Source organism: Hemitrygon akajei, chromosome 14 (assembly GCF_048418815.1).
Source record: "Hemitrygon akajei chromosome 14, sHemAka1.3, whole genome shotgun sequence".
In the NCBI taxonomy this organism is placed as follows: Eukaryota; Metazoa; Chordata; class Chondrichthyes; order Myliobatiformes; family Dasyatidae; genus Hemitrygon; species Hemitrygon akajei.
This window is the reverse complement of record NC_133137.1, coordinates 83,331,151-83,839,094: the sequence shown is the minus strand read 5'-3', so window position 1 is coordinate 83,839,094 and position 507,944 is coordinate 83,331,151. Positions and strand designations below refer to the sequence as shown.

The 507,944-nt window shown below is 40.4% G+C and overlaps 2 protein-coding genes and 2 long non-coding RNA genes across 17 annotated transcripts; 2 read left to right on the top strand and 2 right to left on the bottom strand.

The window, feature by feature from the left end:
* Positions 1-87,194: 87,194 nt before the first annotated feature.
* Positions 87,195-322,050, bottom strand: usp6nl (USP6 N-terminal like). 13 transcript variants are annotated; one of them, XM_073066496.1, is made up of 17 exons: positions 301,468-301,533; positions 300,932-301,088; positions 287,099-287,431; positions 284,460-284,538; positions 184,645-184,718; positions 162,577-162,659; positions 160,900-160,939; positions 157,644-157,724; positions 144,490-144,597; positions 143,605-143,714; positions 138,929-138,977; positions 137,440-137,560; positions 133,774-133,868; positions 133,267-133,332; positions 122,496-122,595; positions 116,147-116,299; positions 87,195-91,166 (listed from the first exon to the last, which is right to left on the bottom strand). In XM_073066496.1, the coding sequence occupies exons 4-17, from the start codon at positions 284,461-284,463 to the stop codon at positions 89,659-89,661; spliced, it is 2,592 nt and encodes an 863-aa protein (XP_072922597.1). In that variant the 5' UTR covers positions 284,464-284,538; positions 287,099-287,431; positions 300,932-301,088; positions 301,468-301,533; the 3' UTR covers positions 87,195-89,658. The 13 variants fall into 13 exon arrangements, with proteins under 13 accessions (XP_072922597.1, XP_072922595.1, XP_072922594.1 ...); XM_073066494.1 differs by lacking the exon at positions 300,932-301,088 and adding an exon at positions 288,035-288,172 and having other exon boundaries at positions 301,468-301,524; XM_073066493.1 differs by lacking the exons at positions 300,932-301,088; positions 301,468-301,533 and adding exons at positions 288,035-288,172; positions 289,270-289,423.
* LOC140738746 (uncharacterized) lies at positions 288,228-295,977 on the top strand. Its single transcript, XR_012101433.1, has 3 exons — positions 288,228-288,355; positions 289,358-289,410; positions 294,821-295,977. It is a non-coding gene; the product is annotated as an uncharacterized lncRNA (long non-coding RNA).
* A 134-nt stretch (positions 322,051-322,184) lies between the features above and the next one.
* Positions 322,185-439,689, top strand: net1 (neuroepithelial cell transforming 1). 2 transcript variants are annotated; one of them, XM_073066505.1, is made up of 12 exons: positions 322,185-322,334; positions 377,345-377,408; positions 386,648-386,707; positions 432,561-432,668; positions 434,385-434,555; positions 435,156-435,218; positions 435,538-435,634; positions 435,960-436,036; positions 436,413-436,670; positions 437,176-437,346; positions 437,528-437,714; positions 438,274-439,689. In XM_073066505.1, the coding sequence occupies exons 1-12, from the start codon at positions 322,228-322,230 to the stop codon at positions 438,711-438,713; spliced, it is 1,803 nt and encodes a 600-aa protein (XP_072922606.1). In that variant the 5' UTR covers positions 322,185-322,227; the 3' UTR covers positions 438,714-439,689. The 2 variants fall into 2 exon arrangements, with proteins under 2 accessions (XP_072922606.1, XP_072922605.1); XM_073066504.1 differs by lacking the exons at positions 322,185-322,334; positions 377,345-377,408; positions 386,648-386,707 and adding an exon at positions 421,189-421,402.
* LOC140739016 (uncharacterized) lies at positions 395,736-416,413 on the bottom strand. The gene is made up of 4 exons (XR_012101537.1): positions 416,306-416,413; positions 412,484-412,546; positions 407,874-407,967; positions 395,736-396,811 (listed from the first exon to the last, which is right to left on the bottom strand). It is a non-coding gene; the product is annotated as an uncharacterized lncRNA (long non-coding RNA).
* Positions 439,690-507,944: the final 68,255 nt, after the last annotated feature.

Here is a 507,944-nt window from a genome sequence, read left to right as displayed (position 1 = left end):
GTGGGCAGCAAAATTAAGTGGCTTCTGAAAAGGTTCTTAATCCTGTGACTGGCCTGATGAGAGTCGGGATAGGGGTTGGCTGTGTGGAGAACTGGCTCAACATCACTTGGTACAGTGTGCCAGGGATTGGTGTGGCAATGCTAGTTTTGTATCGAGCTGGGTGGGTGACTGAGGCAAAGTGGAGTGAAATTGATTTTGTGTACTAGGCAGGTGACTATAGGGGAGATTGTGTTTAGTATGGCTGCAGTAACTGGAACGCGGGTGAGATTAGAAGCAAGTTAAGGTCAGTTGGCATTAGCTAAATGCAATCCCAACTCTAGTGTGTAGTGTTGTATGACTTCTATGGCATCCCACAACTTCTTCCCATGAACACACACAAAATGCTGGAGGAATTCAGTAGATCAGACAGCATTTATGGAAAAGAATAAACAGGTGACATAGTGGGCTGAGATCCTTCATCAGGATCACAATTTATTCCTTTCAATAGATGCGGCCTGACCTGCGAGTTCCTCCAGCATTGTGTGTTACTCTGGATTTTCGGTGTTTACAGCATCTCTTGTGTTTAGTCTTCTCAAGGATTATTTTCCTACCGTTTTAGAGAGACTCGGTGAGAGGGGTTATGGATAAACTTAATCATGACATACCAAAATGGATCTGATAAATTAGAATATACAAAGAAATTAATAGTACAGAAAGATCAATGGTAAACCAGTTAGTCCATAAGGAAAGGAGGTTGTAAAATCACGGGTGGTCCTTGATACTGTGTGAAAATTAATTTAAAGTCAAAGTAAAATATATTATCAACGTACTTGCTGTATATGTCACCATATACTACCTTTAGATTCATTTTCTTGCAGGCATTTTCAGGGAAATAAAGAAATACAATAGAATTTATGAAAAAACTACATATAAACAAAAAGACTGACAAACAACCAGTGTGTAAAAGAAGACAAATTGTGCAAATACAAAAGCAATAGTGAGAACATGAGCTGTAAACAGTCCTTGAACGTGAGCCCGTAGTTGTAGAATCGGTTCAGAGAAGTGTATTACCAGATGGAAATATAATTGCTGCATTGATTTAATCAGAACCAGGTTTACCAGAATCAATATGTGTCACAAAATTTGTTGGTTTGCAGCTACAAAACAGTATAAGGCATAAAAATTGCTGTAAGTTACAAAATAAAAAAAATTGCAAATATGAATAATAAGATTGTGTTCATAAGTCACAAACAATTCAGTAATCTGATGGCAAACATTCTTAACTGAAAGACAACCACCATTGTTAAAATGTTGTGAGATGTTAGTTTACTAATGTTTTATTTCTTCAGATGACACGTTAGTTTTGTAACATGACCGGTCATAAACAAAGCACGCTAATGACATCAAACGGCAATCTTTTTCTGAATGTGATCTTGGTAAATTACCCATTCGATGGCAGCTTTTCAGTCGTTCCAAAGTAGGATGTCGATCATTTTTGTATATTTTGACCACACATTAAAATGAGGGACTTTTTGTTGTTAGAGATTCCAGAGCCTGTGCATTTTCATGGACTTGCTATGTTCATGCCAAAAACATTGCTGCCGTCAGCACACCCTCAGACTGCGTTGGTCATTTACGCAAATGATGCATTTCACCATATGTACACGCAGCAAATAGAGCTAATCTCATTTTACGTCACCCAGAAGTTAAGCCCAAAAAGTAGCAAATCAGAAGTTCTAGTTTTCATGACTACGTTCTATTTTGTTCTATCAGACAGAACTACCTTGCTGGGACATGAGGGGCCGCAGATTCTGGAATGTGGAGTGACATGTAAGGTGCTGGAGGAACTCAGTGGGTCAGGCAGCTTCTATGGAGGAAAATGGACAGTTGATGTATTTTTTTAAAAATTTCCCTCTGCATTTCTATATACCTACTTTTGTGATACTATTTTCAGCCTGGCCACTTCTGACATGTTCAAATGTCTGCCAAACTCTGCTTGAAGATATTGGAACATAAAACAATAATGCAGAGTAGTAGTGCGATCACTCGAGTCGAATATGATGTTCTCTAAAGGGATTGTCTATGGGTAGCTCCTCAGGTGGCTACAGAGGCTAATCTAGGATACCCATAACCCTTAATGGAGAATGGCTGTATGTCACTTTGTTTAGCATGAGGAGGTTGATGACTGGGCAGACACTACCCTGTCCTTGACAGATTAGGATCAAAATCCAGTGACATGGATTGCATAATGACTGGGATAACTTCAGCCATCTTCTGCTTTCACTGCCATTGTGATATGTCATGACCTCTGCCAGCTCCACTTTTGAAGCCTCGGCTGGGCTTGTCCTTGCCTGGAAACCCCCCTCCCCCTTGACCTTACCACCAGGGGTGACCCTACCGGGACCAAAGTGCCAGCTGACAAAACTCCTGACGGCATCGTGCTCAGGAACTTGCAAGCCTCTCCACTGCAACACGATGAAAAATCTTCAGAGAAGACAGTGCAGTACAGGCCCTGCGGCCTACGATGTTGTGTCGATCCTTTAACCTACTCTAAGATCAATCTAACCCTTCCCTCCCACGTAGCCCTCAAACAGGAAGTGCCCTTACCATGAGTGCCAAGGTTTCCCATAGTATTGCCCAGCTCTGCTGTTTCTGAGAATTTCAGAGACTTAGAACTTCGGCAGGTGAAAGAACAGGTGCCAACTATTTCAATGGCAAAAAGGAGACCAGCTCACCCAGTACCCCTTGATTCACCTCCCTCAGTGTCTCCCACTCCAGCCAGACTTCAGTTCTAATGGTTAATGCATTTTCAGGATGAAGGTATCACTGGGAAGGCCAGTGTTCTGACTCTTCAGAGGGAAGTATTCCCATCGGGTGGGGGAGTTCCTGGGCATAGCAACAGCAAAGGAACAGTGATAAATCTCCAAGTCAAGATGGTGTTCCACTTGGCTAACTTGCAAGTAGTGGTGTTCCCATGAGGTCACAAGATGGGAAGCGACCTAGGTGAGTAACTGCAGTGCACCATCTAGGGGAAGTACTGCAGCCACAGTGTGCTGATGGAAGTTAATGTTTACGGTGGTTTTGGGACACTGAGGAGATACGGTTTCACCAGATACCCGATGGCAAGATGCGGTAGCCTTGGGGTGTCAGAAAATGAGTCACTTGCCACAGAATATCCAGCCTTTCACCTGCTTTTGTGAGGATGGTGTTTAGTCAGTTGTGATCCTCAAGATGCTGGTGGTAGAGAACTCGCTGATCTTCATCCATCATAAGTGTAAAAGTGTGACCCTTTGTTGATGATACAGCATTCAGTCCCATTACAACTGAAAGTCAAGATGAGGTGATTTGTCTCTTGATCAGCTTTGCCACTTATCGAGCTAGTGGCTGAGGTTTGTTTGCAAGCAGGCAAAAATTGCTCCATTTTCTTATGAGTCGGCTATGGAATAGACCCTCAGACTATCAAGAGCAAACATCCCTGACCTTCGAATGGAAGAAAGATCATTATTGAAGGAGCTGAAGATAGTTGGGGCTTAGACACTTATCTTGAGGGACTCCTACATTGTTGGCCTGGGGCATCCAACAACCACAGCTGTCTTTATGCAAGGGAAGACTCCAACCAGTGTGTTCCCCCTTAATGTACATTGATTTCAATTTCACCAGGGCTCCTGGATGCCACACTCGGACAAATGCCGCCTTCATGCAAAGGGCAACCATGCTTTCCTCACTTCTGGTATTTAGCTCTTCGGTCCATGTGTGGATCAAGACTGTGACAAGGTGTGGAGAGGAATGGTCCTGATAAAACTCAAACTGAATCCCAGTTCTTATGTGCTGCATGCTCAGTATAAGTAAAGTGATTACCACACTATAGTCCTGTTGATGATGGCCTTCATCGAGTGCTATTGATTAAGAAAAGACTGGAAGTGTCGTACTTGTTGTAATGGACATAATTGGGAAACAACCCTGCTCTTGCCTTCACAAGCCTTTTCGTCCACACCTCTCCTTTTCTTCCCCTGGCCTCTTCCAGATTCATGACCTTCCAACATAGTTGCAGTCCTCCAATTCTAACTAGTTGCCTTGGCGCTCATCTATGGGATTCAAATTCAGATTCATTTACCTATCACACGTACAGTACATGGAAATATTCAGTGAAGAAACAACTAAGTCTCTTGCTGGAGACCGCAGCTCAACGCCATCTCAACTGGAAAACAAAGGATTCCTCCCCCAACCCTTCCACTTTCTCTTTCCTCTTCTTGGATGCTTCTTTCAAGCTGCTTCATTGATCAAGTATCTAGTTGTCCATTCCAACCCATTATATCAACGCTGCTCCATTAGTTACTGGGTTCTAGTCCCACACCAGAGATTCCTTAAGGTTGCCATAGCTGGATAGGGGTCGGGGTGGTCTAGTGGAGATGAGCTCCCACTACCTATTTAATGCTCCCAATGATGTGCATCCCAAATAGACTCTGACAACCATGTCCCTCGTGGACTTCACTTGTGGCTTAGCTACTAATCCTGGTGGAACTGTTTCTACTAACAGGAGTGGCAAAGGCGGCTTACGGGCACCACTGGTCGCTTTGGGTAGATGGGGCTCATCAAACATGGATGGCAGCTCATCTAGAAGGAAAACTGATCTCAAACCACCGCTGCCTTCAGCTGTACCCACTCATGGGGAGGGCTTTGGGAGTAAACCCTGAGGAAAACAGTGGTCGCCTCACAACATAAAGGAAATGGAAACCATAGAAAGGGTGCAGAGGAGATTTACAAGGATATTACCTGTATTGGGGAGAGCATGCCTTACAAGAGTAGGTTGAGTGAACGCAGCCTTTTCTCCTTGGAGTGACGGAGGATGAGAGGTGACCTGATAGAGATGTACAAGATAATATGAGGCATTGATCATGTGGATAGTCAGAGGCTTTTTCCTAGGGCTGACATGGCTGGCACGAGAGGGCATAGTTTTAAGGTGCTTGGAAGGTACAGAGGAGATGTCAGGGGTAAGTTTTGCGTGGAATGGGCTGTGGGCGGTGGAGGTGGAAACGATAGGGTCTTTTAAGAGACTCCTGGATGGCTACATGGAGCTTAGAAAAATAGAGGGCTATGGGTAAGCCTAGGTAGTTCTAAGGTAAGGACATATTCGGCACAACTTTGTTGGCTGAAAGGCCTGTATTGTGCTGTAGGTTTTCTATGTTTCTATTCCAGAACTGGGGTCCCTAAGGTAGTCCTATGCTGAGTTCAATGCTGACTGGCAACTGTTGCAACACCAGTGGTGCCAAATTGTTTCAGTCTCTGCCGTTCCTTTGGATTCAGCAACTGCACGGAGAGGGGGCACCTGCCAAATGGGGAACAGCTTGCTCTCCACATTGTACTGCCCTGGCTTGCGTACACGTAGACAGCTAGGACACAGCATCCACGGTCAAACCCGACCAATGGAGGCCTCCTCCCAGACACTTGAGCACAAACTGGAAAATGAACTTTATCTCCAGTGCAGCACTAAAGGGGAGTTACATTGTTAAGACCTTGCCCAGTCTCTCAAGTGGATATAAAAACTCTTGTGCCATGCTTTTGAAGAAAGGATAGAGATTGGAGTTAACTATAATATACTGGTCATTATTATACAAAGATGTGTCGGAGTGCCTGTTCCTGTGCTCTAGCGTTCTATAAACTCTTTATCAGTAAACCGTTTGATGGGGGTTTGTTGTGTAAAAATCAGTTGCTGTATTCATTACACTAAAGGAATTGTTCATCAGATAAAAAATTCAAATGAATTCTTCATTCAACTTATTAGTATTATTACAATGTATAGAGTGAAGACAGTGCAGAAAAGGACAGCAAAAAAATTGTCATAATGAAGCTAAGCTGGTAAAAAAAAAATTAAAAACCAGGTTTTATTTGAAAGAGTAGAAATGGCCCTTCAATCTCAGTATGCCATATATGGAGCAGTTAGTGATGTGCTTTGGTAGCTAAGGTACTGCTGGAATGTAGGAATTAGCTCTATTTTTTCACATGAGAGGAAATCTAAAAGGACTGAAAATAGTTATCAGGTCAAGCAGCATCTGAGGAGAAAGAAGCAGTTGATGGCTCAGCCCAGTAACTTTCCTGATGAAGCATTAATCTTGTTTTCTCATTCTACATCTGCATTTGCTGAATGTTTCTAAAATGAGAGGGGAAGTAAATCAGCCATGATTAAATGGTGGAGCAGGCTCGATGGGCCGAATGGCCTAATTCTGCTCCTATGTCCTATGGTCTGTTGGTTTATGTGAATTAGGAGGACAAGGACTATGATGAAATTGGGAATGATACAGAGATAAGTAATGGGCAAATGGCAGCTCAGGGTCAGGCCATAGGAAGTTTTGTAAACTGTTGTAGACAAAACCACACTGAGTAGTGACACGGGTAGAGGAAAATTAATGCTTCACCTGGAACGTGAGCTTGGTGTCCAGGATAGTAGAAGGTTGATAGAAGGATAGTAGATAGTAGCTGTTGACCTCAGCCCCAAAATCACAACCCCTCCACACTGCACATGCACCCACAGCATTTCCCAATGACAGGCAAAAGCATGCTGGTGTGGCGGTTAACACATCACTTTACCAGATTACCAATCAATCAGGGTTCAATTCCCACCTCTGCCTGTAAGGAGTTTGTACGTTCTCCCCATGACTGCATGCATTTCCTCTGGGTGCTCCAGTTTTCTCCCACATTCCAAAGACATGCAGTTAGGGTTTACATAGAAAATAGGTGCAGGAGTAGGCCATTCGGCCCTTTGAGCCTGCACCGCCATTCAATATGATCATGGCTGATCATCCAACTCAGAACCCTGTACCTGCCTTCTCTCCATACCCCCTGATCCCTTTAGCCACAAGGGCCATATCTAACTCACTCTTAAATATAGTCAATGAACTAGCTTCAACTGTTTCCTGTGGCAGAGAATTCCACAGATTTACGAATTGTGGATGTGCACTATGTGGCCAATCACTGATTTGATTTGACCAAAACAATGCATTTCACTGTACATTTCAACATAGGCCCTTCTATCACTGTGTTGTACCAAACTTTTAACCTACCTTAAGATCAATCTAACCTTTCACTCCTACATAGCTCTCCATTTTTTTTACGTCCATGTGCCTGTCCAAGAGTCTTTTAAATACCCTAATGTATCTGGCTCTACCACCACCTCCCCCAGCAGTAGGTTCCGCACACCTAACACTCTCTACATAAAGCAACTTACCTGTGACATCCCCCACACTAACCTCCATTTACTTACAATTATACCCCCTCATATTAACCATTTCCACCCTGGGAAAAAGTCTCTGGTTGTCCACTCAATCTTTGACTATTAGGAACGTGTGCCATGTTTCGATGTGGTTGGCGTCCATCTGTCTCAAAGGACAATGAGTGATGATGATCATGACAAGCCTGGGAGGAAGCTGTGGAGATCCTGAGCTGTTCAGTCATGAAGACCCCCTCTCAGCCTCACCAGTGTAGTCCAAAGGAAGGCTTATGATGCAATACGTTTGGCACCAGCTTGGCTGCAGGAGCTGCCGGAAGGATGTTCAATGACACCCAGCCGTCTTAGGGGCTCCACTGCGGATTTGCTGTCTGGGTTTACTCCCGTAGCTTTCACCTCTCCCGAGGCTGCCCACAAGGCAGTGGGGCTATTTACCCGTAGCTGGGGATCTGGGTCACGAGCACCAGGTATGTCCACACACTGGTGGGCCTCCATGATAGGTGTGCAGGGGCCACACCTCCTCCCCAACCTCTGTAGTTCTGCCCGAGACAGAAAGGAGTTCAGTTTGTGTGTCATCAGCGAGGAGGCACTACATGAGGCTCGCTGTCGGAGAGGCTGTGCACTGGAAGGGAGAGACTCACACGTTCAGCTCTCCTTTTAGCAAGTCAGCTAGCCAGCCGGGGAAGCTAAAAGTGAGAGTGACAAATGCTACCCACTACACTACCACACTAGATGCATCGCAACCACCATTTTGACGCTAATGGACATGTTTCGATGTACATTTGACAAATAAAGCTAATCTTTACTTCGAAGTAATTTCAGTGTGATTGTGAGTTCCACTCATGGTTCTTGTCCATTTGGACCTCGTCCAAGTTGATTGTCTTCAGCCTTTCCAATTAGAGTAATATCCTGTGTTAAAACTGTAACAACAGCATCATAATTGTGCACTTGGGAGTAATCATTCATTACTCCCATAGCTAGTTCTCCAGCTTCCTACAGCTACACTTAAATATAGACCCTTCAGACTAATTGTTAAATGAACTACACTATGTTAATATTAATTAAAGGCCTTGCACACTGTTGATTTTTGGAGGTCAGCAGTTCTCAACTTAATCCTGCATCCTCAAGGAGGTGCTGTGTGAAGGGAGATTTACACTCAGTGGCCATTTTATTAGGTACACCTGCCCTTTAATGCACATATCTAATTTAACCAATCATGTGGCAGCAACTCAATGTATAAAAGCATGCAGCTATGGTCAAGAGATTCAGTTGTTTTTCAGACCAAACATCAGAATGGGGGAAAAAATGTGATCCAAGTGACTTTGACCATGCAATGATTGTTGGTACCATACCCAAAAATCAGAAACTGGTGATCTCCCGGGATTTCCAACGACAATAGTTTCTAACGTTTACAGAGAACAGTGCAAAAAAGTCAGGGGGAAAATCCAGTGTGTGGCAGTTCTATGAGCAAAAACACCTTGTTAATGAGAGAGATCAGAGAATGGCCAGACTGGTTCAAGCTGACAGGAAGGCAACAGTAACTCAAATAACCACATGTTACAACAGCAGTATGCAAAAGAGCATCTCTGAACACACAACGTATTGAACCTTGAAGCGGATGGGCTACAGCAGCAGAGACCACACTGGGCTCCACTCCTGTACCTAATAAAGTGGCCACTGATTGTGCTTTTGCTGCAAAAACAGACAATGCCATGGAGTGGGAAACAGAATTAATATTTCATCAGTCCTTTTGAAATATAGTCACTGATATAATGAGAGAAACACAGTAGCTCATTTGTACAAAACAAGCTCCCACAAAGATGGGAATTTTTCTTATTCATATTTCAGGACCTGGGCATTACTGGCATAGCTAGCATTTTTTGCCTGTGCCTCATTACTCCCACAGGAAGGCAGCAATGAGCTTTCTTCTTGAACTGAGAGGTTTGCCTGGTCATTTCAATTAAGAGTCAAACTCAGTTGGTCTGAAGCCAAGCGCACAGCAGGATGGCCGAGGACAGCAAATTTTCTTCCCTAAATGACACTAGTGATCCAGGTGATTTTTTTTCCAATGCCAATCTTGAGTTTTGCGGTCATTATTACACAGATTAATTGTTGTTTATAAGAATCAAAATTATTCACTTAATTCACCTGCAGTTGTGCTTGGGTTTGAACTCTTACTGTCCCTGGGTTGTTTCCCTTCTGAATACCGGCCGCCTGGTAATTTAATTGCAGCAGCACCAACTTAAGGGCAAGAATTAGATTAAAGCCATTCAGCCTCTTACATCTACTCTTCTTCCGACAAAATTATGGATGGTCATTCAAACCAGTTTTACTAACCCTAGAAACCTTGATTGAATACATTTAAAAATCTATCAAGCTGTGTCCTGAATACACTCAGTGACTGTCTAGAGAATTCCAAAGAATTTGCAGAAGTGGTGAATGCAGGTTTGGTTTCAACATTTGAGAGGTTTGGATAAGTGCATGGCTGGGAGGGGTATGGAGGGATATGGTCCAAGTGTAGCTAAGGTATAACAGTTCAGCATGGACTAGATGGGCCAAAGGGCCAATACTGTCCTGTAGCACTATGATTCTCCATCAACTGGGTGAAGAAATTCCTTCTCTTCCTCAGTGTCCAACCCCTTGTTTTTAAGAGTGTGACCCCGGGTTCCAGACACGACAATCAAGGTAAACAACCACCCTACAAATACACTTTACAGAATCATAAGAATTTTGCCCCTCAGCATGACCATCTTCCCTTTAGCTTAGATATTTGGCTTGCAACTTCCCTTGGTACCCTCGGCCAGCTGATGTAGAACACTAAAGTTTACTCAGCTCAGTTGAAAAGTCCATAGTTCAAGTTTAATTGTCATTCAACCATACATGAATACAGCCAAACAAGGCGGCATTACTCAGGGGCCAAGGTGCAAAACACAGTCCAACAGTCACAAGCAGTACAAGGCACATACAAGGTATCAGTTAAAAAAAATATATGGTCCAAGACACTGAGTTCATAAATGTTGCAGCAGTTTGCAGTTGAACATAATATGGATTGTCTTCTGCAGAGCAAACACTGGGGGACAGCACCAACCCCAACTTGGACACCATGTCATGCTGCCCACGGCAAACAGGTGGAGCATACCAACTCCAACACCCCTCTCCTAGACAGCCGCAAACAGACAACATCGTGGCTTGAGGCCTAGTTCTTTCTACGGCCAAGGCAATGCAGCTCCCCACCATCCACCAATAAATCAGTGAATCAGACTTGCAGCTTTCCACATTAACAGGGTCTTGCAATCACAAGAGAAGTGACAAATGTGATCACTCACGGTTAGGTTGTGCACCGACACCTCTCTGACGCATGCAGCAGTGTGATCAGCACCAAGTCCAGCTCCTTCAGTTTCTCTGCCAACAAGCAACTCGCTGATGGATAGACCTGCAGTACTTTAAGTTCTTAATATCCAGCAAGGTCTTACATTTATAAAAAAAAAGCTTAAAAAAGACAACAACACCTTTGGTTGACCTCATAGAAGCCACTGCAACCAAGTAATTATCTAAAAACTTTGATGTGCCATTTCAAATACGACAGTGAACCTTTGACACCCTCATTAATCAAAAACCAATGACTTGACCCTCACAGATTCACCACTTTCTGGCTAAAGAAACTCTTCATCATCTCTGTTCTAAAGAGACACCCTTCTATCCTGAGGCTGTGCACAGCCTTAGAATATAAGGACGTCCCTTTGGAACATTGGAATTGGAAACATCCCCTGCACATCCTCTCTATCTGGACTTTTCAATATTTGGTAGGTTTCAAAGAGATTGCCCCTCAATCTCTCCCTAAGGAGAGGATGGACGAAGTTGAGTTGTTTTCTCTGGAGTGGCGGAGGCTGAAGGGAGATTTTTTTTTTTAATTTTTTATTAGTTTTTCAAAACATTTTACAAAATTAAAAACCCCAAATCCCAATGAGGAGCATTAATACAGTGCAAAATTAAGCATACAATAACAATATGCTACAAAGGAAGAGAATTTAACAAAAAAGCACCTAAATTAAAGACAAGTGAGCTTAGTGTCCTCCCCAAGCCCCACAACACAAGAAAAAAACAACTCCAGACCAACCACCACACAATATAGAGAGTACAAGTCAGGACAGTCAAACTCCCAGACTGTGAATACACTTAGCAACAGAGGATAATAATGCCTACTACCAGAAAAAAAAGGGAGCTGAAAGCAAGGGACCGAAAAGAAGAGAAAAAAAAAGAAAAAACCCTAGTCAAGAGGAAGGTTATGAAAGTACTCGATAAAAGGTCCCCAGACCTTATGGAACTTTAGATCCGAATTAAGAACTGAATAATGAATTTTTTCGAGGTCCAAGCAGGCCATAATGTCGTTAAGCCATTGCGCATGAGTGGGCGGGGCAACATCTCTCCATCTAAGGAGGATCTAAAGGGAGATCTGATGGAAGTTTATGAAATTATTATGAGATGCACAGATAGAGTAGACAGTCAGAATCTTTGACAGAGTTTTAGAAAAGGGCAACGCAGAGCCGAGGGAGAATTAAGTGGATGGGTCACTTTCCTGTGTGGATGGGGATTCCCTACACGAGTCTCTGGCCTGTTCACTGCCACTGCCACGTGCCAGTTGAGCAAGAGGTTATTGAAGGCAACATGAACAAAGAAGCTCTGGTCAGGGAAAGGACAACAACTCATGGTGGTTTCCATCATCCACTGAGAATTTAGGCAGGCAGATACTGAGCACAAACCATCAGTGTCACAATGCCCAACCCTTTCTTTACCATTTCCAAACTCTGCGTGATTTAACCCCCTAGCAAATGTGAAACAACAGTTGCAGGTTAACCCTCCAACAACTCCATTTTGTGGCAGCAGTGGAGGAAGTGGGCACTGTGCAACATCTGACATCATTAGCTGTGCTGTCGCTGACATCATTATGTGTGCAGCGAATCCCAGGAGAAGAGTGTGTTAATGTCAGATATTCCAAAGTGAATTGGACACATGGACCGATTTTCTAAAGACCATATTTCAGCTGGAAGTGAGCTATTAAACAAATTCTTGGTGTTAAACTGCCTCCCCCCCCCCCCCCCCCCCAGTTTTAAACTACAACGGTCTACTTGCCTTCCACAGATGCTGCACGACCTGCTTGAATTCCTCCTGCATCTTGTCTGATGTTCCAGATTTGAGCTTCTCCATTCAAAACCGGGACTCATTCCTAAGCATTGTTTACAATTCAGTGTCATTCAAGAGATCTGGGGTAATCCATCCTCTCATTCAAATTAGATGCATGGGATGATTTAAATTCACCATAGGTGGCAGAAGGCAGGCTTGTTCTCACCTTAAAGATTCAGTCCAGTGCTGAGGGAGTGTCTCAATCCGGAATTTCAACTCACCTGGTTTCACCTATAATAGGCCATCTTGTACTCCTTCCACTTACCCACCTTCTTATTCTGCCTTCTGCCAACCATCCCTTCCAGTCATGATGAAGGGTCTTGGCCTGAAAAGTCCACTGTTTATTTCCCTCCATAGATGCTGCGGAACCTGCTGAGTTCCTCCACTAATTTGTGTGTGTCGATTAAGAGCCAGAGGGCATAGGTTTAAGGTGAGAGGAGAGTGATGTAATGATAATTTGAAGACCACTCCTTTTTTATGAATGGAACATACTCCCAGAAGGAAATGAATGGGCCAGGTACAACAGCAACTTTTAAAAGATATTTGGCTGGGGAAGATCTAGAAGAAAATGGGCCAAACACAGGCAATTGGGAATAGCTTGAATGGACATCTTTTTCATAAGACCCTAAGACATAGGAGCAGATAAGCTATTTGGCTCATTGAGTCTGCTCCACCATTCCATCATGGCTGATTTATTATCCTTCTCATCTCCATTCTCCTGCTTTCTCCCTGTAACCTTTGACACTCTTACTAATCAAGAAGCTATCAACTTCCATTTTAAATATACCCAATGACTTGGCCCCCACAGCCCTCTGTGACACCTCCAACTGGTTAAAGAAATTCTTCCTTATCTCTATTCGCAAGGGACATTCTCCTATTCTGCAGTTGTGTCCTCTGGTCCTAGATACTCCCGCTATAGGAAACATCCTCTCCACCCCCACTCTATCTAGGCCTTTCAATACTCAATGTGCATCGGTGAGATCCCCTCTCATTCAGTGTGAAGCCATTCGGCTGAAGTGCCTGTATCCCTGCTGTACGACTATGATTATAGTCAGAGAGAAGTACAACACAGAATCAGGCCTTTGGACCATCTGGATTCAGTAAAACATCTTCACAAATTTGCATGGGTTCACTAAGACCATAAGACCACAAGATATAAAAGCAGAATTAGGCCATTTGGCCTAACAAATCTGCTCTACCATTTCGTCATGGTTGATCCAATTTTCCTCTCAATCCGAATTTCCTGCCTTTTCCCCAATTTCCTTCGTGCCCCGACCATTCACAAATCTATCAACCACTGCCTTAAATATACATAAAACCTTGGCCTCCACAGCTGCCGGAACTGAAGAATTCCACAGATTCACCACTCTCAATCTAAAGAAATTCCTCTTCATCTCCATGCTTAAAGGATGCTCCTATTCTGATTCTAGTAAACATTAATTTTATCAAGGCCTTTCACCATTCGATGGGTTTCAATTAGGTCATCCCTCGTTCTTCTTAATCCTAGTGAATACAGGCCCAGAGTCATCAAACACACTTCATATTCAATCCTGGAAACACTTTTGTGAACCTCCTTAGAACACTCCCCAGTGTCAGCACATCCTTTCTAAGATAAGGGGCCCAAAACTGCTCACAATACTCCAAGTGAGGCCTCACCAGTGATTTGTAGTTTCAACATTACATCCTTGCTTTTAGATTCTATTCCTCTTGAAGTGGGTGCTAACATTGCATTTGCCTTCCACACCACAGAATCAACTTGCAAATTAACCTTCAGGGAATCCTGCACAAGGACGCCCAAGTCCCTTTGCACCTCAGTTTTTTTGTATTTTCTCTCCATTTAGAAAATAGTCAACTCTTTCATTTCTTCTACCAAAATGCATGACCATATACTACACGACACTGTAATCCATCAGCCACTTCTTTGCCCATTCACCTAATCTGTCTCCTTCTTCAGAACTACCTGCCCCACCACCTATCTTCATATCATCTGCAAACTTTACAAGGCCATCAATTCCATCATCCAAATCATTGACATGTTAAAAAAGGTCTCAACACAAACCCCTGTGGAACACCACTAGTCAACCAGAAAAGTCTCCCTTTATTCCCTTTCTTTGCCTCTCACTGGTCAGCCACTGCTTTATCCATGCTAGAATCTTTTCTGTAATACCTTGGGCTCATTGCTTGTTTAGCAGTTTCATGTGTGGCACCTTGTCAAAGGCCTTCTGAAAATCCAAGTACATATCATCGACCAATTCTCCTTTCTTTATCCTGCTTGTTACTTTTTCAAAGAATTCCAACAGATTTGTCAAGCAAGATTTTCACTTGAGGAAACTGTGCTGACTTTGGCCTATTTTATCATGTGCCTCCAAGTAACCTGAAACCTCATCCTTCATAATCAATTCCAACATCTTCCCAATCACTGAGGTCAGACTAACTGGCCTATAGTTTCCTTTCTTCTGCTTCTATCTCTTCTTGAAGAGTGAAGTAACATTTGTAATTTTCCAGTCTTTCAGAACCATTCCAGAATCAAGTGATTTTTGAAAGATCATTAGTAACGCAAACACAATCTCTGCAAACACCTCTTTCAGAACACTGGGGTGTACACCATCTGGTCCAGGAGAGTTATCTACCTTCAGACCTTTCAGTTTTCCCAAGAACTTTCTCTCTAGTAATGGTAACTTCACACACTTTATGACCCCTGACACCTGGAACTTCCACCATACTGCTAATACCTTCCCACAGTGAAGACTGATGCAAAATACTTATTCAGTTCATCAGCCATTTCCTTGTCCCCCATTACTACCTCTCCAGCACCATTTTCCAGTGGCCTGATATCCACTCTCACCTCTCTTTTTACACTTTATGTATCTGAAGAAACTTTTGTTATCCATTTTAATGTTATTGGCTAGCTTTCTTTCATATTCCATCTTTACCTTTTCAATGACTTTCTTACTTGCCTTCTGTTGATTTTTAAAACCTTCCCAAATCCTCTAGCTTCCCACTAATCCCTCCTTTTGGCTTTTAGGTTGGTTTTGACTTCTTTTGTTAGCCATGCCTGTCTCATCTTGCCATTGGAACACTTATTCCTCTTTGGGATGTATAAATCAGGTGCCTTCTGAATTGCTTCCAGTAATTCCAGCTATTGCTGTTCTGCCGTCATCTCTGCCAGTGTTCTTTTCCAATCCCGGCCAACTCCTCTCTCATGCCTCTGTAATACACTATTCTCCACTGTAATACTGATAAATCTGACTTTAGACTTCTCAAATTCCAAATAATCATGATAACTTTCCCCCAGGGAAAATTCTTTTACCTTAAGCTCTCTAATCAATTCTGATTCATTGCCCAATCCAGAATAGCTGATCCCCTAGTGGGCTCAACTATGAACTGCTGTAAAAAGCCATTTCATAGGCACTCTAGAAATTCCCCCTCTTGGAATGCAGTACCAGCCTGATCTTCCCACTCCACTTGTGTATAGAAATCCCCCATGACTATTGTGACTTTGCTCTTTTAGCATGCATTTTCTATCTCCCGTGCTAATTTGTAGACCACATCCTTACTACTGCTTGGAGGGGGGGGGGGTCTGTATACACTCCGATCAGGGTCTTTTTACCCTTGGAGTTCCTTAGCTTTATCCACAACGATTCAACACCTTCTGATCCTAAGTCACCTCTTTCTAATGATTTGATGTAATATTTTACCAACAGAGCAATGCCACCCCCTCTGCCTCCCTGCCTGTTCTTTCAATACAATGTGCATCCTTGGACATTAAACTCCCAGCTATAATCATCTTTCAGCCAAGATTTAATGATGCCAACATTATGCCCACCAATCTGTAACTGTGCTACAAGTTATTCCGTATATTGCGCATTCAAATATAACACCTTCAGTCTGTGGATAGTCAGAGGCTTTTTTCCAGGGCTGAAATGGTTGTCACAAGAGGACACGGGTATAAGGTGCTGGGGAGTAGGTACAGAGGAGATGTCAGGGGTAAGTTTTTATGCAGAGAGTGGTGAATGCATGGAATGGGCTGCCGGCAACGGTGGTGGTGGCGAATACGATAGGGTTTTTTAAGAGACCTTTAGATAGGTACTTATAGGTACTAGAGCTTAGTAAAATAGAGGGCTATGGGTAAGCCTAGTAATCTCTAAGGTAGGGATACGTTTGGCTCAACTTTGTGGGCCAAAGGGCCTGTATTATGCTTTAGGATTTCTACGTTTCTATGTCCTGCATTCACCCTTTTCGATTTTGTCCGCCTTTTACTTTGCAACTAATCCTGTTGACTATCAACAGCTTCTCCTCACTACACATTGTCCTTTTGTAAACCAGCTACCTCTTCTTCGGCACTATCATCCGCCTTCCCTACAATACGTATTGTATTGAGATTACGTAGCTCAGGACACCAATCGCACCATGCTCCATCTTTTGATTCCTAACTTAGTCTGAGGTCTTACAAACATCTGCCTCCACAACCTCTCCAACTAACTCTTCTGGCACTCTGGTTTAAACCCTACTGTGCAGCATGAACAAATCTTCCCAGTGGGATATTAGTTCCCCTTCAGTACAGTTCCCACCTTCCCAGGAAGAGAGCCTAATCATCCAAACCTCTTATGTCCTCCCTCCTACACTATCTCCTTCACACATATTAAACTCTATAATTTCCTTGTTCTGACCTCACTGGCATTTGGCACGTGAGATCACAACCTTGGAGGTCCTGCCCTTTAACTTAACGCCCAACTCAATGAACTCCCTATGCAGAACCTCGTCACTCGTCCTGCTCATGGCGTTGGCACCTACATGGACCACGACCTCTGGCTGTTCACCTTCCCACTTTAGAATGCCAAGGACTCAATCCCAGATGTCCCGGGGACTGGCACCCGGGAGGCAACATACCATGCAGAAATCTCGTTCTCGCCCACAAAACCTCCTGTCCATTCCTCTACAAATCCCCCATCACCACAGTGTGCCTTTTCTTCCCCCTTCTGAGTCACAGAGCTGAACTCAGTGCCAGAGACCTGCCCACTGTGACCTTCCTCTGTTAGGTCACCCCCCCCCCCCACCCCAACAGTATCCTAAGTGATATACCTGTTGTTGAAGGGGATGGCCACAGGGGTACTCTGCACTGACTCCTTAACCCCTTTCCCCTTCCTGACTGTCACCCAGTTTGCTGTGTCCTGCACCTTGGTATAACTACCTCTCCATGTCCTATCTATCACATCCCCCCCACCCCCCAGCTTCTCGAATGATCCGGATTCATCCAGTTCTCCAGCTCCAACTCCTTAATGTGGAGTGTTAGAAGCTGCAGCTGGTTATATTTCTTGCAGTTATAGTCGTCGGGGACACTCCCGCAAGAGTAGTATTCCACTACCCTGCCTGGCTTCTCTACCGACCTAGTAAGCAGATATACAGACATGCTGATGAATCACTGAACAGAGTTCTGCTTTTACTATTGCTATTTCTGGACACTTCTAAGGCTTGACTTCTGCTTGAACCTGAGCCCTCGTGCAAAATGGTACAGACAGCAACACAAGCCCAAAGGACAATGCTGTAGTGACGGTAGAGATAAAGAAAACGTGTATTCCTTGAGAGAGAGAACAGTGGTGAAAGGTGACGCTGTACTTCTAAAAGCTTTCAATTTATTAACAGGAGAACACTGAGCAAGCACTGAATCCAGAATATAAACTCTCAACAAATGACTCTTAGCATAGGTGGACAGGACATTTGAGGAACAATATAATTAAGCGGACTCATAAAAGAAGATTTAATACAATTCGGAATGAGTCAAAAGTAGTTTGAGCTTTCGTAAGGCCATGGAGTAATGGAATTTGACACTGATTAGTTAAACGATCTCGCATAATAGATCACTCCCTCACCTCACAATTGAAATTTTTTGCTGACCTTGACCATGAGTAATTATAGTGTCTAGTAACACACACAGGAGAACGCTGCACTGAAAGGTTGTGTCCAGGAGCTCAGGAATGGGTAAAGGGACAAGTTGGTTGGAGGAGGAGGTGTGGGGTCCAACTGCGATTCACAACTCTCCTGGACCTCTCTGGTGGCTTGTTGATTATTAATGGTGCATGTAGCAAATCAGGTGGTTATTGGGAAGGGTGGAAAAGCAGCTGGTATTCAAAGATATATCCTTAATTGTGTACAAGAAATAATAAACAGGAGATTCTGGAAACCTTGAGCAACACACTGCTGGAGGAACTCAGCACGTCTTAGGGCCAGACACTTCATCTGGATTCATGATCCCAATGAAGGATCTCTGTCTGAAAACTTAACTGTTTATTCCTCTTCATAGATGCTGCCTGACCTACTGTGTTCCTCCAGCATTTTGTGTGTGTTGCTCTGGATTTCCAGCATCTGCAAAACCTCTTGTGTTTGCGAACAGAGTATTTAGGGAGGTCAAATTTAAGCTCAAAGTATACATTAATGGTAAGGCACTTAACCAGCATCTTGTGATCCAAGTCCACAACTGCAAGCAGAGTGTTAAAAAAGGCTACGACACATTTGCCCTCATCGCTGGAGGCATGGAATACAAGAATCAGGAACAGGGGAAAATCTGCAGATGCTGGAAATCTGAACAACACACACAAAATGCTGTAGGAACTCAGCAGGCCAGGCAGCATCTATGGAAAAAAGAATCAGGAAATCAGGATGCGGTTGAACAAACGTTTGTTTAGATTGTACATGGAGTATTGCACGTAGTTGTGGTCACCCCATTAGAAACAGGACGTGGAGGCTTTAGAGAGGGTGGAGAAGAGGTTTCCCAGCATGCTGTCTGGAGTAGAGGACTTGAAATGCAAGAAGGGGTTAGACAGACTTGGGCTGTTTTCTCTGGAGCACTGGAGGTTGAGGAGAGACAGGAGAATTTATAAAATTAATAAAGACATAGACACGATGGACAACTAGAATCTTTTTACCAGGGTAGAAATGTCCAATACTAGAGGGCATAACTTTAAGGTGAGGTGGGGGGGAGGGGGTTCAGAGGAATGATTAAAGGAGGTATGTGGAGAAAGTATTTTTTAAAAATCTTTTTACATAGAGTGATGGGTGTCCGGATAGGATACCAGGGATGGTGGTGAAAAAAGGTTGCAATAGTGGCATTCAAGAGGATTTTCAAAATTCAAAATAAATTTATTATCGAAGTACATATATGTCACATACACTACCCTGAGATTCATTTTCTTGTGGGCATAGAATCAATGATAAACTACACACAAAGGCAGACAAGCACCCAATGAGCAAAAGATGACAAAATGTGCAAATATAAAAAGAAAAAGAGAACAATAAATAAATAATGTTGAAACTTCTAACCATAGGTGTCCGTTGGCTGTGGGATCATTTCAGTGTTGTGGCGGGTGAAAGGTATCCACTCTGGTTCAAGATCCTGATGGTTGAAGGGCAATAACTGTTCCTCAGCCCGGTGCAGTGGGACCCACGGCTTCTGTACCTCCTTCCCAATGGCAGCAGTAAGAGAGCATGGCCTGGATGGTGGGAGTGCTCGATGATGGATACTTTTCGAGAGTTTAATATCTAGATTTAATATCACAGACATATGTTGTGAAATTTGTTATTTTGTGGCAGCAATGCAGTGCAATACATAAATACTACAATAAATTATTTATAAATACACTGTATAGTTAAAAATTAAACTGGCGAAGTAGTGCTAAAGAGAACTAAAACAGTGAGGTCGTGTTCATAGGTTCGTTCATTTCTCATTCAAAAATATGATGACGGAGGGGAAGAAGCTGTTCCTAAATCTAAATGCACATGAATATGCAAGAAATGTAGGGATGTGCGTCATGATCAGGCAGAAGGAATTCGTTTAATTTGGAAATATGCTCAGCACAGATAACATGGGCAGAAGGGCCTGTTTTTGTCCTATGTTTTTTTTTAAATCAGAAAATGTTCTTGTTCTGTGTGTTATTTTTTTAAAAAAAATAGAAACCAAAATAGAGACATACAGACATACAGCATGGAAAAAAAAGACTTTCAGCCCAATTGTCTATGCTAACCACGACACCCCATCCAAGCTAGCGTTTGGCCCATATCCTCCTACCTGTCAAACCGCATTTTAAAAGTTGTTATTGTGTTTGTTTTAGATGCTTCCATGTATGAACTGAATCGACTATTACTTACATCCTTCATATACATGAGTAAAAGAAAGTCTCCATCTAAATGTGCAATTTATAGTAATTTATAATAAATAGTATGTACAACAGGACAGTCAATATAGCATCATCGCAAATTAATCAGACTGATGGCCCGGTGGAAGAAGCTGTCCCGGATATGTAGAAGTTGGATTTCACCCCACTTCTGCTGTATTTAATGCTAAATGACTTGGAAGTGCTTATAGTCCTCTGGAATTCCACATCTGCAGAATCTCGTGTTTGAGAATGCCAGGCCTATTTCCCAGTGACAGCAATTCCAACTGTAGCTTCTAGCACTATTGATCCCAAGAAAAAACACTTTTAAATGTGGCATGATGGACACGGAGGTATACAATTTCTAAACTGATGACTTTTCACCATTGCTGGAAGGCATTAGACAGAAACAGCTTTCAATGCAAGAAATATTTTGACGACAACCATGATGATGGAGTAAAGCCAAAGGAGCTGATGATAAAAAGGCTTGCATCTATATAGTGTCATTCTAGAGGATATCCCAAAACACTTAACCATCAGTAAACTACTCTTGACTGGGATTACTCTTGCAATTTAGGAGATAAACAATAAATTTCATCCAGCAAGCTCTGACATGGTAATCACAAAGTAGTCTTCCAGTGGCAGTGATGATACTACAACAGATGGGTCTGTATCAGGTGTAAGTGGTTACAGCGGAATAGCAAGGGTTAGAAGGTGTGGTCGTGAGAAAGAGATGGCAGCACAAGAAATCACAAACACAAGAGAGTCTGCAGATACTGGAAAACCTTGAACAACACACACAAAATGCTGGAGAAACTTAGCAAGTCCAGATAGACTCCAACCCACTGACATAAACATTGATTTATCTAATTTCTCCCTTTTCCTTCTCTCTTTTCCCATTCCACACTCCTGTTCCTCTCGCTCACCTCTTCACTTCTCTACTAACCCATCCTCTCCTCCTGCTCTTTCTTCCGCAGTCCACGGTCCTCTTCCCATCAGATTCCTTCTTCTTCAGTCCTTTGTCTGTTCTACCTATCACCTCTCAGCTTCTTACCTCCACCCCACCCACCTTTCCCTTCACCTGGTCTCATCTATTACCTACCATTTTGTGCTCTGCTCTCTCTTCCCCCACTCCCTACCTTCTTATTCTGATTTCTTCCCCCTTCCTTTCCAGTCCTGATGAGGGATATCAGCCTGAAAATTGAATGTTTATTCCCTTCCATAAAGAAACAGGAAGTGCCTGTTTACATACAAATGGAATATCTTTCCTTTAGCCGATCTCTTATATCTTCAGTATTTTCCTTTTGTTCGTTAGGATCCTAGTTTAAAGACAAAGGAGAGGTATTGTACACTGTCAACATTAAATGTGAAGGGATGAGGATTAATTAGCTTGGGTGTTAAAGGATTATGAAGAAAAGAATCAGATGCCTTACAAATGAAAACAAGCTCAACCTCTCTTTTACAGACCACAAATCTTATTTTATCCTGTACTTTTACAATAAAACAGAATGGCATATCGTCATTTCCTACCTCTATAAAATTGCTATCAATTGACTTTATTACTTACATCCTTCATATAGATGAGGAGTAAAAAGCTTTACGTTATGACTCCATCTAAATGTGCAATTTATAGTAATTTATAATAAATAGTATGTACAACAGGATAGTCAATATAATATAGAAATACAGTTGCCTCAGCATGAATTAATCCGTCTGATGGCCTGGTGGAAGAAGCTGTCCCAGAGCCTGTTGGTCCTGGCTTTTATGCTGCGGTACCGTTTCCCAGATGGTAGCAGCTGGAACAGTATGTGGTTGGGGTGACTCAGGTCCCAATGATCCTTCAGGCCCTTTTTATACACCTGTCTTTGTAAATGTCTTGAATAGTGGGACGTTCGCATCTACAGATGCACTGGGCTGTCCGTGTCAGTCTCGGTAGGGTCCTGTCATTAAGGGAAGTACAGTTCCCATACCAGACAGTGATGCAGCCGGTCAGGATACTCTCAATTGTGCCCCTGTAGAAATACAGAAGTTTCTGCCTGTTGAGCTGCAGTTAAGGCGATAAACCCACAATAGAAATATCACCAAAGTGTTTGCTTTTGTGCTGGCAGGCTTGAGGAAGTACACATTCGTAGAGAATCTTTTTCACTCATATGAACTACACGTGCTTGGAAGTGGCGATGATGTGTTTAAAGTCAAGTCCTCTGGGTAAATTCATATAAAAAAGAGAAAATACTGTGATTTGCAACACCTTTTGACAAGAGTTTTATCCTGACCTTGGCTGCTGTCTGTGCGGAGTTTGCATGTTCTCTCTGTGACTGTGAGGGTTTCTGCTGGAGTTCTATTTGCTTTCCATATCCAAAGATATAATTCTTTGGCCACTGTAGCCTACACTTCAGTGTAGATTAATAATAATGAGAATCAAAGGAGGTAGATGGGCCACACCTAAGAAATAGGTTCAGGGGTACAGAGAAATACAGAGAAGGGAGTGGGACTAATGGGGTTGTCCTGGTGATAGGGAAGTCTCCAATAGGCCTCACTCCATTTCATTAGAAGATTTTCAGTGGTTGAGGGTGTTAAAACAAGAGCTTTAATAGGACAAAGATGCCCTTGGTCCTTCCTGAAAAGTGCACTGTGCAATAGATGCTTCTGAAAAGAGACTCAAGGGACTACAGATGCTGGAATCTGAAGCAACACAATCTGCTAGAGGAACTCAACAAGTTGAGCATTATCACTTGGAAGGAGGGGGACAGAATCCTGATATTTTGACCCAAAACATCAACTATTATTTTATCCCCCACTGGTGCTGCTTGACCCACAGAGTTCCTCCAGCAAATTGTTAACTGCTTCTGAAAACTGTATCCATTGCAACCAACTGAAAACCTACTGAATATTGAAAGGCCTAGATAAAGTGGACGTGTAGAGGATGTTTCCAACAGAGGGGAAGTCTATGACCAGAGGGCAAAGTCTCAGAATACAAATACATCCCTTTATAACAGAGATGGGAAGGAATTCTCTTAGCAAGAGTATGGTGAATCCATAGCCACAGACGGTTGTGGAGGCAAAGTCATTGGAGGTTGATAGATTCCTAATTAGTTGGGAGAGAAAATAAATCAGCCATGAATGAATGGCAGAGCAGACTTAATAAGCCGAATGACCTAATTCTGCTCCTATGTCTTTATATAGAGTTATAGACCTCAATGTTAACAGATTTTAAATACTAGGCAGGAGAAGCATGTTTATACTTCTGTAGATAGTGAGAAGCATTTCCCCATAGCAGATGCATAAAACCAGTGGGCATAGGTTTAAGGTGAAAAACAAAAGGGTTTAGATGTGCAAAAGAACTTTTTCAAATTGAGAACTGGATAATACTGCCTGAGAATTTGATGAAGGCAGGTACCATCATTTAACAACTACATGGATGAGCACTAGAATTGCTAAGGCATAGATGGCTATATATCAGGTACTAGTAAATGAGATTCATACAGATGAGTATTCATAGGAGCATATGAATATAATGTGCTGGGTGGCTTTTTCTCTAATGCTATGACTGACTTTAGAAATGGGTATTTCGCTTCTAAGGTTAGTGAAATGAAATGAAAAACCATAAGCATTAAATGAGCCAGGAGGGTGTGGGAATATTGCAAACCCATTTAGAATTACTTGCATGGGTGAAGGGCAAATTCTGGCACATGAATAGATCAGCCCCACTCCACATTGAAAGCTTCAATTAAGATCGGACGCCACTTTGAAATTAAATCCCCAACAATTCAATTCCATAAGAGGCAGAGAGCAAGTGGACAATCAGAGACATTTTCCCCGGGCAGAAATGGCTATTACAAGGGATATAATGTTAAGGTGATTGGAGAAAAGTATGGTATGGTGGGTGCCAGGGGTGGCGGTCGAGGCAGATACATCAGGGTCATCTAAGAGACCCTTAGACAGGCAGATGGATGATAGAGAAACGGAGGGCTGTGTGAGAGGGTAGGGTTAGATTGATCTTTGAGTAGGTTAAGAGGTCGGCACCATATTATGGGCTGTACAACAACATGACACGTCAAATGAAAGACTCAGCTATGGATGAACAACAACACGACACAGATTGGAACCTGATCTTGAACGATCTTGTTTAAGGCACCATAATTTTTTTTTCTAGGAGTCCTGAAGGAAAAGTTGGTTACACTTTGTGTCTACTGTAACCCTGTTTTGCAAGGGATAAAGGGAGAGAACGGGACTATTCCAACCTGTATTTTCCTTCCACCCACGCTGTATATCATACAATAAAGGCAACAGAAATCGTAAACATTCAGGATTAGATGGGAAGTGAAGGGGGTGAGAACTTTTTAAACTCATTTAGATTTTTTGGGATGGAAGATAAATACCAGCACATGAAGTAATGTATCACACATTAGGAATGGCCACTTGGTCAAAGTACCATGTTGTTATTGGCCTCTTCTTGAAGTGGTAAAGCCCAGAGACTTAAGGCCCAGAGGAGACATTTTGGGAAATATGTCAGTTTTCTAGTCTGCATGGCTGAATTGAACTTTCCAACTTCTCCAGATTTTTTACAATACCATCAAAATGTCAATCTGTCAAAAAAAAAATAATCAGATAAATACTCTTTGGGATTGTTTCTAAATAGATGAAACAAAATAACAAGTACTCTTTTTTTCTTGTTGTCTTTTAGCCTTTTATTCAAACACAAGGGATTCTAAACAATTTCTTCTGATCAAATCACATTCTACCCACTGCACTGAGCCTGTGTATAGGAGAGCCCTGGGGCTTGTACGTCAGACCTTTTACTCCCACTAATACTATAGCTCTCAGCCAGCTGGATAGCCACATACTGTCCCTTTGGAGAGTTTTACTCAAAATATCGCAGCAATGCCACACATTACAAAACTGACCGGGTCAATTATTCCTTGACATTCATTAAGATTTTGGCACGTTATCTGACTCGCCTTTAGGGAAGTGATGGATGCATGTTCAAATGCAACATTTAAGAGAAGGCTGAGGTATGGAGGGTGTGGACAAGAAGTGGGTCGATGGGGCTAGGCTGAGTAACAGTTCAGCATTGACTAGGGAAAGGCCTTTTTGTGTTGTAGTGCTCCCTGACTCCACCTATACCCCTAATACCAAACACCAGTGACTGCTTGCAAAAAGTAGCTCCATACTCTCTGTGTGTGTGTGTGTGTGTGTGTGTGGAAGGTTCACTTTGAATCATTTGGCTGTAAATCAATAGAAAATGTCCCCTTCCCCCCCCCACCCCAAGTCCATAAGACATAGGAGAAGAATTAAGCTTCTAGGCCCATTGCATCTGCTCCAACATTCCATCATGACTGATTTATGTTGCTCTCATCCCCACTCTCCTGCCTAGACTTCCCAGCCAGAGCAAGTAGTTTCTCTTTCAGACAGACAGACATACTTTATTGATCCAGAGGGAAATTGGGTTTTGTTACAGTTGCACCAACCAAGAATAGAGTAGAAATATAGCAAAATAAAACCAAAAATAATTAAATAATAAGTAAATTATGCCAAGTGGAAATAAGTCCAGGACCAGCCTATTGGCTCAGGGTGTCGGACACTCCGAGGGAGGAGTTGTAAAGTTTGATGGCCACAGGCAGGAATGACTTCCTATGATGCTCAGTGTTGCATCTTGGTGGAATGAGTCTCTGGCTGAATGTACTCCTGTGCCTAACCAGTACATTATGGAGTGGATGGGAGACATTGTCCAAGATGGCATGCAACTTGGACAGCATCCTCTTTTCAGACACCACCACAACCCTCTCAGCTTTGTCTAATATCTTGAGAAGTACAAATCAATCCTTTCACCTTTCAAAGCATCTAGCCTTAGATTGTCATAAAATACACCTGGGTTATCAATGCCATTCAGGACAGGGAACCTGCCATCCTTACCTGGTCTCAACTAAATGTGACTCCTGCCCCACAGCATGTAGTGGATGTTTAAAGTATCATGGAGTCATAGAACTGCATGGTATGGAAACAGGCCTTCAATCTTTTCTCCTTGGAGTGAAGGAGGATGAGAGGTGACCTGATAGAGGTGTACAAGATGCATTGATCATGTGGATAGTCAGAGGCTTTTTCCCCAGAGCTGAAATGTTTGCCACAAGAGGACACAGGTTTAAGGAGCTGGGGAGTAGGTACAGAGGTGATGTCAGGGGTAAGTTTTTTTTACTCAGAGTGGTGAGTGTGTGGAATGAACTGCTGGCAACAGTGGTGGAGGCGGATACGATAGGGTCTTTTAAGAGGCTTTTAGATAGGTACATGGAGCTTAGTAAAATAGAGGGCTATAGGTAAGCCTAGTAATTTCTCAGGTATGGACATGTTCGGCACAACTTTGTGGGCCGAAAAGCCTGTATTGTGCTGTAGGTTTTCTATGTTTCAAAGGCCAACTGGTCCATGCCAAACAAGTATTTTCCTGCAGCCCAATTGAATCGGCAGAGGAGAGAGACTCTATACTGGTAGGGACAAGCAATTTTAAAAGTAGCGTTCACGGGCTTTTGGCTTTTTCCAGCAACCCAATTAACTGTCAATTCATTAGCAAACGCAAATAAAAATAAGGTAGGAACAAGTGGAGTGGCCGTTGTTGGAGTGGACCAGTGTTAGAGTGGGGAGGCTTTGGCTCAACAGCTTCAGCAAGAACAGGCTTGGGAAAAGTAAGTTTCTGGTAAGTTTCTTCTTCAGTCTTCATCTGTTGGTCCATAGTTAGAGCAGTGAGAGTGGCTCCAGGGACAGTGTTGTGTTCTTTGTGTGAAATGTGGGAATTCTGAAAGACCTCCAGCCTCCTGGATAATCATATTTGCACCAGGTGGACCGAGCTGCAGCCCCTCAGAGAGTGTGTTAGGAACTGGAGCTGCAGCTCCATGACCTTGGACTTGCATGAGAAAATGAGGAGGTGACAGACAAGAGCTACAGGGAGGGAACCACCCCTAAGTTGCAGAAGTGATACCTAGGTGACTGTCAGGAGAGGGAAAGGAAGTAAACATTCAGTGGCTGGTTCACTCAATATTAAGTATACCACTTTGGATACCATTGAGGGGGCTATTACCTAGGGAAGCCGCAGCAACCATGTGTCTCTGGCATGGTGACTCGGAAGGGAATGAGGAGAGGAGGACTGCAGTAGTGATTGGGCATTCCATAGTTAGAGGAGTAGACACAAGATTTTGTGGACATGAAAGAAACATCCAGATGGTATGTAGCCTCCCGGATGTTAGAGTCAGAAATGTATCAGGTCCACGGCATTCTAAAGGATGGTGAGTAGTCAGTGGTCTTGTTGGCACCAATGACACAGTAGGAAAAGGGAGGAGGACCTGAAGAGAGAATACAGAGAGTTAGGTAGAAGCAGAAAAGTGGGACCTCCAGGGTAATAATTGCTAGATTGCTGTCTGTACCATGTGCTAGTGAGGTAAGAATGGGATGATTTGGCACATGACTATGAAACTGGTGCAAGGGGAAGAACTTCAAATTTATGGAACATTGGGATCTCTTCTGGGGAAGATATGACTTGTAAAGGGATGGGTTACACCTGAACCCCAGGGAGACCGATATCCTTGGTGGTAGATTTGGTAGAGCTACAGGGGAGGTTTAAACTAATTTGGCAGGGGATGGTGCAGTTGGTATACAAGCAGATGCAGTGTGTAGTGAGACTGTCAGGAAGGACAGGCAGATGATAGGGCAAAATTGAAGTCAGTGGCATGAGCTGTAGTGTAGCATGGGGACAAAATCAAAAAGGGTGAAAAATGCAGGACTGAACGCTGAAGCAAAATCATAGTTAGGAGCTTAACATTCAAGGATGCGCTTTGCATAAAAGGACAGGGAAGTAGGTTGAAGTGTTGGGGGTGGCTCTATTGGTAAAGAAAATTAAATCAAATCCTTAGAAAGGGGGTGACAAAGGATAAAAAGATGTAGAATTCTTGTAGGTAGAGTTATGAAAATGCAAAGGTAAATAGACACTGATAGGAGTTATATACAGGCCACCAAAAAGTAGCTAGAATGTGGGATGAATATTAAAATGGGGGATAGAAAGGGCATGTGAAGAGAGCAAAGGTAGAGGATTTCACTATGCAGGTAGATTGGGAAAATCAGATTGGTACCGAGAGAGAGAATTTGTAGAATGCCTATGGGATGGCTTTTCAGACCAGCTTGTGGTTGGGCTCACTAGGGGAAAAGCTATTCTAGATTGGATGTTATGTAATGAACTGAATTTTTCGGGAGCTTAATGTAAAGGAACTCTTAGGAGACAGTGATCATAATGTGATAGACTTCTCCCTGCAATTTGAGAAGAAATTAAAGTCAGATGTATCAGTATTACAGTGGGGTAAAGGGAATTATAGAGGCATGAGCAAGGATCTGGCCAAAGTTGATTGGAAGGGGACACTAAAAGGAAAAAATGCCTGGAGAAATTCAGACGGCACAATATAGATATATCTGAAAGTAGTATTCTAAAGGAAGAATGATTCACCATGGCTGACTAAAGGAAGTTACAAACAACAGAAAAGCAAAAGAGAGGGCATATAATAGAGCAAAAATTAGTGGGAAGTTAGAGGATTGGAAAACTTTTAAAAACCAACAGAAAACAACTAAAAAAGCCATGAGGAAGGCAAAGATGAAATGAGGGTAAGCTAGTTAACGAGGACACCAAAACTTTTTTTCAGATATAGAATCCGTAAAAGAGATGCAAGACTAAAGACTAAGATTATTGTGTACAGTTCTGGTCTCTGAATTATAGGAAAGATGTCCACAAAATAGAGAGAGTACAGAGAAGATTTACTAGAATGTTACCTGGATTTCAGCACCTAAATTACAAGGAAAGATCGAACAAGTTAGGTCTTTATTCTTTGGAGCGTAGAGGGTTGAGGGGGGACTTGATAGAAGTATTTAAAATTATGAGGGGGAGGGGGATAGATAGAGTTGACGTAGATAGGTTTTTTCCATTGAGAGTAGGGGAGATTCAAACAAGAGGACATGAGTTGAGAGTTAAGGGGCAAAAGTTTAAGGGTAACATGAGGGGAAATTTCTTTACTCAGAGAGTGGTAGCTGTGTGGAATGAGCTTCCAGTAGAAGTGGTAGAGACAGGTTTGGTATTGTCATTTAAAGCAAATTGGATAGGTATATGAACAGGAAAGGGATGGAGGGTTATGGGCAGAGTGCGGGTCAGTGGGATTAGGTGAGAGCAAGCATTTGGCATGGACTAGAAGTGCTGAGATGGCCTGTTTCCGTGCTGTAATTGTTATATGGTTATAAGAGTAGATATCAAACTGCTCAAAAATGATGCCAGAGAGGTAGCAATGGGGTCAAGGAAACAGTGGATGAACTAAGTAAGTATTTTGAATCCGTCTTCACTGTGGAAGACACTAGTATTATGCCAGAAGTTCAAGAGCGCTGGGGGCAGAAGTGAATGCAATTGCCATTACTAGAGAGAAGGTGCTTGGGAACCTGAAAGGTCTGAAGATAGATAAGTCACCTGGACCAGACAGACTACTCTTCAGGGTTCTGCAAAAAGTAACTGAAGAGATCATGGTGGCATTATTAATGATCTTTCAAGAATCACTAGATTCTGGCATGGTTTCAGGAGACTGGACAATTGTAAATGTCATTCCACTCTTCAAGCAGGAGGGAGGCAGAAGGAATTATAAGCTAGTTAGCCTGGCCTTGTTGTGAGCTAATAGTGGTATTCCTATGCCACTCAGTTATCCATCCCACATGGGGTGGGGTTCACAGATTGGACAAGCAGCATCAATAAGGTCCAGTTGAATATTCTGCACGCTGCTGGCATCCTCACGTGCTGTGCGCTATCCCTCAATATCGAACACAACATGGTGTCAGAAGTGGTTGATCATCGACCAAGGGAGATCCCCAACAAGAATTTACAGTAAGACCGTTCTTGTTGGTATACGTCTATGAAAAATATCTAATGGCTTATCAACCTACACTCCCTATGCTAGTTGCTCAGTGCACGTGCATGAGCTGAGACCTGGCCAGGGTTACTCAGCAATGTCTTCGAGCTGCACCCAAAAGTGGATACATTGTAATAATCTGTGGGCCACTAGCCTGGGGAGAGTACACAGAGACACAGACACAGCAGCGAAGTCAGTCAAACTCTCATGGAGAGAAAAGACTTTGGTAGTCCAAATAAATAAGATAATAAACAAACAGGAAAATGGAGCTAATACCGTACCTGCAGTACCTACATCTACTTGTTTAATGAAGTGCCCCTCACCCCAGCACATCTGATTTCTCTAAACCTGGGACTTTGAAAGATGGCTCAGACACAGCGAGTTAGGATTGCAAGCAATCTCACTCAGAATTCAGAAGAGCATCAAGCAATCGCACTGGTAAGTGCTTAGGTGACAAAGCAGATGATATCATGGGTGGATTAGGACTGACAGATGCTCAGGAAAAGAAGCACAAAACAGTGCTGGACATATTCAAAGAAGATTTCACAGGAAATCGAACTGTGATACGTGAGAGGAGACAAAGTACAGCCAGAAAGAAGTGACAGTAGAGCTCAGCTCAAACAAAACAGACAAGCAAAACTAAGATCCAAATGCAGGAGATACGGCAAGTCTCCATTCTATGTCAAACAACTCTGTCCAGTAAAAAGTGAAATGCCCCCAGTGCAATAGAACTGACCATTATAAAAGCCAATCTCTCTCAAAAACAGTTCTTTAGGGAGTCAAAGAAGACCATGATTCAGAAGAGAGGGTTTTCCTTGGGGCTCCAGATTCAAATAGACAAGGCTGTATATTACAGTTCAGTTGCAAAGTGAGGCAGTGATGTTCAAAATGGACACTGGGGCAGCTGTCACTGCCATCCCTGAATGACTGTTCACAAAACTGGAGAGAAAAAAAAACGGGCATTATGCTGAACCCGACAAAGAAAGAGCTCATGGGGCCGGGGAAACATTTGCACAGCGTGTAAGGAATGTCTACTACTTCCATCTGTAAAAAAGTGAAACGGTTAAAAGAGGATGCCGATGTTGTTCAGAATCTCTTACCACTACGGGGACAACACGCCATCGAGAAGCTGAACCTCATTGCAAGGTTGCTTTCGCCAAACAGAGTTCAGTGGCAGGAGAAGTACCCAGAGTTGTTAACAGGCCTGGCGGTACTAAAGGAAGATTACCTTATCCAACTGAGGCCAAGAGTGACACCCTACTCTCGGACCACAGCAAGGTGTATACCAGGCCCATCGATCAACAAAGTCAAAGCTGAACTTGACAGAATGGAGGCATTTGACATCATAACTTGAGTGAATGGACCTACTGTCTGTCTGCTCCCAAGCCAGATGGCACAGTGAGGATCTGTGTTGATCTAACAAAACTGAATAATGCAGTGAGGCAGGAGAAATTTATTTTGCCTTCTGTTGAGCACACATTGAGTATGCTGGGTGGAGCAAAGTCCTTCACCAAACTAGATGCAAACTCAGGCTTCTGGCAGATACGTTTAGTTCCCGAGTCACAGAAGCTCATAACCTTTATCACACCATATGGACGCTATGCCTTCAAGAGACTCCCTTTTGGCACCGCATCAGCCCCCTGAACTCTTCCAGACGAGGATGAAACAAATTTCAGGGGCTGGAAGGACTAAGCTACCATATGGACGATATACTCATCTTTGGAGACTCAAGTGAGGAAGATGTCAAGAGAGTGGAAGCTGCCTTAGAGAGACTGAAGCAGACTGGAATCACAGTGAACAAAAAGAAATGCGAATTTGCAAAGTTGAAGGTGAAGTTCTTCATTTTCTGTCCTCAGAGCAGATTTCAACCAACTGGCAGGAATTTGGGACACGGAGCAACCTTCAAATGTATCAGAATTTGCAGTTTCCTTGGCATGGTAAAGCAGCTGGGAAGTTTATTCCCGATTTGGCAGAGAAAACAAAGAGACCTCCTCTCTTATAGAAACACTTGGATTTGGGATACACCACAGAAGTCATTCTCATCACTTACAGCAGAGCTCATCGTTCTGCCAACACTGGCATTCTCTGATCCAAACAAAATAACCAAGGTCTGAGCAGACACCTCTTCCTTTGGCCTAGGGGGAGTGCTCATGCAAGACTGTAGTGGTGTATGGAAACTGGCAGCACATGCATCAAGAACACTGACTCCTAATTACACCCACACCGAAAAGGAGACGCTGGCTCTCGTGTGGGCTCGTGAGTGCTTCAGCTACTACTCGACAGGCATTAAATTTCTTATTGAAACAGGCCACAAGCTACTTGTCAGCCTCCTCAGCTCAAAACACCTCCTTGTCTGCAAAGATTCAGAATGAGGCTTATGCGATACTGTTATGACATTGAACGTGTTCCTGACAAATCTTTCACATAACCAGACACTCAGTCGAGGATGTCATACAAAAGTGAGTATGAAGATACTTCATGGAAGATACCAACACCTGAAAGCTTTCCTGCATCGCAGAGTAAATGAACAAAATTTGTGCTGAGTTGTAAAAAGGACCCACTCGGCACCAAGGTCATGCAATACTATGAGCATGGATCACCAGCTGTTCCAAAGGCAGCTCACGAACTCAGACCTTACTGGCTTGAAAGAAACACTCACCATTGTTGATGGTTTGCTGCTAAAGGGGCCCAGACTCATCATTCCTGCTTCTATGCATGCCAAAATCATTAGTCAAATCCACCAAAAACATCAAGGCATCGAAAAATGTCACCGAAGAGCAAGGCAATCTGTGTGGTGGCCTGGCCTGTGCTCACAGCCGGGAGATTACGTAAAGCAACACGAAGCATGTAGAAAACCACACAAAAATCGTGCTGAGCTCTCCGTCTGACAGAATTCCCAGACTTCCCATGGGAAATTGCAGGCACGGCCATTTTAGAGTTGAAAAGAGACAACCATCTTCTCGCTGTGGAATGCTGCTCATGGAACGGTGAGGTGTCAAAGCCATCCTCTACATTCTCAGCAGTCATACAGCACCTGAAAGCTGTATTCACTCATCATGGAATACCAGAGACACTTGTGAAAGACAATGGTCCAAAATTCAGCTGCTCAGAATCCAAAGCCTTTGCTAGGGACTATGAGTTCAAAAGCCAGACAAGCAGTCCACAGTACCACAGGCAAATGGAGATATGGAAGCTGTTAAGAGTCTCGTACTGAAGACAAAAGACCCCTACAAAGCACCGCGAGCTTATCACTCCATGCATTGAGAATGGCTACAGTCCATCAGAGCTGTTAATGGACAGGAGACGGAGAACAAGCCTGCCTATTCTTCCTTCCCATCTCCAATCTCACTTGCCAGACTTAGACAAAGTGAGACATTTTGAGACAACACAATGTGAGAAAAAGAGCATGCATGACCTCAGACGCAGAGCAAAATCTTTGTCACCGCTCAGGAGTGGTGAAGCTGTCTGGGTTTCAGACCAATTCGCTAAAGGAACTATAGTGTGGCTGCGTGCACCACAACCGTTTGTGATCTGAACATCATGAGGTGAAATCAGGCAGAAAGGGCCTGCGTTCACGTGGCTTCAAAGTCCACGAAGGCTAGAGGAAGAAATAGAGTAACCTGATCCTTACGACGAGGGCACTTACCTGAGGTAGATGCACCTGTTCAAGAACTTCTATCTGCTCCAACACTTCCAGGAACCTATACCAGATATGGTCATTTATCTGTTCCACCACAGAGGTATACTCCATAGCTTAATAGCTTAGGGTAAGTGACTATAGAGGCAGAATAATCCTCTCCCTTTGCCAAAGTGTTCAAGTAGTCTACACTGACCTCCATTAGATTGTGTTTTTTTTTTAAATTAAAAGTTCTAATGTTGAAAACATTTCACAAATTGAGACTGTCCTTGAAAGAAAAAGAATTGGTGAAAACAAGGTTGGAGGTGACATTGGATGTATGACAACAAAGGCAGGGTTCGCAAGATATTACTTCCAACAAAGCGAAAGGGAGAATATAACTACAGCTGTGAAGATCCCTGCTGCACCTGATGACCCTGTGACCTCTGTCTCAGAGGCCGATGTTAAGCTGTCTTTAAAGAGGGTGAACCCTCGCAAGGTGGGGGGGGAGGTCCCAATGGAGGACCTGGTAAGGCTCTGAAAACCTGTGCCAACCAACTGGTGGGAGTATTCAAGGACATTTTCAACCTCTCACTGCTCACTGGGTGGAAGTTCCTACTTGCTTCAAAAAGGCAACAATTGTACCAGTGCTGAAGAAGAATGTGAGCTGCCTTAATGACCATCGTCCAGTAGCACTCACATCTACAGTGACGAAGGCTGAGGAAAGTCCATCTCCTACCCGCCATCCTCATCACGTTCTACAGGGGTTGTATTGAGAGCATCCTGAGCAGCTGCATCACTGCCTGGTTCGGAAATTGCACCATCTCGGATCGCAAGACCCTGCAGCGGATAGTGAGGTCAGCTGAGAAGATCATCAGGGTCTCTCTTCCTGCCATCACGGACATTTACACTACACGCTGCATCCGCAAAGGAAACAGCATTATGAAGGACCCCACGCACCCCTCATACAAACTCTTCTCCCTCCTGCTGTCTGGGAAAAGGCACCGAAGCATTCGGGCTCTCACGACCAGACTATGTAACAGTTTCTTCCCCCAAACCACCAGACTCAATACCCAGAGCCTGGACTGACACCTTACTGCCCTATTGTCCTGTTTATTATTTATTGCAATGCCTGCGCTGTTTTGTGCACTTTATGCAGTCCTGGGTAGGTCTGTAGTCTAGTGTTTTTTTTTCCCTGTGTTGTTTTTACGTAGTTCAGTGTAGTTTTTGTACTGTTTCACGTAGCACCATGGTCCTGGAAAACATTGTCTCGTTTTAACTGTGCACTGTACCAGCAGTTATGTTTGAAATGACAATAAAAAGTGAGTTGACTTGACGACTTGAAATGCTTTGAGAGGTTGGTCATGCTAGACTGAACTCCTGCATCAGCAAGGACCTAGACCCATAGCAATTTGCCTATCGCCACAATAGGTCAAAGGCAGATTCAATCTCAATGGCTTTTCACACGGCCTTAGACCACTTGGACAACACAAACACCTATGTCAGGATGCTGTTCATCGACTATAGTTCAGCATTTAATACCATCATTCCCACAATCCTGATTGAGAAGTTGCAGAACCTGGGCTTCTGTACCTCCCTCTGCAAATGGATCCTCAACTTTCTAACCGGAAGACCAAATCTGTGCGGACTGGTGATAATATCTCCTCCTCGCTAATGATCAACACTGGTGCACCTCAGGGGTGTGTGCTTAGCCCACTGCTCTACTCTCTCTATATCCATGCCCGTGTGGCTAGTCATAACTCAAATACAATCTATAAATTTGCTGATGATACAACCATTGTTGGTAGAATCTCAGGTGGTGACGAGAGGGCGTACAGGAGTGAGATATGCCAACTAGTGGAGTGGTGTCGCCGCAACAACCTGGCACTCAACGTCAGGAAGACGAAAGAGCCAGTTGTGGACATCAGGAAGGATAAGACAAAGGAACACGTACCAATACTCATGGAGGGATCAGAAGTGGAGAGAGTGAGCCCCAGTGAGGAGAGAGCCATCAAATGCTTCCCACCCAAATGGGAACCCTGGTACATTTTTGAATAAGATGGAGCCAGCTGTTCTGCGAAGCTGGGACAACGCTGGAAAATCTAGGCTGCAGATGCAGAAAAAGGTAACGGGAAGAAGCAACACTGTAGTTGAAACAAAACTGATCAGAAATATTCCAGTGTTGGACTGTGCCAAATTAGCATGTCTTAATTTAGGGCAGCCATGGTTGTGGTGAGGAGGGGAGAGGCAGTGTGCCAAAGCTACAGGCGATATTTGTCGGGTTTTTTCAGGGTCAGTGTAAGGTTGGGGATGGGATGGGACAGAGGAAATATTGTTCTCCTGATGGCCATCTTCTAACAGAGGAGAAAGTTGGTTATGGCTGAGAAGGCTGATGCCCTTTATAATTTTTTAGATTAGATTAGCTTTATTTGTTATATGTACATCAAAACATTGAAACATACAGTGAAATGCATCATTTGTGTCAATGGCCACACGTTCTGACAACGTGCTGGAGGCAGCCTACAAATGGCATGCCCACAACTTACTAACCCTAATCTTTGGAATATGGGAGGAAATTGGAGCACCCAGAGGAAACCCATGCAGTCTCGGGGAGAATGTACAAAGCAGCAGGAATTAAACCCCTATCTTCCAATCCCTGGCACCGTTGCCTTACGCTAACCGCTACACTGCCATGATGGTGGGCCTCTTCTTACACGAGCTCCTGTGGGGAGCTGATGACTGTGGATCCATTCCTAAGCATGAAATCTTCCAGAAAGGAGAAATGCAGAAGATTATGGATTCAAAACAAAGCACGAGAACTTTGAGAAAGTTCTGCATTGTTCATTTCTACAGTCTGGGTGGTACACCAGGTCTATAACTTCTAGTCAGTATTGTGGACCATTCCTGCAAGAAAAAGCTTGGTTATGAATTATTCAATGGAGCAATATCTGGACATGGTGGCAAACTGTGAGAAGGGACATTAAACTCCCTTCCAGATCTTTGTTGGTGAAATAATATATGCTGTTAGAATTTAAAACCGTTGTCAAAGTAACATATCAAATTACCAGTATTTTTACGAGTAATGTACAAATTTCAAACTGCCAATTCGATAGCAACTCATTTTTTTCTCTCATTTTAAAAGATCATTTTAAAAAAACAAGATGGTGTTAGTTTGTCCATAACTGGGTTCCAATGGATTGAATCAACTGAAAAGAAATCCTATAGTTAATGGCATTTGTTCACTTAGGACTCACTGGCATATATGGCTGTCAATCAAGGCAATGTCCCATGATACCTTGGAGTGTTAATTGCATAGAATAATTGTCTCAATCAGTTACACTGATCTGAGTAATTTAGCAATTTCCACTCACTCTATCAAGGGCACTATTCAAACTATTGACATCAACGTCACAGTATATTCAATTGACGTTAATATATTAACCTGAAAGATTAGCTTTATTTGTCACATGTACATCAAAACATACAGCGAAGTGCATCATTGGCGTCAATAACCAACATAGTCTGAGAATGTGCTGGGGCAGCCCAGATGTGTCACCATGTTTCCAATGCCAACATAGCAATCCCACGGCTTACTAACCTAACCCACAAGTCCTCACAATCTGGGAGGAAACCAGAGCTTCCGGAGGAAATCCACGAGTTGTGGAGAGGACACACAAATGCCTTACAGACAGTGGCAGGAATTCAATATGGCTTGTTGGCACAGTAAGGCAATAGACTAACCACTACCCTACCATGCCATCCCCAACCTGCTCTTGTATGAAAGAAAACAAACCTTAAGTACATATTAATGATGTTTTACCAAATCATACGTATATACTTACAACCCACAAAAGCAAAGATGCCACAACCTGCAAGGAAGAATGCAAAAATAATGTTAGACAGGGCAAAAAGGATTTTCTTTGCCATCAGCTTTATCCTGATTGCAACCATCTCAAGCCAAATCACAACTGGTATTGCAAAAAAATGTGATAAACATATTCAGTGGCTTTTATACCATTAGGAGGCAAAGGTGTGCATTTGCTCATGGAATACATCTCCTCACTGAGAAATAACTAGAATTGCTCTAGTAATATCAAACACCCAAGATCCCCTATGGTCTGCTATGGTCACCTCAGTAAGATAACTAACAATTTTGTGGCAAACTTTACATACAAATGTTAACCTCAGTGTAATTCAATGAAGATATCAATTCTTCATATCATTAATACTTCCACCTCAGAAGCTTGAGCCAGTATCACTATCCTTGTGCAATGCATGCGTGAGTATTAGATTGATATTGATTGTTAGGAAAAAGCAAAACAGTTCCATTGTAAATTGAAGTGACTACCACTTCAAATGGCTTCACAATTAAATAATGCAGTTTCAAGTTAGGGGTAGTCTTTACTTTGCATACAAATGTACTAACTACACAGATGTCATGATGCAAATTAGTGAAGCTTTCTGGCTCTTGTCTGAGTCTGAAGTAAAAAGGTCGATAAAGATTGATTACCGTGATTAGCCATTAACTATCGACATATCATGCAACTGTCATGAACAGAGGTCTGCTAGAGTATAAAATTCTAACCATGCCTTACCACAGCCAGTCGCAACCCAAGCTGAGATTAGGCACTTACAACTTCATTAGTCAGGGATTGAGTTCAAGAGGTCTCGGGTATGTTGAGCTCTGGTTGCTCCACGCTTAAAGTATCATGCTCAGCTCTGGTCATCCTCATTACAGGAAGGACGTGGAAGGTTTAGAGAGGGTGCAGAGGGGATTTATCAGGATGCTGCCCGAATTGGAGAGCATGTCTCACGAGGACTGGTTGAACGAGCCAAGGCTTTTCTCTTTCAAGTGAAGGAGTACAAGAGGTGACTTGTTAGAGGTGTACAAGATGAGAAGAGGCATAGATAGAGTGGAAGCCAGAGATTGTATCTCAGGAATAAAATGAGAGGGCTAATATAAGATAATTGGAAAAATATATGTCAGAGGTAGCATTTTTACACAGTGAGTGGTGGGTGCATGAAACATGCTGATAGGAGAAGAGGTTGAGGCTGATACATTAGGGACATTTAAGAGACTCTTTAGATAGGCACATGAGTGAAAGACAAATGGAGGACTATGTGAAAGGGAACTGAGAGATTGTTCTTGATGTAGGTTAAAAAAGCAGCACAACATTCTGGGCCGAATGGCCTGTACAGTGCAGTACCGATCTATCACTCTGAATGTAACAATCTCAAACACAGACTGTTGCATCTTGTCTTAATCCAACTCTGTAATGTAGGTGCAACTCAACAAAAAGAATACAGTCAGACTCTGTTGGGCTGGGTTCATGAGCCAGACTCTGATCACAAGAATCAGGATGAAAAACGCCACACGCTCCCTCGAGTCTGTTCCAACATTCAGTAAAATCAACAGTTTCCAGCCAATTCCCCACAATCCATGACACTTCAAATATTTACCAAGTTAATGGAAGGCAACAGCTAAGGTGTCATAGAGCACTACAGCACAGAAACAGGCCCTTCAGCCCATCTAATCAACGATGGATGGGCTAAAGTCATTTTACAGTCTAGAAACTATATACATGCAAACAGTGAAAGATGGATCAATATGTCTTCTCCTGCAATGTTAATAGCATCTCCCATTGCAGAACACAAGTGTTTCAACAACCAAGACCAATAAGAGAACCCATTTTAAATTCAAGCCATTTTGGAGTTCTGAGGAACTCTCCTCACTCTCACAGTATATGTAAAAAGAGATATGATAATGAAGGCACTTGCAGAATCATGCATCTGGAAATGAGATTCCTCCGTATGCTCATTAAGAGAGTAATCATTGGTTTCCTCTTGTAACTTATTGATTTATTGCAAGTAACCATTGTAGGTAGGCCGAGACCCTCGGACCTACCTGGAGAGTACCTGAGGAGGAAGGTAAAACTGCACAGGCGCGGGTGACGTCAGCGGCGAGCGCGGGCTTTAAAAAGAGGCCCACTTTCAGGAGCGGGCAGCGGAGTGCGTGGGAGCAGAGTGCTGGGCTTTGGCTCAGCGGGCTTCAGCGCAAGAGGACTTCGGTGAGAGGAAATCAGTGAGCCTGAGTACGTGCTTGCTGAGGTAAAAAAAAAGGTAAGGTCGGTAGGTACCTTTTTCATTTATTCTGACTAATCTGGGATCAGGTAATGGGGGAGACAGTTAGAGCAGTGGTGTGCTCCGTATGCAGTATGTGGGAGGTCAGAGTCAACACAGTTGACCCCGATGACCACACCTGCAAAAGGTGCATCCAGCTGCAGCTCCTATCAGACCGAGTTAGGGAATTGGAGCAGGAGCTGGATGAACTACGGATCATTCAGGAGGCAGAGATAGATAAGAGTTATCGGGAGGTAGTCACACCGAAAAGTCAGGAGGTAGGCAAATGGGTGACAGTCAAGAGAGGCAGGGGGAGCAGACAGAGAGAGCAGAACACCCCTGTGGCCGCTCCCATCAGCAATACGTATACCGTTTTGGATACTGTTGGTGAGGATGACCTACCAGGAACAAGTTGCAGTGGTCCTGTCTCTGGCACTGAGGTTGGACCCTCGACTAGGAAGAGGAGAAGGGGAGAGAAGAGAGTGGTATTGATAGGGGATTCTATAGTCAGGGGAGCGGATAGGAGATTTTGTGGGGAAGATCAGGAGTCTCGGATGGTATGTTGCTTCCCTGGTGCTGAGGTCCGAGACATCTCAGATCAGGTGCAGGTTATTCTCGAGAGGGAGGGCAAGAATCCAGATGTTGTGGTCCATGTAGGGACCAATGACGTGGGTAGGATGAGTGAGGGGGTCCTGCATAGGGAGTTCAGGGAGTTAGGTGCAAAGCTGAAGAGCAGGACCTCCAGGGTAACAATCTCAGGATTGCTACTTGTGCCACGTGCAAGTGAGGCAAGGAACAGAAGGATTATACAGATTAATACGTGGCTGAGAGGATGGTGTAGGAGGGAGGGCTTCAGGTTTGTAGATAATTGGGCTTTGTTCCAGGGAAGGTGGGATCTGTTCCGAAGGGACGGTTTACACCTGAACTGGAGCGGTACTAACATTCTTGCAGGGAAATTTGCTAGTGCTTCTTGGGGGGGGTTTAAACTAAATTTGCAGGGGGCAGGGATCCAGAATGCAAGAGAGGATAGCAAGATGAAGAATAAAGGACAGGTGGGGACTACACGGTTCTGGAATATTAAGTGTGTAGTAGAGAAAGAAGAGGCGGAACAAGTGATAAGGAGGACACATGTACAGAGGGATGGTCTGACGGAACATGGAGTTAAATGTGCAGAAAAAATAGGTAAATTTAGGAAGGACAACAAAATTCTAGGGGCATATAGCCCGATGGGAGTTTGGGGAGCTGGGTTAAGCACAATAGGCAGCGATTCAAACAGAGAGAGGAGAAATGGGTTAAAAATTCTATATCTGAATGCACGAAGTGTCAGAAATAAGGCGGATGAGCTTGAAGCCCAGGTGCGAATGGGTAGCTATGATGTTGTTGGGATAACGGAGACATGGCTGCAGGGAGATCAGACCTGGAAAATTAATGTACAAGGGTATACGTGCTATCGTAGGGACAGAAATGTGGGCAGAGGTGGTGGGGTGGCCCTGTTGGTTCAGTCCTTTGCAAGGGGGGGGGACATAGGATCAGGAGAAGTGGAGTCTGTGCGGATAGAACTGAGGAACAGTAAGGGCAAAAGGACCCAAATGGGTGTTGTCTACAGGCCACCAAACAGTAGCATGGATATTGGGTGCAAGTTGAATAGATAGTTAACATTGGCATGTGGCAAAGGTAATGTCGCAGTAGTTATGGGGGGATTTCAACATGCAGGTGAACTGGGAGAATCAGGTTGGTGCTGGACCCCAGGATAGGGAGTTTGTAGAGTGCCTATGGGATGTATTCTTGGAACAGCTTGTACGAGAGCCGACCAGGGACAAGACTATTCTGGATTTAGTGTTATGTAATGAACAGAATTTGATAAGCAATCTTGAAGTAAAGGAGCCATTGGGGGTAGTGATCATAATATGATAAGTTTTTATCTGCAATTTGAGAAGGATAAGGGCAGATCGGAGGTGTCAGTGTTGCAGTTGAACAGGGGAGACTATGGAGCCATGAGGGAGAAGCTGGCCAAAGTTAACTGGACGGATATCCTAGCAGAAAAGACAGTGGAACAGCAATGGCAGGTATTCTTGGGAATAATGCACAAGGTGCAAAATCAGTTCATCCCCCGGAGCAGGAAGGATTCAAAGGGGGGAAGGGGCCACAGTGGATGACAAAGGAAGTCAAAGATTGCATAGCATTAAAAAAAAGGAAGTATGACAGAGCTAAGGTGAGTGGGAGGACAGATGATTGGGAAATTTTTAAGGAACAACAGAACTCAACTAAAAAGGCAATACGGGGAGAAAAAATGAGGTACGAACGCAAGCTAGCCAGGAATATAAAGGAGGATAGCAAAAGCTTTTTTTTAAATATATATATACAAAAAGGTATGTGAAGAGAAAGAAGATAGTTAAGAACAATGTTGGACCCTTAAAGAATGAAATGGCAAAAGAATTTAATAAGTACTTTAGATTTGTCTTCACTAAGGAAGACACAAGCAATCTCCCAGATGTATGGATGGGCCAAGGACATAGGGTAACAGAGGAAATGAAACAGATTGACATTAGGAAGGAAACGGTGATGAGTAGATGATGGGACTGAAGGCCGACAAATCCCCAGGTCCAGATGGTCTGCATCCTAGGGTACTAAAGGTGGCGGCCCCGGAAATTACGGATGCATTGGTAATCATTTTCCAATGTTCCTTAGATTCAGGATCAGTTCCTGAGGATTGGAGAATGGCTAATGTTATCCCACTTTTTAAGAAAGGAGGGAGGGAGAAAACAGAACTATTGACCTGTCAGCCTAACATCAGTAGTGGGGAAGATGCTAGAGTCCATTATTAAAGATGAAACAGTGGCATATCTAGATAGCAGTGATAGGATTGGGCCGAGCTAGCATGGATTTACCAAGGGCAAATCATGCTTGACTAATCTATTGGAGTTTTTCGAGGATGTAACCAGGAAGTTAGATAAGGGAGATTCAGTGGATGTAGTGTACCTCAATTTTCAGAAGGCATTTGATAAGGTCCCACATAGGAGATTGGTGGGTAAAATCAAAGCTCATGGCATTGGGGGGGGGGGGGGGGGAGACTTTGACATGGATAGAAAACTGGTTGGCAGATAGAAAGCAAAGGGTAGCGGTGAATGGGTGTTTCTCGGAATGGCAGGTGATGACTAGTGGGGTGCCACAGGGCTCGGTATTGGGACCACAGCTGTTTACAATTTACGTCAACGATTTAGATGAAGGCATTGAGAATAACATCAGCAAGTTTGCTGATGATACTAAGCTGGGTGGCAGTGTGACATGTAATGAGGATGTTAGGAGAATTCAGGGTGACTTGGATAGGCTGGGTGAGTGGGCAGATACTTGGCAGATGACATTTAATGTGAATAAGTGTGAGGTTATCCACTTTGGGAGTAAGAACAGGAAGGCAGATTATTATCTGAACGGTGTAAAGTTAGGTAAGGGAGAAGTACAAAGAGATCTTGGAGTCCTTGTTCATCAGTCACTGAAGGTGAATGAGCAAGTGCAGCAGGCAGTGAAGAAGGCTAATGGAATGTTGGCCTTTATTTCAAAGGGAATTGAGTACAAGCGCAAGGAAATCCTTTTGCATTTGTACAAAGCCCTGGTGAGACCACACCTGGAGTATTGTGTACAGTTTTGGTCTCCAGGGTTAAGGAAGGACATCCTGGCTGTAGAGGAAGTGCAGCGTAGATTCACAAGGTTAATTCTTGGGATGTCTGGACTGTCTTATGCAGAGAGGTTAGAGAGACTGGGCTTGTACACGCTGGAATTAAGGAGATTGAGAGGGGATCTGATTGCAACATATAAGATTATTAAGGGATTGGACAAGATAGAGACAGGAAATATGTTCCAGATGCTGGGAGAGTCCAGTACCAGAGGGCATGGTTTGAGAATAAGGGGTAGGTCATTTAGGACAGAGTTAAGGAAAAACTTCTTCTCTCAGAGAATTGTGGGGGTCTGGAATGCACTGCCTTGGAAGGCAGTGGAGGCCAATTCTCTGGATGCTTTCAAGGAGGAGCTAGATATGTATCTTATGGATAGGGGAATCAAGGGATATGGGGACAAGGCAGGAACCGGGTATTGATAGTAGATGATCAGCCATGATCTCAAAATGGCGGTGCAGGCTCGAAGGGCCGAATGGTCTACTTCTGCACCTGTTGTCTATTGTCACATCTTTGGAACAGGGTCCTTTTATTCGCTGGCAATGATTCACCAATATTCTTCAGGTGAAACCCGGCCCTTGTTTGAGTAGGATGCATTTAGGTCCGTGGCATTTTCACATTACACATGTGCAAAACTCATTTTATAGGGGGTTTACTAGATATGCAAGGAAATAGTTAAACCCCACACAGTGGCCACTTCATTAGGTACAGGAGTGGAGCCCTCCTGTACCCAATAAAGTGGCCACTGAATGTATGATTGCGCCCTTCTGCTATTGTAGCCCATCCATTTCAAATTTCAATGTGTCGTGCATTCAGAGATGCTCTTCTGCACACCACTGTTGGTTACTTGAGTCACTGTTGCCTTTCTGTCAGCTTGAACCAGTCTGGCCGTTCTCCTCTGACCTCTCTCACTAAAAAGGCATTTTCACCCTCAGACCTGCCACTTTCTGTGAGTTTTTTTTATTTTTCCATATCGTTCTCTGTGAACTCCAGAGATCAGCAGTTTCTCTCAGATATTCAAACCACCTCATTTAGCACCAATCATTCCACAGTCAAAGTCACTTAGAACACATTTCTCCGCCATTCTGATGTTTGGTCTGAACAACAACTGAACCCCTTGACCTTGTCTGCATGTTTTTACGCATTGAGTTGCTGCTACGTAATTGACTGATTAAATATTTGCATTAATGAGGTATACATGTGTACCAAATAAGGTGGGCACTAGTATACATGGTTATCACTCCAGGTAGTGTTGGTGCATGGCCTAGTGGATAAGGCATCGGTCTAGTGATCTGAAGGTCACTGGTTCAAGTCTCAGCTGAGGCAGCGTGTTTGTGTCCTTGAGCAAGGCACTTAACAACACATTGCTCTGCGACGACACCGGTGCCAAGCTGCTTGGGTCCTAGTGCCCTTCCCTTGGACAACATCGGTGGCGTGGGGAGGGGAAGGCCTGCAGCTTGGGCAACTGCCGGTCTCCCAGACAACCCTGCCCAGGCCTGCGCCCTGGAAACTCCAGGCGCAGATCCATGGTCTCTCGAGACTAACGGATGCCTATATTCCAGGTAAATTGTCTTTCACCAGAATCTTTGCTTTTTTAATTTTCCACTCTTCTACATTTGCAGTTTTTTGTTTTGCTTTTCAACTCTAGATCTAGGGACTGATCGTCGTTTTGGCCCTCGGAGGTTACTGATATGCAGACTGATTGGCTGATATGTCGATATGCAGACTCCTTTGCAACCCAAGGCTAATTAATACTTGGAGACTGTTCGTTGCAACAGCTTGCTTCATACTCTTACTGTGGAAAAAGCGCAAAAAGGGACGCCCTCTTAATCCAAGAACTGACCAGAAGTGCAGTCAGGCTGCCCTTTATATTGAGTTTTGAGGAAGTCAATCCATAAAGAGCAAACATGTGGTGTTGATAGATTCTTAATTAATAAGGGCATCAAAGGTTACAGGTAGAAAACAGGAATATAGGGTTGAGAGGGATAATAAATCAGCCATGATGGAATGGCAGAACAGACTCAATGGGCCGAATGGCCTAATTTTGCTACATCTTATTGTCTAAGAGTATTCGTGCTTTTTGTATACACTGTAATCCATTAGTGTTTTTAATACTTTGATTGAATTAAATATTCAGATTCGTTTTAACTGCCTCCCCCCAGGAAGGTAAAAGCAGAGCGATATGTGTCACATTAAGCTTGCAGGCAAGTTGCTGAAGGCGATAATAACAGTAGGTGTCAAAATGAGGGAACTAGCAACATGGAACAGGACAGAATAAAATGCCGTACGGGATTAATATGGGTCAAGGGTAAAACAACTGATCTATATATCACATCTACAACTCCAGGGAGATTTGAATAGGATATGTGCAGTCCCGGTAGGACTTATTAAAATAGCTCTTAAAATTATATTCAGACTCTCACCTCTTTCAATATTCTAATAGAATGTGTAATATCCCATGCAACAAAGGGCAGAAATCTAAAAGAAATGCGTCCTTTCAAAGGGTAGGTTGGAAGCTGAAAATTTTACGGCACAGGAGGCTACTACTTGGTCAAACGTGAGCTGAAATTTCCAGCTTCCTTTACAAATCTTTGATAAGCCAATGTGGCATTGATTTTATGTCTATAAAAGTCACACACAAGAAAGGTATACAATAAACCCCAAAAGAGTTAATTCTTTAGTTACCCAGATAAATGGGAGGAAACTGAGGCATGTTATGAGGATAAAGAGGGCATGAGTAGACGTGATATTGAGGTTTTATTGTTTTTAAAATGGAGGTTTATAAATATTTGAAAAGTAATAACTAGAATCTATAATTTGTTAATGTTCTAAATATAAAGTTGGAGGTTCTGGGGTTTCTTTTCTTAAAAGGGAAGCAGAGTTTTATTCGGATAAAATGCAGAAGCAAAGATGCACTGCAAGCAAAGGGCTGATGAAGGGTCTCAGCCCAAAACGTTGACTGTTTTTTTTTACCCTCTCTATAGATGCTGCCTGACCTGCTGAGCTCCTTCAGCATTGTGTGTGTTACTCTGGATTTCCAGCATCTGCAGGATCCCATGTGCTCAAGCAAAGTCCATTATCATTTTTTAAAGGAGATAGATAAATATTTGAAAAGTGAGATTATTTATTTTATTTTTTTTTTATATAAAAAAGGTATAATGGAGGCGATCAGAAGCCAAGGATTATCCTCTCACACAGCCAAAAGAGCTCACATGGCCTTTACCCATGTTGCAGAATTTTATAGCCTAGAAATTAAATTGCTCCCAATATAGAAGATCTGAGATTAATGCACATCTCTGGTTAGATGTGCAGCGAGTACCATATTAGCAAATACATATGGGAGGAGAATCATAGAAAGTTATTTATAGGTACAATGCAGAATAGGAATTTCAAGCCATGCCACCACAATCGGTACAGTCCAAAGCTACAATCAGTTAATTCAGCACTGGTAATTGATCCTGCAATTCTGATATTAAAAAAAGCCTTGTAATACTATGTATGATTATAACAACTTCCAGAAAACATTTAACTTAATGACATATCAGAAGTGATTGGACGTCTTTGGAGTGTGGGAGGAAACCAGATCACCTAAAGAAACCCACACAGTCACAGGAGAACGTACGGACGGTGACAGGAATCGAACCCAGGTCTTGCAGACGGCGCAGCGATGCGTTACACTAATGCGGCACAATAGCATAACGCTTTACAGTGCCAGCAATCAGGGTTCGAGTCCTGCCGCTGTCTGTGAGGAATTTGTACATTCCTCCCGTAACCGTGCATGTTTCCTCCGGGTGCTCCGTTTGCGCCCACATTACAAAGACGTACGGGTTATGTTGAGTGAGTTGTGAGCATGGTATGTAGGTACTGGAAACCTGGCAACACTTGTGGTCTATCCCCAGCACAATTTTCAGTATGTGTTGGTCATCGACACAAACGACTCGTTTTGATGTACATATGATAAAGCTAATCTTTATAACATTTTAGACTACATTTAAATTAATAGCATATTAGAAATAATTGAACTGCTAAGGGGGTGTACAAATTCAAAGTCATATCACAAGGAAACACTTTCTCAAGAACAGACCAAGTAAAATGGGCTTTTATTCGGTCTTTCACCTAAAGATGTGCAACGTAATGAGTCTCTTAGGTGAAATGCTGAAATGTTCACATCCATAGTGTTGTACCTAAGGGATCGCTTTGGGGCTGCAACACGAGCACATCGTCTGGCGACCTACTTTTTCGATCTACATCACTTTCCTTTTGTATAATAGCTGTCCCTTTGGCCTTGAAAGCTTTAAACAAGGACATTGCATGAATATCGCAGCATCCTACCATTAAAACCGAACCACGACTCATAAAAATCATGGAAGCCTTTGAAAAATATACTTGACATGCCTTGCTGTGGAGAGGATGTTTTCTGTAGTGGGGGCACAGACTCAGATAGGACATTAGAACGAAGATGAAGAGGAATTTCTTTAGCCAGAGTGTGGTGAATCTGTGGAACTCATTGCCACAGAATGCTGTGGAGGTCAAGTCATTGGGTATATTTAAGGTTAATAGGTTATTTATTACTAAGGGTGTCAAAGGCAGGAGAATGGGGATAAAAAGGATAATAAATCAGCCATGATGGAATGGTGTTGACTCGATGGGTCAAGTGGCCTAATTCTGCTCCTATGTCTTATGGTCTGATATCAACATGCTGACTCCCATCTCAATTAACGTAAACTGGCTGAGGTAGAGTGGTATCCAAATTAAATAATAATCATTTATATTGTGTGATGCAATCAGTAGTAGGTTCAATAATGTACCTGGGCTGGGTTAGATTTCAGACCTTTAGAGTCTGACCCGGCACATCACAGTATCTCACAAAAAATGCGGGAGGTGAAATCAGGCTGTTGTAGGTATCATTTCAGGCATTGCAAAGGTAATGAGTTGCCTTTCATGGCATATAATTATTTTTTTGAAAATGGCATTTACCTTGACTGTCAACCAATCACAAACTCTTGGCTCATCTGTTGGGAAGGTCACAGAGCCTAGAACACCACAGACCATAATATTATAACACCATAACATTACTGTTTTATTTGGGGTATTGTGAACAGTTTTAGCACGTCCTTTCTCAGATAAGGGGCCTGACATTGTAGTGGGTTCAGAAGAGGCACACAAAAATGATTCCAGGATTGAAAGGCTTATCACGAGGAGTGTTTGAACACTCTGGGTCTGTACTCACTGGAATTCTGAAGAATTATTGGGGTGGGGTGAGAACCCTTTAAAACCTGTCAAATGTAGGAAGGCCTCAATAGAATAGATCTGGAGAGGATGTTCCTATGGGGGGGGGGGGGTGGGGGAAGAGATAGGTGGGAGAGTGTCTAGGACCAGAGGACACAACCTCAGATTAAAGAGATGTTTATTCAGAATGGAGATGAGGAGGAATAGCTAGAGAGGTGAATCTGTGGAATTTGTTGCTACAGGTGGCTGTGGAGGCCAAGTCATTGGGCATATTTAAAGCAGAAGTTGATAAATTCTTGATTACTCAGGGCATGAAGGGATCTGGGGAGGGGGTGGTGGTTCGGCCAAGAGGGAAATGGATCAGCCATGCTGGAATGGCTGAGAAGACTTGGGCCAAATGGCCGAATTCTGCTCCTACATCTTACGGTCAAAGGCACAAGAACAGAATTAGGCCATTCGAACATGCCTGATTTATTTTTCCCCTCAACCCCATTCTCCAGCCTTCTCCCTGTAACCTTTGATGCCCTTGCTACTCAAGAGCCCATCAACCTCTGCTTTAAATATACCCAATGACTCTACAACAGTCTGTAACAATGAATTCCACAGATCCACCATCCTCAGGCCAAAGAAATTTTGTCATGTCCTTCTATGCTGAGGTAGTGACTTTCCCAATAATGGAAACATCCTCTGCACATCCATTCTGTCAAGGCCTTTCAATATTCAGTAGATTGAAATTATATACCCCCTCATTTTCCTAAACTCCAGTCTATAAGCATCGAACACATCAATGCCAGCGCATCTTTTCTTAGATATGCAGCTCAAAGCAACTAACAATATTCCAAATGAGATCTGACCAATACCTTCCAAACCTCAGTACTAGTTAGTCTGATGAGTTCTGATGAGGACCCGGCTCAAAACATCAACTCTTTATTCTTCTCCATAGATGCTACCTGACCTGTTGAATTCCTCCAGTGTTACTCGGGATTCCCAGCATCTACGGAACCTCAGGTTTATAACATCCACTAACTCTCACTCATCAATCCTGTCTGCTATTTCCTCAAAGAATGCCAACAGATTTGTCAGACAGGATTTCCCTTTAGCAAACCATGCCGACTTCAGTCCATTTTATAGTGTTCCTCCAAGTACCCTGAAACCTCATCCTTAAGAATGGACTCCAACATCTTCCCAACCACTGAAGTGGCTAATCTACTGTAACTAAAATTTACAGTCTTTTGCCTCCCTCCCATATATAGGAAATTTTCCAAATGGGGGAGCAGGTAAGTAAATCACCTTATAAAATAACACATCAGTGAACACGGCTAGGCTTAGTGGAATCTGCTCTGGAAGGGCAGTACTTGCCTAATGAATGACTTCACCTCCTTCGAGTAATGAAGAAAATTCAACCAGTATCCTTACTTGTGATCCCTTTTCAGTGAGGCTATTATGTGCACGTCCATTGTCCATGACCATGCTTTCATGTGTGATGCCTCCCAGATCTCAGCCGAGTAAACTACCCAACACACCATTTAGGCTCCCATGTGAAGAATGGGCGTTTAGGGGAATATCATTTATAATGGCAAATAATTACATACTGATATTTAAATAAAGTTTAAATTTGTTTAAATACAAGAGGGGCAAAGCGACTAAGATAACTCTTTACAATGCCAGCAATCAGCGTTCAATTCCTGCCACTGTCCGTAAGGAGCTTGTACATTATCCCCACGACCACATGGACTCCTCTGGGTGTACCAGTTTCTTCCCATATTCCAAAAATTTACAGGTTGTGGGCAGGCTGTGTTGGCACTGGAAGCATGGTGACACTTATTGACCCTCACAGTACATAGATAAGTATGGCACAAAAACAGGCCCTTCGGCCCATCTAGTCCATGCCGAAACCATTTAGCCTACTCCCATCAACCTGCAGTGGGACCAAAGTTCTTCATACCCCTGCTATCCATGTACCTGTCCAAACTTCTCTTAAACATTGAAATCGAGTTTGCATGCACCACTTGCGCTGGCAGCTCATTCCACACTCTGAGAGCAGAACTTTTCCCTCATGATCCCCTCAAAATTCTCACCTTTCACCCTTAACCCATGACCTCTGGGTGTAGTCCCACCCAATCTTGGCGTCATCTGCAAATTTGCTGATCCAGTTAATCACATTATCCAGATCATTGATATAGATGACAAACAACAAGGGACCCAGCACAGATCCCTGTGGCACACCACTAGTCACAGGCCTCCAGTCAGCGAGGCAACCCTCCACTACCACTCTCTGGCTTCTCCCTCAAAGCCAATGTCTGATCCAATGTACTACCTCATCCTGAATGCTGAGCGACTGAACCATTTTGACCAGCCTCCCACGCGGGACCTGATCAAATGCCTTACATTACATCCTCGGACTGTGATGGCTGTTGATGCAAAAGATGCATTTCTCTGTACATTTCAATATACTTGTAACAAATAAAACAAATAATGACAAATAATCTTTGTCTTTAAACTTACCATGTGACAGCGTGCAGTGAAAAAGCAAAATTCTAATAGCACCTCAAGCTGAAAAGAGTTCACGAATGACTTACAGGAATGTTGCCAGAAATTGAGGACCCGAGTTATAAGGAGAGGTTGGATGTAACTTCTTAGAGTATAGAAGACTGAAGGCTGACCTTATAGAGGTGTATAAAATTATGAAGGGTATAGAGATTAGCTTTATTTGCCAAATATACATTGAAACAGTGAAATGTGTTGCTTGTGTCAAATCACATCAGCGAGGATTTTGCTGGGCAAGTGTCACGACGTTAGCAGCAATAACAACTCACTAATCCTAAGCTTTGGAATGTGGGAGGAAACTGGAGCACACGGGGGGACCAAACTCCTTACAGGCAGCTGCAGAAATTGAACACAAGTCCCTGATCACTGGCACTGTAAAGGCACAACATGATGGTGCCACTCCTAGATAGGGTGAAGGCACACGTTCATTTTCCGAGGCAAGGTAATCAAAACCTAAAGGACATACAGTAGGCTAATGATGAGGGAAGAGATTTGAAAAGGGACTTGAGAGGCAACTCCTTCATGTAAAGGGAGGTGTGTATATGAAACAAGGACAAGGGCTGGTCAGCAAGTCCACTCAGGTGGCAGGTCTCAGGATCAGAGGTCTGTGCACACAGGAGTCACAAGGCCCAGCGATCCCCAAGGTTTGCAAGCCAGCGAGTCCTGATTTCAGGGTCCCATTATCGACAACCCCGTATTGATACTGAAAGTCGATTGGAAGTCCAGAAGTCAAGGCCTGATGGCCGAAGCCCTGGGGAAGAAAAGGAATAGGAGGAAAAATGGGAGGGAAGGATTAGATTGATCTTAGAATGGGTTAAAGGGGTAACACAACATTACAGGCTGAATGGCCTGTACTGTGCTTCTCTGTTCTATGTTCTAACGTGTTCTGTCTGAATCTGAAACCAATCGTTCCTGTTGAGAGCAAGTGGGGAATTCAAAAGGCAGGGAGAATGGGGAGCAGACACAAACCACGTGGCTCCCAGCAGAAGGGAGATGAAATTTCACCTATCTGTCACCAAGGTGCTTAGAACAAGGTGATCCAGCAAGGTCTGACCCTGTAGTTACACAGAAATGGTTAGTGGCTTCAATCACAGCACAGCAACAGAGTAGTTGGCCCAAGGGGAGATTTGGATCCACACGTGTTCTTCCACCATATTACTCCTGACCTCATCAATGCTACTGGGCTCATCCTCTCTCTGTGGTGGCACATTCATAACCTTACCATTCAACTAAAGTGAATGAAGTTACCTTCACTACAACCACAAGCAGCGTGTTAGTGCTGGGTAGAAGTTGAGACTGCAATTGGTCTTTGGAGAGGCTCACATCGGCAGGAATCTCTCGGGCATGTGTTGAGCAACAAGTCCCCATTTTAAATGGGTTGTTGCACATAATGGCCCATTTCATGCTTAATGCAACCCACGTGGACCAGGGCCACAGGCCAATCCATTAGCAGCTCGTACCTCTGTGAACAGGCCCTACAGCCAATGTTGTGCCACCCTTTTAACCTGCTCCAACCCTTCACTCCCATACAGCCGTCCATTTTTCTGACATCTCTGTGCCCATCTAAGAGTCTCTCAAATGTCCGTATTGTATCTGCTTCTACCACCACCTTCTGACAGGGTGTTTCACACATGCTCCAGTCACTGTGCAAAAAAATTACCCGACATTTCCCCTAGACTCTATCCCTCCTGTGGTATATGCAAATTATATAATACTTGGGTTCTCATTGTCACAGTCTTCCACTAGGCAGAACAAGCTGTGGGTGGGGACCGGGCATCAGTGAGCAGATAAATGGAGAAAAGTCTTACATCCTAAAGATGGAAGTTCACGTCGGTTCAGCTGGCGTAAAGCTGAGGAGCAAGTCATTTGATCCCTCAGGTCCATGTGACCAGGAACCACTGCTGACCTCAGAGCAGGGGGCAGATTTGGGGAAGTAGCCAAATGTGTCAGCATCTGACTTCCAGATGTAACCTCCGATTTCCAAACCGCAATGCACGGATGAAATGCTGGACTGACAGAAGGCACGACTGCTCCCCGCAGAACCGCCGATTGAATCAAAGTCAAACTTGCCCTGTGTCTGATCTCTTTCGCTTACGTTCTCCCACTCTGACTCTCATTCTCTCTCCCCAATTGATTGTCCTGTGACATTTTACCACAGGCTTCAAAAGATTCTCAGCTTTTCTTATAATCTTGTGCTTTATATAATGCAGAAAACACAGCTGTTAATTTGAGCGGAGCAAACCCCCTTGATTATACATTTTTCAAAACGTTGACCAGGATATGGGGAATCTCCCGGGTCTTCAAAGTTACCATGAACATTTCAAGATCCAAAATCATTTATTGTCATTCTTTAGTACACAGGAATAAGGAAGAACAAAATTATTGTTACTCCTGATGGATGCAGCACACAAAAAAAACAAGCATAAAGAATATATAAAAAACACAAAACTCACAATTAATATAAATATAAAAGCAATCCTAGAGAACAATATAAACATGAGTTGTAAAGTGACGCTAAGTATGCGTGGTGGGGTGGGTGAATGGGCGGAGGTGTGGATCAGCCCGACGGCTTAGGGAAAGTTGAGCCTAGTGGTCCTGTTGTGGATCCCACATGGCCTCCTCCCTGATGGGATTGGGACAAAACAGTCCATGAGCAGGGTGGGCAGGGTCCTTCACAATACAGCGGGCCCTTTCCCCAGCACCTTTCTGGAAACGTGTCAAACTGAAAGAGCGCCAAGGGAATTGGTTCACCACCCCAGTGAATGAAAGCAACACTACGTGTGCCACACTGAACTTGACTGTTGGCTAATTTTTGAAATCAGGATTTGGACTGACAGCCTTCCAAGTCAGAGACAACCAAGGAGGCCACGACCCTGGTTCACCATCTGTTTAGGGCTTTTCCTTGGTAGGTTAAGCTGGCCAAATCCCACCTCCCCATTACATAAATGCAAATATTGTACAAAATAAAGCTCTCTCTCAAAAGCAAGAAAATAGACCAGATCCCTACAAACAGGACATTACAACTATTTCCTCAGCTGGGACCTGCTGTCAGGGAAACATTAAAAAGGCAATTTTTAAAAAAGAGTTGAAGCATTGCAATTCATTGTGATACAGAGCTGAGTAGGCCTTTCAGCCCTTCAAGCTATGCCATCCCAGCAACTCCACAACTTCGATTTATCCTTAACCCAATCATGGAAGAATTTACAATGACCAATTAATCTATCTGGTTATGTTTTTGGTCTGTGGGAGGAAACCAGAGCACCTGGGGAAAACCCAAGCATTTCACAGGGAGGACGGACAGAGACTCCTTACAGAACAGCACCGGAATTGAACTCCGAACTCCAGAATGGCCCGAGGGGTAATCATGCCACACTAACTGCTACGCTACTGTGGCACTCACTCACAGCTTTTTTTAATAAATTAAGAAAAAAAAAACAACATGCCTTCAGACATTTGAGAGTTTATTTTGTGTACATTTTAAAGTTTATATTAATCATTGCGACTAGTAAGGAATTTCTCAACCACTCAGATTTACTGTTTCATTAATGGTAACACTATATCCCACAATTCATAAATCATTTAAAATAGTTTCCACAAGTTTTCTTTTAATTCATCCCTCTGGAATTCGTGCTCTGCACCCTGACGACATCCCGTCTTTGACCCTTTCAATGTGCATTGATGCTATAAATACAACGATGGGAACTTTTACCGCTGGGTATCAAAGTACAACGATGCTCTACATGGCAATGAATGGAAATCATATCGATGGAGAAACTCGCTTGAAAGCAGTGCTTGGGTGACTGTGCGTCAACACCAGCGCCCAGAAATGGAAAAGGCTGCGGAAAGTGGCAGACACAGACCAGGCAAAGCCCACCCCACCACTGAGCACGTTTACATGGAGCGCTGCCGCAAGAAAACCTCAACTTGATGACACGTGTAGTGAAACAAAGTTGATGATTAATTGTATCTGGTTTCTGAAACAAAATATAGGGTGCTCAAAAGATTAGAACTTAAGTAAAAGAACACCACCCTCCACAACCCCACCCCATTTCCCACTGAATCTCACCCTCCCCCCAGTTTACATTTGGTTAATTTTACAATCGCGGGTCATACTCAGCTCCCACACAGAAGCTATCAATGGATTACAGCTCTAGTCACAAATATCATGGAGTCCACTCTTATCGCAGTGTCTGAAAACTCTGGGTTCAAGAACACACCAGACCATCATGCAGTACTGAGAGAGCTGCAGTGGAGAAAGGGTACCTATCTAGATGAGCTGTTAACGTACACATGAAGAGTCGCAATTAAACAGTTGGGAAGTGCCAATCACAAACAAGAGAAAACCTGTACCTGCTGGAAATCCAAAGCAACACACACACAAAATGCCGGAGGAACTCAGCAGGCCAGGCAGCATCTATGGAAAAGAGTATGGTCAACATTTCGGGCTGACACCCTTCGGTAAGACTGGAGAAAGTTGGGAAGTGCCTGCGTTTTCTGATTTTAGAACAGAACAGCACAGCACATTGCAGGCACACTGTCCCACGATTTTTAACAACCTTTTGTTAAAGACCTTTTAACAACCTTTTTAACAATCTTTTAACATCTTCTAAGATGTCCCTAATGTATCTGCTTCTACACCACCCCTGACAGCATGTTTCATGTACCCAATACACTTCTAAAAAAAAACTTACCCCTGTAACTGTAGCTTCCTCCAATTACATTAAAATGATGCCCTCTCATATTAACCATGGGGAAATAAGCGCTGGCTGCCTCCATCGCCGCTTGTCTTGTCCATACTGCACCAACTGCCGCCACTGGGCTATAAACGTGCAGGAGCAGTGTGAGGTTACGTGCCTTGCTCAAGGACACACAGACTGCCTCAGCTGGGGCTCAAACTAACAACCTTCAGATCACCAGCCCAAACCTTTAACCACTTGGCCATGCATCAACACATATCAAGGCACGTCTCATCTTCCTCTGCTCCAAAGAGAAAAGCCCTAGCTCACTCAACCTCCCCTCATAAGGCATGCTGTAATCCAGATAGCAAACTGGTAAATCTCTTCACCCTCTCTAAAGCTTCCACATCCCATGTATAATGAGGCGACCAGACCAGAACTGAACACAATATTCCAAGAGTGGTGTAACAAGAGTTTTATGGAGCTGCAACATTACCTCTCAGCTCTTGAACTCAATACCCCAACTAATGAGGGCCAACAAACAATAAGCATTCTTAACCACCCTGTTAACTTGCACAGCAACTTTGGGATCTTTGGACAAGGACTCCAAGATTCTTCTGTTCCTCCTCCTTGCTAAGAATCCTGCCATCGATTCTTCCTTGAAGCTTGACCTTCCAAAGTGCATCACTTTATGCTTTTCTGGACTGAACTCCATCTGCCACTTCCCCAGCTCTGCATCCCATCAATGTCCTCTTGTAACACTAAGCAACCTATTACACTATCCACAACACCACCAAACGTTGTGTCATCTGCAAACTTACTAATCGACCCTCCCATAAGACATAGGAGCAGAATTAGGCCATTCAGCCCATTGAGACTGCTCTGCCATTCCATCATGGCTGATCCCAGATCCCACTCAACCTCGTACACCTGCCTTCTCACCATATCCTTTAATGCCCTGACCAATCAGGAGATGATCAACTTCTGCCTTAAATATACCCATGGACTTGGCCTTCACCGCAGTCTGTGGCAAAGCATTCCACAGATTTACTACTCATTGGCTAAATTACTCCTTACCTCTGCTCTGAAAGGCCACCCCTCAATTTTGAGACTATGCCCTCCAGTTCTGAATACCCCCACCATAGGAAACATCCTCTCCACATTCACCCTACCTAGTCTTTTCAACATCAAGCCATTGATAATAAAAACAAATCACAGAGAGCACGAGTTGTAGAACAGACCTCTGCAGAATACCATTGGTAGCTGACCTTCAGACAGAACAGACTGCATCTTCTACTACCTTCTGCAGACAAGCCAATTGTGCATCCGCACAACCAAGATCCCATGCATCCTAACATTCTGAATGAGCCTTTCATGGGGAACCTTATCAAATGCCTTACTGAAATCCACATCCACCGCTCTAGCTCCGTCAATTTCTGTTGTTACTTACTCAAAGAATTCAATGAATCTCGGAAGGTATGACCTGCCAGCAAGTCAACAAGTAGCTGTGATAATAAACCCCTATTTCCTTCCTTGAACAAAAGTGTAACATTTGCCACCCTGCACTCTTCTGGCACTACTCCTGTGGCCCGCTAGGATGCAAAGATCATTGCTGGGGAACAGCAATCTCTTTCTTCGCTTTCCCCAATAACAAGGGGCAAATCCCTTCCGACCCCAGGGACTTAGCTACCCTATTTTGTTTTGGTATTCCAGTATCTGGAGTACCTGATTGTTGGAGAACACTCCAAAAATACTTCATTGATTGTGAAATACATCATGTCATCCTGAGGATGTGAAACTCAAGAGCTTTCTTCTGATTATGCAACGAGGCTTGGTTTTGGTTGATGTGGCAGGGTCACTGTACATTTTCGATTGCCATATACTGCATTTGAGAATAATTTACAATAATTTAAATGGGTTCAAAGACCATCGATGTCATCAGACACCTTTCGCACATGCATCAAATGGAGAGATTTGCTGTCAGTACATACCCTCATTTTGAAGCACTTGCTCTCGTAAACATCATTATGGTTAGAGCATACAATCACCGTCAGCACAGGGCAAGGCCCAACTAAGAGTACACAACAAAACACCCATTGAATCCACTTCCTGGACCATCCTCTACACAAAACAGGGTCAACTTTTTCCAGAGTTATGAAAACCAGTGGATTGCTCAAGCAATTATATTGTTTTAAAATCCTCCCTAGGCTAGTTGAATATTAAATATTTCAAACCAATCTTCAGTTCTGGGAACTCCAAGCCACGGAGAGGTGCAGCTCACATTACCACCAATTACAATTGATAAATACTTATTGGGTGTAAAAGATTAAATTTGTCATACGTACATTGAGATGTGTTGTTGGCGTCAATGACCAACATAATCCGAGGATGTGCTGGAGGCAACCCACAAGTGTTGCAATGGAGTTAGACGCAGTGGATTCAAGCTTCACTATAGGCCCCTGATCTAACGCTCTAGCAAAATATTGCTGCATAGAAGAAGTATTGAGGATAGGAGTTGGGATGTTATGGTGAGGTTGTACAAGACATTGGTGAGGCCAAATTTGGAGTATTGTGCGCAGTTCTGGTCACCTAACTATAGGAAGGATATCAGTAAGATTGAAAGAGTGCAGAGAAGATTTACTAGGATGTTGCCCGGTCTTCAGGAGTTGAGTTACAGGGAATGATCGAACAGGCTAGGACTTTATTCCTTGGAGCGTAGAAGAATGAGGGGGGATTTGATGGAGGTTTACAAAATTATGAGGGGTGTAGACAGAGTAAATGTGAGTAGGCTCCTTCCACTTAAATTAGGAGAGATAAATATGAGAGGACATGGCTTTAGGGTGAAAGGGAAAAGGTTTAGGGGAAACTTCTTCACTTAAAGAGTGGTGGGAGTGTGGAACGAGCTGCCATTTGATGTGGTAAATACAGGCTCACTCAAGTTTTAAGAATAAATTGGATAGATAGATGGATGGATGGGAGAGGGACTAGCAAGTCAATAAGACTAGCGGAATAAAGTTTCGGCACGGATTAGAAGGGCCAAATGGCCTGTATTCTGTGCTGTAGTGTTCTATGTTTCTAGTTGTATTGCTGAATCGGTGCAATAGATTATTCTGAATGTTGTGGGCTGAAATTACAGCAAAATAATTGAAATGAATGGAGAATGAAGCCCGAGACCACAATGAATCCAGCTTGAATTAAGCAAAAGTCTGTCTACAAAAAAGAAACAAGAAACGAATCAAAGATTAACGAACAAGCATAGCAGACCTCAACTAGAATGGACCCATTTCCAACCCATAAGCAGATAAAAGAAAATATCTAGATACACCAGGGAATGATTAATGGTATGCCGTGAAACTAAGCTCGCAGCTGCATATTTGAAGTTTAGTGCTCCTGTAGTTTTCTTTCCCATCAATGATAAACAACTCTCAGTATTTTAATAGTAGATGTAATTGCTGCTGTTACTGTAGGCAAACTGAATGCAACGAACACACAGTTAGGCTTCCAATCTTTAATATATCCCACTGAGAAAGTTGTACTTCACATCACCTTTCATTTTTAGAGGTTTGTTTTAAGCATATTTGCAACTTCACGGACACTACCTCACTACTTTGCTCTCATTTTACACTACTTCTTAATTATTTATAATTGTAACTTAGTAATTACTTTTGTATTACACTGTACTGCTGCCACGAAAGAACAAACTTCACGACATACACTCAGTGACCACTTCAAAAGATACACCTGCTCGATAATGCAAATATCCAATCAAGCAATCATGTGGCAGAAATTCAGTGCATAAAAGTATGCAGACATGGTCCAGAGATTTGGTTGTTGCTCAGACCAAATATCAGAATGGGAAAGAAGTGCGACTTTGACCGTGGAATGATTGTTGGTGCCAGACGGGGTGGTTTGAGTATCTCAGAAACTGCTGATCTCCTGGGATTTTCGCACACAGTCTCTGGGGTTCAAAAAACGAACATCCAGTGAGCACCAGTACTGTGGGCAAAAATGCCTCGTTGATGAGAGAGGTCAGAGGAGAATGGCCAGAATGGATCAAGCTCACAACAGTAACCTAAATAATCACATTTCCACAGTGGCGTGCAAATGGACAGCCGATAACTAACACATCTGGGATTTTGCTACATAACGTGTTAGTTTTGGCACATTATTGCAAGTTCATAAAGAATAAAGATTAGCTTTATTTGTCACGTTTATAATCAAAACATATAGTGAAATGCATCGCTTTGCAATGATGCCCAAAGCTCAAGGGTGTGCTGAGGCAGCCCATGAGTGGCCGCATACATCTGGTGCCTGTGTTGGCACGTGGCCAAGTGGCTATAAGGCTTTCGTCTAGTGATCTGAAGGTTGCTAGTTCGAGCCTTAGCAGAGGCTGCGTGTGTCCTTGAGCAAGGCACTTAACCACACATTGCTCTGCGACGACACCGGTGCCAAGCTGTATGGGTCCTAATGCCCTTCCCTTGGACAAAATCAGTGGCATGGAGAAGGGAGACTTGCAGCTTGGGCAACTGCCGGTCTCCCATAAAAAAAAACCTTGCCCAGGCCTGCGCCCTGGAAACTTTCCAAGGCGCAAATCCATGGTCTACCTTACATCTGGTGCCTTCACAACTTATGAAACCTTACTGACCCATCCATCTTTGGGACGTGGGAGAAGACCAAAGCACCCCAGTATATTCTTAGTCTCATTATTGCTTCTGCAGTTTGGGATCTCCCACTATTTTGCTGGTACAATTTTGCACCTATAGACAGGTAAAGGGTTGCCTCCGTTAATTCTCTCCAACCTGTGCAGAGTTGATAGCATTTACTAAAAATCCCTAATAAGTGAAAAAAACATTAAAACACCTGAACCTTTACTGATTTCACCACTCATCACCAGTCCTTAACCTCTGAATCCAACAAACCAATTTCAGTTTCTATCCAACCAGTTGTCTCCCTCAGACCCTTTCTTCCAGGGCAGCATTGGTTAATACAAGAGGGCATACTTTTAATGTATTAGATGTAGAGAAAGGGGCGATGTCAGAGAGTGGTAGGTCCATGGAACGTACTGCTGGAAGAGACTGATAGAGAAATTTAAGAGCTTTTTAAGATAGGCACATGGATGAAAGAAAAATGCAGGGCTATGTGGGAGGGAAGGGTTAAATTAATCTTGGAAGAAGTTAAAAGGCCGGTACTGTTATATATATTTAATTCCAACTCTCAGCTTTACAAATTCCAAATTTCTTCTAATTTCTGGTTAAATATTATTGTTCTCATGTAAAAAACATCAACTGATTCTAATCCTTCTGTCACATCCTATCACAGCCCCATGTTCCCTGCCTCCATCTTACTGGGACCATTATGTTAACCTCATCTCTGACTTTCTCCTCATTTCCTCTGCATTGGGATAAGGTCCCAATGGATATATATATGGGAGCAGAAGGAACAGATCAGTGTACAATCTAACACAATGACCACTCCCGACTGGTAAACAGAAAATCTTTGGAAAATTAATAATGAAAGCATAAAGTTAAACAACTTTTAAAAATCCATGAATACCCCCTGTTAACATCTTACTCATTAGTTTTTATGATGTTTCTGTCTATTCCTTCATCCATACAGCTAGGTTCTCCAGCCTTGCTGGCCAGGATTTTCCAATCCAATCTTTTGAAACAAAACGTGGCCTCTCTCTCCACTAAACAGGCCCTTTGGCCCACTATGTCTTTGCTGAGTCTGATGTGAAGTTAAACTAATCCCTTTGGCCTGCACATGATCCATTTCTCTCCATTCCCTGGTGGAGTTGTGCCCATTTTCCAGACCAATATTCATAAATCAGTATTGCAAAACTAGTTTGGCTATCATATTACCCACTGCAGAAGCCTTAGTGGAAGTTAGACATTGGCTTCCTATATTAACATAGTATACCATGGTGTATGACTGTGACTACACATAGAAAACCTACAGCACAATACAGGCCCTTCGGCCCACAAAGTTGTGCCCAACATGTCCCTACCTTAGAAATTACTAGGCTTACTCATAGCCCTCTATTTTACTAAGCTCCATGTACCTATCCAAAAGTCTCTTAAAAGACCCTATATTATCCACCTCCACCACTGTTGCCGGCAGCCCATTCCACGCACTCACCACTCCGAGTAAAAAACTTACCCCAGACACCTCCTCTGTACCTACTCCCCAGCACCTTAAACCTGTGTCCTCTTGTGGCAACCATTGCAGCCCTGGGGAAAAAGCCTCTGACTATCCATGCGATTAATGCCTCTCAACATCTTATACACCTCTATCAGGTCACCTCTCATCCTCCATCGCTCCAAGGAAAAAAGGCTGAGTTCACGCAACCCATTTTCATATGGCATGCTCCCCAATCCAGGCAACATCCTTATAAATCTCCTCTGCACCCTTTCTATGGCTTCCACATCCTTCCTGTAGCGAGACGACCAGAACTGAGCACAGTACTCCAAGTGGGGTCTGATCAGGGTGCTATATAGCTGCAACATTACCTCGACTCCTAAATTCAATTTCACGATTGACTAAGGCCAATACACCGCATGCCTTCTTAACCACAGAGTCAACCTGCACAGCTGCTTTGAGCGTCCTATGGACTCGGATCCCAAAATCCCTCTGATCCTCCACATTCCCAAGAGTCTTGCCATTAAATTATATTCTGTCATCATATTTGACCTACCAAAATGAACCACTTCACACTTACCTGGGGTGAACTCCATCTGCCACTTCTCAGCCCAGTTTTGCATCCTATCAACGTCCCTCTGTAACCTCTGACAGCCCTCCACACTATCCACAACACCTCCAACCTTTGTGTCATCAGCAAACTTACTAACCCATCCCTCCAATTCCTCATCCAGGTCACTTATAAAAATCACGAAGAGTAAGGGTCCCAGAACAGATTTCTGAAGCACTCCACTGGTGACTGACCTCCATGCAGAATATGACCCATCTACAACCACTCTTTACCTTCTGTGGGCAAGCCAGTTCTGGATCCACAAAGCAAGGTCCCCTTGAATCCCATGCCTCCTTACTTTCTCAATAAGTCTTGCATGGGGTACCTTATCAAATGCTTTGCTGAAATCCATATACACTACATCTACTGCTCTTCCTTCATCAATGTGCTTAGTCACATCCTCAAAAAATTCAATCAGGCTCGTAAGGCACGACCTGCCCTTGACAAAGCCATGCTGACTACTCCGAATCATATTATACCTCTCCAAATGTTCATAAATCCTGCCTCTCAGGATCTACTCCATCAGCTTACCAACCACTGAGGCAAGACTCATTGGTCTACAATTTCCTAGGCTATCTCTACTCCCTTTCTTGAATAAAGGAATAACATCCGCAACCCTCCAATCCTCCGGAACCTCTCCTGTCCCCATTGATGATGCAAAGATCATCGCCAGTGGCTCAGCAATCTCATCCCTCACCTCCCACAGTAGCCTGGGGTTCATCTCATCCGGTCCCAGCGACTTATCCAACTTGATGCTTTCCAAAAGCTCCAGCACATCCTCTTTCTTAACATCTCCATGCTCAAGCTTTTCAGTCTGCTGCAAGTCATCCCTACAATCACCAAGATCCTTTTCCACAGTGAATACTAAGTATTCACACATTAAAGAAATTGCATTACCTTTAAATGACTTAGGAGATCTATAATTTCTTTGATTTCAAATGAGTGTTTTGCTAATTTAATTTGTATTTCCTAAACCATTTTCTCTTTTCTTCTTAGTAGTATTCAGGGTAAGATCATAGTTTATAAACCTGAACTAAAAAGATGCCATAAAGAGCATTCAGTGGTAAATCATGGCTGTTCCTTCATAAGCTCTTGAAAGGCAGTTATGTCTCATTGCAACTCTCCATATCTTGTGTTATTGACTGTCAGTCATAACAAATCTGACAGCAGATTCTCAAAATAATGTGAAGGTGTGTTTAAGCAAAGGAAAAAGGAATAGAATTTACTGATAGGTCCAAGTAGAAGGCTTCTGTGGACCACAAGCACAACAGAGAAAATGGACCAAACTGACTACATACCAGCTTATCCATATCCTTTAATATGCTACAAATTTCAGATACATTTCCATTTGATATACACTGGAAGCAAGCATAGGAAAGTTATACTACAAGGAGAATACAGGAACAATAATAATTCTGCACTAACCTAATAATTTCTACAAATGAGGTGCAACAGAAATCAATGGGCAATATCTCCTGAATGGAGGTAGGAGGCTCACTGGAATCAACTGCAGTCAGTCAATGAATGGATCAAGTCTCAGATACTGGCATTACACATTGAGAAATGGAGAGGCTTTAATGATGGTCTGACATGGTGAGGGAAGAAGGATTAGCTCCATTTGTCACACGTACATCAAAACATACACTGAAATACATCATTTGTATCAGTAACACACACAGGGGAGCCGACAAGTGTTGCCATGCTTCCAACGTCAACATAGCATGGCCACAACTTAATAACCTAACCCACCTGTCTTTGGGATGTGGGGAGAAACCAGAGCACCCAGAGGAAACTGACGTGGTCGCAGAGTGAACGTACAACCTCCTTACAAACAGTGGCAGGGATCGTGCACCAGTCTTACAGCTGGTGTTGTAAAGCTTTGCACTAACCACTACACTATCAGAGGGAACAACATGATTCAATTAACCCCATTGACACGCTCCTTTAGAAGTTGATATAAAACAGCGAATGGTTTACTGTTTCAGTGCAGCACCGAGAAAGTGCAGCTGAAATAAGATATATTCTTTCATACAGGTTCATTAAGCCAGAGCTCTATATAACCTCCAAGATGAACAAGCAAGATCGTGTAGCATTATTTTAAAGAGGATCAGATTGCACCCCCAGGACCTTATCTGACATGCATCCCTCAAACTAATGATCCAATCATTTATTTAATAGCTCATTGTAGGGCTTACTTTATGCCTATTGGCGGTCTTGTTCTTACAAGTTTCTACACTTCAGAAGTACTTAATTAGTTGTGAAGTCCCCTGGGAAAGCCTGCGATCATTAAAGTTCTAGACAGGTTACTGGTCTTGCTACATTTCAGGCAGATTCTCTATCTTACCACAGTGAGTGATTTTAAAAAAATTCAATGACCTCTCGGACAATCAATAAAACCACAGCTCAACATCTGCATCAACTTTGCTTTCTTCTCCAAGAAGGCAGCATCCATCAAGGACCCCCACCATTCAGGTTATGCTTTCTTCTCACTATTAGTAGGAGGTCCAGGAGCCCATGGTCACACATGACAAGGTTCAGCAGTTATTACCCTTCAACCATCAGGCTCCTGAACCAGCCTGGAGAACTTCACTCATCACAACTCAGGACTGACTCACAACCTAGACTCACTTACAAGGACTCTTTCAACTCATATTTTCAGTATTACTTTTTATTTGCACAATTTGTCTTATTTTGAACAATCGTCGTCTGTCTTTATCCACAGTTCTTCAGCAGTTCTGTTGTACCTTATTTTCCTGTAAAAACCCACAAGAAAATGATTCTGAAAGTAGCATATGGTAGCATATTACTATTGGGTAGCAGATCGTACTTTGATCTATCAAAGCTTGCACATAATCTGCATCTAAAACAGGTCCATTTCACAATTCCCAGTCCTGTTGAAGGGTCTTGGCCAGACATGTCGACTGTCTACTCTTTTCAATATATGCTGACTGGTCAGCTGCGTTCTTCCTGGATTTTGTGTGTATTACTCCAATTCACAATTGATTTGGGGGGAAAAAAAGAGTAATGAAGAAAACAAACAAAAAAATCACAAGAGATTCTGCAGATGCTGGAAATTCAGAGCAACACAAAATGCTGGAGGAACTGAAGAGCTCAGGCAACGTCCACGAATAAAGAGCTGATGTTTTGGACCGAGACCCTTTATCAATCCTGGCCTGAAACGTTGGCTCTTTATTCCTTCCCACGGATGCTGGCCAACCTGTGGAGTTCCTCCAGTATTTTGTGTGCAGCAAAGGATATATGTCAAGATCAGGTGAGTGGGCAAATGCCTAGCAAACAGATTGACGTTTTGGTTGCAAGATGAAAGAAGCATGGTGAGAGACTGTAGAGGCCAAGAGATGAAGAGGGACTTGGATGCCCTGGTTCAAGACTGAAAGAGACCACTGTGTCAATGAAGTAATTTTCAGTGGAATGTTATAATTTATTTCTATGAATGTTGAATACACACATGGGAGGTTACATTATTATTAGTCCAGAACCTGGAATACGCAGATTGTCTTTGGCTGGACAGGCTAGGCTTGGATACACTGGAGTTTAAAACATTGACAGTAAAGTTGATTAAAACACAAGAGATCCTGAAAGATCTTGATAGGATGAATGTTTTTTTTTTAAATGGTAGAACCTAGAACCAAGAACCACTGCTTAAAATCAAGCAGCAACGAGTCTGAGTTCACTTCCTCAAATGAGTGAAATCAGAACCTTTAGATATTTTTTTTAAAGGCAGAGGTAGATTGAACACAAGACATGGGAGCAGAATTAGGCCATTCCAACATGGTTGATTTATTGTCCCCCTCAGCCCGATTCTCCTGACTTCTCCCCGCAACCTTTGATACCCTTATTAATCAAGATCTTATCATCCTCCACTTATCATTAATAAGAAAGGGCTGAAAGGTTACTAGAGATAAGGAGGAATTTGGATTTGAGATTACAACTAGATTGGCTATGATCTTGTGAAGTGGCAGAGGCACCATAAACACCCCGGTGATTACCCCTTTCTCCCACTACATCTTTGTAACCGTCTAGTGTGGGGAGCAAACATTAGTCCAGATTATCGGTAACCACAGATCTGGTGTTTGCTTTGTGACTGTTCCCTTTCTGGAGGAGAGCTTGCAGAAAGATTTGAAATATTAAACCGTAAACAGTGAAAATGTTTCGTAAGTTTCGAATCATTTGAAGGAAGAATCAACAGCACCATCTAGTAGTCACCCTGGGAAGTGACAACCTCCTGCAGTTAGCAACAGCTCATTTTGTATTTTGATCTCAATAGTGAGAAGAAAAATGTCCTCAGAATAACAATGGGATGGGACCTTTTAAATCTTGCTTTCATTTCCCTAATTGTCTCAGATGCAGTGATGCTTCAGGAATAATCTATCCAAAGTATAACCCAAAGTGGATTCTTGCTCCCACAGCACCTGGAATTGCACTTTGATTACCACAGCCAACAGATTTGGATCTCAAAAGCAAGTACCTCTGAATGACATTCTCCAAGTTTTAGGATTACTTGGAATAATCAGTAAAGATTCTCTCACTGGAAGCGTGAAGGGAGAACAAATGCCAATTTGCTTTCGCATTTGCTCTTTTAGAGCCACATAGTATCCATTTAGGTATCTATTTTGCATCAGTTTTCACTGTGGAAGACACGAGCAGTGTGCTGGAAGGTCAAGAGTGTTGGGGGGAGAAATGAGTGAAGTTGCAATTACCAGGGAGAAGGCACTTGGAAAACTGAAAAGTCTGAAGGTAGATAAGTCACCTGGACCAGATGGTCTACACTCCAGGGCTCTGAAAGAGGTGGCTGAAGAGATGTAATGTAAGAATCAATTGATTCTGGCATGGTTCAAGAGGACTGGGAAATTGCAAACGTCACTCTACTCTTCAGGTAGTGAGGGAGGCAGAAGAAGGGAAATTCTAAGCTAGTTAGTCTAACCTCAGTGGCTGGGAAGATGTTGGAGTCAATTGTTAAGGGTGTGGTTTCTGAGTACTTGGAAGCAAATGATAAAAATAGGCCCAAGTCAGCATGGTTTCCTCAAGGCAATATCTTGCCTGACAAATCTGTTGGAATTCTTTGAAGAAATAACAAGCAGGATAGACAAAAGAGAATCAATGAATGTTGGGTACTTGCATTTTCAGAAGACCTTTGACAAGGTGCCACACTTGAGGGCTGCTTAACAAGATAAATGCCCATGGTATTACAGAAAGATACTAGCATGGAGAGAACATTGGCTGATGGGCAGAAAGCAAAGAGTGGTAATAAGGGGAGCCTTTTCAGGTTGGCTGCCAGTGTTCCACAGGGCTTTGTGTTGGGACCACTCCTTTTTACATTATACATTAATGACTTGGATGGTGGAATTGATGGTTTTGTGTCCAAGTTTGCAGACTATACGAAGACAGCTGGAGGAGCAGGTGGTGTTGAGGAAGCAGGGAAACTGCAAAAGGATTAGACAGATTAGGAGAATGGGCAAAGACATGTCAAATGGAATTCAGTGTTGGGAAGTGTATGGGCATGCACTTTGGTAGAAGGAGTGTAAACTATTTTCTAAGTGGAGAGAAAAATTAGAAATCTGAGGAGCAAAGGAACTTGGGAGTCTTTGTGCAGGATTCCCTAAAGGTTAATTTACAGGCTGAGTCAGTGGTGAGGAAGGCAAACGCAATGTTAGCATTCACTTTGAGAGGACTAAACTACAAAAGCAGGGTATAATGCTGAGGCTTTATAAAGCACTGGTGAGGCCTCACTTGAAGTATCGTGTGCAGTTTTGGGCTCCTTATCTAGAAAGGGATGCACTCACATTGGAGAGGGTTCAGAGGAGGCTCACGAGAAAGATACTGGGAATGAAAGGGTTACCATACGATTTTTGGCTTTGGGCCTATTCTTCCTGGAAATCAGAAGAATGAGGGATTCATTGAATGTGGAGTGGATATTTCCTGTAGTGGCGGGGGGGGGGGGTGGTTTAAGACCAGGGGGCACAGCCTCAGTGTACAGGAACATCCATTTAGAACGAAGATTAGGAGGAATTACTTTAGCCAGAGAGTGGCAAATCTGTGGAATTAGTTGCCACAGATGGTTGTGGAGGCTAAGTGACTGGGTATATTTAAGCCAGAGGTTGATAGATTCTTGATTAGTGTGGGCATGAAGGGTTATGCAGAGAACTGGAGCAGAAAGGGAAATGGATCACCCATGATGAACTGGCAGAGAAGACTCGATGGGCCAAATTCTGGTCTTTTATCTCAGGTAAAAAAAAGCCTTGGTTTTCCAGTGATGTCATATAGCTTCTATCCATTTATTATCAAGGAAGGCATAAACTGTACAACCTTGAGATTTGTCTGCTTACAGGCAGCCACAATGCAAAAAAGCCAAAAGAACCCAATTAAAAAAAAGACCAACATCCAAAGAGAATTTTAAAAAAAACACATATCATGTAAACAACAGAAGTGATCACAGGATTCCAAACCAATTTGAGTTCCTAGATCTGAATCCTTAGAGCAGCCCGGAGTAGGCCCGAAGCCTCAGATTCAGTTCAAGATATCAACAGGCCAAATTGCTGCAAAGCTCACAGACACAATGCACAGCAACCAGGGCAGTCGCACAGCCTCGGTGTGGTGGAGAGAGGAGTGGACATCTCAGGAGAGGGAGCGAAGCCAGCCCGACTCTCACTTTCAATCCAGACACCCTGCTCTTCTGGGCTAGCATATAAGCTGTCCAAATGGTGGATTGGGCCTCGCATTAGGACCCTGACCCTGGCACAGTGAAAAGCCTCGTCCAAGCTACACACAGAAAATGCTGGTGGAACGCAGCAGGTCAGGCAGCATCTATAGGAAGAAGTACAGTTGACGTTTCGGGCCAAGACTCTTCGCCAGCATTTTGTGTGTGTTGCTTGAATTTCCAGCATCTGCATATTTCCTCATGTCTGCCCAACCCAAAGCCATTCTCGACCTTTCTAAATTGGCTCGGTGCTTAGAGCAATTCAGCCTCATACCTGGGTTAGTCAGATGGGCATCAAAGCACCAGCTCCCATCTGCATCGATTTTGCAACACACCAGCACAGCTCACCTCTTCATTGTTTGCAGTGATAGCTTACCACAATTTACTTCAGAAAAGGTATTATTAATAATGTTCTAGTCGAATTTCTTGCCTTTCAAACTATCAGTAAGCTGTAGCTCGCCTTCAGTAATGCGATCTTAAACCAGGTTTACATTAAGAATCTGTAGTTATGCGCTTTCTCACAAGTGGAAAAGGTGGGCAGCATGATAGTGTAGTGGTTAGCACAATGCTTTACAGTACCAGCAACCCAGGTTCAATTCCTGCCACTGCATGTAAGGAGTTTGTATATTCGGCCCGTGAACGTGTGGATTTCCTTCGGAAGCTCTCTTTTCTTCCCACAGTCTAAAGATATACCGATTGGTAGGTTAGTTGGTCATGGTTAATTGTCCCATGATTAGGCTAGGATTAAATCGGGGGTTGCTAGGCAACGTGGTTCGAAGGGCTGGAAGGACCCATCCTGCACTCTATCACAATAAATATTCTCCGTATCTGCTGTATTAAAACCCATCCTAAGTGTAAAGGCCGCTCAGCCTACTTTTCTCCTGAGAAAAGGATCCCAATCTCTTCACCATTTCTCTTTATATACACCCTTTCATTTCTGGTCTTATCCTCCAGTTACTCAAAATTCTTCTTATAAACATGACCATTGAACTATACCCAGAATACCAAGCATGGACTAACTAAAGTTCAAAATAAGTTTGCTACAACATACCTTTTCAATTTAAGACTCCTAAAATAAAATTCATGATTGCCTTGCACTTTAAGGCTTTATTAGTGAGCTTTCAATTATTGCTATACTAGTATTCTAAAATCTCTGATCTTCTAACCCACCTCAACATATACTATTAAATTACTTTCCTTTTCTTCCGATTCATATTTGTTTCAAATTTCATTTGGTTTGCTTAATCAGGTACACATCAATACTAGACCCATTTATATGCTCATAGAGTCAGAGAACTACAGCACAGAAACATGCCCTTCGGCCCATTTAGTCAGCGCTGAACTATTATTTTGCCTAGTTCCATCAACTTGCAACTGAACCATAAGCCCTCCATCCCCTTCCCATCTGTATACTTATTCAAACATCTGTTAAGAGTTGAAATCAAACTCACCTCATCTCAATTGTCGAGAGTGTACCTGCCTCCAAACACCCTCTCAGTCAGTGGCTTCCTGATTTCAATAACCCTCTGAGTGAAAAAAGTTCCTCTCTACCTCTTACCCTGAACCCATGCCCTCAAGTTTTCAATACCTCCACCATGGAGAAAAATAATCCTCCTCCTGTATTTTGTCAATTACTTGCCCATTCTATAGTTTTATTGATGCTGTCAGTACTTTGTTTCTTGTAATTGATGCTCACCCCCCATTTGAAGAAAGCCCAGGTCTGCACTGTTCAGTTACCGAATCTCTTCATAGGGAATCTGGATCACATTAGAATAGGTTCTTTTCCCACAGGCCTCCCATTCAACAGCTGGAGATCAAAACAAGTGAACTTTAAATGGAATTTTCAGTCACTGAATGACAAATTCTCTTCCTTTACTTTTGGAATTGCCAAAGCATATTGCAATCAATGAAATTAACAAAATAAAAACAATGACAAAAAATTATATGGTACAACCACAGAAGACGCTTAGTGAATGCATGGGATCACAAGCCAGCGGATTCACACTTTAAATAATACACTCGAGGCATTGCCCTTACTTTACTTGAGTCTTTGGAATGGAACTTAAACCCTTAGCCCACAAGATAAAGATTAGTTTTATTTGTCATGTGTATATTGAAGCAGAAATGTGTCGTTTTGTGTCAACAATCAACAAAATCTGAGGATGTGACGGGGGAAAATACAGTATGCAAATGGCGCCATGCTTCCAGCACCAACACAGCATGCCCACAACTTACCTCCCCAAACCGGTAGGTCATTAGAATGTGGGAGGAAACCTGAGCACTTGGAGGAAAACCGTGCAGTCACGGGGAGAACATACAAACTCCTGACAGACAGTGGTGGGAATTGAACCTGGATTGCTGACACTCAAGCATTGGGCTAACTACTTCACTATTGTGCCACCCTAACCACTTACTAATTGGACCATTATTACCAAGCCATATTCGACATTCACGATGGCATGTAAAACACATTAACAGTTCATCCCTTACCGGGCCATTTTCTTGCAAATGAAAACAAAAATACCCCTCAGATTCAATGCAGCAGGAGCTAATGTATTTGGTATGAAACTGCACCCATTCTTTGTGTGGGAACACACAAATTCCACTTCAGGATGGAACTCTCCAAGTTTGTATTCTTTTCTCTCTAGGGTATCTGTTAACTCAATCATGATCATGAGTGGCTGTAAATTCATTTGCCCTTGCAGTCAGCTTAAAGCTCATCCCTGTATTTCTCAACTATGCTTATTTAATCTTTGACCAATCTTATGGTTGCTTATTCTCATATCTCTCATTATAGCTTTGTGTCCACCTTGACTGAGCTCAAGCCAAGAGATAAATGACACAAGGGACAGCAGATCCTGGTATCTGGAGTTTAAAAAAAACTGCTGGCCAAGCAGCATCTGTGGAGGCAAAGAGATGAAAGAGGTTTGAGGTTGACACCCTCCATCTGTTCCCTATTAACCCAGCAGTTTATTTTTTTTGCACTAGAAATGGAGGTTGCATTGCGCAAGCACCAAGGTGGAATTTCACATTAAAAAACATGCAACATACTGACTGCTCACACCATTCTCTGAAGCCTCTCAACACCTTCTAAGTAATGCACAGCAACACCATTCACAGATTTTAATCAAGAACACTTCCACTTGTCAACGGCAGACTCCTTCCAACGTGGTGTATTGAAGCATTTTAAAATGATCTTTTCATTCTACGATAAATGCTCCATACACCATTAACTTGGCGCATTCTGAAAGTTCTTGCAATAAAAGTCAGTTAATTAGCTTCAGACTCAACTTCTGTGCAGACCTTACATTAACCCCCTCTATTATGGCCAGATTAACAGACTGGATCCCATCACCTTTATCTGGCAGGAGTTGAATGTTTGACTCAACTTTTTAAAATTGTCACTTCCCATGAAAAATTGGTTATTTTAATTCCATAAATCTCTTTAAGCATCTCTATGGAGGTAGTAGGTTTTAAAAGATGGGAAATTTTCTCTTAAAAGCTATTTGAGTGCTATGCCATTATGCATGAGGAAGAACACATTCATTTTTATTTATTCCTGAAATATATAACAGCTCCAGGCAGTTGCTTTCACTGCTGTAGTTGAGTGGCCACATGCTGACTGGCACCAATTATTCAACACAGGTGTTTTCAATTAGAATTTTATTAAATAATTTGCCTAAAATTAAGCACCACAGGGAAAATATTCTGATTGCCATAAAAACATAAATGTGAAATGGCTTGAATTCCAAAGAACTACAATTGTGTCAAAGTGCTATGCAGGTGAACTGATTTTTTTTATTATTAGCCTGTGTGCTGTCATGTTCTATGGATAATACAATTATCTGTTGCACTGTGAATCACTGACAATGTCTTCTCCTACAACAATAAAGGATGCAATCCCAACGAGACTAATTTTAACCCTTCAAACAGTAGAAGTTCATGCTTCACAGAAAGTTGACATTTATCATTGGAGTTAAGAACATCACATAAGATTGGCCCAAGGTTTGTAGATGTCTAAATATATTTTAATTGATGGATATGACACATTTTGAAATTCTACTCCCAAACTGAGGAATGGTAGCTGGTATAATAAAACAGCCATTGAAGTACATCACAAATATGAAACAATAAACAAAATAAATGAAAAATGAAGAGATAAAAGATATGGATGATGGGATGGAGAGTCACATTTATAGAACAAGGGTAAATTGCTCTCATTACTCATGTTACTGTATTTTATGACATCTTTCTCCATTCAAAAGCATTTCATTCAAGATAAATAATACTTCAACTTTGAACACGGTACCATTTATTTGATTGACTTTAGTACAATTATTTATTTTACACTGATTGCACATTAGAGTAAATGGTCAGCCATTCAGTCCTCTCCCTCCCTATCCCATTTCACCATTTAAAGACTCCATCCATTCAGCTTGTTTCCAAATGCTTTTAAATCTTGCCTTGCAAAATTTTTATCAATCTTAGACCCAATAACTATAAATTACACTGTCATCTTTTGCTTTTTGAGGGAGAGGCTTTCACGCTTGTGTTACATGGTTGTAATTTTAATTTTAATACTCAAACTTCAAGACATTATAGACATGTCTGCCAATAGCCTTGCTTTGGATGTACAGTCATACAGTGCAGTAACAGCCCTTTGGCCTACCATAGCCCTGCGAGCCATCAAGTGGACATCAATAGTCCCATTTATCAGCTCATCTTGATTATTCTTCAGTGTAGAGTACTTCCCTTCATCACCTTCTTGGTCAGTAGCTTCTCGATTCCAACAACCTTCTGGGAGAAAAGGTTCTTCCCCAGATCCCCATCCATACCTATTATCACTTTCCCTGAACCCATGCTCTCAAGTTTTAGATACCACTGCTACCCTATGTTTGCCCCTTAAAATTTTGTATGTCTCTGACAGGGTAGAGAGTGTCCTCCACTCCAAGGGAAATAAACCCAGCCTATCCAGTCGAGATTTGTTGTGATCATGCAACTTTTAGTCAGACTACTTTACATGCAAAACATATTCAAGTGAAGCAATGGAAAGATCCTATTAAGAGCTAAACAAACTTTAGCCAGTTACCATTTTTCTCTGATTTTATTTCTAAGGCAGAGTCCACTGAAACATACCAGCATCTGTGTTGTTTTCTCTCATTGGTTCTCTTAAGATACTGGAGAATAGCCAGTTATCCAAACTTTTTAAAAGGAACTAGGTAGGGTCTACTGCATATCTGCTTCACTGACACAGATTCTAGCAAGTTCTACACTAAAATGATGAACATAGAAAGCAGTGAGTTATATGCTAAATTCTTAAAAGTGGTTCCAACCTTAATTACAGTAACATCTTGACACATTAAGTCTAGACCAGCAATCAGTAAATAAGTAGCCAATATTTAACTTGAGGGTATCAAGATAATCAAACATTGATGGTTTAAATAAACAGCATTATAATTCAGAGATTTTGCTTCTGATTTTTAAAAATATTTTTGGCCTCTGCTCAAAATAAAATAGGACTCAATCTCTTGTGATTTCTCAGCAGTCTAGTCCTTTGTAGAACCTATCAATAACTCGGTAGAAATGTCAAACAGAAAAATATTTCTAATAACATTTTGCCTGAATTTGAAATTAATCTGTGCCTCTACTGGATATTTTTACCTTTAGGAGCATCACATCAGACCTTGCTTCAGTTTTCAAATATCAAAAGTATTTACTAGATAAAATTTGAACAAGTCTAAAAATAAAGTAAGTGATCTAACACTCGCCTGCAGCAGAAGTTACACTACCTCGTTTCTCTAATTGCGTATATTGTTGTATATCGCTACTAAATTCCCATTGTTTTGAAATAGCAATTTTTTATTATTAGCTCTACAATGTAGGCATCAAGAAGAATTTATTGCCAGACTTCAGCTGTTCCTGAAGGGATGGGAGTTCAAAGTAGATTAATATATGGGGTCTGAGCCCTGCACTCTCAGAATGTGTCACAGTTGATTGAAGAACTGCCGGGCATATAGTTTTCTGTCTGGGGCTAGAATGACTGACCACCATCTGGTTCAGGACTCCAACTTTTGACACATCTGGGAACTCAAATGTCCTACTCCTCAGTTATTTAGGTTCTGATAGGAAGCTAGAGGCATTTCCTGTGCCCCTTGATAACCAGGGAGGCATTTCGCAGCATGAGGTTTTCTTCCAAATTCCTCAGGACCTGTCCATAACAAGGGTAGAAGCTAGGACAGAGGCCATATCAAGTACTGTAAAGAAACTTCAGCCAATGAGCTTATGCCAGCCTTAAAAGGAGCAGCCTCTGACAGCAGTGTACAGATGCCCAGTTGGAGTTCTGTAGAATTTGTAGGTGGAGAGGAAAGTGGGGCTCAGTTCTCCCCATTGTTGTCCTGGATTCTCAGGGCTCACCCAATTCAAGCTCAAGACTGCAGACCAGAGACCCATGGAATGCATTGAACCAGCATGATCAGCTAGGACCCAAATTATTGAAGTAAGGTCACTGTACAGATCTGGGATGTCATACTGGTGGGCACAGGTCTGACACCATACAAAGCTTTGATACAGCATTAGTTGCTTTAGGAATGCTATTAAATACTGGAATACTGATCACAGTGAAATTAACTGCTGCTTTAGGGAAGTATTTTAAAGAACTGGCACATGTTTCTTTACTGCCTTTAAATATAGTCAGCTCCATCTTGGGTACTAGCCTACAAAGTACTCAGGACATCTTCAGGGAGTGGTGTCTCAGAAAGGCAGTGAAAATTAAGGACCTCCAGCACCCAAGCCATGCCCTTTTCTCACTGTTACCATCAGGTAGGAGGTGCTGAAGGCACACTCAGCGATTCAGGAACAGCTTCTTCCCCTCTGCCATCCCATTCCTAAATGGACATTGAACCCTTGAACACTACCTCACTTTTTTTAAAAATGCAAAGTATTTTTATTTTTTTGCACATTAAAAAAAATCTATTCAATATATGTATATGGCAATTGATTTATTTATTATTTTATTTTTTCTCTTTTATATTATGTATTCTATTGAACTGCTGCTGCTGCTAAGTTAACAAATTTCATGTCACATGCTGATCAGATAATAAACCTTATTCTGATATCTATCTTTACCACCATCAATGACCTTTTCTCTTCCTATTGCAAATTCCCCCTATCTCTACCACCACCATCAAAATCCTTGCTGTTCTCACTAAACATAAATACTGAGGTTGCAACAGCAAATAAGGATTTGGGTATTTGGCAGAGACTCTCTCCAATATCTTATAAACCTACTCAGAGTTTAGAAGAGCTACAATCAGAAATGTTAAAGAATACCCTCTGTTTACCAGAATAGGTGCAATTCCACTCAGGGAATTTAACACAAGTTAGAGAAAGCAACCCATTTGTTTAGCATTCCATCCACTACCCTGAGCACTCATTCCCTTTCTCACTGGCTCACATTGGCTACAGTTTGTACCAGCTACAAACTGCCTCATAGTTACTTACTTTGGCTCCTTTTCTGACACTTAAAAGCACCAAAGCAACAATTGCTAGAGTCAGCAGTAAATACAAGTTCTTCTCCAAATCTGTCACATTCATGGAACTACTTACCAAGCCACCCTCTCCAAGTATCTGCACCACAAGGACTACAGCTATACCAGGCAGCAGCTGATCACCACCTCCTTAAAGCCAATTAGGGATCATTTAACTTCTGTTTTGCCAGCAGTGCACGATTATCATCTCATATTGCTTCAAGGTGGCAATGATGTACAAGACCAGCTGCTCAGGATAGGATATTAATCTGCTTATTAATGCCAAGTGCAATTCTTCCATTGTCAATTGGGCACCTCAACTACCTCACCAGATCTTTATGTCAGCATACAGACCTAACAGCTAAGCTTCAAAAACATGTTTATCACACTGTTTTCTATGCTTCAATCAATTCTTTCTCCTTACTAATATACCCTCAGATCTCTTATTTTCTATCGTGACATCCTCTAACATCTTGTTATAGGCTTTTCTTTTTGGAGCAAACACAGATGAGAGGGAATATGAGATAAAGGTGTACAAAATAATAAGAAGCATAGATTGAGTGGACTGGACAGGCTGTTTCCAAGGGCAGAAATAGCTAATATGAGAGGGAATCATTTCAAGGTGATCGGAGGAAAGTATGGGGGCGGGCGGGGGATGTCAGAGGTAAGTTGTTTTTATACACAGAGAGAGGTGGGTGAATGAAATGCATTACCAGGGTGGTGGTCAAGGCAGATGCATTACAGACATTTAAGAGACTCTTAGATAGGTCTGTGGATGAAAGAAAAATGGAGGGCTATGTGGGAGGGAAAGGTTACATTGATCTTAGAGTCGGTTAAAAGGTTGGAGCAACATCACGGGTTGAAAGGCCTGTACTGTTCTAAATTCTAATGATCTGTGAAAATCCAAAACAACCTCATCTGCTGATTCAACCTAACCTACCCTGCTTGTTACATTTGCAAAGAAAAAAATCTGTTAGATTTGTCAAGCATCATTCCTTTGTTAACATTAATTTGTTTGTTTGCCATCTACATTAACAATCTGGATGATAATGTGGTAAACTGAATCCGCAAACTTGTGGATGACACCAAGATTGAGGGTGCAGTGGACGGTGAGGAAGACTATCAAAGCTTGCAATGGGATCTGGACCAGCTGGAAAAATGGCAGGTGGAATTTAATATGGACAAGTGTGCACTGTGGGAGGCCCAACCAGGGCAGGTCTTACACAGTGAGCAATAAGGCACTGAGGAGTGCGGTAGAACAGAGGGATCTGGGAATACAGGTCTATGATTCCTTGTAAGTGGCACCATCAGTAGATAGGTCATAAATAAAGCTTTTGGCACACTGGCCTTCATAAGTCAATGTATTGAGTACAGTAGTTGGATGTTATATTGAAATTGTATAAAATGTTTGTGAGGCCTAATTTGGAATGTTGGCACTGGAAGCATGGGGCCCCAGCACATCCTAGGACTATGTAGATTGATACAAACAACACATCTTAAAGTTCAAAGTAAAATTATCAAAGTACAAATGTATATGTCACCTTATTCCACCCAGAGATTTGTTTTGATGTACATGTGACCAATAAAATTAATCTAACCTTTTAGTTCCATTATCAAAGGTTCAAAGTTTCTTTTTATTATCCAAGTATGTAGAGTACAACTCTGAGACTTGTCTTCTCCAGATAGTCATAAAATACAGAAATATCATGAAAGTCATTGAAGTTAAAGACATCAGCCCCACCCACCCCAGCATAAAATGGAAGACAAAACTCTCTGACCTGAAACTCCCCCCACTCCCCCAACCCCTTCCCTCGCAAAAATTTAACCACCTGGATATGGCAGATAAAACATCAAGCCCCTCCAATGCAAGGACAAACAGCGATAATAACACCCAACCCCTAACCTCTCTGACAAAAATCGCTCACACAGGCAAACACCAGTAAGAACATCAAACCCCAAATCCCTAACCCTGCCCTCACCCAGAAAAAGAACATATTGCTCACCCGCCAATCGAAAACACAGAAAAGCTGAAGAACTATATAAACTGCAGTCCACACCAATAACCACTTGTGTCTCGGATTCAAAAACATCCTCCGTCAACATCGAGGGGAGTGACAGCTTGAACTCAGTCCCTCTGTGGTGAGCGACAGCAGACCCGCGGCCTCTCAACCTCTGGCCCGACCCGCAAAGGGCGGCATTATTTTCTTTATTATTCTGCCATTCATTATTAGATTGGTTCCTCATTACTTCCGGTACATTTAGCATTTTTGTGTCTATAACAATGGGGACAGATTTCATTTCATACTTGAGCCATTTTAATATCCCTATCTAATTTCTCCTACCTCTGCTTCTAACAGATTTATCTGTATGTTTGCCCTTCTTCCTTGCTGCCTAAATACCTTTTAAGAGCATGCATTTAAAGCATTTTACTTGTAGCTGCTCCTCAGTGGTCTGAGTGCAATGAGCTACTCTCAGTGGTAGATTTCATCCTTTGTTATTGTATCCTTTGCATCCTGATCCACACCAAGATCATTTCTAATCATTATTCACTTTTCTTTCAAAATCATCCACACCTTGTTTTCCTTCTTATTCATCCATCCGTTTGATTCCTAGCTTCATTCACTATGTAACCAAGTATATATAATAGCTATTAAATGAAACACACTGGTTTTGAATCCTGCCATCATATTGTTTCATCTATTCTGTTACTGAGACTTCACATAAACTGCCTATATAATTTCAACTTTTTTTTTTACCAGTTTACTCACATTTATGGCACTGATACGTTAAATTCATTTTTTGTTTTTTTTTTAAGTCTGACCTTCATTCTACAAACTGCTGTTTGGCTCCAGAGGTTTATAGAATTTTATTTAAATGTAATGCCTCTGCTTCATCTGAACGTGTGTTCACCCCACAACCCGCCCCCACTTCTTTAACTTAAAGCCTGATATTAACTCAAGTTTTGATCAGATCTTTGACAATCAGCTTTTAGGTAGTACGTCCTTTCATACTAAATCTTTTTAATTGCATTCAGTGTATTCTGATTGAAACTAAGTTTGCAAAACATAAATAACATCCAAAAGGCAAATCCCCTTGAAGTTGCAAAAAATAGTAAAGGTAGAAAACAAAGAAAATATGATAACTTATTCTGCTTTATTATTATAAAAAGAAAAACCCAAGAGTCATTAAGATTTTATTCTTTCACAACTAACCAACTTAGCATAATATCAATCCATACACATTTTAAATCATCATGTCAATTCATCTCTTATTTGAGTGAAACCAAATTCTGAGAAAATGGTCCAATTTATTTTCATAAACAGAGAAGTAATGTCTTAGCTGCACCTGGTAACACAGGGAAGTGGTAAATTACAAACACGTGTTTGATTAGTAACACTACTTGAACCTAAAAGCAATTAATTTTCTTTTGCTTCACTTAGATTTTGAGTCCTATCTCAGTTTTGTTCAGCTGAATTGCCTATCCCTGCTTTCAACTGTGTACACTGGCCAAAGCGATATAGGACTCGCTGTTAATCTTACACAGCATTTAAAGCTCATTGTTAGGAACCCTGTGCCAAACTTAGCCATTTCGAATTGACCACAGTGAATATGGGTAATTCTTCATAATTCTGAGGAACAATTTAAGCCTGTATCTTTGGAAATACATCAACGCCATGGCTCACACCTATTAAATGCTTAATACATAACTGACACTTTATGTCAACCTGTCAATCTTCACGCCATGCCACTCAGGGATGTGTGCTGATATTATTTTGCCACTGTATGTGGTGGATGGGAGTATATGTATTATGTTCGCCCTAGAGGAATAAAATTTCGCTTAGATGTATAAATGTGTATAGATTAATACCAATAAACAAACGATCTGTTTTGCATTTTATAGCCTAAAATAGGTTTTAAATGTTTTTATTTTATTTCCTTTGGTGCTGTACAGGTACGTAAAACCTGTATACCAATACATAAAGCCAAAACTGTCCAACATTGCTTGGGTTCTTTGTTTTTTTTTTGCAATTGTTTGTCAGTCTTTGTGTGTAGATTTTCAATGATTCTATTATTTCTTTGCTCTACTGTGAATGTCTGCAAGAAACTGAATCTCAAAGTAGTATATGGTGACATATATGTACCTTAAAAATAAATATACTTTGAACTATGGGTGCACTATAAATTGCTTGAATATTGAGCAGGCAACTTAGGCCTGCAAGAGTTAATATCAGTACCCAGATATCCAGGGAACTGAACTCTCAACCTTATGACTAAAAAGTATAGTAAGTAAAAGGTTTACACAAGCTTTACATCTTAAAACTGACTTGCGAAGCAGAAATAGTGATCAGTGAACAGGGTGGAATTTTTTCTGATGAAAGGAACACCTGCATTCCATGCCTCACTATTAAGTACCTGGAGGGACATCTCTTGAATGCTGTGATTATATTTGCCTCTACAACCTCTCCTGGCAATGCATTCGAGAGATCAACCACTTTCTCTAGTAAAAACTTGCCACCATAAAAATATGCCCTCTTGTTGTAACAACCCCGCTGTGGGTAAAGAATAATCTTTCTGCCCAATCTGTGCCTGTTATAATTTTATATACATTCATCAGGTCACCCCTCAGCAACCTTTGGTACAGGGAAAAGAAATCCAGCCTATCAAATCTCTTCATACAAAAGCCCTTCAATCCAGGCAACATCCTGGTGAACAGAGTGGTTTCTCTAATTAAGCAATGTCTTCTTTTTGACCTCTAAAGAGAAATGCACCTCTCATTTGGCACCTTTTTGATTTTATACACCTCAATGAATATAACCATGAGCCTCCTTGGTTTCATAAACAGCAACCTGAACCTATCCAGTCTTTACTCATAACTAAGATTTTTTCCAGGCATGGCAAGAGCTTCTTGAATCTCTGTACACTCTTCATATCCTAGAGAAAAAGATAAAATGAAATGCAATCTAATCTTTCCGATGATGTGGCGTCCAGAACTGTATGCAGTAGTTAAGCAGAAGCATAACTAGTGTTGATAATTCTTGTAGCCCTTACGTTTACATTTTATGGCATATATGGTATTGATATATTATGGGTGGCATAATACGCCACCCAAAATATACCAATACTACCAACACTAGCCTGCAGGTCATCCTTGGGCAAGGTGTACCACCCCGATCAGGGCCATGTGAACCCATGGGACCAGGTGGTGGATGACCTTATGAGCAGCTGGTACATTTCACAAGACCTGGTTATGCGACCACTGACGCCAGGTAGACCACCTCTGAAGAGTATTGATAATGGCCAAGGTCATCCATCTTATAAAGACATTGCTCAGAAGACAATGGCCGACCACTTCTGCAGAAAAATTTACCATGGCCATGAAAAAACTATGATCGCCCACTTCATATAACATAGCACATAACGAACAAGTGATTGGTATATTATTGTCACATGTAGCACAATACAGTGAATAGCTTGTCTTGCATACTGTTTATACAGATTAAATCATTACACAGTGCATTGAGCCAAAATAAGGTAAAACGATAACAACACAGAATAAAGTGTAAACGCTACTGAAAAGTGCAGTGCAGGTAAACAATAAAGTGCAAGATCATAATGAGGTAGATTCTGAGGCGAAAAGTCCATCTTATCATACAAAAGGTCCATTGATGAGTTTGGTAACAGTGGGATAGAGGCTGTCCTTGATTCTGGTGGCTGATAAGAGAAAAGCACATTTTTATTCACCTGTATTTGTGAACATAGTGCCCAAGAACCTCATTCCTCCAGATTTCACTCATTTATGGTGTCATTAGTCATGCAGGTTACAGAAACCACAGATACCACTGAGGCAGGGAATGACATTCTGACTGGTTACATCACGGCCTCATATGGAGCCTCCAAAGCACAGGATTGAAAGAGGCTGCAGAGTGTTGTAGATTCAGACAGTTCCATTACAAGCACAACACTCCCCACCATTGAGAACATCCTTAAGAGGTAGCACCTCAAGGAGGAAGCATCCACCATTGAAGATCTCATCACCTAGGTCATGTCTTCTTTGCATTACTACCATCAAGGAAGAGGTATAGGAGTCTGAAGACACACAGTCCTGAACCAGCATAGATAACTTCACTCACCTCGATGCTAAATTGATTCCACAAACTACAGATTCAGTTTTAAGGATTCGACAACTCATGTTCTCAGTATTATTCAGCTTGTTTTTTATTTGCAGTTCGCCTTCTTTTGCACATTTGTCAGTCCTTATGTATAGTTTTCATAAATTATATTGTATTCCTTTATTTTCCTGTAAATATCTGCAAGAAAATGCATTTCAAGATAGTATATGGTGACATATACGTACTTTGATAATAAATTTACCTTGACGGGACTCAATATTTTAAGAACAGGTTCTTCCCATCCACAACCAGATTTCTCAGTGATCCATTAATCCATGAACACTTGTTATTCATCTTCTGCGCTATTTTTTGTAACTTAATTTTTACGCTTTGCACTGTATTGCTGCCACAAAACATATTTCATGACATATGTCAGTGATAATAAGCCTGATTCTGATACTAAAAACTGCAAAGGCATTTAGGTATCAACCACTCTATAGACTTACTTTCTATCAAAGCTTCAGCCTGTTTTAGTTGCCAAATCAAGCTTAGATGTGTAAGCACTCTGGGCAACTTGGTTACTCTACAGACTCTGTAACTCTGGTACAGACTTACCCCAGGTTCCATACTTCCAGAATTCTTGACCCTGACGATGCCTCTGGCTGGAGATTGACAAGTAACATTTCACTACTTACCATCACAAGGAATGAATTAAAGTTTATCTTTAGGACTCACCAGAAGGGCTCTGGGGGAGCATTCTGTATCTATTACCATTTCCAGTAATACAAAGCCAAATTTATAAGTAAACAACCTGTGGATATTAAGCTAGTGGATGAAGAGGAGTTATTAAATCTTTTTATCTTGCATCACCTTACATTTCTCGAGCAACTTTCTGCAGATGTACTATGGAGTGCATTTTGACCGGTTACATTGCTGCTTGGTATGGAGGCTCCAATGTACAGGATCAAAAGAGACTGCAAAGGATTGTAGACTCATTCAGCACAGTCTCCCTACCATCATCAGCATTCTTCAAAAGGCAGTGCATTAAGTTGGTCTCCACCATAAAGTATGCTTATTATCCAGGACATGCCCCCTTCTTATTACTGGCATCAGGAAGGTGGTACAGGAGCCTGAGGATGCACACTCAACATTAAAAAAACAGCTTCTTAACTTCTGCCATCAGATTTCTATATGGTCCATTAATGCTATGTATTTTGCTTTTTTTGCACTATTTATTTAGTCTTTTATATATTTCTTATTGTAACTTACAGTGGCATGTAAAAGTCTGGGCACTCCTGGTCAAAATTTCTGTTACTGTGAATAGCTAAGCGACTAAGAGATGACCTGATTTCCAAAAGGCGTAAAGATGACACATTTCTTTAATATTTTAAGCAAGATTACGTTTTGACTTCCATCTTTTAGTTTCAAAATAACAAAAAAGGAAAAGGGTCTGAAGCAAAAGTTTGGGCACCCTGTATGGTCAGTACTTAGTAACACCCCCTTTGGAAAGTATCACAGCTTGTAAACACTTTCCGTAGCCAGCTAAGAGTCTTTCAACACACACAAAATGCTGGTGGAACACAGCAGGCCAGGCAGCATCTATAGGGAGGCGCGGTCGACGTTTCGGGCCAAGACCCTTCGTCCTGACGGGTCTCGGCCCAAAACATCGACAGCGCTTCTCCCTATAGATGCTGCCTGGCCTGCTGTGTTCCACCAGCATTTTGTGTGTGTTGTTGTTTGAATTTCCAGCATCTGCAGATTTCCTTGTTTGCTCGCTCTTTAAGAGTCTTTCAATTCTTCTTTGGGGGATTTTCATCTATTTTTCCTTGCAAAAGCCTTCTAGTTCTGTGAGATTCTTGGGCCATCTTGCATGCACTGCTCTTTTGAGGTCTATCCACAGATTTTCGATGATGTTTAGGTCGGGGGACTGTGAGGGCCATGGCAAAACCTTCAGCTTACGCCTCTTGAGGTAGTCCATTGTGGATTCTGAGGTGTGTTTAGGATCATTATCCTGTTGTAGAAGCCACCCTCTTTTCATCTTCAGCGTTTTTACAGTGTGATGTTTGCTTCCAGAATTTGCTGGTATTTAATTGAATTCATTCTTCCCTCTACCAGTGAAATGTTCCCCATGCCACTGGCGGCAACACAAGCCCAAAGCATGATCGATCCACCCGTGCTTACAGTTGGAGGTGTTCTTTTCATGGAATTCTGCAGCCTTTTTTCTCCAAACATACATCTGCTTATTGTGGCCAAAAAATTCTATTTCAACTTCATCAGTCCACAGGACTCGTTTCCAAAATGCATCAGGCTTCTTTAGATAAACACAAAGTACACTGCAGATGCTGGGGTCAAATTCAGATGTTCCTTTGCAAACATCTGACGCTGAATTTTGTGGTGAGGATGCAGGAAAGGTTTTCTTCTGATGACTCTTCCATGAAGGTCATATTTGTGCAGGTGTCGCTGCACAGTAGAACAGTGAACCACCATTCTAGAGTCTGCTAAATCTTCCTGAAGGTCTTATGCAGTCAAACGGGGGTTTTGATTTGCCTTTCTAGCAGTCCTACGAGCAGTTCTCTCAGAACGTTTTCTTGGTCTTCCGGACCTCAACTTGACCTCCACCGTTCCTGTTAACTGCCATTTCTTAATTACATTATGAACTGAGGAAACAGGTACCTGAAAACACTTTGCTATCTTCTTATAGCCTTCTCCTGCTTTGTGGCATCATTTATTTTAATTTTCAGAGTGCTAGACAGCTGCTTAGAGGAGCCCATGGCTGCTGATTGTTGGGACAATGTTTGAGGAGTCAGGGTATTTATAAAGCTATGAAATTTGAATCACCTGGCCTTTCCTAACGATGACTGCGAACAAGCCATGGCCCTAACAAGCTAATTAAGGTCTGAGACCTTGGTAAAAGTTATCTGAGAGCTCAAATCTCTTGGGGTGCCCAAAATTTTGCATGGTGCTCCTTTCCTTTTTTTCACTCTAAAATTGTACAAAACAAAAAAATAATACACGAATCTTGCTTAAAATGTTGAAAAGAATGTTTTATCTTTAACTTTATGACTTTTGGAGATCAGTTCATCTTCTACTCACTTAACTATTCACAGTAACAGAAATTTTGATCAGGGTGCCCAAACTTTTGCATGCCACTGTAAGAGTAATTTTTTAAATGCATTGAACTATACTACTGCCATGAACATGAAATTTCACAACACATGTGAGTAATAATAAACCTGATCATTGAAATCTATTTGCTAGTTTTCACCTCTCAGCCCTAAGACTTCCATGTCAACTGCATCCTTGCTGAAAGCCATTCTGCTTGGCCTGTTAAAACTTTTTATAGTATTTTGTGTTTTATTTTAGATTTCCAGCATCAGCTGTTTTGTTTCTATTTTCACCCTTTTCATGCCCTTACATTTATGAATCAACTCACTGTTAAAAGAACTGTGCCCTGTGGGACTGCAGTTGTGAGAACCTCCTTTGCACACCTTCCCGACTTGGAAGTGGATGAGATGCCCTTCATCATCACTGGTTCTAAATCTTTAAGTCCCTATCTAGCAGTACTGTGACAGTACCTTCACCAGGAGGTCCAAAGTAGATTGAGATGTCTCACATCACTTTCTCTGAGACAGATGAGTGCGCCTCAATGGTGATGCCCTTACCATAAAAAATAAATAATAAAAATTCCATTATTCTACCTCAGTGCACTGTGCAAGACAAGGTTTTCAATGCATCTTGGTACATATAATAATAAACCAGTATCAACACATACAGCATTAAAGAGATAAAAGAAAGATACAGAGATTAGCTTTATTTGTCACATGTACATCAAAACATCCAGTGAAATGCGTCATTTGTGTCAAATCAAACCAGCAAGGATTTTGCTGGGGGCAGCCTGCAAGTGACACCACAACTTACCGACCTCAACCTAACATACATCTTTGGAATGTGGGAGAAAACTAGAGCACCTGGAAAAAAACCCATGCAGTTATGGGGAGAATGTTTTACAGACAGCAGCAGAAATCAAACCCTGATTGGTGGTTGTGAATATGTTAAATATTACGCTACCATGCTGCCCGTACCATTATTCTTAATCAGTTTTGTACCCGTGCTGTAGCTTTCACTGAATGGTACACTTGGACTTTTAATGCAGATTGTTTTCCTCACTTAGATGAATGGACTCATACTTGTACTCAGCCTCTGTAATCTTGTCCACTCATTCCAAGTAAGAAATTGCCTAACTTTTCATGCATAGCCTCCTCCAGATTGATCAGCCCTCTGCATGCCTTCACCAGTATATGTTTGCCAGGAGCAACGTCAGCAGCAATGTTGGCAGCCAGAAGTAGCCCCATTAGCTGGGGATACCATCGATGCATCCAGTGTTCAGGCATCATGGCGCCACATGCAGTGGGATCTAGAAGAGGAAAGAGGTACTGTCAATGGGAACAGGGCTGGTAGCCCTGGGCAAACTTAGTGCTCTTTATTGAGTTGGCTAGCCGTCAAAAGAAATAGATATTACAGAAAGAATAGTAAAACACAGGAAAGCAAACATGATCATTTTTTGTACATTAAAAAAGTACAGTTGCATCAAAATAGACTACAGCTATAAAAGTAATGCAGATGACTTAAGAAAATAGTGTAAATATATAAATTCTACTGTATTTACCATTGTTGATGCATATATTTCAGCTAGCAGGTTCCCTATCATTTATACAATACAGCAAGTGTCCATATTAAAGACTCAGAATTAAGACTTTAAGAACTATGGTAAATAATTACATATTTTAACAATATTATTTTTTCTGCAATTCCTTCAAGCAAAGAGTTAGAAATTAACTTGCAATTTATCCGTCAGAATGTATCTAATATATTGATAATTTAGTTTGCACATTTGAAGTATATATATATATATATTACACACATATACAGACAATAGTGTTGTTCCACTTACATGTAATCAATGCCAGTTGTAATATGTTTGAATCAGTGTTTTAAGTTATTTTAAATGTTTTTGCCAGTGTTTTCTACTCTGCTGACATGTTTTAAAATCCAAATGACTCCAGCCACAATCAAAGTGTACATTGAAGCATTTGTTTCTGTTCATTTCTATTTGAAACCATAAAAAAGTCAAAATAGCATTTTTATTTTGGGATATATTAGCTACTTAGCCATATTATTAAAACAAAGGCCAAAATCTCATGACAAAACCACAAAGCAAACTGGTCCAACCCCCACCTTACCCCAGTTCAAACACCTTGACTTTTAACCAACATAATGTGTTATTCATAATCAAGGAGTCTGCAATTCCAGCATAGTTTCTACCATTTAATGTGTTGAAAAAACTGAAGGATCAATAATTCCTATGAATATATTCAGCTGCAAACTGGTGTAATTGACAGAGTAAAAGGTAAAATGATTAATCTATTTTTTTCTGCAAATTATCTACCATGATCCACCCTGGTATTGTTAATTGTGAAGGAAGAACAAATGTGTACTAATATTAAACAATATTTGCTAGTTTTCCTTTTGTTGTACTTCAATAAACTCATTTTAATATTTTATTCTCACTAATGTAACTCAAGTGTGATAGCACTGATCTACCTGCCTTCTTCAATTTACATGTGTAAGTTTAGGAAGAAAGCATGCACTTAGGTTTGATGCTAGTATTCTATCAGCCTGGTCAATTTTGTTCAAAGGGAAATACAGTCCAATTACCTCTTTTGTTTTTTAAAGTTACTGAGTAAGATTATCAGAATAGTGACCTGGGAAAAATTATAATACTCTGAAATTTTAGACCAAAATCTGCCAAAGATGTTATAAAATCAACCTTTAAAATTGTCACATCATGGCTACACAGCAACAACCAGAATCAACCTACATAATGAGAGAAGGCAGAATATCGACCAACTGTTCTAAAACATTTTCAGGAAATTTGTGGAAAATTACTGAGGCGTTTGCTTCAATTTGGTACAGGACCGTGTTCAAATCTCATTGCTTCCAATACTAAAATATAAACACGAGCACGACAATTCTAAAAATTGGGCTGGTTTTCAATTTCAATTGGTTTCCTGATTCTGTAACTTTTAGTAACAAAATACCATGTATATATTTTTAGATCTTTTCCCAAATGCTTTAGACAAAATTATAAGTGACCTTTTTATAATACAGTGGTCATTTTAAAAGTTTGTTTTTAATACAGCGGACATTTTAAAATTTCACGAATGTTCTTCACATCACTTTTTAAAAAGAAGGCAGACATCTTAAAGCAATACTGATTCTGGGATGGTTCTTCTATCAGTCTGAGGATTTCCATAATGCTGGGGACCATACGGACTTGAATGTGGATATTGTGTTTGTACATGTGCATCGGAATATTTATAGATATTACTGCCAGTTACAGGCACACCTGGGTAGCTAAAGTCAGGGATGGGAGTCTGTTGTGCATTCCGGAAACTTGGTGATCTCTGCATATTTCCTCTGGACCTTGTATCAGTTTCCTGGCTCCACTGCCGTTCATATTGCTCTTGCCATTTTTTGTAATCGTGTTGATATTCTGGTGAATGCTGCTGTGCACCTTCATACAGAACTGCATGCCTTATGTAATTTGTTGTGTTTATTGAATCATATTGTCCACTGCGATCTAAAGTGGGTATTGCAGTTCTGAAAGGCTGTGAAGAGTTAGAAAACTGACGACCAATGGTGCGGGAGTTCATACTGGCCTCTTCATAGTTTGGCATATGTGCTACCTTTGTAACATATGGCCGATTGTCATGACTAGGCCGGCCTCCAGACATATTATAACTGTACTGTGACGATGCAGGCATGTCTTTAGGTCTGGTTGGTGAGTACTGAGGGAGGTTACCATGATACTCAGGAGGACCATTGTAGGAAGGTGGAGAAGAGGGCTGTCGCTTTACTGTAGACCTTTGGTTAGAATTTACTGATGCAGAATGAGTCCGTGCAGGCCGTGCTTGAGAACCTGCGCTGGCACTGATTGCCTTGTTTGGAAACTGTGCAGATGACATCTTTGAGAGACTTGTATTTTTCAATGTAGCTGCTTTAGAGAATGAATTATTTTGTGCTATATTCAATTCCCTATTTTCTATCATTTCCTCCGCACATATCTCATATTCATGATTAACTCCAGGAACATTGTCATATTCCGAAGCATTTGAGTCTCTCTTTGTCTCATCAACTTCAATAATCAGTCCCTTTGTCCTGTCTAAAAACACATCCATCTCCTCTGGACTAGAATGGGAACTTGGTGCATTGTAACTTCCAGTTCTGCCCCTGCTGCCATCTGCAGAATGTTTGGAAATAGCTTCTGAGATTTTCTGACCTGAAGGTTTGTTCCACTTTGGTGCAAACTCCTTTCTGACATTTGAATTTGCATTTGAGTTCTGGTTGGCTGTGGCATTGTAAAGCTGTTTGGGATTGCCATGTGTTGGTACACGCTGTGATGGCAGCCCATGCTGCTTTAGCACATCAAGGTCTGGCAAGACTTTCACCTTGCCTCCTTGATTTTCCACAAACCCTGTCTTTTGGGATTTCACAGTTGGCTTTTCCAAAGAGCTTTTCTTGGGCCTGATATCAGGCTGTTTCTCCTGGTGTTTCTCTGGTGAAGCCTTTTTATCTTTTCTCCTTGAAGCTGTTGGTCCTCCTTTAATTACGTTATTCTGTCCATTGGTCATGTGATTGAGAACCGGTGGCTCATGGCACTCAGCAGGCAGTTGGCCAAGTGATTTTTGTGGAAATTCTTCAGGTTTACCTGAAAATAATTGGTATAGAAAAATATTGTTACATTGACTCATCCATTTCATACAGCTGAATATTATTTCTTGACAAGCAGGCAATCCAGATAAGAAATATATATAACTGATAGCAAAAAGCAGGAACAACAGTAAGTATTTTCCAATTCTTTGTGATTTTCTCAATATGAGCCTCCAAAGTTGTTCCTGTGAGAGTGGTCTGTGACAGGTTGAGAAAGTAGAATGATACCTTAAGTAGTTACTTCAATGTTTCCAACATGTTTGGTAACATCTCAATGTCAACTATTTTATACAAAGTATTTCAATCATTAATTGATCATAAATTACAAGGTTGCATACTTTAAAATATGAACATGAGAGGTCATAGCTTGGGACAACTATCCCAGATGCAGAATCATCTAGACATAGATCAGAAACTAACCTTCAAAATACTCTTATCAAGTTTATGGGGCAGATTACTTCAGCTTTAAGGCATTGTCTTGGCAACAAGAATAATATGTTGCCTTTTGACAACAAAAGCACATTATACACAAATGATGCTGTAAGTCATATAGTCCAATAGCAAGACTGAGATTTATTTTAATTGGAAATACAGTATGCTTCAAGTTCACCAGATTCGTCAGTGAATAAGAACATTACATTGCTATTATTTTGAGTACTAAAAGCCCACAAGTTTTCATCATTTGCTGTGTTGGTTTAGTCACAGTTAACAGGTGCTTTAAATGAAATCCAGGTCTTGGAATAGCAATCAACAAAAATAAATTAACACAAATGAAGATCCTATCCCAGTTCCAATAGTCCAAAGACCAGGTGTGCAAGCCAAGAGTAAAATAAATTGTATATTGGTAACCTTTATTTTAAAGTATTGATTAATTAAAATGGAGGACAAAATCAGTTAGAATGTGTCTCCAGTAAATAAAGCAATAAAGACCAAGTTAGCAAGAAGTGAAGGTGACCACATACAAGGGTGGTAGGGGTAGTATTCTCAGAAAACAGCCCTTATCAAAATCTGTGCATGATTTTTAAAAATGCAAGTTAAAACAAGTAATGTTGTCTACCTTTCTTTGTATTTTTTCACATAAATTCTAAGAGTGAATTTTATTCTACATCTGAAATTTTTGGGTAGTGATTTGTGAATTCCATGAGGACAAATTTTCCACCACCCAAACAGCTGCAACACAGAGGTAATTTGTATAGATGCATCAGTTTTAGCGCATTCACTGCAGTACAGGGGCAACCGGTTAAGACTATCGAGATTAGCATCTAATCAAGAATGATGCCATCAAAGGTGCAGGACGAAATTGACTCTGGGAAATTCGGGTTGAAGGACTGAAATTCTCCAGCATCTTAGATGACAATCATCAATTATTCTAGCACTGGATAAATTAAATAAGAATAGAAAAAAAAAGATGGCATTTGGGGGAAAGTCAAGCTGATCCAACATCACAGTTGGAAACTGATCAAATAGATTAGTCATCCATCTGTGATACTAGAGCTTTTTCCCCCCTCTCTCTGGGACTTATGAACCTGCCCACCCTGAAATGCTGGCCATGTCTACATTCTCTATATTCTGCACCTCCGATATTTATTTTTGTCTCTGTCACTCTGTAAACATGCCCAATCACTCATTGATCAGGTTAGCTTGTTTACAGTTCATCCCAACATGATCATCTGGTTTTACCCTATTAGCTATATCCTCCTCTACCTAACTTCATTGCAGCTTAAAAAAAACGCCTCTATTCTCTCCTTCCCAGTTCTGACAAAAGGTCTTTAATCTGAAACATTAATTGTTTCTCTTTCCTCAGATGCAGCCTGATCTGCTGAGCATTTATGGCATCTCCCATATTGGTTTTAGATCTGCAGCTTCTAGTTTTTAATTTTTTAACTGCTCATCTATCGCAGTGTCAATACATGGAATATAGAAAACAAAGAAACATAGATAACCTACAGCACAATACAGGCCCTTCGGCCCACAAAGTTGTGCCCAACATGTCCCTACCTTAGAAATTACTAGGCTTACCTATAGCCCTCTATTTTACCAAGCTCCATGTACCTATCTAAAAGCCTCTTAAAAGACCCAATCATATCCGCCTCCACCACTGTTGCCGGCAGCCCATTCCATGCACTCACCACTCCGAGTAAAAAACTTACCCCTGATATCTCACCTATACCTACTCCCCAGCACCTTAAACCTGTGTCCTCTTGTGGCAACCATTTCAGCCCTGGGAAAAAGCCTCTGACTATCCACACGATCAATGCCTCTCATCATCTTGTACACCTCTATCAGATCACCACTCATCCTCCTTCGCTCCAAGGAGAAAAGGCCGAGTTCACTCAACCTATTCTCATAAGACATGCTCCCCAATCCAGGCAACATCCTTGTAAATCTCCTCCGCACCCTTTCTATGGCTTCCACATCCTTCCTGTAGTAAGGCGACCAGAACTGAGCACAGTACGCCAAGTGGTGTCTGAGCAGGGTCCTATATAGCTGCAACATTACCTCTTGGCTCCTAAATTCAATTCCATGATTGATAAAGGCCAATACACCATATGCCTTCTTAACCACAGAGTCAACCTGTGCAGCTGCTTTGAGCGTCCTATGGACTGGGACTCTGATCCTCCACACTGCCAAGAGTCTTACCATTAATGCTATATTCTGCCATCATATCTGACCCACCAAAATGAACCACATCACACTTATCTGGGCTGAACTCCATCTGCCACTTCTCAGCTCAGTTTTGCATCTTATCGATGTTCCGCTGTAACCTCTGACAGCCTTCCACACTATCCACAACACCTCCAACTTCCTCATCCAGGTCATTTATAAAAATCACGAAGAGTAAGGGTCTCAGAACAGATTCCTGAGGCACTCCACTAGTGACCGACCTCCATGCAGAATATGACCCGTCCACAACCACTCTTTGCCTTCTGTGGACAAGCCAGTTCTGAACCCACAAAGCAACATTCCTTTGGAACCCATGCCTCCTTACTTTCTCAATAAGCTTTGCATGGGGTACCTTATCAAATGCCTTGCTGAAATCCATATACACTGCATCTACTGCTCTTTCTTCATCAATGTGCTTAGACACATCCTCAAAAAATTCATTTAGGCTTGTAAGGCATGACCTGCCCTTGACAAAGCCATGCTGACTACTCATAATCATATCATACCTCTCCAAATGTTCACAAATCCTGCCTCTCAGGATCTTCTCCATCAACTTATCGACCACTGAGGTAATACTCACTGGTCTATAATTTCCTAGGCCATCTCTACTCCCTTTCTTGAATAAAGGAACAACATCTGCAACCCTCCAATCCCCCAGAACCTCTTCTGTCCCCATTGATGATGCAAAGATCATCGCCAGAGGCTCAGCAATCTCCTCCCTCGCCTCCCACGGGTAGCCTGGGGTACATTTTGTCCAGTCCCAGTGACTTATCCAACTTGATGCTTTCCAAAAGCTCCAGCACATCCTCTTCCTTAATATCTACATGCTCAAGCTTTTCAGTCTGCTGCAAGTCATCACAACAATCACTAAGATCCTTTTCCATAGTGAATACTAAAGTAAAGTATTCATTAAGTATCTCTGCTATTTCTTCCGGTTCCATACACACTTTCCCACTGTCACACCTGATAGGTCCTATTCTTTCTCATCTTATCCTCTTGCTCTTCGCATACTTGTAGAATGCCTTGAGGGTTTTCCTTAATTCTGCCCGCGAAGGCCTTCTCATGGACCCTTCTGGCTCTCCTGATTTCCTTAAGCTCCTTCCTAGTAGCCTTATAATCTTCTAGATCTCTAACACTGCCTAGCTCCCTGAACCTTTTGTAAGCTCTTCTTTTCTTCTTGACTAGATTTATTACAACCTTTGTACACCACTGTTCCTGTACCCTACCATAACTTCCCTGTCTCACTGGAATGTATCTATACAGAACTCTACACAGATATCCCTTGAATATTTGCCACACTTCTCCCATACTTTTCTCTGAGAACATCTTTTTCCATTTTAAGCCTCCAATTTCCAGCCTGATAGCCTCATAATTCCCCTTACTCCAATTACACACTTTTCTAACTTGTCTGTTCCTATCTCTCTCCAATGCAATTGTAAAGGAGATAGAATTATGATCACTATCTCCAAAATGCTCTCCCACTGAGAAATCTGACACCTGACCAGGTTCATTTCCCAATACCAAATCAAGTACAGCCTCTCCTCTTGTAGGCTTATCTACATACTGTGTCAAGAAGCCTTCCCGAACACACCTAACAAACTCCACCCTATCTAAACCCCTTGCTCTAGGGAGATGCCAATCGATGTTTGGGAAATTAAAATCTCCCATCAAGACAACTCTGTTATTATCACACCTTTCCAGGATCTGTTTCCGTATCTGCTCCTCGATATCCCTGCTACTATTGGGCGGCCTATAAAAAACACCCAGTAAAGTTATTGACCCCTTCCTGTTCCTAACGTCCACCCACAGAGACCCCATAGACAATCCCTCTGTGGCATCCACCTTTTCTGCAGCCGTGACACTATCTCTGACCAACAGTGCCATGCCCCCACCTCTTTTGTCTACCTCTCTGTCTTTTCTGAAACATCTAAAACCTGGCACTTGAAGTAACCATTCCTGTCCCTGAGCCATCCAAATCTCTATAACGGCCACCATACCATATCTCCAAGTACTGTGTTACATACTCACAGTTTCAACATGGGACAGTGGGATGATGTAATTGTCTCATGACTGTGGGTTGATGTTATGTCACGTGATGGCATGTTCCAAACAGTACTTAAACAAAACACGCGACTGTGACGCAGTTCTCATTTTTATTTTTGTGCAACGTTGTTGTTGCTGGTTGGAGGTGTGCAGGCTGCACCAGTTTTGTTTGCTGCACATTTATTTTTCCCTAAGAGTCCAGTATCGGAGAGTGAAAGCATTACCAGAGTTATCAGAGTTGAAAGGACTGGATAAAGTTAATGTCATTCAGCGTCTTGGGAATGATAGACCTTTGTGACTTCATTCAGGAATTGTGGCATGCACATTTGAGTTAAACCCCTACAAGGTCGAGAAGGTTTGTGCAGTGACCACCCTCCAGTGATTTCTTCGAACAAGGCACCTCGCGGCTGTGGGATCGGCAGATTCGTTGTTACTTCGAAGGAATCATTTCGATGAAGTGTCTCCTTAATGACTGTATAAATCACAAGGACTTTTGAATTTATCACTTTAAGACTGTGCTTGAAAGAGAACTTGTTAAGAACAGGTTCTACATTTGACTGTTTGTTCGATATTGCTGCTTAACTGTCAACTTCCGGCTAAGTTAGTCGTTTGTTTACTTTTCTAAGATTTGAGCAGAGGTTAACAAATCTCGGGATTTGTTTTTGAACCCTGTCTCAGTTTCATATCGATTGCTGTTGCATTCGTAACAACTGATCCACACTCTAAGCTCATCCACTTTGTTCACAACACTCCTTGTGTTAAAATAGACACATCTCAAGCCTTCGGTCTGAGTGCGTCCCTTCTCTATCACCTGCCTATCCTCCCTCTCGCACTGTCTACAAGCTTTCTCTATTTGTGAGCTAACCTCCTCCTCCCCAGTCTCTTCAGTTCGGTTCCCACCCCCCAACAATTCTGGCTTAAACTCTCCCCTGTAGCCTTAGCAAACCTCCCCGCCAGGATATTGGTCCCCCTGGGATTCAAGAGCAACCCGTCCTTTTTGTACAGGTCACACCCGCCCCAAAAGAGGTCCCAATGATCCAGAAATCTGAATCTCTGCCCCCTGCTCCGATCCCTCAGCCACGCATTTATCCCCCATCTCACTCTATTCCTATTCTCACTGTTGCGTGGCACAGGCAGTAATCCCGAGATTACTACCTTTGCGGTTCTGCTTCTCAACTTCCTTCCTAACTCCCTGTAGTCTTTTTTTCAGGATCTCTTCCCTTTTTCTACCTATGTCATTGGTACCAATATGTACCATGACCTCTGGCTGTTCTCCCTTCCAGTGCAGGATATCTTGGACGTGATCGGAAACATCCCAGACCCTGGCACTAGGGAGGCAAACTACCATCCATGCTTCTTTCCTGCATCCACAGAATCACTTGTCTGTGCCCCTAACCATAGAGTCCCCTATCACTACTGCCTTCCTCTTCCTTTCTCTACCCTTCTGAGCCACAGGGCCAGACTCTGTGCCAGAGGCGTGGCCACTGCCTCTCCCCCCAGGTTGGTTGTTCCCCCCCCCACAACAGTACTTAAACAGGAGTACTTATTATCAAGGGGTACAGCCACAGGGGTACTCTCTAGTACCTGACTCTTGCCCTTCCCCCTCCTGACTGTGACCCAATTGTCCATCTCCCGTGGCCCTGGTGTGACCAACTCCTCTCTATCACCTCCTCACTCTCCCTGACCAGGCGAAGGTCATCGAGCTTCAAATATGGCTGTCCAAGAGGCTGGGAGACTCCAGGACACCCCACATCTGACACTGAACACAGAAAACTGGCCTCACACACATACTTCCAACCTTGCCTCGTCCCATTACCAGCTAAGCCTGTTGAGCCAAAGCCCAACCACTCTGCTGCCTCTCACTCCGCTGCCCGCTGGATATGGTGGTCTTTTTAAACCTTCCGCGCTCTAGTGGCTGACGTCATGCGCTGTGCAGTCTCCCCTCTCTTTAACTCAAGTAGTAAAAAAAAACTCCCTATGCTCCGAAAAAATCAGCTGTTCACTCGCAGCCTTCTTGCTCTGAATTAAAAACCGTTGAAGATTCCTTGCCTTTTTAAAGCTTCGCGCTCTAGTGGCTGACGTCACGCACCTGCACAGTCTCGCCTCTCATTTACCCGAGTAGTAAAAAAAAACTCCACTTGCTCCAAAAAATCAGCCATTCATTCGCAGCATTCTTGCTCTGAATATGCTGGTGTAGAACTGGTGTAGGGCATGGCTAATAGCTCCAAGTAATCCATCTTATGAAAAGCTACCCCAGACAATTTATTATGTTTTGGTAAAAACTTCAAAGCAAAACTCATATTTATTGCTACAGACCTTAAGACCATTTCTGTAATAGCGTTTCATGAGATTTTTGTTTTCCAATATGACATCTTTTTACCATGAAAATATCAGGACAAACAAAAATTTTACTAATGAACGTATAACCACACCTAATGCAGAATTATCACAAGGTAATATAAAATTAGAAAATCTGGGCATGCAAAATCAAGATGTAAAAATTAATTAGAATGCTTGACTAATGGGGCTGCTGAGAAGTGAAGTGAATCAACGCAGTGCATTAGTGCTCTCGTTTAAACCAGAATATTAACTTTTCCCGACACAGCAAGATCCTCATTTCAGTCTGACTACCAAGGTAGACAGCAGTTGGAAACCGGAAAAATAAACAAGAACTGAATACAACTGTGTTTCACTTAAAAACACTTCTTATATAGACTGACTCAGAGTGATGATACCACAAGAGCTCCAAAGCCTCACTTCAAAGTTTGTTTCAATGATCATTGATGCACTGGATACTGCCTTACTCCAGAAGTTAAAATATCTTATGCACGACTTCCCTACAAAAACCTTTAAAACATTTTCCAACTCAACAAGAATGATTCCTGTCTACTTCTCCCATTATATTAGGATCTGATTTTTATCATAAAACTACCTGAAACATTTAAACGGCTATATTGAGAGTTATTTTCCAAGAAAACTGGATTAATAACAGGCACGGAAGTTAAATAACTGGCATCACTCTTTGAAGAAGGTTGCATGGATGATAAAGAAAAATTATTTTGCCTATGATGTTGTTTTGATTAAACATGTTTTATTACAATGGTTACTTAAAAGAGATAACAAAGGTTGCTACCATTCTATGTATTTTACATTTGAAGCCTGTTACCTTGTATTGTGTTCTACAAAATTCAGAACCATGCATCTTCTAATTGATGATGGACCTTGGTACTTACAAAACTCAATGTTAAGAGCCAGATAGCCACATAAGCAACAAAGCCAAAACTGTCAATCACTACTTGGAATGCTGACATTTCCAATTAAGGGATTGTGTCACACAAATACTTTGCTTTTCTCCTGAGTAATCCATGAAGTTGATGGGGATACACAAGAAACAGAGTACAAAAAAGCCAGTGACAGAAAGCCAATAATTCTTGAAGCTAGAGAACATTTATATGTTCAATGACAACAAACAGAAGCACACAGAACTGAAAAAATGTAGTCTAGCTTCATGTGATCAACATGAGTTTATACATTTTTTCCAACATTAATTAAAATTCTTTTGCTTCAAAACCTACAAATATAAAAACTATTTTGGAACAACAGGAACATCTTAAAACATAGATTCATATCAACTGATAACTACTCTGAAAATAGTAATTATTAAAGTATGATGTGTGGATTCCAAAACATCATTCATATTTATTTATTATTCAGAATTAATTCTTGCATCTGACTGAACCAAACCATTGAAACAAAAACTCTTTTGTGACCTTCTCCTTTGTTTTTCCTGCTCAGCAGCAATTGGGATTGCCAGAAAGATCAACCCACTCAACAATGCTAATTCAATGTTCAGTAACAACATAGTCCACAGATTTAAAAATGAGTAAGTGAAGAATGCAAAAAAGGTGACAGCAACCCAGAGAGAGCACTCTACTGCTGAAGTGTATCATAACTTCAGTATCTGAAACTCATTATATTTAGAGCCGGTTTGAAAAATTGGAATACAGTGGATTCTGGTTAATTGGGACACATCAGGACCAGTACATTTTGGCCCAATTAAGTGGCTGCCCCAATTAGCTTAAGTTTCATGGAAATAGTTTAAAAAAGACAAACTACATTAAACTGAGTAACATATTATGTATTTAACTGAAATACAGAACAAATTGAACACTAATACAATTACTTAAATACGATAAAACTGTGTATTAGTTCATAATAGTTACAAGCAGTCCCCGAGTTACAGACAACTTGTACTTACGAACGGAGGAAGGAGAACGTCATCCGCCCTTTTAAGTCGGATCACGACGCTGTCCGCCATTTTAAGTAATTGCCGTTAACAGTGTGTTGAGTGTGTAACTTTGTTAAATATTTCTTAGCAAGATTCACCCTGACCCCCCCGCCCCTTTTCCAGTCAGCACCACCCCCACTTGTCCCACTTAACCTGTCTCAGTGCAGGTGGATTTTAGGACCCGGGGGAGCAGGTGACCTGCTGCCCGCGGCTGCTGCTGTATTTTTTTTAATTAAGTGCGATCATGAACAATAGCCAGATCAGAAATACTGATCAAGTCAACTAGATCCTAAAGAGAACTCTGATAGGCCAATCAGACAGTTCACTGCTGCTCAGCGATAGAACATAAAATCCGCAGTTTTCTGTTCCGTTGATGGAAAATAATCGCAATTGAAAATAAAGTGGAAATAATAAAGTGATTGGAAAGAGGTGAAACACCATCGGTCATTGGAAAAGCTTTAGGCTACAGTCGGTCAACGATTGGAACAACTTTAAAGGATACCGGTAAAGGATAAAGTAAGAATAATGAAGCATGTGAAAGGCCCTGCACCGATGAAAGCTACAATTATTACTAAGCAACAGAGTGGTTTAATTATTGAAATACATACATTTCTTAAGTGTTTTATATGCATAGAAAGGTAAAATATGTACTATATACTAATACAAACGTTTGACTAACTGACGCTAAATAATACCAGATGTACCTGTTCCGACTTATGTACAAATCTGACTTAAAGATGGACTCAGGAACAGAACTCATTCATAACCCGGGGACTGCCTGTACTGATGGAGAATTCAAACACTGCATGCTGCCATGTTCTTTTGATTGAGTGCAAATTAACAAAATCAATGCCGACACATAGTGCAGATAACTTTGCCTTCCTGCATGAAGTAGTGTCAAAAATCACTGCTTTTTATTCAGCATTGGTTAGCCCAAATGAATAGCATAATGCAAGCATACACTGTTGATGCTATTTAAAAATCGTTCACTGTGAGCACAGTGTAGTGTCTAACGACCACACAAGTGCACAAGTCTGACGCTAGTTGGAAATGTTTGGCAACAGTCTCCTGCTCAATTAAGTGGTATTGTGTACCAAATAAACAAAAGGAACTCTGGCTATTTTCTTGATTAGTTTGTTCTTTAAATGGTGTTCCAAATAAGTAGCTGGCCCGATTAACCGATGGCCCAATTAAATGGAATCCACTGTATTTTCCAATGCTATGCAATAACATTATGCAAAAATGAGCATGAGACATTATATTACCTTTTCAATTATTACTTACAACTGATCCTGAAGATAAAGCATGTAACTTTTACTTCTCTGGATAATACTGAATAAATCTTAGGTTTAATTTACTATCTCCTTCAGGATAATGCCATTTAGAAATAATAAAGAATTCTACAGTTCAATTGGGATACTATGCTATGAAATTTTTAGTTTTGATTCTAATTATAACAAAACTAAGGTAAATATTATATGATTTGACTGTATGATATCTCAAAACCTTAGAAAATAGACTGGTCTCAGTACTCGAATGATTAAAGCCAGTGATTTAAAAATGAAAGCTAACCCTGTAGATACAAATTTAGTGCTTCCTTACCTTGATTTTTCAAGTATAATTTTAAATATCAGAGGGTTTTTTTTATTAATAACCTCTACACAAATGCAAATACTTGTTAGCACAGGGTATTTGCCTTTTGGGATTTCAATAACTACATTCTGATTTTTGATAAATATCTACCAAAACAAGTAAGTGAATAATAATTGTTGCAGTCGAAATTAAAAGGGATCCAACAGGCAGACAGCTTGCCATGCTCTCCTCCAAAATATCAGGGCTCCAGTTCCTGAGTTTCCTTTAAGATTAGCTGGTTCACTTGAAAATTTATTATAATATGATTTAACATCTAATATAACTGAATTAGAAGTGCGTTTGGATTTTAATAGGAATAATATACAGTAGACCAAAAAATCTGATAGTTTGGAATCACCAATTCCCAACAATTGGAGTTTTAGGGTACTGTGCTGTTTGCTTTAGGGACATTCTTGTGGGAAGGAAATCTGCAGTTCTTGTTGTCCTGGAGTACATATTGGAGTGATGCTATAGTGGATCATTCAGAAATAGACAGTGCAAAAAACTACTCAAAAAACCAGTTCAATAAACTAGTTCTAATGGTTCAGAAGGAACACAAGACAAACATTTCACTCACTTTTTCACTGCCATCTACTGGAAAAACACTTAACTGCTTGTGATACATTTATATTCAAAGATTTATCTGTGTGTGAACACATTACACTTTTGGAATAACTACAAAACTTGTATGTTTTGTAAGATATTTTCTAAATGTTAAAAAAGCATATGATTAAAATCTTATAGTTTCAAAGTGGGTCTGATGCTTGTACAATCAAAATGACTAATTAGGATTCCAAATAAGATTCAAATTGTTAAAGTATAAAGATAGGCACTTCACTTTCATTACTTTTTAAGATATTAGAAAATTGAATTGCATCCCAAACTGGAATCAACAAGCAGGTACAACACTTACTTTTTTCTTTAACTTTGTCAAACAAAATCCCTATATTACAACCAATACTTCTCAAGGCAATATAATTTTTAAAAATCTTGTATGCCATCGCTTATAGCAATGTTTATTCCACATTTGGAAAATTTATTGCTAATTATTAGCCTGCTACTTTGGTTGAACAGACTTAGATTCTTATCTTCTCAAAGTGTTAACCTTTTCTTCATCTCACTGGAAGAAGACTGTCAACTTTGTTTGATTGTCACTGTCCTCACGTTATAATCTTTTGCTAGCTGTCATATAAAACCAAGCTCAGCCAATTAGTTTAATGGATTAAAAATTAGATTAAATTAAAACAAAGTCAATTTAGAGTATCAGGTTCATTGAAGTTGAAACATTCATACATTATTAAAATGCCTCAGCACAAATGGAGGAAAAAATCTGAATGCCATCTGCGAGATTCATTAATTGATAACATTGGTTTGTATGATACTATAATCACCAGACCAAACAGAAATCAGTTGTTGTTTCAAGACAAAGAGGAATAACAACACATAATGTACCTATAAATGGTTATTTTTTGAAATCATTAAGGATGTGATCACACGGGAATCTTTATTTTGATCACCTGGGTGATATTCTCAAGATCAGGATTTAATGGCACTCCTTAACCTCCCTTGTTGCAAACTTTTGAATGGCTGCAATCCTCATGGCAAAGCAGAGATCAGGCAGAGATTCCAAGGTTTTAACTGAATACATCAACAAGCTGGCAATATTTTTTGAAGCAATTTAGGGTAGAGTTGTAGGAAAGATTTTAAAGCCAAAGATGAACTTTATTTGTCATATGCACATTGAAATATGCATCGTTTGCATCAAATCAGCAAGTTTAGGCTGGGCAGCTCTCAAGTATCGCCATGCTTCTGGAGGCAACAGGAGCAAGCGGAGGAAGCCCACGCGGTCACAGGGAGAAAATCCAAATTCTCACAGTTGGTGCCGGGGATCAAACATCAGTCTTACAGCTGGCACTAACCACTATGCTACCATGTCAAAGGCTGTAAAACAAAAGGTGTGTCTAACTGCTGTTGTGCAGAACAGAAGAATGAAAATGTATGTATCACTCAATTTTCAGATGTTAGTTTAGAAGAATGCTCTTCAGGCACACCTCTCTACTTCTATCATAATCAACTTACAGTGGTGTTAGAAAGTTTATTTTTTCTGAAGTCCTGCCGAAGGGTGTCAGCCCAAAATGTCAACTGCACTTTTCTCCATAGATGCTGCCTGGTTTACTGAATTCCTCCAGCATTTTGCGTGTGTTACTTTAGAATTTTCTCTATTTCTGCATAAATATAACTTAAAATGTGATCAGATCTTCACACAAGTCCTAAAGCTACATAAAGAGAACCAAATTAAACAAATAACACAAAAAACATTACACTTTTGCATTTACTTATTGAGAAAACCAATCTAATATTACATGTACTTGTTGAAAAAAGGTGAACCTTTACTTTCAGTAGGTGGTGTGACCACCCTTGTACAGCAATTAACTTCAACCAAATGTTTCTGGTCACCGTTGATCAGTCCTGCACATTGGCTTGGAGGAATTTTAGGCCATTCCTCCTTACAAAGCTGCTTCAATTCTGGGACGTTGGTGGGCTTCCTTGAATGAACTGTTTGCTTCCGGCCCTTCTACAACACTTCTATACGATTAAGGTCAGGACTTTGACTCAGCCATTCCAAAATGTGATATTTTTTCTGCTTTAACCATTCTTTGGTAGACCGATTTATATGTTTAGGGTTGTTGTCCTAACCCTTTCTCTTGAGCTTTAGTTCACGGATACATACCCTAACATTTTCCTATAGAATTTTCTGCTACAATTCTAAATTCATAGTTTCCTCAATGATGGCAAGATGCCCTGGTCCTGAGGCAGCAAAGCAGGCCCAAACCACGACACTGCCACCACGTTTCACAGATGGGATGAGGTTCTTATACTGGAATGCAGTGTTTGCTTTTCACCAAACATAATGCTTCTCATTTATATAATCATATAACAATTACATCACGGAAACAGGCCATCTCGGCCCTTCTAGTTCGTGCCGACACTTACTCTCACCTAGTCCCACTGGCCCGCACTCAGCCCATAACCCTCCATTCCTTTCCTGTTCATATACCTATCCAATTTTACTTTAAATGACAATACCAAACCTGCATCTACCTCTTCTACTGGAAGCTCATTCCACACAGCTACAACTCTCTGAGTAAAGAAATTCCCCCTCGTGTTAGCCTTAAACTTTTACCCCCTAACTCTCAAATCATGTCCTCTTGTTTGAATCTCCCCTACTCTCAATGGAAAAAGCCTATCTACATCAACTCGATCTATCCCCCTCATTATTTTAAGTTCCTCTATCAAGTCCCCCCTCAACCTTCTACGCTCCAAAGAATAAAGACCTAACTTGTCAGCCTTGCCCTGTAACTTAGGTACTGAAATCCAGGTAACATTCTAGTAAATCTTCTCTGTACACTCTCTATTTTGTTGATATCTTTCCTATAATTCGGTGACCAGAACTGTACACAATACTCCAAATTCAGCTTTACCAATGCCTTGTACAATTTTAACATTACATCCCAACTCCTATACTCAATGCTCTGATTTATAAAGGACAGCATACCAAAAGCTTTCTTCACCAACCTATCCACATGAGATGCCACCTTCAGGGAACTATGCACCATTATTCCTAGATCACTTTATTCTACTGCATTCTTCAATGCCCTACTATTTACCATGTATGTCCTATTTGGATTATTCCTACCAAAATGTAGCACCTCACACTTATCAGCATTAAACTCCATCTGCCATCGTTCAGCCCAGTCTTCTAACTGGCCTAAATCTCTCTGCAAGCTTTGAAAACCTACTTCATTATCCACAACGCCACCTACCTTAGTATCAGCTGCATACTTACTAATCCAATTAACCACCCCATCATCCAGATCATTAATGTACATGACAAACAACACTGGACCCAATACAGATCCCCGAGGCACACCACTAGTCACCAGCCTCCAACCTGACAAACAGTTATCCACCACTACTCTCTGGCATCTCCCATCTAGCCACTGTTGAATCCATTTTACTATTTCAATATTAATACCTAACGATTGAACCTTCCTAACTAACCTTCCGTGCGGAACCTTGTCAAAGGCCTTACTGAAGTCCATATAGACAACATCCACTGCTTTACCCTCATCAACTTTCCTCGTAATCTCTTCAAAAAATTCAATAAGATTTGTCAAACATGGCCTTCCACACACAAATCCATGCTGACTATTCCTAATCAGACCCTGTCTATCCAGATAATTACATATACCATCTCTAAGAATATTCTCCATTAATTTACCCACCACTGACGTCAAACTGACCGGCTGATAATTGCTAGGTTTACTCTTAGAACCCTTTTTAAACAATGGAACCACATGAGCAATACGCCAATCCTCCGGCACCAGCCCCGTTTCTAATGACATTTGAAATATTTCTGTCAGAGCCCCTGCTATTTTTACACCAACTTCCCTCAAGGTCCTAGAGAATATCCTGTCAGGACCCAGAGACTTATCCACTTTTATATTCCTTAAAAGCTCCAGTACTTCCTCCTCTTTAATTGTCACAGTTTCCATAACTTCCCTACTTGTTTCCCTTATTTTGGATTTATCCATCCACAGCACATTCTTCCAATAGCCTTCTGACTTATCCACATGGTCTTAAGCAAACTTTATAGCCATATAACAATTACAGCATGGAAACAGGCCATATTGGCCCTTCTAGTCCGTGTCAAATGCTTACACTCACCTAGTCCCACCGACCTACACTCAGCCCATAACCCTCCATTCCTTGCCTGTCCATATACCTATCCAATTTTGCTTTAAATGACAACACTGAACCTGCCTCTACCACTTCTACTGGAAGATCATTCCACACAGCTACCACTCTCTGAGTAAAGAAATTCCTCCTCGTGTTACCCCTAAACTTTTGCCCCCAACTCTCAACTCATGTCCTCTTGTTTGAATCTCCACTACTCTCAATGGAAAAAGCCTATCAACATCAACTCTATCTATCCCCCTCATAATTTTAAATACCTCTATCAAGTCCCCCCTCAACCTTCTACGCTCCAAAGAACAAAGAACTAATTTGTTCAACCTTTCTCTGTAACTTAGGTGCTGAAACCCAGCTAACATTCTAGTAGACAGGCAGCAATGTTCTTCTTGGAGAGGAGTGGCTTTCTCTTTGCAATCCTACCTTTGTTGTTTAGTGTTTGCCTGATGGTAAACTCATGAACCACTGACAATAGCCAATACAAGTTAGGCCTGTAGCTTCTTAGATATTACCCTGGGGAGTTCTTTATGACTGTTACGTCTGTGCTCCCCCCCCCCCCTCCTTTTTGAGAATCACAAGATCGTTATTAAGTCAGGTCAGGAGACCCAGGAAATGAGAGACAGACGTTTAAAATGTCCTGGCCCCAGCGATACAAAGCTACGAAACAGGTCATTGTCTTTTGGAGACGGAATTGTATATTGAATACTGTACGATTCATCGAAGCCCCCAGGCAATGAACAGAGGGGGGCTGGTGGAGGGATTGCATCATCCCAACCTGATTGACATCTGAGACCCTGTGAGTCAGGATAAAAGAGGGTCTGGGGAACAGCCCCTTCAGACGCACCAGAAGAAATGCTAGAACTCCTGTAACAGCATAATAGCGAAAGCCGGTGGAAAAGCTCAAATGCGTCCCTTTCCCTTTGCCTCGGAATTGGTGGGCTTTTACCACGGAAGCACGGCTTTAGCTAACAACAAAGGGGAAATCAGCCCCCAGCGACTCTCGAAGGATTGACATCATAAAAGGAATGGGCAAGTTAAACCTCTGTCTTTCTCTCCAACCAAAAGCCGCAGCTTGAATGAACTAAAGTGACTTTTATATTTCCATCGGACAATACATTATCCCCTAGACAATGATAGAGCTATTTCTTCTTCTTATTATTATACCCGCGCTTTTAGATTTAGTATTGACGACGTATATGATATGTATATTTGATTTGATATTATTTTTGTGTATTTTTATCAATAAATGCCATTAAAAATAGTACCATCAGACTTCAACGGACCTCTCTATCTTTGCTGGTAAGTGACCCAGTTACGGGGTACGTAACAATGACCTTCTGGAATATTACCGCCTTGCTCTTGGAGTGATTTTTGTTGGTCATCCATTCTTGGGGAGAGTAACAACGGTGTTGAATTTCCTCCATTTGTGGAGCCTAATCTCTTTAGAAATGGATTTGTATCCCTTTCCAGCCTGGTGAGAATCAATAACTTTTTTTTTGAGGTTCTCAGAAAACCTCAGAAGTTTTTGGCACACTTCCAAAAGCTTATGTGGTGAAGATCACATTTTGATAGTGAAGACCCAGGTTTATGTTCTTTAAATAGGACAAGGCCTCCCACACTCATACCTGATTGACATCCCATTGATTGAAACACCTGACTCTAATTTATCCTTTAAACAAACTAATAATCCCAGAGGATCACATACTTTTTCCAACAAATACATGAAATATTGAATCATTTTTCTCAATAAATAAATGAACAAGTATAATTTTGTTTTTTATTTAATAGGGAACACTATCTAGTTTTAGGACTTAAGTGAAGATCTGATCACATTTTAGGTCATATGTATGCAGAAATGGAGAAAATTCTAAAGGGTTCATAAACTTCTACCACCACTGTAGCTACTGAGTCCTGTTTTCAATAATTTATCAGAGTAAATTAACTTTGGAAGAAATATTGTAGCAATGAAACACTGACTGCCTATTGGAAAATACATAGAATTGGCAATTTCACTTCTAAATCTATAATTTATGTTTTTGATGTTATTATACAGAGTTCACACAGCTGGACTCTATGCACTCCATTTAGTTCTAGTTACAAAGCACTAGAGATGCATGTATCTTTCCAGTAGTGAGGCTCCAAGTGAGTTCTACAAGCACAACTATAGGGAGGTGTCCATTATGGCATCCTGCATGCTGAACAGTTTACTGGTCTTGAAAGGAATACCCAGCATAAACAGGGAATGTCCACAAGGTCGATCCCTTGTATCAGAGAGGACAGTTATCGAGACAAACAAGAACATCTCAGACTTCCAGCTTAAATGATAAACAGAAAGAGATGTCAATGGTTTCAGTAAAACTTTGTCAAAGGAACTAGAGGATATCATCATCATTGTATGCTGTGTCATATGATTGTTCTTGGCAAATTTTTCGACTGAAGTGGGTTGCCATTGAATTCTTCTGGGCAGTTTCTTTACAAGACGGTGACATCAGCCATTATCAATACTCTTCAGAGACTGTCTGGCATCACTGGTCACATAATCAGGACTTGTGATACACACCAGTTGCTCATATGACCATCCACCATCTGCTCCCATGGCTTCATGTGACCCTGATTGGGGGAGCTAAGCAGGTGCTACACCTTGCCCAAGGGTGACCTGCAGGCTTGTGGAGGGAAGCAGTGCCTGACACCTTGTTTACATTCTCCACATTTATATTCTCTAGAGGATATAGAGAAGCAAAAGCCAACCAACCAAAGAATGACAACAAAGCATATGGTCATACAACGATTATGCTGGGCAATAGTCCATCAAGTGGAAAGCAGAGGCAGAAATTCCAGAAACATTCAAGAAATGGATGTTCTGAGATAAGATTTCTATGGGTGGTTCAGCTGGTTGGCACAGAATAGCATCCCTTACCTTGATGACTATTTCTAAATATTTTCATCTCAACTCTAAATTTCTGAATTTATTTGCATTAATCTGGCTTGCTGTAGAGGGCTTCATGGATGTTTTCCATGAAGCCCTCAACTCCATGGAAAACATCCTGAAGTTCAGAGAATTCCCAGGAACTGTACAACATCAAATAAGGCAAACTGTCATACCAGCAATGAACTGAAATTAACAAGTCAACAGACTCTCAAAAACAGAGCAAGAAGCACTTAATAATCTCAGCAAGGACTAGAACATTGTAATACTGCCAGCATATAAAGGACGCATGACAGTCGTGTTAGACAAAGCTGACTGCATCAAAAAGTCCAAAGGGTTAGTCAGAGACACTACCACATATCGACCAATTGACAACAAACCACCCTCAAAACTGAACAGTCAGATCTATGCCAGTTGGAAGCCGCAAAGGAAATAACTGAACAGGAACATCTCAGAGTGAAGGCGGATTACATGAACAAACCAAAATTCCACGGACTACTGAAGGTCCACAAAGACGTCATTCCCACCAGAAATCCAAACTTACAAACTGGCAGAAGAACTATAAATACGACTGAAACATCTTGTTGTTTGTTCAGACTATTCAATAAACAACACATGACAGTTTCTACAGAAGCTGCAGAACATCCAGCTGGACAACGATGAATTAATGGTCTCGTTCAACATCATCTTGACCACAAATTGGTGAAAGAGAAGATACACGATCTACTTAAAAATCTGACAACAAACAACCCAGTCGATGAGACTCCAAAGTATATGCGAACTTCTGAACTTTTGCTTAAAAACATACTTCCAATTTAATGGACAATTCTATTAACAGCTAAAAGAAGCACCATGGGATCTCCGATATCTGAGTTCATCAAGGAAGGTGTCCTGCAAAAACTGGAGAGTATTACAAATTATCACACCAAAACTAAGGGTGCGCTATGTCAACAACAACTTTGTTATATTCAAATGAAATAAGATAAAAGAGGTGCAAAATTCATCTGGGAAACTACAAAACTCCTGGCATAAGCACAGAACAAAAAATAAAGAGAATTCTTAGACGTTTGGTTCTTAACGGAAGACTCTATTAACAAGCATATTGAACTAGATGCAATTCATGAACCTATGCATCTGCAGGATCAAGCCTGAAGGGCGAAGCATGGGCACCTGAGGAATCAATGCTCACAATGATGGATACAAGTCAGTGGTCATCACTCGGCTATCCAATTGGCTGGGACCCAGCAGAGACTAACAGCCAGCACAACAGCCAACCTATCAGAACAAGTTGGACCAATATAAATGAGGGCACTCAGCAGAAACAACACCAATTGTGGACTGATGATGTCACCTCAACTGGTGACGGAATTCCTGTGACCTATCTCCAGACCTAGTGAACGACTCTGCAAACAAGCAGCTAACCTGAACACGGAGATGGGTCTCGGTCCAAAACACTGACTGTATTCTTTTCTACAGATGCTGCCTGGCCTGCTGAGTTCTTCTAGTATTTTGTGTGTGTTGCTTGGACTTCCAGCATCTGCAGACTGTGACTTGTTTGTGATTGGAGCACCTTATCAAACACCTTTTTAAAATCAATATATCCATGAACTGCATTTCCTTATTATCCTCTCTGATAGGTTATCAGTCTAACTTCTAAAATGTCTCCCCATCATAATGTTAAAGTCTCTTTCACTGTTTCATCAATCATATAACCAGAGTTTCCACTATTTGAATTTCAAAGGCATGCACTTGAATGCAGGGCAGGCATACAAACCAAACTTACTAGCCTTTTTCCAATTTCAGTTGGTGTTAAGTAAATTCACATTAAATGAAGACTGATTTTGAACCTGGATCTCACAGCTAGGGTTAATATTCTTGAGTTCTCCAGGCGAAAAGACTTTTGTAGGCAGAAGAGTATAGTGGGAACTTAGCTGCTGTGAAATGGTGAATTCCTCATTTACCCAAATAGACATCCAGACTAATCACTGTGTTACGAGTTAAAGTGATGTCAGGAACCTGGCTTCTACATGCACTGAGACTATCAAATTCATCCAAGTTCTCCAAACTGCCATTAGCCCTTGTATGTATTGAATAACCAATTACTGATATAATTCCCAGAGTCTGGAGTCAGTTTAGGTTGGACTTAAAATCAATAACTGCTAAGTGTTTAATTATTACCACATCTTGATAATTATTGCATTTACAGAATAGAGAGTAAATAATTTAAACATTCACAAAAATAATGAGTGCCAATAAAAAGTTAGCTGCAAAGCTCTACCTTTATTAGTTCTTTTGGCTGCTGTGCAAGTTCATTAAATGAAGACCATGGGAAGAAGGGAGGCAGAGGGGGCACCAGAGAGAGGTGACAGGCAGGCGAGAAGAAAAGTAGTTAGAGGGAATCCCAAGGGAGGGCAAGGGGTAAAGGTGGGAGGGGAGAAAGGGGGGAAGTGGGGGTAAGGGGTGGCAGGGGTGTGGAAGGGGTGGCAGGAGGTGGAGAGGTGGAAGGGGAGGGGGTGAAGGGGGAGGAAGGTGGGGGCTTTGGTAGGGGTGGCAGGGGGGAAAGGGGGAAGGGGAGGAAGGGGGGGGGAGTGGGAAGGTGGTGTCCCAGATGGAATACAAGGTTTGATTCCTCCAACCCGAGTGCTCTCATTGAGGGAAAAACTGGAGAGTATTACAAATTATCACACCAAAACTAAGGGTGCGCTATGTCAATAACAACTTTGTCATACTCAAACGAATTAAGGTAAAAGAGGTGCAAAACTCATCTGGGAAACTACAAAAGTCCTGGCAGAAGCACAAAACAAGAAATGAAGGAAGCCATGAACTGATACATAGGAATGGGAGTGGAGATTGCAATTAAAATGCTTGTTGCAAAATTTCCTGGTGGCCAACCATTTTAATTCGAATCCCCACTCCCATTCCAATATGTTGGTTCACGGTGTCCTCTACTGCAACGATAAGGCCACTCTCAAGTTGGAGAAGCAACATCTCATGTTCCTTCTGGGTAACCTCCGACCTAATGGTACGAACATCAATTTCTCTAATTTTCTATATTTACTCCCTCCCCTTTCCCTCTTCTTCAATTCCCCACTCTAGTTGACCCTCTTAGCTCTTCTTTTTCTCATCTGCCTAACCCCCCCCCCCCCCCCCCGTGCCCCACCTCCTCCCTTTCTTCCATGGTCCACTCTCCTCTTCTAATCAGATTCCTCTCTTCAGGCCTTTACCTTTTCCACCTATCACCTCCCAGCTTCTCATTTCATCTCTCCTCTCCCACACACCTTGCTTCACCTATCACCTTTTAACTTGTACTCCTCAACTCCCACCTTCTTATTCTTTTTTTTAATCCCTTTCTTTCCAATCCTGATGAGGGTCTTGGGCCAAAACGATGACTGATTATTCCTTTCCATCCTGCCTGACCTGCTGAGTTCCTCCTCTATTCTTGTATGTGCTCTCATTAGAGATTCTCCACTAGTGGAAACATCTTGGCAGCCACTGTGGAAGAACAATGCAAAGTACTGATGTAACTTATCCACAATTCCTTTGTTATCAATTCTGCTGTCTTGCTCTTTCAGTCTTACAGTTACTTTAGCTATCCTTTTCCTTTTTATATATTCATAAAAATCCTTGCTATTTGTCTTGATATTAGCAGTTGCATCTCACAATCAATTTTCTTCTTCCTTCATAACTGTTTACTTTGTTTGTTCTAGTCTTGGATTTAGTATTTCCCTTGATCTCCTTTGATAATATTGGTTCCTATTTCTCCTGAGATGCCTCGTTCTAAATGGAATAAATTTCCACTGAACACCATGAACTAATTGTTTAAATGTTTGTCATTGCTCATCCACCAACTTACCTCATAGCCAGTTTGCCCAATCCACCAGAGAATTCCTTACTTTTAAAATTGCCCTTACACAAATTGAAGATATTGATAATGAACACAGGGCACTTATTCTCAAACTGTATCTGCCACATTGCAATCAATACTCCCACGGAATCGTTAATCATATCTTTTGCTAAATCTACTTGTTATACAGATTCAAACCTCAAACAGCTTCAGACTCATTTACACTAGGAAATGATCCCTAAAACATGCCATAAATTTCTCTTCCATGGTATCTGTCCCAGTCTGGTTCATCTAATCAAATGCAAATTAAAATCATCCATGATAACTGCAGTTCCTTTCTTACACAATATTGCTTTGTCCATTTTGTTTCATCTTATTGTGAAGCAGCACGTTGGAATTACAGGCTGTCTGCTTTACCCTGCTATTCAATATTTTCACCCACACAGATTCCACATCATTACCTTGTACATTGATAATTGCTACACAGTAAGCCTGATTTCTTTCTTGATAAACAAATCTTCTCCACACTCCCTTAGCCTTTACCAAGCAAACAAAAATCACAAACCGCTGGAAGAACTCAGTGGGTAAGAACTATCTGTCTGTAGGGGCTAAAGGATAACCATTACTTCAAGGAGAGATCCTGCATAATGATGATATGACCCAAAAGGTCGGCCAAACATTTGCAGTTTACATTTGTGCTCCAGATTCCAGCATCTGCTGTCTCTTGCATCTCAACTCCTTTTTGCCTCTTAGAAACATAGAAAATAGGTGCAGGAGTAGGCCATTCGGCCCTTTGAGCCTGCACCACCATTCAGTATGATCATGGCTGATCATCCAACTCAGAACCCTGTACCAGCTTTCTCTCCATACCCCCTGATCCCTTTAGCCACAAGGGCCATATATAACGCTCTTAAATATAGCCAATGAACCGGCCTCAACTGTTTCCTGTGGCAGAGAATTCCACAGATTCACCACTCTCTGTGTGAAGAAGTTTTTCCTCATCTCGGTCCTAAAAGGCTTCCCCTTTATCCTTAAACTGTGACCCCTCCTTCTGGACTTCCCCAACATCGGAAACAATCTTCCTGCATCTAGCCTGTCCAATCCTTTTAGAATTTTATACGTTTCAATAAGATCCCCCCCCTCAATCTTCTAAATTTCAGAGAGTATAAGCCTAGTCGATCCAGTCTTTCTTCATACGAAAGTCCTGCCATCCCAGGAATCAATCTGGTGAACCTTCTCTGTACTCCCTCTATGGCAAGAATGTCTTTCCTCAGATTAAGGGACCAAAACTGCACACAATATTCTAGGTGTGGTCTCACCAAGGCCTTGTACAACTGCAGTAGAACCTCCCTGCTCCTGTACTCAAATCCTTTTGCTATGAATGCCAACATACCATTTGCCTTTTTCACCGCCTGCTGTACCTGCATGCCCACCTTCAATGACTGGTGTACAATGACACCCAGGTCTCGTTGCATCTCCCCTTTTTCTAATCGGCCACCGTTCAGATAATAATCTGTTTTCCTGTTCTTGCAACCAAAGTGGATAACCTCACATTTATCCACATTAAATTGCATCTGCCATGAATTTGCCCACTCACCTAACCTCTCCTTTTGGACCCTTCAATGACCTAGAATTTAAGCTCCCGTTTCTGATCATCCTGTAGTTAAAACATCTGTCTTGTAACAAACACAACATGCATTTAGATATAGAATTAAGCTTAAACTTTTTATACTTTTTTCTTACTTTCTGCTTATCTCTATCTTACCCATTTAGTTATATTTTGCCCTTTCCCATCATATTTTTGATTTTTGTTTTCCTCTTCATCTTGAACACTACTCTCTTATTTTGTTAATTTATTAAATTTCCCATGACCAGAGCCCCTCTAATTAGGTTAAAGCCATTTCTAGACCTCCATTTACTATCTCAATCTGCCTGGATAGCAAGCCAAGTTTTTTTTAAAACTGTATCTTGGTAACCTTGTCCCACTGGATCAGCTTCCTCCTTCGTGGTATTTGCTGCCAGTGTCCCATGAATCAGAAAATCATTTATCTCAAACTAATCCATGAGCCATGGTCACTCATTGTGTACAGGGTCGTTGCTATTTATTTCTTCACTGATTCCAATTTGCTGCTCTATTGTTCATCCCACAGATGGAAGAATAAAAGGAGATCCAACTCCACAGATTTCATCTGAACTGCCTTTAACCAATTTCCTAAAAGCAGAGTTCATAAACATGCAGGAATGCAAAAAAACTGACTTTATTTAAATGTTCTCTTCCAACAATACAATCACTCTGTTTAACGTTCAGTACCACATGGTACAGATCTGAAAAATTATGCCTAGAATGACCTTTACATTTACACATGAGCAACATTGCTCTAATCTTATTACTGATAATTTACTTGCAAGTTGTTGGATTTGGGCGTAAAACTGTTATTGATCTCACAGTTTAATCTTACTATGCTTCCTCGTATTTTTATATAATCATCTATACAAGTGTAGTTATTCAGGGAATTAGCCAGTAATTGTAGTACGGCTGATTCTGTAATTTTCCAGAAGTTTCTTAGTTTTTCCACACCTCTTGAATCTTGCTATTTTTAAAGTTAATTGTTATTATTGTCTTAAGTTTTCAGTCTGAGTTAATTTTTGTATAAGATGACCATGACTTCTTTGTTCTTTGCTCTTCTAACACTCAATGAACAGCTATAACCAACAGGTTTAATGTCTCATTCTTGATTTCCAAATTGCTGGATCACAAATTTCACTATGATCCAACAAAATATAGAAGTGCAGCCTGTTTAATGTTGAGGGTTATATTGGAACACTTACCTGGTGGAGGCAAATCTAGTTTACTACGTTTTAGCTCAGACATTGAATTCTGAAGCTGGTCTACAACAAAGTCATCTTCAAAGAAGAAATCCTTGGCCAGAGATTCCTGCAGAAACTCTATCAAATCTTCCATTGCTAATTTCATCATATGTTCTGTAAAACAAATAAGACTTCTCTTACAATTTTGAAGGGAATGGATTTTCCTGCCTTATCTGAAAGACTTACCGTTTTTTGTCTGACCACGCCAGCAAAGCATGTACTCTCATATGCAGGTGATTACTGGTTAGATCTGATTTCTATTTTTATCATACCTGTAATAAATGCCAAGCTTTTGTTTAGAAGCTCTTCTTTACAATATTACAGAAATCAAGATCTCCACATGGGAAAAGCACCACTATGAACATATCCCAACTTAATCTGAGGAAAAGATTACTCACAACAAAGATGACAAGGAGACAGGAATCCATTATCATTCATCTATCGTACTCAATCCTATTTTATAAGGATAAGAATTTTTAGATGTCCCACAGCTAAAAGTCACTTAAAAATCATCAAGCCATCATGACAACCCTGTTATTATTACACATTTCCAGAATTTGTCTCCCTCTCTGCTCCTCGATGTCCCTGTTACATAAAACAGAGTGGTCTGATGGTGGAATATAAAAAAACACCCAGTATTTTCATACACAAGAGTCTCTACACTTCACAGAGAATGGTGCGAAAGACAAAAAAAAATAGTAAGTGGCAGTTCAATGGGTGAAAATGCCTTGTTAACACAATATCAGAAGAGTGTGGCCATGGTAATCACTCTGTGTTACAACCGTGGTGTGCAGAAGCACAACATATCAAACCTTGAAGTGACTGGGCATGAACAAAGAACATACAAAAGAAATCAAAAAACACAGGATAAAATATTAATATTCCTTGTGCCAATGGGTCATGAGCATTTGCTCGAGACTGCCTTGATGCTGGGAGTGGCACAGGGTTGACTCGCGGGGTTTTTCAAGTGGACACCCTCCTTCCTTGGTGCCTTCATCGATTAGTCCACTACATCTCAAGAGGGTTCAACTATGACTTCTGGCGTTCCAGAGTCACCCCCCCCCCCCCCCCATTGCGTCCTCCCACTCTCTTGATGCTATCTTGGAACCCAGGAGAGGTCTTTTCACTTGATCCAAAGCCATTGACTGCTTCTTTCTGCTGCCTCTGAAGTGGCTCTGATGGTTTGCCATAGAGTCTGACTATGGATCCCTAGCTCCCTAGGTGGATGTGGCTACAAATCCCCTGCAACCCATTTCCACAGGACAAACTTTCATTTTCTAGCCCTGTCGCTGAGCTTCAGCTGCTAGATCTGCATAGCATAGCCTTTTGTGCTCATATGCTTCAGCCACCGAATCCTCCCATGGGACTGAGTTCCACAATGTAGATGAGCTGTACTGAAATGGACCAGAGAACCAATTCTGGCCTAATATTGCTGGTAGCAATTTCCAGTGGAAAGGTGAGTTGTTTTTTTATTGACACCCATCAGCATTTAGTCACGGGCCACGTTTATCTATCCTGTTTCTGGCTTAGGAGGGAGATTAGTTGGTCTTCTCCCTCCCTTCCAGATGAATGATGCTAGTATCAGAGCATTAGTCATTCTTGGGGTCAAGGAGTTGGTTGCTATCCTCTTGGTCTCATTTGCCATTGCCAGACTCTTCAAGATCTGATTGTGACACCACATGTATCTGCCTATGTGAGGTTGATTTTGTAGTTTGCCATGATATGTTTTAGGGCTGCCTGAATCGGTAACCCTGAAGCATATCCTGAGCTGGGTCCTGACCAAACCACTGGTGGAGGTTTTTTTGTGAGGGAAGCATATTATATTTAGCTCTAATGAGAAAGCCAAGTCTGTTTGTTTCCATCTCCCATGTTCTTCCAGCTGATTTTCCTCCTCTCTATGTTTTCCAACCATATCCATGACCCTTGCTTAGCTAAGGAGTCAGCCTTTGCAGTTCTGCCAGACTCTTCTTATAGCTAGACTTCTTCGACAACTATCTACCTTCACTCTGGAATTGTGGCCCTGTGCCAGGTGGGTCCACTTGCTGCCAGACCAAAGCCGGCCCTGCTCTGTTGGACCTGCCCCACAATGTCTCTTATGCCTAAGGGCAACTGTGCTTGCTGCACTGCATCAGCTGGGGTCCATTTCTGCCTAGTTGATAAGGTCCATGCAGTGTTACTGATGGTTTAGTCATGAGTGTCTTTGCGTATCATCAGTAGTTGCACTTTAGAACACATACATTCCTCTGTAAGGACAGTGAAAAGTAGTTCAAGGACTCCTTTATCATAGAGACTGATGTTACTGATACATCTTGGGACACCGAGCCACTTGTTTACAAACAACGTGATGGTTCACTCAAGAAGCTTCTTCACAGTTGTTGGTGGGACCTCATAAGCAGTGAGTGGCCACATCACCTGGGGTAGGAGCCCAAACTGTAAGCACCAGAACTTCAGTTTCCCAGGCAGTATGGTCTTGTTGATATTATCCAGGCCATTGGTGATGTGGTACTTTAGTTGCTGCACCCGCTCTTTGTCCATGAAGCTGGCGTTGTACCATCTACGCAGGCTTTTGACTGGCTGTTCAGACACTGTTGAAATTGGGCTATCACCAATGAAAAACTTTATGTCTTTCAGCATTCCTTTGACTATGGAGATGCTTTGTGACTTGTGGTATGATTTTCATTCCGGCCCACTTGATGCCTTCCTGCAGCTTTCCAAGTAGTCACTTGGTGCATGCTGCAGTAGTGGTCAGTGCTGTTATATCATCCATGTACACCCTAATAGGGGGAAGACGAAGTCCAGCACTTGTTCTTTCACTGCCTACCACCCATCTCGAAGCCTTGATAATGACCTCCATGGCCATTGTGAAGGCCAGGATGATATAATGCAACCTGCCATATTGCCTACTTCCAGTCTCTGCCATGTTGTGGTAAAATCTGCTGTTGTGAAACACAATTGCAGGACTTGAAAGTACAACTTTGCCAGCATTGTGATGGGCTCTGGTATCTGGAAGAAGTCAAATGCTTCCCAGAGGAGTGCACGGGGTACTGAGCCGAATGCATTGGTGAAGTCTACAAAGATCACACAGAGATTTCTTTTGTCCTTCCTAGCTGCTTGGATCTGGTGCCATATTGTACTTGCATGTCCCTAACACCCGGAGAAACCTGGAATTCCTACTTTCTGTACATATGTATCAATGTACTTGCTTCTCTCCAGATAGCTGGCCATCCTCTGTGCTATTACAGTGAAGAAGATTTTCCCCTCAACGTTTAGAAGGTAGACTGGTCAAAACTGACATGTTCTCTGCATCCTTTCTTTCAAAATCAGGATGCTGCCAGCCCTTCATCATGTTTTGGGTATTATTTGCCTCTGCTACACTACCCTCAATAAGCCTCCAGCGAAACTACAAGATATCTGGGTGCATTCTTATAAAGCCCAAGTGCTACTCCATTAGGCCTGGGAGCAGATGCTACTCTTGGCATCGTACTGCCTTTTCTACTTCCCTCCATTTTGGAGAGTCAGAATCCAGGTGGGGGCTGAATTGATGGAACTTTGGATGGAATGATCATATGTTCCTGCACTTTCAAGTCGGTGTGAATCTTTTCTAAGTGCTCTTCCAGTTCCTGTTTGGATGTTTTCAAAGTTCCTCTTTTTTCCAGTGTGAAGAGACCTTTAATGAACTTAAAAGGGTCTTTGTAGAGCCATATTCTTGTTTGTTCTTTCTTTCTTTCTGTGCAGCTTCCTTAGATTTTCAGCTCTTTGCAACTTAGTCAACCAGCTCTTGATGTCCACTTGAGGTCAGCTGAGGCACTTCCTCTCATTATCTGGGGCTTTCTTCCACTATTTCCTCTGCATAATGTAGCCTCTTGCACTCATATGCTTCAACCACTGAATCCTCCAACAGGACTATGAATTCCATGATGTAGAATACAGAACTTAACTTAGTGGTACTTCATTAGGTTCCTCCTGTACTTTATAAAATGGCCACTGAGTGCAAATCCATTGCTATGCATTGAACTAAAGTAAGACAAGGCTGGAGACACTAGCTTTATAATTTACATAGTTTTGTTCCTCAACTATTGAACTTATTTGAGGAGGAGGTTGGTTCTTACTGTTGATTAATTTCTGGTCTCAATGCCAGTTTCTTATAAAAGCTGACACATTACATTACTTGACTTTGTACTTTTCAACAGTGGAATATTCTTTGCTTAGCAGCTGTTAAGGCTTGTCCTGGCATTAGCAAAATTCTTTTGAAAAACAACCTAATCCAACGAAATCTCTCAAGGCACTTAACAGAATGATTATTAAATGAAGCACCAATCAAGCTGCTTCAAAAATTTGGAAGGTCAAGAAGTATCTGTGGGAGGAAAGGAATTGTCAACGTTTGGGTTGAAATCCTGCATCAGGACTCATTAAAATCCAGCTTATTAAATGAAAGTCACCAGGTCATGAAGATTTATGCGGAAAGCTAAAAATTGGGACAAACAAGTCTACTTTAGGATGTATGTTAAAAGAATCACAGAATATTAAGAGAGGCAAAGTTAAGCTATGCTCATGGTAGAAATCTACAAAATGTGCACTGTTAAAGAAGTTACTCATTCCCTGCGCTCACTAATGCTGTGCTTTCAGTCTTCTGAGTTTTCATTACAAACTGATGAATTGTGAACATACTGATTATTTTTTTAAAAAGTTAAAATTCGGAATAAGAGAAAAACTGACAAACTAATCTATAATTTCTATTTAACAACCTATTTGGCATGAAAATTAATTTGAGATGTGGAGCCAATTCCCTCACTGATTTGAAAAATCAAATTATTTACATAGAAATCAACAGCTTATAATATTTAAGCTTCTTGATGAACTTGTACATTTTATGCTCATTCAAATGTTAATGTGACAATTAAAGTGCAAGCAGCTTGTCTGAGCTTAATAGCTCCCTAACTGTCACATTGCAGTCTCACCCTATCAGATATGCTCTCTGTATTCCACCAATGCTCATCCTCCCCACCTCATTTGCTACCTAAAACTAACTTATTATTTTTTGTTATTTTCCTGTTCCAACAAAGGGTCTCAGACCATTTCTCTTTCCACAGATCTTGCCTGACCTGCTGAAAGGTTCCAGCTTTTTATTTTTATTTCAGATTTTCAGCATCTGCAGTTCTTTTCCTGTTCACTTATGGGTTACCATAAAAGATTATTGAACATATATATTTTTCTTTTTCACAATTGTTGTTCAACGAGCTATTTTCTGTTTTTATTTCAACCAAACACAGACTGTAGTAGTTCTTAATGCACTTAACAATGTTATTGCCCAGACTAATTCATTATTCCAAGTATACCTTCCAAAGATTTTATCAAAGATCTCTAACAACAAAATTGAGTTTTGCTAGCTTGTTAGATAGGATATTTTACAAAGAGTTAATTGTAGTTTACTGAAAACTTCTTCCTGTCAAATGGATAGCATATGGGCCAAAAATTACAAAGAATTCTGAACATTTCACCTAACCTCCCACTGAATCGTCAAAATGTCAGAAACCTTAGTTAGCAGCTTATTGGTCTAGTCCAATTAAGATATAAAATATATAAACAATTGCTCCTTCAAGGCTTTGGAAAATTAAAATATATACTACACTAATAGAGGATCAAGGTTCAAACCCTGGCCATTGCTGAATTTGTAAGTTTTATGTTTGCATGGGGCATTGCAATTGGCTTCATTAGACCATAATAAAGGTTTTACAAAGCACAGCAAAAGCATCTAGTTTCCAGTTGCTACATTCTAAAATTACTGCCACACACAAATAGACGATACTGTTATTTAAATAGTCAAATGACATTTTTAAGGCTAAAAAAGGGGGCTATGATTCCTTAGTATGGTGCAACTGAAGGTTTGGAAGGAGAGCAGAGGTAAAGAAGAAAATTGGCAAAAGAAGCATTTGAAGAATACTACACTTCCATTTCTGCATATTCCTTTTGAGCTCAGTACAGACTAGATGCAAATATATTGCACTGTTTAATACAAGCATCCCAATTAGAGTGAAACAATGCTAGGTTTAGCAAAGTCAGCCACTAACCAAGATAACTAGACACCATTTGCCATTAATTACACATCATAGTTGAGAATCAGCACATGTAACATGCTAGTGATGCAGTTTGTGGGGGATGGGGACTACATAGCTTTACCTTTCTCTTCTTTAAAATTGAAGATCTATTATAAAACTTCAAAACATAATGCATAATTTCAAATGACTGATGTTATATAACTAAATCGGATAACTCTAAGTGGAAAGACATGTCAATAATGAAGTGATCTTACTTTTGTGCAGTTTAAGAATTGTATATGACATTGCTGTAAGAATGCGGTCTCCTTCTAACATGTAGATATCCCATAGCCTCAGTGTTAGAGTGAAGGGAGTCTGTGTGACAAGGCAAATAAAACAATATTAGGTATATAAATTTATCTTAAATTGCTTTAAGTTTTTGAAATATCGTTCTATAAATCCATTAGTTTTAAAAATTATTTCCCATGTATTCAAAAATCTGCATTACTTTTCAGCTGTAACAATAGATAAAATGTACAATGATCCCATTTATCAAGTAAATGCAACTGAAAGTAAAATTCATAAAGAACATTTGTTAAAACAGAGAAATAATAAAAGCAGTTACAAACAATGCAGCTCCTACGACTCCCCCCACCCAAAGAAAAAGAGTTGGCCCAACTAATAAGGCACGGGGAAGTGGCATGTCAAGTAGACCATCAGCCTATTTAAATCAGTGCAAAGAAAGTGATCTACCCAAAAGCAAAAAGTTATTTTACATTTGATATAATGATGCCTAAAATAGATATTTCACATGTATAAGCTAAGGCAGCAATGTGGCTGCATACATTCATCACAACACAATTATTGACCAGCGGAGACCACCAACTGTAGTGTCATGATCAAAGTTAGAGACAAGCATAAAAGACAATTTAAGAACAAAGTTCATTGTGATCACTGTAATTTATTTTACCTGTAAACTGAATTGAGAAATTTTAATCTCTACAATCATATTCTAATAAAATCACCCTCACGCAAAACACAATTTTTAGGCACCAAGATTCTCTGATTCATTTCTACTGTACTACTTCGAAGTTACATGATGGAAATAAATTTTGCAATATACAATGGTTTATATACTTGAAATAGTTTCTGCCTTTAACTCAATACTTAATTTTCTTAACATTACATTGTTCCATATTAAACTTTGGATAAACATTGGATGTCTTTTTTTGCAATTTTTGCGACTTTATATAGACAACTGAGATGTGATAACCAAAAGTGAAAAAAGTAATACAATTGGTGATAATTGAGTCACCATAAGATCTTAATCAACTTTAAAGACAAGAAAACTTCTAATTCAAATGTTAACTGTTTTGTAACAAAAGCAAAGTTTTTAGCAGCATGCAGATTACTAATGCAAATTCTATAAATATCCTCCTGCTAAATTCACTCCAATATAGCAGTTAAAAGCTATATTCTCATCCAATGTGAAAGATGTGACTTTTATGCTTTAAATTTGCAGGGAGGACTTAAAAAGAAATTCATTATGTAAAATTACTGAACCTTCAGTCATCTGCTGTGTTTCTCAAAATTGGGGGAGCAATATTGTAGAATTATGGCAATACACACAAAATGCTGGTGGAACACAGCAGGCCAGGCAGCATCTATAGGGAGAAGCACTGGACATTTCAGGCCGAGAGTCAGGACAAAGGGTCTCGGCCCGAACCATCCAGTGCTTCTCCCTATAGATGCTACCTGGCCTGCTGTGTTCCACCAGCATTTCGTGTGTGTTGCTTGAATTACCAGCATCTGCAGATTTCCTCGTGTTTGCTTGTAGAATTATGGATTGAATTAGGTGAAAGTAAGTGGGTTACTTTAATTTTCAGCTAATTAAAGTAAATGGGAATTCAATGACTTGTCTCAGCATACCACCTTTTTAAAATTTGATCAAGTAATTCAGTGGGCTGCAATCATTCTGAGAGGTTGCCTGTTGGTAAGCAATGCAAAGTTTAAAAACAGCTCAGGGCCTTTCAGAACTCTTCAGCACACTGCAATTATTATGACCTTTTAGACGTTCAGCAAGGGACAATAAAAAAACAGCGAGGAGTAAGCAGAGTGGCCACTGTGGGAGTAGCATTGTGAGAGTGGGCCAGTGTTAGAGTGATCAGGTTTTGGCTCAACATGCTTCAATGAGAACAGGTGCAGGCTAGAAATTAAGCTTGAGAAATTAAGAGATATGGCAAACATAGGCAAGATGGTAGCTGTTGTGAGATGCGGGATTTCAGGGTATCTAATGGTCTCTCTAATTACTACATCTGCAGGCAGTGCACCCAACTTCATCTCCTAAATAACAAGCTCAAAGAACTGAAGATTTAGATAGATCTACTCTGGCAGACTGATGAATTCACAGATGAGACTTTTACTGAGGTGGTCACACCCAGAGTGCAGGCTTCAGACAGTAGCTGAGTGACCACTGAGTGAGGAGTAATGGGAGTAAGCTGTCAGTGCAGGGTACCCCTGTGACTATTCCACTCGTTAACAAGTACGACCCTTTAAATAATGTTATGGTGGAATAACCTATTAGGGTATAGCAGTAGCAGCCAGGCCAGTGGTACTGTGGACAGCTCTGAGGCTCATCAGGGAAGTCAGGCAGAGCGATAGTGAGAGGAGACTCAATAATCAGAGGGTCGGTTAGCTGGTTCATCTACTGCCAGGTCAATTAAGGACAGCAAAGTTTCTTCCCAAAGTAACTTCAGTTAATCAGGTGAGTGCTTAAGGCATACTGATAGTTTTATGACTGCTGCTCTTGAAATTACCTTTCTAAAGAAATCCAGAATTTCTTCAAACTTGTGTCATTGCATCACGGTTCAGAAATCTAATATAATAATACAATCAAACAATAGTCCTATACTCATGCAACAGCAGCACAATGCCTCTAACTGCACTAAAGCATGAGCCAAACATGAATTTTAATTAGTAGCTAATTGAGATAACAGGAGACAAAAAACCTTACATATTAACAGGAGTAAACCAATTAGGCCTTGGAATAAGCTCCCCCATTCAGAAGTAAATTTGATTTGATATTCTTTCAGCTCATTCTTGTTCTCTTTTCCTTTTACCTGTAATTCCTTCATTTATTATGTTTTATCTATCTCAACCTTAAATATACACACAGACAGTTTTCTAAGGCAAGGCGTTCCAAGACTAATAACCCTCAGTGAAGAAACTCTTCCTCATCACAGTCTTAAGTCGGTTAGAAATGCCAAAAAATAAAGGCAAGTAACTTATTTCTACCTACGTGAACAAGGTTCTACATCCTCTTTTTTTTGCATGCACATATATTTAAAAATGCCTTGGTTAATCTTTTGAAAGTTCTGACATTTTACCTCTTTTACAATCATATGTTCAGAAAACCTGAATAAAGATGCAAGCAAATGCAAAAGGAAAATGTCAGTGATCCCCAGATCCCAGAAACAAGAAAATAAACATTTAAAATTTCAGAACTGCTCTATTGCAAAGTGTTACTCAACTCAGCCGAACGAATGGTAAAGTAAATTCACAACAAAGAGAATTTACAAGCTAAACCCTGGGATAAATCTTTTTGTGATTTTTCCTGCAGTGCTTAGATTATGAATCATTCAGTGATTCTCTTTTGCAGAAGAGGGGGTGGGGTTTAAACCACAAAGAGTGCTGTACTTCTATGATTCTGTTATTTAAGTTCAAGATACTGCTTATACATTGATAAACATTTAGAAAGGTAACTAATTTTGCATGGTGAATATGATTCTGTATAACCAAAAAAAGTCATAACATCAGTGCTAACATACCAATAAACCAAGCAATGCAGAAGGCAATGATGTTTTATAAAACAGCATTCTTGAAGTTTAGGGAGGGGGCAAGTCAATGCAGGTCAGCAATGCCAGAGATACAAGTACAGTCGGCCCTCCTTATCTGCGGATTCCGTATGCGTGGATTCAACCAACCGCAGATCGGGAAAACCCGGAAGTTCTCTCTCCAGCACTTGTTGCTTGAGCATGTACAGACTATTTTTTCTTGTCATTATTCCCTAAACAATACAGTATAACAACTATTTACATAGCATTTACATTGTATTAGGTACTATAAGTAATCTAGAAATGACTTAAAAGTACAGGCAGTCCCAGGATTATGAATGAGTTCCATTCCTGAGTCTGTCTTTAAGTCGGATTTGAAGTTACAACCGGTATTATTTAGCGTCAGTTAGTCAAACATTTTTCTTAGTATATAGTACATATTTTACCTTTCTATGCATATAAAACACTTAAGAAACATACATATTTCAATAATTTAACCACTGCGTTGCTTAGTAATAAAAACTTTCTTTGGGGCAGGGCCTTTCACATTCCGATTGTTCCGATCGTTGACCGACTGTAGCCTAATGCTTTTCCAATGACCGATGGTGTTTCACCTCTTTCCGATCACTTTATTACTTCCACCTTATTTTCAATCGCGATCGTGATTATTTTTGTGAACAGAAACGCTGCGGATTCAGAGCTCGCCGCCAGGTCCTAATGTCCACCACATAGACATGTTAAATAAAGTCCAGGGTTCTGCTGGGTCCTAAAGACCACTGCACTGATGCATGTTAAATAAGGGATCTGAGCATCCACGAATTTTGGTACCCGCTGGGGGTCCCGGAACCAATCCCCTGCGATAAGAGGGGCTGACTGTACAAGAAACTAATTTGAACACAAACTCTGCTGCTTAAATAAGACACAATACCATTATTTGAAACATTGGTCAAATTACAAAAAAGTTAGAAGCCATCATTAGAAATGTTTTTCTAAATCAAGCAGTTAAAATGCAAATGAATACTTTGATGGAAAATAAAATCTATTTTAAACAGATTTTAAGGAAAATGTAAAGGAAAATTTTAAATTTATTTTCCTTTACATTTTTGGGACTACTTTATTCCCATTGCCATAATGCACATACAATTGTTTTGCCCATGTTTTCATTGTAATTAACTTAAAATAGAGTTTTATTTACTCATGCCTATTACTATTTCATTAACTTTTCTTCATACATACCTATTTGTGAAATTTTAATATTTTCCTTATTTTTCTTTATGCTCTCACTAAATTTATTTGTTCTATGATAATTTACTAACCTTCAGAGCCAAGACTATTTCCTCAAAGTGAAATCTTCAAAACCAAGTTGAATTCTGCTACCTGAAACTGCAATCTGAAAGTATCTTCTTACTGGATTGAAGCCTCAGTCTAAGCTACCCTGATATGAAAAGAATCCTGTAGAAAGCAATCAAATTGAAGCTGCCAAGCTGGATTCTCAAAATAAAAATTCCAGAGGAGGTACAAATGCAAATCACAAATTATCCTTGCTAGTTAATAATGTACAGTGATTAAAATACCTTACAATATTCATATGTGAATTAAAATAAAACTGACGAAAATTTCTGCTTGACTGCTATCCATAAGCATCTGTTGGAAAATGTGAGCCACCTGATGTTGGATGAAAATGCTTGATTGGACTTTTCCTCATTTGCCATAGTTCTGCAACTATTTTACAGTCACTGCTTTTTAAGAATAAGGTAGTCTGTGATAAAAAAAATACAGTGCAGCTGGATTGAATTAATAGAAAAATATCATGGGAATCGGTGCTAGAACAATGCGCACACAGAGGCATTCATCAGAGACTATAACTCTGGATCATTCAGAAGGCTGAGAGGTAGTTACACCCAAGGGTCAGGTCACAGGAAATTGGGTGACAGTCAGGAAGGGGAAAGGGGTTAAACAGCAAGAGCAGAGTAACCCTGTGGCCATCCCCCTCACCACAGGTATACTATTTTGGACCGTTCAGAGGAAAGTCACAGCAGCCAGGTCTCTGACACAGAGTCTAGCCATGACCAACCTCTCAAAGAGTTTCATCACTGTAGATGTAAGTACTACTGAGCAATAGTCATTAAGGCAGCTCACACTACTCTTCTTAGGCACTGGTATAATTGTTGCCTTTTTGAACCAGGTGGGCACTTCAGACTGTAGCAGCGAGAGATCGAAAATGGTCTTGAATACTCCTGCCGTACTCCATTGTGGCCTGCCACCTAGCGAGGGTTCATCCTCCTTCAAGACCGCCTAACATTGGCCTCCGAGACAGATCACAGAGTCACCGAGTGCAACCTTGTATCCTGCCTAAATGAATATTATCCAGTTGCACTTAAATCCACAATGATGAAGTGCTTTGAGAGTCTGGTAATGAAAGATATCAGTTCCTGTCTGAGTGGCAACTTGGATCCACTCCAATTTGTCTACTGGAGCAATAGGTCCTCAGCAGATGCCATCCTATTGGCTCTTCACACAACCTTGGAACATCTGGACAGCAAAGATGCCATTTATCAATTACAGCTTAGCATTTAATACCATCATCCCCTCAAAATTAATCAGTAAACTCCAAGACCTGGGCCTCAATACCCCTTTGTGCAATTGGATCCTAAATTTTCTCACTTGCAGATCCAGTCAGTTCGGATTTGTAAAAAGATCTCCTCCACAATTTCTATCAGCTCTGGGCTGTGTGCTTAGCCCTCTGCTCTACTCACTTTATACCTATGACTGTGTGGCCAAGAACAGCTCCAACACCATATTCAAGTTTGCTGATGACACCACTGTTATGGGCCATATCAAAGGTGATAATGAATCAGCAGGAGATTGAAAATCTGGTTAAGTTCTATGTCAGCAAGACCAAGGAATTTATTGTAGACTTCAGGAAAGCCAATCCAGAGGTCCATGAGCCAATCTTCATCGGAGGATCAGAGGTGGGGAGGGTCAGTAACTTTAAATTCCTAGGTGTTACTATCTCAGAGGACGTGTCCTAGACCTATCATATAAACTTTACTGCAAAGAAAACACAACAGCGCCTCTACTTCCTTAGGAGTCTGCAGAGATTCCGCATGATATCAAAATCTCAGACAGACTTTACTATAGACATGTGGTGGAAAGTGTATTGACTGGCTGCACTATGACCTGGCATCTGATGCCTTTGAGCGGAACATCCTACAACAATTCATGGATTCAATCCAGTACATCACGGGCAAAGCCCTCCCAACCACTGAGCACAGCTACATGAAACACTGTCAATAAAAAAAGCAGCATCCATCATCAAAGATCCTCACCACCAAGGCCATGCTCTTTTCTTGCTGTTGCCATCAGGAAGGAGATGCAAGAGCCACAGGACCCACACCACCAGGTTCAAGAACAGTTACTAACCCTCAACCATCAGGCTCTTGAACAAAAGGGGGTAAACTGTGCTCACTCTATTTCTGGTGTTCCCACAACTGATGGTCTCACTTTTAAGGACTCTTGATCATGTCCTTTCATGCTCTCATTAGGTGCTAACTATTTATTTACATTTGCATTTGAACATTGTTGTCTTCTTTGCTCTTGCTGTTTCATCCGTTCTGTTTACAGTTCCTGTTGAACAGATTTGCTGAGTATGCCCACAAGAAAAAGAATCTCAGGGTTGTAAGTGGTGACATACAGTTGCAAGAAAATGTTTGTGAACCCCTTGTAATTACCTGGTTTTCTGCATTAATTGCTCATAAAATGTGGTCTGATCTTTATCCAGGTCACAATAACAGATAAACACAATCTGCTTAAACTAATAACACATAAACAATTGTACTACTTCTCATCAATAATGAGTGCACCATTTTAAATCACAATCTAGGTTCAAAAAAGTATGTGAGCCTCTGGGGTTCTACTTTTGCCTTCTACAAAAGTTATTTGGATTTAGGTGTCACAATCAATGAGATGAGATTGGAAGTGTGGGTTGTAGAGGTGCCCTGCCCTATAAAAGACACACAAAGGTTACTGACAGAGCCTGCTCTTCTCAAGAAAGATCAGTTTATATGCAGCACACCTCAATCAAAATAACCTTAGAAAAAGAATTGTAGAGATGCCTGAAGCTGGAAAAGGCTACAATAGCATTTCTAAAGACTTGAGTGTGCCTCAGTCCTCAGAAATTGTCTGTTAATGGAGGAAATTCAGTACTGTTGCCACTTTCCCTAGGACTGGGCATCCTGCAAAGATTACAATGTGCACAAACGTGCACAATGTGCAATGCTGAAGGAGGTGAAAAAGAGCCCAAGGGTAACAGCAAAAGACCTTGAATCTCTAGAACTTGGTAAATTCATGTGTGCACCATAAGAAAAACACTTAACAAGAATTGTACTCATGGAAGGACACCACAGAAGAAACCACTGCTCTTCAAAAAAGGTGACAGAAGTTTGTATAGGGCAACACTTTGCATCCAGTCTTGATCACAATGCTTTAGGTTCAAAATAAATAAGCAAAAAGATAGGTCTGTTCTGCGGGTTGAGATTCCATTTGGAGAAAGGCCAATTTTGATGGTATCAGAAAGAGTCTGGCAAGTGTAGATTGGGTCAAGTTGTTTTCAGGCAAAGGTGTACTTGGAAAGTGGGAAGCCTTCAAAAATAAAATTTTGAGAGTACAAAGCTGTATGTGCCTGGCAGAATAAAAGCTAAAGGTAACAGGTGCAGGGAACTTGTTTTCAAGAGATATTGAAGCCCTGGTGAAGAAAAAAAGGTGCATAGCAGGTATAGGTAGGTAGGAACAAATGAGGTGCTTATGGACAATAAGTAATGCAAGAGAACACTTAAGAAAGAAATCAGGAGGGCTAAAAAAGGGTACGGGGTTGCCCTAGCAGACAAGGTGAAGGAGAATCCCAAGGGTCTCTACAGATATGTTAAAGGCCAAAGAATTGCAAGGGGGAAATATTGGTCAGAATGGTAATCCATGTGTGGAGCCAAAATATTGAATTGACTTTATTTCTTACATCCTTCACATACATGAGGAGTAAAAAATCTTTGTTACGTCTCTGTCTAAATGTACAATGTGCATAGTAACTTACAATAATTTATTAAAAAAATAGAACAATCTATGTAACACAGAAATACACTCAAATCAACGTGAGTTAATCAGTCTGATGGCCTGGTGGAAGAAGCTGTCCCGAAGCCTGTTGGTCCTAGCTTTTATGTTGCAATACTGTTTCCCGGATGGTAGCAGCTGGAATACATTGTGGTCAGGGTGACTTGGGTCCCCAATGATCCTATGGGCCCTTTTTTCACACCTGCCTTTGTAAATGTCCTGAATCATGGGAAGTTCACAACAACAGATGCGCTGGGCTAATTCACACCACTCTCTGCAGAATCCTGCAATTAAGGGAGGTACAGTTCCCATACCAGGCAGTGATGCATCCAGTCAGGATGCTCTCAATTGTGCCCCTGCAGAAAGTTTTACGATCTGGGGGCCCATACCAAACTTCCTCAACCGTCTGAGGTGAAAGAGGTACTGTTGGATCTTTTTCACCACACAGCTGGTGTGTACAGACCATGTGAGGTCCTCAGTGGAAAAAGATGGAGGGAGATCTTAAAATGAATTTTTTTCATCTTTATTTACTCAGGAGATGGACAGAGTCTACAGAAGTGAGGCAAAGTGGCATTAACTTCGTGGACCTGATACAAATTACAGAGGAAGTTATGTTTGCTGTCCTGAGGCAAATTAGAGTGGATAAATCCCCAGGGCCCCACAAGGTGTTCCCTCAGGCTCTCAAATCAAACCAGGAAATTACAGACCAGTAAGCTATACAGAAGGAGGTGAAAGATGCCTAAGGGACTGGATATAATATACATAAACACAAAGTGCACTGCAGATGCTGTGGTCAAATCAAGACGTACAAAAAAGCTGGATGAACTCAGCAGGTTGGGCATCAAAGGGTGGGGGAGGGGAAGCAGGGAGGGGATAGGCAGGAGAGGTGAAGAAGGAATCTAAAGGGAAAGCACTATGGGTAGTAGAAGAAGGCAGAGTCATGAGAGGTGATAGGCAGCTAGAAGAGGAGACAGAGTAGAGGTGGGATGGGGAAGGGAGAGGAAGGGAATTACCAGAAGTTGGAGAATTCGATGTTCATACCAAGGGGCTGGAGATTACCCAGACGGTATATGAGATGTCGTTCCTCCAACTTGAGTTTGGCCTCATCATGGCAGTAGAGGAGGCCATGTATGGACATATCCGAATGGGAATGAGAGGGAGAGTTGAAGTGAGTGGCAACTGGGAGATCCTGTCTGTTGTGGCGGATGGAGCGCAGGTGCTCAATGAAGCAGTCCCCCAATCTGCGTCAGGTCTCGCCGATGCAGAGGAGGCTGCACCGGGAGCAACAGATTACCCCAACAGACTCAAGTGAAGTGTTGCCTCCTCTACATCGGCAAGCCGGTGTGGCCCCTCTCCCGCCTATCCCCTCCCTACTTCCCCTCCCCCACCCCTTGATCTTTCCTCTGATTGGTGTTCCACCCTCTCCCCACCTTCTTTATAGGGCCCCTGCCCCCTCCTTTAGTCCTGACGAAGGGTTTCGACCCAAAACGTTGACTGCTTCTTTCATCGGATGCTGCCCGACCTGCTGAGTTCATCCAGCTTTTTTGTAATAATATACATAGACTGATTAAAGATAGTCAGCATGGCTTTGTGCACAGTAGCTCACGTCTACGCAATCTTATGGAGTTTTGCAAGGAAGTTACCAGGAAAAGTGGATGATGGGTATGGAGGGCTATGGTCCCAGTGCAGGTTGAAGGGAGTAGGCAGTTTTTAATGGTTTTGGCATGGACGAGATGGGCCGAAGGGCCTGTTTCTGTGCTGTACTTTTCTATGACTCTATGTTCCCACTTTTTAACCAAAAAGTACTCAAACTGTTTTCAGATCTGCTACTTAATAGAAGTTAGTACAAGTCAATGCAATGCCTTACTGTAGGTATGCAACTTGCGTAACAAAACAAAGATGAGTTGTATTACAAATACACAAAGTACTATTTGAATTGAAAATCATTCATGTAGATACAGACCTGCAGTTTTAGTCAATTTTCAAGTCTGCTACTGCTCACAAAAATGGCAAGATTCCCAGATTTGAAATCCTGTAAATCAATGCATCAAACTACTATATAAATAATTAAAAATTTCCTATTTCCTACAGTTTAATGTTTTAAACTTACTCTGTCCAGAAAACACTGAAAGAACCATTTCATTGTATACAAAGATGTAAAGACATCCTGTGCATCCTGTAAATAAAAGAGAAAGCTTTTAATAGTTAAAAGTCAGTGATACTTAGAGACATTTAGAACTTTTAACATTGAAGAGTATAATCAATATTTTTTTTAAATTGGTGAGCAAAGTTATAAATTAAAAACTTGAAACTAATATGGAATAATTAAAGAAACTGCCTTCTCCTTGGCTTACAACTACTATGGATATCAGTCAGATGTCAGATCCTGCCCATGATATAGTCTGGCACAGGATCCAAGAAACAGTTTCACAATGAAAGAGCTGGGAACTTTGGCAAGACTGAATGCACTATTGAATTATTTAGTGAATATGCAGTGATCCCAGTCTTGCTTCCACCTAATGTTTCTGTTCTATGCTGAAGTCAACTGCAAGCCAATCTGATGCCCCAAAATATTTAACAACTGAATAAAGTTTATCAACTAAATGAAGATACTCACCAAATGTTGTTTAAGCTTTGGCATAAACTTCTTCAAAATCCGGTCATGATGCTCTTGAAACCGCAAAAGTTTTGGGAAGCCAGGCACAAAGAAACCTAAAAGATAATTTATTTGCAAAAAAAAATTAAGTACGTATTTAACTTCCTTGAGTTGCTATTTCATTGCTATACACCTAACTGGATTGGATCTTTAAAGCTAAATTTGCTAGCTGAAAACTGAACTAGGATACTAGATCCTGCACATGCTAAGGAACTTGTTGATATAATCTTGCTATTTTAGATGGCTAGAAAACAACCAACCTAAGAGACTGCCAGCAAAACATTTGGTAAATAACCATAATGCTTCTGAATATCCTCAATTTGCAGAAGCATTCAAAACCTATTATTAATAAGTCAAGAATAATAATTAAGTAATTTTTGATACAAAATTGCCAAAATAGTTTAAAAAACAATCCTAACAATATAATTTATACAAGCTGTAAATTACCTTCTGCACATTTTCCTACAACTCTGGAATCTCTACTGAAGTGATCTGAGTAAAGCTGCTGCAGTGGATTCCAGCAATAGATTGGACTGATAGATTCGCAATATTTAAATATGTATAAGCCAGTATCCCACAATTGCTTATTCTTATGTGGCTAAATTGACTGTAGTTGGTTGATGGGCTGAACGGCCTAATTCTGTTCCTATGTCTTATGGTCACAGACCTAGTAGAACTTACCAGACCGGCCCTATGTTTCCACTTAGCTATATGTTAGCTGTCAAATCAAACAGCTAATCTGTAACAATTGTATTCCACACTGAAAATATTTCAGGGGACATTTCAGAATCAGTCCTGATGGACTTTGTTCCTTTCCATAGACGCTGCCTGACCTGTTGAGCTCTTTCAGAATTTTCTGTGTTATTTTAGATTTCCAGCATCTGTGAAATCTCTTGTGCTTATCAGAATCAAAACCAGGTTTAAGATCACTGACCTATGTCATGAAACTTGTTGTTTTGTGGCAATTTCTTAGTGTATGCACGTGCATGCATACCATCATTATTGCCCCGATAATGCTAAAGCATGAACTGATTTATTAATCACTCAAAAGGAACCCCTTTGAATTGGCCATCAAACATAGTTAAAATATTTCAGGAACCTGTAGTTGCTGGCAACTACAAATTAATACACCACTGCAACGTTCTGTCTTAATTTCATAGAGCCTTCTGGATTGGCATCATGCTTTCACACATTGAAATATCAGAAATACAAGAATAACTTCTCATTAACTTACTCAATTTCTCCACTTTCAATTCCACTCTACACAATATAGTTCCAATTATAACACGGCAAATCAAATGTGGCATGCATGTATAAATCTATGGTGATTTAAGTGATGCATGCAATAGACTTAAGTTCTGTCAGTTTATCTAGGGATTCAGATTAAGTTTTATAGGATAGATGTGAACTTGGGGAAATATGCTATCCAATCTATTCATTCTGGCAACACCCCTGATGGACATGACTGAAAATATTCCAATTTATTAAGAAATAACTTGGTCATTAAAAATTAAACTACATAAACTGTAACTGTTATAATAGCTTTATAAATTGAAGTAGAACGCTTTGCTTTAGGTTTCTGGTGGGGAGTCTTTGGTTTGGTTATCATGTTGGTTTAAAAAACAAATGCTTAGAATTAGCATTTTCACAATCAAAACCAATTCTGTCAAGTTTTCAGTATCCTCATGTACAAAATCCATAGAAAAATTGCTGATTTATTAGGGGATTTGGGGAATAAGCAATCTTGCTGTATGACATTCATTTGAAAAATTGAAGTCTGAAGCATTGCAGCACCACAATAATGAAGCCAGTTCCCAAAATTCACTGACCTTGCCTGTCATGTGTTTAAATATTTAACACTGATAATTATCAGGTATTGATTGTAATCAATTGAAGAAAAAGATGTATTTTTCTGCAACAAAATTAATTCTCCAAGCACCCTTCCATAGCAGTCTCATCTCTCCATGTGTATAATGTCAGACATTATGGCACTTTTATCTCTGCTGAAAGTACGTTGCATTTCACCATCTGCCTGCTTTAGCTCTGTTTAAGTCCACGTATGTTGTAAGTACTCCAGTTCTGAGGCTAATCTGGCAACTCTACTAAATCTAAATTCAACCTTGCATTTTTTTTAGTCTCAAGCCACTCATCCCAACAGTTAAACTCATTCATCCCTCACTAGCTACTTAAACCAATGTAATGTAAAATGTGGTTCAATTCACTGCTTCAGCATCAGAAAATTAATCTAGATCATAATTCCTTTACATTCAATTGTGTTCTTTGCTCACCCCCAGCCCTTTAGTGTAACCCTGGTTTCACTCACTTGTGTATTTCTATACATCCTAGATAAAAGAGCATTTACTGCCCTGTCTTTTTCCAGCAGTATGTTGTCGTAGCAGTTCTTAAGCAACTTGACTACTATAATGATGTAGTCCTATAAATATTAATTGGTTAAAAAGGTTAAAAAAAATCAAGTATTTAAAGAAGTTGTTTTCTGTCGCATAAATAACGAAGGGCTCAACAATAGAGGATCTGTAGTTTAGCAGCCATTCATTACTAAAATTGTCACAAGGAAGTTTCCGAGAAGGGATCCCGTTTGAAAAGCAAAATAGACACACGCAAAGAACAGGAGTAGTCTATTCCCCCACCTCCCAGCCCTTTATCTGCACTGCTTTCCAATATCATGACTGTTCTTCTGCAATACCACTTTCCTGCATAAGTACATTACTTGATTCCTTTAATAACTGAAAATCTATCCCTCTTTGCCTCAAGTAAATTGAACAACTGAGCTTCCAAAGTCTAGTTGGCCAAAGAATTCCGAACATGTATTGTAGTATGGATTAAGAAATATTTTCTCACCTTAGTCCTGAAATACTGAGACTGTAACTCCTGGTTCTAGACACTCAAGCCAGGGAATCATCACCTGTACATCTTGGTATGTTTCAATGACCTCAACTCTCATTCTTGTGAGGGTATGCACTGAATGTACTTGGTGATAAGATTATAATCCAAATAAAAGACATTGCAGGTGGCAATATGGCAGATAGAGAAGATATGAATGAGCTGCCAGATGAAGTGGTAAATGCGGGCTCACTTTTAACATTTATAAAAAAAACCCTGGACAGGTACATGGATAAGAGGTGTATGGAGGGATATGGTCCAGTGGGACTAGGCAAAAAAAAATGGTTCGGCACAGCCAAGAAGGACAAGGCCTGTTTCTGTGCTGTAATGTTCTATGGCTCTATATGCTAAACCCAAGCACAAGAAAGCTGGTTAATGAGGGAGAAGGACAATGGAATCATTATAATTGAGGACTTATTGGCACTTATACCGATATACAGTGAAAAGCTTGTCTTGCATACTGATCATATAGATCAAATCATTACACAATGTGTTGAGGTCAAAGTAAAACAATAACAGAATGCAGAATAAAGGCAAACAAGTTGAAGGGCCCTAGCAATCCCAGACAAGCAAAAAGCTGTGGTGATTATGTTCCAGTCAATGGTTCTGATTAGAACTGATATAAACTATGAAATTAACAAATAAAGTCATTCAATTTTCCCTCCACTGACAGTCAACAAGTTTTGTGTTATATTTTAATGGAAATATCCAGAAAAAAAATCTCACCATGCATGCTATGTTTTGGACCAGACAGCAGTCGAACAAGTGCCCAGAAGGCATCCTCCTCATTCAGATACATAAGAAGCAGTGCAGTGATCTGACTCATTCCCTGGCAATAACCTACTTCCTGCAAGTCAACAAAATGTACAACAATGAAATTGAAAGGTTATTCAGACACAAGTCTTTTCTTTTAAAGAAACAAAGTTGGGTATATGATTTATAAAATTTTGTTTATAAAACTGGCTGATAGATATTAGATAAACATGAGGAAATAGGGAGAAACATGAAAGGGCAGTTTCTTTCAAATTTCTTCATAAATCTAATCTGTGAATTTTGTTTCTATCGTTGCGGTATAAATGTAACACAAGAACTGCTGCTGTCAAAAACTGGAAGATGTGTAGAAAGATGGTGGTGAAACTTGGAGTAAACAGAACAGCCGGACATGTACTGACCACTGAATGAAATTACTTTTCCCTAAACATAAACCACTTGACTTGCACATACTGTGATAAGGCAATTATGAGAGATTAAATTGGAGTAACATTGAAAAAAACCATGAAAGCAAAGCAAAACTACAAAACAAAAATCCTTGTGGAATGAAGAAAAAAAAGAGGAACAGTATTCCACAATTGCAATACCACACAAAAAAAATCAGAACAGTCATACAATTAATTGGGATGCTTACCATAAGGACCAAAAAAGTTGCAGAACTTTTCTCTGGAAAAAGAAGGCCAAGGATGAACAAGCTGAGGTTCTGAGGGATGGAAGTGTTTGACAGGGAAAATTCACACAGAAAAAAAAATTCAACTGCGGGGAACCTCAAAGCAGATTCACAAATGTAATCGTCAAGCAGGAAATTCAAGAGACAGTTCATCACCTAATGGACCAGTTGGAATGTCTAACACTGAGCAGTGGAAGTAAAAACAACACTTTGATTTAAGGGCAACCATGATAAATTCACGGGGAGAAAAAAATATAAGTACATGATATTGAGTGTAAATTAAGAATTATGTGGCAAAGGACATATGGAGCTTAAACAGTTACAGTACACTTTTAGGACTAAATGCACAGAAAACATTTTGGAACACTTTGAGAATGTTTGTTATATGGTGAAATAGGTCTAAAGATTCTAACTCACCCTTACTTCAAAAATCAAATTATTGCTTCTGACTTGCTTAAATTCAAGATTTCTGTATTCTAACATGAACTTCTTTTACACAATGATTTTGTGCTGCTACAAATAAGCCCACTAAGAATAGGGAACAGTTAGCCAAAAAAAAAATCACACAATTTCTTCATCTAAGCAATTTCCACACAATGAATTATCAGCTTTCTACCAGACCTCATTTCAAAATCAAAAGCTGCAACTTTCACTTGACAGAAAAAGTGTAACTACCGGAATTGTGCATTTTGAAAGCAAAACTAAATAATTACATTCATTATGAAAATTTATGTATAATACTTTAGGATGAAAATATGAACCCAAAAAACATACCGTGTTGTACATGGAATAAGCTGCTAAAACATGGAACAAAGCTTGCTGCCTGTAGAAGAGAGTCAAGGCACAGAAATGATGTAAAAATTCCTTCTGATGTCACAATTAATACATAAATATATTTTGAATCAAGCAGTGTTAAAAATATGGTGGGAGCAAGAGTTTAGGGTGTCTGGATATGTAAATATTCCAATGCACAAAAGTAGCTGTTAAGAAAAGTGGCAGTAATGGATAGATCCAAATGGATCAACATGCTTCACTACTGTATTCAACACTGAAATTAAAAAGGAACGATTTTGCTTTCAGCTCAAGGGGATCATACTGCCTGCTGTGTATGACATGACACAAGGGAGCAATGTAAATAAGATCATAAAGTAAAACTGTTAATGGGAAAATCTTAGCGGTTTTAACAATGACCATAAATGATAAGCATTCTACTGTATTATGTTAAATAGTAAAACCACTTTAGATTGACTAATATGCAGTTTATACTGGATTACACCTCCAGATGACAGGATTAAAGCAATCAGAAACCGAAGTCTAGATCTAAACATGGCAACTAGGGAGTTTTAAATTTAGTTAATTAAATAACAATGAATTAAAAACACTAGCATCAGTGATGGTGACTTCAAAACTACAACAGTATCATAAAAATTCCACAGGTTTCACCTTTAAGCAGCAAATAGACTATCTTTAACTTTACTGGTTTACATACGACTCCAGACTCTTCAGAACATGGCTGGTTCTCATCAGCTCATGAATAAAACTAGATAAGCCATCCATCGCAGAATACACAGGAGAACAGCAAAAAGTCAACTGACCAAAACATAGCCACAATCATTCCTACCACATCAAATTATGAATGGAAGTGGCCAATAATAGAAGGGCACTCCCAACAGTTAAGTGCAAAAGACAAGACAATCATTCACAATCACAGTAACTGCTGTCACTTCGATTTGAAAATAACCACTACTGATAATAGGACTAGCTTTCACACAGAGTATAAATGAACAGCATGCTTGGAGAAGTACATATCATCATTTATTATTTCTGCTGGTCAGGGTGACGTGGTGATATTCTGATTCTTGTTCTGTTTCCTATGCATTAGAGTCCTAGGCTCTTACATCATGGGTTGTATTCTTCCAAGTCAATGTCTACGAGGGTTAGTGCACCTATGGTATGTGAGGTCAAGATGGTACATGCAAAAATTTGTTTCTTACACAGCATGCAGCGCCTCCCCTCTTTAAATGCCACTCATAATAAACAGATACATAATGATTATCTTTACTGCCAAATGAAGTAGCAAATGGTTTTTTACAACCTGAGAACAGCGAGATGTTTTCAGAGGAAACAGCTCATGCTGGCTTGGCACCAGCAAGACACAGGTCCAGTGTACACATTAATATTTGGATAGTAAATGTTACAATAACAATACTATTTAGAAATGATGCTATTTTTCCAATTGTCTTTATAAAAATTAATATTACTAATTGCTGAAAGGTTTTCTAAAATGCTTATTTTATTTTGATTTGTCTGTTATTTAAAAAGTCCATAATTATTTGTACTAATTTGTTAATCAATGATATCTCTGCTCCAAATTACTATGGAACATGAGAGAATTTTGTAAAAAAATTTAAACTCAGAAAGGCTTACTTGCCCACTGGTCAAAACTGTCAGATTAAATGTGACACTCAATGCCATCCTTAAAGTACTCATTGATCAACACATCCTTCTAGCTTGTCTTTTTCTCAAGTTCCCACCACAATACAATGTTAACATTCATTTTGAGAATATTACAGTAAGAACGCAATGCGAAGGCACTGGTCAGATCATGTTTGGAGAATTGTAAGCAGTTCTGGGCCCTTCATCTAAAAAAGTATGTGCTGGCATTGGAAAGGATCTAGAGGAGGCATATACCACTGGACTAGATGTGTCTAGGCATCATCCCTGAAGAAGATGGCAGAGCCTGTCATCAAAACATCAGTTAAAATTGATACCTGTACCTGATTGGAAGCCCGAGAAGAGTTTATTAGACATATACATTGGGAAAACACGAGATCTTTTTTCATCTAGAGGAGGTTCATGAGAATGATTCTGGGAGTGAAATAGTTAATGTATAAGGAGCATTTGGTGGCTCTGAGGCTGTACTTGCTAGAGTTTAGAAGAATGGGGAGGGGGGTGAGGGAATCTCATTGAAATCCATCGAATATTGAAGGCCTGGATAGAATGAATGTGGAGAGGATGTTTCCTATAGCGGGGAGTTTAGGACCAGAGAGCACAACCTCAGAATAGAGGGATGTCCTTCTTGAACAGAAATTTCTTTAACCAGATGGTGGGAAATCTGTGCAATTCATTGCCACAGACAACAACAGAGCAAAGTCAATGGGTATATTTAAAGCAGAAATTGATAAGTTCTTGATTAGGAAGGCCGCAAAAGGTTACGGGGAGAAGGCAAGAGGGATAATAAATCAGCCATGATGGAATGGCGGGACAGTCTCGATGGGCTGAGTGGCCTCATTCTGCTCCCATGTCTTTTGGTTAAAGCCAGTCTTCAGTCAATTTATTTTACTCTATGTGATCACAGGAGCTAGTAGATAACACTGGTAATAGACAACTTTGTGATGAGAAAGATTTACACTTAATCAATTGTGCCTTAAGCCAGGTTGTTACTGCACAGTTACAATGCAAGCATACTCCTGAAGGTGAAAACTATTCACAGAAACAGAACTTGTTCAATTCTGCCAAACACATCATAGGCTCATGCTGTTCTTAGCTCAAAAGAAGATAGTGTAGTCACCAGAGGTCAATCTGAGCTCCCAAACACCAGTGCAGAAGCTCCACAAAGCAAAGTCTAAAACTAACCACCTTCAGTGCTGCATCAAAGGTTTCCCTTCCAAATAAAATCAGGGATGTTTCCAGATTTACACTTCAGCAATGGATATTAATACACAGGCCTGTGGGGCTACTGTGAAAATGGCAGTGGCTGAGGAACTACTGAATATGTGGCTTTACACTAGGAGGCCAAGGTAGTCAAAAGCTCTGATATAATTTTCACCCTAAAAGCAATAGAGAACGAAGTGAGGTGGGGTAAAGCATCTCCAGTCCAGCCCAACTCCTAAAAAAAACAAACAGGTGGTAACATTGCCTAGTTACTATGCACTTTTAGCTGTGTGGCAAAAGTGATGTTAAATAAACAGAGGTCTGTCAGCCAAAGTCTCTGCTGACCATCAACCACCTGTTTACACTAATCTTACATTAATTCCACATAACTGGCCACTGTAAATTCCTCCTGTCAGTGGTAGAATCAGTGGGGGGGGGGGAGGGGGGTTGTTATGAGAATATGGGTCTACGTTTAGTTTGTTGGTGAAAAGGAACTAACATTAATTTCTTTCAATTTACAATATTTTCAATAATGATAATAAATGAAGGAACATCACAATTAAAATGGAGTTCTTATCATTTTACAATGCAATAGCAAACTAAAAGTTCACATAGTTGGATTGTAATTCCAATACCTACATCTAATTCTATGCAGGTTCGAAAATAACTGAAAATTGATTCTCATTCATTTGTTCCAAGAATTGCCATCATACAGAATTATTATTTATTTTTTCTTTTGTGCTAACTTGAAATCATTGTTGACATAATGTTGCTGATAACATTATAATTTTTATTAAGCCTGATATGGAAGGAAATCTAAATAAAGACCAATCAGAGCAAACACACTGGAGAGTTTGAAGGGGCAAAGAGTAATGTTAATTAGTTTCCTGAGAGACGTCAATACCACCCACCACTATCTTTGCCCTAACTAATAAGGTCATTAGTATTCACTGTTCAAATAAAACCTTATAAATATACACAAAAAATGAAGTGCAGAAAGCTGTAAATAAAATGAAATACAGAGACCAACAGTAATTTAATGAGGCTACAATATTTAAAAGAAATTAAAATGAAAGCAGCATTTTCAAATTTCTTGGCAGTACAATGTGCAGCAGCAAGACACCAAATCATATCCACAATTCTGAGAAGAATCAAGCTCCAGCCACTGCATTGAGGAACTTCAAATCTAGTTTGAAATTAACAAGGGTATAATATGAATATTTAGGAAATAGATGCAAAACAACCTTATGCACAATTTGAAGCCACTTTGCCAAGCATCTTTTTTTGAATTCAAAAGCATAATGTAGGCACTGCTGATAAAGTTATTTCCAATTCCTAATTGAGCTCAAGGACTTTGATAGCACCCTGACTTCTACTGTTGCAATTTATGTGATGAAGATATTCAGGAACAGCAGAACCTTAAGTCAGTTGCTCTTGTTGCTATGTGTGGCAGTGGACACAGGCTCAGGAAATGCAGCTAGATGAGGTCTGCAATGCATCAGTGGATGGAAGAAATAAATACTTATTGTGGAAAATATACATAAATGGAAGTCATATAGTTTGCTGTTCCCTGGCCTGACTGTTATTGGAGCCACACTCATCTAAACAAGATGGATATTTCAATTAAAAGACAATCAGTCCTGTCGGATTGATTATTTTTCCCTTTACATGTAAAGACAAGGAAGCAGTTACATCTGTGTGAATATTCTCAAGGTGAAAAACAGTACAATTACTATGACAAGCATATTGTAATTAAATGCACAACAAAAACGAATGGATAAGATAAAATTCCTTACTTGACTCCATATCTTTCCCTAAACATGATATGGTTCCTGTAAGTACGGTTCACATCGAGGTCAATCTGCCTGATATCAGGAGATGTTGCCCGTGCTCTGTTCTTAAGTTTCTTTGTTTTTTATAAAAGAAGTTAAGAAGAAAAGAAATAAGTTTATAATTTGACCACAACGTTCTTAACAAAATAAAGCAAAGCTAAAATATTTAAAGCTAAATCATTTTACTTTTAATGGACACAAGTTAATGCTTATTTAATAAGCTTCAAATCATTCACATTCTATAATAAACCTGTGTAATTAAAATGTAGTATTTGATGTTCTTTAAGCAACCCACACAAAATGCTGGAGGACGCTGCAGGCCAGACAGCATCTATGGAAAAGAGTACAGTCAACATTTCGGGCCAAGAGCCTTCATCAGGACAGATGTTCATTACTAGTTTTCTTCCAGCATTGAATCACACTAAGTTGTACGTTCATGAGCTTAGTTATCCTTCGCATGCCTTACAGCAGTCAGTAACTTCTGTCATGCTTGAGTCAAGGACCAACAAGTAGGGAACATCAAAGAAAGGGTGTGTGTGTACATCTGTGTACTGCAACCGAAACTGGTTTTCATTCAATATAACTCTTTATCAATTGAATAAAATAACCTCAAGACTTTCAGCTCAATCTTCAATTTAGAGATAGGGGAAGTAACAAATTAGCAAAAGTGGGTGTGAGAAAAGTGTGAAATTAATGACTAAAGACCAATTATAAAAATGCTTACAAAAAGGCACAAAAATCCATAACTACCATTTTATTCTTAACTTATACTTTCAACAGTGAAAGTAAAATATAACATTCTATCACGGTTCTAGCGGTTAAAAATATCAGACATTGCTGGAAACTTACATCATACAAGTCATTTTTCTCCTGTTTTATTTTTTGTATTTCCAGAAGTAATGACCAGACCTGCCCTCTCAGTTGCAGTGGGATTCCCTTATAAATTCTCCTTACCACCTTTGAATCAAAGTTAAAAAGAAATAAATTGTCGTCCATCATAATACTCAGGCAATTTACTCAAACAGCATTATTGTATTTCCTACCTTGGAATGCTGCAAAATGATCCATCTTTTATTAATATAAATTACAGATAGTTCCAATTATAAAATTGAGACAAGGAAATTTTACCAACTAGAGGGCTTATATCAGGCTACTTAATAATCTTAATATGCTTAGAACAACATTTCGGCGTGAATAGTTTTTCCATTTTCTAGTCTCACTAGAGGCTGGGGCAAAAGAAGTGAAGTGTGTGGTGGATGGAAAGAGGAGAGTTAAAAGTAACTAACATTAGCATGATAAACGGGTCTGACATGGAGATCAAGTTCTCAACGCTACTGGGTTGGAAAAAGTTCCTACAAACTCAAATGTACTGGTCAATGGAGCCACACAACACAGAATCTCACAAGTTACCAATACTTCCACTATATGTGTTCTGTGTCTTTTGTTTCCTGGAAAGATTTCCTAGATAATTTGTTAAGGTTTTTTTTAAAACTTTACAGTGCCTGTTTAAACAAAGCACTATGTTTTAGTAAGGTGACCTATTGATCTCATCAGCTGTTTAGCTTTTCCAAGAGCAACATTTTGGAATCATGACTTGATTAATGACTGCTTCAGCAGCAGCACAGAGTTACTAAATAGACAGTCTGCTCACTGGCCATCAATGGCTGGAAAACTCAAATGACTCTTAATTAACAAACTTACCATCTGGAAAATGGCGTAGGTTAAAAATGACTCCACAACTTATGTTCTCAATATCATTCATTCATTCATTTATTTAGTTTTGGATTTTTATTTGCAGTTTGTCTTCTTTTGCAGATTGGCTGTTTATCTGTCTTTGTGTAAGATGTTCATTGATTTGATTATGCTTCATTGATTCAATTATGTTTGTATATTTATATTTTCTACTGTGACTGCCCATAAGAAAATAAATCACAAGGTAGTATATAGTGATACACAGTCTATGTGCTTTCATAATAAATTGACTTTGAACTCTGAAAAAACAAAAGACCTTGGTTAGACAATACTCTCATATGGAATATAATACAAGAACTAGAAACAGAATGGCCAAATGCTTATTAAGATTGCTCCATCATTAAATAAATTCATAGCTGTTCTAATGTAGGCACCGACTCCACCTGTTCAACATAATCCCTGAATTCCCTATCAAACAAAATTCTGAACACCTATTTTGGCATAGATTCAATAATCCACCCTCCAGAGCTCTCTGGGATAGAAAATTTCAAAGATTAATGGTCAGGTAATAAATTCCCTCTCATCTCCATCTTAAATGTGCACCTCTCACTCTGAAACAAAGCCTCTTACTTCCAGAATCCCTCATGAGGAAAGATCCTCTCAGTATCAACCTTCTTTCTTGTCTGACAGGCTTAGTATCCTATAAGTTTTAATAAAATTACCTCCTAGAGCAGGGGTCCCCACTCTTTATTATGCCATGGAACTGAGGGTTCTGTGGACCTCAGATTAGGAATATCTGTCCTAGAGGCTCAACCTGCTTAGCCTTATCTCATTAGGCAATCCCTTCAACACAGGAATCAGTCTTCTGAACCTTCGCTGAGCTGTCTCTAATGTAAGTTTAAAGTTCAAAGCTGTAAGTAAATTTATTATCAAAGTATGTATATGTAACCATATTCATTGTCTTGCAGGCATACTTAATAAATCCAAAGAGTAATAACCATAACAGAATCAATGAAAGACCACACCAACTTGGGTATTCAACCAGTGTGCAAAAGACAACAAACTGTGCAAATACAAAAACAAAGTAGTTCAAAATTCAAAACACATTCATTATTATACTTTATACAACCTTGGGATTTGTCTCCTTACAGGCAGCTACAAAACGAAGAAACCCAAGAGAACCCATTAAAAACAAAAGAAGACCGTCAAACACCCAGTGTGGGGAGGGGAAAAAGAGAGAGGGAGAGGGAAACAAGCAATATACTGTAATAGATACATAAGCAATAAATATCGAGAACATGAGATGAAGAGCCTTGAAAGTGAGTCCATGGGTTGTGGGAACATTTCAATGTGGCAAGTGAAATTCAGTAGGTTCAGTGAGGTTTTCTCCTTTAATTCAAGAACCTGCTGGTTCAGGGCTAATAACTTTCCTGAACCTGGTTGTGAGAGTTCCAAGGCTCCTGTACCTTCTTTCTGATGGGAGCAGCAAGAAAAGAGCAAGTTCTGGGTGGTGGGGGATCCTGATGATGGATGCTGCTTTCCTGCACCAACATTTCATATAGATGTGCTCAGTGGTGGGGAGGGCTTTACCTGTGATGGAGTGGGTTGTATCCACTACTTTTTGTAGGATTTTCCATTCAAGGGCATTGGTGTTTCCATCTTTCCTCAACCATTGAATCCAAAATTGAACATTGTACCTCAGATACTGCTAACACCCAAAACATATGCAGTAAAGACTTCCTCCATTTTATACACCATCCTTTTACTATAAAAGTCAATATTCAATTTTTCTTTCTCAATGCTTAATTCACTGTTTCATACACAGGAACACCTAGATCACTCTGTACACCAACAATGTGTGGCTTTACAACATTCAAACAATAATGTTTTTCTATTCTTTCTACCAGAATGGAGAATCCATATTGCCCCACATTATATTCCAACCAACTTTTACTTTATGTGTTTTATCGGTATCCTTTTGTAGAGTTTTATCCTCGCAGCTTGCTTTCCCATCCAACTATGTAATTTCAAAGTAGATACAACAGTACTTCATGCTTGCATTGAAGTCATTAATAAGACTGTAAATAATAGAGGCCCTAGTACCGATTCCTTTAATATTCTACTAATCACAACCTACTGCCCTAGAAAAGGCCCACTCACCCTATCTCACTGCTTTCTGTCAGTAAGCCAATCCTCTATGTTCAGGTATCATTTTCACTGTAGATCTTACCAGCTCAGTCCACTGGAGCTGACTTCACATGCTAGGACAGGCATATCCCTATCTCACAGGGACATGATTCTGCTGGCTATCCTCACCAGGTTTAGTCCACCTGTCGAAACGGCATTCCAAGGTATGGCCACAGAGGTGCTACCCAATAATATGGCAATGTTAAGAAAATGATGATTATTTCTAAGTGCAATGAAAAATATCAGGAGCTAATACTGAGAGAATGGAAATAAATTATTTGGTTAAACAGTAGTTTGGCTTTTTTAAATACCTTTTTAACTATTTCCATGAAATGTTGGCTAATTGGAGCAGCCAGTTAATTGGGCCAAAATGTTAATGTGTCCCAATTAACCAGAATCCACTGTACTTGTAAATGTTGTTTCTTGTGTCTTTGTCCAAAGTCACTGAAGGAAGGTGGAAGGAGGTGCTTCCAGTAATGACTCCAGCCTCTCCAAGTCCATCAAGGGTAATTTCCACAACACTGCTTGTGATGTAATTTCTATCCTTAATGATGGCTTCCCCTGTACCACAGTTATGACTCTCAACAGTGCCTGTTCCATTTCCAAACCTGCTGATCTCAAACCCCACCCCCTTCTCTCTAGAGGAGGGGGAGAGGTATCTACTGGTCCTCAGCTTCTACCCAACTAGCCACCACTTCAATAACTCTGCTTATACCATCACCTTGGGTTCCCACCAACAGATCCGATCTCTTCTCTGAGCTTTCCAAAGTATATGTTACCTTGGTAGTGCTCTGGCTCACCCTTCCATTTCCACTATCCCATGTAACCATAGGAGATGCAGTATGTGTCCATTTACCTCTTTTATTCTCATCACTGAGGGACTCAAAAGCTCATTCTTTAAAAAAAAAAGTACACCTAGACTTCTTTCAATTTAGTTTACAGCACTCACAGTTCACCTTGTTAATACTATTCTGGAGAAACTCTCACTGAGGAACTCCTTCATAAAGAAACCACTTGAACTCATAGAAACATAGAAAACCTACAGCACAATACAGGCCCTTCGGCCCACAAAGCTATGCCAATCATGTGCCTACCTTAGAACTATTTAGACTTTACCCATAGCCCTCTATTCTTCTAAGCTCCACGTAGCCATCCAGGAGTCTCTTAAAAGACTCTATCGTTTCCACCTCCACCACCGTCACCGACAGCTCATTCCACGCACTCACCACTCTCTGTGTAAAAAACTTACCCCTGACATCTCCTCTGTACCTACTTCCAAGCACTTTCATCATGCACATGAAACTTGTTGCTTTTCTCCCATCCCCCTTCAAACAGATTTTCACTACAGTGGGAAATAAAAAAGTGGCTTAGTGTGATTGCAAAGTTTGGAATGGCTGGCATTGCACATGTACTATTCTTGAAAGTATCTACATTATTATGAAAATTAAATATGGAAGTACCTGCTAAATTTTTCAAGTACTCCCAAAATTTTCAAATTATATTTGCTTTGGATACTTCACCCTAATACATGTAAGCTAAATGAATTTCAAATTTCTAAATTTATTTCGCATTTAGAATTCAATTTGAAATTGCCTCTCATATTCATGTTACATTTTTTCCATCTCACTTTATAACTATACCCTCTGGTTTTCGATTCTTTAACCCTGGAGAAAAAAAATCTATGAGTTCTAAGTATAAAACCTGTCTTTGAGCTTGGTGGTACATACATTCATATTTTTGCTTCTGCTTGAAAGAAGGGTTTGTGGAGAGAAGATGTCTGGTATGGATATGGTCCTTGATTATGCTGGCTGATTTACGGAGGCAGTGAGAAGTGCAGAGTCCAGGGAAGGGAGGCTGCTTTCCATGATGTGCTGAGCTGCAACCACAACTCTCTGCAGTTACAGGCAGAGAAGCTACCATACCAAACCATCATGCTCCTCAACTAGTTTGGATAATTTCACACACTTCAACACCGAACTGACTCCACAACCAATAGACTTACTTTCAAGGACTCTACAACTCGTGTTCTCTGTATTATTTATTTGCACGATATCTTATTTTGCACATTTGTTGTCAGTCCTTGTTATTTATAGTTCTACCATAAATTTTATTGTATTTATTTTTACTGTAAATGTCTGTAAGAAAATTAATCTCAAGAGAGCATATAGTGACATAGATGTACTTAGAAAATAAATTTATTTTGACTTGACTTTGATGCTTCTGAATAGACTGGTTTCTATACTACATTGAATAAAATTAATAGGGGTCATAGTGTAATAGAATACCACTTCATAGAAAAAGGCCTTTCAGCCCATCTAGTCCATGTTGAACTATTATTCTGCCTTGTCCCACTGACAAGCACCTGGACCATAGCCGTTCCATCCATGTACTCATCTAAATTTCTGTGAACTGTTGAAATTGAATCCACTACTGCATCCACCACTTCCACCTGTAGCTTGCTCCACATGCTGACCACCCTCTCATATGTTCCCCTTACAAATTTCACCCTTAACACATGACCTCTAGTTCTAGACTCATAGAACCTCAATGGAAAAAGCCCGCTTGCATTTACCCAATCTGTACCTCTCATAATTTTGTATACCTCTATCAAATCTCCTCTCATTCTCCTATGCACTGGGAAATAAAGTCCCAACTTATTCAACCTTCCCCTATAACTCACGCTCTCAAGTCCTGGCAACATCCTTGTAAATTTTCTCTGCACTCTTTCAATCTTATTGATTTCCTTCCTGTATGTCAGTGACCAGAACTACTCCAAAAGCTTTCTTTACAACTCTATCAACTTGTGACGCCACTCTCCTTTCCCTTTATTCCCTCTGTTCTACCGTATTCTTCAGAGCACTACCACACTGGTTTTGTCCTCCCATTTATGTCCTACCCTGCTTGTCTTCCCAAAGGAGAATACCAAATTTCTTTAGTCTCCTGAGGAAGTAGATGTGTTGGTAAGCTTTCATGGCTGTGGCATTAATTGGTTGGACCAGAACTAGTTATTGGTGATACTCATTCCTAGGAACTTGAAACGTTCAACTTTGTTGACTTCCGATGTAACAGAAACATGTGTTGAAATTGAGCTTTCCTGCAGCTAATGACCAGCTCTATTGTCTTGCTGACATAGAGGGAAAGGTTGCTGTCACAGCACCATGTCATGAGGCTATCTCCTTTCTGTACTCATTTGCAATCTGGAAAAATTCACCACTTGGACAGCATCGTCACCATTTGCACTGCTCAGTTTTTCTTCAGTCTCCACCCCAGCAAAAATTCCTTTTGTTCTCTCCATTCTCCCTCCGCCTCTGCAACTAAGCTTTCCACATTCATTTGAGATTAACTGTTTCTCTCTTTACATGCTTCTTCACCAACTTCACTTTTGTGCTTTCAGTTAATATTTCCAGCCTTTACAGTTTTTTTGCTTTTAGACTACAAAATGCTTGGTGAGACTGCATCTACCAGGGAATTAAAGAATTCAATGCATAATTAATTATTCTATTATATTGTGTAATGTGCCTAACCATTGTGTGTGGCAAAAGGGATTATATAAATGAATTAAGTGATAGCAATTTCCATTTGACTAGAACATTTGCATTTGTGACAATATGTGGATAAGGTAACTACATTAAATTTTCCAATCTTTATTAAGTTCATTTTTGGTGAATATTCAAAGTACTTTGTAGATTTTAAAAACTGAAAAGGAAGTAAATATACATCCAACAACTGCCAACTTATTTTTCATTTTTCATTTTTCTTGCATCAATTCAGGAGCTGATTTTAATAAAATATTACTAACCTAGTGTTGAATGTTGTAATTCTTTCATGATTTGCAACAGGCCTGATCACAAAGCTTCAGAACCAACTGAGATGACATGTAACTTTACTTGCTTGTTTACCAATTCACTACATCATATGCTCAAGTGTGGCCAAGTGGTTAAGGCGTTCGTCTAGTTATCTGAAGGTCGCTAGTTCGAGCTGCGTGTGTGTCCTTGAGCAAGGCACTTAACCACACATTGCTCTGCGACGACACCGGTGCCAAGCTGCGTGGGTCCTAATGCCCTTCCCTTGGACAACATTGGTGGCGTGGAGAGGGGAGACTTGCAGCTTGGGCAACTGCTGGTCTTCCATAAAAAAAACCTTGCCCAGGCTTGTGCCTGGAAACTTTCCAAGCCGCAATGGTCTATCGAGACTAACGGAGGCCTACATGCTCAAGTATGTATATTTAAGTAATATTTCCCAAGTTTAGCAATGAGAACAATACGGTTCTGTAAAATCCTGAAAAATCGAATTGCATGATAGAGATTAAATCTTTCAAGCATCACTAGATTCTGGAATGGTTCTGGAGGATGGGAAAATTGCAAATGTCACTCTGCTCTTCAAGAAGGGAGGGAGACAGAAAAAAGAAAATTATGGGCCAGTTAGTCTGACTTCAGTGGTTGGGAAGATATTGGAGTTGATTGTTAACGATGAGGTTTTGGGGTACTTGGAGGCAGATGAGAAAACAGGCCATAGTCAGCATGGTCTCCTCGAGGGAAAATCTTGCCTGACCAATCTGTTGGAATTCTTTGAAGAAATAACAAGCAGGAAGGTGCCACACATGAAGCTGCTTAGCAAGATAAGAGCCCATGGTGTCACAGAAAAGACACCAGCATGGATAGAGACTTGGATAATACACAGGAGGTAAAGAGTGAGAATAAAGGGAGCCTTTTCTGATTTGCTTTCAGTAAATAGTGGTGTTCGACAGGGGTCGCTTCTTTCAAATTTTGCATTGTCAATCATTCGGATGATGGAATTCATGGCTCTGTGGCCAAGTTTGCGGATGATACGAAGACAGGTGGAGGAGTAGATTGTGCTGAGGAAGCTGGGAGCTACAGAAGGACTTAGATTAGGAGAATGAGCAAAGAAGTGGTAGATGGAATACAATGTTTGGAAGTGTATGGTCATGCACTTTGGTAGAAGGAATAAAAAGTACACTATTTTCAAAATAGGAGAAAATCCAAAAATCTGTGGTGCAAAGTCCTTGTGCAGGATTCCCTAAAGGCAGTTTGAGCCGGTAGTGAGGAAGGCATATGCAACAATGGCATTCATTTTGAGAGGACAAGAATAGAAAAAACAAGGACATAATGCTAAAGCTTTATCTGAGTCGAGGCCTCCGTCAGTCAGAGTTAACCATGGATATTGCGTCCTAGCTGTCTGGTTATGCAGACCTGGGTAGTACGATATAGATAGCAAGCTGTTGCTCCTGTAGCAAGCTCCCCCACCATGCATCTGATGAGCCCAAAGAAACTGCAGAGACCGATACAGTTTGGTACCAGCACCAACACAGGAGTTGTAACATTGAACTCTATCTAAGATTGCCTTAGGGACTCCAGCTCCAATTTTTCCCCCTCCGGATTTACTCTTGAAGTCTTCCCCATAAGTGGATATAGCACCCTCTTTCAATGAGGCATCTATTATTCTTCTTTTAAAAAAGGGCAAAGACCCAATAGAGTGTTCCTCGTACAGGCCGATCTCTCTGCTCAATGTTGATGTAAAGATCTTAGCTAAAGTGTTGGCTCATAGATTAGAAACCGTTATTCCCTCCATTATCTCTGATGACCAAACAGGCTTTATTAAAAACCGTCTCCCTTTTTTTAACATTCGGCGTCTATTTAATATTTTATACTCAGTTCCAACTGGGACTCCAGAATGTGTTATCTCCCTTAATGCGGAGAAAGCATTTGATCGTATAGAGTGGAACTACCTTTTTGCAGTCTTAGAAAAATTTGACCTCGGCCAAAGTTTCATCTCTTGGATCCAATTGCTGTACCTGTGTCCTACTGCTTCTGTTCTAACTAACTTTCAGAAATCCCAAGTATTCAATCTCAAACATGGCACCCGTCAGGGATGCCCCTTAAGTCCCTTTCTCTTTGATTTGGCTATAGAACCTCTGGCGATAGCATTTTGAAAATGTCCTGAACTGACCGGGATTTGGAGAGGGGGTGTTGAACATAAAGTCTCTCTCTATGCTGATGACCTACTACTCTTTCTCTCATATCCGTCTACATCCTTACCTCTAATGTTTTCACTTCTTGACCAGTTTAGCCAGATCTCTGGCTATAAACTCAACTTACATAAGAGTGAACTTTTCCCAATTAATAAAGAAGCACAAGAACTAATATTTCGAGATCTCCCTTTTAAAGTAGTCCATAATCAATTTACTTATCTTGGAATTACAGTCACAAGGAAGTTTAAAGATCTCTTTCGTGAAAACTTTGTCAACCTCTCATATGCTACAAAACAGAGTCTGGTACAATGGTCACCTCTATCTATGTCCTTGGTAGGTCGTATCAATGTTGTCAAAATGTATGTTCTCCCCAAATTCTTATACTTATTTCAATCTATCCCAATTTTTATTCCTAAATCTTTTTTTGATTCCATAGACTCTATTATTTTGTCATATCTGTGGCAGAATAAGCGCTCTAAAATTAATAAAATCCACCTCCAAAAATCTAAAAAAGAGGGTGGCATGGCTTTACCTAACTTTCGCTTATATTACTGGGCAGCTAATATACGTTGTGCTGCCTTCTGGTCTTTCTTCCACGGTCAACCGGAGTGCCCTAACTGGGTGGCAATGGAGTTGAGCTCCACTAAAGAATTATCTATATCTGCACTTCTTGGCTCTGCACTCCCTAGCAGTCTGCCCAGATCAATAGCTAATCCTCTGGTTAGACACACTTTGCGTATATGGGCTCAGTTCAGGAAATGCTATGGTTTCCAGGGGTTTTCCATTTCTAGCCCTGTCGCACATAATCACCTTTTTTTTTACCTACCACGTTCGATTCAGCATTCCATGTTTGGTACAGGAAGGGCATTAGACATTTTGAAGATCTCTTCATTGATAACCGCTTCGCTTCTTTTCAACAGCTCTCTGTTAAGTTCAACCTGCCTAACGCTTACTTTTTCAGATATCTCCAAATCCGACACTTTACTGCTCCTTTAATTCCTAACTTTCCTGAAATGCCTGCGAAAAATGCTATGGACCTATTTCTCTCCATTAATCCACTAGGTAAAGGTTTAATTTCAATTATCCAAGATAAACTAGCAGCCTTACGACGGGCCCCTGTGGATAAAATTAAAATGGCCTGGGAGCAGGATTTAAATATCTCCTTATCCGAGGAGAGCTGGGACTCAGTTCTCAAATCGGTTAACTCAACCTCTCTTTGTGCTCGCCATTGTCTCTTACAGTTTAAGATTGTTCATAGAGCCCATATGTCTAAACCTAAACTATCTCGATTCTACCCTAGCATTAGTCCGCTCTGTGATAAATGCAAGAGGGGCGTGGCCTCTCTCATCCATATGTACTGGCTCTGTCCTAGCTTGGAGAAATTCTGGAAAGATGTCTTCACTACACTATCGGGTATTCTGAATCAGCACCTAGAACCTAACCCCTTAATTGCTCTGTTCGGTTTTTGGGGCGAGACAGATTTATGTCTGGGTCCGACCAAATGCCGAATACTATCCTTTGCCTCTCTCCTGGCGAGACGCTTGATCCTCCTTAGATGGAGAGATGTTGCCCCGCCCACTCATGCGCAATGGCTTAACGACATTATGGCCTGCTTGGACCTCGAAAAAATTCATTATTCAGTTCTCAATTCGGATTTAAAGTTCCATAAGATCTGGGGGCCTTTTATCGAGTACTTTCATAACCTTCCTCTTGACTAGGGTTTTTTTTTTCTTTTCAGTCCCTTGCTTTCAGCTCCCTTTTTTTTTCTGGTAGTAGGCATTATTATCCTCTGTTGCTAAGTGTATTCACAGTCTGGGAGTTTGACTGTCCGGACTTATACTTTCTATATTGTGTGGTGGTTGGTCTGGAATTGTTTGTTTTTCTTGTGTTGTGGGGTTTGGGGAGGACACTAAGCTCACTTGTCTTTAATTTAGGTGCTTTTTTGTTAAATTCTCTTCCTGTGTAGCATATTGTTATTGTATGCTTAACCTTGCTCTGTATTAATGCTCCTCATTGGAATTTGGGGTTTTTAATTTTGTAAAATGTTTTGAAAAACTAATATATAAAAAAAAAGTGGATATAGCAGCAACGCAGTGGAGATTTGAGATCAGAGTTTTCCTTCTCCTCAATGAGTTGCCAATCACAGCTGATGAGCCCAATCTGCCTTAAGCAACTGGTTTAAAGACACCAGTAACCCATCTTTGACCTTTCTCCTGTCAGTAGAAACAGTTCTGCTGGGCTTAGTAGCTAAGCCACATGTGAAGGCAAGGAGTTAGACTTTATAAGGCACTGGCAAGATCTTACCTGGAGTATTGTGAGCAATTTTGGATATCTTATTTAAGAAAGGGTGTGCTGACATTGGATAAAGTTCAAAGGAGGACCACAAAAGTGATTCTGGGATTGAAAACCTTATCATGTGAGGAGCATTTGATGGCTCTGGGCCTGTACTTGCTGGTATTTAGAAGAATGAGGGGGTGGGGGGGGGGGGGTTATCTCTCTGAAACCTATTGAATGTTGAAAGGTCTAGACAGAGTGGATGTGGAGATATTTCCTATAGGTGGTAGTTTAGGACCAGAGGGCACAGCCTCAGAATAGATGGACTTCCATTTGGAACGGAGATGAGGAGGGTGGTGAATCTGTGGAAGTCGCTGCCACAGGTAGCTGTGGCAGCCAGGTCATTGAGTGTATTTAAGGCGGAGGTTGACCTATCATCGCTAGGTTAGGGCATGAAAGGTAATGGGGAGAAGGCAGGAGAATGAGGCTGAAAGGGAAATGCATCAGCTATGATAAAATGGTGGAGCAGACACAATGGGCCAAATGGCCAATTCTGCTCCAATGTCTTATGATCTAAATATTTACACAATATCATTGATACCAGCAGAATTCCGTTGTGAAAAAAGGAAAATTACCTGTCAGAGCAAACTTAACTTTTAGCTCAATTCATTCTTCTTCAATGTTAATCTTGTTCACAATAAAAGTCATGGAAAACTTCTTCAACACAAAGCAAAACTGTCCAGATCATTTATTTTACTTAACCTGAACCTCCACCTTCGCTTACACATTAACAATGGAATAAGATTGTGTGTGCTTCAGATCAATTTTGTGCAAAACTTTCATGATTACATATTAGAAACATAGAAACCTACAGCACAATACATGCCTTTGGCCCACAATGCTGTGCTGAACATATTAAACAGCATTTGAACAACAGTCCAACTGTGAAGTTTCATAACCATTGTTAGCATATTAAGTGACCCTTCTACTGTGAAACTTTCCATGAGACAAGGGGCAAAATTAGGCTACTTGGCCCTTCAAGTCTGCTCTGCTATTCCATCAAGACTGATATCCTTCCTTTTTCATCTCCATTCTCCTGTCTTCTCCCTGTAACCCTCTGACAAAAGTTGCTTTGTAGAACAGAATGATGCAAGCTAGCACACTGGTAGACTGACATTAATTGCTGCAACTTTTATTGTGTGATCAAGATCACTGCAGTTCTTTCAAGATGAAGCTGGAAATTTATATTCTACCTTCATTGGAATACCTGTTTTACTCTTAGATGGGCAATGGTCCAGAGTTTAAAAAGAATTTCCACAAAACAAATTCTGAACTAAAAAGGAAACTATAAATTTTTGAGCTACACTTAAAATTCTGGAGGAACTCAGCAGGTCAGGCAGTACCCATGGAGGGGAATAAACAACTGAAGATTCAGGCCAAAACCTTTCACTGGGACTGGAAAGGAAGCCAGAATAAGAAGCTTGTACTCCTCCTACCTTCATAATCTTGCTCCAAATGACAGCACAACTTTCCTTAAATAAGGAGACCAAAACTTTGTACAGTACTCAAGATTAATTTCTCGTACCCTTATAGTAAGAGTTCATCATTTTTATATTCCAACCTTCATTAAATCAAAGCTAGCACCCATATACTAGTGTTTTGCCTAAGGAGCAAGCTTTTAGCATGCATGAGGATTCCCGAATCCTTTGCTTCTGTAGATTTTTGCAGCCTTTCACAACTTATGTAATAATCAGTTGCAATAACAAAACTAAATTAAGAATTAGTTTTATCATTTCTTCCTTCCAAACAAACTCATGTTTTCCTGCATTATATTTTGTCACCTTTTTGCCCAATCACTTACCTTTTCACTGCTCTTATACTTGTCCCAGCTTTTCAACATTTTTAACCATTTTCCCGTTCTTTCGATCTCAATTTGTTTTAGCTATAAATACAAGTCAACAACTCATTACAAAGCACTAAAAGTAGGTAAAACTTAACTATGAATTATATACAGTGCCTTGAAAAAGTATTCAGACCCCAACCCTTTGTTCACAGAAATGAGTATTACAACCATGGATTTTGATTAATTAAGAATTTTTATTTGTGATTCACGTGCTTTTTTTTCCACAATAAACCCCCCAAAAGAGGAAATTGTAAAACATGAAAAACTAAAAATTGAAAAACTGTAATGTCAGCAGTTCAAAAATATTTACTCTCCCTTGCTCAGTACTTAGTTGAACCAACTCTTGCAAGCTAAGTCTTTTTGGGTAAGTCTCTGTTAGCTTTGCACAATGTGATGGAGCAGGATTTGCCCATTCCTCCTTGCAATATTGCTCAAGCTGTGCCAGATTAGTTGGAGAGTGGCAGTGGACAGCAATCTTGAGGTCTTGCCAGAGATGTTCGTTCAGGTTAAGGTCAGGACTCTGACTGAGCCATTCAAAAAAAAATCAATTTTCTTCATTTGAAGCCACTCCATGGTTGCTCTGGCAGTGTGCTTTCGGTCATTGTCCTAATGAAAGATGAACTTCCTCTTCAGTTTAAGCTTTTTGGCAAAGGCTAGCAGGTTTTTATCCATGACCTCTCTGTATTTAGCAGCATTCATCTTCCCATCAATCCTGACCAAATTTCCAGTCCCCATAGCATGGATCTACCTCCATCATTCTTTATAGTAAGGATGGTATTACCAGGCTGATGCACAGTGTAAGATTTACACCATTCATACCACTTTGTGTTGAGGCTAAAAAGTTCCACTTAAGTCACATTTGCCAAAATACCTTCTTTCATATCCTTGCAGTACCTTTTAGTTGATTTTTGCGAAGTCTTTATGGGCAAGAATATGCTTTTTTTATAGCCAGGCTTCTTTCTTGCCACTTGTCTATAACTACCCATTTTATGCAAGGCCTCATAGATTGTGGAGCCATGAACTTCATCTCCAGTTGCAGCAACTGCCTTTGGCAGCTCACTCAGTGATTGTGTGTGTCACAGTAGTCTCTCTTACAAGTGCCATTCTTCTTTGGTGACTAAGTTTAAAGGGGTGGCCTGACCTATTGTGGCCATGGTTTCATATTTCCACTTTTTCCACAATGCATTCCAAGATATGTTCAGTACCTCTAAGGTGATCTTGTAGCCTTCCCCAGATTGGTGCTTCTCTATTATCATTTTGCCTGACTTGTTTTGAATGCTCTTTTTTCTTCATTTTTGTTTGGTCTGTTGAAAATCTATCATACTGGTAGACCTTACAGACAGTGGGGGTGTTTATTCTTATGAATTCATTGAAAGGAGGTGATCCACCAATTTTCTACATCAACAACTGGGTGAACTGATAAGGTAATGCTATACTGCAGCTGAGGAAAATTAGCATAGTAATTACAAAGAGGATGAAAACTTTTACAAACTCACAATTTTGGTTTTGAATGTTTAGTAAATTGTTGAGAGGTTCTGGAATTGTTCTTTTGATTTGACCTAATGCACAATGTTTTGTAGATCAGCTTCTACATAAAATGAGACAGTAAAATGTGAAAATAGTTGTAAGGGTTGAATATATTTTCAAGGCAAGGTACTTGTTTCATATTGCCACAAAGAAACAGCTAATACCACACCAACATTCAAACACTTGTATAATTATTTAAGGATGATTCCAAGCACAGCTACTGGGTCTAATAAAATATTATCCAAATACACTAAATTACATTTCACAAGCTTTTGATTTGTTGCATTGAACACAGGATTGCTAAAAATGTTAAACTGAATTGAAGTCAATGGGCCCTGTAAATTTTAACTGGTTTCACAATTCTGGATATTCACGTGTACCAATAAAAGTTTTTCCTTAAGATGAACATGGCATTGTGTTAGTCTTTGTTAGAGTGCCATTATCTTTCCATTCTAATGTAGCTAGAGCAAGCCTTTTTTCATTCCTCACTTTACTCACCAACATAATCTTTTTCTCAACCAGAAGTTGCACAGACATTAAGAATAACTTCTACAAATTCACCCAGCTCGTGCTTATTTTAAGTAACTGTCAATAAAACCCATGCGAATCTTTGTCAGCTATGGCTGTGATTATATAGTGCTCTCTGAGTGACTTGCTCATTCTCTTTGGTCCAAAAGCTCTGATATTATCCTGTTACCTACCAAATTTCACTTGCAAATCAATCCATTTTCTTTCCAGTCATACAATTACTGAATGTCTCAAAGTTATTTTTCTCTCTCTCGGTTTTAACATATTTTCTCTTACTCTTCCTCATCCACTCCCCTTCAATTTTTCCCATTCTTATACACTCTGTCTCCCTACTGACATTTGTTCTTGAAGGATCACATTCTGGAAAATATTCCCAATACTATTTCATATCTCAAACTCCTCTCTTCCTGAATGAGTTTATTTGAACTATGCAGATCAACTATGCACTAGACTATTATAATATTGCACAAGAGCAGCACAACTATTGATAATCTTCTACAATAAAAAAGGTATCTTGGAGACCACATAGCAGAAAAGTCATTAATGCTTATAACCTGAAGTTATGGACCATGCAACTGAATCTGCACAACTGTAAGACACATCTGAATAAGAAACGGATGTACTACTGTTGCAGGCTCCCTTAAAATAATTTGATGACTTAAGGGAATCTAATAAACAAGATAACATAATTAAATAACTTGTGATGACAACCACAAGAGATTCTGCAGAGCAACACATACAAAATGACAGAGGAACTCAGCAGGTCAGGAAGCATCTATGGAAATGAATAAACAGTCAACATATTGGGCCAAGACTCTTCAACAGGACTGGAGAGGAAAGGGAAACATTGCCAGGAAAAAAAAGCTGGAGGGAGGAGAAGGGGGAAATAACTTTATGACAAACTCCTCATATTACTTAACATAAGGCATAAGCAGAATTATGCTTGCCATTAGAAAGTAATTTGCACATCTCCTGACTATTCTGTCAATAATAATGAAGTACGCATTACTACTCAAAATTATGAGCACCTACTACAGTAAAGTTATGAATGTTCTGATAATACTCTGCCTCAGCTATCTAAGAGATTTAGTTACAGAAAAAGTTCCCAGGCCACCTCAATTACTTGGGGTTGCCAGGGAGATGTGTTGACTCTACTTACTCTTTCTTCTAAAGCATCAGGCATTGGTAGCTCCTTCTCACTGTTTATAAAACAAAATATGAATCATCAACAGAACACAATTTACTAGTGTGAACAAAGTCAAATGCATTATTTTAACCCCTATAACACTTTAAAAGAATGTGATCTTTTATGCCAAGAGCAATTAGCAAAGGCTTGACTCATCGCATTGTCAAATGCAACAGCAGTATTTCCTCACAACACATGAACAAAAGTCAGAGAGGTATTCCACAACTTATGAATGTTTGGTTAACAAATTTCTGCTATATGGCATTGATTTTTTGGGCTATGTGTCATTGACTTAGTGATTTTTTCATATAATAGCCATGCCAGGCTCCATTCATAGTGCAATTCGTAGTACTTCCTCACATCTATTTGATTTCCATGTAACCTTCAAGACAACTTCAAACTTTCTTAGCAGTAGGTGAAGAAGGGAACTATCCAAATGTCCGTCTACAAGCTCTAACCTTAATTCCTCAACCACTCAGGAAAGTCGCAGAAAGAACTCTTGTCAACAATCAAGTTCCGATTAAACAGTAGCACCATTATCGAAATAATAGTGACAACTTTGTCTCTCACCTCTTCCACCTCCAACTCAACATACGAAGCCACCAAAATAAGACATGGTGGTAAGGAAATTCAAAACATTATGTATGGAGAATGATACTCATTTCACAGAGAAAACTAGCTTTGTAAACCCAGGGCACATTCAAAGACTTAATAGTGTTAGGGTGATAATTAGTAAATCAAGGATTTTTAAATCTTTTTTTTAAAACCTTGTGTGAAACCATCAAATACAATCAAGGAATGTGGGCATTACTGCATTTCACTATATGGTTCAAAAGACACGTGATAAGTAAATGAATGCAAAAATCAAACATCTACGAGCAGGATCAGAACTTATTGCCTTTTGAACCGAGACTCCAAACCATGTCAAGGAGCCAATAAGGGTCTATTGCATGGATGTGACTAGATTCACATTCAAGCCAGAGAGGGGAAAAATGGAAGATCACCCTCCTCCCAAATATATTGATGAACCAAGTGAGCATTTTATATCAACTTCATGGCCATTAAATTCCTAGATATACAGAACTACATGAAATGTCCAAAACACATCCCAGGCTGATAAAAAAAAAAGGTTCGGGTCAATAGGACCATAATGAAACTCTTCATTAAATATGATTTTGAAACTTTAAAAGAACCATGATTTTAAAAAAAAATGTGCAATGAAATCTGAAAAGCATGTTATTTTTCAGAAAAGTAAACAAAATCCAAGGGAAGCATATTTTAGTTAGATAAGTTTATTCCTTAAAAGGGATTTAATTTCTGTCAGAAATCAATTGAAGTGAATGAAGCACATTAATGGAAATAAATTTGTAAGTTTTTACAATAGTTAAACACAATAGAAAATCTGTTCATTTGGAAATGTTGTGTATTATAATGGAATAAATCAATGATTTGACTAAGAATTCATGTTGGATTAGTGACCTCAACTGTAAATGAACCAGTATTCTGTGAGAAATTAAAGTACTATATACTAAGCTCCTGAATAATTAAAGAATTTCTTTGACAATGTACTTCCTTTTATGCAAAAATTATAATACCACATTAATCATCATATGAAAAGCATACAGCTTGAAAAGAACTCCTGTGCCTTACTGTAGAAAGCCAAATCGATCAGTGATTTTATAAATATGGAAGTCTGCATCTTCCCATGGATCAATCTTTGCTCCTTCCCGGCCCTGAAATAAACAACAAACATGATCATCAATAAGGTTTCCTGGCACTTAAGTTGGCATTTAGTTCTAAAAGACGAGGGTTAAGGGGGAAGGGATTGCCAGAAAATAAAGGTCGTTTTAGTTTTCAAGTTTCCTTATAATTCAAAAGATAAATGAGATACAAATGTCAGAGGTTCAGTCATTGCAGATGAACACAGCTGCCAAGAAAGAAAAATTGTCCAGACTCTCCATTCCTTTTGCATTGTTCTAAGGCTTACATAGCTCCTGCAACTATACTAGACTTTTAACTTGCAAAGTTGTTTAACAAGCCTATTTTTCCCCTACTACACATCTTCCTCAGTTTTAATTATTTCATCAGCCCCTTCCAATTGCTTCTGCCTTGGTCGCACCCTTGGAAAATATTTTAAACTGACGCCAGTGGGTCACTTGTCAGGGGAAAGATTTCCCCTCTTCTATCTTAACTCCTTAGAAGCCCAAGTGAAAATAATCGCTCCAATCTGTTCATAACTAGAACTAAACACAGTGCTGTCATGAGAGAATTCAGTTTTAATTAGCTTGACTATTTCATTCTCCATAAATCTGCTGACAGTCTTCATCCTTAAGGACCTACAAAATATGATGCAGCATATTGACACCATGATTTCATCCTCCACAATATTCAATCCCTCACTATTGAGGAATGGACTTATCAAATCTTTCATTTTTAAAAAAATTACTTATTAAAGTTCTTACTTTTGCCTTCAATGTTAGTGAATTAGCTTTTCTCCATCAACTATAGATTATCGTTCTCAACTACCCACTATGGTTACATCATTCACAATTACTTTATGTAATTGCCCTAATTCCAAAGTTCAAGTTAATTAAGTATTCCATAAAAAATTAACCCACCAGCTTTGCGGGAATGAATTCTATGTATTATATTTCCAAGGCTGCAGAGCTATTTTCTCGACTTATTAGCAAAGTAAGGAGCAGCATTATAGCATAGCAGTTAGTGTAACGCCTTACAGCATCAGTGGTCAAGGTACAAATCTTGCCACCGTCTGTGAAGTTTGTACATTCTCATTGTGACCTCATTGGTTTCTTCTGGGTGCTCCAGTTTCCTCTCACATCCCAAAGACAATATATGTTAGTAAGGTGTGAGCATGCTATGGTGGTACCAGAAGCATAGCTACACTTGCGGGCTGCCTCCAGCACAATCCTCATACTGTGCTGGTTGTTGATGCAAAAAAAGCATTGTACATGTGACAATGAATATTAATTGCTTTATATAAAAAAAATCTTTATTTTAACCAGTTATCTGGAGACAGATACCTTACAGTGCCTATAAAAAGTACTCATCCCCCCACCCCACCCCTGGAAGTGTTCAAGTTTTATTTTTTGACATCATTGAATCACATTGGATTTAATTTACCTTGTTTGACACTAATCAACAGAAAAAGACACTTTTGTGTCAAAGTGAAAGCAGATCTCCACAAAGTGATCTAAAATAATTACAAATATAAAACACAACACAATTGATTATTCCCCCCCTCCCCCACACACACACACACATAGATTTTATTGCTGTCCAGATGTAACTTTCTTCTATATAATCCATGGAAAGAATATGGCACAGCCGTAAATCTGCCTGGAGGAGGCAGTCCTCAAAAACTGAGTGATCGTGGAAGAAGAGGACTAGTAAGGGAAACCACCAAGATTCCTATGACAACTCTGGAGGAGGTACTGAGATGGGAGAGACTGCACATACGACAACTGTTGTCCAGGTGCTTCACCAATCATAGCTTTATAAGACAGTGGCAAAGAGAAAGCCACTGCTGAAAAGAACTCACATGAAATCTCGGCTGGAATTTGCCAGAAGACGTGGGAGACTCCTAAGTCAGCTGGAAGAAGGTTCTGTGGTCTGATGAAACCAATATTGAGCTTTTTGGCCATGAAACTAATTGCAATGCTGGCATATGCCAAACACCATATATCATCAAAAACACACCATCCTTACCGTGAAGCATGGTGGTGGCTGCATCATGCTGTGGGACTGCTTCACTGCAGCAGGCCCTGGAAGCTTGTGAAAGTAGAGGGTAAAATAAATGCAGTAAAATATAGGGAAAATCCTGGATGAAAACCTGATGCAGTCTGCAAGAGAACTGTGACTTGGGAGAAGATTTGTTTTTCAGCAAGACAATGACCCCAAGCATAAAGCCAAATCTACACAGGAATAGCTTTAAAACTTGTCAATGACCTGGAGTGGCCAAGTCAAAATCCAGACCTCAATCCAACTGAGAATTGATGGCTGGACTTCAAAAAGAGCTGTTCACTCACAATCCCTATGCAATCTGACCAAGTCTGAGCAGTTTTGTAAAGAATGGGGGAAATTGCAGTGTCCAAATGTGCAAAGCTGATATAGACCTATCCATACAAACTCATGGCTGTAATTGCTGCCAATGGTGCATCTGCTGAATACTGACTTGAAGAGGGTGAATACTTAAGCAACCAATTATTTTGTCTTTTACATTTGTAATTAATTTAGATTGCTTTGTAGAGGTCTGTCCTCACTTTGACAAGAAATAGTCTTTTCTTGTTGATCAGTGTCAAAAAAGCCAAATTGAATCCAATGTGATTCAATGTTGTAAAACAAGAAAACGTGAAAACTTGTGGGGGGGAGTGAATACTTTTTATAGGCACTGTATACTGTATTGATCTGAATTTTGTCACCTTTCATAAGAAATATTTATTTTTGATTCTTAGTTCCCATCATCTATTCTTAGATTGCCTGTGTGTTACCACATTTTTTATGTTTTCTCACATCAGTTACTTGTTCCACTTTATGTGCCAGAACTAAATTCAACCAGACTTCTTTCCTGTTCACAAGAAACTTATTGATCCAGGAACCAAACTCAAATGTATTTAAAAGGCAATTTACAATTGAAACAAAAACATTATCTTCAGTCTCGTCAACGACCAGTTAACAAAAATCAAAGTCACCACTTTGTTGCTGCATATCCCACTGGCCTGTCTGCAGTACTCCAGCTCTGCCTCATCACTACTCGGTTTTCTTGCATATTCTTCAATATCATTACCCACACTCTTCTGTTTTGCCAGCACTCTGAAAATATTACAATCCATCACTCTTACCTTTCCTTCCTTTAATCCTTGAGAAAATTATGGAACCAGGAATATTAAGTTCCCTTGTACAAATTTACAATACCTGCCAGTTATTCTTCCATATTCTACCCTCCTATCATATTTCTTTCACTTTTTATCTGTGCTTCTTAACTGATAATTTTTTTCATTCATTGGGTTCAGGCCAAACTAAGAATAACTGCAGGAGTAACTACCCATATGAGTTGTCAGATTGGCAGACACCGTCCTTCTAGCCTTGGCAAGTAACTACTGTGAATTTTGTAGATTGCACGCAATGAAGCCATTATGTGTCAATGCTGCAGGAAATGAAAAAGTTGTTGGCAGTCCATTAAGTAGTTCTTAAGAGTACCAAACAAGAGTACTGTTTTCTCCTGGATGGATTTGAACTTCTTGAGTGTTGTTAGATCTGCATTCATCCTTGCAAGTGGAGATTATCCCACCTTACTTAAAATGTGCCTTTGAGATGATGGAAAGCCCCTGAGTATCAGGAGACGAGTCATTCATTGCATAATATCCAGCCTGTGCCTGTATTTTATGCAGCTTGGTCATTTAAGTTCCGGTGGAGATTCCCCAGGATATTGCTGGTGGGGAACTTTGGACTGGCAATGCTAGACAAGTTTGATAGACAGGTCTGTTGGTTAGCTCTCCCACTTTAGATGTCACTGGGCTAGGATTAACATTAAGGGAGGTGGTCTGATTGTTCATCAAGTCAGCATTGTTATTGTTGGACAGGTAAAATAGGATTCTGAAATATTTTATTAAACAGATGGATTTGTAATGATTCTATTTTCCCAAATTTCAGATGATTAAATTAAAATTTCACAGTTGCAATGATAGAATCTCAACATTGGATTATTTGCCCAGGCCACTGAATTACTTGTTCAATAATAACTGCTACACCACCACTGCACTTCAGGAGTGGAAATACTACAAGTGGACTAGCTTTCTTTCTCTTTTATTTCCCATAATTCTCCACCTTCCCCCTAGCCCATTTCCCTCCAGCCTATCACTTCCCAGCTCTCTACTTCATCCCTCCCCCCACTTCTTATCCCCCCTCCACCATCCCATGTTACTTCATTCCTGAAGGGTTTCGGCCCGAAACGCCGTCACTACCTCCTCCCATAGATGCTGTCCGGCCTGCTGAGTTCTGCCAGCATTCTGTGTTTTTATATATTTACTTATTTTTAAATTTATTTTCAGCATCTGCAGATTCAGTCGTCTGATAAAATTGTCAGGTTAAATGGTTGACAGATTACTTCAATTTAACAGACTCAACAGTAAAATAAATCACCATTTGCTGTAAAAGCTTGTCCCACTTGTATGTGTGTTCAATGAAGAAATTGTGACATATTTATCTGCAGAATCTAAATCTTATGATGTTTTTCTCATGTTAGATGACAGAAGACTTTAGGTTGCCACCTTTTTCTTGGTTTCTCCTTTTTTCATTTTCTTCCTTTGTTTTGAGATTAATCACTTCTTCAGCTGTTTTGCTCTTCCTTTCTTCTAAGGCTGTATTTTATCTAATATTCATTTAATGTCAATCTTGTGTGCATATTCAAATAGCTTTATTAATTCTGGCATCAGTTGCTAGTCTCAAAGCTTTAGATTGATACACATAGCCTTGTGTTACTCACAAAACGAATGGTGCTATTTTGATTCAGGTGAGAGTTACTTAGTTGCAGAATCAACTCAGGAACACCCAGAGAATATGAACTTTTTTCAAACTCAGCTATGAAAGTGATGACCAGCCCAATCTGATCATAGCCACTCTGAATTGAGCTTAGTTACTTGCAGAAAGAAACTTTTTGCTGGAGGAACTCAATGGGTTGAGCAGCATCTGTGGGAGGAAAGGAATTGTCATCTGAAATATGGTTTTGACCCGAACCATCAACAGTTCCAGCATCAACAGTCTCTTGTGTTTCCATGAGCTACTTGCAGTTTTATTCCCCCCCCCCACCAACAACACAATCATTAGCCTAGTGTACAGGGTGTGTCTAGTCTGCAACGTCCACATGTAACGATGCTAGATGGATCCTCATGAACTGGATGGAATGCTGTATCAGATGGCAAGATCCCAGCTTACCCCAACATTTTGTTCGATTATACCCACTATCCATGTCCAACACATAGTTGACTCCATCACAATTAAATGGGGTGGCCAAGCTTTGCATGGAACCATAGTTCCACTGCTCAGTATTTAACATTTGCCTGTCCAGTTTAAAATGAGTAAAAGTTCAACTTGCTATTGTTCAGTCAGCTTCCTCCTTACCCAGCAAGCTCCAGATTGGAGTGGAGAGTCATGAATATTTCAGTTGGGTCTGCAAAGCCCCACAAACACAGTGACCAGGTAGCATGGCGCTAATGTTACTGTGCTTATATTAAAGAGATCTTTATTAACAATTTGGAAGAAATTGTTTGTAAAGATTTCTGGAATATTTACTAACAAGGAGGTTGAGTTAATTAAATAATCTGCAACGGGTCATTTCAGTAATATTGAAAACTAAATCACCATTTACTGTAAAATGCTCATCCTGTTTATGTTGCATGTTCAAAGAAAAAATTCCGACATGTTTACCTAAATGATCTAAACTTTCCAATGAAATGCCAATCAAGTGCTTAGTTCAAAGGAAATTTAAAATGGCAATCAATACTAGACCCATCAATGAACAAGTCTCTTTTAAATATATTTCAGTTATTTAGTTTCACGTGAATGAAAGACTTTTTTTAAATCTTACCTTGGGAAAAATAAACCAGAACCCTCTTTCAGAATTTAGCAAGAGACTTGCACATCAGCATTTAAATTGTAAACAAAGATATTTCCTGTATTAGTTCTAGTTTCATAGCTTGCTGTTAATGCCCTTTTATGGATTAATGAGATCACAGTAACTTGCAACATTCCTTTGAAGTGAAGTAAGCTTATCAGATTTTTCTTCCTACTGGTGCAACAATCTTTCTGCATTAGATCACAAATTTTTAAAAAAGAGTTAATCACAGCACAAAGGAAGTTAGCCCTGTCAAATACATAAAACAACAGTTATGATTCACTATCTTGGTCTTTAAGCCACAGAATGTTAGCAAGTCTTAAAATAAAAAAACATAGTTTGTTTAATTTGCTTACTCAATGCAGGGCATTGAATAAAGAAACCAATAGCAGAAGACGTTGGCAACGGATGGCCAGCTGAGCCATCCCAAAACCAAAAAGATAATATTAACCTTTGGAATCTTCATACATTCAGTGGATGATGCTGCTGGCCTCTGTTCCCTCTGAGCTGCACGGGTGCTCCTGCACACATAGCTACACACACAAAATGCTGGAGGAACTCAGCAGGCCAGGCAGCATCTATGGAAACAGTTCAGTCGACATTTCGGGCCGAGACTTTTCTTCAGGAGTAGAGAAAAAAAAGTAGAGTAACAAGGTGGGGAGAGGGGAGGAAGAAACACAAGGTGGTAGGTGAAACCAGGAGGGGGGAAGTAAAGAGTTGGAAAATTGGTTGGTGAAAGAGATAATGGGGATGGAGAATGGGGAATCTGCTAAGAGAGGACAGAAGTCCATGAGTAAAAGGGGGAGGAGCACCAGAGGGAGGTGATAGGCAGGCAAGGAGATAAGGTGAGAGGGGGAAAAGGGGATGGGAAATGGTGAAGCTGGGTGGGGGGGGGGGGGGGGGAGGGAAGGGGAGAAGGGGAGTCATTACCGGAAGTTCAAGAAATCAATGTTCATGCCAGCAGATTGGAGGCTACCCAGATAGAATATAAGATGGTGCTCCTCCAACCATTTTGTGTGTGTTGCTTGGATCTCCAGCATCTGCAGATTTGCTTTCGCTTGTGCCCGCACACATAGACTTTATTGCCATGCAGATGTAATTTTTTTATACATATAATTGTGAAATTCTCTGCAATTATGTGTTAATGAATATAATCCATAAATAGTAATAAACACAGAATGGAAGTTAGCTTATTGTTAATAAACCGCCAACCCGCTGAACACTGACATCACCTAGTCAAAACATTTTACTTATGCCATTTTGCCTTTCAGTTGTTTTGACTGCCTGACCTCATTTACTATGTTGCAAGTTGCAGTTTGTGTTTGCTTGATGTGAAAAATTTTATATTCTAATCTTTCAAAAATCATAATCTAATAAGAAATTTTTAAATTAAAAATTCATTAGAACAAGGTAAAAACTCATTTCTAAAAAATGTTCAAATGACGTTATTTTATGAAAATTATAACATTCTTGACTTGTTAAATTTTTAAAATAATTATTATTTTTAGTATCCCAAGGCTGTTGAAAAGAAAAGCAGAAAAGTTGAATGCTTTGAACAACATAAGTTGTACAAAATTTAAGGAAGAATAGTCTTTGCAAATCGTAGATACTGAACTACCATCTTCACATCAAAAACAAAAGTTGGCAACATTTTTACATGGCCACATTGTACAGGTGGCCCCCATTTTTTGAATGTTCACTTTATGACAGCTTGCTGTTATGAAAGGCCTACATTAATACCTGTTTTCGCTAACCAAAGAGGATTTTCGCTTTTACAAAAAACAGACCCCCGCTTTATACGTGTGTTTACCCCAAGAAAGACTACAATGACTGTGAAGCCTTGTGCGGGAAGTTGTGTGCGCATGCGTGTACGTGAGTATGCGTCTACTTGCGTAGGTGTGTACGTGTCGATTTCTTTTCTCCAAATCAATTCTGGCTCGCTGTCTTCCCGATTTTGATAAGTGAAACTACACTGTACATACAATACTTTATATAGGCTGTGTATTTATCTTACAATTCCTGCTTTTACTATATGTTTGTGTTGGGTTTTATGTGCTATTTGGTATGATTTGGTAGGTTATTTTTCTGGGTCTGGGAACGCTCAAAAGTTTTTCCCATATAAACTAATGGTAATTGCTTCTTCGCTTTACGACATTTTGTCTTACAAACTGTTTCATAGGAATGCTCCACCTTCAGGTAGCGGGGGAAACCTGTATACACTATTCGCATGGAAGTGAAGGTTGGGGATGAGTTCAGTAGTGGGAAAAAATGGGAAGCAAGGAAGTGAGATCACTTAAAACGTCATTTTAACCAGAGAATTCAAAAAGATGCAGTTACCAAATTATGCAACCAGAAGAAATGTAGATTTTTGTGCAAGTTAACTGAAACTCCAAGAGTGTGAAGCAAGAGTGAAACAAGATACTTAAAAGAAGTCTAAATCTGATACAATCAAAGTGGTAACTGACAACATTATCTTAGCAAAATTAATGCTTCTGTGCAAGAAATTCATGCACATGTGGCCAAATATGTAAATATTCCAGAGAGTTGATGCAGCAAGAGCTATGTTGAGTGCATCAGCTTTGTGCTTCAGAAACAGATAATGGAAGAATTGCAGAAATATGCTTTCCATACACTAACTGCTGATGAAAGTACAGACATTTGTGTACAGAATATATCTATTTTGTATTTCGTTTTGACTGGAAAATGAAACTTCCTCTAAGATTGTGTTAGACTGTATTTTGAAACTAACTGCATGTGACAGTATCACTATTGTTGAAGCAATTACTTTTTTTGATATCAACGACAATCTTGATATTCAAAAGATGGCAATGTTTACATCAGATGGGGCAAATATTATGCTTGGAAAGAATATTGGAGTGGCAGCAATTCTTCAATGAGAAATACAGCATCTGCCTGAGCAACATTGTAATGCATACAGAGAATACTGGATTAGAAAGCGTTTGGAAAAAAGTATCAATTATGCAGGATATAGAAACACTGCGACAAACAGTGCACAAGTTCACGGTTAAAAGAGGAAAACTAAAAGAATTAGCTGATGTCACAGAAAATGATGTGGCATCATTTAGAGCACTAAACGGAATAAGATAGCTGTCAAGACATTTTGCCATTACTGCTTTAATGAAGGATTACTAAGTTTTGATTCAGTATTGCAAAAAGCAAGCTAATGAATGTAACAATCCAATCAGCAATTACTGACTGACAATTTACACCAATCCACAACATTGAATAGCATTAACTGTCCTTAATGATGTTTTAGAAGACCTGGCATCTCTTAGTAAAAACTGCTTGAATACAACTGAAGCACTGCAATATGTAAAAACAAAAATTAACAAGTTACAGTCACAGTATCTTGGCAATACCATTTATTGGAATGCCAGTGAAAGATCTGCTTGCATCTATAAGTTCTATGCCTATATTTGATTCATACAATGTGTGTGTAATCACTTTTATAATAGATTTCCAGACAAGTTAAGAGAGTGGCAAGTTTTTGACCCTGTGGCTATTGCAAACACAACTAATTTTGAATTCATAAGAGAATGTTGTATGACTGACAAAAAAATATTCAGCTATTACTACAAACTATGATGAAAATATTGCCTCAAAAATATCGCAGCAATATTGTGATTTCAAATTTGTTTCTTCTGAGAAAGTTATGACCAGTTCAAATTAAGATATTCACTGATATATTGAAATAAGTGCTCAGAAACGAAGAACTTGAAGAACTGTCAATTCTTAATGACACCACTGGAACATTTCAAGCTTCTGACTGCGAATGCTGATTCAGTCTTATGAATTTAATCAAATGTAAATCCAGAAACAGACTCGAAGTGGAACATTTGGATGATCTAATGAGGATATTAAGATGTATCTTTCATCTGGATGCAAAATTAATCTGGACAGTGTTTATAGACAATAGAAACATAGAAAACCTACAGCACAATACAGGCCCTTTGGCCCACAAAGCTGAGCCGAACATGTCCCTACCTTAGAACTACCTAGGCTTTATCCATAGCCCTTTATTTTTCTAAGCTCCGCGTAGCCATCCAGGAGTCTCTTAAAAGACCCTATCGTTTCCACCTCCACCGCTGCCGCTGGTAGCCCATTCCACACACTCACCACTCTCTGCGTAAAAAACTTACCCCTGACATCTCCTTTGTACCTACTTCCAAGAACCTTAAAACTATGCCCTCTCGTGCTAGCCAATTCAGCCTTGGGGAAAAGTCTCTGAATATCCACACAATCAATGCCTCTCATTATCTGGTACACCTCTATCAAGTCACCTCTCATCCTCCGTCGCTCCAAGGAGAAAAAGCCAAATTCACTCAACCTATTCTCATAAGCCATGATCTCCAATCAGGCAGCATCCTTGTAAATCTCCTCTGCACCCTTTCTATAGTTTCCACATCCTTCCTATAGTGAGGCGACCAGAATTGAGTGCAGTACTCCAAGTGGGGTCTGACCAGGGTCCTATATAGCTGCAACATTACCTCTCGGCTCCTAAACTCAATCCCACGATTGATGAAGACCAATGCACCATATGCCTTCTTAACCACAGAGTCAACCTGCGTAGCAGCTTTGAGTGTCCTATGGACTTGGACCCCAAGATCCCTCTGATCCTCCACACTGCCAAGAATCTTACCATAAACACTTGTTCACCAACTTGACCTACCAAAATTAATAGATTTGTAAGAAAAGACAGACAGGAAAAAGTTTATGAAATGTGAAAGAATTTCTCTGCTGTACTACATTTTATTATATCCTTCAATTAATAAATAAAACCAAAAGTATATTGTTTTTAGACCTGCATTCTAAATAGTCATAGTATGCACATTACAAAAGTAAACATTTAAAGTTTTCAGGCTGTGTAAAAATGTCTTGCTCAGAGCAATGGTTGGTCAGCACAGCTATAAAAAAATTAGAGGGAACGTTGATGCCGACTTAGAATTGATGGAGATGGCTCAATCATGATCCTAATATTCCAATAATAAGAGGTGTACAAGATGGTAAGAGGCATAGATAGAGTGAACAGCCAGATACTTTTTCCCTAGGGTAGAAATGGCTAATATGAGAAGACATAACTTTAAACTGATTGGAACAATGTATGGCAGGGTGAGAGTGGGGTGTGTTACGTACCCCGTAACTGGGTCACTTACCAGCAAAGATAGAGAGGTCCGTTGAAGTCTGATGGTACTATTTTTTAACAGTATTTATTGATAAAAAGACAAAATGTTATCAATGCAAACATACAGATAATATACTTTGTCAATACTAACTCTAAAAGCGCGGGTTTAATAATAATCAATAAGAAATAGCTCTACCGTTGTCTAGGGGATAATGTATTGTCTGATGGAAATATAACAGTCACTGTTAGTTCATTCAAGCTGCAGCTCTTTGGGTTTAAGAGAGACGGTTTTAAACTTGCCCAGGTCTTTTATGATGCCAGTCCTTTTTGTCAGGGGAGTTGATTTCCCCGTTGCCAGCTAAAAGCCGTTTTCTGTGGTTCCAGCCACCAGTCCCAAGCAACGGAACTGAAGCACATGGCCTCCTTCAAATGGCTTCCCGATATTACGGGATCATTAGCGTTTCTTCTGGTGCGTCTGAGGGGCTGTTCCTACAGCCCCTCTTTTATCCTGACTTGCAGGGTTGTAGATGTCAATCAGGTTGGGGTGATGCAATCTCTTTCTCACCCAGCCCACTTTTGCCTGAGGGTGTTCACGTAGCATAGCATCTCAATCCACAAATGTGTCTCCAAGAGACAATGGCCATGTCCCGTGGCTTTGAATCGCCGGGGAACGAGGCATTCTGCACGTCTCTCTCTCATTTCCTGGGTCCCCTGACCCAACCCAATAGTGATCTTGCGATTCTCACAAAGGAGGGGGCTGCAGGCATAACAGGTGTCAGAGGTAGGTTTTCTTATACAAAGTGATCAGTGTGTGGAATGCACTGGCATGGGTTGTGGGAGAGGCAGATACATTAGGTAGATTTAAGAGCATCTTAGATAGGTATATGGATAAAGGAAAAATGGAGGGCTACATAGGAGGGAAGGCATTAGGATGATCTTAGAGTAGGTTAACAAGTTGGCACAACATTGTGGGCTGAAGAGCCTGTGCTGTGCTGCACTGTTCTATGTTTCATTGATGGCAGACCACATCATGCAAAATTTTGCAACCATCTCTAGCCAGGTTCAGCAAGAGGATGAAGGATCTCAGTTGTCACCATAAATTCCCACAGTGCAGAGGCCAGTTTCCAGCAAAGAAACCAACCTTCAGCACTCCCAATTCATTATACAACAATATTGCAGCTCTGAACCCTGATTTCTCGTTTTGTTCCAATGCAAGGTGCAGCTCTTGTCAAACTGCTCCAGCACAACAAACACACTGATGTGGATCTAACAACCTGGAAAACTGCCCACCAGGTATGTCATGCTCTCAAGAAAAATAAATCCATTCTGGTTAGTGACTCACTTGGCATTCTACTCACAACCAGTAATTTGACAAGAAGTTTCATTGTTGATAACAAGCAGCCCTTGTTCAGCAACAACCAGCTGTTCTGTTCAGGTTTCACCAGGAAGAGTTGATACAGACCTTGTAATAACCTCAAGATGGTGCTAGTGACATTTCAGGCAGCTCACAAAACTACTAGATACTCTTTCAGATAGACATCTTCTGCATTACAATTATTGCTTTCTGCATCCTGTAATTTCCCTTTGAGAAATGCACTTTTGAATCATCTAAAAGAACTAGTGATTTTATGATCTCCTGAAGGATTCGGTGAACTTGACTCTCGAGAATGCATGTACACCATTGCCAGGGTAGCCATCACTGGGGACCATTGCTCTGCTGAGGCCTGAGAGCAAAGAACAAACCTATGCTTAGCTCCATTATTCCATTCCAATTAAAGCAAAGAGCCAGATTAAAGCATCAAGGCCTAAGAATTGAGAAAAACAATGTTCAGCGCCATCAGCCTGTGTTTGATCCAGCTCTCTCTCTTATCACTAACACCACTGGGCTGGAGGTCCCACACTGTCAGGCTCAGGAGCAGTTGTTACCCTGCAGCCATCAGACTCCTGGACCGGTTTCACTCGCCTCAGTATTCAACTGACTCCACAGTATTGCATTTTTACCTGGGCATATCTCTCGGATTTATTTCTCAGCAATTACAGTACATCCATGTCTCTTCAGGATGATGTGTGCGTCAACAGCTGGAGAACATTTGGACAACAGCACAGGTGAGGGAGCAACAACAGCTACAAAAGTGCTAGCTCATGATCACACTGAACACAATGTTCCTTGGTCTTTAACTGTAATTGCCATCACCAAATTGGAGCATCCTTGGCAGTCACCACTGGATAGCTACAAATGCAGAATGAACAAATCAGAAATTAGACTTTGACTGACTTCTATCCCAACTCACTGTTTGAAATTCCAAATACATACAAGCAGCTCAACATCATGCAGCACAAAGCTACAAAACTGGACATTTATTACATCCACTACCATCAAACCCAGGCTACTTTGCAAACCCAAACCACAAAATACAACATAACAACTTAAAAGTTTATTCAACAAGAATTCTCAAATCTGTTAGATCCACTTCCTGAAACGCAAGTTCCCATCTAAATCACTTAAAACCACTAGGAAATGCATCACCAGTTCTTCATTGTTACCAAATCAAAACCCTACAACTTTTACTCAGCAACACAGTAAAAACTATTTGACTAAATGGACAGCAGAGGCTCAACATGGTCTGCATCGCCTTCACAAAGACTGAATATTAAATGCTGTTCTTATTAGCAAACATCTACACCCGAAAAGAGAATTTAAATAACACCCATCATTTTCCTCCGATGTTGGATAAAAGGCTTCTTTGTTAATAAACCTCATTTGAATCATTAATTGCAAGTACTACTGATGTTAGGATGCTGTTCTCAATATCAAGGGGATTCTCAAGGGCAAAAGGGGGAAGGTCTGGGGGAGGCAAGGTCTTTGATTATACTGGCTGTTTTAATGATGCAGCAAGAAGTATAGACAGAGAGGAGGCCAGTTTCCATGTTGTGCTGAGTTGCAGATTCCTGCAGATATATGCAGTGCAATTGCCATACGAAGTCATGATGCATCCAGTAATTATACTTTCTCTGGTGCATTGATGTAAATTGGTAAGGCTGACAGGGACATGCCAAATTTCCTTAACCTCCTGAGGAAGTAGAAGCATTGGTGACTTCATTGGTAATTGTTAAAAGGTTTAACAATGCCTCCTTCATAAGTGTAATAGTCCGGGTCAGGTCACAGATCTGTCAGTGGGTGAGCATCTGGGGGACAGTGATCATCGCTCCCTGACCTTTAGCATTATCATGGAAAAGGATAGAATCAGAGAGGACAGGAAAATTTTTAATTGGGGAAGGGCAAATTATGAGGTTATAAGGCTAGAACTTGCGGATGTGAATTGGGATGATGTTTTTGCAGGAAAATGTACTATGGACATGTGATAGAGCCTGATAGAGTTCATTGAGGAGGTGACCAGGCATATAGATGAGGGTAGTGCAGTGGATGTGATCTACATGGATTTTAGTAAGGCATTTGACAAGGTTCCACATGGTATTCAGAAAGTCAGAAGGCATGGGATCCAGGGAAGTTTGGCCAGGTGGATTCAGAATTGGCTTGCCTGCAGAAGGCAGAGGGTCGTGGTGGAGGGAGTATATTCAGATTGGAGGGTTGTGACTAGTGGTGTCCCACAAGGATCCGTTCTGGGACCTCTACTTTTTATGATTTTTATTAACGACCTGGATGTGGGGGTAGAAGGGTGGGTTTGCAAGTTTGCAGATGACACAAAGGTTGGTGGTGTTGTAGATAGTGTAGAGGATTGTCGAAGATTGCAGAGAGACATTGATAGGATGCAGAAGTGGGCTGAGAAGTGGCAGATGGAGTTCAACCCGGAGAAGTGTGAGGTGGTACACTTTGGAAGGACAAACTCCAAGGCAGAGTACAAAGTAAATGACAGGATACTTGGTAGTGTGGAGGAGCAGAGGGATCTGGGGGTACATGTCCACAGATCCCTGAAAGTTGCCTCACAGGTAGATAGGGTAGTTAAGAAAGCTTATGGGGTGTTAGCTTTCATAAGTCGAGGGATAGAGTTTAAGAGACACGATGTAATGATGCAGATCTATAAAACTCTAGTTAGGCCACACTTGGAGTACTGCGCCCAGTTCTGGTCGCCTCAGTATAGGAAGGATGTGGAAGCATTGGAAAGGGTACAGAGGAGATTTACCAGGATGCTGCCTGGTTTAGAGAGTATGGATTATGATCAGAGATTAGGGGAGCTAGGGCTTTACTCTTTGGAGAGGAGGATGACAGGAGACATGATAGAGGTGTACAAGATATTAAGAGGAATAGACAGAGTGGACAGCCAGCACCTCTTCCCCAGGGCACCACTGCTCAGTACAAGAGGACATGGCTTTAAAGTAAGGGGAGGGAAGTTCAAGGGGGATATTAGAGGAAGGTTTTTCACTCAGAGAGTGGTTGGTGCGTGGAATGCACTGTCTGAGTCAGTGGTGGAGGCAGATACACTAGTGAAGTTTAAGCGATTACTAGACAGGTACATGGAGGAATTTAAGGTGGGGGGTTATTTGGGAGGCAGGGTTTGAGAGTCAGCACAACATTGTGGGTCGAAGGGCCTGTAATGTGCTGTACAATTCTATGTTCTATGTTCTTTTGTCCCTCTGCACATAACCTGTAAAGTCAATGGTAGTCCACTCTGTTTCTGCAACACAATGACATTAGATAGGACTTGAACCAAAATGAGAAGAAAACAGCAACATCATCAGTTGAAATCTGAATCTGGTGTGCATTGGGAGAGGAGTGCAGAATTAATGGGATACAGCTTGCTGAACCAAGACATCTAATGATATATCATTCCAAGTCCAACCTGTTCACCAGCTGATAACCCTGCAACACTAGAAACATGGTACTTAGGATCACAGTTAACTGGATAAGCAGAATGTGCAACTCCATTAGATCAAAGTAAGAAAACAAGGACAGCAAAAGTATCACAGACTAAAAGTAACTGAGCTCCATGACAAAATCTGGCACACAAAAAGGACGTTCAAAAAAAAAAACAGCCAGAAAAAGAACAGAAACATACATGAAAATAATAAAACAATATTTCAAGTTTGGAAAAGGTGTCACCTTAAAACCAAGAACAATTGAGGCTGAATAAAAATAATTTTCAGTGCCAGAGCACCTGATGATCAGCAGTAATAAACACTTAACATTTCATTAAAGGTTAACTTGGAATTATAATGTCATGACAATTTGGAGGATATTTAGTACATCTTTATCATGTAAATACTGCAACCAACACCAATTCACATGTACTTCCATGGTAACATAGAAAGCAGGGTGCCATTTTTGCAAAACCTACTGATAAGCAGCACAGCAAAAAGCAACTTTACAATATAGCTCTTCAACCATGAGTTTGCTCTTCATTTTAAGTTGCTATTCCTTTTGCACATGACAGTGACAACTATTCAATCTTATTATTACTCTCAGACAACGACCTTATTGTCACTTAATTCTTTTTGCTGGAAGAGAGAGTCATAGAGCACTACTGCAAAGAAACAAGCCCCTTGGTCCATCCAGTCCATGCCGAACTGTTATTCTGCCTTGGCTACCTGCATTACACCAACAAGGAAACACAATGTTCTGAATTCTGTTTTTATTTTTTTTTAAACCACCTCAATACATAGATGTATGGAATTATCTATCTGCACGATACAATAAAAAGCTTTTTTGTTTGTGTATATGACAATAATAACCAATTTCATATTCCTGTTCTTTATCTTGATCAACACTGGTTCTCATACACTTGGGTATTTGGTTATGGTACCCGATCATCATTCAAGTTAAGGAGGAAAGAGTTGGGACTTTCAAAGATTCCCCGTGGAATGCATGGGTTTTCTCCTGGTCCTCCAATTTCCTCCCACTGTCCAAAGCTGTACGAGGTAGGTTAATTGGTCATTGTAAATTGTCTCATGATTATTAGGGTTAAATTGGGAGTTGTTAGACTGGTATAGCTCTGAGGGCCAGGAGGGTCTACTCCACAAAAGATAGATAAACAGACAAAATGCTGGTGGAACTCAGCAGGTCAGGGAGCATGTACGGAAATGAATAAACAGTCGACAGTCGAAATCGATCTTCATGCCATCAGGCTGAAGATTGTCTAGACCGAATACAAGGCATTGCTCCTCCAAGCCTAAGAATGGCCTCATTGTGGCAGAAGAGGTGGCCATGAACTGACATATCAGAACTAGAATGGGGATAGGATTTAAAATGGTAGACCAGCAGGAAATTCCATTTTTTACAGACGGAGCAGAGATGCTCAGCAAAGCAGGTCTCTCCTCTGTTGAGGAGTCTGCATCAGAAGTACCGGATACAGTAGATGACCCCAACAGATTCGCAGGTAAAGTGTTGCCTCATCTGGAAAGAAGTGTTTGGGGCCCTGAAGGGTCGAGAAGCAACAGATTGGAGCATGTGAATTTAAGGGCAAGGTGGAAGTTGGAGACAAAGTTGTTGAAATTGACAAGCTCAGCATGGCTGCATGAGGCAGCACCAATAAATATCATTAAATATTTAGGTTGACTGCCAAGGTTTGGTAATACACTATCTAGATTTTTCATGCACCAGTAGTCATAACATGCAAACAACATGAAAGCTGAATCCTAAATGTTGCTCTTCCCTAACCATCTGCAAGTGATCACTGATCTTGACAGAATTATCATGTAAAACTCTCAATAAGAAAAAGCTGGAAAAGCTCAGAAGATCAAGTAGCATCAGTGGAAAAACTAGTAATCAGCTTAAATCAATGCCCTTCATTGGTGTTTTGAATAATAATGAACAAACCGCAGATACATATGAAAATGTTCAAAGTGATCTAAAATAATATGAATGTAGAAGTCCAACAAACAAACTTAGAACTAAACTCTATTACGGGGGTTCCCAAACTAGGGTCTATGGACCCTAGCTTAATGGTATTGTTCCATAGCATAAAAAAGGCTGGGAACCCCTGCTCTTCTGCATGACCACGCTTACGTATATTGTAGCAGAGTAAATGTGGTGGGAAGGGAGAGGGCTTGGTATGCCAGGAAAGAAAATTAAACAAAAACTTAAACCAAAACAGATTAACAGTGTCTTGCTGGAATAAGTTGAATGATAACATGTCCGTTAACTTAAAGACCATCTACAGGAAATTCCAACTACATCTAATCTCAAAACAAATCACATAAAGAAATTATTTAAGGGCGCTGTAACAGGATGCCTAACTATTTAAGTCCTCAGAAGAAGTAGTCACACTGCACATCAACAATAATGATTAAACTAATACAAATTAGCTAGCTGTGTGCCACAAAAAGCAGAGAACTCTATAACAAACAAGTATGCAACCCTGGAGTAATAGGCCATTTATCTGATTAATCTGCTATTTAATCAGATTATCATTGAATCTGATGAACAAACTCCATATTCCCATCTGCCCATAAGAACTTTTCACCCTGTTGCTTATCTACCTCCAATCTAAAAATATTCAAAAACTCTGCCTCCATCACCCTATGAGAAAGAGAGTTCCAAAAATTCACAACAGTCTGTGAGAAACAATTTTGTCACATTGCTATTTTAAATCCGAGGGAACTCAAACAATCCAGGCCTTCTTGGTCCTACTTTAATGTATGACTTTCTTTCTTTAAAATAAAGAACCGTGGGCTCCCTTTCAAGAGCTCTACAACTCAATATTTTTTTTTGGATTTGTACAGTTTGTCTTCTTTTGCACATTGGTTGTTTGTCCATCTTTGTATGCAGTTTTTTTTATTGATTCCATTGTATTTCTTTACATCTACTGCAAATACCTGCAAGAAAATGAAACTCAGGGCAATATCTAGTGACATATACATACTTTGACAATAAACTTACTTCAAACTTTGAAACCAATAGCTTATATGCAGCTCCAGATGTGGTCTCATCAATGCCCAATCTAATGAAAGTATAACTTCCTCACGTTTACTTCTACTCAATTCCAATCTCAATAAAAAACATTACCATCATCTTTCCTGATTACTTGCTGTATCTGCATACCAGCCTTTCATAAATCATGCACCAAGACTCACAGATCCCTTTGCATCTTCCAGGACTGTTACCATTCACTACTAAGGTATTAAGATTCTTTATTTTTGCGGCTAAAAAGGACAATTTCCACACAATAGTCCATTTGACAGCTCTGTGCCTGCACAGCTGACCTCTCAATACCCTACAATCCAAGTTTTTAAGAAGGGCATGTCAGAGTCAGAATTATTATCCCAGCATGTATCGTGAAATTTCTTTACTTAGCAGCAGCATTTCAATGGAATAATTAATATAGAAGAGAAAAAAATAAATAGGTAAATCAATTACAGTATACGTATATTGAATAGATTATAAATTATGCAAAAACAAAAATATATTAAAAAACTGAGTTAGTATTCACAGGTTCAATGTCCATTTAAGAATCAGATGGCAAAGGGAAAGAAGCTGTTCCTGAATTGCTGAGAGTGTACCTGATGGTAACAGTGAGAAAAGGGCATGCCCTAGGTGCTGGGAGTCCTTAATAATGGATGCTGCCTTTCTGAGACACTGCTCCTTGAAGATGTCCTGGGTACTTTGTAGGCTAGTACCCAAGATGGAAAAGATTAAATTTACGACTCTCTGCAGCTTCTTTCAGTCCTGTGGAGTAGCCCCCACTCCCGTACCAGATAGTGATGCAGCCTGTCAGAATGCACTCCATGGTTTTTCAATAGAAGTTTTTGAGTGTTTTTGTTGACATACCAAATCTCTTCAAACTCCTAATGAAGTATAGTCGCTGTCTTGCCTTCTTTATAGCTGCATCAACATGTTGTGACCAGGTTAGGTCCTTAGAGATCTTGACACCCAGGAACTTGAAGCTGCTCACTCACTCCACTTTTGATCCCTCTATGTTCCTTCGTCTTATCCTTCCTGAAGTCCACAATCAGCTCTTTCATCTTACTGACATTGAGTGCAAGGTTGTTACTATAACACCACTCCACTAGTTGGTATATCTTGTTCCTGTACACCCCCTTATCTCCATTGAGATTCTACCAACAATAGCCTTCCAATTAGGAAATTGAGGATTCAATAGCAGAGGGAGGTACAGAAGGCGCAGGTTCTGTAACTTACCAATGAGGATTGTGGGAATGATGTGTTGAATGATGTGTTAAATTCTGTTAAGCCTGTGTGAAGAGTCATTGAGATTGCCTATTGTGCCGATAGGCAAATTGCAGTGAGTCCAGGTCCTTTCTGAGGCAGAAGTTCAGTTTAGTCATAACCAGCTTCTCAAAGCATTTCATCATTGTAGATGTGAGTGCTACTGGGTGATAGTCATTAAGGCAGCTCACATTATTCTTCTTCGGCACTGGTACAATTGTTGCCTTTTTGAAGCAAGTAGGAACCTCCACCCATAGTAGTGAGAGGTTGAAAATGTCCTTGACTACTCCCGCCAGTTGGTTGGCACAAGTTTTCAGGACCTTACCAGGTACTCCATTGGGGCTTTCCACCTTGCGAGGGTTCACTCTCCTTTAAAGACAGCCTAACATGGGCCTCCCAGATAGAGATCACAGGGTCACCAGGTGCAGCAAGGATCTTCATGGCTGCAGTTATATTCTCCCTTTCGAGTGGACATAGAAGGCATTGAGTTCATCTGGTAGTGAAGCATCGCTGCCATTCATGCTGTTGGGTTTCACTTTGTAAGAAGTAATGTCTTACAAACCCTGCCAGAATTGTCGTACATCTGATGTCGCATTTGCATTGTTACTGTTCTATCTCAATGCACTGTGTAATGAATTAGTCTGTATGAATATTATGCAAGACTAACTTTTCACTGTATCTTGGTATATTGGACAATAATAAACTAATTTCAAAACCAATCATGTTGGAGATCAATGTTGTCTGACTTTTATGTTATGTTAGATTATAACCTGACCCCTCAAACCTGTTGCTCTATTAAAAAAAGGGTGATTTGATTTTGAAGTTCCACTTTCTTCCTTGTTCACTATGACCCCAAACTGACCAGTAGACCAAACATTGTTCATCTTGACCTTGAACATTAACATTGATTTAGTCTCTACAGAACGCTAGGATCCTCAGAAAAAAATTCCTCCTCTCTGCAATCTTAATTGAGCAATTCTTCATTCAGAAATGAGGCATTGTTTTCTAGATCACTTCAAGAAGGAAATCATCCTTTTTTGCTTTTTTCTTGTCAAGCCTCCTCTAAATATGTTCCATCAAGTTTCTTCTAAAGTCCAATGTCCCCAACCTCATAATGACAGCTAGCTCCCTATAAGATAACTCATTTATTTCAGGAATTCATACCACTTAGATAGATGAAAAATATTTTCAAACCTTTTGAAATTGTTACTTAGCTGAAACACTGCTAAATCTCTTCTGGCTTTGAAACAAATATAACTAACTAGGTTAACATTAGCCAAATATCCTTCAAAAAGAATGCTCTACAAATAGAAATACTAATACAATGTAATACCTGTATCTATTTGCCTAATAGGACTGCTTTTTTTTTTATCTAAGCTGTTCACTGCATCTATAAAAAGCCTGCAGAAGTAATCAGCTTTACTTGATACTGTTCCTTGTGTTTAACATTTATGCAGGAGCAAGTGGCAAAATGCTACACCAAGTGCACACATGTACAATGCTCCAAAAAGCATATCCTTAGTAGTGTATCCCAGAAAATATTTGTTTTTCTAAGAAATTTAGTAAAACAGGAGGTGAAAGATACAAAAACTCTCATGATATTGGGTAACATGAACACCTTACTTTATTGATAGTCAATATTTTATAATTATTGACATCATTAAATAAATTGTTTTGACAGTAGTTTCAAAGAAAAAAATATACCATAAAAATAGGGGGGAGGGGGGTTGGAGGGAGATATAGTTTTGCACTGGATTGGCAGACTGTTCTAGCAGACAGCAATTTTTTAAAAATCTAAAAATATAGTACACATTGAAAATACTTGACCTTGTCATACTTTGATACTATTTCAGCACGTTCCAGGGCAAGATTTGTTGTTGTGTCCTGTTCTGCATCTGGATCTAAAAACAAATCATAAAAGAAATCTGTCAGCATTTCATGTCTTCCAGCTATTCAGTGAAAAATATAAAATAAAATTACAACAGATTCCATTTAATTGGTCCATCCGTTAATCAAGACAGTTATTTGGGACAACTCTGAAAGAACAACAACTAATTGAGAAAATAGCTGGGATTCCCTTCATTTATTTCATACAGGAGACAGTAGTGTTACTCGCCTGAACTTATGTAACCATTAGGCACTACACTGTGCTCAGAGTGAAGTGTTTTTGGATAGCCACATTTGCACGTGCTTATGTTCAAAATCAGTTAATTTTTGTCACTGATAGTTGGAGAGAAATAAGCAGTAAAGCAATTCAGAATTATTCTGCTCGGTGGTCTCAAGCATTCAGGCTTACAGATGTCAGAATTGGCCAGGAGTAAAAAAGAAATGATTTCACAATCAGCTTGAATGTTACAATGAAAACAAGGATTTGAAGATGCAATCCTTGAAAGAATTGTATAAGGGCATTATCTACACTAGGTGCCTGCACTAATTTTGTTCATTTACAGTCAAGCAAAAGAACCCAGCAGCATGTTGGTTGTCTATTGTATCCAATGATGACAGTGAAACCTGTGTGGGAGAGATTTTAAAGTGGATGCAGTTGCACTGGGATAGTTTCACTCTCTCGACTTTGGAGGTCCAAGTCCAATGATACAAGCCGTGATCACAAATTGGCGTCTTCCTTGGTTGCAGTGGATAACCATGACTTATTCAGTGCCTTATCATGCTCTTTCGCTCAGACATAGTGTTGCAGAACGCATTCTTAGCCATTGTATCTCAATGTTGATCTCATCTGTTCATTCCACCAGAGCTGACTTCACATGCTAGGCCAGGCATGACCCAATTTCAACTAGGCTATCAGCCTGCCAGCTACTCTCATCTGGTTTGACTCGCATGTTGAAGTGGTGTTCCAGGGTGTGGCTGCTCTCGCATGCAAACAGCTACTTGAAGCCACAGGTGAGAGCTGACTGACCAGTGAGGACCAAAGGGAATAAGCTACCCCAGAATGGACACGATGAGTCCCTCCAGCAATGGTGCTACTCCTCCAAGGACATTACATAAAAGGGATGAATTTCTCTGTTGATATCTATTTAGGAACTAAATCACAGTTTTTTTGTACTGTAATTAGTAGTGTTCTAACTTGTTCTGATTTTTGTTTAAATACACAGTTGGTTACTCAGTTAAATGGTAGTTTGTCTTTTTAAATACCTTTTTAACTATTTCAATAAAACCAGCTAATTGGGGCAGCTGCTTAATTGGGCTAAAATGTATTGGTCGCAATGTATTCCAATTAACCAAAATCCATCGTATTTTGAATCAGCTGCTTTCTCTCAAATAATATACTCCTGCAAGTGGCTAACCTGCTACACCTGTCCATGCACCTTCTCCCTTCAGGACTCCAAACAGTCCTTCCAGGTAAGGCAACTTACCTGATACAACTTCCTCCACGTTGGGTGACTGCTTTGTCAAGCACCTCAGCTCCAACCACCACAAGCGTAATTTCCAAAAGTGGCCAAAAATTTTAATTCTGATTTCCATTCCTGCTCCTACCTGTCAGTCCAAGTCTTCTTGTGTCAAGATGAGGCCACCCTCAGGGTGGAGGAGCAACCCTTTATATTCTATCTGGGGATGGAACCAGCCTCCAACTTGATGGCATGAATATTGATTTCTCCTTTCAGTAATCTAACTTCTCCCCATTACTCTATTCCCAACTCTGACCTTTTACCTTTTCTCACCTGCCTATCACTTCCTTTTGGATCCCCTCCTCCTACCCTTTCTCCCTCCTCTCCTTCTATCACTCTCCTCTCCTATCAGATTTCATCTCCTCCAGTCCTTGATCTTTCCCACCCACTGGCTTCACCTATCAGCTTCCAGCTAGCCTCCTTCCACTTCCTCTCCACCTTTTTATTCTGGCGTCTTCCTCTCTCAGTTCTGAAGAAGGGTCTCTGCTCAAAGCATCAGCTGCTTATTCATTTCCATAGACACTGCCTGACCTGTTGAGTTCCTCCAGCATTTTGTGTTGCTTTGAATTTCCAGCATCTGCAGACTTTCATGTTTCATGGCCGGCTCTCCCATCCATTCTGCTCTCCAATGGACATTAAATTGGACTACATCTGTGGCAATGATATACTCGGTGTGAGTACAGAAACGGACGGAATCCCGGACATCGCCATTCAGCTACTTATATTATGTAACAGATTTTCCCCCGAGCCATCAGACTACCAACCTACTGACCTCTGCTGTGCCTATTGCCTTGTTTATTATTTACCGTAGATTCCGGACTACAGAGCGCACCTGATTAAAAGCCGCAGGCTCTAATTTTAGAAATAAAATCAATTTTTTAATTGTAAAGGCCGCACCGGATTTTAGGCCGCACCGCTACTTTTAAATATACATACGTATCGGTAACACAAATTACGTTACATATACTTTTTTACTGAACAGCACGAACAACATTCCAATATCTCCTAGCGACTGGTAAAAATATATATACTGCAGCCTACCAGGAAAAGTTATGCAAGCGCGTCAGACCCGATTAGACCCGATCGCGTTACGCAAGCGCGTCAGACCCGAGCGAAAACGCTGCTTTTAAGTTAAAGTCGATCAATAACGCGATCGGGTCTAATCGGGTCTGACGCGCTTGCGTAACGCGATCGGGTCTAATCGGGTCTGACGCGCTCGGGTCTTGCTTTTCTTCGAGTATTTTCCATGTTGATGAGGGTGAGTACAAATGACTGATTTACAATAATTTAGTTGTGAAAGTGCGCTTGATTTATCGTACAATTTCATTGGACCTCTGTGAACTACTCATCAATTTTATTGGTCTACTGTTACGAGGCAAAATGTTTACGAGGCGGCATGAAAAAAAAACATGTATTAGCCGCTCTGGATTATAGGCCGCAGAGTTCAAAGCTGTTCAAAATGTGGGAAAAAAGTAGCGGCTTATAATCCGGAATCTACGGTACTGTAATGCCTGCACTGTTCTGTGTATTCTATGCAGTCCTGGGTAGGTCTGTAGTCTAGTGTAGTTTTTGTGTTGGTTTACGTAGTTCAGTGTAGTTTTTGTATTGTTCATGTAGCACCATGGTCCTGAAAACATTGTCTCATTTTTACTGTGTACTGTACCAGCAGTTATGGTCGAAATAACAATAAAAGCAACTTGAACTTGATAATTTACTTAAAAAAACCAAGCATATTTGATACTGAATCATGACTGCCACAACCTAACTGCAGTTATCCACATATTATGCTTGTATACCAGCCCCAGACAATTTAGATACAAGTTTCCTGTATTCCTTCAGCCAACCCAACTGATAGTTGAACTCTTCCTCTGAAACAAAAATATTGTTAATGGATGTCAGAGCTTCAACCTGCTGATTGTACATCATGTGGGAGAAGGATACAACCAAAATCTGGTGAACATAGAAATTTTATAAAAGAATCACATTTTTCATCATGGTACTTCTCCAATGAAATACTAGATTTAATATTTCAGTAACAACCAGTTAACCCATACATTATTAAACTCAACTAAATTAAAGGAAATTATGTTCTGAAAATCATTTTCCTATGTTTTCCTATATTTTTTATATAAGCAAAAATATGTTCTTATAATAATGGAACAAAGAATATTTTAACACAGAATGGTAAGAATAGGAAACCTGCCAATTGTATGTCTGGTTTCCATTTCATTCTGTACACAAAGAATAGGCTTCAGTCTTCCTTATGAGCAATATGCTTGAACTTGCAGTACTTTTGGCTCATTATTATAGTACATGTATTTAATCTAATATTGACCAAAAACACTACTTCACATTACTCCTATGCACAGCAAACAGCCAAACAAAGCAGAAAAGTCAATTACTGCTGTAGGTAAATTTTAGAAATTGGCATAATCTGTATGTGTAGCAATCTCCTTCAGAACAAAAGAAAATGCATCAAAGAACAAATCATGTCTGTTCCTTCTGTGAGGGGCAATATCCAAGCTGAAAGTTTAAAAAGGGAAAGGTTAAATTTACAATAATCATACCCTTCAGAATTATCTGTGCCAGGTTCACATTCACATTACCATTAAAATAGTAACACTGAAAAAGTTAGGGGAGGGTGATCTTCAATGAGAGTTTTGGTTTTATTCTAATGAGTCCAGGGCACTTCCCCTAACGTCATCTGACTGGCACCTACACAGTAATGACAGTCTCAACCCGACTCATAAACATCCACGTTCGCTCCTGAAAAATCACTAAATTTATTGTTTCTGTGATGGTGATAGCTTCCAGTTGGAAAGATTGTGGGTTAAGATTTAATGCCATAATGATTCAACCCAGAAAACTGCATTCCTCACAATTCGTAGCATCTGAGAAAAGTTCCTGTAAGTAATCTGGGTGCAGCTGGAGGATGTGTTGGATGTTCAATACTCCACCAATTCATTCAACAGCAACTCCAATGACCATATACCAAACTTCCTTCATTATCAATTAAAATCTGAGCTATTATTTTGGTGTCAAATTCCTTCTGATCAAACTGCTTAATTTAAAGAAACTAGAGATGGACATAGCCTGATGTTACACAAAATGACTGCTGTCAGTTTGTTCTGAAGATATATGCTGCTGTACCATTTTTAAAAAGTGTCAAAGACTCTGGTGTAGAAGACATAATTTATGAGAAGAAAGTAGGAGCTACGCTTGGAGAAAATTTGCAGCAGCTTACATTTGTTTGGCTTTTATGAAAGCATGATATGGAAGGCTGAGAATGGATGAGGAGTTAGACAACAAAAGAGCTGACAAAACAGAAGTAGGTGTCAATGCATATGTGACCTGCCAAATGGCAGAAAACAAAGTTCATCTTAGGTTCGTGGTTTTGAACGTGACAGTCCAGACACCTGCAGAGAAGATAACAGTTCTATCATTTAATGGCACCATACAAGAGAAAGGAATATCACTTTCAGGCTCTCAGCAATGCAGAGATACTTTGCAAACACTGCAGCAGTTCAGACTCCAACAGTTCACTCCTGCTTCCTCAACACCAATTCAGAACTGGTATTCACGATGGCCTAGCCAGCAATACTCACATGGAAAGAATGACCCTTTCTAAAATAAACTGGCAATCTCAAAAATACCTGCAATTACCCACTCTCAAATGTTTATCCAGATCAATATGAAATTCTTTTCACCATCAACTGATTCCGCTACTTCCAAAAACACTGTGTCCAAACCCCCTACATCTATTGGATAAAATAACGACAGATTTAAACTCTGAATACATTCCCATTTACATATAAAACATGGTCGTCTAATACTGGAATAAATGAGAATTTTGTATGTATTCGAATTTAATTCATTCAATGAAGAGCCATGAATATTTGAACACTTAATCAGAATCCCATAAGAAAATTAAGCTCTTTGAATTGTTACATTACAACTAAAGCTGACCAAGAATCTATTCAGGCCCCCATCCTCTTCAGCATTCAAACGAGTAACAATTCATAATAATACCTTGTTTCACTTTCTACCTAACCACTTCTTTAAATTCTCCACAATGTTGTCTAACTATATGCTCAACATCTTTTTAATCAAACAACAGAATTGTATTTTCCAAAGCCAACAATCCCCTGACATACAGCATTTTCTCTAGGCATATAAATCTATATCTCCATGTTCCATGATTCCAGCTTCTTCAATACATTTGATTTAAATCACTTACTGGATCACTGAGCCTAGAACTTCTCTTACTAAATTGCTCTTGAACGTTTGTAACTATAAGTTATACAAATCACCATTCACATGAAAGTATTTTACACAGTGGCAGTGGGCAAGGGAAATAACCAGATCAATTAATTAAATAAATAAAACCCCCTGGATTTATAATTCATGTTAAATAACCTTTGCCAATCTGAAAACTTGAAATTTGAAACTGTGGTCATTTGCAAAATGAATCATGCAAAAAAGTACTAAATCCTGATTTGGTTTTATTACTATTATTGTTGTATTTTTATTTTTTCTCAGCTCAAACTGGTCAAACCTGAGGTACAGGCATAGCCAAGCACACTCATTTCTCAACAGCTAAGAACTTTCAGATTATTCTAATAGTGTTCTAAAATTTACTCTTTTTTTAAAAAAACTGACAAACCAATGCAGAAAGCAAAAAATTATCATCCCAGACAAAATTTATATAAAAAATTACAGTGCCTAGGACTTGCACAACACTGTATATCCTTAGAAGGTTTCTGACTGCTGTGTAATTTTCTTAATATATCCGTTACTCCGCTTTGTCCTCCTGTCCAAGGTAATATTAATCTAATTACATTCCATTTAATATAGTGTTTTCTAAAATTTGTCATTTCAGTTCCTATTTTCCTTTGTAAACTTTTCAGATCAGTTTCGGTCCAAGATATTATGCCAAAAGAATACATTAATACAGGTACAGTATTATATTTTTATTATATCTTTACTACTGAGTTCTGTTTGGCAGATTTTCTTAACCCTTGAAGTAATATCCTTGCTGGTAGGTTTGCTAGCATGGTTCGGGAGGGTTTAAACTAATTTGCAAGGGGGATGGGGCCCAGAGCAATAGAGCAGTGAAAGAAGTGCATGGAGTAAAACCAGATCTAACATATAGAGAGGCTTTGAGGAAAGAGCAGCAGAATAAAGGGTATAAAGGTAGTAAGGAAGAAGGGCTAAAGTGTGTATACTTCAATGCAAGAAGCATCAGGAACAAAGGTGATGAACTGAGAGCTTGGATACATACATGGAATTATGATGTAGTGGCCATTACGGAGACTTGGCTGGCACCAGGGCAGGAATGGATTTTCAATATTCCTGGAATTCAGTGCTTTAAAAGGGATGGGGGGGGGAAGGGGAGGAGGGATGGCATTACTGGTCAGGGATACTATTAGATAGATAGATAGATAGATAGATAGATACTTTATTCATCTCCATGGGGAAATTCAACTTTTTTCCAATGTCCCATACACTTGTTGTAGCAAAACTAATTACATACAATACTTAACTCAGTAAAAAAAAAATATGATATGCATCTAAATCACCATCTCAAAAAGCATTAATAATAGCTTTAAAAAGTTCTTAAGTCCTGGCGGTAGAATTGTAAAGCCTAATGGCATTGGGGAGTATTGACCTCTTCATCCTGTCTGAGGAGCATTGCATCGATAGTAACCTGTCGCTGAAACTGCTTCTCTGTCTCTGAATGGTGCTATGTAGAGGATGTTCAGAGTTATCCATAATTGACCGTAGCCTACTCAGCGCCCTTCGCTCAGCTACCGATGTTAAACTCTCCAGTACTTTGCCCACGACAGAGCCCGCCTTCCTTACCAGCTTATTAAGACGTGAGGCGTCCCTCTTCTTAATGCTTCCTCCCCAACACGCCACCACAAAGAAGAGGGCGCTCTCCACAACTGACCTATAGAACATCTTCAGTATCTCACTACAGACATTGAATGATGCCAACCTTCTTAGGAAGTACATTCGACTCTGTGCCTTCCTGCACAAGGCATCTGTGTTGGCAGTCCAGTCTAGCTTCTCGTCTAACTGTACTCCCAGATACTTGTAGGTCTTAACCTGCTCCACACATTCTCCATTAATGATCACTGGCTCCATATGAGGCCTAGATCTCCTAAAGTCCACCACCATCTCCTTGGTCTTGGTGATATTGAGACGCAGCTGCAGAAAGGGTGGGTAATGTAGCAGGATCCTCTTTTGACTCTACTGGGGGTATTCTATAGGCCCCCTCGTAGCAGCAGAGATACTGAGGAGCAGATTGGGAGGCAGATTTTGGAAAGGTGCAAAAATAACAGGGTTGTTATCATGGGTGACTTTAACTTCCCTAATATTGATTGACACTTGATTAGTTCCAAGGGTTTAGATGGGGCAGAGTTTGTTAAGTGTGTCCAGGATGGATTTCTGTCACAGTATGTTGACAGGCCGACTAGGGGGAATGCCATACTACATCTAGTATTAGGTAACGAACCGGGTCAGGTCACAGATCTGTCAGTGGGTGAGTATCTGGGGGACAGTGATCACCACTCCCTGACCTTTAGCATTATCATGGAAAAGGATAGAATCAGAGAGGATAGGAAAATTTTTAATTGGGGAAGGGCAAATTATGAGGCCATAAGGCTAGAACTTGCGAGTGTGAATTGGGATGATGTTTTTGCAGGGAAATGTACTATGGACATGTGGTCGATGTTTAGGGATATCTTGCAGGATGTTAGGGATAAATTTGTCCCGGTGAGGAAGATACAGAATGGTAGGGTGAAGGAACCATGGGTGACAAGTGAAGTGGAAAATCTAGTCAGGTGGAAGAAGGCAGCATACATGAGGTTTAGGAAGCAAGGATCAGATGGGTCTATTGAGGAATATAGGGTAGCAAGAAAGGAGCTTAAGAAGGGGCTGAGATGAGCAAGAAGGGGGCATGAGAAGGCCTTGGCGAGTAAAGGAAAACCCCAAGACATTCCTCAATTATGTGAAGAACAAAAGGATGACAGGAGTAAAGGTAGGACCGATTAGAGATAAAAGTGGGAAGATGTGCCTGGAGGCTGTGGAAGTGAGCGAGGTCCTCAATGAATACTTCTCTTCGGTATTCACCAATGAGAGGGAACTTGATGACAGTGAGGACAATATGAGTGAGGTTGATGTTCTGGAGCATGTTGATATTAAGGGAGAGGAGGTGTTGGAGTTGTTAAAATACATTAGGACGGGTAAGTACCCGGGGCCTGACGGAATATTCCCCAGGATGCTCCACGAGGCAAGAGAAGAGGTTGCTGAGCCTCTGGCTAGGATCTTTATGTCCTCGTCCAGAGGAATGGTACCGGAGGATTGGAGGGAGGCAAATGTTGTCCCCTTGTTCAAAAAAGGTAGTAGGGATAGTCTGGGTAATTATAGACCAGTGAGCCTTACGTCTGTGGTGGGAAAGCTGTTGGAAAAGATTCTTAGAAATAGGATTGATGGGCATTTAGAGAATCAAGGTCTGATCAGGGACAGTCAGCATGGCTTTGTGAAGGACAGATCGTGCCTATCAAGCCTGATAGAGTTCTTTGAGGAGCTGACCAGCATATAGATGAGGGTAGTGCAGTGGATGTGATCTACATGAATTTTAGTAAGGCATTTGACAAGGTTCTACACGGTAGGCTTATTCAGAAAGTCAGAAGGCATGGGATCCAGGGAAGTTTGGCCAGGTGGATTCAGAATTGTCTTGCCTGCAGAAGGCAGAGGGTTGTGGTGGAGGGAGTATATTCAGATTGGAGGGTTGTGACCAGTGGTGTCCCACAAGGATCTGTTCTGGGACCTCTACTTCTTATGATTTTCATTAACAACCTGGATGTGGGGGTAGAAGGGTGGGTTGGCAAGTTTGCAGATGACACAAAGGTTGGTGGTGTTGTAGATAGTGTAGAGGATTGTCGAAGATTGCAGAGAGACATTGATAGGATGCAGAAGTGGGCTGAGCAGTGGGAGTTCAACCCGGAGAAGTGTGAGGTGGTACACTTTGGAAGGACAAACTCCAAGGTAGAGTACAAAGTAAATGACAGGATACTTGGTAGTGTGGAGCAGCAGAGGGATCTGGGGGTACATGTCCACAGATCCCTGAAAGTTGCCTCACAGGTAGATAGGGTAGTTAAGAAAGCTTATGGGGCGTTAGCTTTCGTAAGTCGAGGGATAGAGTTTAAGAGACGTGATGTAATGATGCAGCTCTATAAAACTCTAGTTAGGCCACACTTGAAGTACTGTGTCCAGTTCTGGTCGCCTCACTATAGGAAGGATGTGGAAGCATTGGAAAGGGTACAGAGGAGATTTACCAGGATGCTGCCTGGTTTAGAGAGTATGGATTATGATCAGAGATTAAGGGAGCTAGGGCTTTACTCTTTGGAGAGAAGGAGGATGACAGGAGACATGATAGAGGTGTACAAGATAGAGGAATAGACAGAGTGGACAGCCAGCGCCTCTTCCCCAGGGCACCACTGCTCAGTACAAGAGGACATGGCTTTAAGTTGAGGGGAGGGAAGTTCAAGGGGGATATTAGAGGAAGATTTTTCACTCAGAGAGTAGTCGGTGTGTGGAATGCACTGCCTGAGTCAGTGATGAAAGCGGACACACTAGTGAAGTTTAAGAGACTACTAAACAAGTATATGGAGGAATTTAAGGTGGGGGGGTTATATGTGAGGCAGGGTTTGAGGGTCAGCACAACACTGTGGGCCGAAGGGCCTGTAATATGCTGTACTATTCTATGTTCTATACTCAGTCAAAATTCTTCCTTTCATCACACTATGATCTTATTTTCTTTGCTTGCAGATATTCCATCATCTGTTGTATTGTATCCAGCTACTCTGTTTTAAACTCAACTGTTTAAACTATTGTAACTTTATGTTTAATATCCTGCACTTATCTAGTCCAAAATTGATGGTTATATGTTTAGAAAATTATTACACCATTTGAATTAAATACTTTAGCTTTACTGATTGAGTGTGTGTGTGTGTGTGTGTGTGTGTGCGCGCGCACCTGTGTATGTATGTGTGTGTGTGTGTGTGTGTGTATATATGTATATATATATATATATATAAATATTTTTTTTAAATTTCAAATTGTCTGTGTATAGGTGTGTCCTGGTGTAATTCGTTTGGTAGTCTCTGATTCGATACCCGATTTTTGTCCGATTCAGTAAATTAGAGAGCAGGTTTAAAGCAAGACAACACCACAGTGGGCTTCAAGAGACCCCCTGGAAAATGCCTCGATTTATTCTGACTGGTTTTCTTTTTTGATCATTAATACATAGGGTGATTATAGTACACCAATGCTTCATCAGATATTGTCAAAATTATACAAGTATTGGGTGCAGTTTATCTATATTAGAAACTTCTATTAACCATGAGTGTGGGACAGAATCAAATGCTTTTTGGCAGTCAACATTATAACAACATGAAAGATTTCTGCTTTCCCATCAGGCTTGATTTAGTATTATAGAATCTATTATCAGGTTTTCTTTATATCCTTCCATACCTTTAGGGCATCCTTTCTGCTCTTCCCACAAGTACAATGTTGTTTAACTAAGTGAATGGTGATTAGTTGCAAGATGCATGATGTTACAGTTTATATACAGTATAGTTTTGATGGGCCATTTGCACTTTCTCCTTTAGACAAGAGATATGTTTTACCTTCTGTCAAAAATTTGGGCACTTCTTCAAGTTATAATAAAATTGTTGATATGTATTAATAAGTACAGGTGAAGGCAATTAAATTTTTTATGCCAGTAATTATGAATATTATCACTGCCAGAACTTTTCCAGTTATAGATAATCTTTATAACCACTTTTAGCATATCCATTGTAACTTCAGGTGATTACATATCTTCAGTTGTGTGAGTGTTCTTTTTTCTTCCTAATCCTGCTTGCTTCTTGATTGTGCATTGCCCTGCTGATTGTCTCTGTGTTTGTTGGTAATTCTGTCCTAGGGTTGGTGACATTTTGGTGTGTTGAATTTAGCTTTAATGTCCCGTATAACCATTTTTCCATGTTCCTGAACTGAAAATTCTGATTTCTTCGTCTCGTACATTTCATGTATCTATTTAGTCTGGCTTTGTATGCAACAAGTTTTTACTTTAGTTTATCTATAAGTTCTACTATAACTTTGTTAGGTTGATCATATCTTGTATGGATCTTATATTTCATTAGCTTTTCTCTTACTTTTTTTTTGCTCGGGTTATCTATTTTATATTCCACTTGTGGGCTATTCCTGCTCATTAGGTTTCAATAATGATTCTTAATCTCTTCTACCATACTGGAGTTCTCATTTCATAACTCAGTTTTGGGTTTCTATTAATGAGTGCCTCCATTCTGGGGCCACTTGCACTGTACTGCTGTTAATAGCTCTTCAAATGTTTCAAGTTTTCCTAAATATTGTAGTAATAGAATATTGCTGACAGTATTAACAAATTTTGATGAAGTGGTTTGTTTTGGTATGTAGGGTCTTTTTGTTAGGTCAGTGCCATGCATTCTGTTAGTATCACGTTAAGTGTTAGGATAATTTTGTCTGTAAACTCAGTTTTGTCATCGGCATTCTGTAGAGGCTCTATATCTGTGTAGTTGCTATTACCATCGATTATTATTATTGTCATCACATACACAACGGTCCATGGAAAAGCTTGAATACTGTTCATACAGATCAAGGCATTACACAGTACATTGAGGTAGTACATGATAAAATATGTTGCAGAATGAAGTCTAACAACTCCTCCAATTCAATCCTGGAGATTAACCGATTTCCTCAAAGAGACGCATGGAAGTTGTTAAAGACTTCTTGACTTGCTTACATAAAAAAATGTGCCCATGAAAATGTAAATGCATGTCATGAATTCAGAGAAGTACAGCACAGAAACAGCCCATTTAATCCATGCTAAAACCACTTAAACTCCCAGTGATCTGCAACAGGACCACAGCCCTCCACACCCCTACCATTCATGTACCTATCCTAACTTCTCTTAAACATTAACATTGAGCTCATATGCACCTCTTGTGCTAGCACGTCATTCCACACTCTCACGACCCTCTGAGTAAAGAAGCTTCCCTCATGCTCCCCTTAAACTTCTCACCTTTCACCCTTAAACCATGACCTTTGGTTGTAGTCCCACCCAACCTCAGTGGAAAAGGCCTGCTTGCATTAACCCTATCGCTGTCCTTCATAATTTTGAATATCTCTATTTAATCTCCTCTCAATTTTCTACGTTCTAAGGAATACAGTCCTAACCTATTCAACCTAGTTTACAACTTCAGTACACCAGACCCAGCAACAGCCTTGCAAATTTTCTCTGTACACCTTCAACCTTGTTTTCATCTTTCCTGTAGGTAGGTGACCAAAAATGCAGAAAATATTCCAAATTAGGCCTCAATAACATCTTATAAAATTTTAACATAATATCCAATCTCCTGTACTCAATACATTAGTTTAAGAAGGCCAATGTGCAAAAGCTTTCTTTATGGCCCTATCTACCTGTGACACCACTCAACAAATTATGGACCTGTAATCCCAGACCCTTTGTTTTATCACACTCCTCAGTGCCCTACCGTGCACTGTTGTAAGATCTACCCTGTTTGGTCCTACCAAAGTAGAAAACTTCACACTTGTCTGCATTACATTCCATCTGTGATTATTCAGCCCATTTTCCCAGCTGATGCAGATCCCTCAACAAGCCATGATAGCCTTCCTCACTATCCTCTACACCCCCAATCTTGGTGTCATCTGCAAATTTGCTGATCCAGTTAACCACGTGTTCATCTAGACCATTGCTATAAATGAAAAGTAACAAATAACCCAGCACACCAAAAGTCACAAACCTCCAGTCAGAGAGGCAACCCTCTATTACCAGTCTTTGGCTTCTCCCACAAAGCCAATATCTTACCCAATTTACTACTCATCTTGAATACCAAGTGAATGAACCTTTTTGACCAATCTTCCAAGCAGGAGGTTGTCTTGTCAAATGCCTTGCTAAAGTCTATGTAGACAACATCCTCTGCCTTGCCTTCCTCCACTTTCCTGGTAACTTCCCTGAAAAACTCTTTAAGATTGGTTAGACTTGCCCTACCACACACAAAGCCATGCTGACTATCCTTAATCAGTCACTGTCTGTACACATACTTAAATATCTGATCCCTTAGAATACCTCCCAATAACTTTCCCATAAGTGATGTCAGACTCAACGGCCTTTATTTTCCTGGATTATGGTTAAAGCCTTGTTTAAACAGCAGAACAACACTGGCTATCTGCTAATCCTCTGGTACGTCTCCTGTCGCTAAGGATGATTTAAATATCTCTGCTAGGGCCCCGGCAATTTCTGTACTTGCCTCCCATAGGGACTGAGGGCTCCACATTTGGATTACCATTCTGGTTTTCCAGAGGACCGATTTTGTCCCATGCAATCCTTTTGCTCTTAATGGGGCCCTAGCAGAGTTATTTAAATCATCCTTAGCGACAGGAACGCAAGAGGGTTCTCCTTCACCTTGCTAGACCAGATTCATGCCTTCTGTTAGTCCTTCTGATTTCTTTCTGAAGTGTTCTCTTGCATTTCTCATACTCCATAAGCACCTCATTTGTTTGTACCTGCTCTGCAGCTCCCATTTCCTCTTAATCAGGACCTCAATATCTCTTGAAAACCAAGGTTCAATACACTTGTTAACTTTACCTTTTATTCTGACAGGCACATACAAGCTTTGAACTCTCAAAATTTCACTTTTGAATGCCTTCCACTTACCAAGTACATCTTTGCCAGAAAACAGCTGGTCCCAATCCACACTTGCCAGATCATTTCTGATACCACCAAAATTGGCCTTTCTCCAATTTAGAATCTCAACCCATGTATCAGACCTATCTTTTCCCATATTTACTTTGAAACTAATGGCATTGTGGTCACTAGATGCCAAGTCTTCCCCGAGACAAACTTCTGTCACGCCCTGTCTCATTCCCTAATAGCAGATCCAGTATTGCACACTATCACGAACTGATGAAGGAAACTTTCCTAAACACATCTGACAAACTCTGTCTCATCTGGTTATTTTACACTGGCAGGGGTGTCAAACTCATTTTAGGTCACGGGCCGGATTGAGCAAAATGCAGCTTCATGCGGGCTGGATCAGTCGGACGCGTGCAAAGGCAGCTTTCGTTGCCTCCATTTTTTCAGCCTGCTCTCATGTGTCTCAGTCTCTGCTATAACTACAAAGTGTTTCACTTTACAAATTCTGTTTCTTATGAAGAAGACTGCCGAATAAACACTAAAAACCCTGAAAACCTGGTACCTGAATAAACTCAGCATTAGCCATATCATATGTCATAGGCGCTTCGATTACTGGGGCCAGCTTTATTAGTAATTAGATATTATCTCACGGGCCAAAGATAATTCCACCGCGGGCCAGATTTGGCCTGCGGGCCTTGAGTTTGACATATATGTTTTACAGTAAGGGATTCCCAGTTAATATGTGGAAAGTTAAAATCACCTACTCTAACGTGTTTCTTGCAGCAGTCGGTGATTTCTTTACAAAATTATTCCTCTAAATTCCTGGGACTGTTGGGTGGTCTGTAATTAGGGTCCATTAACCTTCTCAGTTCCACCCATAATGCCTAACTAGATGAGTTCTCCAGTCTGCCTGATGGAACACTGCTGTGACATTTTCCCTGACTAGTAACACCACCCCTTCTCCTTTAATCCCTCCCTCCCTCCCTGTCATGTCTAAAACAACGGAACACCAGAATACTGAGCTGCCAGTCCTGTCCCTCCTGCAACTGAGTCTCCCTAATGGCTACAATATTAGAATTTCAGGTGTTGATTCATGTCCTGAGCTCATCTGCCTTTCCTACTTATTTCATTGAAATATACGCAGCTCAACACACTAGTCACACCATGTTCAACCTTTTGATTCCTGACTTTGTCTGAGGTCTTAACAACATGTCTCCACAACCTCTCCACTATCTGTTCTGGCACTCTGCTTTCCATCCCCCTGCAACTCTAGTCTAATATATTTAAAAAGATCAAGGTTGCCCAGTTTTGTTAGCAGTAGTAGAACCAGCCACACAAATTGCAGTTGTTTTTGACAAACACATGGCTGGAAAACAAAAACCCATCAGTGAAAATCTGCAATTAAATCATTGAGAAACATATTAGATTGTGCATGAGCCTTCCACAAAAATGACATCTGCATGCAACTCTGCGGTGGGCGGAATATTGTGGGAGACATGAAACAAGAACTGTGAAAACATTTTGAAAGGTTACATTCTGTCTGATTCATCTACAACTTGCAGTTCTTCTCTGTCTAACCACTACTTCCTATAATAGTTGTGTTTTAATACTGTAGATTTCACTTCAGGTAGACAAAAGTTTCACTTCAGATTAGATTGAGAGAATGATATATTTGTACTGCTTTTGGTCATTTACTGCCATCAATAGTAATGCGCATGAATATTTTTGAAAATTATCAATCATTGGAGTGCTATTTTTGCTCTCTCATACATTTTTTCACTGATCAAGCCCATCTCTTAATTCAGTCATTATAAACTCAAATATACAAAGCAAGATAAAGCTAACAATTCTTCAAATTGACAAGAGTAACATACTAAATTAATTACTTTCCCAAAATATTCACAAGGCTTAACACATAAATTCCAACAGATAATTTAAAACTGTAATGCACTAAACAATCTGATAGGGATTTAAATATAACTCTGGAGTTTAATGAAATTATGAGAATGTTGATAAAAACTGGAGAATAGTTGAGTCAGACTATGCAGCAAAACAATGGAACTGCGAACAGTAATAAAAACATAACACTTAAGAGACTAAGAAAACAATGGATCTCTTGTCCAACTAAAATTCAATTAAAAATCATGTTGGTAAAAAAGATTACAGTTATCTCTACAATTGTTTAATATATAAAAAACTAACTTAGCCTCTGTTATAAGTTGACTCAAGACACAGTGAATTAAGTTCAGTGTAAGGTAGAAATGTATGAAATTAATAATTTGAGTTTGTTACGTAGACCAGACTGCCTAGAGAACTAATGTTGTAATCTCTATTTTTATAATAATGACCTAGAACTGTCAGATCAAGAAACTGGATTTTGAAATTCAATATAATTTGCTTACATTCAGGAACAAGTACAGTACACTGCATGAAGCAGTGCAACCAAAATCAGTACCTCAGAGGAGCTAAACTAACAATGGTTCAAACAATGACAGGTGATACCTAACAGATGTGTATAAAACAGGAAGGAAAAACAGCAATTTTTAAATTTTATGAATGACACTGAACTAGTCAAGGATTATTTTAAAAGAGAGGCAGGCAGCTTCTGTGATAGCTAAATACTTTATCTTTCCTTGTGAGATTTACAGAAGCTGAATTTAGTCCCAGAAACTGTTAGTACCTTGATGTAGTGTTTCATAGCCTGATTCTGTTCAACAAGGGGCAAAAATTTCTGGATACCGATATGTTTACATGGGTATGCATTGTAATTTCAGTATAATCATTCCAACATGAAGCTGGCTTACCACCTAACATAGAGCTAGAGTCAAACAGGTTAAGAGGCTCTTCAGCCCAGTGAGTTCACGCAGATTCTCAAACGCACCTTTATACGAATCCTACAATGACACGTTTTATTCTCCCCACTTACCTCCACTCAGATGCTACCACTCACCTACAGAATAGGGGTGATTAACAGTGGCCAACTGACCTACCAACCAGCCTGTCTTTGAAATACAAGAAAATGGAGCAACGAAGAGAATATGCATGCTTGACACAAGAGCACTAGAAGTCAGCATACCCCCCAAATCAGTAAGGCTACAAAGAGGCAGCTTTACCAGCTACCTCACAGTGCCACCTGAAATGGAAAAACCTCCACAGATCTTGCAGTATCTCTGAAGAGAGAAATAGTGTTATCAGTTCAGGTCATATGTGGCATTATGCACGTACCCCACTGTTTTGACAAAGGGTCTTCAATCCAAAATGTTAACTACTTTTCTTTCCACAGATGCTGTCTGACCTGCAGAGTACTTCCTGAAATTTCTGTAGTTTTATGATTTTTAGTCCAGGTTCTCACAGCACCATCAGCTCACAGCTATGCTCAATCTCTCTATCTCATTGGATATGTGATAGCAGGAATTTGTAAATTCTCTATCAATCAACTATAAGCAATAAACTATCATTTCATTTAAGTTACTGTTATTTTTTGAAAGGGATACTTGTTTTCGTCAAGTAGGTGGTAATGTTTTTGATAAATTAGTGGAAAATAAAACTTAATGAATAAAGACACACACTCCGCTGGTGTGTGCTCAGTAGCAGTGTAAACAGTCAATATTTCAATCCTTCATCAGATCTGGAAAGGGCAGAAGCTAGAATAAGATTCCTCCAGCATTTAGTATTTTGTTGGCACTCTTCTGTCTTGAAAGGCAGTGGGTAGCACAAGAGGAAAGTCAACTCGTAGTGGTGCAACTCTGGAGTGACAATCCCTTCCACACTGGCTACAGGGTGAAGGAAGACAGGATCTGATTGGAGCTGCCCTCTCCTTTCACCACTCTTGGCAACCAGCTCATTGATGCGGGTACTTTCTGCTCTTTTGCATGCTTTTTCAAACTGCCAGACTCCAGGCAGCTCGGTCGTCTGATACGTCTTCCCAGTTTTTCACATTTATGTTGACCAGCTTTAGATCTTTTTTGCAGACGTTCTTGATGTGAAGCTATGGCCAACCAGCTGCGCATGTACTTTCTGCCAGCTGCCCGTACAGCAACAGGTCTTTTGGGATTCAACAACAGTCCATTTGCCTGACATGTTCTAACCATCCCAGCCACCTCTGGCTGAAGAGGACAAAGATGCTGGGGATATCTGTACATTGCAAGATGACTGTATTAGTGGCTCTGTCCTGTTAAGGTAGCGAATCTGAATCTGAGGCAGAGCAGATGAAAGCTTGTACGGAATCAGATTTCCACATCATCTGCAATGCCTTTCAGTGTATGTATAAGTTGGATGAAGGAAAACAATCATTTAGAAGTAATCCTTCCCCAACTCCTTGTCAAAAGGGATAAGAAAATCTTTAAAATTATAAACTCTTGTAACACACACTCCAAGTTATTATTTTCATCTTGCATGGAGACAAAATTTACATGGCAGTGTACAGCAATATTAAGGCACTACCTACACTACTGACAGAACTGTTTAATTTGCAACTTTTCAAACTTCTTTGGTCTGCACTTAACAGAGTTTTTGTCTGTTTCATAGGAAAAGGCCTTTCAGCCCACAATGTTGTGTCAAACCAATTAAATTACTAATCAAATGGGCAACAAAACTAATCCACAATGGAAGGTATGAATAGGTGCAAAGGAATTGAAATTTACCGAAGACGGTGGAACGCTGTTGAGAAGCCGACCAGATAATCGTGGCATCAGGAATAAAATCACCTGGCACTCGTGATGGCTGCCCCCATACCAACTCAGCTGTAGACTCTTGCAGGTCCTCTTTTGGAGCTGTCCTGAGTCCCAATAGGACCCACGGAGATGATTATGCCAACATTCATCCACCACAGAATCTCTCAGAGCAGCCTTTAAAGAGCAGCAAAAGAGTTTGCGTGGGCCACTGGACTGTGGGTGACGTGCTGTGATGTAGCCCGAGGTTCTGGACCATCGCAGTCCAGACATCTGATATGAGTTGGGGACCATGGTCAAAGGGATATCAGATGAGATGCCAAACCGAACAACCCATGTGATGATTAACCCCTGAGTTATGTCGTGGCTGTCATCGATACTAGTGGGACTACTCTGGCCAGCTGGTGGTATGGGCACCACAATAAGGAGGTGCATGAAACTGCAGGATGTGGAGTGGGGATGGAGAAAGAGGACCTACAAGGCCCACACTTACATGGTCAAACCGTCATTCTGGGACCTCAAAAGGTTCCAATGGGGCCTAACATGGAAGATGAATTCTGGTGATTTCTCAGGAGAGACAGCATGTGGTCCATTAGTTCCAACCGTTTAGCATCACCAAGGCCGGGCAAGGAGATCAACTGCTTTGCGCACTCAAACTCTGATAGTACAAAAGTCTGTAAAAGGTGAGTTTTCAGTTATCGCTATCTATCGTGTTTAGGCAGACATTCAAGGGGATTCATCACTCTCGCAGCTGTGGAGTTCCCGAGCGGCGCCACCACATGGTAGAATTTTGAGTTGTTGGTGGTGATTCCTTGCAGCACTAACTGGGCCCTGGCTTGTACAGATCAAGCAACGGCATTTTACTCCCAAAACTTCAGTAGTTTCAAAGCAACTGTGTTGGCCGACAGGTTCAATAACTCTGTAATCATCTTACAGCAGCTGGGTCACCAATGTCAATTTACAAATAAAATGGCATACAGCACTTTATGTTTAAGAAAAACCATAACAACTCATTTATTGTACTCCAAACTCTGAAGACAAAGGACAATAAAAATACTTTATGTAATTACGTCACCACATCAGACTAGAACCCCAACTCAATGTCAGTGGTTGTGAATTATTCCACCAATTACATTACCCTACTTCACCAACACCCTAGCAGTTCATGGTATTACCACACAGCTCTGAGGGCTTGGAATGGATCCAAACTTTGTGAGGAAGTTACATGTTCTTCACAGCACTTCGAGAGACTATCCAAGAGTTGTGCATTAAACAGTCATGGAACTGACTGAGTGGCAATGACCTCTTCCAACTAGCGACCTGCATGACCAACAACAATACTCACAAAGCAATCTGTACAACAACCATACAGGCTGCAGACAAGTTTAGGCATATTGAATACATTAAAATATATGCAGTCAATCGAGATCTATTAATGCAAATGGTGTAATTTCTGTCTGAAAACTTTCTACCAAGATGCCTATTTTCATGTTACTGCAGAATGAAAGGCAGATAGTGCTTCAAACTGCTTTTTCATTTTGTTTTCAGAAAATACCTACCAACATGGTAGATAGAACGATTACTGCATAGTTGGACTGCCTGCCTTGTTAAAGGAAATAAGTTTTAAACAAGACTTGAACCTAACAGGCAGTGCTCATGGGAGAATATACTGATAATATTGGGATTTCAAATTAATAAAATGAAATCCAGCCTGTATCATCAGTAAAATATCAGAACAAGTTGAGTCTGGTGCCAGAACCTGAATGGTGTGCAACACACAAAAATTGCTGGAGGAAGTCAGCCAGTCAGGCAGCATCTATGAAAAGGAATAGAGTCAATGTTTCAGGCAAAGATCTTTACGCTTTTTTGAATATGCACACCTGCACCAGTCCCCACCCCAGGGTGGAGGCCATGTTACAAGTGACACTGTCACAGATCTTGGCCAGCCTCCAGCCTCCACCAACTTTTTACTCCCAGTTCCCAGGCACACAATGCCCATGCTTCTGGCAATCCAGCATTGTACTTTTCCTGATCTCACCTCAATCAAAGTTCCCACTGGAAAGGAACAAGACAAACAAGGATCTGTTGAAACTATGCTGCCTCCACTCCAGAACTGAAGTCAGCTTCAGCTCAGTAAATTGATAGCTTTCTTTATTATTGTCATCTGCACTGAGGTGCAGTGAAAATTTTTGGTGTGCATGCCATCCAATATGATCATCATCAGATTAATAAAGAGTACAAGGAAAAAACACTAACAGAATGCAGAGTATGGTGTAGATTTAGAAGAGCAGAATGATTAAAATAGAAGCAATGAACAGATCTCTCAAGAGTAGCTAGCAATTGAATAACCATGCTCCAGTGCCATCTTGTAACTTGTAGGTACAGAGCATCTGTGTATACACTCATTCAGGTACCAAGCTCAAGGTCCTCACTGACATGTTCATAGGTGCATAAGAGAGAATGGGCTTTCCAAGACAGGATGGCACTAGTGAAAAACTGACACTTTGCCAGCAGCTTACAGACTACGTAATACATTTAGCCTGCAATTTCCCTTTAAGTAAAGTACTTTTGAACCATCTTAACGAACTAGCAATTTCATCATCTTCTGAAGGACTCAGCGGACTTAACTCTCAAGAACACAGGCACAGTACTTTTAAGCGGATGAAGATACATTGCCATGGCCAGAAGAGAGGGAGGATTCCCAAGCCAGACTAAAACATTGGGGAATGAAAATTCCTCTACACAGTACAGTTGTCTCCCCCACCCTTTGCAAAGGTAGAGTGTTCCTATGAAACCTTTCTTAAGCCAAAATGGCGTAAAGCGAAGAACCATTAATTTATATGGGAAAATTTTTCGCAAAAGCAAAAATCCTCTTTGTAATGTGAAAACAGGTTACTAATGTAGGTCTTTTGTAAAAGTGAAGTGCCGTAAAGCGAACATTCATAAAGTGGGGGACACCTGTATCTTGCTAGCAACTGTGCAGTCGCTGGAGGACAAGATTGAAGATCTAAGGGGCAGATTGCTGTATCGGAGGGAAATGAGGGATTGCTGCATTCTGTGTTGCATGACAGAAAGACAAGATTTGGTGGTCAGACTCAAGGGCTTCTTGATGCACTGGATGGACCAGACTGCTGATTCAGAGAAGGCAAAAGGTGGGAGCCTATGTTTTATGATAAAACCTTTGCGGTGCTCGGGAGCAGCAGTCTTATCACACTTATTCCTCCAACCTGGAACATGTAAAGATCAAGTCCAACCATTCTACTTACCAAGGGAGTTCTCTGTGAACATCACTGCAATTTACATACTGCCAAAGGCTGATGTTAAGCAGGTACTCAAGGTACTAAGTTCAGGCTTGTTTGAAGAAACTTCTGCCCATTATCATCAACATACTGTACTACCTGCAGCACCAGTGGTCCCAATACACACCACCACTGCTATACTTCCATAAGGAATGCCTACCGTTTAATCCTTAGACTGCACTTTGGGAAATCTGATCACTTAGCTGTCCTGCTACCTGTATGCAGGCAAAGGCCAAAAAGTAAGACTCCAGACTAAGAAAAATATAATAGGTCCAAGTCATGTGACACGCAAGGTGGTAATTCTGGACCAAACGTGAATCATTGATGGATGCTCAACAGGTGTGGCAGGGCTTGAATGCTATCACCTCCTACAAAGTAAAACCAAGCAATACAGGTGACAAGAATTCACTTTCAGATAAGCTCAATGCCTTTTATGTTTGCTTTCACCATCAAAACACAGTGTCCCCTTCACAAACTCCCACAACCCATGATGATCCTGTGATTTCAGTATCTGAGGCATGAAAGCATCCTTCAGAAGGGTGAACCCACAGAAAGCATCGGGCCCAGGGAGGTCCTTGACCAAGTATTAAAGACTTCTGCTGATCAACCGGCTGGAGTTGTTACTGATATCTTTAAACTCATGCTTTAGCAGTCCAAGATACCCACCCATTTCAAACAGGTTTCAATTATACCGGTGCCTAAGAAGAAAGTAGGTAATCTGCCTCAATGACCACCATCCAGCAGCACTTATGTGCACTGTGATAAAGTGCTTTGAGAGGTCGGTGATGAAACATATCAACTCCTGCCTGAGAAGCAACTAGTATCCACTCCAATTTGCTTACTGTTAAAACAGATCAACAGCAGGTACCATTTCATTGGCTCTTCATTCAACCCTGGAACATCTGAACAGTGAAAATGCATACGTCAGGATGGTCTTCATTGACTACAGCTTGGGATTCAATTCTATCAGCCCCTCAAAACTAATCAATAAGCTTTAAGACCTAAGCTTTGAGGTCATGTGCAACTGGGTTCCCAACTTCCTCACATGCAGACCCCAACCAGTATGGATTGGTAAACCGTCTCCACAAACACCATCAGCACAGGTGCCCTATCACTTTACACTCAAGTCTTTGAGGCTGAACTATCAGCACTGGCAAAGCTCCAATGCCATATTTAAGTTTGTTGATGACACCAGTCACTTGTCAAATCAAAAGAGGTCATAAATCAACATATAGGAGGATGCTGGAAATCTGGAAAGCTGGCTGAGTGATGCCACAACAACAAACTCTCACTTAATGTCTGCAAGACCAAAGAGCTGAATATCAACTTCAACAGAAGGAAACTGGTGGTCATGAACCAGTCCTCATCAGGGGAATCAGAGGTGGAGGGTCAACAACTTTAAATTCCTTCATAGTACCATTTCAGAGGATTTGTTCTGAGTCCAGCACCTTAAGTGCCATTATAAAGAAAGCATAGCAGTGCCTCAATTTCCTTAGAAATTTGCTAAGTTACCACATGACATCTAAATCTTTGACAAACTTCAATAGATGTGCAGTGGAAAGTACATTGACTGGTTGCGTCATGGCCTGGTATGGAAACACCAATGTCCTTGAATGGAAAAGCCTACAAAAAGTAATGGATACAGCCCTGTCCATTACGGGTATAGCCCTCCCATCAGTAAAAATCCTCACTTTTTTAATATACAGTATGTCTGCTTTTTGCATGTTTTTAAAATCTATTCAATATACATATACCGTAATTGATTTACTCATTTTTTAAATTTTATTTGGTTTTTTTTCTCTTTTATATTATGTTTTGCATTGAACTGCTGCTGCTAAGTTAACAAATTTCACATCACATGCCGATGATAATAAACCTGATTCTGGTTCATGGAGCTCTGTTGCAGGAAAGCATCATAATCAAGGACCACCCTAGCATCCAGACCATGCACTCTTCTCATTGATGCCACACAGGAGCCTCAGGACCCATGCCACCAAGTTCAGCAACAGTTATTCCCCCTCAACCATCAGGCCCTTCAACCAGAGGAGATAATTTCACTCATCCCCATCACTTAACTGTTCCCACAACCTATGGACTTACTTTCAAGGACTCTTTATCTCATGTTCTTGATATTCATTGCTCATTTATAATTTATTACCATTTCTTTAATTGTTTATTTTTGTTTTCGGAGTTTATAGTCTTTTTGTCCATCCTTTTGGGTGTAGTTTACATCAGCAAGAATGTCTTCTACCGACCTGTTCCCTACTAAGCAATCACTGCCCTCTGACAATAACGACCCACATAAGAACCTGGAAAATGTAGACTGCTCCCATATCATTGGAACCATATCTCAATTACCGTAAGGCAGATGCTGAAGATGAACTTCATTTATTATGTTAGCGCCTCTGGCTGATTGAAGAATGTTGGAAGGTTTATATATCATTCATGCAATAAAACTCATTGTCTTACTGAGCAATATTCCCTCCCTCTGTCTTCCTCTATGCTTCTAGGACTTCACCTCCTTTCAGCAGGCACTTCTTTACACTACCTCCAATGCTCTCCACAAAATCCTCCAAATTCATTGGCAGGATATGCACCAGCATCAGTACATTCTCCTGGGCTAACATCCTCAGCAGTGAACGCTAATTATATTCCGAAAGGCCTTGTTGGTATGCCAAATGCCACATTCCCAAGCAGATGTCGTTCTGATCTGAGTTCTGTCTTGAGAAAAGATTATCTGCTAAATAAACAAAAAGGTGCAGAAGTCATTCTCAAAGCCTCCTTCCTGGGAATTTGTTGGTCATGACTACCCCAAGTATGGAAGGACAGTTTGAAATGGCACCAAAACCTCAAGTCAATGCTTCAGGAGCACACTGATACTCGGTACAAAGAAGGGAAAGATCCTCCAACTACAGATCCACCCACCCTGTCAAGCATCCCTGTGACAGATGTTCTTTTTGGAGTTTACCTAAGCTTATATTTGTTGCTCCCCATTGTTTGGGTTTTTAGGGTGTAAAATCACTCTTTGAAAGTGTGCATTTCCCAAAATTCTGTACCACCTTTTCATTCAAAGACTTTTACCTCAATATTCACTCTCATCCTTAAATTAATGAGAATTAATTTTACACTTCCATCATTCCAGTTTGATTTTGGAAGCAATATGAACCAGTCAAATTTTCGTCGCCATTTTACCGTCCCAGCTCCATGTTGTATTCCCGCTCATTTACAAGCAATTCAGAAGCAGTTGAACTTTTGTAAGCACTGTGTAGCAACAGTGATTATTGCAAACGACTCTCAACTTTGCATGGTCAATAATATCCCCATGCTCATTTATTAATCTTACAACTAAGTATGCAACATGCCTAAGAAAATGCTGAAGAGTTCAGAAAACAGTTAATTATTTACTGTCTTGTTTATTAATTATTGTACTGTCTTGCACTGTTCTGTGCACTTTATGTAGTCCTGTGTAGGTCTGAAGTCTAATGTAGTTTTGTGTTGTTTCAGGTAGTCTAGTATAGTTTTGTGTTGTTTCATGTAGCACCATGGTCCTGGAGGAACGTTGTTTCGTTTTTACTGTGTACTGTACCAGCAGTTATGGTTGAAATGACAATAAAAGCAACTTGACTTGACAAAGTATTCTGCAAGAGACACAGCAGAGAAATACACATCTGCTCAATCAGTCCAACATTCACTTGAGCCTCCTCCTGCTTCTCTTCAGCTAAGCCTATTTGCATAACCCTCCATCACTTTATTTGTATCATGTCCAATCCTTCCTAAGTACATCTAAACAATGCATTTCAAGTTCAAGTTCATCTTCGTTCAACCATACATATGTATACGGCTAAACAAAATGTTAATCTGGGACCAAGCTGGAAAACATAGTACATGTATCACATACAGTACATAAAATAATATTAACATAATATTAACAGTTACTTAATACAACAGTATTACTTTATTTTTTTATTTATTGAGATACAGTGCAGAATAGGCCCTTCTGACCGACCACTTCGAGATGTGCTGGCATCATCTATGTGCATCATGATGTGCTGGCATCATTCTATGTGCTGGCATCACATAGAAAATCACATTTCTATGTACTGGCAGCTATCGATTCATGTAATTTTTTTCTGCTTAAAAGCACATTACAATCAACATTTAAGTCTCATTCGAGGCAATCTAGGCAGAGAACCCCAAATAATAACATCAGCAAAAGGAAGAAATTCAGCTACAGGGACCTGCACACACTCAACAACTTAGTTTTGCACAAGTTTTGCACTTCTTAATCATCAGCACTGTCCCTTGCTAACTTGAGGTTTGTCTTTGTACAGACATTCTTAAAGTCAAACAGAAACTCAGCAGTCACCTGGGAATAGCATCAGCTGCACAGCTCTTTCGAAATTACATTCCACATGGACATGAAATACACTGCCATTCCTTGATTGTCACCAAGCCCAAATACTGCAACTTTCTTCCAACTACTCACTGGGGTGACCTTCAATTCGGGGGGGGGGGGGGGGGGGGGGGGGGGTCCAAAGACAATTTCTCTAGTACAATTTTAAAAGGTTACAGACTTTGGCTTTGCTGATTACAACCACATGCCAAAGAAAAAGCAATAATGATCAAGTATTTCATATTTGTTTCAAAATGCATAATGGGTTTTCAAAAGTACACTACTTAAAGGGAAATTACAAGCTGCATATTGCAGGAGGAGTAGTTCGGAAGAAATATATTTTGAAGTTTTGTAAGCTGCCTGCAGCATGTTGCCATGGTTCATCAGCATCATCTTGCCTGCTTGGGAAGGAGACTGAAAATCTGGCTTAGTGGTACCACAACAACCTCTCACTCATTGCCTACAAAAAAAAACCAAGGAGCTGATTATTAACTTCAGGAGGAGGAAACCAGAGGTCCATGAGCCAGTCCTTCATCAGAGGTGGAGAGGGTAAGAACTTTAAATTCCTCGGTGTATCATTTCAGAGTAGCTGTCCTGGGTCTAGCATGCAAATGTCATTACAACGAAAACATGGCAGCATCTCTACATTAAAAGATATCGATAGAAGTTTGTCAAAGTTTTAGTTCTATGGTGGTGAGTATATTGACTGTTTGCATCAAGAACTAGGATGAAATACTAAAGCTGTTTGACAGAAAATACATCAAAAAGTAGCGGATGCAGCTTGGTCCATCATGAGTAAAGCCCTCCCCATCACTGAGCACATCTACACAAAGCTCTGCCAAAGGAAAACAGCATCTATCATCAAGGACCACCACCATCCAGGCCATGCTTTCTTCTTGCTGCTGCCATCAGGAAGAAAGTACTGGAGCCTTAGGACCCACACCACCAGGTTCAGGAATAATTATTACCCCTCAATTATAGGTTATTGAACCGGAGGGGATAACTTCACTCAATCTCATTTGCCCCATCACTGAACTGTTCCCACAACCTATGGACTCACTTTCAAGGACTCATCTCCTCTTGTTCTTGGTGTTATTTATTTATTTATATTTTAAATTATTATTATTTTGCATTTGCAGTTTGTTGGCTATTTTGCAATTTTGTATATTGGCTGTTTGTTTTCCTGCTGAATGCAGTCTTTCATTGATTCTATTGTTTCTTGTATTTATTGTGTATGCCTGAAAGAAATGAATCTCAGGGTTGTACATGGTGACACATGTACTTTGATAACAAATTTACTGTGATCTTTCGATTCAGATACATTTAGACACCCAGCAAACTGCAGAGCTATTCAAAATCAATATAAGAAGTATTCTAAAAGCATGCGGCTTGATCTTGATCAAAACATTTTAGTCACAGAACGAACAAGGAAAGAAATTGCATTTTACTCCTCATGAATGTGAAGGATGTAAGAAACAAAGTCAAAGCAATTCAAAATTCAATTCAATTCATTTCATTTCAGAGGATCTGTCTGGGGCTCAGCACATAAGTGCACTTAAAAAAGATGGCAGCACCTCTACTTCCTTAGAAGTTTGTGAAGATTCAACACAGTCTGCTGTGGAGACCGGCTGCATCATGGCCTGGTATGGAAACACCAATGCCCTTGAAAGGAAAGTATTACAAATAGTGGACATGGCTCAGTCCATCATGGTTAAAGCACTCCCCACCATTAAGCACATCAACACAAAGTGCTGTCGCAGGAAAGCAGCATTCATCATCAAGTATCCCCACTGCCCATCCATGCTCTCTCACTGCTGCCATAAGGAAGGTGGCACAGGAGCCTTAGGACTCACATCACCAGATTCAGAAACAGTTAATAGCCCTCAACCATCAGGCTCTTGAACTAGTGGGGGAAAACGTCACTTGCCCCATTATTCCCACAACCTGGGGACCCACTTTCAAGGACTTCATCTGTTGTTCTTGATATTTATCACTTAATTATTTATTATTACATTTTCTCTTTTATTTTTACACAGTTTGTTGTATTTGTCACATTGGTTGTCTGTCCTGTTCGGTGCAGTCATTCATTGACTCTATTATGTTTTTTTAGATTTACTGAGCATGCCCATAAGAAAATCAACGTCAGGGTTGTAAAGTCAGAATCAGATTTAATACGACCAGCATATGTTCTGAAATTTGTTTAACATTATGGCAGCAGTACAATGCAATACATGATAATATAGAAAAAACTGAATTACAGTAAGTATACAAATGTATATTAAAAAAGTATTGCAAAAACAGAAATAAAAACACAATGAGGTAGTGTTCATGATTTCAATGTCTATTCAGACATCAGAACGAGACAGAAAGAAGCTGTTCCTGAATCACAGTGTGTGTGCGCCTTCAGGCCGCTGTACCTCTTTCCTGATGGTAACTATGAGAAGAAGGCATGTCCTGGGTGGTGGGGGTCCTTAATGATGGACACCTTTTTGAGGCACTGCTCCTTGAAGATGATATGCATACTATGGACACTAGTGCCCATAATGATGGAGCTGATTAATTTTACAACTCTTTGCAGCTTACTAATGATCCTGTGCAGTAGTCCCTCCATACCAAATGGTGATCCAGCCAGACATAATGTTCTTCACAGTACATCTGTAGAAATTTGAATGTTTTAGGTGACATTCCAAATATCCTCAAACTCATGAAATACAGCCACTGTCTTGCCTTCTTTACAGCTGCATCGAAATGCTGGGACCAGGTTAGACATTAACACCAAGGAACTCGAAATTGCTCGCTCACATCACCTGATCCCTCTATAAGGATTGTTACTTCTTCCCCCATCTTACACTTTCTGAAGTCCACAATTAACTTCTTGGTTTTAATGAAACTGAGTGCAAGGTTGTTGCTACAACACCACTCAACTAGCTGGTATATCTCCCTCCTGTATGCCCTCTCGATGGCATCTGACATTCTGCCAATATTGGTTGGTTGTATCATCAGCAGATTTATAGATGGCATTTGAGCTGTACCTAGTCATGGGTGTAGAGAGAGTAGAGCAGATGTCTAAGCACACTTCCTTGAGGTATGCCAGTATTGATTGTCAGCGAGGTGCTGATGTTATTACCCACCCACACAGACTGTGGTCTTCCGGTTAGGAAGTTAAGGATCCAGTTGCAGTGGGAGAAACAGAGACCCAGGTTCTATAGGTTTTTGATCAGGACTGTAGAAATGGGGGACATCACGTGATGACGTAGGATCGAGACGCAGGGACCCAGCTCTCCCGTGAAAAGTTAATAAATTAATGTTTAAATGAAGAAAAGTTAGTCAATACTTTCTAAAAGTTACTTATAAACGTCTCCGGACTGTGTCAAGCTATGCCTCACGGAAGGAAGATGAAGAAAACTAATACCGGGAAGACTACGCAAGTTGGAACAAGAACAAGGCCCACGTCTACCGAGGAACCGTGGTCTCAGGTACATTATATCACTGGCGATACGGAACAGGAGACTGTGGCAACATTGGCCACAGGAAAAGACCATCGTGAGCTGCGCAAACGCGAAGGATGGAGCATGCGCAAACGGGAGCAACAAGAACTACAAACCCCAGCTACCACTGCAACTGAAAGTGATAGCGAATCGGAGGGAGAGTCAAATCTCTCGGAAGGATCAGCTAAAGAAGGAGATAAAAGTCCTTCTAGAAATATAGAAAAGACTTTGAGGCAAATAATGCGTAAATTAGACACATTAAAAGTAATTAAAAATAATCAAAAAATACTCCAAAAAAAAAAAATGCCCAATATGGAGACTATGCTTGATAAAATGGCAAAGAGACAGGAAAAAATGGGAAAAAGAATTACGGACTTGGAAACTACAACGGAAGATATGGTTGAAAGAATGGACAAAATGGAAAAGGAAAATACTGCTTGGACATCAGAAAGAAAACAATTTATGGAAAAAATTGATGAGCTTGAAAATCTCAGTAGACGAAATAATATTAAAATTGTTGGACTTAAAGAAGATATAGAAGGAGAAGATCCAATAATTTTTTTTCAAAAATGGATCCCTAAAAAATTGAAAATGGAAAGAGAAACTCCAATTGAGATTGAAAGGGCGCATAGATCTTTAAGGTCAAGACCTCGAGCTGATCAAAACCCACGATCAATTTTGATAAAATGCTTACGATACCAAGACAAAGAAAAGATCCTGAAGGCCGCTGCCCAAAGTGCCAAAAATAGAAACGGGCCACTGATGATAGCAGGGAAACCAGTTCTTTTTTATCCTGATATAAGTTACAACCTGTTGAAGAGAAAGAAGGAATTTAACCCAGTGAAAAAAGCCTTATGGGAAAAGGGTTATAAATTTACAATGCGTCATCCAGCAACACTGATAATTTTTTTGGAGGAGGGAAAAAAATTTTTTTCCGATTATCGAAAAGCGGAGGAGTTTGTACAAGAACTTCCATCTATTCGCTAATTACACATAGAGGCTTCCAAACGTAATGGATTAAAGATGAAGATAGACCCAAGGAACAGAAGTGATGGACATTTATGGATATTATAGAAGAGAAAAGCAAAATTTTAGAAATACTAAATGAGAATAGTATTTTTTTTTCTCTTCTTATACATATACTTTTTTATGTTGCGGGGGGGGGGGGCTGGGAGGCTGTGGATCGGTTACTGCGGGATTCACGTGTGTAATCATGGCGGTTGCCATGACCCGTACAGCAGAGGGGGGTAATGTTTTTTTTTTTCCACAACATTAGTAGGGGGGTATTTTGGTTTTTTTTGTTTTTTTTTCTTTATATTTTAATTTTTTTCTATCTTTTTGCCTGGATGATTGGTGGGGACACACATAGCAACATGGAGATTTTTATAAAGATTTCCCAGGATACCACGAAAGTGGAAAGAGTAGGTATTATTATAGATTGGAGTAATATAATAAAAAAAAATGACTAATCTACTAAATTTTTTAAGTTTTAATGTTAATGGGCTTAATGGGCCAGTAAAAAGAAAAAGAATTTTAACATATATTAAAAAAAAATGAGAACTCCGTGGGGCATGTGGGGATCTTCCAACATCCAGGCATTCCCTTTTTTTTCTTTCTTATTTTTTTAATAGGGATGTTAGGGGGGAGGGGTTAAGGGGAGGGGGGCTGGGTAACACTTTTTTTTCATACACATTTATTCTGTAACTATTTGAAAACAATAAAAAGTTTTTAAAAAAAGGACTGTAGAAATGATGGTGTTAAATGCCGAGCTGTAGTCAATAAACAGCATCCTGTTTGTATTTGTATTGTCCAGGTGATCCAAGGCCGCATGGAGAGCCAATCAAATCGCATCTGCCATAGACCTATTGTGGTGATAGGCAAATTGCAATAGGTCCAGGAGTTGATTCTATCTAAGCCCAACCTCACTGTACATGCAAGTGCCACTGGATGATAGACAGTAAGGCAGCTCACATGGCTCTTCTTGGCCACTGGTATAATTGTTGTTCTTCTGAAGCAGATGGGAACTTATGAATGTAGCAATGAGAGACTGATTATGTCTTTGAACACTCCCGCCAGTTGGTTGACACAAATTTTCATAGCCTTACCAAGTACTCTATCAAAGCCTACCGTCTTGTGAGGGTTCACCCTCCTGAAAGACAACCTGATATCAGCCTCCGAGACAGAGATCACAGCGTCACTGGGTGCTACAGGGATTCTCCGTGTCAAAGCAAGCATAAAAGACATTGAGCTTGCCTGGGAGTGAATTATCACGGCCATTCATGATATTTGGCTTTGCTTTGTAGGAAGTAATGGCTTTCAAACCCTGTCAGAGTTGGCAAGTATCCAATGTCACTTCTAACCTCATTTGGAATTGACTCTTCACTCTTGAAGTAGCCCTCAGCAAGTCATACCTGGTTTATTTGGAGAGACCTGGGTTACCAGATGTAAGTGCCACAGATCTAAGCCTCAGAAGACTATGAACCTCCTGGCTCATCCACAGCTTTTGATTTGGGTATGCGTGGTACATTCTTGTAGGCACACACTCATCCACATAGGTTTACTGCAGTCAGTGTCAGGTATGGCGTACTCATTCAGACTTGAAGATGAATTACAGAATATAGACCAGTTCACCCCAAATCAGAGCAGTCCTGTAAGTGCTCCTGCACTTCCCTATACCTTCTTGGTCCTCACCACAGGTCCTGCAGACTTCAGTCTCTGCCTATACACAGGGAGTAGAAGTACAGCCAGGCAGTCAGACTTTCCAAAGTATGGGCATGGGAGAGCACTGTTAGCTCTCTTGATGGTGGTGTAACATTGGTCCACTGTGTTGTTTCTTCTAGTACTACAAGTAATTTGTTGATAATAACCACTTAGAGACACATGTTATATGGTGACATACATGTACTTTGATAATAAATTTACTTTGAACTTTGAAAATGAATCTGAGGAAAATGGAAGGATATGGGTGTTGTGTAGGCAGAAGAGATTTGTTTAGTTGGCCATTTGATTACTAATTTAATTGGTTTGGCACAACATTGTGGCTGAAAGATCTGTTTCTGTGAAGTACTATTCATGTTCCATGCTTCTATGTTCCACTATGCAACCATGCAGTAAAGTGACAATGATTTTTCTGATTTCCTGAAAATGTACTCTTCTTCCCTGTCTATATTATTTTATTTATCAATGAAATATAGGTTATTTTAGTTGCAAGACAACTCCCAGAGAGTTAACTGTACATTAAACATTTCCCATTAATGAAAAAAAACCTTTTCTTTTCCTTAAGCAGTTCTTTAGGACCAGCGATGACATGCTAGTACTCCAGTTCTAATGAGCCCACAAAAGAAAAATGGATTCCACCATGTGTATTGTAGGGCAGGAGATGCTGGGCCACTTGAATAGCTGAATGGATTGTTTCTCATCATTTATGCCTCGATTTTCTGTGCTCTTGATGCACGGGCAGTGGATCTCCATGCCACTCTTACTGTTGCTTCTACACTTCAATTCTCAAAAGTTAAAAGATATTGCATTTTTTCCAAGCAGTTTTGAAAATGTCTTTAAATTGTTTCCTTGGTCCACTTTATAATGTCTTCTGTAGGACAGATCAGAGTGGATGGTCTGCCTAAGGAGTTTGGTGTCAGGCATGCAAATGATTGTTGGCAGGCTATTCAATGAGATGAACTTCGTGTTTCTACTGTTTTTCTTAACACCCCCCCCCCCCCCAAATACAAGATTATTATATACAGGAACAGAAATGAGCTTTTCTGCTTTCTGCTATAAAGTGTTGGCCTCCACAGTAGCTTGTGGCAAAGAATTCTGCAGATTCACCACTCTCTGGCTAAAGAAATTCTTCCTCATCTCTGTTCTAAAAGGACGCTCCTCTATTTGGAGACAATGTCCTCTGGGTCTTAGACTCTCCCACCACAGGAAACATTCTCTCCACACCCACTCTATCTAGGCCTTTCACCATTCAATAGGTTTCAAAGAGGTCACCCCTCATTCTTCTGAATTCTAATTCTACAGAGATTCAATCTTGGGATCATTTTTGCGAAACTCCTTTAAACCCTCACCAGTTTCAGCACATCCTTTCTATGATAAGGGACCCATCACTGCTCACAATACCCCGTGAGGACTCACCAGGTCTTTAAAAAGTCTCAATATTACATCCTTGCTGTTATCTCGTGAAATTAATGCTAACATCACATTTGCTTTCCTCACCACAGACTCAACCTACAAATTAACTTTTAGGGAATCCTGCACAAGGACTTTTGTATTTTTGTATGTTCTCTCCATTTCGAAAATCATCAACACTTTCATTTCTTCTACCAAAGTGCATGATCATATACTTTGCAACACTCTATTCTGTCAGTTCTTTTACCATTCTCCTAATCCATCCTTCTGTAGCCCTTCTACTTCCTCAAAACTACCTGTCACTCCATATATCTTCATATCATCTGCAAACTTTGCAACAAAGCCATTAATTCCATCATCCAAATCATTGACATATAGCACAAAAAGAATCTGTTCCAACACAGACCCTTGTGGAACACCACTAGTAACTGGCAGACTACCAGAAAAGACTTCCTTTAATCCCACTCTTTGCTTCCTGCCAATCAACTTCTGCTTTATTCATGCTAGAATTTTTCCTGTAATACCATGGGCTCTTAGCTTGCTAAGCAGCCTCACGTGTGGTATTTTGTCCAAGGCCTTCTGAAAATCCAAGTATACAACATCAACCGATTCTCCTTTGTTTATCCTGCTTGTTCTTTCTTCAAAGAATTCCAACAGACTTGTCAGGCAAGATTTTCCCTTGAAGATGCTGACTCCAACCTATTTTATCATGTGCCTCCAAGTACACAAAAACCACATCCTACACAAGCGACTCCAACATCTTCCCAACCTCTAAGGTCAGACTAACTGGCCTACAGTTTCCTTTCTTCAGCCTTTCTCGCTTTTTGAAGAACGGAGTGACATCTAGAATTTTATAATCTTCTGGAACTATTCCAGAATCTCGTGATTCTTGAAAAATCATTACTAATGCTTCCACAATCTCTTCTACCACTTCCTTCAGAACCCTGGGGTGCACACCATCTGGTGTATGTGACTTAACTACCTTCAGACCTTTCAGTTCTCCAAAAACCTTGTTTCTAGTTATGGTAACTTCACATACTTCATGACTCTTGACACCTGGAATTTTTACCATACTGCTAATGTCTTCCACAGTGAAGACTAATGCAAAATTGCAAAATCCGTCATTTCCTTGTCCCCCATTACTACGTCTCCAGCATCATTTTCCAGCAGTCCAATATCGACTCTCACCCCTCCTTTACACTTTATGTATCTGAAGAAACTTTTGGTATCCTCCTTAATATTACTGGACACCTTACTTTTGTATTCCATATTTACCTTCTTCATGACTTTTAGTTGCTTTTTGTTGGTTTTTAAAAGCTTCCCAATCCTCTAACTTCCCTCTACTTTTTACTCTATTATATGCCCTCTCTTTGGCTTTTATGGTGGCTTTGACTTCTCTTATTAGCCATGGTTGTGTCATCTTTCCTTTAGAATACCTCTTCCTCCCTGTGCCTTCCGAATTGCTTCCAGAAATTCCAGCCATTGCTGCTATGCCATCACTCCTGCCTCTGTTCTTTTCCAAACAATTCTGGCTAACTCCTCTCTAATACCTCTGTCATTTCCTTTACTCCACTATAATACTATTACATCTGTATTTAGCTTCTCCTCCTCAAATTTCAGGGTGATTTGATCATATGATGATCATTTTCACCCCCAAGGATTCTTTTACCTTAAGACCTCTAATCAATTCTGGTTCATTGAACAACACCCAATCCAGAATAGCTGATCCCCTAGTGGGCTCAATCATGAGCTGCTCCAAAAACCCATCTTGTAGGCCAGGGATGTCAAACTCATTTTAGGTCACGGGCCGGATTGGGCAAAATGCAGCTTCATGCGGGCCGGATCAGTCGGGCGCGTGCGAACGCAGCTTTCATTGCCTCCGTTTTTTCAGCCTGTTCTCACGTGTCTCAGTCTCTGCTATAACTACAAAGTGTTTCACTTCACAAATTCCGTTTCTTAAGAAGAAGACTGCTGAGCAAGCATTATTTTTATGATTGGTATTAACTTACAATCATAGGCTTCACATCGCCGGGCCATTAATAATTAAAATAATAGATCTATCTAAAATGATCTCACGGGCCGGATATAATTGTACGCCGGGCCGGATATGGCCCGCGGGCCTTGAGTTTGACATCACTGTTGTAGGCACTCTAGAAATTTCCCCTCTTGGAATCCAACACCAACCTGATTTTCCCAATCTACCTGCATATTAAAATACCACATGACTACTGTAATATTCCCTTTTTGTCACACATTTTCTGTTTCCATTGTAATTTGTAGACCACCTCCTTATTACTGTTCAGAGCTCTGTATACAACTCCCATTAGGGTCTTTTTACCCTTGCAGTTCCTCAGCTCTATCCAGGAAGATTCACCACCTTCTGACCTTATGTCACCTCTTTCTAATGATTTGATTTCATTTTTTAACCAAAAGAACAATGCTGCCCCCTCTGCCTTTCTGCTTGTCTTTTCCATACAATTTGCATCCTTGGACATTAAGCTCCCAGTTGTAATCTTATTTCAGCCATGATTCAGTGATGCCTACATCATACCTGCCAATCTGCAACTGTGCTATAAGTTCATCCACCTTCTTCCATATACTGTGCACATTCAAATATAACACCTTCAGTCCTGTATTCACTCTTTTCGATTTACGTGCACTTAACTCTCCAGGGAGCTCTCTTGTGGCCATCAAGATATATTTGCTGTCTTTTCCCTACAAAAGCAATGAATATCAAACCTGGTTCAAGTATTTCTCCTGATTTGAGATGGGCTAATTCATTATTGTGTTCATGGTTATGTATGAGCAAAAGTGCAGTGATGCAACATGTGCCCTCAGCTCATTATAAAGAAAAATTACCATCTGCTAACCAAATAAGATGCAAATTTCTTCTGACACAAAGAAGATAGAACTGTTATGTTCTATGTGCAAAAAAAATCACATTCCCTTTGATAAAGCAGATTTTTAAAAAACTTATGTTTCAAGCTGCTCCAGGAACATTAAATCCTTTCAGCCCTTGCACATGCGAACAGTAGAGGATATACTTATTTACTTTGCATTATCAAGTTAAATTCCCATCTGTTAACCTTACATTCCCTCAAAAAAAGTATTCATCTCAAAACAAAGATAAGTGCAAGTGGAAGCTCCAGACACATTTACCAAAAAACCTTTGACAAACAGGATTTGAAATAACATCTCTTTCCCGCTGACAATCAACACTAGTGCACCTCAAGTACATGTGCTTAGCCCACAGCTCTACTCTCTACACCCATGACTATGTGGCTAGGCACGGCTCAAATGCAATCTATAAATTTGCTGATAATACAACAACTATTTTTCGCAGAATTCCAGATGGTGACAAGGAGGCATGCAGGAGTGATATAAATCAGCTGGTTGAGCGGAGTCACAGCAACAAGCTTGCTCTCAACATCAGTAAGACCAAGGAACCGATTGTGCACTTCTGGAAGGTGATGTTGAGGGAACATACACTAGTCCTCATCGAGGATCAGAAGTGGAAAGGGTGAATAGTTTGAAGTTCCTGGGTGTCAACATCTCTGAAGATCCATCTATCCTCGGCCCAACATATTGACACAATTATAAATAAGTCATGACAGCAGCTGTATACTTCATTAGGAGTCTGAGGAGAATTGGCATGTCACCAAAGACACTGGCAAATTTCTAGAGATGTACTATGGAGAGCAGTCTAACTGGTTGTATCACTGTCTGGTATGGAGCAGCCACTGCACACGAATGAGAAAACCTGCAGAAAGATGTAAACTCAGTTACCCCCATCATGGGCACTAGTCTCCCTGGCATCCAGGACAGCTTCTAAAGGTGATCCTTCAGAAAGGTGGCATCCATCATTAAAGACTCCCATCATCCAGGACATGCCCTTTTCTCATGGCCATCATCAAGAAGATATACAGGAGCCTGAAGACATACATTCAATGTTTCAGGAAACCCTTCTTACCCTCCACCATCAAATTTCTGAATGGACAATGAACCCATGAACATTTTCTGTACTTTTCCTTCTCTTTTTGCACTACATATATACTACAAGGCCCTTCCAGACAGTCATAAAATCATGGCTGTTCTCCATTTCATGTATAGTGTCCTAACTAATCCTCTGTTTTCTAGTTCCTTAACTTCCACAAACCTATCAATCCCTGACCTCAATTACAAGTATCGGTTGAGTGTCCACAGCTGGAGGTAAAGCATTCTCAAGATTTAGTCCTTGCAGCAAAGGATTTTTTCTTCACTAAACGTTCAACCCCTTATCCTGACACAAGGGGCCCTGCTTGCAGCCTCTCCAACCACTCTTGGCAGTGTGTTAAATCCCATACAAAATCTTATTACCTCAAAAAACAGGTTTTAAAAACAGAATTACAGGGAAAATGACAATCCAGAAAACTCTTTTCCAGCTCAACAGTGATTAAATTATTGAACATTTATAAAAGCATAAGCTGATCAAGAAGAGTAGCTCGGCAAAGAAAACAAATAATTTACTGAAAATACGAGGCATTGATAGAAAAACATACAAAAGAAAATAAAAATAGAGGTGACCTTGAGTGCATGCAAACAGTCCTGCTACCGTATCAGAGCCTGTAGCAGGCTGATTGGTAGTGCCGAATAACATTAAGACAATCTGACTCATCATTAAATGCTATTGATGGAGAAATATAAATGAAGCATTTATACTACTACACACAAACAAGCCACAATTTTCAGTACAGACCCAAACTATGTGAAGAACTGAGTCAAGTAGTACTATGTCATTGTTTCCTAAAAATCCCTTTTTATATTACATTTCACAGCCAATTAGCTTCTTACTGCAATACACCTAGCCAAAGTGTTCAGACTTCCTTACTTGCGCTCCAGAATCAAACCAGTTACCATGCTCTATTACATGAATATTGCACATGTATATATGCAATGTATACACACACACACACACACACACACACACACACACACACACACACACACACACACACACACACACACACACACACACACACACACACACACACACACACACACACACACACACACACACACACACACACACACACACACACACACACACACACACACACACACACACACACACACACACACACACACACACACACACACACAGTGGTTGAACTTCAAGACATTCTTGATCTGGTCCACTGAAATATATATGAACACAGACTTCATCACAAATATCTTCAGGCAAAAGATCTGTGAAATTGCTCCTACTGCACAATACAACCATGATGAAATGTCAAAAATTATAGATACACTCACCAGCTATTTTATTAGATACACTTGTACACATGCTTGATATCTAATCAGCGAAACGTGGCAGCAACTCAATGCATAAAAGCATGCAGACAAGTCAAAAGGTTCAGTTGTTGGTCAGACCAAACATGAGAACGGGAAAGAAATGTGCCTTTGACCATGGAATGGTTGTTAGAACCAGATTAGATGGTTTGAGTACCTCAGAATCTGCTGATCTCTTGGGATTGTCACACACAACATTCTCCAGAGTTTACATAAGAATTCTACAAAAAAAAAAGTGAGCGGCAGTTCTGTGGGCATAAAAACCTCGTTAATGACAGAGGTCAGAGGAGAATGGCCAGACTGGTTTAAGCTGAAAGGCGGCAGTAACTCAAATAATCACGTTACAACAGTGGTGTGCAGAATAGCATTTCTGAACACACATCAGATTGAGTGGATGGTCTATAGTAGCAGAAGGCCAAGAAAATACACTCAGTGGCCAGTTTATTAAGAACAGGAGGTTCTTTCTTAAGAACAGGTGACACAAGTATTGGTGGGCAGCAGTGAACCCAACACTCTTCTATATGTTAAGGGCATGGATTAACTGTTGGAACAATGTAAGAGAGGTACCACCAACATTGTCTCTGCAACATCCTTCAAATCCATTGATAAGAAAAGTGAACCAATAACTAGTCACTCAGCTTTGATAGATGGACAAAACCCTCTACATACTGAACACCTGATTAAAGAAACAGTTTTTCAGAAACACAGAAAAAAAATACTTCAAGTGTCTCAAAAGTCTCATTGAAAATTTGTTACTAGTAACTCATGACTTGGACCACTGAAAATGAAGGAGCATCTCATCTTCAGAATTATTAATGCAAGATCATAGAGGGCAAAGAAAAATGGTGGAACTTCCCTAATTACCCAGTTACCTGCCTCATCAAAAAGCTGCTGCCCCATTTATCGGTCCTGCAAAAACCTCATTAGCCTCCTCAGGATTCATAGAACTAATATGCAAATTATATTCAAGCTTGTAGGACTGCCCAGAAAGACCTAATAAAAGTACACAAACTAGATTAATGCATGGTTCTGCATTTACTCATATTTGCAGTACCCATTTAAATGGAGGTAGAAGAAAAATGTGACACATTACAACTATAACATATGCTAACTGTGTACAAAATTCAAAAAAGGTATATATTTCTTCATGGAGAAAGTTGTCATTGATAATCTCAGTAATATTACAAAATGCTTAATTTAAATGCATGAAATGGAAAAGACTTTCTTGGCACAAGATCAATTCCACCAATTAGTTCTGCATTGTGCAAGGTGTCTCAGGAGTAATTTTCTTTTAATATATTGATTTTGAAAATCCTTTAAGTCTCAAAACAAACTTCTCACTTTGGAAAGCTCTTATTTGGCGTGAAAGTAAAACTGAGAACATTTACCCATAAAAGAAAGCTACAAGAGCAGCAAGGTCAATGCAGGCTTTCATAAATAAAAGCAAGATACACTTTTAATAAGTATTTCACCATCTTCTATGTTTACATTTGTAGGTTTGGACAGTAACAAATAAATGCAAATTGATTAATTACTATTAAAACAAGCATCTCTGAGGAAGGGTAGTCCACTGGGCAGCATGATTCCTCAGCACACACAGCTTCAAGGACCCAGAATCAATCCGGACCTCCGGTACTTCTATGTGGAGTTTAAACATTCCCTTCAGGACTGTGTGGATTTCCTCCCACATCCACAAAAAATGCAGGTAGTGTAAGCAGCCACTACAAATTATCCAGAGTAGTTTAATAACAAAAAGAATAAAGAAAAGGTGACAAGCAAAACAAAAAGAGAATATGGAGGTGGGGAATAGAAGGAGGATGAGACGAATGGATTACCCTTTTGGGAACAAGCATGGACCCAACTGACTCTTTCATTACAAATCATCATATCTGGTGAGTGCAATCTCAACAATATTTCTGTCCACTTGCAATAATCCTTCACCCTTTGATTTTTCAGGAATTTATCCTCATGTGCCATAGAAAATACTTTGGTTAACTTTGCCTTAAATGGACAAATTTATTTATGAACATTGATCCCAAACTCCAAACTCTCCCAACAAAAAATATATCCTCTTCAAATACACCCAGTAAAGACATCTCAAGATGGTTATTTGTTTCAGTCAAATCACATCTCATTATTACTGAATTCCAGTAGATATAAACCCTAGCCCAATCGAACATTCCTTAAACTGCTCACTCTAGAAATTAGTTTAGCAAACCTTCTCTGAACTATTTTCAGGACAATTCATTCTCCTGAGATCAGACTAACACAGTACACATACTCAAAGCATGGTCTCACTAAAGCCCTGTATAAATGAAGCAAGATCTTCCTATTTGGTGAATTGATGTCCTTTCACAATAGCCTATTACAGTGTTGACTTCCCTAATCATTTGCTGCCTAACACATTCACCTTGAGTGACATGACACCTAGATTCCTCTGCATCTTAGAAATCAGCAATATACTTTTTAATTTTCTCTGCCAATGTAGAAACCATCTCCACCTCACTGACGATCAACATTGGCGCACCTCAGGGATGTTTGCTTAGCACACTGTTCTCCTCTCTCTACACAAATGACTGTGTGGCTAGGCACAGCTCAAATGTCATCTATAAATTTGCTGACAATATAACTATTGTTGGCAGAATATCAGATGGTGACAAGAGGCGCACAGATGCGAGATAGATCAGCTAGTTGAATGATGTCGCAGTAACAACCTTGCACTCAACATCAGTAAAACCAATGAACTGATTGTGGCCTTCAGAAAGGGTAAGACGAGGGAACACACACCAGTCCTCATAGAGCGATCAGAAGTGAAAGGTGTGAGCAATTTCAATTCCTGGGTGTCAAATCCTCTGAGGATCTATCCTGAACCCAACATATCAATGCAGCTACAAAAAAAGGCATGACAGTGGCTATATTTCATTAGGAGTTATGGAGAATTGGCTTGCAAATTTCTACAGGTGAATCGTCAAGAGCATTCTAACTGGCTGCATCACTGCACAAGTTTGAAATTACCTGCAGTGTATTATAAACTTATTCAGCTCCATCATGAGCACTAACCTCAGTAGTACATCTTCAAGGGGCAATGCCTCAGAAAGGCAGCATCATTAAGGATCCCCCATAACCCAGGTCATGCCTTGTTCTCATTGTTACCATCATGAAGGGGGTATAGAAGCCTGAAGGCACACACGCAAAGATTCAGATTTTTGAATGGGCATTGAACACACGAAGACTACCTCACTACTTCCTTTTTTTATTTCTATTTTGCACTACTTACTTAACTATTTGATGTGAATATGTTTTATAGGATATATATATATATACACACACACACACTCACACATATACATACACATACACACTGTAATTCACTTTTTTCCTATTACATATTGCACTGTACCACTGCCGCAGTGACAACAAATTTCACAACATATGCCAGTAATATTAAACCTGGTTCTGATTAATAATTAATTTGTAACAGATTAAGATTAGTTACAATATTAATAATGTAACAAAACACCAACATGTTTAATTAGCTGCAAATTTACATTTTTAGAAAACTGAACTAACTAAACACAAGTAACTCTTTATCTCAAATGGTAAAGAAACTCCATAATCAGGAATGGATAGATGACTAACAAGAGAAAATCTGCAGATGCTGGAAATTCAAGCAGCACTCATAAAATGCTGGAGGAACTCAGCAGGCCAGGCAGCCATCTATGGAAAAGAGTTCAGTCGATGTTTGGGCAGAGACCAGATCAAGGTCTCAGCCTGAAACATCGACTGTATCTGATGAAGGGTCTTGACTTGAAACGTTGACTGTACTCTTCCATAGACCTGATGAAGGGTTTCAGCCTGAAACGTCGATAGTTGCTGCCTGGCCAGCCGAGTTCCTCCAGCATTTTGTGTATGGATAGATGACTCTTGCCTAGAAAAGAGACTGAAAGAATTGCCTAATTTAAGACCTTTTAATGAGTTATTGGGACTGGTATAATGAACAAGTTTACACTAAACCAAAACTGATAATTGAGAATTGGTCTTTCTTGCCACATGTAACTAAAGTGAAAAGCTTTAGTTTATGTGCCATCCGGACAGATCATTCCATGCACAAGTACATCAAGGTAATACAAAGGAAAAGGAGTACAGAATACAGTTTTACAGTTACAAAGAAAGTTCAATGCAGGTAGACATTAAGGTGCAAGGGCCATAACAGGTAAACCTAAAGTTCAAGAGTTAATCCTCATCATCTAAGAGATCACCCAGGCCATGCTCTTTTCTCACTGTTGCTATCAAGTAGGAGATACAAGTGCCTCAGGACAGACACCACTAGGTTCAAGAAGAGTTACTACCCCTCAACCATTAGGTTCCTGAACAAAAGGGGACAACCATACTCATTCTATTTCTGGTGTTCCCACAACTGATGGTTTCACTTTAAGGACTCTTTGTCTTGTCATTTCATGCCCTCGTTATTTATTGCTTTTTATTTATTTTTGCAATTGCACAGTTTATATTGTTCATTGATCCTGGTTACAGTTATTTTTCTGTAGATTTGCTGAGTATGCCCACAGGAAAAAGAACCTTAGGGTTGTATGTCATGACATATACTACGCTGACAATAAATTTTACTTTGAACTTTGAAGACATTTCAAGAGTGTTATAATAATGGAAATAGAAGCTGTCCTTTAGCATGGTGGTACATGGTCTCAAGCCTTTGTATCTTCTGCCCAATAGAAAAGGCAGAAGAGAGAGAGAATGACTTGGGGGGGGGGGCTTCATGTTTATGCTCAAAACAGCACAATAGACAGTCAATAGAAGGGAAAATAGTTTTGAAGATGAACTGAGAAAAATATGTTAATATAAAATAGTTACCAAAAATGCACTACAGAAATCAATACAGACTCTTATGCAATGTAATTAAATGGATTAATAAAATTTTACATTTTGCCATCAATAAAAAAGGTAACTGAACTGTGTTGTTGCATTCAACATGTACCAAGGAAAGAATAAAAGGTGACTGAATTAAATGAAGATGGATGAGAGCAGACTTATGCAATGCACAAAACATGAGTAAAGATCAGATGGATCATAGGGTCTACTTCTATGCTGAACTCTCTATTTAATGTAATACTCCAAATAAATGTTTCTGAAAGCTTGACACTTCTGACAAAGATGTGAATTTTGAAGATCCAGTAGCAGTAAAGAATGCCAGACAGAAATCACAATGTGGATAACTATGTCAATATTAACAGCTTATACTGATGTGGTAAAAATAGCTATACTGACAATTTATGTTCAGGAAAGAAAGGCTTTTTTCCAGTATAAAATCCATTCAATTCAATCAATACAAGTACAAAATTTTTAAGGAAATCAATTAGCAAATAGGGCCAGGATATAAATGGTTAGTTTTACAGAAATGGTGACCAACAGTCCATCTGGGTTTTAGGATAAATGAACGTACATCAAAACACAAAATGTGTCATTCGTGTGTATACTTGTACAGATTGGACAAGAAATGGAAAAGTTTCATTTCTTAAATTACTGTTATTGATTATAATTCAACTGACATTTCTGAACTCTTTCCCAATAACTGGTAACAATGTTGAGATACAGTGTATTCTGGTTCATTGGAACACATCAAGACCAGTACATTTTGGCCCAATTAAGCAGCTTTCCCAATTAGCCGAAGTTCATGGAAATAGTTAAAAGGTATAAAAAGACGAATTACTGTTTAACTGAGTAACAAATAATGTATTTAAATGAATTAGAGAAAAAATTAGAACATTACCAATATGCTGCAGTACTATAAAATGTATTAGTTTCTGTGCACTTGTAATGTTACTGTAACACTAATTTCCTTTGGGATCAATAAATTATCCATAATAGTTAGTTATCGAAAGAGGAATTGTACACTGCCATGTCCTTTTGATTGACTGTAAATGAACAAATCAGTGCAGACACCAAGTGCAGATAACGGACTGCCTTCCAACAATGCTTTCAATGACTGCATCCTCCAAATCCGTATTTTCATTGTTACATTCAAGATGATTGTCAATACCATCAAATTCTTCATAGTTCCTATCTTGTGAAGTAGTGAAATCTTTTCAATTTCATTCCCGGCTATTTCTCGCATCTCCAAGCCTGAAACCGCAGGGAGTGAAACAGTCCAAAATTGTCCTACTGCTTATTTCTCGTCAATTATCAGTGACAAAAATATTGTTTTTTTATTTAAAAACACAAACACATGCAACTGATGCTATTTAAAAACAGTTTACTCTAAGCACGGTATCATGTCTGATGGCCACACAAGTGCATATGACTGACACTAATTTGAAACAGTTGGGCAACAGTCTCCTGTCCCGATTAAGTGGCATTCTGTCCCAAATAAACACAGGGATTCCTGTAACACACACAAAATGCTGGTGGTACACAGCAGGCCAGGCAGCATCTATAGGGAGAAGTGCTGTCGACGTTTCGGGCTGAGACCCTTCATCAGAACAGGGATTCCTGGCTATTTTCTCGTTAGGTTTTTTGTTCTTTAACAGTTGTCCCAAATAAGTGGCTGCCCCAATTAACCAGAATCCACTGTATTTTTTAAAAACTGCTTCAATGATGTACCCTGTTCATTTATAGAACAGTGCTATTTTGTTAATGCTTGGCGCAGACTCTTATTTGGTGGAATTACTATTTTATCTCATGATTTTACATTTCAAGAATTTAGCTAGTTACCTGAATTGTATAATGATCTAATCCGCTAATCTATGTGCTGTATGAAACTCCATTTCCTTCACTTGTCTATACTAGAATACAGACTCCACAAAGCTATTGAAAAAAAACAGCATCCCGTACAAATGAGAGGAGAAAACTAAGTTTTATAGTGTTTTGTATCTAATATAAGCATTTCAAGATTTGAAGTTTTTTTTAAATCTGGCTGTGTAACGTTTTTTCAAGGATAAGCACCAAAAATAGCAATCAGCATTTTACAAATATTTTTATATATGGTATTGATTTTTTAAACATAGATTTTTTGCCATTGTAATCCAAATTTAGACCTGAATGATAGACTACTGAATTAGATAAAATAAACTTAGTGAGATTAGACTTCAAAATGATTTTGATTGATGCGAGCACAAGCAGAACTTCGAGATGGCATCTGTATGTCTGAAGTTTTGACAAAAGACAGAATTACCACGTTTCTTTAATTAATTAGTTGTGCTTTCTGCCAAAGCAGCATGCTTATATCATTACTTAAAAATGTTGTCAAACCCAAAGAACATTGGAATTACAGAGAAAAAATTCATTACAATTGTGCACAGTTTATCAAAAATAATGTTCTTGAGGAAACTGCAGCTATAAAATCCTTCATGGCTTTGCCAGTCAATTTAACTTTTATTTAAGTGTACACCAAGTCTTAGAGAACACTTCAATGCATTACGTTTCCAATGTTAAAAGAGACAAAATTATATGGCTGATTTAAAATTCCATTCTTTGAGTTTTTATCATTTGAAACATAATTAACTTGACATTTATAGGAAAATCATAGTAAAAATCACTCTACCATGAATTCCTTCATGATATTACTGTACAAATAATAGATTTTCTTTCTTTGATGACCTCTGGTGTCTATGACATTCAATAAAGCCAAAATATTGTGCAAAAGTAGTTGACAGCTGATCTTTCAGGGATGGGACATCAAATTCTGTGTCACAAATTAAAGCTATTATTCTAGTGGGGAATCCAAGGTAAAGTCAAATTCCTCACTAAAACTTCATGGTAACATCACATTTTCAGAATGGCATTAAATGCTTCTTATAGTCAATAGATTTGCCAATTAAATCTAATTTTCAAGGACTGTGTTTTCATAAAATCACTTTGTGTAAAAGCACTCTGGGTATGAACTGGAATAGGCTGAACTTCCATAAATTCACATGTCTGCAAACTTGAGTTTACCCTATATTCTCTGGTGTAATCCTACTCCAGACCAATGTTAATTGATTAATCACACAAGTGGTTGACATTACATCTTGATTTCCTTTAACATTTGTATATTTAAAGCATTGCATGATAACCATTCTCCTAGCTCCAAAGAGCATATTCATCATTACCTCAGTCTGAATCAGCTCTTGCTGATTCTGCTCTCCTGTGCTAGTCAGAGGGTTAAAAATAGCCATCGCAGGTCAGAAGAATAGGAAGCATATTCCATTTTAACTGACATCTGAAGGTGACTACAGATGGTCAATTTGAGAATATCAAGTTAAAGCAGGAGGAGCAAGGAAGCAAATCTCTGAGATCAACTGATCACAAAAGGGATGGAACGCTCTCACATGGGGGTACAGATCTGAAATGGTAACTGCTTCAGATGTTGGTGAAATGGTCTGAGAAAAGGTAGTTGGCATGCAATCCAAGTAAATGTATTTGGAAGTACTAATGAGGCTAGGATATACTTCAATGAAGTATCAAGGAAAACGGACCTTTCAAGATAGCAGCAGATGTAGTAAAAATGTGTTAAGAAGGCCTTCATTCAGCTGGAGCAGGTAAGATGATTTCTAACTTTATAAAACATTGACTAGACTTTAACTGAAGCTCTGTGCACAGTTCTGTTCACCACATTTAGGAAAGATATGTTAATGTTGGAGAGGGTGCACGAGAAGATTCATCAGGATTTTGCCTGGGATGGATTTCAGTTATGAATAGAGACTGCAGAAGATAGGTCTGTTTTTCTTTGAGCAGATGGCAAGTTAAGAAGGGACATGACCAAGGTATCTAAAATTGCGTGGTAATATCAGAGGCAGATAAAACACAGAGTCTGGCTCAGAGGCAAGAGTTTTTTTTTTTAGGGAATCCAAGGGGAAACTTTTTTAACCAGAGATTGGCAAGTGGTTCAAATACATTTCTTGAGAAAGTGGTAAGAGTAGAGTCACTAACAGATTTATAAAATGTGCCTCGATAAACACCAGAATTGCCTAGGTATATTGGACTATAGGCCAAGCTCTGGAAGATGGGTTTAATACAGATGGGTGCCCACAGGCCAGCAGAGATGTGGTGGCTAAATGGCCTGTTTCCATACTGTGTGACTCTCTGATTTTAAAGGTTTAAATGTCACCTTCAACAGTACCATAATAAATGTTTTATTAATTTAAAGGATTTGGCCTTGTTACGTACCCGTGACACGTGACAGTGGTACCCTTGTCACGTGACTGGGGTTGAAGTTGTACTGGACATGAGGTAATGGTGGAGTGATGTCATTTTCCCGCCAGTAGAGGTCATGTGACAGGTTTTTTCTACAGGGTATAAAAGGAAGACCCACCCTGTCAGGTGGGGCAGTTCGTGGCTGGATTTGCCAAGATGACTTCATGTTACTGTGTGATTTAATGTGATGACGCAGTTTAGTTAAAAATGAAGTTTTATATAATGCCTAAAGTTTAAAAGGTCAGAGCCAACGGTTTCTTTGCCAAGGGAGAGTGAAGTTTGGAAGACAAATCGAGAAGAATCGATTTTCAATGGATTGACTTCGACCTTGTGTGATCCTCATTCGGAAGGATTTCGTTTACTATTCTCACGATAGTCTCCGCTGGAAAAAGCGGGAGATTGAGAATATTGTGGAAGGAAGGTCAGTCACTTTAAGTTGTTATATTTAATAAAATTCGACGTGGGAGTTCGACGCTGGGAATCGAAGGACATCGACGTGGAAGAGAATTTACATCGCTTTAAAAAGTCTCTCCTTTTAAAAGTACCGTGAGCTTTTGAACTGTCGGCATATCGGTTTAAAGTGCTGTTTGCTTTCGGCATATCGCTTTAGAGAACTGAGTTCTTTTCAATACCGCTTTGAAGACTGTTTGGGACTGCAACGCTATTAAGGACTGTTTGAGCAGCTGAGCTCGGATCATTGTTTGGGTTTGTTTACATTTGAAGGGGGTTTGTTATCAGTGTTTAATAAACGTGTTATTCGTTATAAAACCCCTTGCCTAACTCATCTATATTATTGTTGCCCGAATACGTAACAGCCTCCAGTCTTTAATTGCTCATCCTTGAACTGAGAACTGCGTTCTTGAATTGCTGCAGTTCTTAAACTAAGGATGCAACATAATCTTGTTAGGTTAAGTGTTCCAAGACTTTGACCCAGTGACAATACTTGCAAGGAAGGATGGTGGGTAGCTTGGTGAGAAACTGCCTTGTCCTCCCAGCAGGGTTGGAAGGTGCTATCAAAGAAGTCTTGGTGACTTGTTGCAGTTTATCCTGTCGGTGTACCAACAGTTGCTACTGTGCATCGGCAAATGAATGAGTTAATGGTTCCAGATATGGTGTCTTTCAAGCAGGCTGTTATGTCCTGAATGGTGTTGAGATGTTTGCATGTTCTTAAGACTGCACCCATGCAGCTCAATAAGAATATTCCATCTTGACAAAAACCTTGTAGATGGTGGGCAAGTTTTGGGGAGTTAGGGGGTGAAGCATTCAACACAAGATCCCTAGCCTCTGGCCTACTCTTGTAGCTGCATTGTGTTCAGTTTTCAATGGTAACTTCTCCCCCCACCCCACCACCCCAGATGGCACCAATGGAAGATTCAGTGATAGCAATGCAGTTGAATAGCAATTACTGATGAATTTTCTTGTGTTGGATACCGACATTGCCCAGCACTTGGGTGGCACAATTGTTACTTGCCAACTATCTGCCCAGGCCTGGATATTTTCTGCACTCCAAATTCTCTCTGTACCTTTACACTTGTTTCTCTTTGAATATTTATCATGTATTTATCATTCATTGCCTTGTTTTGCCTCCTTGATGCATATCCAGAAAGAATTCCATTGGTCTTGTTTTGCTCCACTGATTAATCTATTGTCGTCTTCCACATTTGGCAGCATGGTTTATAGTGAAGAAGCAGAGGAGTCAACAAATTTAAAATCATGTATTTAGTTGACCATCTGTAATCCATTCCAAGTACTCTGATAATTTGTCCAATGATTATTAAACAGTTGTGGAACAATGGGGAAGATTTAGCACAACTGCAGACTGATTCAAAACCACTACACAGTGAAGCAATAGCAAATATGTCAAAGATTCCTCAATAAGCACGTTCTCATTTTTACTTAAAATTATAAAACAAATTAACTTTTCTCACAAAGACCTATTCTGATCTTCAAAATAAAAATTAAAGTACTTCCCATCACAGAGAGATTCATCTTCACTTTTCATCCGGGTTAATCAGATCAATGAATATGTACAGCAACAAACATATGGATTTGATTACTTGCTCAAGATCAATGTTCATGAAAAATGTAAATTTTCCTGATATAAACACAATTATAGTATTAGTCTAATCATATTAGATCCAACAGTAAAAGATATTGTCCAGAAATAATTGCATTTTTAACTGGTTTCTACTTTACACTTAAATCAAGTACTCCTACCAATATAATTGCACAATTTCCCAAAGACCCATCATTTTATGTAATTTAACATCAACAGGATTCTTGGCAATGAACCAATATCAGCATTCCTTTGGCAAAATGCAGTTTTGTATACACTTAATCAAATTCATCTTGAAAGCAAAAGCTTTGTAAACAAAGGATAAGCATTCCTGCACTACATCTCATCATAACAACTAATTCAAACAAGGATTTTTTATTAAATGCAAGTTCACTTGAATTCTAATACCACACAAGTCCCCTGTTGCCTTCCAAGAACACATTTAATTAGCTCTGTGCATCTCATTCCATAGCATCTCAACAAAGCCAACTTCATAAGACTTCCTTTACTGAAAGAATTCAAAGTGTCATCACACTAACCTATTGCTGCTTCTTCCAGTTAGTGGAAATTTCTTCCACCAATATATCAGGGAGACAATCTCCAACTCATCAAGCAAATTTGATGAAAAATTTCATCAGTTTAAAATTGAATTTTAAATGAAAATAAAGCTTATGTATGAAATGGTTATTGACTGCATTGTATTTAAATACGTAAAAGTTTTTAATTGTAAAGATACTGAGTATTAAATATGCTTACTCTTGCAACAAAAATTAAGTATAAACATACAGCAGGGAACAGGTTACACCAAACTGAAAGGTACAAAACATTCTTAAAAATCATGCAATATTTTGTGATAATTCTTTTCTATTATTTTTCTGTTGTGACCATTATAAATTACCATCCCTGAACAAAAACTCAAAACATCACCAAAATGAAATGCAACTGAAAGGTAAACGTGAGCGACATCTCACATACTGATAGCTTGACAGTGCTTTACTATTTTATGGAGATGAATTCATACCTTTTTGATCAATGCTGCTTTTTGAAGGCGACACCAGTTCCTTCATAATCTGTATAATTTGCATCATGGCCGGCTGCCAGGGCAGTGTGCACCAGATTCCCTCTTCGAATTGCAACAGGTCTCATCTTTAAAACACTTCATAATCTTCTTTTCCAGAGCTTTGCAATGTGTGATCCAGCAAAAACATGAACACCACAAGCAAACTCTGCCAGTTTTCTGTCAACAGTAGTCATCAAACCATTCAATACATAATAGAATTCTGAAACCATAAAAATCATAAGGAACAGTCTGCCAGCAACATCTTTATTGCTGTGCTGTAGAGACAAAAGACAAATGCAGTGTGTGTAGCTGAAAAACTGCATCAGAAAAAAAACACAATCAAAAGCACATCCAACCAAACCAGCATGCTGTAGAATTCTGCCTGCAATCCTGTACACAACTTAAGGAATAAAGGACCACCAAGAATCGGCACACACCCACACTGAACACAGCTTGCAATGCTTCCTTGCCTTCTTCCAGAACGTGAGACAAATTCTTAGTGAACTCCTTTGAACATTTGGAGAATGAGATGGTCAGAGTGAGTGTGACAGAGTGTGAGTGACTGAGTGAGTGAGTGAGTGTGTGTGTGTAAGAAAGGGAGCGTAGTGTAGGTTAGAAGGCAGTATAAAACTTGTGAAGACAGTGGGTGAAGCTAAAAGTACCTCTTCATTGAGCATATTACACGTTGGCATCATACGTCAGCTGCTGAGAACAACAAATTAGTAGAAATAGAAAATGTGTTATACTTGCCAGCTGTATGTAATGAGATAGTTTGTTATTAGCAAAATTTTATGGGCTGGTGTAGAGAAAATTTAAATAGCGTGGGAGTGTTAGAAGCTTTAACTGTAACATTGTGCACCACCAGTAGCAATAGATGAAACACAGAAGTGTAGTTTACAACCAATTGAACTGGTAAAGATCACCAATTAATCTACAAAAGCTTTAAGTGTAACAGATGACATTTTATTTGACTTAAAAGAGAATGTTGGACTTCTAAGAGTACAAACGCAATCATAAGTTCAACCCGATACCAGGTCAAGTGAAATATGCATGCTGCAAGCAGGGTAAACTCTATTTTAAGTCTTAATTTGTTCTATGCTACAGGGTATCTTGATCATTGATTACTTTGAGATTCAATCATCAAAATCATGATTTTGGTGTCCAAGGTCCTTTCAGGAAGAATGAACCTAACATGGTATAATTCTTCAATAAGATGGAAAGTGAAGCCAAAACTATGGTTCTAAATCTAAACAGAGGAAACTATGAAGACATAAGGTGAGAGTTATCTCAGAGAGAACAAGAGCTTCATTTGAAGGCACAATAAAAGCCATCTCTTAGGCATTCTAGAAATTCCTCTCTTGGGATCCATCACCAACCAGTTCTTCCCAATCTACCTGCATTTTGAAATCCTCCATGACCATCATAATTGCAACTCATCTTGCTGAATGCAATCTTACTATATAATCAGCTCTCCTTACTAGCAGTCTAACTACACACTACCTTTTTGTAAGCTAATGACCTCATTCTCAGCACTATCACTCCGGTTCCTCTCCCTCGGCCAAATTAGTTTAAATCCTCCACAACAGCTCTAGCAAACTTGCCCACAAGGATATTGGTCCCCCATATGTTCAGGTGTAACCCATCCTTTTTGTAGAGGTTATACCTTCCCCAGAAAAGATCCCAATTATCCACAAATCTGAACACTGGCCCCCTGTATTAGTTCCTCAACTACACATTCACCTGCCAAATCATCCTATTCTTACCCTCACTGGCACATGGCATGGGCAGCAATTCAGGGATTACTATCATGGAAGTCTTGTTTTTCAGCTTTCTACCTAGCTCCCTAAAATCTCTCCTCAGGACCTACTCACCTTTCCGACCCATGTCACTGTTGCCAATAAAGACTTATATCTGCTCACCCTCCCCTCTTAGAATGTTGCGGACCAGTTCCAAGACATCTGTGACTCTGACACCTGGGAGGCAACATACCATCCGGGTGTTTCTATCTGGGATTAGAGTAACATACAACACTTGAAGAGTTATCAGTTGAACAAATAAAAAATGTAAATGCTATAAATCTAAAATAACAATAGAAGGTACTTAAAATACTTAGTAGGTCACACATTTGTGGGAAGAAAGCAAAGTTAGTTTTTTAGAGCCTGAAATATTAACTCTAAATATAGAACAGTACAGTACAGGCACAGATCCCATCAGTGCATGTCTGTGCCAAACATACCAGTTTAAATATCCCTATCTATCTGGACGTATCCCTCCATTCCCTACTTGTTCAAGTATCTATCTGAATGCCTCTTAAATGCTGCTATCATACCTGCTTCTACTATCTCTCTATTTCTCCTGTAATTTTATATGATTATTAACTTATTAACTTTAAGATCCAGCTGTAACATCCACATTATTTGTTCACTTCCCAAATTCATGTTTTTCACTCTATTGATTTCTCAGCATCATTGCATTTTGCCCTAATCTCTGTTTTCCTTCAAATTCTATTTTTTTAATCTCTATTTCAAATTCAATCTCTATTTTCAACAAATTTGTTTTTCTTCACCTTGTCAATGGTTGAAACTAGGAATATGTTCACATTTTTCATTTGCTGAGTACCTCTAGAAATCCATCCAATATTTCCTCACAAAAGTACTAGGGCATTCTAGCCAAAGCCACCTACATACTGAACATAGCTTTTTAAAGAATCTATCCAAAGGTGTCAATTAATTAAAATAGAAGCAGAAAATGCTGGAAATTTCTGTGGATTAAAGCAAAAGAGAATAATCTGGTGTAGACTTAACACAAATGCAAACTGAATTTCATGGTGTACAATTCAACCATGAATAATCCAAATCAAGGTTACAAGCCAATTTGGTACAGAATAAACCTGCTCAAATCACTCCTCCAGTACTTTTATTCATCTCACACACAATGCAAAATTTCCCCTCAGTAAATGCTCCTATTAACCCAGCAATCCATCAGTACCTCAAGTGATCATTTGCTTCCTGTAGTACAAATAATGGGGTGACATGGTTGCTCACTGATCCAAGTCCTGCTCTTTCCTGAGAGCCCTACATGTAGATCTTATTGACTGGTGTCACCATTGTCTCCACAATTCTCCCAAGGATCGATCCTTTACTCTCCAGTTTCTTGTCTATGCTCTCAGTGATGTCAAAAAATATAATGCTTAAATTTAGCCAGTTCTCTTTTATTTAAAGGTTTTTACTACTGAAACTGTTTCCTAGCCAGCCTGCAATCTTCTTCTTCCTCATAATCCCTATAAACTTGAAAGTTTAGAAAAACCTGCTTTTTAGGTTCCTCATCCCATTCCCATAATTCACCTTTGTAAACATTGCCTGCACTGGCTCCTGAGATGACAATGATAAAAATTTTCACCCTTCTTTTTAAATCTCTGCATGATCTCTTCAATTCTCATCTCCAACATCTACCAATTATATAACCATCTGCAAACTACATAAGCCTTCAATTCAAGTAGATTGGGAATCTATCATACTTTAAATTCCTAAATAACCATTACCACCTCCTCAAATCCCAAATCTAACCAAGATTTTGGACACCCTTTCTACTGTTTTCTACAAGGTAGGGCATCAAATTGCATTTAATAATTCTACATTCCAAAGACATTTGCACAGCTAGATTTAAGATTAGTGAATTGTGGCATTCTATATTCGTGCTGAAAGCATGGCAACATTTACAGGCTGTCCCCATTACAAATCTCAAACTGTGTTGGCCATTAATGCAAGCAACATATTTCACTGTATGTTTTGATGCACATGTGACAAATAAAACTAACCTTTATTTTGAAGTGTCTGCATATTTTAGTCTCAGCTCTATATCAACTAAGTTATTGCCGATTATAAAAGCCTTTAGCAATATTAAGTCTGATCTATTTCCCTGCTTCACATTGCCACCAACAATCCATCATCTCCAAATCACCTTGATTTAGAGAACAGAGTTCAGTTATAATAGGAAGATCTACACCTCTAACATTCCAATCTCAAGATGTCATAAACCTTTAGCAGCCAATGAAGTAACAAATTAAAGTGTAGAATCAATCAATATTTTTATTTTATTTTATGTTACTTCACTTAATGTAATAACCTTCATTTATTTAGGGGATGCACACATCAGCTCTATATTTGCAAATTATGTTGGAAAACACGATTCCAAACAGGGTAAGTGAAAACACGATTCCAAACAGGGTAAGTGACAGATCTGGGCAGATGTTCAGGACAATCTAAATATAATGGTACCAGAAAATTAAAAGACTATGCTGCAGACATTCTGTAATTGGATAAATGAGCAAAACCAAGTACATGCAATCCTTCTGAGCAAAGCATCAAAGGAGAACCATGTAATCTACTGTGGATGGATAGACAGGTATAATGTGCTTTTGTCAACGTCACACAAAATAATATTTTAAACTTAAATTTTTCACTTTGCAGAGGTTCAAACATGGAGATGCATATAAGATGGGTTACATTTTCAAGGTAAGGTCTCCAGAAGAGTACAAGGACAGATTTTGATTGTCAAAATCCTTCTCCTTAGATAGCAAAAGGATGTGTTGACACAATGAAGGCAAGTATGAATTTTATCACACAGGTCTGCTTCCTGAGATGCAAAATGTGGTTCATATTTTCCGAAGTGTCACTGTGAACCTTTGTTTCAGAAATGTGTGCGCAAATGTAAAGGAGCTTTGTTCTCCAAGTGAAGAGACCAAGATACATTCTCTCTTATACTTTGTGAACAAATTGATAATGACTTGGAATTTGGACTCTGAAAGCACACATACGCAAGCATCTTTTGTGTACTGGAGCTCAATTATCGAGATTGGGTGACCTTAGTTCTGGAATGGAGGTGACTTGAGCTGAATAGTTTCAATTAGTCATACTGATTAGTTCCATTCCAACAGTAAATTTAATAGAAGTGGAGTGGAAGCAATGCAGAGAACGTTTACCAGATTGATTCCTCGGATTAAGGAGTTGGATTAAGAGGAATGAAACATCTTATTAAAATATACAAAATTTCAACAGAATTGACAAGGTGAATGCTGTTTTCCCTGGAGAGGGTTGTCTAGAATTAGAAATATGATTTCAGAAAAAGGGGTAGCCCATTCAGGCTTGCTGAGGCCCAAATGACATTCAGTTGGTTCACACATCACGCCATTGCTAGACTCCAAATTCCTAAAACAAATTTGCAGTTCCAAGCTCTATCACAGGACAAGAAAACATCATGGACAGAGAAAAAGATTTAGGAATATTTCAAAATCTCCAGTCAATGCAACAGAAGCAAGCAGAAATGCAACACCTAATGGATGAAGCACAACACCTCACAATCTCCACATTCACATGTCCCACCAATATGTACTTTCCTACCTGTGGCAAAATCGACAGGCTTCATGGTGTCCTAATCAATCAACTAAGAATCCACACAATGACAATGGAAACAAGTCACCTTCACTCCCAAGGAACTAACCAATAAAAATTCTGAGCAGAAATGAAATAGTCTGCTTGGACAGTAGTCTATTCGTGGAGTAAATTCCATGGAGTTTCCAAATGCTGGGATGGTAATATTTGAGGAGAGGGAAACACCTAACACATCAGCCACCTCGGAGCCAGGGACAGATTTAAGATACAACTGTGCAGATGAGATGCAGATGTTGCAAATCTGAAGCAACACACACAAAAAGCTGGAGGAACTCAGTGGTTCAGGCAGCATCTACGGAGGGAAAGGAACAGCTGACATTTTGGGCTGAGAACCTTCATCAGGAGCAACAGGTGACTTTTTTTTTAAATGCACCTGTTAGGATACGATCTAATACATATTTGAAGACAATTGAGCATCGCATATAAACTTAATGAAATAGCAATCTGTTACCATGGAAACATCACTTCCCATCCACCTCTGTACAAAATATTCTGCTGGCTTTGCAAAGAAACTTTACTACAAAGCATCTGAACAACCTAATAAGCTTTCAGATTTTCCTGCAATTTAACATGTTTTAACTGAAGAAACATTAGCAAGTCAAAATGTTCCAGCATCCAACAGACATCTGGAACACTGATTAAATATTACACTCTTATAATGAAATACTATGCTGGTCTTTCATGCTCGCACCTTGTTTCAACTCCATAAACATGAAAACAGCTTAATCTTGCATGAAAACATTTGCTATTATATTTGAGCAATGTTTTCTTTGAAAGGCATTGTCAAAATTCAATATGCTTGAAAACTTATTATTCACCTTTTTTTTTTAAAAAGTCTGCACTAAATTTCAAGACAAATACTACATGTAGGAGAAGCATTAAAACTTAGGGTATAACAAAACAAGTGTTATTCTGGAAGTTTCTAGCTGCACAACTTTGCTTTAACTGCTGGAGGGAATCAACAGGTCAGGCAGCATCAGTGGAGGTTTTGAACTGACACTCTGAATCAAGGGCTTTTTGTCTGGACTATTATTGCCTCAGTCTCAACACTGCAAACCCAAGAGTGCCAGGCCTTGGCAAAAAAGCTCCTAGGCGAACAGATCATGGAAATTAAACAGTTGGGCAAAGTTACAGTTCACAAGTAAAAGACCCTGTATTTATTTTTGGATAAATAATTAGTGAAATAATCTGCTGTGATCACTTTTCACCATCAGTTTTCGTAACCAAATTTATGCTAATATCATTACAAAAAATAAAGCCTTTAAGAGCTTTGCAACTTTAACTAACCAAATTACTCTATTTTGCTTGGCGTTATCTAAATGTAGGTAAGGGCAGGTGGCATCCACAGTGGCACATGTAACTCTGTGTTAAGGGGATTTTGAGAATATTCAGGAATGACTGTTCTCAATAGGACCTCTAACTTGGATAATTGAGATATTCACAAATGGCCAGCTTTGGCAAGAACAGAATGTTTGTGGTACAAACATGCAGAACAATTTAAAATGATAGAATGATAACAGAAGTGTTGCAAACTCTAGGTGAAGCAGAAGCTTTCAGTATTATTTGGCATGCTGCCCACAAACTTATGCTGTACAGCAGTGGTCCCCAACAACCGGGCCGCGGACCAGTACAGGGCCACAAAGCATGTGCTACCGCGCTGCGAGGAATATAATTTGGCAATATGAAACGATATGAGTCAGCTGCACCTTTCCTCATTCCCTGTCACGCCCACTGGTGAACTTGAACGCACGCGAGGTCATCAGTCGGTCATTAATCTACAACTACTCAATGAGTAAAAAGCAAATGTCGCTTGACAGTTTCTTTGGAAAAGGTGGTAGGGGACATTAAAAGGCCTAACGATGATGATAATGCAGAGGCAGCTGAGGCCGAGACTACAAAAAAAGAGAAAGCTTCCTTCAACAGAAAATACGACGAGTCGTACATAAAATATGGCTTTAATGTGTGTGATATGTGGAGACAAGCTGTCTAATGAGGCCATGAAGCCCGCAGAACTGCTTTGGCACCATGAGTCCAAGCACCCTGCACTAAAAGACAAACCTGTTGAGTTTTTTGAGCGGAAAAAACGTGAGCAAACAGGACAGAAGCAAGTGCTGAGAGCCACCAACTCCACAAATGCTGCTGCTCTGAGAGCATCGTACTTAGTGGCTAGCCGTATTGCTAAGGCTAAGAAGCCTTTCACTGTTGATGAAGAATTGATTCTGCCTGCTGCCAAGGACATGTGCTGTGAACTGTTGGGAGAAGCTGCAGCTAACAAGATGGCACAGGTTTCTCTTTCAGCTACCACAGTTTCACGGAGAATCGATGACATAGCGGAGGACATTGAGGCACAGCTGTTGGAACGGCTTAACGAGTCACCATAGTATGCTATCCAGGTTGAAGAGTCTACCAATATCAACAACAAGGCAAAACTGCTGGTTTATGTGCGATATATATTTCAAGACAATGCGCACGAGGATACGTTGTGTGCACTGCCGCTGCCAACTAACACAACTGGGGCAAACTATTCAAGTCTTTGAATGACTACACGCCAGGCAAACTGGACTGGTCATTCTGTGTTGGAATATGCACAGACGGGGCTGCAGCTATGACTGGACGGCTGTCTGGTTTCGCTACCTGAGTCAAAGAGGTTGCTCCTGAATGCCAGTCTACACACTGTGTCATACACAGGGAAATGCTGGCTAGCTGAAAAATGTCGCCTGATCTTAACAGCGTATTGAATGATGTTGTTGAAGTTATCAATCACATCAAAGCAAAAGCCCTTAACTCACGTCTGTTTCAGCAGCTTTGCAAGGAAATGGATGTAGAGCACAAACGCCTTCTCTTACACAATGAAGTCAGGTAACTATCAAGGGGAAGAGCCCTGGACAGGGTTTTTGAGTTAAGAAAGCCGCTACAGAGATTTCTTTCAAGAAAAAAGTCACCACTGTCAACACACTTCAGTGACGAGGAGCGGATAGCAAAACTCACTTAACTGTGTGACATCTTCAACCTGCTCAATGAACTCAATTTGTCACTTCAGGGGAGGATGATGACTGTCTTCAAGTTGGCAGATGAAGTGTCTGCTTTCAAAGCCAAACTGGAACTGTGGGGACGGCGAGTGGACAGGGGCATATTTGATATGTTCCCAACATTAGCTGGGATTTTGGGAGAGACTGAGGCTGCACCGTCCTTCTCACAGCTGGTGCACGATCACCTATCTTTGCTGTCGACAGAGTTCGAGCATTACTTCCCAACCGCAAATGACCCAAGACGTGCAAAGGAATGGGTCTGTGACCCACTTGTGAAAGTCCCCGGTGAATCATCCATGTCAGCACGGGAAGAAGATCAAGTCCTCGAGCTTGCAAATGACGGTGGGCTGAAAAGTATGTAAAAGTACATCTCTGCCAACATTCTGGATCAAAGTCAAAGCTGAATATCCTGAGATAGCCACAAAAGCACTGAAAACGTTGCTTCCATTTCCAACATATCTCTGCGAAGCGGGCTTTTCTGCAGTGAATGCAACGAAAACTAAATTGCAGAATAGACTGGACATAAGGAAGCCCCTTCGAGTATCGCTGTCTCCCATCACCCCTCGATGGGACCGTCTTGTTGCAGGGAAACAAGCCCAGGGCTCCCACTGATTCAGCGATATTGGTGTGTTGCAATGATTTTACATGTTCATACGAGGAAAATATGCGCTGTGTGTTTAATATCCAAATGTTACTTAAAATGTTATGATTCTATTGTAAGTGACTTATAATTGACTTATCACTATATTCATGTGAGGAATATATGCGCTGTATGTTTAATATTAAATTCATTAGATAAACCCTTTTAGAAACGAAATTGAGTGTATTAGTCACTTTTAAGTGACTTATAGTTGACTTATCACCTATATTCCGGTCGTGATTAACACCCCCCTCCCACCCCCCCCCCCCACCCCCGTCGGCTGGTCTGCGAGAATATTGTCAATATTAAACCAGTCCGTGGTGCAAAAAAGGTTGGTGACCCCTGCTATACTGCTGTACAGATATGCTTGTGTCATTGTTTCTACCATTAAAGGTTAGCTTTAACACATGTACAAAGCTGTTATTAGGTAATATAATAATATTATTATTAAAAAAGTTTAAGGCCAGAGTTTAAGCCTATGTCCCACGTTTGAAGACCAGCAACATGGCCATAGGATATATGTGGTCAGATGCTGGGCCGGCAGACCAACATGGACAAGGGCTGGTTGTCCCCCAAGCTCAGTGAATTGTCAACGGGTTCCAGAGTTGGCATTCCATATGGGCAGGAGAAACAAAGTCCATTGACCTCCTGGGTATTCAAATAGGTGAGACGGGAGTTTGATGACTGGTGTACTGTGATTGGCAGCACCTGGCGTTGATACCGAGGTTCAAGGCCTGATGGTCAACTGGAAGTCTGTAATTTAAGGCCTGATGCCCAGAGCCTGTGCCTCGAATCTTGGAGTCTGCTGGAGAAGTCAAAACACAATGTTTGCAAGCCTGAGTCCGAGTCAAAGTCTGCTGGATGCTGAAGGTAGCCTCTCCTGGGGTTGGAGGACTATCCATATGTGGGTGGGAGGAATGGGGTTTGTTTTGGTTTTGTTTTGTTACTGTATTCTGCGTTGCTTTCCCGAGCATTGAAAGCATGTTATCATGTTAAAATCATCTGGATGATGGGGTGGTAAATTGGATTAGTAAGTATGCAGATGATACTAAGGTAGGTGGCGTTGTGGATAATGAAGTAGGTTTTCAAAGCTTGCAGAGAGATTTAGGCCAGTTAGAAGACTGGGCTGAACGATGGCAGATGGAGTTTAATGCTGATAAGTGTGAGGTGCTACATTTTGGTAGGAATAATCCAAATAGGACATACATGGTAAATGGTAGGACGTTGAAGAATGCAGTAGAACAGAGTGATCTAGGAATAATGGTGCATAGTTCCCTGAAGGTGGAATCTCATATGGATAGGGTGAAGAAAGCTTTTGGTATGCTGGCTTTTATATATCAGGGCATTGAGTATCGGAGTTGGGATGTAATGTTAAAATTGTACAAGGCATTGGTAAGGCCAAATTTGGAGTATTGTGTACAATTCTGGTCACCGAATTATAGGAAAGATGTCGACAAAACAGAGAGAGTACAGAGAAGATTTACTAGAATGTTACCTGGGTTTCAGCACTTAAGTTACAGGGAAAGGCTGAACAAGTTAGGTCTTTATTCTTTGGAGCATAGAAGGTTGAGGGGGGACTTGATAGAAGTATTTAAAATAATGAGGGGGATAGATCGAGTTGACGTGGATAGGCTTTTTCCATTGAGAGTAGGGGAAAGTCAAACAAGAGGACATGATTTGAGAGTTAGGGAGCAAAAGTTTAAGGGTAACACGAGGGGGAATTTCTTTACTCAGAAAGTGGTAGCTGTGTGGAATGAGCTTCCAGTAGAAGTGGTAGAGGCAGGATTGGTATTGTCATTTAAAGTAAAATTGGATAGGTATATGGACAGGAAAGGAATGAAGGGTTATGGGCTGAGTGCGGGCCAGTGGGACTAGGTGAGAGTAAGCGTTCGGCACAGATTAGAAGGGCCGGGATGGCCTGCTTCCATGCTGTAATTGTTATATGGTTATGTTGGTGCTGGAATGTGTGGTGACACTTGTAGGCTGCCATCAGTATACTCTATTGGGTATATTGGTTGTTAACACAAATGACGCATTTCGCTGTATGTTTTGAAGCATAGGCGATAAATAAATTAAATCTTGAAACACTGAAGTACAGTGAAATGCATCACTTTGCATCAATGATCAATCCGAGGATATGCTGGGGACAGCTCACAAGTGTCACTACGCTTCCAGTGTCAAAATAGCATCCCCACAACTTACTAACCCTAAACCATAAGTCTTTTGAATAGTGGGAGTAAAGGAAAGTACCCATTGGAAACCCACAAAGTCATAGGAAGAACATGCAAACTCTTTACAGACAGCAGTGGGAATTGAATCCTGATCTTCCAATTGCTGATAATGAAAAGCATTCCACGCTATTGTACTGTATACCCGTTATTTCAATTGCTCCCTAACTTGTAAAAATGAAGATAATCTACAACTTACACTATTCTTGACATTTTCTTTTTAAAATATTTTAGGACAGAAATGGTCAAAAAGCCACATAATTGTTTATTTATTGATATACAGTGCAGAATAGGCCCTTATGGCCCTTCAATAACCCTAGCCCAATCACAGGCCAATTTACAATTACTAATTAACTTACTAACCGGTACATCCTTGAACTGTGGGAGGAAATCAGAACAAACTGAAAATACGTGGATTCCACGGGGAAGACATACAGACTCCTTACAGATGATGCTGGAATTGAACTCTGAACTCCAACACCCCAAACTGTAACCGCTATGCTAGCTACTGCAGCGCTCTTTGAATATTTGTATTGCACATAAGCTTCATGAAGGACACTGAGGTGAAGATATAAAATTTGTATTTCCATTATTTTATTTCCTTCATTGCCTCCCTTTCCCAACTCTGAGCATTCCTTTTGTTCATTAGACTGAGGGGCTCTCCTGAAACTTCAAATGAAGATGGGATAACAATACTACCTTACCATCCCTCCAAGACTTTTCAGAATTTTTAGTGCTTTAGTTATTTAACTCCCATTCTTCTAAACCCTAGAGAACATTGGCCAAGTCTACTCAGGTCACAGGGCTCCTGTTTGCATTCTCTCTAGAAAGTTATAAGCAAGGAGACCAAAAGAGAACATCAAATGTGGTAAAGACCATATATAATTAAGTAAGACATCCTATACCCTTAGATTCAGACAGGATTACAATGCAAGTCAAAAGTTATAGCAACAGATAAAGAAAGGGGTTAAGAAAGCAAATGCAACAGCTGCCTTTAATTATCCAATGTGTAGAATACAACAAAGGAGGCCATGTTTTAATTGTGTAGCATGCTTGTTTGGCTAAAACTGGAGAACTCCAATGAAATCTAATTATCACATTACAGGAAGAACATAAAGGGTCTTAAAGTGGTACAAGAGCAATTTGAATGAGATTAACCTGAATTTGAGGAATAACAGGATAAATGGGAATTATTTTGTGTAGAAGAGAAAGGTGTATGCACATGTGAAAACATGCATGAGTGTATCTTTGAGAAAGTGGAGGAGTCTGGAATTCACTGTTTACAGATCATATATGACACAAAATACCATCATCTGAATACCAAGATCTGCAAAACAGATTAAGACTTTTTAAATTACAGGCACAATTGGCCAAATATACTAATTTTGTACTGTGGGAGTCAGAGATCCCTACCACCCAGGCCATGCTCTCTTCTTGCTGCTACCAGCAGCAAGCCTCAGGATTCACACCACCAGGTTCAAGAACAGCTACTACCCCACAACCATCAGGCTCTTGAACACTCATTTGCCCATCCATTGAGATGTTCCCACAACCAAGGATCTCACTTTAAGGACTCTTTATCCTGTTATCTCATGCTCTTTTTATTTATTACTATTTATTTATATTTGCACTTGCAGAGTTTGTTGTCTTCTGTATTCTAGTTGATCTTTCATTGATCCTGTTATAGTTAACTTTCTATAGATTTGCTGAGTATGCCCACAGGAAAATGAATCTCAGGGTGACATATATGTACATTGATAATAAAATTTACTTTGAACTTTGAATGTCTGTGATCCATAAAACAATTTCAGTAACTCAGCTAAATTACTGGCATTTCCAATTAAGGCATCAGCAAATGTGGTGCTAAAGAGTTGCTAGCATTCATTTAACAAATGCTTGATGTTTTAGAGAAAAGTGACATTGGAAAATAGGGAAATTGACAGAATAAGGCCAACTGAATCTCAAGCATTCCTTTAAGAAATCATCTTATCATTTTGTGAAAGATCTTCATTGGGTTTGTGGCAAGAATCTAAAAGGTAATTTTCACAAAGGACACCTTTTTCTGCAGCTTTTCACTGACATTCTTTTCCAAAGTTTGCAAACATGAAATTTAGAACAAAACAAAAAGATATTCAGAATACAAGAATTTTTGCTTCTTAATTAAACATTTCAAAAGTTAGACTATATAATTAAAATGTAAAAAGTAATGTAACGTACCACTGCACTGGTGGATGTGTACATCACCATTAGTAATGTGTAGCTCAAAACATAAATCTTCCTGTCACAATGTATTAACTTAAGAAGCTTCTTCTCTTGTAGTAAGTGAGAGGTCTGCTTGTCGACATTTAATCTAACAAATAAGAAACCGCTATCCATCTGCTCAAAAAAATGTCACCAGCAATCTCAATAAAGTGCAACTGAGACACTGAATCTTTGGACACACCATCACTTGTGAATTAACTTATCAATCCAAGGATATTAGGACTAGCTTCTTCTTCCTCATCTTTTTCTTCTTAGCTTTTATGGTGGTTAGAAAACAGCTTTAAGGTGCATTACCGCCATCTTCTGAACTGAGTTAAGTGGGTCAGGATATCCAAATCCTTTTGTATTCTTAAGGAACTGCATGATATATTTAAAGCAATAATCCTGTGATCCTTTCTGCAAAACATTGTTAATGTTAAATTGTATTTTATTCCATGATAACATTAAAATCAATCATCCCCTCATGATTTTATCTTGAACACCTGACCAGTATATGCACAACTGTCTCTTGTTGAATACAATACTAACACCTCCCATTAGTGTGTTCCTACGTTAAAAGCAAAGGACTATTGAACCCTAACAGGAGGAAATCTGTGGATGCTGGAAATCCAAGCAACACACATAGAATGGTGGAGGAACTCAGCAGGCCAGGCAGCATCTATGGAAAAGAGTAAACATTCAACATTTCAGGCCAAGACCCTTCATCAGGCCCAAACCAATCTTGATATTATCACCTCCTCCCTCCTGCTGTTTCCAGCATTCCTTGACCATCACGTTTTTTGTGAATATTAAAAAGATACCTTCCTGTTCTCTCTTAATCCCATTGTTTCCTCACTTTTAATACAGTTTTTCATTTCTCCTTTACTGCAATTTATTTGAATGTCCACACCTGCTTATCTACTTGCCCCCTTTGCTGATTTATCTGCTAGCTCATTCCCGCCTATGTGCTGGAATCCACATCAAACACACTATATACAGAGTCCCATCATTTTAAGTCTAAATAAGGTTTGTATCTCACATATAATGTCTGATCTTGCTTCTGACAGTAATTATTTTAGAATCTTGATTGTTGTGCTTGAATCAGACAATATTACAACTCTCATCAGTCTTCCTTCCTCCACCCACTGCAAAGCTAATGGTACAGCTATCATCCACCTCTATATAGACACACTGATAAATCACCATTCACTCTCACATGCTTTTTGATGTTAAAATCAGGCACCATGAATCCTACCCTTCATCTACTATTACCAATTTCGAATCATCTGCGCATGCTTGTAAATATCCATAATAATTATTATTTATGTAAGATTCAACTATATTTTGATTTAAAACCACTTCCCTATTTTTCTGTCTCCTTTCAAATAATTTAAGGTCCACCTCTGGTGCTTCCCAGGAAAAGGTATCGTCTGCCTTATTATTAATTCCTGTCCTTTCTCCTTTACCTTCTATACACCATGCAAAACTTCTGATTAGCTTTCTTTTCCTAGGATGGATTTAAAAACTGTTTAAATGGATGATTTTCTCCATGTCCTTGTAGGTGTAACCAATATATTAATGCAAACTGTGTTCTTCTCAGTTCCAGAGGTGTCTCTCGCAAATCCACCTGCATTGCATTAATTAAATGCGATGCTCGACTTTGAATTATATTCAGTTCCTTGAACATAGTGTGATGCGGATCCATATACCATACTTCCATAGTCCAGTATTGATCTTATTAATCCTATATATTGCTTTCAAGGATTTCCAATCAGTTCCTCATTCCTTTCCTATTGAACATTTCATAACATTTAGCACTTTTTTACTATTTATTATTTCTTTTAATACATGTTGACCATGCGCGTCTTTATCAAACCAAATTCCTGAAAATTTAAAGGCATCCACGTTTTCTAATTCTATACTTTAAAGTTTTAGTTTTAAGTGTTGTTCTACCCGCTTTCCAGTGAAAAACATTATTTTGGATTTCTCTGCTTAAAATCTGAATCCCAATTTTCATACCTAATCTTCCACCTTAACTATAGCCTCTTGAAGTTTCTGCCTTATAAATTCCACATTCCCACCCCTTTTCCACACCACTCTACCATTCTCAAATAAAGACACTCCAGTATTACTACTTATATTAGAAAATAGATCATTCATCATTTTTGCCAATAATAGTGGACTAACAATACTTCTCTGAGGGGTTTTATTTTCCATAATTTGATTACTTGACATAGATACCCCTTCTCGCACCATGATATATCTACCAGTTTAAAAATACAGTGGCATGCAAAAGTTTGGGCACCCCTGGTCAAAATTTCTGTTACTGTGAATAGCTAAGCGAGTAAAAGACAACCTGATTTCCAAAAGGCATTAAGTTAAAGATGACACATTTCTTTAATATTTTAAGCAAGATTACTTTTTTTTTTATTTCCATCCTTTACAGTTTCAAAATAACAAAAAAGGAAAAGGGCCCAAAGCAAAGGTTTGGGCACCCTGCATGGCCAGTACTTACTAACACCCCCTTTGGCAAGTATCACAGCTTGTAAACACTTTCTGTGGCCAGCAAAGAGTCTTTCAATTCTTGTCTGGGGGATTTTCGCCCATTCTTCCTTGCAAATGGCTTCTAGTTCTGCGAGATTCTTCAGCCGTCTTGCATGCACTGCTCTTTTGAGATCCACAGATTTTCGATGATGTTTAGGTCAGGGGACTGAGGGGGCCATGGCAAAACCTTCAGCTTGCACCTCTTGAAGTGGTCCATTGTGGATTTTGAGGTGCGTTTAGGATCATTATCCTGTTGTAGAAGCCATCCTCTTTACCTCTTCAGCTTATTTTTTCAACAGACGGTGTGATGTTCTTTTCATGAAATTCTGCACCCTTTTTTCCCCAAATATACCTTTGCTCATTGCGGCCAAAAAGTTATATTTTAACTTCATCAGTCCACAGGACTTGTTTCCAAAATGCATCAGGCTTCTTTACATGTTCCTTTGTAAACTTCTGACACTGAATTTTGTGGTGAGGATTCAGGAAAGGTTTTCTTTTGATGACTCTTCCATGAAGGTCATATTTGTGCAGGTGTCGCTACACAGTAGAACAGTGCACCACCACTCCAGAGTCTGCTAAATCTTCCTGAAAGTCTTTTGCAGTCAAACAGGGTTTTGATTTCCCTATGTAGCACTCCTACGAGCAGTTCTCTCAGAACGTTCCCTCAACTTGACCTCCACCGTTCCTGTTAACTGCCATTTCTTAATTACATTACAAACTGAGGAAACGGCTACCTGAAAATACTTTGCTATCTTCTTATAGCCTTCTCCTGCTTTGTGGGCATCATTTATTTTAATTTTCAGAGCGCTAGGCAGCTGCTCAGAGGAGCCCATGGCTGCTGATTATTGGGACAATGTTTGAGGAGTCAGGGTAATTATAAAGCTTTGAAATTTGAATCACCTGGCCTTTCCTAACGATGACTGTGAACAAGCCATGGCCCTAACAAGCTAATTAAGGTCTGAGACCTTGGTAAAAGTTATCTGAGAGCTCAAATCTCTTGGGGTGCCCAAAATTTTGCATGGTGGTCCTTTCCTTTTTTTCCCCACTCTAAAATTGTACAAAACAAAAATAATACACTAATCTTGCTCAAAATGTTGAAAAGAATGTTTCATCTTTAACCTTATGACTTTTGGAGATCAGTTCATCTTCTACTCACTTAACTACCGGTACTCACAGTAACAGAAATTTTGACCACTGTATTTCTTATCCAATTTTACATTCAAATTCTAATTTTTGTATAATTTGATGATCAAACCTTTCTTCCAGATCATATCATATGCTTTCTCTACATCAAAAGACTGCTACTACATTTTCTCTGTTCAACTGAGCCCTTCTTACCTAATGCTCTAGACATCAAATTGGATTCAAGGTTCTGCTTCCTCTCCTGAACCCACCTTGTCTCAAACTCTTATCAATCATTTTCCATGGTTTTACATAAAAGCCAGGTTAATGCCATTGGTCCCCTTCTAACTCTGACTCCTCATCTTTTTTTCCTCCAGTCCTGATGAAGAGTCTTGGCCTGAAATATCAACTACGCTCTTCTCCATAGATGCTGCCAGGCCTGCTGGGTAGTTTTCTCATACATGATTAAATAACTTTAAAATAACTTACTTCCCTTTTTCACTCAAATTGGATAACATAATTTATCTGATCCTTCCCAGGGTATGTTTCCTTTGCCTTTCTAAGCATACAATTTAATTCTGTCATGGTGAACATCACATGTAATGTACCCTCAAAATTTCCATCCATCTCTAATGCTTGCTACTTCTCTAATAACATTTCCTCTCTTTTTTCCTTCATTACTCATTGTCAGAACTACGTATTTTAACAGAAGTAAGCACTAGCATTTCTGTTTTCTCTACATTCGGTACTGCAATACCCTGGTGATACCATTCATTCTTTTTATTGTCTTCCAAACTCTTTCAATAGATGTTTGTATTCCTACGGAATCGTAAAACTTACTTCAATATTTTCATTTTGCCTTTCAAATTGTTCTATTGCCTGCATCTTTTTATACTAAATTTTTGAAAATTATGTGTCCCCTTTAACATTCTACATGCACTATTACGATGTCTTATTGCTTCTCCACATTCTTTTGTCCACCATGGTACTATTTTCTTTTTAGCTCTATTCCTTCCTTGGTATACTTATTGTTGCCGTTCTCATTATCCCTTCTACAATCTTAGACCATAAGATAGGAGAAGTAGGCCATTTGGCCCATCAAGTCACATAAAAGATCCACATCTTGGTAGATTTCAATATTCTGTCATTCCGATTTCTTTAAATTTTCCCCTATCAGCCTTTTCCAATCAGCCAGTGTTCCAGCATACTTTCCTGATATATCACTATCTATTCCTATTCTATATAATACTGGGCAATGATCACTACCTATCGTTGTTTCTTCCAACACCTTCCATGAACACTTTCTTGCTAAAGGTGCCATAACTAATGCTGAATCAATTGCTGTTTCAGAACCTGCATTGAAATTTACTTGTCCCACTTCCAACATTTGTGTGTGCTAGATTTTCCTCTTCCTTAAGTTCTTCTATCATTGCTCCATTAATGTCATTATGCTGCTCCCACAATGTGCAGTGTGCATTAAAATCCCCACACCATACTGTATGTCTGTGTACCAATTTGCTCCAGTAAACCTATTTCTTCTCTCCCCCCCCCCACAAGGATTATAGATATTAATGATTTTAGTTGTACCTTCCCTTAATTCATACTCTGTGTGACATGTGGCCAAGTGGTTAAGGTGTTGGACTAGCGATTGAAAGGTCATGAATTTGAACCCCAGCTGAGGCAGCATGTTGTGTCCTTGAGCAAGGCACTTAACCACACACTGCTGCAGTCCACTCAGCTGAAAATGGGTATCAGCAAAATACTGGGGGTTAACCTCGCGATAGACTGGCGTCCTATCGGGGCGGGGGAGGAGTCTCGTACTCTCAGTCGCTTCACGCCACGGAAACCGGCATAGGCACCAGCCTGATGAGCCTATTACGCTCGGGACAGACTTTAACTTTTAACTTAGTTCATACTCTGCTTCTTCTTCCTTTACTTCTCTATATTCTAAAACCCTTTTGACAAAAGTTGCAAACCCACACCCTCTACCATTAACTCTATTGTTTCTTACATTATCATAACCATTAATTACAAAATCTACTGTTGAGTTAAGCCATGCTTCTTGCACACTTTATCACATTCGGTTTTTCAGAAAAATCCCTTACATAATGCCTAAATTCCTGTCCATTAGCCACTAAACTTCTAGCATTCCACTGAAGAATTAACAGGATTAGTATTAGTTACTTTGTAAATAAACTTTAAGACTTGAATCACTCTGACTCAGTTCTATCTGCACTTGTTCCCATGGTAGCTCTGTCATATTCAGAAACCCAGTGCTGCCTTCACTATCATTTTTATCTCTTCAAGTATTGTTTTTGTCTGCTCATAACAAATAACAATAAAGGCCATAATTAAAATTAGCTTATCTGCAATAATCGCTAATGTTGAATTATGTGACTGACCTTGTCTTGCATTTGAATGAATCATTTCTTTCTTTCACCCTTCTCTCATGGTTTACTATTCTAAGTATTTCCGCATATGACACATTATGCTGTACCCTCATCTGTTGGGCTTCGATTGCTTTGTTTCTAATTTCATATTCCCCAAAGGCTACTGTATGGGCCCTACCACAATTGCAATATTTTACCAGTTCATCTTGACAGCAATGCTCACACACGTTCTCCTCCACATCGCTGCATTCCTTTAAACACAGCCACTAGATGCCCATATTCCTGGCATTTATAACACCTGAATGGTGGTGGAACACAGGCTTTCACACCAAAACACATGAAGCCAATTGTTTCTTTTTCTGGTAAGATTGAACCCTGAAATATTATCACAGATGTGCAAACAAACCTTCCTCCATTCAAGAGTAGCTAATTGCCAACTATAAATTTCAGGAGGTATTCAGAATCAAGTTTATTATCACTGACATATGTCATGAAATTTGCTTATTATTTTGTGGCAGCAGTACAGTACAATGCATAAAGAGTTATAACTTCAGCACAAGAAGAGTTTAAATCAATGCCTATTCATTTGTGTTTTGAATATTGCTTTCCACTCAGCCTTGTATCACCAGAGCAATAGCAATACCTACATCAGGCTACTATTTATTGATTACAGTTCACTATTCAACACAATCATATCATCAGTTCTAATCGATAAGCTCCACTCTCTTTACACCCATGACTGTGTGGCTAGGCACAGCTTGCATAAGTTCTATGAATTTGCTGAGACAGCTATTGTTCACCGAGTTCCAGATGGTGCCGAGTAGGCGTACAGAAGCAAGATAGTTCGGCTAGTTGAGTGGTGTCGCAACAACCTTGCACTCAAGGTCAGTAAGACCAAGGAACTGTTGACTTCAGGAAGGGGAACTGATCAGAGGGATCAGCAGAGGAAAGGGTAAGCAGTTCCAAGTTTTTGGGGGACAACAACTTTGAAGTTCAATCCTGTGCCCAACAGCATGACAGTGGGGAAACTTCATAAGGAATTTGAGGAGATTTGGTACATCACCAAAGACCAGTGCATTCCAAATTGTTGCATCACTGATGGTATGAAGGGGCCACTGCACAGGATTGGGAAAAGCTACAGAAAGTTGTAAATATAGCCAGCTCCATCATGGGCACCAGCCTCCCCAGCATCAAGGACAGCTTCAAAAAGTGATGCCTCAATAAGCTGGCATCCATCAGTAAGGGCATGCTCTTTTCTCACTGCTATCATCAAGGTGGTGGTACAGGAGCCCGAAGACAAGCACTATTTCAGGAACAGCTTCTTCCCCTTTGCCTTCAGATTTCTAAATGGACAACACACCCATGAACAGTAATTCACCTTTTTTTGCTATCTTTTTGAACTAATTATATACTAACAATTATGTAATTTGTTATTGCAATATATAATAATTTTAACATAATAATTGTAAGGTAATGCTGCTGCAAAGCAACAAATTTCATGACATATGCCAGTGAGATTAAACCTGATTCTAACTGATGGCTTAGTTTCGATCTTAAACATATCTATGTTCCAAATTTCCTTTTGAGCCTGTACAAAGTTTAAAATAGCTAAAAATTGTGCTTCGTGAATACTTTAATATGACAGTCTGTCCAGCCAGCTTGATAATATCACAGTGATTTGACACTAGATAATAAATTAATTTAGGAAAACAAAAAGCTTATTACTATACAGTCAGCCCTCCCTATCCACAGGTTCCACATGTGTGGATTCAACCAACCTCGGATCGGGAAAAACCGGAAGTTCTCTCTCCAGCACTCGTTGTTTGAGCATTGTTCGTCTCGCGTCTCATTCAGTCGCTACTTTGTTTCTGTGAAAAAATGGCTCCTAAAAAGCAACTAAGTGGTCAAAGTAATTCCTCAAAGGCTAAGAGAGAGCGTAAAGTGCTATCTCTCGTCGAGAAAGTAGAAATCTTAAATCTTTTGAAAAGTGGCAAGTCGCTTGCCAAAGTGGTCCTCAGCCCTCAACCTCAACAGATCCTGACTTTAGTATTATTGAGCCTCCTCCAAAGTGTCATTATTCCTTAAACAATACAGTGTAACAACTACTTACATAGCATTTCCATTGTATTAGGTATTATAAATTCTGTAATCTAGAGATGATTAAAAGTATTGTTCGTTGCTTGGGCATTGTTTGCCTCACGTCTCGTTCGTACACTACTTGTGTTGTGAGTGAGAGGAAGGAGTTTAAAGCTAGGAGGGGATGGCTGGCTAGCTATATAAAGCGCTACAGCCTCAAGAACTTAAAGATCACGGGAGAATCAGGATCAGCTGATGCCGAGGTGGCAACAGCATTCCCAGAAGAGCTAGGATAGTTGCGTCTGTACTGAACGTGTACAGTCTTTTTTGTCATTATTCCCTAAACAATACAGTATAACTATTTACATAGCATTTACATTGCATTAGGTATTATAAATAATCTAGAGATGATTTAAAGTATACGTGAGGATGTGCGTAGGTTATATGCAAATACTACGCCATTTTATATAAGGGACTTGAGCATCCGCATTTTTTGGCATTCGCGAGGGGGTCCCGGAACCAATCCCCGGCGGATAAGGAGGGCCGACTGTATCTTTTTTGGCAGCTCACTTTGAGGTCACTTGTAAGCCGCATCACACAAATCACATACTTTCACTAGTATCCATCCCAAAATGTACATAACAGCATTTTGCAATTTTCCAGGCATAACAAAGAGATTTGTTACTTCCTAATCCAAAAATCACAAGGCCAACTATGCTGTTTTCAATGTTTTATTATTATGTAATGCAGCTCTAAAACTCTATTAACCCATTGGGAATCAATGGTGCTCACCTTATTTTTACTGGGAGATGCTGGTTGACTACCTGAATCACTTGAGGGTCAGACAAACACTAGAATCAGAAAAGGCCAGTCCTTGTTCTAGTTAGAACTGTGTTTCAGGACTCTATCTCATGAACATCTGGCGTCAGGGATCCAATTTCTGGCAACTTCCCAGTTTTGCTGAAGAATTTGGGTGCTGCACTTGCATTGTAAGGCCTGCCACAGATTCGCCAGCCAATTCTATTTATTACAATGGCAACGAGTGGATCTGACAGTGCTTGGCAAGCTTCAGGTACTTTAAATGTTTGTGATAATATCATTATATAACAATTCAGTTAAATGCTTAAATTTTAAAAACAAATTTTAAAATCTAGTGATTCAAGCTTTAATCTTAATTTCTAGCCTTGATTACCAATGAAACTAGGGGAGTGATTTAGTCAGCTATTAACACTTTCTGGAGGCAGGGCTCATTGTTTTTAAACTATGCTATTGTGCAGCGGGTCATGAATCACAAACCACTTTTGAGGCTCGTTCAAGATTCAGGATTGCTTAACTGTTATTTCCTGTACACAAGTGTAAGGAGAACAACAGAATTGCTACTCCAGATCCAATGCAATACAAAAACACAAAAAATATAGAGCATAATAAAAACACACAAAAACAAATACATAAAATAGCTTATATACATAGATTGATTATATGTCTATAAGGTGACTGACAGAAAATAACAAGGTGGTGGATTTAGTGAGTGGATATGTTGATCTGCAGGGAGAAATTAAGTGTTTTTGAGTCTGGTGGACCTGGCATGGATACTGCCTGTCATCCTTCACGATGTTACTGGCCCTTTTCCAACACCTTTCTGTATATACGTCCATGATGGCAGGTAAGACAGTTTGATGCATTGGGCAGTTTTAACTACCCATTGTGGCCCACTTCCCCGACCTCCGAGCTTTTCTATTTCTTTTGTAAACTTTCTTTGTACAGTCGGCCCTCCTTACCCACGGGGGATTGGTTCCGGGACCCCCCGCAGATACCAAAATTCGTGGTTGCTCAAGTCCCTTATTTAACATGTATCACTGCAGTGGTCTTTAGGACCCAGTGGAACCCCAGACTTTATTTAACATCTCCATGCGGTGGACATTAGGACCTGGCAGTGCAGCTCTGAATTCGCAGTGTTTCTGTTCAAGAAAATAATCATGATCACGATTGAAAATAAGGAGGAAGTAATAACACGATCGGAAAGAGGTGAAACGCCATTGGTCATTGGAAAAGCATTAGGCTACAGTCAGTCAACGATCGGATCAATTTTAATGGAGAATGTGACAGTCCCTGCCCCGATGAAAGCTACAATTATTACTAAGCAACGCAGTGGTTAAATTATTGAAATACGTATGTTTCTTAAGTGTTTTATATGCATAGAAAGGTAAAATATGTACTATATACTAAGAAAAACATTTGACTAACTGATGCTAAATAATACCCGATGAACCTGTTCCGACTTCAAATCCGACTTAAAGACAGACTCAGGAATGGAACTTATTCATAACCCGGGGACTGCCTGTACTTTTAAGTCATTTCTAGATTACTTATTATACCTAATACTATGTAAATGCTATGTAAATAGCTATTATACTATATTGTTTAGGGAATAATGACAAGAAAAAAAGTCTATACATGCTCAAGGAACGAGTGCTGGAAAGAGAACTTCCAGGTTTTCCCAATCCGCGGTTGGTTGAATCTGCACATACGGAATCCGCGGATAAGGAGGGCCGACTGTACTGTGATTGTGGCTTGCTTGGCAGATTTGAGCATTTTGCTGGAAGTCTCAACCTCTGTTGAGTCTGTGTCATAGCAGTCTGTGTCGATGAATTTGTTAATTTTGCAATAGAAAAGTCACTGTTGCAAACAGTGCAGCGAGCAACACTGTCATTATTTTTTATCCCTATTAGGCAGGGGTACACTTTAGGGTGAAGTACGTTTTATATTGTTTTTTTGGAACACTCTGCCATGGTGCTGCAGGACACTAAACTGAACTGATAGACAATGAAAGAGAGAGAGGTCGACTGTAAAGCCCGCCCATAGAAAAAACTGATAGGTCTACTTCACACAAAGAGAGACCAATCAAGATGCTCTGTCATTCTCTCGCTACATCTGTCACTCGCTCTCTCTGTCTCTCTCTCTCTCTCAAAAAAAAATCGATTTCCGGGATATTGTATATAACTTGCGGGCGTCAGGGAGCCGCTATCAATATGTAGGAGACTCCGGGAGAGATGGGATGTCTGCTTTCCTGTCTAGTACAGTGCAGTTTCCGTAGCAAGCAGTGATGCAGCTTCTTAGGATGCTCTCTACCACGCATCTGTAAAATGACCTGAGTATGGATATGCAGTCCAGCTCTCTTCAGCCTCCTCAGAAATTAGATGCATTAGTGTTTCTTGACTGCATAAGATGTATTCTGAGAGGCTGGGTGTGATGTGCACTCCCAGGAGTTTGAAACTTCTTGCAGCTTCCACTGCTGTGCTGCCGATGTAAAGTAGAACGTGAGCAATGCAAGTTTTCCTTAAGTCGATAGTCAATAACCATCTCTTTTGTCTTATTGACATTAAGAGGTTATTTGCCTGGTACTAGGCCTCAAGCTCTTCCAACTCTTCACTGGAAGCCATCTCATCATTGTTGGTGATTAGCTCCACCACTGCTGTGCCATAAGCAAAGTTGCCGATGGGATTGCTCAGGTGTTTGGCCATGTCGTCATGTGCGAGTTAAATACACAGCAATGAGCTCAGCACATAGTCCTGGAAGGAATCCATGTTGAGGATAATGGAGAGGGAGGAATGGTTATGCAGCCTGACTATCTCAGATCTGTTCATTAGGAAATCCAACACCCAGATGCATAGTGGTGCTCTGGTGCCACTTCAATTCCATGTGGTAAGGGAAGAGTTAAGAGTACACGGTTCACTACTTACAAAGTCACGCCAAAGGACAAGGATCCCATTGTTGTGTGTGAGGACTTGTTCTATAGTGCTTCCTTCATCTGAGCTACGGGGAAGGTAACAATCACATTTTTTATGCCACAGTTCCCGTTGTGAGACATCGGATTACAAAGAGGGAAGAAAGTTTAAAACAAGTAATTGGGGACAGTCAGTACATTTTGCGCACCACAGATCCTGAGGAAACATTGGATTGCATGAAGGGAGAGAGCATTTAAAAGAGGTGAGTGGGGTTATCGGCAAATATTGTGCTCCACAGTTCCCAAGACACTGGACTGTGCATAATTAGGCACTTGCCAAAAACAAAAAAAAAGTTAGGTTTAAGCAGAGCGGGCTTTGTGTAAGTGGGCCACCTGAAAGACTGGGGAACTGAGGCTTCAGTGAGAAGAGGCGTAACCATAGGGAGATTTTGTACCCTTATTTATTCTATCTTTTTGCACATTTAGAGCACTGGGGATGCCAGGCAGGATAGTGGAATGCTCTTGCACAATGTGTGAAAACAGAGGGACAGACATCCTGTGGCCCTGGCGACCACACCTGCAAGAAGTTCACCTAGCTGCAGCTTCTAACAGAGTATGTTAAGGAGTTGGAGCTGAAACTGAATGATCTTTTGGGAGCTGAGGGCTATTAAACAGGGCATATAGGGAGGCAGTTACTCCCAAGCTGCAGGACACAGTTAACTGGGTAACTGTCAGGAGGGGAAAAGAGAATAGGCAGCCAATGCAGAGTACCCTGTGGATATTCCCTTTAACAATAGGTACAAGCCCATAAGACAGAGTGCAAAATTAGGGCATTCGACCCAAGGAGTCTGCTCAGCTACTTCATCATGGTTGATTCATTTCCATCTCAAGCCCATTCTCCTGGCTTCTCCCTGTAACCCTTCATGCCCTAACTAATCAAAAACCACCTTAAATACATCCAATGTCCTGGCCCCCACAGCTGCTTGAAGCAAAAAATTCCACAAATACACCATTCTCTGGTTAGAGAAATTCCTCATCTCTGTTCTAAAGCAACGTCCCTCTATTCTGAGGCTGTGCCCTCTGGTCCTATACTCCACCACTATAGGAAACATCCTCTCCATATACACGATATCCAGCCCTTTCAATAAGATCCCAAATCATTCTTCTAAATTCCAGCGAGTAAAGGCAGAGAGCAGTCAATCGCTCCTCAAATTACATACCTTTCATTCCCAGAATCATTCTCATGAACCTCCTCTGAACACTCTCCAATGTCAGCACAACCTTTTGTAAATAATGGGGCAAACCTGCTCACAATACTCTAAGCAAAGAATCATAGGTGTCTTTGAAAGCCTCAGTATTATATCCTTGCTTTTATATTCTAGTCCTCTCAAAATGAATGCTAACATAGCATTTGTCTTCAGTCTTCACCATTGACTCAACCTGCAAACTAATCTGCAGGGCATCCTGCATGGGGATCCTAAGTCCTTTGGCATCTTGAATTTTTTAATTTTATCCCTGTTTCAAAAATAGTCTATGTTTTCAATCCTTCTACCAAATTACATGACCATATACCTCCCAAAACTGTATTCTCCATTCTCCTAATCTATCCAAGGACTTCTGCAGGCTCTCTGGTTACTAAGTTTGGCTCTGTGGCTCAAAAGGGAAGGGGAGAGAAGAGGCGAGCTGTAATCATAGGGGATTTGTGGGTTTGGGGGAAAAAGCAGGTTTTGTGGACAAGAACAAGATTCTCAGATGGTTTGTTGCCACCTGGGAACCAGTGTCAGGGACAGCTCTGATCAAGTCCACAAAATTCTTAAATAGGAAGGTAATAAGTCAGAGGTCGTGATCCACATCAGTACCAACGACATGGTTAGGAGGGGTGACAAGGTCCTTCAAAGCGTGTTCAGGAAATTAGCTGCTAGGGCCTCCAGGGTTGTGATCACAAGACTGCTATCCATGCCACATGCTAGAGTGGCCAGATACAGGATGAGAGGCCAGATACAGTTTGACAAGTGGCATATGAAATTGTGCCAGAGGGAAGGCTTCAGATTTTTGGGTCACTGGGATTTCTTCCAGGGAAGGCGGAACCTGTACTGAAGAGTTGGTTTGTACCTGAAAATGGAGAGGGAGGTACCATTATCCTTTCAAGGTTTGCTATTGCTGCACAGGGTGGTGGGGGGAAGTTAAAACTAGAATTGCAGGGGATATAAACCAGAACACCAGAACAGACAGTGGAGTGTTTGTGGAGAAAGATACTGTTAAGCTTACATACAGAGTCAGGAAGCAGAAGGTTGAGCATGGTGGAACTAATGTTCTGCATATTATTTCAATACAACATGTATAGTAGGAAAGGTGGTTGAGCTTAGGGCATGAATCAGCACATGGAATTATGACATTGTAACTATTAATGAGAGTTGGTTGCAGGAGATGCAGGACTGGCAGCTCAATGTTCTGGGGTTCTGTTATTTTAGACATGATAGAGCAGGAGGGATTAAAGGGGGAGGGGTGGCAATACTAGTCAGTGCTCAGTCAGGACATACTGGAGAGCTTGTCTAGTGAGGCCTTGGGACTCACATCACCAAGTTCGTAAACAGTGGTTTACGAACCCCTCAACCATCAGGCCCTAGAACTAAAGGGGATAACTTCACTTGCCCTATCACTGAAATGTTCCCATAACCTATGGAATCTCTTTCATGGACTCTTCATCTCCTGTTCTCAATATTTATTGCTTATTTATTTATTATTACTTCTTTCTTTTTATATTTGTACAGTTCGTTGTGTTTTGCACACTGGTTGTACGCCCAGTTGGTGCGGTCTTTCATTGATTCTAATTTGGTTATTGGATTTATTAAGTATGCCCACAAGGAAGTTAATACGTACTTTGATAATAACTTTACTTTGAACTTTATAAGAATGGTATGACCACATTAATGGGATCATATAATAGACCACACAACAGTCTGCAGGATTTAGATGAACAAATTTGAGAGAATTTGTAGACTGTTGAAAGAAATACAAGGTTGTGATCATAGGTTATTTTAGCTTTCCACCTACTGACTGGGATTCCCATACTGTAAGAGAGCTGGATCGGAAAGAGTTTGTCAAATGTGTTCAAGGAAGTTTCCTTAATTAGTACTATAAGACACAACTAGAGACAGTGCAATACTAGATTAGGAAATGAGGTAGGGCAAGTGACAGAAGTTGTGTAGGGGAACACTTTACAACTAGTGATCACAATGTCATTAGCTTCAAAGTAAATATGATAAAAGATAGGTCTGGTCCTCGGGTTGAGATTCTAAACTGGAGAGAGGCCAATTTTGATATCGATAAAGATCTGGCACGTGTGGATTGGGACAGGTTGTTTTCAAGTAAAGGTGTACTTGGTAGGTGGAATGCCTTCAAATGTGAAATTTTGAGTATATAGTTTATATGTTCCTGTCAGAATAAAAGGCAAGGATAACAGGTTTAGGGATTTTTGGTTTTCAACAGATACTGAGGCCCTGATTAAGGAGGAAAAGAAAATATGCACAGCAAGTATAGGCAGGTAGGAAATAAATGAGGTACTTAAGGGGTACAAGAAATGCAAGTGTAACATGCTGTAAGGTTTCTCTGCTAGTGGCAATGTTTGGGTTTTGACTAGAGATAACGAAACATGTTAGTCAATGAGCGGGATGTTGTTCTTTCTTGTGTGTCTGGGAATTGGCAGTCTTTTGCCGGGGAGAGATAAGGAGAGAAGGTGTGAATGTAGAGAGTTGGTAGATCACCGGACGGAGTGGATGATAGCCCCTGGCCCAGCCAAACTTAAGAAATCTTGTTTAGGTGGATGCTGTGCAATGTGTCCCCATTTACAAATCAGTATCACAAAATAACAAACAGTACACAATATGCAATTAAATGGTTAAGCTTTATAATTCTTAATTTGACTATATGGTTAGTAAAGAAACAAAAAAAAGGCCCATTCTCATGAAACAGTCTAATGCGCAATGTTGAAGCTCACTGCTGAGGCCATTCGTCCACCATCGACCTCTTCCGATCATCGCTGACCTTCAGACTAATCATCGCTCCAAGTCCTCTCCATCCGGCGGTCTACCAACTCTATACATTCGCGTCTTTTCTCATCTCTCCCCGGCAAAAGACTGCGAACTCCCAGCTCCCAGTCACACAAGAAAGAACAACATCCTGCTTATTGGCTAACATGCCCCATTATCTCTAGTCATAACCCAAACATTGCTGCTACAGAAAAACAATTACCTTAGCAATGAAACCTTACAGCGTGTTATACAAGAGAACACTTAAGGAGGAAACCAGAAGGGATTTTAAAAAAAGACAAGAGGTTGCTCTAGCAGACAAGATGAAGGAGAATCCCAAGAGCTTCTACAAATATGTTAAGAGCGAAAGGATAGCAAGGGACAAAATTGAACCACTGGAAGATCAGAGTGGTAATCTATGCATGGAGTCGAAAGAGATGGGGAGATCTGAAATGGATTTTTTGCATCTCAATTTACTTGGAAGATAGACACATAGTCTACAGATATAAGGCTGTAGTCAAGGACCTGACACAGATAGAGGAGCAGGTGTTTGTTGTCTTGAGACAAATTAGCATGGATTAACCTCCAGGGCCTGGTAAGATGTTCTCTTGGACCCTGTGATAGGTAATGCAAAATTGCAGGGGCCCTGGCAGAGATATTCAAAACATTCTTGGCAATGGGTGAGGTGCCAGAGGTTTGGAGGATAGCTAATATTGTTCCGTTGTTTAAGAAAGGCGCTAAAAATAAACCAGGAAATTAGAGGCCAGTGAGCCTGACATCAGTAGTGGCAAAGTTTTTGAAAAGTATTCTAAGGATCCAGATATATAAGTATTTGGACTGACAAGGGCTGATTTGGGATAGTCAACATGGCTTTCTGCATTGTAAGTCATGTCTAAACAACCTTGACGAATTTGAGGAAGTTACCAGGAAAGTTGGTTAAGGCAAGGCAGTGGTTGTTGGCTACATGGACTTTTGACAAGGTCCCACATGGAAGGTTGGTCAAGAAGGTTCAATAGCTAGGAATTCAAGATGAGGTAGCAAATTGGATTAGATATTAGCTTTATGGGAGAAGCCACAGAGTGGTAGCAGATGGTTGCCTTTCTGACTTGAGGCCTGTAACTAGTCGAGTGTTGCAAGAATTGGTGCTGGGTCCATTGTTGTTTGTCATCTACATCAACAATCTGAATAATAATGTGGTTAATTGGATCAGCAAATTTGTGGATGACATCAAGATTAGGGGGTGTAGTCAGCAAAAAGTAAGACTAACTAAGCTTGCAGTGGAAGCTGGACCATCTGGAAAAATTGGTTGAAAAATGGCAGATGAAATTTAATGCAGGCAAGTGTGAGATCCAACCATGATAGTTCTTATACAGTAGGTCACTGAGGATTGCGGTAGAACAGAGGGATCTGGAAATACAGATCCCTAATTCCTTGAAAGTGGTGTCACAGGGAGATAAGGTTGTAAAGAAAACCTTTGGCACATTGATTTTTGAAGAGTAATGTTTTGAGTATAGGAGTTGGAATGTTATGCTGAAATTGTGTAAGATGTTGGTGAGACCTAATTTGGAGTATTGTGTGCAGTTTTGATCATCTACATGTGATCAAAAGATGTAAATAAGATTGAAAGAGCGCAAAGAAAATTTACAAAGATGCTGTTGGGACTTGAGAACCTGAGTTAAAGGGAAAGATTGAATAGGTTAAGACTTTATTCCCCAGAACATAGATTAAAGGGTGATTTGATAGACCAATGTAAAATTATGAGGGGTATAGATAGGGTAAATACAAGCAGGCATTTTCTACAGAGGTTGGGTGAGATTACAACCAAAGGTCATGGGTAAAGGGTGAAAGGTGAAATGTTTAAAGAGAATGCAAGGGAAATCTTCCTCACTCAGAGGGTGGTGAGAGTATGGAAAGAGCTGCCAGCAGGATGGGTTTCAACATTTAAGAGATATTGGATAGGTACATGGATGGGAGGGATATGGAGGGCAATGGTTCAATTGCAGATCGATGGGATTAGACAGATTAATGGTTCAGTACAGAGTAGATGGACCAAAGGGCCTGTTTCTGTGCCATAGGGTTCTTTGACTTTATGACACTAGCATATTAAAAGTAAAAATGAATACAAGAAGATACACAGTACCACATTATTAGGTCAACCTGTATGTTAATGCAAATAAAAATCGCCAATCATGTGGCAGCAACTCAATTCATAAAAGTATGCAGACATGGTCAAGAGGTTCAGCTGTTGTTCAGACACACATCAGAATGGGAAGAAATGTACTGTAAGTGAATTTGACCATTGAATGATTGTTGGTGCGTGAAGGGGTGATGTGAGTATCTCAAGAACTGCTCATCTGGGATTTTCACACACATCATTCTCCAGAGTTTACAGAGAATGGTGCACAAAAAATCTTGTAAGCGGCAGTTTTGTGGGCAAAAATGCCCTCTTAATGACAGATGTCACAGGAAAATAACCAGACTGTTTCAAGCTGATAAGAAGGAAACACCAACTCAAATAACCATGCATTACAACAGTGGTGTCTAAGTGAATCTCTGAATGCACAATACAAACCTAAAACCACACAGGGTTCCACTCCTGTACTCGTGCCACTGAGTTCAAAGACCGAGATGGCTAATGTGAATGGTAAAAAAATAAATTGTAAATTAAGACAGGACATACACAGTGGGACAATTTACAACACTGAGAAGAAACCAAGGATGATCCTGATACATTGTTCTCAACTCAGAACAATAATTCCTTTTCCCCCAACAGATGTTCTTGAATCCACTGAGTTTGTTCAGCAGTTTATTTTTTTTTAATCCACTCTTGACAACTGCAGGATTTTGACTTGAAACATTAGCAATTCCTTTCCTTCCACAGATGATGCTGATAAGTGGAGACTCTTTGCATGCAGTTCTGATAGGAATTATCAAATATTCCCGATTTGGATTACTGCAGTTTAAGTCCACAGTCACAGCATGGGTACTTCAGTAAGCAGCATCATTTTAAGACGTTTAAAAATATAATCAGTGGATCCCAAACTGGAGACCCGGTTTGCAATTCCCCTTCAAGAAAACAAGTGCAGATGATGACACAACAGTGGCTGGCCTCATCAAGAAAAATGACAAGATGGAATATAGAGGAAGTGGAATGGCTGGTGGATTGGTGTGAGAGAACAACCTAAGCCTGAATGTGGAGAAGACAAAGGAAATTATTATTGATTTCAGGAAGGTGTAGACAAATCATCCACCTCTGCAAATACATGGCTCTTCCATAAAGTGTGTTAAGTGCACCAAGTTCCTGGGAGTTCGCATCTAAGCTCCATGCACCTATCCAAAAGTCTCTTAAGAGACCCTATCGTATCCACCTCCACCACCATTGCCGGCAGCCCATTCCACACACTCACCACTCTGAGTAAAAAAAAAACTTACCCCTGACATTTCCTCTGTACCTACTCCCAAGCACCTTAAACCCGTGCACTCTTGTGGCAGCCACTTCAGCTCTAGGAAAAAGCCTTTGACTATCAACACGATCAATGCCTCTCATCATCTTAAAGTAGAAATAATAAAGCAATCGGAAAGAGATGAAATGCCATCGGTCACTGGAAAAGCGTTAAGCTACAGCTGGTCAATGATCGGAACAATTTTAAAGGATAAAGTAAGAATAATGGAGCATGTGAAAGGCCCTGCCCCGATGAAAGCTACAATTATTACTAAGCAACGCAGTGGTTTAATTATTGAAATACTGTACATAATTTCTTAAGTGTTTGATATGCATAGAGAGTTAACATATATACTATATACTACGACACACGTTTCTCTAACTGACGCTAAATAATACCGGATGTACCTGTTCTGACTTACTCATAATACCCAATACAAAGTAAATGCTATGTAAATAGTTGTTATACTGTATTGTTTAGGGAATAATGACAAGAAAAAAGGTCTGTACATGCTCAAACGAACACTGGAGAGCGAACATCCGTTTTTTCCAATCCCAATCCGTATACAATGTAGTCTTTTTATTTCACTTTCTTGTCCATGCCAACAAAGTTTCTTATCTGAGCTAGTCCCATTTGCCTGCATTACTCCCACATTCCTGTTTCCTGTCCCTGTACCTGGCTAAATGCCTTTTAAACACAATTATACCCTTCCCCAGCCCCAAGCAGAGTAAAAAAAGATCTGAAAATCAAGAAAAAAATGATTTTGCCAGCAATCACATACTGTGATATTGAAAGTACACAGTTCCAACAGTAGCCAATATTTCATCACAATCAAACCAGATTATCAACTCTGCAAAAATATCCAGTTAACAGTTGCTGCTAAGCAACTCTCAATATTAGTAATACATCCCAGAAGGTAACCCAAGATCAAGGCTCTTGTAGGTAAGTGAATGGGACAAGAGAAAGCAAAAAGAGCCAAAAGCAAACAACTCAATTTGATAAAATTAATCCAATAGGTTGTTCTGCATTTTAATAACCCTTCAACTAGTCACACTTGAGACTAAGAAATATCAATTTCAATCATCTTTTTATGAATTTACATTTATGTTCACTATACAAACAAAAATTATTCCAGATTCAACTAAAATAATTGATTTAAACTTGCAGTTGCCAATATGTGCATTAAAACCACTTTAAGCAGTACAAGTCATTGGACTGGGACAAATACAACACTGGAGGAACATTTACACATATTCTTCAGGAACTTTTTTCTAACTTACATAGCATCTTTAATCTTGCAAAACATTACAAGATGTTTGCATGTCAATTACTTAAAATTTGATAATAAGCTTGTACATAAAGAATGATAGCCAAAAGCCTGAAATAAAAAGGTTGGTTTTAAGACCCAATGAAAATACGGAAAGTTGGAGAAGTTTAGGAACTGAAGTCTACAGCTCAATTCTCGGTGATCACACAGTGAGAAAACTGGAAAGGATTTCAAAATAAGTTAACAAAAAGACGTCTACAAGATGGCAGCGTATTTAGTCGCAGCAGCCTCTCTAAGTCTAATCCTTGGCCCCATATGAACATGTCTCATTTAGCTGTAGACAAGTGTATTATTGAATAACAATCCTGAATCTGAAAATATACGTTGTTCTGTGTTAAGAGTGCAGTTTTGGTTAACCTCATTATCAGAGAGTAGAATGAGGAATGATGAAATACAAAAGTTGAAATGCTGCTCCTAATTTACTTTTGAGTAGAATTATCTGAAACAGTTATCCAAGAATTTCCCAGTTCCTTCCATCTAATAAAACTGTACAATTGAAACATGTAGCTATGGCAATACAACTACAGCAACTCAAGTAGAAAATAAACTACTTGTAAAAATGCAATTCACAGTTCAAACTAAATTTATTATCAAAGTACATATATGTCACTCTACAACCAAGATTCATTTACTTGCAGGCATACTCAACAAATCTATAGAATACTAACAAAATCAATGAAACCCAGCACCAACCTGGGTGTTCAACCAGTGCACAAAAGACAACAATCTGTGGAAATACATAATGAAAGAAATAATAATAAAAAATAAATAAGCAATAAATATTGAGAACCTGATATAAAAAGTCCTGGAAAGTGAGCCCATGGGTTATATGAAGTTATCCCCTTTGACTGTTGGTTAATAACTGTTCCTGAACTTGGTGTTGGGAGTCCTTTGGCTCCTGTACCTTCTTCCTGATGGCAGCAATGAGAAGAGAGCATGTCCTGCATGGTGGGGGTCCCTGATGATAGATGCTGTTTTTCTGTGACAAAGTTTCATGTAGCTCTGCTTAATAGTGGGGAAGGATTTATCTGTGATGGACTGGGCCATTTTCCATACTTTTTTGTAGGCTTTTCCATTCAAGGGCATTGGTGTTTCCATGCCAGTCTGTGATGTAGCCAGTCAATATACTCTCCACTACACATCTATAGAAGTTTGTCAAAGTTTTATATGTCATACGGAATTCTTAGCAAACTCCTAAGGAACTAGAGGTACAGCCGGGTTTTCTTCGTAATTGCACTTACATGCTGGGCCCAGGACAGGTCCTCTGAAGTAACAACGCAATGAAATTAAAGTTGCTGACCCTCTCCACCTTTGATCCTCTGATGAGGACTGGTTCATGGACCTCTGGTTTCCTTCTCCTGAAGTCATAATCAGCTCCTTGGTCTTCCTGACCTCTCAGATGGATTTTCAATCTCCTTCCTCTATGCTAATTCATCACCACCTTTGATTTGGCCTACAACAGTGGTATCATTAGCTCCAATGCCATGTTCAAGCTTGCTATGCTTAACCACAGAGTCACAAGTGTAAAGTGAGAAGAGCAGGGGTCTAAGCACACAGCCTTGAAATGCACCTATGCTAATGGAGACCTTGGAGAAGACGTTGCCAATCAAAACTTACTGGAGTCTACAAGTGAGGAAATTGAGGATCTCATTGCACAACTCATTTCACAAGAGGTTATTGAGGCCGAGATCTTGGAGCATATTGATTAGTTTTGAGGGGATCAACTATATTGACCGCAGCACCCAGTGAAAACTCACATAGTCAGAACAGTAGGCATCAGGTTCAAATCTGGGTCCATGGAACTGTGTCACATTGTCTAAATTTACCAGTAAATAAACTACAGATTTATCATGCATTATCACATAGATGCAAAGATGGTGTAAATTATTCAAGAAACCTTTCAAATGTAACTCTGGCCATATTTTAACAAAAATAAAATTTTAGTTTTTGTTCCGAATCAAGAACAAATTGAAACTTTTGAATTATTCAAGAACACTGAAAATAATTTATGATTGGGTCCAAAAGATCGCAGCACAAAATCTTCCTTGAGTCATCTTTAATAGATGAAGCAGCATCTGTAAAAGTGGTATCAACAGTCATCATGGACCATTAAAAGTCATTAATCACTGTACATGCAGTTGAATAATTTGATTAGAATTTATTTCACAACATTAAATGAATTATACAAAAGTCCCATCAGCATGAACCACAGGACAAGTAGTAATAAATACAAGGGATTCTGCAGATGCTGGAAATCCAGAATAACACATGTAACCCTCTTACCGTGGCTCATAACAAACTAGGCTTGTTGGTTATTCCTGGCTAATAGCCACGTGACTCTGCGATGGATGGATATGGTGAGATGGGCATCTCCAAAAATCAACACACATATAGAGTCGTTATGATTTGGGTTCAACCAAACAGAAAAGATGGAATGTTCCGTTGAGAGAACGCAAAGTTATGGTGAATGCTGTATAAAAGTTGCCCCGTGCAAAAGTTATCGTTCACCAGGAAATAACAGAACTTACAATGACATAAACTTAAAGTGAACAACAGAAAAGGGGCCCCATTTCAGTCACACCAGTCTATTATGTGCACATAAACATTGGAGCTCATTGCTGGGTAACCAGGTGCTTCACTTTAATTACTCATGGCACAGAACCCACACTCTGCTTGAAAGACACCAGCCAGAATTTGAACTTCCCTCAAAGATCTTTACAAATGAACTGGCTAACTCTAAAGTACTGGCACTTCCTCCTTAGAACCATTCATTTGCACAAAGCACTTCTTACAACAGTGCCTCTCCTTCCACAAGCATATTCCCTTGTGTTTTCTCCACACTTCCAATGCCTGTCAAAAAGCCCTAACACCAACCCACTTTCTCCTCGAAATCTGATGCCCCAATCTCTCTTGAATGTTCCATGGCACCCCACTGGACAGAATATTATCAAGACAAACTCAACTGTCTGGCATGACTTTCCTAAGCTGATCAAATGACTCCTTCTCTTAGCAGAAAGCAAAATACTGGACTGTAGAGCTTAATTAACAGAACATACTGTGTGTTACAGAGAAGCTGTAAAAAAACAAAATATCTAACACAACAGTACTAATACAAGAAAATATGTTCTTAACCAGGATATTCCACACACAAAATGCTGGAGGAACTCAGCAGGTTAGGCAGCATCCATGGACAGGAATGAAGAGCCGAGATTTTCGGCAAAGTCTTTCAACAGTATTCAAATATCAAGCAACAAGTAACCCTCCATTCATATAATCACATTTTGTTTCCATTGGCTCTAGTTGTAGATTTTTTAAAATCATGGCATTTTTGTATTATTTCTATTGAACAGTAGGAATCAATTTCTCATCAGCAAATAGCAGACTAGACAGAATTAAAAATATAGCTAATCATTATACATGCGGTAGATCTTATTTAAAACAATAGGTCCAGAAACTGCCAATTTAAATTGATGAGTGAGTTTTAACTTTTATTTTCTTTTTCCTAGTTCATGCTCGTTTTTCCCATGATTTCATTTTAATAGCATTTAGTTCAGCTTTGTATTTACCTCTACATGGATAACTTTTACTGATACCTCTGATTGTGAACTTAATAACTGATTACAATTTGAAATAGTAACATGTTGCCTGTATCAGCTGCTATTTCCAACATTTTCAGATTTCATTCTCTTACTGCCCTAGTACCAAACTTCTGACCTATGATACAATTTTATGTGCAAGTCACATCCAGCTTCTAGAACAAAAAAAAATTGATTTTTTTAAAAAGTGGAAATAGCCCAGGATCCAAGAAATAACCTGTTGTAGCGATGTACTACATACAGAGCTAGAGACGACACTAAGTCGTTTTGAGACTAGTTTATTCAAACTTTGTGGCGCTGGCATTTAATCCCTAGCACCCACCCTCTTCGGGCAGAAATGACGTCAGAGGTGCATTACCAAAGTCTCTCCCCGCGTGCTGGCTATTTGAGAGCTGGTTCGCCTGCACAGAAAGTGGGTCGCCACACTGTTTTCTGAGGGAACATGCACAAGACTGTTGCTACATCCTGCTTCCCAATCACAATACTGCAAAGTGTTCACTGTGTCTGGTACACCATCAAATCTTTTCTGAGAAATCCCTAAACATTGTAAATAAGACCACAAGATAAAGGTGCAAACTAGGCCATCAAGCCTGCTCCACCACTTCATTACAGCTGATCCTATTTTCCTCTCAACCACCCATCTCCTGCATTCTCACCATAACCCTTAATGCTCTGACAAATCAAGAATCTATCAGCCACCGCCTTAAATATATCCTGTGGCAACTCATTCCACAGATTAATTAATCTCTGGTGAAAGACATTCCTCATCTCTGTTCTAAATGGACTTCCTTCTAGTCTGTACTCTGGTCCTAGACTCCCCCACTATCCTTGCCACATTGAAGGGACTCATTAATTTCATTAGGCAGCATTCACCCAGACTATTAAGAGTTAAGTTCACCATGTATGTTACGTTGATTATGTTTTGCAGGCGGGGTTTTATTCGGGTCTTTCAATACTCAATATGTTTCAACGTAAATTCCCCCCTCATTCTTCAGAATTGCAGTGAGTACAGGCAAAGAGCCATCAATCAGTCCTTATATGGTAAGTGCTTCATTCTCGGAATCATTCTCGTGAACCTCCCCTGAACCCTCCCTGATGTCAGCACAGCCTTTCTTCGACAAGGGGCCCAAAACTGCTCACAATACTCCAAGAAGATCTTACCAATGCCTTATAAAGCCTCAACATTACGTCCTTGCTTTCATATTTTAGTCCTTTTGAAATGAATGCTAACATTGCGTTTGCCTCCCTCACTGACTCAAACTACAAATTAAACCTTAGGGAATCCTGCACAAGGACTCCCAAGTCTCTTTGTACTTCAGAGTTTTGAATTTTCTCTCCATTTAAAAAAATCTACCCTTTTATTTCTTCTACCAAAATGCATGACTACACACTTCCCAACACAATGTTCCATCTGCCACTTTGGCCCATTCGCTAATCTGTCCAAGTCCTTTATCTTTTCCATCTATCACCTCACAGCTTCTCACTTCGCCACCCCCCTCACCTATAACAGACAGACACTTTATTGATCCCGAGGGAAATTGGGTTTCGTTACAGTTGCACCAACCAAGAATAGAGTAGAAATATGGCAAAATAAAACCAAAAATAATGAAATGATAATAAGTAAATTATGCCAAGGGGAAATAAGTCCAGGACCAGCCTATTGGCTCAGAGTGTCTGACACTCCTAGGGAGGAGTTGTAAAGTTTGATGGCCACAGGCAGGAATGACTTCCTATGACGCTCCGTGTTGCATCTCGGTGGAATGAGTCTCTGGCTGAATGTACTCCTGTGCCTAACCAGTACATTAAGGAGTGGATGGGAGACATTGTCCAAGATGGCATGCAACTTGGACAGCATCCTCTTTTCAGACACCACCATCAGAGAGTCCAATTCCACCCCCACAACATCACCGGCCTTGCAAATGAGTTTGTTGATTCTGTTGGTGTCTGCTATTCTCAGCCTGCTGCCCCAGCACACAACAGCAAACATGATAGCACTGGCCACCACAGACTCGTAGAACATCCTCAGCATCGTCCGGCAGATGTTAAAGGACCTCAGTCTCCTCAGGAAATAGAGACGGCTCTGACCCTTCTTGTAGACAGCCTCAGTGTTCTTTGACCAGTCCAGTTTATTGTCAATTTGTATCCCCAGGTGCTTGTAATCCTCCACCATGTCCACACTGACCCTTTCGATGGAAACAGGGGTCACTGGTGCCTTGGCCCTCCTCAGGTCCACCACCAGCTCCTTAGTCTTTTTCACATTAAGCTGCAGATGATTCTGCTCACACCATGTGACAAAGTTTCCCACCGTAGCCCTGTACTCAGCCTCATCTCCCTTGCTGATGCATACAACTATGGCAGAGTCATCAGAAAACTTCTGAAGATGGCAAGACTCTGTGCAGTAGTTGAAGTCCGAGGTGTAGATGGTGAAGAGAAAGGGAGACAGGACAGTCCCCTGTGGAGCCCCAGTGCTGCTGACCACTCTGTCTGACACACAGTGTTGCAAGCGCACCCACTGTGGTCTGCCAGTCAGGTAATCAATAATCCATGACCCCAGGGAAGCATCCACCTGCATCACTGTCAGCTTCTCACCCAGCAGAGCAGGGCGGATGGTGTTGAACGCACTGGAGAAGTCAAAAAACATGACCCTCACAGTGCTCGCTGGCTTGTCCAGGTGAGCGTAGACACGGTTCAGCAGGTAGACAATGGCATCCTCAACTCCTAGTCGGGGCTGGTAGGTGAACTGGAGGGGGTCTAAGTGTGGCCTAACCATAGGCCAGAGCTGCTCTAGAACAAGTCTCTCCAGGGTCTTCATGATGTGGGAGGTCAATGCCACCAGTCTGTAGTCATTGAAGCCACTGGGGCACAACGTCTTCGGCACAGGGATGAGGCAAGACGTCTTCCACAGCACAGGAACCCTTTAGAGACTCAGGCTCAGGTTGAAGACATGGTGAAGTACCTCACAAAGCTGGGGGGCACAGGCTTTGAGCACCCTGGGGCTGACACCATCCAGGCCTGCAGCCTTACTTGGGTGGAGACGTTTCAGCTGTCTTCTCACCTGTTCAGCTGTGAAGCCCACCGTGGTGGTATCAGGTGGGGGAGGGATGTAGTCATGAGAGCAGGGTGGAGGGCTGTGAGGAAGGGTAGGAGGGGAGAGTGGAGTATGTGTTGGTTGGGGGCCGACACCAGATGAATCATGTGGAGGATGGGCAGGGGCCACAGTGTCAAATCTGTTGAAGAACAGGTTAAGTTCGTTGGCCCTGTCCACACTGCCTTCAGCTCCTCTGTTGATAGTTTGCTGGAACCCAGTGATGGTCCTCATCCCACTCCAGACCTCTCTCATGTTGTTCTGCTGGAGTTTCCACTCAAGCTTCCTCCTATACCTGTCTTTAGCCTCCCTGATCTTGGCTTTCAGGTCCTTCTGTATTGTCCTCAGCTCATCCCTATTTCCATCTCTAAACGCCCTCTTTTTAGTGTTCAGGATGGCCTTAATGTCCTTTGTTACCCATGGCTTGTTATTTGAATAACAAAGGACAGTTCTTGCCGGAACATTGCAGTCCACACAGAAGTTGATGTAACCAGTGATGCACTCTGTGAGCCCATCAATATCCTCTCCATGTGGCTCACAGAGTGCCTGCCAGTCTGTCACCTCAAAACAACCCTGGAGTGCCTCATAAGCCTCCCCCGACCATTTCCTCACTGTCCTCGAGGTTGCAGGTTTACTCTTCACCAGAGGCACGTAGCAGGGTTTGAGATGCACCAGGTTGTGATCTGACCTTCCCAGACGGGGGAGGGGAGAGGAGCTGTATGCATCCTTAACGTTAGCATACATCAAGTCCAGGGTCCTCTCCCCTCTGGTTGTACACCAGAAGGGAGAGGACCCTAGCTTGTATTTCTTCCCCTCCCCCCAACTTCTTATTCTGGCATCTTCCCCCTTCCTTTCCAGTGCTGATGAGGGGTCTTGGCCCAAAACATCCACTCTTTTTTCTCCACAGTTGCAGCCTGTACCTGCTCAGTTCTTCCAGCATTGTGTCTGTTACCATTGATTTAGTTCATTTGCAACAAGTTCACCATGGAACTAGGCCAGCTGAGATGGGCAATGATGTATAACAAGAACTCCTCCACTCCAGAGAAAAACAGGCCCAGCTCTTTCACTCTCTCCTCAACTGAAACACCTGGGATGGACCCAGAAAATATCCTGGTGAAACTGCACTTAGCATCATCACATCTTTCCTATAGTAGCCAGAACTGATGTTCCAATCGAATGAATCGCATTCACTGCTCAAAATGTAATCGCTCCTGGTGGAACTAAACTGAAATAGGATGATCACTTTGTAGAAGATATCTGCTCAGTCCACAAGAGCAACCCTGAGCTTCCAGTCCTTTACTGAGTTAATTCCCTTCGATCTTCAATGTTCTTTATTGCTCCCACAGCACTAACATCAAGGAAAAGCCCCTCATCTTCCATAAGTATTAGTGATTTTAATGATTCCAGGTAAAATACAATTTGCAACATACCTCTCCTCCACCCCCACCACCACCAACCCAAAGACGTGGCTGCACGCTTGTTTCAATTTGGATTGGTGATTTCCACCTGCCGATGTAACTGTTACTTTCTCACCTTTACCTTGCACACTGCCACAGACATATTCTGTGTTCTAACTCAGCTCTTTGAAATTTATATATGTCGTCTTCTCACTTTTCCATTTCTAATCAAATTTAATCAAAGTCTGAAATGGCAATCCTGTTCTTCTTCCCCCATCTCCATTGCTGCTTCTTTTACTGTGCCCTTGCAACATTCTGCTTTTGATATAATTATTAACATTGTTGTACAAGACTATTTTCAAAGAAATCAAAACACTTCTTTATATCTCTAGCTATTACATAAAGTTGTTGACATAACAAAACCTGCCAATTAAAATATATTAAGATATTGTGAAATATTTTGAGCTGACCAGTCACTTGCCTGCAATTGCAGTCATGCACCACAAACTCTCCAATTTGTTCCAGAATGGAAACCTAATCAGTTCCCCTCCACCAACATTTCAACTTAGTCACATTGACTAAGTTCTCCTTCAATTCCATTCACTATCCCTGGATCAATAGCTGAAGCTGTGGGAATCTTAGGGGCCCAAACTATGCCCGGCCAATGTGTAGAACAGTCTTTGTTTCAAGTCCTTCATTCAAACTGATTTTCTGGTACTTCACAACTACATTTGATGCTACTTCCTGGAACTTAACTTGAAAATTTAATTACTTTTTATGTCAATTTTCACCCTATTCTTGCTTTCGCCTGATCCATCTGTCTCATCCCTTCCCTTCCTAATTTTTCCCTATCCATCTCAAGAGATGAAATGGCCAGAACCAACATTACAAACACACATACTCCTACAGCCATTCTGATTATAAATTGCTCCCACTTCATCTCCTTTAAGAACCTCCTGTCATTCTCCCTGCTGTCTCTTGACAAATTTATTCTGATGATGACACTTTTCTGCAAAGACTGCATCTCATTTATTTCCTGGACTTCTACCCTCAGTTCCTCCCCACTGGACAGATCAGATATAGAAAGCTGACCTGTATTGTCATAAAATCCAGCTTGCCCTGAAGTTGCAATGATTTTGACTTTTGCTCAAGCCTGAAATGGAGCTTGAACCAATCATCTTTAACAATGAGTGGATATGGCTTATACTGATGCATTTTACTACAAAACTAAAAATATAAGTGCATCACTATTTTTTCCAACACAAAAAAGCTTGCTTTTCTTATCTTAATAAATTGCAACCAGGTTTCAAAGGCCACAGTGATATATTTTTGCCAAATTATTTCCTGCAAAAACATTCATACATAGCCTAAGAGTTAGCGCAATGCTATTACGGCTCAGGGAACTCTGGAGTTCGGAGTTCAATTCTAGCGTCATCTATAAGTAGTCTGTACCTCCTCCCTGGGTGTTTGTGCCATGGTCCAAAGACATACAGGGTAGGTTAACTGGCCATTGTATATTATTCCATAATTAGGTTAGAGTTAATTAAGTTTGTCAGGAGTTGCTGGAGCAATGTGGCTTGAAGGACTGAAAGAGCCTAATCCATGCTGAACAAAATCACAGAGAAACAGGGAAGGGGGTGAAAATCATGAGGATCAAAGCTGTATTAAAAACTTTTTTTTAATCCCAAAGCTTATCTTTATGATATTTCCAACTTTAATTCCACAACTATTTTTTGGCATCACATTTTTTAAATGAATGCTTATCATAATAGCAAACTTAAGTGGTAGCACAAATAGTAAAGATGAAATATCATGGAAAATGTGAAGTACCTAAAGCTACTACCAACCCATTACATTTGAGCTGAATTTTAAAAAACTACTTAACCAAATTTCACTTTTCTTCACTAGAACCATAGCCCTATGGATCATTGCTCTTAATTATACATCAAGAATATTTTAAATGTGACCAGTTTCTGCTTTTACCAACCTATCCACCATTTAACATCTCTCCAGCTCTCTCAATAAAAAAAATCCTCAATCACCCCTCTTATCCCTCTGGTAAACACTAGAAATCCATGCCTACAGGATTGTGACACTTCTTCAGGAAAGAGATCTAGGTCCCTTATGAAGTCTCCACTCATCCTTCTGTGGCAAAAACCTCACCAGCCTATCAAATCCTTCCTCACTGAAAATTTTCCAATACCGGCAACATTCTCTGAAGTACTAAGACAACTTTCCTGTAGTGTGATTAAGCACTTAATTATTCTACTATTTTTGGAATATACTTCTACAAGCATAATGATAATGATCCTATCATGTTTCCCAATTGTGCATGTCTACAAATAAATGCAGTCACTGAATTCAATTTCTGCACAAAAATCTTGTTTCCGCCATTAATTCAAATTACTTCATAATTTAAATTCTTTAGAGCCTAAAATGCTTTTCAGCAAACAGAAGACTGGTTGTGATGGTTTTTAAGCTTGTTCCAGCAATGATTCATGTTCCAAATTACCCAACACAAACACGAATACTTTTCTCGAGTCTCTCGGACACAAGATGAACCACATAGATTAAGCGCAATATTATACTGTGAATAAATAAGCTTTTTAGTCTCTTTTTCCCTAGAAGCAAGCTTGGCAAATAGTCAAGTGAAAACAAATATAAGTGGCATGGAATTACGGGGGCAGCGATAGGAAAAAGAGGGAATGTTGTAGTTGCATATAAATGTGCCACATTTTTTAAACCTTCCAGTGGAATAATAATAAAATTTGACAAGTAGAATGAGAATTTTAAAGTTGGAAAAAAATAGGTTCCTTTCACAAGGCTTCAGATTTTCAAATATGAGGCAGTGTCAAGTATTAATCACTCTATGTGTTGATTCCACATATCTACTGCAGACATCTGGGAAAACTGCAAAATAGTCACACAGACTATCTCAGAAGTTCATGTTGTAACACGTTTCTCCCAATCAATTGTAATCATCTCATTCTGCTCAACTTGATGCATGGCTCTGCCAAGACTGTATCCAATGAGGGTTTGACTTCCTGCTGCAATTTAACACTGAAGGACTTCCAGCCTTTGATCCACTGCACTATTGGCCGTGGGTTTGATTCACAATGCTGAATCTCTTCTCAAGGTTTATCATTACAAATAGCTTATAGCATTCAAGAATCTTAGATCTCCTTCTATTCATGTTTCCAGTTATCAGTTGATGAAGCAATTCATTATTTCTAGTAGTAGAATCAAAGTCTGATTTTCTTAAGTATTTTGTTTGATGTCCAAAATATCAGAAATCTGTGCAATTGCAGTACACAGTTAAATATGGCATTAAACATTATAGAAAATTCAGAACCAGAAAGGAGTACAATATTCTGTTACGGCATATTTTGCTAAACACATTGGACTGTTCTGAGCATTTTGAAATGATATACCATGTGCTGCTAGCTTGATAGTCAATAGTGATGTCCATTTCTAGAAGAACTCACTAAGTTATATACTGAAGTAATTCAGAAAATCCATCTAATTTGTGACTATTTGTGGTAATATTACATTACGTGTTGTGTGTGAGTTATATGTACTGTGTTCTGTACCTTAGTCCGGAGGTATGTTCATTTGGTGGTTTACGTGTATAGAGTTGAATGACAATAAAAATGAACCTCAAATATTTTTATATCTTCACCAATTTTGATAAATTTTATAAATGTATCTTTAAAAAGTAAAACTTCTCAAGACATATCAAAAATTACCAGAGAACAATCTGATTACAATGCCACAAGAGAGAATATTGGCACAATTGCCAAAATAAAGCTTGGATAAAAGAAGACTGTAGGTTTATGCAGCTCCTTTTTAATGCAAGGTAAGAAAATGGTCATATATGTCCAGAAAGCACTAGATCCTTTTTCAAAGGGAGAAAATATTATGGAAAGCCTCAATTTCTAGGCATCAATGGCAGAGTAATTAAAATAAGGGAGACATATGAAGCCAGAGTTGGAACAACACATGGATCTTAAAGGCTATATGGTCATTAAAGAAACAGGAAGAAGACATGACACGACAATAGGCAAAAGAAGGATCAAAAATATATTGGCTTAATGAGCACTAAACAGGGTGATAGATGTAGAGGACTTGGTGCAAATTAGAGAAAGGATAGCAAAGCATTAAATTGGCAAGGTGACAGAGTCAGGTCCTTTCTCAGAACTGAGAAAGATGGAAAACAAGTCAGTCTGTTTTAAATTGCAACAAATGTGAGAGCAATGGAAAGGACAAAGAAAATATCTGTGATATGGTAAAGTCAGGGATGTATGATATAAAGGTCAGATGGTTGATGGATTAATGAAGGTTATTAGAGAGAGAGAAATAAAACAAAGTTGTACATGAGGGAAGTAGAGAAGATAAACAAAGGAGCACACAAGTTGTTAGACACAGAATTGTAGGACATGCCCAGTAAGTCCAGCTATGGTAATGAAGAAAGAAAACTGAACCAATACAGGAAAGTCACTTGTATAGAAATAGCTTATTCTGATACAGACAGGGAACCAACAATACCTAAAGTTGCAGAATTCAACACTACATTATGTACACTGAATGCGCTGAAGTAGATTGGAAAAAGTAAATACATGTGGCAACTTGAAATATAGTATATTATCATTTTAGATTCTTACTTCAAAATCCTGGAACAGAACTATAAGATACCTTTACCAGAACATTTGCAGTAGATGAAGGCCAAGATTCAGCACCATTTGCTCAAAGAAAATTAGGAACACTAATCTAGCCAGTAAATAAACAAGAAAAAAAATGGAGATTTTGCCTTGCCTCGTCCTTACAAACATTAACAAATTTAGAACTGTTAACTTCTACATGGTTGTGCATAAATGTTTGCAATGTCTTTAATTCACACTGAGTCACTACAACTACTTACTTTCAATATGACCATAAAAAACTTTACTTCAGATCTATCATCACTCCTTCATGATGATTTACTGGGGTTAATCCCAAATCAGTTAGCACATTCAGAAAGAGGCAGTGGGTTGACCTTGGAAATACATAAAATAGGAGGCATAGATATTCAGAATCATTTTCCTTCGGTAGGGATATCAAAACCAAAAGGACATGGATTTAGTGACAGAAAGGAGTTTCAGGAGCTTGAATAGGTAAAGCAATGATACAGACCTAATATGGAAAAATGGGATTATGTGCATGACCAAAAGCGTCAGGTTAGATGTGGTAGACTGAGGGATCCGATTCTATGATTTGCAACAATGACTCTGTTCTGTATGTGTCAAAAATATTATATAATTCTTTAGTTCTCAAAAAGATTCACGTCTATCCAAAATGATTCCTGTAAAATATCTTAAAACCTTAAATTGTAAGCAAAATTTGTTTCATCCTTGGGCAATAAAACCAGTTACCTTGGTAGCTAAACCAGGCACAAGTCTATGCTTCCACTCTCTTGAGTGATTCAAATTGTTTTCCATTTTTAACATCTAAGTTAATGTACAATGTACACTGTCTGCATTAAAGATTTACTTTTTTAGAAAAATTACTCACTCATAATGGTGTTTTCCTCTGCATGAGATATGTATGGTTCTGATCTGCAATTATTTATCTTGAGAGAGGAGTTCACGCCCTATATTGAAGAAAAATGGGTAATTGTAATTAGACATACATATTTAAAACTTCTATGTTCAATTTTCTCTCAACACAAAGGCAGCAGCTAAAACTAGCCTTAATGCCTCTGGGGTCCATATACAGGTAAACAAAACATTCAGGACAGCTAGCCATTGCTGCTTGCTCATTCTTTTGGAAGAAAATGGGGGAAGAACTGTCATGACATAAAACTACACTTTGACCAGTGACTGGCTTGGACTTGCAGTACAAAGTGCAATCTGCAAAAGAGCTATCAATGGTTGCCATCAACCAATTCCTTCTGTTGTTAGTTTTTGTTACATCTGACACAAGTTATCTTCTCAGACATCTGAAACCTTGATTATGATATAATATCATTGAAATCATGGCATTTTTCCAACACTTACAGCTAATACCAAAATCAAAACTGGCATTCTATTAGAAGCATCCTTACTACCAGCAGAGTCACAAAGGTGTAGTTTTGAGTTCTATTCTTAATTGCCTTTAAAGAAATGATCCAGTACTTACGTATAGTACTGAGGGAGCATCACAAAATCAGAAGTGCCATCATTTAGAATGATGATGTTTAGCGAAACCCAGTTTAACTCAGAAAAGTTCAAAACATATGATGAAAACTAAGTGGGAGAAGAGAGAACAGAGGCGTTCTTGCTTTATCTCTCGTTTCTCTCCATTGGGATGAAAGACCATTCATTTGTCCATTCCATCAATGCTGCTCGATCTGTTAAGCGATTCCAACAAACTATTCCCCCCCCCCCCAACATGTTCTGCTTCTGCAATACCTTACTATGTACTTGAAATATTCAGGAGGACCCACAGAGAAAGAATGCTCTGCATCATTGTAATTCTTCACTAAACTCAACTCTGCATTCTATCCATTTCTACATTTGTTGAATCAAATTCAGATCATTCCTCCTGCCCTAGTAGTTTCACAGACACATAAAAGAAAGTTCACAGGTCTGATTTTCAACAATTCATTCGTCGTTTACAAAAAAACTCAACCTAAATTTAGCACTTTAAACTATCTTTGTCACCTTCATGGAGAGATAGAACATTTTTAATTTAACTTAATTTAATTTTCTTTTTTCCAATACCAGTACAAATAAAATAAATTCCCAACACCATGACAAATATTAAGCATGACTACCAAGATCACAACTACAAGAAACCACTACTTCCTTAATACATGCTTTCAAACTACAATCTGTATTTTAATAATTTTTTCCATGTTTCAATATTCTTATGACAAACAGAATGCAACTTTAACATTGTTACAATGGGGTTGTATAGTATGACTAAAAGCCCTTTGGCCCAAGTGCACACTGGTTATTGAACACCTATTTACCTTGAGCTTACACCAGCCTTATATTATTCTTCCTTCAGTTCATTCAGACTCTACATTCAGGTGCACACTTGAAGCAACTTGCAATGGCCAATTAATGTACCAATCCAAACATGCTTGGGATGTGGCCAGGAACCAGAGTACACCCACACTGTCACAGGGAAAGTGTGCAAAATCCACAAAGGCAGCAGCAGAGACCCTATCCAGGTGACTGGAACTGTTCTCCATGCTGCATCACTGAACAATGAAGTACACATGTCAAGTCCCAAAATCAATAATGGCACCCCAAACCACTACAAAATAACCACCAGATCTCAATGGGTTAGAGAATAATTGCAGTATTTCAACTCCCAACAGATTTAAATTTAAGTTTTCTGAGAAAAAACTGACTACTTATGATAAAACTAGATACAGCATCTTAATAATTCTCCTAATTTAAATAGGCCAGTCTTTCTTTTGTAATGTTAAGAATCCCACTTAACTCCAAGGAACTTACGAGTTGATACATACACACTGACCAACATTTTAAACTCCTCCAGCACGAAAAGCCATCTGAGGTCTTTACACTTTCCAATGGAAAGTCTCTTGTGTATCACAGATTTCCACTGCTCCACCCTTGGCAGCCATACGTTCAGCTGCCACCTCCATGTTTTACAATTCCCTTGTTAAAAGGTTTCTAAATCTCAACTTTTCCCTTCTCCACTAAAACACTCCTGAAAATAGTTCAGCTGTTGAATTGTGTTTGGTGACAATCCTGGGAAACACATTGAAATATTTTACTACATTAAACGTACAACGTAAATGTAAGTGATTTTCATACACAGCAATACAAAAATAATTGATTTATCATTAACGAATTCAGTGTATTCACTTTAAATGATATAAAAATATTACAAGGTTTAGATCTAAATTACAAGTACTGACCCAAAAAATACCTTATGAATAGAATACACAGTCACATATTTAAAATACTCGAATGCCAACTTTGCAAAGCAAAACATTGGATAAAGTGTTGAAATCAGAGTTTAAAAATCAAGTTTGACCAAGTTACATACAAACTCAAAATAAACAATCGGCACCATTGTGTAAAATATTTACGAAACAAGCGCCCTTCCATTTAATGCTAAAATATTCTTCATTTTTCGCACGCATTTGCAGTTACTTGTACTAGCATTTGTTAAACAACTTGCTGGACACTCACCAAAATTCCTTGGGACGTGTTAAAAAACTAGTGTTTGTTGTGCGGGACCCTTAACATGTTTGCGTCCATTTCTAATCCAGAAAGAAAAGCGGCGTTTAAAGGACTTGTGTTTTGTTTCTTCCTGGTTGTTTTCTCGCAAAGCAGGTTCGCAGCAGGAGTGGCGGGGGATGAATGGTTCAGCCCACAATCTTTTGGGAAACTGCAGTCTGAGATATGGAAAACTCCCGGCTCAACTTTCAGGGGAACTTAACGTGAAAGTTTAAAAGGTTTTGTTTTCTTTGTATCTTCTGAGATCGATTCTGTCGGCTTCACGAGTTGGATCCTAAAGATTCGCTTTTGAATTTGGGTGGAAAAGTACACAAAATAAAGAGAAAAACGTAACTCAGTGTTTACAGAGACCCTGGAAACAAAATTGCCCCCTTTTTAAACAGACGATTTTTTACCCCCAAAGGGGAAGTTAAAATTAGTAATTACTTTAAAATATTGCGAAACAAACAATAAATTAATCCAAACGCGATCCTACTAACCAATTGCCAGTTCTTTGATTTGTATTAATGACGCGAGCCAACCAAACTTCGCTAGAGGGGAGGGGAAAATTGAGAGGAAGAGCGAACGGAAACGGCCGATCACCGATTCTGATTGGCGTTAGCCTCCAACCAGTAGGAAGAGAGAAAGAAGCCCGACACCGTGCATCGACAGCCAATTGCAGCGGAGGGGGCGGAGGAACAACATTAAGATAGGTTGCATCGGCCAGTTAGCCAAATGTTCCACTAGGCCGCAGTAGTGAGCACTGTGCATAATTTATAAACTGTGTTAAGCTAGCATTTATATTTTCTGTTCTTTTTAGAAAGGAAGAAACAAACGCTGATAGGAAAAGTAAGTTAATTAAATTATGCATAGAGTAAACGGAACTAAAATCAAAACTTTTTCCCTAACCTGCTGTGGAAACGGTCCGTGTGGCGGCTGGCGCTACATGTTATTTCAGAGAGGTTAAGAGGCTATTTTCCCTGCTTTTCCGCCGATTAGCGACCGATAAGGAGCCGGTGGTTGGACGACAATCGGGAGGCGAACAACCTGGGACAGAGCAGCGCCGGTCAATTGTCGGGAGCTCAAGCTGCGGGTGCGCCAGTGCCCGGCCAATTACTTCCGGGCCACTGGGCAGTGTCCCATCACCCACACCTGGGACAATGACATGTATCACCTGGTGCTGGCCGCCGTCCAACATATTCCTTCTTGACTATTATAACTTATTGCGAGGTACAGTGGAAAACTTTGTGTGCCATCCCCCCCCCCCAGATCACTGACATCACATCAGAATATTGATGTAGTGCAAAAGCAATAAAAGAATGCAAAATACAGTACTATAGTTACAGGAAAAAGTGCAGTGCAGGCAGGCAATAAGCTGCAAAGCTTTGTGGTAACTATGAATACGTTGGAAAGGGATGGAGATGGTTGGGGTTGTAGGCTGTTCAGCTTCATAGTATAATGGAAAGTCAAGTCTGTAATGTTGAAGTTGAGTTTATTGTGGAGACAGAAGAGACTGTAGATGAAGGAATCTGGAGCAAGTCTATATGAAGGGTCCTAGTGTGATCCACTATTTTCCACCATAGATGTTTGCTGAGCCACTGAGTTCTTCCAGGGCCTTTGTTAGTGGAATTCATTGCATGTGTACAAGTACATCGATGCAAGGATGCAATGGAAGAACTTACTTGCAATTGTATTGCAAGCAAAAGATACAGAACATTCAAAAGAAAAAAATGTTTGTTTATACTTAAGGTAATGTTGTTTTCATGTGTTCAAGGACAAAATTAGGACAAAAAATAAAGTACATTGTTGTACTAGTGTTCTACTGAGGCAGTGGTTAGGGTTTTAACCATTGCTTCAAGTAGGTATTCTCAAACCTGGTGGTATGGATTTTATGCTTCTGTAGTAGCTGTGAAAAGATGGCATGGATGTTGAGGATCTCTAATGTTGTGCACCAGGTTTCACAGCATTGATATGGGTTATTCTGCAAGACATTTTAAGAACAAAAGAAACTGTAGCTGCTGGAACTAAAGTCAAAAAACACAGGGAAATTGAGCAGGACAGAGAGCTACCATGCAGAATGAGTGCACATTTCAGGGCAATGACTTTTCACTAGAATTCCTCAGATCTTAGGAAAGGTCTCCCACCTCTTTTTCTCTGTGGAATCGACAACTGCACTGATTTTAATCATTTTTTTTCTTCTGGTTTCCCTTTGGATCATCTCTCCCATTATAGGGAGACTTTTGATTGGCATTAGAGGAATGACATCATGAGGAATGTCCTCTTTTGTAAGTATTTCAGTCTTTCGTTTTCCAAGGGTAAATGGGACAATATCGCATTTCCATGATTAGTTGTCCTTTTGAATTCCATCTTGTACTCATGCCCTCCAAGAAAGAGAGCTCATATTAGTATTCATCCTGTTACTGTCAGTAGAACTCCCTACTGTGGATTGAAAATGGACACTAGTGATTGGCGAACAGTAGCGATGGTAAACTCTCTCCCATACATGTACTGGTCTATATATATTTTACATCTCAAACCAGTCTCAAGTCCTCTCTGTCAATCTGTGTGTAAATTTTCTCTGCAGTGGTAAGGGAATGTGATGCAAAGGCTATGGGGCGTTCACTTCCACCACTCATAACATGTAACATGAAGGCACCTATACCATAAGGCGAGGTGTCACAGGCAAGCTTCACTGGGCAATGTGGATCATAGTGTGTGAATGCAGTGACTAACATCACCATTTCCTTTACCTTTTGAAAGCCACCTCATACTGCTTTGTCCATTGCCATTTCTTCCCGATTTGTAGTCATGAGGTCAAAGAGTGGAGCACAGTAGTAAGGTTTGGCTACTGTTATAGTAATTGAGAAACCCTAAAAAGGACCAAAACTGTGACATTTCCTTTGGCCTTGGAGCATCCACCACTGCTTGAATTCTCTCAGCACACTTGTGTAATCCTTGTATGCCAGTAAGTGATGCTTGGTTTGAAGAATTCACACTTGTCACACTGTGATCTGAGCCCATACTCATTTAAACATTTTAACCCTGTCTTTGATTTTAGAGATGTTCCTTCTCATCCTCACCGGTAAATTAATGTCATCCAGGTAACACGGAGCACCTGGTCCATAGCTTTCTGTCAGAGTGCATGTGCAGATGCTACTCTAAAAATAAGTGGATTATAACAACAAAGCCCTTTATGAGTGTTTATGATGAAAAACACTTTGGACACTTCTTCCAGCTCTATCTATTGGTAGGCACAACTAAGTCCACTTTGCTGAAGTGTTTCCTTCCAGAAAGGTTACAAAGATATCCTCTATCCTGGATAAAGGGCATTGATCTACTTTCAATACTGGGTTGATGGTGACCTCAAAAATCACCACAGATCAATTCATCTCGGCTAATGAGACCACTGGTGTTGTCTATGGGTTCCACTCTACCTAAGAAAAAAATTCCTTCAACCTCCATATGATCTAGCTCACTTGCTACTTTACCACGGATGGTATAAAGAACTGGATGGGCTTTGTAAAACTTGGGTATGAACATTTTCATTTAACACTATTTTACCCTTGATATGTTGAGTTTCACAATGCTATCCTTGAACACTGTTGTGGCATCATCCAGAAATTTCCTTAATTCACTTTCTGTTGACTCTTGCAGGGGATGTGTCATACAAATGGTGCATGCATCTCCAAACAAGTTGTAGTTGTCTCAGCCAATCACAGCTCCACAATGCTGGCCCTCCTGTTTTTACTACATCCAAGCCCAATGTGGCTTGTTTGTCATTGTATTTCACTGTTAAGAAAATCATTTCCACAAGGAGTTATCATCTTTTCTCCAGCACAAGTTCTTAGTTGGATATCTGCAGGTTTCAGTTCAGTATCTTTGAAACTCATTTTATGGAATGATTGAAACAGCTGAACCACTGTCCAATTCAAATTTAATTAATTAACATTCTCTTTGTATGTATCCTACTATGTTACATTTTCTGCAAGTTTCATTTTTAATCGTGCATTGGTCTGGTGTATATGAGCTCCTGCCACAACAGTAACATAATTTACTCAGTGCACCAGATTTCTGTTAATACTTTGCAATTTTTTTCACGCTCACTTTCATTCCTGACTACAACTCTATTGTGTCTCTGAATGCTGTTTCCATTGATAACAGCCATTTCAACTACACTCTTAAATGTAAGTTGTGCTTCAGGTGGAATCCATTTTTGAATGCTTTCTTGTATGATTCCACAAACGAAGCAATCTCTCAGGTATGACATTGTGGGTATCATGGAGTTATGGCTGAAGGACAATTGTAGCTGAGAGCTTGATATCCAAACCCATCACTGAACCAACAATGCTCAGACAACCTCTTCAATTCAGCTACAAACATTGAAATGAATTCCCTTCCCTTTGATTCCACTTATCAAACTTAAAGCATTTTCCAATCAACAATGGTCTCGGTTTCAAATGTCTATTACATTTCCCAGGGCTGAAATGGTTGCCACAAGAGGACACAGGTTTAAAGTGCTGGGGAGTTGGTACAGAGGAGATGTCAGGGGTAAGTTTTTTACTCAGAGAGTAGTGAGTGCATGGAATGGGCTGCCGGCAACAGTAGTGGAGGCGAATACGATAGGGTCTTTTAAGAGGCTTTTAGATAGGTACATGGAGCTTAGTAAAATAGAGGGCTATAGGTAAGCCTAGTAATTTCTAAGGTAGGGACGTGTTCAGCACAACTTTGTGGGCCGAAGGGCCTGTATTGTGCTGTAGGTTTTCTGTGTTTCTATGTTCTATGTTTCACGATATCAGCAAAGCTCATTTTGGTTGGTTTGGTTGGAGCAGTCAAACTTTGAAGCAAACTGTATGCTTTCCCATCCAATAACTTCAGCAAAATTAGTACTTGTTTCTCACTGGCTATTCCATTTTATTTAAAATACTGCTCAATTCTCTCAGTAAAGATATTCCAGTCAGCTCTTGTGCAATCAAACACATCTATCTTTCCGATGTAGCCACATTGCTTTCTTAAAAATTTGATTATCACCATTTATCATTATTACTCGCTGTTTATGAACCCATGAACTTATTCCATTTTCTTCCTTTATTTAACTTGACGTCCCTGTCTGCTTGTGAAGAAGCACATGCAGCACTGCTTTTTCTTTTAACTCTTAACATCTCGCTGCATTTCAATAAGTTGGCAATCTCGGGTTCATTTAAAACTTCCTCGTCACCACTGTTATGTTTTGTAATTCCAAAACAAAAAACTAGTTGAAAAGAAAATAAGGGAGTTGGGAGATAACTCATGTCTAATTTTTTTTTTACTTTTAAGCAAGTGCCCACATATCATGTGGTGACATGATAATGTATGCCATTTAAACAAACACTTAACATATTGACAATATTACTCAAATATTAAATACACAACACTCTGCAGTCTCTCCAGGCAATTACATTTTTCCTACAACTTGATCAGTAATAATTACTATCTGGTACATAGATGGATGGCAGTGTGAAAGGGGAACAAAGCTGAAAAGGGTGACAAATACAGAACTGAAGGTGTTATATTTGAATGTATGCAGTATTCAAAATAAGGTAGATGATCCTGTAGTGCAGTTAGAGATAGGCAGGTATGACATTGTGTGTAAAACAGAGTCATGGCTGAAAGACTCTTGTATTTGGGAGCTTAATATCCAAGGATACACAATCCATTGTGTAATCCAGGTAGTAGGGAGAGAAGGAAGAGTGGCTCTGCTGATTTTTTAAAAAAAATGAAATCAAATTCTCAGATTTGATTTCAGATTACCCTGTAGATCGAGATAAGAAACTGCAAAGGTGAGAACACTGATGGGAGTTATTTACTGGCCTTCAAATAGAGGCCAGGATGTGATCTATAAATTTAACTGGGAGAATGAAAAGCATATCAAAAAGGCAATGTATAAGACTACAAGATATAGGAGCAGAATTAGGCCATTCAACCCATGGAGTCTGCTCTGCCATTCCATTTTGGCTGATCCTGGATCCCATTCAACCCCATACACCTGCCTTCTCACCATATCCTTTGATGCCCTGACCGATCAGGAAACTATCAACTTCCACCTTAAATATACAGCATTGGCTGATTGGCAGGAGGCAAGGAGTAGAAATAAAGAGATCCTTTTTGGATTCACTGCCGGTGACTAGTGTTCCACAGGGTTCTGTATTGGGGCTGCTTCTTTTTACATTTTATATGATTTGGATGATGATACTGATGGTTTTGTGGCCAAGTTTGTGAATGATACGAAGATAAGTTGGAGAGGCAAATAGTGTTGAGGAAGCAGAGAGGCTGCAGAAGGACTTAAACAGATCAGAAGAAAGGGCAAAGAAGTGGCAGATGGAATGCATTTTCAGGAAATGTATGGTAATGCACCTTGGTAGAAGAAATTAAAGTATAGTCTGTTTTCTTAAGGGAGAAAATTTAAAAATCTGAGGTGCAAATGGGTTTGGGAGTCCTCATGCAGGATTCCCTACAGGTTGATTTGTGGTGAGGAAGGCAAATGCAATGTTGGCATTCACTTCAAGAGGACTAGAGTATAGAAGTAAGGATGTAATGGTGAGGCTGTTTAAGGCACTAGTGAGACCTCACAGTGTATCACGAGCACTTTTGGGCCCCTTATTTGAGAAAGGATGTGCTGACACTTAGATGGGTTGAGATGAGGTTCACAAGAATGTTTCCGAAAATGAAAGGGTTATCACATGAGCAGTGATTGAAAGCTCTGGGCCTGTACTTGCTGGAATTTAAAGAATGAAGGTTGAGGAGGGGGATCATATTGAAACCTATTGAATGTTGGAAGGCCTAGATGGAATAAATGTGAAGAGGATTGTAGAAGTCATGTACATGTTCTCTATTTGCTTTGTATTCTGTGTTATGCTTGCATTATATTTATTATGGTAACTAGTCACATTAGTGGTGGCGTGGTAAAAGTGAAGGAAATAAGTTAAGCTCTCGTGCTTATTTCATGGCAGTTTGTAGCTTGGGCCAGGGAAGGTTATATCTTTGCTAATCGCTGAGATAATACTTAATATCATTTCAAAATTGTATGTTTGCTAATTGATAAAAAGGATCAAGTAAAGGATTCAACTCTTTAAAACAATCATTTCATTGAAGCGAGGGTACTTCATGCAAGTATAACAACCCCTAGGTGGTCACAGGCAAGCAACAACTGTTTTGTTTTCATTTTGGATAGTTTTGCCGCTATGAGGATGTTTCATTTAGTGGGGGAATCTTGGAATAGAGGTCACATCCTCAAAATAGAGGGACATCCATTTATAGCAAAGATAAGAAGGAATTTATTTAGCCAGAGGGTAGTGAATCTGTGGAATTCACTGCCACGGGTCGCTGTGGAGGCCAGGTCACTGGGTGCATTTAGGGCGGAGGTTGATAGGTTCTCGGTTAGTCAGGCATGAAAGGTTATATGGAGAAGGCAGGAGAATGGGGTTGAGAGAAAAATGGATCAGCCTTGATGAAGCAGCAGAGTTGAATGGGCTGAATGCCTAATTCTGCTCCTGTGTCTCAGAGTCTTCTGGTCTCTTAGCATGGCCTCTCTACATTGTTTCTGTACCTTAACTAATCATGGATAACAAGCTAAGAAACAGCAAGAAGAACAATGAGTTCTGTTATGGAAAAATATAGGTTAATTAAGGAATATTTATATTCCCTACTTTTTCCTGATAGGATTTGTCCACCTACCTGGAAGTAGATGGTGTCCCAGACAATACTTCACTGAACCATCGGATCAGGAGCAGCATCTCCAACACCATCACACTGAGCACAGGGGCTCCCCAGGGCTGCGTGCTCAGTCCACTGCTGTTCACTCTGCTGACCCATGACTGTGCTGCAACACACAGCTCGAACCACATCATCAAGTTCACCGATGACACGACCGTGGTGGGTCTCATCAGCAAGAACGATGAGTCAGCTTACAGAGAGGAGGTGCAGTGGCTAATGGACTGGTGCAGAGCAAACAACCTGTCTCTTAATGTGAACAAAACAAAAGAGATGGTTGTTGACTTCAGGAGGGCACAGAGCGACCACTCCCCGCTGAACATCGATGGCTCCTCGATAGAGATCATGAAGAGCACCAAATTTCTTGGTGTTCACCTGACGGAGAATCTCACCTGGTCCCTCAACACCAGCTCCATAGCAAAGAAAGCCCAGCAGCATCTCTACTTTCTGCGAAGGCTGAGGAAAGTCCATCTCCCACCCCCCATCCTCATCACATTTTACAGGGGTTGTATTGAGAGCATCCTGAGCAGCTGCATCACTGCCTGGTTTGGAAATTGCACCATCTCGGATCGCAAGACCCTGCAGCGGATAGTGAGGTCAGCTGAGAAGATCATCAGGGTCTCTCTTCCCGCCATCACTGACATTTACACTACACGCTGCATCCGCAAAGGAAACAGCAATATGAAGGACCCCATGCACCCCTCATACAATCTCTTCTCCCTCCTGCCGTCTGGGAAAAGGCTCCAAAGCATTTGGGTTCTCACAGTCAGACTATGTAACAGTTTCTTCCCCCAAGCTATCAGACTCCTCAATACCCGAAGCCTGGACTGACACCTTGCCCTATTGTCCTGTTTATTATTTACTGTAATGCCTGCACTGTTTTTGTGCACTTTATGTAGTCCTGCGTAGGTCTGTAGTCTAGTGTAGCTTTCTCTGTGTTGTTGTTTTTTTTACGTAGTTCAGTCTAGTTTTTGTACTGTGTCACGTAACACCATGGTCCTGAAAAACGTTGTCTCATTTTTACTATGTACTGTACCAGCAGTTATGGTCGAAATGACAATAAAAGTGACTTGACTTGACTTAACCACACAATTCATGTCCTGTGTGAGATTTCCAACTTGTGATTTAGAAGCAAAAAATAATGCCAACGAACCAAGTTGACAACACTATTTGATTGTGTAACTGACTCACATCTCTTCAAAGTCAACAGCAGATTATTCAAAGCATTGCAATGTAATTTTAAGCTATAAACAGTATTTATGTTGTTGTGCCTTATTGGGTGTTGGCAGAACAAAATAATTGGTTATTCTTTTAAAAAGTGTTAGGGTTCAAATTCTCACTTACAGAAAAATAATTACCACAATATTCTGGGCTATTTTAAATAGGGATGAACATTGTATGTTCTTTGTGTCAGGTAATGGTTACACTTTTCTTGTTTGTACTTGTTAAATTGAAAATGACTCAGTTTATGAAACACAAGTGTTAACATTCAGTAGATAATTTAGTTAATAGACGTGAGTGATTAACAAATCTGGTGCAGTGTTTGGACAGTGAAATTTCTGGTAGCAGGACATAACTTGTTTTCATCATCAGTCTAAACACTTAGTCAATGCTCAAAATTTTGCTTATTTTGTGAAGGTGAATAATTAAAAACACTTAACATTGAAATTTTCAACAGACCGTGTGTTCTGCATCCAAATGTCTCAGTAACTAGATATTTCAAGTTGAAGGTAAAGAGAAATAAGAACTGAACATATTTGACTTATTCCGAATTTTCCATTTTCTTTTTACATATTGTCTTGAATAAAAAGTTTTTTTGTCATATTCATTTAAATCCTCCATTTTCACCTTTTGCAAGTGCAGCTTCCCCAACGTCTTGTACAACTGCAACATAATATACCAACTCCTATACTTATTATCCTAACTGATGCAGGTCAGCCTGCTAAGCACTTTTATAAACCATCACCTGTGATGCTGCTTCAACGAACCATACACCAAGTCCCTCTGTTTCCTTACACTCCCTGCTGCCCTCCCATTGTATAACTGTGACATTAGTTTCACTTTCCAAAATGCATCACCCTCACACTTATCAGTATTGAAATCCATTTGCCACTCCTTAGCGCATTTCCCCCTTCTGGTCAAGATCCTCCTGTAACCTATGATAACCTCCTTCACTATCAAAAACACCTCATAATTTTGTGTCATCTACAAATTTACTGCTCAAGTCTTATGCATTTTCATCCAAATGATCTGTATAAATATTTGAAACTCCTTTTTACCAGGCGTCTCTAAAGATGCAATCCTCTACTATCTCCAAGTCAATTTTAAATCTACCTATCTACCTAACCTTACCATGTGGGATGTTGCCGAAGGCCTTGCTTAAGTCCAAACAGACAATATCCGTTCCCCTACCCTCATTTACTTTTTATTTCCCTTCAGAACTTTCTACAAGGTTTGTCAAATAGGACTTCCCATGCACAAAACAAATGGTGAGAAATCCAGTCCCTCCGAATTCCCTACAGTAACTTTTCCACTACTGATGTCAGGCTGATCGGCCTGCAGTTTTCTGGTTTGTCCTTTCTATCCTTTTTCTAAAAAGGAACATTAGACACCTTCCAGTCTTCAAGAACTTAACCAGTGGCCAACAATGAAGCAAATATCTCAGCAAGGGCCTCTGTAATTTCCTCTTTAGCCTCTTATAAAAGTCTGAGAATACACCGAGTCAAATACCAGGGATCTATCAAATTTAATGTGCTGAAATGCTGCAAGCACCTCCTCCTCAGTAATATCAATGTACTCCAAGACCGCTCTACTTGTTTCCTTTATCTCTTCGGCAATCATGATTTTCTCCTCAGTAAACAAGAGGAAAAATATTCATTAGAAGTTCCAACCATCTTCTGTGGTTCAAGACGAAAGCAGTCGTGCTGATCTCCAAGGGGTTCTACACTCTCTAACCACCTTTTCACATAGCTATAGAACCTTTTTGGAATTTTCTTAAACTTACCTGCCAGATCCATCTCATAATGTCTTTTTGCTCTCCTGATTTCCCTCAAGAATATTCTTAATCTTTTTATAGTCATCAAGGTATTCACTTGATCTCAACCTCCGAAGCTCAAAGTATGCTTCTGTCTCTTTCTTGACCAGAGCCTCAATATCTCTCGTCAGCAAGATTCCCTAAGTTTGCCAGGTTTACCCTTGAACTTAACAGGAACTTATTGCTCCTGAACGCATGATATCACACACATCACATTTCTCTTTCATGCGTTATCCCTTTCATATTTGTTAAAATTTTCTCTGTAAATTAATTCTGTCATTGTAAATTACTACTGCCTCCAACTTCCATCTTTCTGAATTCTTTGAATTCTGTGGTTTCCTTCCAAATGCCTACCCAACTTTTCTTCGTTTTGCAAGTCACTCCAATCACCTTTATATACCTGCAACAGTGCTGAAACTACTTGTATCACAACAACAAATGATTTTCAATGTGACTGAATCTATACTTCAACTATTTACAGCTTTTGATTTGGTTGGCGACACCATCTTTCTTCATAGCTTTAAATAAGTGAGACTGCACTTACCTGGTTTCTCTTTTTTCTTTCCTGTCTTAGCAAGTATGAATGTTCATGAGTAGCTTCTCTCCTTTCTCTGCACCAAAGGTCTATCTTTGATCTTTTCTAGGACTTTATCTTCGACCTCCTCTTGTACTTTACCTCCATACTGCACTTCTGAATTTCCTCCATTAAATATTAAATATAGTCATTGTGTTCAGCCCTACAGCATACTTTCTATCTCAGTCATCAGTTCGTCCTTTCCTTGGCGAATGTCTGAAGTAAAACCAATGACTGTTTGAAAATTTAACAATGATATTTGATCCTGTGACGAAAACATAGTACAGATGGTACCACAACCAGCATTCTGACTGGTTGCATCATCACCTAGTTTGAAGGTTACAATGCACAAGATTGAATAAAAATACAGAGGGTTGTAGACTCAGCCAGCTCCATCATGGGCAATAGTCTCCCCAGAATCGAGGATATCTTCAAAAGATGGTGCCTCAAGAAGGTGGCATTCAATGAGAACAATCACCATCCAGGACATGCCCTCTTCAAAAGGTTCATTTTATTATCAAAGTATACAAAACTGAAATTCTTCAATTCTCTGGGTAGCCATGAAACCAAGAAAGAAAAGAAAGGCAGCTCGATCATCAACCCCCAAATCCCTCTTCCCGCACAAAAAAAAACCCAAAACAGATCAGGCACATCGACCCCACACAAAAAGAAACTGAGAAAATTGGGTGAAAAAACACAGAATATAAAAACTACAAGACTGAAAGATAGAGTCTATAGTCCAAAGTCCTCATCCAAAACGCAGCAAAAACCTCGGCATATTCTCCAGGCACAGCAGCAGGATCTCCCCTATCTAGTACAGATCAGCCAATCAAAAGACAGGCAGCTGGCACTCACTACGATGCTTCAATCTCCCTCATCGCTTTAATCGACAAAAGAAACTATAATCGTCAAAATGGATCCAAACATCTTCTCATTACTACCATCAGAAGGGAGATATAGGAGCCTGAAGACCCACATTCAAAGTTTTTGGACAGCTTCTTCCCTGTATAATCAGATTTCTGAATGGTCCATGATTTCCGAATGGTCTACCTCACTATATTGTTCTCTTTTGCAGTATTTATTTTTATTCTATTTCTTATTGTAACTTTTTTTTATGTATTGCACTTAACTGCTGCTGCAAAACAACAAATTTCACAATCTGGCAATCTCCAAGACCATTTTCAGTATCACCAGTTCCAGCACTGCTTCGATCCATGACCTGCTGAACCTCGCATTTATGCCTCTGTTACATTTAGACTTGACTACTTTGCTGCATCCTAATGGTTAGCCTTCCTTGTTCTACCCTCCATAAACATTAAATGATTGCAATTTTGCTTCCATTAATGCATTATTTTTTCAGTTATTTCAATAATTTGTTGTGCAGGAATTAAAGAACAATTATTCAGGATGAATTGGAAAACAGCATGTAAATCAATTCTTAATTAAATTAGGAGCACTGGTTCATCTGTGTATTGTCATCTGTAACTCTGCTCACACATCTTAATCATGTCATTTTCATTTAGTTCTCACTCACTCACATGTGAGGTTTCACTTTGGTACAACCTTGATTTTATAAATAATCAATCATTTTCAGATTCCTCAGTAATTTCCTCCAGCCATACTATCTTCTAAAACATCTGCCTCTCTAATTCTGGCCTCTTGATCATCCCAATTTTAATAATTCCACCAATGGTGGCTGTGGCTTCAGGTTGTGGCTCAAAACTGTGGAATTCTCTTCCTGAACTCAATGTCTTTTTCTTGAGCTTATTAATCTTATTGTTCTCTTCTTGTAAATTGGTGCCAAATCTTGTTTAGTAATACACCTGTAAATCTTGAGATGTTATACCTCTTCAAAGGCTTCATACTAATAAAAGTTCCATGTATACTAATGTTTCACCACAAATTCCTTGTGTTCAATTGAAAATCAAGATCTTCTTGGATATAGAAAGTAAATAGCTGAAGAATATGTTATGGAAAGTATTTCTGGTCTAAATAAATCACAGATATTTAAATAAAATATAAATGTTTGTTAGTCTCCAATATATTAAAGAGAAGGAACACCTGATCAGATACACTACAAATTCAAAGACAATACAGTATGTCCTCCCAAACCCACATCATATTAACTTTGTATCTTTATGACTGCATTTCCTGACATCAACAAATGTCATACAGTACTGTACTGCAAAAGGCTGAGGCAAAATTTTTTTTTTTTTTTTAAATGAGACACAAAATAATACCAGTTTCAGAAAAAGGGATTATAAATTCTGTTCAGAAACAGGAAATGTATTTTGTCCCCCAAGGTGAATGCTGGTAAAAATCATATACAACAGAAAATTATAATAAACAAAAAAAAGGCCATTGCCACAAAAAGTGCAAAAGAAATAATCAACAAGTGATTTAATAAGCATCTGTGGAAATTTTTATTTTATGATCTTCTCCAAACCCTTACCGATTGCTGTACTTCCTTCCTGATAGTCCAGTGATTTCAAATGTAATTTTTGGCTTTTCTTTTGCTATTCATGAGCTGCAGTTGATCAAAACATTGGCAGTCTGTCCTATTTCTGGTTATGATTTGTGACTTTAAAGTCTAGATGAAAAGCCTGGTACTAAAGCAAAGACTAATCAACTATGGCATCAAGTATGAGGATCTAAATTTACAGTAACATTTTCTCACCGAGTTTTGAACATTAGATCAAAGCAAGGAAGAATGATGTTGGAGACATTGACAGAAATGCATAAAAGATAAATAAAAGCAACAGACACCTCAAGAGAAGTTTTGACAATTAGGAGAGACTTAAAAACATATCACTTCCATTGCCCTCTTCAGCTGGGGAATAACATATGATGTTATTATAATACTATAATCGCTGCAAACCAGCCCAAGTAAAGACCTGGTTGCTCAAAACTGGACATCTGGGAGGCATTTCTAATTATGAGCTACAGAATAGAATATTGCTCATAAATATACTGTATGAGCCAACATACCTTCTTAATCAATGTTGTCAGGAGACCAGATCTATTTAGATGCATGTTGAATACCTAGAATTGGCATCTGTGTACCTTAAAAGGAAAAAGGAAAACAGACCTAATGAAGTTATCCACCTATATACAGAAAGAACCATCATTCCCTTAAATGTCCCCAGTTGTGACAATCCCACCTTCAAACAAAATGGAATTGCATTCCATGACATTTTCAGAACATCCCAAAGCATTTGATAGCCATTAAAATACTGCTAAGTCTAGACAAGGTTGTGATGTAAAAAAAACAATGCAGCCAGTTTATGCAAGTTCCTGGAAACAGCAATATGATAACATCAAATAGACTGTTTTAATGATGTTTATAGTGGGATAAGTGTAAGCTGGGTCACTGGAGATAATTCCCCTATTCTAAAAAATGGCATTGTTGGATCTTTGATCATCACTTGATAGACAAGAAAGGAGCCTCATCTTAACATCTGAAAAAGTCTAGAACAGATCGGAGAAAAAAAACTGCAAAATATTCTGTGAAGTTGAACTATGCAAATAAACCAAAATAAAAGTGTTGGCATATCAAATTGCTTACAATATTTCTATATTTTGTGAAAAAAATACAGAATGGTTTAAAGTGAATTTCATACTAACCAAAAAGTTGCAAGGAACCAATGCATTGAAGGGGCACTGGGAACAAAAAAGAATCTTAAAATAAAAATTCTTAACAACAAAAACTAATTGTCATTGTTTAACAAGTGGTGTGTTGACAAAAGCAGAAATGCCTATCCGTACACTCTCTAAATTAAGTTAAATAAAATTAAGAATCATATGAGGAATCAGAATAAGTGTCCTTTGTTGATGGCATTTTATCCCAAAGAGCCAAAGAAAAAGAATAAGATATATGACATACAACCAATACAATAAACAATACAAAATGTGAGAAACTAACACACACTGGTATGTCTGTGTCCCAAAAAGAGCACTAAATGGAGACACACAACAAACTACACATCATTCAGTTTACTTCTACTTTATGTAAATTAATGAAGCTGATCATCAGGAGCAAATCAGAGACTTCTCTCTACAATAATAACCCAGCAAACAGGTATTGATTCAGAAGGTTTGAATTCTGTCTAATGAACCTCAAGTACAGGCAACAATATCACAACACTAGTTAATGAGTGGCAAAATTCCTCTGGATGTCTGATCAACATTTATTCCTTAATTGTGTTATTTGGCCATATATCTCTGTAGTGTGTGGGACCTGTGTGCAGAATGGTTTCTACAATGCCCTACATAATAAAAACCTGACACAATTAGAGTTATTTTCTGTTTCTGAACTACTTTAGGATACGTGAATGCAAAGATGTCACTGCAAAAGGCATAAACAAACATATTCTGCCTTTGATAGTCAAATTTTGGGTGTTGAACAGATTGCTTGAAGAATTTTCATCATTTACAAAGCATGCTCTGGAACAGCAACGTAATGAATATTCATAACAGTAATAACAAGAAGTAGATTTGAGAAGGATTTTGAAAGCTATTGAAATGGGAAACACTGTAGCCAATGAAATTTAATTCAAATTGATACACTTTGGAAATATAGATGAATACTGTATAGCATATGAAATATAGAAACCTGAATTTTATGAACATAAAATTTTTGAAAAAGGCAATACCAATTCATATAATACTAATAAAATTTGCAGGCTCACAGGCTTCATAAACAGTAATGAAGCACAAAAGCAGAAAGTTGTTGTGAATCCTTGTAAGTGGTCATAACATTTTCAATTCTAGTCACTGGACTTGAGAAGAAACCTGAAGCCTCTAAAGATTTATGCAAAGCATTCTAGGTTTTCAATCATTAACAGGATTTTACCAAATTCTGTTAACTCTCAAATTTTCAAACATGTTGTTATTGGTAAATGTTCAGTTGGTTGTTCAAAACTTTTATATATTGTAAAAATGCTTTCACCTGTGGCAAAAGACAATCATCTGATTAGTGAGGGGCTGGTGAGGATTTTCCACTGTTTAATTTCTACTTCAAAATGTACAAGCTACAAAGTCAAGGAATGGCAGACCAGCTCAGCTGAGTGGAATGTGCATCCGATGCAATGTAGGAAGTCACGAACACTCATAGCAACATAGACAATTACAAATACAGGAAATGCCTCCAGCTGCAACAGATTCTCAGTTTTGGAGCTTGTACAGCAACCAGTTACTAGGGGATATCTGTACATCTGAGAACTCTTTGGATCCTACATTTGGAGAAGTGGTCATGCTGCAGTCCAAGTGTTTGCCCTTTGGGGAATGGTGACTGCCAAGGTAGAAAAGGAGGAACAGTCATGTATTGCAGGAGATCCCCAAGTTCTTCAGAAAATGATTTTCCCTTTTATATATTGGGCAAAGGTGATAGTTCCAAAGGGGAGAGCGACCTGAGCCAGGGGAGTGGCACCACATTCAGATGCACAGGAGGGTAGGAAGACAAATGAGACAGCAATGGTCACAGGAGGTTCAATAATTTGAGGGACAGAAAGACATTTGTATGGTGATAGCCATGTCTCCAGGATGATATGTTGTCTCATCTGGTTTAACAGCTATTGTTGACAAAATGTTAAAGTCAAAAAATTAAAAGTGAAATAGCAGAGAGTGTAGGAAACCATTTCAATTCCTATCCCCATTCCCTTTCCTAGTGGCCACCCATTTCAATTCCTAAACCTTTCTAACATATCAGTCCATGGCCTCTTCTTCTGCCGTGATGAAGCCACTTTCAGGTTGGAGGAGAAACACCTCATATTCAGTTTTTTAACCTCCAACCTGATGACATTAACACATATTTCTCCAAATTCCAGTATTTCCCCACCCACCCTTCTCTCTTTTTCCTTTCCCCACTCTGGCCTCTTACTCTTGCCCTCACTGGCCAATCACCTCCTGCTGGTGCCCCTCCTTCCCTTTCTCCCATGATCCGCTCGCCTCTCTAATCAGATTCCTTCTTCTCCAGTCCTTAGCCTTTCCACTTATCTCCTCCCTGCGTCTTACTTCATCCTCACTCCCCCTCCCCCCCACCCACCTGGCTTCACCTACCACCTTCTTACCTCCCTTCCACCCACCTTCTATTCTGGCATCTTTCCCTTTCTTTTCCAGTCCTGATGGAAAGTAGCTCATTTTCAGTTTATTAGTAGAATACCACACAGAATAAGAAATTACTCAGTACTTAATGATTTAGAGCAAGGAACAGTACGTCAGCTTTCAAAACTTGCTGATGATACGAAAAAAGGCGGAAGGGCATGTTGTGATAAGGATACTATAATTCTGAAACAGGATATAAAAAGATTGAACTTGTGGGCACAAGATTGCAGACAGCGTTTAGTATCAGAAAGTGTGAGGTCATGCACTTGGATTAAAGAATTCAAAAAGCAGATTATTTTCTAAATGCAGAGTGAATGAAAGTGAGCAAAATACAGAGGGATCAAGGTCCACATGTTAAGGCAAATAGCATTTTGACTTCTGTTGCAAAAGGATGCTGTTTAAAAATAGAGAGGTTTTGGTGAGGCCACACCTGCAATACTGTGTATAGTTCTTATCCCCTTACCTAAAGGAAAAGTAACATTGGCAGCAGTACAAAGGAGATTCACCAGGCTGATTCCTAGGGGAAGAAGGCTGCCCTAACAAGAGGGACTGAATAGTTTGGATATGTATTCCTTGGTATTCAGAAGAATGAGGACGCAGTGCGAATGATACTAAAATAGATGGTATCATAGATAGTGAAGAAGGTTACCAAAAATTACATGAGAATCTTGTCCATCTAGGTAAGTGGAATGAAGACTGGCAAATGGCCTTGAATTTAGACAAGTGCAAAATCTTGCATTTTAAGAAGTCAAACAGGATAGGACTTAATCAGTGAACAGTCAGACCCTGGGGAGTGTTGTGGAACACAGGAACCTAGGAGTACAAGTATTTAGTTCACTAAAATTTGGTCCACAAGACAAGTGGACAAGGAGGTGAAGAAGATGTTTGGCATGTTGGTCTTCATCTGTCAAGGCACTAACTATTGGAGTTAGGACATTATATTGCAGTTGTACAAGATATTGATGAGACCAGACTCGGAAGTAATTATGTAGAGTTTGGTTGCTCCTTTATCGGAAAGACAGCATTAAATTAGAAATAGTGCAAAGCATATTTAAAAAGATGTTATCAGAACTTGAAGGACTGAGTTATACAGAGATTGGGCAGGTTAGGGCTTTATCTCTTGGAACAAGGGTGATTAAGGGGCAACTTTATAGAGGTGTATAAAATCATGAGGGACCCACAAGGAAAAAAGAACTAAAAACTAGCTGACAGAGATTGAAGATGAGAGGTCAAAGATTTAAAAGGGACATAAAGGGCAACTTCTTCACACAAAAGGTGGTGCATTTATGGAATGAACTGCCAGAAAGAGTGGTTCAGACAGGTATAATAATATACAAAAGACATTTGGATAAATACATGGATAGCAGAGGTTTAGAGGGATATTGGCCAAACACAGGCAAATGAAACTAGCCTGGGACTAGTGCGCAATGACAAGTTGGGCTGAAGGGCCTGTTTCCACATTGTACTACTCTGGAACTAATGAGGAGTTACTTTCTGTGAATGTATAAGATCCTAAAGGTGGTTGACATTGTAGATGTTGGGATGTTTTCACTGGGGGAAGAGTCTCTTATAAGAAGGCATAACTACAAGATAAGGAACCAATCATTTAAAACTGATATAGAAATTACTTCTTGCACAAGTTGGAGAATATCGAGAATTCCCTTCCCTAGCAGATAGCGAAAGCTAAATCAATGCAAGTGTTTACAATGAACCTGGATAAATATTTGATAGTTCAACGAATGGAGGAGTATGGATAAATAGCAGAAGAGTTGAGGCCGGAATAGTTCACCCATAATCACGTTAAATGGGGTGCAGGCTTGTTGGACATGATGGCCTACTCCTGCAGTTACTTTATTGTGTTCTTTCATGCCACTGTTGCTAAATAGCTGCATATCATTTTAAAAAGGGGACCACAGACAGTGAGAAGTTGCAGAATATATCATTAGGGTTTAGCCAGCTAGTTTTAAAAAAATTAGTAATCAGGACCACAAAGGTAGTAGACTCCAGATTAATGCCAGGATGATATGTGAGTGAGTACAGAGACAGGAAGATAACGCAGTTGAATGAGTCACTGGAGAAATGGTGGGAGACAGGAGAACTTTAGATTCCCAAGGAATTGGAACCTTTTGGGGGGAAAATAGGACTTTCATAAGCCTTTCAAGTTGAATTTCCACAGGATTGTTACCAATTTCCCAGTTAGAGAGTTTCCAAGTCCTCTTGGTGAGTGTTAAACTGGTTTGGCAGGGGTAGAAAAGTTTATAAAACACTTGTGGGGCCTTAGCTGGAGTGATGTGTTCAATTCTGGTCACCATATTTTAAAAGGATGTGAACATGTATGCAAGATTTGTAATTAACAGAAGATTTACAAAAATGGTTGCTCAGGTGAGTAATTACAAGGATAGAGAGCCTGGGGCTGTTTACTGATGCACCATCAATAACTCTCGGAGACGGGAGGTGAACGATAGGCTTTTATTAGCAGAAAAAGGGACCACGACATCTTGAAGACTGAGGGAGGAGCAGTGCCTCCAATCGCCTTTATACAGGGGTCTATGGGAGGAGCCACAGGATCAGTCAGCAGAGGGGCATGTCCAGACAGGTATACATAGCTTATCACATTTACGTTGAAGAAAAGGTTGAGTGGAGATTTGAACAGAACTAAATTAAATGATGCAGGGTCTGGACAGAGTGATTGTGGGAGAATGTCCCCTATGATAATGGGGTCAAGGACTGGAAGTCACAGGTATAATACAAAAAAGGAACAACATTATAATGATGTGAGCAAAAACAGCTTTATATGACATTTGGTGAACTCAAATTCAATTGTGACCTTAAAGAGGGAACTGGATAACTATGTACAAATATATTAAAGATAGGTTCAAGAGGCAGTGCCTCAAGGAGGCAACATCCATCGCTAATGACCCTCACCATCCAGGATATGCCCTCTTTTCTCTCAGAGGAGGTACAGGAGCCTGAAGACCCACAGTTAACAATTCAGAAACAGCTTCATCCCCTCTGACATCAGATTTCTGTCCAGTCCACAAACCCAAGAACACTACTTTGTTACTCCTTTTTGTATGATTTATTTTTTAATTTATAGTAATTCTATGTATTTGCACTGTACTGCTGCCACAAAACAAATTGCGCATCATACAAGTCAGTGATAAAAGATCAGATTATGATTAAGATGATAACCTTTTCCTAATCTACATTAGATTGACCATTATTAGCATGGAAATAAATGACAAATGTAGCAAAAATAGATAACTATTATTGAAAGATTTCCAACCCTTTTGCTGTTATCAAGGGCTAGTTAAAAAGTATAGAGCAGGAACTCTCTGAGCATCATATAGCTCCGAGCCTCGAGATAGAATGAACTCTTGTTTACCATGGTAAGTACATGATTGACAAGTATAATAGCTTATAAACATGAAAAAAGGCTTACTTGTATTGTTAATTCAATGAAATCAAGGATACAGTAATTTTGGATTAACAGCTTGCTGTTACTAACAATTTATTATCAGTTCAGCAAAGGCTTCCAGGTAGTGCCAGCTGACAAAGTCAAAATCAGAGAACATGCTGAATGTTATTCCCAAGACTACATGAGGTGAGCCAAACCAATGAGGAATTTGCCATACTATTTGAGGATTTCTACTCATTATGTGAACAGTGTAAAATAAGGAAGTAATTAACAAAAGACAGTAGCTTCACTGGACTGAGAGTATTTTAAAACAAGAATTTTATTCTGTTAGAAACATGAAAGGCTTGCAGTGACCTCCAGAGGAACTATGGTAAACATAAATAATAATCCTATTCTTTCTCAGAGCATCTATTTGTTTTTTATTCAAAATTACTCTTATTATATTAAGGTTAAATGAAAGGATAACGGTATATATCCCTCAAGGCCGATCAGTGGTTCAATTTAATTTCCCCTCCTGATCCCCCAACCCCTTACTTTACATGTGTTTCAAAAATTTATCTTGTTTTTAAATTATTTCTTAACTTCATTTATTTTATTTTGAGACATATGTGACTATTGGGTGGACTGTAGATAGGGTCTCATTCAGTTTTTCTGTGTTTTCATCCAATTGGTGGGTGGGTGATATGTTACTTTTTGGGCAAGGGAGGGGTTGGGGATTCAGGGTTTGATGTTTTTCTGTGTAGCCAATCTATTAGTTTTTTGTGAGCGAGAGAGAATGTTGGGGGTTTGATACGTTAGCCACCATTTTCCAGATGGGCGATATGTTGGTCCTTGTGTGAGGGATGGGTTAAGGATTTGTGGTTAAGGAGAGGGTCGAAACTTGTGAAGTGGGGGGGGTGATATCTTTTCTTTCAACAACTTCCATGGGTTTTCTGTATTTTGTGGCTATCTGGCAAAGACAAATCTCGAAGTTGTATTCTGCGTACATACTTTGATAATAAAATGAATCTTTGAACCTTTTAATTCACTCCTAAATGGGTGTCCCTTTATCCTAAGCTGAGAATTCCCTCTCTTTCTGCATTCTAGCACCAGGAAAATCATCTTCATGTCACATAGCTTGTTCAGCTCCCACAGAATTGTGCTTAACTAAGATCAACTCCCCATTTTCCTTAATATTGTATTGTATAGACCCAGTCTGCAAATGGAACTTCCTAATTTTAAATCTGAGAATTATAGGTGTTCATCAACCAAAGAATAAGGGAATATGAAGCTAATGTGAATATTTAGAATTCAGCTAGCGATAAGCCATTATCTCAGAGTTAAAGAGCCAAATTGCCTCATCCCTTGTTTCAATTTATTCAGAAAACACTATTTTTGCTGACGAGACCTGCATCTATTTCACAGACCATATTGCACAGGAAGTGAGAACTTACTGAGCCTTTTTCAAATGCCAGTTAAAGTCAACGACTTTACTGGGCAAGATAGCATATTCCTTCAGTTCAGTTCAAGTTTATTGTCATTCAACTATACATATGCATACAGCTGAAACATCATTCCTCTGGGGTCAAGATGCAAAGCACAGTACATATAGTTTACACACAGCACATAGTCACATACTGTTCCTTGAACAACATGTTGCAGAACAATACTGATGCTGGAAATCTGTAGATACTGCAGGTCAATCAAGACAGACGAACTGATTTGATATTTCTGTCATCAAATCAGGCATCCAGCATTAGTACTGATAATCTGTTAACTTCATGGCTACCATAAGTGATAATAAATTTTAATTTTATTTCAAAATTATTTATGCTTGGAGGTGCTGTAGGGTTTTTTTTTAAAAACTCACATATCCAGAGCCTCTGGATACCAGTTTAGTAATTTTACCAGAATTCTATCATTCTATTTACATTTTCTTACATTCTTGGCTTTTGTGGAAAGAGTAATAATTTTAAAATGTGTGTGAATTCTTTATGCGAACTGGAAGCAGTGAAGCAGAAGCAGTGAAAGGATTAATGCTTCAGTGGAAGACTGAGAGTGCCAGAAGCGACAAAAGAAGCAGTAGGAGCAACAGGACAGAAAGTGAATGATGAAAAGGGAGAATAGACAAGTTCATAGACATGTAACAGAATGCTCCTGTAGCTTTCAGTTTTTGACTGGCATTGTTTCTCATCTTGTCAGTTGTGACCCAAAGATAAATCAACAGAACTGTGTGTCAGGAACACACTAAAAAAAACATCTGTGCATTGTTGCTGCTACCATCAAAAAGTTGGAGGAACTCAGGAACTCAGGAGGTTAGGAAGTATCCATGGAGGAAAATGGACAGTCAACAATTCAGGTCAGGAACCTTCATCTGGCTTGGACTTAAGGATCAACTTCCAGTTCCCTGAGAGTTCCTCGAAGGCTATCCCTGCCTGTCGACCTACTCATTTCTTGGTCAAAAATCAAGCGACTTGAAGAGTGCACAATAACATCATGATAAGGTCTCTGAAATAGTAGCCAAAGACCCGAACTATCACATTGCAGACATTTCATATCTGTAATGACAACTTAAAAATTCAAATTTGTTAAGGAAACAAATTGGAATAAAGTTAGTTTTAGCAACGAAAAGCATACTGCTGGATTGTCATAAAATCCGTAATTAAAAAGATATAATTTATAAGTTTTGCACTACACTGCTGCTGCAAAACAAATTTCATGACATATGCCATTAACTTTCAATCAGTGATATGCCTGATTTTTAAACTATCCCTTCAGGGAAGGAAATGATGACCAGCTTGGAATGCCAGACTTGTGTTCTGAAATGATCCATATAATCACTTAGCCAGCATCATTCATTGTAAGCTGTCCCGTGATTATGCCATGGTTATATCAGGGTTGTCAGGCTTTCTGGGTAACATGGCCCAAAGAGTTAGAAGGGCCAGTTCCACAATGTATCTCTAAAATAAATAAAATTTAAAATTAATTTGGGACAGGCAATGGGTGGTATGCACCAGCACAAGTTTATGTTTTATGTCTAACATTAGGCTTGATTTACTTTATGTATTAATGCCTCTTCATGAAGAGGGCACTTAATTGCCATACACCTTTCTGACAATACTCACCCTTGCGGCTAAATATAAAGACTAAACATCATCCCTACTAGCTAAAATTGGAGTCAATATCCATAAATAAAGAAAATTATATTTTATTATTAAAATGTGCAAGCTCTCCAATTTATACATTCCTATATATGAACAAGCAACTGTAATATTCATTAATTTTAAAAAGTCTAAGGTATGTATACATGCTTGATCCCACAAATAACAAAACTAAAATCCTTTTTCAAAGGATTTGAGGATGGCAAATATTGTACCTTTGTTTAAGAATGGTAATTGGGATAATTCTGGGAAATTATCGACCAGTGAGTTTTACAGTAGTGGTGGGCAAACAAATAGAGAGGATTCTTAGGAACAAATAGTTGTAGAAGCAGTCTTATTAAGGATAGTCAGTTATGACCTTGTGAAGGGGAAGAACAAAACAAATTGTTGCATTTTGGAAGGACAAATCAAGGTAGGACATACACAGTAAATGGTAAGGCACTGAGGAGTGTGCAGGAACAAAGGGATCTGGGAGTTCAGATACATAATTCCCTGCAAGTGGTGTCACAAGTAGACAGGGTTGTAAAGAAGGCTTTTGGCATCCTGGCATTCATAAATCAAAGTATTGAGTATAAGAGTTGGGATGTTATGGTGAGGTTGTATAAGATATTGGTGAGGCCAAATTTGGAGTATTGTGTACAGTTCTGGTCACCTAACTATAGGAAGGATATCAGTAAGATTGAACGAGTGCAGAGAAGATTTACTAGGATGTTGCCGGATCTTCAGGAGTTGAGTTACAGGGAAAGATTGAACAGGTTAGGACTTTATTCCTTGGAGTGTAGAAGAGTGAGGGGAAATTTGATTAAGGTTTACAAAATTATGAGAGATATACACAGAGTAAAAGCGAGTAGGCTCTTTCCACTTAGATTAGGAGAGATAAGTACGAGAGGACATGGCCTTAGGGTGAAAGGGGAAAGGCTTAGGGGGAACATTAGGGGGAACTTCTTCACTCGGAGGGTAGTGGGAGTGTGGAACGAGCTGCCATCTGACGTGGTAAATGTGGGCTTAAGTTTTAAGAGTAAATTGGATAGATGGATGGGAGAGGTCTGGAGGGTTATGGACTGGGTGCAGGTCAATAGGACTAGCGGAATAAATTTTCAGCACAGATTAGAAGGGCCGAATGGCCTGTTTTCTGTGCCGTAGTCTTCTATGGTTCTAGGTAGATTGCGTACATGGACTTTAGTAAGGTGTTGGATAAAGTTCCCCATGGAAGACTCATCCAGAAAGTCAATCATGCATCAGCATGGGATCATGGAAACATGTCAGTGTGGATTCCAAATTGGCTAGCCCACAGAAGGCAGCAGCTGGCAGTAGATGGAGTATATTTTGCCTGGAGGTCAGTGACTAATGGTGTTCCACATGGATTTGTTCTGGGACCCTTGCACATTGTGATTTTTTTAAATGGCTTGGACTCCTCCTACTGGCATTGCATGGAGTAGACGTGTTTCTCGAACGACTCTTCTTTTTAAATTACTGAATCCAATCTGCTTTGAAAACTTACTTTTGGAGTATTATGATGTCTTCTGCTAAAACTTCTAAAAAAGAGGATCCTTGTGTGACTATGGAAGCTATTGCGGTGCTAATTCGGAAAGCTCAGAGCGAAACATCTGAACAACTTTCGGATGTGTGTTTAAAAGTTTAAAAGCTTAAACAAATGGAGATTCTGTTGCAGACTATTCAAAAAACTTTACAGGAACATACTACTCAGATTCAAGAACATGAAGATGCTTTAACAAGACTCGATACTAAGACGGATGAGTTGGAAAAGTTCAGAGATAAACAATCAAAAATCGTTGAATCTTTAAGACAAAAGATTGTTGCCTTGGAGAATAGATCAAGAAGAAACAATATATGAACTTTGGGTCTTCCTGAGTTGATCAAAGGCAATTGACCTTCAGAATTTTTTGCAAAGCTGTTGGCTCGTTTGTTTTCTGATGTTTTGGATACTCCACCTAGAATAGACGACGCACACTGAGCCCCAGTGTTTAAATCCTCTTCTCAACAAAAACCTTGACCTGTGATAATTGCTTTTCATTACTTCCAAACAAAGGTTACTATAATTCGCCAATCTCATCAGTTAGATATGATTAACTTTGAAGATTATAAAATAAAGCTGGTCAAAGATTATTCACCCGAGGTATTAAATGAACGTTTTAAGTATAAAAAAAAGTCATGGCTGAGTTATATAACAAAGGCTATAAACCTTCACTAAATTACCCTGCCTGCCTCAGGATCATTTTGAAAAATGGGCTCCTAAGTGGTTTCTTTCAGTTGAGGAAGTGCAGGATTTTCTTCAGACTGAATCAAGTCCAGAAGATTAATTGTTTAATACTGTATCATATAAACTATGCTTCCTGAGCTTGATTGATACTTTGTTGTTGGAAGTTTGCAGTCTAATGGTTTAGTACGTCTTTCTTTTGAACAATTCTCTCTTCTATTCTCGTATACTCTTATAATTAGTTTCAGTTCTTATCGTATATTCCTTGCTGAGTTAATTTTTTTTCAACATGATGTTTTGAATTCTTCTTTAGCTCTTTTGAATAATAGTCTATCAACTCCAGAAGTTTAACTGTTTATTTCTGCTTCATATAACCTTGTTCCCTCAGTTTGACTGATCAATTCGTTGCATTTTTGTAGTTTATTTATTACTTCTTTCTTTGAATAATTCTTTTTTCGATATATTTTCATAAATAATCCTTCTTTTTCTTCTCGTTTTTTTATTTCTTCCTGTTCAGAAAATTAATAGACCTAACTTCAGTAAGTTTTCTTTGTAATTATTTTTTGCAAACACTATACTGTATTTTGAATTGTTTTTTAGTTCTTTTGAAAGTTATTTAATCTAAGTTGGAATTTATTTTGTATGAATCTTTTCTTCTCTTGAAGCTCTGCCAGTAGGATGTTAGGGGTGGGATTTATCAGTAGATTAGCTTTCGCCCTCACTTGGGTGAATTTTTTTGGGAGTGGGCTGATTTCTTTCTTTTTCCTTTTTATCAGCTGTTTGGTTATCCCCGCCTCATCTACTGCTTGGTTAAGTATTTTGAATTTTAAGATTTGGATTTTTGGTTTATATATGTTTAACCTCTGTTTTAAACATATTTAAATGGTACACAATATTAATTTTCTTAGTTTAAATGTGAAAGGTTTAAACCACCCTATGAAACGCAATAAGATTTTTACCTATATTAAGAAATTGAATGCCTCAATTTTTTTTAACAAGAAACACATGTTCACAGATTTGACTGTGAACATTTGTTCAAACGTTGGAATGGTCTAGCTTTTCATTTTTCCTTTCAAGCCAAGGCCAGAGGTACTTCAATTTTGATTGACAATTCAGTTGCCTTTATTCAACATGATGTACACTCGGCCCTCCTTATCCAGGACCCTTCGTGGATACCAAAAAACACAGATGCTCAAGTCCCTTATTTAACCTGTTTTAGTGCGGTGGACTTTAGGACCTGGCGGAGCTCTGAATCCGCAGTGTTTCTGTTCACGAAAATAATCACGATCATGATTGAAAATAAACTGGAAATAATAAAGCGATCGAAAAGAGGTGAAACGCCATCGGTCATTGGAAAATCGTTAGGCTACAGTCCATCAATGATTGGAACAATTTTAAAGGATAAAGTGAGAAAGGCCCTGCCCTGATGAAAGCTACAATTATTACTAAGCAACGCAGTGGTTTGATTATTGAAATACATATGTTTCTTAAGTGTTTTATATGTATAGAAAGGTAAAATATATACTATTTTCTAAGACAAATGTTTGACTAAGTGACGCTAAATAATACTGGATGTAGCTGTTCCAACTTTCTTAGTATGAGAACTTCTGTTTTTTTTCGATCCCGATCCACGATAACCTATGCACATCCTCCCGTATACTTTAAATCATCTCCACTTTACTTATAATACCTAATACAATGTAAATGCTATGTAAATAGTTGTTATACTGCATTGTTTAGGGAATAATGACAAGAAAAAAAGTCAGTACATGCTCAAACAACAAGTGCTGAAAGAACACTTCCAGGTTTTCTCGATTCGCAGTTGGTTGAATTTGCGCATGCAGAACTCGCAGATAAGGAGGGCCCACTGTATTGTCTGACCCCAAAGGGCGGTTTGTTATAGTCTCAGGGTAATTAGATAACAAACTAATGGTTTTTTCCTTTTTTACCAGACTTAAATTTGTACTCTTTAATCTTGGGAGGTGATTTTAATTGCTGTCTTGACCCTGTTTTAGACCGTTCATCTTCGAAACGACTGAATATTAGTAGATCTGCCTCCTATATCCAATCTTTTCTAATGAAATGTGACATTATTGATGTTTGGCTTTTTTTTTACACCCAACAAGTAGCAAGTATTCCTTTTTTTCTTATGTTCATCATACCTATTCCAGGATTAATTTTTTTTTGTCGATAGTCATTTGATACCCTCTGTTCGATGCTGTGAATATAAAGAAATTGCTGTTTCAGATCATGCCCCCATCTTTTTATCTGTTAATCTTCCGGGTGTTTCTCAATCATACAGATTTTGGCATTTTAATCCAATCTTACTATCGGATAAGGCATTAAAAAAAATTTCAGAGAGTCAAATTACTTTTTTCTTTGAAGAGAATACACTAGATGGCACTTCCTCCTTTATTATTTGGGATGCTTTCAAGGCTTATATTACAGGCCAAATTATTTCCTATACAGCAAGTATTAAGAAAAAAGCTAATAAGGAGAGAACTGATTTAGCCAATCAGCTGAAACATTTAGATCAAAAATATGCTTCTGATCTGGCAAACACGAGGAAATCTGCAGATGCTGGAAATGCTTGAGTCCTGACGAAGGGTCTCGGCCCGAAACGTCGACAGTGCTTCTTCTTATAGATGCTGCCTGGCCTGCTGTGTTCCACCAGCATTTTGTGTGTGTTGCTTCTGATCTGGATCCTGTCTTATATAAAATACGTGTTGAGGTTAAAACTAAATATGATCTGTTCTTAACTTACCCTGTTGAAACTCAACTTTTAAAAGTTAAAAGTCAATTTTATGTTCATGATGATAAAATGGGCAAACTTTGGCTAATCAACTTAAAACTTTAATAATTATAAGTCAAATTAAGGAAATCTCCAAAGTGAATGGTGATATAACTTCTGATCAATTAGAAATAAATGATACTTTTAGAGAATTTTACTCTGAACTGTATAGCTCCGATTCTCCTAAAGCCATTTTTGCTATGAATAATTTTCTAGATCATTTAAATATTCCCTCACTTTGAGGTTAATCAAAAATGGTTAGATCAACCTTTTTCTTCTGAGGAAATTACCCGGGTTGTCCATTCTCTGAGTTCAGGGAAGGCTCCCAGTCCTGACAGATTTTCTGGAGGTTCTATAAGGTTTTTGCTCCTTTGCTTATTCCTCACTTACTTTCTGTCCTTTCTGACTGTTTTAAATTGGGCAGGTTGCCACAATCCTTTTATGATGCCTCTATTTAACTTATTCTCAAAAAGAATAACGATCCAACTGATTGCTCTTCATACAGACCTATTTCTTTACTTAATGTTGACGCTAACATTTAATCTAAACTTTTGCCTCATAGGATGGAGAACATTCTGCCTTCTATTATCTCTGATGACCAGACTGGATTTATTAAAAATCATTACTCGCATTTTAACATTCGTCGTTTACTGAATGTTATTTATTCTCCCTCTAAAGAAACTTCGGAATGTGTGATTTCTTGAGATGCTGAGAAAGCTTTTGATCAAGTTGAATGGAATTATTTATTTAAAATATTAGAAAAATTTAACTTTGATTCCAATTTTATTCAATGGATTAAATTACTTTATTTATCTCCCACTGCACAGGTTCTTACTTACTCTCAGAGTTCTAAACCATTTAATCTCCAATCTGGTACCAGACAAGGATGTCCTTTGAATCCTATGCTTTTTGATTTGGATTTAGAGCCTTTAGCCAGCACGTTTCGTGAACCTGTTGACATCTCGGGTATTTTAAGGAGGGGTATCACTCATTAGCGTCGCTTTATGCTGATGACCTTTTGCTCTACATCTCTAATGTGGAGTCCTTTCTACCCTCAGTACTTTCTTTACTTTCTGAATTTAGCCAGTTTTCAAGATACAAACTTAATCTTCATAAGAGTGAACTTCTTCCTTTGAATAATTTGTATCAGTCAACTTCGACCTTCCTTTTAAAATTTTAAGAAATCATTTTACTTATTTGGGTATAACAATTACTAGGAATTATACATTTCTTTTTAAAGAAAACTTTATTACTCTTAAGAAGGTACTATCAAACTGGTCTCCCCTTTCTTTATCGCTAATTGGATGTATCAATTCTATTAAAATGAATATTTTGCCTAAATGTTTATATTTATTTCAAGCCCTACCTGTTTTTATTCCTAAACCCTTATTTGACTCTTTAGACTCGATTACATCTTCTTATTTATGGAAAAATAAAACCCCTGATTAAACAAAGTTCATCTTCAGAAAACTAAAGAAATGGGCGATTAGCCCTACCCAGTTTTAGGTTTTACTACTGGGCAGTCAAGATACGCTACCTTACGTTTTGGTTTTATTATATTAATCGTGATGACTGTCTGGTTTAGGTTTCTTCGGAAGTTAATTCTGTGAATAAATTTTCTATTATTTCTATACTTGGTTCTTCAATTCCTCTATCCTTAAGTAATTTAACTGATAATTATGTAGTTAAACTTTTTTTGAGATTTGGTTACAATTTAGAAAAGTCTTTGGGATTTTTGGTTTTTCACTCTCTAGTCCCAGTTTTTCTAATTATTTTTTAAACCTTCTCTGACAGATGTAGTTTTTAAAGAGTGGAATAGACTAGGTATTAAATGTTTTCAGGATCATTTTGTTGGAGATAGTCTTTCCTCATTTGCTCAACTATCTATTAAATATAATCTTCATAAAGCTCACTTTTTTAGATATTTACAAATTAGAGACTTTTTGCATTCTCAATTTCATACATTTCCTAAGTGTCCAGATAAGAATTTAATTGATATAATTTTTACTCTGAAACCTTTTCATAATGGATCTATTTCTAATTATTATAGTATATTGTTGGCAATGAGAAACATTCAGTTAGACAAAATTAAAAATCTCTGGGAACAAGAACTACAGATTTCAATTGATGAGGATACTTGGAATGAAATTTTTAAACTTGTTCACACCTCTTCATTATGTATGCATCAACTCTCTTTTACAATTTAAAGTGGTTCATAGAGCCTATATGACCAAAGATAAGTTCTCTCGTTTTTACTCAGATTTTTCTCCATACTGTAATAGGTGTAATGTGAAAGAGGCCTCTCTAATTCATATGTTTTGATCCTGCCCTCAGCTTGATACATTTTGGAAAGAAGTATTTCAATCTTTCTCGGAGCTTTAAACCCAACCCTCTGACTGCCTTATTTGGCATTGTCGGAGGAAATTATTTTACTCTTAAGCTGAATGATTTGCATATTTTAGCTTTTATTTCTCTTTTAGCCAAAAGAGTTTTGTTGTTTAAATGGAAAGATGCCATTCCGCCTACTCATGCCCATTGGTTGATTGATGTTATGTCATGTCATGTTTAAATCTAGAGAAGATTAGGTGTTCTATTTCTATACCTAGACAAGATTTTTTCACATTATAAGGACCTTTTTGGAATACTTTCACAATCTTAGCGCAGAATCAAATAAGGCTGTGATGATTGTACACTCTAGTATCAATTGTTTGGTGACAATAAAGACTTGTTCAGCAATGATGATAGCTACTATATATTTGAATTTACGACTATATGTCCAAGATTTTTTTTTCTTTTCTTTTAACCAAACAGCTGTTTTTCTTTCTCTTTTTCTTTTTTGTTTGTTATGGAGTTTTGATTTTGCTTTAGATTAGAATAAAATATACCTTTTCAATATTATGGTCAACTTACTATACATAGATATGGGGTATTTCAACCTTGTTTCTGTTTCCATAATATCATAATGTATTTTGTGTTTGTCTATGCAAGTAATTGATAAAAATATTGAAAAAGAAAAGAAAAATGGCTTGGATGAAGAGATTGGGATGACACGAAGGTTACTGGTGTTGTGGATAGTGTAGAAGTTTGTTGTAGGATAAAGTCAGCATGCAGACCTGGGCTAAATGTGGCAGATAAAAGTTCAATTCAAAGAAGAGTAAAGTTATACTTTAGAAGGTCGGACTTGAAGATTGTTAATAGCAGAATTCTTAGCAGTGTGCAGAAACAGAGGGATCTAGTGGTCCAAGTGCATAGTTTCCTTAGTTGCCATTCAAATTGATAGGCGGTTAGTTAAGAAGGCATATAGTATGTTGGCTTCCATTAGTCGGAGATTGAGTTCAAGAGTTACGAGATAACATTGCAGCTCTATAAAACTCGTTTGACAACATTTGGGAGTATTGTATTGAATTCTGGTTGCCTCATTATCGAAGGATGTGGAAACTTAACAGAGGATGCAGAAGAGATTTACCAAGATGCTGCCTGGATTAAAGACCATGCCTTAGGAGAAAAGGTTGAGTGAGCTGGGGCATTTTTCTTTGGAGCGGAGGATGAGAAGTGACTTGACAGAGGTATATATAATTATAAGAGACAGAAAGAGTGTTCAGCCAGTGCCTTTTACCCAGGACAGAAATGGCTAATACGTCATTTTAAGCCAAGAGAAGGAAAGTTTAGGGAGATGTCAGACAGAAGTTTTATTTTTTTTTAAACAGAGTGGTGGGTATATGGAATACACTGCTGGCGATGGTGGTTGAGGCTGATACATTAGTGACATTTAAGAGACCCTTGGATAGGCACACAGTTGTAGAAAAAATGGAAAGCTATGCAGCAGAGAGAATTTAGATTGATCACAGAGAAGGTTCATATAGGTCAGCACAACATCATGGGCTAAAGAGCCCCTAACTGTGCAGTACTGTTTGATGCTTTGTGTTCTTTCTTCACTTTTACTAACAGTTCTTTCTTGTCAGTTTTATGTGCATCTGGTACCAATCGCTACAACACTGCGATGGTGTGGCAATTTTTTATATATTTCCCAACTTACAGATGAAATATCACCAGTGATGCAGGTGGGCAGCTGGTCAGGACACTTTCGATGGTGCTCCTGTAAAAATTGGTTAGAATTGGGGGGAGGGGGGGTGAAGGGGTTCACTGGCCTCATGAAGTGTCCTCAGGAAATGGAGACTTTGCTGCGCTTTCTTGACAAAAGAGGTGGTGTTGAGGTACCAGGTGAGATTTCTTAAGACAGTGTAGATAATACAGCTTCTCATGTCATGGAAAAACACAACATGGCTCATTCTCTAGGGGTCACAAATCCCACCCCTCACTCCGACCCTATACCACAGACCACCTGTGTATTGATGTGGATAGGATCAGAGAATTGATAATGAAAAATATAGATTTTAGATCGATCAAAAGACACAAAACAAAATTGCAATGACATTTGGAGGCCTGTCTGTATAGCCGAAAGGTGGCTGATTAAAGCATAGATTTCAGACTATAAGTGATATTGTAAAATTAGTGCAGTACTGTATTAGAATGGTTGTTACAATGCTGGAACATGAAATGAAAAATAATCCTGATCATTGTTAACATAAGAGATTCTGCAAATGATGGAAATCTTGAGTAACACACACGAAATGCTGGAAGAATTCAGCAGGTCAGGCAGCATTTATAGAAATGAATAAATAGTCAGCATTTTGGGCCAAGACTAGCATTTTGTATGTGTTGCTCAAGTTTTCTGGTATCTGCACAATCTCTTGTATTTTTGTTTTAAAGAGGCCTTAGATATGTAGTCATCTGAAAGACATTACCACCAACAGTGCAGAGCTTCATTCCTGCTATCTTATAGTGGTACAAGAGGTCATCCAGCCTTCAAATCCTTGCTGGCTCCAAGCAAACAAATCCCATTAGACCCCTTATTTCCCTGTACCCCTGCAACTACAGCCAGAGAGTTATACAACAAGGAAACAGACTCTTCAGCCCAATTCATCAATGCCAAGCAAAATGTCTATCCAAGCTAGCCGCAATTGGCCCAAATCTCTCTAAAAAGTGGAGACACGTGAGACTACAGATGCTGAAATCTGGAGCAACAAACAATACGCTAAATGTTTCATTTTAAAGTGTGTAATTATTGATACGCTTGTTGACAGTACAACCATAAGACATAGAAGCAGAATTTGGCCACTTGGCCTATCGAGTCTGCTCCATCATTTCACCGCGGCCGATCCATTTTTCCTCTTAGCTCCAATCTGCTGCCTTCTCCCCGTATCCCTTCATGTTCTGACCAATCAAGAATTTATCAACTTCTGCCATAAATATACATACAGACTTGGCCTCCACAGCTGCAAACAATTCCACAAATTCATTACTCTCTGGCTGAAAGAATTCCTCCTAATCTCCGTTGTAAAAGGACACCCCTCTATTCTGAGACTGTGTCCTCCAATCTTAGACTCTCCTACCAAAGGAAATATCCTCTCCATATCCACTCGATCAAGGCATTGATAGGTTTCAATGAAGTCACCCCTCATTCTTCTGAATTCCAGTGAATACAGACCCAGAGCCATCAAACGCTCTTCATAAGACTAGCCTTTCAATCCTGGAATCATTTTCGCGAAGCGCCTTTGAATCTTCTCCAATTTCAGCAAACTTAAATCCACGCTGGCTCCAACGGAACAAACTTAACCGCAAGCGTATTCTTTCTCACACATGTCCGTCAATTCTATCGTGATGCTTTTTGTCACGGAGGACGGTGAAGTGGTCGAATGAACAAGCAGCAAATCTTCAGGATCATGAGAGGAAAACACAGAGCATAAAGTCTGTATTGCAGCAAAACTGTTCATTTCCGCCGCACGCTTATAAACGAGCCCCGATAATGCAATGAAAACTGTTTACTTTGCGGAACGTCTCGGGCGCTTACTTTCGGTTCGTCTCGGTGGAGGAGCAGGCGAGCGTCTCCTAGCAACCGGCCGCGCGTTGATTGGTGCGTCTGGCCGGCGCCAGTTTCAAACGGAGGGGCGGTTGGAAGGCGCAGCCCGACCTTCCGGTCTAGGGGATCGCCGCCGGCTCGCACCATTTCTCCGCCGCGATGAGCCAGGCCGATCTGGGGGCACGGGAGAACAGGAGGTCGCAGCTGAAGAGGAACTCCTCGGCTCCCTCCAGCACGCCGGAGACGGCAGACGACAGCCTCCGCCGGTGAGTCGCGGGAGCGGAAACTTTAAGAAGGGCTGGGCGGGTGGCTGCATCGTACTCCGCCCCTAATCCGCATTCCCCCTCCCCAGACAGCGCCTCACTCTCCCCCCCCCCCCCCCACCCATCACTTCCTCCATCCCACCTACCACTATGGATCCCCCACTGCTTTTCTTGTTTGCCCTCTTCCTCCCCGCTATGTTCATCTCCCCTTCGCCTGACTCTCCTTCACTCCACCAATAACATCACCTCTTGGCGAAGTGTTGCCCATTTAAACCCATTTAAATGATAACTTTGTGCGGTTTATCTTTGCCATTTAGTCAGGATTGAGGATTAAATAGCTTTATTCTGGTTTTGTGGGTCCTAAGGTGGATTCTTTGGGACCACAGGCAGGAGATATCAGATGGGAACTGCTGTGTAGTTTGTGAAGTGATGCATTCATTTCCTCTGTCTATTTGAGGCCTCGCGTGTTTCCAGGGACTCCATCCTATCCTGAATGCTTCTCCACTTAGAGTAATTGTGGGCCGGAGACCAAAGGCAGTGCTGGCATGTTGATGTCTGCCTCCATAAAAGCTGGTTCCCAAATGTTGGAAATGATCCGAATTTACCAGGGTCTTGCCGATTTCATTGGAATGCTTTCAGCTGTGTGGTATTGGGTGACAGATGGTTTCTACAACACTGGAAAAACTCATTCAAGTTGTGGTTGTCGGTGAATTGCTTACCCTGTTCTCTCCCCAGTTGCCATCGTATTTGGGTCCTCTATTTCCTGCTGAACCCCTCTGTCAGAGGATGACATTAAAGCTATCTTCATCCTGCTGAGAATATTTGGAGGTCCTTTCACGTATTCGTTACACTGCATTGCATTTGCAGTGAACTAGCTCAATAATCCCCCATACTCATCAAACTGGAACTTGTACAGTACAGTGCAAGCCCTTCTGCCAATAATGCTGTGCCAAACTTACTAACCTGCTAACCTACTCCAAGGTCAATCTAACCCTTCCCTCCCACAGAGCTCAATTTTTCTTTTGTCAATTTATTAAGAGGCTCGTGAGTCTCTTAAATTTCTCTATTGTATCTGTATGGAATCAAAGAATTCCAACAGATTTGTCAGGCAAGATTTCCCTTTGAGAAAACCTTGCTGAAGGTGGCTTATTTTATCATGTGCCTCCAAGTACCTTGAAACCTCAACCTTAACAATGAACTCGTACATCTTTCCAATCACTGAAGTCAGGTGAACTAGCCTATAATTTTCCTCCTCCTGCTTTCCTCCTTTCTTGAAGAGTGAAGTGATGTTTGCTTTTTCTCAGTCCTCCAGAACCATGCCAGAATATAATGATTCTTGGAAGATCATTACTATTACCTCCACAATCTCTTCAGCTACCTCTTTCAGAACCCTGGGGTGTAGTCCACCTGGTCCAGGTGACTTATCTACCTTCAGACTTTTCAGCTTCCCAAGCACCTTCTCCTTGGTAATAACAACAACGCTCACTTCTGCCTCTGACACACTCACATTTCTGCCATACAGCTAGTGCCTTCCTCAGTGAAGACTGACTCAAAATACTTAAATTCGTTCAACATTTCTTTGCCCCCATTACAATCTCTCCAGTGTTATTATCCAGCTGTCCAATATCCATTCTCACCTCTTATAGTGTTCTCGCTCAGGTGTAAGAGAACGCTGAACTAAACACCAAGGTAAACCGTCGTCAATGAAAGTAGGATCGCAGTAAGATTAACCGTTTACTGTTCACTCTTCCACATTAACGTATGGTGAAAACTGTTGATAAACAATACAAGATTTGTACAGTATTTGTTTCCTTCTTGATATCGCATTTTCATCGTAAATACTTGCAAAAGTAAAACTACAACAACTACATTACATTAAAATGCAGCATACAGTCAGAATCTACTTACGCCATTGACTGCTTTAAATACATTTCAACACTACTATCCACAACTCTTTAACTAACGAAAACATAAACCTTATCGACCGTCGTTACTTTTAACAGAATCAGCGTTAACATTTTAATTCAACATATCGATTATCTCATGAACTTACGGCGTTGCTTCACTGTGTTTCTAATGCGTAGAAGACAACTTTTCTTGCACTGATCTCGCACATGTGTGCCCTCTCCTTCCCGTTTCTCCAAACCGGTATTTTCCCACAAGACGCGGCAAAACCGGATGTGACGTCATCGCATGCCGCGATATATCACAGACAACGAATTTACTTTAAACAATCCTAACTTTAACTAAAAAATGCTAACAAACGAATTACTAAAGCGAAAATATTATAAACTAAACAAATGGCATAAAGGCAACACACTCCCCGCTTGACCTTCGTAAGGTCACAATGAGCATAATACAAAACTTAAGACTCTAAATCAGTCGTTAGGTAGAAGTAGAATGACTTCTGTAGCTGGCCTTTGGTAAATTTTCACATCGCCTTGGTCGGTAGTTTTCAACTCAACCTTCCTGACATGTCCATCCCTGCTAGGGAATGTGGCAGTGATTCTGGCCATTGGCCAGCTGTTGCGGGTGATTTGCTTGTCCCTGAGCAGGACTAAATCTCCAGCTTGAAGATTCCTGCAGGGTTCTGTCCACTTTTGTCTATGTTGCAACAAAGGTAGATATTCCTGTCTCCAACGAGACCAGAACCGATTTGCCAGAGCCTGGACCTGTCTCCATTGCTTTGTGTACAAATCCTTATCAGAGAAGTCCCCTGGTGGAGGGGGGGAACTCCTGCCTTCTGCGTAAGGAGCATTGATGGCGAGAGTATGAAGGGGTTTTCCGGGTCGGAAGACACAGGTAGGAGTGATCGTGCATTTATAATGGCTGTGACCTCTGCCATTAGTGTGCACAGTACCTCGTGGGTCAATCGGGTGCATTGCTGCATCTCAGGTTTCCTTTTCAGGGTTTTTTGCAAGGGCGTGAACCGCTTGACTGCCTGCTCTTTGTTGTTTGGCAAGCACTGGCGTGGTTCTCTGAAAGGTAGTGGGGCGACCCAATTATTTGCTTCGTCTCTGAAGACCTTGGTGTCCTTTGTTTTTAAGAAAATGGCATCTTGAGCTGATGGAGCAAGTTTATTATCATGCTCAGTTTGAGCGAAGACTGACTGACCCAGCGTCTCGTCAGTTACTTTACACTTGTTAAAGCCTTGTCGTGCTTCCTTAATACACATGACACTGGTGCGGGGTTGAAAAATTGAATGGCGGCCACTCTCTAGCACATTGGTCTTGAATGTGTTAACCGTTGGTTTGTGTACATTGCCAGGGCACACCTCTCCTATCACCACCCAGCCCAGATCCAGGCGTTGCGCAAAGGGGGCGTTGTGTGGTCCATTGACCTGCTGCCTAACCTTGTGCACCCGGAGAACATCTCTTCCTAATAGCAGGAGTATTTCTGCTTTTGGATCCAGTTCTGGGATGTGCTTGGCGATGTGGTGGAGATGTGGCTGGTGTAGCACCGCACTTGGCGTCGGGATCTCAGTGCGGTTATTCAAAATTTCATCGCACTCTAAGAGTGGAGGGAGACAGATGACGACTTTACCATCCAGGGACTCGAGCTGGAAGCCTTCTGCCTTCCTTCCATAAGTTTCCACGCTGCCTGAGCAAGTTCTAAGGTAGTATGGGAACTGATTACTTAGAATCAGTAATTCTAAGTAATTACTTAGAATTACTTAGTAATTCTAGAGTCCAAGTAATAGAGTCCAAGTTAAAGAACTCTGGACTGACTGACTAGTGAGCGATTGCTCTGATCGTCCAGAATTACGTAGGCTTTGATGGCCTTGTCTTTGGCTCCCTTAGGGTACACCTTAGTGAGACAGATCTTTGAACAAGAACAGCTTGACTGAGCTTGACCGCAAACCTCTGTACAGCTCGAGCTGACAACAGTTGTCCTGGAGTGAGCCTCTCCCTCCCCGCCGTCCTGTTGTGGGGGTGAAGGAGCTTTGTCGGTTTGCGGTAACGGGCCGGGATGCATGGCCCCATCGTGATTAGTGCTATTACATTCCGGGCACTTCACGGCGATCGTACACTCTCTAGCAAGGTGAGAGGTAGAGGAACAGCATTTAAAACCTATTCTTTTCTCCTTGAGAAGGGCCAACCTCTCTTCAAGGGGTTTTTCCCTAAACGTTCTGCATTTCTTGAGGGGGTGGGGTTTGTTATGCAATGGACAATTGTTGCTAGGGTTGTTGTTAGTTGTAAAGGCTTCAGTCTTGAGCACTGAGACTGGTTTATTAATGTTGAAATTATTCGAAGAGGATTTATCTGGCTTGGTGTAAATTGTACTGCTTCCTGGACCCATGAGGCTAGGGTCGTTTCGCTTCTTCGCCTCCTTGCACACAAACCTAGTGAAATACTCAAAGGGAGGAAATCGACCATTGTGGTCTTCCTTGTACTCTGAGGCAACAGACACCCACCTTTCCTGCAGCCCAAATGGAAGTTTGTCCACGATTGGTCTAATCCCGTGTGGAGTATCTAGGTATACTAGACCAGTTGAGTAGCCATCTTCTTTGGCGCCTTGAATCTCCATGAGTAAATCTCCGAGCTCTCTTAACTTAGTGTGGTCCTTGGCTGACACCTTAGGAAAATTTTCCAGACGTCGGTATAGTGCCGCTTCAATAATTTCGGGGGCCACATAGCCCTCCCGAAGTCTCTCCCATGCTTTGCTTAAGGCTAGCTTGGGGTTGTTGATGTACACTGAGTGTATGCGTCTCACCTGTTCGCATGATTCTCTTCCCAGCCATTTCGCCATAAGATCCAACTCTTGGGTTGCTCTGAGCTGGACTCCGTCGATAGCGTTGGTGAATGTGGAGTACCATGCACGGTAATTTTCAGGTTTATCGTCAAACTGGTATAGTCCTGAAGTGACGAGATCCCATCGTGCTAAATACCGTGCCATGGGTTTGACTGCAAGTGGCATGCGGGCTGGGGAAATATGCCGGTGGGTATATGACTGAGGGCGTACATCTGTTATGGAATTTGCTGTTCTGAATTCGGTCTTTGCCTCTCTTCTCCCCAAATCTGGTAAGTTTGGTGTCGAGAAGTACTTGTCATGAGCCCTTTCATTCTTGAGTTCGTCGCGGAGTTGCAAGGGTAAATTGTCTTCCTCGGATGGATGTGATGCAATTGGGCCTCTCTGAGGCTCCTCATGAAATGGGGCGTTAGCGTATAAGTATGGAGAGGAAGAACGAATCTTCCAGTCTATTTGAGATCGGACATAGTCACTTGTGCGTTCCAATCTGATCCTTTCTGAAGTAGATTTTACGTCGACCAGATCATGCCTTTCTTCAGCATTTTCTATTAACTCTGCTTCCACCCTGGCAGCTTCTGCTTCTCGGTGTAGCGTCAGCACTTCTAACTCTGATGCTATCCTTACCCTTTCCAACTGGTTTTCGGCTTCTCTGGCAGCCACTTCCTTTTCCCTGGCAGCCTTTTCAATTTTGCTTCTTGTTCGGCGTAGAACGCTCGCACCTTGGCGGCTTCTGCTTTAGCTCTTGCATGGGCTGCCTTACTTGATGATGCCCTACTGCCCCTGTCGCTGGATGGCAACGACTTGATGCTGGATCGAGTTGTCATTGCAGCCCTTGAAACACCTGATAATGCCGCCTTTTCACTATAGTGTTCTCGCTCAGGTGTAAGAGAACGCTGAACTAAACACCGAGGTAAACCGTCGTCAATGAAAACAGGATTGCAGTAAGATTAACCGTTTACTGTTCACTCTTCCACATTAATGTATGGTGAAAACTTGATAAAACAATACAAGATTTGTACAGTATTTGTTTCCTTCTTGATATCGCATTTACATCGTAAATACTTGCAAAAGTAAAACTACAACAACTACATTACATTAAAATGCAGCATACAGTCAGAATCTACTTACGCCATTGACTGCTTTAAATACAGTTCAACACAACTATCCGCAACTCTTTAACTAACGAAAACATAAACCTTATCGACCGTCGTTACTTTGAACAGAATCAGCGTTAACATTTTAATTCAACATATCAATTATCTCATGAACTTACGGCGTTGCTTCACTGTGTTTCTAATGCGTAGAAGACAACTTTTCTTGCGCTGATCTCGCACATGTGTGCCCCCTCCTTCCCGTTTCTCCAAACCGGTATTTTCCCATAAGACGCAGCGAAACCGGATGTGACGTCATCGCATGCCGCAATATATCACAGACAACGAATTTACTTTAAACAATCCTAACTTTAACTAAAAAATGCTAACAAACAAATTACTAAAGCGAAAATATTATAAACTAAACGAATGGCATAAAGGCAACACACCTCTCTTTTACATTTTATATAGCTGAAAAAAACAACCTCTTATATTATTGACTAGCTTACCTTCATAGTTCATCTTTTCTCTCTTCATGGCTTTTTTAGTTGCCTTCTATTGGTTTTTAAAAGCTTCCCACTAAAAGAGCCTCTAACTTCCCACTAATATTTGCTCTATTATATGTTCTCCCTTTTGCTTTTATGCTGTCCTTGACTTCCCTTGTCTGCCACAGTTGCCTCATCCTCCCTTTAGAATGATTGTTCATCTTTGGGATGCATCTTTCCTGTGCCTTTCAAATTTCCCCCAGAAACATCGGCCATTGCTGTTCTTCTGTCATCCCTGCTCGTGCCTTCTTTAACTTCACTGTGATACTAATACATCCAATTTTAGTCTCTTTTCAAACTGCAGAGTGATTTCTATCTTATTCTGATCACTACCACAGCAGGGTTCCTTTACCTTTAGCTCCCTAAACAAATCTGGGTCATTACGTAACACCCAATCCAGAATTGCCATCCCCCAGTGGGCTCAACCATAAGCTGCTCTAGAAAGCCATGTTGTAGACATTCTATAAAGTCCCTCTCTTGGGATCCAGCACCAACCTGATTTTCCCATTCTACTCATGAAATCTCCCATGATTATTACAACATTGTCCTTCCTGTGTGCCTTTTCTATCTCCCATTGTAATTTGTAGCCCACATCCTGGCTACTGTTCAGAGGGATATAACTCCCAAGGTCATTTTATGCTTGCAATTTCTTTACCCACAAGGTGTAGAGTGACATCTATATCACCTCTATAAAAGGATTTGATTTCATTTTTTACGAACAGAGTCACCCTATCCCCTCTGCCTACCTGCCTGTCCTTTTGATGTAATGTGTATCCTTGGATGTTAAGCCCCGAACTACAAGGGTAAAAGGACCCTGACAGCAGGGCCCTGATATACAGGCCTCCCAACAGTAGCTGGGAAGTGGACCACAGATTACAATGGGAAATAGAAAAGAAACGTCAAAAGGGCAATGTTATGATAGTCAAGGGAGATTTTAACACGCAGGCCGATTGGGAAAATCAGGTTGGTAATGGTTTTCAAGAGACTGAGTTTGTTGAATGTCTACAAGATGTCTTTTTAGAGCAGTTTGTCATTGAGCCTGCTAGGGGTTCAACTGCACTGGTTTGGGTGTTATGTAATGAACTAGAGGCAATTAGGGAGCTTAAGGTAAAAGAATCGTTGGGGGCAGTGATCACAATGTGATTATGTTCAACTTGAAATTCATTAGGAAAAAAGTAGGTCTGATGTAGTAGTGTTTCACTGGAGTAAAGGAAATTACAGTGGTATGGTGGAGAAGTTGGCCAAAGTAAATGTTGATTTGCCTCTCTACCAGAGGACCTTGGGTTCAGACCCAGGAAATGATTTTCAAACAGTTTACTTAAAAGTACATATTGTTTATTAGCCAGCTTAGTTAGCTCAGTTGAACTACAGAGCCCCGCTCACAGAGCTTGGGAAACTCTGCATATCAGGTGAGCACAGAGTACTGTCTGGGGCTGCTACTGAACATTCGTTATCACATACATACTCTGATAAGGATACACGGAGCAGCTTTCTCATGCAGCAAACTCTTCTTTGTTCATACGTTATTCTCACAGCATGACTTGTCATGCTGCCAATAATTCAGTTAGATTTTAGCCCTCTTAGTTCTGTATACTGTATAATTTCTCAGAGATGATGGCAGAGCAGCAATGTTGTGAGTTTCTGGGGAAAATGAGGAAGTTACAGGATTGATGTATTTCAAAAACAAACTGGAAAATGAGGCCAGAGAAGTAATAATAGAGAAGGAGATGGCAGTTGAACTAAATGAGAATTTTCCATCAGTACATCATCTTTCTACACATTGACATGTTCCAGCATAATAGGCTGTTCTAGACTCTTCTCACATTCTTTATGGTCCCTCTCACTGGTGAAACAAAACATTCATTAAGGCCCTTGCCTATCTCCTCCATCTCCAGGTACTGTACATGTTTCCTCTTTTATCCCTGATTGGTCCTTCCCTCATTCTCGTCATCCTCTTTTTCTTCATGTACATGTAGAATGCCTTGAGGTTTTCCTTAATCCTACTTGCCAAGGCCACCTTGCGTCTTCTGCTTGCTCTCATTAGTCTTAAGTTTCTTCATGGCCACCTTATAACTCTTCACAGCCCTGTCTGATCCTTGCTCCCTAAGCCTTAAGTGTGCTTTTCTTCCTTTGAGTAGATGTTACACATCTGTTGTTGACCATGGTTCCTTCAACCTCAGTCCTTTTCCTGCTTCAATGGAACTAACTTATTTAAAAGTTCATGCAAGTACTCCCTAAGCAACCTCCACATTTCTGTTGTGCATTTCCCAGAGTACATCTGTTTCCAATTCACACTCCTAAGTTCCTGCCTAATAGCATCCACTAGACAACCGGGTGACCCGTTGGGACACCCTTTGAGAGAAGGGTAGTGCAGTCTGATGTGATGTGCTTTAGAAATTAAAGAAGAAAAATTCAGTTTATGTAAGAAGAAAGGCACGTAGCAAGACAAATATAGCTCCTCCTCGTTTAACAAAGGACACTTTTGATGACATTTTTGTTTGATCTACCAGCTTTCAAGAATACTCTTAACATTTTCATTTCTTTTTCCCCGGCTTAAAGCCGCACACAGCTGACCATGCTGGAATACCAGTTTCTCCAGATAAATCAACACATTCTCCATGGTTTGGCCTTGCACCTTGTGTATAGTCATAGCAAAGCATGAATGTATCGGGAACTGGCTCCGCTGAAGAGGGACATCTTCCCCTTCTAATAAATTGAGAGTAATTCTTGGTATCATGACAATGTCATTTTTGAACGCACCAATGTTTATCTTTGCTACGATGAGATTGTCCTGCAGTTCTTCCACCATCATTCGCTTTCCATTGCAAAGCCTTGGTGGATCCAAGTTCCACATTGAAATTAATGGAGATCCCCTCTTCAATTTCAGTTTTTGTGGTGGCAATCCAGAGAGTTCGACCGAATCAAGGAATTCTGTTGGAAAATGAGTGGTGGTAGCTCCTTCACTTACAGCATTGTAGGAACAGTATTCTTTCATGATTCCAGAGAAGCGTCAAATGCATGCAAAGTTTATTTTTCGCATCATTTCATTGAGAGGAACCAAGATAGAGTTCCTTGAGAACAGTTCTGCAGGACTGTTGAATGTCGGGTAGATGAAATCAATGCATTCTTCCATAGTTTTTGCTGGCAGAATCATATCTTCAGGTAATTCGATTTCATCGTTTTCATTTTCTCAATCTTGTCTTCTCCAACATTCAATAAGAACTCAGAAGAACTCAGGAGCTAACACCACTCATTTTCCAACAGAATTCCTTGATTCGGTCGAACTCTCTGGATTGCCACCACAAAAACTGAAATTGAAGAGGGGATCTCCATTAATTTCAATGTGGAACTTCTCCCTCACTCAATCACATGTTTTTCTTCAATTGAAATTTGATGAAGCTTCTCCTCAAGTGGGATTTTTTTTATGCATGAATTCTCCACATCAGCATAATTTCCGCGTTTCACAACTGCTAGAAGCTGACGGAAGTCACCACAGCAAATGGTTAAAATACCCCGAAGGCCTCATTCTTGCCGCATTCCACGGCTTCGAAGCTCTCCCTCCTAATCATGGGGCACTCATCCCAGACAATAAGCCTCACATTTTGGAGTAAATTTGCAGTATTGGTGTTTTTATCGATGTTACAAAAGGCATCTTCATTGACTTTGAGGGGTATTTTGAATCTTGAATGTGCTGTCCTACCACCAGGCATCAATGTTGCTGTAATACCTGATGATGTTACAGCAATAGCAACACCTCCATCTCCCCTAACTTTAGCGAGGATCAAGTTGATGAATGTCTTGCCCGTTCCTCCTGGTGCATCAATGAAAATCATTGAAGAGAGATTCCTTTCCAAGCAGAAGCACACATATTCATATACTTCTCTTTGCTCATTATTCAATAGGGGCTCCTTCTGTGAAACAAATTCCTGCTGTTTGTCTCTTTTGTATTGCAGTTCACACAATAATTCCAGATTGCCAGCACTTTGAGCAATTGTACCATTTTTTGGTGTTAGCAAGTTGTATTCTTCAAGTGTTTTGCCCAAGTTCTCAAGTTTTTCTTGGAAATACAGAAGAGCTTATCCATGATGCCTCTTATCGATCATGATATTAGGATCATTGATAGTTCTCCTCTCCATTTGTAAGAAATCTTCAGACATTGCATTCTTGAACTGGTTCCATAATTGCTGTGGATTGTTGATTTCTGTGTTTGTTAGCAAGATGACAAACAAATCTCTCATTGCTCTGGGCATTCTTGTTCTCTCTGCTTCTTCCATAGTTTGCTGCCAATGATCGTCAGCTTGCAACAATCCTCTCTCTCTGCAGACGTCTTTGAATAATGCAAAGATATTTCCATCATGTGTTTTCAATGATGCGAAAGATACTGGTCCCTTTATGTGATGAAGAAAAAGTCTCAAATAGTACTTCGTGGAGAAACGGTATACACTCGACCCAGAACATTTGCTTCAAAAATCCTTGAGTACGGTACTCCACTCTTTTTCCCCATTCTCCTTCTTCCCATCTCTTATTGGCCCAAGTGTAGAATCTGGGAATATCCGCATAGTACAGGGTTCTTGCAAATAGATCACGAGTGCAAAGATCCATGAATTCTGTTAAAATGGTTCTTGCCATATCATTATTCAGTTGCACAGCAGCATTATCTCAATAGACAGTAGGTGCAGGAGTAGGCCATTCAGCCCTTCTAGCCAGCACCGCCATTCACTGTGATCATGGCTGATCATACACAATCAGTACCCCGTTCCTGCCCTCTCCCCATATCCCTTGATCCCGCTATCTATAAGAGCTCTATCTAACTCTCTCTTGAATACATCCAGAGACTTGGCCTCCACTGCCTTCTGGGGCAGAGCATTCCGCATATCCACCACTCTCTGGGTGAAAAAGTTTTTCCGCATCTCTGTTCTAAATAGCCTACCCCTTATTCTTAAACTGTGGCCTCTAGTTCTGGACTCACCCATCAGCGGGAACATGCTTCCTGCCTCCAGCATGTCCAATCCCTTAATAATCTTATATGTTTCAATCAGATCCCCTCTCATCCTTCTAAATTCCAGTGTATACAAGCCCACTTGCTCCAATCTTTCAACATATGACAGTCCCGCCATTCCGGGAATTAACCTTGTGAACCTACGCTGCACTCCCTCAATAGCAAGAATGTCCTTCCTCAAATTTGGAGACCAAAACTGCACACAAGACTCCAGATGGGGTCTCACCAAGGCCCTGTACAGCTGCAGAAGGAACTCTTTACTCCTATACTCAATTCCTCTTGTTATAAAGGCCAGCATGCCATTAGCTTTCTTCACTGCCTGCTGTACCTGCGTGCTTGCTTTCATTGACTGATATACAAGAACACCTAGATCTCGTTGTACTTCCCCTTTTCCTAACTTGACTCCATTTAGATAGTAATCTGCCTTCCTGTTCTTGCCACCAAAGTTGATAACCTCACATTTATCCACATTAAACTGCATCTGCCATACATTTGCCCACTCACCCAACCTGTCCAAGTCTCTGCATTCTCATAACATCCTCCTGACATTTCACACTGCCACCCAGCTTTGTGTCATCAGCAAATTTGCTAACAAAAAAATACTTGATGCTGTTGGGGAAGGTGCACTTGAAGGCGAACAACGGCTGGTTCCCTCTTGTGAATTGGAAATCTAAGTATTGATCCTTGGGAAAGGTGCATTTGAAGGTGAACTACAGCTGGTTCCCTCGTGAATTGGAAATCCAAGTATCAATCCAACAGTTTCAGAGGGTCTGATGTATCTGCCTGTCAAATACTGTGATTTCTTCTTCTGTATTCACTCCAAAAAATGCCCGATCACTCCCCTTCATGGTATACTTGATCACATATTTGATGTGTTATGTACCCCGTAACTGGGTCACTTACCAGCAAAGATAGAGAGGTCTGTTGAAGTCTGATGGTACTGTTTTTAACAGATTTATTGATAAAAATACACAAAAATAGTATCAATGCAAACATACAGATAATATACGTCGTCAATACTAAATCTAAAAGCGCGGGTATAATAATAATCAATAAGAAATAGCTCTATCGTTGTCTAGGGGATAATGTATTGTCTGATGGAAATATAAAAGTCACTCAAGTTCATTCAGACTGCAGCTTTTGGCTGGAGAGAGAGACGATTATTTTTTTAACTTGCCCGTTTTCCTTTTTATGATGTCGATCCTTCGAAATGTCATCGGTGGTGATCTCTTCTTTAGCTAAGCCGTCTTCCGTGGTAAGGCCTCAATCCCAGGCAACGGGAAAGGACACACGTGGGCCTTCCACCAGCTGTCGCTATTAAACGCTGTCACGGGATTTCTAGCGTTTCTCCTGGTGCGTCTAAAGGGGTTGTTCCCCAGACCCTCTTTTATCCTTACTCACGGGGTCTCAGATGTCAATCAGGTTGGGATGATGCCATCCCCCAACCAGCCCACGTTGCTCATTCCTTGAGGGCTTCAATGAATAGCACAGTGCTCAATACACAATTCCGTCTCCAAGAGACAATGGCCGTTTCCCGTGGCTTTGTATCGCTGAGGGGCCAAGACATTCCAAACCCCTTGTGGATTCTGCGTGTCTTTCTCTCATTTCCTGGGTCTCCTGACCTGAATTAATAGCGATCTTGCGATTCTCAAAAAGGAGGGGGCTACTTTGTACCCTTCGGCCCTTCAGAGTTGGGGCACAGGCATAACAGATGGACTTGACAGATGAGCATATTTCTACATTTAGATGACAATTGAACAGCTTCAATAGTTGGGCATTATAGGGGACCACCCATTCAGAAGTTATAGTTCGACTTGATAACCATTCTACTTGATAACCTTCGAATCCTCCCATTTCCACAGACCATCTCCTATACACAGGATATGAATCATCCCCACACCTTGTATGCTCAATAAATGGCTTTGGCTACCTCTTACTGCATGTACCATTTTGCCAACATGGTGATTTAGTGGTGCAATACGGACCATGTATCATGTGCTTCAATACCAATTCATGCAGCTCGGGATCTTCTTTTGGGTCTGGTATTTCTGCTTACACGAATCTATCATAATCTTGTGGTCTCAACTTGGATGCCTCATTGAGCCACAGCAGACAGTACAAATGAGGCAAACCCCACTTTTGGTATTCGACACTTACAATGTAAGCGATACACCTACCAAAGAGACCATCTGGTCCAGTGAGGTACATCATAAACAACTTTCTCTTCAAGTCAAACACTCTCGCGATTAAATCCGGCCGATTGTTTGGTTGCTGATGCAAAAAAAGATGCTGTCGGATTTCGGGCCAGTTTGAATCGCATGTCATTGTAATGAACAATGTAGCATTACCATACTTCCATATATACATCATGGCATCCTGACATCATTCCATCGTGTATCTCGGTCCACCGACAAATGTTGAGGAGAGGATGATGCACCTTCCGATGTTTCTGAAATCATCGTCATCATTCAGTGCATCAGTCAGGCCTCTATACGTTGTTGATCTCAAGGTTTCTTGATTCATTCGAATGTAGCTCAGCCTCTCGCCTTCAATCTTAGCAGCCATATCGCCCAAATATTGTTGGAATAGACGTCCTCCTCTGAGAAGATTATAAAACTCATTCTCACGGTTCATTATCTGATACGCTTAACAACGCATTGCCATCAATTTCTTGTTTTTCGTCATTCGGAGATGATGATGCCAGCCATCGTTTCCAAGTGGAAAGAAAAGTACATAATGAAAGCTGCATATCAGTGGTGGGACTCTTAAATTATTTGCAAATCACCTCCTTGTTCTTTCAACACAGTGTGCTGTGATCTAGCTTCAGGTTCGGTGCTGTTCGGTATAATGACAGTGACTTCATTGGCAATTCGTATATTAAATCTTCTCTCATGTTCAAATGCCGGTCTCCGGTCAGGATCAATGACAATACCTCTGGTATGCCTCGAATTTGTTCTTTTGCAAATCAAAGGGACAAAAATATGATCAAATAAAATCAAATAAATCAAAAATATGGGTTTTGTTGTCATAGTAGGTTTTCCAATAATTCAACAATCTCACATTGAATTCCATCATTCTGGAATATCCCCATTCTCAATTCTACGCTGTCTAGAGGATCCATGAAGTAAATTTGAAGGAATCAAGCTTGCTGGTTAGGGTCTGGCATTAAATGTCTGATGTAATGATGGATTTGGCTTTGAATAATCACAGAAGAATTCCATCCATTCCTAGTTGGAAGGACTTCTTTGGCATCAAAGGATGTCATTTGGAAGAGGCAATTGTATTATCTGATGTTCTTCCTGAACTCGTTTACAATAGGTTCATCATTGCTGTATAAATTGAGGAGTTCATTAGGTAGAGGCTGCAAATTACCTATCCTGGCCTTTCAGCAGAGATTTGCGGTTTCTCCAGTGAATAGAAAGGCACGACAGTGAGGGTATACTCTGGTCATCGTACCAACATCAGCGGAAATGTTACGCCGTGCAAGTCATACATTTTGCCTTGCTCTTTCTCTGTCGAGGTATTGTCGTCGAAAGCGGCCATTGTTGTCTTCAGCAACTCTCGCAATAATTACTCATAATTACACTTTGTTGCATATTTTCATGTTGATCATTCCTTTTCTCCTCTGTCGCTTCCTCTCTCCTCCTTCTCTGCCTGTTTTTATCATTCTGGAGACATGCAGCCCTTTCATCCTTCTTCTCTTCATCTCTTCTACCATTTGTTCTTTCTCTCTGATCCTGGAGTCGTGTGGCCCTGGCGTGATCCGATTCTTGTTCTGTCCTCCACTGTCTCCTCTTCTCTCATCTTTTTTGTCCTGACTCTTTGATCCTGGAGTTGTGCGGCCCTGGCCTCATCCGATTTTTGTTCTTTCTTCTTGCTGCTTCCCAACGTCATCTCTTGACCATAGTGTCCCCCTTCTCTTTCCACACGGCATGATTAGGCTGTCCATATTTTTTTTACCCTCCTGCTTGATAGAAGATATGAAACAGTAACACCAAAGCCTCCAGGATGTTGATTTTTCTTGATGATGTGGTTGGTGCTCTCCTAAATGGACATGATAGCCCTGCCCTTTTGCTGCAGTTGGTGTTGCTGCTGAGGCTGGCCATGCGCGTGCGTTTTGGTGTTGCGTCGCAGTTTCCATTAAAGCTGGAATCAGCTCGGGTTGTAGAAAGCGGGACCTGTTGATTGATGAGTGAGCAATTTTATACGAATATATAACCCTGAACTTTGCAGGCATTCTGTAAGTTAGTGCATTTTAAGTCGATTTAGTAAAAAAAAAAGTGTCGGTGTCATGCACCGTTTGGGCTAATTGGAGGTGACAAACAGCATGAGAATTTTAGTAGTATATAGATAATTTGCCCTCCTTCAATTGAGTACTTTTCTGGAGTCTGCTAATTCCATTTCTTCCTGTTGGAGAAGTTGACATCATTATATGTCAACTTCACCAACATGAAGAAATGGAACTAGCAGACTACAGAAAAGTATTCAATAGTATTATAATAATAAAAGTATTATAGATACCAATTATGATAGACTTGAGTGTAGTCCAGAAACTATAGACACTTGTAGGAGGAAATTGGCAAGTGGTTTGTGAAATGATCTTTGGAAAGAATTGGCTTTGAGGTCCTTGAAAGCTTTAACATTAATCCTGTTGTGGCAACACTTTCAATAATGCAGAGGGTCACAACCTGGAGTCCACAGACCCCTTAGTTAATGGTAGCGGTCCATGGTGTAATAAATGTTGGGAGCCCCTGTCTTAAAGGCAGGTTGATGGAGGTAATGGTGCAGGCTGGACAGTGGTCAGTCTAACAGTCTTTGGTGTTCTAACAATTAAGTAGATGTGGAGAGTTTTGTGATCTCTATCAGCTGTTGAAGTAATCTGGCAAGTGCTTGGTAAATTTGTACAGTGAAAACTTTGTTTTGCATGCCAATTTTTGGTCTGTTGAAATGAGCCATAAGATATGTCATGGCAAGTTGTTTTTTTTTTGGAGCTACTCGTTCCATATTCATTATGGATATTAAAAATAAATTTGTTACTTCGCCAAAACTTCATGCAAGAAAATTACAATTTTTTTTTCCTGCCACAAGTTAAACTGGATAATAGTTCCTTTGATGATCAGCAGGTATTCTAATTTCTCCAAGTACAATGACTTGTAAGATATAGCATGCTGCAATTCTTTTAAATAGTAATTGCACTTGTCTGAAAGCTATTATTTGACTGATGTTTTTTGTTGCATCTTCTGTGACCTTGGGGTTTCCTGAGTACTTTCCAGCCAATGAAGTACTTCACATGCAATCCTTGATCCCGAGAGACTGACAAAAAAATAAACAGAATTGCTGTCATGTAGCTTTTATTTGGTTAGGCAGGAAATTTTTTTTTAAAATAATTTGTTGACTTTATGATTCTTGTAAATACCACCATAAGTTAGAGTACTAAAATTTGAAATATATTCTCAAATTACTTGGATTCCCTTTGAACTGGGAAATTTGGCTATTTGTCACCAACAAAAGCACTTTGAAGTTGCATCCAATATATAAAATGAGGCAAAAAAGCTTTATGATGTGTTAAGGTAAGTTAAAAGCAGATTGGAGCTATAGAAATCTGAATCATTTAAACTTGTTATACTGTAGCTGTGGTCAATTGTCTTGCTATTGTGATTTATTCCTTTGAGAATATACAATCTGTAAGACTTTCTCAGGACAGTGAACTCAATGGTGAATTTTACAAAGCAGAATAATCATAACTACTGGGTTTAGTTGAATTGACACACAGCAACTTCTTTGTTTGTTTAGCGATACAGTGCGGAGTCAGCCCTTGTTGCCCTTCAAGCCACTCTGCCTGAGCAAGCCCTGACAGCCCCGATTTAGCCTTAACCTAATCGTGGGACTGTTTACAATAGCCAGTTAATATATGCAGTACGTCTTTGGACTGTGAGAGGAAACCGGAGCACCCGAGGGGAAACCCACACATTCCACCTGGAGGGTGTACAGACTCCTTAAGGAGGATGCCAGAATTGAACTCCAGCCTTGGGCCCTAAGCCGCAGTAGCATTGCACTAACTGCTATGCAGTTTCAACATGTTTGGAATAGGATTTTCTAGATCAGTGTTTTGTCGAGATGTATGTGGCAATGTTTTCTTTGGCATGGCCAGAGTTTATCCTCCATGTGAATTGCCCAATAGTCAAAGGAGCAGATGCAGCCTTCAATTTAATCAAAGGGCTAACACACAATATTTACAGAATTGTTGCAATGTGATGACAGTTTTCAAGGAATGTAGTTTTCTGTCAAATGTGGTTTACATCTAAACTTGTTGATGTGTACTGAAATTACAAGGGCAGGAAATGGAGGAATCTTTCAATGGCTTATTCAGTAAGTCATGTGAAGATAGGTTAAATGTATATCATTTAACTTTTGCAAGGAAGTTTGGTTTGGGAATTCAAAATAATGCTGATTGGTCTGTTGGTTTTTCTCACTACAGTGAAATCCGGTTAATTGGTCCATCGGTTAATCAGGGCAGCTGTTTATTTGAGACAACTCTTAAAGAACAAAAACTAATCGAGAAAATAGCCAGGATTCCCTTCGTTTGCTATGCTGCTTAATTGGAACAGGAGACTGCTGCCAAACAGTTGTGTGTGTTTCTGTTCAAAAAGCAGTTATTTTTGTCACTGATAGTTGGCGAGAAATAAGCAGTAAGACAATTTAGAATTGTTTTGCTCACTGCGGTTTCAATCATTCAGGCTTGGAAATGCAAGAAAGGGCTGGAAGTAAAAATGAAACGATTTCATTCTTTCAACAAGATAGAAACTATGAAGAATTTGAAGGTATCACCAGTTATCTTGAACGTTTCAATGAAAATGAAGATTTGGAGGATGCAATCATAAAAAGCATTGTATGAAGGCAGTCCATTGTCTATACTAGGTGTCTGCACTAATTTTGTTCATTTACAGCCAATCAAAAGAATGTGGCAGCATGTTGGTTATCTATTATATTCAACAATGACAGTGAAACCTGTGTGGGAGAGTTTTTAAAGTGGAAGCCAGTGCATTGAGATAGTTCCACATTTTTGACCTTTAAAGTTTGGGTCCAGTGGTGCAAGTAGTTGTCACAAATTGGGGTCTTCCCATTGTTGAACTGGATAACCATGACTTCTGTGCCTTATCATGACCTTCGCTCTCCACAAAGCATTGCAGAACTGCATTCTTGACTCATCCGCCCAGTCCACTAGAGCTGACTTCCCGTGTTAGAACAGGAATGTCCCTATTTCACTGGAGTATGAGGCCTGCTGATTACCATCACATAGTTTTGCCTGCCTGTCAAAGTGATGTACCAGGATGTGGCCACTCCCACGTGCAAACAGCTACTTGGAGCCACAGGTGAAACCTCCGGTGGGGACCATAGGTGAGTGAGCTAGCAGAATGGACATGACAAGCCCCTTCACCAGATGTGCTACCACTCCCTGGACACCCCATAAATGGCAGCATATACTGAATGAATGCCTCCATCAATAACTTTCAAGAACTAATATGCAGTTTTATAGTACTGCAGCAGTATTGGTAGTACCATTGCCAATAATAAAATAAGTTAACTACAATAATTGGGCCCAGAGCACAATCTCTCTTATGACTCAAACATTCTTTTTATTTTACTTGTGCACAAGGAGAGCTACATGGACCCTGTCACCCACACTGTTCTGAAGCCAGGACAGAAAACTTGCTATTTTTATTCAGATCTAGTTTATCAATTATGGATGTTAGCCATTTGGTAGATTGTACAGTTTATGTTGGATTCCTTGCTTGCAGGATCAATTGCCATTCACAATAGAAATGTTAGAGTTTGTCAAAACTTCAAGTGGACAGCTGATGATATTTTTAAAGACAATTGTGCCTTAGTTATTGGGTATGTTTCACATCCTTCCATTCTTCTTTTCTCATCTGTCTCTGGCACCTGTATTGCATAAAGAGAGATTAGGCTTTAGGAAGACCTTTCTGGAAAAGTCTCAGTACAGAGGCCTCACTCATCTGGCTTGAGTACACATTACTGTAGTCACCCCAGCCTAACTCCAGCAGTTGACTACAACTGTCCTGGGCTATACTTGCCTGGACTTTGTCTTTAATCTTTGCCTGACTGCAATTTTCACAGTAGTGTTCTAATGTATTCTTTATTTCATTTAAATACATAGTTTGTTACTCAGTTAAATGGTAGTTTGTCTTGTTTATACCTTTTTAACTACTTTTCTTTGCCCACTGCCCAGTTTTTTTTTTCAGCTAATCATAGCAGCATCTAACACCTTACCAAAAGTGTCCTGAAGTAGATTGACTCAGGTGGCCTGAATTGTGAAAATATACACTATATACAGTTAAATCTTGGTCTATAATAATGTTCACAGCTTTTTGAACTGTAAATCTCCATCACAAAGCCCACATCTTTCTAAATTCTCAGATTATTCTTTATTTCTATTTTGAACATTGGCTTGGTAGCGTAGTGGTTAGTACAATGCTTTATAGTACAGCGGCCCAGGTTCAATTTCCACCATGGAAACTGCAAACTTCAAAAGAAGTTTGTATGTTTTCCCCATGACTGCATGGGTTTCTTCTGGGTGCTCCGGTTTTCTCCCACTGTGGAAAGAGTGATGTTTCTCTCCCTCTGTTAGTGAGAGAGGGAGAGAGTCTGAGGGATGCCAAACTGATGGTATGAACAGTAGTTTTGGTGGACTATAGAATGGTCTCTCTTTGGGGCTTTGCTGTTGCTTGCATGGTGGGTGGTTGGGAGTGCTGATGCTTTCTGCAAAAATAATTTGGAGTAGGGGGAGGGATTGATGTTGCTTGCTGCTGCTTGTGCGTGGGCGGAGGGCTGGGGAATTCGGGATTCCTTTTTTTCTGTCATTCATTCTTAAGATTTTTTTTAACTACACTGTCTCTTCATCAAATAAAGTTGGATTACATAGTGAATACTGGTGAGCCAATATTGTGATTAAATTTAATGAATTCTTCAGTTCCTGATATAATCCAGTGAAAAACTATTAAGATTACCGGTACTCAGGAAACAACCATTGCATATTGGCCTCACAAGTGAGGTTGTACACAGTTAAACTGTTCTTCAAAGGAAACTTTTTTTTCCCCTTGTATTGAAATAGGTTTATTGTTGTCACATGTACCAAGGTACAGTGAAAAGCTTGCCTTCTCTATACTGTTCATACAGATCAATTCATTATACAGCACTTGAGGAAGACAAGTTGAAACAATAGCAGAATAAAGTGTAACAGCTTCAGGAAAGTGCAGTGCAGATAACTAAGGTGCAAAATCATAATGAGCTAATTTGTGAGATCACAATTCTAATCATAATGGGGAACCATTCAATAGTTCAATTGGGATAGAAGCTGTCACTGAGGCTAGTGGTAAATGCCTTCAGGTTTCATTTTCTGCCTAGTGGGAGAGGCATTCAAAGTAGGAGCAGGCTGTTTGGCCCTTCAAGCCTATTTTGTCTTCCACCAAGATCATGATTAATCTTCTACCCAACAGCCATTTCTCTGCCCTATTCATATGTCCCTTAATACCAGTAAAATACCTCTGTTATTAAGTGAACTCAGAGCACGAGCTGCCATTGTTCACTAAGAATTTCAAATATTTACCATCCTCTGTCTTTCAATCTTTTTATTAATATTTAGAATATTATGAATGAGATACAGTTCAAATAATGGTAAGGGATTACAAATATATAGACTCCCATTATACATAAAGAAATACATAAACAATGAATACAGCATAAGTAAGTTTCCCAAAACATAAACCATATGACCATCCTCTGAATGAAGAAATTTCTCCTCATCTCAGTCCTGAATGGTATTCCATTTTCTAAGTTTGTTCCCTCTTTTTAGATTTATTAGACAGAGGAAATATCCTCCTTGGATTTAGTGTATAGGATTGTGTTTTTAAAAATAATTTAATGAGATTACTTTCCAATTTGACTTTTTTCATTCTAATTTTGTTCCTTCCTGTTTTAAAAAAATGTGTATAATTTATTTTTCATGTGATTGTTCCTCATATGATGCTGTGTGCCTGTGATGCTGCAAGACTTTCATTGTACCTGTGTGCATATGACAATAGACTTTGATTTATCATAAACTCAATTGATCTACAGTATGTTAACAATTTGGATGGCAATGGTTAGTAGATTTGCATATGTCATCAAAATTTGTGTTTTAGTGGATAGTGAAAATTTTTATCACAAGATCTGGGTGAACTGGGGAGTAGGCTAAGTAATGGCAGGTGAAATTTAACTATGTCAAGTGTGAGGTGTTTCATTTTGGTAAGTTAAACAAAGGCAGGCCTTGTACAGTAAATGGTAGGGCCCTGTAAGTGCAGAACAGATAGGACGAGGTACACAGATCCTTGAAAGTGGTAACTCGGGTAGACAGGGTGGAGAGCGGCATTGAATATAGGCAAATGGGATTTGCTCAGACAGACATATTGTTTGGCATGAATGGATTGGGCCATATGACCTATTTCTGTGCCCTTTTACAATATGGTGCTGGTGAAATATGGCAACGTGTTACTGGCAGCCTACAAAACTTGTGTGATTTTATGCTAACATGGACTCAGTCAGTTTCTCTTCGTGTAGCGCAAGTCCAGCATCCCTGGAAAAAAAAATTCATTCATATTCATTGTGTTCCCTCTAGATCAAATGTGTCCCCTTTTCAGGAGAGGAGACCAGTCTTTGCACAATATCTACTTGCATTCTTAATGCCCCATATTATTAATCTTTCATCTAAATCTTCTCAAAACTCAGTTACTTTTCCATTCATCTGATGCACTTGCATGTTGGCCTTCAAAGGCTTATTTTCAATATAGCTAGTCAACTTTGAAAATCAATATTACTCAATCTTTCATTATTTTTTTAAGGGAACAATGCTGGTTTTCTGTTTGTGCACCAAACTGTACAATTTCACATTTTTCCTGCAATGTTACATCTGCCTTGTTCTTGCCCATTTACTATGTTTGTCCCTATCCCTTTGAAGTTTTAGTAACTTCCTCTCTACTTGCATGCCTACTTCATACCATCTGTAATGCTCTTTCTTCCACTTTGAACAATTGTGGTTCAGGCGTTGCCAAGAGTAACTAGAGATGCTGCCTTTTTCTCAGGCATTGAGCAGAGTCTGCAATCTTTTCCTCCGATAGTTGGTGATCTCTTTCAATGACAGATTTCAATGTGTTTTGAGAGTGTGTCACTGATTATTCAAACAATATGGATAATGGAGCTGATTGTATGCAATTATGCCCTAAATGTTGGGATAAGACTGATATTGGTTTTCTTCATCTACCTGTGAGTTTGAAGGATTTTGCAGAGACAGCGATAGTATTTTTCAAGTGTCTTGAAGTCTGTGCTATAGGTAATGCAGGTTTCAGCAAGGCATGGATTATTGTTGCTGGTACATCATGAGGGTGATGGTAATTTTTATGTCTGTCATTGCTATGAAGTTGCCTCCAAGACATGGGGAATGATTCACATTTTCCAGGGTTTCACCATGACCTTTATTGTCAGAATCTAGTGTTATGCAGCAGCTGACCTTTATCTTTTTGTCTAAGTTCTGACTTTGTATTCTTCAGTAAGTAAGGCAATAATGGCTTGATGTTCAGCATCTGAGCTTGTATAAACCTGAGCATCGTCTGCATATTCCAGTGCAGTCACCAAGGTTTGGTGATCTTGGTTCTGGGATTTCCCACTCAGTCTGTAGAGTTGCTTTATGGTTGTAGGAAGGTTGTCAAAAATTAGGTGGGCCTGATAACTGACTTTCCCGTCAGTTATCATGCAGCTAATAAAACCTTGCCTCACAGCTCAAGTAACCAATTCAATATTGAACCTGCCTCCAGTATCTAGGTTATGTAAACTGGGAAGGAAATTACTCTGGCCTGAATTCCCCTTGTAAGGGGAGATGCCCGCCTCAACCCAAAACAGGTGCAGTTCACAGAAAAAAAGTGATAAATTGGCTCCACCAAATCATTTGATCCTGTCATTTGTTTTACATATTCAATAACTTATTTGTAGAGCTTCAAGTGTATACGTCGATTAAAGTGGTTAGAATTTCTCCCAGAGGCCTGCTGTGATTTGAGTAATATCCAGAATGAAAAGCACCATTTAGACACAGAAATCTCCAAAAAAATCTGAATTAGAATATCCAAGTTGCATGTGCTCACAGCCATGTTATAAAGTCCACATAAAGATCTTCCTTCTGCGAACTTTTATTTTCAGCATTGAAATATAGAAGATGCACGTCATTTGATGCTCAAGTGGCACGTAATAGCACTTCAATAATGATGCTGAATTGTATTCTTAGTTTCCCTTCTCTTTTTCTTTATCGCTACCCATTCCCCTCTGCTGTTCCCAAGACTTTGTACTATGGTCATTTACTTATCCTTAACTCATAACTGAGATTATAAATTAAGGTTTTAGTTCAGTTTGTTTTTTTTAAGCTCATCATACAATTTTATTAGAGAAGTTAAGTTTATAAATTAATAGTTGAGTATTGTTAAAACCAGTTGCTGAGATACTTAAACTCTACTGCTATTTTCAGTATCTTTGGGGCAATTAATCATGGTTCATTATGCTTTGTTTTATAGTTGTGTTCTCAATGAACACCAAGAATGACCAAAGCGAGTGTTATTTTTTTTTCAATCCTTAGCTTGGTTAAAAAGGGTATTTATTGTTTTTCACACAGTTTATGTTTGGCTACTCTTGAAACTTCAAGCTTTGGATCATCGCTATCCATTTCAAAGTATAATTTTGATCCTTGCTTAAGAAGCTTCACTGCATGTATAGTGGCCTTAATGTGATTCTGTTGACCTGTAAGGGAAGAAATTAACCAGTTGAATTTTTCAAGTAGGGAGTCTGTATTAATCATGATGCAGTAAAACTCCAATAAACCAGCATCTGTGGAAGTTTAAAGCTGCTGAACTAGCAGACTGCATCTTGTTCCTGTTGATCCCACTATGCTTTACATTCACTTTTTTTGAATTTGCACAGTATTACAATGAATTTTCCAGTAAACCATTAATTTCAAGGGGAATGGGGTAACAGGATCCCTAGGGTTTTGATGGGCAGTACAATAACTGCAACTACTGTAAGTTAAAGGGCAAGCATGGCAAGCTTCACCTGGTAATACAGATGTTGAACCATTGGGATTTCCGAACAGTTGTATAGAAGATTGAGTTTTGTTGTAGTTACAATGTTGTTAAATTTATTTTCAGAAATTGTTGTTATGAATTGAAATGCTTTGAGTTGCTTGTAAACTACCACAAGTACAAAATCTATAGCTTCCTAGCCGTGTAACAGGGTATCAGCCTGAAATGTCAATTGTTTATTCATTTCCATAGATGCAGCCTGACCTGTTGAGTTCCTCCAACATTTTGTCTATGTTGCTGTGTTATAGTGTTTTGTGAATAGGTGAATCACAAATTATTGTTTTTTTATGAAGAATTATTTAGTAGCTCCACAGGAAGTCTCCACTTATCCACTGTAATGCCACCCATTTGCAGTGTTTTATCTTCCTTGGCATGAAAGGGTGCAACAGCTGATTTATATTCCTTGAGCTTGAATTGAGGGGTGATTTTGTTGAAGTGTAAGATCCAAAGGGGGCATGATGGAGATACTTCGATTACTGTGAGGATATTCCAATTCCTACCATCACGTAGAACCCTGTTAAAAGTCTTGGGAAGATGTTTGATGCACCACTTAAATAATGCAGCAATAAGAAACACCTGTGGGGAGTTTGAACAATGGTTGCAAGAGGTTGGCAGGACTGGCCTTCCAGGGCGGTTTAGGGCATGGATTTACCAGCACGGTATACTACCAAGAATCCTCTGGCCACTGCTTCTCTATGAGTTTCCAATTTCCACTGTTGCTGTATTAGAGAGGGTAATCAGCCGGTTCCTGCAAAGATGGCTGGGTTTACCAAGGAACATCAGCAGCATCGCTCTGTATGGGAATAACTACAAACTGAGGGTCCCCCTGAAATCCATCGAGGAGGAGTTCAAGGTTTTGCAAGCAAGAGAGTTACTGCAGTACCGGGAATCTTCAGATCCAAAGGTTGCCGGAACAAAAGTGGCAGTGAGAACTGGAAGAAAGTGGAGAGTAGAAGCTGCAGTGGAAGAAGCTGAGGTGCGACTGCGCCACAAAGCGCTGGTGGGGGCAGTTGCCAAGGAAAGAGTTGGACTTGGAAGCCTTGAAGTCCCTCATTCTGACAAAGTACAAGGGAAAGAACAATGAGAACTGGTCCAGAATTGAAGTAAGGGCAGCTGTGGAGGAGGAGAGGACCAGCAGAGCAGTGGCAATGAAACAGCAAGGAGCCTGGACAAAATGGGAGCTGGTGATCGTGCGAAAGATCAAGTAGAACGATCTCTAGAAGGTGGATCAACACCGCATCAAGTTCCTTATCCAGGCTGTTTATGACGTCCTTCCTAGCCCATCCAACCTACACTGCTGGGGCCTTGCAGAACGACCAGCTTGCCCCCTCTGTGAGAAGACCGGTACACTGGAGCATATTTTGAGCTGCTGCCCCAGAGCTCTTGCCAATGGCCGTTATTGGTGGCGGCATGACCAGGTCCTCTGGACAATTGCTGAGACAATCTGCAGCACCCTTAACGTCTGCTGGAAAATCAGTCTAGTCAAGAATACCATCTGCTTTGTCAAAGAGAGGGAAAGACCAACAGAACACCAGAAAGCAACCTGGTTGCTGGAAGCTAAAAGCATACCTGGGAAAACAGCTGCAGATTCCTCCCCACATCACAGAGACTACATTGCGGCCCAACATTGTGTTGTGGTCTGACTCATCGAAGCACATTCTTATACTTGAGCTTACTGTGCCATGGGAAGAATGCATGGAGGAGGCCTACAAGTGGAAAAGAGCCAAGTATGAAGATCTGAAGAACTGCCAAAAAAGAGGCTGGAGAGCAAAATGTTGGCCCATGGAGGTCAGGTGTTGTGGCTTTGCAGGTCAGTCGCTCTGCAAAGTATACACTGCACCTGGAATCACGGGAGAGAGAAGGAAGAGTCATCTCTACCATCACAGATGCAGCAGAGAAAGTGTCAAGATGGCTATGGATAAAGAGGCAGAACCATGGGTTACTGCTAGGGCACAGGCCGGGATCTGATCAATCCCAGTCGGGTTGCCTGGGCGAGGGTGTATGATGTTGAAAGACCTGAAACACCTGACGACCCCAGGTAACATTACTGATGATGTGCCCTAGCTTAGCATCATGCAGATGTTTCTGTAAGAAGATTACAGTGAGAGTCTTGAATACAACTTTGGTTGAATAGGTGCAACCAAAAGGGGGCAGACATTTAAAACTCTTAAGAATTTCTTCCAGACTGTGATGATTCTCTGAAGTTCTTTAACCACAGTTTTATGAAGTCCAGAGTACTGAATATATTCAAGACGTATGGATAGAACTTTAGAATACAGGTTGAGTACCCCTTATCTGAAATTCCAAAATTATTTTTGAGAACTGATATGACGTCACAAATGGAAAATTCCACAAGGCACTGAGTAGGTTCCCAGACATCACAGACTTTACTGAGACGTGACCTCACATATGTATGAACAGAAGTAAATGAAAAACAGAAGTACTCTACACAAAGGAAAAAAATGAAGATCTCAATCATTTATTGAAAGAATGAACTTGTCAGTGTTGAAGTGAACATATGCCTCTTAAACATGTACTGGTCATGAAACAAGCAAAGATCTAACCACAATGAACTGAAAATTGAAGGTAGTTGTGCATATTCAGCAGGCTGGTTGCAGAAATTTAAGAAAAGGCACGATATTAAATTTTTTTAAAGATCTAAAGCATTTTATCTGTCAGATAAAACATTTGAGGTTGAGTGCACTATGGGATCAATTATTCTGGATTAATTGTTGTGTAATGAACTAGATTTGAGTTTAATGTAAAAGAACCTGTAGCGGCTAACACCGCATGAAGACCATGCACGGGGGGGGGGGGGGGGGGGGCGGTGAAGAGGGAAGTTAATCCTGTATGACATGCCTTCAATTCAATCCAATAAGGTTCCAAAGTTCAAGAAGTATATTCGATTCATTATTGGGCAACTAGCAAAACAACCAATCATGAAGTTGTTAAAAACTAATGAAACTAAAACTAGCGATATAACAAAATAAGCAGTTTTAGCCTATTAAATGAACTTGAGCTTTCTTCTATGTAATTAAGCTAGTTTAAATGAAGTTAAGTGGTCAACATTCTCAGCTATCGCTTACTGACTAAAGACAAAGCATGAATACGTAACTAAAACTCTTCATTTTTACTGCACACCTGCCCAAGTAACTAACTACCATAATAAACATAATAAATGTGCAACACAAAATACAATGCAAATAGAAAATAAATACATGGCTCCTACAGAACCCTAAGGAGGCAGTGATCAGAGTATGATAGAATTCACCCTGCAGTTTGAGAGGGAGAAGCCAAAGTCAAATGTATCAGTATTACAGTGGAGTAAAGGAAATTACAGAGACATGAGAGAGGAGCTGGCCAAGGTTGATTGGAACAGGTCATTAGTAGGGATGACGGCAGAGCAGCAATGCCTGGAGTTTCTTGGAGCAATTCAGGAGATGCAGAATAGATACATCCCAAAGAAGAAGTATTCTAAAGGCAGGATGACACAACTGAGGCTGACAAGGGAACTCAAAGCCAACATAAAAGCAAAAGAGAGGGCAGATAATAGAGCAAAAGTTAGTGGGAAGTTTTTGGGAAGCCAACGTGCCAAAGCCAACAAAAGGAACTAAAAAAGTCATAAGGAACAAAAAGATGGAATAAGCTAGCTAATAATATAAGGATACAACAAGTTTTTTTCAGATATATAAAGAGTAAGAGAGTCAAGAGTAGATATTGGACCACTGCTAAATCATGCTGGAGAAGTAGTAATGGGGGAGGGATGCAAGGAAATAGAAGGTGAATTGAATAAGTATTTTGCATCAATCTTTACTGTGGAAGACACTAGCAGAATGCTTGAAATTCGAGTGTGTCGAGGCAGAAGTGAGTAAGGTTGCTATTACTCGGGAAAAGGTACCTGGGAAGCTGAAAGAGCTGAAGGTAGGTAAGTCACCTGGACCAGATGGACAACACCCCAGGGTTCTGAAAGAGGTAGCTGAAGAGATTGTGAGGGCCTTAGTAATGATCTTTCAAGAATCAATTGATTCTGGCAATGTTCTGGAGGACTGGAAAATTGCAAATGTCACCCCACTCTTCAAGAAGGGACAGAGGCAGAGAAACAGAAATTATAGGCTAGTTAGTCTGACCTCAGCAGCTGGGAAGGCATTGGAGTCAATTATTAAAGATGAGGTTTTTGGGTACCCGAAGGAACATGATAAAATAGGCCAAAGTCAGCATGATTTCCTTAAGTGAAAATCTTGTCTGACAAATCTGTTGGAATTCTTTGAGGAAGTAACAAGCATGATAGACAAAGAAGAATCGGTAGATGTTGTATACTTAGATTTTCAAAAGGGCTTTGATTAAGTGTTACACATGAGGCTGCTTAGCAAGATAAGAGTATTACAGGTAATATACTAGCATGAATGAAGCATGTGCCGAATGGTAGGAGGCAAAGAGTGGAAATAAAGGAAGCCTTTTCTGATTGGCTGCCAGTGACTAGTGGTGTTCCTCAGGCATCGGTGCTGGAACTGCTTTTTTACTTTGTATGTCAATGATTTGGATGACAGAATTGACGGTTTTGTTGTCAAGTTTGCGGATGATACAAAGATAGGTTTGGTCATGTTGAGGAAGCAGGGAGACAGCAGAAGGACTGAGGCAGATTAGGAGAATGGGCAAAGAAGTGGCAGATGGAATACAATGTCGGGAAACCTAAGGCCATGCACTTTGATAGAATATAAGTGTAGACTATTTTCTAAATGGGGAGAAAATTCAAAAATCTGAGGTGCAAAGGGACTTGGGAGTCCTTGTGTAGGATCCCTTAAAAGTTAACTTGTAGGTTGAGTCAATGGTGAGGAAGGCAAATGCAATGTTAGCGGTCACTTCAAGAGGACTTTAATATAAAAATAAGGATGTAATGCTGAGGCTTTAAAAGGTGCTGGTGAGGCCTCACTTGGAGTATTGTGAGTTGTTTTCAGCTCCTTATTTAAGAAAGGATATGCTGACATTCGAGAGGGTTCATGAAATTAATTCCAGGAGTTAAAGGCTTATCATATGAGGAGTGTTTGGCTCTGGTCCTGTACTCGCAGGAATATAGAGGAATGAGGGGGGGACCTCATTGAAACCTATTGAATGATGAAATGCTTAGATTAGATTGGATTTGGAGAGGATGTTTCCCATAGTGGGAGAATATGACGAGAGGGCACAACCTCAAAATAGAGGGACAACCATTTACAATGGAGCTGAGGACTATCTTTAGCCAGAGGTTGGTGAGTCTGGAATTAATTGCCATAGGCAGCATTGGAGGCCAGGTCATTGAGTGTATTTAAGGTGGAGGTTGATAGATTCTTGTTAAGTCAGAGCATGGAAGATTTTGGGGAGAAGGCAGAAAAATGGGGTTGAGAGGGAAATGGATCAACCATAATCAAATGGTGGAGCAGACTTGATGGGCTGAATAACCTAATTCTGCTCCAATGTTTTATGGTCTGCTGATGAAAATCTAACACCAGAACAAGTCTATGATGTAATTTGTTTTTATACCTTGCATTAAAAAGTATAATACAAATACAGTGTACTTGCAACCTCAATCAAAACTGAAAGTTTGCCATTATTTGTTGGGTTCAACAGCTGATTCAGGTGTTATCCTGATGCTGCTTTTGTTACTGAGCTTGCATTTTACTTTGATTGTATTAATGGTGTGTAATTTTTTTTATTGTTAAGTACATACGTGTGATGAACAAGTGTAAGACAAAGACTGCTTACCAATAATAGATAAACTGAGAGTCAGAAATGATGGCAGTCCCAAGCTATCTCATTATATATTCTAAAACTGGGGAAAAATCGGAAACCTTCTGGCCCCAAGCATTTCAGATCAGGTACTTGACCTGTATTAGGACTTCAGAGCTATGGTGCAGTGGAACAAAAGAGGAGTTGAGCCACAGGTCAAATTGGCCATAATGATAAGTCCTGGTGAAGGGTCTTGGCCTGAAATGGCACCTATTTACTATTTTCCATAGATGCTGCCTGGCCTACTGAGTTCCTCCAGCATTTTCTGTGGTCTGCTTGGATTTCCAGCATCTGCAGATGTATAGAAAAGAGCTCAAAAATTAGATAACATTGGAACTTGAACAACAGAGGTCTCTGGAGGAGCTAGACTGCACTAGCATACCAGAACCACCATTTGAGCTCCCCATGTTTGTGTTACTATGAGAAAATGACAGTTGCTTTCAAATATGCCCATCCCAACATGGAGTGCATAATTGAAATTGGCGTGCTTTCTTATACATAATTTAACATGAAGACAATGAGCAGTCCAGGTGACTGCCTTAAACCTCAATTATCAGTCACCCAGGAAGAACCCTCTCCAATATTGTTGCAGGCTTCATCAGCACCACAGTCATCCAAACACCATATGTATCTTTGTCTCACCTGCCTATCACCATCTCAACAGTTAATGTCAGAGCCACTTGGGCCCTACAAGTTTATCCTGCCATTGAGATGATGACTGATCCAAACACCATCTTAACTGTGAATTCCCTCCTATTCACTATAAGAATTCTCTCCCATTTTATCAAAAATCTATCGCAAATAAGACTACTTTCGCTCCCTTTTTGAACAAGAGAGTTGAGAAGAATCGTGACCCTCCTACAGAAAATTTAACCTTAGCCGTTTTAAATGCTTGGTGTTTTATTTGATACACTGACCCTTTGTTCTAGACTTTCTCACAAGAAATTGTACTCTGTCAAGATTCCTCACAATCTTTTGCTTCATTTGATGATTAAGATGCATTCTGTATGTTTCCTTAACCAACCTTAAGATTTGATAAATTTAAAAACATTATTTTACTAATTTTCACTTTATAGAATTTTTCTGCAAACAACCCTTCATTCCAATTGAGGAATAACCTGCCAGGCTTCAGATTAATTTGATGATACAAGTTGTAACGAATGAAATGTCCACCAGAGTGCAGAATTGGCTCTGAGATGTCATGGCAGAACCACAGTACACAGTCAAGCTTGAGAGTTAACCTGGCTGTTTCTTCTGTTAACTGTTAAAATTAATGAGATTTTAGCAGGTTACATTTGTGAATTATTGTTGGAGTGGGAGTTAATAGGTGACTGTCCTACAGGCAATGTTGACTTTTGCAGCTAACAAATGCAGATCTTTGGTTTTCTAGATAAAACTGTGGTAGAGATGAGCAGTCTTGCAAAATTGAAAATGAGCAAATAATTAAATATTTCTTTTAACCAGTATTGTTTGTTACTGTGCAAATCCTGTTTTGTTGTCATTTACTGAAGTAGTTAACAAAGCTACTCTTGCATCAAGAACTGTTAATTTAACACCTGTCTCTTAATATTTTTCATACTAGTCCCTTGGTGCTAGTTTTCACTTAACCAGACATTTCAACTTTAGTTAAAGTTGCAAGATATTGTTGATGGAGTGTTGTTAATATCCTCTTCAAGACTCCCAGTTTGCAAATAACTTCTTCATTATGATTTAAGAGACATGCTTGCAATTCAAGTAATTTGGCTTAGAGGTTTATGGTAGTACAAGCTTTTAAAAATGGTTTTTGCTGTTATTAGGCATCACCTAATTATTCTACTCTCATACCAAACTATTCCAGCACATTTGATAATGTGACCAACCCTTGGCTAACTGTGGAAGCAAAACAACTGTACTACAGTTCAGTCCTGGTTAGGTGGTGGGGATTAGGTCTGCTGAATGGTAGTGTTGCGATTAGTGTGATACTATTACAGCTCAGACCATCAGAGTTTGGGGTTCAATTCCAGTGCCCTCTGTAAGCAAGTTCTTTCCAGTGTGTGTTTGAGTTTCCTCCTGGCGCTCCAGTTTCTCCCACAGTCAGATGTACCAGTTAGTGGGCTAATTAGTCATTGTAAATTGTCCCATGATTAGGCTCAGGTAAAATCAGTGGGTTGCTGGGTGGTGCGGCTCGAAGGGTCAGAAGAGCCTATTCTGCGCTGTATCTGTAAATTATTATGATTAAAGATTACTTACTGAATGATGCAGTTTTACTTTTCTCCCTTCTGGCCTTCAGTAAGTGTAATCTGTAAGTCTTGATTGATTAAAATACTATTCCATACAGGAGTTTTTAGCTTGCCGTTGGGGATACTGAGAGGATTTTTTTTAAATGTGGGGGAATCCTTAATCTGTCAATCTTGACTTTGAATAAATTTGATATAATTTCCAGAGTGTTCTGATGCAGGGAATTCTGAAATTTTACAATTCCTCCACATCTTCGTATTACGTGAATTGGCTTCCCTTAGTCTGAAGCTATGTCCCTCATTCTGATATCCATCCCCTTCCTCCCACGAGGTGAAGCATTCTCTGGGCATTTGGAGAGAGCTGAATATGACATACTATCATTACATAAGGTCGCCTTGCCAATGTGTTCAGCTTCTTCAATTTCTCATGATAATTGCCTCATCCCAAGGATTCTAGTGAACCTTATCTGAACTACAGAACATAGAACACTACAGAACAGTACAGGCCCTTTGGCCAATGATATAATGCTAATCTTATAACCTACTCAGAGATCAATCTAACCTTTTCTTTCTACATAGCCCTCCACTCCTAGTGTGTTGGCATCTTGCATCACCATTGGCATTTGCATTTCACGCACTCACCACTTTTTTTTAAACTTGCCTCTGATATGCCCCCTTATGCTTCAATCACCTTAAACTTATAACACCTCCCTTTTAGCTACTGCTGCCCTTGCGAAAAGGTGCTGAAAACCTTCTCAATCGTCTTGTGCATTCATATCAAGTTACTTCTCATCCTCCTTTGCTCAAAAGAGAAAAGCCCAGCTTGCTCATCCTTTCTTCATTAGACATGAGTTTTGTCTTCGTGAAATTATGTTGCCCCTTAAATTGTTTAGAATCAAGACTAAAATTGTACGTAATCCTCTAAGTATAGTTTCATCAGTGGCCTTTATAGATGTAGGAGAATTTATCTTAAACTCCATTCCCTTTGGAATCAAGACAAAAATTTATTGTGTGTTCCTACATGCTGACTTTGTGTTGCATGTACAAGATCTCTCTGGATCTTCCAAACTTCTTTTGATTCTACAATAGAGCCACAAGCTGGAAGGTACCGGATGTCACCCTGAATGTTAGGATATGAAGAGACAAGAAACGGGGAACCATAGACTGTAGTGAGAAAATGTTCAAGTCTGTTATTAAAGAAATGGCAATAGGGCACAGAAGATAATAACCATATGGGCAGAGATGAACAAGCGTGTTAGTTTCTTTGAATTTATAACTAGCAGAACAGATAAGGTCAGTGCATATTTATTTGGACTCTCAGAAGGCCTCCAAAAGATACCACACAATTAAACAAAATTAGAACACATGGGTTTGGGAGTAATTTTATTGGCATAGTTTGAAAATTGATTGACAACTTGGTTCCCTACTGATAAAATATACTGTACTCTGTTCCTTCATCTGAGTAAATGTTATGCTGTAGATGATAAATTGTTGAAGTCCCAGACTGATCCCTCTGGCACCACGGTTATAACAGCTTGTCAGCTTTGTCAGCCTGAAACCACCTAACCATGCATTGCAAAATTGCTGGACGGTTAGCTCGTTCTGAAAGGTTTTGACCCAAAATGTCGGCAATTTATTCCCCTCCAAAGTTCCTCCAGCATTTTGTGTGTTGCTCTGAATTTCTAGCATCTGCTGAATCTTTTGAGTTTATGACTATATATTCCAACTTTTTGCCTCTGTTAGCTACACAGTCCTCATATTCACATATTATGCACACTGCCATGAGTGTTACCTTGCATGGTAAACATTTGTGGTAACTGCTGGAAATCTGAATATGCAACATCTGCTGATTATTAAATATCAAAATTCAAATAAACTCTATTACTGAAGGTAGCTGGCTGTGTTACTGCAATCTGGCTATGAAGCAGAAGCTAGTTGATCTTTTCAATTTGCAATGGGTTTTTGTTTGGTTCTAAATATTGAGCAATGTGCAGATGGGGATCCTACCAAATGAGCAGTGTTCACCATTTGTCCAGGATAGGCAATATTGCTAGCAGTAGTAATTCCATTAGTTAGACCGTAAGACATAGGAGCAGAATTAGGCCATTTGGTCCATTGAGTCTGCTCCACCATTCAATCAATGCTGATCCTTTTCTCCCCTCCTCAGCCTTCTCCCTGTAACCTTTGATGCCGTGTACAATCAAGAACCTATCAATCTCTGCCTTAAATACACTCAATGACCTGGCCTTGGTTATCATTTGGGTACTATATTCTGACAAAACATGAAATAACTTGCTACCAGTCTGCAGGGTACAGTAATGTTATCTTTAAGTTACAAGACCAATAGCCAAAGTGCTGATACATTAAATGTCAGAATTTAAATTCAAGTATTTAAATATGGAATTTCAAAAATGGCCAGTCTCACTAATGATAATCACAAAACCAATGAACTACTATAAAAATCCATTTGGTTCACTGTCCTTAAGGGACAAAAATCTGCCATGCTCACTTGATGATCCCAAACTCCACCAACTCCCCTCACCTAATATGTTTGGTGTAAACACCTCCTCCGACCAGGGACAATCAGGGATGAGTAACAATTGCAAGCACTGATGAGTGACATCATATCCTGTATTATGGAAGAATACAGGTGCAATTATTCACTTCCATTATTTCTTCCATATTATTTCTTTTCTCAATCACTTCTTAATCAGATGGGTCCTTGTATAGTATAGTTTTATGATATAGCTGGGCTAATTTCATTCCTATCTTTATTGTTTATTGACAACACCCCTATTCCCTTTTATGGATCTGTCTCTGATCGTGACATTGGTACTGTGGCAATATTAGAAGAGGAGCAAGGTGAAATGTTGGCCTAGTTTTAAGAAAACAAATCCTTTTATCAGAATGTTACATTAAAATTAAAGTAAGAATAAAAGAACTGCAGATACTGGAAACCTAAAATAAGGAGAAGAGTTGCTTCTTTTCATACAACTACACTAGCTGTATCCTACTCAGGCTACTCCAAAAGTCCTTCCCAAACCTGTACTTCCAAGAAGGATAATGGCTGAAAGTACATTGGAACACCAAAATCAAAGTTGTTTGCTGTTCTTGCCAACATATTGTTGGCCTCTTTAACATAACTGGATCTCTTTGCCCAATGGTGCTAGAGATCTGCTTTCACCAGAAGATTTTGGTTTCAGAAGGTGGCTCTCAATCCTGTTTTTCAGACGATTTAAGATGGGTAATGAATGTTGGCTCTGCCAATGATGCCCATATTCCAAAACTGAATATTTACAATGGGGAAAAAATCTGCTGGCAGCATAAAGGTTTTCAGTAATGCAAGTTTTATGTGGTCTTGTCAATTTACTGAAATTTAAATGAAATCTAGGCAATCCTGAGTGTAGACATAGCAGGAGTAGAAGTGTTCCTACCTATTTTAAAGCAGGTTTGAATTCCCACATACAACTTTTTAAGAGCAGCTTCTTCCCCTCCGCTATCAAGTATCTGAATGGTCCATGAACTACCTCACTATTTCGCTTTCACGCTGTTTATTTATTTATCGTAACTTGTAATTTTTCTTGTACTGTACTGCCAGCAAAAAAATTCACATCAAACTGTATTTCAGTGATAAACCTGATTCTGATTCTGTGTGAACAGGGTGCAAGATGGCTCTTAGACTCAAAAGAATGCAGATACTAGAAATCGTGAGCAACACGCAAAATGCTGGAGGAACTCAGCAGGTCAGGCAGCATCTATGGAGGGGAATAAACAGCCGACGTTTCGGGCCAAGACCCTTCATTAGTGTGTTATGCAAGGCAAGATCTTCACTGTAGCTCAGTATGTGTGACAATGATATACTGATTCAAATTCCAATTACTAACACCATTCAATCTTCCATATTTAAAAATAAATGGCTTTGCTGTGTACTTTACAATGTTGATGGTCTCCCAGTTTACTGTACTGTATTCTATCTTTATCCATTCACTTAACTTTCCATGCCACCTTAAAGCTTTTGCATCATCCTCTGCTTGTTAACATCAATAATAAGTACACTTGATCGAAATCATTAATCAAGACTTTCAAACCCTATAGCATAGTATTACCCACAGCTTCCCAATGTACTTGGGTTTCTAACTTAACTGACCTTCAGTCTGTCAGTTCACTTTCCCTTGTGCTATACTTTTCTCACTAAAATCTTATCCAATGCCTTTTGAAGTTCAAAGTATGTAACATCTGCCCTATCCAGTTAGTCTTAAAACTCTGAACTGATTGGTGAATTTCCATTTCCTTGAAATAAGCCCATGTTGATTCTGATTGTTATTATTTTGAGGATTGTGTTGACTCTTTAGTAGTAGATTCTGACATTTTAAATAACAAAAAACAAATACTAGAAATACTTTGTAGATTGGGCAGCATCTACAGAACGAAGAAGTTGACAAATGGTCATTAACACAAAATGTTAATTTTCTTGCACTTTTTACATATGCTGCCTAATATGACTAATTCTATTATTTTCTCTTTGTCACATTAAGACCATCTGCACTCTCAGATTCTGTCTTTTCCTTGAACTGGTCTTTGATTCCCTGTTTTCGCTTTCCTCCTCAAACAATGGAATTGCATTTGCTGTCTTGGAATCTGTGGAATTCTAGAAGATGACTGCCATCTCTTAGAAAATTTTGGGATTCAGTTCATGGGGTCAAGGATTTTATTTGCTGTCAGTCCCATAAGTCAAAACTCTCTTTAAGTGAATGTTAATTTATTTCAATTCCTCATTTTGCTCTAGAGCTATTCTCCACTTTGTTGCAGCAGTTTTTGTGTGTCATCTTCAGTTAAGACAGACACAAGATATTTGTAAATCAATTCTTGATTTCTTAATATGTATTTAACTTAATATATATTTAACTTCATATTGCCCATGTTATATTTGTTGATCTTTTCAGTTTTGCATTTCTGTAGAAACATTTTTGATCTGCTTGTTGCTAGATTTCTGTTCCCTTTCCTTACCATTTTTATGGTCCTTTTTTATTTTTCCTCCCCCATCTTCAAGTTTTTAGCAATGTTATAAGCCACTTCCTTTTGATCAACTGCTTTCTTTAACTTTTCCATTTAGGAGTTCTTATCAAAGAAATACCCTTTTTAATTCTTCAATTTTCAGCTATTCTTCATTGTAGCATTGACTGTCACACCTTTTTGTTCTGATTTCATATTCTGATACAAGATTGTTTAAATAAGATTCTATCCTATTGTACTCACCGGTTCAAAAAGTCCATCTAGTGTCCAGATTATTAATCTACTTCTTAATTGCGGAATTAAAAATCATAGAGTTGAGGATTTTTTAATAGATCAACACGGTGAGAAACTAATAAGGAAATAATTAGTCTTCTATTCTATCATTGCTCTTTTCATTTCCTACTGAAGGTTTAGGCCCAATAAACACCTCCCACCACTGCTTTGAGCTGTTTGCCAGCTCCACCGAAACTAATTCCACTCTTGATTTTCTGAGTTAGAATCTTTTCTCTAGCTGCTTTTATCCTATTCTTTGTTATCACTGATGGAGTGTAGGTGCTTGGCAAAGTGGTCTCCCAATCTACGTTGGGCCTCACCGATATATACCAGGAGCACTGGCTAAAGTAGATGACCTCAACAGACTCAGAGGTGAAGTGTCACCTCACCTGGAAGGACTATTTGGGGCCCTGAATTGTAGTGAGGGAGGAGGTGTAAGGGTAGGTGTAGCACTTTTACCGTTTGCAAGGGTAAGTGCCAGGTGTGAGATCAGTGGGGAGGGATTTATAGACAAAGGAGTCGTGGAAAGAGCAATCCCTGTGGGAAACAATGTGGTGGAGAAGGGAAGGATGTGTTTGGCGGTGGTATCCAGTTGGATATGGTGGAATTTATGGAGAATTATGTGGTGGACACAGATGCTGATGGGGTAGTAGGTGAGGACAAGAGGAACCCTATCCCTGGTGGGATAGCCTGAGGATGGGGTGAGGGCAGATGTACACAAAGTGGAAGAGATGTAGTTGGAGGGCAACATTGGTGGGGGAAGGGAAGCCCCTTCGAAGGAGGAGGACACCTTCATTCTGGAATGAAAAGTCTCATCCTACGAGCAGATGTGACAGGAACAGAGGAATTGAGAAGGGGCTGGCATTTTTACAAGTAACAGGGTCGTAAGAGGTATAGTTCAGGTAGCTGTGAGAGTCAGTGGGTTTATAATAGATATCAGTAGTTAAGCTGTTTCCAAAGATAGAGACGGAGAGATTGAGAAAGGGGTGGGAGATGTTGATTGTCAGTGAGATGGAGATAGTACTTGCAATCCGCTCAGATTGCGGTCTTCTGGTTAAGAAGTCGAGGTTCCAGTTGCAGAGGGAGGTTCAGAGGTCCAGGTTTTGGAGCTTTACAATCAGGATCGTAGGAGCCGTATTCAATAAACTGCATCCTGATGGGTATTTGAATTGACATTTCTCCTGTTAGAACCACTTGAATGAACAACTTATCCTTTTCATACAACTGCAGGTGTCCCAAAATACACTTTGACCAATAAACTATATGTAGTTTAGGTGATGTAACAATAGCTGATTTGTGAAACCTCGTGATAATCCCCTCTGGATCAGCTCTATTGAGGGATTAATATGGAAGAAAGCATGTGAACACTTAGCCATTCTTCTAAGTATTATGACAACAAATGATTTGATGGTTGCTCCACTTCACTTTCTACCCTTCCTCCCTGGCTCAAACCCACTTTTTTGACCAATTCCCAGCATGACTACTTCAACTTCTATTATGCAAAAAATCAGTGATTGCAGAAACAATATTTTAGTTTGCTGAAGTTTTGTGTTCAATATGTGTAGGAAGGCAAGATGCTCCTAATGGAAATTTATGAAGTCCCCATCTGAGCCCTGGCAATTGTGCAATACTATTTCTCAATAGTTTATGCTCTTCTTTTGCTGCTGAGCAACAGCAAACATTACTCACTGAGTGTATGATTAAATAAGGTGGATCAGAAACATTCTTGTAAACGGCTGATCATCTTGTCATACACAGCAGTTGCTAAGACAAATAACAGTGGCCATGTTGCTTACATCAAAATTATGCGTTTGTGATGGATGACCCTCTAAAACACTCATAAAATGTATTTGTTCAGTTGTATTTAAATTGTTTTTAAAAAACATTAATTATTCAAGGGTCTGAGCAATGGAAGGCCCCCAGCAGCATTTATTTATGTATGTAGAATGAAAACAGACATGCTGCCTTGAGTAGAAGCTAATTTAAATATAGTATAGCAAAAATTAGTGGGAAGTTAGAGGACTGAGAAGCTTTTAAAAGCCAACAGAAGGCAACAAAAAAAAATGGCATAGGGAAGGAAAAGATGAAATATGAAGGTAAGAAAGTCAATAATATCAAAGAGGATACTTAAAGTTTTTTTCAGGTGTATGAAAAGTAAAAGATATTACTTGGATATTAGACCACTTGAATTTGGAGGTACATGATAAACTACGCCAAAATCAAAGTCTTGCCTGAAAAATCTGTTGGAATCCTTTGAGTAAATAATACACCGGATAGACAAATGAGAGTCAGTTGATATTTACCGGTACTTGGATTTCCAGAAGGCCTTTGACAGGGTGCTTCACATGATGCTGCTTAACAAGACAAGTGCCCATGGTATTACAGTAAAGGCTCTAGCATGGATAAAGGTTTGGACATATTGGCGGAATGGGCAAAGAAGTAGGTGGAATACAGTGTCGGCAAGTTGGAGGCTACCCAGCCGGTATATAAGGTGTTGTTCCTCCAACCTGATGGCATGAACATTGACTTCTCTAACTTCTGTTAATGCCCTTCCTCCCCTTCTTACCCCATCCCTGACATATTTAGTTGTTTGCCTGTTCTCCATCTCCCTCTGGTGCTCCCCCCCTTTCTTTCTCCTGAGGCCTCCTGTCCCATGATCCTTTCCCTTCTCCAGCTCTGTATCACTTTCGCCAATCACCTTTCCAGCTCTTAGCTTCATCCCACCCCTCCGGTCTTCTCCTATCATTTCGCATTTCCCCCTCCCCCAACTACTTTCAAATCTCTTACTATCTTTCCTTTCGGTTAGTCCTGACGAAGGGTCTCGGCCCGAAATGTCGACAGCGCTTCTCCCTATAGATGCTGCCTAGCCTGCTGTGTTCTACCAGCATTTTGTGTGTGTTGTTGTTTGAATTTCCAGCATCTGCAGATTTCCTCGTGTTTGCAGGCTAACTTGCAGGTTGAGTCGGTGGTAAGGAAGGCAAGTACAATGTTAACATTCACTTCAAGAGGACTAGAATACAAGAACAAGGATGTGATGCTGAGGCTTTCTAAGGCATTGGTCAGACCACACTTGACGTACTGTGAGCAGTTTTAGGCCCCTTTTCTAAGAAAAGATATGCTGGCATTGGAGAGGGTCCAGAGAAAGTTCATGAGAATGATTCTGTGAATGAAAGCAAAATGGAGGAAAATGTAATGCATTACATATTCTGTATTGTGTCATTCCTTCAGTAAAAATCAGTTATAAAAAATAACGAAAATGTTAACGTGCGGAATGTTTGTTTCTGTTCCTGCACTCGCTGGAGCTTAGAGGAATGAGGAAGAATCTCATAGAAACCTATCAAATATTAAAAGGATTAGAGTGGATGTGGAGAGGGTGTTTCTGATAGTGGAACAGTCTAAAATCAGAGGGCACAGCCTCAGAATAGAGGAATGTCCATTTAGAACAGAGATGAGGAGGAATTTTTTTAGCCAGAGGGTGTTGAATCTGGGGAATTCATTGCCATGGACAGTTATGGAAGCCAAGTCATTGAGAGTATTTAAAGCAGAGGTTGATAGGTTCTTGATTAGTTGGGGTGTCAAAGGTTATGGTGAGAAGGCAGGAGAATAGAGTTGAGAGGAATAATAAATCAGCCATGATGGAATAGTGGAGACTCGATGGGCCGAATGGCCTGATTCTGCTCCTACGTCTTATGGTCTCAAATGTGCTCTCTACTCTCAATTCCATTTTGGAGCCTATGTATTGTTTAAGTTGAAGAAAACCATATGAATTATTCTTCACCTAAGCAGAAGAGAAATGTGTTTTTGTAATAGCAGTCTCAGTAAGATTATGCCATATACACATTGCTTTCAGAAAGCTACTCTTGAAGAAATAAATCAAAATCAAGTTTATTGTGATGCACAACTTTAAGAAGTCCATGAGAAAACGCAGTCCATTTTTGTGCAAAGTGATCATAATGTTGCTAATTGGTTGAAGAACTGAATGGTTGATAAGAAATGGGTGTTCTTGAACCTTCTGCTGTTAGACTTCATATTTATAAAGCAACTTTCAAATCTTTCAGTTATCACTTAAGTACTTTTGAAATACAATCATCTTTCTAATGTCAGAAAGACAATATGAATATGCAAAGCTTCCGTAAGTACCAATGTGATTATGATCACATTGTGCATGTGTGAAGTAAATTAAGAGATAAAAATAACTCAGGCCATACCACTTTTCTTCACAATAACCCCTTGGAATTTTTTCAGATCTTCTTAAAAAATCTCTTACACTGATCCCTCAGAAGGTAAGACCTCAAATAAAACAGCATCTGTCTTTGCAGCATTGCAGTTGTCAAATCTGCTATTGTGCTTAATTCTCCAGAATTGAATTGAACCTTCTAATGTACACTTAGCTGAAGGACCACTGTCCCATAGGATGTAAATAAAGCTTGTAAGTATTTTGTGGGGATGCTGAGCTTTGGTTTCACATTAATGTGCCCCATAAAATCTTGCATGCTATGTGCATAATCATATTCCCATCATCTCTTTTGCACAAGGGAATATGGGCACAGATGTGGTTTTTGTATTAGTACAAAAGTATATATTAGTACGTGGAACTGGAACTGTGATTTTATTGAAAGGTAAAGTGCTTGAGGGTAGTTTGTGTCTGGAACTATATGCTGCCTTTAGGAGATTAAGAGGGGCAACCATTATCAAGATGGTTATCCAATGATTTCCTATCTGAAACTAACTGTACTAATAAAATTAAAGCAGCCTGCTGCTCTTACTCGGGGTATTTAGTACATCTGGACTTTTTACCTTTTGATGGATTTTGTTTATATGTGACTTTCACATATTCTTTTAGTGCTGATTGAACAGGTGTCAAGTAATTTCTAAGCTAAGAAATCCAATGAAGTAAACAGGATAACAGATGATCAATGATCTTATTGATTAGTAGAGAAAGGTTTAAAGGCCCAATAGCCCAGTTTGTTTTAACAATTCCATTTCAAACATTAAAGGTATAAAGAACAATATTTTGAATTTTGGCTAGCTAATATAGCTAATAAATCCCTCTGGGTCCTACAATAATAAAGAGCTATTGTTGACACGTTAGATTCTTCTGACCCTCCCTTCTCAGTTTCTTTAAGCTTTTTCCTCATTCCAATTGCTCGGTTGCCAAAACAAACAAGAAGACCTGGGTGAGTGTCATTCTGAGGCAAAGAGGTCAAAGATTCTGTTGTTCACTGATTTCAGACTTTTTAGATAAAAGTGCCACTTTCTTAACATGGAAAATTATGAATTTTCGTAACTATGAGAGGCAGTTTTACTGGGTTGAACACCTGTTAGCCTATCCAAGCCCATCACAAAACTTTTATTTCTGACATTTTTTCTGCCTGCATTTTTGTAGTTCTTTATGAAAATAATCTTTAAAAAGAATTGAGTTGTCTACCCAAGGTTAGTGTCTAAAAATTTTAGTCTCAAGTTATCAAGTCAAGTCATTTTTTATTGTCATTTCAACCATAACTGCTGGTACAGTACACAGTAAAAACGAGACAACATTTTTCAGGACCATGGTGCTACATGAAACAGTACAAAAACTGCACTGAACTATGTGAAAACAACACAGAAAGAAAAAATACACTAGACTACAGACCTACCCAGGACTGCATAAAGTGCACAAAACAGTGCAGGCATTACAATAAATAATAGACAAGACAATAGGCACAGTAGAGGGCAGTAAGTTGGTGTCAGTCCAGTCTCTGGGTATTGAGGAGTCTGTTAGCTTGGGGGAAGAAACTGTTACGTAGTCTGGTCGTGAGAGCCCGAATGCTCCGGTGCCTTTTCCCAGATGGCAGGAGGGAGAAGAGTTTGTATGAGGGGGTGTGTGGGGTCCTTCATAATGCTGTTTGCCTTGCGGGTGCAGCGTGTAGTGTAAATGTCCCAGACCATATCCCTCTGTAACCCCCCATGTCCCTATTCCTATATTAATCTGTCCTGTCCCATCGACCTGCACACAGACCATATCCCTCCTCCGTGGGAGGAGAGACCCCGATGATCTTCTCAGCTGACCTCACTATCCGCTGTAGGATCTTGCGATCCGAGATGATGCAATTTCCGTATCAGGCAGTGATGCAGCTGCTCAGGATGCTTTCAATATAACCTCTGTAGAATGTGATGAGGATGGGGGGTGGGAGATGGACTTTCCTCACCCTTCGCAGAAAGTAGAGACACCGCTGGGCTTTCTTTGCTATGGAGCTGGTGTTGAGGAACCAGGTGAGATTCTCCGCCAGGTGAACACCAAGAAATTTGGTGCTCTTAACAATCTCTACCGAGGAGCCGTCGATGTTCAGTGGGGAGTGAACATCGTGCCCTCCTGAAGTCACCAACTATCTCTTTTGTTCACATTCAGAGACATGTTGCAGGGGGCAGCAGGGTCTTGATGTGCCTCATGACGAGCCTCTCGAAACACTTCAATAGGTACCATGAAACTATGGAGAGGTGATTGAAGTTACCTTGAAAATATCTCATCTAAATGTACTATACATACTCAAATCAAAAGATGTGGACAAACCAGGAGATTCATAGTCTGCAAAGGGCTTGATCTGTGGCATTCAAGTTTAGTGATCCAGAACTATACAAGAAGGTCAGGTACGACTTATGGAGGACTATCTCGAGCAAAAGAACAATTTCAATTGAGTTTAGAGTCAGAATCGGATTGCACATCAACTCTGGCAGGATTTGCTGGCCATTACTTCCTACAAAGAGAAACCTAACATCATGAATGGCCGTGATGCCTCACTCTCAGGTGAGCTCAGCACCTTTTAAGCACGGCTTGAAAGGGAAAATAAATCTGCAGCTATGAGGATCTCTGCAGCACCCAGTGACCTTATGATCTAACTTGGAGACTGACGTCACAACATCTTGCAAGAGGGTGAACCCTTGCAAGTCAGCAGGTGCTGATGGTGTACCTAGTAAGGCTCTGAAAACCTGTGCCAGCAAATTGGTAGCTGTGTTCAAAGAAACTTTCTGTCATTGCTACAATCGGCATTTCCCACCTGCTTTAAAAGGGCAACGATCATGGCAAAGTTCAAAGTAAAATTTATTATCAGAGTAAATACATGTCCACACATACAACCCTGAGATTCTTTTTCTGCGGGCATTCTTAGCAAATCTGTGGAACAGTAACTGTAAACAATGGATAACAAACTGCAAATGCAGATATAAATAAATAGCAATAAATAACGAGCATGAAATAAGATAAGAGGCCTTGAATGAGTGTAATTATCCCAGTGCCCAAGAAGAGAAGTGTGAACGGCCTTAACAATTATCATCCAGTAGCAATCACTTCTACACGGTGATGAAGTGCTTTGATAGGTTGGTTAAGGATAGAATCAACTCCTGTTTCAGCAATGACTGGACTCACTGCAGCTTATCTGTTGCCACAATAAGCCTACAGTGAATGCAATCTCATTGGCTATTCATGCGGCCTTGGATCACTAGGACAATATTAATACTTGTGCCAGGCTGCTGTTTATTGATTACAGTTCAGCATTCAACACAATCGTTCCTACAGGTCTGATCAAAATGCTCCAAAACCTAAGCCTCTGTACCTCCCTCCGCAACTGGATCCTCGACTTCCTCATTGGAAGACCAGTCTGAGCCAATTGGAATTAACATCTTCACCTCGCTGATAATCGATACTGGCGCAGCTCAAGGATATGTGCTTAGCCCACTGCTCTACTGTCTCTACACCCATGACTGTGTGGCTAGACACAGCTCAAATATCATCTGTAAGTTTGCTGACAGCTCAACTATGGTTGGCAGAATTTCCGATGCTGATGAGAAACGATACAGGAACAAAATTTATCAGCTAGCTGAGTAGCATTGCAGCAACAACCTTTCACTCAACGTCAGTAAAACCAAAGAATTGTTTGAGGATTTCAAAAAGGTGAAGACATGCCAGTCTTCAAAGAGGGACCAGAAGTGGAAAGGGTGAGTAATTTCAGTTTTCTGGGTGTCAATATCAGAGGATCTATCCGGACCCAACATATCAATGCAGTTACAAAAAGGGCCGCCTTTCATAAGCAATACATGTCTAGGGTCTGTATGATTTGGGGTTCAACCAAAAAGGAACATCAGGATGGTCCTATTATAGGAACCTCGATCTGAGTGAATGCTGTGTAAATACTGTCCATACAAAGTTATTGGTAGCCCAGAAGCAACAGATCGTACACCAGCATAAAATTATAAAGAAAGTATATTTACCAATTTTCAGCTTTATCAAACAGTTAACTGATAAAGAAAAGGAAAGACAAAAAGGACCATTACAGTTAAACTAGTCTAAATGTGCACATAAACATTGAGCTGATTTCTGCAGTAGCTGGGAGCTAAATTCCTCTCACCAACCACAGGTGGAACTTCCCTTCTTGGAATGCGCCACCTCACAAAGCACTCCTTGCAATAGGGTCTCCCCTTTGAATAGGATCCTCCAGGCATCTTCCCTCCATAGCTCCCACCAAAAGACTCCAAACCAGACTACTGCCTTTCAGAAAACTCTTCCCACCCAGCTCTCAAGAATGTTCCATGCTAACTGATGCACCATCAATAACTCACGCTGAGACTTAGGAAGCGAGATACCGGCTTTTATTGACTGAAGAACAACACTACATCCTGGGAAAATGAGGGAGAGCAGCAGGCCACAGTCGCCTTTATACAGGGGTCTGTGGGAGGAGCCACAGGGCAGTCAGCAGGGTCTGTGGGAGGAGCCACAGGAGCAGTCAGACAGGTATATCTAGTTCACCACACTAACCTACTCCTGATTGGCTGACACAACATTCCTAAGTTGGATAACATGGCTCCTTATTTTTAACGAAAACCAAAACACTTACTAGCAGGACATATTGCTTTTACAGTAAACTGCTAAAATAAAATGCCTCACAGCATATCAGTAAATCTTAACCAGGGAATTGCATCCTTCCCCCCCCCCCCTCCACCTTACCAAAAAATAGTCATGTCCTCATGACTTTGAAACTTATTAAACCATTATTAATAACTCAATTCAAATGAAGTTCATGATTTCAGGACCTCCAATTCATTTGCAATTGGCAGTAACATATCTCACTATTGGGATGGACGCAATACTCTGTTTCCCTGGTACATCATGTACCAGCCTATCTAGAGGTTTCCTGACTCTCTGAGACCTTCTTAGCTCATCATCAGTTTTCTCAGCCTCGGGCACTTGTGACTGTTCCTGTTTACTTGGGAATACCTCCCTGTCTTTCACTTGTACCTTCACACTGCTCAGGTCCCCCGGCTACATGACTAAACTCAACTTCATCCCCCAGTTATATTGGAGCCCAGTTTCCCCTTACTGTCCATTATCACGTCTGCCTGTCCACTGGTGGTATTTCCTGTTACTGTACATCTGAGTCAGGGCTGTGAGATTCAGAAATCTCCATCAGTTCTTGGGGTCTTTACATAAGTTAAAGCATACCACACTCCCACTTCTTCACCCTCTGAGTCTGTACAGTATTCAGTGGTTGGGCCCTCTTCAGGTCTTTCCACTGAAATCACACTCTTGTAGGCTCCATGTCAGGCTCTGGATCAACACGTGTTCCCTGCCGTAGGGGTAGAAGGTGATTCTGATAGAGAATCTTGACTGGACCATTCCCATCCTCTGGCTTTGCATGGAAAACTGGCAAATTATGGAGGCATCTGGCTCTCCATAATATAAGCCATTGACACCCAGGGGGTCAGCCAATTTATGCTTCCCTAGTAGGCCCAAATTTCTTATTAAAACTCTGTCTCCAGGCATCAGTTGAGAGAACCTAATCTTTTGATCATATCTCCTCATTTCCTTTGTTTTGCCTGGTAGCAGAAACTGCTGCTAGCTCATAAGCCTTAGCAGTTCTTTACTCAGTCCGATACATACTTGAAATGTCTTCTGCGGCAAGTCTTCACCGCTGGTTCTAAAACCAAGATCTACAGGTAATCTTACTTCATGCCTGAACATCAAATAGTATGACAAGAAGCCAGTAACTTCATTCTGTGTACAGTTATAGCAGTGTACCAAATGCCCAATACGCTGGCTCCACTTGTTCTTTTTGTTGGCATCCAGAGTTCCAAGCATGTTTAGCAATATCCGGTTGAACTTTTCATGCCGAGGATCACCATGAGGGTGATTGGGCATGGTCCTCGACTTCTAGATTCCAAGCATGCCTAATTACTTCCATGTGAGCTGACACTCAAAATCCCTTCCCTGGTTACTGTGTATCCCTCTCAGGAGGCCATAATGAACAAAACACTTCTCCTATAACACTTTGGCAACTGTGGATGCTCTCTGATCCTTGGTGGGGAAGTGCACAACTTGCAGTACTCTTCAATGTCAAGCTTCATTCGGTCTTGAACGAATCCGTAGGTCTTGTCAAACCCCAAATGATTTGAGTCATCATGAAGTGATTTTAGTACAGTCCTCCGGTACTTCTCAGGCAAAACCATCTGGAAACACCAAGGTTGGTCTGGAGGAGATGTGATTTTTTTTTTTATGAAACTTTGTTCCTCAACTTCAGTTTGTCCCATTCCCTCATCAGTAGGGATATGGTGGGGTGTTTTATCTTCTCAGCTTGGGCCATATCCCCTTTGCCAACAGATGACCAAATGGCATCTATATAAGGGTAATCTTGATGGGCTGCTGCTAATTCCGCAGGACTCAAGGCAGGCAACTGCTTCCTAACCTGAGCGGTTAAGCCGCATCATGCTTGTGGAATGGCATGACTGGAAGCTCCCAAATTATCCACAGCACTACCATGTTATAGCCTTGCCTCTGATTTCCCCAGTGTGGAAAACTGGAACATTGTTTTAACACCGGAGACAGGAACACCCTCCCATTCTCCATCCATTTCTGGCAGCTCTTGCGAATGTCAGGCCAACACATCTGCATCAGTGTTCTGGCTCCCTGGCTGATATTTAAGGCTGAAATCATAAGCAGGCAACTGCACCAACCAGCGATGACCTGTGGCATCCAGCTTCACTAAGGTCATGATATGTCAGTGGATTGTTGTCAATTCTCACCTCGAATCCACCATTTCAACATCAAGAACTCCAATTTGTATGTAAGGTAGTGTAATTTGGATGGTGACAGATGCTGGCTGATGAAATCAACAGGACTCAACCCTTTACCGTGGTCCTGATACAGAACACTGCCTAAGCTCTCGCGGCTGGCGTCTGTATGCAGTACATATGGCAACTGGGGATTTGTAAAGGCCAGCATAGGTGCTTTAGTTAGCAACTCTTTCAGCAGCTTCACATTTTGCATCCCATCTGTCCCTGAAAGGCTCTAAGGGGCTAAGATAAACCTTGCCACCTTCACCTTTCCCTCTCCTTCACTCTCCTCCCTTTCTTCCCCAAGGACAAGTAACCACACAGAAGCTGATTCAAAGGGTGGCTTACTCTGGAGCAGTACTTCACAAATCTCTGGTAGTGTCCACAGAATCCAAGGAATGCATATAGGGCACTCCCATTCTTGGGCCTTGGCTAGGTAGTCACCACCTCTCTCGGACAGATCTGTATCCACTCGTATCCTGTGAGACTATGTGTCCAACATAGTTGACTGGTGTCTTACAGAATTGGCACTTGTCCAGTGACAGTTTTAATCCTTCAGCTTTCAGGTGGTCTAGCACCTTCAGTAGCCTCATCGCATGCTCCTCCAGTACACCAATACTTCATCTAAGTACACCAGTACCTCAATCAAGTTCATGTCCCCAACAGTCTTCTCCATGATGCGTTGGAAAGTAGCCTGTGCTCCTGATATGCCCTGGGGCATTCTTTCAAACTAAAAGAATCCAAGTGGAGATATGAATGCCGCCTTCTCTTTATCAGCTTCACTCATGGCCACGTGATAATACCCACTCCTTAGATCCAACACACTGAACCATTTTGCTCCCCTCAGGCAGGCCGGGACATCCTCAATCTGTGGAACAGAATATTGGTCTGAGACTATGCCTGTTCAGTGTCCAATAACCAAAACACTTTCATACCTTCCCATTCTTCTTCCTCGCCGACTCAGTGATAATTCCAGCTTCTGACGATTTCACCAGGTGCTGCTGAACATCTTCCACCTCTGCTAATCGCCATATCTTCACCCCTGTCCTCCAGTGTGGTGAGTATTCTTGGAGCAACCCACATCAAACTCATCTGCAGAAAAAGCACCTTTTGAGCTTCAACATCTTCTTAGTTAGTCTCCTTTCCATTTCTCGGGTACCACAGAGTCACCAAAGTTGAATGACTTTGCTGTTAACATTCCCGATCCAGGAGGCTATCTCTCTCCTGGTTTTCTCACCAGAAAACTAGGCATTTTCCTCACAGGGAAAAGATATGTCATTGGCACTCCACATCTGAGGGTAACCTCTCTCTCTGAGGTATTCCTGACAGTCAGTGTCATCCTGTTGCATTGATAGTTGGAAGATTCTGCAATTCAGATCTTACCAGCACGCCAGCAAGTAAGCATGACTTTTAGTGATCCTCCAGCGTGTTCACGAGGAGGACCTTAGCAAAGGGCATTCCAGAGAATTTGGGGTTTCTCGTCACTCTAGCTACCTCCCCCGGACATAACATGATGGGATTGGACTGGGTGTACCACACAGTTCCTTGTTTATGCTTGTCATCCTGCTTAGGAAAAGCTTGCACCTTCTCAAAAGCCTCTCCAAACACTGGGTGAATAGACAAGGTTTTCAAAAAATTCTCTCTATTTCTCTCGTATGCCCCACAAGCCTTCTCACAATGGGAGTATTTGTTCCCACAGTGAAGGAAGCTTCCTGTTTTTCAACTGGATCCGGACAGACCAACATTAATGTATCTAGGGTCTCAGCTATTCCAGCATCTGTTTCCAAAAACTCCAGTTGCAATGACAAGTAATCATCAGTACCACGGCCCCAAATTTCTAGGGCACTGAGTGGTGTCAATGGTAAATCAAATATCAGTTGCAAAAGGATCTGTAGAGTAGAGTAACTTGAGAATCTGTGTCAAATACAGCTCTAGCATAAATACCCACAGTCCATATGGATACATTCAAGCTTGGTTCCACTAAGCCTTCAAGAATAGGATTTTTCACTTTAGTGTTTCCCTTGATGCATTGATTGGAATGTGTTCTCTCTGATACACCAGCCCATTCCCTTACTGGGTCCCTCTGAATTTGCCTGACTCCATTTTCTGTTTAAGCAACCATTGGATTACTTTCCAAAGGTTTTCTTGTTCTTCACACTCCAGTTTGAAATGTCCATCTTCTCTGTAGTTGTAACAGAAAATACCTGTCACTTCCCTAGTCAAATGACCCCTTTGAGCAGCTTCCTTCTGTTTAGTACGTCCTACAGGTGAATCAGGTTTCCTATTGGACTTGTTACGCTTGGTGGCAACACTAGCTAGCATCACCCGAGATACCCCCCACCCTGAGTGGGAGTTTTGCTAGGTGGGTTTCACTTCATCTAGCAAAACCCCCGCTTGTGCCCATGTAGTTATCAATAGCCCAGAAATGACAGATCATAAACCTATTTAAAATTATAATGGGAGTATATTTACTAATTGTCAACTTCGTCAAATAGCTAACAGAGAAAGAAAAAGAAAGATAAAAGGGCCCATTGCAGTTAAATCAGTCTAAATGTGCATATAAACATTGGAGCTCATTTCTGTAGTAGCTGAGAGTAGCTTTACTCAGGGAGCTGAATTCTCCTCACCAATCACAGGTAGAACTTCCCTTCTTAAAATCCTCTGCCTCGCAAAGCACTTCTTGCACAAGGGTCTCTCCTTTGGCATCTTCCCTGGTGCTTTTCTCTCCTCACCTCCCACCCAAAAGACCTCAAACCAGACTACTGTCCTTCAGAATACTCTCCCCACCCAGCTGTTAAGAACGTTCCATGCCATCCCACTCCTGATTGGCTGATGCAACATTCCTAAGTTGGATAACATGGCTCCTTATCTTTAGCCAAAACCAGAACACTCTTCACCAGTAGGACACACTGCTTTTACACAAACAGAAACCTGCTAAAATAAAATATCTCACAGCATAGCAGTAGAAATCTTAACCAGGGCATTACATATACTTGTATATGTCATTGATATTAAAGCTGTTTCTGATTCTCAATGCAAGTTAGGATCAGTGGGCATGCTTTGCCTCATTTGAGTCTAGCAGAGAAGAGAAACTACAGAGAAAGAAAATGGTGGTCATTGCATGTATTTATTGCTGGTCATAACAACCCAAGCTCTCTCTCTCCTTTCCACTACCCTCCACGTAATCATGTTCTAGTTGGTTGAGTGTTTTGAAGCATAGCTGAAGAAATTTGTCGCCAACTGATGAAATTTTGAAGTTTGTTCTTGGGCAGAAGATTTTTTAAAAATGAATTATAATATGGTCCAAGGTGATACACTGGCCACCACATAACAGCCAGCACTACTTTGCCATCACTTGTAACGGTAAGGTATCAACAGGGAGTCCCTGTTTGTTGTCTAATACTAAATAAGGAAATACTTTGTTGCTACACATTTTGCAAATGTGGTACCAAATCAAGAGAGATGGAAGAATTTATAATGGACAAGTGAGGCAATAGCAAAGAAATTGAATTCTTGCCTGAATTATGGGAGTTGGGGGAAAAAGCCGCCTGAAATATAAGAGAACCAAGGATCTAGCAAGGATGAGGAAGTGAAGGAAAGAAGTCATAATGGAATAAAATTGCCAGTGTAGTTAGTGAGATTGAAAGCTAAATAAATTCGTAGGATCCAATAATCTGCATCACTGAGTTGTCAGAGAAGTAGCTGCAGCACAGTATTGGTTTTTGGTTTATTGTCTCATGTACCAAGATGCAGTGAAAAACTTGTCTTCCTTACTGTTGACATAGATCAAATCATTACACAGTACATGGAGCTAGAATAAGGTAAAACAATCACAAACCAAAATAAAGTGTAAAAGCTATTGAAAAGGTGCAGTGCAGGTAAATAATAGAGTGCAAGATTGCAAGGTCAAGAGTCCATCTTATCACGCAAGAGGTCTGTTCAAGAGTTTGATAACAACAGGATAGAAGCTGTCCTGAGTCTGGTAACTGAAATGATTATAATTTTTCCAAAACTTAAGTTTCAGAATTTTGTACAGATTTGACAATAGCAAATTGTTCAAATTTGCACTGTTCAAGCAATTAAGGAATATAGGGATAATTTAGGAAAATGCATTATAATGGATTTACTTTTGTGTATATTCATTGTAATACCCATCCACTCTTGTACTTCAGTGAAAGTATTAACAATGATTTGGAGCTCAACCCCTTGAGTATTCACAAATATGTGTATACTTCAACTTATGAAGTTTGGGGAGGGTAGTTGCTTTAGGTTGCTCTAGCAGCTTCTCATCATATCGGAAGAATGACTGTTTGTTTGCAAGATACTTGTTGAAGGTGACCTGCAATGTTGCAGAAAGAAAGATTGAGAAAAGTCTTGATGCAAATGACACCTGTCTTCATTGAGAATGTTTCTGTTGTATACTTATCTTATTCACAGCTTACACATCATTGTGAATCAATTGTTGATTTCTATGGGAAGCCAAATTTGAGGAGGCTGGAGTTCCTCACAATTGAAGGAGTCAAGGGTATTAATGGGATCGACTAAGGCTGTATATAGTGGCTGGTGCCATTCCCTGCACTTGTCCTAGTATTGTTGTGTAGTGAAGATTCTATGTCTCTGGGCAAATGGCATCCAATATGTAATTTGGGAAGCAATTCTTTGGCTACTGGGAGTTGAGGAGGACCCAGGTAATTGTGTTCCCTATAGTGGATAGCACGGTAACCTCTTTTTAATTCTGTTTGGGAAAGTTGGTCTCCTTTCTTGAAAATGGTTAAAATTCTGGCCTTTTTCAGGTTTAGATTTTGCGGTGAAAGCTCTTTCCCCAACAAGTTTTATGTCTGCGGCCAAGGCTTTTGTTATTTTTGAGTTAGGATCTATTCTCTTTGAAATTTTGTCAGTCAGCAAATAACACATTAAGATAAGACACAATGCTCACCAACAGTGAATTTATTATACTTTAGTAAACCTGATTTTAAAAAAATTATTCAGGATTTCTGGTGTTTGTACTTTTCAGACCTTGTGGTCAATGTTTTGTTTTGCATTACTTTATATTGGTTAAATTCCAAGATCACTCAGTGCTTTGGTGATAGTTTCTGTTTAAACAAAGAAGCAAGTATACCTTTGAACTCATTATGAATTATTACTAATAAGCTAGTTACTTTTCTGGCCAAGTTTTTAATTGGTTTTTTCCCCACATCTGAGTGAAGCATTGCACTGCATTCTTGGAGTGAGTTAATGTTCAAGTGCCACTGCATCCTTCTACCAGCAGAATTCTTCAAAGTGAGTTAGAGTACACTGACATTTGTGAGCAGCTGGTATCAAAGTGATGTGTGAAATATGAGTCTGCAAGTGTGTTGTATAACATTCCCATTTTAGTAGTTTTAAATGGTATAGAACACGTGATGTATTTATGTAACAAAAAATACTTTTACAGAAAAACTGGAAATCTGGAAAATATTGAGTGATTAACATAAGTATAATTTTAACTTCACTGCAAGCTAACTTTATTGACTGGATGGTCAATAAAGTTAATTCTATAGGTTTCTTTACTGACAATGATATAATTTCAAAATTATTGCCTTTGGTGTCAAATGAAAGAAAATAATTTGCATGAAATGTTCGGAGCAGTTTTTTTAAGGAAGACGAATGCTATTGGTGTTCAACTTGCACAGATATATGAAATAAATTTGATCATGATATTGGTCTTGAATCCAGAAACACACTACTTATAAATAGACATTGTTAATCTGCTTTTGTTAAATTACTATTTCCGTCACTGTAGCCTTGCATGTAAATTTGCCATTATTCTATAAATGATGGATATGGTTTTTATTGGCCTTATCGTTTCAATGCCAGCAAATATCATGTTTAATTGTAATAACTATTATTACAATTACAACTGGAAAGACTGAAAATGTCAAAAATCATCTTGATTTCATTAACTGATGTGAAAGTAAGGTTTGTACAAATTTGTTTAGCCACAAAATGTGAAGGAGGTAAGGTGGTCTGAATGAAAGCAGTTTATTTTGCAGCTACAAAATGAAATAGCATTTAGATCTAAAACTGTGTCATTGCTGAATTGCTAAATAACCACGAACTCTGTTTTATAGGCCTTCTCTCCGACGTGGAAGTTCCTTCACTTTTCTGACCCCTGGACCATGGGATTTTACTCTGGTGAGTATTTTCTGTTGCACTAAGTATTTCAATAGGCATTTATGATGCATCTTAACTCTTCCTAGTTTTTAAAAATTCAGATTGCTAAAGTTTAGTATTAAATTTAATAGGTTTCAAATGTGGTTATATTTGTCTCTACAATGCTATTTAAGCTAGGCTTATCTGAAGAATGCTGTCACTTTTAATGCAAGCTTAATAAAACTAGCTTCACTATTTTCAATATTTTGTATATGTTCCAAAATGACTATCAAAGAGGAATGATCCCAGTCTTGCACTTTAACAAATGGGGAGCTCCCTCAACATCCAATGTAAACTAGTCCAGCATCAAAGTAAACTAAGCTACTTTTATGATTCTTTACTGGGTTGCAAATATACATTTTAGCAGTATGCAATGAGATAGGATGAATTAATTAATTAATGATCATATTGTGAAGGTACCGTTGTATAGCCATGATCGTAATATGTTAAAATTTTACATTCAGTCTGAGGGAAAGAAAATAGGTCTAAGTCAATATTTAAAATAGTGCAGTTAGCTGAAGTGAATGGGCATATTAGGGGATGTGCATTGGCAGATGTACCAGATCTTTCAAACATAGAACTGTACAGCACAGTAAAGGTTCTTCAGCCCTTGATGTTATGCCCACCCTTTAACCTACTCCATTATCAACTAACCCTTTCCTCCCACATGGGCACATGGATGAAAGAACGTCTCAGAGTCTCTTAAATGTCTCTAACGTATTCACCTTTACCACACTTCTGTCAACGTGTTTCGTGCATCTACAATACCACTCTCAAGACTGGAAAGGAAGGTGGAAAAATTCTGGGGGGGGGGGAGAGGAGGATAGCTAGAAAGTGATAAGTGAAGCCAAGTAGGTAGAAAAGATAAAGAGCTGGAGAGGAAAGAATCTAATGGGAGAGCAAAGTGGATGATAGGAAAAAGGGAAGGAGGGCGATCAGGGAGAGGTGATAGGCTGGCGAGAAGAGGTAAGAGGCCAGAGTGGGGAATAGAAAAAGAGGGAAGGGAGAGGAATTTTTTTCAACTGAAAGGAGAAATCGATATTCATGCAATCAAGTTGGAGCCCACCTGGACAGAATGCAAGATGTGCTCCTCCACCCTGAGGAGCATCCTGGTAAATCTCTGCACCCTCTCTAAAGCTTCAACATCCTTCCTATAATAGGCAATCAGAACTAAACTCAGTACTCCAAGTGTGGACTAGCCAAGGTTTTGTAGAGCTGCAACATTGCTTCATGAAAATATACATTCCAGAAAAATTACAAGTTAGATATGGCCCTTGTGGCTAAAGGGATCAGGGGGTATGGAGAGAAAGCAGGTACAGGGCTATGAGTGGGATGATTAGCCATGATCATACTGAATGGCGGTGCAGACTTGAAGGGCCAAATGGCCTACTCCTGCACCGATTTTCTATGTTTCTACAAGGGGAAGGCCCACCATCTACCATTAACAAAAAAAAATAAAGATAGTTCAATAGATACATTTAATGTCAGAGAAATGTATACAATATATATCCCGAAATTCTTCTTCGCAAATGTCCATGAAAACAGAGGTGTGCCTCAAAGAATGAATGACAGTTAAATGTTAGAACCCCAAAGCCCCTCCAGCTCCCCCCAACGCGTAAGCAGCAGCAGCAAAACAACGACCCCCCCCCACACCCACCAGCATACATCAGCAACCCCCCCACCAAGCACTCCCAAGCATGAAGCAAAGCATCAATAAAGACACAGACTTGCAATACCCCAAAGATAACTTGTTCACCCAGTAATTCAATATACCATAGTCCCTCGCCCTCGCCCTCAGAACCAAAGTCAGCATGTAACTCCAGGTCAGGGTCTTCAAAAGAACCTTGAAAAAGAGATATCAAAGATAGAGCTGTATTGAGGTAGTATTTTAAAAAATTGAAGGAAAAGCATGAAATTGCCAAAATCATGTGAAAGGTCTGATGATTGGCAGAGTATTAGAAAAAAAATGGCTTAAAGATTAATAAGAACATTTCAAGTATGAGATGAAGCTAGCCAAAATTATAGTTTTAAAAAGAGACAACAGTGACTTTTGGTCCTATAGAAAATGACACTGAGAAATTAATAATAAAGAGATGGCAGACAAATTAAACATCACATTTTGCATCTGCCTTCACTAGAGAAGGCACAAGTAACATTCTTGAGAAAAAATGTTTTAAAGAATAGTAAGGGACTCAGAAATTAAGGAAAATTAAAACCACTGTGGTTGTGATTGTTAGATCTGCAGGCTGGCAGTTCTGTTTCTGAAAGGCTTCATCCTAGGGTCTTAAGAACTGGATTGCACTGCTACCTGCAACAGAGAGGCGTTGGATGAGTCGGTGTGAAAAATAGTCTTAACAGCGAGTGATCGTCTTAGTCGTTTTTCTTGTCATTGCAAGACCCTGTTGGATACTATTAATATGGAATCCTGCAAGTCCGATTCACTGATTTATTGGCGTACAGCGAGGGAGCTACATGGTCTCAGTCATAGTGTGCACTAGGTTTCAAGCCACTGTGTCACCTGTTTACAAACGCTCAGGAGAGAGGCATCAAAGTCAGCGGTGTGGCTCGCCATCCAAGCAGGAGTCGGTGCTACTTCCCAGTGTTTGCTCAGCAGAAGACAAACTATATGGTGTTGGCTGCAGACTGCTGCAGTATTCATGGACTCAAGGTCTTGGACTATATATATTTTTGTGTGTGACTGTATTTTACTGCTACCTTCTATGTGTTTGTTATCTTGTATAGGTTGCTATCTTATATGTGCCTTGTGCAGTGTATCTGTAGGTACTATGTTTTGCATTTTGGCCCCAGAGTAATGCTGCTTCATTTGGCTGTATTCATGTATGGTTGAATGACAATGAAACTTGAACTTGAACAGGCAGGAAACCACAGGCCATTTAGCTTGGCATGTCAATGGGAAAATTAAGCTAATATTGAAACAACTCCACTGGGTGGAGCCAAATCCCTCAGTACATCATCCTGAACTTCCCAAACTGTCAGTTTGAAGCACTTAGCATGGGCAATAACTTCCTCTGAAATACCAGTGAGATTTGGGCAGTGTAAAGAAGAACAAAATGGTTGTTACTCCAGATCCAATACAGCATTAAAAAAAACACAAAAAAAGCATTAAAAAACAACATATAAGCATAAAGAGGCTATTAATATAGGAGCTACTGAGAAATCAGATGCAGGAGCAACCTGCATTAAGTTCACACTTTGTTCATGACATACTTGGTATACAGAAAGCTACTAGTTATAATGCGATTTCCTGCTCTCTAAATGTTTATTCCCAGTTAAAATGAAGTACCTGTTTGAAGTCCCATGTACTATTTTAAAGTATGAAATGTTGGTAATATTTAGCTTACCTGTTTGATTTCAGCTATACAGTTTGCTAAGAGAATATATAAATCTTTAAGTGAGGAATGCTGAACCTTTTCAAAGTGTTTTGAAGTTCAACATTTCATAATTGTGCTAAATTTGTTTTTAAATAAACAGCTAAGGAGACAAGGGCCTTAGATTTTATCTATGGAATAAATGCAAGTTAATTGGAAATTTTGGAATATGGTTGATTCACAACAAACACCAAGAAGTTTCAAAGAATTGTGGATGATTTTATTTTAATTTAATAAAAATGCTATTCAAACTACTTGTTGCTTTCCCCATGATTTAATGATTAGATGAAACTGATTAGAACTGATTGTCATTCCATATGATAGGGTTTGTTTCTCAGTATGCTTTGAATAATGTCATATCACTTCCTTTGCTTATTGTTTCATATTGAAATCTATGTAAAAATGACCCTAATGTTTTGAGTTTGAGAGCATACCAGTGTTAAAAATAAATAGTCCAATTAGTTCAAGGAGGTTTCGGTGTGATGAAGCTTGTCTCTCTCTTTGGAGTTCTACTGCAATTTATTACTAATGAGATGTTATAGACCATAAGACATGGGAGCAGCACCATGCCCACCTGGCCCAACAAGTCTGCTCCACCACCTTATCATGGCTGATCCATTTCCCACTCAACCCTATTCATCTGCCTTCTCCCTGTAACCTTTCAAGCCATGACTTATCAAGAGTCTTAAATACTGTACACACAGTGACCTTGCCTCCACAGCTGCCTGTGGCAATGCATCACCCTCTGGCTATTCAGGTTGGGTGGGTCATGGGTTAAGGGTGAAAGCTGAAATGTTTAAAGGAAACATGAGAGGGAACATCTTCATTCAGCACTCAAAGGGTGGTGAGAGTGTGGATAGGTACATGGCTGGGAGGAATACGGAGGGCTATGGTCCAGGTGCAGGTTGATGGGACAGGGCAGATTAGTAGTTTGTCACAGACTAGACGGGCTGAAGAGCATGCTTCTGCAGTACACTCGAATGTTGAAAGGCCTAGAATAGAGGGATGCCCATGTAGAATTAAGATGAGGAGGAATTTCTTTAGCCAGAGGGTGATGCTTTGCCCCAGGCATTTAGGAATATGCTCTTTGGAGCGTAGAAGGTTGAGGGGGGACTTGATAGAGGTATTTAAAATTATGAGGGGGATAGATAGGGTTGACGTGGATAGGCTTTTTCCATTGAGTGTAGGGGAGATTCAAACAAGAGGACATGAGTTGAGAGTTAGGGGGCAAAAGTTTAAGGGTAACACGAGGGGGGATTTCTTTACTCAGAGAGTGGCAGCTGTGTGGAATGAGCTTACAGTAGAAGTGATAGAGGCAGGTTCGGTATTGTCATTTAAAGTAAAATTGGATAGGTATATGGACAGGAAAGGAATGGAGGGTTATGGGCTGAGTGCGGGCCAGTGGGACTAGGTGAGAGTTAGCGTTCGGCACAGACTAGAAGGGCCGAGATGGCCTGTTTCCGTGCTGAAATTGTTATATGGTTATAAAATCTATAATTCTGATTTTTTTTAAACTTGGCATATTATCATTAGTATTATAACTGGTTGATGAAAGCTGGAAATCTGATAAATATCTAAAAAAAAATAGAAATGCGTGTAGCTCGAGAGAAAAGGTAAAGGGACTAGTTAGATGGTCTGCACGGAGCCGGCATGAAAGATTGACCAAGTGTCTTTGAACATGAGATTCTACAGATGCTGAAAATCGTGAGTAACATGTGCAAAATGCTGGAGGACCTCAGCAGGTCAGGCAGTATCCACACCCTCTGGAGGAAAATGGACTACTTCCCCTCCCTCCACCACTTTATTCCAAGTATTCTTTTGTGCTATATGATTTTATGATGGAGGAAAATCCTTGTTTGTTGAGCAAGAGCTGTTAACACTTCTAACAACTATGCAGCATAGTATTTTAAATGCACCATGATAATAGATAAACATGGACATGTCAGACGAGTGTGGTTATTTGTCAGTCGCTTTATGGCAGCAAATAGGCAACAGCTACTTAATTCATTCCTTCATTTACATCAGGGGAAGTGACTGAGGAGTCTGTTTACACTTTTCTGATATGCTGATGCCATATGTTGATTTGACTGAATCTCTTTCCAGTGCGCTTTTTGAGCTGTTGCACTGGGTGAATGCTAAATGAAGCTTTCATATTCTTCAGAGAGGGTCTACCCAGATGCATCTCACATATTAAGATACAAAAGATTCAGACTTTGTCCCTAAGATATTCTGGAGGCACTAAAAAGCGTATTGTTTTCCTCTAGTTGAGCAAATACTTTGACACCTATCTAATGTATACTTTGAAGCTGTCACCTTGTGTATAACCACATTTTGTACAAAATTTGTTTTGTATAATATAAAATATGTCAATAGTGCTATTATTTCAAATAAACAAATCTCTATCAAACGCTATAAATTTATGGAGGACTTGTAATTAATGAAACTGTACTAGCTGTGAATTACAGTAAGTGTAGGGAAAAATCTAAATGTTTAAAAGGAATACCTCTGAATTTTTAACCACTCTGTGTGTGACCTTTAATATCTTGTCATTCACAATCAAATAAGGAAGGAGTCCATTTTCAAAATTATTTATTGATTAATTGAAATAAATCGTGGAATAGGCCCTTCCATCCTTTGAGCCACGCCAGCCGGCAAGCCCTGATTTACCACAAGCCTAATCATGAGACAATTTACTATGAACAATTAACCTACTAACCTTTGGAATGTGGGAGAAAACCACAGCATCCCGAGAAAACCCATGCATTTCCACAGGGAGGATGTACAAACTCCTTACAGATGATGCCAGAATTGCACTCCAAGCTCCAATGCCTCAAGAGGTAATAGTGTCGCACGAACTGCTACACCATTGTGGCAGCCCCATTTCCCCCTTGGCCCCTTCACAGTTGTGTATCATAGGAATTGATAGCACAGGAGGAGGCTATTTGGCACATCATGTTACTTTTAGTTGAAGAATTATCTAGACTAATCTCTTTTACAGCTCTTTGTATTTTTTGAAGATTAAATACAACAAAGTACTTTTTAAAAGAAGTGCAGTGATTTCTTCGAGAGCTTCAAGCAGCAAGTTTCAGGATCATTGCCCTCTGTGAAAGTGTAATAATATCCACATCATCATTCTTTCGCAATCACTTTAAATCAATGCACCTTTGGTTATTGACCTGTATTATATGAGCATCCAATTAAATCTCCCCTCAGTTTCCTCTGTTCCAGAGGAAACACATCTCAACACGTTCAGAAAGAGAACATCAATTTGTCTTTAACCTGGCACCTTTTTTATTATTTCAGGTTGCTGACCAGTTGTTCCTGCCTGCTGTTTTTGCCCAGTAAAGTGCTGAGATTTGCCAAGAACTTCTATTTGAAGCCTTACTTAAATAAAATATCTTTATTTCCTGCTTCCTTACAGGATTGATTCCAAAATTGACTTTTGTATTTGTTTATTGCTTTATGGTCAAATTATTTTATAAATTGTATTTATTATTAAACTTTCTTATTCATGCACAAAATTCAGATAAAATGACGAGAAATTTGCAGGTTATAATACTGTTTTCCTAAAAATACAGATCAAGCAGGTGCTCAGAGTATAATGAAACAAATAGCATCAAAATCACAAGGTGGTTGTTTCTAATGGAGTCTTTGAAAACCAAATCCATGTGAGCTGCTTACTACTTATGTGCAGACTTGTAAGTTTAGAGCAATGTTGAGTTCCGGAACTGGAGAATTTATTTTGTGCACCTCTTCCCTGATGGTCACAGAAGATTTAATGCAAACCAATGTTATGAAGGGTCTCCAATCACATTAACAAGAGAAAATCTGCAGTTGCTGGAAATCTAAGCAACACACACAAAATGCTGGAGGAACTCAGCAGGCCAGGCAGCATCTATGGAAGAAAGATTCCTCAGCTTCTTTTTCTCCAGTCCTGCCAAAGGGTTTCAGCCCAAAATGTAAACTGTACTCTTCTATAGATGCTGCCTGGCCTACCGAGTTCCTCCAGCATTTTGTGTGTGTTGTTATGAAAGGTCTTGCTGTATGTGCTTGGACAAAACTGGATAGTTCAGGGTAAGAGATGGAAAATGAAAATAGCTCACAAGATGGTATTTTTATAACTGGCGAAGTAAATAGGTTGGCAAGGTAGCACAGTGGTTAGCAGAATGCTTTACATTACAGGTGAACCAGGTTTAATTCTGAACACTGCCTGTAAGGAGTTCATACATTCTCCCTGTGACTGTGGGTTTCCTCTGGGTCTTCCATTTTACATTAAATCAGAGGATTGCTGGGCAGCAAGGTTCGAAGGGCTGATTCCGTGCTGTATCTCAATCAATCAGTAAATAAATAGATAATCACCTTCCATATCAACTATCAGCTTTGGACCAAAAAAGACAAAACAAATTTATATTTCAGTTTTATTGCTGCGGGTGATGCCTTTCCTAAAGTGAAACATATTTGTCAACACTTCAAGGTGAAGAAATTGAATAGACTTGAGGGGAGGAGGTATGAAGTTGGGGGTGAGGTAGGGGGATGGGAATGTGAAAACAGCTGTTGAGGAAGAAAGACCACCCAGAGGTGTAAAGGACAAATAGTAGATTGGTGCTGGAAATGCAGAGAATGTGTGAATGGTTTCAGACTGGGAAAGGTCACAGTTTGAGAGGGGAAGAAGTATTTTGTGATTTGAAGGTGCAGGTAAAAGCTGTTGGAGATGCAAGATGCCAAAGTGAACTGGTAAGCCTGCTGTCGAGTGGGAATGTAGACTGCATTTCAATGGTGATGTACTTGTTTTAATACATAAAATCCTTAGAGATATATAATCTTGACATGATTGATTTAGATTATAACTTTTAAAACTTTAGGATGCTAGTCAAGTCACTGTCAAATCCTAGAGCCTTAATCTGAAAATTTTGAGTGATTTTAGTAGAGGATGATGAATATAGGAGGCAATTTTTAAAAAAACACTTTGCTCTGTTGGGTGGATTAAAAATGCAAGTAATAGCAAGCAAGTCTGGCTGAGATTTTCTTAAATTTTTGCATGGTTGTTTACCAAAACGAGCTGTGATTTTTGCCAATAATAGATATCAGATTTGTGACCAATAAATGTAAAGCCACCCACATGTATTTGCTTCCCTGTGAGTTTAAAATCGGCCTCTTCATTGCTTATGGATATCAGATTTGTGACCAAAAGACAATGGCATCCACACATATTTGCTGTTTTCTAAGGTTAGAATTGGTCCCTTCATTTCAGCAATGAATGTTCTATTGAATTCATTTCACGAGTTTTGCCCATCAATGACGATAGTAGTTATTAACTCTCTTTTTGACCTTGAAGGCACTAATGAAACATTATTTTATCATGACTAAAAAGAGGCCATTGAGTCTTTGCCTACTTTCAGAATGTTCCCAGAGGTTGCATTGCCCCTATATTGTCCTTCTAGTACTTCTGCTGTATGGTTGGATTCTAAATTCATCTTCATTGGTCAACAAAACATGTCATATTGAGTTAAATAAATGAGAGATGCTCTCTTCTCAACTAATCCATTTATACTAGAGCATTTTTTGAATATTAACTCAAAAATTAAACTGACATGAATGATGATTGCTGTATATTGTCAGTATGGAGCATTTTGATTTGTGTTTCATATGTGCATACAAATGCAAGACTGGATATCAGAGTAAATGGACAATGTGTCATTATCTGATTGGAATTATGTAATTGTGCTACTTATCCATTGAGATTCTTTGAATAATTTTTGTACATTAAACCACTGGTTTCGAATGTATTTATTTATAAACTTACTAAGTCTACTGTTTCTTCTCTCCTAGAAGAAAAGGAAACGAAGAGCGAAAGATGATGATGTCATCAGTCTTTGTAGCCTTGATATTAAGGTATAATTGCATGCTTCATAACCCAATAAAATGGAGATTGCCTGTTGCATTTGATTGCTATAATACTGTATGTTTTTACAGTCTTGGAGATGTGAAAATTAGTCATGGGTGACTGGTTATTGTGCCTTGATTGTTATGCATGAATATCATGAAAGTTTTCAAAAATTGGTCGACATTTGTACACATGATTGATATACAAACATGAACCATATTTCTTAAGAAAATATTTTGTCCTACAGTAAGAATTTTGCCCTCTGTATAGCTATTTCTTAAACTTCAGTGATGAGTCATGCTAGATAGATATCTACCCCAATTGGTTGTTCATATTGCAGTCTTGGGAATGAATATTGGTTGTGGCCTGCTTTAGTTTTACCTGGTAATGTAGCGAATGGTCAAGTGCCGAGAGCCTAAATCAAAATCCTCCTATTCAATCCACCCACCCACGTAGCTGAAATCAGATGCATAAAATAGCATTGATCCGTTTTCTGCTGAATTAGCTGATTTGATGCAACTTGTCATTGTAAAGGCACGGCAGAATTGTGGGTTAGAGAAAGGATATTAGCTAAATTTCATCTCCTTAACATTTCCTGAGAATATCCAACTGTAGATATCAAATTAGGTCATGATGAAGCATCTCTCTCTGATCATACTTATTTTCAATATTTATACATGAATGAGGATTTAAACTATAAGTCACCACATTGTCACTGGCATATTAATTCTGTGTCTGCAAAGGAGCTGATGATTTGAATGAGATGGTGATGTGGAAGAGCAACAGATTTAAAGACATTTTGGGTTTTCTTGGTGGGTGGGAGCAGATCCTTCAATCTCAGGAGTATCAGTCATCCTGTGCTTTGAAAACAATGTCAGTTTTGTTACGAACCCCGTAACTGGGTCACTTACCAGCAAAGATAGAGAGGTCCGCTGAAGTCTGATGGTACTATTTTTAAACGTTTTTATTTATAAAGGGGCACAAAAGTAAGGTTAATACAAACATTCAGATAATATACGTCGTCAATACTCAATCTAAAGCGCGGGTATAGTAATAATCAACAATAAAAAATAGCTCTATCGTTTGTCTAGGGGTAAAAATATTGTCCGATGGAAATATCAAAGTCTCTGGAGTTCATGCAGGCTTTTAGCCTTTTTGGGACTGCTGGGTTTCACGTGTTGGAGAGAGAGAGAATTTTTGGTGAGAAAATAAACTTGCCAGCCTTTTGGACTCAAATCGTTGAATCGGGAACGTGGGTTCCCCGTTGTCAGTTCGAAGTCCTTTTCGGTGTTATCAGCCACTCGCTCCCTAGGCTATGGAAAACGAACCACACGTGGCTTCCGAATAGCTTCCCGTCATCACGGGAGCGATGAGCGATGGTGTCTCCTTCTGGTGCGTCGCTCAGGGTACTGCCTCCTGCAGTCCCCTTTTTATCCTGACTTGCAGAGTTGTAGATGTCAATCAAGGTGGGGTGATGCGATCCCCACCCCACATTGCCCGAGGGTGTGCACACAGCCCTGATCGCTGGCACGTAGCATAGAGTCGCAATCCACACAGGTGTCTCTAAGAACAATGGTCAAATCCGTTGCGTTGTCTCTCTCTCATTTCCTGGGTCCCAGACCCGAATTAATAGCGATCTTGCGATTCTCAGGAAGGAGGGGGGGCTGGGGTCATAACAGTTTCAGTAGTTACAAAAGATCTTGGGAAGAATGATGAGCACAAGAGATGCTGCAGATACTGAAGATTTTGAGGGTATCATGCACACAAAATGCTAGAGAACTCAGCAAGTCAGGCAGCATCTATGGAGGGGAATAAACAGTCGGTGCTTCAGGCCAAGACCCTTCATTGGGAAGAGTAAAATGAATAGTGAATTCTTGGCTAATATTAATCCTGGATATAGTTTGCTTTATAAATTTTACTTGGGGGCTGAGGGTCGGGAACATTAAATTGTCACTTTTCAAAAAGCTGGCACAGCAGAGAAGGCCAAATGATATCCTTCTGAGTTATAGTATTCAATTATTTCATGAACTGAAAAGGCCTTAACTTCTGCCATATAAAATGTATTTAAATCAAACTTGTACTAGAGAAATTGTTGTTCATCTTTTATTCAATGCTTTTTTTCTCTGAGCTAACTGAGGTATCCTTCAGTTAGTAATATGACACAAAACTTAATTGTTCTTTATTAAAATGGCAGAAATATTAGCAACCACTTTATTCCCCTACTAGTGGGAATTTGTATTTGGAAGATGAACTTTAATTACTAAGAATGATACCACTTTATAAGAATAGGGGAAGGAGTACAAGCTAGCATGTTATAGATGAGACCAGGTGAAGAGGAAAGTGGGTGGGCAGGCGGGCTGGAGGATGAAGTAAGAAGTTGGGTGGTAGTGGGTAGTAGAAGTAAGGTCCTCCGCTAATAGTTTCCCACAGCAGCAGCCCCATTCCCCAGGGTACAATACCACCTTCTAATGATAAAAGTTTGCATAGAACTCCTAAAGCTGAGAACCTGTTTTTATCTTCTGAAAGCCACCTCTCAGAGAAGGTAAACATCAATGATGAAATTTATCATTGCCGCCTTCAATATACCAGAGTGTTGATCAAATGAGACAGTATTTGACGATCAAGACCTCAGACCTGTCACAAAACGCATGGTCTGCTGAGCAGCAATGATCCCTGATGATCTACATGCTTCTGAGGCCTGAACTACCTACAGTTGGCATTGCAAGGAACTGCAATGACTTCTCTATAACACCAAATCCTCCAAATTCACTGAATGCCACTGTCTTCTCCTAGGCTACAGGTACCACAGTAGCGTAGGGGTTAGCACAACACTGTTTCAACTTGGGGTGTCGTAGTTCAATCCTGGCATCCTCTGTATTGAGTTTGTACCTTCTCCCCATGGAATGCGTGGGTTTACTCCAGGTACTCCAGTTTTCTCCCACAGTCTATAGACATATTGGTCTGTAGGTTAATTGGTCTTTGTAAATTGTACCATGATTAGGTTAGGGTTAAATCAGAGAGATGGGGGTTGTCGGGGGCTGCTGGGTGGCGCAGCTCGAAGCGTTGGAAGGGCCTATTCCACACAGTATCTCTAAATAAAATAAATAATATCCCTGTCCTAGTTGCACCCAGTTGACACTATTGAGCCGGTCATGCTGTCTCATACCACATGCATAACTTCAGAATTGTACTCTTATCTAAGCTCACCATGGGGGAAAAAAATTACAAGGCAGACAGAAGAAAGTATTCAAGTATATGTTTGAAGCCCCTGAGGGATTAAAAATGCAACATTCTCAGAGTCTTGTGAATCTTTAGTTCATGATTGTTTAAAGTTGGGAAAGAGAATTCAAAGAGCCTCAAAGTTATTTAGAAGGAAGCCCGACACACAGTAGAAGCAGTGTGACGCCTCACCAATCATCCACCTGCCTCTGCCCCATCTATGGAAAAAGCCCGTGGTTCCTGCATAGGCCTCATCAGTCTCCTCAAAACCAGAGTGAATTGAATCAGTCATGAAATCTGAGGGACTGGCCAAGAATTGTCAAATTAGAGTTCTTTTCCATGGCTACCTTAAAGTAAAATAGAAAATACTGAAAATACTTGAGTTAGATAACACCTATGAGGGGGTATAACAGGGTTAATGTTCTAGTTTGAGCTTTGACTGGAACTACTTTTAAAATTGAAAAGTTGGGAAGGGGGGGAAAATATAAGGACTTAAATGGAAGGCAGGGAAGATTAACTGGCAAAAGGATTATTGGGTTAGATTAAAGTGCATGAATTATAATAGGTTTGTGTGAAGGAGGTATAAATTAGGCATATAGATCTGGTATTACCAAAAAAAAGAATTAAATACTTTTGCATCTGATATTTCCAAACTGTCCTGTAAATAGTGATGAGGAAATCAAAATGAAACCTAAGACTCGATGGTCCATTGTCAGTATACACAGGTTTTGGATCAGTCTAGTATTTTACTAGTTAACTAATGAATGGAAAAATTGGAGAAAATAGTATCAAAATTTACACAAATAATGGAAAGTAATCTGAGGAACTTCAAAGAATAGTCTGCTTTCTAGTTGCAGATCTTTCTTGTGAAATAAGCCAGCACATCTAGATGAAGCAATTGCTTGATTATTTGGACACATTGATGTAATGAAAGTATTTTGACTAATGTTCAAGTGTTGAGCATAGTTGTAGTAACAGGTTTTTGTCATATTGATTTGAAAACCAGATCACTTGGCTTACGTTTAGGAGCAGCAAGTTCACTAAACAAAAAGGAATATTTATTTTGAGACATTCCTTCCCACTAGGTACAGAGAAGTTTCGAGTTGAAAACATGCACCAGGATATAGACTGAAGATTTAATTTAAACATAAAGGAGAAAAATTGAATAAATGGGTATTTTTCAGGCTGGAAGGAAATAACTAGTGGGGTGCCTAAAACTTATTTCTTGGCCCACAGCTTACTACTATAGTATTGACTTAGAGGAGAGGGCAGAGAGTTGACAGCCAGGTTTAGTGAAAACATAGAAGCCGGTGGAAGGGCATGCTGCAAAGAGCCAGACAGGTTGAGAAAGCAGGCAAAATCTTAACAAATGGAATTTAAACAACACAGCTACCTGATAAAAGGATAGACATTTTAATACTGATTTGCGAAGGAACTACTTCTTGAAGATGGAAATGAATCCCTGGAATTTCTGATCCCAGAGGATTGCAGAGGCATTTAAAGAAGAAATAGCTAAAATTTTGAAATTAGGAAACTTAGAATACTGTGGAACTAGCACTGAAACTTGGTGCAGATCAGACTGAATGATGGGTCAGGTGTCCTGCTGCCATTGTGTTCTGATTGAAATACTTTGACCTCTACAATATGTACCGTAGTTTACACTTCATACAATCAGTAGCTCAATCTTTTCTAACAATATCCCTACCAACTGATCCATAAACTAATTTTCAACAAATTGATATTGCATCCTCCTTCCCTGTTCATTTTCTGTACTTGTGTTGGGCACCAGATACAGCTTTGAACAGAAAACTGCTCCTGGCATTCTGTACGTGTGCTAATTGATACAAGCAAGTGATCAAGGAGAATCTTACCAGCTTGGCAGAAGAGCACTACAGTTCAATATCTTCACTTGATTTTCTGACTGAATTTGGGAAATTATAATTGGGAATCATTGCTGTCCCCCATCAAACATGTATGGTCTATAAACTGCTAACCTTAATTTCCCCTCTTTGTGTTGCATGAATAGTAAGATTCAGATCAGCTCTATTTGTCACATGTATATCAAAACATAAGTGAAGTGTGTCATTTGTGACATTAATTCAGCAGGGATTGTGCTGAGTAGCTCACAATGTTACTACACCACCAGCGCCAACATACCATGTTCACACAACTCACGAATCCAAACGGTGTGTCTTTGGAAAGTGGGAAGAGACCAGAGCACCCAGAGGAATTCCACGCAGTCATAAGGAAAGCGTAAAGTGTTTTGTTAACTGCTAACAAAGAATCCTGAAAATAGTTTTAAATGCAGAACTCAAATCCTTTGCGAGATGCACCTAATCTGCCAATTGCAGATTGCAGAAAGAAAATTTTATTGATGAAACAAAATTTCAAGATAATGCATCAGATGTTTGGGAGCACCACACTTGCATTAGTGCTTTCAATTTGGAGGAGTGCCCTTACTTGGAAATGTATCTCTGTTCCTTCATCGTCATTGGGTATAAATTCTTGAACTCTCTGCCCAAAACCATTAAAAGAATGGACAGCAGCAGTTGAAGAGGATAGCTGCTCACCACCTTTTCAATGGCTGCTGGAGAAAAGCAATAAATACTAATAAGTACTTGAGGAAGGATATACTTGCTTTGAAGGTTGTGCAAAGAAGGTTCACCAGGTTGATTCCAGAGATGAGGGGGTTAGACTATGAGGAGAGATTGAATCGCCTGGGACTATATTCGCTGGAATTCAGAAGAATGAGAGGAAATCTTACAGAAGCATATAAAATTATGAAAGGGATAGATAAGATAGAGGCAGGAAAGTTGTTTCCACTGGTAGGTGAGACTAGAACTAGAGGACATAGCCTCAAGATTCGGGAGAGTAGATGTAGGATGGAGATGAGGGGGTACTGCTTTTCCCAGAGAGTGGTGAATCTGTGGGATTCTCTGCCCAATGAAGCTGTGGAGTCTACCTCAGTAAATATATTTGATAGATTTTTGCATAGTAGGGGAATTGAGTGTTATAGGGAAAAGGTAGGTAAGTGGAGATGAGTCCATGGCCAGATCAGCCATTATCTTAATGAATGACAGAGCAGGCTTGATGGGCCTGATGGCCTACTCCTGCTCCTATTTCTTAGTTCTTATATAAAGTCAATAATATCCTGATTTTTTTTGTTTTTAGAAATAAGTGTAAATTGAGAGATCTGATTTTTAAAAAGTCTCTCACACTAACAGGTTTATTAATTAGTTAAAACTCCATGTCAAGTAATGGGTTTATTTTCATGCTTGTGTGATTTTACCACTTATTTTTAAATGCATAATGCACATATGTTGACATCTGCATCCTACCAAATTCATTTGCCTTACAAGGCAGTGTCCAGATTGTAACTGCTTTAACAGAGTGCCATTTTGTGTACTGGGATAAATCTGTACTGCATTAATGTCTTGGAAAATATGGAATAAACAATTTGAAGTTTCGTGCATTAGGATGTAATGGTATATTGAAATGTTCCCTACTACTCTGACTGCTTATCTATAATAGCACTGTTTATAATTCAGAAATGTAAGGCTGGTACCATTGAAAGCATTATTTTTAGCTAATGAACCATACAGTGACACCATCAGTGAACTATGTACAGCACAAACCTGTCAAATACCTTACCCAGGTGACAAAACACTTGAGATGCCTCTTGTATAGGAGTGCACTCCTAATAATAGATCATGCTAAAGAAAGGTTTCACTTGTGGGAGCCAAGTAAACAAAGGAGACTTTATTTGTATGTCTAACAAGTTTTAAATTTCTGTCAACATGTACATGTGTTGAGGTTACAAGGTCATCTTTCTTCAGTATGTCTGGTACTTTCAGTTGCGTGATAACATGTAATTTGCTGCTCATGTTTCACCTCTCCGGAGAAATCCAGTTTCCTCATCATGGTGCTACCTGACAATAGTTTTATTTTGAAAGGTTTGCCTAATCAATTTTTTTCTGAAAGCTCATTGGGTATTCTTATTTTCTTGTTTCCCTTTTCCTCGCATATATTCCTCCTCTCAGTGATGCAAGTCACACTGAGATTTTAAGTGGATAGAAGACTGGCTAACTGTCCGGAGACTAAGAGTGGGAATAAAGGGGGGCGTTTCTGGTTGGCTGCCAGTGACTCAGTGTTGTTCTGTAGGGGTCTGCTTCTTTTCACATTATATATCATTGATTTGGATGGCGAATTTGATGGCTTTGTAGCCCAGTTTGTGGATGATACAATGACAGGTAGAGGGTCAGGTAATGTTGATGAAACAGAGAGCCTGCAGAAAGACTTAGACAGATTAGGAGAGTGGGCAAAAAAGTGGCAGGTGGAATATAGTGTAGGGAAGTGTATGGCCATGCACTTTGGTAGAAGGAATAAAAGGGAAGACTTTTCTCAATGGGGAGAAAATTCAGAAGTCAGGGGTGCAAAGGGACTTGGGAGTACTCATGCAGGATTCCCCAAAGGTTAGCTTACAGATTGAGTCAGTGAGAAGGAAGGCAAATGCAATGTTAGCATTCATTTCAAAAGGACGAGAGTACAGTATAAGAGCAAGGATATTATGCTGAGGCTTTATAAGGCAGCGGTCAAAGTTCAAAGTAAATTTATCATCAAAGTACCATAAGGACCGCACCAACAAGGCGGACAACCAGTATGCAAAAGACAACAAACCGCAAATACAAAAAGAAAGAAAATAATAATAATAAATAAGCAATATATATTGATCACATGAATTGAAGAATCCTTGAAAGTGAGTCCAGAGGTTGTGGGAACACTTCAGTGATGGGGCAAATGAAGTTATCCCCCCCGGTTGATGATTGAGGGGTAATAACTATTCCTAAACTGGAGGAAGTGGAGTGATGGGTTAGTAAGTTTGCTGATGTCACAAAGGTTGGGGGTGTTGTGGATAGTGTGGAGGGCTGTCAGAGGTTACAGTGGGACGTTGATAGGATGGAAAACTGGGCTGAGAAATGGCAGATGGAGTTCAATATAGCTAAGTGTGAGTTGGTTCATTTTGGTAGGTCAAATATGATGACAGAATATAGTATTAATGGTAAGACTCTTGGCAGTGTGGAGGAACAGATGGATCTTGGGGTCCGAGTCCATAGGACACTCAAAGCAGCTGCGCAAGTTGACTCTGTGCTTAAGAAGGCATACGGTGCATTGGCCTTCATCAATTGTGGGATTGAATTTAGGAGCCGAGAGGTAATGTTGCAGCTATATAGAACCCTGGTCAGATCCCACTTGGAGTACTGTGCTCAGTTCTGGTTGCCTCACTACAAGAAGGATGTGGAAACCATAGAAAAGGTGCAGAGGAGATTTACAAGGATGGTGCCTGGATTGGAGAGCATGCCTTATGAAAACAGGTTGAGTAAACTCAGTTTTTTCTCCTTAGAGCGATGGAGGATGACAGGTGTCCTGATAGAGGTGTATAAGATGATGAGAGGCATTGATCATGTGGATAGTCAGAGGCTTTTTCCCAAGGCTGAGATGGCTGTTACAAGAGGACACAGGTTTAACGTGCTCGGGAGTAGGTACAGAGGAGATGTCAGGGGTAAGTTTTTTACTCAGAGAGTGGTGAGTGCGTGGATTGGGCTGCCAGCAACAGTGGTGGAGGCAGATACGCTAGGGTCTTTTAAGAGACTTTTGGATAGGTACATGGAGCTTAGAAAAATAGAGGGCTATGGGTAATCCTAGTAATTTCTAAGGTAGGGACATGTATCTATTCTAAGAAACCATTTGTTAATTGCTAACCTGAAGAGCATTCGACAATTCACCAACACTGTTACTTGACAGTAAGAACCTCTAAATAGTAATGCAGAGCAAAATAGTTCCCAATATCACACAGCTTTTAATTGGACAATACAATGCAGAAACTTACCATTGATCTAATGTAGTTATTGTTACAAACGACTTTTAAGCACTTGCTAACAGCACAGCATTGAGGCCAGTTTTGTATTCCCTCGGGCAACAGAACAAAGACAACTTGGAATTTTCAATATTTAAATGATTCCCCGATATTCAAAACTATTTTAAAACTTAACTCCTTTCAGAGTTTGGGGCCGTAAAAGACAGGAGATGCTGGAATCTAGAGCAATACATGAAGTGCTGGAGGAACTCAGCAGTCTGACAGCATCTAGGGAGGGAAATGGACAGTCAACATATTGGGTTGAGCAGCTCTTTGTGTTGAGCTTTCTGAGCTTATCCTCCATATTGAGCTCAGCTTTAAACTCACTGTGTTACAAAATGCCAACCGAACATTTTTCCACTCTGAATTATAGAATGGAAGTACTTTTATTATATTTTAGATTGTGACAGGATTGTTCCCTCATGAATAAACCTGTCAACAATGTCTCCCTGAGGAGACACTGATGTTTTAAACAGAGCAAATTTAAACATTCTGGTGTTTTATATAGAGATAAATTGACATTAATCTTTAATGATGCACAAAAAACAATTGGCGATGCTGTTAAAAGAGATGAAAATACAGAACGTTGAGGGTTCCAGTATGTGATGGGTCAGCAATTGAGCTATCAGCTACTAAAGGCTGGGTGGATCGCAGAGAGGAAATAGGGCTGAGCTGGAAGTAATGTCTGGTGCAGTAGGATGCATGGTTATCTAAAGTTACAGCAGTAGAGGCTGGGGGAGGGCAACAAGGCTCTGAAAACAGTTAAAGACGAGGATAAGAATTTTTAAGTAGGAGGAAAGGAGCATGTCGGTAAAGGTGCAAATAATGTAAATGTTTGATTTGCTGCATTGTGAAGAACAGATATTTTTACAATTGCATAATGAAAAATGTTCACATGGGTGAAGCTTATCTCCATCTATGGGCATTGCTTGCAAATGCTGCTGTACCTGTCAGTCCTTCTTGAGTACTTGTTGAGCCACTGCAAATAAAGGAAAATTAGTTGTGAGTTAGGTGTCCTTTGATCCTTTTGGTTGCCATAAGTGATTTGTATTTAATGAAAAGCAAAAAAGTTTATCAAGTTTATATAAAGAATCAGCTACTGTGTCCTTTATTCAAACTACCCTTGATTTTCAGAATTCCAAAGAAACTCACTAACCCAAACACTGAAGAAATTCAAACTAAGTTCCAATTTTCTGCTGATTAACTACTCATTTCTGCTCATTAAAGTAATTGATCATTTGCAGGAAGAGAATTGCTACACATTCAGCAGCATTAACACTTCAGACAAATGACTACACTGTCCTGGAACATGAATTACACACGTTTGTGACAAATCATCTCAAGTTCTCATGTTTTGCACATATTATCATCACATTCCATGTAACTTAAGAAATAGGAGCAATCATGTACAGCCCTTCATGTCTGTTCTTCCATTTATTATAGTAGAGTATGATCTAACTCAGCACCTTTTTTCCAGCACCATCCCTAAATCCCTTGATTGCTAGTTATAAATGTGCTTGCTGGACTGCATGGACAGGCCATAAGACCATAAGGTTATAGGCATAGAATTCGGCCATTTGGCCCATCGAGTCTGCTCTGCCATTTCATCGTGTCTGATCCATTTTTCCTCTCAGCCCCAGTCTCCTGCCTTCTCTCTGTATCCCTCCTTGACCTAACTAATCAAAAATCCATCAATCTCAGCCTTAAATATACGTAAAGACTTGGCCGCCACAGCTGCCTGTGACATCAAATTCCACAGACTCACAACTCTCTGGCTAAGGAAATTACTCCTCATTTCTCTTCTATTCTGAAGCTGTGTCTTCTGGTCCTAGACTCTCCCACCATAGGAAACATCCTCTCCACATCCACTATATCAAGGCCTTTCAAAATTCGATAGGTTTCAATTAGGTCACCCCTCATTCTTCTGAATTCTAGTGACTACAGACCCATATGCTAACATCACATTTGCCTCCCTCACCACCAACTCAACCTGCAAGTTAACCTTTAGGGAGTCTTGCACAAAGACTCCCAAGTCCCTTTGCGTCTCAGATTTTTGAATTTTCTCTCCATTTAGAAAATAGTCTACCCTTTTATTTCTTCTACCACAGTGCATGACCATACACTTCCCAACCCTGTATTCCATTTGTCCCTCCACCCATCTTCATATTGTCTGCAAACTTTATACTAACATTGCATATGCCTTCCTTACCACCCACTCAACCTGTAAGTTAACCTTTAGGGAATCCTTCACAAGGACTCCCAAGTCCCTTTGCACCTCTGATTTTTGAATTTTCTCCCCATTTGGAAAATAGTATACACCTTTATTCATTTTGCCAATGTGCATGACCATGCACTTCCTTTCAGTATATTCCATCTGCCACTTCTTTGCCCATTACCCCAATCTATCTAAGTCCTTCTGCGGACACCCTCCTTCCTCAATACTATCTGCCCCTCCACCTATATTCATATTGTCTGCAATCCTGGCCACAAAGCTATCATTTCCTTAATCCAAGTCAACGTGAAAAGAAGCGATCCCAACACTGACTCCTGCGGCACACCACCAGTCACTGGCAGCCAACTAAAAAAGGCTCCCATTATTCCCACCTTTTACCTCTTGCCAATCAGCCAATTTTCTATCCATGCTAGTACCTTTACTGTAATACCAAGGGCTCTTATCTTGTTAAGCAGCCTCATGTGTGGCAAAAGCCTTCTAAAAATCCAAATAAATAACATCTACTGACTCTCCTTTGTCCATCTTGCCTGTTATTTCCTCAAAGAATTAGAACAGATTTGTCAGGCAAGATTTTCCCTTTAGAAAACCATGCTGACTTTGACCCATTTTATTATGTGCCTCCAAATACCCTGAAGCCTCATCCTTAATAATAGTCTCCATCATCTTTCCAACCGCTGAAGTCAGGTTATCTGGGAGTCTGAGGGGCAACTTCGCTAAGGAGTGTGGAACAGGTGGATTTGGGTTTGATTGCAACATACAAGAGTTTTGATAAGTACATGGACGAGAGGGGTATGGAGGGTTATGCTCCAGGTGTGGGTCGATGGGACTAGGCGGAATAACAGTTTACTACAGACTTGATGGGCAGAGGGGTCTGTTTCTGTGCTGTTGTCCTGGATGATTCTAAAGCTGAATTGTAACTATCTAGGTTAATACTCTACTTGGATCTGGGTAGGCTTAATAGTTTGAATGAGCCCATTCTGTGTTGTAATAACTATCTGATATGTAATGAAGAAAATGTTTTCATGAATAAAGCAAAAGCACTGACATTAAAAGTTTGTCTCAATGCCATGAACTGGTTGCAATATCTGCCCAGAAGAGAGGAAGAGGGCCTTTAATTGGCCTTACAAAAAAGCTGGATGAACTCAGCAGGTTGGGCAGCATCCGTTGAAAGAAGCAGTCAACGTTTTGGGTCGAAACGCTTCATCAGGACTAAAGAAGTGCACTTTGTGTTTGTCTTTACTTGGCCTTGCTGGGTACTTTTTTAAGTTTTTTAAGATTTTATTCATGTAGGAGGGAATGGCTGGTCCACAGATTACTTCCAGAAGAACAAATGAAGGTCATTGCCTGGACCTGAAACATAATTCTTTGGATGTGAGTTTCAGATTTGCCTCAACTCCATGCACAAGTGTGTCCATCCAGGAGAGAAGAGGCACAGCTCTACCTTGGCTCAGCAGATAATTTTTCTTGGAGGGCGTGTGTTTTTCAAATTTGCTTCACTGGTAACTGTGACTATTGTATAGATGGATGATCAGGCAAGGAAGCAGAATTAAACTCCAGAGCAATACATCAGTCATTGCAATGGAGAATTGAGGTTCTTATATCCCTGAATACTGCAAGCATATAACCACCCTAGTAGCCCACATCCCCCTACTACCATCAATTTTTTTTATCACCACTACCGGTACTTAAACTTGCCATTCCTATTTAATTATATTTAGAAAAGCAAAACAAGTCTTAACATTTTTCACCCCACTTCAGCATTTCTTACAGTCTATGTACCTAATTATTGAGTGCCTTATCATAGTACTTACCCAACAATGTTCTGCCCTTCATTGTCTGTACTGGTTTATCTTGTTTGTTTTAATTAATTCAACTGATTTCAACCGCCCCCCCCCTCCCCCACACACACAAATAATAGACCTGAAAAACACTTCTGGAATCTGAATTTCTAACATTCAAAACAAGATTTAATTGCTGATTTGTCTCTGGTTAAATGAAGCCTGAGCCTCGTTTGACCATTGTTAAAATAATAGATTTTAATCTCACTGATCAATTAATGGATGGAAGATTGTGTTATAATTCCAACTATTCAAGAATACAAAACTTAGTTTGCATAATAAATATCTTTTTCAAACACAGTTTCTGCTTTTGAAATTGAACGTTTGTAACTGAGTCTAACAAGGATGGGATTGATTAGATTGCCCACCAGATAGTGGTATTGATCACCTCTTCTGCTATTACAATGTTATTATTGTGATTTGCATCACAATTCTTTTCTCCTTCATCACATAACACTAGGCAGCACTAAATATGTTCTTTGTAATCACACCAGGAATGCTTTAATGAACTAGTTTCAACATTTGTTTCAAGGTTGCAGTGTCTCTGAAACAGTTGATGTTTGGGGTTGAGATGCTTTATTAAGAGTTTATGCAATTCCAAGAGATTGTGTTCAATACTTTGGAAAAAGTTGGATAAGTAATATACTTCATAACCAACATCTGAACTTTAATTGATGTTATTGCTTCCCATATAACAAAATAATAAACTATTTTAATTCTGAAGATTTTCATCCACCACTCTTCATGTAATTCTATATAATGTATATCCCAGGCTTTGTCATTTGGTCAGTTTCCAAGCTTAATACATTATTAAATATTACTTACACAAAAACTTATAGGAGTGCATTCTGTGAAGTATTTACATTAACAATTATGCTAAAATTCACCACATATTATTCTGAAGACACAATGTTGCTTGTTGTCATACTCAAATGAAGCTGTATAGTGTGTTTGGTGCCAGAAGAAAAAATTATGCCTGAATCAAGTCTCAACTGGTACTCTTTTATGTTTCAATATGTTCATTCTATGCCCCCTCATTCATGACTTCCTCTGCTTTTAAGAAGTGATTTCCTTGCTCATATGCTCTCTGCCACTGTTTTTAAAACCTGAGGTCCCCTTTCTCAACCTGCTTGCCATTTCAATGAGCTATACACATGCACCTCAGCTACCTATTAGTGTAGCTAAGTACTAGATTGTCAGTGGGTAAGTGGGAGTCAAACTGCCTGCTGTATGACTTGTAATCAGCACCAAGAATGTTCATGTTCTTGGAAAATTTTCCAAACATTCCTCCAACATTCATATTGAAATGATTAGTGTATATGACAAACATCAAGTATCTCATCACTGATCTCAAGCTTTCAATCACAGAAGAAATACCCCACCTACATGTTTTATCCACCATTATGAGCCAAGTTTGGATTCAATTTGCCATTATGCCTTTCATGTGAGACCTTGTTAAAGGCTTACTAATGTTCCACGTCAACAGCACTGCTACCATCAGTGTTTTGTTCTATATATATTTTCTTGCATAGTGTTAAGAAACCTGTAATTCTTTGAAGGTTGCTTGTGACTTTGAATACAGAGTGGCTAACAAAAAATATACTACACAAAACCAATAATCCTTTAATAACCTCCCAAAACCAAAAGTAAGAAAAGCTCTGTGGCTCCCTAAGAAAGTTTGTCTGGACCATTAACACAGCAAACTCTCAACAGTAGTCTGAATTTTTTATTCTTATTACATGAAAGTATTCTGTTTCAAATATTTAGCTTTAGAAAGAATGAAGCTGGCAAGGATTCTAAAATGGGAATCATGTATATTCTTTATGTTCTGATCTGAATACGACCCAGTCTCATTTTATTTGTGTTTTGTGAAAGAGGTTTCTCTAAAGGGGTTGTTATGAGCTATAATGGATAGAATACCGTGGAATTAAAAAGGACTGCAGCAGCATTGATAGAAAACTGGATAAGCAAAAAGAAACAGCATATATCATGTATGTAAAAATATATATGGCATTGATTTAATGCACTTCTATAGACTTTGGTAGACCGTACCTGGAATCCTGTGATACTGTTCTTGGAAAGGGATATACTTGTAAAAAGGGAACATGGTAAAGGTATAAAAAGTGATTTTTTTTTTTGCTTCTAGTTTCCTCAAACCGTTGGAGGAGCTCAGTGGGGCAAGCATCATCTGTGGAGGGATCTATGCTGGCCGCACGGTAGCATAGCGGTTAGCTTAACATTTTACAGTGCCAGCGATCATGTTTCAATTCTCACTGCTATCCGTAAGAAATTTGTGCATTCTCCCCATGAAGCGTGGATTTCCTCCGGGTGCTCTAGTTTCTTTCCACATTCCACATTCCACATGCTATGTTGGTGCCAAAAGCATAACAACACTTGCTGACTGCCCCCAGCAGTTCCTCAAACAGTGTTGGTCATTGACACAAATCACATGTTTCACTGTATGTATATGTGACAAAAAAAGTTATTCTTTAAAGGTCTTTAACAGTTAATGTTTTGGGTTCAGATTCTTCATCCAGACCAGGTCTTCATTCTCTCAAAGTCAGTACATGAGATCTAAATGAAACTACAAAATCCTTACAGGGCTAAATATCATGATGTTTGGAACAAAGTCAGTCTTAGAATAAGGAGTAGGCCATTTAAAACTGCAACAAGGAGAAATTTCTTCACACAGAATGATGACTCTTTAGAACTCTATATCACAGAGGACTCAGTCATTAGTTTCATCCAAAATAAAAATCAACAGATTTCTGTATATTTAGGGAATCAATGGATATGGGGATAGTAAAGGAATATCGTGTTTGGGAAGATCAGCCATTATCTTGATGAATGGCAAAGGAGACTGAAAGGGCTAAATGGCCAGCTCCTTTTTCTTAATATTTGAACTGGAATGACATAAAAAGAGTGCTGAAAAGGTTTACCCATGCTTGTCTTTGAATGGAACATTTAAGTTTTGAAGGAGAATTGCATTTGAATTGCCAAGACATAGAAGGTCACAAACCTAGTACTTATAAATAATATAAACTAGTACCTTATAGTTAGCATGTAATTGATGGGCCAAAGGGTCTTTTTCTGTGCTGAATGAGTCTGATTCTATAATTCCAAAACGGGAGCAATGTGATTCAGACCTCATTTCCCATGGCCATTAATACTGTGAATTTTCAAAAACGTATCTGTTTTCTCTGTTAACCGCACCCTCCCCCCCCCCCCCCCCCCCAATTGCCAAGCCTCCACAATCCTGTGGGTAGAATTCTTCATTAGGTTCTGTAAAAAATATAAAAATAGATCATTAGAGCATACAAGTCTCCACTTGACATCAACATGTTGATCCAGGTCATGGAGGAGAGTTTGAGTAGTTCAGCTTAAAGTCATTAAAGTTTAGAAAAATGGCACGTGATCCTATTGAATCAACCAGATGCAAATACTGATTAGGTTATTTGACATGGAAGGCATAGTTTAGTGTGAGGTTACTCACTTCAGAATAGGATGAGTAGGAATTACTTCCTTGAGCCTTGTGACTCTTTAGAATTGTCTATGCCAAAGAGCTGAGGAGGCAGAGTATTGGACTCTGCCCAATACATCACGAGCACATCCATCTCTACCATCAGTAGTATCTAGAGGAGGCCTGGCCTCAAGGAGATAATATCATTTATCAAAGATCCCCACCGTCTGGGCCATGCCATCTTCTCACAGTTACCATCAAGCAGAAGATATGGAAGTCTGAAGTCCCACACCACCAAGTTCAAGAACAGCTGCTTTCCTTCAACTATTTGGTTCTTAAACCAACTGCCACAACCCTACTCACTATAGTTTAACAACTCTGTGGTCACTTTGTACTAAAATGGACTATTTTTAAAATTCTAATTGTATTCTTTCTTGTAAAAACTGTATAACTTATGTCTTTCTTATGAATACTGCTTGTATGACTGTGCCTGTGATACTGATGCAAGTACGTTTGTCATTGCAACTGTGCATTCATGTACTTGTGCATATGACAATAAACCCAACTTTTAAAATATATTCAGACTTTAGAACTATGGTAAGAGAGTAAGAAAGTTATTGAGGCCAAGACTGAATCTGCCATGATGTTTCTGAAAGTCAAAGCAGATTCAAGGGTCTGGTTGGCCTATTTCTGTTTCATTTGTTCTTGAGTTGCAAAAGATAATGGTAAATAGGAGCTGCAGCAAGCCATATGACCCTTTGAGCCTGCTCTGCCATTTAGCAAGATTTACAGCCCTCTGAAGGAGAACTCGCATTTCCTCTCTACTTGCAGGCTCAGTCTGCACCTATGCCCTCTATTTCTACATGAGGGGAAATCTCCCAACTGAAAATCTTTTTTATGTCCTTATAGAATCTTGTATTTTACATGAATATCAGCTGGTCAGTCGTAGTGTTGCTTTAGTCCATTCTGTCATCTTGTTCTCAGTGTGAAGGCAGAGATTATCTCTATGAATTAGAGTGCACACTGCTTTAAAACTCATTAGTATACCAACCCAATCAGGAAGATGCTTGTCTCTTTGTGAGGACTCCATGAGGCATCTCTTTTAATAACAAATCCAAGGTAGCAAACTATAATCACTATAAGCCCAGGTTTGTTTTTTATTGAAATCAGTAATGAAATTGTAGGACATTCAATTGAAAGGGGAAAGAAAAGCAACATTATATTTAGGTCAGGACCATTCCCTGTTCTGTTGTAGACAACTGATTTTGATTGGGTTTTTTTTTAGGATGAATTTTAGTGGTATCAAACTGTAGTGCAGCTGCCAGTTGCTATGTCACTAATCTCAACCGCTGATATCTGCACAACACACAGCAGGATCAAACATCCTGTCTCCATTGATAACCATACTTGTGTCCTGGAGAGTAAAGGAAAGGCACAGTTACAGCAAAAGGAGTGTGAAACATTTTGCACAGATTTTTTTTTGTTTAATCCACAGTCTTTTTGTGCTTGCTTTTTTAGTTTATGTTGCAATTTAGCAGCTCAATAAAACTGAAAACAAGTATTTTAAATGTTCATCTGAAAAAACAATTATCTTGTTAAATATGCTTGTAAAGATGATACATCTTGATAATCATGTTTGAAAACCATTGTACTCTTGGCACTGTTACCCATGAAAACTATTGTACTCTTGGAGTTTGAAGAGATTTGGCATGTCAACAAATACAATCAAAAACTTCTATAGTTGTACCGTGGAGAACATTCTGATAGGATGCATCTCTGTCTGGTATTGGGGGGGTGGGGTGCTAATGCACAGGACCGAAAGAAGCTGCAGAAGGTTGTAAATTTAGTCAGCTCCATCTTGGGCACTAGCCTACAAAGTACCCAGGACATCTTTAGGGAGCGGTGTCTGAGGAAGGCTGCGACCATTATTAAAGACCTCCAGCACCCAGGGCATGCCCTTTTCTCACTGTTACTATCAGGTAGGAGATATATAAGCCTGAAGACACACACTCAGCGATTTAGGAACAACTTCTTCCCCTCTGCCATCCAATTCCTAAATGGACATTGAAGCTTTGGGCACTACCTCACTTTTTTAATATATAGTATTTCTGTTTTTGCACATTCTTTTAAATCTATTCAATATATGTAATTGATTTACTTGTTTATTTATAAAATATTGTTTTATTTATTTCCCTCTCTCTCTGCTAGATTACATATTGCACTGCTGCTGCTAAGTTAACAAATTTCACATCACATGCCAGTGGTAATAAACCAGATTCTGACTCTATTGTAGTCTTGGCACTGTTACCCACTACGTGATCATTCATCCTCTTGTCAATGACAATTCATTGAATTAAAGAATGTCTTGTTTCCACTCAAGTTCTGATGTAGCTGAAAAATATTATGTAGGATCCTGAGACTCTGCCAAGATAGCTAGATGATTGTTAGCGAAGCTGCATAATTCTGCATTTGGTGAATGGCTTTGTGTAGTAATGATTCTTTGTGCCTTACCTGATGGTACTGCTTAGGTGCTGGGTATGGCCACAAGTTAAATGAGTATGTTACTTTTTCTTTTATGAAGGCTTTGTAATCTTGCAAGTCTGCTCATGCAAAGCTCTGGATAGAGTGCTGACCTCTGGAGTCTGGTATTGTGCATGAAAGCATTGAAACCAGCCTGTCAAAACTGATTGAGCTGAGTAAAAGATAAGTCATGATCTTATTAAGTTTTAAAGAGATCAAAGAGATTAGCTCTATTTGTCACATGTATGTTTTGATGCACATTGTTTGTGTCAACAACCAACACAGTCTGATGATGTGCTACGGCAGCCCGCAAATGTCGCCATGCTTCCAGCGCCAACAAAACGTGCTCACAATTTACTAACCTTAACTCATATGTCTTTGGAACGTGAGAAGAAGCCAGAACACCCAGAGGAAACCCACACTGTTACGAAGAGAATATACAGACTTTTACTGCTGTACCATTGAGAGCATACTCACCAACTGCATCTCAGTGTGGTATGGCAATTGTCCCGTATCAGACCGCAAAGCACTCCAGCATGTAGTGAAAACTGCCCAGCAGATTATCAGCACCCAATTGCCCACCATTGAGAACATCTACCATAAACACTGTCTGGGCAGGACGAAAAGCATTATCAAGGATGCATCTCACCCAAACCATGGACTTCTTACTCTCCTCCCATCCTCTGCTCCCGCACCAGCAGACACAGGAAGAGCTTCTTCCCTGAGGTTGTGACCCTGCTGAACCTCACATCACAGCGCTAAGCAGTATTGCACCCATATTGTACTGTCTCAGTACTTTTATTTTTGTGTGCTGTAGCACTTACCTTTTATTCACAGTTATTTTGTAAATAACACTGTTCTTTACATTTCTGGTTAGATGCTAACTGCATTTCATTGGCTTTGTATCTGTACTCAGCACAATGACAATAAAGTTGAATCTAATTAATCTAATCTACAAACTCCTTACAGACAGTGGTAAGAATTAAGTCCCATTCTTACAGCTGGTGCTGTAAAGTGTTATGCTAACTGCTATACCACCATGATGCCCACATGCTACCATGCCACCCACAATGACAAAATAAGTATAATTGCTCAAATTGCTTGATCCTGCTTTGATTACTTGTATTCCCTTGATTTAGATCCTTTGATTTGTATTCCTTTGATTTAGACATTGGCCTAGGCAGGGGTGTTGTTATTGGTTTGCCAGTGCAGTTTAGAGAATTTTATGGATACAGAATTGGTGGTATTTGTCCATAAAGATGCTAATGTAATCATAAACACTTCTTTCCACAAGAGATCAAATATTATTCTGATGCATGAGAGGCAGTTATGACTTTCATTAACCATGTTTGCTTTCTGAGAAGGAACTTGCTGGATGTTGGAAGTGATGTATGTTGACTAACATTTTTTTCTCAGGAATATTGATTGTAAATTTTGCTGTGGTAAGTTGAGAAGTTCTTAAGGGGCCTTTGTCTTCTGCATACTACCACCAGACATTCAAAGAGCTATGGCCAGCTGCAAAATAAGGGAAATAGCAAACAGGAAAAAAAAGGAAAATGCAGATGCCCTCACTACCAAGATATGCTTGAAATTGGGCAGGAGCTGCTTCATGATAAACACAGATAGCCAACACTGCTATTGCACTGTGACAAGTGTAACTTACAGACATTGACAGTGTTTAGCATGAGCATTGGAGCAACTAAGCAGCTTCCTTTCATGTGGCCTGTTAAATTGAAGCTCTATGTGCTCTCAGATGGATGTAACATATTCCATGACTCCATTTTAAGCAAAAAAAAGACATTTAGAGGTGATTAAAAGGCATTCAAATAGATACATCAGAAAGGGAATGGAGGGATATTAACCATGTGTGGGCGGTTGGGGTTAGTCTCTTCCTGTGCTGAACTGTTCTATGTTAAGAACATGTGAATCCTCTCTGATGTTTTGATCAATGTTTATTACTTAATTAACATATTACCTGAAAACAAATTACCTGATCATTGTCACGTTGTTGGAGTTTTGGTTTATGTAAATTGCCATGTTTCCAACTTGAAATGATCACACTTTGTCAACATCTGTGAAGGGTCCTGAAAAGGCATGAAATGCACTATAAATTTAGCCTCTGTTTTCTTTTTCACTTTGCATTTGTACCAAATGAATTATTCATATTCTCATTGGTTTATTTAAGATTAATCAAGTGCAATTTAATTCATTTTTATAAGGGTCAATTTTTGATTATTTTTCTTTTACAAAATTTGAATCAGTCAACTACAGAAACTTAATATACAGAATAAATCACAAATGAGAAAATCTGCAAATGGTGGAAATCCGAGCAACATTTACAAAATGCTGGAGGAACTCAGCAGGCCAGGCAGCATCTGTGGAAAAAAGTACAGTCAACGTTTCGAGCCGAAACCCTTCAGCAGGACAAAAATCTCTACTCGTCTCTTTCTGCCTTAGAGTGTTATTTTAAGAATTCCTCTTGCTGTTGATTACTTTAATCCTCCATTTATCCATTATTCTTGCTTAGAAATGTGATTTATTCACATTTTCAGACTATTATTTCTTTAAAAATATTTTAAAATAATCTTAGAGTTCAAAATTTAGTAGTATTATAACCAATTAAATTGTCTTTCACTTTCTGAAAGGGCTCTGTTTTTTTTGAGTTTGGATTAGTAATGCATTTGACAATTATTATACGTTGAAGGAGTTTGTCTGGCACTGTCTAGGAGAATTGCATTACAAGTGTCACAAATAACTATTATCCATACTTGGTCAGTCCACCAAGGATTTGGATGGGGATGGGAAAGCGTTAAGAGGAAGTTACTCGTATCATGTCCTGGTTTCATTTCACACATGTATTTTAACATACATGTAAACACCAAGATTAGTATTTTTCAGAATTTGGTTTGTGAGTTTTTATCACTATTATTACCTTTTATTATTTCTTTTTGGGATTACTAAACTCTAAGTCTCCTGGAGTTGGCTAGTAAAAACTATGTGATTTACTTACTCCCTTTGTGACCTTAAACTCGAATATCTGGAACACTCTTTGGAGTCATTTTGTAGAATAATTGTCATTATGCAAGGTGATAGTAACCAGATAATCTGTTTTAAACCCCATATCTCAGAAAGGATATGTTGTCATTGGAGAGAGACCACAGGAGCTTCACAAGGATGATTCTGGGAATGAAGGGATTAACATATGAGGAGCATTTGGCAGTTTTGGGCCTGTACTCTCTGGAATTTAGAAGAATGCATGGGGATCTCATTGAAACCTACCGGATGTTGAAAGTACTAGATAGGGTGGATGTGGAAAGGATGTTTCCTGTGGTGGGGGCATCCAAAACTAGAGGACACAGCCTCAAAATTGAGGGGCGAACTTTTAGAACAGCGTTAAGGAGGAATATTTTAGCCAGAGAGTAATGAATCTGTGGAATGCTCTAACACAGATTGCAGTTGAGACCAAGTCCGTAGGTATATTTAAGGCAGAAGTTGTTTGTTTCCTGATCGGTCAGGGCATCAAGGAATATGCCAAAAAGGCAGGTGTATGGGGTTGAGTGGAATCTGGATCAGCCATGATGGAATGGCAGTGCAGACTCGATGGGATGAATGGTCTAATTCTGCTTCTATGCCTTATGGTCTAAGCGTTGTTTGGTTTAGTCATTGATATTGACTGGGACATATCATTCCTCTTCCGCTATCCCCATAGTCTCACCTGCAAACATATCTTCCTCAAAATTGTGCTTAGTTCCTTTAATAACCACTTGAGAGAGAAGGTGGGGTTTCAGTATCAACCAAAGACAGCACCACTGATACCCGCAAATTTTAATACTGAAAAGGAATGCCAGTGCTTTATTTCATGTTCAAGGCTTTGGAGTGAAACTTTCATCCCAAAACCTTTTATATTTGAGAATTTAATCTGTACTCTGTAAACTTATGATTTTATTTCTAAATGTTGTATTTTTTAAAATAATTGTGACAGATTGTGCTACAAGATCTGAATTCTTTATATTTTGTGTGCAACACATTTTATAACCAAATTCTGATTTTATAACCAAACTCTTTCTAGTTTTGATTTTCCTGATTTGTAGCTGCAGATAATGCTATCTGATCATCATGGTTGAAGAGGTCAGAAACCTTCTAACTATATTCCAGGATATATTTCACTTGTTTGTTGCCATGGTCTCTGTTCTTACCACTGTACACTTGCCACTGTATATGATAGATAGATAGATACTTTATTCATCCCCATGGGGAAATTCAACTTTTTTTCCAATGTCCCATACACTTGTTGTAGCAAAACTAATTACATACAATACTTAACTCAGTAAAAAATATGATATGCATCTAAATCACTATCTCAAAAAGCATTAATAATAGCTTTTAAAAAGTTCTTAAGTCCTGGAGGTTGAATTGTAAAGCCTAATGGCATTGGGGAGTATTGACCTCTTCATCCTGTCTGAGGAGCATTGCATCGATAGTAACCTGTCACTGAAACTGCTTCTCTGTCTCTGGATGGTGCTATGTATCCATCATATGCAGCATAGGATGCTGCAGATATTTTACACCAATCTTGCACAATTTATTGCAATAAACTGCAAGGTTACTTGGAAAGTACCAAAGTCCTGATGAAGCACTTCAGCTCAAAAATGCCAACTAGTTTTTCCTTTCCATAAATGCTGCTTGGCCTTCTGAGTTCCTCCAGCATTTTATGTGTTACTTTGGAAAGTACCTCCTTGTCTGTGACACTCATTATCAAGAGTAACTATGCAACTCCGCCTCATACTTCTCCACCATGTTACACAATTTCCTGAATTAGCTTACTATCCTGGAGAGAAGCTTGGAATTGCCAAATGAATACCATAGTGACACTGAAAGCAGCAGTTTGAGGAAATAGACTACCACCATATGGCAAGTAGTGGAAATGGAAACAAAAGATGTTTTGCCTACATACCAAGAATGCAAATGTAGGTTTGATTCTTAATCTGTGCATAGCTAAATAACTGATAACATAGCTCAATTTATGTGATACATTTGGCATCAGCAACTGCGTTGAAGGAAGAAAAAACATATCAAAAATTCTCAGTGATTCGTGCTGGAAATGGTTGGTGTACATTGTAGATGCAAGAGATTCTGCAGATGCTGGAATTCCAGAGAAAGTCACACAAAAAAAGGATGAGGTCTCCAGGCACATGATAAAATAGGCCACAGTTAGCATGGTTTCCTCAAGGGAAAATCTTGCCTGACAAATCGTTAGGAATTCTTTGAAGAAATAATAAGCAGGATAGACAAAGGAGAATCGGTTGATGTTGTGTACTTGGATTTTCAGAAGGCCTTTGACAAGGTGCCACATATGAGACTTTAACCAGCTACAAGCCTATGGTATTATAGGAAATATTTTAGCTTGAATAAAGCAGTAGCTGGTTGGCAGGTGGCAAAGTGTGGGAATAAAGGTAGCCTTTCCTGGTTGGATGCCTGTGACTAGTGGTGTTCCACAATGGTCTGTGTGTGGACCGATTCTTTTTACTTTATATATCAATGATTTGGATGATGAAATTGATGGCTTTGTGGTAAAGGTTTTAGATTATGTGAAGATACGTGAAAGGGTAGATTGTTTTGAGGAAGTAGACAGGCTACAGAAGGATTTAGACAGATTAGAAGAGTCGGCAAAGAAGTGGCAGGTGGAATACAGTGATGGGAAGTGTATGGTCATGCACTTTGGTGGAAGAAATGGAAGGGTAGACTGTTTTCTAATTATAGAGAAAATACAAAATCTGAGACACAAAAGAACTTGGGAGTCCTTATGCAGGATTCCCTAAAGGTTAATTTACAGGTTGAGTCTGTGGTGATGAAGGCAAATGAAATGTTAGCATTAATTTCAAGAGGACAAGAATATAAAAGCAAGGATATAATGTTGAGGCCTCACTTGGAGTATTGTGAGGTAGCGTCATGCTGTGGGGATGCTTTTCAGCAACAGGGTCTGGAAATCTGGTCAGGATTGATGAGAAGAAGAATGATGCTAAATACAGAGGGATCCTAGATAAAAACTTGCTATCTTCTGCCAGAAAGCTTAAACTTGGGAGGAAGTTCATCTTACACCAGAACAACGACACAAACCACATTGCCAGAGCAACCATGGAGTGGCTTAAAATAAAAGAAAATTGATGCCTTTGAGTGGCCTAGTCAGAGTCCTGACCTTAACCTTGCCCAACTTGAGCAATTTTGCAAGGGGGAATGGGAAAATTTTGCTCCATCACATTGCGTAATAGCTGTGAGGGGTGGTTCAACTAAGTACTGAGCAAAAGGGATGAATACTTTTGAACTGCTCTCATTTCAGTTTTTCAATTTTACTTTTTCATGCTTTGCAATTTTCCCTGTTTGTTGGGCTCTTACTGTGGAAAAAAGAGCACATGATTCACAAATAACAATTGAGTTAAATAGATCAAAATCCCTGGTTGTAATACTCATTTAAGTGAACAAAGGGCTAGAGGGTTGAGTACTTTTACAAGGCACTGTATATCTTCAGTGACTAACTCATATCAACTTCCCATTTACTTAAAGCCCATATATAATTCACCACAACATAGCGCTGTAAATTACCACATCCAAAGGGCTCTATGACTCAGACTTCCATCCTTCCTCTTTGTTTAAAGGAATTCAGTACTGTAATTGAAAAGGAAATCGATAATAAACTGGTGTTTGATGAAAGTACAGTATAGACAATCTTTAAAATTTTATATTTTACCTGATTAACAGAAATTGTAAACTTTTATGCCTGAATGAAGGAATAGCACTAGAAATTCTGATCATCAAAATGATAGAGAGGAGATTAACGCAATAGAAAGGAAGGACATTAGCCTGGAGGATGTGGAATCGATATGGGTAGAGCTGCATAACACTAAGGGGCAGAAAACGCTGGTGGGAGTTGTGTACAGGCCACCTAACAGTAGTAGTGAGGTTGGGGATGGCATTAAACAGGAAATTAGAAATGCGTGCAATAAAGGAACAGTAGTTATAATGGGTGACTTCAATCTGCATATAGGTTGGGTGAACCAAATTGGTAAGGGTGCTGAGGAAGAGGATTTCTTGGAATGTATGCGGGATGGTTTTCTGAACCAACATGTCGAGGAACCAACTAGACAACAGGCCATTCTAGACTGGGTATTGAGCAATGAGGAAGGGTTAGTTAGCAATCTTGTCGTACGAGGCCCCTTGGGTAAGAGTGACCATAATATGATGGAATTCTTCATTAAGATGGAAAATGACATAGTTAATTCAGAAACAAAGGTTCTGAACTTAAAGAAGGGTAACTTTGAAGGTATGAGACGTGAATTAGCTAAGATAGACTGGCAAATGATATTTAAAGGGTTGACGGTAGATATGCAATAGCAAGCATTTAAAGATCGCATGGATGAACTACAAAAATTTACACTATAGTTTTTCCCACTGACTGCAATTTTTGCCCTATCCTGTCCTGTCCATCCTATGCCTGTCCATCCTGACAATTTCACTACGCACTGCCCTTGCTTGTAAACCAACAGCCATATCACTCTGGTTTCCATACCCCTGCCAAATTAGTATAAACCTTCCCCAACAGCTCTAGTAAACCTGCCTGCAAGGATATTGGTCCCCATAGGGTTAAGACAGACAGACATACTTTATTGATCCCAAGGGGAAATTGGGTTTTGTTACAGCCGCACCAACCAAGAATAGTGAAGAAATATAGCAATATAAAACCATAAATAATTAAATAATAATAAGTTAATTATGCCAAGTGGAAATAAGTCCAGGACCAGCCTATTGGCTCAGGGTGTCTGACACTCCGAGGGAGGAGTTGTAAAATTTGATGGCCACAGGTAGGAATGACTTGCTGTGACGCTCAGAGTTATATCTCGGTGGAATGAGTCTCTGGCTGAATGGCTTAAGGTGTAAACTGTCCCTTTTGTACAGGTCAATCCTTCCCCATAAGAGATCCCAATTATTCAGAAAGCTGAAACTGTTCCCTCTGCACCTCTGCATGGCACAGGTAGCAATCCAGAGATTTCTACCCTGGAGGTCCTGCTTTTCAGCTTTCTACCTCACTCCTTAAATTCTCTCTTCATGACCTCCTTGCTTTTCCTACCTGTGTCTTTGGTGCCAATATGCACCCAAGATTTCTGGCTGCCCACCGTTTGTCTTTAGAATAATGTGGACCTGATCTGAGTTGTCCCTAATTCTGGCACCTGGGAGGCAACATCCCATTTGGGTGTCTCTGTCACGTACACAGAATCTCGTGTCTACCCATTTAACTATGGAATCCCCTAACACTAATGCATTCCTTTTCTTCCCCCCTTTCCATCTGAGCCAGAGCACCAGACTCAGTGCTAGAGACCCAATCGCTACGGCTCTGCCCAGTAGGTCATCACCTCAACAGTATCCAAAACGATATACATAATTGAGGGGAATGGCCACAGCAATACTATGTACTGGCTGCCCATTTCCTTTCTTTCTCCTGGGCGCCATGGTACAGCAAAGAAACAGGCCCCTCAACCCATCTAGTCCACGCAAAATTGATATAAACTGCCCTTCAACCATCTGCACCTGGACCATAGCCCTCCATATTTATACTATCCACATATCTACTAATCTTCTCTTAAACATTGAGATCGTGCTCACATGGACTACTTGTTCTGACATCTCATTCCACACTCACAACCCTCTGAGTGAAGAAGTTTCACCTCATGTTCCTCTTAAACTTTTCACCTTTCACCCTTAAGCTATGACCTCTGGTTGTAGTCCTTCCCAACCTCAGTAGAAAACAACAACACACACAAAATGCTGGTGGAACACAGCAGGCCAGGCAGCATCTATAGGGAGAAGCGCTGTCGACATTTTGGGCCGAGAAGCTGACGAAGAGTCTCGGCCCGAAACATCAACAGTGCTTCTCCCTATAGATGCTGCCTGGCCTGCTGTGTTCCACCAGCATTTTGTGTGTGTTGTTTGAATTTCCAGCATCTGCAGATTTCCTCATGTTTGCTCAGTAGAAAACGCCTGTTTGCATTTACTCTGTCTATACCCCTCAATCATCTACATTCTAAAGAATAAAGTCCTAACCTATTCAATCTTGACTAATAATTCAGGTCCTTCAGACCTGGCAATATCCTTGTAAATTTTCTCTGCACTCTTTCAACCTTGTTTACATTTTCCCTGTACGTAGGTGACTGAAACTGCACACAGTACTCTAAATTAGGCCTCACCAACTTCGTATACAACTTCAACGTAACGTTTTATCTTCTGTACTCAATACAGAATGCATTTAAGACCTCTGCCATCTATTTTGGCTCCGCACCTGGATTACCATTTTGGTCTTCCAGCAGACCAATTTTATCCCGAGCAATCTTTTTGTTCTTAACATACCTGTAGAATCTCTTGGGATTCTCCTTCACCTTGTCTGCTAGAGCAACTTCATGTCTTCTATTATGCCATCCTGAGCGTCATAGGAGGTCATTCCTGCCTGTGGCCATCAAACTTTACAACTCCTCCCTCGGAGTGTCAGACACCCTGAGCCAATAGGCTGGTCCTGGACTTATTTCCACTTGGAATAATTTACTTAATGTTATTTAATTATTTATGGTTTTATGTTGCTATATTTCTACACTATTCTTGGTGTGACTGTAACAAAACCCAATTTCCCTCGGGATCAATAAAGTAATGTCTGTCTGTCATTTCTTTAAGTGTTCTCTTGCATTTCTTGTACTCCAGAGGAGTTTCATTTCCTCCTGCTCGCCTATACCTACCATGTACATCCGTTTTTTTCTTAACCACAGCCTCAATATTTCTTGAAAACCAAGGTTCCCTACACTTCTTATCTTTACCTTTTAAAATTTGCCAGAAAACAGCTGGTTCCAACCACACTTGCCAAATCATTACTGATACAATCAAAATTTGCATTTCTCCAGTTTAGAATCTCAATTTGCATATTTACTTTGAAACTAATGACATTGTGGTTACTGAATGCAAAGTGTTCCCTTACACAAGCTTTTGTCACCTGCCCCATCTCATTCCCTGGTAGGTTAATTGGTCATTTTAAATTGTCTCATGATTAGGTTCTAATTAAACCGGGCCTTGCTGGGCAGCACGGCTCGAAGAGCCTATTTTGTTTCGTATTTCTAAATAAAATAAAATAAATGACTTTCAAAATGAAGGCTTGCCCAGAAGTGAAGATGCCAACTTTGTGCTACAGGTACACGACAAAGAATGGATAGAGGAATAACAAATAGAATTGTGAACAAAAACTGAATGGGACATAAGGCCAGAGCCTTGATGAAAAAAAGAAGCAGGCATTAAGAGTCATACAGCACACAAAAAAAACATACAGCCCAGTTGATCCATGACAATCTGTACTAATCCAATCTTCCAGCACTTAGCCCATAGCTTCATTACCTTTGTAACGCAAGTGTACATCTGGGCACCTTTTAAATATTGTTCACTTTTATTGCGTTCACTCCCTGGGCGAAAGAAGTCCCTGTCAAATTCCCTCTTTATCTCTCCCCCCCTTAACTTATGATTATATCTTCGTGTTTATCTACCTCTGCCAAGAGGAAAACTTTCATGTAGTCTACCATATCAATACTCTTCGGTTTAGGTTCCTTTGTTATGTCTCCTGTTAGTCTCCTCTGCTCCAAAGAAAACAGCACTAACCTTTCCAGTCTCCACTCAAAATTAAAATGCTGCATTCTAGGCAACATTCCAGTGCATCATATCATTCTTATAATGTGGTGAACAGAACTGCTGTAGTGCACCAACTGAGATCTGACCAATGTTTTATAAAGTTGGAGCAGGACCTCTCTGATCTTGTTTTCACTACAGGACAATGAAGGCCAGTGTTTGTATGCTACGTTAACCACATAATTTACCTGCAGACCCATTATCTATCTGCATCATTGGTCTTAAATTCATTTAGGCAGCACTAAATGGTTCTGTGCAAAAACAGCTGATGGGTTGCCACACTGGTATGACCATTATTCTTGGATTTGAAAGGATTTTTTTTTACAGTGTGGATGATCTAGCCTTTTCAAACTTGTATGAAGAAGATAGATTGGCTGCCCGAAGGTGAGCATACCTTCGTGCTGACAGAACATCTTCTGTCTCTGGGATAGAGGTCTCTTGGGAAAATCTTGACCTGTCTTTACTTATTAGATTCTCCTAAGAGGGTGCACATTTTCAATCAACTGGAAGGTGTCTTTTTTTTAATCCATTCCTTGGGCAGATTCAGACACTGGTAAAGAAACACAAAATGCTGGTATCTGTGGCTGTCAGTTTACTGCCACAGGAGTAATATTGACTAAAGATGGCATTAATTTGCCTTCTCATTGAGAAGTACATAGAAAAATGCTGTTACCTGTCATGTTTGTGTTTTCATATTTATTTCTATGCAATTATTATAATAACTCTTGCACTGTTTTCCATTATTTTCCCAATGCCTCTGGTAGAGAATGTACTTTAAACTCAAGTTTTTTTCCCCCTGCTAAAATTAGAGATCGCAAAAGAGGGTAAGAGTGGTTTATACACCAGACTTTAGGTTATCTAAGGCTTCCACTGAATTTCATTTTTGACAACTAGTAACTGAATCAGAGTACAAGCAAGCAACATCAGTGTCACAACAATATCAAAAAGATTTTAAAATGTACATTTAAAATTTTTAGAAGTAGCATTAGTGCTTCCAAAAGAAAGTTGATTAAATCCCTCAAGATATGTATTCAATGTATTATAATATTTACATAATGGGCTATTATAAAGTTAACTAGCATGGAAACAGGCTATTGAGCCCAACATCCATGTTGATTAAGATGTCCATCTGAATTAATCCCACTGGTTGTCAGGGTCTCAGTTCCTGTGTACTAGCCTGTTGAGACACAACAGAGGGCTCGTCAGGGGAGAGGCTATGTGCTGACAAGGAGAGAACTACTTGTTTGGCCATTCTTTAGCAAGTTTTGTAGTTGCTTATATCCTGGCAATTTTCAAAAGAAGATGACCAGTTACAGAGGCCATTGACTGGCATCCTGGAAAATGTGACAATTTTCCCTTTAAAGTCGAGCAAAATATGCCCTTTTTTCATTTTTATTATAAATGTGCAAATTCTGTACAGTAATTTCAACAAGATTAAAATGTTAACTCATATTTCAGAATAGTTGCCATTCCATATTATAACCTGATTCCTTGCTGTCAAAATTCTACAGTTTATGGAACACGGAAACTTAACACTGGGTGGTGTGGTTGTAAATAAAATTGTAAAGCCTCAAAGGAGCGAAAAATCTCGCCAAGTGCAGTAGATGTAAGTAAATTTTCAGCTTGTCAGCGTTGGCCCTTATATTAATGCAAGGATTTTTGAACCAATTAGTGTATATGCAACTTCACAGCCTAAGGTAAAATCCCAAATTCTGGTCCTAACTCCAGGTACCTTCTGTTTACCATTGGAGTTAAGGGGCAACCCTCTACTGAAGTGCCTTGCCTCTTGCATTAATATTTTACTAGATTTATTCTGATGTTCATTCTACTCCTAAAAGAAAGAAAATGTGAAGCATATAATTTAGCACCATATTAAAGCTGTGGCTACAAGCAAATTATCATCAATTAGCAGTTGTCCTGTGATGGACAGAAATATAACAATTTGTGATGCTGCTGTTTCTGGTAGCCAAATACAAGAACGGTGTGTTTCTTAAAAGCCCTAACAATTTATTATTCTTTTATGACAGCTAGGGAATATGTTCCCTACATGACACATTTTTAAAAACTTGTTTAAGTTAAATTACATTTATTCTGGCTATAACTTCTCCAGGTGACATTTTAAAGAACATTTATTTTCAAAAGCTTTGTCAGAATGAAAGATTACTCCAAAACTCATTTTGATTGTACATTATATTAGGTGAATATTAACAACATTACAACTAAGCCAAATCAGCCTTACTCCAATCTCCACACACCTCTTCGGATGTGACTAATTAATAATAACTGGTTGTGGATGTCTTGGGTAATTTTATCTTTACTATGGGAATGTGGAGTTCATTTGTAGCATTTATGAGATGATCCAGGGTGACAATGACCAGACATCAAACTTGTATTCTTCCTGATATTTACTGTAGTAACCATGTGCTCACTATTATCCTATGTAAAATATCTAACTATTGGGCATATGCCATTTCAGTAGTGTTTGTTTTCAGTTGCTTATTTGCAAATATATTTGTGACCATCTGCCATTAGCCATACAAAAGTGCTGCAAATGCAACATGTTTGCAAATATTGTCAAGTATGATCATTGACTACTGTATAGTTTTCTCCTTGCTGCAGTTGCAATTTTTTGTTGCAAACAAGTGCCCCTCAAACATTGTCAAAGATCCTTGCAATGAAATATTTTCGTTTATATTTTGCACACATGCCTCTTTGGTAACAAATGCAGATTCTAGGTAGCTTTTTTTCCACTGGACGTTTTCCATCATTAACATAACCCAATTTGAAGGATATTTTACAGTAACACAGCAATTTTTTCTGGATTTAAAATATTCTGGAAAAGAACCATATTGAATAGTTGTTGAACTCACTATGTGACTGCAATATAGTGTTCTGTCAGTCTTACAAAGTACTAAAATATGATTTTCTTTTGTTGACAGTAGAGACTTTTCTCAACTCTCCTAAAGTGTGCTGAAGACACCAGCACAAGTTGATATCAGTCCCACAAACGTTCAAAGATTTATAGTTTTTTGAACTATAAATTTACATAAATACTTGCTGTCTAGGTTCACATATGAAAGAAGGACGTTTAAATATAGGGCTTCAGGGCAATTGATGGAGACAGCCCAGTGAATGTTGGGGGTAGATGGGGGTAAGTTGGTATAAACTAAACAAATTTTAAGATGCAATTTGAGTTTCCTACTAAAATTACCTTAAATTTGTCTCAGGTTTCTTATCTTCAAAAACTTCAAATTTATGATGTCCAGAAAGTGTTGAAAGATTGCACTGAAAAATACCTTCACATTAACAACAAAAGTCCAGAGATGCTTCATGAATGTAATAGAATGAAATTATTTTCAATTCAGACAGGTCAAAGAGCTAAATAAGATATACAAGTGAGGATGTTTACATGGGAATATCAAAATTTGGGACTGAAATTGCTGTACAGTTACAGCAGAAAAAAATAGCATTGCTCATGCTTGCTCAAGATGTTAGAATTGATGGAGTACCAGAATCTGACAGTATTACAAAGAATTATTGAAAGTGGAACGCTGTTAAGGAGTGTTGATTGTTACAGAAAATAAACAGAATCAATCCAAATGCAACCCTCTTTTTGATTTTCTAAGCCTGCCTGTCTCAATCTTATTAAAGATATTATTTGATGTTATTTTTCTTTTTCTTTCCTGTTTACATCCTTTTAAATTTACACATGATAGTCTTTGCATTGTTCACTTTACAGTAATCTGGTTAAACTATATGGTTGATGAAACTTGAAGAACTTGGATTTCCACGATTTGGATGTCAGAGAGAGAGAGAGCCATAATTTTTTTCAATCATTTTAAGTTTGAAGTGGCAGCATTGTTGATCACGGTAGTACTAAAGATACAAATAAGGAATTCAGTAGTCAAAAGTAACTTTGTTTCACAAGTAGGTGATTTTTATGACTGTTCAGGTGCAAATTCTCCTGTTCAGCTTTCATTTGAAGAATGTTAGAGGAACGCACTACTGAGTTTAGCCTGCAGGGACAGTAGACTACATCTAAAGCAGCTCTTTGTGGACAAAAAGGTGCTTTTAGCGAAAGCTTTGCAACGTTATCTAGCACAGCCTAGTTTACACGAAATGGTCCAGGTGCAGGTCAGTGGGACCTGGCAGAAAAATGGTTCGCCACATTCAAGAAGGGCCAAAAGTCCTGTTTCTGTGCTGTTATGTTCTATGGTTCTAAATGTTGGAGAAACTCAGCAAGTCGGGCAGCATCTATGAAAAAGAATAAACAGGCGACGTTTCCTGACTACACCGCTTTCCAGGATTCGCTATTATTTATTAGCCGAGCTAGTATTTGTTCTAATAATGAATTGTTTTATCGCTAGTTCTGATCGTTAATTATTTATCTCTGAAAAAAATTGTCGGACAAGAAAAGCTAGAATCCAGGCTGCCGCAACTGTATCGAACTACTTTTCAGTTTGATTTCAAACCGGAGAGATTACCCAACTTTCCAAGTGCCACATCGGTAGGTGGAGTAAAGAAGGTGTGACGCCCTGCAGAGTGAACATGATTGATCGTTTTAGTGGGCGTATCTGCACTCCAGCCTAGTTCCTCCCGCTGTCTGGAGTTGTGCGCGAACTCGTCAGTAGTGTCAGAGTAGGGAGTCCAGCAAGGAGGTTGGAGTGCGTTTTGCGCACTTTCAACATCAGTCTGTTTTAGAGGGCGTTGAGTATGGTTGCTTACGATGAGATTCCGAACTTTTTGCCCACTAAAAGGACTATCAATGTGGTAGATGTTCAATCACAGGTCTTCCACGCCAAAGAATTGGAGGTAAGAATTATAGGAATTTTATGAAATATTATTGTTTGATTTGTTCGTCTTAATGTGGAGTGAAATTGATTATGTACTAGAATGATCTGAAAGATTTAGAAACTCAAAACTTTTAAAATTTTGGACAGACAGAGTAGGTAGACTGAAACCGGGTTCCTGCTTGCACGCACTGTAACCAGATATTGTTACGAGGCTTAACAGTTTGAGCAGTTGCGCAAAAGGATCAGATGTATTTTACCAGTCCTTGAAAAGACCGTGGTCAACACCATAACCAAATAAAGGTGCAACTGGCGTGGTTTGTTGGTTCAAACTACAGTACAATTGGGACATTGTTATTTTGCCAGGTGTTGTAGATCTTAATTGCATTTGCAAAATGCTTGTGTGCGTTTTTGGTCGTCAGTGATTCAATATCTGATGTAACTTTGAGTTTAGAGTATTCCGTGCCCATCTGATTTCCAACAAATAAGAAAAATGTTCAAAGACTTCTATGCCGCACAAATTATCCTGAAACAAATAGCCAACGTTTATGAAGCCAAAGCTTTTTATTTCAAAGGAACCAACACATTTGTTACACCTTTTTATTTATTCCTTCATCCCTTTGGAGAATGCGATGTTAAAGGACTGTAACAATCTGGTGTGGGAGTTAATTTTAAGTCAAGCCATTTACGTAACCGACTTTAAATTGACAAAATCATATTAAGGTATACGTTCGTTGGTGGTTCAAAGTATGCCTTTTTACAGTTGATATCTAAATGTATAAAAATGTAATTGAATTTATACGCGTTTAAACTTTATCGTTATCTTTTTGATCACTGGAGTCTGTGAACTTGCCGTGTTTTGTTGAGAAACTGTTGGAAATGACCCGATCGTTCTTGGTCAGATTGATCGTGCTAGTGTAGGTTCGAACGTTTCTTCAGTGTTTATATTGAAGCCATTGTTTCTTTCAGTGCTAAACAGACAGTCATTGAAGCAGTATTTTGTGCCCCTTCTGTTTTCCTGTTCCATTCTTCAGTTTGGTGGTACTCCAGTTATCATAAGACAAAAACTGAGGGTTTTTTTTGTTCTATATTTTCTATAACCATGTAACAATTACAGCACGGAAACAGGCCATCTCGGCCCTTCTAGTCCGTGCCGACGCTTACTCTCACCTAGTCCCACTGGCCCGCACTCAGCCCATAACCCTCCATTCCTTTCCTGTCCATATACCTATCCAATTTTACTTTAAATGACAATGTTTACTTTAAACTCTAAAAACGTTGCTGGTTCTATTTATATATTGTGCCATACAAGAGTCTTGCTGTAAAGTTTTTTAATCCATCCAGGATTTGATGGGAGTCCTCGTAGTTCTCTAATGCATTCCTGGATTCTCATACAGCGAAAATATTAGATTTCAATAGACGGGGGAAATGATACTAGAACTCTTCTTATTTTCTTCCCTTCTTCCAATCCCACTGTTTTGCACCGTTCTATTGCTGTAGAACCATAAATTATACTATGTCCGCCTGTCTCCAAAAGGACTGCTCTATCTTCTAGTCGTTTATCTGTGGCTGTGCAGTACACATGCACAATATTAAGGACCTCTTAATATTCCTGCCTCTGCCAGCCTTTCAGGGGTCTGAAGTGGTGTCCATTATCTTATGGATGGGAACAGAAATCTTCGCCTCTCCTCTAATCAGTGCAGCCATTTAAAGGAATTGGGAGTAACCTGTAAATTACCTATGAACTAAAGTTGCATCAAAAGAAGATTGCACCTTAATTGAGAAAATATCGTTAATATTTCAAGCTATTACTATTCTTCATGGATCATAGAACACCCTCATTCCTTTAACCTTCTTTAAAACAAAGCACTGCTGTTTGTCTGTAATTGTTAATGAATAACAAACTGGCTCAGGATTGGAAACAATTTACAGCAGTAGAAAGGCCAGTAATTGACTTTTGGAACCAATTGTGTAGACTATAAAACTCCAGTGTAAAGTGATTAAATATGGAGGCATTAACTGCACAAACTTGCAGTTAGAAGTATAAACTAGGCAAAAGGGTGCAATGGCAGAGGGAATTTTATACAGTACCATGTTTAAGCAACTCAGCAAGGAAAGAAGTGAGTGATAAGCTGATATTAAAATAGCTCTGCTTTAAGTGGGTGAAGAATAACATGCTTCATAACCATGCAGTGACATCAGAATCAGGTTTATTATCACTGACATATGTTGTGAAATTTTATGGCAGTTGTGCAAGTGCAAGACATTAAAATAGCATGTAAGTGTGTCTGGCAACACAATCATTATTATGAACTGATAATCCAGAAAAATAGACAGTATGAGAGTTGAAAAGCTCGTCATGGCAGTTTGAGAATTTCGATGTGTCATGTGTGATAATCAAGTTTGAATGAAATTCATTCAGTTATAGCACCCAATTTCTTCTGCAACCTTATGAGGAGGAAACTTTATTCAGTCTTTCCAATGTGTGATGCAGGTCATGCACAGATAAGGTGTAGGCAGTGGAATAATACAACTAGTAGAACTGTTAGACCTCAGCTCCAGCATCCTGAGTTAAATCCTAATTTATGTTGTTTGTGTCCAACTTGCATATACTTATGACTGTTTCCTCCCATGTCCAAAGCTGTGCAGATTGGTAATTGGCAGCTGTAAATTGCCCCTATGGTTGGTGGAGCCAGTTGGGAGATGGGGAGAATATGTAACAAGGAAAAATAGTGCAAGAATGGTGAGCTGTCATAGACTTAATGGGCCAAATGGTCTCTTGTGTTGTAAAGAAACTTGGTCAGCTTCTCAGTACCCTCAAGTTTGCTATCAAACAATGAGAAGGAACTGCAAGAAAGTAACCCATGATTATCATACAAAGGGCAATCAATGATATAGTCTAACAGCATCTAAGTATACCTTTTATTGTCTTCAAATGCATAAGAGGAATTCAAGACCTGACAAGATTAATAAGAGTGAATTTTTGTTAACTTGTTAATGTGACAACTTGAGGTGAGAAAATCTAAAGTTAGGCTTTAACTCCTAGGAATCTCACTTCCCAGAATATGGAATGGGAGAGCATTGGTTCTGTATCATGAAGTTCTTGATCTACAGCTTCAGCAACAAATAATTTTTATTTTCCCAGATGTTTTGAGTTCAGAAGAAACATTTTCGAAGTATTATCTAGAGCCATAAATTATTCTAGGAAGCAGTGTTGAGAGATTTGGTATTTTCCCTACCTATTCCCATGGACCTTGTCTAACCATCTTTGGCAATTAGCAAAGTAGTAATTCATTTGATGATTCCAATTCTTATTGAAAAACTAAAGATAATATATGGTGGGATTCTTCTTGCTACAGGATGCACATGTTAGAAATTCCCATAATATCCTTTGCAAAGTTTACAGTTTAAATTTTAGGAGCTTCCTGTTCAGCCACTTTAGTTTCATTTACATGTGATAGTTACTGCTGATGTCATTTTGGAGAAATGGTATGAGTACACAATAAGCATCTCTAAAATGACCAATGCAAGGTCATTGCTAAATAATGACCATTGCAAGGTCATTAGCTAAATAACTTGTTTAATAACTAGTGCAGCAAAATAATTTGCTCTTTCCTGAATGTACCCATTCTCGCTGTGTTATTACAGTTCTTCGTGTGTTTAAACACTTCTATCCTTGTAAATTACATGGAGGTCAAAAGGTATCTGATTTTTTTGTGTCATGCCTCTTAACCTGTTCTCTTGTAGATTAAGATAACAAACAAAACTGCTGTTAATCTCTTCAGTAAATTATGAATAGCAGATAATATTTTTTGTCCTTTCCAGATTATCTAGATGATTTTACCTACTTTCATAATCCATTTATAATTGATAACAATACTTCAATTTCAGATTGAACTTTGAAATTCTGTTAGTGACAGTAGCAGTAACAGAGGCAGTTGGAAATGCACCCGTGTATTAGGATGAAAAGTGGTGAGTGGCTTGGGTGTAGCATAGCAGTTAGCACTGCACTTTACAGCACAAGCTGGAAGGTCGGAGTTCAATTTCCCCCATGTAATGTTGGTGCTGGAAGAATGGCGAAATTTGTGGACTGCTCAGCACAATCCTGGCTGAATTAATTTGATGCAAACAATGCATTTCACTGTATGTTTCGATGTACATATGACAAATAATGGTAATTAATTTTTTATCCCCTTGTTGCAAGTGCAGTTTTGCTTGTTCTAGTCTTCCCAAGTAGTGGGGAAAGTTTTATCCCTTACAAAATTATGTTTGTTGCAATTTTGGCATTGCACATACGTAATTATTTGTACATGTGCATTTGCTTAAAAAATTGGTCCATTACTTTAACTGCCATTTGTAAAACTAGAACATCACTATCAAAGAGATGCCTGGTATCTTCATTTTACCACTGACAGTTGAGAATATTTTAATGGATGCTATGGTATATGTCAGTGAGTGCAAAGAATTCACAAACATTAGAAACAAAGGAACAGATTTGTCTTGATGCAGAGCCCTTCTTGGGTGGGTGGTGAGGGAACACTTGAAATTATCTGTCCTCCTATTGTGAGACTTATTCCTGTTACTTGTCTTTAGTCAACAGTTTGAATTAAAATTGGTGCTAATTTGAATTTCAGTAGGTGGTGTTGCAAATTGGAATTAACATTTACAAAGGGAGATTGTCCACCATGAATGAAAAGAAAGCATTTCAAACTCATTTACATAATGATTTCACTATTTTTTAATTTCCTCATATCAATTTAGCATTCCCACCCCCACCCCATTACCAGGATTAAACAATTATCAGTAAGAGTTGCTGCCACTCTTGTAACACTATAGTTTCCAGAATTAATGTCCATCTCCATTCAATAAAAGGGATGTTCTGAACACCAAACCCAGTAAATTGATGATGGTGCTGTGTGATACTGTGCACACCGTATACATAAAGTGTCATCGTTTTTTGAGAGGAATTTTTTTTCAAGTACTTCACACAGTACTGTATTCATTCTTATTGGTCAAGTAAGCGACTTATGAATTTGAGCAGTAACTTGAAAAGTGAATATAGTTATAACTTCATTACTCCTGACTTGTAATAAGGTTGAATTGAGGTTATTGTGAGTGCTACCTTACAAGATGATATAACTTGGACAGCAGCAGGCAATCGGTAAATTAACAGTAAGCCATTGGCTGCAGGCTGCAAAGTTAGATGATAGAGAGGGTGGAAAGATGATCAGAAACCACAGAAGATAGAATGTCACAGTGAATAACAAGAGAAAAGAGAAATAAGATCATAGATTTGAAATATTCTTCTAACCTGTGCCACTTCCAAAAAACAAAATGACCTTAATCTTTGCAGCTCATCAAAAAATGGATGTCCACACTTTGACAATGTAGCTGCTTAACATTTCCAATTTACCCACATGGATTTTTTGAGATGCGACTTCATTTTCTGGACTTCCGAAGTTGAAGTTGTAAACTTTACTTGCAGATCTCTTTGCAGACTTAATACTTAGTTTGCTATTTCTCAATTACTTATTCAGATTGAATCTTAGAGTGATCAGCATTTTAAAATAAAAAGTGATCACTTTTAAGGAACTACCCACATCCACATCGTGAATGTACCTCTTAGTGAATGTAGGAGTAAAGCACAATCTAAAGCCAGCAGAGAGGAAGAAGTCTCTTCCTAAAATTGTTTCGCTTGATCAATCTGTAAAGAACTGGGAAGTGTTACAACGAATAAATGAGTTGATCATTTGTAAAAAGTGGAGTACAGATATTTCTTGATTCATGAACAGTCTATTGTGATTCTCTCCCCCCCCCCCCCCCCGCGCGCTATAACACTGAATATTTAGGTTGCTTGTCCTCAATTCGCAATTCTATTTTGCTTTAAGGAACAGTAAGTACCAAAGCCCTCCAAAATCAAAGGATAGTCAAAGTGCTTTATGAGATTTTACTTAATCATTTTGCAAAATACAACTCTTTTCATAAGTCAAGGGATTTCTGTACGGAATTTAGTTATATGTAAACAGAAGCTATTAGCCCTTGATTGGATTTAAATGTTTGTTACATATGCCAATTTGTGCTTTCGTCCAAAAATTCATTGCTCATTCCTAGAACTGCATTGGTTGCAGTTCTAGGAATGAGCAAGCAGTTTTTCAATGAGCAATGAATGAAAGAATTCTGAGCCATCAACATCCATAACCAGCTCTCTGCATTTACTCTTAAAAATAACCTTCCTTGTTCCAGCAAACAAAATCATATACCCATACAAAATTGGATCTTCAAACTGTTGTTTAGATCGGGATGCTTACTGTGGCTTTATATAAATAACATGGGGAAAAGTGCAAAGATGACATTGTCTAAGGAGTATTTTGTTGAAATTGGATTATTTGTGGCAGCAAGTTAGTTTCCTTTAAATATTGTTGAAATTTTGGACAATGTAAGTTTATCTTAGGGTATGCTGCCCAATTGGTGATATCATTGCCAAATGATTTGTGGCAAATCTCAAATTTCTAAGTAAATTCATTATCAAAGTACATATGTCACAATATACAACTCTTGAGATTCATTTTCTTTAGGGCATTCACAGTAAATACAAAGAAACACAATAGAATTGATGAAAAAAAGCTTCATACAAACAATGACAGGTAAACATAAACAAATCTAACAGTCTGTCTGCAAGCAAATCCTAATTACTGGACAGAATATGGATGTGAGCATTTATTTACTGGAAGTATAAACAGAACTACAGTACTGTGTAAAAGTCATAGGCACATGTATAAAACTAAGGTGCCAAACTTTCACACAGTGCTGTATTTGTCAACATGGAGTGGAGAGCGAGTTTGTAAATGTGGCGGGAGCAAAGGATGTTGAGAATGCTGAGGTGGAGCACCGCAGGAGGGCTGTAGAACAGTTGACAGAGCAGTGCCAAGAGTGGAGGGTGGTGCAGGTGCAGACACACCCAACCCTGAAACAGCATGCAAGATCATTTGATTCTAAACAATTGGTTTATTGATCATTACAGAATATCTCTCGAGTGCATCCCATTCTTTCCCCTCTCCCTTCCCCTTTTCCCAACCATGATTCCCCTCTCCTTGCCCCCTTCCCACCCTCAGTCTACAGTAGGGACCCATATCAGAATCAAGTTTATCATCACTCACAGTGTATATTGAAATTTTAGTTTCAGCAATACAGTGCATTGCATAAATTTACAGTACTACAGTACTGTGCAAAATACTGTGCGATCTGATACTGAAAGGGAATTGAAAAAGATCATAAACCATTATCTCAACAACATCTGAAGGAGCATTTCTTTGTCTTGACTCTATTGTTCTGGCAGGCAGATAGAGCTCTCAGTGCCTGAAAATCTTCAAAAGGGAGGGCGGGAGATATTATTAGTTCCTGACCCATTTTGTTTCACAGAAGCCTTGGCCCCAACTACATAAAAGGATAACAGTAAGGATTCCATTATTATCTTAATGGGTGGGGACTTCACTGACCCAAGGGAACTATTGTCTTCAATGAATGTACTTGAATTTAAAATCATGAGATACATTCTAGCCTTGTGCCTCCTTTGTATCATAGACTGTACCAAGTATGCCACAGACACAAGGACACAATATGCGTTAACTACACAAATAAATATATACTTTACACTCAGCTCGGAACACACAAATTATGAAATATTCTGTGTTATAATTTTGCATATTTTGCCCTTTGAAAAAATAATGAGAAGTCTGTTTTATTATTGAGATGAAGCACAGAATAAGTCCTTCCAGCCCTTCGAGCTGTGACGCACAGCAACCCCCAGTTTATCCCTACTCGAATCTCGGGAAAGTTTAGAATGACCAATTAACTTATTAATCGGTATATCTTTGGACTGTGGGAGGAAACCCGGAGCACTCAGAGAAAACCCATGCATTCCACAGGGAGGATGTAAGGATTCCTTTACCAATGATGTCGGCATTGAACTTTGAACTCCAGTGCCCAAAACTGTAATAGTATAATTGATGATCACTACACTACCGTGGTGCCCTATCGTTTTAATGAAGATCCCCCACCCTGAATGAACCATTTCCTCTCCCCTCAAATTATAGTCTGAGCTGAGCAAACTGATTTCCATCAGTTTGTTTCCCTTTATCCACCATATCCGTGTAGTTTTGCAATACAGATACAGTGGATTCCTGTTAATTAGCCAAAGTTTCATAGAAATAGTTAAAAAGTATTTTTAAAAAAAGGCAAATTGCTATTTAACTGAGTAACAATTTTTGTATTTAAATGAAATACTGAACAAATTAGAACCAATAGCTCTGGAGTTATTAATGGAGGAATTCTTCTCCCATGTTCTTTTCATTGACTGTAAATGAACAAAATCAGTGCAGACTCGCAGTGCAGATAATACACTGCCTTCATACAATGCTTTGGATGCTTACATCCTCCAATCGTTCAAGATGATTGCTGATACAGTCATAACTCCTAACTTGTTGATATAGTAAAATCATTCCATTTTCACTCCTGGCCATCTCTGGCATCTCTAAGCCTGAATGCTTGAAATCTGGTGAGCATTGTCTTACTGCGTATTTCTCACCAGCTATCAATGACAAAAATCATTGCTGTTCGAACTCAAACACACTCAACTGCACTATTTAAAAACTAATCTCTCTAAGCACATTGTAGTCTCTTAACAGCCATGTAAGTGCATATAACTGACGCTAGTTAGAAACTTCAGCAGCAGTCTCCTGTCCCAGTTAAGGCACATAATGTCCCGTATAAACAAAGGAAATCCCAGTTATTTTCTTGATTCGTTTTTGTTCTTTTAAGAGTTGTCCCAAATAAATGGCTGCCCCAAATAACCAATGGCCAATGAACTGGAATCCACTGTAATTTACAATGGATAAGAATCTGGATAAAAGGAGTTTGCCTTCTGAAGCAATGTAATTGCTGTAACAGTATCTCAGGGTCGCTGAATATGGACGTCTGAAATGCTACGTGTATCTTGTATGGCCTTTGTTTTATTTTTAGGATAACACTCCAGCAACTGGTTGGAGAAAAGAGCATTAGCACTGAGCTCTCTTCTCAAATGTCCATACGCCAAAATGATAGGAAGTGATTGATATTGCAATCTAATTTGACACCAGTCAGCTGTTCTTAGAGAGATCTTCTGTTGCCATCTGCAATCAGTTTCTTTTACCTCTTCATGTTTTACCTGGCTGGTTACTTTCATTTTAAATATAAAACTAGTTAAGAACAAAAGCAAATTTTCTGTCCTTGGAAGCTGAATGCTGGCCATGGCTAAGTTTATTTTTGTGTCCAACACTCATTGATACATGGTGTTGCTGTTTTGTCACTGTGCTGAATATTGGAACTACCGTAGCTTCTGAATGTCTTCAAAAAGGTGTTTATTCCTGATTGTAGTTGTTGTTTGAAACTTTATTTTAAAGAAAATAATTTTGGCCTTGCATGTAATGAGTATCATGTAACATACAATTTAGCTGTATCTTATTTCTAGGAAGCTTGTTCCCATTCGTGCATGAAGACTGATCATTTAATTTGGATTCCAGGAACTAATTCCTGATAGTTAATGCAGTTGGATCTGTTTTCTGTAGCTTGGTGTAAGGTTAACAGTCCCTGATGAAGAGAGAAGAGAAATTGCCTTTCAACTCACAAGAGAGCATAGGCCATCAACTTTTTTGCTGTTGATGTTTCTGTAGCAGGCAATTTCTTTTTTACGAGGTCAAGTTGCTAACTCAATGCTCAACCCAGCACGGATGGAAAGCGTTCACAGAAGCTGGCTGGATTCGAACTTGGGACCTTCTGCCCCAAAGTCCAGCGCTTATGCCACCAACCGGCTTAGTCCCTGTTGAAACTAAACCCATAATTGTCACTGGGCTCTAGAAAGCTGATTTGCCTTTGTTAACTGCAGGATCTTGATGAATTTTCCTGCTGTCTCAGAAAATCAAGTGAAGGAGCATTTTTAACTTCATAGAAAGCCTGGGCTGTCCCATAAATTGATTTAGACCATAAGGCCATTCAGACCATTGAATCTGCTTTGCCATTCAATCATGGCTGATTGATCTTCCCTCACAACCCCATGCTCCTGCTCCCTCCATGTCTGAAATTGAAATCCAATCACTACAAAGTGAATTTCATGTCTATTTATTTTTCGATTGATTTCTATTCAAAATCATCATGTAAAATAAAGATGTGATCAAATAAAATACGGAGTTGCCAGACCTCAGATATATTTTTGACATTGTTTCTTACTGCTTGATGTCTAAACTGGAAAAAGCAGTGCCACTATCATCACACAAAACCAATTATAAAAGCTTACACCATTGACTTAACTCTCCAAGTCCAAGGGGGACAGTTAATCATGGGCTAAGTTTGTTCTAACAAAATTAAACAAAGTAACAAAGCTAAATAAAGAATTGCCTTTTTTCGAAGATTTAATCTTATGTATCAAGAGTAAGCAGGAGCAGAGTGGAGAAAGGCCTGTATTGTTCCTGATAGTCAAGCTAGAGTTTCCTTGGCATTGCAACAAAACACAGCTGATAATATGTCCAAGCAGCTGTTCTTGTGACTAGTCCAGTGTTAAATGAGACATGCATTCTAAGAGATTCTCAGCATTTGATTGTCCACAGTGTTCAGCATATTTAAACAAATGTACTAAAACAACTTTTTATTTGGTTTACAAGTTAACCTCCATTTAAGTTTTTAATGCAACATAATTAACACCTTAGAAACCATTGATTTTAGATATATCATTTAAATACTGAAGATGAAGTCATTTGCAAGAAATGAATGCTAGTACTCTACATTATCTAATCAATCTGTTCAAGATTAGTTACAAAATAGCTTTGCTGGGTAGTGAGAATTTAATGGCAGCATATTACTGCTACAGCAAAAAAAATTACATCAAGTCTATGCTAATACTAAATGTGACCTTTGGAAAATTGTTCCTGGGTTAAGAAATTTTATTCAGTTTTGGAAGTAAGTTCTTCCCAGGACAGTAGAATTTGCAAAATTGGGCTAATAACCAGTTATTGGTTTAGCCTGTTTTTAGAACAATTGAGATTATTTGTATATGTCTTTTGTGAACAGATATAATTGCCTGAGCTGTTGACTGCTAAATTTCCTTGTCTCCACAGAAAGTAATGTTCATAAACACCTGTTTCTAATTACAGGAGCCAAGCAACAAGCGGGTCCGACCTTTATCGCGAGTCACATCCCTAGCAAATTTAATATCTCCCTCCAAGAATGGAGCAGTCAGACGTTTTGGACAAACATTACAGGTAATATTTCTTTTTAGACCATTTTAATTCTTGTGCATATTAGTTCCTGTAACTCAGAATTCTTTGTGTAGGATAGCAAAATGTTTGGTTAGCCCAGTGTCTGCATTAATCATCCCATCTATGTCAGTTAACCACAGATGACACCTGCTCTTTGTTAAATTGCACAGGCAGCTTTGATGTGAATCTTTGAGGAATTATCAAGACAATCTTGGCACTACCCTGCTCAAGATGAATGAAAAGATATGAGGCAAACTATTGAGAAAAGTCTCCACAGTGAGAACTTGTCAGAGTGAACTTGGGGTTAATAATTGTTGCATTGTTCTGTTTGATATACATGACTGAAATTTACTTCACTGTTTTTTAGCTTGTTTACTCTAGAATAAAAGCAAACATTTTGTGCCTTTTGTGCATGTCTATGCATCACAAGATTGGGGGTAGTTTCTGCTGAAACTGAATCGCATGTCACTGGATTCCAAGTCCAGAGAGGCTTATTGTATGTGATTAAGTCTCTAATTTGTTGCAAATCCAAATGAATCTCAAATCCAATGCAACTTTGTATGAAAAAAATCAGTATTTGCATTATAATTGAGACATATTCACAGATGCAAATCGTCTGTTTAGTTTTGATGCAAAAACTAAACTTATCCACCCAAATATCAGTAGCAGATTTCAGAGCATTCAGCTGTCCAGGATGTTGCTGACACCAAAGTTCAAAGTGAATTTGTTATCAAAGTACATATATGTCACCATATACAACCCTGAGGTTTGTTTTCTTGCGGGTATGCTCAATAAATCCAATAAATATAATATAATCAATGTAAGTCCACACCATCTGGGCATACACCCAGTGTGCAAAAGAAACTGACTTTACAAATACAAAAACAAGAGGTAATGATAATAAATAAATTAGCGATAAATATTCAGAACAGGAGATAAAGAGTCCATGAAAGTGAATCCAGACGTTATGGGAACATTTCAGCAACGGAGCAAGTGAAATTGAGTGAAATTATCCCCTCTGGTTCAAGAGCCTGAATGAAGAGTAATAACAATATCTGAGCCAGGTGGTGGGTGTCCCTGATGATCAGTGTTACTTTCCTGTGACAATGCTCTGTGTAGGCGTGCTCGATGTTGAGGAGGGCTTTAACTGTGATGGGCTGGGCTGTATCCACTACTTTTTGTTGGATTTTTCTGTTCAAGGGCTTGGTGTTTCCATACCAGGCTGCGATACAGCCAGTTAGTATTTTGCCCACCACACATCTATTGGATTTTGTCAAATTTTTAGATGTTATGCCAGATCTTCACAAACTAGCAGCGCTGTCATGCTTTCTTCATTATTGCACTTGCGTGCTGGGCCCAGGACAAGTCCTCTGAAATGATAACAACAAGGAATTCTGGCTCATGGGCCTCCAGATTCTTCCTCCTGATCAATAATCAGCTCTGTGGTCGTGCTGATATTGAGCAAGAGGTTGTTGTGGCACCACTCAGCCGGATTTTTAAATTTCCCTCCTTTAATGCTGATTCGCCCTACGGCAGCGGTGAAACCACAGTCAGACCATTTTGAAAGCAATCATTCCACAAAGGCAGTTCCTTATTTTAAGGATATTGCGATTTGAGTTCAGACTAGTATATAAGCTGTCTTCAAACATGACTAGATTAGTTGCTTTACTCTTATATGCAATTTCAGACTGCTAATGAGTCCTGTTTCTCCATCTGCAGAGATCCATCACTTTCCGTAGTGATAACAAATCTCCAGGTTGCCTTCAAAGGGTGTGTAGCAAAGCCTCAGCACCGACCCCACCTAAGAGGCGTAACAGCAAGTTGTGGGTGGAGACTCTAGACGTGAACACAAAGCAGAATTTCTCTTCAAAGGAAATTAAACGACAAGAGGTATGAGTACATAAAATAAAGTTACTTGCACATTGTTTGAATTTTACCCTTGTAAGAAAATAAAAATTTGGATACCTCAAAATAGCTGGAAGTCTTTAAGGAAGGTAGCTTAAGTAGATAAATTAAGGTTTTCATTTCAAGAATGTTGAAACTGCTACATTCAACCTCTCAAGTTATTTTCATAATGATGGAATTATTCTGAGAATTTTGTAGACTGTATTCAGCCATTCTTGGGTCAGTCTTTTGTTTAATTTGGCTTTCCTCTGCTGCTTTTTGATCCAAGGTCCACAAATATGTTTGCTTTTCTCAGGACAGTTAACTTATTCTGTTTAGACATAACACCAAATTGAAATGTTTCTGTATGTTAATTCTGCATTTATCTGCAAAGAGTGCTTGTTAATTTTGACAAGCTGCTTCTGTTACGTGGAGAACATTATATACTTTACCTTTTCCTTTCTCCTATATCTGGTTCAACTTTAGCCAGATTTAAAATACTCAAAAAAGAATTAGTTGAAGTCAGCTTCAAAAACGTACTATCCTTTGCACAGTTGTTTTATGTCAAGTATATGTCGCTGATGTCATTTTATTTTTGTTTCTCAGGCTATATTTGAGCTTTTTCGTGGCGAGCAAGATCTAATTGAAGACCTAAAATTAGCAAGGAAGGTCAGTATAAAGTTGAAGCATAAAAATCCTTGTTTAGATACAAATCAATTTAGGAAATGCTTTCAGTTGTATAAATACTCAAAATGAAATAATGGTAGGTCATTTTGATTTTTTTTAATGCAAATAAAAGATCAGAATCATTTAGCTTCTTGATGCAGGAATGATACAATATATATACAGTAGAATTTAGCTGTATATTAATACAGTTTACATTATGACAGGGTCTGGTCAGATGCTTGGTGCTAATTTAAGTATTAAAAATGTTATTGCCATATAAAACGAGAAGTAAATATTTAATGTACTTGTCTCTTTTGCATAGGCGTATCATGATCCTATGTTGAAGTTATCCATCATGACAGAAGGAGAACTAACCCAGATCTTTGGAGCTCTTGATTCTTATATCCCCCTGCATGAAGGTGAATATGTTTTGAAGATTTATCAATAGGGAATGTTGGTAGTATTATTGTGTCACTTTTCGTTTCCAAATGCAAGATAATTCAAGTCAAATTAACAATATTGATGAGCAACGTGAGGCTATTACCCATAACTAAAAACAAAATTTCTTAACGATCTAAATTATTCAGAAGGTTTTGTGATGAATTGATCCAATTTAATGGTCCAGAGCTATGGTAACATTTGATGTTTATCAAAATCATCTTTGAAAGTATATTCTATTTCTGAAGTGTTGGTTGTACTGCATGCTGCTGACAACTAAATTATAATGTGTTTGTTTTCATCCAGAGTTGCTAACCAAGCTGACTAAAGTTACAAAGCAAGATGGGACAGTAGAAGAAATTGGTCACATCCTTGTAAATTGGGTAAGTTGTTTTAAAATCATTACGTGAGAAGCAATAGCAACACACAGAATGCTGGATGAACTCAGCAGGCCAGGCAGAATCTATGGAAAAGAAGGGTTCTCAGCCCAAAATATCGACTGTTTGCTCTTTTCTATAGCTGTTGCCTGGCATGCTGAGTTCCAGCATTTTGTGTGTTTTGCTTGGATTTCCAGCATCTGCAGATTCTCTCATCACATGAGGAATAATGCTGGTTTTTCAACTCTGTTAAATAGCTGATGGCATCAAAGTTATTAATTTGTTCTGTTCTGTTAGTATGAAGTAACATATTAATTGATATAAATTGACTTCAGGGTCCACCACTTTTCTTTATTCTCAAGCATGTGTTCTTTGTATCCAGTTGCCCAGGCTTGATGAATACAAAGAATATTGCAGTAACCAGCTGGCAGCAAAGGCTCTCTTGGATCAAAAGAAGCAAGACAAGAGAGTGCAGGATTTCCTTCAACGCTGCCTCGAGTCGCCCTTCAGCAGGAAGCTGGACCTTTGGAGTTTCCTGGATATTCCTCGCAGCCGTTTAGTTAAGTACCCCCTGCTGTTGAAGGAGATACTGCGGCATACACCTGGTGGACACTCGGACCAGAAGAATTTGGAGGATGCGGTAAGTTTCAGTTATGTGGGGTTTAGTTTTTTCTACAAGTCTGACCCATACATTTTCTATATGAATTACAGAATAAGGAAATCATCTAGACTATTACTCCTACATCCGTCTTTGTTCAATCTATTGTCAAATAGGAATATCTGATATGTAGGAAGCAGATTCAAATACAACTTGACTCCATGCCTAAAGAACATGTTGGCCACCATGTTCTTTAGTCATGTGAGCCAAGGATTTGCCTTGCACTTATGAAACATCACTAACTCTCCTCTTTGTTCTTCTGGTGTATCTGCATGTTTTCCGTGTTCCTGATGTGATAGTGAAACAATATTAGTGGTATTCACCAAAGTAAATGAGGTGTCTATTTTGTTTCCAATTTTTATTTTAATTATTACGATTTCTTTAGATCGTGCTTCTTCGATCTTTTATTGAACACTGCCAGTTTTATTTTGTAAGTATTGGTGTACAGTTAATTGTGCTTGCTGATAGTTAGGTTTTGCTTTTCCAGATTGCTATCATTCAAGCAGTTCTATCAGACATCAATGTGAAGAAAGGAGAGTCTGATTGTCAGTACTACATTGACAAGCTGGATTACCTGGATGAAAGGCAGAAGGATCCACGAATTGAAGGCAGCAAAGCCCTTCTTTGCCATGGGGAGTTGCGAAACAATCGGGGGACGGTATGTTTAGTTTCATCTTACCATTACATAATTTTGTTATACTTAGGCCCAACTATAGCTTAAACAATACTGAAATGTCATTGCCCATAGGTTATATATTTTGTAGATACTGATTTATGAGTTATTAAACAGCCTACATATTTCTAATGAAAAATAATTTAACAACTTTTCACAATTCCAGAAACTATACGTCTTCCTATTCCAAGAAGTCTTAGTACTGACTCGCCCAGTATCTCGCAATGACCGTCAGTGTTACCAAGTATACCGTCAGCCGATGCCTGTTAAAGATCTTCTGCTGGAAGACCTACAAGATGGCGATACCAAAATGGGTGGCTCCTTCAGAGGAGCTTTCAGCAATTCTGACAAAGGTAAGCTGAGGCTTACTATTGAATGTAGTGGCTAAGTAAATGTCTGAGTTGTAACTCCAAGATGCCTTGCTATGCTTTTATTGTAGAATATAGAACACTACAGCACAGTACAGGCCTTTCAGCCCACAATGTTGTGCCAACATTTTAACCTACTCTATCATCAATCTAACCTTTCCCTTCTACATAACCTTCCATTTTTCTATCAACCACATGCCTATCGGAGTTTCCTAAATGCCCCTAATATATCTGCCTCTACCACCACTCCTGGCAGAGTGTTCCACACACCCACAACTCTCTGTGTAAAGAAAAAACACCTACCTCATATCCATCCTATAATTTCCTCCAGTTACTTCAAAATGAATATTCGCTGCATATTGTTTGATGACTAGCTTAGAAAATAAATACTTTAAAGTCTTATAATATTAAAAGACATAATATTATTCCATTTGTATACTCAAGATTTGTTTTAATTGTAATGCTAGTTAATGGAAAATTCTAACTTTTTAAATTTTTTATTCTTTATCACTGAAATCGTTATTTTATGTTCTTTTATCCACAGCCAAAAACATCTTCAAAGTCCGTTTCCAACATGCAACACAGGGACAGTCATCGCATACGCTACAGGCCAATGACATTTACAACAAACAGCAGTGGATGAATTGCATACGGAATGCCATATCACTCTACCAGTCGGCACCTCATCCGACAGACCACCAAGAGCTCTCTGATTTAGCTGAAGAGTGTGAGAAAGACTCTCAACATACAACAGAACTTCAGCAGGAAGGGCAGGCGCCTTGCCTCTCTGAAGGGGTGGAAATGGCAGATAGTGGTTCAGAGACTGGCTCCAATATGGACACGAGTGATTCTGAATCAAGCAGCCTAAGAAACAGCATAGAGAGCGAGGATTCAATAGAACAGTGTGACTCCATGTCAAAAGCCAGCACTGAAGTGATCCAGCAGCAGGAACAAATGACAAAGAGAACAGAAACATTGGTGTGACACGCCTGTTCTCGGCTTATGAAGCGGACTCTATTTATATATCTGTACAATGTTTGTACTTTGGTTTAGCACCAGGATTAATTCGCCAATCTTGTTACTCTTCTCTCTCCATATAAAATTTGGCAGCTATTAAATCCAGTTATCTTTGAACTACTGTTGGTTCTTCTCCAAAGTGACTAAATCTCTTAATAACCCAATAGTAATTTTTTAAATTACTGGGTTCTTTGTTGTAATAGATTTTGGTTCAAAAACTCTGTTTCAGTCTTGTAAATGGCATTTGCTAATATTTTTGTGTTGTACATTCCCTTTGGCCATCCATATATCCTGCAGGTATTTTAAAATTCAATATTTTTTGTAGATAATTAAATTTTTTGTTACATTTTTTAATTAAGTGATGTTCCCATGTAATATCATTTAGAGAGAAAAACCTTTCTTCTAAGATAAAGTACTTTTGATTTATTATATTTACATGTTTTTTAAGATTTCAGAATTTGTCAATCCTTCTGGTGTTATGCGATTGAGCCATTCCTGTAATTATGTTGAAGACCATACATCTGCTGTATTATCTTTGTCAGAGCAAGCATATAAAATGTGTTTTGTGCTTTGGACTACTGAGGGAAATGCCAAGGAATTTTGAAAGGTGCTAGAAAGTCGCAGAAGGTTAGAAGAATGTGTATCTAATGGACTTAGAAGTAAGCTGCTTGATGGAAAATAATTAGTAATTAGTCATGAGTTTTAAAAGTTCACAGATGGCTGTAAATTTAAACAGTAATGTTGCAATATGACAGGGTGGGAGGGAAGTAGCAGCGTTTAATGGAACAAGTATTATTGTGTGGGTGAGTGCAGAGAAGGAGTTTAGAATGTGACTGTGTGTAGAGTACACCTGATAAGGAGGTAATAGACTGATGGGCATTTCTCTAATGTACAGATTACTGGAGTCAAATGTATAATAAAACTGGAAAATAATAATCTATAATTGACCTGTGTGTTTCTTGTATTTAACAATGATTCCTACCATAAGACCATTTGGCCCATTGAGTTTGTGCCACCACTTCATCATGGCTGATCCAATTTTCCTCTCGGTCCCAATCTCCTCCCTTCTTCCCACATCCCTTCATGCCCTGACCAGTCAAGAATCTATCAACTTCTTCCTTAAATGTACATAAAGACTTGGCCCCCACAGCTGCCTGTGGCAAAGAATTCCAAAGACTTACCACTCTGGCTAAAGAAATTCCTCCTCACCTCTGTTCTAAAAGGATGCTCCTCTATTCTGAGGCTGTGTCCATTATTCTTGGAATTTCCCACCATAGGAAATATCCTCTCCACATCCACTCTACAGTCCTTTTGTAGGTGGAATAATTCAGATATAATATCCAGTTTCAACATTGAAATGAGAATTTTATCTTAAACTATAGTTGGATTGAACCCCTAGTTCTTTTCTATTTTGAAAATCATCTTTGATAAGGCTCTATTTTTTGAATAAAATCACACTTTGCGGGCCATTTGCCTTCTATTTGAAAGACATACCTAATAACAATGTCCTGCAAAATTTTCCTTTTCTCCAGTTCCCTCAAGTTGGTGCCATTGAGTCTTTCTTTTAGATGGTATACTGGTCATTTAAATAAGTTGCTTTAAATTTCTCCCCTGTGGATTGTGGAACTCCTGCCAGATAAAACAGCAGTGTATTTATCATCAATATCCCTCCTAATTGTAAGCACCTACTAAATCTCACTACAAAAGTAAAATACTACAGCTTCTGGCACTCCAAAGTAAAATGGAAATTGCTATTGGAATTTTCAGGCAGACAGTAAGTGCAGAGAGGGAAAGTTAAATTTTCAGGTCAATGACTTCATGAGAACACAGATTCTGGGTATTTCTAATTAATCACTATGTGTTTATCTATCATATGTGAATATAAATACTACTTATGAGCCCCACACAAAATGCTGGAGGAACTCAGCAGACACTTAAGAAGCATCTCAGTCTGAAACAACAACTCTTTAGATGCTGTCTGATATGCTGAGTTTATCTTTTATTTTCTGTGTGAGGCTCTAGATTTCCAGCATCTACAGAATCTCTTGTATGTATGTTTGAGCCTCTCAGTGTCCATGTACTTTTCCAGTATTTGGCTTCTTATTTGATCTTTATCTGATAAAATCGTATTAACTGGAGACTGTAGCATCTGGTTAGGATACTTCGGTTGAAGTTATGCCAGTAGTGTTGATGTTAAATATTTAAATATTTTTATGTACTTGAGTTGTGTACAATCCCGTAATCAAGTTGGTGGAGGCAGATTTGATGAGTTACCAACAAGGGGTGAGGGAAAGGTTGGACCAGAATTCGCTGTGGTATGGAATCAAGTGCAGAATCATCGTTAGAATTTTTCTTGTGTTTCTTCTGATGGGCAGTGACTGCCTCTCTGCATTTGTAAAATTCATCCCTGCCCCATTGATGCCTTAAGTGATCCTGACAGTTCAGAAGAATCTGCACATTCCATAGTTATTAGTAAGCTGCTGGGCCTCCCTGTGCTTTTTTAAAAAATCTCATTTGATGATTATATCACTGGTTTCCTGTTGGAGCTCAGCCTCCATGTACCCACAAACTATCTGGTCTAGTGCCTCTGTCATACCCGATTAAAGCCAAATCAAAAAAGTCTATATACCAATTAATACAGGCCTAGGTGCACCAGTTACTAACCCAAGCAATTCTGCGGATGCTGGAAAGCCTGAGCAACACACAAAATGCTGGAGAAACTCACCAAGTCGGACAGTGTCTATGGAAATGAATAGACTGGTCTGCCAGTCCAGATGAACAGTTTCATTAGTCACGAGGCACAGCATGCAGGAAGAGTTTACACACTGTAGTCAGGGCCATTTTCAAGTTTTAAAAAAATAGATCCTGCTGTGCTAACTACAAAGGGCCTGCTCTGCTGCATTAAAGGGAGGTAGTAATTGCCAGTGGTCTCCCAATGCTAAAAGATCTCCCTGACTCATAACAATTCACAAATAGTTCAAAGTAAATTTATTATCAAAGTACGTATACATCACAATATACAACCTTGAGATTCTTGCAAGCATTCACAGTAAATGCAGAGAAACAAATAATATTGATGAAAGAGCACCAAACAAGGACAAACATCAATGTGCAAGAGACAACAAACTACAAATACAAAAGAAAAAAGTAATAATAGGTAAATGAATAAATATCGAGAACATGAGATGAATTATTAAAAGGTTGTGGGAATACTTCAGTAAGGGGATGAGTGAAGTTATCCTCTCTGGTTCAAGAGCCTGATGGTTGAGGGGTAATAACTGTTCCCGAACCTGGTGGTGTGGGGCCTGAGGCTCCTGTACCACCTCCTTGATAGCAGCAGTGAGAAGAGAGCATAGCCTGAATGGTGGGGGTCCTTGATAGATGCAGTTTTCCTGCAACAGTGCTCCATGTAGATGTGCTCAATGGTGAGGAGTGTTTACCTGTGACGGACTGGGCTGTATCCATTACTTTTTGGAGGAATTTCCTTTCAAGGGCATTAGTGTTTCCATACCAGGCTGTGATGCAACCAATCAATATACTCTGCACTGCTCACCTATAGAAGCTTCTCAGAGTTTTAGATGACATGCTGAATCTTCACAAACTTCTAAGAAAGTAGAGGCATAGTCACCCTTTCCTTGTAATGCATCTATGTGCAGAACCCAGAAATGATCCTCTGAAACAATAACACTGAGGAACTTGATGTTTCTGACCCTCTCCACCTTTGATCCCCAATAAGGACCGACTTATGGACCTTCCGATTCTTCCTCCTGTAGTCTATAACCTGCTCCTTGGTCTTGCTGACATTGAGTGAAAGGTTGTTGTTATGGCACTACTGAGCTATATTTTTAATCTCCCTCCTATATATTCGTCACCACCTTTGATTTGGCCAATGACAGTGGTGCCATCAGCAAACTTAAAATTGGCAATAGGGCTGTACTTAGCCTCACAGTCATAAGTAGAGCTGGGGACTAAGCATACAGCCTTGTGGTGCACCTGTGAAGATAGTGATTGTGGAGGAGATGTTGCCAATCTGAACTGACTGTGGTCTGCAAGTGAGGAAGTCAGCGATCCAATCGCACAAGGAGGTATTGAGGCCAAGGTCTTGAAGCTGATTGATTAGTTTTGAGGGGATGATGGTGTTGAATGCTGAGCTGTAGTCGATAAAGAGCATCCTGATGGATGCATTTTCACTCTCCGGTGTTCCAAGGCTGAGTGAAGTCCCAGTGAACTGGCATCTACTGTGTGACGGTGGGCAAATTGAAGTGGATCCAAGTTGCTTCTCGGGCAGGAGTTGATACATTTCATCACCAACCTCTCAGAACACTTCATCACAGTGGAAGTAAGTGCTACTGGACGATAGTCATAGAGGCGGGTTATTTCATTCTTAGCCACCAGTACGATTGAAGCCTGCTTGATGCAGATGGGTACGTCAGACTGCAGAAGTGAGACGTTGAAGATATCAGTGAACACACCAGACATTTGATCAGCTCAGCTCTTTAGTACTCGGCCAGGTACCCCATCTAGGCCAGATGCTTTCCGTGGGTTTGCCCTCCTGAAGGATGCTCTCAAGTCGTCCTCAGAGACTGAAATCACCGTGTCATCAGGAGATGCAGGAGTTCTGAAGATGCCTCCATGTTTTGATGGTCAAAGCAAGTATAAAAGGCATTGAGCTCATTTGGGAGCATAACTTGTCAGCTATGCCGCTTGGTTTCACTTCGCAGGAGGTGATAGCATTCAAGCCTCGGCACAGCTTTCGAGCATCCTTCAGTGATTCAAGTTTAGTCTGAAGTTGCCACTTTGCATGTGAGGTGGTATACTAGACCTGAATGCCACTGATCTGGCCTCAGTACATTGTGAATCTCATGGTTCATCCAGGGCTTCTGTTCGGGGAAGACTGAATTATTTTGTGGGGACGCACTTGTCTGCAACTTTTTTATGAAGTCCATGACAACTGTAGCATATTCGTTCAGATCCTCTGATGAGCCCTTGAACACAGCCCAGTCCGTTGACTCAAAACAAACCCATAACTGCTACTCTGCCTCTCTTTCTTGTCCTTACTTCTGGAGTCTTACTCTTTGGTCTCTGCCTGTATGCAGGTCGAAGAAGGACAGCTTTCAGATTTCCTGAAATGCAGTCTACGGATCGAACAGTAGGCATTCCTAATCGTAGTATAATGATGGTCGACAGTGTTAGGGCACACCTTGTGCTGCAGATGACACGTTGAAGATAATTGGGCAGAGATTTCTTCAAACAAGCCTAATTGGAGTCTCTGACAATGATTTGAAAGGTATTGGGATAGGCTGTTTTCTTGTTTGCTAATCGTGACACTCAGCACCTCAAGTGTCTGCTTAACGTTGGTCTTTGGTAGTGTGTAAACTGTGGTCAGGATCACTGAGGGGAATGCTCTTGGTAAGTAGAATGGTCGGCACTTAATCAGCAGATGTTACAGTTGGGGAAACAAGAGCACAACAAAACCGCCATGTTCAAGCACCATAAGTAATTTATCATGAAACACAGACCCCCCCCCCCCACCTTTTGCCATCTCTGAAACAGCCGGTCCATCCGGTATATCGAGAAACCCGTAAGTCTTACTGAAGTACTGTATCTGCCATATCTGAGGTCAGCCACATTTCTGTGATACACAGAACACAGCAATCCATCATTTCACCTCCCATACAGTAATCTTGCCAGTAGGTCCTCAGTCTTGTTCTCCAGCAACTATACATTTGCTAGCAAGATACTGGGTAGAGGAAGTTTCATACATCAACGTTTTAGTCTGGCTTGGAGTTCTCCCTTTTTCACTCTCTTCTTGCCTTGGCGATGTATCTTCATTTGCTTAAAGGTGGTGCACATGCATTCTTGAGGGTTAAGTCCGCCAAATCCACTTATAAGATGGTATGCGTGCTAGTTCATTAGGACATTCAAAAGTGCATAACTTAAAGGGGTAGCGGATTGCAGTGAGAATAGTCCAGAAGAAATATATTTAGAAGTTTTGTAAGCTGCCTGCTAACCATTGCCATGTTTCACCAGTGTCATCTTGAATCAACAAGGATCAACATTGTGCATAGACTCATCAACCACAACCCATGGCCTTTACTGACTTAACGTCAATTGAGAGATTGTGTAGCATCTTGCTCATAATTGGTCACCAATGGAAATTTGTCTCAGTCTTGTGTCTGCTTCACAATGGTATGCAGCCTGTGATTCTAACCAGCCAGCCAGTACATGACAGATCCAGTCTTGGTGCTGACAGGGGCTGAGTAAAATGCTGTCACCATCCCAATGCATTTCTCAACCCTCCTTACTGAAGTGCTGCAGTTCGCTTCCAACGTTCAAAGTTCAAAGTAAATTCATTATCAAAGTACATACATGTCAACATATACAACCCTGAGATTCATTTTGTTGTGGGCATACTCAATAAGTTCATAATAGATAAGAAAATTAAGAATAGAAAATCTATCATGTGATTTCTGCAGAAGTGAAGCTATTCTACAGGACAAGTGGGAAACTGTTAAGCCTGCATTGACAACTTCAGCAAACTTCCACAGATGCACACTGGAGGGTATCCTGGCTGATGGCATCACAACCTGGTTTGGAACAGAAAAACGTACAGAGCATGGTGGACAAGGCCCAGTTCATCACAGGAAAAGCCTTCCCACCATTGAGCATATTTACATGGAGCACTGCCCCAAGAAAGCAGCATCCATCATCAAGTACCATGACCATTCAGACCATGCTCTCTTCTCATTCCTACCATCAGGCTGGAGGAACAAGAAGCCTTAGGTCCCACACCACCAGGTTCAGGAATAGATATTACCCTTCAACCACCAGTCCTGGACTGGTGTGGATAACTTCACTGACCACATCTCTGAATGGTTTTACAACCTACAGGCCCACTCTCAAGGACTCTTTATAACCCATGTCTCAGAATTTATTTTTGTCTTCTTTTGCATGCTGGTTGTGAAACCCCGCTGGTTTCCTTAGCTGCGCAAGCCTGGGGAATACACACTCTGGTCCTGCGAAACCCATGGGACTGAGACAGCTCTGCCACCCCAAACCCCGGTTTGTGTGGATGCCGTGTAACTCACTACCCTGTCACAACTCAGTGCCCAGAAATAACAGGCAGCAGACTGCATACGATTGAAGGAATTATATTTATGAATCTTAACTAAAGGGTTAGTAAAGAGAAAGAAAAAACAAAAAGGGCCCATTATAATTAAACAGTCAAATGTGCACAAGTTGGAGCTCAACTCTTCCAAAAGTCTTATTCACCGATCCTCGGGTGACTGCGGCATCTTGCTCCATCGAATCTCAGTCCCCCACCTATGACCGGTTCTCTCCAGCATCTTCCCCCTTCACCTCCTGCTGAACAAAGGACCCAGCTCACCCGTTATCTCTAACCATAACCCAAACACTGCTTCTACAGAAAAACCATTATGTTTTTAGTGAAACCTTTCCCAGGGTGTTACAGTTGTTTGTCAGTCTTTGTTGAAATATAGCTTTTTCATAAATTCTAATGTATTTCTTTATGTTCCTGTAAATGCCTGCGAGAAAATGAATTTCAGGGTAGTACATGGTAACAATACATATATACTTTGATAATAAGTAGTATTTTGACTTTGCATTGCCTCCACTCCAGAATGAAAGTCACTCCGACTTCCTTCTTTAAGCTGCAGTGTGCAAACAGCATTTGTATAATGGATACCTTTGGAAGTAGAGCCACAAGCATTGACTCCATCTCGAAAGCACATGTGAAAATGAGACTTACTCTTGGCATCTGCAAAGGCAAAGGTTCTCCAGAAAGCTGCCCCTGGTATACAACACTGCTCTGTGACGAAGATGGTCTATGATGAGATCTTGGGAAAATTTAGATCACTACCCATAGGATTCATCTCTCAAAAGCAGGTATCAAAGGTCAAATTTCCATCAGGGTTTGTTGCATCAACACAGCCCAGAAGGAAAGGAATGTTTGAAGATTAAGCCCTGAAACCTGACCCAGAGTACGTGGCCTACCCAACATCATGGATCTCTGCCCTTTTGTATGCATCTGAATTATGGATTATTTACAGCAGGCACTTCTACACAATGGAGGTGGGCCGGAGGCTGTATTTTCAAAAGAGAGAAAAAAGGATTAGCTTTATTTTTCACAGGTACAGTGAAATGCATCATTTTTGAACAATGACCAACAAAGTCCTAGATGTGCTGGGGGTAGCCCACATGTCTCATAGCTTACCCACACTCACTAACCCTAACCCCAACCATATATCTGTGGAAGATTCAGGGAAACCAGAACACCTGAAGGAAACCCAAGCAGTGACGGGGAGATCTGTGAACTCCTTACAGATACCAGCTGAATTTGAACCCTGATCAGTGACCGCTATCTGTGAAGTGATCCACTAACCCCTATGCTACCGTGCTGCCCTCCAAGCTCACTGTTTATTAGTTCTGATGGCAAGCCATGAGCAGTAATGTTAACTGTTTCTCTCACCGCAGACGCTGCTTGACCCGCCGAGTCTTTTCAGCAACAATGTGCAGGAGGAACTCAGCGGGTTGGGCGGCGTCTGTGGGAGAAAAGGAACTGTCGACGTTGCAGGTCAAACCCCTGCATCAGGATTGAGAGTGGAGAGTCCAGATGACCTGCATAAGGAGGAGAAGGGAAGTGACGAGAAAGGATTCGGAGATGAATGGTGGGGGATAAGATGACAAGCACTTGGAGGTGAGTAGGGGTATTTTCAGCAGTTTGTTTTTTGTCAATTCATGGAACGGTGTGGTGGAGATGGAGGTCTGAAACCTCAGAGCTAAGTTATTTCAGATTTGAGAGCAGTAGAATGACATATTATCCCTCTTTCTGAGAACAGTACAGACCCTTCGACTCACAATGCTGTGCCAAACTTTTAACCTACTCAGAGGTCAATCTAACCCTTCCCTCCTACCCTCCTCCATGTATCCTATCCAAAGTAACAAATGCGGTTGTATCTGCAAGCAGTGATTCAGTAACAGTGAAACTCTTGAATTGTGTATTCTAAGTTAAATAATTTATTAAACATTAGCTGACAGTGTTATATTAAAATGTTGTGTTGAGATTCCTTTCCAGCCTTTGTTTTAATATCTGAAAGAAGCCAGATGCCACCATCCATATACAATTTATATTGAATTTGAAATGTTACACAAATTTGGTGACAATATGAGGTTAGCAACAGTTTAAGCTAATTTGACAAGGTCTGCGATCTGCAAATATCTTAGTGTAGAGTCAGGATTCCAGACCAGAGACGACAAAAATAAACTTTCATTCTTCCTCCAAAAGTCCTTTTAAACTGTGACTTCTGGTGTAACATAAGAAATCTGCCATCCAACATGTACACACAAAGCTCCTTCAGACAAAGCCATAGCAATCAGAAGGTATCTTCTATTTTTAATGAAGTTGTTTGAGGGTTCAATGGTACAGGGGTGTATGTTAGTATTTTTGTTACAGTTTGGTTCCCTCACTTCAGACAACATGTTTGATGGTCTGAAGATTTAAAAAGAGCCAGTATACTTAAAACTCATTTTAGTGATATTGACTGAGAACTAAATATTGGCTGGGGATGCTTGGATTCAGCAGAAGCAAGAAGTCTACAGAAGGACTTGGACAATTTAGGAAAACGGACTAAGAAGTGGCAAATGGTATACTGTGTGTGGTCATGCACTTTTGCAGAAGGAATAGAGGCATTGACTATTTTCTAAATGGGGAGCGAGGTGCGAGGGACTTGGGAGTCCTAGCACAGGGTGAGTCCATGGTAAGAGAGGCACCTGCAATATTAGTATTCATTTTGAGAGGAGTATAAAAGTGAGTATGAAATGCTGAGACTTTATACTGTTTGGTCAGACTGTATTTGGAGTATTGTGAGCAGTTTTGGGCTCCACTTCTAAGAAAGGGTATACTGTCATTGAAGAGAGTCCTGTTAAGAATGGATAAGAATTCTGATAAGAGGATTCATAAGAATGACACCAGGAATGAAAGTGTATGAGGAGTGTTTGATGGCTCTGGGCCTGTACTCACTGGAATATAGAAGAATGAGGTGGTGTTGGGGTTGGGGGGGCGGGGCTTCTCATTGAAATCTATCCAATATTGAAAGGCCTAGATAGAGTGGACGTGGAGAGGATATTTCCTATAGGGAGGGAATCTATGACAGCCTCAGAATACAAGGATGTCCCTTTAGAACAGAGATGAGAAGGAATTTCTTTATCCCAAGAATTTCTGTAGGATTCATTGCCACAGAGGCCAAGCCATTGGGTATATTTACAGAGGAGGCTGATAAATTCTTGCTTAGTCAGGGCGTCAAAGGTTACAGGAGGAAAGTAGGAGGATGGGGTGGAGAGCAGACTTGACAGGCTGAAAGGCCTAATTCTGCTCTTATATTTTAAGGTCTTATAAATAACTCCCAGCTGGTCACTGAAATAAAAGTAACAGCTTTATTTTTACATCAACCAGACATACAAATGTAAACAAGCATCCCCAATTCTCACACACCCATAGCGTTGTATTTGAGTCTGAGAGGAGTGAACCCACAAACATCATTCCAATACTAATGTTTTGTTAACTAATTTATGGGCTTTATTTTATTTATTTTGTAATTTATAGAAATGTCTAAATGTTTTTACACTCATTGCTACCGCAAAACAACAAATTCCATGACATATAAGTCAGCGATAATAAATCTGATTCTGTTTCTGACTCTAACAATAAAAAATGTGTAAACACGCATTATATAAAATGCTGGTTAGGCAGCACTTGGAGTGTTGCGTGCGTTTCTGATCACCCCATTACAGAAGGATGTGGAGGCTTTGGAGCCTGGTGGTTGTAGGGTAATAACTGTTCCCGAACCTGATGGCGTGTTGGGATTCTATACCTCCTGTCCGATGATTGTAGTGAGAAGAGAGCATGGCCTGGATGGCGGGGTCTTCAATGAGGGATGCTGCTTTCTTGTGGCAGCTCTCCTTGTAAAGTTGAAAAAAGTGAAAAGACTCAAACCAAGAAAAAAATTTGTAACCACCGATACACATTAGAGGACCTTACTTGTCTTCTGTCAAATAATCTGCAAATACTGGAAATCAAAATTAAAAAGAGAAAATGCTGGAAACACTCAGCAGGTCATGTTGCATATGTAAGAAGAGAATCACGGCCTTTTGCAATAAGGATGAATCAGGGTAGAAAGAGTTCCAGCCTAGGACTGTTAAGACTAGATTCCTTTTCCCATTGTCCTAACAAGTACAATGGGATTAGGAAAGGGTCCACTGCAGGTGAAAACCTTCCAGTCAGAATCCAAATCAGATTTATTATCATTGACATATGTCGTGAAATTTGTTGTTTTGTGGCTGCAGTACAGTGTAAGACTTAAGCAATTACTTTAAATTACAGAAATAAGAAAAATAGTGGCAAGAGATGCATAACGAGGTAGTGTTCATGGACCATTCAGAGATCTGATGGCGGAGGGGAGGAAGTTGTTCTTAAAGCATTGGGTATGGGTTTACAGGCTCCTGATGTAACAATGAGAAGCAGCTATGTTTACAATGGTGAGGATCCTTAATGACAGATGCTGCCTTCTTGAGCCACTGCCTCTTCCTCGATAGTGGGGAGTGTTGTGTCCATGATGGAAATGGCTGCGTCTACGTTGCTTTGCAGCCTCTTGCGATCCTGCGCATAGGAGGTTCCACACCAGGCAGTGATGCAACCAGCCGGCATTCTCTCTGTACATCACCAGCACTCCGTACATCACCATATCACCGAGCTATTGCGAAAGGTTTGGCCTGAGGGAAGGGTGGCTGTAATACTCCTTCCTCTGCCCTTTCTGCCTTTCACCTCCTCAGTCCCTGAGGAGGAGGAGGGAGCCACAAAGTAATTCAGGTTTTAAAGGAGGGGTGACGTGATAGGAAGTTGGAATGAAGAAGCAACGCTTCTTGTCCATATGGCCTCTGCAACCCATATACAGTGATCAATCCCATTTATTGGTCTATTAGTGCAGGGAGTTTAATAGGAGTGAGGGTACGCAATCTACATTGCCAACACTGTGGTAAATACAAAGTTATATTTTAGATTGGCCAGTAGTCAACCAATTGGCTAGGGGATGATGAATCAACACAGGCTGCCTGTGATTTAGCAGCATTAATTCCACAAATGTGGAAAGGCCCATGAAGACTAGTTCCTCCCTTTTCCTGAGCAGTTTTAAAGAATAACAGCTACTCCCCTAGAATAAATATAAAGTTAAATTACTGTGTTTGTCACGTCAGCACAGTCTTCTCATTTGATTAATAAAAGTCAATTCTCCAGAAGTCTCAGGGGGAGGGGAGGTTGTGTAGTTAAAGAGAAAGCAAGAGATTTTGTTGGAAGGTGCCCTTTTTAAACATGGTGTGCTACCAGTGCTGGTCTCCATAAATTCCCACAGAATATGTCTTTAAAATTGCATTTAATACAGTTCTCATTTACAATACAAGCCATGCCAGTTAGGATGGCTTACAGCAACAAGTTTGGGTGTTCGAGCTTCACTTAAAGGACCTAAACTAGGCTGACTCTCCCCTGTTGCCCCTGCAGATGTACTGTGCTGTCGGAGGTGTTATCTTTCAGATCCTGTCTGCCTGCTCGGATTACTGAAAGAGAAAAAATACATAACGTGGCATGACTTCAAAGAGCTTGTGAGTTATTTCCAGATTTATGCAGAATAGCTAGCCCTCATCATACAATAATTGGTCTGGACGTCACTATATTTAGGGTGTTTGCTGTGTTTGTCATGGTTCCTATCTTAAGGTGATGCATATATTTGGAGATTACGTCATTAGATGTAAAGCATACTGGAACAACCTGAAATGCGCTCTGTAAAGGGCTTTCTTCTTTTGCTCCAATGATAGGAAAACATAAATTAATGGTTAAAGAGAAATTTAGAACATCGAACCCTCTTTGTAGATACAAACAGCACAATTGTTCGGTCAAGATGATGTCAAGTTGTGGCTTCCGCTGAGGTTGAAGCTTACATTTAGTTGATTTATATGTTCATAGGGATGGTTTTGAGAACAGGGAGAGGAGTTAGGGGTTCAGCGCCAGGGGTGTGGAGCAGTTACAGGTCAAGTGGGAGTCAGGGCCTCCAGTCCACGCTCAAAGGCCGATGATATGGATGCGTGATGAAGGACACCCATGGACGTCAGGCGATGTGGATGAAGACCAGCAAAGCTGAGGGCTGGTGGGTGGCCCATTAGCTCAGCTTGTCCCCCAGGTCACTGTGCCCTGGGATTGGATGACTGCGCAAACAGCCGGCATCCCCCTCGGTTGTACGGGAGCTGGTGAGTCTGGAGTTCCAGGCTTGCTGTTCTGGGTCCTGTCATTGGCTCATCCTGGGATCCATGCAGAAAATTGAAGGCCAAAGTCTGGACGTCAAAGCCCGATGGCCGAAGCCCTGGGTTTATGTGAGTCCATTGGAGGCCCAGAGCCCTGTCCTGTCCTCTGTCTGTCAGGGACTGAGGAAAGGGCTTGGTTTGCTGTTTTTTGTTTGTTGTATTCTCTGTCCTGCTGACCACTGTGGACATGCTATGTTGCCACCTGAATGTGTGGTGACATTTGCGGACTTCCCCCACCACAGCCTTAGGTTGTGCAGGCTAACACAAACGGTGCATTTCACTATATGTACATATGATAATTAAGTGAATCTGAAATACACTTAAGAGGAGTGCAGGCAAACAGATGAAGGTTATATCATAAATAGGAAGAACTCAGCAGCACTGGTGGAGGGAATATGGCGGTCAACATTTCTGGTCAAGACCCTTCTGGTATAGCCTAATATATGGCATGGACCAGTCCAGATGAAGGGTCTTGACCCAGAGCATCGACCATTCATTTCCTGCCATAGATGCTGCCTGACTCACTGAAGTTTTTGTGGGCTACCCCAGATTCCAGTATTGCAGATTCCCCTGTTGCCAAAGATCATATGGAATCTAGTTTGTATGATCCTAATGACGAGTGTAGGCCCAAAACATCGTCTTTTTATTCCTCTCCATAGACGTCTGCTTGTTACTCTGGATTTCCAGCATCTGCAGAATCTCTTGTGTATATGATCTGCAGTCATTTGTGTCTCCTAAAACAGAAGAGATGGAAAGGTTCAAAAATCACCACGGATCTTGGGAAAAGATTTAGTCTGTAGCATTGACCATTTTTGCTGAATGATCTACATCCCAAAGCCATTCAGCTGATAAAAGCCTTTTTTGTCACCTACTTAGTGGCGCTCAGCACATCATTAAGATCTTGGAATGTCTCCAATCCCTTTGTCATGATATTTATTAAAAAAGCTATAGTCTTTTAGTCCCCATTGTCTGTTCAATTTCAAGAAAGGCGTCATGAATTTAACCGTGAAACTGTTAGAACAGGCCCATAATTATTTCAGTACTAAATTGCGCATTTCCAAATGAGGGTTAAGATGGTTTGATTGTCATTGCTCACCTATAATGAGCTGATGGGGTAAGGTGAAATTGGAGTGGTTTTCCACCCTGACTAGAAAATATTTCTGCTTGCCTTGTCAAATTTCATGATGTCTCTGAGACTGTATTTGGCAAATGAGTTTAGTTCAAATTTCATAGTAAATTTATTGTCAAAGTACATACAAGTTACCATATATTACCTTGAAATTTATTTTCCTGCACACATTTACAGAAAAAAATTAACAATAGATAATAGATAAATAAACTCTTCTCAGGGTTCCAGCTGGGTACAGGCATCGATTTTAACTAACATTTCGATGACAAACTCTGCCATCTTCATCGGGAACTGGGCATGTCTAATCTGATGGTATTTATAACCCCATAGTCTGTCCCTCCTGATTGGTCAGTCCTCATCCAATCAGGGTTCTGCTGTCTCACCTTGTTTACAGTCGGATTCCAGTTCTTACTTAGAGTGAGACCTTCGTCTTTGTTAAAATTCTTTTCTTCTGGTTTTATTTCAATGGCTTCCTTCACCACACGGTCCCAAAAGCCAATGGCATGGCACAGTGGTTTTGTGCCATCGAAACAAATCCTATGGCTATTGCAAACACAATGTTCTGCTACCACTGATTTCTCTGGGTAACCCAAACGGATACACCTCCTGTGCTCCTTGATGTGGGTTTCCACCATGCGTCCCGTCAATTCGATACATGCTGCTCCGCATTCACAGGAAATCTTGCAAACGCTAGCTGTCCTGAGTCCAAGTTCATCTTTGACCCATATAAGCTGTGACTTGAGTTTCCTTATGGGTTTGTGGATGCTATTAACCAGGTATTTCTTCAGGATCCTGGCGATCCTTCCAGAAACCGTGGAAATATAGGGAAGACAGGCGGTAGCACCAAGTTCCTCCTCGTTGTTAGGTTTCCGGGTTTTTCCTAGAGGAAAAGAATTTTAACAAAGATGAAGGTCACTTTCTATGTAAGAACTGGAATTCAATTGTAAACAAGGAGTGGCAGCGGAAACCTGATTAGATGAGGACTAACAATCAGGAGGGAGGGACGATGGGGGTATAAATGCCACCAGACTAGACATGACCAGACATGGCAGAGATTGTCATCAAAACATTGGTTAAGTTCGATACCTGTGCCCATCAGGAAGTCTGAGAAGAATTCATTTGTCATATACGCCAGGAAAGCACTAGATTCTTTTTCAATGCAACAGAATTTATGAGAAACTATACATAAAGTGGTAGCATAGCAGTTAGTGTAACACTTCACAGCCCCAGCTGTTTCGGTATATCGGGGTCAGTTCCCGCTGCAGTCTATAAAGATCCTACGTTCTCGTGATGGCGTGGGATTCTTCTGGGTGCTCCAGTTTCCTCCCACATTCCAAAGATGTACGGTGTTGTTATTAGTAAATTGTGGGGATGCTGTGCTGGTACCAGAAGTATGGAGACGCCTGCAGGGCAAACGGGTTTGGTCTCCGATGTTGGCAACCATTTGCAAATGTTTCGTCATCATACAAGGAGACACCATCAGCATGCTGTTCATTTGTAGTGTGTCCTCCAAATGCTTGGCCTTTATACTTGTCAGCTGACTGGTCATCATTACAGAAACTCAGTTGTGATTAATCAGCTGATTGATAAATATATAAAGGCCAAGCAATTGGAGGACAGACCACAAATGAATAGCAAATTATGTCACCTCATATGGTGATTGAATGTGCGCAAAAGGATTGCCAAGATCGGAGAACAGCCAACCCAATCATCGACCATCAGAGCTACACATATTCCAAGTTGTTTCTACCACTGTATGCTTTGATGTTTCAATATACATGTGACAAATGAAGCTAATCCTAAATCTTTAAAGATAGACAAACAACCAATGTGCAAAAGGAGACAAACTCTGCAAATAAAATAATACTGAGACCATGAGTTGTAAAGATTCCTCCTCGAAAGTGAGGCTGCGGGCGATATAATCATTCAGAGTTGTGGTGAGCAAAATTATCCACATCACTTTGGAGGCTGCCGGACCTGCAGAGTTCCTCCAGCATTTTGCATGCGTTGCTCTGGACTTCCAGCATCTGCAGAATCACTTGTGTTTATGTTTGCAGGGTAATAACTGTTCCTGGAGCTGGTGGTGTGGGACCTGAGGCTCCTGTACCTCCTGCCCTATGGTAGTACGAGAAGAGGGCAAGGCCTGGATAGTCTGGGTCTTTATTGATGGATGCTGCTTTCTCGTGCCAGCGTTCCATGTGTAGTTACTGTAAAGCAAAATATTGCAGCTCTTCCAAAGCTGAGATAAAAACAGAAAATGCTGGAAAATACCGAAGCTTTAGCAAAGAGTCACACAACACAGAAGAACATACTTCCTTGAGTAGAGTCTCCACAAACCATCAAGCATCCATTTATATTAAACCACTTCTTTTCAAATTATCTCCATTCACTTCCCCAAGATTCTACCACTCATCTACATACGAGAGGCGATTTGCAGTGGCCAATTACGGTTAAGTTGGATGTCACAGGGATGTGGGAGGAAGTCGGAGCACCTTGCAAGGAGAACGTGCAAACTCTACATAGACAGCACCGTATGTTTGGATTGTCTCCGGAGCAGTGAAGGCAGAAACTCTACCTGCTGTGCCAGCGTGTTGCCCTTCTGTCAAGAGAGAGAGAGAGAGAGAAAGAATTATTACTTCAGGTCAGTGGAGGTTGGAGTAATATCTGTCTGTGTGAAAGGACGGGTGGGTCAGTGGGAGGGAGGAAAGGGGCTTGTTTTGCTGTTCCTAAACACCAAAGATTCTGTAGGTGCTGGAAATCCAGAGCGACACTCAGCAGGTCAGGCAGCATCTATGGAGAGGAACAAGCAGACAACGTTTTGTGCTGAGGTGCTTCATCAGGACAGATGATACAGCATGATTGGCCAATAAGTGTTTGCCATCGTAGGCTGAATAACTAATGTGTTTTTATTTTCAATATGTCGCAGAGTCATATAAAATAGAAACAGGTCATTTGGCCCATGATGTAGGCTTCCAAACTTATTAATCCCATCTTCAAGTACTGGGCCATTGCCTCCTATACCGAGGTACTGTCGGCCCTCCTTATCCGTGGGGGATTGGTTCTGGGACCCCCCGCGGATACCAAAAAACGCGGATGCTCAAGTCCCTTGTATAAAATGGCGAAGTATTTGCATATAACCTACGCCCATCCTCCTGTATACTTTAAATCATCTCTAGATTACTTATAATACCTAATACAATGTAAATGCTATGTTAATCGTTGTTATACTGTATTGTTTAGGGAATAATGACAAGAAAAAAATTTGTACATGAGACGCGAGGCGAACGATGCTCAAACGAGTGCTGGAGAGAGAACTTCCAGGTTTTCCCGATCCGCGGTCGGTTGAATCTGCGCAGGCGGAACCCGTGGATAAGGAGGGCCAACTGTAATTCAAGTCCTCAACTAGACACCCTCTAAGAACTGCAACGACTCTGTTTCCAGCACTCTCTCGGACAGTGCGTTCCAGGTTCTCACCACTCTCTGGATAAAGAACGTTCCTCTCAGATCCCTTCTAAACCTCATCTTTCTTACCCTAAATCTGTGTCATCTAGTTTTATGATATAGCGAAATGATTCCTGTGGTCTACCCTACCTATACTACCCATAATTTTATATACCTTAGTCAATGCTCCCCTTAACCTCATCTGCTCCAGGGAAATCACCCCAAGCGTCTCTAACCTCTCCTCCTAACTAAAACACATCCTCCCTATAATGTGGTGAACTGCACACAATATTCCAGCTGAGATTTGACCGAAGTTGGAACATAACCTCCCTGCTCTTGTATTCAGTGTCCCAGCTAACGAAAGCCAATATGCCATGTGGCATGTTGCTGTCTGTGCAGCTACGTTCAAGGATCTTTGGACTTGTAGACTCCATTCCTGGTGTATGTCCCAGCCTCGTTAGTACTTCCGAAAGCCCAGTGGTGATCTGTGGTTTTGCTGTTTTGGTTTTGTTTGATTTCACCGTTGCTGTTCTGCTGAACATTGTGAGCATGCCATGTTGGCACCAGAATGTGTGGCGACACAATTGCGGGCTGACCCCGGCTTTATCCTTAAGAGCGTTGGTTTTGAGCACAAATGAAACACTTCACTTTAGGTTTCAATGTATATGTGATAAATGTATCTGAATCTGAAAGCTTCACCTTACATTTATCAGTAAGAAACCCCAGCTGCCATTTTTCAGCCCGTTTCACCAACGCGTTGACATCACCCTGTAGCCTAAGACTGCATTCCAAACTATGACTAACTTCACTAATCTTGCTGTTGTCTGTGGACTTATTGATTATGCCTTTCACATCTACATCCAAGTCAATCACGTTGCATATTACAAACACCAAGATCCCAGCACTGATCCGAACACCGTTAGTCACCGGAATCAAATCGAAGTAACAAAGCTCTAATATTACCCTTCTATCTCCCAATTTTCATAATATAATATACTAATAAAAAAGATCACCATTTTTTTTGAAAAACTAGACAATTTACCAAGTTGTATGGATTCTAACCTTTTGGACTAGTCTCACATGTGGGACCTTGTCAAAGGCCTTTCCAAAGTCTATGTAGATCTATTGCACTACCCTCGTCAAGACACTTTGTAACCTCTTCAAAAAATTTAGCCAGATTGGTGAAACAGGATCTTGCTTTGATGAACCATGCTGGCTATCTCTGATTAGTCACTGCCATTCCAAACGATTGTTAACTCTGTCCCTCCGATCCTTTCCCCCAGTAATTTGTCAGTATGAACTCACTGGGCCAAAGGACCTGTATCCATGCTGCATTACTCTATGACTTCCCTTCTGCAGATGTAAGCTTCATGGATCAGTAACTACCAGGCTTTCCTCTACTTCCTTTCTTAAAAAGGCCGACTACCTTCACCGTCATCTAATCATCTGGTAACTGTGGCCAACAAAGGCTTAAAAACCTCAGCCGGCTTCAAGATCTCTACCCTTGCTTCACATAGCAGACCAAAGTGGTCTTTGTAAAGTCCTTGCTTCAATGCGTCAGATAAAATGTAGTTTCTCATTTTCGTATATTTAGAAGCACAAAATCCTGTCCTAGAAATCCCATGAAGAGAAAGTGTTTGTACATGAAGCAAGAAGTGGAGTGTGTTGCTGTGGGGCCACTGTTAGTGAATCCTGCTCGTACCTTTGTTCAACTCTTTCTTACAGTATTTTATTCACAAACTTTCATCTCTAGAAAGCTGGTCACCAGATCTGATGAAAAGTGTTTTTTAATCTAACCTCCTATTGTAGTACATTTAATAGTTCAGTAATATTGTAAATATTTAGTTTCAGTGAGCATTATTTGTTTGTTTACATAATTCAATACAGGTTATATGTAAGAAGTACGTGAACAGCAAATATCATTACACCACCATGTACTTTATTAAAGGAAAGAACTAAAGTACACAAAAGTCTCGGGCTGTTGTGTTTTTCTTTTGATTAGTTTCTGGAATTACAAAAGTTAACAGTGGTATGAGGAAGTTTTAAAACAAATCCGAGACGATTACATACCTGTTGAGGTGCAACACGTTTTCCTTCAGAAGGGGAGAGAAACGGTCGAGTCAAAAAAAAAGGGCAGAAAATAGATGAAATTCACAGGTTCGTGAACAAATGAGTATGGGGTGATAATAATAAATATAAAAAAGCAGAAACAGCTGGCTACATTGGAAAGGTAGATATGTTTGATTGTACTAACAGATAATTGGATGATGTATACTGAGTCAATTGAGCAATATTTTAAGGCAAAAAAAAAATAGCCAATGAGAAATGAGTGGCAGTTTTGCTGAGTGCAGTTGGTGGAAGGGTATACAGTTTGTTTAGATGTTTGACTGCTCCAACAAAAAACAGCCAAACTGAACTTTGCTGATACTGTGCAAGTAATGCAGGAACATTTAGAACCAAAACCATTGTTGATTGAAGACCCTTTTAGGTTTCATAAGTGGAATCAAAAGGAAAGAGAGTCAGTTTCAGCTTACGTGGCTAAATTGAAGAGATTTTCCAAGCCCTGTCATTTCAGTGATGGGCTTAAAGATGCACTGAAAGATTGTTTAGCTTGAGAAAACTTAGAAAAAAAAAGCATTCAAAACCAGCCTCTAACTGAAGGACAACACACTTTAAAAAGTCAGTTGAAATCACTGTATCAATGGAAACAGCAGCCAGAGATGTAATTGAGTTGCAGTCAAGAATGAAAGTGAGCATGAACAAAATTGCAATGCCTAAACTTGGCTGGTCAAACAAATTGCATTGCCATTGTTTGGAGCTCACATACACCAGACCAATGTAGGCTTAAAGGTGAAACTTGCACAAAATGCAACAAAGTTGGACACATATGAACAGAATGTTGGGCAGAGAAAAATAAATGGACTGCACAGAGAAGAGATAAAGATAAAAAGTCAAGTCACAGTTTCAAAAAGAGCACAAATCTGCATGCTGTTGATGAAAATCTGATAATGATGAGAGTGACGCAAGATTTACAATACAAAATCTGACAAGAGACAAGCAATATAATGGCAAGCTGTAAGGATATGAATCACAAGGTTGTATTATGTATACATACATTGATAATAAAAGTATTTTGAACTAGCAGTTAACAGCAAACTAATTAAAATTGAATTGGACCCTGGCTTGGCTGTTTCAGTCATTACACAAAATGAATTTGAATGGCATTTCAAAGGTACTGAACTAAAGCCTGCAGCCGTCCAACTATGAACTTATATTGGAGAAGAGATAAAAGAGATGGCATTCATAGCAGTGAAATACAACAACCAACAAACCAAATTGGGCTTGTATGTGGTAAGATCAGGAGGGCCAGCATTGTGGGGCTGTGATGGCTGAGACAACTACAATGTGATTGGAGATCCATCCACCATTTGCATGCCACATCCCTTCCAACAGAGTCAACTGAAAGAGAATTAAGAAAAAACACTGGAAGATGCCACAGTTGTGTCAAGGATGTCATTGGAAAACTCAAACATATCAAGGGCAAAAGAGTATTAAATGAAAGTGCCACACCCAAATTTTACAAAGCACATCTGGTTCCTTATACCATCTGTGAGAAAGTAGCCAGCGAAACAGATCACATGGCGACTGGTGGAATTCTTTCCAAGGTTGAGTGGAGCCAATGGGCAGCACCAGTGGTCCCAGAAACCAAGAAGATTGGGTCTGTCAGGATCCGTAGTGATTTTAAGGTCACCAGCAACCTAGTATTGAAAGTAGATCAATACCCTCTGCCCAGGATAGAGGGTGTCTTTGCAAACCTTTCTGAAGGAAAGCACCTCAGCAAAGTGGACTTAGTTGAGGCCTACCTACAGATGAAGATGGAAGAAGAGTCAAAAGCATTTCTCACCAGAAACATTCACAAAGGACTTTATCACTACAATAGGCTTTTTTCAGTGTAGCACCTACACTCTGGCAGAAAGCTATGAATAAGGATGGCCGGGCACGCAGTGTTACCCGAATGATATTGTTACTGGTGAGCATGACAAGGAGCATCTCCAAATTCTTAAGACTGTGTTGAGAGATCAGAAGATCATGGGCTTAGAGCCCAAATGCGACAAGTGTGAATTCTTTAAACCAAGCATTGCTTACTGTGTTCAAGCTATTGATGCACAAGATTTACACAAGTGTGCTGAAAAAATTCAAGCGGTGGTGGATGCCCCAAGGCCAAGGGACGTGTGCCAGTTCTGGTTTAGTATAACAAGTTTCTGCCAAACCTGGCTGCTGTGCTCTACTCCTTGAACTCATCACTACAGTTTGGGAAGAAACAGCAATGGATAAAGCCGTGTGTGGTGGCTTTCCTAAAGGCAAAGGAAATGGTGACATCAGACATTATAATCCACATCATCCAGTGAAGCTTGTCTGTGACACCTTGTCTTACGTTTTTGGTGCAGTCATGTCCCACTGTTGTCTGTAAGGAATTTGTACATTCTCCCCATGACTACGTGGGTTTCCTCTGGATACTCTGGTTTTCTCCCACAGTCCAAAGATGTACTCGTTAGTAGGGTAATTGGTCATTGCAAATTGTCCCATGGTTAGGCTAGGGTTAAATTAGGGGCTGCTGGGCAGCATGGCTTGAAGGCTGGAAGGGCCTTTTTCACACTGTATCTGAATAAATAAATGTAAAATAAAAGGTTATGAGTGATGGAAGTGACCACCCCACATTCCCTTACTGCTGCAGAGAAAAATTACACACTGATTGACAGAGAGGCTTGAGTCTGTTTTGGGGTGCAGAACATTTGAACCAATATTTATATGGAAGAGAGTTTACCATCATTACTGATCATCAGCTACTAGAATCCATTTCCAATCCACAGAAGGGTTTTCCACTAACAACAGCACAAATGCAGAAATACTTTCTGTTTCTTGGAGGACACAATTACAGATTGAATTCAAGACGACGACTAACCATGGAAGTGTTGATGGATTGTTCTGTTTACCCTTGGAAAAGGAAATACTGAACAATTTACAAAAGAGGACGCTCCTTTTGATGTATTTTCCCCAACGCAAATCAAAACTTTCCCTGTTATGGTAGAGATGATCCAGAGGGAAACCAGAAAAGACCCCACACTGTCTTAGGAATGCATGGCCACCCAAAATGGCTTGAATGTGCAGCAGAAGGTGTACCAGCACTGGGATGAAACTGCCCTTGACATGAAATTGCCTTATGTGGGGATTCAGAGTTGTGTACCATCTAAGCTGAGAACTAAAGTGTTGGAGGAGCTACGGGGGGGGGGGGGGGGGGGTGATTGATAAGTTCGTGGCCTAAACTAGAAGGAGTCAATTTTAGAAAACCTAGCACATTTATTTTTCAACATAGTCCCCTCCTACATGTACACACTTAGTTCAGTGGTCGTGGAGCATACAGATCCCTTCTCTGTAGAAGTGGTCCACAGCAGGGGTGATTGATAAGGAGATGTTATTAACTTCAAACTTTCTGCATTATCACTCAAAAAGAGTTGAACTGCACCTGCATGGCGCAAGAGCGTCTTGGACCTCCGGATGGTCCACAGCAGGAGTGATTGATAAGTTTGTGGCCTAAGGTGGAAGGAGATGAGTTACACGGCTCTCGTTACATGCACGCGTAGTTCAATTCTTTGAGTGAAAATGCAGAATGTTTGAAGTTAATAACTCATCTCCTTCTACCTTAGGCCACAAACTTATCAATCACCCCTGCTGTGGACCACTTCTGGAGGTCCAAGACGCCGACTTCTACAAAGAAGGGATCCGTATGCTCCACGACCGCTGGACTAAGTGTGTAAATGTAGGAGGGGACAATGTTGAAAAATAAATGTGCTAGGTTTTCTAAAATTGACTCCTTCTACTCCAGGCCACGAACTTATCAATCACCCCTCGTATATGCTGGTCAAAATGAGAGCATTGGGTCAAAGATTCATCTGGTGGTCTGGGATAGATCAGCAGATCAAGGAGCTTGCCATGCACTACAAGGGATGCCAACACATCCAGAAGTTGCCAAGAGCAGTGTCACTGTATCCCTGGGAATGAGCTTCATTGCCCTGGCAGAGGATTCATGTGGATTTTTCCAAACCGTTAATGGGCACAAATTTCTTGGTAGTAGTGGATGCAGCTACATTGTGGCTAGATGTGTTCCCAATAGCCTCCACTACAGCCTTACAAGCTGCTGATGTGTTGAGAAGTCTCTTCTCTAGGACTGGTGTTCCAGAAAACATTGTCAGCCTTGGACCTCCCCATCATAGAAACCATCCTCTCCACATCCACTCATCAACGCCTTCCAACATTTGATGGGTTTCAGTATAAATGATTAGAGAGCAATATGTTACATATTTAAGTTGAGATGCATTCTATATTGAGGTAGAGTTTATAGCTACAGTTTGTGAACTCTACAGAACTTTTTTCAATTTCTGCGTAAATATGGCCTAAAATATGATCAGATCTTCACATAAGTCCTAAAGCTAGATAAAGAGTATCCAATTAACTAAATAACACAAAAATTTATACCTGTTCATTTATTTATTGAGAAAAATGATCCAATATTACATGTATTCCTTGGAAAAAGTACGTGAACCTCTAGGGTAATGCCTTCTGAAAAAGCCTTTTGGAGTCAGGTGTTCCAATCAATGAGATGAGAGTGGAGCTGTGGGTTGTAGAGGTGCCCTGCCCTATAAAAAAAGACACAGAGTCAGGTTACTGATAAAGCCTGCTCTTCCCAAGAAAGATCTGTTTATGTGCACCATGCCTCGATCAAAACAACTTTCAGAGGATCCTAGAAGAAGAATTGTAGAGAAGAATACAAATGGAATAAACTACAAGAGCACTTCTAAAGCCCTGAGTGTTCATCAGTCTACAGTAAATGAAATGGAGGAAACTCAGTACTGTTGCTACTCTCCCTAGGAGTGGGCATCCTGCAAAGATCACACCAAGAGCACAACATGCAATGCCGAAGGAGGTGAATAAGAACCCAGGGGTAACAGCAAAAGACCTGCCAAAGTCTCTAGAAGTTGCTAAAGACTCTGTTCATGTGTCTGCTATAAGAAAAGCACTGAAAAAGAACAGTGTTCATCGAAGGACACCACAGAGGAAACTACTGATCTCCAAATCATTGCTGCACGTCTTGTTTTCAAAAGACAACCTGGATGTTCTACAATATTTTGTGGACAGATGAGACAGAAATTGAACTTTTGGCAGAAATGCACATTGCTATATTTGGAGGGAAAAGGGCACTGCTCACCAACACCAAAACCTCATCCCAACTGTGAAGCACGGTGGAAGGAGCATCACGGTTTGGAGCTGCTTTGCTGCCTCAGGGCCTGGACAGCTTGCAATTGTTGAGGGAACAATGGACTCAAAATTGTATCAAGACATTTTACAGGAGAACATCAGGGTAGCAGTCTGTCACCTGAAGCTTAATAGAAGCTGGATAATGCAACAAGACAATGATCTGAAATACAATAGTAAATCAACAACAGAATAGTTTTAAATGAAAATCCGTGTTTTGGTTTGGTTAAGTCAAAGTCCTGGCCTTAATCCTATAGAAATGCCGTGGAAGGACCTGAAGCAAGCAGGTCATGCAAGAAGCCCACCAACATTCCAGAGCTGAAGCTGTTTTGTAAGGAGGAATGGCCTAAACTTCCTCCAAGCTGATGTGCAGAACTGACCAACAGTTACTGGAAACGTTTGGTTGAAGTTATTGCTGTACAAGGGGGTCACACCGGTTACTGAAAGCAAAAGTTCTCATACTTTTTCCAACAAATACATGTTATATTGGATATTTTTTCTCAAGAAATAAATGAACAAGTATAATGTTTTTTTGTGTTATTTATTTAATTGGGTTCCCTTTATCTAGTTTTAAGACTTACATGAAGATCTGATTACATTTTAGATCATAATTATGCAGAAATAGAGAAAGTTCTACAAGGTTTACAAACTTTCTAGTACCACTGTATGAAGTGAGGAGTGTTGTGTATTTAATATTTCAGTAACAGTGGAGTAATATTGTAAATATATTGTATGATAAAGCATTCTTTGGTTGTTTACACAATTTATTGTGGGCTATATGGAAGAAGTACGATAATGAAATGCGTCATATGTGCACACCTTGCGAAAGAAAAAAAAGCAAAGTACACCAGCAGTATCACAGGATCCTGTGTTTTTCCTCTGACGAGCTTCTCGAGTTACAAAATGTAACACCTACGTTTTGCAAACTTGCCAATTTAGGAAGAGAGATTTGCAGCACGTTGTTTGCTTGATGATCTCTGGACACATCAAACTGCTCTGGAGCCCATGACGTATTTTTGATCAGAATCAGAATCAGGTTTATTATTACTTTTATAGAAGATGTGAAATCTGTTGCTTTGTGCTGTCAATCACTCCCACCTACAAAATCAACAAATAGTGCAAAGAGGAGGACTAGTGAGGTAGTGTTCATCGACTTGGAAGGGAAGAAGCTGTTCCTGCGCTGTTGAGTGAGTTTGGTCTTTAGGTTCTCAAATCTCCTGTTTGATGATAGTAAAATGAAAAGGGTATGTCCTGGATGGTGAGGGTCCCTAATGACCGAAGCCTCCTCTTTGATGCATCACCTCTTGAAGGTGTCCTCAATGGTGGGGAGGGTTGTGCCCAGTTTTGAGCTGGCTGAACCCGTAAACCATCTTCGGCCTCTTGTGATCCTGTGCATTGGAGCCTCCATTCCCTGCTCTGATGAAACCAGTCAGAATGCTCTCCACCATAAACCTGTAGAAATTTGCAAAGAGTCCTTGGTGACATACCAAATCTCCTCAGGCTCCTGACATGTGGGCACTGGCCACAGAGTCATAGAGTCATAAAGTCGTAGAACACTACGGCACAGAAACAGGCTCTTCAGCCCATCTAGTCTGTGTTGAACTATTAATGTGACAAGTCCCATCGACCTGCAGCCAGATGATAGCCCTCCATACCCCTCCCAACCAAGTACCTATCTCTGAAATTGAACCAACGCCCACCAATTCTGCTGGTATCTCTTTCCACACTCTCACTCCCGTCTGAGTGAAGAAGATCCCCCTCATGTCCCCCTTAAATATTTCACCTTTCGCACTGAACCCTCAAGTTGTAGTCTCACCCGACCTCAGTGGTAAAAACCTACTTGCATTTACCCTATCTATACCCCTCATAATCTTGAATCTCTATCAAAGCTCCCCCATTCTCCTACGCTGCAGGGAATGAAGTCCTAACCTATTCAATATTCCTCTATAAAATAGATGCTCAAATCCTTCTAAATTTTCTCTTCACTCTTTCTTCTCTGGTGGAACGTGAAAGCTTGGTTGCTAATTTGTCCATTGCAAGCTCTTATAAACAGGGTAAAAGGGGCATCTTGTTGGCCTTGTGGTTGGCGCCGCACTACATACCAGAGTGCAGGCTTCAATTCTGGCATCCTCTGTAAGAAGTTTATACGTCCTTCCCGTGAGCTCTTGTGTTTCCTCCAGGTGCTCTGGTTTCCTCCCACGGTCCAAAGATGTACCAGTTAGTGGATTGTAAATTGTCCTCTGATTAGGCTAGGGTTAAATAGGTGGGCTGCTGTGCGGTGTGCCTCATTGGGCAGGAAGGACCTGTTCTGTGTTGTAACTCTGAATTATTAAATGTTGCTGATTATTCTTCATGCTGAATGTTCATTTTGGATATGAATACTAGCTGCCTATTCAATGAATCATGTCCTAAAGCAGTGGCCTTTATGCAGGACAGATGCTCAGTTAATTAATTTGAACTTGGCTAAAAACTCAAAGTAAAAAGCGATTATCAGCAAAGAGTGAAGAAAAAAGGCTGGTAGATTGATGCAGCAGGTCAGTATTAGACTTCCAGATAGAGACAGTTCTGTCCTTATGTGTTCTGACACCTTTGACACTCCAATCCAGCGCGAAACAGTTGACTTGTAACACACACACACACACACACACACACACAATGCTGGAGTATCTCTGCAGGTCCGGCAGCCTCCATGGGAAGGAGTAAACGGTCGACATTCGGGCAGGGCTCCTCCAGCATTTTGTGTGCGTTGCTCGGGATTTCCAACGTCTGCAGAATCTCCTGTGTTTACGATTTAATTTGTGACTTCCCTGTACACAGGTCTGTGAGTCATTCAGATCACTCTATGTAAGAACAAAAGAAAAAGTAAGTGGAGGGTGTTATAGAGAAAACAAAAGATTGTGGATTGTATTGGAAGGGACGACACTGGGACAATGTTTCATTTTACTGTAAACCTCTGTGGTTGTACACGAGACCTTTCAAGTTACACCTGCATTAGAGCAGTTTGGATAATGGAAATTTGGCCTTATTAAATTCACAAATAACTACCCAAAGATTTAAGATACTGAGTAACACTTCACTCTTATGACACTTATTTGAGAATAGAATAACTAAATTAATAAAATGAAAATAAGAAAGAAATAACATGTTTTGTCAATCTTTGTCTAGGGTTTGTGTTACTGAAAATCATGATAAGGATGGTTTACTTGGAGTGAGACCTCTTTGTAATGTGTAGCGCAGTATCAGTTCCATTTGGAGTTTGCGCCGATCATTTCTCGCTTACTCTGTCTACACTTCTCGCTGCCGTGGCAAAGCAGCCAACGTAATCAAAGACCCCTTCCACCCCAGATATTCTTCACTCTCCTCCATCCCCTGGTGCAGAAGATACAAAGGTTTGAAAACATGCATCACCAGGCTGAAGGACAGCTCTTATCCGCTGTTATATGACTATTGAACGGTCCCCTAGTCTGATAAAATGGACTCTTGACCTCACAAATCAGCCTCACACCTTACTGTCTGCCTGCACTTCACTTTTCCTGTAACTGTAACACTTTATTCTGCATTTTGTTATTGTTCTGTCTGTGACCACATGGGTTTTCTCCAGGTGCTCCCACATTCCAAAGGAGTACAGGTTAGTAGGTTAATTGGTCACGTGGATGTAATTGTGTGGTGTGGGGTCGTTGGGCTCACCCCCCACCTTTTTATTCTGGCATATTCCCCCTTCCTTCTCAGTCCTGAAGAAGGGTCTCAGTCCGAAACGTTGACTATCTATTCATTTCCATAGATGCTGCCTGACCTGCAGAGTTCTTCCACCATTTTGTGCGTGCTGTTCCGTTCTTGCTTTCCCGTGTACTATCTCGATGAGATGAAATCCGTAGGGATTGTATGCGAAGCAAAGTTTTTCCACCGTACCTCAGTTCATGTGACAATAGTAGACCGATTTGCCAACTGTGCACATGAAACCCAACTCAGGATGTGCATATGCAGGTTATTTGGAGATGCAGCACAGTAGCAGGCCCTTCCAGCCCATCGAGCACGTGTCACCCAAATACACCCATGTGTTGAATTAAACTGCTTACCTGTACATCTTTGGAACATGGAAGCACCTGGAGAAAACAGACACAGTCGCAGGGAGAACAAACTCCTGAGAGGCAGTGATGAGAAATGAAATGGTGCTGCAGTATCGTTACATTAACCGCTATGCTAGTATGGTAATTACCTGCGATTCAAGGTTAATCCAGAGAATTCCCAGGACTTGGGATCAGTTTTGGCCAGAACATTTTGTGCCTTCCGCTGTTTATTCTTTCAGTTGGTTATCTAATAGGCTATGATTAGATCATTTATTTTGATACCCGGCCAAAACCAAAGTTTTATATCTTTCAGTTTATACAGAAGTGCAAGTAACCATCACAGTTTTATCACTTCTTGTCTGGAAACATCACTTTCAGACTGTGAACTGGGTGTAATCAAATATGCCCTTATACCAGCCTTGCTACCTGGCTTAATGAGGTGGTTTCCTCTTTCCTGCTTACAAATTAATGGTACTGAAGTTAATGTTTGTGCCCCTCCTGCCTGTAAAAACAAGTGAGATACCTCTCCACTACGAGGTCTCATTTCCTCCCAAAATGTTCATCCTCAAAGTACTTTATTCAGGACTAACAGGGAACACTCTGTAGCTATTGGCTGTTGCCAATACATTGTAAATTATAGAACAAACCGTACTAGGATACATCCAACAGGATGAATCGCCCTTGGCCTGGTACAGCAAGCTGAATGTTTGTTCAGTTTAACCTTTGATTATTTCAAGGAGCTGTTTCATGTTTCCTGCCAGACTTCCTTTCTTCACATCGATACATGTAATCAGTTGAGACTTTGTTGAAATAGATTTATTTTCTAAATGCTTCTGTGGTGAAATTTTTACACTACTTTCTACTTGTAAAATTGTGCTAATGCCTATATTTAATACAGTGTGGTGACCCACTTCCCAGCGCACTCGAACCGGCTCACAAAGTGGCGCGTGCCGGCATTGAGGCCGGTCCCAAAGAGGGCGCCAAGTCTGCTTCACCAGCAAGGGGAAAAGCCCGCGCGCGGGACGGGACTGTGAATATGTGCCCCCTACAGTATTCCCGCCCGGGGAGGGTGGGATCAGGAAGGCTTTAAAGCGAGGCCGCGAAGTTTGAATAAACCTCTTTGCAACTGCAGCTCACCGACTACGTGTCGTTATTTCAGCGCTGCGTGTAGCACACCATTACAATTGGTGACCCCAATGGCCCAAACGATATTTGGACCGGAGATGAACGACGCCGCATCTGTTCATGCAGTTTTGTTAAAACTGCCAAGCTTCTGGATGCTGCGACCTCACCTATGGTTCCAGCAAGCAGAAGCCCAATTCCACATTCGGCAGATAACCTCGGATGCCACACGTTACTACTACGTGGTGAGCTCCCTCGACCAGGAGACAGCCTCCCAGGTTGAGGAGTTCATACAGTCGCCCCTGGAGGATGGCAAATACACAGAATTCAAAGCCTTGCTCATAAGGACTTTCGGACTCTCACAGTGTGAGTGAGCTGCCCGCTTACTGCACCTGGATGGTTTGGGAGACAGGCCGCTGTCGGCTTTGATGAACAAGATGCTCTCCCTGGCTGGAGGTCACAAGCCCTGCCTCATGTTTGAGCAGGCGTTCCTGGAGCAGCTGCCCAAGGACGTACGCCTGCTGCTGTCCAACGTGGATTTCAGCGACCCCCGGAAGGTGGCAGCCTGGGCGGACTTGCTGTGGAAAGCCAAGAAGGAGAGTGGGGTGTCCGTCGCACAGATCACCAGGCCACGCTCCCAGCAGCAAACCAGACCAGGCCCGGCCGCAGAGCCCGCTAGCCCCATAGGCAGGGGTGAGGAGACCAACGAATAATGGTGCTTCTACCACCAGCGGTGGGGCGCAGAAGCCCGACGCTGTAGCCCGCCCTGCAAGTTCCCAGGAAACACCAGGGCCAGCTGCCGCTGATGGCTATGGCGTCTGGCCATCGGGATAGCCTCCTGTATGTCTGGGACAAGCAGTCGGGACGCTGTTTTTTGGTCAACACCGGAGCCGAGATCAGCGTCTTACCTCCGACGAGTTACGACAGCCGCAACTGAGAACCGGGTCCCACCCTGAGGGCCGCGAATGGCAGCACAGTAAGGACCTACGGCACCCGTACGGTGCGGCTACAGTTCGGCTCCAGCCGGTTCACGTGGGACTTCACACTGGCCGCCGCAGCCCAACTGCTCCTGGGAGCGGATTTTTTGCGGTCTCACAGCCTACTGGTCGACCTGCCCAGGAAGAGACTGGTTCACGCCGAGACCTTTCAGACGTTCTCCCTGGCTGAAGCCCAGTTGCCAGCCCCACACCTCGACTCCATCACGCTGTCTGACAACGACTTCACCAGAGTCCTGGCGGATTTCCCATCGGTTCTGGCACCGCAGTTCGCGGCAGCCATGCCCAGACATGGCGTACAGCACCACATCCCGACACGGACCACCCCTCCACGCCCGTGCTCAAAGGCTTCCCCCGGACAAGCTCTGACTGGCGAAGGAGGAGTTCAAGAGGATGGAGGAATTGGGGATCATACGACGGTCCGACAGCCCATGGGCCTCCCCCCTGCACATGGTGCCCAAAGCAACAGGGGGCTGGAGACCATGCGGCGACTACCGCAGGCTGAACGAGGCTACAACACCGGACCGCTACCCTGTGCCGCACATTCAGGACTTTGCAGCAAACCTGCAAGGATCTTCTCCAAGGTAGACCTCGTCCGGGGATACCATCAAATCCTGATGCATCCGGACGACGTCCCCAGAACGGCACTCATCTCCCCGTTCGGCCTTTTCGAGTTCCTCCGCATGCCGTTCGGCCTAAAGAATGCTGCACAGACGTTTCAGCGGTTAATGGACGCGGTGGGACGCGACCTAGACTTCGCTTTCATCTATTTGGAGGACATCTTCATAGCCAGCAGCAGTCGTCAGGAGCATCTGTCCCACCTCCGTCAACTCTACGCCCAACTGAGTGAATACGGCCTGACAATCAACCCGACCAAATGCCAGTTCGGGCTCGACACCATCGACTTCCTGGGCCACGGGATTACTAAAGACGGGGCAACCCCTCTGCCTGCCAAGGTAGACATGGTCCGCCATTTCCCCCGACCCAACACAATCAAAGGCTTTCAGGAATTCGTGGGTATGGTGAATTTCTACCACCGCTTCCTCCCTTCAGCTGCCCGAATCATGCACCCCCTGTTCGCCCTGATGTCGGGTAAGGGCAAGGACATTACCTGGGACGAGGAGTCCGCTGCCGCTTTCATTAAAACCAAAGAAGCCTTGGCAAATGCCGTGATGCTACTGCACCCCAGAACGGACGTCCCTACCGCCCTCACAGTGGACGCATCTAACACGGCAGTCGGTGGAGTGCTGGAACAACTCATCAGGGGTCGCTGGCAACCCCTCGCACTTTTCAGCAAACACCTACGACCACTCGAGCTCAAATACAGTGCTTTTGACCGGGAACTGTTGGCGCTATACCTGGCAATCCGGCATTTCAGGTACTTCTTAGAAGGTAGGCCCTTCACCGCGTTCACGGACCACAAACCTCTTACCTTTGCGTTCATGAAAGCATCCGACCCCTGGTCGTCCCGCCAGCAGCGACATCTGTCCTACATCTCCGAATACACGACGGATGTCCGGCATGTTTCTGGAAAGGACAATGTCGTGGCGGACGCCCTCTCCCGCCCTAACATCCAAGCCCTGTCCCAGGGGGTAGACTATGAAGCGCTGGCAGAGGCGCAGCAGGCAGACGAGGAGATCCCTAGTTACAGAACCACAGTCTCCAGTTTGCAGCTCCAGGACCTCCCCGCAGGTCCAGGTGAGAGGACCCTACTCTGTGACGTCACCACCGGCCAACCCCGCCCCATCGTCCTGGCAGCCTGGCGGTGTCGTGGTTACTTGAACTGCCCAGGAGACGCAGACAATTCTTCGAGAAGTTTAAACCTTTATTTGCAAACAAAGGCTGAGGCAATCAATGAACTTGTCACCGAAAGCCCACCGAACTCCGGTGTACAGCATTCTTTATAGTAATTTCTTATCTCAGTTACATTTCGGTTTCATCAGCATACCCAATCAATTTTTAGTTGCATATCTATACATTAACTAATCAATCGCTCTTGCCCAGCTCTCGGTGCGTCACCAGTATTTCTTTCCAGTTCACATCTTGGGCCTCATTCCTGGCCAAGGTTGTTTCTCAGTCAGCCTCCTTAACCTCCCTCACATTACATCTTCTGCTCGTACCACCCTGTCCGCCACCGTTATCTCTTAATAAACAAAGGCTGAGTGTAATACATGGGGTACATTTCAGCTAATTAGTGCTGCTAGCTAAACGGGTGTTCTTTAACTGCCACAGTATGTAGCTAAGAGAATACAAGGTATCTAGAAAAACAATACATAGCAAAATGTGTCTAGTAAAATAATACATAGTAATATCAGTACATAGGAGTGATTACATAGTGTAGTAAATAGCTAGTACATAGTGGTTATATTTCAGGTATATATAGTGATTATGTCAGGTATATTTCTCAATAGCGGTGGCGCGTTTTCGACTCCATTCACAACTTAGCGCACCCCTCCATCAGGTCAACCGTCCGGATGGTAGCCAGCAGGTTCGTTTGGCACGGACTCCACAAGCAGGTCAGTGAATAGGCCAAAACGTGCGTGCACTGCCAAACAGCCAAGGTGCAGCGGCACACCAAAGCCCTGCCGCAGCAGTTCCACCCCACCCGCTGGCGTTTCGACCACATTCATGTGGATATCGTGGGCCCCCTGCCAGTGTCGCGAGGAGTGCGGCACCTCCTCACTATCGTGGACCAGTTCACCAGATGGCCAGAGGCAATCCCGCTCATCGACACCACCTCCGAAACTTGTGCCCGGGCACTGATCGCCACCTGGGTGTCCTGCTTTGGTGTACCGGCCCACATAACCTCCGACAGAGGCGCCCAGTTCACCTCCAGCCTGTGGTCAGCTATGGCCAGCCTTTTGGGGACACAGCTGCACCACACCATTGCCTACCACCCACAGTCGAACGGACTAGTGGAGCGTTTCCACTGTCACCTGAAGTCGGCTCTCATGGCCCTCCTCAAAGGGCCTAACTGGGTGGACGAGCTTCCCTGGGTGCTGCTCGGAATCCGCACGGCGCCCAATGAGGATCTGCAGACCTCGTCAGCCGAGTTGGTGTATGGTGCACCCCTGGTCGTCCCAGGAGAGTTCATACCAGCCCCAAGGGGGCAAGAGGAAGAACCCGCAGCAGTCCTGGGCGGACTACGCGAGAGGCTCGGTAATCTGGCCCCCATACCCACTTCACAGCATGGACAGAACCTGACCTGCGTACCCGAAGACCTACAAAACTGTAAGTTCGTTTTTGTATGACGGGGCAGACAACGGGCACCACTACAGCGGCCCTCTGAGGGGCCGTTTACAGTGATCAGGAACAACGGGTCCACATTTGTGCTGGATATTGGGAGGAAAGAGGAGGTTTTCACAGTGGACCGACTCAAACCGGCCCATATGGACTTGCCGCAGCTGAGATTCAGGCACCGCGGCGCAGAGGCAGATCTCCCAAACAGAGTCCGACTGAGGACATTGGGGGTTGTATCGCCGGTTCTGGAGGTGGGGGGGTTATGTGGCGACCCACTTCCCAGCGCACTCGAACCGGCTCACAAAGTGGCGCGCGCCGACATTGAGGCCGGTCCCAAAGAGGGCGCCAAGCCTGCTTCATCAGCAAGGGGAAAAGCCCGCGCACGGGACGGGACTGTGAATACGCGCCTCCTACAGTATTCCCGCCCGGGGAGGGCGGGAACAGGAAGGCTTTAAAGCGAGGCCATGAAGTTTGAATAAACCTCTTTGCAACTGCAGCTCACCGACTACGTGTCGTTATTTCAGCACTGCGTGTAGCACACCGTTACAATATCATAATTTACATGGTGGATTTTGCTAGTTAGACCAGCATTTATTGGCCTTCCCAATTGCCCTTGGACAAGTGGCTTGATAGGACGTTTTTAGAGGGCAGTATTTTTTAAACAAAATAAACTTAATTCATTATAAAATTATTTACAAGAATAATCAGCTCCTTTTCATCCTTACGTTCATAGATAATGTATTAAATAGTGTCCTATTGCATTTCTTAAAACCAATAGCACTGTTGCCACGTGTGTGACACCCCCACCCACCCCTGGCGTGGTACACTGTGATAATAATTGACGGGCCTCCTCACCCAACCCTTCCCTCTGCAGTAGTGGAAGAACCCTACGCTGAGGTCCTTCCCCACCGAGCCCTTACAGTGCCTGCGCCAAGCAGTGCATCCCTCAGCATGTATTCCTGCAGCCAAGAATGTGCTAGTCAGCAGCATTTCTCTACAGATAACTCACTGTGCTGGCAGACCAAAGGGTATCTTTCACTGAGTTAATGATCTGCCAGCAGCACTTGATCTCTCTCTCTCTGTCCCTGGGTGTGATAAACTGTGACACGGGTCTTTTACACTTTTCTTCATACCCCCTTTGCAAACCCACATCCCGCAAAGAGATGAGTGACTGTCTTGCCCCCCCCGCCGTCTTGCCTCTCGCGGGCAGCACGAGTGATGGTCCAGCCGTACAGGAAGGTTCTGACTAGGAGAGTTTTGATGCCTGTTGGTAAGATCTGACGTTGAACCATTCTGCCATGTGAACTGGACATTCTGCTCAGGGAACCAACCCACTGTACCTAGCAAGTCTTTCTCCTGCAGAATGTCCCATGCTGCCTGATGGACTTGTGGTCAAAGGTGTTGGTCTGGAAGTTAGCAGCCAACCACATTGCTTTGAATCAGACGGCACATATGGGACCTGTTCTGGTAAACCAGCAGAACATTTCCTGGAAGAACATTAAAGAAATAGATATTTTTGGTTATTGGCAATCAGTACTTCTATGGTCAGATTCTTCAGAGTTAACTCAGTCAAAATGAAATTTGAGCTCATGTCTCCAGATTATTAGATCATTGCATGTAGATTATTGGCCCAATGTCAAAACATTGTCAATAACAACGTCATAATGTACTAAAGTGTGGCATGGTATGTAGTGGTTAGCACAATTACTTTACAGTGATAATCATCACTGTCAGGGCTTGATACCCGTCGCTGCTTATAATTTGTACGCTCTCCCCATGACTGTGTGGATTTCCTTTGGGTGCTCCAGTTTCCTCCCACATTCCAGTGGCGTGCAAGTTAGGGTTAGTGAGTTGTGGGCATCCTATGTTACCCCCCCCCCCCCCCCCGCACAACCCTCGCTGATTTGATTTGACGCAAATGACACTGTTCACTGTATGTTTTGATGCGCATGTGAGAAATAAAGCTAACTTTTTAAAAAATCATTAAAACCACTCTGTGACCTCAACAGATAATATGCCTATAGCAGGTCGGGAGTTAATAGCCACCACATACTCAGAGCCCCATTCACCAGTGCTAGGTGTATAATGAAAGAATTAGAACCAGAGTGAGATATATGATCACTTGTTTACATGACATGAAATTTCTCATTTTTCAGCCGCAGTGCAGTGCAAGTGTAAAATTACAATAAATTACAGAAACAAGTAAATAGTGTAAAATAAAAAGAAATAATGAGATTCATGGACCGTTCAGAAATCTGATGGCAGAGGGTAAGAATATGTTTCTGGATCTGTGAGTGCATGTCTTCAGGCTCTTTTGCCTCCTCCCTGATGGTAGTAACCAGAAGAGGACGTGTCCAGGATGGTTAGGGTCCTTAGTGATGGATGCCAGCTTTCGGAGGCAGTGCCTCTTGAAGGTGTCCTCGATGGCGGTGAGTGTCGTGCCTATGATGGAATTGATGGGATTGCAGCTTCTCGCAATCCTCTGCATTGGAACCTCCATGCCCATGGTTCTAGGTTTGATGCAGTGTTCTTTTGTAAATACGAGTAACAAGCCACATTTTTCTAATCAGAGGATAGATCTGGAACAAGGCATTCAATATGGACGATCACCTATCATCATATTGAATGGTAGGGCATGCTTGAAGGGCTGAATGACCCCCCCCCCCCCACCGCACTCCCATTTCCAGAGGAAGTTCACAAACATAATTCTGGGAATAAAAGGGTTAACATATGAGGCATGTTTGATTGCTCAGGGCCTGTACTCACTGGAGTTTAGAGGAATGAGGGGAGACCTCATTGAAACCTATCAAATATTGAAAGGCCTTGATAGAATGGATGTGGAGAGGATGTTTCCTATAGTGGGGAAGTCTAGGACCAGAGAGTGAATCCTCAGAACAGAACAACAACCCTTTAGATCAGACATGAGGAGACATTTCTTTAGCCAAAGGATGGTGAATCTGTGGAATTCATTGTCACAGACTGCTGTGGGGGCCAAGTCATTTGGGTATATTTAAAGTGGAGGTTTATAGATACTGGATTAGTAAGACGTCAAAGGGGAGAAGGCAACTGAATGGATTTGAGCGGGATAATAAATCAGCCATGATGGAATGGCGGAGCAGACTCGATGAGCTGAATGGCTTAATTCTGCTCCCATGTCTTATGATCTATTTTTTATGTTTCTATTCAAGTGAAATATTCCTGCTGGCAGGATCCTGGGATGGCTTGTTATATATTTATGTGTTTGTTTTACAATATGTTGCCAACAGCCAGTAGCTACAGAGTGTTCTGTGTTGATCTTGGAAAAATCACTTTTAGGATGAACACTTGGAGAGGAAACGAGAGGAACTATGACATAGACCTATCTCATTGTTTTGACAGGTAGAAAGGGCGCAGCCATCCACTGTAATTGTGTTCATCTGTAAACTCTGAAGAGGAAACCGCTTCATGAAGCCAGGCCATAAGGTTGGTACTGGGGCAGACCTGATTACACCAGTTCACAGTTTGATACTGGTGTTTTCAGATGAGAGATGATAAACATTCTTCAGTGGGTCCCTCTTGCAGAAAATTTTAAAACTTGGATCTGGCCACCACCAAAAGTATAAGTAATGTATGCAGGTTATACCCTAAACATTTTATGAACAGTTGATAAATAAACAGCAGAAGGTGCAGCTTATCATTCTGAGAACCTTCAGAATAAACAAGAGTTTTGGGGTAATTTATGAAAGCTCCTGGGTGCCTCAACTTATCCTGAGTTTGAATTTGTCCTGTGTCTATGGATCCAAAGCTGGTCAGTGGGTGCACAATGGAACATGTTTCTGCACAGGCACTAACTAGAGCTTGTGGAGTTTATTCAAAGTTCAGTTTGTTGTTAAGTCAGCTGCACAAGTACATGTATCCACAGGTTCGAAGAATACCGGTAACTTACTTGCATCAGAATATCAGGCATGTAGCATCAGTTACAGTTCAATCACACAAAAAACATAAATTATATATAAATCATGCAATAATTATACAGGAAAGGACACAATTAGAACAAAAAGAAGCAAATGACATTGCGGTACAAGGTGCCCAAAGTGGTCATAATGTTGCTGTGCTGAGCCAGTGATTAAGATTGCTCAGGCTGATTCAAGAACTGAACGGTTGAAGGGAAGTAACTGTTCTTGAACCTGACGATGTGGAACTTCAGGCTTCTGAACACTCTGCCTGCTGGTAGTTGTGCAAAGATGCCAGGCCCCAGATAGTGGGGATCTTCTCTTCCCTGAGAGAAGATAGAAGAAAATATACAGAGAGATCATTTTAAAGATAAGCACAAGAAATTCTGCAGCTGCTGGAAATAACATAGAACATAGAACACAGAACATAGAACATAGAATAGTACAGCACAGTACCGGCCCTTTGGTCCACAATGTTGTGCCGACCCTTAAACCCTGACTCCCATATAATCCCCCACCTTAAATTCCTCCATTTATCTGTCTAGTAGTCTCTTAAACTTCACTAGTGTATCTGCCTCCACCACTGACTCAGGCAGTGCATTCCATGCACCAACCACTCTCTGAGTAAAAAACCTTCCTCTAATATCCCCCTTGAACTTCCCACCCCTTACCTTAAACAGACAGACAGACAGACATACTTTATCGATCCCGAGGGAAATTGGGTTTTGTTACAGTCGCACTAACCAAGAATAGTGTAGAAATATAGCAATATAAAACCATACATAATTAAATAATAATAGGTAAATTATGCCAAGTGGAAATAAGTCCAGGACCAGCCTATTGGCTCAGGGTGTCTGACTCTCCGAGGGAGGAGTTGTAAAGTTTGATGGCCACAGGCAGGAATGACTTCCTATGACACTTAGTGTTGCATCTCAGTGGAATGAGTCTCTGGCCGAATGTACTCCTGTGCCTAACCAGTACATCATGGAGTGGATGGGAGACATTGTCCAAGATGCCATGCAACTTGGACAGCATCCTCTTTTCAGACACCACCGTCAGAGAGTCCAGTTCCACCCCTACAACATCACTGGCCTTACGAATGAGTTTGTTGATTCTGTTGGTGTCTGCTACCCTCAGCCTGCTGCCCCAGCACACAACAGCAAACATGATAGCACTGGCCACCACAGACTCGTAGAACATCCTCAGCATTGTCCGGCAGATGTTAAAGGACCTCAGCCTCCTCAGGAAATAGAGATGGCTCTGCCCCTTCTGGTAGACAGCCTCAGTGTTCTTTGACCAGTCCAGTTTATTGTCAATTCGTATCCCCAGGTATTTGTAATCCTCCACCATGTCCACACTGACCCCTTGAATGGAAATAGGGGTCACCACCGGTGCCTTAGCCCTCCTCAGGTCCACCACCAGCTCCTTAGTCTTTTAAAGCCAAGTCCTCTTGTATTGCGCAGTGGTGACCTGGGGAAGAGGTGCTGGCTGTCCACTCTATCTATTCCTCTTAATATCTTGTATACCTCTATCATGTCTCCTCTCATCCTTCTTCTCTCCAGAGAGTAAAGTCCTAGCTCCCTTAATCTCTGATCATAATGCACACTCTCTAAACCACGCAGCATCCTGGTAAATCTCCTCTGTACCTTTTCCAATGCTTCCACATCCTTCTTATAGTGAGGCGACCAGAACTGGACACAGTACTCCGTGTGGCCTAAACAGAGTTTTATAGAGCTGCATCATTACCCCGCGACTCTTAAACTCTGTCCCTCGACTTATGAAAGCTAACACTCCATAAGCTTTCTTAACTACCCTGTCTACCTGTGAGGCAACTTTCAGGGATCTGTGGACATGTACCCCCAGATCCCTCTGCTCCTCCACACTACCAAGTATCCTGCCATTTACTTTGTACTCTGCCTTGGAGTTTGTCCTTCCAAAGTGTACCGCCTCACACTTCTCCGGGGTGGTAATAAAAAATAACATATACAAGATGTTGGTGGACTCAGCAGGTCAGACAGCATCTATAGAGGGGAATGAACAGTGGACATTTCAGGGTGACACCCTTCATTAGAACTGGAGAGGAAAGGGGAAGAAGCCAAGATCATAATTTAAGTAACATTGCCATGAGGTTCTTACTCATTGGAACCCGCGCCTATATAAAATCTGTCAACACACCAACTAATTGGCTGCATTTATTTCATCATCTTGGGAGAAGTTAATTCCAGTTTATGCCCTAAGGAAATCCACACCTTATGACACCAGGATAGAGACAGATGATCGGCAATGTGTTGCTGCCTGTCTTTGTTTAACACTGGCTCTGCCTATAGAAATGGAAAACCACTAATGATTGAATCACACAGTTTACTGTTTCATCAGTAAGAAATTGAATTACTTTAAGCACAAGAGATTCTGCAGATGCTGGAAATCCAGAGCAGCGTACATAAAATGCTGGAGGAGCTCAGCAGGTCAGGCAGCATCTGTGGAAATGCATAAATAGTGGATGTTTCAGGTCGAAACCCTTCTTCGGGACTGGAAAGGAAGGGGGAAGATGCCAAAATAAAAAGGCGGTGGGGGAAGGACAAGCTAGAAGGTAACATGCACAAAATGCTGGAGGTCAGCAGTCTAGGCAGCATCTGTGGAAAAGAGTACAGTTGATGTTTCTGGCCGAGTTGTCAACTGTACTCTTTTCCATAGATGCTGCCTGGTCTGCTGAGTTCCTCCAGCATTTTGTGTGTGCTGCCTGGATTTCCAGCATCTGCAGATTTTCTCTTGTTTTCAAGCAAGAAGGTGATAGGTGAAGCCAGGTGGGTGGGAAAAGTAAAGGGCTGGAGCAGAAAGAATCTGATAGGGGTGAAGAGTGGACCATGGGAGAAAAGGAAGAAGGAGGGGCACTCGGGGGAGGTGATAGGCAGGTGAGGAAAAGAGGTAAGAGGCCAGAGTGGGGAACAGAAGAAGAGAGAAGAGAAACAAAAAGAAAAAAAATATTGGAAGGAGAAATCACCGTTCACGCCACCAGGTTGGAGGCTACCAAGACAGAATATGAAGTGTTGCTCCTCCGCCCTGAGAGTGGCATGATTATTGCCACACGTACCAAGGTAGAGTGAGAGTTTGCCTTGCATTCTGTACAAGCAGATCATTGTATTAACAAGAGTGCATTGATATATTACAAGGTAGAACGCAGTTACAGGTAGAGAGAAAGTGCAGAGCAGGTAGATGATAATGTGCAAGGCAGTAACGATGAGGGCGATTGCGAGATCAAGAGTCCATTTTATACTGGGGACCTTCTGGCGGGAGAAGCTGCTCTTGACCCTGAAGTTCAGAATCAAACTCAGTATCAGGGTTGTTACCTCTGACATACGTCACGAAATATTTTGTTTTGCAGCAGCAGTACAGTGCAATATATAAGAAATACTACAATTACACCAAGAACATATTTTTAAAAAATAAAGAAATATGCAAAAAGGAGCAAAATAATGAGGTCATGAATAATGGTGCATGGGTTCATGATCCATTCAGAAATCTGACTCATGTTCTCAGTATTTATCTATTTATCTGTTTATTTATTCATCTATCATTATTATTTTGTTGCTTTTTTTGTATCTGCACAGTTTGCCTCCTTTTGCACATTGATTGCTGGTCGGGTCTTTGTTAGTATGTCGTTTTCAAGATTGAAGATTGTTTAATATCATTTCCTATACACAAGTGTAAAAGTGATGGAATAATTGCTACTCTGGAACAATCACTTTGATCAATTTTACACCAAACATGCTCATTTTCATTAGAGCAGCTGATTTCCTGATCCACCTCGCTCTGGCTAAATAGAACCACAGTCAGGTTTTTTTTAAATCACTGACACATGTGATGAAATCTGTTGTTTTGTGGCGGTAGTACAGTGCAATATACAAAGTATGGTATAAATTATAGTAAGAAATATATCAAATATTAAATAAGTTAAGCAAAAAGAGAGCAAAAAAAAAGTGAGATAGTATTCGTGGGTTCATTGTCTGTTCAGAAATCTGATGGTGGAGGGGAAGAAGCTGTTCCTAAAATGTTGAGTGTGTGTCCTCAGGTTTGTGTTCCTCCTCCCTGATGCTAGCAATGAGAAGGATGTCCTAGGTGACCTTACTGATGGATGATGCTATTTAAATCTGCATTGGGCTTTCATCACCTTTGCTTTCTGATAGGGTAGATGGAGATTGCAAGGTGATCATACACCCACTGTTACCATTTCTCCAACGATCAATCGATGTGGTGCTTGAAACTGGAAATCGGACAAGAGATTTCAACTTCAAGTCCTTATCTGCATGTATTTTGGTTATGGTGAACTTACACTGCATGCATTCAGAATGATCTAATCTAAAGGGATTTTTAGTGGAACTGGCATGAGGAAGAGATGAAGGTTGATGAAGACAGGGTGGGTTAATAGGTGAATGGCAAGTGTGCATTAGACCTTCCACCAACAAACAGCCCTATGCATTTTTGCCATGAATTCTCTCTCCCAGTTTTCCACATCTGGGTCTTGATTTTATGAGCTTCAGTTCTGAAGCCTTCTAGATTCATACAGCATAGAAACAGGCCATTCAGCCCTAGTTGTCCATGCTGACTGAGGTACGCATCAAAGCTCATTTGCATGCAGTTGGCTCATATCCCTCTAAACCCTTCCTATCCATGTACCTGAATAAATGTTATTAATGTTCCTGGTCTAAACCACATCCTCTGGCAGCTCATTCCCAATACACACCATCCACTTGGTGACAAAAAAATCTTATTAACTCTCTCCTCTCTCACCTTATACTTATGCCCTCTAGTTCTGATTCCCCAATCCTGGAAACAAGACTGGGCATTCATGATTTTATACATGCCCATACCCCTCATTTTCCTATACTCCAATGAATAAAATTGCAGCCTCTTCAACCCCGTTCCATAGTTCGAGTTATGATCCACGTTTTGGGGAGTAATACGCCACAGATTGGTTCACAAGAGTTTGTGACCACTGAATGAGGCTCCACAAATGGCTGTTTTTGTACTTGTAGAGCAGAGGCCAAATACTTCAGCCAAACACTACGAGTGTGTCCATGATTGGGAGGGTGTGTGAGACAATGCAGTAAAACCAGAAGAACCTGCACCTTGGGTGTTTCGTATTACACAGCTCAAACGCCAGGCCTAATACTCGGGTAGAGTTCTTCTTCATAGCCTCTGCTTGTTTTCCAAATCCAAGTCTTCAGCAGGAAAAGGACCAGAATCAGGTTTAAAATCACTGGCATATGTCACGACATTGTTTTGTTTTGTGTCAGCAGTGCATTGCAATACACAATAATAACTATAAATGACAATAAGAAATATATATATATATATAAATTATGTTAAGTTTAGTAATGCAAGCAATGAGCAAAAAAAGAAAGGAAGTATTGAGATAGTGTTCATGGGTTCATTGTCCATTCCATGATGGAAGAAGCTGTTACTGAAATGTTGAATGTGTGTGTCTTCAGGCTCCTGGTCCTCCTCCTTGATTGTAGCAATGAGAAGAGGACATGTCCTGGGTGATGGGGGTCCTTTCTGAGGCATCACCTTTGAAGGTGCCCTTGATAGTGGAGAGTCTAGTGCCCATGATGGAACTGGCTGAGTTTACAACCTTCTGCAGTGACCCCTCCATACTGGTTAGAATGCTCTCCACAGTGCATCTGTAGAAATCTATGACATACCAGATATAGCTGCTATCGTGACTTCTTTGTAATTGCATCAATATGCATGTTGGGGCCACGATAGATCTTCAGAGATGTTGACACCCAGGAACTCGAAACTGCTCAGCCTTTCCACTGCTGATCTCTCAATGAGGACTGGCGTGTGTTCCTTTGACCTCCCCTTCCTGAAATCCACAGTCAATCCCTTGGCCTTAATGACATCGAGTGCAAGGTTATTGCTGTGATACCACTCAACCAGTTGATCTATCTTGCTTCTGTACACCTTCTCACCACCGTCTGAAATTTTGCCGACCGTCGCTATGTCATTGGCAAAGTTAGAGATGGCAGTTGAGCTGTGTAGAGAGGGTAGAACAATGGGCTAAGTACGCATCCTTTAGATGCACCAGTGTGGATTGTCAGCGATATTATTCTGGATCCACACCGATGTGCATCCAGTGAGGAAGTCAAGGATCCAGTTGCAGAGGAAGATATAGAGGCTCAGGTTTTGAATCTTGTTGATTAGAACTGAGGTTATTATTGTGTTGAACACTGAGCAGCCTGACGTAGGTTGTCCAGGTGATCCAAGGCCGAGTGGAGAGCCAGTGAAATTGCATCAGCTGTAGACAAATTGCAGCGGGTCCGTATCCTTCTTTAGGCAGGAATTGATTCTGGCCATGACCAACCTTTCAAAGGACTTCATCACAGTAGACGTGAGTTCAAATGGGTGATAGTTGTTGAGACAGCTCACCCTGGTCTTCTTGTCGTCTTTTTGAAGGAGATAGGGACCTCCAACTGAGGCAGTGGGAGATTGAAGATGTCCTTGAACACTTTCCCCCATTGGTTAACGCAGTTTTTCAATGCCCTATCAGGGTCACCATCAGAACCTGACTCCTTGCAAGGGTTCACCCTCCTGAAGGATGTTCTGAGGTCAGTCTCCAAGACAGAGATCACAGGATCATCAGATGCTGCAGTAATGTGTCATTTTATTCTCCCTTTGAAAGGAGAAACGTGCATAAATGCGTTGAGCTCATCTGGGAGTGAAGCATCACAGCCATTCATGACGTTGTTAGGTTTCATCTTGTAGGAAGCAATGGACTGCAAACACTGCCAAGCTGATGTGCATCCGATTCTGCCTAACTTCAATCAGAACTGATTTTTCACTCTTAAAGTAGCCTTCTGTAATTCATGCCTGGACTTCTTGCATATTTCTGGATCACTGGACTTCAATGCCACAGATCTTGGCATCCGAGTCCATAGGACGCTCAAAGCAGCTGTGCGGGTTGACTCTGTGGTTAAGAAGGCATATGAGGTATTGGTCGTCATCAATTGTGGGATTGAGTTTAAGCGCTGAGAGGTAATGTTGCAGCTATATAGGACCCTGCTCAGACCCCACTTGGAGTACTGTGCTCAATTCTGGTTACCTCACTAAAGGAAGGATGTGGAAGCCATAGAGAGGGTGCAGAGGAGATTTACAAGGATGTTGCCTGGATTAGGGAGCATGCCTTATGAGAATAGGTTGAGTGAATTCGGCCTTTTCTCCTTGGAGCGACGGAGGATGAGAGGTGACCTGATAGAGGTGTACAAGATGATGAGAGGCATTGATCATGTGGATAGTCAGAGGCTTTTTCCCAGGGCTGAAATGGTTGCCACAAGAGGACACAGGTTTAAGGTGCTGGGGAGTAGGTACAGAGGAGATGTCAGGGGTAAGTTTTTTACTCAGAGTGGTGAGTGCATGGAATGGACTGTCGGCAACGGTGGTGGAGGCAGATACGATAGGGTCTTTTAAGAGACTTTTGGATAGGTACGTGGAGCTTAGAAAAATAGAGGGCTATAGTTAAGCCTAGTAATTTCTGAGGTAGGGACATGTTCGGCACAACTTAGTGGGCTGAAGGGCCTGTATTGTGCTATAGGTTTTCTATGTTTCTATCCAGCCCTCAGCAGACTACGAATATCCCGGTTCAGCTATGGCTTTTGGTTTGGTAAGGAAAATAAACTTTCAGTTTTATAGCTCAAGAGTAACACATACAAAACGCTGGAGGAGCTCAACAGGTCAGGCAGCATCTATAGAAAGGAATAAGCAGTTGATGGCTTGGGCCAAGACCCTTTATCAGGACTGGAGAGTAAGGGAGAAGAAAAGCAGTCATTTTTTTTGGGCTCATTTTGTTTTACGAGCAACTTCCAACCAAAGAAATACTTCCAATCAATATACAATCTGCTGGAAGAACCTAGTGGGTTGAGCAACTTACGTGGGAGGAAATAAACTGACAGCATTTCGTGTGTGTTGCTAGGAATCCGACCCAAATTGTTGACAACTCCTGCCCCCCGACTGACACTGCTTGACCTATGAATTCCTTCAGCAGTTTCTTGCTCCAGATTACAGCATGTGCAGGCTCTTACAGCAGCTCTTTCGAATGCTGCCACTTTGGTAATCGTGGGAGAGTGGGGGTAGAAACTGAAATAAGGAGGGAGAAGTGCTTGCGAAAGATCTACTGTTTAAAGTAAACAGACTATCTCTGAACAACACTGTGTAAGTACTTGAATGTGAATGGTGTGTCCAGACTCCCGGTTGCTAGTAAATAGCACTGTGAGTATCACATTTATCAGAAGGAGTGGGCAGAGGTGGGAAGGAATGAGATAATGCAGGAGAACCGGAAATGCATTTGAAAATATTCTATTTAAGGAGAAGTGGAAACTGAACACGAAAGCACAGCAGCCCCTCCCAGGCAAAGTAGTTTCAGTGGAAAGCCCATCTGGATGATGGCTAAACCCAGCCTCAGTGGTTTAGTTCATCCCAGATCTCTTAGCAGCTCATTCAGCAGATGGTTGGACCCGGAGGGAAAAGTGGCAGGAGGATTAGTCCTTGGTGAGGCCACCCTCACCCTCAGGGTGGCCTCATATTCCGTCCGGGTAGCCTCCAACCTGATAGCACGAACATCGATTTCTCTAATGTCTGATAATTTCTCCCCAATCCCACTTCTTTCTCCAATCATATTCCTTCTTCTTCAGTACTTACCTCTTCCACCTATCAGCTCCCAGCTTCTTCCTTCACCGCTCCCCCACCCACCCACTTTCCCCCTCACCTGGTTTCAGCTATCGCCTACTAGCATGTACCCCAGCTTTCATACTCTGGCTCCTTCCCCCTTCCTCTCCAGTCCTGAATAATCGGCCTGGCGACTGATTGTTCCTCTCCGTAGATGCTGCCTGACCAGCAAGTCCCTCCAGCACTTTGTGTGTGTCGCACAGACAGCAGGCTTGGTGCACTGCTGCATTGTCAACTACATTCATTGTCCTGACATAGCATCACATTATATGAAGCATTGGCACTATATGATGTTTCCTGCAGTGGGGAAGTCCAGAACCAGAGGACACAGCCTCAGAATACAAGGATGTCCCTTTGAGACAGAGATGAGAGGGAATTTCTACAGCTGGGGCTGGTGAATCTGTGGAATTCATTGTCAAACACAGCTGTGGAGGCCAAGACATTGGCTATATTTAAAGTGGAGGTTAATGGGTTCTTGATTAGTAAGGGCGTCAAAGGTTATAGGGAGAAGCCTGAAGAATGAAGTTGAGATGTGTAATAAATCAGTCTTGAGGGAGTGGTGGAGCAGATGTGATGGGTGGAATGTCTTATGGTAAAGGAGCAATAATACGCACTGGGTTGCAAATGTATGATGTACAATGGAATTTTTTTTTCACATGTGGGCCCCAGCTAACTTAGAGAGGGTTTAGCATTTTTCATGACCCCTGGATGTCTTAAAACATCTTGCAGTGAGATCACTGGAAAAAAATCCCCACGTCATCTGATGGTGCAACTGAATCCTTTTCACCCATCTGTGCCACCATTTATTGCCTGTCGGATAGCCTGTGCCCACTGCACACTGCACTAATGGGTTGTGTGCTCAACTCTCCAGAACCTAACCACTGAGCCAATGGTGAATAAAGCTGATGATACAGTAGAAGATTGAAGTAGGAGTTTTGTTTGCTAACTCTTAATGCCTCTGTTTATCTCTACCATCATTGCAGTCTTCTCCTTCGGTCGTCTCTTCAGCTTGAAGATGATTGTTGGCATGGTAACATGGCAGCTCAAGTCAAGTCAAGTCAAGTCAAGTCACTTTTATTGTCACTTCAACCGTAACTGCTACGTACAGTACATAGTAAAAATGAGACAATGTTTTTCAGGACCATGGTGTTATATGACACAGTACAAAAACTAGACTGAACTACGTAAAAAACAACACAGAGAAAAAAAAAACAACTACACTAGACTACAGACCTACCCAGGACTGCATAAAGTGCACAAAACAGTGCAGGCATTACAATAAATAATAAACAGGACAATAGGGCAGTAAGGTGTCAGTCCAGGCTCTGGGTATTGAGGAGTCTGATAGCTTGGGGGAAGAAACTGTTACATAGTCTGGTCGTGAGAGCCTGAATGCTTCAGTGCCTTCTCCCAGACGGCAGGAGGGAGAAGAGTTTGTATGAGGAGTGCGTGGGGTCCTTCATAATGCTGTTTGCTTTGCCGATGCAGCGTGTAGTGTAAATGTCTGTGATGGCGGAATATGTCCACCTATGTTCAATTCTTGTCGCTGTCTGTCAGGAATTTATACGTTCACCCCCTGATCGCGTGCGTTTCCTCCAGCTGCTCCAGTTTCCTCCCACATCCCATAGATGTACAGGTTAATAAGTTATGGACATGCTACGTTGGCACCAGAAGCAGATTGACACTTGTGGGCTACCCATCCATTGACACAAACGACACATTTTACTGTATGATTTGATGTTTCAATGTACACGTGACAAAGAAAGGAATCTTTATGCTCCTCTGTGGGTTCTCATATGGCTGCTGCAGCAGGAGAGGAGTAAGGGGTAGACGTGTCGGTAGCTTGGAGGAGTCCTCTGTTTCCATTGGGCATTTTCATGCTCGTTTGAATGGATTCAAGGGTCTCTGCCATCCCAGCAGTTTCGTGTTCGTCTTGAATTGTCATCCTTTGCGTCAGTGGGGACTTTACATTTTGCCAAGGAAGTCTTGAGAACATCCTGTTGTCATTTCCTCTGTTTGTTGGTCGTTTCTCTTGTCACTCCATGGCACAATTTCTCAGCACTGGGACTAGGCATTCTGATGGAGGGTGAAGAAGTTTTTTTGCTGACATCCACAAACAATGCAGGGGTATTTTTGCACAGACAGGCACCCTGAATGGTGAACTGAAGCAACACAATGCTGTGGTTTGCATGCATCCTGTCGTAGACCTGCCAAACTCACAAAACCCTGGAGGAATTCAGTAGACCTTGCAGCATTCAGGGAGTCTGCAAATGCTGGAAATGTTGAGCAACACACACAAAATGTTGGAGGAACAGTCGATATTTTGGGCTGAGACCCTTCATCAGGACTAGAAAGGAAATGGACAGAAGCTAGAATAAGAAGCTGGGATGAAGGGACGGAGTACTTATTGAGTCCTCCCTCTCCAAAAAAAGCTTTCTGTGACCAAGAACCTTGACTTCAGGAAACTGAAAGTCTAAGGCTGTGTCACACTAATAGCCACGGAGAACGTGCAAACTCCACATTGACAGCGTCAGAGGTCGGGATTGAACCTGGGTTTCAGTGGCATGCCGTATCATTATGTTCTCAGCCAGGCATTATTACTTTTCCTAAGGCATCAGCACGCCGAACAAAGTTTACCACAAACACTGGCCACGCACAGTGAAATATTTTTGAGTAACACACACAAAATGCTGGAGGAACTCAGCAGGTCAGGCAGATCTTTGGAGAGCAGAAAACGGTCAATGTTACGGCCCAAGACCCTCCATCAAGTCTGAAAGGTCAACTGTTTATTCCCCTCTGTAGATGCTACCTGACCTGCTGAGTTCCTCCAGCAACTTTTAAACATTGCTCAAGGTTTCCAACATCCGTAGAATCTAATAGACCTGCCAAACACTTTAACATCATGGTACCTTAAAAAATAATCAGAACCCTGTTCATCTTTTATTATTAAATGGGATGCACTCAGAAGATTAAAGAGTGGGCTATGTAATCTAGGAATAGGATCTTCTGATAAACAAGCACAATTAGTAACATTAAACCGACCAGCTAGTCACTGGGTTAGGTTACACTGTTGTCCTGTCTGAGAAACAGTGGAAAGTTCCAAGATTCGGATGACAAGAAGCAATGACTGTAGCTGTTTGGGTAATAACCTTCAGGAAAACAAGGTGAGTCACTGCTGATGATCCCGTGTGGATCTGACAAGCTGGTGACTTTCCACTATTGTCCTGATGCCTACAAATTGCACATCTTGACAAGAGTGTGCATGTCGACGTGAAGCGGCAGACACCAAGCGCACTGCCGCTTGCCTCTGTGTATTGAACTCAGCAGTGTTAAGTTATTAGTGATTAACCGCACCTAGTGGTCAGACACACCGATGCGAAAGGCAGTGTGGAGGAAATCGTGTGGGAGCTGTGGGGCGGGGCACTATGGTAGCGTAGCAGTTAGCGTGGCGCTGTTACAGCTCGGGCCGTCGGAGTTCACAATTAAACTCCTGGAAGGAGTTTGTACGTCCTTCCCATGAACACGTGGGTTTCTTTCAGGTGCTCTAGTTTCCTCCCAGTCCAAAGACGTATCGGTTAGTAGGTTAGCTGGTCATTGTATTGTGATTAGGCCAGCGTTAAGTAGGTGGGTTACTAGGAGGTGTGGCTCATTTGGCCCGAAGAGCCTGTTCAATGCTCTATCTTTAAACAGTCAAGTCAAGTCACTTTTATTGTCATTTCGACCATAACTGCTGTGTACAGTACATAGTAAAAATGAGACAACATTTTTCAGGACCACGGTGTTACATGACACAGCACAAAAACTAGACTGAACTACGTCAAAAACAACACAGAGAGAAAAAAAAAAACTACACTAGACTACAGACCTACCCAGGACTGCATAAAGTGCACAAAACAGACAAGCAAACAAATAATTTCACCAAGATTTTGTCCGGGATGGAGTTTTTCAGTTAGAAGGAGAGAGCAGTCTGGTTGGATTGCTTTCTTTGCAGTGAAAGTGGTTCCTTAAGATTGTTATAGCCAGGGGGATGGTGGTGGAGAAAGCTTCCACTACCAATTAAGTGCTTCCAATGGCATGCATCTCAAACAGCCTTTGACAACCAAGTCCAGCTCCTGGCCGTCACGTGTGGCTAAGAACAGCGGAACAGTTTCCACTGACAAAGAGAAGGGGCAAAGGTGGGTCACTGATGCCTTAAAACCAATCGCTTCAAGCAGATGGGGCTCGTCAGCTGTGGTTGGCAGCTCATCTAGGAGAAGGAAAACTCTGATCTCAAGCCCCTGCTGTCTTGCGGCTATATGCACTCATGGGGAAGGCTTCTGGAGTTATCCCTGAGGGAAAAATCCAGAGCTGGAACGGTTAAGGCAGTCCCACGTTGAGTTCAACGCTAACTAGCAACTCCCACGATGGTGCTGGTGCCAAACAATATTGCTCTCCATATTGTACTGCCCTGGCTTGTGTATCATGTCGACAGCTGGGATACAACATCATTGGTCAACCCCGAGTGTCGGAGAGGCTTAGGGGTCTAAGAAGGGTATATAAAATTATGAGGGGCATAGATGCAGGTGACAAAGTGGCACTGCTGGTAGAGCCTCTCCTCACCATTCCAGTGTTTTGGATTTGATCCCGATCTCTGGTGCTGCAGATCTCAGATTCCCTTTGCTCGCTTCAGTAGACCTATCACGGAAAGTGTGCGTGACCAGATCTGCTGATACGCATCATTGAGGATAATACATGAAGAATTGTCTTCAGATTCATTTTTAGTTCATTTCAATTGCAATGGAATCTCATCCCTGTCAACTTCATGAAGATAAAGTTTAAAAAAAACACAAACTAATAACCTAAGCAAACTACCCATTGATGAAACTTCGCAGAAAGTCTGATCAATCAGGAAATTAGTTCCATTTATTTACCATCTTTTTTATCAGAATCAGGTTTATTATCACTGATGTTCTTTGTGAAATTTGTTGCTTTACAATAGCAGTACAGTGCAATACACAGAAAAGTATAACTTAGAATAAGAATCATATAAAAATTAGTGCAAAACGTGGACAAAATAGTGAGTTCATGGGTTCATGCACCATTCAGAAATCTGATGGAAGAGTGGAAGAAGCTGCTCCTAAAGTGTAGAGTGTGTGTGCACAGGCTCCTGTACCTCCTCCCTGATGGTAGTAATGAGAAGAGGGCATTTCCTGGATGGTGGGGGTCCTTAATGATGAATCCTTAATGATTAAGACAACCTCAGGATGGGAGGCTAGCATCCATGGTGGAACCGGCTGAGTTTACAACTCTTGTTCATTTTGATCGTTGTTTTTATTTAAAACTTACAGTGAGATGTGCCGTTTGCATCAACAACTAACTCAGTCCGAGGGTCCGAGGATTGTTCTGCGGGCAGCCTGCAAACGTCGCCACGCTTCCAGCGCCAACGTAGCATGCCCATCATTTACGAACGCTAACCCATTTGGGAGAAATTGGAGTATTTAGAGCAAACCCACATGGTCACAGGGAGAACGTACAAACTCCTTACAGACAGCGGCAGGAATTGAACCCCAATCTCCAGCACTGTAGAAAAGTTACGCTACCAAGTCACGCGACCATACCATGTCAAAGTTCTTGAGTGTTTTTGGAGCTGCATCGTCTGAGAAGGGGAATTCCACTTAATTGCTAAATTGGTTCAGTATTGTCACATGTAATGAGGTAAAGCGATAAATTTTGTTTCGCATGCCACTCATACAGTCTGTTTCATTACACAGTACACTGATGTAAAGCAAAATAAAGTGTTATAGGTGCTGAGAGATTATAGTGCAGGTAGACTCTAAAGTGCAAGGTTACCAGCGTGCAGTTTTCCTACTCACTCTGTTAGTGGGTAGGTTACAAGTTCAAGCTTATTGTCGTAGGACTAAATAGTGTGTAAATGCCATGATAACTTTTTACAATCGTGACAAATATAAAGCAACATAACATAACTTATACATACTGTAACGTCGGGTCAAAGTAAACATGACAGTATTACCGCAAGTTGAGTGAGAGAAAAGAGAAATAAAGATGAGAAAATCTGCAGATGCTGGAAATCCAAAGCAACACACACAAGATGTTGGAGGAGCTCAGCAGGCCAGGCAGCATCAATGGAAGAGAGTGAACAGTCAATGTTTCAGGCCGAGACCCTTCATCAGGATAAAGAGATATATAGTCTGAGGTAGTGTTAGGGTTCTTCAGGTTGATTCAAGAACCTGATAGCAGTGCTTTCCTTTAGGTGCTCTGGTCTCCTTCCATATCTCAGAGACACGTGGGTTGACAGGAGAGTAAGACTCTTTAAATTATCCATTGTGTGTTTAAATTCCATTCGGCTGAACTCAGGAGCTTTTCACTGTACCAGATAAATCTAAAAGGCAACACTATAACCTCACCCAGTGGTGAGCCTGTTGGTTTAATGTTATAAAACGTGGGTGTTCATCAGGAAATCTTGTTACTAGGTTTTGTTTGGTAGGCTTGAGTCATAAGGAGACGTTGGCAAGGCTAGGGCAACAATTTGCTGAAACAAGTCAGTGGGTGGAATGACATCCTTGGGGGGATGGAATTGTCGAAACCTTGCATTGGGATCTAAACATCAGCAATTCTTTGAATGAGCAGGGCAGAGAGGATATATGTTTATTGCAGCCAAGTGGGATTATTGTAGAAGGATACATTAATCAGCATAGACATAGTGGGCCAAAGGGCCTGTTTCTGTGCTGTACAACTCTGTTTCTCTATGTGTAATTGAGTGGAAGAATTAAAATGATATTAGGGGTAGGATACTTAAACTGGATGCTTTATGGTTGTCATCTACACAATGGGCTGAAAGGGCCTTTTCCCAAGGCTCCATCCTTGAAAAAATGCCATGAGGAATTGGGAGGATGATTTTCATGAGATTTATACTCAGTAGATGTGTGCTTGATCTCTGGTCCAAAGTGGAGAAGGAGCAACCGGCATGGTTCTGAGGACCCTGAAGCCAGACACCATGAGCACACAGAGGCCCTAACTAAACAGAAAGGAGGAAAGCTCCTCACAAACTGCCTGCCCACTCCATCAGTCACCATTTGAGCTTTGACCGCACTCAACGTTTTAGCTCCTTCCCCCCCCCCCACCATCATATTTCTGCACAGACAATGGATCAACCCATGAACACCACATCACTATTTTTGCATTGTTAATTTAACTTGCTTTATTTTATATATATTCTATTGGTAATTTATAGTATTTTTAGTATTGTACCGTAATGCAGCTGCAAAACCATATATTTCACAACATAAGGCAAACACGAGGAAATCTGCAGATGCTGGAAATTCAAGCAAAACACACACAAAATGCTGGTGGAACACAGCAGGCCAAGCAGCATCTATAGGAGAAGCACTGTCGACGTTTTGGGCCGAGACCCTTCGTCAGGACACAACATACGCATGTTAGCGTTTTTAAGCCTGATTCCGTTCATTTCCCTCTATAGATGCCGCCTGACCTGCTGAGTTCCTCGTGCTTTCTGCGTGGGTTGCTCAAGGTTTCCAGCATCTGCAGAATCTCTTGTGTCTAAGTCAGTTTTAAGTTGCAGGGAGAGCGAGGATGGGTTTGTCAAAGGGAACATCTCCGATAGGTGAGGCCACAGTTGCTGAGGTGATTCTGCTGTCTACTCATAACAGATTGATGAGGGCAGCTATACAGAGCGTGAAAAACAAATAAAGCGAGGTGCTTGAGCAGTGAAATGCAGGTCGGAACTGTTGCTGAAACCTGAAACCAGAGAACAAGTTCTGGATATATGCAGATCAGGCAATGAATCAGCACAGATGAAGTAGACAGCTCTGATATTTTTAATGAAACCCATCACACATTTTATTGAGCTCTAAGACCTGAACTCAAAAGCGCGCTAAAAAATTCCTTACGTAACGTTATTACGTCAGGCCAGCCTCTCTCCGACTCCGTAACGGTGGCTGTGAATTATGTAGGTTTCTCCCAATTGCATTAGCCTACACAAGCACCCCCCCCCCACCCCCCAGAATTCACTTAAACTGGCATGCGAACCTGTCTGGAGCTCGGACGAACCGTCCAGCTCGGGTGCTGTGTTCCAGGGTGGAGGAACGGCAGGTGCCTCTGCCTCGTGCAGGGGTGTGTTGACACGTTCATGGTCATGGTGTGTTGCCAGGAGTGTGGTCTTGGTGGGCTGGCTTAAGATGATCTACTGAAATATGTTCAGGTTTACCCCTCGTATCTATGATAGAAGTCTTTTCTCTCTGTTCCAAAGTGCGGAGCGGGCCATCATAAGAGGGCCTTGGGAGATGCTGGTGTTCGTCAAGGTGGACAAAAACAAATGGGACAGAACAGGAACCCTAGAGTGTTGTACACCATGATGGGAGGTAGGAATTGAATTTACTGAGGAGGGTGGAATGCTGTAGAGAGGCCGACCAAGCGGTCGTGGCTTCAGGAATGAAATCACCCGGCACTTCTAACAGCTGCCCATATACCAACTCAGCCGTGGACAACTGCAGGTCCTCTTTTGGAGCTGTTCAGGACCCCGGCAGGACCCACGGGAGACGATCGTGCCGACACTTGTCCATTGGGGAAGCCTTCAGAGCAGCCTATAAGGAGTGGTGAAACTGCGTGCACCGGCCACTGGACCGCAGGTGATGCATCGTGGTGTGACGTAGCCCACCGCCGAGGTTCTGGGCCATCACAGCCCTGGGTCTGAAATTCATTGGGGACCGTGGTCAGGGGAAATTTCAGATGAGGCGTCAAGCTGAGCAACCCAGAATGCTCTAGCCACGTCTGTGACTGTTATCAATGCTAGAGGGACGACCTCTGGGCACCTGTTGGTACAGTACCCCACGGTAGGAGGGTGAATGAGACTACAGGAGGGGGGAAGAAGACCAACAAGGTTCATGTTGACATGGCCAAGCCATCACTCAGGGACCTGAAAAGGTGCCATTGGCCCCTGAAGACTATGGTTAATCTTTGCCCATTGGCAGTCCACTCACACCCGTCCTTTCTGAGGCCGTGCCAAACAAACTTTAGTGCAACCAGTCTCTGAGATGTCTTCTGGCTCCAATGCGCACAGCAGAGAAACCACAGCTTTCCCAAACCTAATCTCAGCCTACTGCAGGCCCATGACTGGTGTTCTGTAAGTCTGAACCACTGGATCAATAGTTTGGTTGGCTGCCATGCCTGCATAGTCAACCCCTATGTGTATGGCCTCTACAGCTGGCCACCAGAGGCAATCAGCCATGGCGTTATTTATTCCCCTTGAACTCCGATATGTAGGCCAGTTGGCATTGCAGCTGTGCAGACCAAGGGTCTGATATTTTGGCCATCGCGTACACATGGGGCTTGTGGTGAACAAACGCTGTGAAATGGCAACCCTCCAGAAGAAAATGAAAATGGCGGACAGCCTGATAGAGCTCACGGTCAAGCGTGCTGCTCTTCCTTTCGGGGGCGGGGGGATGGAGCTACTCACCGAAGAAGGCGAGCAGCTGCCATACGTCTCCGACGACAGCACCCAAAGCGCAGTCTGAAGCGTCAGTAGTAATGGCTGTGGGTGCACCAGTAGCATCGTGTTGAAAGGATCACTTGGTGTCATCAAATGCCCTGATCATGTCTGCTGACTCAGTCAGCACTTGATTAGGAATATTGCAGTTAAGCCCACTACACAGGGGGAGCACAAGTTCAGCAGCTTGCGGAACGAAGCGGCGATAGAAATTCACCATGCCTGAAAACTCCTGCAGTTTTTACTAGTGCGGGGTGGTGGGAAATCCATTATAATGGCTTACCTTTGATGGGAGGGGTTTGCACCTACTGTGGGGATCCAATGACTGAGAAAGTCAATGGTTGACAACCCAGACTGGCATTTAGCAGGGTTAATTATCAACCCGTGTTGGCTTAATTGCTCGAAGAGTGTGTGCAGATGAGATACATCTTCAGATTTGGACGCGCTGGTGACAAGTATGTCATCCAGGTAAATGAAAAGAAAATCTAAGTGTTTTAATACAAGGTCCATCAGCCGTTGCAAAATCTGTGCTGCATTTTTCAGTCCAAATGGCATGCAAAGACACTCAAAAAAGGCAAAACAGGGTTATCACAGCCGTTTTGGGAATGTTCTCCATGCGTGCAGGCGCTGATGGTAGCCCCTAAGTAGATCGACTTTGGAAAAAATTAACTTTCTGGCTAAATGTACCGAAAAGTCTTGAATGTGTGAGACTGGGTAATGATCAGGGGTGGTGACATTGTTAAGGCATTGGTAATCACCACATGGATGACAACCAGCATTGGACTTAGAGACAGTACGAAAGGGTGAAGCTTAGGGGCTATTTGACTGGCAGACAATGGCAAGTCTTTCCTTGTTGACAAACTCAGCCTCTGCGGTTGCCAGCATTTCTGGGTCTAGTCTACGCATGGGCATGGACTGGCAGGCCAGTCGTGGGAATGTGGTGCTCGACCCCATGTTTTGTGACTGTCGTGGAGAATGTGGACTTTGGGATTTCGACCAGCAGTCGAGTAAGCTCACACATAACAAGCTGTTGACAAAGTGCTTGTGGGGAACTTACTGAGTGATGCACCATCAATAACCCTCGGAGACTGGAAGTGAACGATAGGCTTTTATTAACAGCAAAAAGAGAGCACGACATCTCGAAGACTGAGGGAAGAGCAGTGCCCCATTCGCCTTTATACAGGGGTCTGTGGGAGGAGCCACAGGAGCAGTCAGCAGAGGGGCATGTCCAGACAGGTATACATAGTTTACCACACTGAAGGAGCAGGGTAATGACCTGAAGCCCCTGACATTCATAAGCTGGCAGTTCTTAAGATCGACTAACAGTCCTTGGGCACGCAGGAAATCTGCACTGAGCAGAGGGCTAACCACTTTAGCCAGGACAAGGTCCCATGTGTAACATGGCCCACTGAATCAGAATATCACCCGTCCAGTCCCGTAAGTCTGGATCCTGCTGCTGTGGGCAGCCTCCAGTGAGGTTTCGTCACTGTTTACCCTCTCATCAATCGACGATGCTGGCAGCACACTCACTCGAGCACCCGTGTCACCCTGAAAGGTGTCTGTAATGAACAATAGACAAACTCGGCAGCTGAAGCCCACAGTGTTCGCAGACCTCTGATGTCTGGATGCACTGGCACTGTTGAAGCTGCATCCTAGTGTTCATACCACAACGAGTGTGGTAAAAACACAGGCCCGGCGTTGTCTGTTTTGCAGCTGCAGATGTCCTTATGTTAGGGACCTTGCTGACTGGGCTTATTGAGGTAGAGAAAGGAAGAGGAATGATGCACCACTGTCTGGCTGAGTGTAGACTGGCAGCCATTTTAGCAAGCTCCCTATAATCCTTCGTGTGTGCATTAGTGAGGGATATGCTAACTTGATCAGGCATTTGTTGGATGAAGAGTTCTTTAAAAATAAAACAAGGATGTTGATATCCCAGGAGAGACAGCACATGGTCCACCAGCTCCAAAGGTGTAGCATCAGTGAGGCCCAGCAAGGACAGCAACTGCTTGGCATGCTCAGACTCCAACAGTCCAAAAGTGTGTAAAAGGTGAGTTTTCAGTGGTCAGTATTTATTGCATTCAGATGGGTGCTCAAGCAGACTCTCCACTCTCATAGCCATGGAATTGCTGTGTGACACTGCCTGTAGTAGAATTTGGTGTCGTTAGCAGACATCTCTTGAAGCATGAACTGGGCCTCAGCTTGTACAAGACAAGCGACGGAATTTTACTCCCAAAACTCCGGCAGCTTCAAAGCGACTGTATTGGCCGACATATTCAGTAACTCTGGAATTGTCCTATAGTATCAGGGTTTTCACAATTAAAATGGAGCGAAGCATTTTAGACTTAATGAAACCCGTGACACATTTTATTGAACTCCAAAACCTAATCACAAAAGCCCACTAAAAAATCCTTACGTAGCACCGACATCACGTCAGACCAGCCTCTTAAAGCAAAACTCCAACTCAATTTTGGTGGTTGTGATCTATGTACATTTCTCCAAGTTATGTTACCCTACAATACAAGCTGCAACAAGTTATCTAAAATTCATAAACACAAGAGATTCAGTAGATATTAGAAATCCAGAGCAACACACGCAAAACACTACATGAACTCAGCAGGCCTGACCGGCTGAATTCCTCCAGCATTTTGGGCGTTTATTTGAAATTGTTGTTAAGAGAGTCATGAAGTCAAATTAAAATCAAAGTTAAACTTATTATTAAAGTACATTTAAGTCACCCTACACCAACGTGGTGATTCATTTTCTTGCAGGCAATAGAATTTATGATAAAAACCACTGACAAACAACCAATGTGCAAAAGAAGGCAAATTGTACAAAATTAAATATAAATATTGGGAACATGTTGTAACAAGTCCTTGAAAGAGTCTGTAGGTTGGAGAATCAGCTCAAAGTAGTGGTGATTGAAGTTATCCACGCCAGTTCAGGAGCTTGATAGCTGTAGGGTAATAACTATTCCTAAACCTAGTGGTGTGGGATCTAAGGCTCCTGTACCTCCTGCTCAGTTGTAGCAGCAAGAAGAGAGCAAGGCCTGGATGGTGGGGGTGTGGGGGTTCTTGATAATGGATGTGGGGGTTGAAACATGCCCAGACAGAAATCAGAAATTCCTGAAGGCTACAGGTCTTTTAGGACTGCTTTGGGGGAAGGAGGCTGCGTGCAGAGCTGGGTAGTGCAGAGGTGAAGAATAAATATGACAAACAGCCGGGTGCAACCTCCGTGGACTGAACTAAGGTCAGAATATGAATCAGAATCAGTTTTGTTATCACTGATATATGATGCAAAATTGGCTCTTTTGCAGCAGCAGCTTAGCGAAAGACATAAAGATGACCATAAGTCACAATAAATGCAGTAAAGAATGTCAAAGAGGATTGAGGAGGCAATGATCATGGGTTCAATGTAACGAAACCCAATTTCCCTCGGGATCAATAAAGTATGTCTGTCTGTCTGTCTGTCAATTGTCTGATGGCCGAGGGGGAGAAGCTGTTACTAAAATGTTGATAGGTGATTTTATGATGCTGTTTACATTGTAAATACAGTGATATATTTATACACATTTTATTCCATATCCATACTTCAACCTCTATTTTTATATAATTCTGCAATTGTTAAATGCTTTTTTTGTGTTACATGTCACACCAGCACACCACGGCAAATTCCGAATACATGTAAATATATTGTCTATGACAAATGGATTTGATCCTTGCGAACCAGCAGCCTGACGTGCGTTTTGCTGTTGTCTACGTGCTCCAAAGCCGAGTGGAGAGCCGCTGTCACTGTAGACTGTTTTGTGGCGGTGAGGCAAATTGCAGCAGGGGTCGCCCGGGACGTGCTGCCATCCCGTGGCTCCGGAGACCTAGTTCGATCTTGATCACAGAGGGGCTGAGGGGTGGAAACTCCATATTCTCTCCGTGATGGTGCAGGTCCTCCCACAACACTCCCCACCCCTCACCCACGCCAGCATTTTCTTTCTACATCCCAAGGACAGGCGACTGATAGGTCAATCATCTCCGATAAACATTGCCCTCAGCATAGCTGGGTTTTAGGAGATCTGGTGGGTATGTAAGAAAGAATTGATTACACAGAAATCAATTAATAGAGCTATACAGCATGGAAGCAGACCCTTTGGCCCAAGTCTTTTGTCCTGGCCAAGTTTCCAAATTGAGTTAGTCCAATTTACCTGCATTTGACCTATTTCCCTCTAAGCCTTTGTGATCCATGTACCGGCCAAACACCATTTAAATTTTGCAGTAGTAACTCTCTCCACCACTTCCTCTGGCAGCTCTATTTTTTGTATATATTTCTTATTGTAACTTATAGCAACTTTTTATCTTTTGCACTGTACTGCTGTGACAAAACAATAAATTTCATGACATATGTCAGTAATAATAAACCTGATTCTGATTCTACGTTTCAAGTTCAGCTTAACGACAAGGCTGAGATGTATTTACACTAAAAGGAAGTAGTCAGTGACTGGTGCTTTAACTTTCTACTCCATGACAAGTGTAATGGGACTGCTGCCTGAAATCATACTAAAATCATTTGGGTGTTGAATTCTCATACAATAGGTTGTTTTTTTTTAGAATCCACGAGCTTCACCAACTTAAACTGGAAGTCAAAGACAGAAGCAAGTCTGTTTCTGATATTATTCAACTCCCCTGAACATCTGATGTGGTTAATGGTGTCTGGTCAGTAAATGGGCTGACGAAGTGGAACTCAATGACTGTTTCAAGAGGGCATTAACAGTTTCTGTGAGTACCTGCTCAGCAAAGCACTAGGGATTCACATTATACCAGAATCAGATTCAGATTCAGATCAGAGGTACGTCATGAAATATACCGGGACAGTTTTTGTTTTGCAGCAGCAGTACAACGCTACAGGTAAAAAATTATTTTAAGATATAATAAGAAATTAAAAATAAGTAAGAACATTAGAGAATAAGAGCAGGAGACAGTCACCCGTCCCTCTAAACTGCCTCCTCGTTGAATACGGCTGACCTCCAGTAGACCTCATCTCGTCTTTTGCGCAAATTCACCGATTTTCAAAAAAAAAGCAAATCAGTCAAGCCAAGTTTATTATCGTGTACACACATGTGGTGAGCTGCAGGTACAGTGGAAAACTTGCTTGCAAAAGCAGCACAAGCAGATAGGCTCAGGCAATACACACAGCATAGATTATACAAAACGGGGACCAGAGGTAAGGCTGTGCGAGACAAGGAGTCAAATTAGTAGTGTAAAAGGTGGTTCGCAGGGCTTCATGGCTTCCTCTGTAAGCACCTCCAGTCTTCCAGCTCCACACTGTCGAAATGTTCTGCTACTCCGCCTGGGTAATGAATTCCAGCAGTTTCCTAATGGCAGGTCTCAGACTAATCTCCTTCTGGTTTCCTGTTTCCAGCCTGAATGGTTTGGGATGGGGGGGGGGGGGGGGGAGGGTGGAGGAAACGCAGGCATTCAGGAAAAATGGGATGAGAAATGAAAAACCCAGATTTCAGTCCAATACTGTGCCTTTCTTCCTCTCGAGGTTTCTTCATCCACAAGGATGTAAGATGGCCAGTTAGTAAGGCAGAAGTTACTGGAACAAATCTGGCCCGAAATGCCGACAGTTTATCCTTTTCCATAGATGCCGAGTTCCTCCGGCATTTTGGGTGTGTTGCTTTGGATTTTCAGCATCTGCAGAATCTCTTGTGTTTATATAGTGCAACTATCTAGAAATTTTAGTGACAGGCAACTTACCTTTCTATGGTCTGTGAACCAATGTCCCTTTCCACCGTCTCTTACAGCTGTTGCCAGGCTAGGCTTCTGCTACTTGGTGGGAAGGGGGGGTGGTTAGACTGTGGTGTGAAAGTCATAAAGTCACAGAGCGATACAGCAGGAAATCTGACCCAGTGAGTCCATACCAACCCTGAAGAACTCATCTCCACACTCATCTCCCTCTGACTCTGCGCATCTCCAGAGTGGAGTTAGATGCACTGGAAGGTATGGCATGTCAGTACATCTAGGAGGTCTGCTGCCTCAGACCGCCACAGATTAAGGTTCAGTCCTGGCATTGGGCGTCATCTGTGTGGAGTTTGCATATATTCCTTCTGACTGGTAGGAAAGTGAACCACAGTAAGTTGTCCCTGATCTGTTATGAGAGCTAGAAATTACAGGAAGTTATTAAGACTATGGAAAGAAGAAAATAGAGGGTTAGTTTAAGTGTAGGATGTGTGTAAGAGGTGATTGATTATCAGCAAAGTCTCAGTTTGCATCATACCCTGTGCTAAAGGCCATTGGCAACAGAATGCACATGGAGCAAATATTACTAAACTGGAACCGGAGGGGAAAGCCGTGGGGTGGGAGAACGGGAGGTAGGCATGGGGTTCAGGCAACAGGTTTGCAGGGAGAGGGAATGCAGAGATGGAAAAGCATCTAACTTATCAGCAGAGTTACAAAAGTTCACAGGAAAATGAGCTGAGGATTGAATGAAATTTTGGAAACACAAATACATTGGACAACATCTTAAAAGAGGCAAATCAGATTGAAACTCCTGGAACTGACTGGTTGTTCAGTAGCCACTAAATCTAACACGTTTCTTTCGGCCACTTTCCATAGACCGTGGATGGAAAGTGTGATGAGTGGACAATGAGTGATAATCTTCACAGTGGAAGATCTACTGAGATTCACCATCTAGGATTATACCTGAAGAATTTTCATTAGATTCATAGAACATGTAACTGTACTTCATAGTAAGGCCCTTTGACCCACAATGCTGTGCAGACCCTTCACCCTATTCGAAGATCAATCTTCCTACATAGCCGTCCATTTTCCTTTCATGTACGTGCCTGACTCTCTTAAACGTCCCTAATTTTTCTGCCTCTGGCAGTGTGTTCCAATCACCTTGTTCTCAGTGTGTTCCAGTCACCTTGTTCTCAGTGTGTTCCAGTCACCTTGTTCTCTGTGTGTTCCAATCACCTTGTTCTCAGTGTGTTCCAGTCACCTTGTTCTCAGTGTGTTCCAGTCACCTTGTTCTCAGTGTGTTCCAGTCACCTTGTTCTCAGTGTGTTCCAATCACCTTGTTCTCAGTGTGTTCCAGTCACCTTGTTCTCAGTGTGTTCCAATCACCTTGTTCTCAGTGTGTTCCAATCACCTTGTTCTCAGTGTGTTCCAGTCACCTTGTTCTCAGTGTGTTCCAGTCACCTTGTTCTCAGTGTGTTCCAATCACCTTGTTCTCAGTGTGTTCCAGTCACCTTGTTCTCAGTGTGTTCCAGTCATCTTGTTCTCAGTGTGTTCCAATCACCTTGTTCTCAGTGTGTTCCAGTCACCTTGTTCTCAGTGTGTTCCAATCACCTTGTTCTCAGTGTGTTCCAGTCACCTTGTTCTCAGTGTGTTCCAATCCCTTGTTCTCACTGTGTTCCAGTCACCTTGTTCTCAGTGTGTTCCAATCACCTTGTTCTCAGTGTGTTCCAATCACCTTGTTCTCAGTGTGTTCCAGTCACCTTGTTCTCAGTGTGTTCCAGTCACCTTGTTCTCTGTGTGTTCCAGTCACCTTGTTCTCAGTGTGTTCCAGTCACCTTGTTCTCTGTGTGTTCCAATCACCTTGTTCTCAGTGTGTTCCAATCACCTTGTTCTCAGTGTGTTCCAGTCACCTTGTTCTCAGTGTGTTCCAATCATCTTGTTCTCAGTGTGTTCCAGTCACCTTGTTCTCAGTGTGTTCCAATCACCTTGTTCTCAGTGTGTTCCAATCACCTTGTTCTCAGTGTGTTCCAGTCACCTTGTTCTCAGTGTGTTCCAATCATCTTGTTCTCAGTGTGTTCCAGTCACCTTGTTCTCAGTGTGTTCCAATCACCTTGTTCTCAGTGTGTTCCAATCACCTTGTTCTCAGTGTGTTCCAGTCACCTTGTTCTCAGTGTGTTCCAATCATCTTGTTCTCAGTGTGTTCCAGTCACCTTGTTCTCAGTGTGTTCCAATCACCTTGTTCTCAGTGTGTTCCAATCACCTTGTTCTCAGTATGTTCCAGTCACCTTGTTCTCAGTGTGTTCCAATCACCTTGTTCTCAGTGTGTTCCAGTCACCTTGTTCTCAGTGTGTTCCAGTCACCTTGTTCTCAGTGTGTTCCAATCACCTTGTTCTCAGTGTGTTCCAGTCACCTTGTTCTCAGTGTGTTCCAATCACCTTGTTCTCAGTGTGTTCCAGTCACCTTGTTCTCAGTGTGTTCCAATCATCTTGTTCTCAGTGTGTTCCAATCACCTTGTTCTCAGTGTATTCCAGTCACCTTGTTCTCAGTGTGTTCCAGTTACCTTGTTCTCAGTGTGTTCCAATCACCTTGTTCTCAGTGTGTTCCAATCACCTTGTTCTCAGTGTGTTCCAGTCACCTTGTTCTCAGTGTGTTCCAATCACCTTGTTCTCAGTGTGTTCCAGTCACCTTGTTCTCAGTGTGTTCCAGTCACCTTGTTCTCAGTGTGTTCCAATCACCTTGTTCTCAGTGTATTCCAGTCACCTTGTTCTCAGTGTGTTCCAGTCACCTTGTTCTCAGTGTGTTCCAATCATCTTGTTCTCAGTGTGTTCCAGTCACCTTGTTCTCAGTGTGTTCCAGTCACCTTGTTCTCAGTGTGTTCCAGTCACCTTGTTCTCTGTGTGTTCCAATCACCTTGTTCTCAGTGTGTTCCTATCACCTTGTTCTCAGTGTGTTCCAGTCACCTTGTTCTCAGTGTGTTCCAATCACCTTGTTCTCAGTGTGTTCCAGTCACCTTGTTCTCAGTGTGTTCCAGTCACCTTGTTCTCAGTGTGTTCCAATCACCTTGTTCTCAGTGTGTTCCAGTCACCTTGTTCTCAGTGTGTTCCAGTCACCTTGTTCTCAGTGTGATCCAGTCACCTTGTTCTCAGTGTGTTCCAGTCACCTTGTTCTCAGTGTGTTCCAGTCACCTTGTTCTCAGTGTGTTCCAATCACCTTGTTCTCAGTGTGTTCCAGTCACCTTGTTCTCAGTGTGTTCCAGTCACCTTGTTCTCAGTGTGATCCAGTCACCTTGTTCTCAGTGTGTTCCAGTCACCTTGTTCTCAGTGTGTTCCAGTCACCTTGTTCTCAGTGTTCCAGTCACCTTGTTCTCAGTGTATTCCAGTCACCTTGTTCTCAGTGTGTTCCAGTCACCTTGTTCTCTGTGTGTTCCAGTCACCTTGTTCTCTGTGTGTTCCAATCACCTTGTTCTCAGTGTGTTCCAGTCACCTTGTTCTCAGTGTGTTCCAATCACCTTGTTCTCAGTGTGTTCCAGTCACCTTGTTCTCAGTGTGTTCCAGTCACCTTGTTCTCTGTGTGTTCCAGTCACCTTGTTCTCAGTGTGTTCCAATCATCTTGTTCTCAGTGTGTTCCAGTCACCTTGTTCTCAGTGTGTTCCAATCACCTTGTTCTCAGTGTTCCAGTCACCTTGTTCTTAGTGTGTTCCAGTCACCTTGTTCTCAGTGTGTTCCAGTCACCTTGTTCTCAGTGTGTTCCAGTCACCTTGTTCTCAGTGTGTTCCAATCACCTTGTTCTCAGTGTTCCAGTCACCTTGTTCTTAGTGTGTTCCAGTCACCTTGTTCTCAGTTCGACTTTCCAAACTTTTGGATGGGTTTGATTGATGGCAATGCTATTGAAAGTCAAATGGAGAGGCACTCTTACATTGCCTAACCTACCACATGTGACATAAACCTCCTCTAATGAGCTGATTTTACGGCATATAAGGATAAGCTGAGGAAATCCCGCTTTTAGATAGGAACCCCGTCATCAGGTCCCATTTGAAATTTTCAGATGGGTTATGACAACCTAAAACCTCTTTAAAGTGTGAGATTATTGGACTGACCCAAAGATCAATAGGAAAAGAATCTCACTTTTCATTTCTGAAAGGAATGAAATAAAATTCTAATGTTCTTGGCTCAGTTTTATTTTCTTTAAAATAATGATGAAATGTTTCCACAGACAATATTTACATTGGAGGTAATATAATGGAAACTTGGCGTCTTTATATGGAAGTTGGTTTATATGATTATAACACATGAGGTTCTGAAATGATGTGTTGAGATTAGCTGCATTTTACTGCTGTTACATATCTCCTGTGGAACAATGGTGCTGCTGATGAGAGCCTGGAGATTTTTAAGTGAAGTTGAACAAGCGTGTTTGGGAATGTTTGCGACTTATGGTTAAATCACTTTCAGGTCATGCCTTTCTGTTAGCCTGAGCTTTTAGCTAATAATTTAGCTAAACTAATCATTACAGATTACAAAGTTGCCAGGTTTCTCCCCGCATTCCAGCGTTAAACACAGGAGCAACAGAGAACTCCTGAACTTGGTTCAAGTACCACCTGGTGTCAAAACCACCCTTTGTTCAGAAAGCAGAAGAGGCTGCTGGAGGACTATTTATCATCCTTGTAGAAGCGACAGCAATGGAAAAAGCAAGGGGCCTGTAGCTGCTACAGTAATCAAAAATGGCGCGTTGTTCAAGGGAATCCCCTGGAACTTGAACCATTAAGGAAAGATCTGATTGAAGTTTTCAAGATGTAATGTAGGACTGTGAGGACAGGTCAAAGTTCAAAGTAAGTTTATTGTTGAAGTACGAGTATGACATCATATACAGCCCTGAGATTCATTTTCTTGCAGGAACTCACAGTAGAACAAAGCAATACAATATAATCAATGAAAATCTACACACAAAGATTGACAAACAACCAACTTGCAAAAGAAGACAATCTGTGCAAGTACAAAAAGAAGCAAATAATAAATAAATGAATAACTCTGAGAACATGAGTTGTAGAGTCCTTGAAAGTGACTCCATAGTTTGTGGAATCAGTTCAGAGTTGATGGAGGAAGAGCTTTTCTACTGGCTAAACTATGAAAGTAGAATCAAAGACTTTGAGCAAGGTCTTGAAGTTAGTAAATACTTCTCTGTGCAGAGGACGATTGTGGTTTGCAGAACACGTTTGTTCGGTCTGTAGGAGTGATACTGTTCCCTGTCACTTTAATTCATCATCCCAATTCCTCTCTGATCTCTCTATGCCTGCGGCCTCTTGCACTGCTGTAACAAGAGAAACGCCTCACCTTCCACCTGGGAACGGTGCAGCCCCTTGGACCGAATATGCAATTCCCCAACTCTGGGTAACTCAGTCCTTCTTCACGACAGTATTACAACTTTCCATTTCTGCTTGCCAGAAAGCACGTTAACAATGAATAAGAACTGATGTACTTCAACAGCCTCTGTAACTACCCCAATTAGCTCATTCGGTCATCCTGTCGGAGGTGTTCTCCAGTTTGACTGATTGCTCCTCCACCTTCTTTGTTGCTGAGTTAGACTTTCTCTCTTCCCAGTTATGGTGAAGGATCCTGGAACAGGACCCAAAACATTGAAGGCAAAGAGAAAATCACTAAATATTAGCTTCATTTGTCACATTTACATCAAAGCACCGTATGTGCCCATTTTTATGATGTGCTGTGGGCAGCCCACAAGTGTTGCCATTCTTCTGGCATCAGTGTAACGTGCCCACAATTTACGAACCCCAACCCGTATGTCTTTGAAATGCAGGAGCACCCTGGGAAATCCGTGAGGTCACGGGGAAACGTGCAGCCTCCTTACAGCCAGTGGTGGGAAGTGTGTGTGTGTGTGTGTGTGTGTGTGTGTGTGTGTGTGTGTGTGTGTGTGTGTGTGTGTGTGTGTGTGTGTGTGTGTGTGTGTGTGTGTGTGTGTGTGTGTGTGTGTGTGTGTGTGTGTCCTTAACTCCTGGTGGAGTTGTCGGGGCGCTGTCGTAACAAGCTTTTTGCACCGATCTTTTTGGTGATTTCTCATCATACAGCATTTCTTGGGCACCTGAAACCTGGCGTAGCCCGTCCCTCTCCAGGTTTTTGGAGCCGGCTGGATTCGAACTCGGGAGCCTTCGCTCCGAAGTCCGGCACTGATGCCACTACGCCACCAGCTGGCCCGGAATCATACCCCAACCAATGATCGCTGGCGCTGTAAGTCAATTGCAGTAACCACTATGTCACGGTACTTTAGATTGACTCGTTGTGGAACATTGAATGCCTGGGAACATTTCATTTCTATCTGTTTTGTCCCATCCTGTTGTCACATAAATCTTCCAAAAAACAAGATGCAAACCCTACAACCAGAAAAACCAACTCCATTTCTCTTGCAGCCTGCCCAGCTGAGTGTTTTCAGCTTTTCATTTGTTTTGGTTTTTATTTCAGAATTACAGCATCTGCAGTTTTTTTGTCACTCCTCTCAATTGTCCATTCCATATTCGAATAATTTTTTTAGCATTACCATTTGTCTTCTCTTCTCCTGGTTAACATGCCCTTGACATTGCAAGTCAGTTTACAAACATGTCTGCAAATGACTCTGGTTTAGGCTGTGTAGGCTATGGAGAC

Excerpts from the sequence above, each read along its gene's own strand:
- net1 (XM_073066505.1), top strand. The coding sequence starts at position 322,228 with ATGAGCCAGGCCGATCTGGGGGCACGGGAGAACAGGAGGTCGCAGCTG. Across the intron at positions 322,335-377,344 it reads GCAGACGACAGCCTCCGCCG|GCCTTCTCTCCGACGTGGAA; the intron begins GTGAGTCGCGGG and ends TCTGTTTTATAG. Across the intron at positions 437,715-438,273 it reads TTTCAGCAATTCTGACAAAG|CCAAAAACATCTTCAAAGTC; the intron begins GTAAGCTGAGGC and ends TTTTATCCACAG.
- usp6nl (XM_073066490.1), bottom strand. The coding sequence starts at position 301,512 with ATGCATCTAAATAGATCTGGTCTCCTGACAACATTGATTAAGAAG. Across the intron at positions 137,561-138,928 it reads CTTATTCCATGTACAACACG|GAAGTAGGTTATTGCCAGGG; the intron begins GTATGTTTTTTG and ends GTTGACTTGCAG. Across the intron at positions 133,333-133,773 it reads CAAAGCTTAAACAACATTTG|GATGCACAGGATGTCTTTAC; the intron begins GTGAGTATCTTC and ends TTTTATTTACAG.